The sequence below is a fragment of the Budorcas taxicolor genome, chromosome 1 (assembly GCF_023091745.1).
Source record: "Budorcas taxicolor isolate Tak-1 chromosome 1, Takin1.1, whole genome shotgun sequence".
Classification (NCBI taxonomy): Eukaryota; Metazoa; Chordata; class Mammalia; order Artiodactyla; family Bovidae; genus Budorcas; species Budorcas taxicolor.
In genome coordinates this window covers 57,628,659-58,205,374 of record NC_068910.1, presented here as the reverse complement: position 1 = coordinate 58,205,374, position 576,716 = coordinate 57,628,659, and the positions used below count along the sequence as shown (strand labels likewise).

At 41.1% G+C, this 576,716-nt stretch overlaps 3 protein-coding genes and 1 pseudogene across 4 annotated transcripts; 3 read left to right on the top strand and 1 right to left on the bottom strand.

Annotated features, from left to right (window-relative positions):
• Positions 1 to 191,037: 191,037 nt before the first annotated feature.
• On the top strand, positions 191,038 to 191,546 carry LOC128056729 (serine/arginine-rich splicing factor 3-like; annotated as a pseudogene).
• A 114,703-nt stretch (positions 191,547 to 306,249) lies between these two features.
• Positions 306,250 to 389,285, top strand: CMC1 (C-X9-C motif containing 1). Of its 2 annotated transcripts, none has more exons than XM_052641574.1 (4): positions 306,250 to 306,341; positions 328,775 to 328,859; positions 385,894 to 385,984; positions 389,020 to 389,285. In XM_052641574.1, the coding sequence occupies exons 2-4, from the start codon at positions 328,817 to 328,819 to the stop codon at positions 389,138 to 389,140; spliced, it is 255 nt and encodes an 84-aa protein (XP_052497534.1). In that variant the 5' UTR covers positions 306,250 to 306,341; positions 328,775 to 328,816; the 3' UTR covers positions 389,141 to 389,285. The 2 variants fall into 2 exon arrangements, with proteins under 2 accessions (XP_052497534.1, XP_052497533.1); XM_052641573.1 differs by having other exon boundaries at positions 306,251 to 306,341; positions 328,770 to 328,859.
• Positions 389,286 to 393,617: 4,332 nt separating this feature from the next.
• AZI2 (5-azacytidine induced 2) lies at positions 393,618 to 428,822 on the bottom strand. Its single transcript, XM_052639302.1, has 8 exons — positions 428,545 to 428,822; positions 409,179 to 409,399; positions 407,620 to 407,745; positions 407,052 to 407,151; positions 405,780 to 405,928; positions 401,377 to 401,435; positions 396,278 to 396,396; positions 393,618 to 394,252 (listed from the first exon to the last, which is right to left on the bottom strand). Exons 2-8 carry the CDS (start codon positions 409,392 to 409,394, stop codon positions 393,840 to 393,842), a joined length of 1,182 nt encoding a protein of 393 aa, XP_052495262.1. The 5' UTR covers positions 409,395 to 409,399; positions 428,545 to 428,822; the 3' UTR covers positions 393,618 to 393,839.
• ZCWPW2 (zinc finger CW-type and PWWP domain containing 2) lies at positions 419,028 to 568,825 on the top strand. Its single transcript, XM_052644491.1, has 11 exons — positions 419,028 to 419,080; positions 428,214 to 429,157; positions 429,857 to 429,917; positions 487,222 to 487,572; positions 495,071 to 495,230; positions 518,512 to 518,623; positions 535,964 to 536,010; positions 552,191 to 552,249; positions 557,555 to 557,622; positions 564,796 to 564,920; positions 568,630 to 568,825. The coding sequence occupies exons 1-11, from the start codon at positions 419,028 to 419,030 to the stop codon at positions 568,789 to 568,791; spliced, it is 2,142 nt and encodes a 713-aa protein (XP_052500451.1). The 3' UTR covers positions 568,792 to 568,825.
• Positions 568,826 to 576,716: the final 7,891 nt, after the last annotated feature.

The window sequence follows — 576,716 nt, the reverse complement described above, 5'->3', positions numbered from 1 at the left end:
AAAAATTGATTTCATTTAAGAACATTTTTACTGAAGTTTAGTTGATTTACAGTGCTGTGTTAGTTTCAAGTATACAGCAAATTGATTCAGTTATACATATATCCGGGCTTCCATGGTGGTTTGGTGGTAAAAAATCCACCCCAGGTTCAATCCCTGCATCAGGAAGATCTCCTGGAGAACGGAATGGCTACCCACTCCAGTATTCTTTCATGGAGAATTCCATGGGCAGAGAAGCCTGGTGGGCTATACCCATGAGGTCGCAAAGAGTCAGACACGACTGAGCAAGTATCACCTTCACTATATGTGATATATATATACACACACATTTTCAGATTCCTTTCCATTATAGTTTGTTGCAAGGTACTGAGTATAGTTCCCTTGTTGTCTACCTATTTCATATATTGTACTGTATATCTGTTAATCCCAAACTCCTAATTTATCTGCCCTCTACCCTTTTCTCTCTCCCCGTTGGTAACCATGGTTTGTTTTCTATGTTTGTGATTCTGTGTTTGTTTTGTAAATTAGTTCATGTGTATCTTTTTTTTTAGATTCTACATATAAGTGATGTCAGGTGATATTGTCTTTTTCTGACTCACTTCATTCAGTATGATCATCTCTAGGTCCACCCATGTTGCTGAAAATGGCATCATTTCATTCTTTGTCATGGTTAAGTATATACCACTAAATATATATGCACATACATACATACACATGTATACCACGTCTTCTTTATTCACTCCTCTGTCAATGGACATTTAGGTTGCTTCCATGTCTTGGCTATTGAATTAGAGTTTTCTCCAGACACATGCCCAGGAATGGGTTTACTGTATCACACAGTAATTCTAGTTTTATTTTTTAAGGAACCTCCATGTTGTTCTCCATAGTGGCTAAGCCAATTTACATTCCCATCCAGAGTGTAGAAATGTTCCTCTCTCTCCACACCCTCCCCAGGACAAACACTTTGTAGACTTTTTGATGACCTTTCTGACTGGTGTTAGCTGGTAGGTACCTCACTGCAGTTTTGGTTTACATTTCTCTAACAATTAGTGACGGGGCTTCCCTGGTGGCAAGGTGGTAAAGAATCTGTCTGCCAGTGTAGGAGACATGGGTTTGATCCCTGGGTCAGGAAGATCCCTTGGAGAAGGAAATGGCACTTCCACTAGAGCGGAAACCCACTCTAGTACTCTTGCCTGCAAAACCTCATGGACAGAGGACCCTGGCAGACTATAGTTCATGGGGCTGCAAAAGAGTTGGACATGACTTTGTGACTGAACAACAACAATAATTAGTGATATTGAGCATCTTTCCACATGCCTGTTGGCCATCTATATGTCTTATTTGGACAAATGTCTAGCTAGGCCTTCTGCCTATTTTTTTATTGCATTTTTAAAAATATTAAACTGTATGAGGTGTTTGTATATTTTGGAAATTAATCCCTCATGGTACATTATTTGCAAATATTTTCTCCCAGTCTGCAAGCTGTATTTTCATTTTTTTTATGGTTTCCTTTCCTTTACAAAAGCTTTAAGTTTAATTAGGTCCCATTTGTTTATTTTGTTTGCATTTCTGTTGCTCTAGGAGACAGATTTTAAAAATACTGCTGTAATTTATATTAAAGAGTGTTCTGCCTGTGTTTTCCTCTGATATTTTTATAGTGTCTAGTTTTACACTTAAATCTTTCATCCATTTTGAATTTGTGTGTGTGTGTGTGTATGGTGTTAGAGAATATTCTAATTTCATTATTTTACATGTAGCTGTCTAGTTTTCCCAGCAGTATTTATTGAGGAGATGTCTTTTCTTCCCTGTGTATTCAGGCCTCCTTTGTCGTAGATTAATTGACCATACCTGTGTGAGTTTATCTCTGGACTTTCTATGCTGTTCCACTGATCTGTGTATTTGTTTTTGTGCCAGTACTGTACCGTTTTGAATACTGTAGCTTTGTAGTATAGTCTGAAGTCAGGGAGCTTGATTCCTCCAGCTCTGTTCTGCTTTCTCAAGATTATTTTTGCTATTCAGGGTTTTTTGTGTTACCATACAAATTTTTAAATGTTTTGTTCTAGGTATATGAGAAATGACATTGGTAATTTGATAGGGATTGCATTGAATCTGTAGATTGCTTTGGATAGTATGGCCATTTTAACAATGTTGAGTCTTCTAATGCAAGCAGAGAGTATATCTTTTCATCTGTTTGTGTTGTCTTTAATTTCTTTCATCAGCATCTTATAGTTTTCAGAGTATAGGTCTTTTCCCTCCTTTGGTAGGTCTATTCCTAGGTATTTCATTCTTTTTTGACGTAACAATGAAATTGATTCTGTTTTTAAAGCCACAATTTATTACCTGTGACTTTGGAGATGTAAGTTTCCTTAGCCTCCTTGATTTTCTTATCAGCAAAATGGTGGCAGAACACTTGCTCGCTCACCCAGACCCTGGGGCTGCTGTGAACTTGTGATCACTGGACACACGTGGGAACTGACTACACTGCAATGAAGACCACAGAGACGAGAATAAACACAAGATTTTGATATTAACAAAAACCATTGGTAAGGACTGAAATTCTGTGGTCTTTTGGAAAAGTTCAGAGAGAATAGGGAAGACATTTGTTTCCTGGTTTATACACAGAAAAAATGGAACGTGAAGAATTGGAACTTTTTACCCAAAATCACACAATGTCTTGCTTTCCACTGTATGTTTTCTCTAAAATACTTTAATAGCACTTATATTCACTAAAATCACAAAAGGAAACCAGTCATTATATCCTTAGTCTTGAAATCAAGACATTTTATTTGGAAGGTGTTGAGTTCTCTCCCAACCTAATGTGACTGTTCTTGGAGACACAGTTTTTAAAGAGATAATTAAATTAAAATGAAATTTAATTTAATATGACTTGTGTTCTTATAAGAAGAGGATATTGAAGACAGATTGGTTCAGAAGGAAGACTCGTGTGAAAACGTAGGGACAATATGACCATCTAATTCACTTGCAAAATAATGAAATTTGACCCTCATCTTACATAAGACACAAAAATCAACTCTTTAATTAAAGACTTAAGACCTGAAACTATAAAAATCCTAGAAGAAAAATTAGGGGAAAAGCTTCATGACATTCATCTTGGCAACAATTTCTTGGATATGACTTCAAAATCATAAACAACAAAAGCAAAAATACACAGTTGAACTACTGCTACTGCTAAGTCGCTTCAGTCGTGTCCGACTCTGTGCGACCCCATAGACGGCAGCCCACCTGGCTCTCTCGTCCCCGGGATTCTCCAGGCAAGAATACTGGAGTGGGTTGCCATTTAAGTTAAAAAGGTTTTACACAGCAAAGGAAGCAATCAACTGAGTGAAAAGGCAACTTACATAATGGGAGAAAATATCTGAAAACAGTTTATATGATAAAGAGTTAATATCCAAACAATATAAGAAATTCTTACAACTCAACAGCAAAAAAGCAAATAAACTGATTAACAATGGGCAAAAACACTTGAAAAAAATTTTCCAAAAAGATTTAAAATAGCCAACAAACACGAAGAATAGCATTAAGCATTAAGTATCTGTATAGTACATAATATATAAAAAGATGCTGAATATAATACTAGTCTTCAGGGGAATACAAATCAAAACCATAACATGATGTCATCTCACACCTATGAGGATGGTTATTATCAAAAAGTCAAAAGAAAACAAGTGTTGGTGAGGATGTGGAAAAATTGAAGTTCTCGTAGACTGTTGGTAGGAATGTAAAATAGTGCAGATGCTATGGAAAACTACAGATGTTCCTTACAACATTTAAAAATGAAGTTAACAAATTATCTAGCAATTCCACTTCTGGGTGTGTGTACGAAAGAACTGAAATCACTTTCTGGAAGAGATATTTTCAGTCCCATAATCATTATAGCATTATTCACATTAGTCAAGATATGGAAATAAACTAAATGATTCACCAAAGGATGAACGAACAAAGAAGCTGTGGGATAGCTATGTAACAGAATATTATGCAGCCTTTAAAGGGAAATCTTGCTAAATTCGACCACACAGAGGAATCTGGAGGACATTCAACTAAGTGAAATAAACCAATCACAGAAGGAAAAATACTATATGATTCCACTTAACATGAGGTATCTAAAATAGTCAGACCTTAGAAGCCAAGAAGAAATGTGATTGCCAAGAGGAATGTGGAAAAGGAATTGGTGAGTTGCTATTCAGTGAGTATATCATTTCCGTTTTGGAAAGTGAACAAGCTCTAGAGGTCTGTACACAACTTGTGCCTGTCATTAACAATACCGTATTGTGTACTTAGAAATTAAGAGGGTAGCTCACATGTTAAGTGTTCTTACCACTAGAAAAGTGTTTTAAATATGAAAGAAAAACAAAAGATGGCCATCTCTATACCAAGAAGAGAAGACTCAGAAGAAATATATTCTACTGACACCTTGAACTTGTACTTCTTAGCTCTTGAGTTATGAGAAAATACATGTGTATTGTTTCAGCTCCCCAGTGTATGTTCCAGCAACCCTAGCAAACTAATACAGAAGGATCCTTCTTATTGTTGTAAATCTGTTTTTTTAGGGGATTCTTTACCAAGCTGCATGTACAGAGGCAATGATATCAGTCTGTTTTACAAAATTAGGGAAATTGCTCTTTCTTTGCTGAGCTCTAGATTCTCACTTATAAGTCAACTTTCTGAGCCCAGGATATTTAAATCCTGATTAAGTACATGTGATGAATAGAAAATGCATTAACCAATTGGTGGTAGTTTTGTGTATTTACATGACCTGGTTACACACACTTTCCTTAAATCATCAGCTGCATAGACCCCATTAATAAAGAAATGACATGTGGAGAGGTGACAGTGGTACACGTTATAAATAGACTGTCTAGGCCCTAGGGGTAGGGGTGGGGAGGAAGGGAGGAGGCTGTGATAAGCCAAGCCATGGTGATGACAGTAACCATTTCACAGCCAAGCACCACAGAACTGTGTCACATGGACAAGTTCAATGCTTTGAGAGTTTTTAACTTGGACATACACAATACAGTATTGTTAATGACAGGCACAGGTTGGGTACAGTTCTAGATTATGGCCAGGGGAGACTATCTGTAATGGTGCTTCTCAAATGTAATGTGTCTACAAATTAGCTGAAGATCTTGTAAAATGCAGATTCTGGTTCAGACAGGCCTGGGGTAGGGCATGAGATTCTGCCCTTCTAACAAGCTCCCAGGTAATGTCAAAGCTGATGGTTTGAGGACAACACCTTAAGTAGAATTTGCTCTACTCAAAAGAAAAAGAGAAGAAAGTAGACCATAGAGGCATTAAAAGGAAACTTAGCACCTAAAGCAACTAGAGAAAGAAGAACAAACAGAACCAAAAGTTAGTAGAAGAAAAAAATCATAAAGGTCAGAGCAGGAATAGAGACAAAGACAATAAAAATCGCTGAGACTGAAGGTTGGTTGTTTGACAAGATAAACCAAATTAATAAACCTTTAGCCAGACTCATCAAGAAAAAAAGAAAAATTTAGAGCTTTATTATTAATTTAAAGAAATACAAATCAATAGCCAGTTGGGGAAGAATGCTGTTAGCTTAATGAAGTACCAATTGAAAGGACCAGAGAGCATGCTTTACCTACGCATTTGGCAAAGCTCTGAAGATTCTGTGACACATGATAGGAGATACTATGCGAGTCTCCCATGGGTCAATGGTTAGAATGCTAATTAAAACAACTTTGAAAGTGAGGATCTGGCCCTATCTATTAAAACTGTAAAGGCCTATAATTTAGAGCCCAATATTTTCACTTCTGGGCTTCCGTGGTAGCTCAGCTGGTAAAGAATATGCCTGCAATGCAGGAGATCCTGGTTCAATTCCTGGGCTGGGAAGATCCCCTGGAGGAGGGCATGGCAGCCCACTCCAGTATTCTTGTGTGGAGAATCCCCATGGACAGAGAAGCCTTGCAGGCTACAGTCCATAGGGTGGCAAAGAGCCAGACATAACTGGGCACAGCACAGCACATTTTCACTTTTGCAAATGTATTCTACAAACTTACCCACATTTGTGCAAAAACATACCTTACTTTTTTTTTTTTTTTGTAAAAAAGGATGTATGTGTGAATATACTTATATTTTAAATTTTTTATTTTATATTGGACTATAGTTGATTTACAATGTTGTGTTAGTTTCAGGTGTACAGCAGATTCTTTTTCAAATTCTTTTCCCATTTAGATTATTACAGAGCACTGAGTAGAGTTCCCTGTGCTATACAGTAGGTCATTGTTAATTATCAGTTTTAAATATAGTAGTGTGTAATTAAATGTCGGGCTTCCCTGGTGGCTCAGAGATTAAAGCGTCTGCCTGGAATGTGGGATACCTGGGTTCGATCCCTGGGTTGGGAAGATCCCCTGGAGAAGGAAATGGCAATCCATTCCAGTACTCTTGCCTGGAGAATCCCATGGACAGAGGAGCCTGGTGGGCTACAGTCCACGGGGTCACAAAGAGTCGGACACGATTGAGCAACTTCACTATAATTAAATGTCAATACTAAACTCCCAATCTATCCTTCCACCTTCCCCTTTGATAACCATATGTTTGTTTACTAAGTCTGTAAGTCTATTTTTGTTTTGTAAATAAGTTTATTCATATCATTTAAGATTCCACATATAAGCAATATCATATGATATTTGTCTTTCTCTTTCTGACAGAAAATCCAGTCATCATGGTTTACTCAAGAATGGTGAGTTCCAGGAACTATATTTAATATCCTGTGATAAACCATAATGGAAAAGAACACGAAAGAGAATGTATATACACAAAACACCCGTGAATTCCTGAAAGAAAAACAAAATTTTTTTCCATCTGCGGTTCTTTATAACTCACTAGCTTAGCAAAGTACAGAAACTAAGGAAATCGAGTTTTACAGCTAGATGTTTTTCAATCTGCATTTGAGCAAAACAATGTATAGGGTTCTTCCCCTACCTCCCTTTCCGACACTCCTTTTAGCAAAAACACTCCTCTGGGCAGAGTGACTGTACACTTCGGCACAACTCTTTTCAGATCCCCTAGTTCTCTTTACAAAATCTTCCCAACTTTTTACAAATCCCCCCAGTTCTCTGCAGGGAAGTAATGGGATGGCCAGAATCCACAGTCCAGTGCCCAGGGCAACATCTCTAGCTTTCCTTTTATTTGCAGGAAAAAAGCTTGGAGAAAAGGGATGCCTGGTCTCTATATTCACTATATTGACATTTCTGCCATCGCACCCCACAGCACCTGTTCAATTTTCTCAAAAAAATTGGGGATCCTAAGGTCATGGAGAAGTTGGCTTCTTCCATGACTGCCTGTCACGAGCTGTGTATATTTCTATTGATCACATTCAGTTCAATTCAGCCACTCAGTCGTGTCCAACTCTTTGCGACCCCATGGACTGCAGCACACCAGGCTTCTCTGTCCCTCACCAACTCCCGGAGCTTGCTCAAACTCATGTCCACTGAGTCAGTGATGCCATCCAACCATCTCGTCCTCTGTTGTCCCCTTCTCCTCCTGCCTTGAACCTTTCCCAGCGTCAGGGTCTTTTCAAATGAGTCAGTTCTTCACGCCAGGTGGCCAAAGTATTGGAGTTTCAGCTTCAGCATCAGTCCTTCCAATGAATATTCAGGACTGTTAGGATGGACTGGTTGGATCTCCTTGCAGTCCAAGGAACCCTCAAGAGTCTTCTCCAACACCACAGTTCAAAAGCATCAATTCTCTGGGGCCCAGCTTTCTTTTTAGTCCAACTCTCATATCTATACATGACTACTGGAAAAACCAAAGCTTTGACTAGATGGCTCTAATGCCACCAACTTTCCTATTACAACCCTTCTCCTCCTGCATGGTGGTTTTAAAAACTATTTTTTAAAGAAATGCAACATCAGATCCAATTAGGCTTTAACCAAAGCTGGGAGAGGGCTCATCTGAGCTTTGAAATATCAGAAATATCAGTTCTAGTCCTGTCCCTCCAGGCAAGAAAAAGGGTATTTCAGCCCAGACTGCAAACAGAGAGCTGGTCTAAATGGTAGAAAGTCAGAAAATAGAGGAGATGGGCAGAGTGCAATGAAGAGCATTTGAGGAAACCAGTGCTATTCCCAAGGAAAATGGCTAAAGTGCCAGGCTTCTCTCTAGTTTTTGCATTTCTCACGTATGCTGGCTGCAAAAAGAAATTCTGTGACTGAAGTATAATCGCCTCTTTCTTTCCAACCTCCTAAACATGGATGCTTTTTGCAGTCAACACAAGGAGAGCATCCTGTCATATCCCACTGTCCAAAATGAAGCTCAGCAGGTCTAGAAGTAATACACATCATCTAATGACTAAAGACTCAATGAGGCCTCAGCAGGATCCAGCTCGGTCTATATCCCCATAAATTGGTATTGTCGGTAGCTTTTTTCCCAAACTTCAGAGAAGAAGCTAGATTTTAAAACTAATCATTATAACATTAAAAAAAAATCACCACTCTTCAATCTTTATCTTTCCTTAGAGCAGTTGTTGGTCATTCTTGCTTTTCACTTTTCCTTATGTTGGTGATTTCTTTTTCTCCAAATTTTTCCTTAAGAGGAGCAAGTTAACAGAAAGAATAAAGACATCAAAACAAGAGCCAGAAAATCATCTTGGACTTGGAAGGACAGTATTGATGGGAACCAAGGAGGGGGCTGGAGCATGTGGGCCCTCTGAGAAGACAATCAATAACTTCGGCAGGGTCTGACCTGGCTTGGCTTTTGTTAATGAAATCCTCTCCTGGCTGGAGCCACAGGAAGGAGATGAATTCAGAGTGCTAGCTCATCGCAGACTGTTCTGTGCTGTGCTTCTCCTCCTTCAGCCTTTGAAAGGGAAGGCTGCCCACTGACTTGGATGGGACGCTTGAAAACTCCAGTGTTTGAACCTACTCCAGCTTTCCAAGGCCCAAGGGTCACTTAATTTGCCTAGATAACATTTGTCTGAGAATCTCACTTGTGTCTAACGGAGTTTCAGATTCAAGGGCCCATGGAGAAAGAGTTTCAAGCTGGGTGAGATGAGTAGTCTCACATTAGTGAGATCATCAATGTAATCTCCAGGGGTTGGTGGTGGTGGTAGAGAAATAATCATTTGTGGTTAGGGAGATGGGAATGAATGAAAGACCCCATCCTCGGTGTCAGGAGGACTGGGATTTAGAACTATCTTCTTGTTTCCTGAGGGCTTTCATTGAACACAAAATCATTTAACAACTGGACTAGACCCTAAAGTATTGGGTTGGCTAAAAAGTTCATTCAGGTTTTTCCACACCATCTTATTGGAGAAACCAAATGAACATTTTAGCCAACCCAACATCACTGAATTCATTTCTAACTTTTTAATTCTATGTTGTACCAACCCATAAATCCAGAGACACTCAAAGAATGAAAGTCCAGTGTTATTTTTTGAGAAAAAAAAATGGCTAGAAAGAGTTACTTATCTCCACATTACAGCTCTTCATCTGGCAGATGGCTTTGAGCATCTTGAACTTGAGTCCACGGTGACAGTCTTTCTTTCACGAATTTTACTGTTTGCTAGTTGGAGAAATCTTTTTTAAAATTCTTTCTTCTCTTCCTTTTTCCATCTCCTACACACAGCTACCACTTCAATTGTTTTTTCTCACCTAATATGCCCTCGTGTGATTCCCACACAAAAGTGTGAAAATGACTTGGTCTGAGCAGCTACTTACACAGCAGGTAAATTCCATCATGGTTGGATGGGAGATTTTTGTACTTGGTTTCTTCTGGAAAGTTCTATTAATAATGTCACAAACAAATATCCTTACAGTATATTTTCTTATATGCATCCAGAAGTAGTGTCACTGACAAAAAGTCACAGGAAAATACAGTCTCAGTGTGTGCTATTAGAATTTGGGTTTTTCCCTAAATTTGCTTCATCATTTATGGTGGGTGTCTGGTAGAGTGAGAAAAATTCTGAGAGTAGCCCTCTAAAAATGTTAAAATATATGCATTTGGCAAATATTTGTTGAACATTTAAGGTGTGCCAAGCATTGTGAAAGGCATACAAAAAGTTATATACATAGCTGTAGCAGAACCTACTGGCTTTCCAGTAGCCCTTATAATCATTTTTGCCATACTCAACCAGCAGGATGTGAGTGTGAACACAACCTCAGTCGTGTTCAAATTTTTGCCACCCCTGTAGCCCCCCAGGCTCCTCTGCCCATGGGATTTCCCAGGCAAGAATACTGGAGTGAGTTGCCGTTTCCTTCTCCAGGATCTTTCCAACCCAAGGATCAAACTCTCATCTCCTGAATCTCCTGCATTGGCAGGTGGATTCTTTACCAGTGACCCTCCTATCAGCACAACCATTGGCAAATTACATCAGCCTGTCTTCTTCAAAACAGACACAGAATATGATTCCTGAGCCACCATCATCTTTCACCTGGGTCATCGCAACAGCTTCCTAACTGGCCTCAGCACCCTCTGGGTCTTCCTACAGTCTAGACTCTATGAAGGACAGAGTGATGGTTGTAATCATGTTGGCTCATGACACTATTCTTAAATCTCACCAGTGCTGTCCCATGTGACTCAGTGGAAATGTCGTGTCCTAGGGTTCCCTAAAGAGCCTCTTGATGAAAGTGAAAGAGGAGAGTAAAAATTTGACTTAAAACTCAACAGTTAGAAAACTAAGATCATGGCATCCAGTCCATCACTTCATGGGAAATAGATGGTGAAATAGTGGAAACAGTGACAGACTTTATTTTGGGGGGGTTCCAAAATCACTGCAGATGGTGACTGCAGCCATGAAATTAAAAGACACTTACTCCTTGGAAGGAAAGTTATGACCAACCTAGACAGCATATTAAAAAGCAGAGACATTACTTTGCCAACAAAGGTCCATCTAGTCAACACTATGGTTTTCCCAGTGGTCATGTATGGATGTGAAAGTTGGACTATACTACAAGCAATAAATGCTAGAGAGGGTGTGGAGAAAAGGGAACCCTCTTACACTGTTGGTGGGAATGCAAACTAGTACAGCCACTATGGAGAACAGTGAGGAGATTCCTTAAAAAACTGGAAATAGAACTGCCTAATGACCTAGCAATCCCACTGCTGGGCATATACACTGAGGAAACCAGAATCAAAAAAGACATGTGTACCCCAATGTTCATCGTAGCACTGTTTATAATAGCCAGGACATGGAAGCAACCTAGATGTCCATCAGCAGACAAATGGATAAGAAAGCTGTGGTACATATACACAATGGAGTATTACTCAGCCATTAAAAAGAATACATTTGAATCAGTTCTAATGAGGTGGATGAAACTGGAGCCTATTATACCGAGTGAAGTAAGCCAGAAAGAAAAACACCAATACAGTATACTAACATATATATATGGAATTATAGAAAGATGGTAATGATAACCCTGTATGTGAGACAGCAAAAGAGGCACAGATGTATAGAACAGTCTTTTGGACTCTGTGGGAGAGGGAGAGGGTGGGATGATTTTACTATCACGTAAGAAACGAATTGCCAGTCTAGGTTCGATACAGGATACAGGATGCTTGGGGCTGGTGCACTAGGATGACCCAGAGAGATGATATTGGGAGGGAGGTGGGAGGGCAGTTCAGCATTGGGAACTCATGTACACCCATGGCGGATTCATGTCAATGTATGGCAAAACCAATACAGTATTGTAAAGGAAAATAAATAAATAAATAAAAAAGAAAGTTGGACTATAAAGAAAGCTGAGTGCCAAAGAATTGATGCTTTTGAATTGTGGTGTAGGAGACTCTTGAGAGTCTCTTGGACTGCAAGCAGATCCAACCAGTCCATCCTAAAGGAGATCAGTCCTGAATATTCACTGGAAGGACAGATGCTGAACTGAAACTCCAATACTTTAGCCACCTGATGCGAAGAGCTGACTCATTTGAAAAGACCCTGATGCTGGGAAAGGTTAAAGGCCAGAAGAGAAGGGGACGACAGAGGATGAGATGGTTGGATGGCATCACCAACTCAGTGGACATGAGTTTGAGTAAACCCGGGAGCGGGTGATGGACAGGGGGCCTGGTGGACTGCAGTCCATTGGATCACAAAAAGTCGGACATGACTGAGTGACTGAACTGAACTGAACTGTGACTTCAGTGGCTGAACTGAAGTGAGGGTCCCCACTCTCAGGGCTCTCCCTATGTGGCTGGCCCCTCTCAAGCTTTGCTGTTCCCGCCACATGGGTCCTCCAAGCATGTCAAACACCCTCCTGCCTCAGAGCCTTTGCACTGCCTCTTCTCTTTGCCTAATGTACACAGCCCTCAGATACATCAACAACAGCTTGCCCTGAGACTTCCTTCAAGTCTCCACTGAAATGTTACTTACAGTGGAGACTTTCCCAACTACCAGTTGCCTGATATATTTGCGTATTTACTCTCTTCATGTGAGGTCCATGAGGGTATGATCTGTGTCCATTTTGTTCATTATTCTATTCCTAGTGCCTAGAAAGTGCCTGGCACATGAACTATGCTCAATAAATAGTGGTGGAACCAGGACTTTCCTGGCAGTTCAGTGGTTAAGACTCCATGCTTCCAGTGCAGGGCCATGGGTTTGATCCCTGGTGGGTGAACTAGACATGGAATAGTGGGCTGGTTCAAAATTGGGAAAGGAGTACATCAAGGCTGTATATTGTCACTCTGCTTATTCAACTTATATGCAGAGTACATAATGCGAAATGCAGAGCTGGATGAAGCACAAGTTGGACTCAAGATTGACCGGAGAAATATCAGCAACCTCAGATATGCAGATGACACAATCATTATGGCAGAAACTGAAGGGGAACCTCTTGATGAAGGTGAAAGAGGAGAGTAAAAAAACTGGCTTAAAACTCAACATTCAGAAAACGAAGATCATGGCATCTGGTCCGATCACTTCATGGCAAATAGAGGAGGAAACAGTGAGAGATTATTTTTAGGGGCTCCCAAATCACTGTGGATGGTGACTGTAGCCATGAAATTAAAAGACTTGCTCCTTGGAAGAAAAGCTATGACAAATCTAGACAGTGTAAAAAGCAGAGACATCACTTTGCCAACAAAGTTCGTATCATCAAAGCTATGGTTTTTTCAGTAGTCATGTATGGATGTGAGAGTTGGACCATAAAGAAGGCTGAATGCTGAAGACTTGATGCTTTCAAACTGTGGTACTGGAGAAGACTCTTGAGAGTCCCTTGGACAGCAAGATCAAACCAGTCAATCCTAAAGGAAATCACTCCTGAATATTCATTGAAAGGACTGGTACTGAAGCTGAAGCTCCAGTACTTTGGCCACCTGATACAAAGATCTGACTCACTGGAAAATATCCTGATGCTGGGAAAGATTGAAAGCAGGTGGAGAAGGAGACAACAGAGGATGAGATGGTTGGATGGCATCACTGACTCAGTGGACATGACTTTGAGCCAACTCCAGGAAACAGTGAAGGACAAGGAAGGCTGGTGTGCTGCAGTCCATGGGATTGCAAAGAGCTGGACATGACTGGGCGGCTGAACAACAAAATCAAGCTTCACCTTGCTGCTGTGTTCCCAGCAGTTAGACTAGTGCAAGGCATACAGTAAGCACTCAGTGAGGATCTGTTGACTGAATGTTCAATGAATACATGAATAAGGGTTAAATCATGTATCTTCTATATACCAACCACCAGATTTAGAATTTCTTTTCAACTTGAGAGACATTTTTAATTTTTTTCTCTAACTGCAATATTAAACTATACACACATGCACACACACACACACACATTTTGTATATTTTTATATATTTTTAAAGTACCCAGGTGTTCCCTTCTTGAAAGTGAGAATCCTAGGTACTTCTTGCTGGTTCTAAGTGGTTCCAGATAAGGGTGGATTGAGTTTCTACTCTGCTCAGGAGCACAAGAGCTTAAAGAAGATTTGGAGAAGAAGTTGAAGAGTGGAAGAGAAGTTTAAGAAGCCAAAAGGAAGACTTAAAGATAACAAGATGAGCATAAAGATAACCAAATGAGCATAAAGATCACCCACAACACCATCTATTGTAACTTTTATGCAACAATGGACTCATACTGTTACGGACCCAGGTTCTTGGCCTCTTTTATCAATAGAAATTGAAAAGAGGCCAGACAAGAAATTCAGGCAAGGCTTTACTGGGGGCTGCTGCTGCAGCAGGGGGCAGTGAGATCAATAAACAGGTTCCCTGGCTCGCTCACTGAGGTGGGGTGAGATTGTTCCTTTTATGGGCTGAGGGTAGGGGTGTGTCCAAGGGTTGGGCTGAAGGGGTGGCTTAGGTGGTCTGCTCATCCCTTTGGTGGTATTGAGTGCAGTACCCTGCTTTTGCTCCCAGCTTCTCAAAAGTGGCAGTTGGTCTTTTTGGTTTTTTCATATCTTGTTGTCCATTTGTTGTTTGTTGTTGTTCAGTCAGTAAGTCATATCTGACTCTTTTGTGACCCTATGGACTGTAGCCCGCCAGGCTCCTCTGTCCATGGGATTCTCCAGGCAAGAATACTGGAGTGGGTTGTCACGCCCTTCTCCAGGGAATCTTCCCAACCCAGGGATCAAACCTGGATCTCCTGCATTGCAGGCAGATTCTTTACCGTCTGAGCTACCTGCTTTAGTTCCTTCTTGTTTCTTTGTATTTTGTTGCTGAGAGATGTTTGTCCAGGTGCAAACACTGCAACAAAGTGGTTCAGATCCCAGGTCGCGACCTGTCTCAATGCCAGACATACGGTCCTGAAACTTCTTAAAGTCACATCCTGGCCCTGTTTCCAGGTCTGCAAATATGAATCTATCTCACTCTTTTGTATGGGGGATTTCCATCATATTATTGTAGCATAATTTATGTAGACATTCTGTTATTGATGACGTTTTAACAGTTTCCACTGTAACCTGCGGCTACAGTGCATATGTTTTTACATATATCTTTATGTACTAGTGACACTATTACTTTAGGGGAAATTCCTTAACTTAGATTTGTTGCTGCCAACTTTTTCCTCAAAATGTTATACTTGTAAGTCTTTTAATAACTGGGAATGCTTCTTTTCTACAACTGTTGCCTATATTAGCTCTTAACCTTTTAAATTTTTGCTGAGAAGCAAAATGCTTTCTTATCATTTTCAAAGTCACATTTCCACAGTCATTGTCCAGGTTTGCCCTCTTTTTCCATATCTACTGGTGGCTGTACAGGCACAGGAGGGCCTAGAGGAGCTATCCCACGTTGAAGGTCAGGTAGGGCAGTGGGAGGAGATACCCCTCATCCAAGGTAAGGAGCAGTGACTGCGCTTTGCTAAGCAGCCGTGAAGAGATACCCCACGCCCAAGGTAAGAGAAACCCAAGTAAGACGGTAGGTGTTGCAAGAGGGCATCAGAGGGCAGACACACTGAAACCATACTCACAGAAAGCTAGTCAATCTAATCACACTAGGATCACAGCCTTGTCTAACTAAATGAAACTAAGCCATGCCTGCAGGGCAACCCAAGATGGGTGGGTCGTGGTGGAGAGGTCTGACAGAATGTGGTCCACTGGAGAAGGGAATGGCAAACCACCTCAGTATTCTTACCTTGAGAACCCCATGAACAGTATGAAAAGGCAAAATGATAGGATACTGAGAGGGTACTCCCCAGGTCAGTAGGTGCCCAATATGCTACTGGAGATCAGTGGAGAAATAACTCCAGAAAGAATGAAAGGATGGAGCCAAAGCAAAAACAATACCCAGCTGTGGATGTGACTGGTGATAGAAGCAAGGTCCAATGCTGTAAAGAGCAATATTGCATAGGAACTTGGAATGTCAGGTCCATGAATCAAAGCAAACTGGAAGTGGTCAAACAAGAGACGGCAAGAGTGAACATCGACATTCAAGGAATCAGTGAACTAAAATGGACTGGAATGGGTGAATTGAACTCAGATGACCATTATATCTACTACTGCAGGCAGGAATCCCTCAGAAGACATGGGGTAGCCATCAAGTGGTCAAACAAGAGATGGCAAGAGTGAATGTCGACATTTTAGGAGTCAGTGAACTAAAATGGACCGCAAGGGGTGAATTTAACTCCAGTGACCATTATATCTACTACTGCAGGCAGGAATCCCTCAGAAGAAATGGAGCAGCCGTCATGGTCAACAGAAGAGTCCGAAATGCAGTACTTGGATGCAATCTCAAAAACAACAGAAAGATCTCTGTTCTTTTCCAAGGCAAACCATTCAATACCACGGTAATCCAAGTCTATGCCCCAACCAGTAATGCTGAAGAAGCTGAAGTTGAACAGTTCTATGAAGACCTACAAGACCTTTTAGAAGTAACACACAAAAAAGATGTCCTTTTCATTATAGGGGACTGGAATGCAAAAGTAGGAAGTCAAGAAACACCTGGAGTAACAGGCAAATTTGGCCTTGGAATGAGGAATGAAGCAGGGCAAAGACTAATAGAGTTTTGCCAAGAAAATGCACTGGTCATAGCAAACACCCTCTTCCAACAACACAAGAGAAGACTCTACACATGGACATCACCAGATATCAACACCGAAATCAGACTGATTATATTCTTTGCAGCCAAAGATGGAGAAGCTCTATACAGTCAACAAAAACAAGACCAGGAGCTGACTGTGGCTCAGATCATGAACTTCTTATTGTCAAATTCAGACTCAAATTGAAGAGAGTAGGGAAAACTGCTATACCATCCAGGTATGACCTAAATCAAATCCCTTATAATTATACAGCAGAAGTGAGAAATAGATTTAAGGGTCTAGATCTGATAGATAGAGTGCCTGATGAACTATGGAATGAGATTCGTGACATTGTGCCGGAGACAGGGATCAAGACCATCCCCATGGAAAAGAAATGCAAAAAAGCAAAATGGCTGTCTGGGGAGGCCTTACAAATAGCTGTGAAAAGAAGAGAGGCGAAAAGCAAAGGTGAAAAGGAAAGATATAAGCATCTGAATGCAGAGTTCCAAAGAATAGCAAGGAGAGATAAGAAAGCCTTCTTCAGTGATCAATGCAAAGAAATAGAGGAAAACAACAGAATGGGAAAGACTAGAGATCTCTTCAAGAAAATTAGAGATACCAAGGGAACATTTCATGCAAAGATGGGCTCGATAAAGGACAGGAATGGTATGGACCTAACAGAAGCAGAAGATATTAAGAAGAGGTGACAAGAATACGCAGAAGAACTGTACAAAAAAGATCTTCATGGCCTGGATAATCACGATGGTGTGATCACTCATCTAGAGCCAGACATCCTGGAATGTGAAGTCAAGTGGGCCTTAGAAAGCATCACTACGAACAAAGGTAGTGGAGGTGATGGAATTCCAGTTGAGCTATTTCAAATCCTGAAAGATGATGCTGCGAAAGTGCTGCACTCAATATGCCAGCAAATATGGAAAACTCAGCAGTGGCCACAAGACTGGAAAAGGTCAGTTTTCATTCCAATCCCTAAGAAAGGCAATGCCAAAGAATGTTCAAACTACCACACAGTTGCACTCATCTCATACGCTAGTAAAGTAATGCTCAAAATTCTCCAAGCCAGGCTTCAGCAATACGTGAACCGTGAACTTTCTCATGTTCAAGCTGGTTTTAGAAAAGGCAGAGGAACCAGAGATCAAATTGCCAACATCTGCTGGATCATGGAAAAAGCAAGAGAGTTCCAGAAAAACATCTATTTCTGCTTATTGACTATGCCAAAGCCTTTGACTGTGTGGATCACAATAAACTCTGGAAGAGTCTGAGAGAGATGGGAATACCAGACCACCTAACCTGCCTCTTGAGAAAGCTGTATGCAGGTCAGGGAGCAACAGTTAGAACTGGACATGGAACAACAGACTGGTTCCAAATAGGAAAAGGAGTACGTCAAGGCTGTATATTGTCACCCTGCTTATTTAACTTCTATGCAGAGTACATCATGAGAAACGCTGGACTGGAAGAAACACAAAATGGAATCAAGATTGCCGGGAGAAATATCAATCACCTCAGATATGCAGATGACACCACCCTTATGGCAGAAAGTGAAGAGGAACTAAAAAGCCTCTTGATGAAAGTGAAAGAGGAGAGCGAAAAAGTTGGCTTAAAGCTCAGCATTCAGAAAACGAAGATCATGGCATCTGGTCCCATCACTTCATGGGAAATAGATGGGGAAACAGTGGAAACAGTGTCAGAATTTATTTTTGGGGGCTCCAAAATCACTGCAGATGGTGATTGCAGCCATGAAATTAAAAGATGCTTACTCCTTGGAGGAAAGTTATGACCAACCTAGATAGTATATTCAAAATCAAAGACATTACTTTCCAACAAAGGTCCGTCTAGTCAAGGCTATGGTTTTTCCAGTGGTCATGTATGGATGTGAGAGTTGGACTGTGAAGAAGGCTGAGCACCGAAAAATTGATGCTTTTGAACTGTGGTGTTGGAGAAGACTCTTGAGAGTCCCTTGGACTGCAAGGAGACCCAACCAGTGCATTCTAAAGGAGATCAGCCCTGGGATTGCTTTGGAGGGAATGATGCTAAAGCTGAAGCTCCAGTACTTTGGCCACCTCATGCAAAGAGTTGACTCATTGGAAAAGACCCTGATGCTGGGAGTAATTGGGGGCAGGAGGAGAAGGCAACGACCAAGGATGAGATGGCTGGATGGCATCACTGACTTGATGGACGTGAGTCTGAGTGAACTCTGGGAGCTGGTGATGGACAGGGAGGCCTGGCATGCTGCCATTCATGGGGTCGCAAAGAGTCGGACACAACTGAGTGACTGAACTGAATCGAACTGGTCCTTTGCGTGTATTTTTGTGTGAATTGCCTCTTGCATCATACAGTTTTCTATTAGATTGACTTTTTCATATTCATTTATATAAAACCATTTTATATTTTGATTGGTAATCCTTTATTTCTAATATTTTGCAAATGTTTTATCCTAGTCTGCCAGTTTTATATTTATTTATGTATTCTTTGCTTTAATAAAGCATTTAATATTTACACAGTTATATTTATTAGGTTTTGGCTTTGGAATTTTGAATTTTAAAGCTTTCCCAACCCCAAACTTAGAAAAATAATGCCCAAACATTTTCTCTTAATACATTTCAAATTTTGGTCTTACATTTACGTCTCTAATCCAGGTGAAATTAATTTTTGTATATAAGCAAGCACCTATTTTCCTCATATATGGATTCCTGATTGCTTTAACACAATTTACTTCAATCCATTTTCTCCCTAGGATCTAAAATATTATCTTTAGTATATATTAACTTTCTACTCATTCTTCAATTTCTAGAGATTTTGCTCCTATAACTGGTTCACCTGACACTGTTAATCTTCTCATTATAACTCACTTTCCAAACTACCTTGGCTATTTTCACTGATTTACTCTCTCAAAAGGACTCTGAAATCAGTTTGTCAAGTGAAAAATCAAACACACATATGCAATGACTGGGATTTATATTGAATCATCTTAAATCTTCAAATTTAGTGTTTCCATTTGTCAGTATGGCATATCTCTTCATTTAGACACTACTTCATGTCTTTCAATACAATTTTAGAGTTTCTTAGGTATTCTAATATTTTTCTTGCCCTTTTGGGTACCACTTTCTACAATAACATTTCTTATTACATATATTAAGAAACTAAATGTATCACAGATTATTTAAAAGTGCTGATTCAGTTTTGAAAATTGTGGGTTATTCTTTTAATTTTTCAGCATTGGATTTACTGATGTTTTGTTTAGAATTTTTTGTATGTATGCAAGTAATTAATAACTCAGTAGCAGTTATCTTTTATCACTTCTTGTTTTGATGTAAGAAATTTGTTCACCTCATGGTGTCAATAACATGGAAATTACCTATTAAATATACTCTGAGCCTGGCACTCTTTCAAATGGTAGATCTTTGACAAACTTTCATTTTCCTCTTTGGATTTCAGTCTATTTGACTTTTCCTTTTCTTGAGCATTTTTCCTATTTTATTTTGGTTATATAGTCATTCACACAAACCTGATTTTCAAATTTTTGACAAAAGGGTTGCAAAGTGTTACTTAACATTATTGCAACCTATTTCATAATTGTTGTAATTCTTTCCTATTTCATTCCTAATGTAGTATTTTTTATTTATTTTCCTCATTTATGATTTTACTTTAGTATACTAAAGTAAGGTATTTGAATAAGCTTATTTTAATCTCATTTATCAATTTTCTTAATTTTTGTTTTCTTTATTAATCTAGATTTTAAGTTAATTATTTCCTTCTATTTTCCTTTGGCTTATTTTGTATCCTTTCCCTTTTATTTCTAGTTTGCTTAAGTTTTTACTATGAATGTATGTTTGATTTTATCAAAAACTTTTTCTGCACCTGTGGAGATAATCATATGTATATTTTTATCTGTTATAATGGTTCCACTGATTTTTAGATTTTAAAATAATATGCCCCAGGAAAAACCATCTTGAATTATCCTTTTTATATAATGTTGATTTTAATTTGCTCTCTTTTTTTAAAGATAATTTCCTTCTATGCTCATGTGGAATAGTAGTAGTAGTTCAGTTGCTCAGTCGTGTCTGACTCTTTGCGACCCTAGGCATTGGAGCACGCCAGGCCTCCCTGTCCATTACCAGCTCCCAGAGTTCACCCAAACTTATGTGCATTGAGTCGGTGATGCCATCCAGCCATCTCATCCTCTGTCGTCCCCTTCTCCTCCTGCCCCCAATCCCTCCCAGCATCAGAGTCTTTTCCAATGAGTCAACTCTTTGCATGAGGTAGCCAAAGTATTGGAATTTCAGCCTCAGCATCAGTCCTTCCAATGAACACCCAGGACTGATCTCCTTTAGGATGGACTGGTTGGATCTCCTTGCAGTCCAAGGGACTCTCAAGAGTCTTCTCCAACACCACAGATCAAAAGCATTAATTCTTCGGTGCTCAGCTTTCTTCACAGTCCAACTCTCACATCCATACATGACCACTGGAAAAACCATAGCCTTGACTAGATGGACCTTTGTTGGCAAAGTAATGTCTCTGCTTTTGAATATGCTAACTAGGTTGGTCATAACTTTCCTTCCAAGGAGTAAGTGTCTTTTAATTTCATGGCTGCAATCACCATCTGCGGTGATTTTGGAGCCCCCCAAAATAAAGTCTGTCACTGTTTCCACTGTTTCCCCATCTATTTCCCATGAAGTGATGGAACTGGATGCCATGATCTTCGTTTTCTGAATGTTGAGCTTTAAGCCAACTTTTTCACTCTCCTCTTTCACCTTCATCAAGAGGCTTTTTAGTTCCTCTTCACTTTCTGCCATAAGGGTGGTGTCATCTGCATATCTGAGGTGATTGATATTTCTCCCGGCAATCTTGATTCCATTTTGTGTTTCTTCCAGTCCAGCGTTTCTCATGATGTACTCTGCATAGAAGTTAAATAAGCAGGGTGACAATATACAGCCTTGACGTACTCCTTTTCCTATTTGGAACCAGTCTGTTGTTCCATGTCCAGTTCTAACTGTTGCTCCCTGACCTGCATACAGCTTTCTCAAGAGGCAGGTTAGGTGGTCTGGTATTCCCATCTCTCTCAGACTCTTCCAGAGTTTATTGTGATCCACACAGTCAAAGGCTTTGGCATAGTCAATAAGCAGAAATAGATGTTTTTCTGGAACTCTCTTGCTTTTTCCATGATCCAGCAGATGTTGGCAATTTGATCTCTGGTTCCTCTGCCTTTTCTAAAACCAGCTTGAACATCAGGGAGTTCACAGTTCACATACTGCTGAAGCCTGGCTTGGAGAATCTTGAGGATTACTTTACTAGCATGTGAGATGAGTGCAATTGTGTGGTAGTTTGAGCATTCTTTTGCATTTCCTTTCTTAGGGATTGGAATGAAAACTGACCTTTTCCAGTCCTGTGGCCACTGCTGAGTTTTCCAAATTTGCTGGCATATTGAGTGCAGCACTTTCACAGCATCATCTTTCAGGATTTGAAATAGCTCAACTGGAATTCCATCACCTCCACTACCTTTGTTCATAGTGATGCTTTCTAAGGCCCACTTGACTTCACTTTCCAAGATGTCTGGCTCTAGATTAGTGATCATATCATCATGATTATCTGGGTTGTGAAGATCTTTTTTGTACAGTTCTTCTGTGTATTCTTGCCACCTCTTCTTAATATCTTCTGCTTCTGTTAGGTCCATACCATTCCTGTCCTTTATTGAGCCCATCTTTGCATGAAATCTTTCCTTTATATCCCTAATTTTCTTGAACAGATCTCTAGTCTTTCCCATTCTGTTGTTTTCCTCTATTTCTTTGCATTGATCTCTGAAGAAGGCTTTCTTATCTCTCCTTGCTATTCTTTGGAATTCTGCATTCAGATGCTTATATGAGATTAAGCATCAAAAATGTCTTTCAAAAAAAGTCTCTTAATCTCAAATGAGATTAAATATGCAAAATTTCCTTAGCAATCAAAAAAATAAATCCCCTCTTCCAACGCTCCCCCATTGCTTTTTGGTTCCTCAGGACTGTCCTGAAGTGCTAAAGCTTTATAGATATCTCAATGTTTCTTTTTTCGCTGGGTAGGGTGAAGAGAGAATAAAATCACCATTGAGTCTGCAAAGGAGTTCTCAATTCCATTTGTCTTCTACTTGAAACCCCACGTTTCTTTTCTTTAAATATTTTTCAGCTGGGTTAAAGGAGGCTAGAGTTGAAAATGTTCTTACACTTAAAAAATAGCTGTTGCCAGAAGGGTTTTTTCCCAGTTTGAAAAATCATGCAGCATATCACCAAAGAAACAAATGCATCACAGGAACTGGAAGCCAAGAGCTAAAAACAAACCAAACAACAACAACAAAAACTCATCCCTAACATCTGCTTAAGTGTATGTCAATGCTTGGCAGGAAACATGAGCCTGCATCTGTCTGACCGTCTAGACCCACACCATGTGATACATGCTGTGATCCATCCAACTGGGAAGAGGTCCCAGGAAGAGACAGCAGTCAGCTTGTGCCCAGTAATTCCTCAGATTGTTAGGAATTCAGTTCTGAGAAGTTCAGACATAGAGAACAAACTTATGAATACCAAGAGGGGAGAGGAAGGGAAATTTGGAGATTGGAATTGACATATAGACACTATTGATAATATGTATTAAATGGATAAGTAATGAGAACCTACTATGTAGCCCAGGGAACTCTACTTAATGCTCTGTGGTGTCCTAAATAGAAAGGGAATCCCCAAAAGAGGGGGTATATGTGTATGTATAGCTGATTCACTTTGCAGTAGAGTAGAAACTAACACAACATTTGAAAGCAACTATACACAAATAAAAAATTATTTAAAATGAGGTTTGGCTGTAAGTTTCAAAATCTGCTGTCAAACCTTCTGAATAAATTACTGCAGACTATCAGATGGCGATGAAGATAACTTTAAAATATAAAGAATCCTTACAACTGTCTTTAATTTATGGCTTCAAGTTACAGGTGAGAAAATTGAAGGACAAAAAGGCTAATTAATTTGACTAAGAGCCAACTTCTAGGTAATGGATATTTCCTACCAGGATACTGACAAAGATACCACATTTTGAAATCACGTATTTCTTTTCTTTGAATATTTTTCAGTTGAGTTAAAGGAGGCTATAGTTGAAAATGTTCTTACACTTAAAAAAAAAAAAAATAGTACAGACAGGAACAGCCCCCTTGCCACAGAGATGCATCATGGTACCCTTCTCCATCACATCCTCTTTCCTCCTGCCTGCATTCATTTCCTCCTTAACCCCTGACAACAGATCAATAGTTCTCCATTTCTGTGATTTGGTTATTTCAAAATGCTATCAAATGAAAACATTTATAGTAGCTTCTTGTGACTGGCTTTTCAGCACAATTCTCTGGATTTCATCCAGACCACTGTCTGAATTAATACTTCATCCCTATTTACTGCTGAGTACTATTCCATGATACATATGTTTCATGGTTTGTTTAACCATTTATCAGTTGAAGGACATCTGAGTTGTTTCCAGTTTACAGTTATTATGCACAAAACTGCTATAAATACTCTTGTACAGACTTGTATGTGAACACAAGTCTTCATTTCTCTGGATAAATGCCCAGGTGTGCAATAGCAGAGTTGTATGATCATTTGATTTTTTTTTAAAAAGAAACCACTAAATTGTTTTCCAGAGCGGCTGAACAATTTCATACCCCCATCAGCAACCTATGAATCATCTGGTTTCTCCACATCCTGCCAGCATTTTGGCATTTTCATTATTTTTTATTTTAATCATTCTGATAGGTGTGTAGTGATACTTCATTGTGGTTTTAATTTGCATTTCCCTCATGGCTAATAATGTTGAACATCTTTTCATGTGCTTATTTGCCATCTGTATATCTTTGGTGAAATGTTCCCTCATGTCTTTTTCCCAGGTTCTAATTGGATTGTTTGCTTTACTTTTTTAAATTGAGAGCAATTCATATATTTGAGATGCTAGCCTTTGTCAGAGATGTGGTTTGCAAATGTAGTCTTTCAAAATGTAGCTTTTATTTTCATTCTCTTAACAGGGTTCATTTTTAATTTTGATGAGGTCAAACTTACAAATTTTCCTTTTTGGATAATGATTTTACCTGCTCTTAGGTCCTAAAGATTTTCTCCTGTTTACATCTAAAAGTTTTCCTGATTCACTTTTAAGTCCATTATGAATTTTGAGATAATTTTTTATAACATGTGAGGCTTAAGTAAAGTTAGTTCTTTTGTTTGTTTGCTCCACTTGTTGAAAAGGCTAAATAAAAGTCATCCATTAAAATGCTTTTGTACCTATAATAAGTCCAGTTTGGCATATTTGCATGAATTCTGTTCTATTGCTGGGTTATTTACTCTCTTCTGTTGCTCAATCTATATATTCCACTGCCAAGACCAAGAGTCTTGATTACTATAGCTACACAATAAATCTTAACATTGGATATAGATTGATTCCTACCAGTTTATTTTTCTATGTCAAAAATTTTTAGCTCCTGTATAGCTAAATTGTGTGCATGTTTCCATATAAATTTTAGGATAAGTTTGTCTATATTTATAGAAAAATCTTATTGGAATTTTCATAGGAATTATGTTAACTCTGTATGTCAGTTTGGGGAACTGACATCTTTAGTATGTTGGGTCTTTCAATCCATGAATAATGTGTTCCCCCCTATTTTAGGTTTTTCACAAATTTCTTTCATCAGAATTTTGTAGTTTCCTTCATACAGATTCTAAACATGTTTTATCAAGTTTGTGTCTAAGTGTTTAATTTCCTTTAAAGTAGCTATAAATGATACTGTTTTAAATTTTGCCTTCTACATGTTTGCGGTTAGTAAAAATGCAATTGATCTTGTGTGTTGATCTTACAAATCAGTATTTTTAAGAGGCAATTTTATTTAACAAATGTTTGTTAGTACTGTGTATAAGTCACACTGAATCATGGGAGATATTAAAGTTAATTAATTACTGCCTTTATTTTGACCATGTACAAACCACACAATTTATCCATAGCAGAAGTTTAAGTGAAAAACAGGAGAAGATATAAGTTAAGTCCACAGGTCACACAGCACACTTGAAGAGCAGATGAGAAGTTGCATGAAGAGACAGGAAGAAACTGTTGGGTAGAAGAGAGGAAGGGGACATCAGGCTGGGGATTTCAGGACACTTGGGTTCTAACTGCCCTCCAGATTTTTCCTGTGGCTCAGACAGTCCTTCCAATGACAAATGGTTCATAACACATGAACCATTTCATAACACATGAACCTTTCCCCCAGCAACATATTTTAGAGTCCAGTGAAATTATGTTCATGGACATGTTTTTGAAACAGAGACATAACAACCACATTCGGTTAGAAAATGTTCTCCTCTTGTGATTTAAATAAATAACAGAGAGCCATTTTCACTTTGAAAATGCTTTTAAATTTTAAAACAAAGGTAAAATGTGTCTGATCAAGGTAGCCTCTCTACAAAGAGTCCTGTTTCTGGGGACCAGGAGTTAATTACATCCCACCATGAGGAGTGAGTGCCCTTCCATCCAGGCCAACTGGGCATCATTACAAGTGAGTAATTGCACCGCTTTTCATCAGTTGCCTAAATCATTAGAACACAAGATTATTAAACCAAGACCTACCAATTTAGCTGCTCAAGGATGGAGTCCATTAGGCCATCTGCTACCTTATCAACACCAGACACAGCAAGTCCAGGCAACTTTATATCCAACATGTAGCACCTACTGCTTCCAGCTGATCCATATACTCTTTTTGAAGCAATGGTTATTTAATTGCTGGAGCTAACAAGCAATCCAACAACTGCTTCTCGGCTATGAGTACAGCCTGCCAAAAGTGGACTGTAGGGTTCGGAAAGAGCCCACGTGCAACGTAAGATTGTTTCCAATCGTGTTGTTCAGGCTGGAGCCTACAAAGACTATTTCAGGAAGGTGTGAGTGTGACAGAGAACAGAACGGTGACCTCATCTTCTTCTCAGGGAAAGTTCGCTCACTACAGGGAGGCTTAGGTGTTTCCCAAAGGCAAATAGCAAAAAAGAAATATGGAAAATAGAAAATACGTGCATTTATTTTTAACTTCTCTGAGTCCTTTCTCTCTACTTGACATCTCTTCTCTCTGTGAAGGCAGATAGAATTTCTGTGTTGTTTACTATCATGCTCAGTACCTGGTAGGTGCTTAAAGAGTAGTTCATACAGACACAGAAGCCACCTAAATGTCTGTCGACAGAGGAATAAAGAAAATGTGGTACATATATACAGTGGACTATTACTCAGCCATATAAAACAACAAAATGATGTCGTTTGCAGCAACATGGCTGGACCTAGAGATTATCAAGGCAAGTCAGACAGAGAAAGACAAATATCATATGAAATCACTTATATATGAAATCATAAAAAAGGGTACAAATGAATTTCTTTACAAAACAGAAGTAGAGTTACAGATGTGGAGAAACATGGTTACCAGGGAATGGCAGGGAGGGACAGGGGCTTGAGATGAATATACATATACTATTACTTACAAGATAGAGAGCCAACAAGGACCTATTGTGTAGCGCAGGGAGCTCTACTCAATACTCTATATGAGAAACTGATATGAGATAACCTATTTGAGAAAAGAATCTGAAAAAGAATGAATATATGTGTACATGCAATGCCATCACTTTGCTGTACACCTGAAACTAACGCAACATTGTAAACCAAGGATGCTCCAATAAAGGGTTTAAAAAGAAAGAAATGAATGCTGCCTAAACGCATATATGGGCAAACACATGAATGTGGGGAAGAGCGAAGAGTGCGCGCAGGAAGCTTGACATGAGGAGGAGGGAAGGGCTGCAGGAAGCACGCCAGTCAGCACGGCCACTTCCAGCTCCTCTGGGAACTTCCGAGAACCAGGAAGTCCAGCAGAAGGAATTTGGACATGCTAGCATAGATTTTGGGGCTTCCCAGGTGGTGCTAGTGGTAAAGGACCCTCCTGCCAATGCCGGTGAGGTGTAAGAGACAAGGGCTCAATCCCTGAGTCAGGAAGATCCCCTGGAGGAGGGCACTGGCAACCCACTCCAGTATTCTTGCCTGGAGACCCACGCGGACCGAAAAGCCTGCCAGGCTGCAGTCCTTATGGCTGCTGCTAAGTCGCTTCAGTCGTGTCCGACTCTGTGCGACCCCATAGACGGCAGCCCACCAGGCTCCCCCGTCCCTGGGATTCTCCAGGCAAGAACACTGGAGTGGGTTGCCATTTCCTTCTCCAATGCATGAAAGTGAAAAGTGAAAGTGAAGTCGCTCAGTCGTGTCCGACTCCTAGCAACCCCATGGACTGCAGCCTACCAGGCTCCTCCATCCATGGGATTTTCCAGGCAAGAGTACTGGAGTGGGGTGCCATTGTCTTCTCCCGTCCTTATGGCTGCATGGAGTCAAATATGACTGCAGTGACTCAGCATGCAGGCATGCAGGGTTGATTTACAGTGCTGCCTGAGTGTAAGTATACAGCCAGTTGATTTAGTTATACACACCTGCGTACCCATTCTTTTTCAGACTCTTTTCCTATTTAGTTTATTGCACAACACTGAGTGTAGTTCCCTGTGCTGTTCAGTAGGTCCTTGCTGATTATCTGTTTTATGCACAGTAGTGTGTGTGTGAATCATCACGGTTGTATTCAAACTTCTCAAGTGCACCTGGCTAAGCACACAGCACATACTGGCCACTGCAGCCTGACTGGTGGGAGAACCTTGTTTGCCTGTTTCCAAAGTTGAGGGATAAGGAACCTCAGTCTCTACATCACTTTCCCCTGAGCTCTTCCAAGTTCAAGGAGGTAAATCACACTTCATAGATTCCCCTCTGATCCCCTTCAAGAGTTAAATGGATAAAAGCGTATCCACTTTAAGAGGATGCTCCCCCCCCCCCCCATATTACTTTAGTCAGATTGAATTAAAAATGTGTTTGAGACATTCGAAAAGAGTGATGCTCTAACAGAGAGTGGGTCCTTTGGTGTCAGGCAAATTGGGCTCAAATCCAGCCTCATTCCTTATAACCCTGTGACCTTGACAATTCTTGGCTTCCTTTTCTCTGAAATGGTGGTGATGAGATGGCTGAGAGAACTAGATGTGTGTGAAACCATTTTAGAAAATGCCTGGCCTTCTGGTGAGTACTCATAAGTGGAGGTGATTATCAGCTTTTTCACTGACTAGGAATATACTGCTTCTTGGGAAGCAGTAGACCCCAGGGAGCATTTTATTCCCTGACAATGAATTTATTTATTTTTTCAGTTTACTGATTTCTTAATATAAATTTATTTATTTTAAAATTGGAGGCTAATTACTTTACAATATTGTATTGGTTTTGCCATACATGAACATGAATCCGCCACAGGTGTACACATGTTCCCCATCCTGAACCCCCCCTCCCTCCTCCCACTCAGTACCAACCCTCTGGGTCATCCCAGTACACCAGCACCGAGCATCCGGTATCCTGCATTGAACCTGGACTGGCGATTCATTTCACATATGATATTATACGTGTTTCAATGCCATTCTCCCAAATCATCCCACCCTCGCCCATTATATTCCATAGTAAAACAAACTCAGAGCTATATAAGAATCAAAACATGCATGAGTTTTTATCAGATATTAGGATACCTCAGAACACATCTCAGGTTTGCTTCATGAGGCTTGATGCTATTCCTCTGGGTCTGGGGGTCATGTTCACTGAACTCTTGGGGTAGTTGGAGGAGGAGCTTGAGAAGCACTGTAAGAAAGTAACAGGTAATCCATAAAACACCAGAAACTACCAGCTGAAATGATGCATCTGATAATCTGCTAAGCTTCTTCATACCACCCAGAGCCAGGCAGCGGATGCAAACGGACAGAACAGGAGTAAATGCGGTCAGCTATGTGCCAGGCTGCCTCCCTCCTCCCAGACCCTCCTTCCACAAAAGGTTGTTCTCATTCCCTTGGGGGCCTGAGAAATCCTTTGAAGAATGGTTGACATAGTGAGTTTAATTTCTTCAAAGGTACATGAAGGAGAATTTCAGCAAGTCCCTGGAGGTTTTCAAGTGAATCCCAGTCACTGGTATTCTCTTCCCAGAGACAGTGACAGCTCTCAGTCCAAACACTCAGCTACCATGTTCTTAGAACTTCCATGAGCATCAGGCTTCACACTGCCTGTAAGTTTTTCCAACAGTTAAGCTGGTGCTTAACCTGCCTAATAACTCTTCCTAGGTATATCTAAAAGTTGTACATTATTGAAACATGTTTATACTAGGAAAGGTATTTGAAATAAAATGATACCCACCGCCTCATCAAGATAACAATCAATGCAAACTCTTCTTGAAAACCAATGGGTGAACCATGTAGAAAGCCAGTGGCACCAAATGATCTCTGGGTATAATTAGCTCTGGATCTGTAGATTATAAATGGCATATAGTAGGCAACTAAGGTTTTGTGGATTTATTTATTCATTGAACAAATATTCGCTAAGAGTCTGTGATAGGCCAGGTACTGGGTGAGTTGTTAAATAAGATAGATGGATGAATGGGAGGAAGTTGGATGGATTTATGATGGTTATATCAGTGGATGGATGATTTTCCAAAGTGTAAGACAATTAACACCTGATTTCAAACCAAGCACAATACTACCCTGGAAAAGATCAAGGGTAGAGAGTATATTCTTTTTTAAGGAAGAAGGTCAGATCTATAACCATTTGTACTAAGACTATTTCAGATGTAACTGGGCTCTGAGTGGAGTTTCTCAGGTGTTTGTGAGCATTAATCATAGTAAGAGTTATGAGTAATTTCAAAATTGTTAGGTAAAACCTTTTCTTTGATTTTTACCCCCAATGGACAGATTCCTTTAGTACTCCTATGAGGTAAATGATTTCATCTTCTCATGTTAAAGACTTTCCAAGGTCTAATACATCGGAGCAGAACCAGCCTTCAGAGAAGAAACTTTGAAGTTTCTGTTATGATTTGAGTATTTATAAAGCATGCCCAAATTTTGCTTGTGGAAAAATCACCATTTATCTTAGTGATTTGCCTGCGTATGTTATGCAGTATAGTTGACCACTAAGAATGTCAGCTTCCTAAAGACAAGGACTTCCTGGCTGTTCAGAGAAACACCTTCACAGTACCTGGAACTGTGATGACTGAATGAATCAGTTAATAAATTCAAGGCCCAGGTTTAGTGAATTTAATTTAATGAATTACTGCTATTGTGACATTTCACCTTGCTACACATTAGACCATCCTTCCAATGCATTGTAACACTTCTCATCTTTGCAGCTCTACTGTAGCCTTGATATTAATAGCAATCCTTATTCAAAGAAAAAAAGTAAAAGCAATACGAACAGAGAAAACAGATTAAAGTCAGTTGTATTTAAACAAAATCAGAAGAACTGTGTCACACCGTCTTTTCTTTCTCCTGATCACAATAACAGAGGCTCTAATATATTTTAAAATCAAGTTAGTCCTCACCACTTTCTCAGATTAGGTTGGGTTACTTGTCTTCAATATGTATAGATTTTCTTTTTCTAATCTAGAAAATTTCTAGGCAGAAATACCGTTTAGTACAAGTTCAAATGTTAGTTGGTGCTTTCTCCTTGTAATATCCCAGTATAGAATTGGATCAAATTCCCCATTTTTCCCAGCTATACACAAAGCATTCTACAGTCATAAAGAAACAGTTTTAGTGGATTTCTTTACACACAAATATGCCCCCCTGCCCACCCACCCCCCCACCGCCACCCCCCACCACCACTCCCCAGGTCTTATTAGTATGGAGCCCTACCCAGATCATAGGATAAAATCTCTGGAACTGACCACGCTCCATAGCAACTTTTGCCATGAGCCTCTAAACCTAAACTGGCCAGTTTCCTGAACCCATATTAGGTAAAATACCCACCCTATTACCCACCTATAGCATCCTAACCAATCACCTAATACCACCTCTCCAGAAGGATTTTTCTCTGCTGAAGGAATTGTCTGCTAGCCTGTGAAAGGGTCTGACTCCACTTGAGCTGGTTAACAGCATCTCCCACTCTAATAAACTTTATTCTCTTCTCATCCTGCCTCATGTCTTGAAATTCTTTTCCTACTTGAGCATGCTGCTGCTGCTAAGTCGCTTCAGTCATGTCCGACTCTCTTGCGATTCCCATAGATGGCAACCCATCAGGCTCCTCTGTCCCTGGGATTCTCCAGGCAAGAATACTGGAGTGGGTTGCCATTTCCTTCTCCAATGCATGAAAGTAAAAAGTGAAAGTGAAGTCGCTCAGTCGTGCTTGACTCTTAGCGACCCCATAGACTGCAGCCTACCAGGCTCCTCCGTCCATGGGATTTTCCAGGCAAGAGTACTGGAGTGGGTTGCCATTGCGTGGACCACGACAATTAGTTTCTGGCCTTGGAACTGTATAATCTTCATCCATCAGGACAATGGCTAAAATAATGTAACTGGATCCACTTATACAGACTAAATCCTATCCTCCTAGAATTCTTGACTGACTTGCTAGATTATTTATCACATTTGACTCATTTGCTCATTAAGAGAACTTAGACATTATTTTCAAATAATAAAAATCATCATCTTAATAACACCTCCCCCATCTTCTCCCCAACACAAGAGGCTTTCCCAAAGTTTGATTCTCGTTAGTTCAGTCAAGTATCTTACAAAGCCCTGAGGTGGCAGATTCATACCCTAGTGTCAGACCAAAATTTAAACACCAATTTCCACCACCGACAACTAACTTACTAGGATGTGTATGGACTAGCCTGTCTTGAGATCATACTTTATTTCTACCCAGAACATTTTTCAAGACAAGGGAAAAGATGACTGATCCATCATTCAGGACCAGAAATGTCATTCTGGGGTCCAAGCAGCACTTGAAAGACCCTATATATTATGTTCCCCCCAAAACTGTGTCCTTCCTGAAATGTATATGTTGACGTCCTAACCTCAAGGACCTCAGAATGAGCCTACATTTGGAGGTCTTAGGAAGGTAATTAAAGCCAAATGAGGTCATATGGCTGAGCCCTAATCCAGTGTGACCAGTGTCTTTTTAGGGAGAGACTGGAACACAAGCACAGAAGACTTAGTGAAGACAAAGAAGGCGAGAGGCCCTTGAAAGAAACCAAGGCTGCTGACACATTAATCCTGGACTCTTGGCCTCTAGAATTGTATGAAAATACATTTCTATTATTTAAGCCACCTGCCCTGTGGTATTTTGTTACAGCCGCCCCGACAAAAGAACACACTGAGAAAATCTGGGGAAGAGATGCCTGAATGAGGCAGAGGCAAAGACAAAGAAAAGCTGAGGTTCTTTCAGTGCCTGAGCTGGAAGAAGTCTGTGAAATGGGACTAGAGATAGTGGCTTGTATTTTCAAAAAAATGAGGAGCACTTCTCTGGCGGTCCAGTGGTTCAGAACTGGCTGCCCATGCTGGGGACAGTTTCGGTCCCTGGTGTGGGACGATCCCGTGTGGCGCGGGGTAACTAAGCCTGAGCGCCACCACTGCTGAAGGCCACGTACCCTGGAGCCCGTGCTCAGCAACAAGAGAAAGCCTGCACGCAGCAGCGAAGAACCAGTGCCGCGAAAAATGGACAAAATTTTTGAAAAATGAATAAGGTTTAATGAGGACGAGGGAGCTTTCTTTTAGGCCCTACTTGCATTCAGGTGGAAGCGACATTGATTTCTGTTTTGTTCCGCCAACAGCTTGCATTAGCCACTGGCCACTGCCAAGCTTGGGAGAGGGAAGAAAGCTTTATCCGTATGCAAATGAGGGCTGGGGGCAGGCTTCTAAACCAAACACCCTTGGGCCTTTAACCTGATGTAGGAATTCAGCCTCATTTCTGGCCCACAAATCAATTCATCCAAGAGAGAAACCTTGGGGATAAACATTCACACACCATCAGGAATTCAAAACCTTACCTCCTGCAAGACTTGCTTCCAACAATTTGGAATAATAATACACCCCAACACAAAGACCCAAGGCAACAAAGCCCATCTCAGACTACTTAAGCGCCTTTAAAAAGCCCTAAGCAGATGGTCAGCCCTTCCCAAACTGAACAAGCTGCCCCGGACCTAGTGAACTGCCATGTTGGCTCCATGCTTTATCCGAGTTCCAAAATCTGACGTTCACTAAGCATTCCCAGTTTTAGGCAAGCCCCCTTTTCACTTTCATTTGGAGAAAGACACAAATCAGTCCTTCCCAAAATTTAGGGAAATAACTTTCAAAATCCACTAGCAACAGCACATTGAAGAGCTGAAATAGCTCGTGATTTTCTGCTCAGTAGTAACCTCTGTGTATCTGATGCCCTGAATGGACCTCTTTTAACACAACCTCTTCTCTATGACAAAATTATTTTGGGGCAATAATCATGAAATTAAATGGATCATGGCCAGAAAATAAATCCAAACAGTGAAAACTTTCCTCTTATTGAGTTTTGCACATATACTCATGTTAATAAAAATACAATAATATAAAATATCAATGTTTTATAAAAGGATCAAAACTTTCCATGGGACTTGCCTCGGGGTCAGTGGTTAAGATTCCATGCTTCCACTGCAGGAGGTCAGGGTTTGATCCCTGGTTAGAGAACTAAGATCCTGCATGCCCCATGGCATGGCCAAAAGGTAAAAACTAAAAGACAAACAAGCAAAAGAGTTTTCCAACTAAATGCAAAAAGTCCAACTTAGGGAACCATGAAATCATATCACTGAGTTAACATTGTAATTTCTTGATCACTCACTTCCTAGTCAATTAAGAAATACAAAAGAAGAAATATCAATTTTAAAGATATTCAAATGATGTAAAATATTTAATGTATAAACTACAATTTGCACTTACCAAACAAGACACTGGCTTCCCGGATGGCTCCGTGGGTAAAGAATCTACCTGCAATTCAACAGACACAGGAGATGCCAGTTCGATCCCTAGAGGAGGAAATGGCAACTCACTCCAGTATTCTTGCCTGGAGAAAACCCGTGGACCGAGGAGCCTGGCCGGCTACAGTCCATGGAGTCACAGAGTCAAACCCGACTTAGCCACCAAACACACACCCAAACAAGACACTGCAGCTGGAGGTCCATACCCTGGTTCACTGCTTTAAATGTTAAAATTCCAAGTGATCGCAAAGAAAGATAAAATGAAGTAACTCAAATTCTGGTTCTTTCTCTCAGTTGTTGTTTATATCAGATTCACTATAGGGGCTGAAGACTAAACTGTGCCTTATGATATGAGCTTGAATAACTCAGGATCCCTAGGAACTCACCCTTAAAACAAACACATGTAGCTGAGTCCACAGGGGTCAGAGGTCAACAAAACTGGTCATTTTTTAAGCTAACTCCCATGTAGATTACCTATTTAGTAGTATGACTTGTTTACTAATAAAAATGTGCTAAAGTATTCTACAAATGAGAGAAAAAACTAGTCTTCTAAAATGATATTAATACACACTTAGGATTCTCTTTTTGAATGGTATCAACTCAGATCAGTTCAGTTGCTCAGTCGTGTCCAACTTTTTGCGACACCATGAATCGCAGCACGCCAGGCCTCCCTGTCCGTCATCAACTCCCGGAGTTCACTCAGACTCACGTCCATCGAGTTGGTGATGCCATCCAGCTACGTCATCCTCTGTCGTCCCCTTCTCATCCTGCCCCCAATCCCTCCCAACATCAGAGACTTTTCCAATGAGTCAACTCTTCGCATGAGGTGGCCAAAGTACTGGAGTTTCAGCTTTAGCATCATTCCTTCCAAAGAACACCCAGGACCTATCTCCTTTAGAATGGACTGGTTGGATCTCCTTGCAGTCCAAGGGACTCTGAAGAGTCGTCTCCAACACCACAGTTCAAAAGCATCAATTCTTCAGCACTCAGATTTCTGCACAGTCCAACTCTACATGACTCCTGGAAAAACCAGAGCCTTGACTAGATGGACCTTTGTTGGCAAAGTAATGTCTCTGCTTTTTAATATGGTATCTAGGTTGGTCATAATTTTCCTTCTAAGGAATAAGTGTCTTTTAATTTCATGGCTGCAGTCACCATCTGCAGTGATTTTGGAGCCCCCCAAAAATGAAGTCAGCCACTGTTTCCACTGTTTCCCCATCTATTTCTCATGAAGTGATGGGACCAGATACCATGATCTTCGTTTTCTAAATGTTGAGCTTTAAGCCAACTTTTTCGCTCTCCACTTTCACTTTCATCAAGAGGTTTTTTAGTTCCTCTTCACTTTCTGCCATGAGGGTGGTGTCATCTGCATATCTGAGGTTATTGATATTTCTCCCGGCAATCTTGATTCCAGCTTGGTGCTTCTTCCAGCCCAGCATTTCTCATGATGTACTCTACATGTAAGTTAAATAGGTATAGGTTTATTTTAAAACTTTTGTTAAAGTAACAATAAAGAATAATTTCCTACATTCTTGTGTTACATTTTAGTCATCAAAAGTCCACTTCATTGCAATGCTCTGGTTTTGCCTTGAAGTATATATGTTGTGAGACAGTACCTACATCAAGAGAGTTTCAGTAAGTTATTTACATACCTTCGTGCTGGGTGTTCTACGGCACCACTTTTATCATGAGTGGAAATGTAAAATTTCAAAGAAACTCACACAACAGAACTCCAATATCCCATACTTGACCACAGAAGCATGCTCACCCTCCCACTCAGAGTGCAGGGCGAGACAGGCTGTTCTTGTTCTCGTGTCTCTACTCTCTAGTTGGTGTCCATTCACCTGCTACATGAAAATCCTCCTGGAATAGGACCTCGTCTATTTTCAAATAAGCAATGTAGTTTCTTCAAGAAGTATGTTTTTAATACAAATTTGGGATAAAGCTGTTCTTTAAAGATTCTTTTAGCACTAATTTGAAGTATTCATATACAATGATCATCTAGAACATAGATCCCAAAAAATTTTGTGGGAAGGGAGCTGTTAAACTCACTGATACTAAAATTTGTTGTTATATGGTGATAGTAAAAAGTATTTTTCCTTTAGGCTTTATGATTTGTAAATTCTCTACAGATCAAGCACTCCTCTCTTGCCTGAATGTGGGGAGAAGCCCTGCCACAGCTACTCCACCCACCCCATCAAACTCTCCTGCCCACAAAGGTGATCCTCTGTCTACTCGCACGGCATCTTCTACTCCACCCTCTGCTTCTACTGGGCCACAGAGCACTTAACCTTCACTAGAGATGTGATAATTTTCAAGGGCAGGCATCTGTCTATTCCGCCTTCTTTACATCCCTCTTGGCATAAATGCCAATGGAATAAATGAAGGACCAATTTATATATATATGTATATATATATATATCAGTTCAGTTCAGTCGCTCAATCGTGTCCAACTCTTTGCGACCCCGTGAATCGCAGCACGCCAAGACTCCCTGTCCATCACCAACTCCCAGAGTTCACTCAGACTCATGTCCGTCGAGTCCGTGATGCCATCCAGCCATCTCATCCTCGGTCATCCCCTTCTCCTCCTGCCCCCAACCCTCCTAGCATCAGAGTCTTTTCCAATGAGTCAACTCTTCGCATGAGGTGGCCAAAGTACTGGAGCTTCAGCTTTAGCATCATTCCTTCCAAAGAAATCCCAGGGCTGATCTCCTTCAGAATGGACTGGTTGGATCTCCTTGCAGTCCAAGGGACTCTCAAGAGTCTTCTCCAACACCACAGTTCTAAAGCATCAATTCTTCGGTGCTCAGCTTTCTTCACAGTCCAACTCTCACATCCATACATGACCACTGGAAAAACCATAGCCTTGACTAGACGGACCTTAGTCAGCAAAGTAATGCCTCTGCTTTTGAATATACTATCTAGGTTGCTCATAACTTTTCTTCCAAGGAGTAAGCGTCTTTTAATATCATGGCTGCAGTCACCATCTGCAGTGATTTTGGAGCCCCCCAAAATAAAGTCTGACACTGTTTCCACTGATTCCCCATCTATTTCCCATCAAGTGATGGGACCAGATGCCATGATCTTCGTTTTCTGAATGTTGAGCTTTAAGCCAACTTTCTCATTCTCCTCTTTCACTTTCATCAAGAGGCTTTTTAGTTCCTCTTCACTTTCTGCCATAAGGGTGGTGTCATCTGCATATCTGAGGTTATTGATATTTCTCCTGGCAATCTTGATTCCAGCTTGTGTTTCTTCCAGTCCAGTGTTTCTCATGATGTACTCTGCATATAAGTTAAATAAGCAGGGTGACAATATACAGCCTTGACGTACTCCTTTTCCTATTTGGAACCAGTCTCTTGTTCCATGTCCAGTTCTAACTGTTGCTTCCTGGCCTGCATACAGATTTCTGAAGAGGCAGGTTAGGTGGTCTGCTATTCCCATCTCTTGAAGAATTTTCCACAGTTTATTGTGATCCACACAGTCAAAGGCTTTGGCATAGTCAATAAAGCAGAAATAGATGTTTTTCTGGAACTCTCTTGCTTTTTCCATGATCCAGCGGATGTTGGCAATTTGATCTCTGCTTCCTCTGCCTTTTCTAAAACCAGCTTGAACATCAGGAAGTTCACGGTTCACGTATTGCTGAAGCCTGGCTTGGAGAATTTTGAGAATTACTTTGCTAGCATGTGAGATGAGTGCAATTGTGTGGTAGTTTGAGCATTCTTTGGCATTGCCTTTCTTTGGGATTGGAATGAAAATGGACCTTTTCCAGTCCTGTGGCCACTGCTGAGTTTTCCAGATTTGCTGGCATGTTGAGTGCAGCACTTTCACAGCATCATCTTTCAGAATTTGAAACAGCTCAACTGGAATTCCATCACCTCCACTACCTTTGTTCGTAGTGATGCTTTCTAAGGCCCACTTGACTTCACATTCTAAGGTGTCTGGCTCTAGATTAGTGATCACATCATCATGATTATCTGGGTTGTGAAGATCTTTTTTGTGTATTCTTGCCACCTCTTCTTAATATCTTCTGCTTCTGTTAGGTCCATACCATTTCTGTCCTTTATCAAGCCCATCTTTGCATGAAATGTTCCCTTGGTGTCTCTAATTTTCTTGAAGAGATCTCTAGTCTTTCCCATTCTGTTGTTTTCCTCTATTTTTTTGCATTGATCGCTGAAGAAGGCTTTCTTATCTCTTCTTGCTATTCTTTGGAACTCTGCATTCAGATGCTTATATCTTTCCTTTTCTCCTTTGCTTTTTGCCTCTCTTCTTTTCACAGCTATTTGTAAGGCCTCCCCAGACAGCCATTTTGCTTTTTTGCATTTCTTTTCCATGGGGATGGTCTTGATCTCTGTCTCCTGTACAATGTCACAAACCTCATTCCATAGTTCATCAGGCACTCTATCTATCTGATCTAGTCCCTTAAATCTATTTCTCACTTCCACTGTATAATCATAAGGGATTTGATTTAAGTCATACCTGAATGGTCTAGTATATATATATATAATTTTTCTTATATATACATGCATACCCTAGCTATTTGTTTAGAAAATTACATAAATTTTTAATATTTAAAGTCTTAGCAAAAGAAATCAGACACCTAGAATAACTACCATATGGCTTTGTTGAAATAAAGTATTAATGCAAAGACAGGGATGCTATTCTAAGCTACTATGTGTTGGGACACTTCCCATTACCCCAGGCAAGGCAGGGAGTCTGTGCTAACAACCAGCTGGGAGCACAAGGAGGCCTTGGGAGGGTCTAGTGATGCTGTGTCTGTTGATCTGGATACTAGTGGGAGGCTAGGTTCTCTTTGTGAACATTCCCCAAGCTGAACATTTGTGATATTTGCATTTTTCAATAGGTACATTATACTTCCAGAAAAAGATTTTTCTTAAAGAATCATAAACAAATTTGTTATGTATTCAAGAGTAAAGATATGTTTGACCACTTACAGGAAACAGATGATCTAAACCTTCCATCAAGTTGGGCAATAGCTTTAATCTAACTTACCACAATCCCTAAAGCCACAAAATTTCTTATTGAGACTAGTTATCTCCAGAACTAAAACCAGCTTTAAGAATGCTGCCCATTGATAAGTTTGGTTCCAAACTCACCTTTTATACCTTCAGACTGGGCTGACTCTGGAATGATCTCTGGTTTTCAAAGTTTTCTTCCTTCATTCTCTTCCTCTCATGATTCATCTCATCTCTCTTTATACTAGCTTCCTGCTTCCAGAATATTGATGTCAGAGCCTTCTTTTTATTTATTTATTCATTTAAATTTTATCAAAGTATTAGCTACTTTATCACAATATTCAGTTAATTTCTTCTGTACAGTAAAGTGACTCAGTTATACATTTATATAAGTATATATGGCTTCCCTGGGGACTCAGTAGTAAGGAATCTGCCTGCCAATGCAGGGGATGCAGGTTCAGACCCTGGGTGGGAAGGATCCCCTGGAGAAGGAAATGGTAACTGATTCTAGTATTCTTGCCTGGGAAAGCTCACGGACAGAGCAGTCTGAAGGGCTACAGTCCATGGGGTCACAAAGAGTCAGATATGACATAGCAACCAAACAACAACATATATGTGTGTGTATATATATATATATGTGTGTGTGTGTGTGTATTCATATTTTTTTTCCATTGAGGCTTGAATATAGCTTCCTGTGCTATACAGTAGGACTTCATTGTTTATCCATCCTACATGTAATAGTTAATCCCTGCTAATCCCAAACTCCCATTCCTTCCTTACCCTTCCCCCTACTACCCCTTGGCAATCACATGTTTATTCTCTGTATCTGTTAGTCCGTTTTTGTTTTGTAGCTATGTTGATTTGTATCATATTTTAGATTTCACATATAAGAGACATCAAATGGCATTTGTCTTTCTCTTTCTGACTTACTTCACTTAGTATGCTCCACTCATGTTGATGCAAATGGCATTACTTCATCCTTTTTATGGCTGGGTGGTATTCCGCTGCATGTCTGTACCACATCTTCTTTATCCACTCATCTGTCAATGGACATTTAGGTGGTTTCCACGTCTTGGCTATTGTGAATAGTGCTGCAATGAACACTGCAGTGTATGTACCTTTTTTTAAAAATATGTATTTATTTTTAATAGGAGGATAATTACTTGACAATATTGTGTTGGTTTCTGCCATACATCAACATGAACCAGCCATAGGTATACATATGTCCCCTACCTTTTGAACCTCCCTCCCATATCCCCAACCATGCCACCCCTCTAGGTTGTCACAGAACCACAGTCCGAGTTCCCTGAGTCATATAGCAAATTCCAACTGGCTATCTATTTTATAGATGGTAATGTATATATGTTTCCATATGACATTCTCAATTTGTCCCACCCTCTCCTTCCCCGTGGAGAAGGAAATGGCACCCCACTCCAGTACTCTTGCCTGGAGAATCCTGTGGACAGAGGAGCCTGGTGGGCTGCTGTCCATGGGGTCACACAGAGTCAGACATGACTGAAGCGACTTAGCATGTATGCATGCATTGGAGAAGGAAATGGCAACCCACTCCAGTGTTCTTGCCTGAAGGATCCCAGGGACGGAGGAGCCTGATGGGCTGCTGTCTATGGGGTTGCACAGAGTTGGACACGACTAAAGCGACTTAGCAGCAGCAGCAGCTCCCTTCCGCATTGTATCCAAAAGTCTGCATCTCCACTGCTGCTCTGCAAAAAGGTTCGTCAGTACCATCTTTCTATATTCCATATATATGCGTTAACATACTATGTTTATTTTCCTCTTTCTGACTTATTTCACTCTGTGTAATAGGTTCTACATTCAACCACCACATTAGAACTGACTCAGATGTGTTCTTTTTTATGGCCAACTTATATTCCACTGTATATATGTACCATAACTTCTTTATGCATTCATCTGTTGGTGGACATCTAGGTTGCTCCCATGTCCTAGCTATTGCAAATAGTGCTGCAATGAACATTGGGGCACATGTGTCTTTTTCAATGTATATCTTTTTGAATTACAGTTTTATTGGGGTATATTCCCAGGACTGGGATTGCTGGATCATTCAGTTCAATTCAGTTCAGTTCAGTTCAGTTGCTCAGTCATGTCCTACTCTTTGCAACCCCATGAATCGCAGCACACCAGGCCTCCCTGTCCATCACCAACTCCCGGAGTTCACCCAAACTCATGTCCATTGAGTCGGGGATGCCATCCAGCCATCTCATCCTCTGTCGTCCCCTTCTCCTCCTGCCCCCAATCCCTCCCAGCATCAGGGTCTTTGCCAGTGAGTCAACTCTTCGCATGAGGTGGCCAAAGTACTGGAGTTTCAGCTTTAGCATCAGTCCTTCCAATGAATACCCAGGACTGATCTCCTTTAGGATGGACTGGTTGGATCTCCTTGCAGTCCAAGGGACTCTCAAGAGTCTTCTCCAACACCACAGTTCAAAAGCGTCAATTCTTCAGCACTCAGCTTTCTTCATAGTCCAAATTTCATATCCATACATGACTCCTGGAAAAACCATAGCCTTGACAATATGGACCTTTGTTGGCAAAGTAATGTCTCTGCTTTTGAATATGCTATCTAGGTTGGTCATAACTTTCCTTCCAAGGAGTAAGCGTCTTTTAATTTCATGGCTACAATCACCATCTGCAGTGATTCTGGAGCCCCATAAAATAAAATCTGACATTGTTTCCACTGTTTCCCCATCTATTTCCCATGAAGTGATGGGACCAGATACCACAGTCTTAGTTTTCTGAATGTTGTTTTCTGGATCATTCAGCAACTCTGCTTCAGTTGACCAACATTCTTGATACATAGGATTGAAAGAAATGAGGAAAGAAATGTTGCCTGATGTCAAGGCATTCACAGTCCAGTGGAAAAGACAGATATTTGAGGACAGAATGTGAGGTGAGAACCTTCTCTTAAGCATCATAATAAGCACTGAAAAATTTCTCACCTCACTCTCCAAAGAGCACAGTTAATTTTCCTCTTCATCTCTAGACATCCCTAAAGTTCACTAGTGATGTCCTCGAATATCTAAATCAATCGAAAGCTCTTGTCTACATCATTTCATCTCTTTTTCCATAGAGATGCTCAAAACCCTTGGCTTTCCACCAATTTTGCTCCTTTACCCAGAAAGGAAAGTGATTTATGCAGGAAGGCAGGCTGTGAGGGTAAATCCTCGTGAGCCCAGGTGTAGTGAAGAGCCATCGGGAGGATGAAAGAGAAGAGGAAGAGAGGAACTGATGAGAGTAAGTAGGTGAACCCACAGTGAGTCGCAGGTTTCCCACAATCTAACACAACCACAAGGAGAAAATATTATCATACCATAAGGGACACCATAAGGGAAATATCTGGAGTTTATCAGAATATAGTGACAACAACAGCAGCAGCAGTAGCATCAACAATAGCTCTTGTTTATGAAGAACTCATGATAAGCCAGGCAAGGGGAGAAGCATTCTATTTTAGTTTTTAGTGTTTAGTGTTTGATCACCACAAAAAGCCAGTGAGGTAGCTATTTACATCTCCACTTCACAGATGAGATAACTGAGCTAACAGGGGATCAAATCATAATTCAAATCCAGTTTTCATCAAGTGAAAAAAAATTTACATAATAATTGGCTTATTAGTATCGCATTATAATAAACTATACAGTTTATAGCATTACATGATACTTTCAATATGTGGTCCATTTTCAGCAATCATAGCTCAATGTTTATTGCAAAGTTGCAATGGACATGGTGCATTGAATGTAATATTTCTACCAATCCTTTACATGTGAATGTGGGATGCAATGCCTCAGAAAGTATGTTTCTTCCAAAATTGAAAGAGACACATGTCCCCCAATGTTCATTGCAGCACTGTTTACAATAGCTAGGACATGGAAGCAACCTAGATGTCCATTGGCAGATGAATGGATAAGAAAGCTGTGGTACATATACACAAGGGAATATTACCCAGCTACTATAAAGAATGCATTTGAATCAGTTCTAATGAGGTGGATGAAACTGGAGACTGTTATACAGAGTGAAGTATGTCAGAAAGAAAAACACCAATACAGTATACTAACGCATATATATGGAATTTAGACAGATGGTAACGATGACTCTATATGCGAGACAGCAAAAGAGACACAGATGTATAGAACAGTCTTTTGGACTCTGTGGGAGAAGGTGAGGGTGGAATGATTTGAGAGAATAGCACTGAAACATGTATATTATCATATGTGAAACAGATCACCAGTCCAGGTTCGATGCATGAGACAGGGTGCTCAGGGCTGGTGCACTGGGATGACCCTGAGGGATGGGATGGGGAGGGAGGTGGGAGGGAGGTTCAGGATGGGGGACACATGTCCACCCATGGCTGGTTCATGTCAATGTATGGCAAAAACCACTACAATATTGTAAAGTAATTAGCCTCCAATTAAAATAAACTAATTAATAAAGAAGAAAGTGTTTCTTAATTCTTCCTAATTAAACCTTGATCGTAGCCCAGAATGAGAACTTTAAAGGGTTCAGATCTAGTGAGCATTCAACCTACTTTCTCACTGGCCCTGTTTTGGAAATCACACTCTGCTAGCCTTCCACCCCTTGGCTATAAAAGGATGGTACCCCATCCAGCCATTCTGGTGACTGTCTCTCCTGTCAACCTAGAATGTAGACACTTCTTTATTTTTTGAGGGTGACAGTGACTATTTTCTTATCCAGGAATCTCACCTAATGAACCATCTGTTTATGTCTCCATAATGAGAACATAACTTTCGTTTCTTCTTTAGATTCATTCATTGCGCAGATATTTACTGAAAGTCTATTATATGCCGAACATCATTCTGGATACCTGAGCCACATCTGTAAACAAAACAAAAGCCTCGCCTTTGTTATGCTTACTTTCTAACAATGAAATAAAGACACTAAACAATGAACACGATTACTAAGTATATGATATAGTATATTAGAAGGTGACAAGCAGTGAGAGGTGAGTAAAACAGGCTAGGGGGTTAATTACCATTTAGATAGGCACACACTTCACACTTTTGTCCTTGGGAATACAGTGGGGAAAAAAAATCAAAACACATAGTCAGAGTTATATGCTCAACACGTAACAATATTTGTGTATGTATGGTTGAGTTTGTATAATATCATATATGAAATGAGTCGCCAGTCCAGGTTCGATGCATGATACTGGAGGCTTGGGGCTGGTGCACTGGGACGACCCAGAGGGATGGTATGGGGAGGGAGGAGGGAGGTGGGTTCAGGATGGGGGACACGTGTATACCTGTGGCAGATACATGTTGATGTATGGCAAAACAAATATAATATTGTAAAGTAATTAACCTCCAGTTAAAATAAATTTATATTAAAAAAGAGAGAAAATGTAGTTTAAAAAATAAACTTCCATTGGAAAAAATTGGTAAGAAACATCAACCATTTTTTCTTTTCCAAATAAGTCTTTGATTTTATCGCATGAAGAAATTCACATGTGGAAAATTAAAGGAGATTTTGGGTTGTCATCATGGTCAGAGTCAAGTCATCCTGCAAAAATAGTGTTCTATTGAATTAATCAGCTTTCATTTTTGGCTTGAATGTTGGAATAGTCAAGGCACTATGCATGTCCTGATGGAGAGTTGACTCTACAAGCCATATAAGCCAATAATTCTAAGAATATTCAAGTGAGGGTTTCTAAGAGTCCAGCTCAGTGACTTGCCATTACTCATCCCTTGGTTCCCAGAAGGAAATGGCTGGCAGTTCAGTGAAGCATGTTTCTGAGATGAGGACTCAATTCTATCTTCTAATTAGGTGACGAGACGCTGGCGTGAACACGTGCATTTCCTGGGTATCTCTGTGGACACCAGCCTCCCTCCTCCCCAGCCACAAGCTTTCACAGCCTGACACCCTCCACCCTCGCATCCTTAATCCATGACTCCTACCAACCCGGAAACAATGCAGCGCTCCCTTGGAAGAAGGCATGACTGGGTGGAATGGCCACCGAGTACATTCCGATTTTTTTTTAAACTGTCATATGGCGAGATAGTAGTAGGTTTCAATGCTGTCACCTATTCAGTTAGGCCCAGATGAACTAGAATCACCATTTCAGTGATGTCATAGCTCGAGGCAAGAACATGTCACCCTCTTTATTTCCAGCTTCCAACAAGCTGCTCAGGCAGATGCTAAATGTGGTCCTCCCCGCCACGTTCAGGAGAGTGGCCTTTGTGTGGGTTAATTGAGACCCCACTCCATTTAATAGGCTGTTGAAGTCTTATTGAAACAGAGCTAGTGCCGCAGGTTAAATACAGTGCAGTGCTCTTGCTAATCCTCTCATTAACAGGGCTGGGGAGCTTGTTGGGAGCTGTGAGTTTGCATATATTAACAGGGAGCTCTTCACTCAAGCGCTATCCATGAAATGACAAAGCCAGTTTGCAAATAGTGACATCAACAGCGACACAAATCTAGATGCCTTAAAAAAAAAATAAACAGCTTAATAACTGAGAAATCTTATATTCACACTTGAGAGAAGAAGAAGATAAGCTGGGAAGAGATGTCTTACTGGGTCAGACTTAAAACTGAAAGGAGGCTAATGTCAGAACATGGCAGAGATGAGTGGATGAAGCCGAACTGAGAAATTATGTTAATGAGTCCCAGAACCAAGGGCCCATTTTTAGAAGCACCTGAGATGGCACATTGTTGTTTTTATAGGGGGATAAAAAACAAAATAAATTCCTGGCAATGGCTGAAGTAGGTAGGAGGGAAGAATGTCAGGCTGCCAGCTCTCCTGGAAAGAGAGCCAGCAGGACCACATCGGAAAGCGTGTGGCAGCAGAAACAGGCTCCTGAAGATGAGGTGCCTCTGTGTGCACAGGAAAAGTGGGGCAAAAGGCAACTGTGAGAAGGAGGGTGTGGGTACAAGTGCTTCCAGCCGAAACTGTCCACCACTGGTTTGAATGTCATATGAGAAAATGGAAAGAGAATTGGGGGAGGTGGGCATTGATAGATGGAGACAGCATCAGAAAGGACCAAAAAGTCTTTAAACAGAATGAAGTAATACCACTTGCACCAAACATGGACAGACCTGGAAATGATTGTACTAAGTGAAAAAGTCAGACAGAGGAATGCAAATAATATGATATTGCTTATAGGGGGATGCATATGAACAAATGATACAAATGAGCTTATTTACAAAACAGACTTCACAGACTTAGAAAATGACCTTATGGTTACCAAGGGGGAGGGTAGTGGGAAGGAATAGACAGAGTCTGGGATTTACACCGCTATATATAAATTAGACAACCAACAAGGACCTACTATATAGCACAGGGATCTCTGTAATAACCCAAATGGGAAAAGAATTTGAAAAAGAACAGACACATGAATATGTATAACTGAATTGCTCTGCTGTACACCTGTAGCTAACAACATCATCAGTCAACTAAACATCAAATAATTTTTTTTAGAAAGGTGTGGCGCAAAGACAAGCATCTGTGTCGAATGATCTGGTCCGGTTGGCCGCCTGTGAAGCTTGGCAGGAAGATGAAGCCATGCTCCATGGTGGCAAACAGCACGTTACGGCTCTTACGGCTGAGCAGACTCTGAATATATTGGGTAAAATGATATTGACATTTTAGGCAAGAGTTTACATCCTCTTGCCTAAGTAAAATAAGAATAAATAATAAAAGCGGACGAGGGATAATGATTTGTGACGCTTTTCCTAGGACCCTGGAGCCACGGTGCAGGGTTGTTTCTCTGTCCCCTGCCCACCTGCTCTATTTGTATGAAAAGGATAAAAACAGCTAGATTTCAAAGCAAACCCAGTGTCATTGACCTGAGGGTCCTTCATATTGAGGAAGTGTGGGACTTCAGAGTTACTTTGTCATAATAAACGTGATTTGGGCCAGCAATCCAAAATATCCAAAATTCTGCTAATATGCGCTACATTTAAAGTGCTATGTTGCAAAACAGAAATAGAATTATAGATGGAGAAAACAAACTTATGGTTACCAGGAGGTAAGTGGGGAGGGATACACTGGGAAGTTGGAATTGACTTATATACACTACTGTATGTAAAATAGATAACTAAGGATCTACCATGTAGCACAGGGATCCCTACTCAGTACTCTGTAATGACCTGTATGGGAAAAGAATCTAAAAAAGAGTGGATGTATGTATATGCATAATTGACTCGCTTTGCTGTACACCTGAAACTAACCCAACACTGTAAATCAACTATTCTCCAATAAAAATCTAAAAGAACCAAATAAAATGCTATGTTGGGTTATTTTCTCTCAATCAGACTAGCCATGTGGCCATACGCTAATTATTATTGCCAGGACCTAAATGTCCTGTATAATATGCATGAGTCACCGTAGAAGAAGTCTAAGCTCCTTTCAAGTTCCCAAATCCCATGATTGAAATATTAAAATAGAAGGACAGCCCCAAAGAAAGTAATTGGTAAGTTTTTTCTAAAAAAAAAAGATCACCATAGCCGGCCTATGTTGGTGGAGAGAAAATAAACAGTCTTTGTTAATTGACTCATATTTCACATATTCAATGATCAGTTCCTAGCAGAATGGACTTAGCCTTAAACGTATCCAATAACCCTTAAAGGTCCTCAGAAAAATTGGACTTTAAATGTTTATTTCATATTATTTTAGAGGCTTTCTGATGATCTCCCATCCATAGAGGTACAACACTGACCATGGAAACTCTGTCCTCGCCCATCTCCAGTGTGTCTGTGAACTGTGATCGGCAATTCACTCTCATTTTGGAAGCGGTTGTCAGGTCTCTTCGATCTACATCTGGAAGGAATCTGAAATCGTCCCTTGCTTTGATTTCATTTTGCCACTGGCCTCCTTCCCAGTGTATCTTCTACAGAGTAGTCAGATTCATTTTCCTAAGGTCCTCATTCAAACTCACCTGCTTGCACCTGTAACAAATCACCACAGTGTGGCAGATTAATTAGACTCTGCTGCCCATTCAGAGCTTCTCATAGTCTGGCTCTTGCTGACCGCTCTACCCTTAGCGTCTCTTACTACAGTCTTAAATGTAAGCCTTCTACTGGCCAAGCTGGAGAAGCTAATGAACTTGCCTTTGCTTCTCTGTGGCCACCCCCCAACTCCACCTCGATTCCAAATGCCTATTTTGCTCTGTGCTCCTGTTTAAATTTTCTTTCTTCTTTCAGACTCATTTCAAACACCACCTTCTTCATGGAGTCATAGATGGTTTTGCACCAAAACATTATCTCTGACTCCATTGACCACTACAACAATCTTTCTTTTGATGTTTGCCTTTTCTCTACCTTATTTATCAGGACAGATTTATTGGCCTTAGACCAACAAGGAGCAGAATTGTAGTCATGGCTCCCACCCCAAGACCCTTCAGAAGCAAGACACAAGGCAGGACCCCTGGGGCATGACTCGTAGTCAGCTCCCAGAGCACTCACAAGGCTGCTTGTTTCTCTGTCTGCAGTTGTAGACACAAGTGGACAAGGCTGTGTGGAAAACTCACAAGCAATCCTCGGGTAAGCCCCAAAGCTTTCAGCACAGGCCACACAGCTTGTGCAGTAAACCCCTCTTTGGTCCATGGACGGGCAGGCAAACAAAATGAGAAGCTCCTGAGACTTGTCATAGACATCCCACTAAACTGCCACCTTTTTCATCCTGTAAGATCTTTCCTAAGATATTAGATAATAAATTTTACTAAGTGCTTCTAATAATCTCCCAGTTTAAAAACTACATTAGGGCAGGAACAGGGTCATCATTACTTTTGGTTTGCCCAAAGAGAGAAAGGCTTGCAACAAGCCTTTCTCTTTTAAAAGGGGATAAATATTTTTTAATTAAATGAAGCCATTTGTCAAAATGTAATACGTATGAGTAAAAATAATAATAAAATAAATAATAAATAAATAAAATAATAATAATAAATAAATAATAATAAAATAATAACCCTTGTGAGTTCTAAGCTTTAAAAAGAAATCTTTTAAAAATGAAGATAATGACCTGTGATTCATCCTTTGATATCTTGGAATTCCCATGATTTTTTTTAACAGAGTCCTTATATGAGGGTCAGTAAACAATCTTATATTGAAAAAAAGAAAAACCAGGTTCTCAACCTGATTGGTAATGTACCCAAGATCACCCACAACAACTTGTTGACAAACTCAGGATGAGAAGGGCTGGTTATCCTGATCTAGTCAACATGTGGTTCATGGACCACACTTCATGATGAACCTCAGGGTCCATCCCAGACTTAGAGTCAGAATCTGCATCTTGAGATCTCCAGGTGAACTGGGTCCATGCTGATGTTTGAGAAGATCTGCTTACAGCTCATACTGTTAGAAAAGAAGTAATGCCTTTGATGCTTTCAGGGGTCAAACTGTTTGTTTTAATAAAACTCTTACAGATAAATAGTTTCATCCACCTATGGCCACTGTAGAGGTAGATCATGACAACACAAGCAGATAAACAACAGTGAATGACATTGCAGGCATTCATGTTTATTTGTTCAGGACCGGTAATTATTATTTCGGGTCAAAATAAAACATTCTACAAGCTCATGTGAGAAGTCATTGGAAACACGCTGGTTCTGTTAAGTCTAAGGAATGAATGCAATTACCTGCCTCCCTCCTCTGTCTAGGAAGGAAGGTGAAGTCGCTCAGTCATGTCCGACTCTTGCGACCCCGTGGACTGTAGCCTACCAGGCTTCTCCATCCATGGGATTCTCCAGGCAAGAATACTGGAGTGGGTTACCATGTCCTTCTCCAGGGGATCTTCTCGACCCAGGGATCGAACCCGGGTCTCCCGCATTGGAGGCAGACGCTTTAACCTCTGAGCCACCAGGGAAGCCTCCTCTGTCTAAACAGCTATTATTCTAGTAATGTTAATAGTTTAGCCCAGCAAACTTCAAGTCTGTACTACAAACCTTTGTTGTGTTATGTCCAACTCTTGACTCTTTTTGCAACCCCATGGACTGTAGCCTGCCAGGCTTCTCCATCCATGGGATTCTCCAGGCAAGAATACTGGAGTGGGTGGCCATTTCCCCCTCCAGGTCATCTTCCTGGCCCAGGGATTGAACACAAGTCTCCTGCATTGCAGGAGGAATTTTTACCAGTAAGCCACCAGGGAAGCCCACTATAGACCTTCGGGCTACCCTACCACTTCAATTACTGAAATCAAATACCCTATATTTCAAATCTAGCTCTTTATTAAGTATGAAGACTATGAATTGTCTTTAGGAAAATCATGGTTTGCTTTGGTTTATAACCATACTGCCAGATTTATAAAGCACTGTTTACACTAGTTGTCGAAAAGAACAAAATGCATGTGGGCTCTCGGAGCCCAGTCATTGAACTCTCCATGTTCAGTGTTCCAACTGAACAGAAGCGGAGACTCCAGATTTAAATGTGTTCTCCCCTCAGCTCCCTTCTCCTCACGTCTCTTCTACTTTTCTTCAGAAAACAAGATTTATCAGGGAGTTTCCTTGGAGAAGCACCTTGTCATTTCACCACTCTTTAAAGCAACTGTGGAATCCAAGAGGGAAATTCTGCCTTAAGAATTCCCCAGTATCATGTTGCCCCCAGTTGAAACTGATCACATTTATCAAACACTGTAGAAGTGCTAATGTTATGCATTGTTACCCACAGTTAATGCAATCAAGGGAACACCTTCAGTACTCCAGTGTCTGTGTGTTTGCCCAGAACTGTGCAAGGGCTGTTCTTTGAGTGAAGAGAGGAGAGATGACAGCTTAGGCTAGTGTGAGCTCCTCTGCTTGGAAAGAAAGACATTAGGATTTCTGTGTCAATTTGGTGGGATGTTAGAATTTCCTGATAAACTCTCTCTCAATTTTCATTGAATGTGTACATAAAAATTCAAGAAGAGAGAGAAAGAGACTAAAACAGCTTTTAAAGTGGAAAGAGACAACGCTATACGTTACCATGAAGGGAGAATTTCAGTTAACTACAGTTTTCATGGAGCTGATGAGATTAAAAAAAAATCCTGAGATATACACGTTTTACCTTTTGAAGCAAAACAGCAACTGGGGACTGAAACTGTTAAAACAGAAGGGGTAGGGGCAGTGAAGGAAGTCTGCCTGACTTATTTAGCTCGAGCGTAAAGGCAGCGCCAAACTGAACTTAGGCAATAACGTGCCAATTGTTTTCTTCCTTTATCAAAAAATGGTCTTTAAAAAAGATTCTGGGCCCAGTTAATTTTACAGGAACACTTTGTCCTTAAAGTTTAAAATATGGAAATATTCTATTTACAGTAATTCATGGCATATCATGGTTAAAAAGAAAGGAAGTCTCATTCCATTTTTTCTAAGGACACCAGCACTAGTACAAAACTGGATATGAACCACACCCAACTCCCACTGTTGCCAAGAACACTACAGATAAATTAATGTATAAATAAGTAGGGAAAACCCTAAATATAACAGTATCAAATGACACTGAAATGATGAGAGTGGTTTTAGTTTTCAGTCTCTCCAGCAAATTATTTCACCCCAAGTATAAAGGAGATCAGTCCTGGGTGTTCATTGGAAGGACTGATGTTGAAGCTGAACTCCAATACTTTGGCCACCTCATGCGAAGAGCTGACTCATTTGAAAAGATCCCGATGCTGGGAAAGACTGAGGGCAGGAGGAGAAGGGGACAACAGAGGATGAGATGGTTGGATGATATCACCGACTCAATGGACACGGGTTTGAGTAGACTCCGGGAGTTGGTGATGGACAGGGAGGACTGGCGTGCTGCAGTTCATGGGGTCGCAGAGAGTCGGACATGACTGAGCAACTGAACTGAACTGAAATCCGGGGTTGTGTTCTCTAGGAAGCAGACTGAAATTCTGTGTTCAACACACAGGATGTTTACTAATGAGTGTCCTAGGAATCAGCATCTGTGGAAGGAAGAGAAAAGAACCAAGAGTGGGCAGAGGGAGAAGCTGACTAATGACACATCCTCACCAGAGCCCATAGAGAAACCTAAGTTTGCATGAAATTGTCTAGCTTGTTAAATTCCCACCCAATCAGATTTGGACACTGTCAGGTTAACTCAGTCACCAAACTTAATAAAACACACACACAACTGTAGGCCAATAGTAAGTATGAATATAGAATCAAACATACTAAGAAATATCATTAAAAAAATGAAAATTTTCTAAGACAATTTACTAAGAAAATTCTTAAAGAGATGGGAATACCAGACCACCTTACCTGCCTCCTGAGAAACCTGTATGCAGGTCAAGAAGCAACACTTAGAACCAGACATGGAACAACAGACTGGTTCCAAACTGGGAAAAGAGTACATCAAGGCTGTATATTGTCACTCTGCTTATTTAACTTACATGCAGAGTACATCATGCCAAATGCTGGATGAAGCACAAGCTGGAATCAAGACTGCTGGAGAAATATCAATAACCTCAGAAACACAGATAACACCACCCTTACGGCAGAAAACAAAGAAGAACTAAAGAGCCTCTGGATGTGAAAGAGGAGAGTGAAAAAAGCTGGCTTAAAACAACATTCAAACACATATCGTGGCTTCCAGTACCATCACTTCACGGCAAATAGATGGCGAAACAATGGAAACAGTGACAGACTTTATATTCTTGGGCCCCAAAATCGCTGCATATGGTGACTGAAGCCATGAAATTAAAAGCGGCTTACTCCTTGGAAGAAAAGCAAAGATAAACTTAGAGAGCATATTAAAAAGCAGAGACATTACTTTACCAACAAACATCCATCTAGTCAAAGCTATGGTTTTTCCAGTAGTCGTGTATGGATGTGAGAATTGGACTGTGAAGAAAGCTGAGTGCCAAAGAATTGATGCTTTTGAACATCACACTTGAGAGTCCCTGGGACTGCAAGGAGATCAAACCAGTCAATCCTAAAGGAAATCAGTCCTGAACATTCATTGGAAGGACTGATGGTGAAGCTGAAGTTCCAATACTTTGGCCACCTGATGTGAAGAACTGACTCTTTTGAAAAAGACCCTGATGCTGGAAAAAACTGAAGGCAGGAGGAGAAGGGACAATAGAGGATGAGATGGTTGGATGGCATCACTGACTCGATGGACAAAAGTTTAAGCAAGTTCTGGGAGTTGGTGATGGACAGGGAAGCCTGCCATGCTGCAGTCCATGGGGCAGCAAAGAGTCAGACACGAATGAGCGACTGAACTGAACTGAAGCAATAGTGTGAAAAAAAGGTATTAAAATTGTATATAAAAAGATTAACCTACTGTAACCAAATAGAGTACATCTCAGGAATACAAAGATGGCTCAATATTAGAAAGAATTGGTCAACATAACCTGCAGGATGACATCAATATTCAAATAAGAAAGTATATATGGTTAATCTTAATAGAAGGGAATGGTAGGCTGAATAATGATCCCTCGAAAACGATGAGCATGTACTTTATATGGTAAAAGCAACTTTGCAGGTGTGGTTAAGTTCAGAATCTTGAGATGAGAAGATTACCCTGAATAATTCAGGTGGGCTCAATGTAAACACAGGCCCTTATGAGAAGGAGATGGTAGACATAGACTTAGGTCATGTAACAATGGAGACAGATACTGGAGTGACGTCTTTTGAAGAGGATGAAAGGGCCACAAAATGAGGAATGCAGCCTTCAGAAGCTGGAAAGACAAGGAGAAGGATGCTCCCTGAAGCCTCTAGAAGAAGCAAGCCCTGGCAACCCCTTGACTCTGGCTTAGTGAGGCTGATTTGAGACTCAGACCTCTAGACAATTAGAAAATAAATTGTCTTAAGCCACCAAATTTGTGGTAATTTAGCACAGCAGCAATCAGAAACTAACATAAAGGGGGAGAGATGACCCAGGAATTGAACTGGGGTCTCTTGCTTTGCAGGTGGATTCTTTACCAGCTGAGCTAAGGGAAGCCAGAAAAGACAACAAAATTTCACATTCAATGTTAACTTTTTTAAGCACTTAGAGAGGACACTGTTTTAGCATGACAAAAGTTAAAGTTAGTTGAAAGTTAAGTCTCTCAGTCGTGTCCAACTCTTTGCGATCCCATGGACTGTAGCCCACCAGGCTCCTCCATCCATGGGATTCTCCAGGCAAGAATACTGGAGTGGGTTGCCATTTCCTTCTCCAGAGGATCTTCCTGACCCAGGGATCGAACCCAGGTCTCCCGCAGTAGAGGCAGATGCTTTAACCTCTGACTTTAAAGAGCAGCATAGCATGGTGTCACCACTGTTTTTTTAGACATTGTTTTGGAAGTTTTATAAAATACAAGAAATGAAAGAGGCACATTTTAATATTAACTGAAAAGGGGAAATGCGACTGTTTTCCTAAATAAATAATATGAAAATAATAAAATAAATAAAGAATAATGAATAAATAATAAAAATAAATAATATGAAAATAATATGAGGATGAACCATGAAATATTAGAATTCATGGTCACTAACGTGTATATTTCAGAAATCCAGGCAGCTCTGAAGTCAGACTTCTTTGCATAAGTTGATGCCCACACTCTTTCTGAATTCAGTGAATGTCAGGATGTTTATAGTCTTTGTTTATCCTTCCTAAGTAAGAATATCAGTTTACCAGCACACTGATTATGGGCTGTTGCCTTCAACCCTGCTGTGGATATCAAACATGTGCTGTAGGTACACCATTACCTTTCCAAAAATCTAAACTTCAGAGTTTTAAAATGCATCTGTTTGGGGACTTCCTTGGTGGTCCAGTGGTTAAGCCATGCTCCCAATGCAGGGGACATGAGCTCAGTCCCTGGTTGGGGAACATGGCACATGGTATAGCCTAATACATAAATAAATAGAAATAAAGCAACAAACAAAGTATGCCACTATAAAATATTTTTTAAAAATACGTCTGTCTCCCAGGTTGCTTCCCTGGTGGCTCAGAGATTAAAGCATCTGCCTCCAATGTGGGAGACCCGGGTTCGATCCTTGGGTCGGGAAGATCCCCTGGAGAAGGAAATGGCAATCCATTCAGGTATTCTTGCCTGGAGAATCCCATGGGTGGAGAAGCCTAGTAGGTTACAGTCCACGGGGTCGCAAAGAGTCGGACACCACTGAGCAACTTCACCTTACCTCACCTTAAGGATTTATAACAAGCATTTCGGTACCATGACAAATAAATATAAATAAATATGTAAAAGCAATGGCACCCCACTCCAGTACTCTTGCCTGGAAAATCCCATGGACAGAGGAGCCTGGTGGGCTGTAGTCCATGGGGTCGCTAAGAATCGGACACGACTGAGTGACTTCACTTTCACTTTTCTCTTTCATGCATTGGAGAAGGAAATGGCAACCCACTCCAGTCTTCTTGCCTGGAGAATCCCAAGGACCAGGGAGCCTGATGGGCTGCCGTCTACGGGTCACACAGAGTTGGACATGACTGAAGCGACTTAGCAATAAAAGTAGTATTCTAAAATAAATTAAATAATAAACAAAATAAGTATATAAAATAAAAATTTAAATAAATATATAAAATCATCAACATTAAAAGAATCAGATAAACATGATATTAAAAAACAGTCCATATATATAATAATAAAATACCTAAATTAAGTATCATCTCTCAGCAAGAAATCTGTGGGACCCCAATGTGTGGGGTCCCAATGAATTAAAACTACCAAATGAGAGAAATAAAAGAAAATATATAAGCAGAAAGAAAACTGTGTTTCTACGTAAATAGGCTGAATATTGCAAAAATTCATATTTTCCCTCAAAATAATGGATAAAAGTAATTCCATTTTAAACAAGATATGAATAGAATTTAACTTAGTATTCAACTTAAAAAATAAAATCTTTGCAGCCTCTCTTTCTTACCTCCATACTACTCACAGAAATTTAGAACAACCCCACAGCAATGTTTTTTCTTATGTAAGGTGATGCCCAAATGGGCACAGTTTAATCTCTGCAAAGGAAGATGGGTGTAGTTCAAGTTTGTAGTTCCTCTTGAGGGGCTTTGACTCTGGGATTGGGAGTCACTGTTCTCTAATTCAGTTGCTATAATAAATGTGTGCCAATTTACTTTACAAATATTTTTAAAGTAATAAAGATAGCCATATTATTTGCTTAAAATCTATGAAATTACAACAATTAAATCAGTGTGATACTAATTTAAAAATATCTTGATCAATAAAATAAAACAAATTATCCAGAACTAAATCTGAGAATAAATGAAAATATAATCTATAATAAAGTAGGTTTTGCAAACCAACAGGCAATGAACATATTATACAACAATTCTGGGATATTACTAGGGGAAAAATCACTTGATGAGAAGTTTTGCTCACACCATACACACAAATAAAAGAATAAAAAAGTAACAAATGATTATGTTGAAAATTGTTGGGTGGGGAAACTGTTTTTAAAATCTCTGGTTGAAGAAAAAGTTTCCAAGTGGAAAATAGCAAAGGATTAAACTTTTTGGGTCAAGTGAATTGAAAGGTAAATATCAAAATTAAAACAAATAAAAAGCTCAAAATGTATATGACAAATATTTCAGAGCAAAAAGCCAATCCTTCCAAAGTGTGCAATTCATACAAATCTTTAAAATTAACTAAGCTTCCAAGAGAAAAATTATTAGAAAGGACTTCACAATTCACACATGAGGGGATTCAAATTGGTTTTTTAAATGCTACATAGGGATGATTGGGATAAAATTCACTTATTCCTTTCTTCCCTAAAAAACCATTTTGTTATATATTGGAGTCCTTGAGTATAGGGAGTAAGTCCTCAATTTTTCAATGAATAAATATTTAAGAAGCAACAGGAAGAAAGTAGTTAACTAAAACAAGAACTTAAATAGTATGTGTACAACATGCACTAGAAATTCTGAAGAATGCCAAAGTTACACAAAATAAGTCTTAAAAATAAACTGAACGATGAACATGAAGTAAACAAATGGCTTCTTATTTCATAAATACAAGGTCACATGGGCTGGGAGCATTACAGTAGAAACAGCTGGATGGTTGGATGCCAATGGGACTAAAAGGCAATCATTTTTTTGCCAAAAAATCTTTAGCATCTTTCAATTATGCCAAGAATGATCTTAACAACTCCCCCCCCCCTTTTTTTTTTTATTAATGAGAGCTTTATCAGAAGCAATAATTCTGACTCAAACCAACATTTGGAGAGTTTGCTCAAGTATACAGATTTTATATTCTTAAACTTGGAGATATCATTTTCTTCTTTTTTTAAAAAATTTTATTACAGTTGCTTTACAATGTTGTCCTAGTTTCTCCTGTACACTAAAGTGAAGCAGCTACTTGTACACATAAATCCCCTCTTTTCTGGATTGCCTTCCCACGTAGGTCACCACAGAGCGCGGAGTAGTGTTCCCTGAGCTGTACACCAGGTTCTCATTAGTTAGCTATTTTATACATACTGCTAAGTCGCTTCAGTCGTGTCCAACTCTGTGTGACCCCATAGACGGCAGCCCACCAGACTCCCCTGTCCCTGGGATTCTCCAGGCAAGAACACTGGAGTGGGTTACCATTGCCTTCTCCAATGCATGAAAGTGAAAAGTGAAAGTGAAGTCGCTCAGTCGTGTCTGACCCTCAGCGACCCCATGGACCACAGCTTTCCAGGCTCCTCCATCCATGGGATTTTCCAGGCAAGAGTACTGGAGTGGGGTGCCATTGCCTTCTCCGATTTCATACATAGGTTAGTGTATGTATGTCTATCCCAGTCTCCCAATTCATCCTATCCACTCCCTCCCCCTTGGTGTCTGTATGCTTGTTTTCTATATCTGTGTCTCTATTTCTGCTTTTTATATAAGATCATCTATCCTAATTTTTCCAGTTCATATATGTGTTAATATATGATATCTGTCTCTCTCTCTGACTCACTTCATTCTGTGTGACAGTCTCTCCGTCCATCCATGTCTCTACAAATGACCCAATTTTGTTCCTTTTTACGGTTAAATAATAAATAAACTCTTTAAGAGAGTCATTTTACTCTTCACTTGGGAGGCAATCTTATGTAGCAGAAAGCCTATAGGTCAGAGAACTAGGATTTACTTATACTTTTAAGACTAACCAGCAGGGTGACAAGCCACTTAAAAGCTCTAGATACCAGGTATCCTTATCTGTTATTTGGTAACAGTAATCCTTAGTAGGTCTTCAGCTCCTAGAGGCTTGGTGTTGATGTCCTCTTGTGATCCTCCACTTCTGAAATGATCTTAAAGACCTTCTCATCCAGAGACAAGTGAAGGGGGGAAGTTGAAAGAAGATCATTTAGCACAGTTTCCCAGAACTGCACTTCCCAGGAAGACAGGAAGAACTCCTAGGAAGAAAGGAAGGCAGAAATAACTGAGTTTTCAGACTAAAGAGTACATTAAGTGCCCAACAGGAAAAAGGAAAATAGACCCTCACCAAGACATATAATCACAGTATTTCACAATGCTAGACATAATACCCCAAAACAAACCCTACAGGCTTCCAAAATGAAAAAAAAAGAAAAAAAAATAGTACATACAAAATTAAAAGAGTGAGAGGGTTTGGGCAGCATTTCACAATGCTAGACATAAGACCCCAAAACAAACCCTACAGGCTTCCAAAATGAAAAAAAAAAGAAAAAAAATAGTACATACAAAATTAAAAGAGTGAGAGGGTTTGGGCAGCATTTCACAATGCTAGACATAAGACCCCAAAACAAACCCTACAGGCTTCCAAAAGGAAAAAAAAAGAAAAAAAAAAGTACATACAAAATTAAAAGAGTGAGAGGGTTTGGGATATTTCAGAGCAACACTAGAAGCTGAATGGAATTGGAGCACTGCCTTAAAAATTCTCAAGAAAAATGACTTCTAACGCAGAGCTCAATATTTAACAAAATCATCAATCAACTATGAAGCAAAAATTGACTTTTTCAAATGTAAGTTCTCAAAAATTTTATCTGCTATTTCTCTTTTCTTATGAAGCAACTGGAATACGTGCCCCACCATAGTGAGAGAATAAACTAAGAAAGAAAAAGGCACAGGACCCAGGAAACTGAGGTTTCAGCTCAGAAGAGAAAGGAGATGCCATTTGTTAGCCAGACTGGACCTGAGGCCAGCACATCACACTGAAGTACATCAGGAGGATCTTCTAGTTGCACATTCCCATAGGAATGGAGCATGTGAGACTCACCTAACATCTTTTTTTAACACTTTTTGTTTTGTTTTGGGGTATAGCCAATTGACAACGTTGTGATAACCTTAGGTGAACAGTGAAGGGACTCAGCCATACATGTACATGGATCCATTCTCCCCAAGTCCCCCTCCCCTCTAGGCCGCCACATAGCATTGAGCAGAGTTCCATGTGCTGCACAGTAGGTCCTTGTTGTAAATTTAGCAGTGTAAAAGTATTTAATATCTAAAGAGGAGATTTAAAAGATTAATACAGTAGAATGGAATTTGATTGGTGTTTTTCATGTTTAATCAAGCAGCAAAAAATTGAAATTAACACTATTACTAGCTGCAGGAAAAAAAAAAAAGTTGTACAGGGAAATAAAAGTATAGGGTACTCCATGCTCAGCTGTGAAGAGAATTGCCAGTCAAGTCCACACTGACTGTGATGTAACCAATAATATAAGGAGATAAGATGGGCTCATGAATGGGTTGAGGTGAAAAGGGTGAAAGAAAACTCAATCCTTTTCTTCTATAGAAAAAGTCAGTAGAGAATGCTTAGAACAGTTGAAACAGCAGGATGCACAGATACAGTGTGACACTTAGAGACGTGGAGTTTAAATGTCAAATACAAACTCGGCTTTGTTTGTCTTCAAACTCTGTTCTTTCTACCGCTACACACGTGAAGTCCACAGCACAGGTGCGAGAGCCACTGTGTTCCTCTGGGTGGCGGCAGTAAGAACACGACATTCACACAGTCAGAGATTAGCCCCTGGGTGCAGTCGATGAGACAGTGGGCACATTGACGTAAGGAAGAAGGAGAAAATACGTGGCACCTTTGGTCTTCTCATTTAATCTCATTTGCCTCCCTGAACACCTCAGCCTGAAGAATAAAGATATTAATCAGTTCTTGGTTTATTCCAAAGTGACATTTATTCAAGATGCTCACCACTAAAGCTAATATAAAATGTTATCATAAACATCTATGCAGAACGTACAGTTTTATTGGGACTCTGTAGATTCCAGTGTTAGAGGCCAAGTTCGTGTCAATTCTTTCTAAATACTACTTTATTTATAAATCAAAATTTTGATTTGTACATTCTCATTTTCACTTTATTTGATTGGTTAAAATGTAGGAAGATGGTTGGTTAATTCGAAACATAGTGTTAGAAAGCATAAATATAAGAAAACTGCAAAAATGTACAAGACCAAAAAAGAAAGGGAATATTTGGCTAGTTCAAAATGTTCCAAAACTTCTAAACATGCCTGGGGAGAGGACTAAATATATGATAAAATCATTTTGACCTTTAGCCTTCAAAAAAAAGTTCCAGCTTTTGAATCAAACTTAGAATATAATATACAGAGTTATAAGCTTATGAGAAGTAAAAACCTTAATTATATTTTATCTATTCATCTAATATTAGCATTTTTTTAATCACTGGGTTTTACATGCCAGTGTAGGTTTTGTATTCTTTAAAGCAGCACCTCTAAGCTGAGTTAATCATAAGAAACAAAGTACCAGTCAAACTGAAAATCATAAAACACTTAAAGGGCATGGATTTTCCCAACGACTTTAATAGGGGCTGTTTAATCTAGTTTCAATCTTTTCAGTGCATTTCAATCTTGCTTTGAAGCCCACATTACTCCAACTAGTTCCTGTCACTACATAAGTATCATAAAATATAGGTGGCAAAAATTATAAAACTGGGCTTCTATCTTCTTAATTTCCAGTGGCAGAAAATGAAACATACTTCAACAATACAAAGACACAGACAAATGGATATATACACATGTCAACTGTTTCAAGACAAATTTCAAAAAGAAAATGGAGGAAATTTGGCCATAAGACACACACACACCAGGACCTTTAAAAACACTGTTCACTGATGCTAGACACACACAAACCTAGAAAACTGAGTTTCATTATTTTCGAAAATTAATGTTTTGCGAATAAAAAGACTTTTAAAATCTTCTTTAAACTCCTTAGTCTTGAGATGAGAGAACTAAGGCACCAAGAGACCCCTGCGGTCACCTACTAAAGACACTGAGTTTCAAGTCAGCACACACATAGTATTTGGTTGCTTTGTTGTTTCATTCAGAAATACTTTTTAAACACCTATCATAGGCTTGACACTGGAATATAGCAACAAAAACAAACATCTCTGCATCAAGAAGTTAATAGTCTGGTGGGAAAGACAGAAAAGCAACCAAGGGTCATAACATTTAGCCAGAGAAAAGAAAATGAAGGAAGATTAAAAAGTAGAAATTGAAGGGGAATCGTGACAAGAAATGAAGATGGAGATGGAGCTGGGGGCCACACCGTGTAGGACCAAGGGCCAAGTCCTGAATATAATGGGGAGCTTAGGGAGGATTTTGAGCATGCGCAAGACACGGTCACTTCCATTACAATGTGTTGCTTCTGTTGTGTCTTTATATCACTGAATGTTTGGTGCACTTTCTGCTATGGCTATAAGCAGCATACTGTCTTTTATTTAAAGAACTTATGTCTACATTTTATTTTTAAAGACATGGCAAGCTGCATATAGAGACCCTCCCGCCCCCACTCGCTTCAATGAAATTGAGGCTCTGCAAGCAGATTAGGCAAATTTGCTGGGGTTGAGGGTCAGATGCTCTATTTCTCTGTCTGTAAATCTAAGTTTCTTCCTCAAGATTTCTCTCTTCCACCAAGCTAAGTCCTGTCTCCTATAACCCATTACTTCTAGTGACATTTAATCATAGTGACTTTTCCCAGGAGAGCTTGAAATCCACTGTACTTTAAAGATGAAATGGCAGTGATGCTATAAAAACAAGACTCAAAGAACACAATAAAGCTATAGTTTATCCCTGTATGGAGCATACTTCTAGAACTTTGCGGAATGGTCTTGATTTTGTCTTTATTTTGGTTATGTCCTTAAAAGATACTTATATTCACTCCATTATTTTTATTTCCGAATAGATGAGACAATGCTTATTTCTCATTGTGTAACCAAATCACCTGAGATATGCTCAAAAGGGTCTTCAGTTGATCTCATTAACTATGTGGTCAGCTTGGAAATCTGTATCAATCTACTTCTGCCTTTTTATATCTTGAATAAAGAGGATGTCATGAAAAATGCAATTGTTGGGCCAGGATCTTTGCTTCCTTAGTTTTTAAGTCTGTAGAGGTTTATCAGCCTTGAAAATACATACTCATGTTCAGTCGTCAGCTGAAGAGCATTTTTCATGAATATTACTCTACATAAATTTTCAAAGGGACAAACAACTGATGATGTGGGATGGGAAGAGGGAGAGGGAGGGGGAGGAAGAGAGGGAGAAGGAAAGGGAAAGAGAGAAAAAAGAAAAAACTATTCTTCCCAGATTTCCTGATAAATGTTTATGTTTACTTAGAGGCTCAGTACATCACAATTAGCTTATTTCTATTCGATAAACACTAAAAACTGCAACTTTGTTCTGCTTTTCATTTCAACCCAGCACCTGTCTTACACCTTGTCTCTAAACATATTTTGTATGTTGGAATTTGCTCATCTTTTGATGGTTCCAACCTGTACCAGTAAAGTCCATGTGCTATTTTACAAAAATATTTCCTCGGCAGGATATACAACAATTTGATCAGACTTTAAAAATCCACAACAAAAATATTTGTTGAGTATAATCTTGACAGAGATCAGAGAGGTCTCTTTAATTTAAATACAGATGTAGATTTAGAGTCAAGGTTAATGGCAATAAGATGCTTGGCAAATGTTCTTCTGCACAAGATAGACTCTTATTTTTATACAAATGTTCACTAGATAGTGAACAGCAGAATCACAAAGGGACCAAGGCAGGAATCATTAGAATTAGCCTTTGCTAGACCTGTGAGCTTGAGTAAATTAACCCTTTAAGCCTCTGTTTTTCCATCTGTAAGTGGAAAGGAAACATCACACATAGAGTGTTTAGCACCGTATCTGACACATAGTAATCTCTCCTCAAAGTGAGCTATCTGTTGTCATCAAGGTGGCCCACGAGCCCTCCCATCCAGAGACAGCTGTCCCAATGCACAAAGAGGACACCAACTGTCAGGAGACCACAGCTACTGGGTTGGAAAGTACCTTGAGGTCCTTGAGTTCAGCCTCCCACACCTCACAGGTCTGGAGACCGAGAGCCAGGTCTGAGACCTGGACCCAGAGCATACAAGCAGTAGTGGATAGAGATTAGAGTACCAGCTTGCTGGCTGCCACATCCACTATCACTTCCTGTAATTCAAGCTGAATCAAACCCTTCCTTAGCAGGTGTTATATGCACCCGAGTGATGCTTCACACAAACACACGGAGGCTAAGCAACATGCTACCGAGCAATCCCTGAGTCACTGGAGGTATCAAAGAGTAGATTAAGAATACCTGGAAACAAATGACCGTGAAAACGCAATTCAAAATCTACGGGACGCAGCAAAAGCAGCTCTAAGAGAGAAGCATACAGAGACACATGCCTACCGCAGCAAACAAGAGAAATCCTAAATACGCAATCTAGCGTTAGTTTCTCAGTCATCGCCAACTCTTTGCAATTCCATGGACTGTAGCTTGCCAGGCTCCTCTGCCCACGGAAGTCTTCAGGCAAGTGTACTGGAGTGGGTTGCCATTCCCTTCTCCAAGGGATCTTCCCAACCCAGGGATTGAAGCCGAGTCTCTTGCATTGCAGGTGGATACTTCACTGTCTCAGCCACCAGGGAAGCCTAAGGATGCCTAAAGGAAATGGAAGAAAAAAGAATGAACCCCCTCCCCAAGTTAGTAGAAAGAAAGCAATAATGACGATAAGAGGAGAAGTAAATGAAATAGAGACAGAAGAGAACCATGAAGTAAGAACTAGTTCTTTGAAGAAATAAATACAACTGATAAACCTTAGCCAGGCTCACAACAATAAAAAAGAGGGCTCAAATAAATAAAATCAGAAATGAAAGAGAAGAAGTTATAACAAACACTATGAATACAAAGGATCACGAGAGACTATTAAGAACAACTATACATCAAATAAAGTGGACTAGCTAGAAGAATGTACCTAGAAACATACACTTTTCTAAGATTAAATCAGAAGAAATAGAGAAAAAATGAACAGACTCATTGTCAGTAGTGAAACGGAATCAGTAATTTTAGAAACTCCCAACAAACACCTTGATTTAAAAATGTGCAGAGGACATGAAAATACATTTTCCAGAGAAAACATACAGACAGCCAACAGATACATGAAAAGGTACTCACCAGAGAAATTCAAATCAAAACTGCCTATCAAAATGTCTATTGTTAAAAAGAACACAAGTAACAAATCTTGGTGAGAATGTGGAAAAAAGGAACCCTTATGTTCTGTTGATGAGATTGCAAACTGGTGCAGCTACAGCGGAAAACAGTATGGAGGGTCCTCAAATAATTAAATATAGAACTGCCATGGGATCCAGCCATCACATTTCTGTATGTTCACTTGAGATAAACAAAATACAGAGGCATCCTAAGAGTCCAGTGGTAGACAAATGGATAAAGAAGATGTGTACATACATACATATATATATACATCATGGAATATTACTCAGCTATTTTAAAAAAGGAATTTTACCATTTGCTACAAGAATGACTGTTAAGTGAAATAAGTCACACAGAGAAACACAAATACTGTGTTATTTCACTTATATGTGGAATCTAAAATAATAAAACAAAACAAACAAACAAACGTAACACAACAAAACAGACTTATAGATACAGAGAATAGTCAGGTGGTTGCCAGAAAGGAGGGGCTGGGAAGCAAGAGAAGAGGTAAAGGGGATTGAGAGTACAAATCTTCAGTTACGTAATGAATAAGTCACTGTCATGTAAAGTATAGCATTAGGAGTATTGTCAATAATATTGTAATAACTGTACGAGAATAAATGGTTCCTGGGCTTATCATGGTGATCATCCAATAATCTATGAAAATCATTATGTGGCAAGTAACACAATATTGTATGACAATTATATTTCAATTTTAAAAAGAATAAAAAATGAATAAAAATAAAATACACTTTAATTGTATGCTGTCTGTAAGAAGCTTACTTCAAATATAATGACACAGGCAGGTTGAAAGTAAAAGAAAGAGAGACTTAATGCAAATATTAATAAAAAGAAAGGAGAATTGCTATATTAAGTGAAAAATGTAGACTTCAGAGCAAAGAAAATTACCAGAAGCAGAGAGGGACATCATATAATGAAAAATGACTGATACCAAAAAGACACAGCAGACCTAAAGGTTCCAAACAACAAAACTCCAAGATTTATGAGTCAAAACTTGCAAAACTGAAAGAGAAAAAGACAAGCCCACAATTACAATAGGAAATTTCAGCACTCCTCTTTCATTAACGGAGAAAAATTCTAAACAGAAAATGAGCAAGAAAAAGCTCAACAGTACCTTCAACCAACAGAATCTAATCAACATTTATAGAATGCTTCACCCCAAAACAGCCAAATACACATTTTTTAAGTGCCCATTAAACAGATACCAAGATAGACCATATTCTGCTCCATAAAATAAATTTCAACAAGTTTAAAAGAATACAGACTACATCCTCTAATCCCAATGAAATCAAACTAGAAATCAATAACTGAAAGATAAGAAAACCTCCAATACTTAGAAGTTAAACAGTGTACTTCTAAATAATCCATGGGCCAAATTCTCAAGAGTAATTTTAAAAAATGCATTGAACTTAATGAAAATTAAAATATAACACGTCTGTGTGACAGAGTTAAAGCAAGTTTGCAAAGTGAGAAGCAAATTTACGTCACCAAATCCATGCATTGGAAAATAGTGAACGCCTTACATTAGTAAGCTAAATTTCCATCTCGAGAACTATGAAAAGAAGAGCCAAATAAACCCAAGGCAAGCAGGATGAAGAAAAAATGTTAAGAGCAGAACTCAATGAAATTGACAACAGAAACACAGTAGAGAAAAATCAACACAACAAAGAGCTGGTTCTTTGAAATTCTAAAGTTGACAAGCCTCCAGCAAGACTGACAAAACAAAAAGGGAAACACGGGGACTTCCCTGGTGGTCCAGTGGCTAGAACTCCAGGCTTCCAGTGCAGGGGGCCCAGGTTCCATCTCTAGTCAGGGAACTAGATCCCATATGCCACAGCTAAGAATTCACAGGCCACAACTAATGGTCCTGCATGCTGCAACTAAGACCCAGTGTGGCCAAATAAGTAAATGAAAAAAATTTTTAAAAGAGAGAAACACAAGTAACCAGCATCAAAAATGAACTAATCTTCAGATATCAAAAGGGAATACTGAAAAAAATAACCTCCACACATGTATATTTGACAAGTTAGATAAATGGACCAGTTCCTCAAAATATACAAATTCAATACCACAATTCACCCAATATGAAATAGATTGTTCAAATAATCCTATTAAGGAATTTGACTTCGTAACTTTAAAACACCTCCAAAAGAAATCTTCCAGCGCAAGTGGCTTCACTGGAAATTCTATTACACATTTTAAAAATAAGCAGTGATTCCATACAATCTTTTCCAGAAAGTTGAAGAGAAGGGAACACTTCCCCAATTTACTTTATGAAGCTAGTTCCACTCATATATTAAAAGCAGAAAAAGAAAGAACAAGAAGGAAAAGATAGTCTTAAGTGTTAGTAAATGAAATTCAGCAATAAATAAAAAGAATTACACATAATCAACAAGAGTAATTTATTTCAGGGAACAAAAACTGGTTCAATATTTAACAATTGATCGATGTAACCCACTATATTAACAGGCTCAGAGAAACAAATCACATAACTGTATTGATCAATGCAGAAAAAAAGTGTTTGACAACAGCCAATATCCATTCATGATTATTTTAAGAAAAACTAAAAAGAAAGAAAGAAAGAAAAGGAATAGAGAGGAACTTTCTCAACAAAGAATATTTACAGAAATTCTATAGCTAACATTAAACTTGGTGATAAAATGTTTTTCTCCTTAGATCAGGAACAAGGCAAGAATATCTGCTCCCATCATTCATATTCAGCAAAGTGCTGGAATTTCTAACTGATGCAAAAAGAAAATAAAGAAAAATTAAAATATAAGCTTGTTTGGGTTTTTCCATAAGATGGTGTGGAAAAAAACCCAAGTGAATTTTTTGGCCAACCCAATACGTACAAAACACACAGATCTGATAGGAAGAAACATAACTGTCCCTATTTGTGGGTGATGTGATTATCTATGTAGGAAGTTTCAAAGACTCTACCAAGAAACCCTAGAACTATTAAGTGAGTTTATCAATGTCACAGGATATAATACAAACATATAAAAAACAACTATATTTCTAATTATCAGAAATAAACACATGGACATTGAAACTAAAAGTAACTACTTAAAATTGTTCAAAAAAATGAAATACTTAGGTGCAAGTCTAACAGAATATGTATAGAACTTCTATGTTGAAAACTGTTCAACACTAATGAAAAAAATTTTTCAAAATTTGAATGAATAAAGAGATATACTATATTCATGATCAGAAGTGTCAACATGCTAAAGATACCAGTTCTCCTCAAACTAAAATTCCTATCAATATCTTAGAAATATTTCTTTTGTAGATATATACATGATTATTGTAAAATTTCTATGAAAAAGGAAGCAAACTAGGATAGCTTAATACAATTTTGAAAATGAAGAATAAAGCGGGTGGAAGGAATTTGAAGACTTATTCTATTCAAGTCTATAATCAAGGCTGTGTGACTCTGGTAGAGGAACAGACACATAGATCAGTGGAACAGGGTAAAGAACCCAGAAGTAAACTCAACAAATATGTGCTAATGACTTCTGAACAAGGTATAAACACAACTATTTGGAGGAAGGATGGTCTTTCTGACAAACAATGTCAGAACAACTAGACATCCATAGCCATAGATAGAGAGACAGGTAGGTAGGTAGATAGATACTGGATAAATAAGCAAATACATTTTTAAAAATAAAAAGAACTTCATCCTAAACTTCACACCTTCAACAAAAATTATTCAAAGAGGATACTTGATGTAAATATAGTTATAAAAAAGAAATATGAGAAAATCTTCAAGATTTAGGGCTAGGCAAAGAAGCGACTTCACTGTCACTTTTCACTTTCATGCATTGGAGAAGGAAATGGGAACCCACTCCAGTGTTCTTGCCTGGAGAATCCCAGGGATGGGGGAGCCTGGTGGGCTGCCATCTCTGGGGTCGCACAGAGTCGGACACGACTGAAGCGACTTAGCAGCAGCAGTAAAGAATATTCACCCTGAGTGCTCAGTCGCTCAGTCATGTCTGACTCTTTGTGACCCCAGAGATGGCAGCCCACCAGGCTCCTCTGCCCCTGGGATTTTCCAGGAAAGAATACTGGAGTGGGTTGCCATTTCTATTTCCTTCTCCAGGGGATCTTCCAGACCCAGGGATTGAACTCCCATCTCCCGTATCTTATATGTTGCTAGGCAGATTCTCTACCACTGAGCCACCAGAAGAATATTTAGATGACACCAAAAAAGTGTGAGTCGTGAATGAAAAAATACATTGTACCTCATAAAAATTTAAAACATATATTTGGGGGAAACCTAGATAGAGATCATATCTAATCATTTAATCTTATAATCCCAACATTTAATTAGTACTATGCAAATAAGTAAATTCCTTGTGCTAAACAGCATGTTCTTATTAGCTACCTATTTTATGCATAGCACCAACAGTGCATGGGGCTTCCCAGGAGGCACTAGTGGTATGTGTCAATCCCAGTATCCCCAAACCTTCCAGTACTCTCTTTCTTCCTTGGTGTCCACATATTTATGCAAAGTACTTTTTTAAACAATCTGTTGTATGTGATGTGATTCGATTCAGTGTTCATTGAACATCTACTGTGCTAGGTACTGAAGCACTGGATCTCAGAGAAGAACATGGGGGAGGAAGAGAGTACAGGGTTGGGAAAATCAACACCTGCCTTTTAGATAATAAAGGTTGCCCTCTGAGAAATAAACCATTCTAAAACTTCAGCATTTGGGGGTAGGTAAGTGTATTTCAGTCATCTCCACTAGGTTTTGGTTCTACGTCTGTGTGCCTGCTCAGTTGCTAAGTTGCATCGTACTTTTTGCAACTCCATGGATTGTAGCCCAGCAGGCTCCTCTGTCCGTGGGATTTTCCAGGCAAGAACACTGGAGCAAGTTGCCGTTTCCTCCTTTGATTCTATAAACCACCTATAAAGCTGTAAATCAGGACTGGCAGGTGCTCCTCATGCCTGTAACTCCTACCCAGACCGTGTAGGAGACAGACATCACTAATCGATCTCAGCAGCATGCCGCTCAGGGCCTAGAAATGGCCTTGAAATGCATCTCAAACCAGTGCTGTAGGCACTGCTTATTGGAGAAGGCAATGGCAACCCACTCCAGTACTCTTGCCTGGAGAATCCATGGGGTCGCTAAGAGTTGGACACGACTGAGCGACTTCACTTTTCACTGACTTTCATGCATTGGAAAAGGAAATGGCAAGCCGCTCTAGTGTTCTTGCTTGGAGAATCCCAGGGACAGAGGAGTCTGTTGGGTGCCGTCTATGGCGTCGCACGAAGTCGGACACGACTGATGTGACTTAGCAGCAGCAGCAGCAGCAGCAGCAGGCACTGCTTAACAGTTTTTCGGAGGCAATCTTAGCGCGGAAAAGACATCAGGATTTAGGGTCTGTGGGTGATCCTACCAAGCCTGTGGGTGAAGAGATCAGGCGACTGCTTCTCAGGACTTTGGGGTTCAGTGTGAAAAAGGAGGCTTCAGATATAAGTCTACAACTGGGTCATCTGCCTTCAGAGGACTGGCTCTCACACAGAGTATTTTTCCTAGTCCTCAATAGACACGTCAGCATCTCCCTACCTGCTGGCTCTGGCAGAGAGAAAGGGAGAGACAGGGATGAAGGGCTGCCACGGAGTCCAGGTGCCCTTAATGCGGTCCAGCCTGGCCCCCGCAGGGTGGCTCTGCTTGCCCGCAGATATCCTTTTGAGCGTTCAATTAAAAGGGACATTTGCTGACGTCCGTAGGTGGTGCGCGTGGTCCTGGCGGCTTCAACGTTCTGGCATCCAGCATCGATGTTTATAAGATTTGGGAGATATTTTGTGTTTGTTTAAAGGCAAACAAGAATGCTTACAGGACCTGGGCGATTTTGTGTTTATTTAAAGCCTCAGAAATGATAGGATCATTTTCTTTAACAATCTAGATAACATTTTGCAAAAGTTTGAATGCAATGGTCACAGGTGTGTTAGCATTAAAATTGGAGACTCAGTACTAAGAACAAAGAATAACCTTCACAAATCTCCCAGCATAAAGGATTCAAAGTGACACGGAGAGGAGGAATCTTTTTTTTTTTTTTCAGTCGTTGAATAGTGTTTTGAGAAAGCTTAGCAGTACGCAAGGTCCAGATTTGGATTTCAGTATCCTCATCCATAAAACAAGACTAATGATAGGGACTCAGAGGAGTGTTGAAACAGTGACTGTAGTAAGTGAATTATTTCATGAGCTTGGAGTGGAGGAAGGCCTTCTGTAAGCACTCAAAATCCACGGACCATAAAAAAATGAATACACTTAAATACATTTAAAAATAAGCAAATCAAATCCTAAGAAAAACTGGAAATGATATCTGTGTCTAATAACACAAAAGCTCATCTCTTTAACAAACAAAGAGCTCCTAGAAAGTGAGAAGAAAATGGCCAAAAGGTCTATAGAATAGACTGTTTACAGAAAAAAAGAAATACAAACAGCTGTCACATATATATGCTTATACATATAGGTAGAGATAAATGTATATCTATATAGAGACATGGAAAGAGGCTCAATTTCATTCATATAAGAGACAAAGTGAAAATATAGTGAAATAACTTTCTTCACTTATCAGACTGGCAAAAATCCAAAAGTTTAACACCGCTTTGCTGGCAAGGTGGTAGAGAAATGAGCACTCTCGTACATTGCTGGTGGCAGTGCAAAATGGTGCAACCCCTGCGGAGGACAATTTGGCAACTGTCATCAAAATTACAAATTTGTTTACCCTTTGACCCAGAAATCCCACTTCTGGGAATTTATCCTACAGATATACCTCAAATATATTATGCAATTAATATACACTAATATGCAGCATTCATTACTAGCAAAAGATTAGAAATGATCCATCAGTCCATCTACAGAAAATTGATGATATTAAACCAGGGGGGATTAAACCATGGAATATTATGTGGCTATAAAACAGAAGGGTGCTCTCTGTGTAGTGATGTGGAAAAGTCTCCATGAAAAAAAGTCAGATACAGCACACAAATGGGTAAGAAAGGGGAAGAAAATATATTTACATTTGTTTTTCCTTTTCAAAATTTCTGTCAGTTTTAACATCATCTGCATTATCTATTTTCTTTTTTCTGTTTGACCTCCTTAATCCACTTGAACTGATGTTTGCTTAGTTTTCAAAAATAAGTATTTGTTGCATCCAAAAGAAACTAATAGAAACCAGAGTCCTGGGACTTCCCTGGGAGCCCAGTGGTTAAGACTTCGCCTTCCAATGCAGGGGGTGCAGGTTAGATCTCTGGTCAGGGAGCTGAGATTTCACATGCTTTGCAGCCAAAAAACCAAAACATAAAGAAAAATTTAAGAAATATTATAACAAACTCAATAAAGACTTTAAAAATGGTCCACATCAAAAAAATCTTTAACAAACAAATGAACAAAAAGAAACAGGAGTCCTTATGGGTAACCAAGTTAGAAATGTAACGGGTGGAAGCAATGCTTTCTGACATTTCCCTTTTTATATTATTTTGACCTTTCACCATGTAAACTTGTTACCTTTTTAAACATAAAAAATGAGAAAAAGAAAAGAATTGATTTGATGAACATAAACACTTAGCCCGTATTCCAGAGCCATCTACGTATAAATGTTAGTGGTTTATATCATTTAAAAGGTCTTGTGGTTTCTGAATTAGGCTCTGCAGATTTCTAAGGCTGTTTCTCATTGCGTGACCTTCACAGCACCAGCATCAAATGATGTAGGGGGTGTATTAACAAGGAAGATTCATGGGCCCAACCCAATGCTCGCCTGCACAATCAGAATATCTAGGGATGACATCTAGAAATAGGGAGAGTTTAAACTCGCCAGGTGATTCTTACGAACTTTGAAAGTTGAGCACTACTACAGTCTACTCCAGGTGGGGACGGTGTGAAGGTAGGTGGCAAGCGTGAAGGGACCCATTGAGACTGTGGCTTTTGACAGCAAGGGTGAGCTGCCAAGTTCTGAATGCACGTCTTGCCTTGAGCTCCCAGCATGCCCATCCCATGTTCATTGCCCCTTGATCGAGTGGTCAGGACCTCCAGTGTAACACACCCGAACTTGAGCTTGGGAGGACTGCACTGCGAGCAGTCTCCTTCATCCCCTGTTCTCTTCCAGCTCAGTAAACAACACCATAACCTACTCTACAGTCCAAGCTAGACACCTGGGAATTGTCTCTGATTCTTACCTTAGTCCTCTTCCCGTTTCTAACCCATCAGCAAGCTCTGGCCTCAGCAGGGGTTGGACCAGCTTGCACTCCCACCAGTCTGTTTCTTTACTACTTTGTCATCAGAAATTGAAATTGGGCATTTTTTAAATATGTATAAGAGCTATTTGTATTTCTTTCCTTTTTTTTTTTTTTTCTATAAGCAATCTACTCATGAACTTTCCATTGCTGGTTTTTTCCCACTCAATCTTAGGGGTTTTTTAAACTATGTTTTCAATGTTTTCCCATCATACTCAGGATAAAACCCTGGGTTCCTCATCATGATCAGCTGAGGTCTGGGTGCCCTGCCCCTTCTTCCCTGTCCTGTTCACCCACTGCCGCTCTTTCTTATCCTCTGTGTCCACCCACATAGCCCTCCTTTATTTCTTTGTCAGGTCTCTTCCTGAAATGTTCTTTCTCTAGAAACAACTCCCAGGCTTATCCCTTTGTGTAGCTGAGGACTCAGCTCAGATCTCCCCGCCTGAGAGAGACCCTCCCTGACCACAGCAACCCAAAGTAGCCTCCAGTCCACCCCAGGCCTCGGTGGTCACTCTGTCACCTTTGCTTATATCCAGAAAAGCCTGAGAATATTGAAGGAGAGGAAAGGGACAGAAAAAGGGACACGGGACAAGCTTGGCCTGTTCCACAGGCTTCATCTGGAGCCTGGTCTCCACCGCTAGGCTTCCCTGGTAGCTCAGCTGGTAAAGAATCCACCTGCAATGCAGGAAACCCTTGTTCAGTCCCTGGGCGGGTCAGATCCCTTGGAGGAGGGCGTGGCAACCCACTCCAGTATTCTTACCTGGAGAATCCCATGGACAGAGGAGCCTGGAAGGCTACATACAGTCCATGGGGTTGCAAAGAGTCAGACACAACTTTTTTCACTCAATCCACTACTGGGGCTCAGGTCCTTAACTGAAAGAGCAAGCCAGGGTGGGGGTGCTGGGAACATGGCCAGGAGGGAGTGGAATTCATGTCTTTTTTTGAGCATAACCATAACCTTTAGCAGTCGGGACATAGTATATGGGGGGTCATCCATGTGTGATCTGTTTCTCTATGATCCTTGCAGCATCTCTGCACTGTAATTAACCAAGGAATCTGGAGTTTAACAGAAGAAGCAAGTCTTGCTTTGGTTGGCCAGGGAAACAATTTTAGCTTGACCCTGGCCCCTTGGATTTTCCAGGAGAGGACACATGCAGTCTCTTTGAGATGAGACCAGCATCTTGTCCTTTTGTTAAGTTCCTATAAACTAAAGCTGCCAGATTCCCAGAAGATAAAAAATCCATTCTCTCCCTCCTGTTCACATAAGTGCATCTTCACGTCGTCACAGGCTTCTGCAGATTTTAATAAGGTCCCCTGTGTGGGTCTCTTCAAATATGGGCAAAAGAGTCAGAGTGAGAAAATGTCACATCAAATCAAGGGTGCTATAAATGCAGAGCCCGTGGCAGGCAGACGGCTCCTGAGCAGCTTGAACCAAGTAATAGTCTTTGCCTGTTGGTAACCAAAATGGAAGACTCTCATTTGGGGCCTTCCTTTTGGCCATTTCAATTAAATACTTGAATGTTTTTTTTCTTATTTTTTTAAATTAATTAATTTATTTTAATTGGAGAATAATTACTTTACAATATTGTGATGGTTTTTGCCATACATCTACATGAATCAGCCACAGGTAAACACTTAGAATTTTTTTTTAAGGGGAAGCTGTATTTGAAATGGGCAAACAGCATAGCCTACTGATGGTGAGAGACCTTCAGAACTTTTATTTCCTGGGGGAGAGGAAGTGCTTTAGAGACCAATTCCGGTTAAACATAAACACCTAGACACACAGACACAACCACCCCTAGCTCCCAAACAGTTTATGGATCCACATGTCTGCTTACATTACTGTAACTGAAATCTGCAATTTGGATTCCTCTAGTCCTACCGAGTAAAGCAACACCCATGCTTTTGTGAGTGTCTGAACCCTTCCTGGTCTCTCTGGAGGGTTTGTTGTAGGGTAGCAGTGCTCCCCCGGAGGCTCAGACAGTGAAGAATCTACCTTCAATGCGGGAGACCCAGGTTCAATCCCTGGGTCAGGAAGATCCTCTGGAAAGGGGAATGGCAACCCACTCCAGTATTCTTGCCCAGAGAATTCTTTGGGGTCGCGAAGAGTCAGACACGACTGAACAACTCACACACACACCACACATAGCAGTTCTTAAACAGGGAGATTTTGCCCATAGAGGATATTTGGAAATGCCTAGGCATATTTTGGTGTCACAGCTGGGGAGAGACGGGTGATATCGGCATTGAGTGAGGAGAGGCCAGAAATGCTGCTAAACTTCCCACAAAGCACAGGACCGCCCCCCCACCCCCCACCCCCAGCCAAGATGATCAAGACCCAGACTCCCACAGAACAAGGCTGAGAAGCCCTATGGTAGAGGTGCCTTTCTGCTGAGTCACTCACATAGCGGTGTGAAGGCAGGGTCCAGTTTACAGTCCTGGGGGAGGTGGGGCCCGGGGCCTCCGATGGTTTCACTCTCTGCAGCTCTAGGGTGCTAGTCTTTCCCTGTGGGGCACTGCTGCCACCAGGCTGGCATCAACAGAGCTGGAGAGGAACCCAGCACAGCGTCTGGTTTGGGGGTTAAGGAGGCAAAGGAAACCAGAGTTCAGTGGAGGAAACAATATCCAAATGTTCTCCAGTTGTTCTTCAAGGACGTTTCCGTGCAACGACCTTCTCATGGTTTGTCTTCCCTCCTACGGCCCTGACACCCGCGTGGTCCTTCCCCACACGCCGTCCATAACCTGCAACCAGTCCCACCCCTGACTCCGAATGTTCTTCTTCTATTACGCTTTGTTCTCTATCTCTCTGATCCCCACCCAAACCAAGGTTTTGGTGTGTTTCTGCATTTCAGAAACCTCAGAAAGGCCTGTGCTAAACCAAAGAGCCTTCAACCTCAGTATGACCGAAAAATCTCACAGAAACTTGTCAACGGTGATAGTTTCTCTAACATATTGCAGATCAAAATCATAGGCATGGGTCCCTCTCAAGCAAGTCTTTGGAATCAGAAAGGAGGACAAAAGAAAAATGCATTTTCCCCTGATTGAGCAAGGAGCGGGCATGTGGGTTTCTTTTGTTTTCTATTTTCAGATCTGTTAGGCATGGAGGGCTGTGGAGATTAATGACTAGAAGGATCAATAAGTTCTAGATCTGAACTGTGACTCCAGTCCAGAAGCCATGTAATCTTGGGCAAGTTATTTACCTTCTTCAAGGTTTGGTTTCCAACATGGAGATGACAATGCTATCTATCCCACGTGGAGCTTATCAGATTTAAATAAACTGTAAACAATGATTGACACATAGCAGATCTTCAATGAATGTTAACTACAAATCGTTATTGCTACTGCTACTAAGTCACTTCAGTCATGTCCGACTCTGTGCGACCCCATAGACGGCAGCCCACCGGGCTCCCCCGTCCCTGGGATTCTCCAGGCAAGAACACTGGAGTGGGTTGCCATTTCCTTCTCCAATGCAGGAAAGTGAAAAGTGAAAGTGAAGTCGCTGAGTCGTGTCCAACTCCTAGCGACCCCATGGACTGCAGTCCACCAGGCTCCTCCGTCCACATGGGATTTTCCAGGCAAGAGTACTGGAGTGGGGTGCCATTGCCTTTTCCTTCTTCTACAAATCGTTACTACAAATCTCAAATTTCTGACACTGGTAACATCAGAGATTCTGTACCAACTCCATGGAGAAGTCTGACTAATCAAAAGTACTAAAAAGCAAAGAGAAGATAGACTCAGCCTTCCCACAGCCCCGAGGATAAAACCAATTTCTGAAGTATATAATTTTTACTCTAAGTGTGACCCTCAGAGGGCTTCCCAGTGGTAAAGAACCCACCTGCCAGTGCCAGTGACAGAAGAGACACAGGTTCAGATCCCTGGCTCAGGAAGGTCCCCTGGAGGCAGGCACAGCAACCCACTCTAGCTTTCTCGCCTGGAGAATCCCATGCACAGAGGAGCCTGGCAGGCTACAGTCCATGGGGTCGCAAAGAGTCAGACACAGCTGAAGCAACTTAGCACACACACAGTCCCAGGAGTAAAATCCTTCATCCTCACACCAGCGGAGGGGACATCTTGGCATTCGGCTACCATGCCAGGTGTTTCAGACAGCAAGGGTCCCTCCACAGTTCATATGTTGAACCTCAATGTGACTGTATCCAGAGATGGGCCTTTTAAGGAGGTGATCCAAGTTAAAAGAAAACTGGGATTTTTATAAGAAGAGGAAGAGACACCAGGAGGGCACGTTCACAGAGAAAAGGCCATGTGAGGACATGTCTGCAGTCAAAGATAGTGGCCTCGGATGAAACTCACCCTGCCGGCACCTTGATCTCGGATTTCCAGCCTCCAGAAATAAATTTCTGTTGCTGAAGGCACCCAGTCTGTGGAATTTTATTATGGCTGTCCTAGCCAAACAATACACTGCATAATACCAATGAAAAATCTAGCTTCTAAAAATTTGAAATTGGAGCGGTAAGATCCTTGGATGAAGTTTGAAATACTCATATACATGCCAGTTGAAACACTTGCATGCCAGCCAGGGGAACCAGAATGCAAGGAAAGATGATGTAAAAACCTATGGATGATGGAGAAAAATCACAAATGAGCAGTACTTAAAATATCAGTGCACTAAGCCTGGCACCAAGTGGAAACACACAGAAAAGGAAAGAAACTGCAGTGGCACTCAGACACTCTCATCCCCTCTGCTCGGCTAGGAAGATGAAACAGGCTTTAGAAGGATGAACTACTCTTTGTTTAGCTTTGGTTCCTAGTGAATATGTGTGATAGTTTGTTCACTGACTGAGTGAGAAAAACACCATTCCAAAAGGAATATTCTGTGAAAAAAGAGAGAAAGTATCTGAAGGGGAATTGCTCAGAGGGGAAGAAAGAAAACTGCATTTTCTTCATTTTACAACTCTGACCAATCTGAACTTTACAATGATCGTAAGTTTAATAGAATCATTTTACAAAAGTAGCAAATATATATTTTTTTAAGGGCACGCATTGACGTGTTAGTTCTAATCTATTCCTGCTCCTCTCACATTGAACTGGTGATGTCTGACGTAGCTTTCAGTGCTAAGTAGCACATTTAGGATGGATAAACAACCAAGTCCTTCTGTACAGCACAGGCAACTGTTCTCAGTCTCCTGGGATAGACCATAATGGAGAAGAATACTTAAAAAAGAATGTCTATATGCGTGCAATTGAGTCACTTTGCTGAACAGCAGAAATCAGCACTTCTTTGTAAATCAACTATACTTCAATTAAAAATAAAAAAAAACCTCTCAGGCAGCCTTCATGTGGTTCTACTTGGACCTACCATCCTAGAGATAGATTGTTTTCTACTTTTGTTAAAAATAACAAATTTTTTTTAATTTAAAAATAACAAAAAATTGTCCAGTTGGCCTCCGTGGAAATCGCTCACACATTTTAGAAATAGGATTGACTTTTAGTTTTTATTATTCCAGTTCAGATATTAACACCTTTAAAGGAGATATGCAAATCCATGATAGTTTCATTTGTGGAAGCTAAAACCTGATCAGTTAAAAATGGAAGGTTCTCCGCTTTCTGCCATGTATTTAGAGATGTTGTCAGGAGTAAGCAGAGATTACAAAATAGACTGAATAGGACAAATTTCCAACCATAATCTGAGACACATTGCAGAGCTCTGGTGAAGGCGGATATAATCACATATGTAGATTGGCCAGAGTTGTGTTGTTTTTTTTGTTTTTTGTTTTTTTTTTTTAAATCTTCAGATTGTCTTGAAAAAGAAAGGGATTTCTTTTGAAATGAGCTGTAAGAAAGGCAGGCAAAGGTTACCCTGCATGAACTGTGACTGATTCCCAAGCTTGCTTCTCTCTCTAAGTGGTGGCCTGACCTGGTCCGCGGGGGTTGCCACTTGTTTGATGTGTCTTTGACTCACATGTTGTGGGTGAACCCATACTTCAAAGACACAGATCAGCAAGGGAGCATGCTTCTGGGTGTAAGATTTCCTGCTGGTGCAGGGCGAGTGGGGAGAAGGGCTGCCCGCCTCCCCAGGGAGGTCCTGGGATGGCTCCATTGAAAGGGACCCTTGCCTTCCAGGAGACTTTAGACACAGGCAGCTGATTCCCCGTGCAGCTCTTTGCCTTTCCCACCTCCTAACATCAGTCAAAGTCCTGATCACCTCCACGGCTCACAGGAAATTGTAAGTCTCATAAACAAAGCTTCATAGTGCATAACTTTAGAGAACACAGCTTTTCCCTAAGCTTAATTTTTTTTTTTTTCCAAAGAAGAGCATTTAGGGATCCCTGGGTCTCTATGTCCATGACTTTCTTCTCCCCAAGGAAGTCATCGTGGATGTCTTATCCATCATCATAATCCCTTTTTTCCCCCAGCAGACAGCCCCAGCTCTAACTTTGAGGTGGTACTATCAGCCAGAAGTACAGATAGATGAGTCAGTGAGGACTCTCACAGTCATGAAGGACTGAATGTGCGCACACACACACATGCTGGCTGGCAGGAGTCCAGGATACGGGCTCAGAGCACCGTTCTCCACCTCCATCCAACAGCCTCACCAGACATCATCCTAGCAAGTTCCCTGCCACACTCTTTGTCTTCTTTTAGCCATCAAACCTCACAAAAATGAAAAATAACCTTCTGTTCATGAAAGGTGAGCACCGCCTCCTTAAACAGTGTCGAGGTTCCTGATAAATTCATTATCCTAGCCTCCAGCTACCAGCTTCTGATAGCTCCTTAGTCAGTTCCACAAAGCTTGGCGTACTCTGCGTGATGGAGTGTTTTTCCTATTTTCTGTTTCTCTGATTTCTTATGAAATCTGACCATCTTAGGGGCCTGTGTGTTTATGCCACAGGAAGTTGTGTGGTAAGTTCAATGCATGCTAGGTAGAACCATCTATCATATTAAGGGGAAAGGTGGGAAGGTGTTTTTGTTTCTACTCTTCCCTAAACTGTATAAGACACATGGGTTTTCTTGCCACCATGGAAAATCTGTGGCCCACCTCCCACAAAAGCAAGATGCCTGGCGGCTAAGACTCTGCCATTTGCTGTCCCTCTGGGCAACGTTTGAACTGGAAGAAGAGGTTTCAAAGGACTAGTTTCTAGTTTCGCCTGATGGAAGCCAGGTTTGGGAATCGGAGGGCCAATGTTCCCAATCCGGCATCCTGTGCAGCCTGTGTGTGCAACCCCAGGTTGTGTAACAAAGCAATCACATTGGCCTTGCAACCAGGGTTTACTTAAGGTTAAAACTCAAAACCAGACTCGAAGGAAACCGGAGCCCATCACAACCAAGAGAAGAAGAAAATAGAAAACAGAGGGAGCTCAGGCGGACAGAAACCATCAAGTTTCCCATTGCTCTTAATTTGTCAGAATCACATCAGAAGTCCCCACCCACCCACCCTCCCTCCTTCCCTCCCTCCTTCCCAAAGTGATGCTGCAGTGGCTCTGACAGAAGGGCAGGGGTGCAGACACGGCCGGGGAGCTTGGGGGCTCTGCCCGGGTGGGCTGACTGCCGCAGGGCAGCTCCCAGCTCTGCTGCGCAGGACCGGTCCCCGTAACTCACTCTCCTTAGAAGTAAGTTTCAGCACCTAGCAAGTGACATTTAACTCTGCCTCCTTTGAAAGGGCACTTAGAGGCCATTACCACTCGTTCCCCAAGCTCTTTCTGGGCTTGAACTCGTGTGAGAACAAAGGGGAAGCCCCGCGGCATTCTCCTTGCCCGCTGCCCACACACACAAACGTGGCTCAGTGTGGGCTGCTCTTTCGACAGCCCCGTACTTGAAATCTCAAGGTCCAAGGTATCCACTGCCCAGAGAATAAAAGCACAGTAACAGTCCATCACGGGGACAGGACCTGGTGTTTACAGAGCATTGGCAACAAGCACTGGACACGGATGAGACCATGTCATCCTCATCACAACCGGACGATGTACAGGAAACTCAGGCACAAACAGGTGAAGTGACCGAGATCACACCGCTGCTAAACGGAGAAACCGGGCCGTCTGACTCCCGAGCTTTTGTTCTCAAATACAGTCTTATAAACACTGTGTCAGTGTGCGTATGTGTCCAGAATGTAGAGAGGTCGGTTTTGGTGGGGAGGGGTTGGAGGTGCCATGAGGGCAAGAAGAAGCAGCAGCGGAGGAAAGGCATCTTAGGAAATGTGGCAGGAGGCTCGATGGGCCATCTTCCAGGCAGTCTAAACGGGCCTTTAAGCCAGAGTCTTCACAGTGCGCTGCTGGCAGGATGTATAACAATTTCTCACGCCTTCCCAGTGACAATTTGAGGAGACCAACTCAATAAACATCATTCACCAATTACTGGAGTTCCTAAGGAATTTCCTTGGGAAAGGTGTGAATTGCAGTAAAAAGTAAGTCCTAACCTTTCCAGCTCCCCCAGCTCACTTTCTGCAGATCTGCTCCGAGAGGGGGCACGAGTGGCAGGTGAGGGTGATGAGAAAGGGGGGAGGATGGAAGGGTGACAAAACCCCAGACCCAGAAAAATCTCTCCATCTCACACTGTCTTATAAAAATGAACAGAGCCATCCTACTTTGCTGTTTCTCCCCAAATGGATACCTCCCATTGCCAAGGCTGCAGAGACAGAAGACAAAGGCATCTGTCTGGTCATTCAGACACAAGCCCTGTTTCGGAAAGTGGCTCGTCCTGGCACCTTGTTAGGGAATTTGAGGTGTGCCATGCAAGAGAGACTTACCCGGTGGCTCAGACGGTAAAGCGTCTGCCTACAACGCGGGAGACCTGGGTTTGATCCCTGGGTTGGGAAGCTCTCCTGGAGAAGGAAATGGCACCCCACTCCAGTATTCTTGCCTGGAAAATCCCGTGGACAGAGGAGCCTGGTAGGCTGCAGTCCATGGGGTTGCGAAGAGTCGGACACGACTGAGCGACATCTACTTTGCTTTATGCGAGAGCAGCACGTGGCTGTGTGACCCCCACTCTATGGGTCCAGTGCCGTCTCTTGCCTTTGTCCCTCCTGCACGGAACAGCCACTAACCCCAAGCGAAGACTTCTGTGGGCAGAAGTAAAAAGATGAGAATAGAGCCTGTTATATTTTATTTTTACTAACATAGCCTCAGGAAACATTCCTGTTAGATGACCTCAGACATCACCTGGTGCCATTCTCCCTTCACTCAAAACACAGGTATGAGCCTGAGAAGGAGGCTCATACGTCCAGCACCACATGTGACCTGAAGCTCTGATCCCACGCTGAATCTGACTCAATCTTTCACCCTGACCACATCGTATACAGATCCCCAATGATGTAGACAGGAATACATCATTCAGCAGGGCAGAGGTGGTTCATAAAGACAAAAATCATATGATATCACTTATAAGTAGAATCTAAAAAGACAAATGATACAAATGAACTTATTTACAAAACAGAAACAAACTCACAGGCTTAGAAAACAACCTTATGGTTACCAAAAAGGAAAGGGAGGAAAGGATAAATTAGGAGGTGGGGATTAACATATACACACTAATATATATGAAATAGATAACCAACAAGGACCTGCTGTATAGCAGGGGGAATTCTGCTCAATACTTTGTAACAACCTAAATGGGAGGAGAATTTGAAAAGGAATAGATACCTGTATATGTGTTACTGAATCACTTTGCTGGATACTTAAAACTAACACACCATTGTTAATCAACTATACTACAGGATAAACTAAAAATTAAAAAAAGAAGCTTCCTGTGTATCAATATTTTAACTTTGGATAAGCATTCTTCACTGCAGTGTCTTTCTAAAGAGATCTAAACCAAAAGTCATTTGAAAAATGTGTGACTCTCTTGGCCAATATTCAATGTTGGTAAAAATCCTATGTTCTCATAGGACAGTCCTAAAGATAGCTTCAAAGTTCTATTAAAGCAGTTGCTCAACTGCATTGACTCTTAGGGTCTCCGAATGAGGACAACTGAGATAAAAGAAACAAACGTAGAAGCCAAGGGCTGATGGCTGATGGCTGACGGCTGATGTGACCACAGGCTCCACGGGGCAGAAAGCTTGCCTATTTCACGTCCACAGTGAACCCAGCATTAACAGAAAACATTGTCAAGGGTGGGCACTCAACACATTTTGGTTAAATAAATTAACAGAAGGGTGATGGAAGAGGGGTTCGTCATGCATTTCTGTCTGCTCCAGCCACCATGTTTCCCCAGTCACTCAAGGGCAATGTGCTCTGATGGCCCATGGCAGGTCTCACGCTCCCAGATCAGACCATAAACAGCATCTTCTTAAAGAATGGGACCTTTCTTTTTTTTTTAAGATTTTTTTATGCGGGCCATTTTTTTTAAGTCTTTCTTGAACTTGTCACAGTATTGCACCTGTTTTACATTTTCGGTTTTTGGGCCATGGGGCAAGTGGGATCTCAGCTCCCCTACCAGAGACCAAACCCGCACCCCATGCACTGGAAGGTGAAGTCTTAACCACTGGGCCACCAGATAAGTCCCTGGGGCCATTCTGCAACAGAGTACCTTCTTTTCTTTTGAAGAGAGTACCATTTAAGAGAGGACCATTGGTGCTTTAAAAGTGTGAAGGAGCTCCCTGCCCACTGATGGGAAAAGAAGAGCTGAGTCCCAGAATGGTCTTCCCCTACCCCACTTTGTCAATGCAGGAGCCCCACAGTACCCCTGGATGATACCTCCTCCTTCTCAGGGTTGCCCTCTCGAATTCTCAGGTTCCTGGTCTCTGCAGTATCAGTAATTCTGGTCAAATGTGTTAAGTGAGGAAAGGTGTCATTTCTGGATCACAAATTTGGGGGTGTTTGGGAAGACAGGAACAGAAATGACTTACTGATAGAAACATCAAGGCATTCATTGACAATGTCAAGTCTTGTGGTGAATGAGCGGGTGCCTAAGGCAGTCAAGCCTTCTCAGGGGAAATTCCACAAGGGCTGAGCAAGTGCTGCACTCAGAGACAATTAACTGAAGGACAGCTGGTTGTTAGGCCAGTTGATCTTCCCGCATCCATCCCCCTATACTCAACGCATGGCCATGGTTTGGGGGTCAGGTTAAAACTACAAACATAGTCTCTAAATGAGTCAGGGGTCTGCTCTGAGCATGAAAAGTGAGCAGCGGTGCAGGAAGCAACAGCTATGCAACTATGAGTTTGGGGGTAAAATAGACAGGCATCTCTTCCGCTGAAGTGTGAAACATCACTCTCCTACATCTGGCCACCACGAGCAAAGGGACCACGCTCTCCCTCCACATTCCAGAAGCTGGCATCCTCTCACTCACTGTCTACTGAAGAGAATCTTCAGTAGAAAGCAGAGAAAGCAGAGCCTCATGCAGACCTAAAACCACATATTTGCTGAGAAAAACTCATACTAGCTGTTTATGCTAATGAGTCCAGCCTCCAATCTATCTGATTAAACGGACAAACAGGAATCACCAAAGTTTTGAGAGAAAGAAGTCATAAACTAGAAATTTCACCTCTGGGACCAAAAAAATTCTAAGGAGAAAGGAGAAAATAAAAGTGTGTCAAACACCTGCTTGAAGGGTGTTAAATACTGATTTATTCTGAGCAGTAGGAAAATACATGTCAATACATTAAAAATATGTGGCTACATATGAGATAACCAGAAATAGGATGTACAGCTCCCGAAATACTGGAGGCAATGCACAACACAAAATCAGAAAAGGATCAAAGAATATCCAGCCAATCTAGTGACAGGAGCAAGAAGATCACAGCAAGCAGAGATGAGAATCAGATTAAACAATGTGTCTTCACAGGAAAAGCAAAGGATTCGAACTTCCCCATAGAAAGAGAAGAGCTTTCAGGTCAGGTTTTAAAAGAAAAAAGCTGCCTTCATGTGGTTTCTAAGGGAAATACTTTAAAGCTGATTTGAAGATTGAAAATATTTATGAACATATGCCAAGCAGGAGCTGGAGAGGCAATTCATAAGGGAGAAGTACAGTCTATCCGAGAAGGCACTCAACCTCTAAGAAGAATGAGATGAATTTAAATGCCCGTGAGACACCATTTCCCACCTGTAATAAAATGGGCAAAAATCTTAGCACCTGAGAAACGCTAGTGCTGGTGAGGATGCAGGCAAACAAGCACTGCAGGTGGAACTATAAACTGGCCAGGGCTTTCCTAGAAATGGAGGGGGCTGCATGGAGGGAGAACAGGAATACGTGGTCCCAATGACCGACCTCCAGGATAAAGTCTGGATCACAGGTACCCAGGTGACAAGTTTAGTCAATCAGTCACATCATCACAAAGGGTGCCAATCTAGACCCATCTCTGAGCCTTCCTTATTTTGTTCTCTTGTGCACGTTTCTTTGCTAGAGTGGGTTTTGACGTCTACATCTATCTTACTGTTCTCGTAAGATGAAGTGAGCTAGTATGTGTACAATGTTTTGCAGAATATAAAAAAGCCTCACAATGTGTGACACAATCATTTTGATAAGAATTAAATGCATTGACATGCACCCACAAGAAGCATAGAAAAAATAAAACGGGTATAAGATTAGACAAAATCTGGACTTCCCAGGTGGTCCAGTGGTTAAAACTCCATGCTTCCACTGCAGTGGCACGGGTTCAATCCCTAGTCAGAGAAGTAAGATCCCCGCCGGACCCATGGCCAAAAAAAAAAAAAAAAAAACACTAGACAAAATGTGGCTCACTGCACCTGAATGTTTTTATTCTGCCTCAAAAGTTACAGGAAACTTGAAAAGAGGTACATTCACCATCCTTGGGTGGGTCCAGATTACACAGTCGGGGCTTCAGCTTGTTTTCTTTGTAGGAAGGCAGCAAGAAGTTCCCCAGCTCCCCAACAGCTGTGCCTGTCTAAAGCTTTCACAATCACTGGGCTTCTCAGCCCACTTAGGAGAAACCAAGGGAAGTGCTTTTAGCAGTCGGGTCCCAAACCCAGGCCACAGGGCCCAGTGTGGCTTGTCAACCCCGAAGTGGGAGGCAGGGACTTGGGGTTTTGGTTACACCCTCCAAGGTCTGCCTTTTACCGTCACAGCTGCTCCTGTTGTTGAGGGTGACGTCTGAGCAGGCTCCTGACACTAGGGACAGAGAGGCTTCTACCATCCAGAAATGACAGGGTTTCTCTGAGGGAACGTTTTCTCTAAGACCCTTGATGGTGTCCTGAAAACTCAGCACTTACACAGAAAATGTCCACTGACCCGAGACATTCTATATGAGTGCCATTATTCTAGAAACCAAACAGTTTCCTCTAAAAAATGTTATCAGGCAGAGGTCAATGTACTTTAGGAGTAGTTAAGATATTAGGTTGGATCTGGGTCTATGTCTTACCAGGTCTGCAAACTTGTATAAGTTACTTCAGTTCTTTGTGCCTCAGACTCTTTTTTTCCTCTTAGCAACTTTCAAATGTGCAATAAAATATAATTAATTATAATCCCCATGCTGTGTATTAGGGCCCCAGGGCTTATTTCAGGTATAAAACGGAAAACTTTTACTTCTTGACCCCGTGACCCATTTTACCCACCCCTTGCCTCTGGCAACTACCAATCTGTTCTATATTTGCGTTTATTTGACTTTTTGTTTGTTCTCCTTTTTTTATGTTCCATATATAAGTGAGATCATATGCTATCTGTCTGATTTATTTCACTAAGTATAATGCCCTCAGGGTCCAGTTGTGTTGTTTCAAATGGCAAGCTTACATTCTTTTTTATGACTGAGTATATATATGTGTGTGTGTGTGTTTATCTATAGACAGATAGATAAGTCACATCTTCTCTATCCATCCATTCATCAGTAGACAAATAACTTGTTTCTACATCTAGGCTATAGTGAATAATGCTGAAGTGAACATGGGGGTGCATATATATATATTTTCAAATTAGTACTTCATGGTCTTTGAATCAGTACACAGAAGTGGAATTGCTAGATCATTTAGCAGTTCTGTTTTTAGTTTTTTTTAGGAACCTCCATACTCTTTTCTGTTAGTGGTTACACCAATTTGAATTGCCATCAATGGTACACAAGAGTTTCCATTTCTTCACATTCTTGACATTTGTTATTTCCTGTCCTTATGCTGCTAGCCATTCTAACAGGTGTGGCTTTGATTTGCACTTTCCTGATGATAAGTGATGTTCATGTACCTGTTGACCATCTGTACGTCTCCTTTGGAAACTGTCAACTCAGTCCTCGGCTCATTTTGTTGTTGTTGTTGTTGGATTGTTTGGGGTTTTGATATTGAGTTGTATGAATTCTTTGCCTATTTTGAATATTAACCCCTGAACAGGTATATAATTTGTAAACATATTCTCCCACTCAGTAGGCCGCCTTTCCATTTTGTTGATGATTTCCTTTGCTCTGCAGAAGTTTTTTATTTTTCTGTAGTCTGACTTATTTTTGCTTTTGTTGCCTTTGCTTGGTGAGTCAGACATAAACGTCATCACCAAACCAATGTCAAGGAGCTTATTGCCTATATTTTTTTCTGTTTTGTGGTTCCAGGTCTTACATTCAGGTCTTTACCCCATTTTGAGTTAATTTTTGTGTATGGTATAAGACAGTAGTCTAATTTCATTCTTTGGCATGTGGCTGTCAGTTTTTCCGACACCACTTACTAAATTCATTTATTACTTCTTTGTAATAACAGTGGGATAATAATAGTAGCTTCCCATAGGCTTGTTACGAGAATCAAATGAGACAGTGCAGGGAAGCCCTGCACGCAGTCCTGGTGAGTGACGAGTGCTTGATAAAGAGGAGCATTGGTTTCCTTACTGTCTCATTCATACTCTGTTATCCTTTCCCTTCCATTCAGGCAGAGTCACCATTTCGTGAGCACGCTGGTTAGCAAATGACAGCACTGGGCAGGATAACACTTGGCCACCCAGGAGGGAGAGACCAGATGGCCGAGGTTGCATTTACAGACACACACCAGGAAGAACCGGACTAGTAACAGTCCTGCGTCAGCTGGGGCGGGGGGGCAGGGGGGTGGGGGGGATGGGGGGGTGGGGGGGATGGTTTGAAAAGGCACTAAGTCAGAAACAAGAGGACAAGCTTAGTACCTGTCACTAGATGTTGGATTAACTGAGGGGGCATAACTGGGAATTAGATCCAAACTGGACTCAAGCTCAATTCCCATGGCTTCTTCAAACTAATCTAGAAGTAAGAGAGCAACGCCTCCCTTTCTGACAAGTCAGTTCAAGTTCAGGTCCACAACCCCAAAGTTCTAGAAACATGTCTATGACTAAAACCTTCCCATCCCTTCCTGACCCGTTCCCTACATTCCTTTCTCCAGGGGATCTTCCTAACCCAGGGATCTCCTGCATTGCGGGTAGATTCTTTACTGGCTGAGCCACCAGGGAAGCCCTTACTACTTTTCCCATCTCCTCCTGACCTGTTCACTACTTTTTATCCCTTGATTCAGAATTCCACTGTGACCTGGGCTGTAGAAACTGGAGAGATCATCCCTTCTAACCTAACAACAGCAAAAGCTGAATACATTACAAAATCATAACTTTTCTTGTACTCTTCAAGTTACTGAGGTCACAGGGCAAAGAAGTAGCCTGAAATCCAAGGAAAGAGAGGCATCTCCAAGGAAATCTTGGGGAAGAGCGTTGGTTCACTTTTAGACACTGGATGAATGAAGACACTGGATATCACACATGGCAGGGTAAAGAATTCAACTAAAGTTCTTAACAAATTGCTAAAGGTTAAGGGCAACCGTGGAGAAGGCAATGGCAACCCACTCCAGTGTTCTTGCCTGGAGAATCCCAGGGACGGGGGAGCCTGGTGGGCTGCCGTCTATGGGGTCACAGAGTCAGACACGACTGAAGTAACTTAGCAGCAGCAGCAGCAGCAGCATGGGCAACCATGTATGATCCTCAGACATCTGAGGATTTCCCCTCACTCAAAGAGTTTCTCCATGACTGCTCTCCCAGGTGTTCATGTGAAAGTCTAGGGAAGAGGAGCCGTGGCTACTGAAGAAAAGGGACCTATCTGTATCCTTCTACCCCACAAAACGTAAGCCTTGAGATGTCACAGGAGATGCAGCAAGCCTGCCACTTTGATGGCACAGGAGACAACCCACTGCATCTCGAGAAGAAAGTAAAGAAGAAGAAAACCTTTCATCCCTGGGGAAGGGCAGGAAATCATTTGGGGTCTGAGTTCCTGTACAAATAACATCAAAGGTCTTCTGTTTTGGGGAAGGGTGCAAAACTCTTCAGCACAAGACTGGCAAAGATACCAGTCAGTGTGACTGGCGTGAAGAGAAGGTGCAGGATCTTGGGGGATGCCTGCCAAACAAGGCTCAGGCAACCAGGATCACTGGGACCGAGGCTAGAGCAGAACAGTAGGGGACCATACCACCCTCATCCCAAGCCAGGCACTGAGGGACTGTCCCAGAGAGACCATGCTGTGGGGCAGGATCCCAGAGAAGGCTTAAAGTTGAGGGGGGGAGCAAAACGTTAAGAAAAACCTTCCAATCCCATAGCTACCACCCCAAGCATAGGACAGTGCTTGAGCAATTCGAAGCCAGTGTTTAGGAAGATGGCCATTGCAATGACAAAACCTAGACTCAGATCAAGTTTGGTCAATCCAGCTCCCATGTAAATGGCTGAGTACCCATAAACGGCCTATCAATAATATTAACTCAGTATATTTTGTCCTACACACAATGTCCGTAACACAATAAAAAGTGATGAGGTATACACAAAAACAAGAAGAAATAAACACAAAGTAATTATCAGAAAAAGACCTAGACATGACCCAGGTATTGGAACTATCAGGCTGGGAATTTAAAATAACTATCATATATCTGGGGCTTCCCAGGTGGCCCTAGTGGTAAAGAACCCACCTGCCAGTGCAGGAGATGTAGGAGACACAGTTCAATCCCTGGGTTGGGAAGATCCCCTGGGATTTTCCAGTACTGGCAGATGGCAACCCACTCCAGTATTCTTGCCTGGAGAATCCCATGGACACAAGAGCCTGGCGGGCTATCATCCATAGGGTTGCAAAGAGTCAGACACAACGGAAATGACTTGCTACACAGCACACATCGTATCAGTTCAGTTCAGTTCAGTCACTCAGTCGTGTCCGACTCTTTGCGACCCCATGAATCGCAGCACGCCAGGCCTCCCTGTCCATCACCATCTCCCAGAGTTCACTCAGACTCACGTCCATCGAGTCCATGATGCCATCCAGCCATCTCATCCTCGGTCATCCCCTTCTCCTCCTCCCCCCAATCTCTCCCAGCATCAGAGTCTTTCCAATGAGTCAACTCTTCGCATGAGGTGTCCAAAGTACTGGAGCTTCAGCTTTAGCATCATTCCTTCCAAAGAAATCCCAGGGCTGATCTCCTTCAGAATGGACTGGTTGGATCTCCTTGCAGTCCAAGGGACTCTCAAGAGTCTTCTCCAACACCACAGTTCAAAAGCATCAATTCTTTGGTGCTCAGCCTTCTTCACAGTCCAACTCTCACATCCATACACAACCACAGAGAAAACCATAGCCTTGACTAGATGGACCTTAGTCGGCAAAGTAATGTCTCTGCTTCTGAATATACCGTCTAGGTTGGTCATAACTTTTCTTCCAGGGAGTAAGCGTCTTTTAATTTCATGGCCGCAGTCACCATCTGCGTGATTTTGGAGCCCCCAAAAATAAAGTCTGACACTGTTTCTACTGTTTCCCCATCTATTTCCCATGAAGTGATGGGACCAGATGCCATGATCTTCGTTTTCTGAATGTTGAGCTTTAAGCCAACTTTTTCACTCTCCTCTTTCACTTGCATCAAGAGGCTTTTTAGCTCCTCTTCACTTTCTGCCATAAGGGTGGTGTCATCTGCATATCTGAGGTGATTGATACTTCTCCCAGCAGTCTGGGTTCCAGCTTGTGTTTCTTCCAGTCCAGCATTTCTCATGATGTACTCTGCATACAAGTTAAATAAGCAGGGTGACAACATACAGCCTTGACGTACTCCTTTTTCTATTTGGAACCAGTCTGTTGTTCCACGTCCAGTTCTAACTGTTGCTTCCTGACCTGCATACAGATTTCTCAAGAGGCAGGTCAGGTGGTCTGGTATTCCCATCTCTTTCAGAATTTTCCACAGTTTATTGTGATCTACACAGTCAAAGGCTTTGGCATAGTCATACATGGTTAAATTTCCAGTGGGAAAGAGGCACAACATTCATGAATCAATGGGGAATAGACACTGTGAGGATAAGTCAAATGGAAATGCTAGAAATACAATCATGAAAAGAGAGATGAAGAATGTCTGTGACAGGCTCAATAGCAAATATGATAAAGCCAAGAAAATAAGTAATTGAACATGAAAAGAGAGCAACAGAAATTATCAAAACTGGAACACAAAGAGGAAAAGAGCAAGGAAAAAAGAACAATGCATTTAAGAACTGTGAGACACTCAAATATTCTAACATACAAGTAACTGGTATCCTAGAAGAAGAGACTTCAAGACAAAAGAAAAAGTTGAAAAGACAGTAGACACAATTTTTTTTTTAAATAATGAAAGGCATAAACCACAGATGCAAGGATATCAGAGAACCCCACGCCAGTTCACTACCCTCACTCATAAACTCAGACTGTAGTCTGTATGATTCCATTTATATGATACTGAAAGAGAAAAGATAAAATACAGAGATAGAAAATTAATCAGTGGTTTCTTGAGGGCTGGGAGTGTAGGGAGCGGTATTTTACTTGGTTACAGTTTGGGGTAATAATGAAAAACATATGCTTATAAACATATGCTTCTCCAAAATCACTGCAGATGGTGACTGCAGCCATGAAATTAAAAGATGCTTACTCCTTGAAAGAAAAGTTATGACCAACCTAAATAGCATATTCAAAAGCAGAGACATTACTTTGCCAACTAAGGTCCGTCTAGTCAAGGCTATGGTTTTTCCAGTAGTCATGTATGGATGTGAGTGTTGGACTGTGAAGAAGGCTGAGTGCTGAAGAATTGATGCGTTTGAACTGTGGTGTTGGAGAAGACTCTTGAGAGTCCCTTGGACTGCAAGGAGATCCAACCAGGCCATTCTGAAGGAGATCAACCCTGGGATTTCTTTGGAAGGAATGATGCTAAAGCTGAAGCTCCTGTACTTTGGACACCTCACGCGAAGAGTTGACTCATTGGAAACGACTTTGATGCTGGAAGACATTGGGGGCAGAAGAAGGGGACGACTGAGGATGAGATGGCTGGATGGCATCACTGACTTGATGGATGTGAATCTGGGTGAACTCCGGAAGTTGGTGATGGACAGGGAGGCCTGGCATGCTGCGATTCATGGGGTCGCAAAGAGTCAGACACGACTGAGCGACTGAACTGAACTGAACTGAACTGAACTATAACATCTATGCTTATAAATATATGCTTACATATTTTTTTGTTTGTGGGAGTTACTGAGTTACGACATGTGCATTTTACGTTATAAGAAAGTTCCCATGTATGGCATGAGATGAATTTGGGGGTGATGGACAAATTCTGTATTTTGACAGTGATCAGTTACATGCCTATGTTTGTTTAAACTGCTAGAAACGTATATTTAAAAGGATAAATTTTACTTTATAAAAATGATTGTTGTTGTTCAGTCACTAAGTTGTGTCTGACTCTCTGTGACCCCATGGACTGTAGCATGCCAGGCTACCCTGTCCACTATATCCCAGAGTTTGCTCAGATTCATGTCCATTGAGTTGGCGATGCCATCCAACCATCTCATCCTCTGCCGTCCCCTTCTCCTTTTGCCTTCCAACTTTGCCAGCATCAAGGTCTTTTCCAATGAGTCACCTCTTTGCATCAGTTGGCCAAAGTATTGGAGCTTCAGCTTCAGTATCAGTCTTTCCAGGGAATATTCAGGTTTGATTTCCTTTACATTTCATGCAAAGATGGGCTCGATAAAGGACAGAAATGGTCTGGACCTAACAGAAGCAGAAGATATTAAGAAGAGGTGGCAAGAATACACGGAAGAACTGTACAAAAAAGATCTTCACAACCCAGATAATCATGATGATGTGATCACTAATCTAGAGCCAGACATCTTGGAATGTGAAGTCAAGTGGACCTTAGAAAGCATCACTATGAACAAAGCTAGTGGAGGTGATGGAATTCCAGTTGAGCTGTTTCAAATCCTGAAAGATGATGCTGTGAAAGTGCTGCACTCAATATGCCAGCAAGTTTGGAAAACTCAGCAGTGGCCACAGGACTGGAAAAGGTCAGTTTTCATTCCAATCCCAAAGAAAGGCACTGCCACAGAATGCTCAAACTACTGTACAACTGCATTCATCTCACACGCTAGTAAAGTAATGCTCAAAATTCTCCAAGCCAGGCTTCAGCAATATGTGAACCATGAACTCCCTGATGTTCAAGCTGGTTTTAGAAAAGGCAGAGGAACCAGGGATCAAATTGCCAACATCTGCTGGATCATGGAAAAAGCAAGAGAGTTCCAGAAAAACATCTACTTCTGCTTTATTGACTATGCCAAAGCCTTTGACTGTGTGGATCACAATAAAGTGTGGAAAATTCTGAAAGAGATGGGAATACCAGACCACCTAACCTGCCTCTTGAGAAATCTGTATTCAGGTCAGGAAGAAACAGTTAGAACTGGACATGGAACAACAGACCATTTCCAAATAGGAAAAGGAGTACGTCAAGGCTGTATATTGTCACCCTGCTTATTTAACTTGTATGCAGAGTACATCATGAGAAATGCTGGACTGGAAGAAACACAAGCTGGAATCAAGATTGCCAGGAGAAATATCAATCACCTCAGATATGCAGATGACACCACCCTTATGGCAGAAAGTGAAGAGGAACTCAAAAGCCTCTTGATGAAAGTAAAAGAGGAGAGTGAAAAAGTTGGCTTAAAGCTCAACATTCAGAAAACGAAGATCATGGCATCTGGTCCCATCACTTCATGGGAAATAGATGGGGAAACAGTAGAAACAGTGTCAGACTTTATTTTTTTGGGCTCCAAAATCACTGCAGATGGTGATTGCAGCCATGAAATTAAAAGACGCTTACTCCTTGGAAGAAAAATTATGACCAACCTAGATGGTATATTCAGAAGCAGAGACATTACTTTGCCGACTAAGGTCCGTCTAGTCAAGGCTATGGTTTTTCCTGTGGTCGTGTATGGATGTGAGAGCTGGACTGTGAAGAAGGCTGAGCACCAAAGAATTGATGCTTTTGAACTGTGGTGTTGGAGAAGACTGTTGAGGGTCCCTTGGACTGCAAGGAGATCCAACCAGTCCATTCTGAAGGAGATCAGCCCTGGGATTTCTTTGGAAGGAATGATGCTAAAGCTGAAGCTCCAGTACTTTGGACACCTCATGCGAAGAGTTGACTCATTGGAAAAGACTCTGATGCTGGGAGAGATTGGGGGGAGGAGGAGAAGGGGACGACCGAGGATGAGATGGCTGGATGGCATCACAGACTCGATGGATGTGAGTCTGAGTGAACTCCGGGAGCTGGTGATGGACAGGGAGGCCTGGTGTGCTGAGATTCATGGGGTCACAAAGAGTTGGACATGACTGAGTGACTGAACGGAACTGAACTGAACTGAGTATTGACTGATTTGATCTTCTTGCAGTCTAAGGAACTCTCAAGAGTCTTCTCCAACACCACAGTTCAAAAGCATCAATTCTTCAGCACTCAGGCCTCTTTATGGTCCAACTCTCACATCCATACATGACTACTGGAAAAACCATAGCTTTGACAAGACGGACCTTTGTGGGCAAAGTAATGTCTCTACTTTTTAATATGCTGTCTAGGTTGGTCATAGCTTTTCTTCCAAGGAGCAAGTGAAGGTGAAAGTCACTCAGTCATGTCTGACTCTTTGTGACCCCATTGGACTATACAGTCCATGGAATTCTCCATGCCAGAATACTGGAGTGGGTAGCCTTTCCCTTCTCCAGGGGATCTTCCCAACCCAGGGATCGAACCCAGGTCTCCTGCATTGCAGGCAGATTCTTTACCAGCTGAGCCACAAGGGAAGCCCAAGAACCAAGGAGCAAGTGTCTTTTAATTTCATGGCTTCAGTTACCATCTGCAGTGGTTTTAGAGCCCAAGAAAAGAAAATCTGTCACTACTTCCAATTTTTCCCCTTCTATTTGCCAGGAAGTGATGGGACAAGATGCCATAGTCTTAGTTTTTTCAATGTTGAGTTTAAGCCAACTTTTTCACTCTCTTCTTTCACCTTCATCAAGAGGTTCTGGGTTGCCATTTCCTTCTCCAGGGGATCTTCCTGACACAGGGATTGAACTGGGATCTCCTGATTTCAGGCAGTCTCTCCTGCATTGCAGGCAGATTCTTTACTGGCTGAGCCACCAGGGAAGCCCTATATAAATAATTCCTGACTTTAAAAAGAAAAGGTTGGTGATGGTGCTACGTCAGTCCATCATCTCTAAATAATTAATGTTCAAACTGAATTTCATACTCCTATGTTACCCAATGGGTTAGGTGTAAAAATTGACCCAAGACAACACCAGACTTAATGATCTCACTTCCCTATGATGAAAATGGAGACAGACTGGTCTTCATGATGGAATAATTATATATCTAGTATCAACAAGCTGTGAATAGTGGGGAGCAACGGAGACACTGTCTTAACATCTGGTCTTAGATGATGGGCCCCACGAGAGAAAAGAAGGACGAAACCAACTGCATCAAAATTTTGCTGCTCCTGCTGAGCAGTCTTTATAAAGTCATACAATGGTGCATTAATGGAAATGCCTGGTTTCATAGGGTATCGCCCGGCAGTAAAACTTCAACTTATGTTTTTGGAACATTTTTCTCATAGTTGATTTCTTCACACCAGTCTAGGCAGGAAGTCCCTTGTGGCAAGAGTTCTAAATTCACATTAAGTCAGAAAGTTTGGTGACTTATTCTCTGGAGAATTTCAGAACTGAGGCTGCCTTTATTATGTAATAAACAATAACCTCTCTAATGTCTATAAGTAAGCTTCTTTCAAAGCTCTGCATATCTTATATTTATTTTTCTCATTAATCTCTAAACTACCTTCAAATTAGGGAGGAAATGAATACATCACCATTTATCACATGTAAAAGTTAAACCAATAATAAGGTGGGCTCTAAATTGTTTCTCAAACCTAATTAAAGAGAGACCCCATTTAGAAGAAGAGATGACGGAGGCTTGGATTTTATTGAAAACCCTCTTGTAAAGATAAGCATCACTCTAGGGGTCAACCCTTTCTCACCAGAAGCCATTTGTTTATGAACAGTCTCATTATTTTTATCTTCTAAAAAGAATGTGGCCATCACATTTATATCAAATACCAAGAGGCTGTCTTTTGGTTTTGAAGGGTGTCTGAGTTACTTAAGAATCACAGAACTCTGTGCTTGAGGAAGACTCTCTCTGGTGTTGAAAGATGTCTGAGTCACTTAGGAGACGCAGAAGGATGGCTCCCTGCCAGCTCGTGGGTTATCTAACATCTGAGCAGCCCAAAGTTCATGTTGGCTGTTTGCATTAATCACCGTAATTTGACTAACAAGCCCGAAGTGACAGCTCAACCTCAGGATAGCACTGAGGCCACAAACTGAACAAAGACAAAAAGAAACAGGGGCAGTGGGGAGGCAGAAACCCCCTGCTCCCTTCCAGGGCAGCTGAGAACCTCCGAAGTGTCAGGAGATCATTATGGGATGCCAGGTGGGAGGGCAACCATCCCCGCTTCCTGCCTGGATTTCCTCTTTCTGCAGGTCTTATTCAGCCTCCCTCTGACCTGGGCTGTGGCTCTGTGTGTGGCACTGCCATGCCTGGACTTCACGGTACCTTGGCCTCCTTTGTCATGCAGATCAAAAATTCAACCTGGGCACTTTTGGGTTCAGATAGTCAGATTTGGTCATTTTCTGCTCAAAATAATAATCCTTTACCTCCAAGGATTAGGTAAAGACAGACTTTTTTAGTATTCTGGCAAAAGAAGAATGAACACTTGATTTATAAGGAAACTGTGCCCCTCACAGCAGCACCTCCCATACACAGTCATCCAAAGGCATACAAGACATGATCTCACTGAGCACAGAGAACTGATTTCTTAAGGATCTGAAGTCAAGGAATTCATTAGCCTGCTTCCTACGCAGGACCCTTAACTTTCCCAAAGTTTTTCGTGTTGTCTCTTCCATTCTGCTTGAAGTACTCTATCTGACCAACTATTACAGCTATATTTTCAATAAAGCTTCTTTACTTCTTTATAGTAAGCAACTCAACCTACCAGTTAAGTCATGACACACCTCTGTGCAATCAAGTACTCTTCCAAAAATGCTCCTCCATTTTCTGAACTGAGTTTCACATAATACTCTTTTCTGAGAACCCTTTTTTAGCACACTTAGACCAGAAGCAGGCTCCCTCAGAAACCACTTGTATATTTCTGCGTTTTGAGACTCTTCACAAGCAAAAATGGTGTGCATGGTTTCCTAAACTTATTTGACAAAATAACCCTTTAATGCAATATTGTTCCGTATAATACAGTTTGGGAATTTCTGTCAACATCATAAATTAATTTCCCTTCCCAGTAACCAGAAAGACTACTTCTTGTTTGCAAAATTCAACACTGTGTTTCCCATTCTCTGGTCAGAACCCTACCTCCTCTCTGAGGTCATTTGCTAAACAGGCACCATTCACAGTCTGAGTCCAGTTCCTCTTGCCTGAGCTTACCATCATCTGTTAACTCCTCAGGTGCTAAAAAGGATTCCTCTCTTTACAGAAGAGAGGACTTTCAGAATTGGATTCATTACACTTATGATGATTTCACACATATAACACCAGGAAGAGGGCCCTCTCACATTCCTCCACATTCAGTCATAGCCCGGGATGTGATGCTATCACTGCCCCCTCCCCCACCCCACCCCCAGCCGGAGTCAGCTCGCTTCCTTCTGCTCCACTTTAATCAGCTACAATTTTTAAATCTCTGTGTTAGAGAGCAGCCATAACACATACTCCATGACTGATTCCCGATGTTTAATAAGAGAGAAATAGATATATCCATATGTTTCTTTCAAGCCACGTAGGTCTTCTTGTTCACAATTAAAACCTGATGCAAAAGGAAAACAGGTTCTTTTCACAATTATAAACCTGCCTGATTATATCCTAACATTTGATTTCTGAAAACAAGGAAATACAGTGATATTCAATTTCTTTCAATTGCTAATTAAACTTTATTTCAGGTTTCATAAGTACAAATAAAGAAGATTTTGAGCAATCATCGTTTTGAATAGTTTGTCATTTTTTTTCTTTGTTTCTTAAAGTGTGGGTTCTTAGCATTTGGAAGAAAACAAAGATTGCCAAAGGGTGGGAAGAGGCGTCTCTTGTTTTCATATAGATTTCAAAGCTTGAGTCATCCATGTCATTTTCAGACCCAAGTTTCCAAAGCTGACTCAAAGGGTGGGGTAAAGTGCGGGTTAAGTTGAGTTTTAAAATCAATCCAGCACCCTGTGACATTACCACAGAAGCTCCTTCATTCATTGTCACCTCATATGTTTGTTCTGGTGCCTTCCCAGGGCTCCCCAGATGAAAGTAAGTTAGGCTCTGTTCATTTCCCACAAATGTCCTCTCCTCTTAGAGATCATGGGGTTTCCCTGGTAGCTCAGCTGGTAAAGGATCTGCCTGCAGTGCAGGAGACCCTGGTTCAATTCCTGAGTCAGGAAGGTCCCCTGGAGAAGGGATAGGCTATGCACTCCAGTATTCTTGGGCTTCCCTGATTGCGCAGATTGTTAAACAATCCGTCTGCAATGAGGAAAACCTGGATTCGATCCCTGGGTTGGGACGATCCCCTGGAGGAGGATATGGACAGAGGAGGGCCTGGTGAATCCCAGGGACAGCGGAGCCTGGTAGGCTGCAATCCATGGGGTCGCAAAGAGCTGGACACGTCTGAGTGACTAAGCACAGCACTGAGAGATCATGTGGTGACTAGCAAAACAAATCCAAATATTTGGACTTGTCTAGCTTATGACCCAAATATTCTGAAGTCCTCAGTACCAGCGATCCCTGACTTATGATGGTTTAAGATTTTTCAGCTTTACAAAGATATGAGAGAGATACTCTTCCAGTAGAAACTGTACTTTGAATCTGAATTGTGATCTTTTCCCAGGCTAGAGAGGTGAGATACATACTCCTATGATGCTGGGTGGCCTCAGCCTCCAGGCAGCCAAGTGACTGTCAGGGCAAACAATCAATACACTTATGGCCATTCTGTACCCAGATACCCACTCTGCTTTTCACTTTCAGTGCAGTAATCAATAAATTATATGAGACAGTCAGCACTTTATTATAAATAGGCTTTGTGATAAATGATCTTGCCCAACCGTAGGCTAATGTCTGTGTTCTGAGCACATTAAAGGCAGGCAGGGCTAAGCGGTGATGGTTGTGAGCATTAAATGCATTTTCTACTTAGAATAACCCATCATAAGTTGAGGAAGATTTGTAGACAACAGTAATCAGCCTATTAAAAGATTTGTTAGTCACTCAGTAGTGTTCAACTCTTTGTGACCTTATGGACTGTAGCCTGCCAGGCTTCTCTGTCCGTGGGATTCTCCAGGCAAGAATACTGGAGTGGGTTGCCATTTCCTTCTCCAATCAAAAGATTGACCTTTCTTTATTCTTAGATTTCGTAGCATCACGGTGAGGAATAAGTGGGTTAGTATACACACCACAATTTGAAAAGGGCCGAGCACAGAGGAAGTGCTCCTTCTCACCCAGTGTAAGTAATAAATGTCAGCTGTCGGTGCTGCTACTACTTTTTTCCGTGATTGTTCATAATAGCTTTATTTGTAACATTCAAAACTGGAAGAAGTCCAAATGTCCATCAGCAGGAGAATGGACAGTGGGACACCTGTCCGCAACAGAAAGGAACGCAGTATTGACACACAGAACAGCGGGGATGGATCTCAACTTAATGGTGCTGAATGAAAGCAATCAGACAATAGAGGATGCAAGGCTTGTGTCCATGTATATAAAGTTCTAGGGAATGCAATCTCACCTGTAGTAACAGGAAGCAGTTCTGTAGTGGCCTAGAGTTGGGGGAGGGGGAATGGGGGAGGAGGAACAACAAGGGGGCAGGAGGGAACGTTAGGTCATGACGGGTGTGTTCACTCCTGGTCGTCAGGATGGCTTCATGTGTGTGTACAAATGTCAAAACTTTAATTTTGTGCTTACTACTACCACTATTACTACTTCTAATACTTCTATTACTGCTACTGCTATCAGCGTTTCATTCAAACTCAGAGTATTTCCTTGAAAATGACACTTCAGAACAAGTCAAGTGCTTTAGATCCCTGCTTCTCAGTGTGTGGTCTATGTGGTCTGAGACCACAGAACTATCAGCAGGGAGCCTGTTAGAAATACAGGTTCTCAGGCCCCTCCCCAGATTTACACAATCACAACCTGTATTTCAGCAAGATCAATGGTTGACTCTTTCACGAATTTTTGTTTGAGAAGAGCTCAACGAACAGAATATTTTGGTCAGTGGGACTTGTCATACGTACCACATCTTTTCAAAGATTTCAACCTAGAATCTAACAAGATAAACTTGCTCTTGTGAACTATTCGGGACAAACTGGAGACAACCAAGTTCTGACTCATGTTCTGTGTTCTCAGGACGCTAAGAAGGGAGAACTCAGAGAAGGAAGGGATGAATACCGCCTACTACCCACTGGCTATTACATCCTGCATGTTTCATCCATACCTCATATGTCATGTTCAAAACCAGACTTAAGGGCTCTACCTTAGGTTGCTTTCCCCAGTTGTAGACACTGGGATGAGCATTCCTGTGGGCATGATTTATTGAGAAGGGCTCCCAGAAAAATCTAGTGGGAGAGAGGAGAATTTGGACCAGGAAGAGAGGGAAGTTAAGCAAGGAAGCAATGTCAAGAAAGAGAATGGATCATTTTGGTTCAGTCCCTTGGGGCACTCTGTAGACTACGGTAACTCCTTGCGATGAACAGCATGGTCATGGACCGGCAGCATCCATCACCAGGAGCTTGTTAGAACTGCAGAAATTCAGATCCTCACAGCAGCCCTATTGGGTTTCCCTAATGGCTCAGCAGTAAAGAATTCACCTGCAGTGCAGGAGCCACAAGAGATGGGGGTTCGATCCCTGGGTTGAGAAGATCCCCTGGAGGAAGGCATGACAATCCACTCCAGTATTCTTGCCTGGAGAATCCCATGGACAAGAGGATCGTGGGTGAGCTGCAGTCCATAGGGTTGCAAAGAGCTGGACGTGACTAAAGCCACTTAGCACGCACACACACCAGCCCTACTGAATCAGAGTCTGAACGTCACATGATCGCTCAAGTGACTCCTAAGTAAACCAAGCTTTGAGAAACACAGGTGTAGGTCACACATCAAAGTTGTCCCAGTTAGGTGCAAGGATGGAGAAATGCCTGTGTTCCCTGAGGTATTAACCCTTGAGTAAGGGCTGGTCTTGGTTTCCTGAATCCTCTTAATAAACTCCCAGTAGTTTTCTTTCTCTGTGAATGCAGGTGAAGGCGTTTCAGTAGCTGAGATTGGCTGTTGGCAAAGACACACAGGTTCCAGCTGCTCCCGAGTGTTCCGAAGTGTTGGCTGAGTGTGAAAATCCACCGGGACTGGTAAAGAAGTCCCAGCGGGTTATGGGCAGAGAACTAGCCATGCCAGCCTCAGCCTCCAGACAGCCAGCAGCCTCGTCCTGTTTCCTCATCCCGCCCTTCCTTTGGTCCCAGAGTGTTCATTGTCCACCGTGTGCAGAGCTCTGACGTCAGTTTCCCTCACTTGTCAAGACCAAGTGCATATCCGTTGCTCTCAGGTCCCCTTCTGCAAAGGTTTTCAGGTCCGTTCTTCGTTCTCCATTGCTTTGCCATGGTCCAAGTTCAGACTCTTACCATCTCCACCCCTGGATACTCCTGGATCTCCAACCCCACCCCACTGCTGGAAATACTAGCCGTGTCTCCCAACTGAATGTATCATTCCAGGTGCAACAGGAAAAAGTCTCTGCTCCTCCATCCTTCTAGGTGAAATGGCTGTCTGCCTTCCATTCCCGATAGCAGACTTCTCTTCAGTCCCCGAGGGAGGCATTTGCCTTCCTATAGTTAGTCATTTATGGACCTATCTATCCAGAAAGACTCTGAGCCACTTGAAGATAATGACTGTTTGCACTTCCTGTGCCGAGCACATATTAGATACTCAACAAATATTTATTAAATAAGAAAATTGTCCACTCTGAGGTACTTTCAAATACTTTAGCATATGCAGAGTTCAATAAATCTACATTTGTGTTGAATAAATGGAAGGATGCAAATACTACACTAAATGAAAGAAGAGAAGGGTGAGAGAAATTATACGTGAACCTTGCATACTTACCAAAGATAAAACCCTATTCATCCACCACGTAGCCAATTCTCTTAGCTGTTTTGAAAAAAATGTATTTGGAATCTTGACCACAAAGAATCCCCTCAAGAATTAGTCACATGCATCTGATAAAACACATAACAGCGAAGGCCAATCACTCTTATTTCAGCTATTAATCACCAGTGTTCACATTCACTTCAGGCTTGAAACTGTTGTTTCTCAAAATGCAAGCCTTGAGAAGAGATGCTGTTTGCTTATACTAGCATCATTTCAGAACAAGTGCAAGATTTGTAACCCAAGTAGTTAGCATCTGCTCTGTTCTTTCAAAAATGTATCTCGCTCTCTCTAGCTAGTCCTCTCTGTCTCTTCCTCTCTTTCTCTGCCTCTCTCTTTCTCTGGCTTAATTAATGCTAATTCATATGCCCTACAAGAATTTGCAAGCTGTACTGAGAAATAATGCAGTGTTAGTTTTGTAATTTAGTGCACAGAGCACATTTGTGCAAAAGCTCTGTAAACTGGGCCTGTGGTCAAAGGAGCAATTAGCACTTTGTTAGTATGCAATGATGTACTAATCTGTGCAGTCCCCAAAAGCAGTTGTCTGTTCCATTCTGCCCTCATGTGCAAATTCTTTGCAGTGTATATATCACCGCTCCAAAAATAACACACTGCATGCCTGCTGCTGTAAATTGGGTTCATGATGATGAAGACATATCAATTAGAAAATATTTGTTGGGGACAAATACACGTGAGTACAATTTCCAGCAAAAACGGGAAGTGGGTGCGAGAGACTTGAAGGGGCGCGTACATTCTTATTTCTTCCTCGAATTTCACTACCAGAGCTGTCTTCATCCGCAGAGAAAGACTAGAGGAAGGACATTTGGTGGGAAAATAAGATCTCACACGAAAATAGTTAACCTAAAATCACACTGATAGCAACTTCATTAACACTGTAGACTGATTTGCATTTAAACAGACACCATCAGTTCCTTTGTTTAAGCAGCACAGGAGAACCATTTGACAGTTTGTGCGTTCTTCGGCCGTCTCACGGGCTTAGCGAAGAACATGACCAGGTCAGGTTCATGACACAATAAAATCACGTCTCACATTTTTACAGTGATTTGCAGGTACACAGACTGCTTGAGTCTCCACATCTGTATGCGGGAAGACACGCCATCACCACTGGTTCCGTGTTCCTGTCTCCCCATTTACTGGAGGGGACGGCGATTATGGTGTATCTGTCACAGAGGGGTTTGTGAGGATTAAGGTAAAGCACTTAGAGCAGTGCCTGATTACAAATGGTGCTATGGAAGAATTAGTGGTTGTTATTATTATTTAGCATACATGAATGATCAAGCTAGCATTTATTCTCAGATACTAAAATTTCAAAGGATTCAAAAGTATCTAGTTAATGTAACTATCTTTCCTTCTCAAGGATCAATTTCTCAGGTGGTTTTGTATATACAATATCAACTATTTTTGAGGATAAAAGAGAGCTGAAGGGAAAATTAATGCTATTAACTTGAGGAAAAGCTATGGTAAGGAGTCAGCGAATATTTGCCATCATCAAAGAAGAATACAGCAAGCTGGTAATAAGCTGAAGTGTGATTTTGATTTGACTTAGAGAAACAGTCTTCATAGTAGAGAGAAGGGGTTCTTAAGAGATCACAGAACTCACCACAAGCCAGCACATTTCCTGGTATCACTGGCCCTGTGCGGTAACTGCAACTCCTGCTGTCAAGAAGCGTAGCCTACTTCCCGTCTAGTGACTCTAGGATGCCCTTGGGACTTGCTGTGTCTCAGCAGAATGTACAGTCACATCCTCCCCCCTCCCCTGGCTTTATTCTCTGGGAATACACTCCTAGACCCACATGGAGCCTGAAACTACAGCTATTACTGAGCCCTACACACACTCTTTTTCCTATACGTACACACCTATGGCAAAGTTTATCTTACAAAGTAGGTACTAGAAGAGAGTAGCAACAATAGCTAATAAGAAGAGAACAGTTATAACAACATTGTGTAATAAAAGTTATCTGAATGTGGTTTCTCTCTCAAGATATCTCACTGCACTGCGCCCATCCTTCTGATGATGACAGATGATAAAACACCCGTGTGATGAGATGGAGGAGGTGGATGAGCTAGGCGCTGTGACCTAGCATTGGGCTACTGTGGACCTTCTAATGGTACATCAGAAGGAGGACCATCTGCTTTGGCTGATCCCGGATCACAGGGCCGTGGGGGTCCCTGGCAGACAGGACCAGGACAGTGCGAGGTTTCATCATGTTACTTCTAATTGTGTGTGATTTAAACTTATGAATGGCTGCTATATCTTAAATGGATAACCAACAAGGATCTACTGTATAACACAGGCAACTCTGCTCAAGGCTATGTGGCAGCCAGGATGGGAAGGGAGTTTGGGGGAGAATAATAACATGTCTATGTATGGCTGAGTCCCTTCACTGTCCACCTGAAACTATCACAACATTGTTAATCAACTATTTGAATACTCAAATAATTAATCAACTATTGTTATTGTTTAGTCACTATGTTGTGTCTGCCTCTTTGCTACCCCATGGATTGTAGCCCACCAAGCTCCTCTGTCCACAGGATTTGCAAGGCAAGAATATAGGAGTAGGTTGCTATTTCCTTTGCAAGGGGATCTTTCTGACCCCGGGATCAAACCTACGTCTCCTACCTTGGTAGGTGGATTCTTTACCACTGATCCAAAGTTTAAAAATTACATATATATGTGTGTGTGTGTGTGTGTGTGTGTGTGTGTGTGTATATAATGGTGTGTTATATCTGCAAAAAACAAAGAAATAAACTTTCAGTTCAGTCACTCAGTTGGTTTGACTCTTTGCGACCCCATGGACTGCAGCATGCCAGGTCTCCCTGTCCCTCACCAACACTCAGAGTTTACACAAACTCATGTCCATTGAGTCAGTGATGCCATCCAACTATCTCATCCTCTGTTGTCCCCTTCTCCTCCCACCCTCAATCTTTCCCAGCCTCAGGGTCTTTTCAAATGAGTTAGTTCTTTGCATCAGGTGGCCAAAATATTGGCGCTTCAGCTTCAGCATCAGTCCTTCCAATGAATATTCAGGAATGATTTCCTTTAGGAGACATAGGTTGGATCTGTTTGCAGTCCAAGGGACTCTCAAGAGTCTCCTCCAACACCACAGTTCAAAAGCATCAGTTCTTCAGTGCTCAGCTTTCTTTATAGTCCAACTCTCACATCCATACATGCCTACTGGAAAAACAATAGCTTTGACTAGATGGACCTTTGTTGGCAAGGTAATGTCTCTACTTTTTAATATGCTGTCTAGGTTGGTCATAACTTTCCTTCCAAGGAGCAAGTGTCTTTTAATTTCATGGCTGCAATCAGCATCTGCAGTGATTTTGGAGCCCCCCAAAATAAAGTCTGTCACTGTTTCTATTGTTTCCCCATCTATTTGCCATGAAGCGACGGGACCAGATGTCATGATCTTCATTTTCTGAATGTTGAGTTTTAATCCAACTTTTTCATTCTCCTCTTTCACTTTCATCAAGAGGCTCTTTAGTTCTTCGCTTTCTGCCATAAAGATGGTGTCATCTGTATATCTGAGGTTATTTATATTTCTCCCAGCAATCTTGATTCCAGCTTGTGCTTCATCCAGCCCAGGATTTCTCATGATGTAGTCTACATATAAGTTAAATAAGCAGGGTAACAATATACAGCCTTGATGTACTCCTTTCCCTATTTGGAACAGTCTGTTGTTCCATATCCAGTTCTAACTGTTGCTTCTTGACCTGCGTACAGATTTCTCAAGAGGCAGATTTCTCTGGAAATACCAGATGGTCTGGTATTTCCATCTCTTTCAGAATTTTTCACAGTTTATTGTGATCCAAACAGTCAAAGGCTTTGGCATAGTCAATAAAGTAGAAATAGATGTTTTTCGGGAATTCTCTTGCTTTTTCGATAATCCAATGGTTGTTGGCAATTTGATCTCTGGTTCCTCTGCCTTTTCTAAAACCAGCTTGAACATCTGGAAGTTCACAATTCACATACTGTTGAAGCCTGGCTTGGAGAATTTTGAGCATTACTTTACTAGCATGTGAGATGAGTGCAATTGTGTGGTAGTTTGAGCATTCTTTGGCATTGCCTTTCTTTGGGATTGGAATGAAAACTGACCTTTTCCAGTCCTGTGACCACTGCTGAGTTTTCCAAATTTGCTGGCATATTGAGTGCAGCATATCACAGTATCATCTTTTAGCTCAACTGGAATTCCATCACCTCCACTAGCTTCGTTTGTAGTGATGCTTCCCAAGGCCCACTTGACTTCACATTCCAGGATGTCTGGCTCTAGGTGAGTGATCACACCATCGTGATCATCTGGGTCATGAAGATCTATTTTGTATAGTTCTGTGTATTCTTGTCACCTCTTCTTAATATCTTCTGCTTCTGTTAGGTCCATACCATTTCTGTCCTTTATCGAGCCCATCTTTGCATGAAATGTTCCCTTGGTATCTCTAATTTTCTTGAAGAGATCTCTAGCCTTTCCCATTCTATTGTTTTCCTCTATTTTTGGAATTTTTCATGAAATATTTTTGGACCATAGTGGGTAACGGAAACTTCAGAAAGTGAAACTGCTTATAAGGGGGTAACTGATGGAAGTGACAACGCATCAGTTCTGAGTCCAAGCCGTGAGACACTACAACTTCCGCCCTTGCTCTTGGAGAGCTGCCCAGCTGGGCAAAGCTAGCCCCCTGGAGGGTGGGAGAGAGGGTGTCCCCATTACCCAGGGGCAGCCAGTTCTCACTTGCACCTGAGTCCTGAAAAATAACCTAGTTGAGCCCAGGCCAAATTGAGTACACATAGAAACATTTTCTAAAATCAATATTGTCATTTCCAACTGCTGGACTTGGGGTGGTTTGCTGCACATGAAGCTGATTGGCCCTGAGAGACCATGGCACCTCTTCCTTTAGAAATCCCAGAAGACAGTATAGATACTTCCCATTGGGAACTACTTAGAAAAAATCCTATATGGGATAGAAGAATGAAATGGAAGTCTTTAGAGATGTTGTGTGACACACATTTTTCTCTGAGTTTGTTAGATGGAGCTTTAAGCTCCAGCTAAAGGATTATTTTCTGTTCAAAAGTAAACAGCATAATCTTTTCATCATTCAAGAAACCTTACTGTGCACCTACTATGTGCTTGATGCTAAGAGAATGAAATTATTTCTTTCTCATCAAAAACAAAAATTGTGACAAGTGTAAACTTGCCCACCATTTTTACTAAATGATATCCAAAATCAAGTTTTTTTTAAGTTAATAGATTATATTTCCATAGTAATCAGGTCAGCTTTATGACAACATTACTAAAAAAAATATTATAAACATGTTTTAATAGCATATACAAGTCATTTATGTATTATTAAGTGTAATAATGATAGCTTATGGTGAAAGGTGCTGGATTCATGGTCCCCAAAGGAGAAAGTGTCACTCCAGGACCAAAGATGCAGTCTCAGTCACTGAGAGCCTTTTGCAGTGAAGTTTCATTAAAGTGAAAGGGGTAGAGGAAGCTTCCAGTGAAAGAGAGGCACTGGAAGGGGGTGGGTGAGTACCCCCCACCCCAGTTCAGGCAAGGCACTATATACTCTTCTGTAAGCTGCTGAGAACAGATAAAAGAATACCTCAAGGCTATGAAATTATACCAGGCTTTTCTCCCACAACATATATCCTGAGATAACACTGACACAAGGTTGGTCAGGGAGCACGGGATCCGGTCAGGACATCTCTGGGCGAGAAATATTGCTGCCACTTTCATCAGGGTGTAAGTTTTGGAGAAAACAGATTCCCAAACAAAATATATTGTTTCAGTAGTAATCATTAACATATAGCCTAAGGAAATCACTCTTATGAGTAATATATATTGTCTTGCTATGTAATTATCAGCTCCAGGCTTAAAGAAGGCTAGTTCCAGATTAACTAGATTGTTGCCATAGCAACACAGGGTTTAAGAAAGAAACATGTCCTACATGACTAAGGTGAAAGAATGTATGGAGAAAAGTGCTTGCCTCCTCCTTCTTCTTGGGGGCCCCTGGACTCCCTATCAACATGATTAAGTGTCACTCTCTCATTAATGCCTACTTGTAAACAGTTGAAAACCTAGAATCAGGCATTTAAGCAGATGTCGGGCCATGATTTGATTTTCCCCAATGAACTTGGTAGATCAGATCTACCCTGACCATGCCCTTATACTCAACTTTTGCCAAAAAGTGTATGTACCGAGTACTTGTTGTCTTATGAATTCTGAGCAACCTCCTTCTCGTTCTTCTCTTTGGCATTTGGTAACCATATTGGTAATTTCATGACAATCCTCATTCTCAAGTAGTTCTTCCCCCTCTACGCTCATCCTCCCTGTACGTGTCAGCTCTGGCGGGGCCACTGCCCTCTCTCCTCCACTCTCAGCAGGGCTGCCCCTTCCAGCAGTGAGTGGCCCTGTGCTTGTTCAGTTCCATGTGGTTAGCGTGGTGTTCCTTGTGGTCACAGGACACATTCTCAGCCTTTCTAACTGCCTGCAGCAACACAAAATGCACAGTCTTTTCTCACTTCTTCACTCATTCTTTCCCTTGTTCATTCACTCCACTGATGACTGTGGTCCGGGCACTATGCTGGGCATGGAAAACACAATTGTGAGCTGTCAGCTTAACCCCATCCTTGGGGAGCCCAGAGTCTAGTGCAAGAGACAGGTCTTACACAGAAACAAGTGTAGAGATTGCCCCTGTGACACGTACCACCTGGTACGTGGATACTCTATACAGCTGAGGTCAGAAAGAGCTTTTGCAGGGAAAGGTCACTTGAGTGAAATGTGAAACCTATTGAACCATCAGCTGAGAGGAGGAAGAGGAGGCAAAGTGGAACAGGCAGAGGGGCCTGCAAGTGCAAAAGCCCCGTGGCAGGCAGAGGCACAGAGAGGACACGGGAAGAAGGGCAATGAGGGGGAAGTCAAGCTGAAATATGGGTGCAATGAGGGAGCACACTGGGCAGGCCTTGGTGAGTTTACCTCTATGCCAAATGCAGAGGAAATCAATAAAGGACTTGGCAAATATTGACATGGACAGGGTGGCATTTGTTGTTTTGCTGTGTTTTTTATTGAAGTTCAGTTTGTTTACAATATTGTGTGAATTTCTTTTGTACAGCAAAGTGACTCAGTTACACATGTATATATTCTTTTTCATACTCTTGTTCATTATAGTTTGTCACAGGCTACTGAATATAGTTCCCTGAGCTCTACAGCAGGAGCCTGTTGTCTATCCACCCTATATATAATAACATCTGCTAACTCCAAACTCCCAAACCTTCCCACTCTCCTCCACTTGGCTATCACGAGTCTGTTCTTCGTCTATGAATCTGTTTTTGTTTCATGGACTTACTGATTTGTATGATATTTTAGATTGCAGTGTGACATTTTGAAAAGACCACTTTGGCTGCAGTGGATGTTAACATGCACTGACCTTCTGTTCTATAAGCAGTACCCCCAAAAGAAGCCACCCCTAAGCCACAGTTGAGTCTTTAGGCCAAGGCATGAGAAGGAGCAACAGATGGAAGATGGCTAAAGAAGACAAAAGCCAGGGTAGAGAAGAGAGTACTCAGTGTTCTTCCCACCAGCTATAGAAACCCCAACAGTCCACTCTGGCGGGCTTGTTGAACAGGTAGATTTCAAGACCCTCTTCTACAACTTCTAAGCCAGCATCTGAGGAATGTGCCTTACTCTTCTGAGTTACCCAAGACAAAAATGTTATATAACAGAGAAGTTGGAAAATGAGGCTGAAACTATTCAGGCTGAGCTAGGGTGTTGTCCCTATGCCCAAAGTTATTCTGTGCCTGGCTGCCAGAATTCTCAGTTCAGTTCAGTCGCTCAGTCATGTCTGACTTTTAGCGACCCCATGGACTGCAGTACGCCAGGCTTCCCTGTCCATCACGATCACCCAGAGCTCGCTCAGACTCGTGTCTATCAAGCTGGTGATGCCATCCAACCATCTTATCCTCTGTCATCCCTTTATCCACCTGCCTTCAATCTTTCCCAGAATCAGGGACTTTTCCAATGAGTCAGTCCTTCACATCAGGTGGCCAAAGTATTGTAGCTTCACCTTCAGCATCAGTCCTTCCAATGAATATTCAGGACTGATTTTCTTTAGGATGGACTGGTTGGATCTCCTTGAGGTCCAAGGGACTCTCAAGAGTCTTCTCCAATACCACAGTTCAAAAGCATCAATTCTTCACACTCAGCTTTCTTTATAGTCCAACTCTTACATCCATAGATGACTACTGGAAAAACCATAGCTTTGGCTAGATGAACCTTTGTCAGCGAAGTAATGTCTCTGCTTTTTAATTTTCTCTCTTGGTTGGTCATAGCTTTTCTTCCAAGGAGCAAGCGTCTTTTAATTTCATGGCTACAGTTACCATCTGCAGTGATTTTACAGCCCAAGAAAATAGTCTCTGTTTGACTGTTTCCCCATCTAGTGATGGGACCATGAAGTGATGGGACCATGATCTCAGTTTTTTGAATGCTGAGTTTTAATCCAACTTTTCATTCCCCTCTTTCACTTTCATCAAGAGGCTCTTTAGTTCTTCTTCACTTTCTGCCATAAGGGTGCTGTCATCTGCATATCTGAGGTTCTTGATATTTCTCCCCGCAATGTTGATTCCAGCTTGTGCTTCATCCAGCCCAGCATTTCTCATGATGTACTCTGCATAGAAGTTAAATAAGCACAGTGACAATATATAGCCTCAACGTACTCCTTTCCCAGTTTGGAACCAGTCTGTTGTTCGATGTCTGGTTCTAACTGTTGCTTCTTGACCTGAATACAGATTTCTCAGGAGGCAGGTCAGGTGGTCTGGTATTTCCATCTCTTGAAGAATTTTTCACAGTTGATTGTGATCCACACAGTCAAAGGCTTTAGAATAGTCAATAAAGCAGAAGTAGATGTTTTTCTGGAACTCTCTTGCTTTTTTGATAATCCAACAGTTGTTGGCAATTTGATTTCTGGTTCCTCTGCCTTTTCTAAATCCAGCTTGAACATCTTTTCTAAATCCAGCTTGAACACCTGAAATTTCATGGTTCATGTACTGTTGAAGCCTGGCTTGGAGAATTTTGAGCATTACTTTACTAGTGTGTGAGATGAGTGCAATTGTGTGGTAGTTTGCGCAATCTTTGCCATTGCCTTTCTTTGGAATTGGAATGAAAACTGACCTTTTTCAGTTCTGGGGCCACTGCTGAGTTTTCCAAGTTTGCTGGCATATTTAGTGCAGCACTTTCACAGCATCATCTTTGAGGATTTGAAATAGCTCAACCTCCACCAGCTTTGTTCATAGTGATGCTTCCTAATGCCCACTTGACTTTGCATTCCAGGATGTTTGGCTCTAGGTGAATGATTATAATTCTTCTGTGTATTCTTGTCACCTTTTCTTAATATCTTCTGCTTCTGTTAGGCCCATACCATTTCTGTCCTTTATTGTACCCATCTTTGCATGAAATATTCCCTTGGTATCTCTAATTTCCTTGAAGAGATCTCTAATCTTTCCCATTCTATTGTTTTCCTCTATTTCTTTGCACTGATCACTGAGGAAGAACCAGAGCCCAGAGCCCTTCCAGCGATGAATGTTCAATTCCAAGCTGCACTTCTGTGTGAAGTCCCCTCTCCAGGCTCACTGAGCCAGCAGGCATCTTACCCTATCCCTCTCTGATTGCTCATCATACTTTAAATCAAAGGCTGGCAAATTAGAATTTCTGTGCCAAATCTAGCCATTCCTTGGGTTTCATATAACCCCAAAGCTAAAAAACCATAAGACTATTGTGTAACATAATAAAATGATATGAAATTCAAATTTAGCATCCACAAATGAAGTTTTCTTGAAACACATGTGTATGTATTTATTTATTATTCACTGCTGATTTTATTTTACACATACTTCACCAAGGCAGAGCTGACTAATTGTGATAGAGAACATAAGGAACACAAAAATCTAAAATATTTCCATTTTTTATAAAGAAAACTCATGCCTTCAGTTAACCTCTTAGCCTCTTTGGTCAAATTACTAATAAATTACAAAATTGCTGTGAGGCAAATAATTAACTTGTAATGCAAATACTTGCCCCATAATTTAAATCCATCTTAAGCTTGACTTTTTATATTGAATTTTCTTACAATTAGACATACCTTTACCCTATGTACCATGATTAACTTACTACTAGTCGATTCAGAAAATGTTTGATTTCACAAAGGCTGTAATAGGGTTCTTGGTTCACGGTACTGCACCTACTTCTCTAGAAGCAATAAAACAAAACCAGAGTGGTAGTCTCTACTCAAATTCTAATTGATTTATCCAAAACATAATTAATTATCTTTGGCTTAAAATGTACCCTGGGTTGACATGGTACATTTGAATCATAACATTTTATGAATATGCAAAGTGTCTTTGAAAACAGTAAAAATCAGATAATTCACACCAATGACAAGGAGGCCCAGTACAGATTAGCACATTTCTCGGGAGTGAGGATTAATTGGAAAAAAAAAAAATGATGCAAGTTTACGGAATCACCCTGTAAACTGTGCCCAGAGAGACACACACTGTTGACAAGACTCTTTCAGTAAAGATACCATAATACATTTGGTAAACAGGATGTGAGTTACACTAGTCGGAGACCTCATTACAGCTCTTGGCTATGAAATCTTGGTGGAAAAGTGGGGTGAGACTGCTGGGTTTTCTGTGAGAAGTATTGAGTTTGCGGATTATTAAGGAGGTGAGAAGCAGTAAACAAGTGGGGTTAGCCGGCACAGCACTTTTCAAATCTCATTCTGTTGCTGATGCTTTGACTGCTGGAGACATTCCTTCATGATTCAAATAAGCCCAGGAAATCATCTTTTAAAATATGATTATTATCTTGTTTGGTTTGGTTTTGATTTTTCTATACCAGGTGCCACTCCTACCACAGTAAAATATTTTAAAAGAGAGGCATTGGACTCTAGTAGAGAAAAACAAAACGGCTGCTAATAAACAGCCTTGGATGTCACCTTCTCAAGCTTTCCCAACTCTTAATAGGCCCACAAGAGAACAGAAAAATTTAAAACCCAGGAAGCAATGAAATTAAAATCATTTCCTCTACCATGAGCTAAAACTGAGCAATCTGATAGAGAAAACAAAATACTTTTTTCTACCTCTACTCGTTAACGCATACCTTTTATTTCTCCATATCAATTATTGGTTTACTCCTTGATTGTTCATTCAGTAAGTGCTTTCTGGACACCTGAGAAGCACATGGTTTACATTTCTGGCAGTTCTACAGGAAAGCTGCGAGTAGTGTCTTCTGTGTTAGTCAGGGTGGGAGAGATGATATAACTAACAAGACCAGTGTCTCACCGAATGAACACAATCAAGATCAGTTTCTCCCTTGTGCACATTTTCAGTGTAGAAATCGGCTCACAGGCTCTTCCTCCTTATTGCTCCATCATACTCAGGGTTTCAGGGCCTCCACTGTACACTTCATCAGACCAGCAGCTGGAGGAAAAGGAGCCAAGGACACTGTGAGCAGGGTTCCAGGAGCCAAGCATTTAAGGAACACATGTCACTGGGCTCTGTTCTACAGTCAGAGCCCAGTCTCTTGGTCACAGGTAACAGTAATGAGAAATGCGAGAAATGTGGCCTAAATCTCTTCCTAGGGGATGAATGAAGGGGTTTGGGCAAGAGCTAGCAAGGCTTGGCTGTTCCTGCCTTCAGAAAGCTTACTCTCTCCCCCCACACTAGCCTGAAACCACCAGTGCCACCATGGACTGACACCACAGGGCCTAAAATAGTCCAACCTCCAGACCACTGTGGGCAGGGAAAGGAAATGTTATCTTGATTTAGATATGAGACTAATTGAGAAATTGCTCTCTGCCATCATTTTATTCTTATTAAAATAAGTAAAATATTTTAATCCTGTGGAATCTTCTCAACCACTTTGAAATGAGGTCTTGACAAACTGAGATTCAGAGAGCTTAAAATCCTTCTAGAGTGACTGGGATTCCATCTCACAACCCTGAACGCCCATTCTAGTGCTGTTTCACTGCACCACTGGTCCCCAAACCTGAGTCTTATGGGCCCCACTCTCATGCCTCTTACCATACTGGCATGCTAGTTATTGTTTAAAACATCCATTCATCAAAACTTAGGCTCCAATATCCTATGATAAACCATAATGGAAAAGAATATTTTTATAAAAGAATGTATATATATATATATATATATATATATAGAGAGAGAGAGAGAGAGAGATAGATAGATAGATAGATGTGTAACTGGATCACTTTGCTATACAGCAGTAATTAATGCAACATTGGAAATCAACTTTACTTTAAAACAACAACAAAAAATCATAGTCTCAGCCAAAGCAATCTTCTCTGTGAGCTAAGATGTGGGATGCGGCATAGACTTGGGTTGCCATCATGTTCAATGGCTTGCCTTGGAAGCAAACCCAAATCATCCTGTTGTTTTTGAGACTGCAACCAAGTACTCCATTTTGGGCTCTTTGGTTTGCTGTGAGGTGTCCAATCTTGCCATCTCCTGCTTGACCACATTCAAATTACGTGGATTCATGGACCTAATGGAAAAGGTCAGTTTTCATTCCAATCCCAAAGAAAGGCAATGCCACAGAATGTCCAAACTCTGCACAATTGTGCTCATTTCACATGCTAGCAAGGTTATGCTCAAAATCTTTCAAGCTAGGCTTTAGCAGTACCTGAACTGAGAACTTTCAGATGTACAGGCTGGGTATGGAAGAGACAGAGGAATCAGAGATCAAATGACCAATACTAGTTGGATCATGGAGAAAGCAAGGGAGTTAACAGAAAAACTTCTGTTTCATTGACTACATCAAAGCCTGTGACTGTGTGGATCACAACCAACTGGAAAATTCTTAAAGAGTTGGGGGTACAAGCCATCTTTCCCGCCTCCTGAGAAACCTGTATGCAGATCAAAAAGGAACAGTTAGAACTGGATATGAAACAATTGACTTGTTCAAAATTGGGAAAGGAGTATGTCAGGGTTGTATATAGTCATCCAGATCATTTAATTTATGCAGAGTACATCATGAGAAATGACAAGCTGGATGAATCACAAGCTGGATGAATCACAAGCTGGAATCAAGCTTTCTGGCAGAAATATCAACAATCTCAGATATGTAGATGATACCACTCTAATGGCAGAAAGTGAAGAGGAACTGAAGGGCCTTTAGATGAGGATGAAAGAGGAGAGTGAAAAAGCTGGCTTGAAACTCAACATACAAAAAACTAAGATCATGGCATCAAGTTCATGGCATCCATCACTTCATGGCAAATTCAGTTCAGTTCAGCTCAGTCGTGTCTGACTCTTTGCCACCCCATGGACTGCAGTATGCCAGGCCTCCCTGTCCATCACTAACTCCCTTAGCTTGCTCAAACTCATGTCCATCGAGTCGGTGATGCCATCCAAACATCTCATCCTGTTATTTCCTTCTCCTCCTGCCTTCTATCTTTCCCAGCATCAGGGTCTTTTCAAATGAGTCAGTTCTTTGCATCAGGTGGCCAAAGTATTGGAGTTTCTGCTTCAGCATCAGTCCTTCCAATGAATATTCAGGACTAATTTCCTCTAGGATGGACTGGTGGGATCTACTTGCAGTCCAAGGGACTCCCAAGAGTCTTCTCCAACACCATAGTTCAAAAGCATCAATTCTTCAGCACTCAGCTTTCTTTATGGTCCAACTCTCACATCCATGAAAGAGGGAAAAGTGGAAACAGTGACAGATTGTATTTTCTTGGGCTCCAAAAGCACTGCAGCCACAAAATTAAAAGATGCTTACTCCTTGGAAGGAAAGCTATGACAAACCTAGACAGTGTATTAAAAAGCAGAGACATCACTTTGCCAACAAAGGCCCATATAGTCAAAGGTATGGTTTTTCCAGTAGTCATGTATGGATGTGAGTGTTGGACCATAAAGAAGGCTAAGCACCAAAGAATTAATGTTTTTGAACTGTGGTGTTAGAGAAGACTCTTGAGAGTCCCTCGGACTGCAAGGAGATCAAACCAGTTGATCCTAAAGGAAATCAACCCTGAATTTTCACTGGAAAGATTGTTGCTGAAGCTGAAGCTCCAATATTTCAGGCACCTGATGCAGGGTCAATTCATTGGAAAAGACCTTGATGCTAGGAAAAACTCAGGGCAAAAGGAGAAGGGGATGGCAATGGATGAGATGGTTAGATAACATTACTGACCCAATGGACAAAATTTGAGCAAACTCCAGGGAATAGTGAAGGATAGAGGAGCCTGGTATGCTATAGTCCATGAGGTCACAAAGAGTCAGACATAACTTAATGACTGAACAATAACAAGATGTGGATACCATATTTTCTAGTACATATATTATCAGTGGTCAACATCTCACACCTAGGGAAGCACTTAATTTCCTTTATCCTCATATTTGTCTTAATGATGATAACCTGATAAGTAATTCTGGGCAAAGACAAAAAAAAAACAGGATTGATGGCTCTATAACACTTTCTCTCTGGCGTTTGCCTTTTAAAAAAAACATATACTGGGTTTAACCCAGAGATAAGGCTTTCTAAGATGACATCCTTCAAATTACACCACCATGAGTTTTCGTTTCAGAGCCATGGGAATGACTAACATTAAAAAGACAATTTTAAAAACGCAACTACAAATTCAATCAATTGTGACTTAAAAATTTTGAAAAAATAATTCCAGAAAGTTCTAAAAAGCAAAACTTGAGTTTGCCACAGACCAGGAACTATTTCAATAGCATTTACATTGTATTTATAGCTATTTACATGGTATAGTGCATAGTGAAGTTGCTCAGTCATGTCTGGCTCTTAGCGACCCCATAGACTATAGCCTACCACGCTCCTCCTCTGTCCATGGGATTTTCCAGGCAAGAGTACTGGAGTGGGTTGCCATTTTCTTCTCCAGATGATCTTCCCAACCCAGGGACTGAACCTGAGTCTCCCACATTGTAAGCAGACACTTTACCATCTGAGCCACCAGGGAAGTCACTTACACTATATTAGGTATTAGAAGTAATCTAGAGATTATTTAAAACCTACAGAAGGATGTACATAAGTTACACATAAATATGTCACATTCTATATGAGGGACTTGAGCACCCACGAACTGTGGTTGTCCACAGGGGTCCTGGAATCAACCAACCTCAGTCCTGGATGCTGAGGGACGACTGTGTACCTACGGCTTCATCCTGACTCAAGAACTTAGCAACCTGCCTTCTGCATCCCCCAAGTCTCATTCTCTGTCTATCCACACCCCTTGATTATACGGAGTCTCAATTACCTCAAAAGGAACTTTATATTGCAATGAGTATTCCATTTTATAGGCAGCTAAGCAGAGGCTTAAACTTGCGTTCAGTTGAAATAGTTATAGAATAATTGACTAAATTATCCATGTAGCATGAAAAGATTTCAATATAGCTAGTTATTAGAGAAATGCAAATCCAAACTACAATAAGCTTATCACCTCACACGAGTCAGAATGGCCTTCATCAAAATTCAACAAACAATAAATGCTGGAGAGGGTATGGAGAAAAGGGAATCCTCTTATATTGCTGGTATAAATGTAAATTGGTATAGCCATTATGGAAAACAGCATGGAGTGTCCTTAAAAAACTAAAAATAAGGACTTCCCTGGTGGTCCAGTGGTTAAGAAACTGCCATGCAATGCAAGGGACAAGGTCCAATCTCTGGTCAGGGAACTAGGGTTCCACAATCCCCGACCACTAAAGAGGTCCTTAAACCTGTATGCAGGTCAGGAAGCAACAGTTAGAACTGGACATGGAACAACAGACTGGTTCCAAATAGGAAAAGGAGTACGTCAAGGCTGTATATTGTCACCCTGCTTATTTAACTTCTATGCAGAGTACATCATGAGAAACACTGGGCTGGAGGAAGAACAAGCTGGAATCAAGATTGCCGGGAGAAATATCAATAACCTCAGATATGCAGATGACACCACCCTTATGGCAGAAAGTGAAGAGGAGCTAAAAAGCCTCTTGATGCAAGTGAAAGAGGAGAGCGAAAAAGTTGGCTTAAAGCTCAACATTCAAAAAACGAAGATCATGGCATCTGGTCCCATCACTTCATGGCAAATAGATGGGGAAACAGTGGAAACTGTGGCTGACTTTATTTTGGGGGGCTCCAAAATCCCTGCAGATGGTGATTGCAGCCATGAAATTAAAAGATGCTTACTCCTTGGAAGGAAATTATGACCAACCTATTTAGCATATTAAAACGCAGAGACATTACTTTGCCAACAAAGGTCCGTCTAGTCAAGGCTATGGTTTTTCCAGTGGTCATGTATGGATGTGACAGTTGGACTATAAGGAAAGCTGAGCGCCGAAGAATTGATGCTTTTGAACTGTGGTGTTGGAGAAGACTCTTGAGAGTCCCTTGGACTGCAAGGAGATCCAACCAGTCTGTCCTAAAGGAGATCAGTCCTGGGTGTTCATTGGCAGTACTGATGTTGAAGCTGAAACTCCAATACTTCGGCCATCTGATGCGAAGAGCTGACTCATTTGAAAAGACCCTGATGCTGGGAAAGATTGAGGGCAAGAGGAGAAGGGGACGACAGAGGATGAGATGGTTGGATGACATCACTGACTCAATGGAGATGGGTTTGGGTGAACTCCAGGAGTTGGTGATGGACAGGGAGGCCTGGCGTGCTGCAGTTCATGGGGTCACAAAGAGTCAGACATGACTGACCGACTGAACTGAACTGACTATACCTAAATGAAAGATCCTGCGTGACAAAACTAAGACCTGATGGAGGCAAATAACTAAAAATTAAAAAAAAAAAAACCTAAAAATAGAGTTACCATATGATTCAGCAATCCTATTCTTGGGCATATATCTGGAGAAAGTCAGAATTTGAAAAGAGATATGCACCCCAGTGTTCACAGCAGAACTATTTACAATAGCCATGCCATGAAAGCAACCAACATGTCCATCAACAGAGGATTAGATAAAGAAAATGTGGCACATGTATAGAATGGAATACCACCCAACCGTACAAAAGAATGAAATAATGCCGTTTGCAGCAACATGACGCACCTAGAGATCATCGTACTGAGTGAAGTAAGTCAGACAGAGAAAGACAAACAGCATACAACTTATACGGGAAGTCTAAAAAGATGATACAAATGAACTTATTCATGAAACAGAAACAGACTCACAGACTTCAAAGAGAAACTTACGGTGACCAAAGGGGAAAGGTCATGGGGAGGAATAAATTTGGAGTTTGGGATTAACATATATATATATACATTTTCCAGTAGTCACGTATGGATGTGAGAGTTGGACTGTGAAGAAGGCTGAGCGTTGAAGAATTGATGCTTTTGAAGTGTGGTGTTGGAGAAGACTCTTGAGAGTGCCTTGGACGGCAAGGAGATCCAACCAGTCCATTCTGAAGGAGATCAGCCCTGGGATTTCTTTGGAAGGAATGATGCTAAAGCTGAAACTCCAGTACTTTGGCCACCTCATGCGAAGAGTGGAGTCATTGGAAAAGACTGTGATGCTGGGAGGGATTGGGGGCAGGAGGAGAAGGGGATGACCGAGGATGGGATGGCTGGATGGTATCACTGACTTGATGGACGTGAGTCTGAGTGAACTCTGGGAGTTGGTGATGGACAGGGAGGTCTGGCGTGCTGCAGTTCATGGGGTCACAAAGAGTCAGACACAACTGAGCGACTGAACTGAAGTGAATTGATACATACCCCTGTATATAAAATAGACAAGCAAAGAGGACTTACTCAATATTCTGTAATAACCAATGTGGGGAAAGAATCTGAAAATTGATATATATATATTCATATATGTATAATTGAATCACTTTTCTATACACCTGAAACTAACACAACACAGTAAATCAACTGTGAAAGAGAAGAGTGTTAAGTCGCTCAGACGTGGCCAACTCTTTAAGACCCCATGGGCTGTGGAACTGTCTAGACAAAGATACTGGAGTGGGTTGCCATTCCCTTCTCCAGGGGATCTTCCCAATCCATACACTGCAATAGAAAATAAAAATTAAAGTAAATAAATAGTGCAGGAAGGTCTGTCCTACTGGCCTAAGGACATCACTAGATTCCTGCTGGAGGCTGAAGACCGAAGTCCAGAATACACTTGCTCTCCTGTCAAAGCCCCTTCCCAGTGAGCCCCACCCACCGTCTCCATGCCCCTGTGTAGCCTGCTTAGAGGCTGGGCTGGCCTGGGCCCGTGACTCCCTTCAGCTGATGGGATGCAGGAGGGAAGGCAGGACAGTGCCAAGGCACGGCAGCCTGAGTCAGCATATGAGACGTCCAGCTGCTCTGCAGACACCCCATGCAAAGGCCGACGTCAGCAGAGAAGGGAAAGCGAAACCTCCCTCAGCCCCTGACCGCCAAGCCCAGCTTGGGCACCCTTGCCGAGGTGCCAGTCAGACCTGGAGTGAAGGACCCTGGATGCCCAGCCCCATCCTAACCCGGAGCAGCTTCAAGCAGAGCCCAGTGAGGCCAGCAGAAGAGCATCTGACGAGGCCTGTTCAACCAGAGAAACAGCCCCACGTATCAGGTCAGGGTTGGACAGGCCACAGAGGGCTCCAGTCATTCAAGGGTCCCGTCTTTGGGGTGCCAGCTCCCAGAGCACACAGATTAAGGAGACGCCTTTCAGTGTAAGCCACTAAATGCCGGAGTGGTTTCCATGTAACCAGAACGCAGGGTGAGGCGGAAACGGGAGGTGAAGACGTCACTTCGTTCCAGGGTTGGGGTCTCTGTTTTGTTCAGTGGATGTCTCTGAGCAGAGCCTCTGCCATCTTGATACACTAAGATTCTTAAATGATTTCATGGGGAAGGATTTTAGTCCTTCGTGACACCTGGGGATGTAAAGAGTGTTTGTCTATAGTTGGCTTTTTTTTCATCTAGACGGGAGCTTCCTTGGAACCTGCAGCAAAGAATGGAGATAAAAGCAGCCTTCCAGTCCCACATGTCTGTCTCCATGCCCAAAAGCACAGAAACCCGTGCATTTCACAGACACGAGGCTCTCTGAATCAGGCCTTCAATCCAGTGAAGCGTCTGGAAGAGGAAAATAAAGCGTGCACACAGGGGCTCATGAAATCCTAACGGTAACCACCCTACCCCTATACCTGAACTCCTTCCTCTTCCCTTTTTATTTTTTCAGCTGTGAAGAGCACCTGCCGTGAGCGGTGGTGGTTCCCCTTTTCATATTGTCTGACAGTAGCAGTTGGATCAGGCTGGAGCCAGTGTGACTGAGAGGCAGGCTCCCCGCTTCCACAAAGCTGAATTTAATAAGCTGCGAACAGCATGCCAAGATGGAGACCTCCCTCCCCATCACTTATCCTGACACCAGCCCCTCGGCGGGGGGCGCCTTGCTGCAGTAATCTGGGTGAGGCCGACCAAGCTTCCCGCTTACAAGTTCAATATAATGGAACAGCAGGGTGCGAAGGGCTGGCAAAAAAGCTTAGCGAAGTTAAAGCCTATTACGCTATGCTTGAGGAAAAATGAGTCACAGAATATTACACCCAGAGCAAGACTTGAACCTGCCAAGGGCGGCAGCGACACAGGCTCAGCCTGGTTCCCTAGCGGTGCATTCACGATTCTGCAGTCCAGGGTGATGCGGGTTTTAGTGTCTTGAATCCTGATGGAAATACATATGCAAATTCCCCCTGAAGCCCACCCCTCCCTCAGTCTAACAGGCAAAATGACTGCACGCTGCATGTGTCAAAGAAAATGATGCCTTTTTAATCTGCCTTTAGTGGCAAGCAGAAGGCAAGAAACTGGACAGAAATCTTTCAGCTGCATACGGTGGTCTTTGTTGTTTTTTGATGCCTCTCATGATGCTGAATTTAAAACTAGTGGGAGAATTAAGAGGCAAATAGTCTCTGAGTTAATTTGAATATCAGCTTTCCAATACAAGTGAGTTCTAACACAAACTCTTCAACGCAAGTGAATCAAATCCAGCTCTAGGACTCGGAGTCAACTTGCCTCATGCCTTCAATCAGTCACTGCTCTGGACCCAGTCTTGTCTCCATAAAAAGCTGAGCATTTTTGAAAGAACGACAATAGAACTAAGACTTGTGATTTAATTTTCTGCTCCCCCTAGACCAGCTGCTACAGGGTCTTATGACAACAATGGCCGGTCCAATCAGGTGGGGTGCATACATGTCATTATACACCATATAATGTCAAATCCCATAGGATTTAATGCTAACAGCGACCTCTCATGTAAGCTCTGAACTCTGAATGAAAATGATGCGTCAACACATGTGCTTCAACTATAGCAAAGGTATTACACCGATAGAGGATGTTAATAGGAGGGGAGGCTGTGCTCGTGTGAGGACAGGGGTATATGGTAAATGTCCATATTTTCCCTTTAATTTTCCTGTGAACCTAAAACTACTTTAAAAAAAATAAAATCTACTTAAAATTTTTTATAAAACTGTACACACATTTAAAAAATTACTACATGTAAGTTTTATATATAACTGGGAAAGAAGTAAGAAGGGAAGGAGGAAGGGAGTGAGGGAGGAAAGACTGAAGTGGGGAAAGAAGTTAGCTTTGCAATTAGAAGGTGAACAACAAGTGGATAGATCCACGGAGGACTTACCCTCTCCTCAGTCTCCCAATACAACCTTGAAAATCGAAAGATCACGAAACAGCGTGACTGAAGGGGGAGACAATCAGTCTGCTACAGTCTCAAATCCTGCCAGGTAGACGCTTGCTGTCCTCGTTTCATAGACAAGGAGCCCATGGAACAATGGTTGAAGGACTGCAGTCCTTTGGTAGCTGCTGAATCTGTGAGTTGAAGCCAGGTCTATGCGCTCCTGGTGGTCTACAGTCCACCGGGGTGTAAAAAGTCAGACACAACGGAGTGACTAACACTTTCACTTTCTCTTTGGTCCCAAAGTTTAGGTTCTGATCACAACACACCAACACAAATGTTCAAGACCAGCTATTGATAACTGAGCAATATTGTATCTGGAAAGCATCCTCCGAGGTGAATGGAGAGGGGGCGGGGTGGGGGGCGGCATATGAAGGAGGAGGGAGGAGGAGATAGGAACCAGGGAGCCCCGCCATCAAGTTACTAGCTTCACTGTATGTGTCGCACATAGCAAGCATGAACTGGGAAGTTTTGTAAGCTAAGCCTTCTTCAGCTTCTAGGGAAGGAGTGGCTAAGTTTATTTCAAAGACTGATGAGAGCACAGATATTAAATTTCTCCTTCCACTGATCCTGCCCAGATGCTGAATAATTAGGACATTTGTTCTGCATTCATTCCAAAGAGAAGCATTTGTTTTCCCAACTGAAGTTTGACGGAACATCACTTACTTGCTGTTGCTTCAAGCAAAGCCACTGGGTCCTACCAGGGGCTGATCAAATTCTAAATGACATTAACAGTTAAATCCTGATATTTTGGAGACTTGTAATTTTCCAAAAAGTTATTCCAAGGACTTCATGACCTTCCACCTTCTACCCCTTGATCTGAAAAACAAACAAACACACAGAGGCCATTTCAGTGATCACGCTCATTCAGTGAAAGCCACGCGTGCAAACAGAGAGTCATCTGGTGGGGTGTTAATATCACACAGAATTCATTATTTTAGAAGAACAGGAATAGCTTTTAAACAAAAATCCAATTAATACATTTAATTAAACTGAAGCAGTTGCAAAAGGAATTTAAAAGTGATTCTACTGGTTATAAGTCAAAGTAACATTCCAGCCACCTCGGGGTCACACTCCATTTTGTCTCTGGGCTTTTGAATACAAAAGCCCCTCTCTCTCACTGGAACATTCTGCCAGCCCACCCCACCTCCCCAGCATCCTATTCTTCAGAGTCATCCTTCAGGTGTCAGTTTCTGTGTAATTTCTTCCAGGGATTGTTTTTCCCATTCTGGTACCCCACATGCCAATTCCCAAGAAGGTATTCAAGCTCACAGCTCAAAGGAGGCATCCTACCACAGAAGGCATCCATCTGTGTAATATCACACAGATGCCAGGTTCTTCTCTCAACCCCACTAGCTCATGAAGACAAGGACTTCTTGACTTCTTTTTTTATTTGTTTAACTGGAGTAAAATTGCTACAATGCTGTTATTTTCTGCTATACAACAATAGGAATCAGCTGTATGTATACACATGTCCACTCCCTCTTAAGCCTCCCTCCCAGCCCCTGGTTGCACCCCTCTAGGCCATGGCAGGGCACCGAGCTGAGCCCTCTGTGCTGTTCAACAGCTCCCCGCCAGCTCTCTGCTCTACACATGGTCGTGTGTATATGGCAGCGCTACTCTCCCAACAAACACCACTTCTGGGTGGCGGTAGCTGGACACCCAGCCTACATCATACGCTCACAAAGGTTGTGGGATGAGTGGACGGCATGCCTGTTTATTCCCTGTGAAGCCTAGCCTAGATTAGGAGATAACACGTGGATCAGAAAGTTGGAATCCTGATTCACCAGCTCTGTGACTTTTTGAAAGCTGCCTGATCTTTGTAATCTTCTGTTTCCTCACTTGCATTATGGGAACATTACTGTTTACCTGTCAAGGATGTTATGCCAATAAGTGAAATTTTGTGAGTTGATTGCTGGACATTCTTACCTAGGAAACAGTAAGCACTCAATAACTGGTACGTGAGTTCTGCTGGGAAACATGTTAATATCTACAGGGCATTTACTCCCACCACCGTGCTGCTCTGAGATGCGAAGTATAGAGAGCAGAGGCTCTCACATATTGGTGTACAGGGTGACCATGTGGATGGTCTCTGCCACACGGATTGCTGCACCAGAACTAGTTTCCCACTCAGTTGTTCTAGGATAGAGTCCAGGAACATGCATCTCTAACAACTTCCTGGGTGAGGCTGATGCTGCTGGTCCAGGCACCACACTGTGAGAACTGACTCCCTCTTCCCTTTCATTCCTCCCCGGCCCAGGCCACTGCACGCTGGGATCATACAAGCAGTTTCCCAAACTCCTGACTCCTGGGCTCACCACCATGGACTTCTGCTTTACAAATATGTCTAGAAATGTGGAGCTGGAGAACATTCTTAAGAGTCCTTTGGACAGCAAGGAGACCAAATCGGGCAATCTTAAAAGAAATCAACCCTGAATATTCCTTGGAAGGACTGATGCTGAATCTCCAATACATTGGCCACTTGATGCAAAGAGCTGACTCATTGAAAAAGATCCTGATGTTGGGAAAGATTGAGGGCAGGAGGAGAAGGGGACGACAGAGGATGAGATGCTTGGATGGCATCACCAACTTACTTAATGGACATGAATTTGAGCAAACTCCGGGAGATGGTGAAGGACAGGGAAGCCTGGTGTGCTACAGTCCATGGGGTCACAAATAGTCAGACACAACTGAGTGATTGAACAACAACTAGAGTAAGGCCTGGCTACTGGGTTTTTTAAGCTTTCCAGATGACTCTGAGGAGAAGCCAAGGCTGAAGACTTTGCCCCCGAGCCTTTGCCTCTGGAAGTGTGGTCCTTAGTGTCAGCATCAGTTGCTAGTCAGAAACTCGCACTCAGGCCCTGCCCTGACCCAACCAAGAAGCACCTCTGTCTGTAACACCATCTGCAGAGGATCCCTGTGCATATAAAGGCATGAGAAACCCTAAAACATGGTGCCTCCCACCTGATTCACATTGGAGGGAGCACCCCCAGGTCTCACCTTGGCCTCACTTAAGATTCTCCTTCCTAAGATCCTAAGATTCAGGGCAAAATGAGGAACGTACCACCTCTGTCCCTTCCCCAAAGAGGGGGGCGGTCCTTACCTCCCACTCTGTAGGCACAACACTGAGGAGTCTGTGCTCTCTGCCCACCTGTCTCCCCGATTCAGTCTCGTCTACAGAAGCAAACTTCCTGCTCTGACAATCAAGGCCAAGGCTTCCTACTTGGCTTTCAAGGAAGACAGGAAGCAGGATCAATGTCCCAGTGGGATTCAGAAAACTTTCCTTTAACAAAAATGTTAGCACCTGGCTTCTTCCCAAATTACCCTAACACGCAAATGTGTTGAAAAGGTATATTAAAATAGAATCTTTATCCATTACAGGCTGAAAAGTGAAAAGTAAAAATGGAAGAGATGCCTAATGATTTGGAAAAAGAAAAGACCCAACTGCATTAGTGAAGAAATTAGGAGGTATCTACAAGCAGAGGGACCTGGACGTGCTAATTGAATGCCCTCACCCATTATCAGCAGAGCCCCTCCAGAGCCAGCAGCACAAGCACGTCTGAGCAGAAACCTGAGCTGGCTGCAAGAAGAAATGTCCTGGTGGCCTGAGGAGGGTTCTATGCGCACGAGTCACAGGGTCCTTGTGAAGGTGGGCTCATCAGGAATCCTTCGCAAACAAGAGGAAAATCTCCCTTGGCCATGCTGTGTTAAAACCCAAAAACAAGACAAGCCTGGTTTTCAGAGGGAATGGTGACATCTCTATTAGGAATATGCATGTACACAAATGCACTCAGGTGCACGAACAGGGCTTCCCTGATGGCTTAGATGGTAAAGAATCTGCCTGCACTGTAGGAGACCCAAGTTCAATCCCTGGGTCAGGAAGATCCCCTGGAGAAGGGAATGGCAATCCACTCCATTATTCTTGCCTGGAGAACTCCATGGACAGAGGAGCCTGCCAGGCCACAGTCCATGGGGTTACAAAGAAGAGGACATGACCGAGTGACTAACACACATGAACACACCCACTCCAAACCACACCTCATCCTACTCAAAATGAGCTGCGTGGACCAGAAACAGCAGCATTGTCTGGCCCCAGTGCCATACCTACTGTTTAAGAGTCTGCACCCACCCCTTTTTTTTAAATTGAATTTAGCTTTTTAAAAAAATTTTATTGGGGCATAGCTGCTTTACACTGTTGTATTTAGTTTCTACTATACAGTAAAGTGAATCAGCCATATGTGTATGTGTGTGTGTGTGTGTGTGTGTGTGTGCGTGTGTATTTTAATTTCCTTCCCATTTAGGTCACCACAGAGCATTGAGCAGTCCCTGTGTTATACAGTAGGTTCTCATTAGTTATCTATTTTATGCGTAGTATCAATAGTGTATATATATCAATCCCAATCTTCCAATTCACCCCATGCCCCTCCCTTTCCTCCTTAATATCCATACGTTTGTTCTCTACATCTGTGTCTCTATTTCTGCTTTGTAAATAAGATCATCTATATCAATTTTTTCAGGTTCCACATATATGCATTAATATATGATATTTCTTTTTCTCTTTCTGACCTGTTTCACTCAGTATGACAGTCTGCAGATATATTCACGTCTCTGCAAATGATCCAATTTCATTCCTTTAGTTGATTAACAATTTTTTGTTAATTTCTGCTGTACAGAAATTACAAAGTGATTCATTTATACATTTATATACATTTTAAAATAATTCTTTTCCATTATGGTCTCCTGTAGGATATTGAATACAGTCCCCTGTGCTGTATTTTAACAAGAACTCCAGGTCATTTATAGGCACATTGAAGTTTGAGAAGAATTGCTCTAAACCAAAGAATCACAATTCTGGCTGCACACTGGTGTCACTTGAAGATTGCAGTTAGCAGCCATTTTTAGGAACCATAGATTTAAAATGAAATATAAAAATATGACCTCTCTTTTCCCCTCAGATTGGGTCCTTTGACTAGTTGGAAAACAAGACACTGATGCATAAGACAAACACTTTAAGGTAGCCGTTGGAAGACCTGGCTTATAACTGTCTTGAAGACTAACTCTATTCTGTTCTGGTAATGAATTCTCTAGCTATGTGCTTCCTGAGATCAGGAGCCAAACTTTTTCTATTTTACATTAGACTTCAGGCCAACCAACCAAAGGGCTTAGGCTGGAGTAGGTGTGCCACAAATGTGTGCAAATTATTGATAATAAAATAGAGGTCAAATTCTGGCTTCTCTGTGTACATTTTTTTCCTTTGTACATTTCAATTGTTGAAGGAATTATTAGGATTATGTTTCCATATTAAGACTATAAACAGAACATATTTAAAGCTTTCTACTCCCCTTTACATCCAAATATGTAGCATATTAATGAACACAAAGGATATATTCAGTACGGGTAAGTTTCATTGAATAGCCTCAAGTTTTTATGTAACTTAGAGACAAGATTCTCCATGAGGAACAACTGAATCTGTGTAATCATAAACTATGCTTTGCTGGGAATTTGATGTATCTTATATGAGAAATCTTGACTAATAGGACAAAACAATCTTGAGGAAAAAAAGAACAAAGCTGGGGGTATCAAACTTTGACTACAAAGCTACAGTAGTCAAAACAATATGATTCTGGCACAAAAACAGGAACATAGATCAAGGGAACCAAGTAGAAAGCCCAGTAATAAATTCATCCTCACTCCTATGGTCAATTAATCTTTGACAAAGGAGGCAAGAATATACAATGGAGAAAAGACAGTCTCTGAAATAAAGGGTGCTGGGAAACCTGGACAGCTACATGTAAAACAATGAAACTAAAATGTTTTCTAACACCACATACAAAAATAAACTCAAAATGGATTAAAGATCTAAATGTAAGACCCCCAAACCATAAAACTCCTAGAAGAGAACATATACAGAAGACTTTCATATAAATCATAATGATATTGTTTTTGGATCTGTCTCCTAAGGCAAACAAAACAACAGCAAGAATAAACAAATGGGCTCTAACTAGACTCAAAAGCTTTCGCACAGCAAAGAAAATCATCAACAAAATGAGAAGACAGCCTACTGAATGGGAGAAAATATTTGCAAATGATATGACTATAAAGGGTTAATATCCAAAATATATAAACAGCTCATACAACTCAATATCAACAACAACAAAAAACAACCCAATTAAAAAATCGGCAGAAGATCTGAATAGAAAGTTTTCAAAAAAGACAAGCAAATGACCAACAGGCACATGGAAAGATGCTCAACATTGCTGATAATCAGGGAAACACAATCACAACCACAATCACCTCACACCAGCCAGAATGGCTGTCAACAAAAAGTCTACAAATAAGGAAGGCTGGAGAGAAAGTGGAGAAAAGGGAGTCCTGCACACCATTGGTGGAGAACAGGATGGAGGATCTTCAAAACTCTAAAAATAGAGCTACCACATGATCCAGAAACTCTACACCTGGGTATATATTCAAAGAGAACAAAAGCACTAATTTTAAAAAATACTAATTTTAAAAGATGTGTCTTTTAAAATTAAAGAAAACTAAATAAAAATTTTAAATTTACTAAACTAAATTTACTAAATTAAACTAAAAATTAAATAAAAATAAAATTACTATGCCCAATGTTCATAGCAGCACTTACAATAGTTAAGATATGGAAGCAATATCAAGTGTCCATACATAAGTGAATTGAGAAAGAAGGTGAGATATATATAGATATAGATATAAAGGAATATTATTCAGCCATGATAAGGATGAAATTCTGCCATTTGCAACAGTATGGATGAACCTAGAGGGTGTTATGCTTAGTGATCAAAGACAAATATTCTATGTTATATGTGGAATCTAACAAATAAAACAAACAAATGTATATAACAAAACAGAAAAAAGTCCACAGACAGAACAAACTAGTAGTTACTAGTGGAGAGAAAAGACAAAGACAGAAGATTAAAAGGTACAAAATAAACAAGCAACAAAAATATATAACACAGGGAATATAGCCAATGTTTTGTAATAACTTTAAATGAAGTATAATCTATAACAACATTGAATCACTACATTGTAAACCTAAAAATAATACAACATTGTAATCAACTATATGTCAGTTAAAAGAAGGAAGGAAGGAAGGAAGAAATCTTGATTAATGAGAACTCAGCAAGCAAATAAAAGTAAAAGTTGATGTTAGGAATAAATTATCTTGATCCTAAGGTATGTTCTAGGTTTAGAACATACTCAGCAGAATACACCACACTTTACTTCCTGTAAATCTGTCCAATGACCATCAGTGTTTAGAATGATCATACTAGAGAAGGGGTCAGCATATGTTTTCTGTAAAGGACCAGATAATAAATACTTTTAGCTTCACTTTTGGCTATCAAGTCTCTGTAACAACAGTTTAACCGTTATGTTGCAGTGTAAGAAATAGTCATAGACCATGAGTAAGCAAGTGGTTGTACTTGTGTTCTATTAAAACTTTCTTTGTAAAAATAGGTGGATTTGCCCCAGGGGCTGTATTTTCCAACCCCTACATTACAAGACTGAAAGAAATTTACTATTTAAGAGTAAAATGGGATAAGCTTACGTACAAAGGCAAGATAAGTGAGTTTTGGGGAAAAAATAGAATAAAACAACTGCACAAAAGTGACATATACATACTTAGGTAAAATTTTCAGATAGAAAAGTGAAGTCCTGGCCAGAAGTTTTAGAGGCAGTGTTATTAAGGGGAAGCAGCAGAAAGATGCTCTATTAACCTGTAAGTTAATAGAATATATAATCAAACAGAGTATGATATTCCTAAAATAAATCAGGTTATACACAATTACTTTTTAATACTTGTTACATCTAAGATGATATTTTTTTCATTACAGGAAGAACGTGTGATGTCTTGAGCAGTTGAAGTGTAGCCAGACCCTCTCTAGTTTTCTGGAGAAATTCAGAAAATGCGAAAGCCAGTCAGGAGACAATGGAAACACAGATAACCAAAATAACATACATAATATTTTACTAAAAAGGCTCTTAGCCTTTTGATCTATGAAGTAATGTAAGAGCATTTCAGCATTGTGATTGCTGAATCCTCAGTGAATAGGCAAAGAGCATCAGCTTCCCTGGTCATTTCAAGCATCTTTCCCTCAGATGAATAAAAGCTATAGCAATTAGCCCCAGAGGAAACTCAGTCCAGCCTAGGATGCTGTGGTAGGTCCCTTGCTGCTGCTGCTGCTAAGTCACATCAGTCGTGTCCGACTCTGTGCGACCCCATAGACGGCAGCCCACCAGGCTCCCATCCCTGGGATTCTCCAGGCAAGAACACTGGAGTGGGTTGCCATTTCCTTCTCTAGTGCGTGAAAGTGAAAAGTGAAAGTGAAGTCGCTCAGTCGTGTCCAACTCTTAGCGACCCCATGGGCTGCAGCCTTCCAGGCTCCTCCATCCACGGGATTTTCCAGGCAAGTGTACTGGAGTGGGCTGCCATTGCCTTCTCCAGTAGGTCCCTTGACGAGTTCTAAATCACTTGCCTTCACCACCTGTTTTCAAATAAGAATGTACTCACATAAAAATATGTTTCTTGAAATTTCTCAAAAAAACAGGAATAAAACTACTATCTGACCCAGCAATTCCACTATTGGTATATGCCCTGAGAAAACCATAATTCAAAAAGAAACATGTACCCCAGTGTTCATTGCAGTGCTATTTACAACAGCCAGGACATGGAAGGAACCTGCATGTTCATCAACAGATGATTAGGCAAAGAAGTTGTGGTACATGTACACGATAAAAAGGAATAAATGCGAATCAACTGAAATGAGGTGGATGAATCTAGAGCCTGTTATACAGAATGAAGTAAGTCAGAGGAAAAACAAGTACATATATTAATGCATATATATGGAATTAAGAGAAATGAGGCTGATGAGCCTCCTTGCAGGGCAGGAATACAGACACAGAGAGGGTGGTCTTGGGGACACAGAGGGAGAAGGAGAGAATGGGATGAACTGAGGGAGCAGCACCGACATATGTACAGCCTGTAAGATAGCAAGCTAGTGGGAAGCTGCTTTCAGGGAGCCCAGTCTGGTGCCCTGTGGCAACCTAGCTGTGGGATGGAGTGGCGATAAACATATATGGCCGCTTCATTGTATGGCAGAAAGTAACACAACTTTGTAAAGCAATCATCTTCCAATGTAAAAAATTTTTAACTTAAAAAAATGCATTTCTGGAGCAAAGTACATTTAAACATCAGCTTGGTCTAAGGCAGATAGTCCTCTAACTCCGATCTAGTTTGATAATTTTAGAACACATAGGTTTAGGCTTGCTGAGATTTGATTATTAGAGTATACTCTGGGGAAATATTCTAGATTTGAAAAAGAAATTTAGTTTCGTTCGGGAATTCAGCAATCTGGTGTGATTTTTTTTTTGCTGTGGTTGTGGTGGTGGTGTTGGCTTTCGTTGGGGTTTGGCTTAAGATTTGGTTATTAACTTCTTTGCCACCTCCTTCCTCCTCCTCCATCCTAAAAGGATCCTTCCTCCAATGCAATAGCTATTTAAATGATACTTGCTAATCCCAAAGAAAGGCAACGCCAAAGAATGCTCACACTACCACACAACTGCACTCATCTCACACCCTAGCAAAGTAATACTCAAAATTCTCCAAGCCAGGTTTCAACAGTATGTGAACTGTGAACTTCCAGATGTTCAAGCTGGTTTTAGAAAAGGCAGAGGAACCAGAGATCAAATTGCCAACAACTGTTGGATTATCAAAAAAGCAAGAGTGTTCCAGAAAAACATCTACTTCTGCTTTATTGACTACTCCAAAGCCTTTGACTGGGTGGATCACAACAAACTGTGGAAAATTCTGAAAGAGATGGGAATACCAGATCACCTTACCTGCCTCCTGAGAAATTGGTATGCAGGTCAAGAAACAACAGTTAGAAATGGACATGGAACAACAGACTGGTTCCAAATTGGGGAAGGAGTACTTCGAGGCTGTATACTGTCACTGTGCTTATTTAACTTATATGCAGAGTACATCATGCAAAATGCTGGGCTGGATGAAGCACAAGCTGGAATCAAGATTGCCAGGAGAAATATTAATAACCTCAGAAATGCAGATGACACCACCCTTATGGTAGAAAGTGAAGAGGAACTAAAGAGCTTTTTGATGAAAGTGAAAGAGGAGAGTGAAAAAGTTGGCTTAAAACTCAACATTCAGAAAATTTAGATCATGGCATCTGGTCCCATCACTTCACAGCAAATAGATGGGAAAACAATGGAAAGAGTGGCAAACTTTATTTTGGGGGGGCAGATGTTGACTGTAGCCATGTAATTAAAAGATGCTTGCTTCTTGAAAGAAAAGCTATGACCAACCTAGACAGCATATTAAAAAGCAGAGACATTACTTTGCCAACAAAGGTCCATCTAGTCAAAACTATGGTTTTTCAGTAGTCATGTATGGATGTGAGAGTTGGACTATAAAGAAAGCTGAGTGCCGAGGAATTGATGCTTTTGAACTGTGGTGTTGGAGAAGACTCTTGAGAGTCCCTTGGAGTGCAAGGAGATCCAACCAGTCAATCCTAAAGGAAATCAGTCCTAAATATTCATTGGAAGGACTGATGCTCCTTGAAGCTCCAATACTTTGGCCACCTGATGCAAAGAACTGACTCACTGGAAAAGACCCTGATGCTGAGAAAGATTGAAGGCAGGAGGAGAAGGGGATGACAGAGGATGAGATGGTTGGATGGCATCACTGATTCTATGGTTTGAGCATGAGTTTGTGCATGCTCTGGGAATTGGTGATGGACAGGGAAGCCTGGTGTGCTGCACCCCATGGGGTCATCAAGAGTCAAACATGACTAAGTGACTGAACTGAACTGAATGAACTAGAAAGGAGTATCTCCCAGTTCAATACTGGGCAAACTGGATTTGCACATTTCAGCCTGAGAGTTAGATTTTGTTTTAGAAGACATGAAATATCTCTAAGAAAATCTCTTAGGTTTAAAACAACCTCTGTTAGGATGCTGGGCTTGTGTAGAGCATGCAACAACTCCCCTTCCATGACGTTGTATTAAACTGGTGACCAGGGTGCTTCACTAGAGGGTCATTTACAAAGCAGGGGGAGGCAAGCACATGTTCTGATTTAACTGGGATAAACACTTTCAAGCCTGTGCCCCCAGGATATGCCTGCTCTCCCAACAAAATTACGTGTGCAGTGTCAAGTTGCAAAAAAATTATACGAATTATATGGTCATGCAAACGAAAGGTGACCCTAATTGACCACTGACATCAGCTAAGCACTGCTCAGAACTTCAATGCAAATTATTTCATTAAATCTGCATAGCATCCCTCAGAGATTCTACCAGAATTATTTTCACTTTACAGATGAGTAAACTCAGGTTACATAAATGGTACATAGCAAAACATAGATATTCACCCATGAGAATGAAGTTAAAAGTCAGGATGCTTGACTACAAATGCCACAATAGAGCTAGGTGTCAGGGAGCTGTCTTCTTCTGGTTGGGAAAAATCATGCTTAGAAAAAAGTAAGAGAAAAAGATAGAAAGAAAGATAGAAGCTGCATGGTTACTTTACTAGCAGTATCAAAGTTTCCACATCTTTTTCTTCCTTAGCTGGCTTAGTCTAACCTATGAGGTTAGAATGTACATTTCTATGGTTTTTTTAAAAAATATTTTTTCTTGATGTGGACCGCTTTTAAAGTCTTTATTGAATTTGTTACCATATTGCTTCTGCTGTTTATGGTCTGGTTTTTTGGCCTCAAGACATGTGGGATTCTAGCTTCCTGACCAGGGATCAAACCCACAGCCCCTGCAGTGGAAGGTGAAGTCTCAACCACTGGACCACCAGGGAAGTCCCCACTGTGGAGGTTTTAACAAGTATATATACGTGTCCAGAGCTGGGGATGGAGAAAAAGTCTAACAAGAGATGTAGTGGCATTTGCCACAAAGGCTATGACGAGAGTTCTAGTATGTTCCAGTTTTTACCTGTTGTAGACAAAATACTGTCCTTTATTTCTGTGCCTCTTCCCCCTTTCAGTCTCAAAGGTATCCCAGTTTGGGTGACAAATTGTATGGCAGTCTTACCTATAAATAAAATGTTCATATACATTCATGTCTGTTTAAGGACTTTCAATGTTTCACTGATATCCTAATGCATACCTTTTCATATTTCTAGGGATATTTCATTTAGAGGGCAACCAATGTGATGATTTATTTAAACATTTATCAAAAGCACTACACCCAGCACTGGAAGGTGGGGATGAAGCCACGGAGGAAGATGGCAGCCTGTGAGCCACACACAACTCTGAGAGTATCGTAGCAACGTCTTACAACAGGGCGAGGTGAAGCTGCCTCTGAAAAGGAGACTTTTGCAGTTGAGGGAGCTTTATTCTGAAATACAGGCACACATTTGGAGATCAGTGTAGCCAAGGAATATTCCAGAAGCATATAGGCTGTCTGCAAATTAAAGGCCATGAGTCAAAGAGTAAAGGGCCAGTTCTTTCTGCTTCCAAGGTCAAGCAGCAAGAAGACAGAAAGGGAAGCATGTGAATTCTGATCTCACCTTGTCAGGTAAGAGAAGTTCTCTTCTGTGGAGCTTGGGGTCCCTGACAAGCCGCCCCTGCCACTGCCACTGCCACAGGACTTCCTGGGAGCTGGGGCAGAAGGAACGTAAAAAACGAATAAAAGCAGGGGCAGGGCTTTCCTACTTTTCAGACCCCAGGGCCCCTTTTCTCCTTCTTCAGACCAAAATTAAAGAACTTTTCCTGGAGCTCTTTCTGAAAGCCCCAGTGCACGGTTCTGGGTTTCCTGCCGCCTCTGGGTCGAAAGCAGGAGCTGGCTGGTGGGAATACGGCTGCACTCAGCATGGGCTCAGGGTGCTTGAATCCTGGTTTCCTCCCCTATCCAGCAGCCACTGTTTACTGTTCAGGCTCCTCAGGGAGTTTAACATCCAGGATGTTCCACTGCATTTATTGAGACAGGATGGAGTATATGGACTCTCTCTGGACTGGAGAGAGATTAAGAAAGAATGCCTTAATCACCATGAAGAGACCAGCTTAGTGACTGAAAGCATCCTGAAAATGTCTTACCTGAAGTTTGAAAAAAAGTCCTAGGACTTATTAGATTTCACCCAAAGGTTAAGGAAGAAAAGAAGAAAGTTTTTTATCAGCGGTCTTTCAATCTTGCAGTTACCTACGCTTAAATTTTCGTGAAGAATGTTTACAGGTATTTCACCTTTGGTCATCCATTCTACAGAGCTGGCAGGAAAAAAGGACAATTTGAAAGCACTTGAAATGCTTTGTTATTTTTCAGCGTAGAGAGTATGAAAGAAAAATCTCCAGCTCCCAACGTTGGCTGTTGGCTTCACTGAATCACCACACTATAGGGAAGTCCTGAATCACGGCTTCAGATGGAGACAAGATGGGAACTTTATCATGCCTGCGTGACTGTGGGGGATGGATTCAAAAATAAAAGACCTAAGTTTCAGCTGGTCCCAAACCACGGAGAATTTTACTCACACAAAGCGCCCATTTGCCAATGCAATTCTGGTAATTGGACACTTAATTACCCTATTTGCACACATAAATAAGGGGTGTGCCTGCAAGAAATCAGAGTCCACTCGTAAGACGCTGGCCCCAAGCAATGAAACCACATGCTTTTGTCAACAACTAAATTGATTAGAATCATGTTTATTTCTGCTCGTGTTAGTCCACATGTATTTTCACTGGAGCCTGATGTCTATTGAGTTAAAAGCTTAGTGAAAAAAACCTATGTTATGCAGAAACCCTAGATAGTAATTGCCAACTATGTGCCAAGAATCTTTTCATGTTATAAAGAATGCAAGGTCTGAATCAAAAGAAATACTCTCTGCAATCTCATATGCTCAGGCAGACTCAGCAGCCGTATAGTCATAATAAAGACAGAAGGGCCTTTTAAAAGAATACTTTAAGCAAAATTTCCAGCATGGATTATTCTCTAGGGTAAATTGTTCAGGCATTGAGTTTTCCCATTTCCCTAGGGCAGGTAAAGGAGTGAATTTTCTCTGAATATCTTCTAGCTGGACAGTGTCCTAACAATGTCCTTGGGGGAAATGTTCTCTGATTTAGAAGCATGTATTGTGCACTGGGCCATCTGGGCTGCCTCCCCATGAATAAAATCACCAAGATGTGCTTGCCTCTTGATCTTCGATTTCATACAGACCTGGGTTCCAGCCATAGTTCTAACTTACGCTAGTCATACACTACTGGGGACAGATTCAATTTCTTGTAATTGCTAAACAATGGTGAAGCAGAATGAGAAAGCTTACCATGAAGAGTCTGCTAAAGTGTCAAAGGTGAGGAGGCAATGAAGGTTCACCGCAGCCCTATTTACAAGAGCCAAGACATGGAAGGAACCTAAGTGTCCATCAGCAGATGAACGGATAAAGAAGATGTGGTGTGCAATCACAATGAAATATTACTCAGCCATAAAAAAGAAGGAAATACTGCCATCTGCAGCAACACAGACGGACCTAGAGAATGTTGTTTAGTGAAATAAGTCAGAGAAAGTCAAGTACCATATGATGTCACTTATATGTAAAATCTAAAAACAATACAAGTCAACCTATAAGCAAAACAGAAACAGACTCACAGACATAGAGAAAACAAATTTAGGATTACCAAAGGGAAGAGGACACAGGGAGAGACAAATCAGGGATTAACAGATACAAACCACTGTACACAAAATAGATAAGCAGCCAGGATTTGCTTTTTAGCACAAGGAATTATAGCCATTCTCTTGTAATAACTTAGAATAAAATCCTCAAAAATACTGAATCACTATGCTATACACCTGGAACTAATATAACATTGTAAATCAACTATAGTTTGATTAAAAGAAAAGGCAAAGGAGGGACGAGCAGGAAGGAATGATTAAGAGATCTGGTGATTTGAAGGATAAGAGGACACTATCTTTGTTTTGGTCATTGCTGCTCAGTAAATCCTTGTTAAGTGACTTATTTGTCTGCACCACTTCTGCCTACAGGACTATTGCAGAGTATTCCTCAACAAGTAAAACCTCACCAAGGTAAAACAACATTAAACAAGGCCTAGTCGAAAGACTCAAGGTGAGGATGAGGGGTCAAGATTGACCTTTGAGTTCTTAACTAGTAATAAGAGGGGCTTCCCAATTGGCATTAGTGGTAAAGAACGTGCCTGCTATGCAGGAGACATAAGAGATATGAGTTTGATCCCTGGGTCGGGAAGAACGCCTAGAAAAGAAAATGGCAACCCACTCCAGTATTCTGGCTGGAGAATCCCATGGACAGAGGAGCCTGGTGGGCTACAGCCCGTAGGGTCGCAAATATTCGGACACAACTGAAGCAACTTAGCATACAGCAGTAAGACGCCTACTGGTATTCCATAGAGGGATTCCCCTCCAGGCTTGGGCGCCAGGGGCTCCAGCTGTGGAATGGTTGGAGCTGCTCGCTGCCACCACTGCTGTGATGTCCTTAGGTTCAGCAGATCACAATCAAGGCAGAGGCGCTTGCACCAGGGGTCTGCCCTGTCTTAGCACAGTGAGGACCAGACCTGGAATCAGGCCAGGTGGGATGCTTAACTTCATCACTTCTTTTGCCTGTCTGGATTGTGGGACATCTGGTCACCCTTGCTTGGGCTCAGATTTCTTCTGTTATGACTCATATAGAGTATCTATCCATTGATTGATCCATTGTGCATGTATGCTAAGTCACATCAGTCGTGTCCAACTCTTTCTGACACTATGGACTGTAGCCCACCAGGCTCCTCTGTCCATGGGATTCTCCAGGCAAGAATACTAGAGTGGGTTACCCTGCCCTCCTCCAGGGGATCTTCCTGACCCAGGGATCGAAACTGTGTCTCCTGTGACTCCTGCATTGCAGGCAGATTCTTTACTGCTGAGTCACCAAGGAAGCCCCTATCTACATATTAATATATTGCATCTCTTTCCCTATGTATATATTTAGCTATATCTCCATCTATAGCTATATCTCCATCTCTTTTCTATCATCTGTCATCTCTCTATATATGGCTCCTCTGTCCATGGCAAGAATACTGGAGCGGGTAGCCATTCCCTTTTTTAGGGGATCTGCTTCAACCTGGGTCTCTTGCATTGCAGGCAGATTCTTTACTGTCTGAGCCACTAGGGAAGCCCTGTATGTATATCAAATATATCTCTATTGGTATAGATATATCATCTATCTATTTATACCTATCTATCAATCTATCTACATCTCAGATATGAGAGGGAATACTCATTTATTTTCCCCTTTCACATCTAAAACAGAATACAAATACATCACTACTGAGACCACTACGCTTCCATTTATTGTTTTTTCCCAAGTCTAATTAAAAAAAAAAAATCATTCTGCCACTGGGAAGAGTTATGCATGAAAATGACCAGATTGAGGGCAGAAGCCGAAGGCCAGGCTCTGTCACGCTCATTATCGAAACCAGTCTCCTCACCACCCTTTTGCTTAAGTGCCACGGACATGTGCTTTCCTGACTTAGTGGGTTTTCTTGAGTACATGTTGCCTCCTTTGCTGAGTGACCTCAGTACAATTTCAGCGGTAAATTGTTGCTTCTCTTTAAAATATATTTGCCACATTTGTTTCTCTGAGGAGGGAGCCCGCAGAGGTCCCCACACTGCAGTTCCAGAGGTGGAATGACAGTGGGCATTTTTACCTACAGTTTGGTGTAAAGAAAGAGGAAGCAGCTGTATCTCATATAACACGACACATTTTTCTTAAAAACCTCTTGAAAATCTTTCCTGTTCTTGACAATCTTCCATCCCCATTGCCAGTTGTGGTGGTACCCTTTCCTCTTCCCCCTCTTACTGTCTCCCTGCAGCCTCCTTCAGTTCAGTTCAGTTCAGTAACTCAGTCATGTCTGACTCTTTGTGACCCCATGAATCGCAGCACACCAGGCCTCCCTGTCCATCACCAACTCTCGGAGTTCACTCAAATTCACATCCATCGAGTCGGTGATGCCATCCAGCCATCTCATCCTCTGTCGTCCCCTTCTCCTCCTGCTCCCAATCCCTCCCAGCATCAGAGTCTTTTCCAATGAGTCAACTCTTCACATGAGGTGGCCAAAGTACTGGAGTTTCAGCTTAAGTATCATTCCTTTCAAAGAACACCCAGCAGTGATCTCCTTCAGAATGGACTGGTTGGATCTCCTTGCAGTCCAAGGGACCCTCAAGAGTCTTCTCCAACACCACAGTTCAAAAGCATCAATTCTTCAGCGCTCAGCTTTCTTCACAGTCCAACTCTCACATCCATACATGACCACTGGAAAAACCATAGCCTTGACTAGACGGACCTTTGTGGGCAAAGTAATGTCTCTGCTTTTGAATATGCTAACTAGGTTGGTCATAACTTTCCTTCCAAGCAGCCTCCTTGGCTCTCTCCATCTCTGTGCTTCCCCCACCCACCACTCTAATCACTGTCATCTGATGTAAGTAGACAGAGCTTTCTTATCCTCACCCTTTCATGACACATCCAAGGTCCCAGGCAGCAAAATAAAGACTCTGGCATGCATCTCCTTGAGGGCCTTGAGAATGGGAAGAGGCAAAAGGCAATGTAATGGTTTGGCTCAGACAGTAAAGAATCTGCCTGCAATGCAGGAGACGTGGGGTTCAATCCCTGGGTCAGGAAGATCCAGTGGAGAAGGGAATGTCAACCCACTCCAGTATTCTTGCCTGGAGAATTCCATGGATAGAGGAGCCTAGCGGGCTACAGTCCACGTGGTCGCAAAGAGTCAGACACGACTGAGCAACTAATATTTTTACTTTGAAGTCTTTTAATTTTATAAATGCCATTTTCCCTAACTATGGTTGATGAGCTATCATAACCAAGGAGATTGTTAACACCTAGAAGGAACTGGTAAATGTTTGAGGCTTACATTTTCCCCAGTCAGCATACATTTAAACAAATAAATATTTATCAAGTGCTTTCAACCAAAGTGCCATCCCTAGACCACAGCAGAAACAGTACCTGGAAATAGTTAGAAATTCAGAATCATGGGCTTCATCCCAGACCTAATGAAGCCAAAATCTTCATTATTGACTCTGAATTTTAATATGCCCTGCCACTGACTCTAATGATTGCTTAAGTCTGAGAGTCACTGATTTATTCCATGAAGAGGAATCGTGATAGAAGCTCAGGAATGCACCACGCTGAGCCTGACTTGACTCCTCAGGAAACAGTAATGGTCTATCAGGGAATATAAGCATGTACACAAATGACTAAAATAAGGTGGAACATATGGCATGTTAGAATCATGATTCACACATGGCACAGAACTGCAGAGAGAAAAGAAAGCGAACTCTGTCAGCGACGGAATTGCTGAGTGTATTTTCCCACTGACTAGGTTGTACTTATGACTTATTTTAGTTCGTTGTCTCTCTGAGCCTTAACTTCCCCATTTCTAGGTTGGAACTAATAATGCCCATTCTGGTGAGTTATACTTGTGCTCAGTCCTAAGTTGTGTCTGACTCTTTGTGACCCTATGACTACAGCAGGCCAGGATCCTCTGTCCATGGGATTCTCCAGGCAACAATACTGGAGTGAGTTGCCATTTCCTCCTCCAGGGGATCTTCCCTGATGAGTCATACCAATTAAATAAAATCATGGAAACTGAAAGTATTCAGCATAGCATCCTTGGCTCAAGCAGCAGTAGTTTATCCTTCAGTTCGGTTCAGTTCAGTTCAGTCACTCAGTCATGTCCGACTCTTTGCGAACCCATGAACTGCAGCACGCCAGGCCTCCCTGTCCATCACCAACTCCCAGAGTTCACTCAGACTCACGTCCATCGAGTCAGTGATGCCATCCAGCCATCTCATCCTCTGTTGTCCCCTTCTCCTCCTGCCCCCAATCCCTCCTAGCATCACAGTCTTTTCCAGTGAGTCAACTCTTCACATGAGGTGGCCAAAGTACTGGAGTTTCAGCTTTAGCATCATTCCTTCCAAAGATATCCCAGGGCTGATCTCCTTTAGAATGGACTGGTTGGATGTCCTTGCAGTCCAAGGGACCCTCAAGAGTCTTCTCCAACACCACAGTTCAAAAGCATCAATTCTTCGGTGCTCAGCCTTCTTCACAGTCCAACTCTCACATCCATACATGACCACTGGAAAAACCATACCTTGACTAGACAGACCTTAGTCGGCAAAGTAATGTCTCTGCTTTTGAATATACCATCTAGGTTGGTCATAACTTTTCTTCCAAGGAGTAAGGGTCTTTTAATTTCATGGCTGCAGTCACCATCTGCAGTGATTTTGCAGCCCAAAAAAACAAAGTCTGACAGTGTTTCCACTGTTTCCCCATCTATTTCCCATGAAGTGATGGGACCAGATGCCATGATCTTCGTTTTCTGAATGTTGAGCTTTAGGCCAACTTTTCCACTCTCCTCTTTTACTTTCATCAAGAGGCTTTTTAGTTCCTCTTCACTTTCTGCCATAAGGGTGGTGTCATCTGTATATCTGAGGTTATTGATATTTCACCCGGCAATCTTGATTCCATTTTGTGTTTCTTCCAGTCCAGCGTTTTTCATGATGTACTCTGCATATAAGTTAAGTAAGCAGGGTGACAATATACAGCCTTGACGCACTCTTTTCCTATTTGGAACCAGTCTGTTGTTCCATGTCCAGTTCTAACTGTTGCTTCCTAGCCTGCATACAGATTTCTCAAGAGACAGGTCAGATGGTCTGGTATTCCCATCTCTCTCAGAATTTTCCACAGTTTATTGTGATCCACACAGTCAAAGGCTTTGGCATAGTCAATGAAGCAGAAATAGATGTTTTTCTGGAACTCTCTTGCTTTTTCCATGATCCAGCAGATGTTGGCAATTTGATCTCTGCTTCCTCTGCCTTTTCTAAAACCAGCTTGAACATCAGGAAGTTCACGGTTCACGTATTGCTGAAGCCTGGCTTGGAGAATTTTGAGCATTACTCTACTAGCGTGTGAGATGAGTGCAATTGTGTGGTAGTCTGAGCGTTCTTTGGCACTGCCTTTCTTTGGGATTGGAATGAAAACTGACCTTGTCCAGTCCTGTGGCCACTGCTGAGTTTTCCAAACTTGCTGGCATATTGAGTGCAGCACTTTCGCAGCATCATCTTTCAGGATTTGAAACAGATCAACTGGAATTCCATCACCTCCACTAGCTTTGTTCATAGTGATGCTTTCTAAGGCCCACTTGACTTCACATTCCAGGATGTCTGGCTCTAGATGAGTGATCACACCATCGTGATGATCTGGGTTGTGAAGATCTTTTTTGTACAGTTCTTCTGTGTATTCTTGCCACCTCTTCTTAATATCTTCTGCTTCTGTTAGGTCCATACCATTTCTGTCCTTTATCAAGCCCATCTTTGCGTGAAATGTTCCCTTGGTATCTCTAATTTTCTTGAAGAGATCTCTAGTCTTTCCCATTCTATTGTTTTCCTCTATTTCTTTGCATTGATCACTGAAGAAGGCTCTCTTATCTCATCTTAGTGCTCCTTATCTAAACTTCCTCAGGACATAGAAGGTTAAAGGAATATGTGACAAGATATCAGAATGTGGAATCCCAAGCTTTACAGCAAAAACTATTTTCTTCCCAAATCTGCTTTCCCAGCTGATAATGAATATCAATTATAATCTAATGTCTCATTTCTGCTTTCCAGATTCATTGGCTACCAAGGAAGTTCCAGGATGGATTTTGTTCAACATTTGTACATATCAGGTTGGCAGTCTAATTTACAAGAGAAAACGGAGCTTTACCATTAGCAGTCACTACCATATTCTACCTCCAGCACTTATCAAAATCTTATCTCCCCCTGAAAGGAAAAAATACCATGTTAATCATGTAGTGAACAATTTTTGAGTATCATTACTGTGTTCCAGGGCTTCCCAGCTGACTCAGTGGTAGAGAACTTGCCTACCAACGCAGGAGACATTAAGAGTTGCAGGTTCGATCCCTGGGTTGGGAAGATCCCCTGGAGAAGAGAATGGCAACCCACTCCAGTATTCCTGCCTGAGAAGTCCTATGGACAGAGGAGCCTGGCAGGCTATTTAGCAATGAAACAACAACAGCACTGTGTTCCAGGGCTAGAAAGATGCTCGAGGCAAGGAATAGAAAAGACAAATCTTGCTCTAGCTTTATGAAGCTTATATTAGAATGGTGACTGGGGATCAGTTTATCCTGGAATTACAAAACTGCAATTTTTCTCAAAGATAGAGATCAAACTATGTTTGCATGGTACTATCTTTCTAGTCCTAAACAATGCTTTAAGCTATAAGCATTTGAAAGTTAGAGTATGACTTTTACTTTCGTCCAGGTCTCAAAAGGTTTTAAGATTCACAGGTGAGTCACATACACTGCCTCTCCAGGAGATTTGTCCTCAGTGGATAGACAGGCAAATAATGCACAAAGCACAGGGTGTGGAGGAACCCAGTGTCAGCCCTGCTGGGTGCTCCGGCCAGGTGCAATACCACCAACATGGCCCCAGGCTCAAGAGAAGCAAGATTCCTCTAGGTTTGCATTCAGTGGGGCCTCAGGCAAAGATAAAACTGCCTGCCTTGGAGGTGGTTGTGCTGATGGCAGTGCAGTCCTCAGGATGAAAGACTCAGACACAGGCCAACGGGGTTTAAATGCTACTCCTGTCAACCTTTAAGACTTCCACTGCTCGGAGCCTGTTTCCTTTTATCTGTAAAATTAGAACAAAAATACTTTCCACTCAGAGCTGTCCTCAGGATTAAGTGTAATAATGGATTTTAAAGTAGTGAAAAATCTGTTATGCAAATATGAGGATTATTGCTGTCTTCTGGGAGGAGAAATGCTAAGACGTTTCACACCCACTGGGCCATCTCCTAAGACCTGGACTCCGCCTGCTCAAGGGCAGGAGAGGTGTTGCCTCATCAAAGGTGCTTTCCCTTCTGACCTCTGGCTTGTCCTTCCCTCCCCAGCTGGGACAGGCTGGGACCCGGGACCTTGGCTGCAGTGCTTGCATCTGGACAAAGACCTCCTCCAAGCAACAAAATACAAAGAAACGAGAAGGGACTAAAAATAACTGCATGCATGTGTAGTTGGGGCAAATTATGACCACAAGATACAAAATGACCATCCCCTCAAAAAATAAAATAAAACCTCCTACTGCCATTTCTGAAGCAAAAGCAGAGTATTGCACATGCCACGCACACTCAACGTGATCTAAGGGGTGGGCAGACCACCTAAGCCCCCCTCTAGCCCAACCCTGGACAAACCCCTAACCTCACCCCATAAGGATCCAGCTCACAGCCTCTCAGTGAGTGGCTGAGCCAGGGAACCTGTTCTCGCTCCCCCTGCCACAGCAGGGCCCCCAGTAAACCTTTGCCTGAATTCCTTGTCTGGCCTCTGATCAATTTCTATTGATTAAAGAGGCCAAGAGCCCTGGTTGTTCTCACAACCAAGGTAACCCTAACATTGATTATTAGATGAATGGAGGCTAAACGCAGTGCGTTTTTCCCATTTGGAAGCTTGAGCATCGCTAGTCCCATATTCATCCCACACTCGCCAATCCCAGGCCCTTCCAGCCTCCCCCGCAAATGTGGTTAATCCTTCCCATGTTAAAGTTGCACCTCACCAAATTATCTGCTCCCTAAAGAGCCCCTCTCCTGTTGCCTTCACCTTTTTATCTCCCAGGGTACATGGCCGAGTGACTTCCATTGAACTTATGCTCAATAGGTTGAAAGAAAAAGAGAAACAAAGAGAAAGAAAACTTCATTTTAGCTGTTTGTTTTATTTCCAACATGGTTTGGTTGGAAACCAAAGTTTCCTGTGCTTTCTGATCTTTCCTAACGACCGTCCAACATTATCCAGAGGGATAATTTATTGGTTCTGATATTTTCGAGTTGAGATGGCATCAGTGTTGGAGACACAAGAGTGAGCAAAGGCGTCCATGTTTCTGCTTTCATTGTGCTTAAGGGCTGGTTGCTATTAATCGTAAATGAGGACATTGTAAATTATAAATGAGCACCAAAAGAACAGAGGCTTTGGCATTCTGTGGGCACACTCAGGTCCAACTGTGTATGTGGCCAGAATCCATTCTGGTCAGTGTTTCAGCCAAAACGTTTAGAAATGAGTTTTTATTATCACTTCTAACCAAATATAGACGTTTTCTCTTTTTTAATATTTATGTATTTATTTATTTGGTTGCATCAGGCCTCAGGTGCATCACGAGGTATTTTCGTTGCAGCACTTGGGTTCAGTAGTTGCATTGCTCAGGCTTGGTTGCCCCTCAGCATGCGGGATCTTAGTTCCCCGACCAGGGATCAAAGCCACGTCCACTGCATTGCAAGGATCGCTGGACCACTAGGAAAGTCCCCAGATACAGACTCTTTAATTCAAAATATTAATATCTCCTGCAAAGGAGATTTAAAAAAATACCATTCCTGTAGTCACCTGTAAAGAGAGTTTTTTAGTATTTTGATTTTGATTATTAGATATAAACTGATCGGTCAGTGTCAGCCAGTGCTGCTACAAGCCGCAGCCTGGATGCAGACCCATGCCCACTGTAGACGCACCCACACAGAAAACCTCCTTGCCAGGGACAGAGCCCCAGACTCTGCTGCCTGATCTAAGAGTCTCACTCTGTTTCCTGATGTATGTGCTTTGCAAAGTAGCCCCGAGAAATACATTAAAAAAAGAGAGACTCCCTAAAAAAAAAAAAAACTAAAGAAAAGCTTCATACATTAGTGAGCACACAATGGTCCTGAGAAGCCCTGCAGTTAAAATAAACAATCTATTTGGCGTGTAACCCAGGCCTTCCCACGTTCATTCATTATAGGACCATTTCTCCAAAATGTCTATAGATATACAGAAAAAATATTATTCCAGGGAAGATATCTTTGGAATGCTCTGGTTTAACTCATTCAGATCCTACTCAGGTAGCTGTTTGTCTGGTTTTGTTGATTGTCATCATAGGGACTTTGTAAAGGTATAGCATTTTCCTAAGTCCATTGTGATCAATTACATTGTGTGCTGAACTGACAACCAAAATTCTGTTTTGTCCTTTAAGAGAGAAAGCAACCCAGATGAGAGGCAACAATGTCTCTTTACCCTCCAAAGAGCCACAGAATGACCGCCTGGGGCCTGAGAAGGACTCACCCCACAAGCTGACACACAGTTCATTGTGCTACCTTTGTTTCATGTTGATTTTCCGAGCGTTTGTCTCTGCTTTGGCAATCTCAGATAAATTTCTAATTTTCCAAGATTGCCTGCAGTGAAGTTCTCTCCCCTGAGATGGTTTTTTTTTATTAGTCTTTTAAGCAAGTTATACAATTCAAATCACCTCTCTCTGTCCACCCATCTGCTTGTTTTTGCTTTTCTTCCTCTCTGCTGGACGTGGGGTAGAAATCCTCCAGGCCTCCTCTCGCCCCTCCCTGTCCACTGCCCTAAACTCTCCCCCACCGCTCTGTCTATCCTCTCTGTCAGGAGCCGGGGCCCCTTCTGTTCGGATGGCTCGGGGCCCACCTGTACCAGCCCCATCTGTCAGCAAAGCAGCCCCAGCATCTCCTGAACCTGGTGGAGGAAATTCTCCTCCGAAGAATTGACGTCACTAGGTGTTCTCCTGAGAGTTGTGTCCTGAAAATGTAGCTACATTGAAGAAGAATAAAGGGCACTGCAGCGTGGAGTACAGGGGCTCACCGTGCTGGCATGGATAAAATGCTTCTGCCACGCAGCATGCCTTTCGACATTAGAAGCATTGCCAGAAAAATAGGGATAGAAAAAGATAAGGTCTTCAGGCTAACTAGAAAGGGCACAGGGTCTATATTTTAATGCATAAGAAGATCCAGTGGATAAAGTCTGTTTCCTAAACGTGGTAGCAAACATATTTGCAAGGTTATCCCCTCCCATTTGTCCAGTTCAAGCAGTGCGGGAGGCCTTTGTGGAAGACATCATTCTGATTTCGTTCCTTGGCACTGTTTGTAAAGAAGGCAGGGAATCATAATCCAAAGGAACCATTTCCTTGAAAGGAAAGTCTATCTTTAATATTTAAAGGCCCCGATCTCCTAGAAAAGATATATAATAAAAAAGAGAGAGAGATCCTCTACAGTTGAGGACTATAGCGATGCTTGGCTGTTTTTTCTCATCTGAAATTTGGTTCATATTCAACACAGATTCATGTGTTGGCTTTAGAGGAGAACAGAATGGACTCAGCCAGCCATGGCGCAGTGCGTGTTGTGCTAGGACTGGACGTGCTCTGAAATCTGTCGATGGCCCCTGAAATTCATAGTTAGAGCCCTTCATGTCCACATGGCCTCTAGTTTTGATGCTGCCTTGCCTGCAAAGCACTGCAGCGACCCTGTTTATCTGGCCCCCGCACAACGTTGTCAAGACACATTTCCATTTTCCAAGTGACTGCTGCCACTGGGCCACAGTCTGTGCTCATTTCTCGAGTAGCTAAACCCTTTGACACTGTGGTTTTTAATTAAAATTACATTAAAGTTAATCAACCAGAAAGAGGCCTCTGTAGAAGGCAGGTTTGATTGCAACCTGCGAAGGGCACGGAGGCTGCCAACTCGCTAAAGATGTGCCTGCAGATGCCAATCTGCCTGCATGAGCCCCACGGTTACAGAGCCGCTGCCGAGGGGTCAGGTCTGCGATCGTTTTCCTGGGACTGTCAAACTGCACTGCGATGGCAGGAGCTCTCACAGAGTGGAAAAAGCAGACCAGCTTCTTCAGAGCACACTGTGCCCACACCTCTGCCATCGCCTCAACCGCTGATGGGAAACTGACATCCCAGCCGCTTTACTGTTAGACAGCGTTAGATACCAGGATCCCCCGAGAACCTGGGTTTGTCATTTGGGGAGGCTCCTGGATGCCCTGTGTTCTTCTGCAGGCTGAACTCCTGGTGTGTCACATTGTGTTTGGTTTGCTCTGTTTTAAAAGGGACAGAGGAGACACTTGAATGCTCCAGGATGCCTTGTTTGTCTCCAGGTTCTTTATAAAAGGGCTTCACTGGAAAATGGCAGCCCAGCATTACCTTCCTAAGCTGAATCAAGAGACTAGCAAATCAAACTTCACATCTAGGACTCGTTATTTCCTGCTTACTGAATGTGGCAGTGGTGCGGAGCTGAAGATGTAAATTTTTATTTTTGTTCCTTTCTTCTATGATTAATTTACATACTATATCTGGGCCTTAATAAAGTACCTGGAACTTGGTAAGAGATGGGTTTGCTTTCAATAAGTGTGCATTGTTTATCTCAGTTATCCCTGTTTAAAGCTAGAAAACTACCATTAGGACAAAAAGTCGAGTGTCATTTTATCCTGAGTACCAACTCTTATCTCTTGGAAATTGCTGCCTAAATCACCATGTTGAGAAAGATTGCAAGGCAGCATCCAGGTAATCAAGCAAACAGTGATCTCACTCAGACTTGGAACAATATCCTTGTTCTACGTTTTCATGTATGGATGTGAGAGCTGGACCATAAAGAAGGCTGAGAAAGAACTGATGCTTTCAAATCGTGTTGTTGGAGAAGGCTCTTGAGAATCCCTTGGACTCCAAGGAGATCAAACCAGTCAATCCTAAAGGAACTCACTGGAAGGACTGATGCTGAAACTGAAGCTCCAATACTTTGGCCACCTGATGCAAAAGGCTAACTCATTTGAAAAGACCATGATGCTGGGAGAAATTGAAGACAGGAGGAAAAGGGCCAACAGAGGATGAGATGGTTGGATGGCATCACCAACTCAATGGACATGAGTTTGAGTAAACTCTGAGTGTTGGTGAGGGACAGGGAGGCCTGGCGTGCTGCAGTCCATGGGGTCGCAAAGAGTTGTGCATGACTGAGCAGCTCAACAACAACAAATGTTCGAGAAGTAATATCAAGATTATGTCACAATTCTGTAGTTGCTTCAAAGTAAACTGATAATGCCTCGGGATGATCTACAAGGAAAGAATGAACTTTGAAGAGGAAAAGCAACTGACTTTACTGAGTTTTAAACTGTCCTTAAAAGCTGGCAAAATTTTTATATTATAGATCCCTGAGTGGCCTCCTAAGCCTAGCAGCTGATTCTGACTCAGCTGTTGGTCCTGTAATTTGTACCCATGTCCTACGCCGGGTCTGCCCACATGCTCTGCTCAGAGGCAAGTTTCTTGAGGCAGGGGAATCTCAAGTACCATGTACATCCTAACTGTGAACATTAATGATTTCCTATAAAAACTTATTTATAAAAACAGAATTTTGTTGCTTTAAAAAGTTAATTCTGTTTTCTATAATGAGATCTAAGGGCAAGTCTGCTAAGGAGGAAATTGGTTCTTAAAATATTGTATCTTCTCTAATAAAAAGAGAAATAAATCCTGCAACACATTTTTTGTTTGCTTTGCTTTTCTGGCCACCTTACTTATAATTTCTTTCCTTTAAATGTAACCATGATGCCTGGAGTCACAGCAGCCATCTTCTGACCATGAGGCACAAGAAACAAGTCCCAATAATAATAATAATTCTGAGAATAATAAAAACAGAAGGATGGAAAAGAATTTGGAGCTGTAAAGACATTTTTTGAACTGCTGCCCTAAAACTGGAACCTCTAGATTCCTTGCTATGTGAAATAACTGTCATAGTACTTAAGTCACTGTTAGTTGGGGAATCTATCCTGAAAGATGATGCTGTGAAAGTGCTGCACTCAATATGCCAGCAAATTTGGAAAACTCAGCAGTGGCCACAGGACTGGAAAAGGTCAGTTTTCATTCCAATCCCAAAGAAAGGCAATGCCAAAGGATGCTTAAACTACCACACAATTGCACTAAACTCACACGCTAGTAAAGTAATGCTCAAAATTCTCCAAGCTAGGCTTCAGCAATATGTGAACCGTGAACTTCCTGATGTTCAAGCTGGTTTTAGAAAAGGCAGAGGAACCAGAGATCAAATTGCCAACATCCGCTGGATCATGGAAAAAGCAAGAGAGTTCCAGAAAAACATCTATTTCTGCTTCATTGACTATGCCAAAGCCTTTGACTGTGTGGATCACAATAAACTGTGGAAAATTCTGAGAGAGATGGGAATACTAGACCACTTGACCTGCCTCTTGAGAAATCTGTATGCAGGCCAGGAAGCAACAGTTAGAACTGGACATGGAACAACAGACCGGTTACAAATAGGAGTGCGTCCAGGCTGTATATTGTCACCCTGCTTATTTAACTTATATGCAGAGTACATCATGAAAAACACTGGACTGGAAGAAACACAAGCTGGAATCAAGATTGCCAGGAGAAATATCAATAACCTCAGATATGCATATGATACCACCCTTATGGCAGAAAGTGAAGAGGAACTAAAAAGCCTCTTGATGAAAGTGAAAGAGGAGAGTGAAAAAGTTGGCTTAAAGCTCAACATTCAGAAAACGAAGATCATGGCATCCGGTCCCATCACTCCATGGGAAATAGATGGGGAAATAGTGGAAACAGTGTCAGATTTTATTTCTGGGGAGCTCCAGAATCACTGCAGATGGTGACTGCAACCATGAAATTAAAAGACGCTTACTCCTTGGAAGAAAAGTTATGACCAACCTAGATAGTATATTCAAAAGCAGAGACATTACTTTGCCAACTAAGGTCCATCTAGTCAAGGCTATGGTTTTTCCTGTGGTCATGTATGGATGTGAGAGTTGGACTGTGAGGAAGGCTGAGCACCAAAGAATTGATGCTTTTGAAATGTGGTGTTGGAGAAGACTCTTGAGAGTCCCTTGGACTGCAAGGAGATCCAACCAGTCCATTCTGAAGGAGATCAACCCTGGGATTTCTTTGGAAGGAATGATGCTAAAGCTGAAACTCCAGTACTTTGGCCACCTCATGTGAAGAGTTGACTCATTGGAAAAGACTCTGATGCTGGGAGGGATTGGGGGCAGGCGGAGAAGGGGACGACAGAGGATGAGATGGCTGGATGGCATCACGGACTCGATGGACGTGAGTCTGATTGAACTCCGGGAGATGGTGATGGACAGGGAGGCCTGGTGTGCTGTGATTCATGGGGTCGCAAAGAGTCGGACACGACTGAGAGACTGAACTGAACAGGCTTCCTAATTGATATATTACTCTTGTTTTTCCAACATAAAGAATAAAATATCACAATTTCATTCCTTCACTTTAACATTTTAATCATGTTATATCTTTGTGTTTGGTGTATATCAAAACTCTATCTATTCCTTCATAGGGAAACATATCAAAGATTAGCGTTTCTTGCCTAGTCAGATATTTGGGATAATATCCCTCTCTGGCCTCTGTGAGACCTTTACAAAACAGTCAATATTTAAGTGTTTTCTCCTCTAGCTTTAAATCAAACAGGAGTTCTCTTGTCCACTAGAATGCAGTTTTCCTGTGAGAAAGTGAACATTTGTTTGGTGTCTGCCTGTGGATGACCATCAGATCATCCCTTGATGCTTGGGAAAAGGCAAGGAAGAGGCTGAGGCCATGGGCTGATGAGCTGGACAAGCTGAGATCTATGAAGATAAAAGAGAACGATGAAGCTAAGGCTGCCGCAAGCAACCTCTGAAAGCCCCGTGACTGCTCCTGGAAAGGCAGTGAGCCCCTACTACTCACATATGCCAGTCACAGAATTGTCTGGAAAGCTGGCCAATTCTGCTACCTACACTGACAGACTGAATGCAAAAATATCCACCAACATGTTTTTCACAAGAGATATCTCCAGGGGATAAACATGCAGAAAAACTGAAAATGAGAGAATATAAAAGACAGACCACACAAATACTAAGCAGAAGAAAGTGGAACTAGCACACAGGATTGCAAATTAAAGATTCAGCTGGAGTGCTCAGTTCAGTTCAGTTCAGTTCAGTTCAGTTCATTTCAGTGGCTCAGTCGTGTCCGACTCTTTGTGACCCCATGAATCGCAGCACGCCAGGCCTCCCTGTCCATCACCAACTCCCAGAGTTCACTCAGACTCACGTCCATCGAGTCCGTGATGCCATCCAGCCATCTCATCCTGGGTCGTCCCTTTCTCCTCCTGCCCCCAATCCCTCCCAGCATCAGAGTCTTTTCCAATGAGTCAACTCTTCACATGGGGTGTCCAAAGTACAGGATCTTCAGCTTTAGCATCATTCCCTCCAAAGAAATCCCAGGGCTGATATCCTTCAGAATGGACTGGTTGGATCTCCTTGCAGTCCAAGGGACTCTCAAGAGTCTTCTCCAACACCACAGTTCAAAAGCATCAATTCTTCGGTGCTCAGCCTTCTTCACAGTCCAACTCTCACATCCATACACGACCACAGGAAAAACCATAGCCTTGACTAGACAGACCTTAGTCAGTAAAGTAATGTCTCTGCTTTTGAATATACTATCTAGGTTGGTCATAACTTTTCTTCCAAGGAGTAAGCGTTTTTTAATTTCAGGGCTGCAGTCACCATCTGCAGTGATTTTGGAGCCTAAAAAAATAAAGTCTGACACTGTTTCTACTGTTTCCCCATCTATTTCCCATGAAGTGATGGGACCAGATGCCATGATCTTCGTTTTCTGAATGTTAAGCTTTAAGCCAACTTTTTCACTCTCCTCTTTCACTTTCATCAAGAGGCTTTTTAGCTCCTCTTCACTTTCTGCCATAAGTGTGGTGTCATATGCATATCTGAGGTTATTGATATTTCTCCTGGCAATCTTGATTCCAGCTTGTGTTTCTTCCAGTCCAGCGTTTTTCATGATGTACTCTGCATATAAGTTAAGTAAGCAGGGTGACAATATACAGTCTTGACATACTCCTTCAGATATGGTAAATATCCAATACCCTGCAAGCATCCAGGAAGTGCCTGTACTTGTTCCAACTACTAGAGCAAAGGCAGTGTGTGCCTTGGGACAGCCCTTTCCAGGCCTCGGGCCTGGAGGAGGCTGATGCTCCATGAGCAAGTTGAGAAGGAAGCAGAGAAACAGCCAGTCCTTCCTCTGCCTTTGCCCTGGAGAGGGTGAAGGAACAGGGAAAACTCTTGTTTTAATGACAATTCAGAGGAGGATTTAAGTATTGATTAACACTATACAATAAAATACAACACAACAAAAAAATATCTATCAGGACGCTATAAATAGAGCCCTAACTCTTGCCTAGAAAATCCCATGGATGGAGGAGCCTGGTGTCCATGGGGTCGCAAAGAGTCGGACACGACTGAGCAACTTCACAAACATTCAATGAGGTCAAACATGCAGTTGAATCACAGGAATATTAATAACATGTGGAGAGTGAGTCCTCACAGCTAAACCTTTGAAAGTTCATGGGCTTGGGTCACACCTGATTTTGTGCTGCTGCATGGCCTGCGGGGGGTAGGGGGATCACAGTTGGGATTCTTTAGAACAGCAGATGCTGAGGCAGATTGTGGGGTATAAGATATTTATGAGAGTCACAATCAGCATGTACCAAAGAAAGGGGGAGCAGCAGGATTGGGCAGGGAGATGGCAAACCTGGAAAGCAGGAGCTGTACTCTACTGTCCAGGGTTAGGTGGGATGCTGGGCCCATACAGCCTTGCCTGGCTCAATCCCTGGGTACAGGTGGCCCCGGGAGGGTGTGACCTCAGTCAGGGCAGCTCTCTGAAGCTAAGCCCAGCCTCCAGCATCTGGCAGCTGGAGGCAAACCTGTCTGTTAGATACTTCTTGACTGTGCTGTCTGATCATAACTGTTTCTGATCTCCTGTCTTTATTGGGGTAGACAAGATGGCCCACATCAATGACCACTAATCATGTTTCTCAGACCCTATTAAATCTCGTTCCCTGACTAGGGATCAAATCAGGGCCCCTGCATTGGGAGCATAAAGCTTTAGTCACTGGACCACTAGGGAAGTTAAAAACTGTTGACAGGAAAATTAATGACTGTTAATGGCAGTATAACTAAGGAAAATATCTTCATTTGGACTACATGGCTCCAACATTCAAAGAGTATGAATCTTTCAAATACTGTTCCTTCCAATGAAGAAAATGAAGTTTCTGCTTTTTTGACAAGGTATATGGTTTTTCCAGTGGTTATGTATGGATGTGAGAGTTGGACTGTGAAGAAAGCTGAGCGCCAAAGAATTGATGCTTTTGAACTGTGGTGTTGGAGAAGACTCTTGAGAGTCCCTTGGACTGCAAGGAGATCCAACCAGTCCATCCTAAAGGAGATCAGTCCTGGGTGTTCTTTGGAAGGAATGATGCTAAAGCTGAAACTCCAGTACTTTGGCCACCTCATGTGAAGAGTTGACTCACTGGAAAAGACTCTGATGCTGGAAGGGATTGGGGGCAGGAGGAGAAGGTGACAACAGAGGATGAGAAGGCTGGATGGCATCACCGATGGATGTGAGTTTGAGTGAACTCCAGGAGTTGGTGATGGACAGGGAGGCCTGGCGTGCTACGATTCATGGGGTTGCAAAGAGTCGGACAAGACTGAGCGACTAAACTGAACTGAACTGAACTGATATGAACTATATAGGGCTTCCCTGGTAGCTAAGCTGGTAAAGAATCCACCTGCTATACAGGAGACCTTGGTTCAATTCCTGGGTCAGGAAGAGCCCCTGGAGAAGAGATAGGCTACTCACTCCAGTATTCTTGGCCTTCCCTGGTGGCTCAGATGGTAAAGAATCCACCTGTAATGCGAGAGACCTTGGTTTGATCCCTGAGTAGGGAAAATCCCCTGGAGGAGGGCATGGCAACCCATTCTAGTATTCTTGCCTAGAGAATTCCCATGGACAGAGGAGCCTGGTAGGCTACAGTCCATGGGGTCATAAAGAGTCAGACATGACTGAATGGCTAAGCACACACACATAAATTATCTAACAAGGTTGGAATATTATATCTTATCCAGTTTTTAAGGATGTTGATCTTTTTTGTACCGTATGTTTGACACAAAGAACATTTATTACAGCATGAGACAGTAGAGGTAGAAATCCTTATAAGTATGAAAAATATATGAGAAATGTGCTTTTCACTTCTAGCACACTGAAAGCTATGAGATAAACAAATGTTGAGGATTCCATCAACCATGGATCCAAGAACCAGAATTCCATAGATGCAATCTGTAAGTCTAAAGCAAAAAATTCCAATTAATTCATTAGTACATTTAAATTTCTGATAAGCAAGACTTCTGTTTGGAGGAGCAAATTAAAACACCTTTATTTTTACTGCAATAAAACAACATCATGAAATTTTGTTTGGATTCTTACACTTTTGTTGAAACTTCACCCCATTCCACACCTGTATGAAATGAAAGTTACTGAACAAGAGTTATTTTAAAAATGCTTATACAACTCTTTTCAGAAACAACAGTAAACAGTATTATTGACAGAATCAGCAACTTAATTAAAAAGTCTGTTAATGATGGTGTTAACAAACCTGGCATATTTTCAATTTAGATTGACACTGTTCAAACTGATATGTCATAAAATCTGGATGAGAACACTGGCTATCTAAACTAAGAGCATTTATTATCTGAAAATATTGGCAGCTATCACATATGTTCTGTGATCAAATTATATTTTTTAATAAAAATATTCTTTTTAGAAGTCAAGATGAAGTCATGGGCTATGTGCTGTTTACCCTTGGGCTAGAGAAAAATCACTAACACATAATTATACATAAAAGCAAAGCTTTAAATAATAAACAAATTTGATCCAACCAGTCCATTCTGAAGGAGATCAATCCTAGGATTTCTTTGGAAGGAATGATGCTAATGCTGAAACTCCAGTACTTTGGCCACCTCATGAGAAGAGTTGACTCATTGGAAAAGACTCTGATGCTGGGAGGGATTGGGGGCAGGAGGAGAAGGGGACGACAGAGGATGAGATGGCTGGATGGCATCACGGACTCGATGGATGTGAGTCTGAGTGAACTCCGGGAGTTGGTGATGGACAGGGAGGCCTGGCGTGCTGCGATTCATGGGGTTGCAAAGAGTTGGACACGACTGAGCGACTGAACTGAACTGAACTGAACTGAAAGAGGAGTATGCATACTGTTCGGATTTCAAACTTGAATGATTTTTTTGCTACTTCACTCCTTTAGCAAATATATTGAGTTCCTGATGTGTGCCAAGCATTTCTGTAGGAGCTGAGAAGTATGGAAATATGATGCTGTTGCTTGATTTTATTACCAGAATTTAATGTGTCATTAAATAGTAGTGACACAATAGCTTCTTGAAAACTGTGATGACCTAAAATTAAAATTTTGATAAGGTTCAAGTGTTTCTAAAGGGTTACATCGAGGAAAACATATGTTATTTAGTGTTTCCTTGCCCCTCCATAATGAGACCACAGTGGCTTCAGCCCTCAATAGTGTCTTTTCTTCAGAAGTCCCAACTAGCACCTCAGTTTTCTGGGATGGTATAAGGAGATGATGGCTTATACTCTCAAAACTGGCACAGCTTTCAAGCCCCTGAGTCCTGGAAGTTTCCCCTGTCCCACTCATTTCACTATGCAGAACGTCGATGTTTCTTATTGTCCATAGCAATCACGCACATCATGTCCTAAAACTTGTCCCATTTTTCACAACTCTCAAGGCACACAAGGCTACTTTCTGCTAAACACACCGATCTGACTTCTTCTTCCTCAAAGACCTTTACACCTGCTGGTCCCTCTGTCTGGAATGGTGTTCTTCCAGATTGCACCCTTGCATCATGCAAGTCACTGCTGGAATGTCACCTCCTCCAGGCCCTACCTCAAACAACACACCCCCATCTTGGTCTCTACCTCAATATCCTGCTTTAATATTTTTCACCATGTTTGACAGTTGTTGATATATTATGTATTTATTCATCTGTTTGTCTGTCACCCAACTAGCATACGCTCCAGGAGATCACTGGACTCAGACAATGTTCAGAATATACTGAGGATATAAAAATTGATCAATTAAAGCCCGTTGAATGAACATAGGAAAAACATGAATGAACGTGAGTTTAACAGACTTCACTGAAGAGTTTGGGGCTAAAATAGAGAGGGGCTCAAACTACAGCAATATCAATTATCTTAAGAGGAATCACAAGCATCCACCTTCTCAAGACTTTCCTCTTTGAGATGAAAACCACCAACTCCTGCTCTTGTTTTAGGAAGAGGAGTTTTCCCTTCTTCAGGACTTCTGGCATCAACTTTTACTCATTTTTTGAAGATTCACATTCTGCCCCGGAACTTCCCAATACATTTTTCCAAAGATAATTCTTTTCTTCAGAGAAAAGTGGTAAAGAATCCACCTGCCAATGCAATTAGACATAACAGATCTGGGTTTGATCCCTGGGTTGGGAAGAGCCCTTAGAGGAGGATGTGGCAACCCACTCCAGCATTCTTGCCCAGAGAATCCCCATGTACAGAGAAGCCTGGTGGGCTACAGTCCATGGGATTGCAGAGTTAAACATGACTGAAGTGGCTGAGCATGCACGCACTTATCTACTCTTCAAAGGTAAAAATTTCTCCACTTCTTTAGATCATTAAGTAAAAGTGGTATAAAATAAAAATCTTAAGTTTTCTTAAATTAAGAAAACTTAACACTTAATTAATCCTTCTATCGCAGACAGAATCTATTTATTCGGTTAACAGATATACGTCAAAGACTACCCTAATCCCAACAAGTAGGAGCTTCCTTTAGTTCTATTGAGTAGTTGACTTGCAATATTACTTTCAGGTATATGATATTTGATACTTTTGGAGCTTACACTCCAGACAAAGTTATTATAACATATTGCCTATATTCCCTGTCCTACATTTGTTTAATACTAGTAGTTTGCATCTTAATCCCCTTCACCTGTTTTGCCCCTCCCCTGACTCCTCTTTTTACAGGTAACCACTAATTTATTCTCTATATCTGTGAATATATTTCTGTTTTATTTATTTTTTATATTTCACATAGGAGTGAAAACATAGGTATGTGTCTTTTTCTGTATGACTTATTTTACTAAGCATAATACCTTCCAACTCTATACATGTTGCTGCGAATAGCAGAATTTTGTTCCATTTTATGGCAGAGTGGTATTCCATTTTATATATGTACCACATCTTCTTTACCCATTTATGTGTTGATGGATATTTATGCTGTTTTCTTATGTTGGCTATTGTGCATAATAGTGCTATGAACTTTAGGTTACAATGTTCACCCCAGGGTGCCAAATATGGGGCTTGAATCCACTAGATGTCATCTCCTCCCCTCCAACCAGACACTGTGTGGGTCTTTCTTATTAAGAAGAGCCACTGGTAGAGCCATTCTGTGAGTCTTCAGGGCATGCTCAGAGAGAGAAACCAGCATTTTACAGAGAGGTCACAGTTCACCTTTCTGGGAGTATGATGACTATGACAACGGAGGGCTAACAAGCACCCTGTGAAACTGTTCAATGAAACAGGGTGCTTCATTTTTGTTAATTCTAAGTTTGAAATGTGTCATCTGTACTCGAGAAATGCATCAGGAATAAGAGAAAGAAATGGACTCGGGTAGAAGAGAATTGAAAGAAAGGAGAAAAGAAATCAACCAGTGAACTCAAATGAGTTCTACAGCTGAGTTCATAGTTTGTTCCAATGTCAATTTCCTGGTTTAGGAAATACAGTGTTGATATAAGATGTTACCTTTGGTTGAAGCAGCCTAAAGGATAACTTGAAATAAATTGTGCAAATTCTTGTGAGTCCAAGGACTTCCAAAAAGAAAAAAGCAATATTCTTTTTAAAAAGGAATCAGAGGTTGGAGAACAAGATGGTGGAGAAGTAGGTGAATGTGGAGCACATCTCTCTCCACAGATACATCAGGAATACACCTTCAGACACAGAAGTGCATGCAGAACACCAGCTGAGAGCAGACAGGCGTACCTGACCAGTGGAAAAGAATACATAGAACCATGCAAAACTTGGTAGGACGAAGGAACTAGGGGGAAAAACAGGAGTGTTAGTAGGACTGGACTGGCCCTCAGCAGGTGGGGGAACTGAAGCAGGGGTCCGATCCCCACAGTGGGGCAACTGTCTGAGTCAGAGAAGAAACATTTAAGGCTGAGAAGGAAACAGCTGATCTGTGGCAGCCTAAACGGAATGAGAATCAGACAGTCCTTGCCGCAGCCATACATACCCCGGACAGGAACGCTGGTCTCCTGGATGTGCATTGGCTGGGAGTTCGAGTTTAGGGATTGTGGAGCAATCCCAGGGTGAGGGCTGCTGTTGAGTGTGGAGAGTCAGATTGAGGGGGTGTGAGGAAGGAGATTGTGGTGGGAAATGCTGGTGGAGGAAAGCCAGGCAGCCATGGAGCAAGGCAATACTGCTGAGTCATGTGTAGGGGCTGGAGCCATCCCCATAGCCTCTCTCCCCCCACACACCAGCATCTGCAGCTGAACAATAGAGAAGCTGGGCCATCAAAAAATGCCTGATGCACTGAACTACAGAGTAGGACCACACCCGACGTGCTCCTTTCAGTGACTGATGCGACGAACTACAGAATAGGACCCCACTCAGGGTGCTCCTTTAAGTGCCTGACATGCCAATCTACAGAGTAGGATCCCAAACGGGGGGCCCCTCTATGTGGCCAACATGCTGGACAACAGAGAAGGACCCCAGGCAAGGGAGCCCTCTAAGTGCCTGAACAGGTGGAGCTATGGAGAAAGACTGGCCAAAGAGGCCTTCTGAACGCCAGCTACAAGAGGCTCAAAAAAAAGAGAAGACTCTGATAGGGCCATAACTCCTGTAGCAGAAGCAGTCCATTTCCCTGCACGCTTGGCACTGCCAGGGTCCCCACAAGCCAAGCAGCTGCGCCACCTTCACACTCGACTCTCACTGGGGCAGAGCTGCCACAGGCAAAGAAAAGTCTTGCATCTATGCACGCAGGATCACTTTGGTCATGTCCGACTCTTTGCGACCCTGTAGGCTGTAGCCTGGAGAAGGAAATGGCAACCCACTCCAGTGTTCTTGCCTGGAGAATCCCAGGGACGATGGAGCCTGATGGGCTGCCGTCTATGGGCTCGCACAGAGTTGGACACAACTGAAGTGACTTAGCAGCAGCAGCAGCAGGCTGTAGCCTGCCAGGCTTCTCTGTCAGAGACGGGGTTCTCCAGGCAAGAATACTGGAGCGTATTGGCCAATACTGGTTGCCATACTCTTCTAGAGCACTATATTTCCTGCTGCCCTAGCTGCCAACCCCACTGGGTACCTGGTGCTGCCAGAATCCCAGTGACCCACGCAGCTGCACCACCTCTACACCTGGCCCTCACAGGGGCAGACCCAAGTCCTCCAGGGCAGCCTGAGGAGCTAAACCCCAGTGGACAACACACAGGTAGAGGTGGAAATAAAACCGCAATTGAAACCCCAGGGCAGTGTGGCCAAAGAAGAAGACCCAAAATCTTCCCACCAGCTGTACAAGCTGTAGATTAAATCCACAAGATCAACTAAGCAGACTCTATATTGATGGAATATATAAAAGGCCATTGAGAGCTCCCACAAAAGAAAACGCACTAGCTCTGATAGCTGTGGACATTGGAGGCAAGAACGCACAGGAGTAGGACCAGATTAGAATCTGAGCTGCCCCCACAGCAGGTCCAGAGATCAGCACAGTGTTGGAGGGCATCCTAGGGAGGTGAGGGGAACTGTGACTCCCAGCGAGGGAAAGGACTCTGACAGCACTAACTCAAGAAAAACCTTTATTATTATTATTATTTTCACTTGTTCTGTAGATTCTTTTGGACTTTTTTCTTTTTTCTTCTCCTTTTTCCCCCCGTTATAGTTGTTGATTTTATTGGCATGAAGAAATCCAATTAAGCTTTTGAGCCCTTTTTCCCCCTCAGTCACATTTTTTTATTGTTTTCATAAACCTCTGCATCTACGTTGGGCTTTTGCAGTTCTATGGAGCTTTCCTCTTTTTTTTTTTTTCTTTTCTCTTTTTTTAATTTTAATTTTTTTAACTTATTATTTTTTTCCACATTTATTCCTTTGTTTGCTTTTGCTACTGTCCTTTTCTCCTTGCAGTTAATCTTTATATATATAAATCTTCTTTATCTACCTCTATTTAACTTTGCATATCTATTCTTTCTTTTCTTTCTCGTCTTTCCTCTCAACATATTTGTTAGTTTTATTTTCATTGCTTTATTTCTCAGTTCCCACCTTGCTTTAGTCTTGTTTTCCAGTTTGTGCTTTAATTGGTTTTGTTCTTAACTGGTAGATATAATTTTTGGTTTCCTTTGTTCACTGGGTCAGCCTATTGTACTTTATTTTTGTTGGACTGCTTTGATTTTGCATATGGGTATATGTGTATGTTCCATTATTTTAATTATTATTTGCCTGACTTCGTAACTGCCATTTGTCTGCAGTTCATGTTTGGTTTCTCAGTTTTGAACAGTTGTTTTAATCTCACTTAATGCCATAACAAACCATTTGTGGAAACTTTGCTCCTGACCAGAAACCCAGCCCTGAGCCTTTGGACTAGGAGGACTGACTCAAAGACCCTAGACTACCAGAGAACTAACCCTAAGGAGGATCAAATAGTGAGAACTGACACAAAGGAAACCACTTGAATACATACAACACCCTGCACCACCCAACCACCAGTAGCACCCTGTGTGGGATGCCTCATCTAAACAACAAACAAAACAAAATTACAAACCCAATCATCAGCAGACAGGATTACCACCTTACTCAGCCTTGCCCATAAGAGCAAAAACCAACAAACAAAATGTTAGCATAAATCTCACCCTATACAAATCTCACACAAACCACTAGACCAATCTTCAGTTCAGTTCCGTCGCTCAGTCGTGTCCGACTCTTTGCGACCCCATGAATTGCAGCACACCAGGCCTCCCTGTCCATCACCATCTCCAGGAATTCACTCAGACTCACATCCATCGAGTCCGTGATGCCATCCAGCCATCTCATCCTGGGTCGTCCCCTTCTTCTCCTGCCCCCAATCTCTCCCAGCATCAGAGTCTTTTCCAATGAGTCAACTCTTCGCATGAGGTGGCCAAAGTACTGGAGCTTCAGCTTTAGCATCATTCCTTCCAAAGAAATCCCAGGGTTGATCTCCCTCAGAATGGATTGGTTGGATCTCCTTGCAGTCCAAGGGACCCTCAAGAGTCTTCTCCAACACCACAGTTCAAAAGCATCAATTCTTCGGCGCTCAGCCTTCTTCACAGTCCAACTCTCACATCCATACATGACCACAGGAAAAACCATAGCCTTGACTAGACGGACCTTAGTCAGCAAAGTAATGTCTCTGCTTTTGAATATGCTATCTAGGTTGGTCATAACTTTTCTTCCAAGGAGTAAGGGTCTTTTAATTTCATGGCTGCAGTAGGAGGGCAGAAACCAAAGGAAGAAAGAACTCAACCTTCTTCAAGGAAAGAATTCAACTTTCCTTAAAGCCTGGGAAAGGAGACCTCAAACACAATAACTTTAAAAATAATAATGAACAGACAGAGAAATACTGCACCAATGAAGGAACAAACTAGAAACACAGAAGTCCAAATAAATGAAGAACAAACAGGTAAACTACCTGAAAAAGAATTCAGAATAATGATAGTAAAGATGATCAAAAATCTTGAAAACAAAATGGAGAAAAATGCAAGAATCAATTAACAAAGACCTAGAAGAATTAAAGAATAAACATACAGAAACAAACAACACAACTACTGAAATTAAAAATACTCCAGAAGGAATCAAGAGCAGAATATCTGAAGCAGAAGAACAAATCATTGAGCTGGAAGACAAAATGGTGAAAATAACTTCTGAAGAGCAGAATAAAGTAACAAGAATGAAAAGAGCTGAGGACAGTCTCAGAGGCCTCTGGGACAATATCAAAAGCACCAACATTTGAATTATAGGGGTCCCAGAAGAAGAGAAAAAGAAAGGGTATGAGAAAAATTTTGAAGAGATTATAGTTGAAAATCTCCCCAACATGGAAAAAGAAATAGACAATGAAGTCCAAGAGGCACAAAGAGTCTCATACAGGATAAACCCAAGAAGAAACACACCAAGACACATACTAATCAAACAAACAAAGACTAAACACAAAGAACGGGGATGATCTGGAGGGATGATGTGGGGTGGGAGGTGAGAGGGGGGTTCATGTTTGGAGCTCATGTACACCCGTGGTGGATTCATGTCAATGTATGTCAAAACCAATAGAGTATTATAAATTAAAATAAAGTAAAAATAAAAATTTAAATTTAAAAATAAATAAATAAATAAAAGCAGCAAGGGAGAAGCAACAAGTAACATACAGGGAAACCCCATATGCTTAACAGCTGGTCTTTCAGCAGAAATTCTTCAGGCCAGAAGGGAATGGCAGGATATATTTAAAGTACTGAAAGGGGAAAATCTACAACCAAGATTACTGTACCGGCAAGGATCTCATTCAAAATTGATGGATAAATAAAAAGCTTTTCAGACAAGCACAAGTTAAGAGAATTCAGTACCACTAAACCAGCTTTACAATAAATGTTAAAGGGACTTCTATAGTCAAGAAATACAAGAGAAGAAAAAAGATCTACAAAATCAACCCCAGACAATTAAGAAAATGGCAATAGGAACATATATAGACATAATTACTTCAAATGTAAATGGATGAAATGCTCCAACCAAAAGACACAGACCGTCTGAATGGATACAAAAACAAGACCCATATATATGCTGTCTACAATAAACCCACTTCAGACCTAAAGACACGTATAGAATGAAAGTGAGAAGATGAAAAAATACATTACATGCAGATGGGAAGTGAAAGAAAGCTGGAGTAGCAATCCTTATATCAGGCAAAATAGACCTTAAAATAAAGAAGAATACAAGAGGTAAGGAAGGACATTACATAATGATCAAGGGACCAATCCAAGAAGAAGACATAACAATTGTAAATATCTATGCACCCAACATAGGAGCACCTCACTACAAAAGATAAACATTAACATATATAAAAGGAGAAATTGATAGTAACACAATAATACTAGCATACTTTAACACCCCACTCACACCAATGGACAGATCATCAAAACAGAAAATTAACAAGGAAACACAAGTCTTAAATGATACATTAGTTGAAATGGATCTCATTGATATCTTCAGGACATTCCATTCAAGTGCAGAAGAATACACCTTCTTCTCAAGTGCACATTCTCCAGGATAGACCACATCGTGGGTCACAAATCAAACCTCACTAAATGTAAGAAAATTGCAATCGTATCAAGCATCTTCTCCAACTAAAGTGTTACGAGACTAGATATCAAATACAAGAAAAAAATGTAAGAAACACATGGAGATTAACCAACACATTTCTAAATAACCAATAGGTTACTGAAGAAATCAACAAGGCAATCAAAAAATTTCTTGAATCAAATGACAATGAAAACATGACAACTCAAAACCTATGGGATGCGGCAAAAGCAGTTCTAAGAGCGAAGTTAATAGCAGGACAATCCTACCTCAAGAAATAACAAAAGCATCGAATAGACAACCCAATTTTACACCTAAAACAACTGGAAAAAGAAGAACCAAAAAACACCCAAAATTAGTAGAAGGAAAGAAATCATAAATATCTGAGCAGAAATAAATAAAAAAGAAATGAAGAAATAATAGTAAAGATTAATAAAATTAAAAGCTGGTTCTTTGAAGAGATAAACAAAATTGACAAAACTTTAGCCAGGCTCATCAAGAAAAAAAGAGAAGAATCAAATCAACAAAACTAGAAATGAAAAAGGAGAGGTTACAACAGACAATGCAAAAATACAAAGGATTATAACAGAGTATTAAGAGCAGCTATATGACAATAAAATAGATAACCTGGAAGAAATAGATTCTTGGAAAAGTTCCATCTTCCAAGACTGATCCAGGAAGAAATAGATTATGAACAACACAATTATAGGCACTGAAATTGAAGCTGTGATTAAAAACCTCCCAAAAAACAAAAGCCCAGGACCAGATGGCTTCATAGGAGAATTCTATCAGACATTTAGAGAAAAACTAATGCCCATCCTTCTAAAACTCTTTCAAAAAATTGCAGAGGAAGGAACACTTCCAAACTCATTCTATGAGGCCACAATCACCCTGATACCAAAACCAGACAAAGACAACACAAAAAAGAAAACTACAGGCCAGTATCACTGATGAACATATATGCAAAATTCCTCAACAAAATTTTAGCTAACAGAATTCAGCAACACATCAAAAAGCTCATACACCAGGATCAAGTTGGGTTTATTCCAGGGATGCAAGGATTCTCAATATATATAAACCAATCAATGTGATATACCATATTAACAAATTGAAAGATAAAAACCATATGATAATCTCAATAGATGCAGAAAAAGCCTTTGACAAAATTCAGTACCCATTTATGATTGAAACTCTTCAAAAATGGACATAGAAGGAACCTACCTCAACATAGTAAAGGCCATATATGATAAGCTTACAGGAAATATTATTCTCAATGGTGAAAAACTGAAAGCATTCCCCCTAAGACCAGGAACAAGACTTGGGTGTCCACTTTCACCACTATTATTCAATACAGTCCCAGAAGTCCTAGCTACAGCAATCAGAGAAGAAAAAGAAATAAAAGGAATCCAGATTGGAAAAGAAGTAAAGCTCTCACTGTTTGCAGATGACAAGATACTGTACATAGAAAACCCTAAAGATAGTGTCAGAAAATTACTAGAGCTAATCAGTGAATTTAACAAAGTTGCAGGATACAAAATCAATACACAGAAATCACTTGCATTTCTATATACTAACAATGAAAAATCACAAAGAGAAATTAAGGAATCAACCCCATTCATCATTGCAGCAAAAAATTAAATATCTAGGAATAAACCTACCTAAAGAGACAAAAGAACTGTATACAGAAAATTACACTAATGAAAGAAATCAAAGACAACATAAACAGATGTAGAGATATTCCATGTTCCTGGGTAGGAAGAATCAATATTGTGAAAATGACAATACTACCAAATGCAATCTACAGATTTCATGCAATCCCTATCAAATTACCAATGGCATTTTTCACAGAACTCGAACAAAAAATTTCATAATTCATATGGAAACACAAAAGACCCCAAATAGCCAAAGCAGTCTTGAGAAAGAAGAATGGAGCTGGAAGAATCACCTTCCTGACTTCAGATTATATCACAAAGCTATAGCCATCAAGACTGTATGGTACTGGCAGAAAAATGGAAATATAGACCAATGGAACAAGATAGAAATAAACCCATGCACCTTACTTTTGACACAGGAGGCAGGAATATACAATGGGGCAAAGAGAGCCTCTTCAATAAATAGTGCTGGCAAAACAGGACAGCTACATGTAAAAGAATGAAATTAGAACAATTCCTAATACCATACACAAAGATAAACTCAAAATAGATTAAAGACCTAAATGTAAGACCAGCAACTATAAAACTCTTAGAGGAAAACATAGGCAGAACACTTGATGACATAAATCAAAGTAAGATCCTCTATGACCCACCTCCTGGAGTAATGGAAATAAAAACAAAAGAAAACCAGTAGGACCTGATTAAACTTAAAAGCTTTTGCACAGCAAAGGAAACTATAAGCAAGGTGAAAAGACAGTCCTCAGAATGGGAGAAAATAATAGCAAATGAAACAACTGACAATGGATTAATTTCCAAAATATACAAGCAGCTCATACAACTCAATATCAGAAAAACAAACAACCCAATCAAAACTTGGGAAAAACCTCAATAGACATTTCTCCAAAGAAGTCATACAGATGGCTAACAAACACAGGAAAATATGCTCCACATTGCTCATTATTAGAGATGTGCATATCAAAACTACAATGAGATATCACCTCACACCAGTCAGAATGGCCTTCATCAAAAAGTCTACAAACAATAAATGCTGGAGAGGGTGTGGAGAAAAGAGAATGTTCTTGCACTATGGTGGGAATGTAAATTGATATAGCCACTATGAAAGACAGTATGGAGAAAAACTAGGAACAAAACCATATGACCCATCAATCCCACTCCTAGGCATATACCCTGAGGAAACCAACATTGAAAGAGACATGTATCCCATTGTTCACTGCAGCACTACTTACAATATCTAGAAAATGGAACCAACCTAGATGTTCATCAACAGATGAATAGACAAAGAAATTGTGGTACATGTACAAGATGGAATATTACTCAGCTAAAAATGAACACATTTGAGTCAGTTCTAATGAGGTGGGTGAACATAGAATCTATTATACAGAGTTAATTGAGTCAGAAAGAGAAAGATAAACACACGGCTGTATATTGTCACCCTGCTTATTTAACTTGTATGCAGAGTACATCATGAAAAACGCTGGACTGGAAGAAACACAAGCTGGAATCAAGATTGCCAGGAGAAATATCAATGACCTCAGATATGCAGATGACACCACCCTTATGGCAGAAAGTGAAGAGGAGCTAAAAAGCCTCTTGATGAAAGTGAAAGAGGAAAGCGAAAAAGTTGGCTTAAAGCTCAACATTCAGAAAACGAAGATCATGGCATCTGGTCCCATCACTTCATGGAAAATAGATGGGGAAACAGTGGAAACACTGTCAGACTTTATTTTTTTGGGCTCCAGAATCACTGCAGATGGTGACTGCAGCCATGAAATTAAAAGACACTTACTCCTTGGAAGAAAAGTTATGACCAACCTAGATAGTATATTCAAAAGGAGAGACATTACTTTGCCGACTAAGGTCTGTCTAGTCAAGGCTATGGTTTTTCCTGTGGTCATGTATGGATGTGAGAGTTGGACTGTGAAGAAGGCTGAGTGCCAAAGAATTAATGCTTTTGAACTGTGGTGTTGCAGAAGACTCTTGAGAGTCCCTTGGACTGCAAGGAGATCCAACCAGTCCATTCTGAAGGAGATCAACCCTGGGATTTCTTTGGAAGGAATGATGCTAAAGCTGAAACTCCAGTACTTTGGCCACCTCATGAGAAGAGTTGACTCATTGGAAAAGACTCTGATGCTGGGAGGGATTGGGGGAAGGAGGAGAAGGGGACGACCGAGGATGAGAAGGCTGGATGGCATCACGGACTCGATGGACGTGAGTCTGAGTGAACTTTGGGAGATGTGATAAACAGGGAGGCCTGGCGTGCTGCGATTCATGGGGTCGCAGAGAGTCGGACACGACACCGACTGAACTGAACTGAACTGAATGCATATATACAAATCTAGAAAAATGGTTCTAAAGAATTTATTTACAGGGCAACAATGGAGAAACAGAGATAGAGAATAGATATATTGACATGGGGAGAGGGCAGGAGAGGGTGAGATGTATGTAAAGATTATATGGAAACTTAAAATTACCATATGTAAAATAGATAGCCAATGGGAATTTGCTGCATGGTTCAGGAAACTCAAACAGGGGCTCTGTATCAACCTAGAGGAGTGGGATGGGGAGGAAGATGGGAGGGAGGTTCAAAAGGGAGGGGATATATGTATACCTATGGCTGATCCATGATGAGGTTTGACAGTAAACAGCAAAATTCTGTAACACAATTACCATAATTAGAGCAATTATTTTTTTAAAAAAAACAATAACTTTTTTAAAGGAATCAGAAAGAAAAGGAACTAAAAATACAGAGCAGACTCTCATAGTAGATTAATTAACACAGGTTCAAATACTGAAAAAAGCTTTCTCGACTGCCCTTAGCTGCACACAAGCCCTAAAGCAGATTTTTATAGTAATAATAACCACTATTATAAGTTACTGACCTCCTATTATGTGCCAAACACTGTGTAAATGCTTTCTATACATCATCTCATTTAATCTCTACAATTATATATATCACCTTATTTAATCTCCACAGCATTCCTCTCACAGGATCAGTTAGTCCTCTGAGGGACTATAGTTGTCATCTTTGTTTTGTTATGTTAGTTTTCCAAAGTCACGTAGCCAACAAGTGATGGGGGTGGGAACTGGAGCCAGTTTCTTTGACTTCAAACTCTATGCGCTTCATGGCACAAACGACCATGCTTTCTTACACCTGCCCTGTGGCACAGGTAAAGTACATCCGGTTTTTCCATGAGGGATAAGTAGATTTATTCAGATAGGCGCCAGCCAGTCTTCATTTCCCCTGACAGGTCTGAGTGAGAGGGCAGGGAACGTCCCTTAGAAAACAGTGACACGAGTGGTCCTATTCTCATATGCTTCTTTTCTTTGTGCTCTGTGATCCACTGACCACAACCTGGATTCATGCTACAATAGAGAATACTCTCTCTGCTATGAATTTACATACAAATCTGTATATGGTTGATACTGATGCACATTGAACTGGGATCCTGAGCGTGACAAGGGGAGTCCTTTGAGCCTTTGAGATGCTCTGGAGAGAGGCCCCTGCCCAATGGCAAGGCTCAAGATTAGATGGTGACCAAATGACCAACCAAACCTTCCTCTGAAAAATTTTCAAGGCAAGACACACAAGGAGAATCAGATATAGTAGAAGAGATCAGTGATAGGAAAAAAAAAAAAAAAAAAAAAGCCAAGTCCTGAGAATAGCAATAGCATATACTTTAGGTAAGAGACCAGTGACTACCAGCTGCTGAGGAGAAGTAAAGAGATCTGGCTTTCCAGAGATGCTTTTGAATCATTCATTACAGTCATTGATGTTTCAGGCTTTCAAAGGTGTCAATATTTCTAGTGTCCTTTACTGGCTTTATAGTCTCACACCTATTTTGTCTTGATAAATAGGGGTTTCTCTGCAATTGGGGAGTACATATACAAGTTTCTCGCAGTTAAGAAGTATAAACTAGCGGGCAGTCCTAAGAAGGCAGAGGAATAGGACAGGGAGATCACTTTCTCCCCCACAGATTCATCAAAAGAACATTTAAACGCTGAGTAAATTCCACAAAACAACTTCTGAATGCTGGTAGAGGAAATCAGGCACCCAAAAAGCAGCCCATTGTCTTCAAAAGGAGGTAGGAAAAAATACAAAAGACAAAAAGAGAGACAAAAGAGGTAGAGGAGGGAGCTCCGTCCCGGGAAGGGAGTCTTAAAAGAGAGAAGTTTCCAAACACCTACACATGGACATCACCAGATGGTCAACACCGAAATCAGATTGATTATATTCTTTGCAGCCAAAGATGGAGAAGCTCTATACAGTCAACAAAAATAAGACCAGGAGCTGACTGTGGCTGAGATCATGAACTCCTTATTACCAAATTCAGACTCAAATTGAAGAAAGTAGGGAAAACCGCTAGACCATTCAGGTATGACCTAAATCAAATCCCTTATGATTATACAGTGGAAGTGAGAGATAGATTTAAGGGCCTAGATCTGATAGATAGAGAGCCTGATGAACTATGGACAGAGGTTCGTGACATTGTACAAGAGACAGGGATCAAGAACATCCCCATGGAAAAGAAATGCAAAAAAGCAAAAAGGCTGTCTGGGGAGACCTTAGAAATAGCTGTGAAAAGAAGAGAAGTGAAAAGCCAAGGAGAAAAGGAAAGATACAAGCATCTGAATGCAGAGTTCCAAAGAATAGCAAGAAGAGATAAGAAAGCCTTCTTCAGCGATCAATGCAAAGAAATAGAGGAAAACAACAGAATGGGAAAGACTAGAGATCTGTTCAAGAAAATTAGAGATACCAAAGGAACATTTCATGCAAAGATGGGCGGAAATGGTATGGACCTAACAGAAGCAGAAGATATTAAGAAGAGGTGGCAAGAATACACAGAAGAACTGTACAAAAAAGATCTTCACGACCTGGATAATCTCGATGGTGTGATCACTCACCTAGAGCCAGACATCCTGGAATGTGAAGTCAAGTGGGCCTTAGAAAGCATCACTACGAACAAAGCTAGTGGAGGTGATGGAATTCCAGTTGAGCTGTTTCAAATCCTGAAAGATGATGCTGTGAAAGTGCTGCACTCAATATGCCAGCAAGTTTGGAAAACTCAGCAGTGGTCACAGGACTGGAAAAGGTCAGTTTTCATTCCAATTCCAAAGAAAGGCAATGCCAAAGAATGCTCAAACTACAGCACAATTGCACTCATCTCACATGCTAGTAAAGTAATGCTCAAAATTCTCCAAGCCAGGCTTCAGCAATACATAAACTGTGAATTTCCTGATGTTCAAGCTGGTTTTAGAAAAGGCAGAGGAACCAGAGATCAAATTGCCAACATCCGCTGGATCATGGGAAAAGCAAGAGAGTTCCAGAAAAACATCTATTTCTGCTTTATTGACTATGCCAAAGCCTTTGACTGTGTGGATCACAATAAACTGTGGAAAATTCTGAAAGAGATGGGAATACCAGACCACCTGTCCTGCCTCTTGAGAAATCTGTATGCAGGTCAGGAAGCAACAGTTAGAACTGGACATGGAACAACAGACTGGTTCCAAATAGGAATAGGAGTACGTCAAGGCTGTATATTGTCACCCTGCCTATTTAACTTGTATGCAGAGTACACCATGAGAAAAGCTGTACTGGAAGAAACACAAGCTGGAATCTAGATTGCCAGGAGAAATGTCAATCACCTCAGATATGCAGATGACACCACCCTTATGGCAGAAAGTGAAGAGGAACTAAAAAACCTCTTGATGAAAGTGAAAGAGGAGAGTGAAAAAGTTGGCTTAAAGCTCAACATTCAGAAAATTAATATCATGGCATCCAGTCCTATCACTTCATGGGAAATAGATGGGGAAACAGTGGAAACAGTGTCAGACTTTATTTTGGGGGGCTCCAAATTTACTGCAGATGGTGACTGCAGCCATGAAATTAAAAGACGCTTACTCCTTGGAAGAAAAGTTATGACCAACCTAGATAGTATATTCAAAAGCAGAGATATTACTTTGCCAACAAAGGTCCATCTAGTCAAGACTATGGTTTTTCCAGTAGTCATGTATGGATGTGAGAGTTGGACTGTGAAGAAGGCTGAGCACCGAATACTTGATGCTTTTGAACTGTGGTGTTGGAGAAGACTCTTGAGAGTCCCTTGGACTGCAAGGAGATCCAACCAGTCCATTCTGAAGGAGATCAGCCCTGGGATTTCTTTGGAAGGAATGATGCTAAAGCTGAAACTCCAGTACTTTGGCCACCTCATGTGAAGAGTTGACTCGTTGGAAAAGACTGTGATTCTGGGAGGGATTGGGGGCAGGAGGAGAAGGGGACGACAGTGGGTGAGATGGCTGGATGGCATCACTGACTTGATGGATGTGAGTCTGAGTGAACTCTGGGAGTTGGTGATGGACAGGGAGGCCTGGCATGCTGCGATTCACTGAATCACAAAAAGTTGGACACAACTGAGCCACTGAACTGAACTGAACTTCCAAACACCAGGAAACACTCTCACTGCCGAGTCTGTGGCAAGCCTTGGAACCACAGAGGGCAACGTAACTGGGAGGAAAAATTAATAAATAGTTAAAACCCACAGATTACATGCTCAACGGTAACTCCCCCAGTGGAGAAGTGGCACAGACGCCTGCACAAGCCACTAGCAAATGGGGGTTAGAGAGGGAGGTGCGGGCTTCATTGCTTAGAGTAAGGACCAGGCCGCAATGCCCCGAGGGCAATCTGAGCGAACTAACTTGGGCTAGCAAACCAGACTGTGGGATAGCTACCACATGAAAAGCCCTAACCTAAGACACCGCCAGGCCCGCTCACAGAACAAAGGACTGTACAGAGCTAGTCAGCTGCAGACCATCCCCCTCCGGTGACAGGCAGCCAGAGCCGGAAGGGGGCAACTGCAGCCCCAGAGAGACATTATCTACCAAACTGCAAGCAGGCTTCTTTGCTAACTAAGACTTCTTGGGGTTCTGGACAGTCAACATCTGCCTGAGAAGGTGTGCCGGTTGTACACCCATAAATCCGAGCAACAGGGATGGGGGAGGCAATAAGTCACAGTGACCATGCTCACCAAACACCTCATCACCTGAGCTGCTTGGACCTGGGAAGGGCACAAAACGCAGGCCCAACCGAGTCTGTGCCTCTGAGCACTTCCTGAGTGCCTGAACCTGAGTGGCTTAGACCTGGGAGGTGCATGCAGCCCAGGGTCGGCCTCGGACGGTTCCCGGTGGAGCAACATAGTGCCTGAGCAGTGTGGGCAGGAAGGGCACACGCGCTGTGAGCAGGGGCAGGCACAGTGTGGCTGAGGCACTGCGAGCACACACCAGTGTTATTTGTTTGCAGCGTCCCTCCCTCCCCACAGCACGACTGAACAAGTGAGCCTAAAAATGTGTCCACCACCACACCCCTTGTGTCAGGGGAGAAATCAGACACTGAAGTGACCAGCAAACAGAAGAAGCTAAAACAGAGGGAACCGCCTTGGAAGTGACAGGTGCAATAGATTAAAACCCTGTCCTTAGTACCAACTACATAGGAAGGGACCTATAGATCTTGAGAAATATAAGCTGGACCAAGGAACTATCTGAAAATGAATTGACCCAACACTGCCCACAACAACACCAGAGAAAGTCCTAGATATATTTTTACTATTTTTACAATCATTTTTTTAAATTTTTAAAATTTATAAGTCCTCTATTACTCCTTTAATTTTCATTTTTATAACCTACTATTACTTTGCAAAAAAAAAAGACCCTATTTTTTTAAAGCAAACTTCATATATATGTTTTTAAAATAATTTTTGTGACTTTTTTTTCTTTAATATTGTATTTTTGAAAATCCAACCTCTACTCTAGATTTTTAATCTTTGCTTTTTGGTATTTGTTATCAATTTTGTACCTTTAAGAACCCAGTCTTCAGTACCTATTTTTACTTGGGAGTGAGATTACTGGCTTGACTGCTCTCTTCCCCTTTGGACTCTCCTTTTTCTCCACCAGGTCGCCTCTATCTCTTCCCTCCCCCTTCTCTTCTCTACCCAACTCTGTGAATCTCTTTGTGTGTTCCAGACGGTGGAAAACACTTAGGGAACTGATTATTGGCTGGATCTGTCTCTCTCCTTTTGATTCCCCCTTTATCATCTTGGACACCTCTGTCTCCTTCCTCCCTCTTCTCTTCTCTGTATAACTCTGTGAACATCTCTTGAGCATTCCAGACTGTGGAGCACACATAAGGAAGTGATTACTGGCTAGCTTGGTCTCTCCTCTTTTGATTCCACCTCATCTCATCTGGGTCACCTCTAACTCCCTCCTCCCTCTTCTCTGCTCCATGTAACTCTGTGAACCTCTCTGGGTGTCCCTCAATGTGGAGAAACTTTCATCTTTAACCTAGATGTTTTATCAATGGTGCTGTACAGATGGAGAAACCTTGAGAATACTGTAAAAATAAGACTGGAAACCAGAAGCAGGAGGCTTAAGTCCAAATCCTGAGAACACCAGAGAACTCCTGACTCCAGGGAACATTAATCGACAGGAGTTCATCAAACACCTCCATATCTACACTGAAACTGAGCACCACCCAAGGGCCAACAAGTTCCAGAGCAAGACATACCACGCAAATTCTCCAGCAACACAGGAACACAGCCCTGAGCTCCAATATACAAGCTGCCCAAAGTTACTCCAAAACCATTGACATTTCATAACTCATTACTGTACACTTCATTGCACTCCAGAGACAAGAAATCCAGCTCCACCCACCAGAACACCGACACAAGCTTCCCTAACCAGGAAACCCTGACAAGCCACCAGTACAATCCCATCCACAGTGAGGAAATTCCACAATAAAGAGAACTCCACAAACTGCCAGAATACAGAAAGGCCACCCCAAACGCAGAAATATAAACAGGATGAAGAGACAGAGGAATACTCAGCAGGTAAAGGAACAGGGTAAATACCCACCAAACCAAACCAAAGAGGAAGAGATAGGGAATCTACCTGATAAAGAATTCCGAATAATGATACTGAAAATGATCCAAAATCTTGAAATCAAAATGGAAACACAGATAAATAGCCTGGAGACAAGGATTGAGAAGATGCAAGAAAGGTTTAACAAGGACCTACAAGAAATAAAAAAGAGTCAATATATAATGAATAATGCAATAAAAGGGATCAAAAACACTCTGGAGGCAACAAATAGTAGAATAATGGAGGCAGAAGATAGGATTAGTGAAGTAGAAGATAGAATGGCAGAAATAAATGAATCAGAGAGGAAAAAAGAAAAATGAATTAAAAGAAATGAGGACAATCTCAGAGACCTCCAGGACAATATTAAATGCTCCAGCATTCAAATCATAGGAGTCCCAGAAGAAGACAAAAAGAAAGACCATGAGAAAATACTTGAGGAGATAATAGTTGAAAACTTCCCTAAAATGGGGAAGGAAATAATCACCTAAGTCCAAGAAACCCAGAGAGTCCCGAACAGGATAAACCCAAGGCGAAACACCCCAAGACACATATTAATCAAACTAACAAAGATCAAACACAAAGAACAAATATTAAAAGCAGCAAGGGAAAAACAACAAATAACACACAAGGGGATTTCCATAAGGATAACAGCTGATCTTTCAATAGAAACTCTTCAGGCCAGGAGGGAATGGCAGGACATACTTAAAGTGATGAAAGAAAATAAACTACAGCCCAGATTACTGTACCCAGCAAGGATCTCATTCAAATACGAAGGAGAAATCAAAAGCTTTACAGACAAGCAAAAGCTGAGAGAATTCAGCACCACCAAACCAGCTCTCCAACAAATGCTAAAGGATATTCTCTAGACAGGAAACACAAAAAGGGTGTATAAACTCGAACCCAAAACAATAAAGTAAATGGCAACGGAATCATACTTATCAATAATTACCTTAAACGTGAAAGGGTTGAATGCCCCAACCAAAAGACAAAGACTGGCTGAATGGATACAAAAACAAGACCCCTATATATGTTGTCTACAAGAGACCCTCCTCAAAACAGGGGACACATACAGACTGAAAGTGAAGGGCTGGAAAAAGATATTCCATGCAAATAGAGACCAAAAGAAAGCAGGAGTAGCAATACTCATATCAGATAAAATAGACTTTAAAACAAAGGCTGCGAACAGAGAAATAATGATGAAAGGATCAATCCAAGAAGAAAATATAACAATTATAAATATAGATGCACCTGACATAGGAGCACCACAATATGTAAGACAAATGCTAACAAGAATGAAAGGGGAAACTAACAATAACACAATAATAGTGGGAGATTTTAATACCCCACTCACACCTATGGACAGATCAACTAAACAGAAAATTAACAAGGAAACACAAACTTTAAATGATACAATAGACTAGTTAGACCTAATTGATATCTATGGGACATTTCACCCCAAAACAATGAATTTCACCTTTTTCTCAAGTGCACACGGAACATTCTCCAGGATAGACCATATCCTGGGCCATAAATATAGCCTTGGTAAATTCAAAAAAATTGAAATCATTCCAAGCATCTTTTCTGACCACAATGCAGTAAAATTAGATCTCAATTACAGGAGAAAAACTATTAAAAATCCCAACATATGGAGGCTGAAAAACACGTTGCTGAATAACCAACAAATCATAGATGAAATCAAAAAAGAAATCAAAATATGCATAGAAATGAATGAAAAGGAAAAGACAACAACCCAAAACCTGTGGAACACTGTAAACGCAGTGCTAAGGGGAAGGTTCATAGCAATATAGGCATATCTCAAGAAACAAGAAAAAGGTCAAATAAATAACCTAACTCTACACCTAAAGCAACTAGAAAAGGAAGAAATGAAGAACTCTAGGGTTAGTAGAAGAAAGAAATCTTAAAAATTAGGGCAGAAATAAATGCAAAAGAAACAAAAGAGACCATAGCAAAACTTAACAAAGACAAAAGCTGGTTCTGTGAAAGGATAAATAAAATTGACAAACCATTAGCCAGACTCATCAAGAAACAAAGGGAGAAAAATCAAATCAATAAAATTAGAAATAAAAATGGAGAGATCACAACAGACAACACAGAAATACAAAGGATCATAAGAGACTACTATCAGCAATTATATGCCAATAAAATGGACAACTTGAAAGAAATGGACAAATTCTTATAAAAGTATAACTTTCCAAAACTGAACCAGGAAGAAATAGAAAATCTTAACAGACCCATCACAAGCACAGAAATTGAAACTAATCAGAAATCTTCCAGCAAACAAAACCCCAGGTCCAGATGGCTTCACAGCTGAATTCTACCAAAATTTTAGAGAAGAGCTAATACGTATCCTACTCAAACTCTTCCAGAAAATTGCAGAGGAAGGTAAACTTCCAAACTCATTCTATGAGGCCACCATCACCCTAATACCAAAACCTGACAAAGGTGCCACAAAAAAAGAAAACTACAGGCCAGTATCACTGATGAACATAGATGCAAAAATCCTTAACAAAATTCTAGCAATCAGAATCCAACAACACATTAAAAAGTACACCATGATCAAGTGGGCTTTATTCCAGGGATGCAAGGATTCTTCAATATCTGCAAATCAATCAACGTAATACACCACATTAAGAAATTGAAAAATAAAAGCCATATGACTATCTCAACAGATTCAGAGAAAGCCTTTGACAAAATTCAACATCCATTTATGATAAAAACTCTCCAGAAAGCAGGAATAGAAGGAACATACCTCAACATAATAAAAGCTATATATGACAAACCCACAGCAAACATTATCCTCAATGGTGAAAAATTGAAAGCATTTCCCCTAAACTCAGGAACAAGACAAGGGTACCCACTTTCACCGCTACTATTCAACATAGGTTTGGAAGTTTGGGCCACAGCAATCAGAGAAGAAAAAGAAATAAAAGGAATCCAAACTGGAAAAGAAAAAGTAAAACTCTCACTGTTTGCAGATGACATGATCTTCTACATAGAAAACCCTAAAGACTCCACCAGAAAACTACTAGAGCTAATCAATGAATATAGTAAAGGTGCAGGATATAAAATCAACACAGAGAAATCCCTTGCATTCCTATACACTAATAATGAGAAAGTAGAAAGAGAAATTAAGGAAACAATTCCATTCACCATTGCAATGAAAAGAATAAAATACTTAGGAATATATCTACCTAAAGAAACTAAAGACCTATCTATAGAAAACTATAAAATACTGTTGAAAGAAATCAAAGAGGGCACTAATAGGTGGAGAAATATACCATGTGCATGGATAGGAAGAATCAATATAGTGAAAATGAGTACACTACCCAAAGCAATCTATAGATTCAATGCAATCCCTATCAAGCTACCAACGGTATTTTTCACAGAGCTAGAACAAATAATTTCAAAATTTGTATGGAAATACAAAAAACCTCGAATAGCCAAAGCAATCTTGGGAAAGAAGAATGGAACTGGAGGAATTAACCTGCCTGACTTCAGGCTCTACTACAAAGCCACAGTCATCAAGACAGTATGGTACTGGCACAAAGACAGAAATATAGACCAATGGAACAAAATAGAAAACCCAGAGATAAACCCACGCACCTATGGACACCTTATCTTTGACAAAGGAGGCAAGAATATACAACGGAGAAAAGACAATCTCTTTAACAAGTGGTGCTAGGAAAACTGGTCAACCACTTGTAAAAGAATGAAACTAGAACACTTTCTAACACCATACACAAAAATAAACTCAAAATGGATTAAAGATCTAAACGTAAGACCATAAACTATAAAACCCCTAGAGGAGAACATAGGCAAAACACTCTCCAACATACATCACAGCAGGATCCATTATGATCCACCTCCCAGAATATTGGAAATAAAAGCAAAAATAAACAAATGGGACCTAGTTAAACCTAAAAGCTTCTGCACAACAAAGGAAACTCTAAGCAAGGTGAAAAGACAGCCTTCTGAATGGGAGAAAATAATAGCAAATGAAGCAACTGACAAAGAATTAATCTCAAAAATATACAAGCAACTCCTGCAGCTCAATACCAGAAAAATAAACGACCCAATCAAAAAATGGGCCAAAGAACTAAATAGACATTTCTCCAAAGAAGAAATACAGATGGCTAACAAACACATGAAAAGATGCTCAACATCACTCATTATCAGAGAAATGCAAATCAAGACCACAATGAGGTACCATTTCACACCAGTCAGAATGGCTGCCATCCAAAAGTCTACAAGCAATAAATGCTGGAGAGGGTGTGGAGAAAAGGGAACCCTCTTACAATGTTGGTAGGCATGCAAACTAGTATAGCCACTATGGAGAACAGTGTGGAGATTCCTTAAAAAACTGGAAATAGAACTGCCTTAAGACTCAGCAATTCCACTGCTGGGCATACACATCAAGGAAACCAGAATTGAAAGAGATACATGTACCCCAATGTTCATCGCAGCACTGTTTATAATAGCCAGGACATGGAAGCAACCTAGATGTCCATCAGCAGACAAATGGATAAAAAAGCTGTGGTACATATACACAATGGAGTATTACTCAGCCATTAAAAAGAATACATCTGAATCAGTTCTAATGAGGTGGATGAAACTGGAGCCTATTATAACAGAATGAAGTAAGCCAGAAAGAAAAACACCAATACAGTATACTAACACATATATATGGAATTTAGAAAGATGGTAACAAATACCCTATATGCAAGACAGCAAAAGAGACACAGATGTATAGAAAAGTCTTTTGGACTCTGTAGGAAAGGGAGAGGGTGGGATGATTTGGGAGAATGGCATTGAAACATATATAATATCATATAAGAAACAAATCGCCAGTCCAGGTTTGATGCAGGATACAGGATGCTTGGGGCTGGTGCACTGGGATGACCCAGAGGGATGGTACGGGAAGGGAAGTGGGAGGGGGGGTTCAGGATGGGGAATACTGTACACCCATGGCAGATTCATGTTGATGTATGGCAAAACCAATACAATATTGTAAAGTAGTTAGCCTCCAATTAAAATAAATAAATTTAAATTTAAAAAAAAGAAGAAGTATAAACTAAAGGAAGGACAGACTTCATATTGAGTATTTTAAAAAGCTTTGTCACATTCAAAGATAGTAATAAATGTCCAAGGTCATAAAATCATGTATTTTTTTCATGCAGAGCAAGAGTTGAATTGTTTTAAAAATAATTTCAAACTTAAAACAAAAATGGCAAGAGGAGTACACGAGCCTTTTGTCTGGACTCACCCATACTTAACATTTTGCCACACTGCTCTTATGGTCTTATCATTCTCATAACTGAATATATATGTAAACTGTTTGTTCTGAACCATGAGAGTAAGTTGCCTACATCATCTGCATTGCTCATTAGTACCAAGTATATGTTTATTAAATAATGATGTCCTCCTCACATGACCACAGTCAAGTTACCATATTTGTGACATTTAAAACTGATACAATATGATTGTCTAATCCATAGTCAGCATCCCAATTTCACCAGTTGTTCCAAATAATGCCCTTTATAGTGAATTTTTCTGGTTTTGTACCTTATCCAAAATTACATAGTGCATTTAAATGTTATGTTTCTTAGTGCTCCTTTGATCTGTAATATTTCTTTGGTCTTTCTTTTTCTTCCACAACATGGACATTTTTAAGATTACATGCCATTTCTTTTGTAGAATATACTCGATTTGGACTTGTCTGATATTGTTGCATATCAGATTGAAGTTACACATTTTGGGTAGGAACAACCACTTGTGTGATGTTTTGTCATTATTAATGCATACCTGATGTGGGTTTGAAAGTCATCACTTTTGGAACTCTTCATAGTAATAACTGATCCGGGCAACAATTATCAACAGAAACTAAGTATCATCAGTTAATCTATGACAAAGGAGGCAACACTACACAATGTTGGAAAGACAGGTTCTTCAACAAATGGTGCTGGGAAAACTGAACAGCTACAGGTTAAAAAAAGAAAGAAAGAAATTAGATCCTTCTTTAACACCACACACAAAAATAACCTCAAACTTGATTAAAGATCTAACTGTGAGCTTGGACACTCTAAAAATCCTAGAATAAAAGATAGGCAGAACACTCTCTGACATAAATCACATCATCTCTTTTGACCCATCTCCCAGAATAATGGAAGTAAAAACAAAACTAAACAAATGGGACCTACTTAAACTCAAAAGCTTTTTCAAGCAAAGGAGACAATAAACAAAATGAAAAGACAACCCATAACTGGGAGAAAATATTTGCAAATGATATGGCTGAAAGTGGATTAGTCTCCAAAATTTACAAACAGTTCATGATGCTTAACATCAAAACAAACAACTCAAGCAACAAATGGGCAGAAGACTTACATAGGCATTTCTCTGAAGAAGACATGCAGATCGCCAAGAGGCACATGACAAGATGTACAAAGTCACTAATCATTAGAGAACTGCAAATCAAAATTACAATGAGGTGTCACCTCATACCAGCCAGAAGAGCTATCATCAAAAGAAACCCACAAACAATAAATGCTGGAGAGGGTGTGGAGAGAAAGGAACCCTCCTACATTGTTGGTGGAAATGTAAATTGGTACAGCCACAATGGAGAACAGTATGGAAGTTCCTTAAAAAAACTAAAATTATAGCTACCATTAGTTCAGTTCAGTTGCTTAGTAGTGTCCAACTCTTTGCAGCCCCATGAATTGCAGCACGCCAGGCCTCCCTGTCCATCACCATCTCCCAGAGTTCACTCAAACTCACATCCATCGAGTTGGTGATGCCATCCAGCCATCTCATCCTTGATCGTCCCCTTCTCCTCCTGCCCCCAATCCCTCCCAGCATCAGGGTCTTTTCCAATGAGTCAACTCTTCACATGAGGTGGCCAAAGTACTGGAGTTTCAGCTTTAGCATCAGTCCTTCCAAAGAACACCCAGGACTGATCTCCTTTAGGATGGACTGGTTGGATCTCCTTGCAGTCCAAGGGACTCTCAAGAGTATTCTCTAACACCACAGTTCAAAAGCATCAATTGTTTGGCACTCAGCTTTCTTCACAGTCCAACTCTCACATCCATACATGACCACTGGAAAAACCATAGCCTTGACTAGATGGAACTTTGTTGACAAAGTAATATCTCTGCTTTTTAATATATGACCCTGCAATCCCACTTCTGGTCATATATCTGGAGATAAACATGATTCAAAAGGATACATGCTTCCCAATGTTCACTGCAGCACTGTTTACATAGCTAAGATATGTAAGCAACCTAAATGTCCATAGACAGAGGAGTGGATAAAGAAGATGTGGAACATTTATACAATGGAATATTATTCAGTCATTTAAAAAAATTAAATAATGCCATTTGCAGCAACATGGATGGACCTAGAGAGTGTCATACTGAGTGAAAAAGTCAGACAGAGAAGGAGAAATATTGTATGACATCCCTTATATATGGAATCTAAAAAGAAATGACACAAATGAACTTATTTACAAAACAGAAAGAGACTCACAGACTTAGAGGATTAAATTATGATTGCCTGTACACACTGATTTATTTTAAAAGGATGACCAACAAGGACCTACTGTATAGCACATGGAACTCTGCTCAATGTTATGTGGCAGCTTGGATGGGAGAGGACTTAGGGGGAGAATGGATACATGTATATGTATGACTGAATCCCTTTGCTTTTCACCTGAAACTATCACAACCTGTTGTTAATTGGCTATATACCCTAGCATAAAAGAAAAAGATTTTTTTTTAAAAAGTCTGATGAGGAACAGAATATATATGTAGTCTCCAAGCATCTCCGTAAGAATACTGATTAATTACAAAAGGGTAAATAGCAGCTTTGCAATGAGAAAGCTGGTGGATACCATCTTAACAGAGTGATCAAAATCATGTATTCTTAAAGATAATTGAGTACATAGGAGATTCCTTGAAATGTTTCTTGTTTTATTTTCCATTACCTACATAGAAAACTATATACAAAAATGAAAACTAACAAGGTGTAGTGAGACAAAATATAGCAGCAAAGAAATAACACTTTCCTTTCACTTAAACCCTAAGCAAATGGATCTTATAAGGTGAGATATTTCTATGTTGAGTTTCTGGACTAACTAAAAAAATCAGTACCCAAAATCCTGCCTGATAGATTTATCAATGAGAAACAGTGTGAATATGATGCCTGAATTATTCACATATAATAATAATTCTAGCCACAATGGAGGTATGGGGAGGGGGGTTTGCAGATAAGATGTGACAATCAGAAACTATTACGTTTCTGAGCAAAAGATTTAAAGAGAACTGAAAATTGAATGATCTATGATCCAGCAATCCCACTCCTAGGCATATATTCAGACAAAACTGTAATTCAAAAATATACACACACCCCTGTGTTGAGAGCAGCACTATTCACAGTAGCCAAGTAATGGAAACAACCTAAATGCCCTTCTACAGATGAATAGATTAAAAAGGTGTGGTACATATATTCAATGGGATACTTGTTGCCATTCAGTAGCTAAGTCATGTCCAACTCTTTGTAAGCCCATGGACTGCAGGATGCTAAGCTCCTCTGCCCTTCACTTTCCCAGAGTTTGCTCAAATTCAGGTCCATTGAGTCAGTGATGGTATCTAACCATCTCATCCTCTGCCACCCCCTTCTCTTTTTGCCTTCAATCTTTCCCAGCATCAGGATCTTTTCCAATGAGTTGGCTCTTTTCATCAGGTGGCCAAAGGACTGGAGCTTCAGCTTCAGCATCAGTCCTTCCAGTGAATATTCAGGATTGGTTCCCTTTAGTACTGACTGATTTGATCTTCTTGCAGTCCAAGGGACTCTCAAGAGTCTTCTCCACCACCACAGTTCAAAAGCATCAGTTCTTCAGCACTCAGCCTTCTTTATGGTCCAACTCTCACATCCATATATGACTATTGGAAAAAACAATAGCCTTGATGAGACGGACCTTTGTGGGCAAAGTAATGTCTCTGCTTTTTAATATGCTGTCTAGGTTGGTCATAGCTTTTCTTCCAAGGAGTAAGCGTCTTTTAATTTCATGGCTGCAATCACCATCTGCAGTGATTTTGGAGCCCAAGAAAATAAAATCTGTCACTGCTTCTAATTTTTCCCCTTCTACTTGCCATGAAGTGATGAGATTGGATGCCATGATCTTAGTTTTTTGAACGCTGAGTTTTAAGCCAGCTTTTTCACTCTTCCTCTTTCACCCTCATCAAGAGGCTCTTTAGTTCCTCTTCACTTTCTGCCATTAGAGTGGTATCATCTGTGTATCTGAGGTTGTTGATATTTCTCCTGGCAATCTGGATTCCAGCTTATGATTCATCCAGCAGGGCATTTCACCTGTTGTACTCTGCATAGGCGTTAAATAAGCAGGGTGACAATGGAATACTACTCAGCCATTAAAACATGAAAAAATGCCTTTGCAGCAACATGGACACAACTAGAGATGATCATACTAAATGATGTCAGAAAAAGAAAGACAAATATCATATGATATCATTTATATGTGGAATCTAAAATATGACACAAATGAATGTATCAATGAAACAGAAACAGAATTACAAAGAGACTTGTGGTTGCCAGGGGGAGGGGGATGGGAGAAGGATGGAGTAGGAGGATGGGGTTAGCAGGTACAAGCTTCTATATATGGAATGGGTAAACAAGGTCCTACTGTATAGCACAGAGAACTATATTTAATATCCTATGATAAACCATAATAGAAAAGAATATTTAAAATGTGTGTGTATATATACACACACACACGTAACTGAATCACTTTGCTTTACAGCAGACACACATTAACACAACATTGTAAGTCAACTGTACTTCAATAAAAACTATTAAAACTAAAAAAAAAAAAGTAGAACAAAGACATCCAGAAGACTTGTAAGTAAAGGCTACAGTTACAAAATCTAGAGTTGAAAAGTACATAGAAAGATCTCCTGGTAGTATTCCATTTGTATCCATAAAAACAGAAACAGCACACCACTGTTCAACAAATTAAGTGCCTTTTATAAGTCAGACAATGAAATGGCCCTAGGAATCCAAATACCAGTAAAATATAAAACTGTCTCCAGGATTTTATTCTACAATGTGGAGAGCAGACTAGGGGCACTTGTAAGGCAATATTTTATTAGAGGTTTTATAATGAGAAAAAGTAGTGTCCAAAGTGATAGAGTATCCCAAAAGTCCACAGGGTGTTGATAATGGGTCATCTAGACACATTCATAGCAGTTTGATGTGGTTAGTGAATTACTCTTCTCCTGACTTTCCTCAAGCAATTATTATGAGGCATTGTCCTAATCAATCAACATGTATTAACACCTATAATTCTCATAGCAACCTAGGTGGCAGATACTATTATTATCTATTTTGCAGGCAAAAGTGCTAGAGGCAGAAGGCAGGATAAAATGGGTGTTGTATGTAAAGTTTTAACCAGAAGCCAAACTAAAGGAAGATCCATGTTTCATGCTAAGAAGTTGAAATTTACCCTGCAGTCTGTGAGGTGTTATAGATTTTTCAGAAGTGTCATGTTGAGAGTTGCATTTTAGAAGTTTATTCTGGTAGCTGTGTGAGTGGTGAAGTGGAGCTGGATAAGACTGGGAAGAGAGGAGGCAACTGGGAGAGAAAGGAGCCAGTGAGGAGAAAATATGACAGGTCTCACAAGGCTGGGTGAGGACATGAACCACTGGGGAAGGGAGCTGGACACACATCCAAGTGTGTCAGTGGGATTGGTGATTGGTTGGATATAGGTTAGAGCTTGGATTTGAGTTAGTGGTAGGATTAGGTTAGAGTTAGGTGGCAGAATTAGGGTTAGGTGGCAGGGTTAGGTGGCAGTCACAGTGGCTCCCTGTGTCTGGCTGAATCTAACAGATGGTTTCTAGCTCAGATTCAAATTGTTGTTTTAGTGCCCATCCATCCATTAACCTGGATTCATGTCTGACCACCAACACCATCATGAACCAGACTTCAATTACAAGGGGCACTCGGTGAAGATTTAGACCTTTCTGGGCAAATAATTGCTTCTGATAGGAAGGAACACTCAAAACACATAATTAAAAGTGGATGTGCACCTAAAATTAATACAACACTCTAAATATACTGTACTCCAATACACAATAAAAAATAAAATTAAAAATAAACAACGTGGGTGTGGATTTGTCAGGTCAATAACATTGCCTCATTGGGGAAGCACACACAGATCAGGAACTTCAAGGAAAGATGAGGAGATGCCTCTCCTTGGGTCATATGCTCTGCATGTCTTAGAAGCCATTGGCCCAGAATATTTTTTCAAAGAAGTTTCTACAGTGAAAATTCTTGAAAGACAGAGACTACGCCTCCCTCCAGAGAAAGAGATGTGCCTGCAGCCTTGAAGCTAGTCTTCCTCAGAGGAAAGTGCTGACCTGCTCCCTGTCTCTCCTCCCCCCCGACTGGGTCCATACGTCTCTTCTCATGTCTGTTTCCCCATTGCTACCCTGAAAATAAATTAATCAGTATCATCTTTCTAGATTCCATTTATATGTGTTAGTACACAGTATTTACCTTTCTCTTTCTGACTTACTTCACTCTGTATAATAAGCTCTAGGTTCGTCCACCTCATTCAATTCAGTCACTCAGTCATGTCCAACTCTTTGTGACCCCATGGGCTGCAGCACACCAGGCCTCCCTGTCCATTGCCAACCCCCAGAGTTTACTCAAACTCATGTCCATTGAGTCAGTGATGCCATCCAACCATCTCATCCTTTGTTGTCCCCTTCTCCTCCTGCCTTCAATCTTTCCCAGCATCAGGGTCTTTTCCAATGAGTCAGCTCTTCACATCAGGTGGCCAAACTGACTCAAATGCATTCCTTTTTATGGCTGAGTAGTACTGCATTGTATATATGTACCACAGCTTCTTTATCCATTCTAAAAGATTTTTTTTGATATGGACAATTATTAAGTTCTTACTGAATTTGTTACAATATTGTCTCTGTTTTCTTATGTTTTGATTTTTTGGCCCCAAAGGCATGTGGATCTTAGCTCCCTGACCAGGAATCAAACATGCACCCCTGCATTGAAAAGCAAAGTCCTAACCACTGGACCTCCAGGGAAGTCCCACTTCACAGTGCTTGATAAAAAGTCACAGAGATTTCTAACTGTGATGTGCTTAATACAAAAGAACAACTAAATTGAGCAGTTTTGAATTAAACTAATTGTAATTGTTTTTATCTCCTTGAAGATTGTATCCCCATTCTCAGCCCAGAATCATGCCTAAGATTTAAATGAACTCACTCTCTTGGTGACTGACTTGCATTTTCATAATTTTTGAAGAGAAGTGTTAATGATGAGTGAATTTGACCTGCTAGAAATCCTCACAGGAAACAGGAGATGGTGGCAGTGCTCAGATGTCTATTTCAGGACTCACTGGGAGAGACTTTTTCCTTTTGTAAAGAAGCAAATCCCAGAGGGTCTGACAATGACTTAAAAGGTGCAAAAATAGCTTACTTTGAGATTAAATGTACAGTGGCTGTTGTCTGAGATGAAATTTCTCTGAATTTCAGCGAATGCAAATAGCTACTGAGCATTGAAACCTGCTCTTGGGTTTCTGAATCATGTTATAGGTATAACAAGGTGATGGGGACTGAGTGGGCCCTTTGAGTGTCTGAAACATTAATAAGCTGATTTTGGTATTTTTTTAAATATTATTTAGACGCTCAGTTGCATCCAACTGTTTGTGACCACGTGGACTGCAAAAAGCCAGACATTTAGAAGTTTTGTGTTTTATGAGCTAAGGGCTCTATTTTTGAAGCTAGCAGACCTCTTGTTTGGGGGGTAATCCACACCGATGGGCTTTTAACTGTACACGTGAGAAAAAGATTTCTGAAATCTAGACATTTGAGAAGGGTAGATCCAAGTACCTACACTGTTCTGAGAAATAATGTGAAACCTGACTTTTATAGTGGTAAGAGTATATCTCTATAGTTTAAGTTTTTAAATAATTAATGAAATTTATTTTTAAAGCAGTTTTAGGTTCATAGAAAATTGAGAGGAGGTACAAAGTTCCCTTGTACCCACTCACTCCCCCGGTACACAGTTTCCCCTATTATTAACATCTCACTTTAGTATGCACATTTGTTACAAATGATGAGCGAACGTTGGTAGATTATTAATCAAAGTCCACAATTTACATTAGGTTCACTGTTCATGTTTTACATGGTAAGGGTTTTGACAAATGTATGATGACATGTTTCTATGGTCATAGTGTCAAAGATAGAAGTTTCACTGCCCTAAATATCCCGAGACCTCTTCACCTCTCAGTCTGTCCCTTCAACCTTTCAGGAACCACTGATTTTACCATCTCCATATTTTTGCCTTTTCCAGAATGTCTTATAGTTGGTATCATACACTACATCGCTTTTTCAGATTGGCTTCTTTTACTCGGCAATATCCATTTACATTTCCTCTATAGCTTTCATTTTCTTCATAGCTCATTTTTTATCATTGAATCATATTCCATCTTCTGCATAATGTACAGTTGGTGTATTCACCTACTGAAAGATATTTCAGTTGCTTCCGAGTTTTGGCAGTTCTGAATAAAGTTGTAAGTTTGTGTGCACTCACAAATTTTCAGTTCATTTGATTAAATATCAAGGAGCATGATTTCTGAAGCATATGGTAAGCGTATGCTTAGCTTTGTAAGAAATTGCTATACTCTCTTCCAAGGTGGCTGTATATTTTGCATTCCCACAAGATAGATTTTTTTGGTATCAATTTAGACCATCTTATATCTAGTTTATTGCTTTTCATTTGTGTGTGTGTGTGTGTTTCAAGTCTTAGGAGCAGAGACTAAGCCAGCTGAAGAGGTATTGTGGCAGGAGAATAACGGCCCCCCTCCACAATGATTTCTGTGCCAATATCTATGAATATGCTGTGTTACATGGTGAGGAATTAAAGGTGCTAATCAGCTGACCTTAAAATAAGAAGATCATCCTAAACTCTCCAGGTGAGCTCAGCATAACCACAGGAGTCCTTTAAATGAGGAAAAAGGCAGAAGAATCATTGAGATGCAACATGAGGAGATGTAACGAGGAATGCAAACACCGTGTGCTGTGCTGTGCTTAGTTCCTCAGTCATGTCTGACTCTGTGTGACCCCGTGGACTGTAGCCGTCAGGCTGCTCTGTCCATGGGGATTCTCCAGGCAAGAACACTGGAGTGGGTTGCCATGCCCTCCTCCAGGGGATCTTCCCGACCCAGGGACTGAACCGTCTCCCGCATTGCAGGCAGATTCTTTACCATCTGAGCCCCCAGGGAAGCCCCACAAACAACTTGTAGAAGTCAGAAAAGGAACCTGCCAGCACCTTAAGTTCAGCCTCAGGATCCATTTTAAACTTCTGAACGCTAGAACTTTTTATAAATTTGTATTGTTTTAAACCAAAGTGTGGCAATTTATTATACCAGTTACAGGGAATTACTACTGATGCATAGCTTCCCCATCTCAAACTAGGATAAAGATTTTTAAAAGGGACAAGACTGTTTATGGTCCACATGTATTAACAATTCTAAGATTGAATGATCCAAGATTGAAAACATATGCCTATACAAAAACTGGTACACTGATGTTCACAGCAGCATCATTCTTGATAACTGAAGAGTGAGAACAACCTAAATGTCCATTATCCGTTTTGTTTAATGAATAAAGTGTGGTACATCTATACAATAGAATACTATTCATCCATAAAAAGAAAGGAAGTACTGATACCTGCTACTACATGGATGAACCCAAAGACATTATGTTAAAGAGGTCAGTCACAAGAGACCACATAGGTTGGAGTCTCATTCATATAAAACGTTGAAAAGACACTCCATAGAGGCAGAAAGTAGATTAGTTGTTACCAGAAGCTGAGAGCAGGGGGCAGAAGAAGGGAATAACTGCTAATGGGAACATGATCCCATTGAGGGACAGTAATAATGTTCTAAAATCAGATAGTACCAATAGTTGCACAACTCTGTGAATATACTGTGTGTATGTGTGTGTGTGCTAAGTTGCTTCAATTGTGTCCAACTCTGTGCAACCCTGTGAACTATAGCCCACCAGGCTCCTCTGTCCCCAGGACCCTCCAGGCAAGAACACTGGAGTGGATTGCCATTCCCTTCTCCAGGGGATCTTCCCAACCCAGGGACTGAACCGGTGTGTCTTACGTCTAACCTGCATTGGCAGGCAGGTTCTTTACCACTAGCGCCACCTGGGAAGCCCCAGGTGACTATACTAAAAAGCACTAAATTATATATGCTAAAATACTGAAGGTTAAGGTATGTGAATTACATTCAACTGTATCCTAAGAAAGCTGTTATTAATAAAAATATGAGGCCATTTCATGGACGCCGGGGGTGTGAGAGCATCCGGGAACGCCGGGCGGGAGGGGACCAGGAAGACCTAGCCTAGGTTCTGTGGATATTGAACCTCCGCCTTTCTAACCCAAGATCTCGAAATGCATCGTGATTCCTGTCCATTGGACTGTAAAGTTTATGTAGGTGATCTTGGAAACAATGGTAACAAGACTGAACGAGCTTTTGGCTATTATGGACCACTCTGAAGTGTGTGGGTTGCTAGAAACCCTCCCGGCTTTGCATTTGTTGAAGATCTCCGAGACGCAGCTGATGCTGTCCGGGAGCTAGATGCCAGAACACTCTGTGGCTGCCCAGTAAGAGTGGAACTACGGAATGGTGAAAAGAGAAGTCGTAATCGTGGCAGAGTTGGACACCACTGAGCGACTGAACTGAACTGAATCGTGGCCCACCTCCTTCTTGGGGTCGTCGCCCTCGAGACGATTATCGGAGCAGGAATCCTCCACCTCAATGCAGCTCTCCAACATGGAGAAGCTCCTCCCGCAGCCGGAGCAGGTCCCCTCCTAGAGATAGGAGGAGAGAGAGAGATCACAAGCCGTCCCGATCTTTCTCTAGGTCTAGTAGCGGATCTAGATTAAATGGAAGGAAATAGGAGACAGTTTCCAAGAGGAGGGGTGTACAGGAACTAACTTCATTTGACAGGAGTAGGTACAGAAAATTCAAGGTTTGTTTGAGACTTTATAAGCTTGATGCATTTTAAAAATGTTTTAGCTGTTCACATTTGTTTGTTGGAACAGGGACACAAAGCTGTAATTCTCTATGGTTTGAAATGGATCATATGAGGCGTGTAATATCAAGAATTGTTACTTTACAATGTTCCCTTAAGCAAAATTTAATTTGCTTTGAATTTTAGTCTTGCATAGACTGATAATAAACCTCTTAACTCCTGCCCAGCTAAAGTCAATGTTTAACATTATGGAAATAAAAACTGGCAAAAACTGGAAGATTTTTTTCAACATAGCTGGGATATGGTATGCAGCTGTAGTTAGGCAGTTTTTAAAGGCTGCTGTGAACTCAAAAGCCAGCTGGAAAAATTAAAGCTGCACCCTTAAACTAGATTAGAGGTTTAAAAATCCCACTAGTCTTCACACTGGACAAAAGGTTGTCCAGTTGGTGTAGAATCTAAGAAGTTTCAAGGAAGTTAGCTTACCTTTGCTTTAGGTTGTAAGTTCCTTCTGTGATTGCTGTATATGAATACATAGCTCTTTGTAACGTTTTTTATTTGGAAATATGAGACTATTCAAGATAACAAATGTCCTGCCAGTTTAAGGGTATATTGTAGAGCTGAACTGAGTTACTGTGCAAGATTCTTTTTTCATTCTGTCATTTGTAATATGTTTTGTGAGAATCCTTGGGATTAAAGCTTTGGTTACAAAATAAATAAATAAAAATATGAAATAATCCACATTTGGGGACAGGTACTGGTGATCAGTTATTGAGTTCTGATGTGAATTTTGGAGATACAATTTCCCCTGGGAGAAATGAATAATGATATTTCCCTTTTAATCATTTGGGAGGCTGAGATTTTTCTAATAAATTGAACCTGAATTTCCCATTTTACAAAAGGCAACAAGAATACCAATTACACAAAGGCACACTCACATACTAGAGGAAAGAACCATCACAAACTCTCCAGAAGTTGAATAGTACAGGACCCAAACAAACACTTCCCAACACAAATAGGACTTAACCTCAGACACATATCAGAACCAACTGGCAAAAATGCCCAAATAGCACTTCGAGATCAAAAGAGATGGTAGCTGGGTGCACACCAGTGGACTTACTGGATCTTGGAGCTCATCAGCTCGTCCAAAAGCATCTTTCCGTTCCACCAAGGAAAAGCGTACCTTGGTCAACAGTGCCAAGCAGGGGAGAAACAGCAATGATCCCAAAACGAATGGTTTTAGAAGCTGCTAGGAACACCCTCTCAGGGCCAGCAAGCCACAAGCAGCGGCTGATTGCAACCACCCTGACAGCTCCGCTCAGAAAACTCTATAAGCCAGAGATCGCGAGAGCGCAACCTCACGTTGGCGCCCAAATCTGTTAGCAAAAGTGAGTCCAGCTGCTCACAGTTCAAAAGTCAGTAAAGGCGCGAGGTTGGTGGAAAGGCAAGTTTGCTTTATTTTGAAGACTGGCAACTGGAGGGCGGGAGTGGAATGGGTAGGATGGACTCCTGTCCAGAGGCTGACTCCCTTCCCCACTGACAATCAGTGGGCAAGAGATTTTTTAGATGGAGGCAAGGAAGGAGTCCATGAAGAAAGAGCACAGCCGGCTCTGATGCTCATGTTGAAATTGGTCGTGCAGTGGTCTGATCAGCGTTATCTGATTGTTTCAAGAATAGTTAATCATCAGTTCCAGGATCCGTTTGTTCCATTTTTTTGAGGCCAGTTCTTGGAGTTGTGGTAGCTTGCTGCTGCTGCTGCTGCTGCTAAGTCGCTTCAGTTGTGTCCGACTCTGTGCGACCCCATAGACGGCAGCCCACCAGGCTCCCCCGGCCCTGGGATTCTCCAGGCAAGAACACTGGAGTGGGTTGCCATTTCCTCCTCCAGTGCATGAAAGTGGAAAGTGAAAGTGAAGTTGCTCAGCCGTGTCTGATTCTTAGCGACCCCCTACCAGGCGCCTCTGTCCGTGTGATTTTCCAGGCAAGAGTACTGGAGTGGGGTGCCTAATGTCATGATTATAGTCTGGTCATCAGGTAGTTAACTTTTTCAACCTAATGGGAGTTTCTGTATCTAGAAGGCAGCTCCCAGCATATAGCTCAGAGTATTATTGATAGCCCTTGAGAAGAAACGAAAGATCCTTGACTTTGTTTAATGACAAAACTATTACTGTTTGGTCTAGTTTGACCATTTTCCTTTGTTTCGCTAATTAAACATATTGTTTGGCTAAAGTTTTTGCACAGACAAGGGCAAGCTGAGAACATGGCAGGCAAGGATCTTAGGGTCCTGCTCCATTTCACTTGTATGTTAGTTAGGTAAAAACTCTTGCACAGTAGAGTTATGCACAGACCTAGAAGTAAATGCCTTTCAGACTGAGTGATCCACAGAAGAAGGATTGAAAATTTCTCTTCCCAACTCTGGAAAGAAGTTACAATTTAGGACATTTTACAGTGATACTGTGACACTACAAATTGTAATTGACTTTCAGATAACAGATTTCAGCTTTTTAATGCCCCCCAGGCATGTGATCATACATTAATACACACTTTGTGGAATCTGATTACTTAATTAAAACCTAGAGTTCTGTGATAGTCAAAAACTTCTGAATTTTTTCTCTGGCAAAAACATCATAATATGACATGAGCCACACAATTTCATGATAATCAGTTCAGGACTGCAAATGTTATTAATGCATTTTTATGGTTGCTTTTAACACATAATTAAGTACTATGACTGATACTCATCAAGTAAATTTCCAACAAAGATTAACTGATTGATTGATGCATCCTCTGAGATTATAGTAGCAAATTCAAGAAGAAAAATTTTTGAGAAAACAGTGGAATAATCTAATGAAAGTGATAAAGTTACACTGAAAAATACAAAACCTCTGCATTAATTTTTGTTTTGTGTGTATCTGTCTTTTTCTACTTTCAATGTGAAACCACCCTAACTTCCATCCAGAGGGTCTGATACAGCTTATTAAAATTTCCCTTTTCTGGCAGAAGATGTGAGCTTCCATTGCCCTCTTAGCAAGGTTGCTTTTCCATAACTGGGCTCCCACTCAAATGTTTATACATGTCATTGTTAATGGTGCCTCATCTTTATAGGAAAGGGAGGCAGCATGGTCAGCTGGCAAAAGTTCGTGCATCTCTTTAACAGCATAGAATTGTTGCAAGGAAGGGATTTCTAGCCATTGACATCATTGCTCAGTGCATCCTGCATCTTAACAGGGCCACACGACCGACTTCTGGCTAATGGAAGATGCATGGAAGACAGGTGTATCCCTCCCAGACTTGGCTCATCCTCTATACTCTCTGACCCCTCACCTGCTAACTTGGGACCTTTTGGAACCCATGGATAGAAGATAGCAGATCCTCCATCATCCTAGTCTCTGAATCACTCTGTGGAGCAGAGAACTCCCTCCCTTTCCCTGCATTGTGGACTTTACAGAAACCAGAAATACATGCTTGTTATCTTAACCCACTGAGGTTTGGAGTTTATTCATTACAGCAGCAAGTATTCCCTTAAGAAATACTAATGTTCACTATTATACATTGAAGTCTGAGAAGGATATCTGGCACCTGGAAGACCCTCTAGAAGGACAAAGAAAAGTGCCATGCAAGAAAATTCCTTTGTCTTCTGAGAAAGTCATTGTCTTTCCTCTCAATCAACTAGAACTCAAATCCTCCCTACATTATTCCCTTTAAAAAAAAAATCTTTTATACCAACTGTCCTCAAACTTTTTTCTGTAAAGGGCAGATAGTAAATAGTTCAGGCTGTGTGGGCCACACAGTCTCTGTCCCAACTACTCAACTCTGTCCTGGCCATAAACAGTCTTAAATGAATAAGTGTGGCTGGGTTCTAATAAGACATCATTTTCAAAGATAATCTGTAGGCTGGATTTGGTTCATGGGCTGCAGTGTACCAAGACTGATCTTATACATTCATCATTTTCTATGATTAGATTGAACTTTTCCCCAAACATTTATCTATTCTTCAATTTTCCTAATTTGGAGCCTCAATATGGATATGTAAGGACAAGTAGATACTCTATTGGGATATTTTATGACTATTGGAATTTAGGCATATGCAGAAGAAAACTGGTGTAAGGGAACTTTGGATTTAGGAAATGTTTTCTAAGAAGGAAAGGAAGGAAAAAAAGATTCCTGACGTGGAGTGGAGGATGTACTAACGTAAGGAGAAAACAAAACCAACATTGGATAATTAATAGGCAATAAAGTGAAGACATTTGCTGCATTTATTCATCCACTGAACATATTTGTCTCTTTGCTCCAGACCTAGGGATTATAATGTGAAAAAGACAAACGTGGTACCATTTCAGAAATGACGGTTTAATTGGGGAGATACACATTTAACAAGTAATCACTACAAAGGGTGAAGAATGTAGGGACCTGGTGGTTACAGGGTAAAAACCAGAGCCTAACTAGGAAGAAGGGATTGCGAGAGTGAAAAGATGCCGGAAAGTGATGGCAGTGGGAGGAAGCTGACAGATGGCTTTGGAGTCTGGAGAAGACTGTTGAACACGAAGGTACATAACTTTGAAAGGCCAGTGGCAGATCTCGAGGTAGGGAATGACAGTCAAAAGATTGGGAGGTTTTTAAGAACATTTTAAAAACTTTTAATGAGCTGTCAGATTAACTAAGAGGGTGAGGTGGTGAGGTGGGGAATGGATGGATGGAGGGTGGAGAGCAGCAAAGGGTGGAAGGTGGCTGTAACAGGGTAGCAATTTTAAAATGAGGAGTTTGGTTGTTTTTAAAAGAGGAAAGACCTCTCTAGGTAATGCAGTTTGAGCTACACAATGAACTTGTGTCAATGTCTAGGGACCCTCCAGATAAGAAGGTGTAAGGTCACAAGGTTAAGATAAAAGCCTGAAGGAAAATCGTCTGTTACTAGAGAAACAGCAATAATAACAGGGATGCTCTGTTGGAGGTTTGTGTGAACTGAGTACTGCTACTGCTACTGCTAAGTCACTTCAGTCGTGTCCGACTCTGTGCGACCCCAGAGGCAGCAGCCCACCAGGCTCCCCCGTCCCTGGGATTCTCCAGGCAAGAACACTGGAGTGGGTTGCCATTTCCTTCTCCAATGTATGAAAGTGGAAAGTGAAAGTGAAGTCGCTCAGTTGTACCCGACTCTTGGCGACCCCATGGACTGCAGCCTACCAGGCTCCTCCGTCCATGGGATTTTCCAGGCAAGGGTACTGGAGTGGGCTGCCATTGCCTTCTCCAGTGAAATCACTAACAAGTATCCGAAAGATCCATAAGGAGTCCTCTTGTCTGGGGCACGGAATGCAGGACAGAGTGACGGAGTAGAGCCAGGGCCAGAGACACAGGTTGGAGTCAGATGGCAGGAGGCTTTGAACGCCTGGGTCAGAGGCAATATCGTCAGGAACAACTGTGGGGTCCTGAGTAGCCAGAGCAGGGTCTGAGCCGACAAGTTTTAGAAAACTAAGAAGAATTAGAGAGGAATAGCCTCGAGGCAAGGAAAACAGGTAAGAGACTCCATGAATTAGAGACTCCATGAATGGTCCGGGCAAGGAAGGGCTGGGAGAGAAGATGAACAGGGTTCCATTGCATTGTGAAACTGCTTCCCTTCTCCACAAACTCCTCAGAGTTAAAAGAAGCATCTGTTCAGCTGCCTGTGGCCCCATTTTTTACTAGATGAGAAACAGCACTGTATTCACCAGCTGCTGACAATGTCTTTCCTTGTGCTCTGCTATGTTTTAATTACGCTTGACATTCATCCCACACTTTTACCCAGCGGCAGCAAAATGAAGAAACGCCACTTCATTGGAAGTCAAATGAAAGTGAGGACACAGGCAATTATACAGTAAGAGAGTATTACTCAAAAACCAGGAGCTTTCTAGGTTTAATGTACCGGTGGCTCCCTACCTACCACCCACTCCTGTATCTTGTTTTGATTCAATTGTAAGAAGCCTCAGCCCATAATTTAAATACAAACATCCACCGTAAAACAGTAACAGTTTAAAAAGAACAAAGAATCCAAAAACTACACTAGGAACCAGGTGGTACCTTTTTTTATGGAACATTTCAACCAGATTTCAACCAAAGTAGAGACACTAGTATAATAAATCCCTGAATGCATCACTCAGTTCCTACAATTATCACATTGTGCAACTTCCTTCATTTATAATCCCACCTACTTTTACCCTTCATCCCCAATCTGGATTACTTTAAAGCAAATCTTTAGCATCCTTTTATTTCACCTATAGAGACTTCAAAATGTATCTTTTAAAGAGAAATTTTTATTTTAATGCAGGCACAAAACCATTACAATGCCTAAAATAAAAATAACAATTATTCTTCAATATCATTAAATATGTCGTCATGGTTTAAATTTCTCCAGTTGTCTTATAATATTTATCTGACATATTTTCTTTCTTATTCAAATGAAAATGCAGCGAGACACATGTGGCAGAGGTCAATATAGCTCTTGTTTCATTTAATTTACAGGTTCTCCACTTTTTGTTTCCTGTTTATTTATGGAACAAACAAGGTCGCTTGTCAAGTATAGTTTGCCACCTTATAGATTTACTGACTAGTCAAGTATATCATTTACTTTGGTGCCTGGTTCTCCAATAAACTGAAAATTAGACCCAGAGGCTTGATCAGAATTGGTTTCACTATTTTTGCGAGAGTATTTCATGAGTAGTCCTGAATTTTTTCATATCACATCCGTAGGCTTTATGTCTTGTCTCTTCTTTTGGTGATATTAAGAGAAATAAATGGCTTAATGGGTTTTCAACTTGATCCAACTATTATAAAGTTCTCCACTAGTTATCTCGAAGCAAAAGTATATAAAATAAAAATAGAACAAATCTTTGATGGTTTTAAAAATGCCTGTTATTAGGAACTCATGGATTAAAAAAACTTTTGATGTGTTTCAACACATAGAAATCATATATTTTGAACAGACAAATTATTCCACCTTTCTCAAAGTGGGATGCCTCAAAATATCTTCTTCTTTTTCACTTTCCTTTAGTTGTTTTGTTTTTTTTTTTTTTTTTGCTAGCTTCCTTGATTTTTGGCAGAAGAGGCTCTTTTGGTATTTACCTGAGTCTGGATTCAGCCATTTACTCCAACAACCCTGTTTCCTTTTAGTGGGAAATGGTATTTAGAAACCACAGTCTAAGCATAAAGGTGCTTATTGCCACAGGCCTTTCAAAGGACAGAACGAGGATTTTTTTTTCCAAGAAAAAAATGTTTCATGAGTATGAACTAATATTATAATAAATTTATAATTTTTTATTTAACTTATTTGCTTTTATAGTTGTATCTCCTTTCTCATATACTGTGAATTTGGTTTCTAATGATATTCAATTAACAAAATTATTTCTTTGCCTAATTCTAACAATATACAGTTTCAAAATAATCATGATTATTACTAACAATATGAATTAATATTTTACCCTTGTCTTTCATCAAAGGCTGAGATAAGACACAACCATATGCATGTACGGTGTTCTCTGCAGGGTGATAGTCCTTACATGGGCTTCCCTGGTATCTCAGCTGATAAAGAATCCACCTGCAACTCAGGAGACCCCAGTTTGATTCCTGGGTTGGGAAGAAACCTGGCGACGGGAATGGCTACCCACTCCAGTATTCTTGGGCTTCCCTGGTGGCTCAGTTGGTAAAGAATCTGCCTGCAGTGAGGGAGACCTGGATTTGATCTCTGGATTGGGAAGATCTCCTGAAGGAGGGCATGGCAGCCCACTCCAGTATTCTTGCCCATGGACAAAGGAGCCCAGCGGACAATAGTCCATGGGGTGGCAAAGAGTTGGACAAAACTGAGTAACTAAGCACAGTATTCAGTATTCAGTTACTAAGCACAGTATTCCCCCTGGAGTTCAAGAAAAACTTTGGTCCTGGCTGGTATACAGTATTTTACCAGATGATTCTTGTAAAATAACATTTTTCATATCCTGTTTTTTTCCATGACTGTTAGGAAACTTAAAACTTGAATTCATGACTGATGTAACTTTTAACTTGGATTTTCTAGTTTATTTTTTCACCATCTCTCCAAAGTCACTGTCTTTGCTGTCATCAGTTCTCATTTAAATGACTACAGTCATTACTAGCCACTGTCCCAACTTCCTCTACTTCTAATTCTTACTCCACACTGCTCTGGAGTGATTTTTCCAAAACCCAGATGTGGTGATCTAACACGCAAAAATGATCTCTCTGATGGTTCAGAGCTTTCCACAGTCCCCTTCAAGGTCACCTCCAAGCATTCAGGCTAGAATTTAAGTTAGGTAAATGTGCTTATATAAAATTATAATTTGTAATACTTCAAAAACATTGATAGAAAAAGAAAATGTCTAAAGGGCAAGTAAAGAATATATGGTTCCAGACTCTTATTTATGACTAGATATTTTTTAGTAATGTACATATAGAAGCATATAAAACTAATGTGTATAGAACCTGGAATGCTCTCACTTATTCAACAAATGAGAGATATCTGGGTATGGACCTTGAATTCGTGACTCACTGGCCAAATTCAGCCATTAGCCAGGCTTAGCTTCTTATGGGCAGCATTTTATTTTAAGTTTATTTTTAGATGGACCACTTTTAAAGTCTTTATTGAATATGTTACATTGCTGCTTCTATTTTATGTTTTGGTTTTTTGGTGGTGAGGCATGTGGACACCAGGGATCAAACCTGCACCCACTACGTTGGAAGTCAGCGTCTTAACCACGGGACCACCTGGAAGTCCCTGGACAGCATTTTAGCATCGCTTCTTGAGTCCTTTTACACAGACATCTACTGACAGCTGTACTACACCTGACTACTCTATTCACAGTCCACCACATTTATTTCAGTGACTGCAAGACCCCAGGGGGTTTAGAACTTATCATTCTTGGTAGAAAGTTAAAAGGGCCACAGGAGGTGTTCAAATGGGGCCCTTCTCATCATAATTGAGTTTGTCTCCCCAGTACTAGTGTGCTGTCTGCTTCTTATATCCTTTCCAGGTTTCACTCTAAATGTGCCTGAAATTCCAGAGGAAAGGACTGTTTTCCTACCAGTCTAAATAGGAAGTAAACAAACAAAGTAATAAATCCATAGGTATAGTAGTGAGAACAGCATTCCTGATCAGGTGGCATTTAAACTGAGACTTGAAGCTGGAGGAGTGAGCTAGGCAAAGCACCAAAATCTATTCTAAGAGAAGAAACAGCAAGTGCAAAAGGCCTGCAGCAAAGAAGACGCTGATGTGTTAGATCAGCTTGACGGAGGCTCAGTCAGAAAGAGCAAGAATGACTGTGATGTTGACAACATTGCCAGCGTTTGGAATATAAAGCACCTCTAGACCCCAGTAAGGAGTCTGGGTTTTATTTAACTAGTGGTAAGACTGGAAGAAACACAAGCTGGAATCCAGATTGCCGGGAGAAATAACAATAACCTCAGATATGCAGATGACACCACCCTTATGGCAGAAAGTGAAGAGGAACTCAAAAGCCTCTTGATGAAAGTGAAAGTAGAGAGTGAAAAAGTTGGCTTAAAGCTCAACATTCAGAAAACGAAGATCATGGCATCTAGTCCCATCACTTCATGGGAAATAGATGGGGAAACAATGGAAACAGTGTCAGACTTTATTTTGGGGGGGCTCCAAAATCACTGCAGATGGTGACTGCAGCCATGAAATTAAAAGACCCTTACTCCTTGGAAGAAAAGTTATGACCAACCTAGAGAGCATATTCAAAAGCAGAGACATTACTTTGCCGACTAAGGTCCATCTAGTCAAGGCTATGGTTTTTCCTGCGGTCATGTATGGATGTGAAAGTTGGACTGTGAAGAAGGCTGAGCACCGAAGAACTGATGCTTTTGGACTGTGGTGTTGGAGAAGACTCTTGAGAGTCCCTTGGACTGCAAGGAGATCCAACCAGTCCATTCTGAAGGAGATCAGCCCTGGGATTTCTTTGGAAGGAATGATGCTGAAGCTGAAGCTCCAGTACTTTGGCCACCTCATGCGAAGAGTTGACTCATTGGAAAAGACTCTGATGCTGGGAGGGATTGGGGGCAGGAGGAGAAGGGGACGACAGAGGATGAGATGGCTGGACGGCATCACTGACTCGATGGACGTGAGTCTTGGTGAACTCCGGGAGTTGGTGATGGACAGGGAGGCCTGGCATGCTGCAATTCATGGGGTCACAAAGAGTCGGACATGACTGAGCAATTGAACTGAACTGAACTGAACTGAACTGAAGAACCCTTTCAAAGTTTTGAGTAGGAGATGCTGTATATGATCCTAGTTTTGACCACTGCCCAAGAATAAATTACTGGGGAGCCAGGGGAAGAAACTGAGAGCATTGCTAGGAGGCTGCTGCCTCACACAAGGTGAGGGTTGCTGGGCGTTAGACCAGGTGCAGTGGTGGGGGTGGACAAAGTGAGTGGATGAACATGATACAAGTTTGGAGGATGAACTGACAGGAATTGTTGCTTGGCTGGTCGTGAAGGCACTAGAGAAGGAGCATTCAAGGATGACTCCCAGGTTTAAGGAGTTATTAACTGAGCGGGTGATGGTACCATTTTCCAGGAAAGGCAGGGGGTGGGGGAGTGGGACAGGAGTTAAGTCACATGGTGGTAGTGGGGGAAGGGAGAGCCTGACTCCTTCTGCAATTGTCTGCTGTGAAATCCACTGGTCACTCACGGACATGGGATTCAGAGGAGAAGCTCCTCCCTGGAGACATGTCAGCCTTGGCTAAAGATGAAAGGTCGAGACTCAGGGTTTGGACAGAAAAGAGAAGGAAGAACGCAACTGAAGATCAGTGACCTGCGATAATAGGAGCTGGAGTCAAGCAGGAAGAGTCGAAGAAAGAGCCCATTTCCTTGGGCTCCAAAATCACTGTGGATGGTGACTGCAGCCATAAAATTAAAAGATGTTTTCTTCTTGGAAGGAAAGTTACGGCAAACCTAGACAGTGTATTGCTTCCCAGGTGGTGCTCGTGGTAAAGAACCTGCCTGCCAATGCAGGAGATGTAAGAGATGCTGTTCGATCCCTGGATTGGGAAGATCCCCTGGAGGAGTGCAGGGCAACCTACTCCAGTCTTCTTGCTTGGAGAACCCCATGGACCGAGGAGCCTGGTGGGTTACTGTGCGTAGGGTTGCAAAGAATTGGACATGACTGAGGCAACTTAGAAAACAGACAGTTTATTAAAAAGCAGAGACATCACTTTGCCAGGAAAGGTCCTTATAGTCAAAGCTATTGTTTTTCCAGTAGCTGTGTATGGATGTGAGTTTGACCATAAAGATGGCTGAGCACTAAAGAATTGATGCTTTTGAATTGTGGTGCTGGAGAAGACTCTTGGGAGTCCCTTGGACTACAAGGAGATCACACCAGTCAATCCTAAAGGAAATCAACCCTGAATATTCGTTACAAGGACTGATGCTGAAGCTTAAGCTCTAATACTTTGGTCACCTGATACGAAGAACCAGTTCATTGGGAAAAAAAAAAAAAACCCTGATGCTGGGTAAGATTGAAGGCCAAAGGCGAAGGCAGCAGCAGAGGATGAGATGGTTGCAAAGCATCAACGGATGACTCAATGGATATGAATTTGAGCAAACTCTGGGAGACAGTGAAGGACAGGAAAACCTAGAGTGCTATAGCCCATGGGGTCACAAAGAGTCATACCTGACTTAGCAATGGAACAACAACAACAGCCAAGGAAAATGTCTTGAGGAGGAACGGCTGGCCTGGAAGAAAGACCACAGGGAGAGTGTGACATCACCAGAGCCACACAGGAAGAAGGCATCATCACCCCGTTGAATGATGCTCAGAGGACAAGGAAGGTGAAGGTGGGAAAACAACCATGGAGCATCACCAAGTGTGGGTCCTCAGTGCCTCGAACAGAATAGCTTTGGTGAGTGGCAGCATGGAAGCCAGACGGAACGAGGCTGAAGAGAACATGTGCGGAGAAGATGATGATGGATGAAGCAAGAACCTGAGCTTCTCGGTAAGCAGCTCTGCATGTCTGCTGTGAGCTCCTCGGATAGCCTAGAGAAGCATGAGGTAGCGCACGGAGAGTTTATCTACTTTCAGCACCTCTTTCCAGTTGAGAAAGTCACCGTTTTCCTTGGTTGAGTCACTGCTGGTGTTTTTCAACCAGCTTACTCTTGCCAGAGATAGTTTTCCAACGTGGCTGTCATTCTGCTCGTCCATGTACTTCAGGGCCCAGGGTTATATCAAGATGGTATGTTGGCGTCTGTACAAGTTTAATTGATTTAAAACTTGGGCTTGGTAAGAGAGTCTCTCGAGATATAACACCTGCCTTCTCCTGGCAGGCTTGAGGCAGGGAAACAAATCATACACAGCAAATATCATTTACACCATCCTAACACGTTCATAGCGCACTCACAAAATCCTAAGAAAGGGATGGAGAATGCACATGGGACAGAGAAGCTCATAAAATGGGAAATATATCATCATTTTAAGAATGGACGATCTTTAAATACATCAGCAAGCTAAATGACAAACCCACAGGCACCATGACAGTTCCAAGCCTGGCCACCAAAGACCAAAAAGTAGGCGGTGGCCCAATTTCTGGAAATTTCTGCCTCTTCCCCCACACAGTTGGCATAATCCTCCCATTCATCAGCCTATGAAATTACTCAGCCCATAAAAACTAACCACACCGTACTTCCAGGCTGTTCTCAGCTTCTGAGATGGCCCACACTCTTTCTGTGGAATACGTTTCTCTGTATTGCTCACTTTTAATTTGAAGAGATAACAGTGTTTGGAATTTTAAGATCTAGAACTAAAATGAGTTATGTACCTCTCAACATGAAAAAAAAATTAATGGTATTTTGTAGTCATCAGTATTTAGGCAAAAGTTCTCTGATAATTATGAAAGAACTGCGTATCTCACCACAACTGTAGACTTTTAATCATCGCTTATGTCCTCACATTAGGAATTCTGGGCCCAGCCAGAACACTGCAATTTAACCGCAAGCATAAAGTGTGTGTTAGCTACTCAGTCATGTCTGACTCTACGCAACCCCATGGATGGTAGCCCACCAGGCTCCTCCGTCCATGGGATTCTCCAGGCAAGAATACTGGAGTGGGGTGCCATTTCCTTCTCCAGGGGATCTTCCCAAACCAGGGATCAAACCCAGGTCTCCTGCAGACTCTTTACCATTTGAGCCACTAAGGAAGCATAAATTAAGTCCATTTTAAGCTAAGAGAAAGACCTTGTGTCTTGAGCCTCTAGTGGTTGCAGTGTAGAATTGTGGAAACTTACACTAGAAGGTTTCCCTGTTGGCTCAGAGGTTAAAAGCATCTGCCTGCAACGCGGGAGACCTGGTGATGGAGAATCCCATGGACGGAGGAGCCTGGTGGGCTACAGTCCACAGGGTCGCAAAGAGTCAGACACGACTGAGCGACTTCACTTTCACACTAGAAGGAAACCCAGACTTCATGTTCCCACCTAAAGAACCGAGATCCTTTTAATCCTGCTTGAAAACTGTGTTGATGGTGCACTCACCATCAAAGCCAACACCATTTTGAAACAGATCTAACAGAAACTCAACTATGATTTCAATTCTGTTCTCATCACAGACATCACAACACTCAAACATGTAAAGGAAGCAAAAAAAAGTCTCTCCATTAAAATGCTTTCTCTTCAAGGCAAATAACAATAGCAACTAAGTGTTGTTTTCTTGTTGAATATTCACAATGTGTGCCTGTGAACATTGTTTTACATGTTTTATCCCATTTAATATTAATGGCTCTGGTCTGAGGTGGCCAGCTCTGTGTGTCTCCATCTCTCCTGCCCCAGAGGATAGCAAACCAGATGCTTTTTTCCCACCCCCTCTTGCAGCGAGAGAATTGTTTTGGCCAAGGAGACACAGGAAAATCTGCCCAGGGGGTCCTTGGAAGATACTTCCTCTTTCTTGAAGGGAGATGGGCAGTTTGGGGGATTTTCTTTCTCTCATTCTCCCACCTGCTCTCACTGCTCCAAGCTTGAAACTTGAACTGCAAAGTGTGAGAATGAGACATCTGGAACCACTGTTGCCATTTCAAGTCAAGGAGGGCCAGAGGACCTGCACGCCTCTGGTCAGGAAGCTCCTGGGGTCTACAGCCATACCACCAGGAACGTGGCCAATCTTGTCTGATCTTGGAAGCTAAGCAGGGTCCGGCCTGATCAGTACTGCTGGGGTAGCCCAAGAACCACTCACCTTCACCGGCAGGTTTTTCCTGCATGAACAGGCAACACCTTCATGGACTGAGCCCAGGTTAGCTGGCTCTTCAGTCACCTGAAGCACGGTCATCCTGACTGGTGAGTGTACCGGGTTATTAGCCTCAAATTTCACAAATGACTTGAAACAGACAGGAAGATGAAAATCCATCCTGAGAGATATCCCAGAGAGCAGAGGGCAGAACCCTGACTCAGAATGATAGGGAACAAAAATCTCTCGTCTTCCAGTTCCCTGAATCAAAATTTTCAGGTTCTGCCTTATGCTAAACAGAGAGATTGTCAGCTTATTCTGTTTCTCTCCTTTGAGATTCTTGGGACTTACCTGGTGGTCCAGTGATTAGGACTCTGAGCTTCTACTGCAAGGGTTCCAGTTTGATCCCTGGTTAGAGAGCTAAGATCCCACATGCTGCATGATACTACCAAAAAAAAAAGATCTTTGTCTTTTGGGGATCTTGGAGCAAGTACAGCCCTTCCATAATGTGACTAGTATAGACATCAGTCATCACATTTGGAACACATCCATGAATGCAGGCTGGAACTCCATGAGCTTCTACTTGCTCTCATGTTGACTCGTGTTAACATTTATTATTTCTCCAACTTTCCTCTGACTTTCCAACATCTAGATAATGACTGATTTTAGACAATTAAAAGAGTCATGGAAGAAGTATCTCCTTTCATCATTTGCTTTCATATGTACACGTGGGATAATGTAGAATTCTTTTTCCAGCTTTATTAAGATACAGTTGACATATAATACTGTATAGGTTTAATGCACACATAGATATATTGCAAAATGATTACAGCAATAAGGGTCATTAATTCCTCCATCTAGTCACACAATTACTATTTCTTTTTCATGGTGAGAACATTTAAGAACGCCTCTGAGCAACTTTGAAGTATATGATTCTGTGTGAACTATAGCCATGAGGCAGTACATTAGGTGCCCAGAGCTCATTCATCTCATAACTGAAAGTATCCGCCCCTGAGCAACATCTCTCATTTCTCTCACATCCTCATTTCTCCCTCATACCCTTGACAGCCATCATTCTGCTCTTTATTTCTATGATTCAGCTTTTTAGAAAAAAAAATTTTATGTAATTTTGATTTTATATTTGCATATGGGGCTTCCCTGTTGGTTCAGTGGTAAAAAATCTGCTTGCAACGCAGGAGCCACAGGCGACATGGGTTTGATCCTTAGTTTGGGAAGATCCCCTGGAGAACGGAACAAGCCACTCCAGTGTTCTTGTGAGAATCTGTTGGACAGAGGAGACTTGCAGGCTACAGTCCATGGGGTTGCAGAGTTGGACACGACAGAGCAACCAACACTTTCACACACTTTTCAGTGCCCTAGTACAGGGCATGGTGGGGTGAGGCATCAAAACTGAAGTGACTTAGCACGCGCAGTTGATTTACAATGTTGTGTTAGTTTCAGATGTGCAGCAAATTGATTCGATTATACATATACATGTATCCATTCTTTCTCAGATTCTTTTGCCATAGAAGTTATTATGGAATATTACACACAGTTCCCTGGATGATTCAGGTTCTTTATTTTCCACATATAAATGAGAGCATTTAATATTTGTTTTTCTCTCTCTGACTTTTTCACTTACTGCAGTGCCCTCAAGGATCATCCATGTTGTCACAAAAGGCAACATGGATGCCTTTTTTGTGTGTGTATGAATATAAGGATCCTCCTTGACTTATAATGGGGTTATGTCCTGATCAACCCATAGTAAGTTGACAATATCTTAAGTGCATATCAAAAATGCACCATTTACCACAACACTCAGTCTAACCAGTTATTTTTGGGCCCCATAACTGCTAATGTGCCCAGAACACATATGACATAGGAATAAATACTGTGATTAGAACTGAGAGCTGTGTTGGAGCCAGTGACCAGGTGGAAGGGAGAGAAGAGAAAAATCAAGATCTATTGTAGTTACAGATTCCCTCTGATCAGTCAGTCTTAGCTCCTTCCCAGGAGGGGAGAATAGAAGGATTTATTTCTAGACAAGCCTTCTGAGTGTTTTCCCAATACCCAAATGTTTTCCTGATTCCCACTGTTCACATAAGAATCAAAATTAGTCTCTAAGGTCTGGATTTTCTGTTTCCCATAACGCATTACTTCTAAAATCTAATCTTAGAGAATTTCTCTAGATCTCCATGCATACCTAATCACCCTGACATTAGCCATGGACTCAGTTCTTTACCTCGGATTTCAGAAGAAACTGTAAGTGTGAAGCCATTTACATCTAAAGCCGATTTATCTCTTTATCTGCAGCTGGCCATAGTTGTGGTGTGTGGTGCATCTTCACTGCGGCATGCAGGCTTCTGTCTAGTTGTAGCTCAAGGACTTAGAGCTTGTGAGCTCAGTAGTTGCGGCACACGGGCTTAGTTGCCCCGTAGCATGTGGGATCTTAGCTCCCCCATCAGGGATCAGACCCAGCTCCCCTCCATTGGAAGTGTGGAGCCTTAACCAATGTACCAGCAGAGAAGTCACTAGGCTTCCTTTTTCAATCTGTCCTCATTAAAAACCTAACAACTTCTGTGCCATTAAAGTCTGGAGGCATCACCAGTGTTTCAAAGGATGACCTGGTGGGAAACAGGGGTTCCAGGGCTTCATGAGAATGTTTCTTGATAATTTGGGCTTTTGTATTCCTTCTTAGGCAGTCTCAACCTCCTGGAAAAGAGTGCCCTAAGGATTTTTATATAATCATTGACACAATAAATGTGGTCAAGATGTTAGGCTAACTAGTATTGGTGCATTTTTGACAAACTGAACCTGAAAGAGGATTCCTTGTCAGTCAGTTAGGCTATTTTCTGTGCTTACTAATGATTGCAGGAGTCCTTGGTGTGAATTTTGAGGGTAAGATTAGAAATGTGGCTATAGTTGTTTTTAACCAGGCACTGTTGTGTTGCGTCAATGATGTCTATGTAGTTTATCTTCAAATCCTCACAAAAAAGGGGGTCCATATACTTATTTATTAGCTTATTTACTTCATACAACTTACACTTTGAAAGTATGTAACTGATACTCTGCCCAATTTGAATCCAAAAGTTTGTTGTTTGCTTGCTTATTCTTTAAACAGGGAGTTTGATTTTTTTTTAAAATTCGATATTAAATAATTTGCAGTTATTTTCTTGGACTGGGTTTTGTTTTGCTTTAAATTTATTTTTTATCATATAGTACATAGAAATAATTATAGTTATCAAAGATTTTTGTTCAGCAAAACAAATGAAAATCTCTAAAATGATTGAAGAATAGATCATTTTTGTGATTGATGAGGACTGCTTAAGTTTTATATTAACATTGTCCAATAAAGGTTTTTGAGATGACAGGAATATTATCTTCTGATACCATTCAATAGGGTGACCACCAGCCCCTGTGGATACTAAATCCTTAAATATGGCTGAGGAACTTAAGTTTTCATCTTATTTAGTTTAAATTAACTTAATCTTTAATTTAATGCCTACAAGTGGCTAGTGGCCATTGTATTGGGCAGTGCAAATTTAGGCAGTAAATAACTTAAGAAGCCAAACCCAGACTCCAGGCCAGATAGATAGCTGTTTTCAATATGGCAGCAGATTCAGTATTTTCTTACTCATAAATAATTAATGCTACTCCCAAATACTCTCCTCAACATTTCTATGGTGTTGTGGAGATTATTTTTTGCTGGAAGTTCTATATGTCATCTGTCTACAGAAAATGTCAAGAGTGCTCCAATGAAATATTCAGTTATTTTTAAGAGCTTTCAGGAAAAAAAAAAAAAACCTACCAGAACGGATGACAAATGGCCCCACCAAAGAAAGAATGAATTCTCCTACTGTATAAATATATTAAGTCTTAGAAACAATATGCTAAAAATAACTTTTTAGTTTGAGAATAATTAATATTCAGTCCTCTTACAGCAGTTACTGAAACAAATCTTTGTCCTCTGAGGCCCCTCCATATTCACTGTCATGAAAACGCGTAAACTTGGATGCAGAAGAAATGTTGTTTGCTCTACTTCTTATTGCTAAGGGGCATTTCCTCTAGAGCATCCTAGTCACTGGGACACAGGATGAAAAAAAAAGGAAAAGCAACACAGCTCCATCGCCAGCTTAAAGAACAGACTGTTTCCATGGAGTCTGAGCCTTATGCTGATGCATCCTGAGCAGGCTTCAGAGTTCAAAGTACCTGGGTGTCACGATGAGTCTTTGCTGAGTAAGCCATCATAATTCCTGTTTTTGGAACAAAGCACTAAGGAAGCCTGGGTGAAAGCTGAGATCCGCATGACGTGTATCAGCTTTCTCCATGGGGTTAAGAGCAGAGGGAGTTTTTCCCAGGTTCACTTCTGTGCAAACTGCTGTTGAGAAGTAAACCAGAATGATGTCCGGCTGGGATATCCATCAGATTACGAGCTCCACGCTTGGAGGGGTGTGAAAAATTACTAAAAAGAGCCATTTCCTATTTGAAATAGGGAAAGTGAATCCTCTGATAAGATTTGTTGTTGGTTAGTTGCTAAGTCATGTCTGACTCTTCTTTGAACCCATGGACTGTAGCCTGCCAGGCTCCTCTGTCCATGGGATTTTCTAGACAGGAATACTGGAGTGGGTCATCATTTCCTTCTCCAGGGACCTTCACAACCCAGGGATTAGACCTGCATCTCCTGAATTGCAGGTGGATTCTTTACCACTGAGTCACCAGGAAAGCCCCTGATAAGATTACAGCCGTGGAATACAAGCTATGTTTACTATTGTTCAGTGTAAAAAAAAAAAAAAACTGTAATCACAGTTGTTTACCATGATCATTTCTGACACAAGGGTAAATAAAATACCCAATTTCCCTTTTTGCATTGCCAGTGCTGGGAGAGATTGCTTTGACTTGAGTCTATGTAGTGCATGTGTTTGGAGAAGGAAATGGCAAACCACTCCAATATTCTTGCCTGGAGAATCCCAGGGACAGAGGAGCATGGTGGGCTGCTGTCTATGGGGTCGCACAGAGTCAGACACGACTGAAGCGACTTGGCAGCAGCAGTGCATGTGTTAAAGCTGAAAAGTGGAATCATTGTTACTTTCTGCAACTGAGAATATGACCAAATACCTAAATGTTGGTTCCATTTTTTTAACTATTATTCTGTTGTGAAGAATAATAATTGATTGATCTAAAAAAGACTTATGTCTACATCCCAGAAAAATACGGCCTAAGCATGGCTCCCTTCGCCTGTATGCGATGTATAAATCAAACACTAGTGAGCCCAAGTGTTCTTTATGTACTGAAGGGTACTAATGACTTTAATAAGAGCGAAATGTTGTGCTTAAAGCAAACTGATTAACCTTGACAACAGAAGTGTAAACAAGAGTCTAATGAATATTAATTTTTCTTCTTTCCTGCATTAGCTGTAGCTGTTGACTGATTAGCTCTGACACCTACATGGTCAAATTAACAAGCATATTTGTAAGATATTTTCTATTGTTTATAACGGGAACAATATTCCTGAACTTTCCTGGGTTGTTAGTAGCAAGTTGTCGTGATTCCTTAAAAAATTGATTGGATTACCTTTTAAGCAATCCTAGATATTCACTCCTATTGTAGAAGATGCCTGTTTTGGAAGAAGTGCATCTAGTTCCAGTCATTTATAACGGGATTTCAGAGGCTAAACCTAAATGTAAGAGTGATTCCATTATTAGACTTTACTCACCAGCAGCACTGAGGCAGGGGCGGGCGGGACGGGGCCAGAGCTGCCATATTGAACTAAGTGCCACTTCCCAGTGTGGCCTTGCCATCTGTATCATGACATCAAAGGAGAGAGGCAGGAGCAGATGGCGCCAATGGCACACAAGAGCAAAAGTCACACCCACAGCATGCACTGAGTAATGAAACTGAGGGGACGCAGGGCAGAGAGCAGAAGGAAATTAAGGAAGGGTCGTGGCGGAGGTGCTCAGCCCCCACCATCACTGAGAGAGCACCGTCCCAGGGCTCCAACCCCTGTTGGGGGACATGCTCTCCCACCAGCCCCAGCATCCTTAGCTGATGATTTCAGGGGCCTCACACCTGACCCAAAGCAGACCCACCTTGCCCAGAATTTGAACTAAGTAAAAAGAGATCTTCTTTCTCCAAGCATGATGAGAAGCCCAAGGTGAGAAACTGTGAACTGTCAAGAAGTGACGTCTCCAGCCACGGGGAGGAAACTAGCCCACAGTCAGGGAGGATGACAAATTCTATAACACGAAGCGAGAAACAAGGAGGAAGATGCTTGAGGTTGAGTCTCAGAGGACAAAAGTCTCTGAAATGGAAGAGAGGACAGTCTGACTTTACTGTCCCTAATTATGCAAGTAAAGGTACAAACTTTGACTTATCATTGTAGAAGTGTGTAAACAGCATGGTACCCAGCCTTGGCAGCAACAGTCAAGACTGACCAGAGCAGCCGTGAGATCATTTGCTTTTTCCAACCGAAAGCTGCAGAAGAAACAGGGTGGTTTTACAGTCAGTCACTTTCTCCGTTTGAGAAACCATTTCACTTCGGCCCAACAATTCCTGCCCCTCTCTACTTTCATTCCATCCACAAAGCATCCTTAAGATGCTCAAAATGTTTCCTTCTCTTAATCCTCTTATCTCTAGTGTGAGCCAGAACTCACTCATAAATTTATCCTTAGAGATCACAGCACTGGGAAGGTTGGGTTCTTTGCTGTGAGTCTAATCTGGGTCATCCCTGCAGAGGGGGTTGGAACTGGGGAGATGGTGAGCAGGGGGATGTTCCGTGAATCTACGTTGGCTAATGGGTTTTATAGTCATGATGATATTGGTTCCTTACAAATTTTCTAATTGAAGGATAATTGCTTTACAATGTTGCGTTGGTTTCTGCCATACAACAATCAGCCATAAATACACATATGTCCCCTCCCTTCTTGGCCTCCCTCCCACCCCTCCCATTCCACCCTTCTAGGTCATCACAGAGCAGTGAACTGAGCTACGCAGCAGTTTTCCGCTAGCTAGCTATTTCACACAGGGTAGGGTATATATGTCAATGCTACTCTCTCAATTCACCCCACCCTCCCGGCCCCGGCCCATGTCCACAGATTCATTCTCCATGTCTGTGTCTCTATTCCTGCCCTAGAAATAAATTCAGTTATGATGATATTGCAATGATTATATATCATTTGCTACTAAATACTTTACATATATTCATTTGTCTCCTTCTGGCCACAACCCTAGGAATCAAGCACTAAAATTATCACTGTTTCAGATGAGGAAGCTGAAGCACAGGAAGATTAATTTACTCACAGTCACACAACTAGTAATTGGCAGATCCTAGATGGTAACCAGGTAATCTTGCCAGGTCTGTGCCATTGATCAATATACCGTACTATGTCTAATAGGAAAAAAATGTTGCTCATGTATTGATTGTGCTATGAAAGCTAAACTAGTAAATACTTGAAATTTTAAGTTTGGGGAAGTATACATCAAAATATTAATAGTGAGAGTCAATCTTTAAATATTGGGGACAATTTTCATTGTGTTTATTTAATATTTTATTATTATTATTTTCAAAAGGACATGCTTTGTTTTTCAATTAAAAAGTCGCTAGTTTTCAAGGTCACAGAGTTCAAACTGTTTTGTAGGGCTCCCCGCGTGGCCACAAGGGAATGTTCCAGAAAGCATGCAGTCGCTTCTCTCCCACTGGTGGCTAGGTGGAACCGTTCTGTGGCAATTGGCAGCAAGAGTCCAACTTTGCAGAGAAGTGTCCCACACGTTTTCCACAGTTCCAACACATGTTGTAACCCAGGTCTCCCGCATTGCTAGCGGATTCTTTACCAGGTGAGCCACAAGGGAAGCCCTGAGCAGATGCGTGCTATACCAAATCAGTGGGACGATGGGTACAATAGGGCTGGTTTGTAAGTGACATCTGAGTGACAGTGCAGAATGAGGGCCAGGAGAAGTTCCTCATAGTGTGGTGAGTACAATACTTGTCATTTTTGTCTGGGCACTGTCATACCCGAGGAGTGCCAATATGGAAGGGCAGCATTAATACCGATGAAAAGAACACGAGATGGGGCTGGCCGGCTGGGGTGGGAGAGGAGGGGGCAGTTTACCCCATTAGAAACGATTTTACCCCAACTTCTCTTTTTTTCCTGTTATTTTACTGAAGTGTAGCTAATTTATCATGTTGTGTTAGTTTTGGGCATACAGCAAAATAATTCAGTTATGTTAATACATATGCACATATTCATTCTTTTTTAGATTCTTTACCCATATAGGTCATTATAGAATATTGAGTAGAATTCCCTGAGCTATACAGTAGGTCCTTGTTAATTATTTTATAAATAGTGGTGTGTGTATGTTAATCCCAAGCTCCTAATTTTTCCCTTCCCCTGATATTTCCCCTTTTCATAGCCATAAGTTTATTTTTGAAATCTGTTTCTGTTTTGTAAATAAGTGCACTTATATCATTTTCAAAATTAGATTCCACATATGATTGATATCATACAACATTTGTCTTTCTAACTTCACTTAGTGTGATCATCTCCAGGTCCATCAATGTCGCTGCAAATGGCGTTATTTCACTCTTTTTGATTACTGAGGAGTACGTGTCTCACATCTTCTTTATCCATCCATCTGTTGATGGATACCTAGCTTGCTTCCATTGTAAGCAGTGCTGCAATGAACATTTGGGATGCATGTATCTTTCTGAATTACAGTTTTCCTCCTGGATATATCCCCAGCAGTATCCCAACTATTCCTTAAATAGCAGGACCTTGTGCCCGCCATTTCATTTAATTTTGGCTTTTAGTTTTCTTGTACATAGAAGACCATTTAAAGTTATAATATTCCATAATTACACACTAGTTTAGTTGGTCATGTCTATAGGATTTATTTTTATACTTGGATTAAAAGTGACATTTCCTGATCACTCAACAACTGAAATTTCCCATCTTTTGGACTGATATACAACACTCCCACAGGGAAACAGGCATTATAGCTATATAAGTGTTTCTATAGCAAAATGAAAGTCAAATATACACAGGCAAAAAGTCAGGGCTTGTGGTGAGAGTGGCCACAAAACATGAGACATTTAGGCTTGGTGTCAAGAGCCCAGTGGATGCATGCCTTCAGCTCCCACAGTGAAAGCAGTTCCAATAGCAACAGCTTCAAGTCCACGCTTTCTGACATGGGTTCTAGCAGAAAAGAAGACAGACAGGTACAAAAATTAATTTCTGCCTGGAGATAGTTCATTCGGGAATGAGATGGCCTGTTTCCAAAGAGTTTCTCTCTCTCTAAACAGAGCACTTCAAGTAAAAGGAATCAGCTCTCAAAACTTGCAGGATGGGCAAGTGGGCACAAGGAAACTCCTGGGGTTGCTGGAGATGTTCTAGTTCTTGATTATGGTTGTGGTTACATGGGTTCACACATTTGTATACATTTGTCAAAACACTGAACCGTATAATTAAATTTGATACTTTTTACTGTATGTTGAATTTTAAAAAACTTCATGGGGACACATTGTCAGTATACTCAAAAGGATTCTTTCTCACTTTCTTGAGCTAAAGATAATTTTTTAAAAATTACAAAATACTGAATTTAAAATATGCTTACCTCTCAACTTAAAAATTCATTTAGAGAAATGATCCTACGAGAAAATCCTAAATGATGAGAACTAAAACTAATGTTCAGCTTGTTGTTCAGCTTGTTGACCTCAAAGCTGCTGACAATAGGAAACGAGAGGACACAGATAAAGGCTTGGCCTTGGAGGATGGGCACCAGCTAAGTGCCTGACTCTGAGCCCAGGATGTTAGCACAGAGCCCAGCTCTGCTGTTCAGTAGCTGGGATTTCAGAATGCAAGTTTCTTAACCCATCTTGCCTTAGTTTCCCCATTTCCAAAATGGAGTTTATAATGCACTTACCTCAAAGGGTAGTCATGAGGATTATTATGTTTTTAATTAATTTTTATTGGAGTATAGTTGCTTTACAATATTTTGTTACTTTCTGTGTACAGCAAAGGGAATCAGACATTCACTTTGCTTCCATATACATCCTCTGTTTTGGATTTCCTTTCCATTTAGGTCACCACAGAGCGTTGAGTAGAGTGGCCTGTGCTGGATGAAGTGGGATTGACATATACACACTATTGACACTATGTATAAAATAGACAGGGGCTTCCCTGGTGGCTCATCAGTGAAGAATCCACCTGCGATGCAGGAGACGTGGGTTTGATCCCTGGATCAGGAAGATCCCCTGGAGCAGGGCATGGCACCCCACTCAAGTATTCTTGCCTGAAGAACCCCAGGGACAGAGGAGCCTGGCGGGCTACAGTCGACAGAGTCACAAAGAGTCGGATAAAACTGAAGTGACTTAGCACATGTGCACATAAAATAGCTAGCTAGTGATGACATCATGAGGTTAATAAAATGGTACCTGGCATATAACAAATGCTGAAAATATAATTAACCAAATGAAATGCTTCTCTTCAGGTTACCAGAGTTCTAGCCTAACAGTTATGATTTTATACCAAATGTACTGAATTTTAATAATAAAAATAACTATTTTTATAAGAGTTGCAACTTAAGACCTGGAGAACTTTCTCCTATAGCCTTCTAAGCACGATCTTCTTTAGAATAGTGTTTATACTACGCTACCTTTCTAAAAGATAAGGTGTATAAAAGTATGTGTGATCTTTTAAATGGAACAATAAACCAAAAATAAAATTAAATAGTTATGTATAAAGGGAAGGAAGACACAAGGTGAAAATGAAAGAGATGGAATCCCCACTTAGCTGAGTGCAATCAGTTTCATAGTTTGTCTTTGATGGCATGTAAATCTTTTATGTTAAAAGAAAACCAAATTAGCCCAAAAGTGATTGTCAATTTTGGGTGCTCATTTTACTGGGCTAAGGGATTCCCCGATAGATGGTTCAGCATCCCTTCCAGGTGTGTCTGTGACGGTGTTTGTGAATGAGACTAGCATTTGAGTTGGTGGCTGGTCTGAGCCAGATTCTTTACCTCCTTGGTGCAGGTGGGCCTTAGGCACCGAGGGCTGGAGAACAAGAGGTGGAGGGAGGGCGAGTTCACTGTCAGTCTGAGCTGAGCGTCCACTGTCTTCTGCCCCCAGCAGTGATCCTGGTCCACAGCCCTTCAGACTCAGATGGGACTTCTGCCGTCTGTCTCTTCAGGACTTTGGACTGAGAATGAGCTACACCTCAGCGTTCCTGGTCTCCAGCTTGCAGATGGCATATCATGAGATTATCAGCCTCCCTAATCACGGAGCCAATTCCTATAATAAATCTCTTCTTGAAAAGGAAAGTGTTGGTTGCTCAGTCGTGTCCGACTCTTTGCGACCCAGTGGACTGTAGTGCGACCCCCAGACTCCTGTCTGTGGAATTCTCCAGGCAAGAATACTGGAGTGGGTAGCCATTCCCTTCTCCAGCAGATTTTCCTGACCCAGGGATCAAACCTATAATCTCCCACATTGCAGGGAGATCCGTTACCATCTGAGCCACCAGAGAAGCCCAATAAGAAGCCCTGGGATTCTCCAGGCAAGAACACTGGAGTGGTTTGCCATTTCCTTCTCCAGGGGATCTTTCCAAGCCAGGGATCGAACACATGTCTCCTGCAGCTCCTGCACTGAAAGTGAATTTTTTCTTTACCGCTGAGCCACCAGGGAAGCTCCAAATAAAATCAGAGCTGAATCAACCATCCTTAGGTATGTGATAGGAAACCGATGCCATCCTGGTTCTACCTGAAGTTAACCCTGCTAGCTGGAGAAGGCAATGGTACCCCACTCCAGTACTCTTGCCTGGAAAATCCCATGGACAGAGGAGCCTGGTAGGCTGCAGTGCATGGGGTTGCGAAGAGTCGGACACAACTAAGCGACTTCACTTTCACTTTTCACTTTTCACTTTCACTTTTCACTTTCATGCACTGGAGAAGGAAATGGCAACCCACTCCAGTGCTCTTGCCTGCAGAATCCCAGGGATGGGGGAGCCTAGCAGGCTGCTGTCTATGGAGTCGCACAGAGTCGGACACGACTGAAGCAACTTAGCAGCAGCAGCAGCAGCAGCAGACTGTAGCCTGCCAGGCTCCTTTGTCCATGGGATTTCCCAGGCAAGAATATTGGAGTGGATTGCCATTTCCTTCTCCAGGGGATCTTCTCAACCCAGGGATCGAACTTGTGTCTCTTGCTTGTCAGGAGGATTCTTTACCACTGAGTCACCTGGGAAGCCCTCTTTATAGCATTGGTAGCTATATCCTATCTTCTGGGATAAACCATAATGGGAAAGAATATTTTGAAAAACAAATGTATATATGTGTAAAACTGAGTCTCTTTTGCTGTTCAGCTGAGATTGACACAACATTGTAAATCAACTATATGTCAATAAAAAATAATATAATAAAATAAAAAGCTTTTGTAACATTAAAAACAGAGAAATGGGAAAAGAATTTGAGAAACTTCCCTGGTGGTCCAGTGGTTAAGACTTAGTACTCCCGATCCCTGGTGAGGGAACTAGGATCCCACATGCCACATGGGGTGGTAAAGCAAAAAAAAAAGGAGAGAGAATTTGAAAAAACAGAGATATATGTGTATGTATAACTGAATTACTTTGCTGTATACCTGAAACTAATACAACATTGTAAATCAACTCTACTCCAATATAAAATAAAAAGTAAACAAGAAATCCTTATCTTTAAATGAATTTTATGTACAAGTGCAATAAATAAAACTACCACCAGTGAAAATGCTCCTCTTTGAGGGGTGGGCAAGGCCAGAGCTGTTTCTATCTGTCTCTCAGTCTCTCTAGCTCTGCTCTCATGAGCCCCTGGCTCTAGAAAAGAGAGAAACCACACATCTATTAAGTAAACACCAAAAGTATGGTCTTTTTGAGTAGAATTCTTTTTTCTTTTTGTTTAAATTAGCAGTTTGCCAGCAGGTGCCATTCCTCCTTGTTTGTGTTAGTCGCTCAGTCGTGTCTGACTCTTTGCGACCCATGGACTGTAGCCCACCAGGCTCCTCTGTCCATGGAATTCTCCAGGCAAGAATCCTGGAGTGGGTTGCCATTCCCTTCTTCAGGGGATCTTCCTGACCCAGGGATCGAACATGGGTCTCCTGCATTGCAGGCAGACTCTTTACTATCTGAGCCACCTGGGAAGCCCTCATTAGTCCTTGAGGCCATTCTTATATTGTAACATTAAAATTATATCATTAACATATAGATATCATTAACATATGGAAAGATGTTTGTCTTTTTAAAATTTTTATCTATGTTGGTGCATAAGGGAATACATAGATCATTTAAGTGAGCAAGATGAAATTATTTAGGTGCAAGTTATAAATGAAAATTTCTAGATTCAACCCTGTTGCAAGCCATTTTAAGGTAGAACTGACACTTTCAATATCCATTCTTATGTTGCCATTTAGATTGAGAAAACCGCTTAAAATCCAAGGGCTACCTCAAAATCCTATAAGCTTCCCATAGAGCAACTTGGAATTTCTTCTGGAATAAGGTGGGTATAAACAAAAGGACCTTTGCCAACAAAGGTCCATCTAGTCAAAGCTATGGTTTTTCCAGTAGTCATGTATGGATGCGAGAGTTGGACTATAAAGAAAGCTGAGCACTGAAGAATTGATGGTTTTGAACTGTGGTGTTGGAGGAAACTCTTGAGAGTCCCTTGGACTGCAAGGAGATCCAACCAGTCCATCCCAAAGGAAATCAGTCCTGAATATTCATTAGAAGGACTGATGCTGAAGCTGAAACGCCAATACTTTGGCCAGCTGATGTGAAGAACTGACTCACTGGAAAAGACCCTGATGCTGAGAAAGATTGAAGGCAGAGAAGAAGGGGATGACAGAGGATGAGACAGCTGGATGTCATCACTGACTCAATGGACATGAGTTTGAGTAAGCTCCAAGAGTTGGTAATGGACAGGGAAGCCTGGCATGCTGCAGTCCATAGGGTCGCAAAGAATCAGACACGACTGAGCAGCAGAATTGAACTGAACTGAAACAAAAAGTACAGAGATAGCCCCTGACTATGGAAACAAAAGCTGTTAGTAGATCACTTGATATTGAAAAAAGTAAAATTTTTCACAATTAACTTCCCATTATAGTGAAGGAAGCAGGACACTGAGCTTCATAGTCAAAATCTGACTGTTAATTGATCATGAGGTAGGGTTGGAATCCAGCCTTTTCTATTCTGAGGCTCTGTTTTGTATTTTTCCCTTCCACTCTGCAAATAACACACGATCTTACAGGTGTTCATAAAAAACATTTCTGGTATCTGATTTACGATATGTCAACAAAAGCAATACCGACTGCACATTTTGCTACTGGGGCTTCCCAGGTGGTTCAGTGGGTAAAGAATTCACCTGCAATGCAAGAGACTCAGGAGACACAGGTTCAATCCCTGGGTCAGGAAGATCCCCTGAAGGAGGACATGGCAACACACTCCAGTATTCTTGCCTGGAGAATCCGCATGGACAGAGGAGCCTGGTGGGCTACAGTCCTTGGGGTCACAAAGAGTAGGACATAACTGAAGCGACTGAACACCCCACGTTTTGCTACTAAATAGATTTTATTTTAAACATATTTTTCATATTACTTTTGTATAAAATCAGTTGACAGCCTTTGATGGAGGTAGACCAGACTGCTCAATATAAGTATAGTGAAGAAAACATTCTAAAATGGGGGTTATTTACTAAATTTCAAATGTTTAACCTGCTTTTCATCCACTCAATAGTGTCAGATGTGGAATTTGATGTACATAGAAATGTTATTTATATCCATCATTCTATCACATTATATATTCCACACTATTTATTGCAGAACTATTTTTGTATCTGCTTTCCAGAGTATAAACCCCCTCCAAGAAAAAGCAGATTTTGAACCGAGATAATCTACCCATATTTTCTGTTTCCTTTCTTGCCTCCTGCCCGCAAATCCTTTTTGTGTGTGTGTGCGTGCGCGTGTGTGTGCTAATTTCTATTGAACTTCTGACCTTGGGTAAAGATTCAGCTTTGCATGAATATTTGAAAATGACTTTTGCTGATTTAGCTGCTAAATGCATATGATAGAAGTCCAGCTTACCTTGGGGGCTCTGGGGGGTTTTAACTCACCGGTGCCAGAAAACACACCAGTCTGGAGAGATCAGCTAATGTCTCCCAGCTGTGCAGGGAAAGTGTGAACAGCTCTGTCACAAGTGCTGCCTTTTTCTCTTGTCTCCCAGACAGTACTTTCCATGCAAACCATCACTTCTCATTTGCTCTTTGGACATTGGTGCCAGAAATTGCTGCTTTATTGCCCACGGAGAAGCTGAGTGGGGAGTGTGGGGCCAATCTGGAAGTTTCCCCGGCACAAAGAAAGTTTCAGGCTCAGGCTTGGTCCTGGAGCAGACACACAGGAGGCTGACAGAAAATATATATTCACAACTTTGGCCTAGAGGTTGGTGGTAGACCAGTAGGTAATACAAGGAGAAATTGCCTTTTCTGGAGGGATTTTTTCCAGGTGAGAAAGTGACATGTCCTCGCTTGGCCCAGGAGCAAGCTAGCATTTCTTGGCCAATTCCCAAAGCAGGTTTGTCAGAAGGCAGAAACAACAGGCAACAAAAGCCTCAGCAATAAATAGTACATTTTAGCAACAAGGCAGTGATTCTCAACCTTAAAGTTGTATAGGAAAGCAGGTATTGGGGATTCCCCTGGTGGCCCAGTGGTTCAATCCCTGGTCAGGCAACCAAGATCCCACATGCCTTGCAGCCAAAAAACCAAAACAAAACAATATTGGAACAAACTCAATGCAATACAAGACTTTAAAAAACAAAGCAAACAAAACAAAACCCTAGAAGCCTGGATTTAAAAAAAAAAAGAAGCATGTATTGAATGACTGTCTGCACTCAGCGAATATGCAGCAAACACTCTGTCACTGTCCACCCCGCTTCCCCGCTCCCAGCCGTTCCCTCCACCAAGCAGAACCTTACTATGGTCTTGTCTACCTTCCTGAATGTAAAGACAGAGAAACAGAGACTTTGACCCCTGTGAGCCTAGGTCTCTCTGTTACTATAATGAGATCATAGTGCTGTATGTTTTTCCAAGCTTTGTTAGGACTGTGATCTTAAAATTTGTTTTCTTGACACATTTCATTTAAATGCCAGGTCATGGTGGTTTGTGTCTCCATCTGTTTGATCTCACGAATCCAGGTGCCGACTAGATTTCCTTCCCCCAGCAACACCTGAGAAGTGCCCAGACCCTCCAGAAATCTTGGTTGTCAGTCAGCTTTCTCCCAGACCGCAGACCAGAGACCCATCTATTGCTGTTCTCTTCTTGCCAGTTTTGGGCCAGTTTCTTGCACGCATCTGCACTCCCCTGGACCACAGTATTTTTTTTTTTTGAAAGGTTATCCACAGATAAACTTCTTTCTGTTTTTTTTAATTACTGGAGTATAACTGCTTTACAGGGCTTCCCTGTAAAGATAAATAGCCTAGAAGATAAAGAATCTGCCTGCAATTCAGGAGACGCAGTTTCAATCCCTGGGTAGGAAGATCTGCAGAAGGGAATGGCAACCCACTCCAGTATTCTTGCCTGAAGAATTCCATGGACAGAGGAGCCTGACCAGCTACAGTCCATGGGGTCACAAACAGTCAGACATGACTGAGCAACTAACACACAATTGCTTTACAATGTGTTAGCTTCTCCTGTACAAAAAGTGAATCAGCTATATATATACACATATATTCCCTCCCTCTTGGAACTTCCTCCCCCCACTGCTGAATCCCACCCCCTAGGTCATCAGAGAGCACCAAGCTTGTGCTATAAAACGGCTCCCCACTACCGATTTTACATATGGCAGCGAATATATGTCAATCTCAAGCTCCTAATTCGCCCCACCCTCCACTTCCCCCTCTCCCAGCTCAGATCCACAGGTCCATTCTCTGGGTCTGCATCTCGAGTCCTGTCCTGTAAACAGGCTCATCTGCACCGTTTTTCTAGATTCCACATGTATTTGTTAATATATATTTATTTTTCTCTTTCTGACTTAACTTCATTTTGTATGGCAGACTCTAGGTCCACCCACATCTCTACAAATGACCCAGTTTTGTTCCTTTTATGGCTGAGTAATATTCCATTGTATATATCAATATGCACCAAATCTTCTTTATCCATTTATCTGTCATTGAAAATTTCGGTTGTTTCCAAACTTAACACTGTAACTTGTAGTGAGAATTTTCTAAGGTCTTGAGGACGGTGCAGTGCCAACTGCTGCAGAATGCCACTGTGATTCTTTCAGTCCCGTGAGTCCCTGAGTCCGTGTGTCTCTCCTGATGCCTTTAGCAGCTTAGCACCTCGGCTTGCTTTTAATGTGGTCATGATTATGGGACTATTCAAGAGACTGGTTTAGCTGTCCCAAAGTGAGTCTTAAACACACTTACAGTACCCCATACTTTCGTTCTATTTGTTTCCCATGGCAGCTGTAAGACATTACTGCAAACCTGGTGGTGCAGAACAACAGGGATTTATTCCCTCAGGTTCTGGAGGCCAGAAATCCAGAACAGTATCCCTGGACAGAAACCAAGGTGCCAGCAGGGCACTGCTCCCTCTGGAGGCTCAGGGGAGAACTGCTCCCAGTGAACACCAGGATCCTTGGCTTGCGGCAACATCCCTCCACTCTGCCTCCGAGGTCACATTGCCTCCTGCTCTTCTGTGTGTCAAATCTCCCTCGATTTCTAAGATTTCCACACTGATTCCAATGTCTGTTTTTATTCCACACTGCCGAGCACCTCTCTGTTACCAGGGTGTCCTGTAATTGAACTCAACTCTGACACCAGCTATCTGGAAGGTGTGTTAGATACTACAGGTCGAGGGCCCAGCCCTGCAGGATGGCTGTTCTCCCCCTCCCCCAAAGTCGTGTTAACTGCAAGTCCAAGTTGCCACCAGCACTTCTGATGAACCCCCTCCTTGGGTCTGATTAACTTGCTAGAGCAGCTCACAGAATTCAAAGAAGCATTGTACTTACTGGATCACCCATTTGTTGTGGAAAGATAGAGCTCAGAAAGAGACAGATAGAAGAGACACACCAGTCAGGTCTGTGGGGAGGAGCCCAGAGGCTTATTAAGTCACTCATTAACACAACAAAAGACACCTTGATGGCTCTCATCTCAGGAAATTCGCAGAGCTTTAGGAGCTCCCTGCCAGGAACAGGATTAAGATAAAATATATATTTCCTATAATATACTACAATATCACAACTTCTCCATCTTATTTGAATACTTTTTGTGTCATTTAGACTCTATCTCAGGCTCCTCAGCTTAATCCCATCTGCAAAGGTTCTTTTCCAATAAGGTGATTTTCACAGGTTCTAAGTATTAGGACCTTATATCTTCGAGGCCATTATTCTGTCTACCTCAGTAACCTTTGCTGCTATTTGTCCAATAGTTCCAATCTGTCTGGAGAAGGAAATGGCAACCCACTCCAGTATTCTTACCTGGAAAATCCCATGGACAGAGGAGCCTGGTAGGTTACAGTCCATGGGGTCGCTAAGAGTCAGACACGACTGAGCGACCTCACTTCACTTCACTTCACTTCCAATCTGTAGTCTTCTGCACAATGGCTTGACTTCCTCTGGTTGGGCAGGGGTGTCACCAACGAGTGACAGTAACTCGTGTCACTTCTACGCTAGAGCATTAAACTACTGTGCAAGGCCTCCAGAGCACCAGGCCCTCTGCTGTGAGCCCAGCAATTTTTGGAATGATGGGTATGAAACCAGGTTAGAAGCAGAGAACCTGGCTGAACTCTGATGACAAGGAGGAGCAAGGAATATACCTCTGCTGTTAAGAGTCACCAGATTCAGGTTTTTTGGTTTTGATTTTCAGCAATATAACTTTTTTAAATTGGAGTATAGTTATAAACATAAATTCACAATACTGTGCTAGTTTCAGGGATACAACATAGCGATTCAGTTACGTGGGTACATGCATATATTTCAGATTATTTTCCATATAGGCTATTATAAGATGCCGACTATAGTCCCTATGCTCTACAGTAAGTCCTTATTGATAACCTACTGTATGTATACTAGTGTGTATCTGTTAATCCAAAATTCCTAATTTATCCTCCACTCCTCCCTTTCCTCTTTGGTAACCGTAAGTTTTAGAAAAGGCAGAGGAACCAGAGATCAAACTGCCGACATCCATTGGATCATCGAAAAAGCAAGAGAGTTCCAGAAAAACATCTATTTCTGCTTTATTGACTGTGCCAAAGCCTTTGACTGTGTGGATCACAATAAACTGTGGAAAATTCTGAAAGAGATGGGAATACCAGGCCACCTGACCTGCCTCTTGAGAAACCTATATGCAGATCAGGAAGCAACAGTTAGAACTGGACATGGAACAACAGACTGGTTCCAAATAGGGAAAGGAGTACATCAAGGCTGTATATTGTCACCCTGCTTATTTAATTTGTATGCAGGGTACATCATGAGAAACGCTGGGCTAGAAGAAGCACAAGCTGGAAACAAGATTGCCGGGAGAAATATCAATAACCTCAGATATGCAGATGACACCACCCTTATGGCAGAAAGTGAAGAGGAGCTAAAAAGCCTCTTGATGAAAGTGAAAGAGGAGAATGAAAAAGTTGGCTTAAAGCTCAACATTCAGAAAACGAAGATCATGGCATCTGGTCCCATCACTTCATGGGAAATAGATGGGGAAACAGTGGAAACAGTGTCAGACCTTATTTTGGGGGGCTCCAAAATCACTGCAGGTGGTGATTGCAGCCATGAAATTAAAAGACGTTTACTTCTTGGAAGAAAAGTTATGACCAACCTAGATAGTATATTCAAAAGCAGAGACATTACTTTGCCAACAAAGGTCCATCTAGTCAAGACTATGGTTTTTCTAGCAGTCATGTATGGATGTAAGAGTTGGACTGTGAAGAAGGCTGAGTGCCAAAGAATTGATGCTTTTGAACTGTGATGTTGGAGAAGACTCTTCAGAGTCCCTTGGATTGCAAGGAGATCCAACCAGCCCATTCTAAAGGAGATGGGTCCTGGGTGTTCTTTGGAAGGAATGATGCTAAAACGGAAACTCCAGTACTTTGGCCACCTCATGTGAAGAGTTGACTCATTGGAAAAGACACTGATACTGGGAGGGATTGGGGGCAGGAGGAGAAGGGGACGACCGAGGATGAGATGGCTAGATGGCATCACCGACTCGATGGACTAGAGTTTGAATGAACTCCAGGAGTTGGTGATGGACAGGGAGGCCTGGTGTGCTGCGATTCATGGGGTTGCAAGAGTGGGACACGACTGAGCGACTGAACTGAACTGAACCATAAGTTTGTTTTCTATGTGAGTCTGTTTCTATTTGGTACGTAGATTCATTTGAATATTTTTTATATTCCACATACAGGTTATATCAAATGATATTTGTCTTTCTGTGTCTGACTTACTTCACTCAGTATACTATGCCTAGGCTCATCTATGTTGCTGCAAAAGGCATTATTTCATTCTTTTATGGCTGAATAGTATTCCACTGAAGTGTACATATATATACACTTAAGATGTGTGTATATACACACACATAGCACATCTTCTTAAGGCAGCTGTTTGTTGATGGGCATTTATGTCGTTTCCATGTCTTGGCTATTGTGATTAGTGCTGCCATTGTATCTTTTCAGATTAGAGCCTTTCCTCTTTTCCAGATACATACCCAGAAGAGAAACTGATACAGAGCAGGACTCTATGGTCCTTCCCTGCCATGCCCTTCACCAGTCTTTTGTATGTAGAAAAACTTTGGCCAAAGAATAAATTTAGTCAGAGAGGTGAGAAAATGCAGAAGCAAAGAAAAACAGTCCCAATAAGACTAAATAGTAATAGTAAATCCCATGGACAGAGGAGCCTGGTAGTTTGCAGTCCATGGGGTCACAAAGAGTTGGACACGACTGAGCGACTTCACTTTCCCTTTTCACTTTCATGCATTGGAGAAGGAAATGGCAACCCACTCCAGCGTTCTTGCCTGGAGAATCCCAGGGACGGGGGAGCCGTCTATGGAGTCGCAAAGAGTCAGACACGACTAAAGCGACTTAGCAGCAGCCAGTAAGCATAGTGAAGGACATTTAGTTCTTTTTCAGAGGCTACAGATAATATCTGAGCCATATCTTGTGAGCTGTCTTGTAGAGACTAAAACCTTCACCAGGTGGAAGAAGCTAACTCCATGATGATCAGACTGTAGCCATCACATAAGCTCCCACAATCCTGAGAACTGGCCTCAAAGAAATGGGAACAAACTGACCCTGGCGCTGAAGATGGGCTGTACTGAAAAGAATCAGAATGACACCGGTCAGATAACTGATGACCAGTTTCACGATGACTGTCAAGCCTACTGTGCTGTGACATGTCACCCCTCCCTCCGCCTATAGAAGCTCTTGCCCACTGCTTGTCAGCAGGGGGAGGAAGGAGTTGGCCTTTGGACAGGTGTCCTCCCACCCCCTTGGTTCCCAACCTTTGAAAAGAAGCAAACTTTCCTTTCCACCAGCCTTGCCTCTTTGTTGGCTTTCGAGCTGTGAGCACCTGGACCCACTTTCAATAACAGATTTTGGCTCCAAGATGAAGCTGCTTTTCTCACGGTATCTCGTTCCCGAGGTTTTCCCAAGTGGAGCCACCGCCATGATGACCCCTGGAAGCCTGCGAGAAGCATATTGGACTCCGCAGGAGTGGACTTGAGGGCCATTCCTAGCAGCTGCCAAAGCTTTGTTTCTGGGTTCCTCCCTGTTTCTCCCCTGCTCAGCACTGGTGGCCACGGTGTTCTTTTCTTGGGGGAGTGGAAAGACGCCTCTGGACGAGCGGACAGTAAGCCCACCAGTGTGCATCCGGCTAACTCCTCTTTTGAGCACCAAGTGTGCTGTTTGGCCATTTTTGCCAGTTGGTTCTGACGTGTGTCTGCCATCGAGGCCCATTTGTGTTGACAACTGTTTGTCTGGGACTCCATATGGGTCCTCCTCTGGAGGGTTTGTGACAGTTCTGTCTTCGGGTGTGTGAGTGTGTATTCCATTTGTGGGATTGGTATTCTTGCTGCCTTTTGTAAAATGAGGAATTCGTGTTCAACTCAGAAAAAATTAAGCTATGAAACCATGACTAAAAAAAAAGAAAGGTGACTTTTTGCCCCTGTATTATTTAGGCTCTGGAGGAAAATGGCTAAGATGAAACTTTCAAAACTCCAAAACTGATTCTCTCTGCATATGCAATTAAAGAAAGTTAGGCTGATAAAATATTGCTTTCAGAATTCTGACCCTGAGAGAACAGAAATATGACTAAGAGAAAGCTTGAAGTTAACTCTTATCATGTCCTTAAAATGCAAACAACCCACTTTGTGGAGACTTCAGCTTTGGGTTAATAAGTAAAACTACAAGCCAAGAAAACAAAAAGAGGAAAGAGGGCTAGGTTTGTTAAACACAACTTGACCATAAAAGAGATATTGTGTTATGGAAAATATATATTTCTTAGAGTTTATGAAATATGTTCTGAAGTTTGCCAGTCAGAAAGTTCTGGTATGACCATTCTGGAAACCATTCCATTCTGGAAGCCATTACTTATTTCTTGGTTTTGTTAAGGTTTTCCAGTGTTAAAAATTGTAATATGTAAAAATGACAAGGGAAGCATTTTGCTGTGTAAAGGAAGTAGGATATGTGCTGCCAGCAAGAGAAATTATAAAGACTAGAGATTTTTGTTGAGAAAAAAATAAAGAGTAACCTTGTCCTGGGGCTGGTTGCTTATGTGTAAGAAAATAAGGGATAAATTAATATGGATCCAAAAAGTGATAAAATATTTGTGAAAAAGGAACTTTGCGAAAAAACTCTATGCATTGTCAGAATTAAGATTAGATTGAATTTAATTAGGTAAGTAAATGAATTTTGTTATTAACAGAGAAATGATGCAAGACAATTTTGTTTTCTCTCTCTGATAAGAGAACAAAAGTTCTCCTGGAATATTGAGCTGCTTTTGATAAGACTGTAAGATTGTTTCTCTAGCTAACTTTGAGTTTTCCAGAGGGCCCCTGAGTCATCTCAGAAAAAAAAAATTAGTAAAAAAATTTTTTAACTCTAATGAAAAGATGTTATTGTTTTCCTTTTGACTCCAATGTTCAGGATAAAGAAATTGTCTAGTGAAGTTGTCAGAGTATAACTACTTATAATGTGTATCACTGCTGGCTTTATGTTTATGGCTTAAAGCACATTTCAGAGCTGACCGTGCTCTGCATGTAGCCCCCTCCCTCTGCCTATAAGAGCTCTTGCTCACTGATCATCAGTGGTTGGGGATTCAGCCTTTGGACAGAACTCCACCCACCGCCAGTTGTCAGCCTCTGAAATAAATCTAATTTTCCTTTCCACCATCCTTGCCTCTTTATTGACTTTTGAATGGTGAGCAGCAAGACCCACTTTTGGTAACACAAGTATGTAGTTATTTCTTGGGTGTACCCTCTTAGTTTGCACTCCACTCAGTTGTGTCACTTGTCAGCTTTAATGAGGAAAGCTAAAATGATGAAAACCTAACTTTGCTTTTCATATTAACACAAAGTATATTTAGCACAACTTTTAGATTCACTCACCTTTCCAGAAATGTATCTGTCATGTAAATCCATGGAAGATTGCTCTTTGTTTTGTTCATAATTTTACAAAGACATGTTCTCCATTTTGAAATATCATGCTCCTAACCACAAAGTTGGTTCTGATGTTTCAATACCAGACAGTCAGCTTTGTAGCTCTCAAACTGGTGTGGATTCTAATTTAAGTAAACATGTGGCTCTTTCATCATAAACTACTTTCTTTTTCTCTCTCTTTTATTTATAGGTAGGGTTTCTTGGTTTTTTTGTTGTTGTTGGTATTGTTGTTGTTGTTGTTTTTGTAACCAGTGAGTATCAGGAGCCTGATATTCATCTTTGTGGCGTCTGGGAGGGCTGTGAACCACTGTTTAGGACAGTGCAGGTTCTCAGGATTGCAATGAGATTGTAATTATAATGATAGTTCACATTTGTTAGGGCTTCCCTGATCGCTCAGTTGGTAAATAATCACCTGCAGTGCAGGAGACTCTGGTTCGATTCCTGGGTCGGGAAGATCCGCTGGAGAAGGCATAGGCTACCCACTCCAGTATTCTTGGCCTTCCCTCATGGCTCAGCTGGGAAAGAATCTGCCTGCAATGCAGGAGCCCTGGGTTCAGTCCTTGGGTTGGAAAGATATCCTGGAGAAGGGAATAGCTGCCTACTCCAGTGTTCTGGCCTGGAGAATTCCATGGACTGTATAGTCCATGGGGTCACAAAGAGTCAGATACCACTGAGCAACCATTTACTAGGTTGTTTTCCAAACACCAAAGCAGTATGCTAATCACTTTGCAAATATCTTCTGATTTGATTTTTACAAATATTTCAGATAGGCAAATTTTTTATCTCCAGTTTTACAAATAAGTTAAGTGAGCCTACAAAAGTAGTTTGGCCAGTACAGATAGTAAATGCGGTTGGCACTCCATACCTGCAAATGCAGAATGTGGGGGTGTAGAACCTGCGGGTGCAGAAGGCAGACTTCAGTGAGCCATTTTATATGAGGGGCCTGAACGTCCACTAATTTGGGTATCCACAGGGGTCCTGATTTCAGTGTTGACCATCTGGTGATGTCCATGTATAGAGTCTTCTCTTGTGTTGTTGGAAGAGGGTGTTTGTGGCAAACCATTCAATATCACAGTTATCCAAGTCTATGCCCCAACCAGTAACACTGAAGAAACTGAAGTTGAATGGTTTTATGAAGACCTACAAGACCTTTTAGAACTAACACCCAAAAAAGATGTCCTTTTCATTATAGGGGACTGGAATGCAAAAGTAGAAAGTCAAGAAACACCTGGAGTAACAGGCAAATTGGGCCTTGGAATGCAGAATGAAGCAGGGCAAAGACTAATAGAGTTTTGCCAAGAAAATGCACTGGTCATAGCAAACATCCTCTTCCAACAACACAAGAGAAGACTCTACACATGGACATCACCAGATGGTCAACACCGAAATCAGATTGATTATATTCTTTGCAGCCAAAGATGGAGAAGCTCTATACAGTCAACAAAACAAGACCAGGAGCTGACTGTGGCTCAGATCATGAACTCTTTATCGCCAAATTCAGACTTAAATTGAAGAAAGTAGGGAAAACCACTAGACCATTCAGGTATGACCTAAATTAAATCCCTTATGATTATACAGTGGAAGTGAGAAATAGATTTAAGGGTCTAGATCTGATAGATAGAGTGCCTGATGAACTATGGAATGAGGTTTGTGACATTGTACAGGAGACAGGGATCAAGACCATCCCCATGGAAAAGAAATGCAAAAAAGCAAAATGGCTGTCTGGGGAGGCCTTACAAATAGCTGTGAAAAGAAAACACGCGAAAAGCAAAGGAGAAAAGGAAAGATATAAGCATCTGAATGCAGAGTTCCAAAGAATATCAAGAAGAGATAAGAAAGCCTTCTTCAGTGATCAATGCAAAGAAATAGAGGAAAACAACAGAATGGGAAAGACTAGAGATCTCGTCAAGAAAATTAGAGATACCAAGGGAACATTTCATGCAAAGATGGGCTCGATAAAGGACAGAAATGATATGGACCTAACAGAAGCAGAAGATATTAAGAAGAGGTGGCAAGAATACATGGAAGAACTGTACAAAAAAGATCTTCATGACCCAGATAATCATGATGATGTGATCGCTAATCTAGAGCCAGACATCTTGGAATGTGAAGTCAAGTGGGCCTTATAAAGCATCACTACAAACAAAGCTAGTGGAGGTGATGGAATTCCAGTTGAGCTGTTTCAAATCCTGAAAGATGATGCTGTGAAAGTGCTGCCCTCAATATGCCAGCAAGTTTGGAAAACTCAGCAGTGGCCACAGGACTGGAAAAGGTCAGTTTTCATTCCAATCCCAAAGAAAGGCAATGCCAAAGAATGCTCAAACTACCACATAATAGCACTCACCTCACATGCTAGTAAAGTAATGCTCAAAATTCTCCAAGCCAGACTTCAGCAATACATGAACCATGAACTCCCTGATGTTCAAGCTGGTTTTAGAAAAGGCAGAGGAAGCAGAGATCAAATTGCCAACATCCGCTGGATCATGGAAAAAGCAAGAGAGTTCCAGAAAGACATCTATTTCTGCTTTATTGACTATGCCAAAGCCTTTGACTGTGTGGATCACAATAAACTGTGGAAAATTCTGAAAGAGATGGGAATATCAGACCACCTGACCTGCCTCTTGAGAAATCTGTATGCAGGTCAGGAAGCAACAGTTAGAACTGGACATGGAACAATAGACTGGTTCCAAATAGGAAAAGGAGTACATCAAGGCTGTATATTGTCACCCTGCTTATTTAACTTCTATGCAGAGTACATCATGAGAAACGCTGGGCTGGAAGAAACACAAGCTGGAATCAAGATTGCTGGGAGAAATATCAATCACCTCAGATATGCAGATGACACCACCCTTATGGCAGAAAGTGAAGAGGAACTCAAAAGCCTCTTGATGAAAGTAAAAGAGGAGAGTGAAAAAGTTGGCTTAAAGCTCAACATTCAGAAAACGAAGATCATGGCATCTGGTCCCATCACTTCATGGGAAATAGATGGGGAAACAGTGGAAATAGTGTCAGACTTTATTTTTTTGGGCTCCAAAACCACTGCAGATGGTGACTGCAGCCATGAAATTAAAAGACCCTTACTCCTTGGAAGAAAAGTTTTGACCAACCTAGATAATATATTCAAAAGCAGAGACATTACTTTGCCGACTAAGGTCTGCCTAGTCAAGGCGATGATTTTTCCTGTGGTCATGTGTGGATGTGAGAGTTGGACTGTGAAGAAGGCTGAGTGCCAAAGAATTGATGCTTTTGAACTGTGATGTTGGAGAAGACTCTTGAGAGTCCCTTGGACTGCAAGGAGATCCAACCAGTCCATTCTAAAGGAGATCAACCCTGGGATTTCTTTGGAAGGAATGATGCTAAAGCTGAAGCTCCAGTACTTTGGACACCTCATGTGAAGAGTTGACTCATTGGAAAAGACTCTGATGCTGGGAGAGATTAGGGGCAGGAGGAGAAGGGGATGACAGAGGATGAGATGGCTGGATGGCATCATGGACTCGATGGACGTGAGTCTGAGTGAACTCTGGGAGATGGTGATGGACAGGGAGGCCTGGCATGCTGCGGTTCATGGGGTCGCAAAGAGTCGGACACGACTGAGCGACTGAACTGAACTGAACTGAACAGGGATCCTGCCGATACAGAGGGAGGACAGTAACAGCATCGTTTGAATACTAATCTGCTTGATCTCAGAGCCGGGCTGCTTCTGCCCAGGTAAACCACTGATTTAGAAAAGATTCCTGCACTGGCTGGGGGAACAACCAAAGGCAGGCAGGTCATATTCTGTATATCTGAATCATCATTGCTTCCAATACAGCAAAACGAGTCTTCCAGTTTCCGGAGAGGAGGCAAGACTCAAACATATCAGAAAAGACAGAACGAAGAGCTTTATAGAGTTAACTTCAACTATATCTACTGCTTATTCCATTTGAGCAGTGAAAATGCTACGAAAGTCTCCAAGGTCAACATATCCTCTGTTCAGCTTTTCTTCATGAGCAACTTCATATATTCATGCAAAACCTTTGACCTCTAAGAAGCCGGCAGCATTGATAATTATATCTCAAAAACAATTCTTTATGTGGTACACACTCTATAATGGATTCAGAGACATGAATAAAACATCTTAATTTTCAAGTATTTCTTTTTAAATTAATATTTGAAAGAAAAAAAATGTCTTGTAAAGAAAGGAGATTTTTGTCAGGCGTGCAGCTCTTGCATAGAAGGATAGAGTTTTCATGGCCTGTCTTGTTAAAAATGTTCTAGTACCCATCTGATGCACACTTATTTATGGATTTTAGACTAAAAGCTCTTTTTTGCCAGTTTTCTTCACAAGCACTTATCTCGACATCCTCATTAGGTGATTTTTCTCTTTTCTTTTTTGTTGAGGCCTAGCCATGCCCTTGGTACTCTCTTTTGTTCCTTACTGCAAAAGGAATGGTTTTAAAGCCTCCCTCTCCAACAGTCCCACCTTTTTTTTTTTTTTTCCCTTTGTAATTAGCCTTATTTGAGGACCAGAGAAGCAAAAGACTGGAAAGAAATAAAAAAACTGTTGAACAAAAGACGATGTTCTTTACCCCAACCATATGCTGTATAGTTCGTGTGCAACCTGGGTCAGATGACTCACATGTATGCCTTTAAAATGGAAAGAGAATGAAAAAAGAAAGAACAAGAAAAAGCACTGACTTTCTCAGCAGCCACATTGGCATAAACAGCCTGGGAGTAAATGTCACGGTGAAGGAGAATAATACATCCTTACCTTCGCTGCAGAAGTAACTCACTTTAAAACCAAAGAACGTGATGAAACTACGTACCTGGTCACAATGCTTGCAGTCAGTCATTTGAAATCCCTTAATATTAATTTTCTTTACTTGAAAGGAGAGAAACACTTTTCTTTTTTTAAAACTCCTGGCATCTTTTCTCATTCGAGCCCCATGAAAATGGACTTGTTCGCTAGTTCCTTGAAAATAGGTTCATAAAAACAATTTCAATGCAGTGGTGATCAATGAAACATTTTTCCTGCCTTCTCTTTTCTTATATCATTAGTTAAGAGAACCAATGGATGTATGCTTTCTCTGTCTCTAGAAGTAAAACTCTAGCTTTCAAAATATTAAAATTCATAAATGCCACTGGCTGTTGAGCCTGGAATAATGTTATTTCTTAAAACAAAAAGGTTTTTGTACTAATAGATTTCAGAAAAAAGGCCATCAAAGGCAGTTTTAATGAGGCAAATGTTACAGTGTATGAAGACTCAGGGTTCCAAAGATGCAGCTCTCAAGAAACCAATTTGTCTTCCTCCCTACTCCACCCTCTACAATAAACACCTTAAGTTCATCAGAATATAGGCTTTGATTTTTTGTTTGTTTGTTTTCCATTTTCATTGGGCAAGTACCAACAGGAATGCAGAGAACACTCTATCTGACAGGTTTTTTTTTTTTTTGGAATATAATTGCCTTACAATGTCATGTTAGTTTCTGCTGTACAGCAGCACAGATCAGCCATATGTATATGTATATGCCCCTTGTCTTGCACCTCCCTCTCACCCTTTCATTCCACCCATCCATGTCATCACCAAGCACTGAGCTGAGCTGTCGGTGCTATACAGCAGCTTCCCCCTAGCTAGCTATTGTACAGTGATAGTGTATAAACATCACAGCTACTCTCTCAGTTTACCCCACCCTCTCCTTCCCACCCTGTGTCCACAAGCCCATTCCCTGTGACCTGTGTCTCTATCCCTGCCCCACAAGTAGGTTCATCAGTACCATTTTCTAGATTCCACGTGTACCCTGATGTTCATATCAGCACTGTTTGCAACAGCCCAGAACATAGAAGCAACTTAGATGTCCATCAACAGCTGAATGGATAAAGAAGTGGTACATATACAGAATGGAATATTACTCGGGCATAAAAACAAATGAAATTGAGTCCATTGTAGTGATGTAGTTGAATCTAGGCCATGTCATACAGGGTGAAGTAAGTCAGAAAGAAGAAAAAAATATCATATTAAATGCATATATATGGAACCTACCTGAAAATTTAAGGAGAGTTAGGGGAGTACAGTACAGTTGACACCCCCCATCACAGGAGCTGGGGGTGCCAACCCTCCACATAGTCAAAACCTGAGTATAACTTACTATCCTCGGTTCCCTGGTATCCTTGGAGTCAGCCCACCGCAGACAGTCTGCACTGTAGTATTTAGTACTGAAAACAATCTGTATGTAAATGGGCCCGTGTAGCTCAAATTGTGTTATTCAAGGACCAGTTTTGTTTATAAAGGTGTGAAAGGGGTTTAGTAAAATCATCAACACACAGTATTGGTAACCACTGTCATCCTTGGGACTGAAACAGCAAATGGAAAAAACCATTATCCAAACCTATGAAATACTCTGGCTTTTTGAAGAGCCTTGCAGCCAGCCCAGAATTGCCTGGCAATGCAGAGGTGAGAGGAGCCCACACCCTGCCCTGCCCACTTCCTGCCCCTGATTTTCCGCAGGGGCTGCCCGTAAGCTACGCCAGTGGGAAACCAGAGTGGGGAGGAAGCTGTCAGTGCCATCTTGGTGCAGAGCCAGGGGACAGTGAGGCAGGAGGGCACAGGGAAGCAATCTCAGATAAGCACCTTTCTCTCTCCACTTTTTGCTGCAAGAGACAGGCATCCCTTCCCCATGAACTTTTTTTTCCTTCTACAAGAAATCAGTTACATGGAATTTTTTTAAATGTGAACCATTTTTTAAAAGTCTTTATTGAATTTGTTACAATATTGCTTCTGTTTTATCTTTTGGTTTTTTGCCTGCGAGGCATGTGGGATCTTAGCACCCCAACCAAGGATAGAACCAGCACTCCTTGCTTTGGAAGGCAGTGTCTTAATCACTGGACTGCCAGAGAAGTCCTTCATGGAACTCTTTTAAAGAAACAATTCTAAACAGCAAACTTGGTCCTGTTAATTCTGTTAATAGACCTCAAAGAGTTCTATACCTGAAGAAAGATCACTGTACCTTCTTCACCTGCTGCTGAGCAGAAAGTAATTAATGAATGTAGTCATTTCACTCAGCCAATATTCACTGAGTACTAAGCAAGTGCACAGCAGCCCACCCCATGAGAACCATAGACGACCCCAAGTCAGATGAGGACCCATCACCAGTGCATCTCCGGATCCCTGGCATCCATTTCTGCTTTCGCCTCCAGCACGTACTCAGGCACAAGTGGGTAACCACGACCCAGGCCTTCTATCAGCACATTCTTGTCTTCTACTCTGTGTAACAGTCTCAGGACAGATCAGCTACTGAAGATAGACCAGTAAGAGTCTTGTTTGGGACTGTTTTGCCAGATTTAACAAAAAAGAGATGCTCTTTCAGAAGGAATTTTTCAGTGAAAAGGACGTGAACAAAAGCCTATGAGAAGGAAGAGGCCCTGCTGAGAAAAGCAGAGCTCAGGAGAGAAGAAGGTGGAGTCCCTGGACTGCCATGTCTGAAGCCTTCTGGACTCGGGGTCCTGAGGTAATGCTTGTCTTGTTTTGCTTAAGCTGTGTTTGTATCTCTTACAACAGGATGAGTCTTGACTCATACGTTATCCTCAAGAAGTTTGTGTGTAACAGGGAAGATCGGTGTGTAAATAAAACACTAAATATAAAGTTAGAAATAATATGTTTAAAAGATAAAGACTTCAGGGAACCCAGGTTTACTTATAGAAGTAATTATCTGAACAATCAAGGAAATTAAGATGCCATTTGAATTGGGCCCTGCATCACAGATAAAATGGGACTTGTTGGTTTTTAGGGATGAGCACATAGAGAGCCAAACAGAGATATATAAAAGGATATACTCCAATACACTTCCAAATGTTATCCATGGTAATGCCTTGGAGTTGGGATTGGAATTGAGCTTCCCAGACAGTACTATTGGTAAAGAACCTGCCTGCCAATGCAGGAGACATAACAGACTCAGGTTCAGTCCCTGGGTCAGGAAGATCCCCTGGAGAAGAGCATAGCAACCCACTCCAGTTTTCCTGCCTGGAGAATCCCATGGACAGCGGAGCCTGGTGGGCTACAGCCCATGGGGTCACAAAGAGTCAGACACAACCGAAATGACTTAACATGCAAGCATGGGATTAGAATGGAAAAGGCTTATTTTTAGTTGCTTGGTTTGGGCTACAATTTTTATTTTCTCTTTTGTATTCTTTAAATTTGTTACAGCTAATGTGCTACTTCTGTAGTTTTCTTAAAAAGAAAAAGTATTCAGAAATTTCCTATAGTTCACCATACAGACCTGTGAGCAGCTGCAATAAACCACCTGTTGACTGTGATCTGCCAAAACAACATGCTGAGGAAGGGGGACAGGTAAGCAGAAATAGATCAGGAATATGAATTATGGCAGGACAATTTATTGTAATGACTTTTTAAATAGCTTTAAATGTGATGAGATACTTTCATCATTTCTTCCTCCACCAAATGTGATTTGTCCTAGGCCAAATGCAAGTGTGATGTTGGTTGTAATTAAAATTTAATCTGTTTTCACACACACACACACACACACACACACACAAGACCTACCAGATGGATGTTTCTCTGCTTTTGTTGACGGAGTAGCACCCAGAATGGAATGATGAGCAAGAAGAGGAGGAGGATGTAGTCCATCGTACATGGGAAACACATCACATGTTCAGGAGTCCTCCAATCTGTCAAGCAAGGAAACTGACCCTTACCCTGGTTCAGGTAACAAGCATGTGAAAGTGAAAGTCGCTCAGTCGTGTCCGACTCTGCAAGTCCATGGAATTCTCTAGGCCAGAATACTGGAGTGGGTAGCCTTTCCCTTCTCCAGGGGATTTCCCCCAATCCAGGGATCTAATCCAGGTCTCCCGCATTGCAGGCAGTTTCTTTACCAGCTGAGCCACAAGGGAAGCCCCAGAATACTGGAGTAGGTGGCCTATCCCTTCTCCAGCGCATCTTCCTGACCCAGGAATCGAACTGGGGTCTCCTGAAGTACAGGCAGGTTCTTTACCAACTGAGCTATCAGGGAAGGCCTGATAACAAGCATGTAGGGGCTGAGATCTGACTCATGCCGTCCTGGTCCAGGGCTCCTAATACACGGCTTCTCCACGGGAACCATGATGGGCGGTCTCTGTATATACAAACATCCTTAAAGAATTAGAAGCCCTAGCCTGACTACAAATAAGAAAGTGAGAAGTAAAAGTTTCCACTATTTCACACCCATCCTCCACGATCATCTGGTGTACAGCTGGCAGAGGTCAGGGGGTACATGTACGCCCATAATCTTGACTTCAGCATCAGACTAATTCAGAGATACTCAGGACATCTAGCTTGCTTCTGGGACAGTGTTTCTGCTGCCCTGTGCCAGGCAGGACGTGATCTACCAGTATTCTAATGCTGAAATGAGACAGCTCAAGCAACAGCTGATTGCGCTCCATGAGAGCCACTAAAATCCAACAGCAGGTGTAGTCACCAATTTTGACCATAATGATGGCAATAAGGAGACTTTCTGTTAAAGGGACAAGAGAGCAGATACCTGGCAGCAGGCACTGGAAAAAAAGCAAGACAGTTTTAAACAAGTACCGCATGTGGTGACTCATTAGATGTTGAGAGCTAATAAGAGGCTGCAGGTTTTTAGCTTAGCACTAATGCTGTGGGCAGCAGGATCTCGTAACATCTAGAAATTGAAGATGAATCAGGAGGTGGTGATAAATCCGGTGCTGATGCCTGGTGTGTAGAACTGTTATATTTTTAGGATAAAGGCAAAGATGTAAAAATCCAAGAGAGTGTGGAGTGAAGCAGATATGTTGAGAGATCTGCATGCTTGTGTATTCATTCATTCACTGAGCAAGTGCAATGCCCCAGGTAGCATCTAGGTACAATTAACCAGATAAAGATTACCCAGTGTGGTGGGTGCTGGCGTCATAGGAATGCAGGACACGATGAGGGTGTGGCTTAGAGAAATGAAAGAATTCCAGTGGAGTTGCCAGCCCAGGACAAGAAGGAAAGGTGTGATAATGAAAGAGGAAGGGGAGTTCCACCAGGAGGGACTATAAGAAGGACTAGAGCTGGTAGGAGCTGGATGGTTAGTGAGGATGGAGAGGCAGATGGGCCCAGATCCTTATGCTCCATCCAAAAGCATCTCTGTTCTTCCAGACAGGAGAGTTATTTGCATAGCTGCCATTTCTAAAAGGCAGCCCGCTAAGCAACATGTGTGTTTTGAGAAACTGCTACCAGTCATGCAAGCTTGTCATTGGTGGAGGAACTCAGACAGTGGACCCACAGAAGAAGAAACATGCCAGCTGCTGGGGAGGAGATGAAGGAGGCTGTGATGGAAGTGGGTGAGTGAAGGATGGGGGTGCAGAGCCCTGGACATCCACCATGGCCACTCTTGTGGAGGGAATATTTGAATTGAGGTCTCAGCAGTGGCAGGCTTCCCAGGAGGCACTAGTGGTAAAGAACCCACCTGCCAGTGCAGGAGATGTAAGAGACACAGGGTCAGTCCCTGGGTTGGGAAGATCCCCTGGAGTAGGAAATGACAACCCACTCCAGTATTCTCCCAGTGTTGTCCTGGCGGGCTACAGTCCATGGGGCCACAAAGAGTCAGACGTGACTGAGTGCACACACACACTCGGCAGTGAGAAGGGAGGCCTGTGAAGGCCGGGAGAAGCATTCCAAGCAGAAGGACAGCCAACTCCTTGAGACAGAAACCAGCTTGCATGTGTTCACCACCCAGGAACGAGGCCCATGTGGCCAAGTGGAAGGCTGGAGGGAGGTTTAAGGGCTATGATGTGGGAGAGGTGAGGAAGACCAAGGGAAACTTGAAGAAAGAGGACCAGATGTCCAGGTTGGCCCCAAGTAAACCCAGTTACCACTCTGGAGCCCAGTGTACCAGTAGTAACACCCTCCCTCCCTCTCTAAGGCTTATGGAGTAGGGCAGGAAGGCGAGATTTGCCATTCAGATGACTTTGTTTATAGTCCCTTACCATGTGAAAATGCCTCCTACCGTAGTTGGCACTTACAGCTGGCTTCAATGAAACTCAAACAAAAGACTACTATCAAGGGACTTCCCTGGCTGTCCAGGGGTTAAGACTCTGCACTTCCAGTGCAGGGGGTGAGGGTTCAATCCCTGGTGGGGGAACTAAGATCCCACATGCCACAGGGTGCAGCCAGAAAAAAAAAAAAAAGAAGAAGAAGAAGACTATCAGATAAGGAGGCAGGAGACTGAGATTAAGAAGAACACGACTTCAGAGCAAGACTGAGGCAGATACGAGTCCTGACCCTCTATGTGCTTTATGAACTCAGGTAAATTACTTAGCCTCTCTAGGCCTCTGATTTATCATCTGCAAAGTAGAAATAATAATAACCACCTGGGTGCCTTTAAAGCATTATAAGCAAGGAATGCAAAGCATTGCTTGGTGCAGAATATTTCAATATCATAAACATAAACAATGCATGCATGCTAAGTTGCTCAGTCATGTCCAACTCTTTGTGACCCTATGGACTGTAGCTCTCCAGGCTCCTCTGTCCATGGGATTCTCCAGGAAGAATACTGAAGTGGGTTGCCATACCCTCCTCCAGGGGATCTTCCCAACCCAGGGACTGAACCCATATCTCATACATCTCCTGCATTGGCAGGTAGATTCTTTACCACTAGCGCCACCTGGGAAGCCCCAATACAGTCTCTTTAACACTATCAAAAAACCAATATTACCTGACAAAGAGATTTTCAAATCATTGTCAACATCACTTTTTCTACTTTGCATTGAACCTCTGCTGAAAACAATACATTCTGCCCCCAGAGTCGCACACTTGATATGCACATGAAATTTTGCAGAAACATTTATTGAATGGGGGTGCTAAATAATTTTCGAGAAGCTATTGAAGGATTCCTTTTTTAAAAGTCACTTCTTCTTTTAAATATGTATTATTTGGTTGTGTCAGGTCTTAGTGGTGGCTTTCGGGCTTTCCAGCTGGGGGCTCGGGCTTCAGAGCGTACTGGGCTTTGTTGCTCGATGGCATGCGGGGGTCTTAGTCCCTCACCAGGGATCAAAGCCGAGTTCCCTATGTTGGAAAATAGATTCTTAACCAGTGTACCACCAGGAAGTCCCAAAGACTCCTTTTAAAACAGAAATTGAGCTGAATCACAGAACTGTAATTCATCTTCTCCCCCACCCCCAGCCCCAGCCCTGGTATCCCAAATTTCCTGGCAAGGTGCCCTAATCTCCCCTCTGAGGCTCACACGCCTTCTCTAACACTGGTCTAACCAGCCCCACTAAACAAACAGGTCATAACTGGTCGTCAGTCACAGCAAGGGAGGGGTTACACAGCTTCACAAAAGAAAATCACTGAAGAAGATTATTGATAGTTATTGAACGCGTATGATCTCACAGTTCCGGGGAGAAGTTCCGGATCGAGGTCCGAGTAGGGGTGGTTCTTTCCGAGGGAGAACTTGCTCCCAGCCTGCCCCCCGGCTGCCGGCGCCTCTCTGGCATTGCATGGCTGCCAGATGCAGGCCTGCCTCCTGCACCTTCGTCTCCACGTTTCTGTGGCCTTCCTGCTGTGGGGCTGTCCCTTCACCTCTTACTTTTATAAGAACACCAGTTCTATTGGAGTAGGGGCTCACCCGCTCCAGGTTGACCTCATTTTACCCTAACAAGTCACACCACAACAACCGTATTTCCAAGTAAGGTTACATTCTGAGGTGCTGGGGTTAGGACACCAACCTATAAATATGGGGGCGACACAATTCAACCCATCACAACACTGAAATGAATCTCCTTGTTTCACAGTTATTTATGCCCTCTCCAGAAGGAGATTCCATTTGAGCTTTTCCAGTTTAGAAAAATGTGAAAGTGTAACTTCCTCAACTTGATAAAGAATATCTATTAAAAAATCTATAGCTAATAGCCAGTTCAAAAATATACTTCCTGGTGGAAAAACTCTTAAGTTTTCCCACTAAGATCAGGTACAAGATAAGGATGCTCCCTCTTAGCACTCCAACATCATACTGAAAATTCTAGCCAATGCAATAAAACATAAAATGGTATATATGTGTGTGTATATAAAGGATATATATATAACACACATATATAGACAGAATGAAAAATGAAACTCTTTTTTGTTTGAAGATGATATGACTGACAGTGTAAAAATCCAAGAGTCAACAAAAACCTGTAGGAACCAATAAGTGATAATAGGTTGAAGAATAGAAGATTAATATGCAAAACCAATCACTTTCCTATATACCAGCAACAAACGGGTGGAATTGGAAATTAAAAACACAGCACCATTACATTAACACCCCCCAAATGAAATACTTTGGTATAAATCTAACAACAAATGTACATGAGATATATGAGAAAAGTTATAAAACTCTGATGAACAAAACCAAAGGAAAACTAAATAAATGGAAAGATGTTTCAAGTTCGTGGATAAGAAGACTTAATGTTATTAAGGTATCAGTTCTTTCCAACTTGATCTATAGAATCAGTGCAATCCTGTGCAAAATCCCAGCTCATTATTTTGTGAATATTGACAAATTGGTTACAAAATTTATATGGAGAGGCAAAACATTCAGAATAACCAATATAATATTGAAAGACAAAATACTGTGGAAAGGAGAAAATAAAAAAAGGTGAATCATGACCCAAAGGAAAATAAGAAAGAAAGACAAAAATGTTGGAGTATCAAACCTACCCATCTTCAAGTTTTATTTTAAAGCTACAGTGATCAAGACAGTGCGGTATTGATGAAAGAACAGACAACTAGATCAATGAAACAGAATAGAGAGTTCAGAAATAGACCCATATAAATAAAGCCAAGTAATCTTTGACGCTTCAAGGCAAATAGATGAGGGAACAATGGAAACAGTGACAGACTTTATTTTGGGGGGCTCCAAAATCACTGCAGATGGTGACTGCAACCATGAAATTAAAAGACGCTGCTTAGAAGAAAAGCTATGGCCAACTTAGACAGCATGCTAAGAAACAAAGACTACTTTGCCAACAGAGGTCCAACTAGTCAAAGCTATGGTTTTTCCAGTACTCATGTTTGGGTATGAGAGTTGGACTATAAAGAAAGCTGAGCACCAAAGAATTGATGCTTTTGAACTGTGGTGTTGGAGAAGATTCTTGAGAGTCCCCTGGACTGCAACCAGTCCATCCTAAAGGAAATCAGTCCTAAATATTCATTGGAAGGACTGATGCTGAAGCTGAAACTCCAATACTCTGACCACCTGATGTGAAGAACTGACTCATTTGAAAAGACCCTGATGCTGGGAAAGATTGAAGGCAGGAGGAAAAGGCGATGACAGAGGATGAGATGGCTGGATGGCATCACCAACTCGATGGACATGTGTTGAGTAGGCTCCGGGAGTTGGTAATGGACAGGAAAACCTGGTGTGCTGCAGTCCACGGGGTTGCAAAGAGTCGGACATGACTGAGTGACTGAACTGAATCTTTGACAGGAGAGCAAAGGCAATATACACTAAAGATACTCTTTCAACAAATAGCAGTGGAACAATTGGACTTCCACATGTAAAAAATAAACATAAAAAAGTGAAATTAGAAACAGACCTTACCCCTTCACAAAAATTAATTCAAATCAGGGATCATAGACCTAAATGTGAAATGCAAAGCTAAAAAACTTCTAGAAGATTATATAAGAGAAAATCTAGATGACCTTGGGTATGAAAATGACTTTTCAGATAGCAGCAAATAAATAATTGGTAAGTTAGACATCATTACAACTAAAAGATTTGCTCTGTGAAACATGTTGTCAAGAGAATAGAAACACAAGCTACAGACTGGGAGAAAATATTTGCAAAACCCAACTGTCACCGAAAATATACAAACAACTCTCAAGCCTCACAGTAAGAAGCAAACAGCCTGATTTTAAAACTGGACCCATAAACCTTAACAGACTCCTCACCAAAGAAGATATATAGATGACAAGTTAGCATATGAAAAGATGCTCCATATCATATGTTATCATGGAAATTCAAGTTAAAACTATGAGCTACTACTATACAGTTATTAAAATAGCAAAATCCAGAATACTGACAACACCAAATGCTGGTGAGGATATGGAGCAACAGGAGCTCTCATTCATAGCTGGAAAATGAAAACTGGAAAAGCCATTCTTGAAGACATTTGTACAGTTTCTTACAAGAATAAGTATACTCTGAAACAATTAAGCAATTATGTTCCTTAGTATTTACCCAAAGGAGTTGAAATTAAAACCTGCACATGGATATTTATAGTAGCTTAATGCATAATTGTTAAAAACTGGAAACAAGTAAGATGTCCTTCAGGAGGTGAATGGATAAACAAACTGTGGTTCATCCATACAATGGAACATTATTCAGGAATAAAAAGAAATGAGCTATCAAACCAGGAAAGGCCATGGAGAAACCATAAATGCATGTTACTAAGTGAAAGAAATTTTAAAAGGATATATATTGCATGATTTCAACTGTATAGTGTTCTGGAAAAGGCAAAACTATGGAAATAGTGAAAAGATTGGTGGTTGCCAGAGACTGGTTGAGGATGAAGAGATGAACAGAGCAGTAAAAGTACTTTGGGTACCATAATGATACATCATGGTCCAAACCCGTAGAATGTATAACACGAAGAGTGAGTGGTAAGGTAAACTATGGACTTGGGGTGACTATAACATACCACACCCCCCCCCCAACCCCCGCTCTGCCCCAGAGTGGCAGGGTTGGGGCAGGGGGCGGAACTTGATAATGCGGCAGGTTTTGTTTGTGTGGGGTCAGAGGTATACAGGAAATCTCTACCTTCCCCTAAAATTTGCTGTGAACCTTAAACTGCTCTAAAAGTATCGTCTTAATTTTTAAAAACTGAGTCTTTGAAAAAGTTCTTATAGCTACTTGTCATTCCTGTTTAAAAAGATTTTTCGTTTGAAACCATTATGCCTTGTTAAAAAAATATATACAGCATTATACAAAAGAATTAAAAATGGAAAAGCATCTGATGCAGGCCTCCCCACAGGCCCACCCCTGCCACCACTTGTTCTCCAAGTTGACATCTGGGTCTCAAGGGTAATCAGGAACACGGAATTCCTTCCAAAAATCTCTGCGGCTCAGTAGGAACAACTGTTCCTGTTTATAAGGCACATGGTTTGATGAAGATTACATTTATTTTAGATTAGACTGGGGTCTGGCCCTGTGGTTCCAAAAGTCTAAGAATGAAATTACAAATTTAAACAGCTAGTGTTAGCGGCACAGCCTGCCCTGCACTGGAGCAGATGCTGTCAGCGCCCCTCCCACATCCGGTGGGAGCCGGTTCTACCGGAAGCATCCACAACTCCCAGCCAGAGGGCCTCCCCCAGCATAGGCTGGAAGTGGGGGCCAGAAGCGGGGGTGAGCACCCCTTGGAGGAACCCCCAGCACAACCCGGTGGGGTAACTCTGAGAAGTAACCAAATCCACCCAGCATCCCTAGCCTGGTGAACTTCACCGCCCATTCTTGTAACTTGACCTACAATGTGCCCTTTTTTAGCGACCTCCCCTTCTTTCTTTCACTTCCCTTCTTCCCCAGTGTTTCCTGCTTCCTTCTCCTAATTTATACAGTGCTTTAGGATCTACTGCTGGGGTAACTTCACTAAGACCATTGTTTTCCCAACACTTACTCCCTTCTTCCTTGTTAATGAGAGGTCAATTTTCCTGGAGTTCCCAGCTTTAAGTTCAAGTTCAACGACTTCAAGGGAGGCAGTCTCTCCCAAACCCCAAGGAAGGGACTCTGCTTGGTGCAGACCCAGTGCAGGGCTCTGGTTCTCCTACATAAACAAGTGGTTCAGTGAAGACACTGGGGTGGTGGTTGGGGAGGTGAGAGGGAGGTCAGGGGGAAGAGCCCACACAGAGGAGGCAGAGCCATTATCAGATCACACCCAGAGCTGCTCTGCCTCTGGAGTTCTTTTTCTGGGAAATATTGATAATTCCTGCCATTTAAAGTAATTGAGTCAGGGTTTATTGTTACTCCAGGCAAAAAGCAATCTACTTAGTACATTTTAATGACTAGAGAATACAAAAGCCACAACCCTTAGAGCGTCAAGAAATTAGATGTGTCCGCTAGAACATGAAAAGGCAAAAAGATATGATACTGAAAAATGAACGCCCCAGGTTGATAGGTGCCCATTATGCTACTGGAGAAGAGTGGACAAATAACTCCAGAAACAATGAAGAGATGGAGCCAAAGTGAAAACGATGCCCAATTGTGGATGTGACCGGTGATGGAAGTAAAGAAAAATATTGAATAGGAACCTGGAATGTTAGGTCCATGAATCAAGGTAAATTGGAAGTGATCAAACAGGAGATGGCAAGCGTGAGCATCAACATTTTAGGATTCAGTGAACTAAAATAAACTGGACTGGGCGAGTTTACCTCAGATGACAGTTATATCTGCTACTGTGGGCAAGAATCCCTTAGAAGAAATGGAGTAGCCATCATAATCAACAAAAGAGCCCGAAATGCAGTTCAGTTCAGTTGAGTCACTCAGTCGTGTCTGACTCTTTGCGACCCCATAAATCACAGCACACCAGGCCTCCCTGTCCATCACCAACTCCCGGAGTTCACTCAAACTCACGTCCATTGAGTTGGTGATGCCATCCAGCCATCTCATCCTCTGTCGTCCCCTTTTCCTCCTGCCCCCAATCCCTCCCAGCATCGGAGTCTTTTCCAATGAATCAACTCTTCACATGAGGTGGCCAAGGTACTGGAGTTTCAGCTTTAGCATCATTCCTTCCAAAGAAATCCCAGGGCTGATCTCCTTTAGAATGGACTGGTTGGATCTCCTGGCAGTCCAAGGGACTCTCAAGAGTCTTCTCCAACACCACAGTTCAAAAGCATCAATTCTTCGGCGCTCAGCTTTCTTCACAGTCCAAGTCTCACATCCATACATGACTGCTGGCAAAATCATAGCCTTGACTAGATGGACCTTTGTTGACAAAGCAATGTCTCTGCTTTTGAATATGCTATCTAGGTTGGTCATAACTTTTCTTCCAAGAAGTAAATGTCTTTTAATTTCATGGCTGCCGTCACCATCTGCAGTGATTTTGGAGCCCCCAAAAAATAAAGTCTGATATTGTTTCCACTGTTTCCCCATCTATTTCTCATGAAAGTGATGGGACCAGAGGCCATGATCTTCATTTTCTGAATGTTGACCTTTAAGCCAACTTTTTCACTCTCCTCTTTCACTTTCGTCAAGAGGCTTTTTAGTTCCTCTTCACTTTCTGCCATAAGGGTGGTGTTTGGATGCAATCTCAAAAATGACAGAATGATCTTTGTTCTTTTCCAAAGCGAATCATTCAATATCACAGTAATCCAAGTCTATGCCCCAACCAGTAACGCTGAAGAAGCTCAAGTTAAATGGTTCTATGAAGATCTACAAAACCTTCTAGAACTAAAACCTGAAAAAGTTGTCCTTTCCATCATAGGGGACTGGAATGCAAAAGTAGGAAGTCAAGAGGTACCTGGAGTAACAGGCAAATTTGGCCTTGGAGTAGAAAATGGAGCAGGATAAAGGCTAACAGAGTTTTGTCAAGAGAACGCACTGGTCATAGCAAACACCCTCTTCTAACAACACAAGAGAAGAAACTACACATGAACATCACTAGATGGTCAATACCAAAATCAGACTGATCATATTCTTTGCAGCCAAAGATGGAGACGCTCTATACAGTCAGCAAAAAACAAGACCAGGAGCTGACTGTGGCTCAGATCATGAACTCCTTATTGCCAAATTCAGACTCAAATTGAAGAAAGTAAGGAAAACCACTAGACCATTCAGGTATGACCTAAATCAAATCCCTTATGATTATACAGTGGAAGTGAGAAATAGATTCAAGGCATTAGATCTGATAGAGTGCCTGAAGAACTATGGACAGAGGTTTGTAACATTGTACAGGAGGCAGGGATCAAGACCATTCCCAAGAAAAAGAAATGCAAAGAAACAAAATAGTTGTCTGATGAGGGCTTACAAATAGCTGAGAGAAGAAGAGAAGCTAAAGGCAGAGGAGGAAAGGAAAGATTATACCAATTTGCATGCAGAGCTCCAAGAATAGCCAGGAGAGGTAAGAAAGCCTTCTTCAGTGATCAATGCAAAGAAATAGAGGAAAATAGGACGGTAAAGACCAGAGATGGCTTCAAGAAAATTAGAGATACCAAGGGAATATTTCGTGCAAAGATGGGTACAATAAAGGACAGAAATAGTATGGACCTAATGGAAACTGAAGATATTAAGAAGAGGTGGCAAGAATACACAGAAGAACTATACAAAAATAATCTTCACGACCCAGATAATCACAATGGTGTGACCACTCACCTAGAGCCAGACATCCTGGAATGAGAAGTCAAGTGAGCCTTAGGAAGCATCACTAGGAACAAAGCTAGTGGAGGTGATGGAATTCCAGTTGAGCTATTTCAAATCCTGAAAGATGATGCTGTGAAAGTGCTGCACTCAATATGCCAGCAAATTTGGAAAACTCAGCAGTGGCTGCAGGACTGGAAAAGGTCAGTTTTCATTCCAATCCCAAAGAAAGGCAGTGCCAAAGAATGTTCAAACTACCACACAATTACACTCGTCTCACATGCTAGCAAAGTAATGCTCAAAATTCTCCAAGCCAGTCTTCAACAGTACATGAATCATGAACTTCCAGATGTTCAAGCTGGATTTAGAAAAGGCAGAGGAACCAGAGATCAAATTGCCAACATCCATTGGATCATCAAAAGAGCTAGAGAGTTCCAGAAAAGAATCTGCTGCTTTATGACTATGCCAAAGCCTTTGACTGTGTGAATCACAAGAAACTGTGGAAAATTCTTAAAGAGATGGGAATACCAGACCACCTGACCTGCCTCCTGAGAAATATGTATGCAGGTCAAGAAGCAGCAGTTAGGACCACACATGGAACAACAGACTGGTAGCAATGTGGGAGACGAGTACGTCAAGGTTGTATATTGTCACCCTGCTTATTTAACTCCTATGCAGAGTACATCAGGCAAAATGCCTGGCTGGATGAAGCATTTCCTTTCCAGAAGTAAAGGAAAATAAGTATAAACATAGAGTACAGTTGTTTTTTTCAATGAGCTTTCTGTACATGGACAGAGCAGAATCAGGCATCAGCTAGAGGGAGAAGTGGAGTCACGATGGGAAAATGGCAGGGCATGTTTTTATAATGATGAAAAAACATCAAATTCAGAGGGAAGCTCTGATGACACAGAGGAGAGAGGAGAAAATTGTTAGAGTGATACCTTTGGGTAGGTGAGAGATGTCTGAGTCATGCTGTGTGTGTTTCAGTGTATTTCATAGATACTGAGAGTGTTAAGTTTGAGATCCACACAGCAGGGGCCATATTCTCTGGGTACTTTCTGTCCAGTGGGTGCTTGCAGCTTCTTCCTCAAAGCAGGAGGCTTTTCTCTGGCCAGAAGAGAAGATTCGCCCCCTCCAAATGTTGGCCTTCTCTCCCTCAAGCACCCTCAGGCAACAGTGGATGAAACTAGAATGTCCGTACCCTGGATCCTTCTCCCTCTGGGAGAGGACAGTCCTGGGGAGGTTCTGTGCCATCCAAGAGCTCCAGGGGGGCTGGGCCCAGTCCCCCAGCAGAAGTCTGCTCTTTACCTCCTGCAGCCATGAAATTAAAAGACACTTACTCCTTGGAAAAAAAGTTATGACCAACCTAGATAATATATTCAAAAGCAGAGACATTACTTTGCCGACTAAGGTCTGTCTAGTCAAGGCTATGATTTTTCCTGTGGTCATGTATGGATGTGAGAGTTGGACTGTGAAGAAGGCTGAGTGCCGAAAAATTGATGCTTTTGAACTGTGGTGTTGGAGAAGACTCTTGAGATTCCCTTGGACTGCAAGGAGATCCAACCAGTCCATTCTGAAGGAGATCAGCCCTGGGATTTCTTTGGAAGGAATGATGCTAAAGCTGAAACTCCAGTACTTTGGCCACCTCATGCGAAGAGTTGACTCATTAGAAAAGACTCTGATGCCGGGAGGGATTGGGGGCAGGAGGAGAAGGGGACGACCGAGGATGAGATGGCTGGATGGCATCATGGACTCGATGGACGTGAGTCTGAATGAACTTTGGGAGCTGGTGATGGACAGGGAGGCCTGGCGTGCTGCAATTCATGGGGTCGCAAAGAGTCGGACACGACTGAGCGACTGAACTATTACTATATATACTGGCTGATTGCTGTCCCCGCCTCACTTCACTTCCTGAAATCACATCCCAGATAAGCTACTTATACCCAAGTCCTTGTTCCAGTGTCTATTCTGGGGAAACTCAACCCAGAGCAGTGTAAATTCAATCAGTGTTAGACACCTGGTGGTGGGAAAGACTGAGGGCAGGAAGAGAAGGGAGCAACAGAGGATGAGCTGGTTGGGTGGCATCACTGACTCAATGGACATGAGTTTGAGCAAATTCCAGGAGATAGTGAAGGACTGGGAAGCCTGGTGTGCTGCAGTCCATGAGGTCGCAGAGTCAGACCTGACTTAGCAACCAGACCACAACAAGCCCCACTTACTAGTCAGTAGTACGCTGCTTCTTACAAGCTGTATAGAAAAGTTGTCATCCTGAAGTAACTTCTAACAATGGCTCTGTGACTTAGCAGATTTCAACTGAGCGCATACTGCAGCCCGGAGGCGTGTTGATCTTGACCCAGACGGCCCGTGCCCATGCGTGAGTGCCACTCTCTGTCACACCTGCGTGGCAGCACTAAATGTCTAGCTTGGATAAGTGGCCCCTGTCCTTTGACAATACTTCCTGGGTCCAGCATTCTGCTCACCGCAATTTTCAGCTGCATCAAGGGAAGCCTAAGATGTCTCCGAATTCCCAGAGATTTTCAAACTGTGCTTCATCTGTTCTGTGATGCACTCAGTCTGTCTTGTCCCTTTGAACTGGATTCACCAGGGACATGATTAGATAGCCACTTTGCTTGCTTTTTTGTTGCTTCTGGTGCTTCCTCGTCCTCTACCTGCCCCAACTCAAACTCATCTTTCATGTAAAAAATCCCACAGAGTGCAGTAAATTAGCAAGAGAAAAGCAAATCCTGTATATCTACACATATATGTGAAATATAGGAAAAGGTTATAGAGTATCTTAATTACAAAGCAGAAATAGAGAGCAAACATACGGACACCAAGAGGGGAAGATGGGGTGGGAAAGAACTGGAAATTGGGATTGACACATACATGCTATTATATATAAAACAGGTAACTAATGAGCACAGAGCTTCCCTGGTAGCTCAGTCAGTAAAGAATCTCCCTGCAATGCAGGAGACCAGAGTTTAGTCCCTGGGTCCGAAAGATCCCCTGGAGAAGGAAATGGCAACCACTCCAGTATTCTTGCCTGGAGGATCCTATGGACAGAGCCTGGCGGGCTAAAGTCCGTGGAGTCACAAGAGTCGGCCACGACTGACTAAACCACCACCACAAAGAGAACCTACTGCACAGCCCAGGGAACTCTGCTCAGTGCTCTGAGGTACCTGAAAGGGAAGGAAATCCAGAAAAGCGGGATATATGCATATATATAGCTGACTCACTTTGCTGTTCAGCAGAAAGCAACACAATAGTGTAAAGCAACCATACACCAATAACAATTTTTAAAAATCCTCCAGAAACAAGTTACTATTGTATAAATCCTTACAGATCCATAAGATTTTATTTTCATAGTTAGAGAATAACTGCTAATATTTACATATTACTTCTTATGTGCCCCAAATTGTTATAAATGAGTTATATAAGTTTTTTCTTTCTTTCCATCAACTCTGTGTTGCAGCTACTAATATTATCTCCATTTTACCAGATTAAATTATTAAGATTTTTAGTTGGTACATTTGAGTTCCACAGTACTTGAGGGCTAAAAACAACCTTGGAAGTTCATTTAGGTGATCTCTTCTTGGCAAATAGAGATGTTTTCAAGAGTTCCAGGATAATCATAGACCCTGTGAAGCAGTTTACAAATGCTGTGAAGAGATGCTGCTCCCCACCCCCAGATCCACATACTGAAGCCCTCATCTGTGGGGGTGATGGAGTTTGGAGGTGATTAGGTTTGGGTGAGACATGAGGTCCTATAGGAAGAGACGAGAGAACTCGTCTTGTTCTGCCTTCACCACGTGAGGACACAGCAAGAAGATGAGCATCTGAAAACCAGGGAGAGGCCTCCCAGGAGCCAGACTGGCTGACACCTTGACCTTGCCTCCCCAGCCTCCAGGACTCTGAGAAATAAACATCTGTGGTTCCAGCCACCCAGTCTCTGGTATTATGTTACAAGCATCCTGAGCTGGCTAAGGTGACAGGTGTCTGCAGGGCCCAGTGTGGCCTGTGTCTCCGGTCCAATCTCAAAGCAGGTCCCCGCCCCCCAACTGTGACACTCTGGTCACAGCACTTCATTCTGTTTCTGCCATGAGACAAGCTCCCTCTATGTCTGGGTTTCCATAAATTCTGCTCTCTCGGTCTCACACTCCCTGGTAGACAAAATGGTGGCCCCAAAGTTGTCCATGTCGTAATCCCCAAAGCCTGCCAATATGTTACATGATGTCACAAAGGGACTTTGTAAGTGTGACTAAGGAGGCTGAGACAGAAAGCATATCTGGATTATCTGGGTGGTCCAATGTGATCACAAGTGTCTTTGTAACAAGAATGCAAGGGGTTCTGAGTCAGAGGGAAGGAGAGCTGACCTCAGAAGCAGAGCTCAGAGCAATGTCACTAATCCCACTGCCTGGAGAAGTCCAGGAGTCAAGGCCTGTGGTGGGGGCTAGAATCTGGAAGATGCCACCCTTCCCTTAAACAGGTTCTGTCCCAGAGCCTCCAGCAGGAATGAAGTCTTGCCAACCCATTTCAGGCTTCTGAACCCCAAAGCTATAAGATAATGAATAGTGTTCATTTATGCCACTGCTTGTGGTGATTTGTTACAGCAGCAAGGAGAAACCAATCCTGTCTTCCACATACTTCTCTAAGTCTTGCTGATCCTTCAGATTTTCATTCAATGTTTCTTCCTCAGCAAAGGGAATGTCATTTGCATTACAACCTCAACCGCCAGCTCATCAAAGAAATGCCTCTGTTGCATTTTCACAGTACCTCATGCTTTTCCTTCACAACCCTCGGCTCTGTTAGGTTATTGGATTAACAGCTGTGTAACCCCCTAGATTCCAACTTCCATGGAGGCAGAATCGATGCTGTTTTATTCCCACCATAATGTTCCCAGCATTTCACACCAGAATACCAAAAAAAATAATTGTTTAATGAATGAATAAATGAAGAAACTAATTCATATGGGACATGAAAATGATTTGATAGCTCTAAAAGAGACATGAACTTGTTAGACCTCCAAATAAAAAAATCAATATTATTTATAAGGCAACCTAATACTCTATGAGTTTCATTCTATTAAAAAGCATCAGAAACAGTTGCTGGTTAATGAAAACCTGGAGGCTCATTTTTATCTCATTTTCATTCTTCTGCTTCTAAAGTCATGTCTTTTTCTTATTTCCACCAGTTGAGATACAAACTATCTTGAAAAAAAAGTTGGCTCTCAAGTTGCTTTTATTACTGTATTATTCAAGATAATCCTTACGGTGGTGTAGGGGCAAACCTCTGAATTTCAGTGGCTTTCAGCACAGATCAAATTATTTCTCATTCTTGCAAAGTCATCTTCCATTTAATGATTCAAGAATTTGGGCTCCCTTCATCATGTGATGCCACTGCTTCTGCCTGGACCTCCGAGCTTTGTGCAGAACAAAGCAGGGGCAACTCACAAGTCTGTGCTACCTTGGTCCACAGGTGGCACACATCACTTCCATTCATAAGCCACTGATCTAAACTTGTCATGTGGGCCTGACCCAGCAGCAAAGGAGTCTGGGAGATGTAAGGGGCAAGGGCAATATTTGGTGAGTATTATCCACAGGGCGATCAATGTTTTTGACAAAGATTCATTATTTATACACTATAAGTAAATTAAAATATTGATCCCCAAATCATATTTAAGTATACTTAAAAGTTTCAGGCCTTCAACAAAGCAAGCAATACAGTGACTCATTTTATAAAGACTTTTTTGTGAATAATTACTTCAAATGGGTCCCTTTCAAATGAAGGCAGGCATGGTTATGTTGACTTTTCCTGAGGGGGTGTCCTCCTAGGTGTGCTGGGCCATCTTGCTCCCAAGTTCGCACCCAGTGACATCACAATGGGAGCTTGAATTTGACCACAGTGGGTTCATCCATACCACAGCAGTTAGCAAATGCTACAACTTAGCACACTTTTGTTTTTCAAATAAGCAGTTGTTACACATTTACCAGCACACCACTGTACACACTGGCAATTAAAATGATTGACTGGTTCCAGAAATCAGATTGTAACATAGTTTTAAAACTAATGAGTTAAATAATTTTAAAGGCAAATCATCTTTTTGGCCCAGTGGGTCTGTGCTCAACCCCCATGCACATGCTCAGGGCTGGTGATGCCATACAGGTAATTGCAAAAGGCTCCAGTGAGTCAGGAAAACAAAGGTCTCCTAGGTTCTGCCACTAATCCCTTATGAGTTCTTAGCCAAGTCACTCAGTCTCTCTCAGTTACAAAAAATAAACTCAGAATGGACTAAAGACCTAAATGTAAGACTGGACTCTATAAAATTCTTGGAGGAAAGCATAGGAAGAGCACTCTTTCACAATAATCACAGCAAAAATCTTTTTTGACCCACCCCCTAGAATAATGGAAATAAAAATAAACAAATGAGACTTAATGAAACTTAAAAGCTTTTGCACAGCAAAGAAAACCTTAAACAAGACAAAAAGAGCCCTCAGGAGAAAATACTTGCAAAAAAATGATTCATCTCCAAAATACACAAACAACTCATACAGCTCAATATAAAAAAAGAAAAAAAACCAATCAAAAAACGGGTGGAAGATCTAAATAGATGTTTCTCCAAAGAAGACATATTAATGGCCAAGAGGCACGTAAAAAGATGCTCAACATCACTAACTATTAGAGAAATGCAAATCAAAACTACAGTGAGGTATCACCTAACACTGGTCAGAATGGCCACCATCAAAAAATCTACAAACAATAAATGCTAGAGAGGGTGTGGAGAAAAAGGAACCCTCTTGTACTGTTGGTGGGCATGTAAACTAAAGCAGCCACTGTGAACGTAGTATGCTTGCCTGCTAAGTTGCTTCAATCATGTCTGACTCTCTACGACCCCATGGACTTCCAGTTTGCCAGGCTTCTCTGTCCATGGGATTCTTTCAGCAAGAATACTGTAGTCACTTGCCATGCCCTCCTCCAGGGGATCTTCCTAGCCCATGGATTGAACCCCCATGTCCCGCAGCTCCTGCACTGCAGATAGATTCTTTACTACTGGGGAAGCCCAGAGAGCAGTGTGAGGATTCCTTAAAAAACTAGGAATAAATCTATCATATGACCAAGCAATCCCACTACTTCTCATATACCGAGAAAACAAAAAGTTAAAAAACACACGCACCCCAGTGTTCATTGCAGCACTATTTACAATAGCCAGGTTGTGGAAGCAAGCTAAATGCCTATCAGCTAAGGAATGGATAAAACAAGATGTGGTACATATATATGATAGAATATTACTCAGCCATGAAAAGGAAAGAAATTGAGCCACTTGTAGAGATGTGGATGGACCTAGAGTCTGTCATACAGAGTAAAGTAAGTCAGAAAGAGAAAAACAAACATTGTATATTAACGCATATATGTGGAACCTAGAAAAATGGTACAGATGTTCACAAGGCAGAAACAGAGGCCCAGACATAGAGAATAAACATGGACACCAAGGTGAGGTGAGGGGGTGAGATGAATTGGGAGGTTGGTGTTGACATATATACTCTATGTGTATAAAAAAGAAAACTAATGACAGACTACCCTGATGGTCCATCGGTAAAGAATCTGTCTACTAATGCAGGGGACACAGGTGCTATCCCTGGTCTGGAAAGATCCTTCATGCTGCTGGTCAGCCAAGCCTGTGCACCACACTGCTAAGCCCACATGCTGCAAGTGCTTAAGCTTGTGCTTATCCTGGAGCCAATGCTCTGCAACAAGAGAAGCCGCTGCAATGAAAAGCCCACACTCTGCACAACCAGAGGAAGCCTGCCCACAGCAGTGAAGACCCAGCGCGGCAAAAATAAACAATTAAAAAGATGAAGAGTTTAAAAAAAAGCTAGCACGAACCTACCGTATAGCACAGGGAACTCTATTCAGTGCTCTGTGGTGACCTAAATGGGAAGAAAATCCAAAACAGAGGAGATATGTGTAAACAGGTAGCTGATTCACTTTGCTATATAACAGAAACTAGCACAGCACTGTAAAGCAATTGTACTTCAATTTAAATAAATAAGCATATGTATGAAAGAATGGTGCTCTGTCACTATAAAATAAGTGAAAATTTTACTTTGCAAGCTCTATGTTGAGACTTAAACTACAGCTGCAGAATTTACTTTCTTTTTGGATTGTACTTTTATATTGGCTTTTGTTCTATCATTTATTGCTGCATGTGCTGTGCTATGCTAAGTCACTTCAGTCATGTCCGACTCTTTATGACCCCGTGGGCTGTAGCCCAACCAGGCTCCTCTGTCCATGGGGATTCTCCAGGCAAGAATACTGGAGTGGGTTGCCATGCCCTCCTCCAGTGGCACCCTAAAACTCAGGAACAGAAAACATAAGCTGGTTTACTAGGCATCACAATTTCCTGGGTCAGAAATTCAGGCACACGGGATCAGGAGTGTTGCTGGGTGCTATTCAAGATTGCTGAGATTACCCGGAAGCTTCAAGATGGCTTCACTTATCTTGGTGCCTTAGGAGCAGTGGAAAGGCTGGGCTCACCTTGGCTCCTCTCTTGCTCTGCATCAAGGTCATCATGGTGACCGAGGATGTTCAGAAACCAAAGCCAGTCCCTTGAAAGATCCACAACTGGCAGGGTGTCACTAGTAGCAACCTCTGCTTATCAAAGCAGTCACAGTCCCATCCACATTCAGTGGGAACAGTGTCAAAAATGTGTGGCCACTTATAATTTTCCATAAAAATCAAGAAATATCTTAAATACCCCTAGACCCTCTATAACTTTGGTCTCCTTCAAATACACCACTCCCACCACCAATAGCAGAGAGATCAAATCTCTCTTAAATTCTCATGACATTATGCCTTGCCCCTATGTAAACCTTGCAATATTCAACACAGTCTTAATATAGAATAGTTATACAAAAATATGTTAATTATATCAATATGTTAAAAACTGTTGTCTCTCTACAAAATAGATAATTTGTATATGTAAACCTCTTCATTTGTTCTTCAAATAAAGAATCTCTTCCCTGATAAATCTTCAAAGATATTTATATATACATATAATTTACATATATATATAAAATTTATATATATTATTATATATGTGTAACATTGATGCTTTTGAACTGTGGTGTTGGAGAAGACTTTTGAGAGTCCCTTGGACTGCAAGGAGATCCAACCAGTCCATTCTGAAAGAGATCAGCCCTGGGATTTCTTTGGAAGGAATGATGCTAAAGCTGAAACTCCAGTACTTTGGCCACCTCATGAGAAGAGTTGACTCATTGGAAAAGACTCTGATGCTGGGAGGGATTGGGGTCAGGAGGAGAAGGGGACAACTGAGGATGAGATGGCTGGATGGCATCACTGACTCGATGGACATGAGTCTGAGTGAACTCCGGGAATTGGTGATGGACAGGTAGGCCTGGTGTGCTGCAATTCATGGGGTCACAAAGAGTCAGACACGACTGAGCGACTGAACTGAACTGAACTGAACATATAAAATTTTGATTTATATAACTTTCTCTTTTGTGTGTGTGTCTGTGTGTGTGTGTATATATATGTATATATATAAAGAGAGAGAGATTTATTATAAGATATTGGCTCATGCAATTATGGATGCTGAGAAGTCCCACTATTGGCCATCTACAAGCTAGAGGTCCAGGAAAGCTGTTGATGTAGTTCAAAGATTTGAGAGTCAGAGAGCCGGTGGTGTAGACGTCAATCTGGGCCTGAACGTCTGAAATCAAGGGCAAGTAAAGATCAGTGTTGCAGCCCAAGCAAGCCAGCCCAGCTAACTCAAACGTCTTCCACATTTTCACAATTCACTGAATGATGCCAACTTACTTTGGGGAGGGATTTCTGCTTTACTTAGATCACCATCAACTGTTAAACTCTTCTAAAAACACTCTCACAGACACACCCAGAAACAGTGTTTAACCAGCTATTTGGGCTCTCTAGGCATTTAATGGGTCCAGTCAAGATGACACAAAATTAACCACCAGTGCTAGTAAATTTAATACTTTATTTAAGTGACAGTAAAGAAAATTTAAAAGACTATGCCCATTGTCAGGAAGCATTTGACAGGAGGCTTCCTGTGTGCTGTTTTGGATCTGTCATGAATCCTCTGTTCCTTATTAATTCCTGAATATTCAGGAATTAAGAGGAGTGGAAAACCACTCCCAGGGTTGAGGAATGCATGCATTTCCTTCGTTAGTTTTTCCATACGGTGAAAAGTAACTATTTACGACCCTCTTCCTTTTTATGAACCATATGGTAAAAGTGATTATTTACAACCCTCTCTCTTTGATATGGATTGCCTTATGTTTCCTTGATAATTTGTAAGTCTGGATTTTTGATCTTTATCTTTGCTGAATATACCCACACTATGTTGAAGAAAACACCCTTGTTCCATCAGAGCTTGGGTCCCCGTGTCTTTCTTTCTCTCTCTCTCTCTCTCTCTCTCTCTCTCTCTCTCTCTCTCGGGCTAATTCTTTGGAGCGCAGAAGCCCGCTGAGCTCACTTTCTTGCCCGGGCTTGCAAGACCCTCGAAAGAGGGCGCCCTGTGCCTACGTGAAGCAGTGCAAGCCCCAATTGGTTTTCTGCATAAACCAAGGAATATCAGCCTCTGTCTCTCTCTTTCACTTTCTTATCTTCAACTCCGGACCACCAGGTTCGGACTTCAACAAGTGGCACCCAGAGCAGGGGCCTGGTACACGTGGCAGATTCAGACAGAGTGACTCAAGCTCCTATTGAGGTCGGCAAGTGCTAAGACATGGGTCAAAAGGCTACAAAGCCCCATGACTTTTCTACTTTACTTCATCACTTATTTAAAGTTCAGGGACTTTCAGTTTCACGCCAGCAAATAGAAGCTTGCCTTCAGACAGTGGTTGAATGTAACCCTTGGTTCCCTGATGAAGGTAGTTTTGATTTAGAAATTTGGCCCCGGGACAAAGAGAATGTTGAACAAGCCACCAGACAGGGAAAAAATATTCCGATAGATTTCTGGCCCCTTGGGCTCTCATTAAAGCTGTGATTCTGCCATTTCAAGGTAATTCTAGCCCTCCTGATATTCGGCAACAGGCAGAACACTTTTTACATGAATATGAATTAGATGATGAAACCTTACAAACGGCCCAATTAGAACAACATAAAATATTTCAGAATTTTCCTACAAGCCCTGCCCCAGTTGCTCCAAGCGCTCCTCCCCTGCCAGCGGGCACAAATCCCAAAGTCTCTCCCTTGCTAGAACCTAATGATTCTGGTAACGACTCCCCTAAGACACATTTTGACATTAAAACCAACAACACCTTTCTGAATAACAATAATAAGATTTACCACATACTCTTAATTGTAAGAATTTGCTACCTACTCACTCTCCTTCATGACAGAGGCTCTCTGAATTGCTGGCTTTGCAATCACAAGTCTCTGAAGCCGATGGTTTCTCTGCCTTTTCAGTTTTTAGAAATCCTGATGCTCAAGGGCACATTATACCTCAATATGAGGGTATTAACTTGTATCGCATGCAACAAATTTAAAAAGCTATAACTATGAAGGCCCACATTCACCTTTTACTAAAGTACTTCTAAATTCTATAACATCCTCTATGGGAAATTTTATTCCCCATGATTGGCGAGCTTTAATAAAAGCTGTCTTTAAACCAGGAAAATATCTTCAGTGGATAATGTGGTTTCATGATATAGCCAGAGATCATGCTAACAGAAATGCTCAAGCTGGCGCTCCCCAAAATCAAATTACTTTTGAGATGCTAACGGGTACAGGACAATTTGACGCTATAGAAGCTCAAACACAGTGCCCTCCTTTGTTACATGAATAATTAAAAACAGTGGCCCCTGAAGCTTGGGATCAAATCACTCCTCAAAGGGAGCCTACAGGTAGCTACACTAAAATAAAAAACGTATGCTGAATTTTTAGCTAGATTAGAAACTGCTACTTCCCGTACTGTAATTAGAGAAGAAGCCAAAAGGCAACTAGAGAAATTACTTGCTTATGAAAATGCAAATCAGGAATGTCAAAAGACTATAGCTCCAATTCGTGAGACAGGGACTATTATTGATTATTTGAAGGCTTGTCGAAATCTAGGATCAGAAACTCAAAAGATGCAAATGCTAGCTGAAACAATGGTTGCGGCCTTAAGAAAGAGAAATGAAGGATATTTTACATGTGGAGATAAGAACCATTTAAAAAGGGACTGCCCTAAGAAAGCTAATAAAAACCCTCCAAAAATCTGCCTTTGCTGCCATAGAGGAATGCATTGAGATGAAAATTGTAAATCTAAATTTGACGTTGAAGGGAAACCTATTCTGGGAAACTCTAAGCAGGGGACCCCCCAGGTCCCCTTCAACAAAAACCAGGGGCAAATTCCACCTTCTCCCTCAAGCCCTCAACATCCAGCAATGCTGCTATCGATATACCAGCCCTAAATGAGTTTCTCCTTTACCCTCAAGCAGTCCCCTCTAGAATACCTACCGGACTTTTTGGACCCCTGCCCCCAAAAACCTTCGGTCTTTTACTTGGCCAATCTTGTCTGACTTCTAAAGGAATTACTGTTCATCCTGGAGTAATTGATTCAGATTATAAGGGAGAAATTCAAATTATGATGTTATCTCAGATTTTATGGCAATTCAAAAAGGGGGATAAAACTGCTCAATTACATTTTTTACCTTACATTTCTATTAACTCCTCTAATGAATTACGGATGGGCGGATTCGGCAGTACAGATCAAAAACAGTCCTTTCGGACATCATTAGTATCTGAATTTGCCCAACTGGCTATAAATATCAAAATTAATGCTAAAAGATTTTCTGGTCTCCTTGACACTGGATCTGATATTACTATTATTTCCAAACATTCATGGCCTAAATCCTGGCCTGTACAAAAAATTTCTTGACAAATTGCAGGGATTTCTCAAACAAAAGTACAAGAGGTTAATCAGAGTACTCAAATTTATCCATGTGAGGAACCAGAAGGCCAACCTGCAACATTAAGACCTTATGTGATAGATGCACCCCTTAATCTAATAGGAAGGGACGTACTTATGCAATGGCAAACTCAGATATATATTCCACATTTTTCCTAGGGGCCACTGCTCATTGAACAAACAATACAATTATTAAAATAACTTGGAAGAATGACGAGCCTACTTGGACAGAGAAGTGACCCCTCACAAAAGAGAAATTACAGACGACTAAGACTGAGCGACTTCACTTTCACTTTTCACTTTCCTGCATTGGAGAAGGAAATGGCAACCCACTCCAGTGTTCTTGCCTGGAGAATCCTAGGGGCGGGGGAGCCTGGTGGGCTGCCATCTATGGGGTCACACAGAGTGGGACACGACTAAAGCAACTTAGCAGCAGCAGCAGCAGCAGCAAGGAACTTATAGATACACAACTAGAATTAAAGCATATTGAGGAGTCTTGTTCTCCTTGGAACTCTCTTGTTTTTGTTATAAAAAAGAAATCTAACAAATGGCATCTCCTGACAGACCTTAGAAAAGTTAATGCGTCTATGAAACCTATGGGTGCCTTACAACAAGGAATCCCATCACCTACCACTATTCCTCAAAATTAGTATATTATTAGTATTGATTTACATGATTGCCTTTTTAATATACCTTTACACCGTTTAGACCACGAGAGATTCATTTTCTCTCTTCCTTACCCTAATCATATCTGACCTCATAAATGGTACCAGTGGGCTGTACTGCCACAGGGGATGATGAATTCTCCCACCATGTGTCAGTCCTATGTAGCTAAAGCCCTTGAGCCTGTGAGAAAGCAATTTCCTAACTTTCTTGTTATTCGCTGTATGGATGATATATTGTTTTCGGCTCCATCTGTCTTAGAAACTCAGCACGTTTAATATAGCTCAACTATGCTTAAAAAACTCTGGATTAATTATTGCCCCTGAAAAAATTCAAACCTCTACACCTTACCATTACTTGGGGTTTGTTGTTAATAGACAACATATTACTCCCCCAACTAACTCAGATCCATACTAATAAATTATCAACCTTAAATGATTTTCAAGAGCACTTAGGTGATATAAGTTGGATTAGACCTTCTTCAGGCATTGCTAATTATCAACTGAATAACGTATTTAATACTTTAAAAGGAGATCCTGATTTAAATAGCCCTCGTTCACTTTCTCAAGAGGCACAAGAGGAACTCTATTTTGTGCAAAATAAATTACAAAAACAGTTTCTTACTTGCATCAAACTAGATTTGCCTCTAGAATTATTTATACTCCCCTCTCTTCGTTCTCCCACAGGACTTCTTGCCCAACAAGAACACCCAGTAGAATGGATCTATACCAGTTTTAAGGGAATAAAGTCACTTACACCCTACCTTGACTTAATTGCTCTAATCATTATCAATGGAAGAAATAGGATTAAAACTCTAATTGGCTCTGATCCTCATAAAATTGTAATCAGTTCAGTTCAGTTCAGTCACTAAGTCATTCTGACTCTTTGTGACCCCATGAGTTGCAGCTCGCCAGGCCTCCCTGTCCATCACCAAATCCCAGAGTTCACTCAAACTCATGTCCATCGAGTCAGTGATGCCATCCAGCCATCTCATCCTCTGCTGTCCCCTTCTCCTCCTGCCCCCAATCCCTCCCAGCATCACAGTCTTTTCCAATAAGTCAACTCTTCGCATGAGGTGGCCAAAGTACTGGAGTTTCAGCTTTAGTATCATTCCTTCCAAAGAACACCAAGGACTGATCTCCTTTAGAATGGACTGGTTGGACCTCCTTGCAGTCCGAGGGACTCTCAAGAGTCCTCTCCAACACCGCAGTTCAAAAGCATCAACTCTTCAGCACTCAGCTTTCTTTATAGTCCAACTCTCACATCCATACACGACTACTGGAAAAACCATAGCCTTGACTGGACGGACCTTTGTTGGCAAAGAAATGTCTCTGCTTTTGAATATGCCATCTAGGTTGGTCATAACTTTCCTTCCAAGGAGTAAGTGTCTTTTAATTTCATGGCTGCAATCATCATCTGCAGTGATTTTGGAGCCCCCCAAAATAAAGTCTGACACTGTTTCCACTGTTTCCCCATCCACTTCCCATGAAGTGATGGGACTGATGCCATGATCTTAGTTTTCTGAATGTTGAGCTTTACCTATCAATAAATCTCAATTTGAGAACACATTACAAACTTCTACCAATTTCCCAATAGCTTTTCTGGAATATTTTGGAGAAATTTCATTTCATTATCCTTCTGGTAAGCTGTGGAATTTCTTCAAAAATACTAAATTTATTATTTCTCACATTATCAGCTCATAGCCTATATCACAAGCTGAGGTTTTTTATATAGATGGGACTAAAAGCACCAAAGAATTAATGCATTTGAACTGTGGTGTTGGAGAAGACTCTTGAGAGTCCCTTGGACTGCAAGGAGATCCAACCAGTCCATCCTAAAGGAGATCAGTCCTGGGTGGTCTTTGGAAGGAATGATGCTAAAGCTGAAACTCCAGTACTTTGGCCACCTCATGTGAAGAGTTGACTCACTGGAAAAGATTGTGATGCTGGGAGGGATTGGGGGCAGGAGGAAAAGGGGACGACAGAGGATGAGATGGCTGGATGGCATCACTGACTAGATGGGCGAGTCTGAGTGAACTCTGGGATTTGGTGATGGAGAGGGAGGCCTGGTGTGCTGCGATTCATGGGGTCGCAAAGAATTGGACACGACTGAGCGACTGGACTGAACTGAACTGAAAAATGCCAAAGCTTCATTCTAGTCTCTTAAGGAATATAAAGTCTTTTATACTAAATTTCATTCTGCTCAACAAAATGAACTATGTGCTCTTATTCAAGTTATTTGCCTACATCCTTACCCCAATAATATAGTCTCTGACTCTATATATTCAGTTTTTGTATTAAAAATAAATAGAAACCTTCACCATAAACTCCAATCAACCTATTATTCGACAACTCTTTTTCGAACTACAGTCTGTTGTTAGAAACCGCAGTTCTCCCATTTATATACATATTCGAACACATTCTTGCCTTCCTGGCCCCATGACTCATGATAATGAGCAGGCTGATAAACTGGTTTCCTTTGCTACTCTGGAGGAACAGCATGCTCTGTTGCATAACAATGCTGACTCCCTACACCAGCTATGGAAAATCCCATACTGCCAGGCTAAAGAAATTATTAGTAATTGCTCTCGTTGTAGACCCCTACATCTTCGACCCATCACACAAGGTATTAATCCTTGCAGTTTGCAACCTAATGAACTATGGCAAATGGATGTAACTCATTGCCCTGAACTTTCTCCATTTTCTTTCTTGCATGTCTGTATCGACACTAATTCTTCTTTGATTTGGGCCATTCCTCTTCATGGTGAGGCTACACAACATGTTATAACTCACTTATTAGCTTGTTTTGCTGTAATGGGAACTTCTACTTCTATAAAAACAGACAATGGTCCTGCTTATATTTCTAGACACTTTCAACATTTTTTGCAATCTTTTTCTATTAAACATATTACAGGTATTCCTTATAATCCACAGGCATAAGACATAGTCGAACAAGCACATCACACACAAAAGTTGCAAATAAAAAAATTTAAAAAGGGAGAATACGCAGGAACACTACTGTCTTCCTTATCTAAAGCAGACTTTACTATATTCCAACGTAAGATATTTTCTAAACCTATAACTATTGTTAATACAGCTTTATTTGTCTTAAATTTTTTTCAATTTACCACAGGGAGATATCTTAACAAGAGCAGAAAAGCATTTCAAGGAATTGAAGGACACTTCTCTTCACCTGCCCATATGGTACCAAGACGGGTTAACGAAACAGTGGAAATCTGGGAAACTAATCTTACAGGGAAAGGGATATGCTTGTATTTCCCCAGATGGATCCAACGAACTCATATGGCTTCCTCTTCAGAAGATTCGACCCAAGGGGGCCCCCGGCCTTCAAAATAGAGACGAAACAACAAAACCCCCAGGAGGAAGAAATTCCAATATGGGCCATGGTGGCTCTAAAGATCTCCAGGAAGCACCACCCTCGGCGGCATCAACCTTATGATCTCTCCACTTGGGGACAAATAAAAATCCTTACTGATAAAGCTGAAAATCTGGTCTCTCAACAGGGAATGCCTCAGAGCCCTGAATACATTTTCCTGGCAATGCTCACTTTGCTTGCCTGTGTCTCCCCCATTCGAGCTCTAACTAATCATACTTACTGGGCTTACATACCCAACCCCCTCTACTACAGGTGGTCAAATGGACAGAGAGAGGACCAATCGTTTCAACTAATGACTCTATACATGTGCTTTTCCCGGAAGCATTAAACGGCCCTCACACCCTGAAGAAGAAGGAAAACTAATTAACATTTCTCTGGGTTGTGAAGTCCTTCCTTTGTGCGTGGGCCCAGCAGAATTATGCATAAACGTTAGCCGACAAACTTGGGGTTTTGCCCTGCCTCCCAAAAAGGATTTTCTGACGTTGTTTGGATTATTTACTGCCCTTTCTTTGTCTGTGAACCACGTTTATACTACTGAGACTTTAGGGAAAGAGTTAGGGAAAGAACAAAGAACATTATGCAAAGGGTTTACTTATAAGAACTTTACATATACTCCTGTTCATTGGGACAAATGTCAAGCCAAATCAGGAAAATTAATGCCTGTGGCTAATCACACGATTGTCGGTTGGGGACCCCATGGTATGTGGTTATCTAACTGCTCAGATGATGTTAACAGCACTGTGTGTGACTATGCTACTCAAGTGGCATGGAAGATTAATGACACTATGATAGAGCATTACCACGACAAAGGACTTCTTGGGCGGCTTGACGGTGGATTAGCTCCCACCTCGTCCTAGGATCATCCTCGATAAACAGAGTGGGCCTGAACAATGGGACATTTGGAAACTTGCTGCGAGCATCGAAGAACTTGGGACTTGTACCGGACATTTCACAGGGACCAGTCGTAGTCATAGTAACTATTTCTTTCGCTATAATCAATCATATTTTATACAGGCCTGTGTCCCACTTCCTTTTGTTATAGCCATAGGAAATTTACAATTTAATAAGACTTTATGTCCTGTAACTTGTTATTAATTGCAAACTATATACTTGTCTTAAATCCTCTGTTTCTTTAAGAAATTATTCCTTTTTGATTCTTTGATGTTGATGTAATTTGTGGTTACCAATAAGTCACTGTGGTTCCCAATTACCCTGGGAAGACAGTCCCATGGCTGGACTTGCTTCCAGAGTACTTACTAAACTGCTCCAATGATCTAAACGATTTGTTGGATGGCTGATTCTTGGCATTTTGGGGTTAATACCTATTTGCACCACTGCTGCTGTTGCCGGCACTGCTTTACATACCTCGATTCAAATGCATAATTTTATCCAAAATTGCACTGAAGATGCTCATAATATGTGGGCTACTCAAGTTCAGGTAGATGAGGATATTCAAGAAGAAATACAGGAACTAAAAACAGCCATCAATGGGTCAGAGATCAATTAATAGATTTGCAAAAACAAATGATACTAAAATGTGATTGGAATTCTACTCAATTTTGTGTTACTCTTGTTCATTTTAATCATAATGCCTACACCTGGGAACAAATCAAATTTCATTTACAAAACATACATGATAATCCCTCTCTGAATGTACTTTTACTGCAAAAGGAAATCTTTGAAACCTTTTCTAAATGTCTGCCTTCTTCCACTAACTTGGAAACTTTAGCTCAACAACTAGCTGATCAATTATCTGGGCTAGACACACGAGGATGGTTTCAAAGTATTACCCACAGCATCGGGTCTGGAACTGTAACTTTGGTGATTGTCTTGGTAATTATATTTGTTGTTTATCATTGCCTTTCTATAAGATTGGTTAATACTAAACAAACTCAACTGGGCAGGACCTTTTTTACAAATATAATAAAATAGGGGGGATTGTCAGGAAGCGTTTAACAGGAGGCTTCCTGTGTGCTGTTTTGGATCTGTCATGAATCCTCTGTTCCTTACTAATTCCTGAATATTCAGGAATTAAGAGGAGCGCCAAACCGCTCCCAGGGCTGAGGAATGCATGCATTTCCTTCGTTAGTTTTTCCATACGGTGATAAGTAACTATTTATGACCCTCTTCCTTTTTATGAACCATATGGTAAAAGTGATTATTTACAACCCTCTCTCTTTGATATGGATTGCCTTATGTTTCCTTGGTAATTTGTAAGTCTGGACTTTTGATTTTTGTTGAATATACCCACACTATGTTGAATAAAACACCCTTGTTCCATCAGAGCTTGGGTCCCCGTGTCTTTCTTTCTCTCTCTCACTCTCTCTCTCTTGCTAATTCTTTGGAGCACAGAAGCCTGCTGAGCTCACTTTCTTGCCCAGGCTTGCAAGACCCTCACGAGAGAGTGCCTTGTGCCTACGTGAAGCAGTGCAGGCCCCTTGTCAAGGGCTTTATTGGTTTTCTGCATAAACCTCTTTCTCTCTCTCTTTTACATTCTTATTGTTGACTCCGGACCACCAGGTTCCAGTCCATTAAAGGACCTCAACAGCCCATGACCTTGCCAATAAAATTGACAATATTGAACTTTAAATAAATCTCTATTACAAAATATCATGAACAAAGTTCAAAGAGAAGTGACAGTTTGGAGAAAACATATATAGATGCATATGTAAATACAACATGGATCAATATCCAAACTATACAGAGCATTTCTACAAATCAGTAAAGATAACCCACATGAGGAGAGAATAGAAAAGAAATATAAGCAAGCCTTCTACAGAAACGAAAACATGAATGACTAAGAGAAGATGCTAAGTGAAGAAGTGAAGTCGCTCAGTCGTGTTAGACTCTTGGTGACCCCATGGACTATAGCCTACCAAGCTCCTCCATCCATGGGATTTTCCAGGCAAGAGTACTGGAGTGCGTTGCCATTTCCTTCTCCAGAGGATCTTCCCAACCCAGGGATTGAATCCATATCTCCCACATTATAGGCAGATGCTTTACCATCTGAGCCTCCAGGGAAGTCCTGTTGGGGAAGTAGGGTTTCTTCTTGTGGTTTTAATGTTTATTTTCCAATATGTTTAAAGTATCTTTTCAAATGCTTATGGATTATTTGTTTATCCTTATTTGAAAAGATGCTAAAGCTCACTAGTAATCAGAGAATTTCAAATTACAATCAATTAAAGAGTATTCTTCACCTATATATCAGATTGATAAAATTTTAAAACCTGACAATACCAAGTGTCAGTGATAACGTGAAGAAGGGGAACTGAAATCCCTACAGACATTCTGAGGCCAACTCAGCAGAATATATTGAAACAAAAAAAACACATGCCTCTGTGACCCAGTAATTCCACTTTCATTAACCTCCTTTGTTCCCATGCAAAATGAAGCATTTTTTTTTCACTTAGTGAAAGAGTATTTTGTAACTCACGTAATTGACAAAGATTGCACTCACAATATATAAGCAAATCTTTCAAATCATTAAGAAAAAGAGAGGCAACCCAATAAAAATATGCAGAAGACAACTGAACAGCATTTCACAAATAAGGACAAATAATCCATAAGCATATGAAAAGATACTTTAAAGATATTGGAAAATAAACATTAAAACCACAAGAAGATAACCCTATTTCCTCAACAGAAAGCCGGAAATAAAACTGACCCAAAATGTAATAATACCAGTGGTTGGAAAGAATGTGGAACAAAAAGTACTCTCATAAACCAAAAGGAATCATTTTGATATCATAAAAATTATTGACAAAGTCACATGTTTTTCCTCATCTTTTATCAGTTAAATAAAATTAAATACTATCACAAATAAAATTTTCTATCCGTTAAATACAAGTTTTTGTTAGTTAAATAGTATTTTACCAGTTGAATTCCAGTCATAACCTAAAATATTTGGTAGACAATTATTGCTTTTAATGCATTAATAAATGTATATGTTTTGTGTAATTCTTATATAAGGAACTACATTTAAAGTTACAAGAGTTATATACCATTATTGATAAGCATGAAAAAATAGAAGCAACCAAAGCAGTTATGAATAATGGAGGTGCTAAGCAAAATGTGCATGCATGTGTGCTAGTCACTTCAGACATTTCCACCTCTTTGTGACCCTGTGCACTATAGCCTGTCAGGCTCCTCTGTCTATGGGATTCTCCAGGCAAGAGCTCTGGAGTGGGTTGCCATGCCCTCCTCCAGGGGATCTTCCCGATCCAGGGATCGAACCTGGACCTATTATGTCTCCTGCACTGGCAGGCAGGTTCTTTACTTTATTAAAAGCATGGGGGTAGATTTGTGTGTATTCACATGAACAGGTCTCCAGATAAAGTTGCAGAGTGAAAAAGAACAAGGTAGAACTTTATCTGCATGGAAGACTGTTAAATGAATATACAAAACCATAGTATAAGTTGTTATGAATTCATAGGTAATGACACAGAAACGCAAAGAATACGGTCTGGAAGCACATTTTCAGAGCTGCTCACAGGGGTAACCCAGAGAGTGTTGAGGGTGGGACAGAAATCAAAGCATGATAAAAAGAGCTGCAGTCCCACTTGCAACATTTTAATTTTGATCATGAAAATACATTTTTGTAAAAAGTAAAAACAATTTTTAAAAATAAACCACAAAATTTTTTACTTCAAAAATTTTGAAGAGATAAATTACAATGAGTGGGACTTCCTTGGTGATCCAGTGGTTAAGACTTCACGTTTCAATGCAGGGAGTGTGGGTTCTATCCCTGGCTGGGAAGCTAAGATCCCACTACATGCCTAGGGGTCAAAAATCCAAAAGATAAAACAGAAGCAATATTGTAACAAGTTCAGTGAAGACTTTTAAAAAAAGATAAATTACCATTATTAATAAGATGAGATACCCACATTATACTTTTAAGTGAACAAAATAAATTTTAGGTCATATGTCCAGTACAACTTCATGTGGGTAAAGATAAAAAGAAAACATGCTGTGTACATACATGGAAAATACATGGAAAGGGAAAGACCCCTGCAAATTGATTGTGATTGCTTTGTGAGGAAGGGGAGAAACATGTTTCTGCATGGTTTCAGTGTTTGTAATGAGTGTACATTCTTCTCACAATTAAAAATCTAATTTAAAAAGTTAATCAGGGTTGGCCTACATGATTATGAAACATCCTAAATTTCACACCTTAACCATGGCCTATTTCCAATCTCACTTTTGTTTAGAAGGTGGAAACATTTTTGTCTAAGAGATTGGCTTAAAGTTCACACATTAAATCAACAGAGGACAGCCTCCTTTCATGCAATTACTCTTGTCTAGGGTTAACAAAAATGTCCCAAAAGGGACACATTGTGTTTTATTATCACCATTGGTTTGTGGTTCTTGGGGCAAAGAGTGTTGAACTAAATAATCTGGACCAAATTTTAGGCAAGAATTTGTTGATTCAAACCAAATCATGTATGAGAACTGGAAGACACTGTACTCATTGTTCAATGACATTTTTTTATTAATGGAGGGATATGTGTATAAGTGGATACTGTTACCGTCCCACGCCTTTGTGTACAAAAAACAAAGGTTTTGCAAAAAGTGTCTGCTTTGATGGTGTCAACAGACATGGTAGGGAGAGCTTCTGCCTTCAGTCACTTCCTGTCTGCCACTTTTCTGCTAGCTGTCGGGTTTAAATTTGGAAGAAGCAAGAAGCAGTGAGTTTATCTCAAGCTAAGGAGGATAAAAGGGAAGAACGAAGCCAGACTACCCATCACAAAACAAAACATAATTTCATGTACAAGGTAACATAACTTCTCCTAATAATAAAAGCTATTATGCTATAAGGGGAGGTAATTTACACAATGACAACGAAAGCCAGAAGCAATATGGCTCTGATGGCATACGAACTGTTAGACTGTGATTCGAAGACGGATTTGGGAACAACTGACACTGAAAGGCTGTAAAATAAAAATGATGAAAAGTGATGAATTCCAAAATCAGGATAGCTCTGTTCAGTTCAGTCGCTCAGTCGTGTCCGACTCTTTGCCACCCCATGAATCGCAGCACACCAGGCCTCCCTGTCCACCACCAACTCCCGGAGTTCACTCAGACTTGCGTCCATCAAGTCAGTGATGCCATCCAGCCATCTCATCCTCTGTCGTCCCCTTCTCCTCCTGCCCCCGATCCCTCCCAGGATAAGTCAAAGTGAAATGCCAAGAGCAAAATTAATGTAAGACCCTCCAGAGAGAAAGATGAAGAATGAAATAATATTCTAACAGAAAACAAGAAGTACAATAGCACTGATTAGTATAAAGATTCACTGATACTAAAATGAAGTTCCATCTTCACTAATATTTGAAGGAAAGGAATAAACAGATGCCCTATTAAACCTTACTGATGACTGGCCCAGAGAGCAGTGCGCTGCGAAAAGGATTCTCTCATTGCACGTGTGTTTACTGCCCCTGGACCTCCCAGGTATGCTTAGTCACTCAATCGTGTCCAACTCTTTGAGACTCTATGGACTGTAGCCCGCCAGGCTCCACTGTCCATGGAATCCCCTGGCAAGAATACTGGAGTGGATTGCCATTTCCTCCTCCAGGGGATCTTCCTGACCCAGGGATCAAACCTAGGTCTCCCTCATTGCAAGCAGATTCTTTACCATCTGAGCCACCAGGAAAGCCCAGATCTCCCAGAACAGAACCAATTTACTTAGCTTTAATTGTAATATAATTGCCACAGTAAAAATGCACAAACCTTAATTGTATAGCACAATTTTTACACTTGTATCCAGCCATGTAACCATTACCCAGATCAAGCTTTAGAATATTCCATCACCTTAGAAGATTTTCTCATGACCTTTCCCAGGCAATTCCTCTTTACCTGGAGGAAGCCAGCCTCTCCTACAACTCCTATCACCATAGCTTAATTTGCATGTTCTTGACCTTAATATGGGCTTCCCAGGTGGCACTAGTGGTAAAGAACCCACCCACCAATGCAGATAGACGTAGAAGACGCAGGTTCAGTCCCTAGATCAGGAAGATCCCCTGGAGGAGGACATGGCAACCCACTCCAGTGTTGTTGCCTGGAGAATCTCATGGACAGAGGAGATCAGTGGGCTACAGTCCATAGGGTTGCAAAGAGTTGGCCACAGCTGAAGTGACTTGGCATGAACTTAATATATAGAGATGGAATAATACAGTATGTAGTTACATAATCAGTAGAAGGAGCCAGTTAGCACTTTCTGCATTCTGCCTAGAAATCTCCATAGTCAAGCCCATGACTATTTCAAGTACCCTTTCTATTTTCCGAGTCTCCATAGGCAACAAAATTGCCCAACTGTGAGCCAATACACAAAAGGATCCCTTCTTCCCCACATTTAAATAGCACTTCCTTTGCGGTCATAGGAGTCCTCAGCAGTGGCCTCTTGAGGAGTTTGAATTTACATTTATAATACTCTTTTCTTGAATATTTATTTACTTATTTGGCTGCATTGGGTTTTTGTTGTGTCGTGAGAAACTCTAGTTGTGTCGAGAGGGCCCCAGAGCACACAGGCTTCAGGAGTTGTGGTGCTTGGGCTTAGTTGCTCTGCAACATGTGGGATCTTAGTTCCTCAGCCTGGGATCAAACCCGTGTCCCCTGCATTACAAGGAAGATTCTTAACCACTGGACCACAGGGGAGTTCCACATTTATAATATTCTTGAACCACTACCAGCATCCAGCCACTGCCCATCCCCAAACCAATGTCACATATTTAAGATTTGGGTTATGGAGCACCCCCTTTCCAGGTACCATTTGCACCAAATTGTAATGGCTTCAAACAATAGTCAGTTCAGTTCAGTTCAGTTTAGTCACTCAGTCGTATCTGACTCTTTGCGACCCCATAAATCACAGCACGCCAGGCCTCCCTGTCCATCATCAACTCCCGGAGTTCACTCACACTCACATCCATCGATTTTGTGATGCCATCCAGCCATCTCATCCTCTGTCATCCCCTTCTCCTCCTGCCCCTAATCTCTCCCAGCATTAGAGTCTTTTCCAATGAGTCAACTCTTCGCATGAGGTGGCCAAAGTACTGGAGTTTCAGCTTTAGCATCATTCCTTCCAAAGTACACCCAGGGCTGATCTCCTTCAGAATGGACTCAGTAAGCATACGCATTCTGTTGGTCGGGCATTGGGCGGGGCTCTCCAGAATGATTCTTCTGCTCCCTGTGACACTGGCTGAGGTCAGTCAGTGGTACTCAGTTGTGGCAAGTGGGTTGGTTTGTAGGGTCCAAGACAACCTCACTGGGTGGCTGAAGCATTCTAGTGGGATGGCTGGAAGTCTGGGCTTAACTGCAGGGCCCACACAGGATTTCTCTAGCATGATCTCAGGACATCAAACTTCTGAGACAGCACATCAGCATTCCCAGAGAGTGTGTCCCATTACACACTAAGCTTCTTCTGACCTGACCTTGAAGTCACACAATGTGCCATTTCTGCCACATTCTAACAGCTCTGAGTAAGTGATAGGACCCGGGAGTCAACAAGAGGTATGGTTCACTGCGGGATCATCTTAGGAGACTTGGTAGCGTATATGGAACAAAAGTAGGATGTCGCTTGAAGACTAAGGAGAATCGTCATGATGTCACTGTTCCTTATTCAGCTAGCGAAGAAGCATGCTCTATTTTTTAGCTGTTATGTGTCTTCTCTGTGTTTGCAGTCTTAAGTCATTATTTAACATTTCTGTATTTTATTTGCCATACTTGTTATACTTCATAAATTGTTGTGATGCTTTAATTGAGATTATTAAGTGCTTGGGGCTTCTTTCTGGTGGCTCAGTGGTAAAAGAATCCATCTGCAATGCAGGCGATGCAGTTTTAATCCCTGGGTCAAGAAGATTGCCTAGAGAAGGAAATGGCAGCCCACTTCAGTATTCTTGCCTGGAGAAGCCATAGACAGAGGAGTCTGGTGGGCTACAGTCCATGGGGTTGCAAGAATCGGACATGACTTGGCAACTAAACCACCGTAAAATACTTAGCTAAGTGTCTAGTAGATAGTAAATATTAAGCATAATAATATGAATCTTTAATGTTAATAGTCTCTGTTCTTATAAGAATCCTACTGCAAAGGAATTATTTATAACAAATAGTAAACACATACACACACAAACTAATGATTTATTAGCCACGGCGATTTTATTTTATTGTTGAACCTCAGATATCTATAAATCCTTTTTGTTCCACGCCACACAGCTTGCAGGATCTTAGTTCCCTGACTAGGAATTGAATCCAGGCCCTTAGCAGTGAAAACACTCTGTCCTGACAACTGGCATGCCAGGGAATTCCCTATGCATCCAATTTTTAAATGCCAAGCAGAAAAATGGAAGGGCATTGACACATGTCAATACTGACTTCCACTCCTAAATCTCTAGGCGGCTCTGTTATATCTTACGATGATTCTGGAGTGTGTCCCCAAAGCTAGGAATGATGAGGCATGTATTGTCTTCCACAAGAACTTCTCTTGCTTAGATTGCTCCAAAGAATGAGAGAGGTCACCTGCTTCACGTCCCAGAGCATCATTCTGTCTCAGAACCAACTTTGAGTTTCAGACAGACTTCAGAGTTATATTTTTTTTCCTCCAAATTAGAGGGCCTGTAGACATTAAGGCTGGCAAATACACGGCTCTAGTGAACACATTTGGAGTTAGTGAAAACATTCAGAATCCTAAACATGAAGATCTGAGTTTCCCCATACCCCAAACTGCCCCCCGCTTTCAACCTGCTTGTGTTTTCTTTCTGTTAGGTCTGCAGACGGGCTGCAGCAGGGTTGATATAAGTCCCCGAGGGCCCAGCGCTCTCCCTCTTCGGAAGGCAGGCCCAGCGAAGATGATGCTGACTTTGCTGGAATCTCATTTACAAGAACAAGTTTCTGGCCTTGGTCACATCTCACTTTCTTCTTTTCAACTGATTTTCTCCCAAATATTGCTGTTGGAAGGTTGCCAAATCGTCGGTGATGCTGCCAGAGCTGAACTTAGACGTTGCCTGGTTAACTCAGGCCTCCAAGAAGGTCAAAATCAGCTTGAGAACGAGAGTGTCCTGTATCTAAGTGGGGCCATGGTGATAAATGATGGCCATTCTGATTTACACAATGGCAACTGCATTGGTGTGGGGTTGGGAACTTAGATCAGGGAAGAAGAATGAAATATAAAATTAACCATCCCGCTTGTAGTGATGCAACATGGAATGCTACTAGTAGGCTGGTTAGAAATATTGGAATTTTATGCTACTTCATCCAAAGCCAACCAATGATATTTGGTTTTTAACTCATTTTCCTGCTACATCAAACCCTCATGGCTTGACATTTGTTTGCATGGTATCATAAACAAGCCAAGAAAGAAGTAATTGGAGCTCTGTATTTATAGTGAAAGTGAAAGTCACTCAGTCGTGTCCAACTCTTTGTGAACCCATGGACTATGCAGTCCATGGAATTCTCTAGGCCAGAATACTGGAGTGGGTAGCCTTTCCCTTCTCCAGGAGATCTTCCCAACCCAGGGATTGAATCCAGGTCTCCCACATTGCAGGCAGATTCTTTACCAGCTGAGCCACCAGGGAAGCCCCAGAATACTGGAGTGGGTGGCCTATCCCTTCTCCAGCGGATCTTCCAGACCGAGGAGTTGAACGAGGGTCTCCTGCATTGCAGGCAGATTCTTTACCAACTGAGCCACCAGAGAAATGCACAGACACTTGAACAAAGCTGCTGATCCGAGGTCTGCAGGCTCATCTGAGTGTCCACACAGAGCAGGCCTGGGACATGGTTTCGCCCACTCTTTGGAAGAAAGAAGAAAGCACAGGGGATGGAAGAGGCAGCTTCTGAATGAGGAAAGTAATTTTGTATTCATTTTCAGCGCTTGGGTTTTTATAAGGTTTTTAGGTTATTTATTATCAACTGTACCACTTAAGCACAGGGGCTAAAGCTAAGACTGCTCCAGGACTGAAGAGCATTCCCTCTCATGATGGGTTAAAATTTGAACGTATATTTACTCCATAAAGAATGAGGTGGAATGTTTCTGGTGTTTCAGTGGTTAAGAATCTACCTTCCAGTGCATAGTACACAGGCTCAGTCCCTGCGTCCGCCACGATATCTACAGATCAAGAGTAACAGCTCACTAGGAGAGAAAAATCAAGACCCCAAAGAGATGGGGAGCCAGACTTTAGGTTAACAGATCTCATGATTAGGGTCAGAAAGCAGCAGTAAAATCAACTATCATAATTATAATCATGGTTATTGTTATTAGTTTAAGTTATTCCAATTGCAGTTCCAAAATAAGCAATGCCAAAGAATGCTCAAACTACTGCACAATTGCACTCATCTCACACGCTAGCTAAGTAATGCACAAAATTCTCCACGCAAGGCTTCAACAATACATGAACCATGAACTTCCAGATGTTTAAGCTGGTTTATAGAAAAGGCAGAGGAACCAGAGTTCAAATTGCCAACAACCACTGGGTCATGGATAAAGCAAGAGAGTTCCAAAAAAACATCTATTTCTGCTTTACTGACTATGCCAAAGCCTTTGACTGTGTGGATGACAACAAACTGGAAAATTCTTCAAGAGATGGGAATACCAGACCACCTGACCTGTCTCTTGAGAAATCTGTATGCAGGTCAGGAAGCAACAGTTAGAACTGGACATGGAACAACAGACTGATTCCAAATAGGAAAAGGAGTGTGTCAAGGCTGTATATTGTCACCCTGCTTATTTAACTTATATGCAGAGAGAACACCATGAGAAATGTTGGACTGGATGAAGCACAAGCTGGAATCAAGATTGCAAGGAGAAATATCAATAACCTCAGATATGCAGATGACACCACCCTTTTGGTAGAAAGTGAAGAACTAAAGAGTCTCTTGATCAAAGTGAAACAGGAGAGTGAAAAAGTTGGTTTAGGGCTCAACATTCAGAAAACGAAGATCATGGCATCCGGTCCCATCACTTCATGACAAATATATGGGGAAACAGTGGAAACAGTGTCAGACTTTATTTTTCTGGGCTCCAAAATCACTGCAAATGGTGATTGCAGCCATGAAATTAAAAGACATTTACTCCTTGGAAGGAAAGTTATGACCAACATAGACAGCATATTAAAAAACAGAGACATTACTTTGCCGATTAAGGTCCATCTAGTCAAGGCTATGGTTTTCCCAGTGGTCATGTATGGATGTGAGAGTTGGACTGTGAAGAAAGCTGAGCGCCAAAGAATTGATGCTTTTGAACCGTGGTGTTGGAGAAGACTCTTGAGAGTCCCTTGGACTGCAAGGAGATCCAACCAGTCCATTATGAAGGAAATCAGTCCTGACTGTTTATTGGAAGGACTGAAGTTGAAGCTGAAACTCCAATACTTTGGCCACCTGATGTGGACAGCTGACTCATTTGAAGAGACCCTGATGCTGGGAAAGATTGAAGGCAGGAGGAGAAGGGGACGACAGAGGATGAGATTGCTGGATGGCATCACTGACTCGATGAACATGAGTTGACTGAACTGAACTGAACCAGAGGGCTCAGAAGGCTCAATTTCAGAGGACACATCTAAAATTTCCATTTTTGTCTTACTGAAGTTACAACCATCATTAAAATCTGATAAACAGTTCTGTTCCCTTTTCTAATTCCATGAAAGACTAATTCATGTATAAAAAGCTCTACTCCATTCACTCCTTTGTAAAGAAATAGATGCATCAATCCACTCAGGAAACAAATCTTGTTACACACAGAAGATCACTTGTTTTATGAAACAAAATTAAAAGTGTAAATGCGGTTAACATTTTACAGATATGTCAATTGAAAGTATGTCTTGAACTCATTTGACCAAGTATTTTTTTCCATTTTTTGAAATCACACCTGTTTCAAGACATGCACTCTCTTCCTCTATCTGGTAAGCACAAGGTGTGGGAACTTGTGCAATAGATAATTAATCTCTATTGCTATCTATAGTTTCATAGTTAACACTGTCTTAGCAGAAGTGTGAAAACACATTCACACCTTTGAAAATGGATGATTAACTAATCAAATGACAATATGAATGTTAGACAGAATTACAGAAATGATGGCAAGGCAGAGCTATTTATGATTGCAACCTTTTATTTCATTTTGAAGGGTGGATTGTGCAGGATAATCTGTGCTCCTCAAACATCTAAACAGATTCTCAACTTTTTAATTGCATGACTCCTCAAAAAAGACAGAAGAAAGTTGCAGATTCTTCCCTAATTAGGCATTTTTTCCGTTTTACAGAGAAATAATTGACATATATCACTATATAAGTTTTGGATTTCCCTGTACCTCAGACAGTAAAGATTCTGCCAGCAATGGAGGAGAGCTAGGTTTGATTCCTTGGAGAAGGCAATGGCAACCCACTCCAGTACTCTTGCCTGGAAAATCCCATGGACAGAGGAGCTTGGTAGGCTGCAGTCCATGGAGTTGCTAAGAGTCAGACATGACGGGGCGACTTCACTTTCAGTTTTCACTTTCATGCATTGGAGAAGGAAATGGCAACCCACTCCAGTGTTCTTGCCTGGAGAATCCCAGGGACGGGGGAGCCTGGTGGGCTGCTGTCTATGGGGTTGCACAGAGTTGGACACAACTGAAGCGACTTAGCAGCAGCAGCAGCAGATTTGATTCCTGGGTCAGGAAGATCTCCTGGAGAAGGGAATGGCAACCCACTCCAGTATTCTTGCCTGGAGAATCCCATGGACAGAGGAGCCTGGTAGGCTACAGACTGTGGGGTCCCAAAGGGTCAGAGACGACTGAGTGACTAACACTACCACTATTACTACTGTATGCATTTAAGGCATACAAGAGGATGGTTTACATATATTGATTTACATATATTGTGATGACCACAATAGGCTCAGCTTAACATCCAACATCCATCTTCTCATATAGATACAATAAAAGAAAGGGAAAAAAATTCTCCTCGTGATGTGAATTCTTAGGATTTACTCTAAACAGTTTTCCTATATGTCATACAGCAGTGTAGCTTAATCATCATGTTGTATATTATGTCGCTAGTACTCACTTATCTTGTAACTGGAGGTTTGCAGATTTGACCACATTTATCCAATTCTCTCTCCTCTCACCCTCCACCTATGAAATCCACAAGTCTGATTCCTTTGCTATAATTTTGTTTCGTTGGGTTGTTTTTAGGTTTCCCATATAGGTAAGATCATATAGTACTTGTCTTTTTCTTACTTATTTCACCTAGTCTGATGTCTTCAAGTTCTGTCTGTATTTCTGTGAATGGTAACATTTCTTCATTTTTAATAAATGAATAAAATTCCATTGCAAATATATGTCTGCTGCTGCTGCTGCTGCTGTTAAGTCGCTTCAGTCGTGTCCAACTCTGTGCGACCCCATAGACGGCAGCCCACCAGGCTCTACCGTCCCTGGGATTCTCCAGGCAAGAACACTGGAGTGGGTTGCCATTTCCTTCTCCAATGCATGAAAGTAAAAAGTGAAAGTGAAGTCCTCAGTCATGTCTGACTCTTAGTGACCTCATGAACTTCAGCCTACCAAGCTCCTCTGTCCATGAGATTTTCCATTGCCTTCTCTGAAATATATGTCACAACATCTTTATCCATTAATCCATCGATAAATACTTGGGTGGCTTCCATGTCTTGGCTATTGTAAATAATGTGGCTATGAATATGGAGATTCAGATATCTTTCTGAGTTATTGCTTTCATTCCTTTTGGATATATTCTCAAGGTAGAATTGCTGATCCTATGGTTCATTTCAGTTCAGTCACTCAGTCATGTCCGACTCTTTGCGACTCCATGAACCACAGTACCCCAGGCCTCCCTGTCCATCACCAACTCCCAGAGTCCACCCAAACCTATGTCTATCGAGTTGGTGATGCAATCCAACCATCTCATCCTCTGTCATCGCCTTCTCCTCCTGCCCTCAATCTCTCTCGGCATCAGAGTCTTTTCAAATGAGTCAGCTCTTTGCATCAGGTGGCCAAAGTAGCTGAAACTCCATTTCAGCTTCAACATCAGTCCTTCCAATGAACACCCAAGACTGATTGCCTTTAGGATGGACTGGTTGGATCTCCTTGCAGTCCAAAGGACTCTCAAGAGTCTTCTCCAACACCACAGTTCAAAAGCATCACATCTTCAGCGCTCAGATTTCTTCACAGTCCAACTCTCACATCCATACATGACCACTGGGAAAACCATAGCCTTGACTAGACGGACCTTTGTTGGCAAAGTAATGTCTCTGTTTTTTAATATGCTGTCTAGGTTGGTCATAACTTTCCTTCCAAGGAGTATCTTTTAATTTCATGGCTGCAATCACCATTTGCAGTGATTTTGGAGCCCAGAAAAATAAAGTCTGATACTGTTTCCACTGTTTCCCCATGTATTTGTCATGAAGTGATGGGACCGGATGCCATGATCTTCGTTTTCTGAATGTTGAGCCTTAAACCAACTTTTTCACTCTCCTGTTTCACTTTCATCAAGAGACTCTTTAGTTCTTCACTTTCTGCTATAAGGGTGGTGTCATCTGCATATTTGAGGTTATTGATATTTCTCCTTGCAATCTTGATTCCAGCTTGTGCTTCTTCCAGCCCAGCATTTCTCATGAAATCCACAAGACTAGTCCGTCTAGTCAAGGCTATGGTTTTTCCAGTGGTGATGTATGCATATAAGTTAAACAAGCAGAGTGACGTACTCCTTTTCCTATTTGGAACCAGTCTGTTGTTCCATGTCCAGTTCTAACTCTTGTTTCCTCACCTGCATACAGGTTTCTCAAGAGGCAGGTCAAGTGGGCTGGTATTCCCATCTCTTTCAGAATTTTCCATGGTTTATTGTGATCCACACAGTCAAAGGCTTTGGCATTGTTGATAAAGCAGAAATAGATGTTTTTCTGGAACTCTCTTGCTGTTTCAATAATCCAGTGGATGTTGGCGATTTGAACTCTGGTTCCTCTGCCTTTTCTATAAACTAGCTTGAACATCTGGAAGTTCACAGTTCAAGTATTGCTGATTCCTAGCTTGGAGAATTTTGAGCATTACTTTACTAGCATGTGAGATGATTGCAATTGTGCGGTAGTTTGAGCATTCTTTGGCATTGTCTTCCTTTGGGATTGGAATGAAAACTGACCTTTTCCAGTCCTGTGGCCACTGCTGAGTTTTCCAAATTTGTTGGCATATTGAGTGCAGCACTTTCACAGCATCATCTTTCAGGATTTAAAAAAGCTCAACTGGAATTCCATCACCTCCACTAGCTTTGTTCGTAGTGATGCTTCCTAAGGCCCACTTGACTTCACATTCCAGGATGTCTGGCTCTAGGTGAGTGATCACACCATTATGATTATCTGGGTCATGAAGATCTTCATGCTCAGCATATGACATTGGGGATAATTGAATAATCACATGTAAAGTAATAAAATGAAGATTTTATTTTAACAGATTAAACAACACCAATCACAAAAATTAGCTTGAAATGCATTAAAGACTTGAGTATAAGATGTGAAACCATAAAACTCTTAGAAGAAAACAAAGATAAACCCCCTTGACATGGGTTTTGGTTATGAGTTTTTAGATTTGACACCTAAAGAACAAGCAACAAGATAGAAAATAAACAAGTGCAACTACGTCAGAGTAAAAGGCTTCTATATAGCAAAAGAAACCATTGAAAAAATGAAAAAGCAGCTTATAGAATGGGGAAAAAATATCTGCAAAGCATATATCTGATAGTGCTAATATGCAAAATATTAATATATAAAGAACACAGAACTCCACAGCAAAACACCCAAATGACCCAGTTTAAAAAATGGACGAAGAAACTGAATAGACATTTCTCCAAAGAAGATACACAGAAGGTCATCAGGCAATTTATGAAAAGATGTTTAATGTCACTAGTCGTTAGAAAAAAAGCAAGTTAAAGCCACAATGAGATATTTCCTTATGCCTGTAAGAATGGCTGTCATCAAAAATACAAGTGGTAACAAATGCTGATGTGAAAGTGGAGAGAACCTCGTACACTGTCGTTGGGAATGTAAAGTTGATGCAGCCAACATGGAAAACAGCATGGAGGATCTTGAAAAAATCAAAAGCAGAGCTACCATAAGCATTTGAAAATACAAGAGATTAAGAAGATTAGCTATAGTTCAGGATCATAAGCAAGAAGAACCGAGAAAGGAGAAGCACATTTGAGTGAATAGTCAGTTATTTTTCTCCTGCAGACTTGGTCATTTCTACTTAAAATGCAGACTAATCTGAATAGCAATTCAACATCCAGTCTACCTCAGCAATTTTTTTTTTGATAGTGAGATGAATAGAAATCCAAATTGAGAGATAGGTTTCATGACTTCTTTGTTTTGGTAATTTTCTAAGGGTATCTGTGCGTTCTCTTTAAGAAATGATAATTGGGAAAAGGCTGTAACACTTTAGGAGGAATATGGATCTAATAATTGACACTCTAAGACCAGCGTTTCATGTTCATCATAGTAAAAGCCTCTAGATAAAAAGTATTTATCTATATTTACATTTAAAGCCAAAGTGCATATTTGGGGCACATAACACTTACTGATTCATAGTGTGGTGTTTGAAAGACACATTAACCCTCCGCAAATGCCTTGAAATCCGGCAGCATGACCCCACCCAAATTAGCCAAGTGCTGTATGATAAGTAGACATCCTTTTCTACAGAATCAATGCTAAACAGTAAATGATGAGACAAAAGTTATTATGAAAGTTTCATTTTCATAGAAACACTTCATTTTTTCAATTTATCTTATTGAAGTACAGTTGACTTACAATTTTATGTTAATTTCTGCTGTACAGCAAAGTGACTCAGTTAGTCATACATGTATTCTGTTTCATCTTCTTTCCCATTATGAGAAAATAGTGAATATAGTTCCCTGTGCTGCACAGTAGGACCTTGTTATTTATCCATCCTATATTTAATAGTGTGTGTCTGCTAATCACAAATACCCAGTCCTTCTCTCCTGCACCTTAATCTCACATTTTAAATGTCAGTTTCTCTCAGAAACTTTCCTGGGCTGCTCACCTCCAGCTTCACTCCAAGTGGGGCTGGATCAGGCAGCCCTCCTGTGCACGTACAACCCAGTCCCCATAAGGCCCCACCACCTCTCGAGAACATCATGATCATCAAAAACTCACTTGCAGACATAAGCATCTTGAAAGCTACAAGCAATGTTTTATTCAGCCTGGATCATCAACACCTGTGTTGATGCCCAGGGTATTAATGAGAGACTCAACAGAAATGAGAGAATTTACACTCACAGGCAAATCCTGACCTTTAACATGATTTCTTTAGCCAACAATCAGCTTACACTGGGGCTACACAAACCAGGAATGCCTGTCATAAATGGACGGTTCTAGGCTGGACTTTCTCCACTGGGCAATCATATAAGATCTACCAACCCCTCTGAAGTCCTGTATTTCTTCCCACTGCGTTGCTCTAAGGACTACAGGAGCCAGACTCATCTATGGGCCATGAACAGAGTTGAGACACCTCATTTGTACAGTGAGGGGCTTCAGTGGGCTGTTCTCCAGTTATAAATAATTCAGTGAAGTTCTTTCCCTTTCCGTTTTTTTTTTTTTGATGTTTTGAATTTGAGTCCTTGACTATCTTATCAAAATGATTTGATAGATCTCCATCAGTTTTTTGCTTGTTTTTTAGTAGATCAGGTAAAAAGTTTGGTGTTGAAGAGAAGGTGGACAGTAAAATGAAACTGAAGCTTTCAGATCACTGTGGACTTCATGAAAATTAGTCTTTGTTATCCTCTTTTAAAACAAATAACTATCAGTGTCATACCTATAAGAAATGTGATTAAATTTGTGATGAAAAACTGCATCTTAGAATTCTCTGATGATTTTCTTCTTCAATATGTCACATTAGTATGTTGATGTGTTTTTTTTTAATCCCCACATGTTCAATAAATGATTAAATTCATTTTTAAAAAAACATGTAAATAAGATGATGAAAAATTAAAAGCACAAAAAGCTGTTAAAGGAGAGGAGAATAACAGATGTATCAGGGACCTGGGAATGAGTTAATTTTTCAGACTTAGCAATTAAAATACTGCAAGTTTCCTGGCAGCTAAGACATGATGGGAAATTCACCAGGTAACTTAACTCTGGTCTCATAAAAGAATACCTACAGACTTGTTCTTTCCTAAACAGACTCTTTTTCCATTCTGACTAAGCCATAGACAAAATTTAACAAAAATATTATGCAAATCTCAATATACTTTGTATCTTCTGAGTCATTGCCACAGTGTTAATTTATAGAGCTTCAGGTAAACGGTGAGTTTGTGTCACAGGACTCATTAAATCTTATGACCCTGAGACTATAGAAATAAATGCAAGTTTATTTTCTTCTTAATCAACAGATTAAACTTGTCCAATCATTAATAGATATCAATGAGCAAGAATTCACTAGTAGAATGTATCACAGTAAAAACCATTTTCTAAACTGACCTATAATAAATGTCTTTTGACCTTTTCCCGCTTATTAAATATAATATAAAGAAAGCTGAGAACCGAAGAATTGATGCTCCCAAACTGTGCTGTTGGAGAAGACTCTTGAGAGTTCCTTGGACTGCAAGGAGATCCAACCAGTCAATCCTAAAGGAAATCAGTCCTGAATATTCATTGGAAGGAATGATGCTGAAGCTGAAATTTCAATCCTTTGGCCACCCCGTGTGAAGAACTGACTCACTGGAAAAGACACTGATGCTGGGAAAGATTGAAGGTGGGAGAAGAAGAAGACAACAGAGGATAAGATGGTTGGATGGCATCACCAACCTGATGGACATGAGTTTGAGTAAACTCTGGGAGTTGGTGATGGACAGGGAGACCCGGCGTGCTGCAATCCATGGGTTCGCAAAGAGTCGGACACAACTGAGTGACTGAACTGAATTTATTACATCTGGTGATTGTAAAGGGGTTACATATTGTATTTTCTACTTATAGCATTTTATAATAAAGATAAATGTAAACTGATGAAAATACAAACATTGAAGGTTTTTTCTTTTTAATGATCTTTGTATGAATGAAGAAAAAACTTGGGAAAATTGCCAGTTCTCAATGTTCAAATTACAGGGGAAGTGGCAAAAAGTGTTAATCAGGGGTGATCTCTAGAACACTAGTGGTACTTTGAATCTGTGGAGTCAAATTGGGTCTCTAAAGAGGGGGGTTTTAATCATAAGAAAGTGTCTTACACAGAAAACAAAGTATCTCAGAATGGTTTAAGATAGAAAATAAATGATCTCAGAATGTTTAACCCTTTCTTTAAAGAGCAACTCCTTTTCTGAAATCCCCTATAAATAAAATAATCTGACGCCCCAGAGGGACAGAGTTAAGTGGGAAGGAGTGGGTTTATAAACTCAGATCAGGCCAGAGGTAAGTCTAGTGATTTGGCAATTATCCTGTGGAAAATCTAGGGTCATTAAACAGGTTGCAGGAAGCAGTGACATGATGAGATAGAAGATGGTTTTACAAGGTATCATGTAGTTGAGGTGCACAGAATGACTGAGAAGAAAGCCTCCAGGTCTGAAGTAGTTGGGAGGATACAGAAATAGTGTGGGTAGGAAGGGGTATGGGTCTGCACAAAGACGTTGACTGTGAAGAAAGAAAGACTCATGGTTTTACACAATGTAATTTGGATTTAGGGAGTGAAATGCAGAACGCTGATTCAAAAGGACAGGTTGAGTTCTGAGAACATTGGTTGAAATAGGAATGACAGAAGGTAAGTCTTTTCTAAGGTGCTGAGTTAGAGGTATTTATAAGACATCAAGACTGTTCTGTAGAGAGCTGAGGATGCAAGCCTGAAACTTGAGAAATTAGAACTCAAGTGGTATTTGGGAACCCTCCACAAAAAATGCACCAGTTGCATCCCTTAGAATGGATCAGTTTTCTAAGAGGAAGGCCACAGTGAAGGCTAGAGCTCTCAGACTGAACATAATGGGAAAGCCAAAGATTTAAAAATGGTAGGGGATTAGTCAAAGAAGCAAAAAAGAGCAGAATTCACTGGAGAAGTAGGTGAGGATAGTATCAGTCTTATTCTGAGAAAAGCTTTCTAAAAGAACAGATGGGTGTTGTTGTTCCACATTTTTGTGGAAGCAAAACTTTAATCATTTCCTATTTGTCTCATCCCTTGATGGTGAACCACCTCTTAGGGAACATGATTCTATTCTGCATGGTGGAAAACGCACCTCCACCATGGTCAAAACTCCCCTGCTCCCCTGGAATAGCCTTTCTAGAATACCTGGTGTGGCTAATTGGGTACTTATGAGTTTTGACATTCTTCTCTGACCACTACAAAAGCAACTCACTCTCTTGCAGAGAGAGTCAATTCCTAGGTAGGTTGATAAGAAGTTCAGGGTCCCTGAGGAGGAGAACGGGGACTGGAGCCCTCGAGAAAGAGAAAGAGGTCAGGGGCTCTTAAGGAAAGAAGGACAAATGCTCTTTCTACATTGCTTTGTCTTAGTCAATATAACAGTGTATCTTGCTCATGGACATGTTTCTCCTTCACAAAACCTTCTGACTAATCTTGTTATCTTAAGACAAATATTGTGGGAGAAGGTCTGGTCAGACCTTTCTGTTGTTAGTCCTAATGTTGTTAATTTGAGATATATGTTGTGGGAGCGGGTCTGGTAGAAGTATATAAGGCCTTGATTAGACTAGTGAGTCGGGGCACTCTCTGTCCCCCTTCTCATGTCTATGTCAGAGCTTTCTTTGTCCCTTTACATACTTAAAAAAAAAAAAACTCTCCTACATGAAAGCTCTTGAGTGTTCGAGTCTGGTCCCTGGTCCCAAGGCTAAAATCTTTTTCTTTGGAGATCACAAATCAGACACTGTTCAGTGTAAGCTATCATTGCCCAGAAAATATGATGACTTATGGCCATTTCTATTTCCTAAGAGTGAACTCTTTTATGCCCACGGTATTTCTGGGATTCAGAGAGTGTTAAAGTATTATTGTAGGATGCTTCAGTTCAGTTCAGTCACTCAGTTGTATGTGACTCTTTGCAACCCCATAGACTGCAGCATGCCAGGCCTTTCTGTCCATCACCAACTCCTGGAGTTTACTCAAACTCATGTCCATCAAGTCAGTGACACCATCCAACCATCTCATCCTCTGTCATCCCCTCCTCAACTTGCCTTCAATCTTTCCCAGCATCAGGGTCTTTTCCAATGAGTCAGTTTTTCGCATCAGGTGGCCAAAGTATTGGAGTTTTAGGTTCAGCATCACTCCTGTCAATGAACACCCAAGATTGATCTCCTTTAGGATGGACTCCTAAAGGTTGGCTCTCCCCGCAGTCCAAGGCACTCTCAGGAGTCTTCTCTAATACCACAGTTCAGAAGCATCAGTTCTTAGACGCTCAGCTTTTATAGTTCACCTCTCACATCCATACATGACTACTGGAAAAACCATAGAATTGACTAGATGGGCTTTTGTTGGCAAAGTAATGTCTCTGCTTTTTAATAAGCTGTCTAGGTTGGTTATAACTTTTCCTCCAAGCAGCAAGTGTCTTTTAATTTCATGGCTGCAATCACCATCTGCAGTGATTTTAGAGTCCAAAATAAATAAATAAATAAATAAATCATAAAGTCAGGCATTGTTTTCACTCTTTCCCCATCTATTTGCCATGAAGTAATGGGGCCAGATGCTATGATCTCAGTTTTCTAAATATTGAGTTTTAAGCCAACTTTTTCACTCTCCTGTTTCACTTTCATCAAGAGACTCTTTAGTTCTTCTTCACTTTCTGCCATAAGGGTGGTGTTATCTGCATAGCTGAGGTTATTGATATTTCTCCTGGCAATCTTGATTCCAGCTTGTGCTTCATCTAGTCCAGCATTTCTCATGATGTACTCTCTATATAAGTTAAATAAGCAGGGTGACAATATACAGCCTTGACATACTCCTTTCCCGATTTGGAACGAGTCTGTTGTTCCATGTCCAGTTCTAACTGTTGCTTCTTGAACTGCATACAGATTTCCCATAAGGCAGGTAAGGTGGTCTGGTATTCTCACCTCTTGAAGAATTTTCCACAGTTTGTTGTGATCCACATAGTCAAAGACTTCGGTGTTGTCAATAAAGCAGAAGTAGATGTTTTTCTGGAACTCTCTTGCTCTTTTGATGATCCAATGGTTGTTGGCAATTTGATCTCTGGTTTCTCTGCCTTTTCGAAATCCAGCTTGAACATCTAGAAGTTCATAGTTCACGTACTGTTGAAGCCTTGCTTGGAGAATTTTGAGCATTACTTTGCTAGCATGTGAGATGAGTGCAATTGTGTGGTAGTTTGAGCATTCTTTGGAGTTGCCTTTCTTTGGGATTGGAATGAAAACTGACCTTTTCCAGTCCTGTGGCCACTGCTGAGTTTTCCAAATTTGCTGGCATATTGAGTGCAACACTTTCACAGCATCATATTTTAGGATTTGAAAAAGCTCAACTGGAATTCTCCACTAGCTTTGTTCATAGTGATGCTTCCTAAGGCCCACTTGACTTCACATTCCAGGATGTCTGGCTCTAGGTGAGTGATTACACCATCATGATTATCTGGGCCATGAAGATCTTTTTTGTTTGATTCTTCTGTGTATTCTTGCCACCTCTTCTTAATATCTTCTGCTTCTGTTAGGTCCATACCATTTCTGTCCTTTATTGTGACCATTTTTGCATGAAAAGTGCCCTTGGTATCTCTAATTTTTTTGAAGAGATCTCTAATCTCTATTGTAGAACATCTAACATTTACTAACCACCAATTACGCACCATACATTGGCTAGTATTTCCATAATGGTTTCTTTATGTAATATTGACAATACTGCACATTGGACATTATTGGGTATTATTGTTTCTCATTTTTCGGAGTAGCCTCCCAAGGTTGTTTTATACTCCTTGAAATGAAAGGCATTATCTCCGTTCCTTTGAAACTGAAAAAATGGTCTACTCTTGGACCAAGAGATCAAAGAATGAAAGTCAGAAAAGCATCAACACTAGAGAATGATGCTAATCAGGCCATATATCACCCATTGTTCTTGTTTGTTACCAATAATCATTTGAAACTACAAATTATACGAAATTTCATCTAGTTGCAATAAAAACTGACCTCTTTATGTAGTACCATAATTTCTGAGAGTAAGGAATGTTTTTTGCTGTTAATTTCGTTGTCCCGGTTAAAACTTTTAATCTGAAATTTGACAGAGTGGCTTAGCTGTCATCTCTTGCATCTAGTTTACAAAAGTTCACAGTTTCCTGTTTTAAATCTATTTAACTTATGGGAGAAATATACTATAATTTATACTTAAACCCAACCTATAAAACAAAATGAATCTACAAATTCAAGAAGTTGTTTTTGATCCTGAGAGTAAACAGGGTATGCACTTTTTCATAATTAATATTTCCTATAATTGGGGTTCTGTGTACTCCAGTATAATTAATGAAGAGTTGGGTCATTCACATCTTCTGAAAATCTAGCTTATGTTGCCCTCTTAGTGGTAAACTGAAGAGACTGTCATTAGCAATATTTCGTAGGTAGGTTGTGATTGACTATTTTTTTAAATTTTTCAGCCCAGAGTTGTCCCCCTTTTATGATTTCTGAGTGTAATAAGAACTAGTTTGAAGAAGAAGTATAGTAGATGATGTCAAAGCCTTTGTCCCAGGCAAACTCCTGAGTTAAAGAATGAATAGAAGAATGAGTTGCGAAATGGTTAAATAATGACTGAAGTTCAGTGGAAAGAGTTGACTGGTGAGCACTAGGGAAAAGGGTCGTAGGAGAGGGAGATCAATCAGGATTATAGTCGCCACAGCTGGAAGCGCCTTTTGTCTAGGACTGTAATCGGGTTCAAGGAGCCAAAAACCAGATTAAGGAAAGTGTCTGAGCTCTTCTGGCAGCAAGTTGAGGCAAGCAAGGAGACAGCTGGAGAACCTAGTCTGAACTTCAAGAAGGAAGTGTGTGAGCCAGAGAGACTGCTGAAGGGAGCCCCAGCCAAAAGCATGACTTTTATTTTATTTAAATTTTTTACATATTCATTTGGCTGCTCTGGGTCTTTGTTGCTGCAGGCAGGCTTTTTCTGATTGCAGTGAGCAAGGGCTGCTGTCTAGCTGCAGGGGCTTTTCTTGTGGAGCACGAGCTCTGAAGAGCAGGCTCGGTAGTGGTGGCACTCGGGCTTAGTTGCCCCACAGCAGATAGAATCTTCCCTGACCAGAGGTTGACCATATGTCCTCTGCACTGGCAGACAGGCTCCCAACCACTGGACCACGAGCAAAGTCCTATAGCCTTCATTTTTAAATGCAAATAATGAGAATCGCCCCCTCATCATTTATTTATTCAGCAATTATTTATTGAGCACATGCCAGGTACTAAACAAAAAAATGCTATGCTCAGAGGCTATAATAGATATTAAAAACAGGGTCCTTTACATTTTGGACCTTATGATGTACAGAGGGGTGGGCAATAATGAATGAATTGCACATATATGTGTTGATTTGCAATTACGATGAGTGCTTCTGCTTTGCCCTAAAGAGAGATGCCTCACCCTGCCATGCCCTGTCCCAGCGTAGTGAAAAGTGTGTGAAAATGTAAGTCGCTCAGTCATGTCCTACTCTTTGCGATCCCATGGACTGTAGCCTGCCAGGCTCCTCTGTCCACGGAATTGTTGAGGCAAGAAGACTGGAGTGGGTTGCCATTCCCTTCTCCAGGAGGTCTTCCTGACCCAGGGATCGAACCCGTGTCTCCTGCATTGCTGGCTGGATTCTTTACTAGCAAAGTTTGGTCCATGCAAAAGGAGCCTGTCCCTCCAATTCAGGACAATCCAGAAGGGCCATCCCAGCTCAGACCTCATGGAGTTGGTTAAGTCCTTGTTATGCCTACACATGCTAGTAAAGTAATGCTCAAAATTCTCCAAGCCAGGCTTCAGCAATACATGAACCGTGAACTCCCTGACATTCAAGCTGGTTTTAGAAAAGGCAGAGGAACCAGAGATCAAATTGCCAACATCTTCTGGATCATGGAAAAAGCAAGAGAGTTCCAGAAAAACACTATTTCTGCTTTATTGACTATGCCAAGCCTTTGACTGTGTGGATCACAATAAACTGTGGAAAATTCTGAAAGAGATGGGAATACCAGACCACTTGACCTGCCTCTTGAGAAATCCGTATGCAGGTGAGGAAGCAACAGTTAGAACTGGACATGGAACAACAGACTGGTTCCAAATAGGAAAAGGAGTACGTCAAGGCTGTATATTGTCACCCTGCTTATTTAACTTATATGCAGAGTACATCATGAGAAACGCTGGGCTGGAAGAAACACAAGCTGGAATCAAGATTGCCAGGAGAAATATCAATCACCTCAGATATGCAGATGACACCACCCTTATGGCAGAAAGTGAAGAGGAACTAAAAAGCCTCTTGATGAAAGTGAAAGAGGAGAGCGAAAAAGTTGGCCTAAAGCTCAACATTCAGAAAATGAAGATCATGGCATCTAGTCCCATCACTTCATGGGAAATAGATGGGGAAACAGTAGAAACAGTGTCAGACTTTATTTTTGGGGGCTCCAGAATCACTGCAGATGGTGACTGCAGCCATGAAATTAAAAGACCCTTACTCCTTGGAAGAAAAGTTATGACCAACCTAGATAGTATATTCAAAAGTAGAGACATTACTTTGCCAGCTAAGGTCCATCTAGTCAAGGCTATGGTTTTTCCTGTGGTCATGTATGGATGTGAGAGTTGGACTGTGAAGAAGGCTGAGCACCAAAGAATTGATGCTTTTGAACTATGGTGTTGGAGAAGACTCTTGAGAGTCCCTTGGACTGCAAGGAGATCCAACCAGCCCATTCTGAAGGAGATCAGCCCTGGGATTTCTTTGGAAGGAATGATGCTAAAGGTGAAACTCCAGTACTTTGGCCACCTCATGCGAAGAGTGGACTCATTGGAAAAAACTCTGATGCTGGGAGGGATTGGGGGCAGGAGGAGAAGGGGACGACAGAGGATGAGATGGCTGGATGGCATCACGGACTCGATGGACGTGAGTCTGAGTGAACTCTGGGAGATGGTGATGGACAGGGAGGCCTGGCGTGCTGCGATTCATGGGGTCGCAAATAGTCGGACATGACTGAGCGACTGAATTGAACTGAACTGAACTGATGCCTACACATCAGCTCAGTTTTCTCCTCTGCCTAAATCTGTTTCTTTCTCTTCTTCTCCCAAAGTAATGACCACCAGAGCACTCCTGTGTGCTAATCTCCACCTCAGAAATTGCTTCCCAGGGACCCCAGCCATAGGAGCAGGTTGTATGAGATAAACATAAACATGCTCTGAAAGCTGGGATTCTTTAGCTGAACCCAGAAAGTGGCTACGAGCTCCACCGCTCATCCGCCTGGTCACACACTAGGAGACAGCGGGCATAGAACCAGGATGGACGGCTGATGACTCTGCTCACTGTCCTGACATGGACCACTCACAGATCTTGTCTTGAGCTTTCAGTAAGTCCAGTGTTCAAAAGTGCTGAGACATGGCCTGAAATTGGAAGAAATGAAAACATCATTTGCCCCTTTCAAGTTACTGATCCAGAGCTTGCGTCTGTTGAAAATAAGGAGACTATGACAGTCACAGAAATAGACAGTGATGGACAGGATAAATAGCCTAGAAATAGATGTTAGAAAGAGGTGAAAAGGGAAAGAGAGGTTCTGGGAAAATGAGTTAGTTATTTGGAAAAAGAAGTCAACTTAGATACTCAGTTCCTACTGTATAAGATGAAATAAAGAGGGAGAAAAGAAATAGATGTAAAACAGATATCTATTTTTTAACAGAGAACAGAAGAAATATAGAAGAGTAAAATAAAAACAAGAATTATAGTAAACAAGTGCCAAAACCCAAACAGAACAAGTCTTTATATAGAAAGATAATACAATCTATAGAAAAATAGTAACACCCAACTTTTAAATGTGAAAGAATATGGATAATTCATAGTAAAAAGCCTATTAAGGATACATGTATTTATTATTGTTAATGAGAGTCAATAAGTTGTAACAATATACCTGTTTGTATCAATTTAGCAAATATATATATTTAAAATGACTATACCTATTGTTGACAATTTATCCATAGCAATTGGAACAATAATTCCACTTCTTTCTAGAAATTATCCTTCAGAAATAAACAGAGCTAGAGATGAAAGCTTTATTTTTAGAGTGTTTATCTCAGTGTTAATTTTAGAAGAAAAACGAGAAACAACCTAAACCTTTGACACTAGATAAGTAGTGAAGTAACAGTACTCTTGCCTGGAAAATCCCATGGATGGAGGAGCCTGGTAGGCTGCAGTCCATGGGGTTGCGAAGAGTCAGACACAACATTAGCGACTTCACTTTGACTTTTTCACTTTCATGCTTTGGAGAAGGAAATAGCAACCCACTCCAGTGTTCTTGCCTGGAGAATCCCAGGGATGGGGGAGCCTGGTGGGCTGCCATCTATGGGGTCGCACAGGGTCGGACACGACTGAAGCGACTTAGCAGCAGCAGCAGCAGCAAAGGATGGTATGCACGCTCAAGAGACACAGTGATAAAAAAAATTCACCTGCCAGTGCAGGAAACACAAGGGACACTGGGTTTCATCCCTGGGTTGGGAAGATCCCCAAGAGTAGGAAATGGCAAACTACTCTAGTATTCTTGCCTGGAGAATCCCGCGGACAGAGGAGCCTGGTGGGCTATAGTCCATGAGGTCACAAAGAGTTGGACACAACTGAGTGTGCGCACACACACACACACATGCACACGCGCGCACACACACACGTGCACACACACACACACATATACATTCAGGTCACAACAGGAAAGAGCAGGCAAAGAGTGGGCTAATGACAGTAGTCTGGTTTTTCTGCTTGGATTTTTATGTATTTCTGGTGTCATTTTGCAGTGAGGGAGAATTTGATGGTTTGGGAGAGGGTGACAGACGTTCATACCGCAGCAGAGAAGTTAAGAATGTAAACTCAGGGACTTTCCTGATGGTCCACTGGTTAAGAATCTGCCTTGCAACGCAGAGGGTTTGGGTTTGATCCCTGGTTGGGGAACTAAGATCCCATATGCCTGGGGCAACTAAGCCCACCTGAGACGACTAGAGAGCCCCTGAGCCGCATGGAACGACCCCACGCGACATGATGAAGATCCCCTGTGCCATGACCAAGACCAGCTGCAGCCAAATAAAGCCAAATAAATAAGTATTTAATGAAGAATATTTTCTAAAAGAAGAATATTTAATATTTAGTAAACTCTAGGTCAGATTTCCATGGGTTCCCATTCAGTTCTGCTGCTTTACCATCTTATTCTGTGGGCAGTGAGGGAACCAATGCTGGTTTCTGTATTAATTAGGACGATGAACTTGAATTAGCTTTAAAAAAAAGTAGGAAGCAATCAGCAAGTGCTTTTGTAGCCTAGTGAAAAAGTGAAAGTGAAAGGCGCTCAGTCATGTCCAACTCTTTGTGACCCCATGGACTACAGAGTCCGAATTCTCTAGGCCAGACTGCTGGAGTGGGTAGCCTATTTTTCCAGTGGATCTTCCCGACCAGGAATCAAACCAGGGTCTCCTGCATTGCAGGCGGATTCTTTACCAACTGAGCTCTCAGGGAAGCCCTTTCCTAGCCTAGGTCACATGCAAGTGGATTGGCTTGGAGCGTAATCCTAGGAGCAGGAGTGAGAGGGAAGAATGGGGCTGGGAAGGACAATACATGGACCCACACTACAGGTCACCAGGGCTGGATCCCTCAGGGCCTTTCAGAACTGTCTGCCCAGGAAATAGAAAGCAGGACATATTCACACGCTAGATCCCACCACTCTCGATCAAGTTGGCCCCCAAGCACTAACTCCTCCTGCACGTGAGGTGGTGTGTGTGACAGCTGAGGGAGCTCTCGGGTACCCACTCCAAGGTGTCAAAGGAGCACATGAGTCACACCTGGTGCACTTGGGTTGCTCCTACGTGGTGATGGTTGAAACCTACAAAGCACTGATGGCCGCATGTAGGGGATAGGGCTCAGAGGGACACCAGACATGCCCCATACATGAGACTTTGGTGACTCAAAGAAGAGCGAGGCCCCAGAAAGGCAGGAATAGAGCTGAACCTCAATGAAACTAACCAGAAGTTCCAGTCCACCTGGACCTTCTTATTCTCGAATATCTCATTGGCTGAAGAGACATCACTTTTTCTCTGCATGATAGAAAACTTGTAGACGTCTTTTAATAACGTCTACATTGTGCATCTTACAATTTCATCCTCAGAAAATAAACTGATAGAATTAGACCCACATCTAAAATGTCCCAGGGCAAAGCATCATTGACCTACTTAAGGTCAGGACATGAAAGTGAAAGTGTTAGTTGCTCAGTCGTGTCCAGCTCTTTGCGACCCCATGGGCCGTAGCCCATCAGGCTCCTCCGTCCATGGGATTCTCCAGGCAAGAATACTGGAGTGGGTTGCCGTTTTCTTCTCCAGGGGATCTTCCTAACCCAGGGATCAAACCTGGGTCTCCCACATTGCAGGCAGATTATTTACCGCCTGGGCTATAAAGTCCTCAAAATTCAAACTAATTTCTCCCTCCTGCAGGCTCCCACATCATCTTCTCTCATGTTGGACTGTAATAATTTGTTTATGTGTTTGTCTCTCTCCCTCTGGACTTCAGAGTTCCTTAAGGGTAGGGACTTCATCTTCTTTCTGTTTGTTTTCCCAGGATCCAGCACAGTACATGGCACATAGCAGGTCCTCCAGTTTGGGAGAGAAGCAGATAATGAATTCAGCAAGTTTGGCCTCTGAAAGGCTAACAAGGCACAGACATTTGGTGTAGGTCACTAAGGTTCTCACTGCTTATTCCTTGGAAATAAGCCAAGGATCCTAGAGATGTTTCCATGCAACTAACTAGGATGCCACTGATATTTCAGGTTCACAGGACAACAGAAAGCTCTACTCTTTTTTTGTTTGTTAAGTTTGTCAGCTCCTGTAAAAATTTCTATGGAGGATGATAGCATCTGTGGGAGATCGAGGTAAGAGATTTCCAGTGTAAGTCAAGTTGTAGTGTTATCTTTATTATGATCTTTATTATCATCATTTCTTTTAGGAAGAAGAGTCTCTGACCCCAGAGAAAATTGTGGTCTGTCTCATAGGAGGCCACCTGAAAAACAGTACGGACTAAAAACAAAACATAAAACACAGAAAGCCTTCTGCAGAGGTGAGAGGTGATTTTTTCACACTTTTTTTTCTCACCTGATAAGTGATAGGGCACACTGTTAAATCTCCTTTGAAGGGTGTTTCACATAATCTTGATTTAAACATACCATTACCTAGATTTCAGGCTGGAAGGCAGAGTAGCTCTGAGCTACTCTATCAAAACACACACACACACACATAAACAAAAACCAGAATATAGTGCAATAATAAAGAACAGTTTTTTAAAAACTACTTTTCATAGTAACAACCACTAGAATTTGGGAACAGCCTACTTTGTGCCAGAAAGCATCAGTGACATTTGATACAGGTCATCTAATGTTCACATCAGTCATGTGCGGATGGTGTTACTGAGAAAACTGAGACTCAGGAGAAGAATTATTTATTAAATGGAGATTAGATGTAGGAGGGGAGACAGGTAGGTCTTTTCAGCATATGAATGAGTCTCCCAGCTTTCAAGGTGAGCAAGAGCCAGATATGAAAGACTTCACATTGTATTATGTTGTTTATTAAAATTCAAGAGGGTTTCCCTGGTGCTAAATTGGTAAAGAAGCTGCCTGTTATGCAGGAGACACGCGTTTGATCCCTGGTCAGGAAGATCCCCTGAAGAAGGAAATGGCAACCCACTCCAGTATTCTTGCCAGGGAAATCCCATGGACAGGGGAGCCTGGTGGGCTATCTATAGTTCATGGGTCTCAAAGAGTCAGACATGACTTACTGACTAAACAACAACAACAGAGTTCAGAAGCAGGCAAAACTAATAAATCCTCTAGAAGTCATGAGAGTAGTTACCTTTGTGGGGTGGGTTTGGATACGAAGGGTTATCAGGGAACCCTCTAGATGACTACAAGTGTTTTATATCTTGACTTGGACGGTAGTTCAAAAGCATGGACACATGTTAAAAAGCCATTCATCTGCACAAATATCTGTGCCCTTTTCTATATATAAGGTGTACCTCTTAAAAAGTTAAAAAGAGAAGGGGGAAAGGAATTAGAGTTCAGCTCTGTTTAGTTCCAAAGGCTCTCTTTGTCTACTACACACTATTTCCACAATGTTTCAAAAGTTTATGTTCAACATAGACTGGGATATTGCACAGAAAAGTCTCACAGATACTTTAATAAACTATTGCAAATAAGCTTATGTGACAGAAATTGCAGAGTACAGGAGTGGTTGAGATAGAATAATACAGCATCTAGGACTGGTTTATAAAGAGTTTTGTGAGCCTTGTTCAAGCAAAGTGTTTTATTTATACGGGGAACCTCTGAGGTATTTGATATGACAAGCTTTATGATCACATTGCCATTGTTGGTGAAATAGATGAGAGACGATGGATGGAAGGATGCGGGAAAGGTCAGGCAGCAGAGAGTGGGGTGGAAAGCTATTGTCATTGTCTCTGTCATTGGACTGAGAATGGCAATGGAGTGGTTTAGAAGAAACAAACATCTGTTTAGTGGACATTGTGAGCGACTGGATATGGGCAATCAAGTTTCCCGATGGCTCAGCGGTAAAGAATCCTCCTGCAATGCAGGAGACACAGGAGACATGGGTTGGATCTGTGGCTTGGGAACATCCCCTGGAGGAAGGGCATGGCAACCCACTCCAATATTCTTGCCTGGAGAATTCCACGGACAGAGGAGCCTGGTGGGCTACAGTCCCTTGAGTGGCAGAGTCGGTCATGACCGAAGCAACTGAACAAAACACACAACACAAAGATGAGGGGTGGACAGGAGCTCTGATATGACTTGGAGGGCTAATTCCAAATAAAGGGGGCTCTACTCACCTAGAGCCAGACATCCTGGGATGTGAAGTCAAGTGGGCCTTAAAAAGCATCACTACAAACAAAACTAGGGGAGGTGATGGAATTCTAGCTGAGCTATTTCAAATCCTAAAGATGATGCTGTGAAAGTGCTGCACTCAATATCCCAGCAAATTTGGAAAACTCAGCAGTGGCCACAGGACTGGAAAAGGTCCGTTTTCATTCCAATCCCAAAGAAAGGCAAAGCCAAAGAATGTCCGAACTACTGCACAATTGCACTCATTTCACATGCTAGCAAAGTAACGCTCGAAACCCTTGAAGTTACACTTCAATAGGATGTGAACCGAGAACTTCCAGATGTATAAGCTGGATTTAGAAAAGGCAGAGGAACCAGAGATCATATTGCCAATATCTGCTGGATCATAGAAAAAGCTAAAGAATTCCAGTAAAACATCTACTTCTGCTTCATTGACTGTGTAGACCACAACAAACTGTGGAAGATTCTCAGAGATGGGAATACCACCTTAACCACCTCCCGTGAAACCTGTATGCAGATCAAGAAGCAACAGTTAGAACTGGACATGGAACAACAGACTGGTTCCAAATTGGGATGGAAGTAGACAAAGCTGTATATTATCATCCTGCTTATTTAATTTATATGCAGAGTACATCATAAGAAACGCTGGGCTGGATGAAGCACAGGCTGGAATTAAGATTGTGGGGAGAAATATCAATAACCTCAGATATGCAGATGACACCACCCTTATGGCAGAAAGTGAAGAGGAACTAAAGAGCCTCTTGATGAAAGTGAAAGAGGAGAGTGAAAAACCAGGCTTAAAACTCAGCATTCAAAAAATGAAGATAATGGCATCCAGTCACATCACTGCATGGCAAATAGAGGGGAAAACAGTGGAAACAGTGACAGACTTTATTTTGGGGGGACTCCAAAATCACTGTGGATGGTGACTGCAGTGACGAAATTAAAAGACGCTTGCTCCTTGGAAGAAAAGGTATAACAAACCTAGAGGGCATATTAAAAAGCAGAGACATCGCTTGGTTGACAAAGGTCTGTATGGTCAAAGCTATGGTTTTTCCAGTAGTCATGTATGGATGTGAGAGCTGGACAATAAAAAAGGCTTGAGAATTGATATCTTCGAACTGTGGTATTGGAAAAGACTCTTGGGTAGCAAGGAGATCAAACCAGTCAATTCTAAAGGAAATCAACCTGAATATTCACTGAAAGGACTTTTGCTGAAACTGAAGCTCCAATACCTTGGCCACCTCATGCGACGAGCCAACACACTGGAAAAGACCCTGATGCTGGGAAAGACTGAAGGCAGGAGAAGGGGACAACAGAGTATGAGATGGTTGGATGGCATCACTGATTCAACGGACATGAGTTTGAACGAGTTTCAGGAGATGGTGAAGGTCAGGGAAGCCTGGCATGCTGCAGTCCATGGGGTCACAAAGAGCTGGACACGGCTGAGCAACTGAACACCAACAGTGACAAGTAACCATCAGGGAAACAAGGGCAACGTGCAGTCCTCTGGGCAGAGGCCGACGCGCGACAGCTTGTCGAGGCTCCAGGCGAGTAACGCAGGGTTCAGGGAAGAGCTAGAATGTTGTCATGGGCTTAATAGTGTACCCCAATTCACATGTTGAAGTCCTGACCCCCAGGACCTCAGAATGTGACTTTATTTGGAGATAGGGTCTTTTAAAAGGTAATTAAGTTAAAGGAAGGTCTGGTCTTCTGATAAGAAAAGGAAACGTGGACACACACACACACACACACACACTGCGAGAAGACCGTGTGGGGAGACGGGGGAAGACAGCATCAACACGCTTGGACAAGCAGCCCGGAAGACCTGCTGAAACCTGGGACGCTGATCCTGCACTTCTTGGTTCCAGTTGTAAGAATACAAGTGTCTGTGGTTTAAGCCACCCCGCATGTGGTACTTTGTAATGGCAACCCTAGCAAACAAGCACAGATGCCATCCTGGACTTCAGGCCATTTAAATCACAGGAGGCACAGCCGTGAGCACCGGGGGCTAAATCACAGCTCAGAGAGCAGGCAAGGCTTCTAGCCAAGAAGTGGTTCCAAAGTCCCTCTACTGGTAGGGACGGGGCTGTTAATATTCCTCTGAATTTAATTGTTGGTACAAAGACTGGGCAGAGCAGAGCCACAGGTGGATTAAAGGTACAGTCTTTCATGGAAACAACCTAAATGTCCATCAGCAGATGAATGGAAAAAGAAGATGTGGTACGTATGCACAGTGGAATATTACTCAGCCATTCAAAACAAATAATGCCATTTGCAGCCACATGGATGGACCAAGAGATAGATTATCATATTAAGTGAAGCAAGTCAGAATGTCACACGATATCACTAATATGTGGAGTCTAAAATACGACACAAACAAACATATCTACAAAACAGAACAGACTCACAGAAAGAACAGACTTGTGGTTGCCAAGAGGGAGAGGGTTGGGGGAGGAATAGAGTGGGAGGCTGGGGTTAGCAAATTAGAACTATTATACATAGGTGGATACACAGCAAGGTCCTGCTGTATCCGTCCATGGGATTCTCCAGGCAAGCATACTGGAGTAGGTTGCCATTCCCTTCTCCAGGCAATCTTCCCACCCCAGGGATTGAACCTGGGTCTACTGCTTTGCAGGCAGATTCTTTACCATTTGAGCCACCAGGTAAGCCATTATATAGCACAGGAAACTATATTCAATATCCTATGATAAATCATAATGGAAAAGAATACAAATAAAGAAAATATGCATATATATGTATAACTGAATCACTTCACTGTACAGCAGAAATCAACACCACATTGTAAATCAACTATACTTCAATAAAAAATAAGTCACACACACAAAAAAGGTAGAGTATTTAATTTCAATGCTAGGCAGAGGTAGAAGCAAGCTGGGACTGACTAAGCATTTCAATTTCAAAAAATAATGGGATATCAACTCTGAGCAAAAAGGAATGCTAGATCCAGTGAGAACTGACTTGACCAACAAAATATTTCTTTACATTTGCACATTCTTTGGATACTAGACCAAAAAATAAGCATATGGGGGCTTCCCTGGTGGTCCAGTGGCTAAGGGTCTGCCTGCCAACACAGGGGACGCGGGTTCGATCCCTGGAACGTGGAGGACTCCATATACTGTGGGGCAACCAAGCCCCGGTGCCACAACCCCTGAGCCCGCCCACCACAGAGCCTGTGCTCTGCAACAAGAGAAGCCACGCGATGAGAAGGCCCTGCACAACCAAGAGAGCAGTCCCCACTCGCTGCAACTAGAGAGAGCTTGCGTAGCAAAAAAGACTCAGCACAGCCAAAAAAACAAAACCCAAAATAAATATATGCATAGCATACCTACACACGCATTCCGTCTACATACTACACATCTCACATGCTCTGTCGTGGGTCCGCCTGTCTTTGCTCCCTGGGGTCCTCCATCTTCCTCCTAACTTCCGCTCTGTCTCAGTACTGCTCCCTAAAAATAAGGGTCAAGGGCAGATCACTTGAAGCATAAATCATCATGACTGTCTCACTGGTCCGTACACACCTAGAAATCCTTCTTGACTCCTTTGTGTTAAATACAATAGGAAGTCTAGATCCTCCCTTTGTAATTACTCTGACTCACCCTTTCTTGGTACATTTCACATATTCCAGTTTCAGTTATCATCTGATTCTGCCTCAACAGTTGCAATAGCCTCCTGACTCTTCTGCTCACCTCTTGGCTCTCTAAATCTGTCCTACAGAAAATCTTTGAAAAACATTACTTTGACCACAATGCCATTTTCTATTGTACTTGTTAGCCTTCAGCTGCTTATAGGAACACATTCAGCACCCCTCAGACTAATGCTTAAGGCTTTGGGAACCTGTTGGTTTTTTTTTTTCCAGTCTTATTTATAACCATCCTTGCTCCCCCACATTCACTGAGGTGGTTTCAGGCATTGCCCACTCCCATGCCCACAGTGTAGTCATGAGCATCCCTGCGCTTCTGCTCCTGTGTGTCTCTCCCTTCCCCCTCTTTCCCACGTCACACTGTCCTTCAAGAACATCTCGAAACCCAGAGGTGTCTACTCCTTCTTCTCTTAGCATGACAAGCCTTCTTCTCTGCTTACCTGTGCTACCCATCTTTCAAAGTCAACCTTAACTTATCCTCATCTTTGACATCTTTCCTAACCACCCCGACACTCAGTCCTTGGTGACAGCAACCGTGGGGGCCGTGAGGGTCTAATGTTTGAACCCCAATGATCACCGGGGATGACAGTTGCGGCTCATTCCCAGGATGATGGGCCCTCCTCCCTCTTTTACTCCTGGGGCAGTGAGCCCCTCAGCCCCAAATTGTGTGTTCATAGTGTGATTGCTTACGAAATTTCTTCTGTTTTGAATTGCCAATTACATTTCTATGATTTAACTTAAAAAAAAATATGACTTCTCTTTCCCAGGCAGATTGTAAAGACTTTGTCCCCAAACGACCTAGTTTCATTTGAGGGAGGAGATGGAATATACTGTCTGGTACCAGGCAGTGAGGTGCTGTTCTTGCCAGTACTTCTCATCGTGTAATGGTCCAGCTGCCTGTCTGTTTGTTTTTTTTAAAGTCACTCACAGTCGTGTCCGACTCTTTGTGACTCCATGGACTGTAGCCCACCAGGCTTCTCCATCCATGGGATTTTCCAGGCAAGAATACTGGAGTGGGTTGCCATTTCCTTCTCCAGGAGATCTTCCCGACCCAGGTATTGAACCTGGGCCTCCCGCATTGTAGGCAGACACTTTACCGTCTGAGCCACGAGGGAAGTCCCACAAGCCTTACATTGTCCAGCTTTAAGACCTAAGAAAGAGCCTGGAGTTGGCAACAGAGACTTCAATGGTTTAATGGACAGGGGGATCTTACACGTCTGAAAAAGGGCCCTGGACCAATGTCCCACTGTCTGGACAGTGGGCAGGATGTGGTGGCAGTCTTCACTCCCCAGAGACAGGGGGATATTGTCAGTTCTAGAAATAATGGATGTCAAGCTGGCTCTTGGTTACCATGGAAACTAGCAGAAGGGCATGCCCCTCACCATTCCCTGGATTAGAACAATTACAAGCTGGGGCAGGAGCGAGTACATAGGAAAGTCAGAGTAGATGCAGGTGAAGCTGGTTCTGGTTGGGCAGGGGATATAGAGAGCAAGAGAACAGTCATTTTTCGTGGCCTGACCATACACTGTTTTATGGGGCACACAAAAACCATGACTTTACAGATATTCTTGCTTCAGTTCAGCTCAGTTCAGTCACTCAGTCGTGTCCTACTCTTTGCGAACCCATGAACTGTAGCACGCCAGACCTCCCTGTCCATCACCAACTCCCGGAGTTCACTCACACTCACGTCCATTGAGTTGGTGATGCCATCCAGCCATCTTATCCTCTGTCGTCCCCTTCTCCTCCTGCCCCCTATCCCTCCCAGCATCAGAGTCTTTTATGAGTCAACTCTTCACATGAGGTGGCCAAAGTACTGGAGTTTCAGCTTCAGCATCAGTCCTGCCAATGAACACCCAGGACTGATCTCCTTTAGAATGGACTGGTTGGATCTCCTTGCAGTCCAAGGGACTCTCAAGAGTCTTCTCCAACACCACAGTTCAAAAGCATCAATTCTTCGGTGCTCAGCCTTCTTCACAGTTCAACTCTCACTTCCACACATGACCACTGGAAAAACCATAGCCTTGACTAGATGGACCTTTGTTGGCAAAGTATAACATCTCTGCCTTTGAATATGCTGTCTAGGTTGGTCATAACTTTCCTTCCAAGGAGTAAGCGTCTTTTAATGTCATGGCTGCAATCACCATCTGTAGTGATTTTGGAGCCCCCCAAAATAAAGTTTGACACTGTTCTTGCTTAGGATAAGGCTAAAGTAGGGAGTGTCCATTTAAGGTATTTTTCAAATTCAGTTTATTTAAATAAAAAATTAATAATGGTTCAAGTGATAGTTATGGCAAAAACTATGGAAGTGGTACACGAATGACTGAAAGAGTGTTAGATGGTATATTTATTTTTCACAACAACTTTGCAAATTAGAAGCAAAAGTCCGGAGAAACGTTGGGACTTAGCCAACCTAGAAAGCGAATGGGTCATGAAACAGGATTCGGGTGACAGTACCTACACGTCTCTAATGCTCTCCAAGGTTCCCCCTTTACCAGAATGCTTTTCTTTTTTTATATATAAGGAATTTTTCGTTCAACTACTGACGTGTGTGACTGACTCATATTTTTTTTACCCCACCTCATCTCCTCAAAAATATTTACTTCCTAAATTAAATCCTTCCCCTCTAGAATGAATTTGGTGTGCTTTAAAACACACTTATAAAACATACAGGGAACAGGGCCCGATTTCCTGCCTGGCTGAGTGAAACAGTAATTCTCCAGCTTGGCACCTCACCCTGCAGCTGTGATAAGGACCGTTATGCCCAAATAGGCCCTTAAACGGAAGACCTGCTGAGCTGAGACCCACTTTCCCAGCCCTGTTCCACCGCGTCAGCTTCTCTGCCAACTGACCAGGCGGAAGCAGCAGCAGGGGAGGAGGGCCTGCAGGTAGGTGGGGAGGGAATCGTTTTTTTTTTTTGAAAGCCTTAAATCCCTCACAGGGAAGCAGCAGCTGCTCCTTGTTTTTCCAACATCTGTCCCATCTGTCCCCCTCCGCACCTTCGGGGGCTGGAGCTAGTTACACGTAAGCATAAGAAGGGGGCCTTTCTGAAGGCTGCTTGGTGAATGGGTATGGGCATCATTGCTACCGCGAGTTTCTACTGGGAAGGGGGCAATTGGGGTTCTTGAGGACGGTGGCTATCACCTTCCTTCATTTTTCTCACACACTTAACAGCTTCAATCGACAGAGTGGGGATCTGTAGCATCATCCAAGGGTATCATTTCACAGGACATAAGTGCCCCTTGGGCCCATTTCCTACTTGTAACCTCCAGAAGCACAGGCTTCCGATGGGGGCGGGACGGGAGAAAGATGCTGCATATAGTACAAAGTTGCTGCACCGCCTCGAAGAACTGCTCGCCGCATTTAGCGGCGCACTGCTCTCACCGGGTTCTTCACCAACACTGTGCTTTTTCAGAATTAGAGATTTCATTTTTATCCAGTTATTTCCCCCTAGTATTCAGAACCAAGGCTAGAACCTGGCAGGCCTGACACAGACACTTCTGAATGAACGAACGTTAACGAAGTGCAAACAAAGGGGCAGGCTGGCTTCTCAGGTTCGAAGGCAGGAGAGAGGAGAGAGGCTTGGGATTGAATGGAGTCGTCAGGGCTGTGGATCCCCGCCCGCAACCTCACGGACGCAGTCGCGCAGCGGGCGCACAAGCTCGCGCCCGGCGCGCCTGCGGGGTCCAGGCGGCCACGCCCTCTCCCGGGGCTTCCCTCGGCCGAGTCCCTCCGCTCGGGTCACGCGGCTAGGGACGGGTCGGGAGTGCGCAGGCGCGGCGGGCGGCGGAAGTCGCGACCGGGAAGTAAGAGGCGTCGGAGCCGCCGCGCTTTGCGCCCGGCGCCGCGCTCCTCCTCTCGCCCCCGTGGTTCGCCCCGCCCCGCCTCCCGTGCGGCCCCGCCCCACCCACTCTCGCGGGCGGCCGCGCGGCTGCCGCCTCCCGCGCGTGGACATGGCGCTCGACCCCGCAGGTAAGGCGCGGGAGGCGGGGGCGCGGAGCCCGGGGGGCGTGCAGGGGGCGGGGCGGGCTGGGAGGCGCGACGCCGAGGCCGCCCCGCCCTCCCGCGTCCCGGCCCGCGGGCGCCCGGCGCGGGGGCGGGGGCGGCGGTCCGACGGGGCTTGCGGGCGCTCGCCTTGCTAGCGCCTGCCGCCTCGCCGCCTTTCTCTGTGGGCCCTTGGGGGTCACAGGCTCCTTTAAGTATCTGCGCTCCGACTTGAACGCACTGACCGGGACGGGGGTCGTTCCGCTGGAAAGTGTCCCCAGAGAGCCGGTCGCTCCCCGTGACTTCCGCGGTACCCGGCGCGAGGATGCTCGCTGCACGGCGGGGAACGCTGAGGGGCTTTGGGACATGCCCTTCGTATCAATATTATACTCAAGGCGTTGGGAGGAGGACTGGCTTCCAGCCTTTGGAGAGCCAGAAGGGAGACAGCCTCTGTAGGCCCGAGGAGAAAGAAGTGGACGAGTCTCGTGGCTGGGGACTCAGAGACCCCTATGCCCAGGCCTCATGGAGTAAACAGATACTTGTTGCGGACTCAGTGTCTCTTCTAGGCCCTGGGAAACTGGTCTATAGGACAGAAAGACCCTTACTCTGTCTAGAGCTTGTATTCTAGGGGTGCAAGGAAAGACATCACCGCCCCCCCTCACCCCCCCCCCCCCCCCACACGGACTTTTACAGATAGTGGTAAACGTTATAAGGAAGATAAGCGGTGTCAGAGGTAGATGGTAAAGAGAGGACCACTTTAGGTGGCAGGTTGGTGTGAGTTGGCATCTTCAGAGCGGAAGCTGTCCTGGAAAGAGGGAAGGAACCGGTGTGCTAGGCGCTCCGAGGTGCAAGTACTTCAACTGTTGGGTTCGATTGCGGTCCGGAGCATGGAGGAGGTGCTGGGAAAGTAGATAGAACCTGCATGTTGCAGTGCCGAAAGGCCCTGATAAGTGCGCGTTTGGACTTTTCTTGATGTTAACAAAAACCTGTGGAGGCTTTTAAAGATGGCATACTTTTACCGCTCTGGTAGCCTTGTAGAGGGGCCAGGAGTGGAAGGTTAACACACACTGGCAGCGGTTCAGGCCAAATGTGTTCGTATATGTTGGCCTGGGATAGTATTAGGGAAAAAATGGGGAGAAATACAAAGCTTCAGATGTTTTGGAGGAGAAATTGACAGGACTCGCTGTTTCATTGAGCGAAAGGGAGACAGGGAATTCCTAGGCTCTGCAACTGGATAACTGGTGATGGTCAGATCTAACAGCACGCTAACCATTGGAAACTCAGACAAGAGCAGGCTCGGAAGCAAGATTGGAATGGAAAGTTAGAGAGCGGACTCAGCTAGTAGGACTATTTTTGAAAATTTTCTTTGTTTAGACTCCAGAATACAAATATACTGAGGTCCGCTCTTTTAAAGTTAATTTGTGTTTGGTTCATAGATTGAAACATAGAGTCATGTTTTGATATTTGTTTTGCTTCTTACGGTACACAGTGGTATGTTTCTTGCTAAATGAGTAGTATGCCAAATGATGTAGGAACATCTATTTTCCCATTGGTTTATGTTAGATTTTTAAAAATCTTTATACACGTTTGATCTGCATTTGGCAGCAGCCTTTAAACTAACTTTGTAGGGTCCATTTTTCTCAAAAAACTCTGAACCCAACAATGCATACTTACTCTTAAATGTAGTTTTATTTAAGCAATTTCCCTTTTTGTTAACGTTGAGGTAATAACACTCTCTGAAGCTTATCAGCCATAATTCTGGCCACTATTTTCTCTTACTATTTGAATGCAGAGAGAAAAAGCTAGATAGTGCAAAACACTCAGAGAAAGTGACTGAGGAGAGAGGGAAATTAAAAAAAAAAATACTAGTAGCCGTTTGCACTAGCAGATGTTTACCCTGCCCAAGCCTCTGGTGACTTAAAATAGTCCACGGGGAGTTCTAACCTGCAGAGGATTGCCAGGGCTCTGTACTCACCCGGGTTTATTGACTTGACCTTCAGCTTTGTTTTCTTAGCAGCCAGGGAAGTTTGCCTTGCATCTTTAGCCCTAAGTAGGACCTTTGATAACGCAGTAATGACTCAAGAAATACACAGTATAGGTCATTCTCCTATGAAAGGACTTAAGAAGTTGAAGTATACAGTATGTATATTGTATGTACTGTATATATTTAAAAATCCAGTCAAACTGAGGTGATTGAAATTTTAGAGGTTGTTTATTGATCATCTGTAGAAACGGTGTTACAAGTGACACTCTTTTTTTTTTTTTAAAGATCTTATAAACATTGTATTGAGCAAAAAGGGAAATCACCAAATCAAATCTATAGCACAACACCATTTATGTAGATTACAAGCCATGCACACGAACAGCACAATCTGTTTTCTGAGGATGTGTGTGCTTAGTGATGCCTGACCCGATGGACTGTAGCTCAAGTGGTACTTGTTAAAGTAGGATTTCCAGAAAGATAAAATGATTACTTACGGTAATACAAAGTGGATATTTGTTAAAGATTTTCTCCAACTCAGTAGTGAGGGAGCCAGTAAAATGTAAAAACTACTCGAAAAACATTGAAATGGTAGATACATAGAAAATGTCATAGATAGTTGGCTTAGGTAAAAGCTGATTAATTTCAGTAGGGCTATGAACTGTTACTTGGGGGGTTATCTTTCCACTGGTTAGAAATTATTTCTGTCTCGATTGGACAGAGTGCTAGAATTTAACCTCTGCCCCTAACAAGTTGTAAACTAGCCCAGTCACGGGAAGCCCAGCCCAATGCTGTCCTGAAAGGACACCCGTGAAGCCTTCGCTGCTTCCAGAGTTCAGAGAAATCATCTGACATAATTTGTCCAAGGTGACGACTCGCAGGAACCTGGGCCTGAGAAGTTTCTTACTTTTCCTAATAACTAGGAGAAGAGTTCTTTCTGCCCCATTGTTCTTCTACTCTTTACCCTTTGAGCTGGGGAGGGGGTTTCCCTTCCCATCTGTTGCCTGGTCCGCAGCGGGCAGCACAGGTGACGTTTCTTTAAGCGCATGCGTGGCCTTTTGTGGCTCCCTCCATGGGTGTTTTCTTCCAGAAACCTACTTGGGAGGAATGGGTAGTGAGCAGGCTCAGGGTGGGAAGTGGGGTCAGGAATTTCATGACATCCCATGAGTACAGGTTTCGAGTGTATGTATCCTGGGAGGATGGCATCTTGGTAACTCTGGGAATACTTAGGTTGCAGGGGTTCTTTCAGTGGTTCCCATGGAGATGGAGGTAGATGGGCTGTGGGTATACCAGCGCTTGGTCACTGGAAAAGGCCACTCTTGGAGTTAGACAGCTAAACAGGTTGGGAAAATCTGTTTCTGTTTTTTTCCTGAGCGTTGTGTGATTAATATGTAAAAAAAAGAAAAAATACTATAACATAGTTGATTAGAAATTTTTTTATTTTGTAACTGCTTCTGTGTTTTTACAGTGTCCTGTTAGATACAAATTATATTCATGGTTCAGGGGTAAACGTCTGACTTCCACGTTTTATGAATTTTTAAGGTCAAAGCATGTTTGCACTACTACAAAATACGTTGTTTTTGTTTGCCTCATTTGATTAATTTAACAACCTGAAATTGTTTTCTGAAATTGAAAAGCCCTGGCATGGGCAGGGAGCACAAGGGAGAGAGAAGCTTTGAGGCCACAGCGGTGCGTGTGTGGAGGCCCCGGGGTTTGGGCTGTGGGTCACAAAATGGCTCTTAACCGTTTGTGGGGGTTGGATTTCATCCAGGAACAGCAGAGAGACACTGTGAGTGCTTAGGGAAGGGAGTGACAGTAGAATTCCTCTTCATTGTGCATTGCTCTGACTTTTGATCAGATGGGGATTGAGATCTCAGCTGAGCCCTCTGCATCGAGGTGTCAGACTTGGAGGCACGGGAGAGGTCTGTTGCTAGTGGGTGGTTCTAACTTTGACCACCCAGCCAGTGTCTTTGCTGTGTCTTCCTCTCCTGAAGTCAATAAGCACTCTGTGGGCTTCGCAGGTGGCTCAGTGGTCAAGAATCTGCTTACAGTGCAGGAGTCACAGGAGACAAGGGTTCAATCCCAGGGTTGGGAAGATCCCCTGGAGGAGGGCATGGCAACCCACTCCAGTCTTCTTGCCTGGAGAATCCCCATACAGAGGAGCCTGGTGGGCGACAGTCCATGGGGTCGCAGAGCCAGACACGACTGAAGTGACTTAGCGTGGCATGGTGTGGGGAGACCACTGACGGCTAGGTGGGTGTTCATTCCTCATCAGAAAACTCGTTTTGATGGAGCCTCTGTTGATGATTTTTGCCGGATTCAGTCTTTCCTGTGATGGTTGCAACATGATTTTCTGCCTCCAACATTGTTTCCACTTAGACGGTTATCTCTCCTTTAGACAGTTGTCGACACTTTGCTTTAAATGAGGAAACACTTTGTTTCTTATTGATATTATTGGCATGGATTCAGGAATTTGTTTTCTCAATGGTGTTATCATTTGTCACTAAATATTTCAGTGCTCACATTTTCTCAGATTTGGCCACCTAGAGTTCCTTCAGACCAGCTTCTGGGTCCTTGTGACGTGCTCCCATCTTTTTCTGAGCGTGTCCTTCACTTCTCACACAGAAAGTCCTGGCCCCTCTAGGACCTCCCCGGCCCAGCCACAGGATTACTCTTGTTTCGGACAAGCCCTGGTTCCTTTATTTGGGTGGTCTTGGAGCACAATATGTAGGAAAATCCCACGGATGGAGGAGCCTGTTGGGCTGCAGTCCATGGGGTCGCTAAGAGTCGGACACGACTGAGCGACTTCACTTTCACTTTTCATTTTCATGCATTGGAGGAGGAAATGGCACCCCACTCCAGTGTTCTTGCCTGGAGAATCCCAGGGACAGGGGAGCCTGGTGGGCTGCCGTCTCTGGGGTCGCACAGAGTCGGACACGACTGAAGCCACTTAGCAGCAGCAGCAGGGCATCACGTGAGTTTTTCATGTGCAGGGATTGATTCTTGGAGTGCAGACCTCCGGGAGAGAGAAGGGAGTAGCAGCTGAATGGAGGAGGCTGAGCAGGGTGTAGTATGGGGGCTTATCTAGCTTCCGAAGCAAAGGAATCGGGCTTTGTGACCCCCTGTCAGCCCTTGCCCACTGCAGGAGGAGGGAGAGGGGCCTGGAGAAGGAAAAATACCAGGTGCTACCACCCACGGCCCAGGCGGGGTGCTGGGAAGGTTGCAGGCTGGGTGAGCAGGCTCTCTCTCCCCTCCGTCTCGGCTACAGGGAGAGACACCAGCAGTTCAGTTTCGTTCAGTCGCTCAGTCGTGTCTGAGTCTTTGCGACCCCATGGACTGCAGCACACCAGGCCTCCCTGTCCATCACCAACTCCTGGAGGTTACTCAAACTCATGTCCTTTGAGTCGGTGATGCCATCGAACCATCTCATCCTCTGTCGTCCCCTTCTCCTCCCACCTTCAATCTTTCCCAGCATCAGGGTCTTTTACAATGAGTCAGTTCTTCGCATCAGGTGGCCAAAGTATTGGAGTTTCAGCTTCAGCCTCAGTCCTTCCAATGAATATTCAGGACTGATCTCCTTTAGGATGGATTGGTTGGATCTTCTTGCAGTCTCAGGGACTCTCAAGAGTCTTCTCCAACACCACAGTTCAAAGGCATCAATTGTTCAGTGCTCAGCTTTCTTTATAGTCCAACTCTCACATTCATACATGACTCCTGGAAAAGCCATGGCTCTGACTAGACGAACCTTTGTTGGCAACGTAATGTCTCTGCTTTTTAATAAGCTGTCTAGGTTGGTCATAACTTTTCTTGCAAGGAGCAAGCATCTTTTAAAATCATGGCTGCAGTCACCATCTTCAGTGATTTTGAAGCCCCCCAAAATAAAGTCTGTCACTGTTTCCACTGTTTCCCCATCTATTTGCCATGAAGTGATAGGATCAGATGCCACAATCTTAGTTTTCTAAATCTTGAGTTTTAAGCCAGCTTTTTCACTTTCCTCTTTCACTTTCATCGAGAGGCTCTTTGATTCTTCTTTGCTCTCTGGCATAAGAGTGGTGTCATCTGCATAGCTGAGGTTATTGATATTTCTCCTGCAGTCTTGATTCCAGCTTATGCTTCATCCAGCCCAGCGTTTCTCATGGTGTCCTCTGCATATGAGTTAAATAAACAGCGTGACATACAGCCTCGATCTACTCCTTTCCTGATTTGGAACCAGTTTGTTGTTCCAGCCTATAAATAACTGATCTGAGACTGTTAGGAATTTTAGTATGTGCAGTGAATCAGGTGGGCAAGTCAGGTAGGAAGGAGGACCCCTGTGCATATATGAAAATACACGTGTGTACTGTGTCCAGGAGTATCATGGGGTTGTGATAAAGAAGTGTAGGTAACACTGGCCTAAGATATACTTAGTTGTTTAGTTGCAAAGTTGTGTCTGAGTCTTTGGCAACCGCATGGGCAGTGGCTCCTCTGCCCGTAGGATAACAGATGCCAAATGGCGCACGCTGTCTCTCTTTTCCCCTTTCTGCCTCTAGGCCTTTGACATGCTATTCCTTCTCTTTGGAATGTTTCCCTTTCTGTCCCACCCTCACATCTAAGTCCTACTCTTTTTTGAAATCAATTTCATAGAAGGCCTTCCTTGATGTCACTGCCTCCGGTCTTTATTTTAATATTTTAACAAAAAATTATTTTAATGTATGGAATATTAAAAACCACCAAAATGTCAAATAACCAGTGTGTGGAGTTTCTTTCATTCTAGATCTAGAATTTTTTCTTTGAGAAATAAAATGAAAGCTACATGTATCAAATAATTTGAGAGATGAGGGAAGATCGGATGTGAAGGAATATTCACTTCTGTGGTGAAGAGTGTCTTTCATCTGGTTCTGTGTCTTTAACTTTATTAGCATAAGGAGAGGATGGGCCAGTTACTTATGCCTAGATGGTAGGAGATTCTCCACTAGCCCGAGTAGGCTCTGCCTGTTACGCAAACAGCACCGAATTGAATTTGGGAATGAGTAGGACTGAGGTGTTTCAGACTTTGCTAGTAACCTCAGGCCCTTCAGGAATTCTAAATGGCATATTCTGAGATTTGAGGATGACAGGGAGGGACAGTAAGATGTATCAGATGCTAAGGCTGCTTCAAGCCTTAAACTTGTGTGTGTTTAAATTCTTGTGCAGGTGGTCTCAAGGGGTTCTAGACTCAGCACAGAAAGCTCATGTTTCATTGACTGGATTAATATGGTTATTTGTCTCTAGGCATGTTATTGATGCTCAAGCTGAAGTTCCAATACTTTGGCCACCTGATGGGAAGAACTGACTCACTGGAAAAGACCCTGATGCTGGAAAAGAGGAGGAGAAGGGGGTGACAGAGAAGAGATGGTTGGATGGCATCACCTACTCAATGCACATGTGTTTGAGCCAGCTTTGGGAGTTGGTGATGGACAGGGAGGCCTGGCATGCTGTAGTCCATCGGGTCGCAAAGAGCTGGACACGACTGAGCAACTGAACTGAACTGAGGGGTGTTATTACCTTATTTGTAGAAATCTCCTAGACTTGATATAAGTGGGCCACACAAAATGTGCCCAAATGAAAACATTGATTCCCAAGTTAACCTTCTCCCCGCATCAGCCAGCTCCTTTTACACTTTTACATTTTTAAGTAAAGAGATTGAGGGAAAACATTTTTAAGAACAATCCTGTGCTGTGTTTTTGCTGGAGAACTCTTACTGGTTTTCCATATTTTAATTAACTGTGTGTTCATCACTCAGTTGTGTCCGACTCTTTGTGACCCCGTGGGCTGTGGCCCGCCAGGCTCCTCTGTCTATGGGATTCTCCAGGCAAGAATAATTCTCCGGGCAAAAGGGTAGTGATTTCCTTCTCCAGAGGATCTTCCCGACTTAGGGATTGGACCTGGGTCACCTGTATTGCAGGCTTTTTTACCATCTGGGCCACCAGGGAAGCCCTAAGCATGACTAATTGAAAGACGATTTTAAATGTTTATGTTGCAGAACAGGGCACATCAATGTATCTGCAATCCCCAGCCTGATAATTGGTAGATAGTGGGCACCTAATAAATGTTTCTTAACAGAATGAATAGCACATGAATAAATATATTTTTTCAACTATTTGTTAGTATAATGATTATCAAATATGGAAATTTTATACATACGTGTCATTTATTACAGTTTACTGAATTTTTACCATATACGAGGAGTAGGAGGGAATTATGGAGGTTAACGAGATGTGGTCTCAGACCTCATTATAGTTGTATTTCATGCAGTGGTTCTTAATCTAGAATCTAATATAATTATCTGGGAAGCTTTTAAAAATACCAGTTCCTGGATGTTACCCAGCATGTCTGATTTAACTGGTCTGGAGTGGGGCCCAGACATCAGGTGTGGTTGTTAGATGCAGCCAGAATTGACAACTTCTGTTACCAAATCCTATCTCCATCCTCTTGGGTTGCCATAATAACATTCTCTAGACTGGGTGGCTTAAACAGTAAACGTTTATTTTCTCGCAGTTTGGAAGACTGGCAGCCTGAGATCAAGGTGCTGGCCGATTCAGCTGCTGTTTTTTCCCATTCTTAGCAGGGCCACCTATCTGATTAGGGCCCTCCCATGTTGCTAAGACTTCTCTCAAACTTGTGTGCTGAGGAGACTCAGATGTTGGCCTCAGCTCCTAGGCTGAACTCAGTAGATCAGCCCCTGAAAACTTCTGTATTGAGACAAAGGAAAGGATCTGTCAGAAAGCAGCATCTATTATCCTGGCGCGGCAGCAAGGAAGAGGACAGGTAGTGGAAATGCTGCAATCTGAAAAGCACACTGAGAGATGTCGAAACCTTCCGGTTGGAATGGGGCAGACATTCTATGATGGACACATTCAAGCCAGGCTCTTCCCTGGTGACTCAGGTGATGAAGAATCTGCCTGCAGTACAGGAGACCTGGGTTCAGTCCCTGGGTCAGGATGACCCTGTGGAGGAGGCACTGGCGACCCGGTCCAGTATTCTTGCCTGGAGAATTCCAGGGACAGAGGAGGCTGGCGGCCTACAGTCCATCGGATCACAAAGAGTTGGACACGACGGAGTGATTAACACACTTTCATACACATAACGTACATACATGTCGACTCATTTACCCTTAATCACTCCAGCTAGAGTCATTTCGAGCTTAGGGCTTCCTGAATCCTCCGGTGGTGGGAATGCAGTTTGGTCCTTGGCAACCACTGATCAAGAGAAGGAAGTTTCTGCAGGAAGTGTGCTACTCTGGGTTCTAAGTCCCCGTGTGATCAGAGCCACAGTGTCTGGGCGTGAAACGCCTTGGGCTTAGTGGAAGGAGAAACCACTTTCGGGTACTGGGCTTAGGGAGCACTTTGGGTGGTGGTGAGTGAGTAAGCCTTGATAAAGGAAATGAAGGGTGGGAGATGGAGAATAAAGGCAGCAGACAGGCGGAGTCTGACCCGACGGCTTGCTCGCTGCCCGGCGCTGCAGGATCCATCTGTGCTCTCTGAGCCTCGGGTTCAGAACCCCTGCTCCTGCCTGTGATGGTGTCCGTAAGACGATCCCTTCACCTCCACTTCGTCCTTCTTTCTGTAAGATCTAAGCTGATTGTCTGATGGATTGATTGATTTTTAGCCAAGGAGAAGAATATAACCACTGGGATGGCAGAATAAGGATTTAAACAATAGAAATTTTAAGTTGAACTTCTGATCCTGGTGGGACTTGGGAATTAATAACAGATTCTGGAAAACATGGGTCAAGTAGATTTGGTGATAGAGAGCAGCACTGAGAACACAGCATAAGAAGTGCCAGTTTAGAGATAGAGTCTGGGGGATTGCCTGGGCAGGAACGGGAGTGGAGCTTGCTTTGGGAGTGTTTATACGGCTTTTAGCGTTACCATTGTTCAGAGTATTTTCAAGACTTTTAGAATTTGCCTTCAGCCTCTACAGTATATTTATCTTAATATCTTATTATCTTAATATTCTCATTTCGGTCAATTTTTGTTTTGAAGGTGAGCTTGAATTTCAGCACAGTTAGCCAGAGGCAGTCTGATGAAGGGAGTAGATGACCCTCCTTGGGGAACACTGCTCCCCAAGAAGGTTGCATTGTAATTTTAACTCAGCCTGGCTCTAAAGGCCATCCTGAGAACGATGTCGTGAGTCTCTACAAATGAACCAATTTCATTGCTTTTTATGGCTGAGTAATACTCCTTTGTATGTATGTACCACGTCTTCCTTATCCGTTTGTCTTTCAGTAGACATCTAGGTTGCTTCCGTGTCCTGGCTGTTGTAAACAGTGTTGCAGTGAAGGACCTAGAGGCTGTCATACAGAGTGAAGTAAGTCAGAAAGAGAAAAACAAATACCGTTTATTAATGTGTGTATGTGGAATCTAGAAAAATGGTACAGATGACCCTATTTGCAGGGCAGGAATTGAGATGCAGACATGAGGGATGGATGTGTGGCCCCATTTGTGTGTGTGTGTCTCAGCTGCTCAGTCGTATCTGACTCTTTGCAACCTCATGGACTGTAGCCTTCCAGGCTTCTCTGTCCGTGGGTTCTCCAGGCAAGAATACGGTTGCCATTTCCTCCTCCAGGGGATCTTCCCAACCCAGGGATCGAACCCATGTCTCTGGCCTTGGCAGGCATATTCTTTACTGCTGCACCACCTGGGAAGTCACAGGGAGGTGAAGGGTGGGGACAAATTGAGAGATTAGCACTGGCATATATATAGTTAGTGGGAAGCCGCTGTATGGCTCAGCTTGATGCTCTGTGATGACCTAGAGGGGTGGGATGAGGGGTAGCAGGAAGGTTTAGGAAGGAGGGGATGTCTGTATGCTTACGCCTGATTCACGCTCCTGTACAGCAGAAACTAACACAGCATTGTAAAGCACTTATATCCCCATTTTAAAAAATGTGAATGATTCGAGCAAGCACTGAATCTTTGAAATAAGTGAATAAGCTCTCAATATAAAAATAATTTCCCTGCTCTATTATCAAAATGGTCCATGTTTTTTGTTAAATTTTACGAACTGTTGAGAGAAGGAGGAGAAGGACCGGGAGAGCTTGGACAGCCAGAAGCCACTGAGGAGCACTCGTCGGTGTGGGGGTAGCCCACCGTGTCTGACGGGCGTCGGAGGGAAGGCACGTGAGTGAGGGATGTGTTGCTGGGAGGTCCAGGCGTGCTGCCAGATATTCCTCTCTCAAATGTCTGCTCACGTAGGCATGTCTCCTGTAGTAACATGACTGATTTCCTATTAGCTGTCCATGGGCAATTGTGCCCATAGCAAAAGACAGCCTTGAGGTTTTACCAAATAAAGTAACTGTGAAGCCTCATCACTGCAGGCATTGCGGCCACAGCGGAGGTCGCAACGCTTCTTTAAAATGGGCAGGTCGTCTTGCGTAAGCCGATCTCCTAATTCGGTATGCTTTGAGACGGGCTGTCCCTTCCTGGCCTCATCTCGGTTAAAACGACGTGGGTGGCAGAGGAAGTTTTCACACCTCGCAATCTGCAGAATCTGAGGTCCAAGAAATAGGTGCTTTTGGGAACCGGGCACATGTGGTGTAAACGCAGTGGTTACTGCCAGTGGGAGCTGATAGCACAGAGGAGCTCAGATGTGGCGCAGCGATGGAGGCACGCTGGCCTGTGTGACCCAGAAGCTGAGCAGAAACAGGCACTTCTGCCTCATTGATGTGCTTTCCGGGTCTTGTGAGTTCAAGACTGTAAAAAGTTCTTTGGTCACCGACTGACCTAATATTTGATGTTTACTCCCCGCGAAGGTACTTTTTCAGCCAGCTGACAAATCAGTCCTTTTGCCTTTTCTAAAATAGTTTTCTTCATGGTTGGAATCATTGAGCTTCCTTTCTGATCAAGAAATGTGAACTGTGAAGTTTTGAATTTTGCTTGTTCAAAACGATGCTTCTGAAACCAACATTCTTCTTGTCCAAGAGTTCCTGCAGGCTTCACCAGGGCTTTGGAAGCTCTGGGACCTAGTTTACTGAAGTCCCCTGAAATAGACCACCGTCCTAGGGGAGGGGTTGGGTCATGGAAGAACTTTGGAACCTGCCCCTGGGTTATTCCCCTCTGCTAGAGTCTCCACATGTTTCTGTGCAAAATGGAATCCAGGTACTGAACCTGAGGGGCGTTGAGAAGACTGAAGGGCATTCCTGGCCTTTGTCTGGAGGTTTTGTAGCCAGACGCAGCTGGACTGTTGGGAGGAGAATCTTTCCTAGTCTGTAGTTTCCCTTTTGTTTTGTCGATTCAAGTGTTGCTTAAAGGAAAGAGGACGGACACAGGCCTGCCTGTCTTTGTTTGCCCGGTCTTGGTCCCCGGCCTCCCACGCCTTGCTCATCTTAGGCGCTCACTGTAGAAGAGGGTGTGAGTGAGCTGGAGGGGACAAGGAGGTCTGGTTGGGGCAGGAGTGTCTTGAGCACTGAGACCAGGGTCCTCGCGGGCTCCAGTGTGAAGCGCACAGGGTGAAGGGGCCTTTGGCCAGCCCCGGTCCTGCTGAGTGGTGTGCAGCGCCATCTACCTGGGGCCCTTCCGTACAGAAGATGGACCCGAAGGAGAAACTGTTGCTAATAAGAGCACCTTTGCACGTTTCCTACAAGCGATTGTCTGGTTTTTCCTACAGAGTAAACAATGTCATGGTAATGTCTACAGGAACAAATGGGCAACTAGGAGGTTCCAAAAAACAAAAAAGTGTCATTATCTAAATGATAGCAATTACATTAGTTGTGTTAGAACATTTTCAGTGTTGAAAGGCATTCCTTGCCTTGCTGGGGCCGCCTTTCTGGGGGAAGCTTCTGTGATGCTGAGTTGAGTCACTGCTGTCTGTGGATTCAGGGCAAGCACTGCTGTCGCTGGTTTTGTGTGATCCCGGGTGGCCGTGTGGCAGGAACACGTGAGCCCCAGAGCAGAGTCTGCACTAACAAAGTCAGCCAGTGAAAAAGGTAGAAACTGACTTGTAGGTGGTGATAGAATGTTGAGGAGTTAGAACTTTGAAAATTTGCCCTGGTGGTGTTACCCTGATTCTTCATTTCAATATAAATCCATGTGACTGTAGAGTAGCAAATATTCAAAATTAGATTTTTTTTTTTTGCCAGCTTTGATGCAGATGTATAACATCTACGTAGCGTATCGACACTGAGAGAATCACCCTGTAATTTTGTGAATAAAAAGTGCCATATCTATATTTGTAGTATCAAAGGAAACTTTGAAATATGTACATATGTACAGAATCACAATTAATTGAAAATTGACTTTTAATGATTAGTATGCTACCAAGTGTTAGCAGAATTTATGTATATATATATATTTTTTAAGCTTTTTTTTTTTTGACTGCTCAGCATGCAGGATCATAGTTCCCCAACCAGAGCTAGAACCTGTGTCTCCTGCAGTGTAAGCAGAATCTTAAGCACTGGTCTCCCAGAGATTTAACACCAAGAGTGTGGAAAATCGAAATCAACATTCGCATGATTCATATGATTTTCTTTGCCTTGGGTTTTAGACGAATGATCAGAAGGACTTCTTTACAACACATTTTAAAAATGTTTCAGGAGCACTGCAGGTTGTGGAGAGAAAGGGTAGGTCCGTGAGGAGGCGTTGGAGATAAGCCGTCTGGTTCTAGGTGTGTGAGTGAGGGGAGGAGCTCAGGCGCTGAAGTGGATTGTGTAGGCTGGATCGGCACGTCACACTGTTTCTTCTCATCTCTTCAGTAGTTGCACTGTTCATTGTGCGTGCCTGTGTGCACGCTCAGTCGTGTCCAACCCTTTCATGGCCCCACAGACTGTAGCCCGCCAGACTCCTCCGTCCATGGAATTTTCCAGGCAAGAATACTGGAGCAGGTTGCTGTTTCCTCCTCCAGGGGAATCTTCCGTGTAAACCCATGTCTCCTGCATTGTGGGTGGATTCTTTACCCTGATGACTGTGGTTTGCACTGTAGACAAGGAGAAAGAAGTGTGTGGAGATGGCTCCAGTTTTATTGATTTTCTTCCAAGTAGTTCCCAGCTCTCCACTCACAGGGTGTCTCGTAGGAATCCATATTCAGTTTGTCGAGTCAGAACTGCCCTCCCCGCTGGACTTCTTTTGTCTCCCTGCCTTGGTGAGTGGTCATCTCATTTCACTGTGAGATGAAACCCTGGGAGCCCGCCTTGCCGCATCCTGGCCCCTCTGTCCGCGCAGCCCTGCCACGCCTCCAAGGCTGCCCTCTCAGTCCTCCCCTCTCTCCACCCATACTCGGCAGTTCCTTCTGTGGGCTAGTGTTCTTTTTATCACCTTACAGCGGCTCTGGCGAAACTAAGGAAGATGAGAAGGCATGAATCAGTAGTGTCGGTCAGACTTCGACCGTCTATGGCCTGGGCAGAATCTGGTAAGGCTGGTAGGCTGTGAATGGTTAGTAATATTTTCAAAGGGTTGTTTGGAAAAAAAAAACAAGGAGCATGCGTGACAGAGGCGGTGTGTAGCCCACACAGCTTGAAATATTTACGCTCTGGTTCTTAGCAGGAAGTTTGTTGACCCGCTGGCAGGCAGTAAAAACTGGGATAAAGGTATAAGTGCAGTAAAGAGGAAAAAGTCACGTGAACATTTCCATATCATTATTTTGAACTTTTAGATGAAATGGATAGTTTCCTTGAAAAATACCAACTTACTGAAAACTGCAGTTGACTCAAGAATGAATAAAAAACCTTCAGAAAATTTGATCAATAGATGAAAGTCTTTCTACGACTACCTAGATAGCATATTGAAAAGCAGAGACATTACTTTGCCAACAAAGGTCCCATCTAGTCAAGGCTATGGTTTTTCCAGTGGTCATGTGTGATGTGAGAGTTGGACTGTGAAGAAGGCTGAGCGCCGAAGAATTGATGCTTTTGAACTGTGGTGTTGGAGAAGACTCTTGAGAGTCCCTTGGACTGCAAGGAGATCCAACCAGTCCATTCTGAAGGAGATCAGCCCTGGGATTTCTTTGGAAGGAATGATGCTAAAGCTGAAGCTCCAGTACTTTGGCCACCTCATGCAAAGAGTTGACTCATTGGAAAAGACTCTGATGCTGGGAGGGATTGGGGTCAGGAGGAGAAGGGGACGACAGAGGATGAGATGGCTGGATGGCACCACGGACTCGATGAACGTGAGTGTGAGTGAACTCCAGGAGTTGGTGATGGACAGGGAGGCCTGGCGTGCTGCGATTCATGGGGTTGCAAAGAGTCAGACACGACTGAGTGACTGAACTGAACTGAACTGATGACTACCTTGGGGCTTTCCTTGGTGGCGTAGAGGGTAAAGAATCTGCCTGCAATGCAGGAGACCTGGGTTCGATCCCTGGGTCAGGAAGATCCGCTGGAGAAGTGAACGGCCACCTACTCCAGTGTTCTTGCCTGTAGAATCCCATGGAGAGAGGAGCATGGTGGCCTATGGTCGATGAGGTCGCAAAGTGTCAGGCACAACTGAGCGACTAACCCTTTCCAACGCACACATACTCACAAAAGCTGACTAAACCTGGTACACACATATAAACACAGTTCAGTTCATTTGCTCAGTTCTGTCCAACTCTTTGCTACCCCATGGACTGCAGCACACCAGGCTTCCCTGTCCATCACCAACTCCCTGAGCTTGCCCAAGCTCATGTCCTTCGTGTCACTGATGCCATCCAACCATCTCACCCTCTGTTGTCCCTTCTCCTCCTGCCCTCAGTCTTTCCCAGCATCAGGGTCTTTACCAGTGAGTTGGCTCTTCGCATCAGGTGGCCAAAGTATTGGAGCTTCAGCTTCCGCATCAGTCCTTCCACTGATTTCCTTTAGGATTGACTAGCTTGATTTTCGCAAAGAGTCGGACACAAGTGAGCGACTGAACTGAACTGAACTTGATTTTCTTGCAGTCCAAGAAAGTCAAGAGTCTTTTCCAACACCACAGTTGGACTTGCAAAGAGTCGGACATGACTGAGCGACTTCTACTTCAGTTTGATCAGTGATTTAACTCTAACTGGATCTCAAAAATGTCAAGAGCTACTTCAGCAACTGAGCGACTTTACTTTCTTTTCTTTCTTCTTAAAGTCAACTGATTATAGCCTTCAATCACATCTACAAAATACCTTCACAGCAAGAGCTGGATTAGTGTTTGTTTGAGTAACTGGGGACTAGCACCTAGCCAAATTGGCCATACAGCTGACCATCACAGGTGGTTTCTGTCAGATTTTTCACAGAACTGATAATAATGTTTATCTTGTACAGTGTTTCAGAGAATACAAAGAAAAGTCCCTAATTTATTGTTTAAATCATGTAACTTTGATACCAGAACAACACAAAGATAAGAGAGGAAAGTCATGGGCAGGTCTCAAAATTAAGATAACTGCAAAAAGTCTAAACAGAACTGGATTGCCCAAGGTGCAGGTGCTGCTGGCTGCTGCTCAGTGTTCTTCTGAAAGGTGTTGACGGTAAGAATTAAAAAATGAAAATGCAGAGCTGTCCTTATGCTTGTCTGCATGGAAATCGGAACAGAATCTGTTGGCAGAGGATTAGAGTTAGAGTTCAGTCAAGTTGTGTTGGGTTTCCGTGGTGGCTCCGATGATAATCTGCCTACAGTGTGGGAGACCTGGGTTTGATCTCTGAGTCAGGAAGATCCCCTGGAGAAGGGAATGGCAGTCCACTCCAGTATTCTTTCCTGGAGAATTTGATGGACAGAGGAGCCTGGCAGGGTACAGTCCATGGGGTTGCAAGGAGTCAGACACGACTGAGCCACGAACACGTTTACTTTCAAGGTTGCATTGATTCACTCAAGCCTGTGTGTGTGTGTGTGTGCTCACTTGTGTCTTTGTGGCCCCAAGGAGCCCAGCAGGCTCCTCTCTGTGTGGGATTTCCCAGGCAGGAATACTGGGGTGGGTTGCTATTTCCTTCTCTAGGGGATCTTCCTGACCTGGGGATTGAATCCGCGCCTCTTATTCCTCCTGCATTGCGTTGGCAGGCAGGTTCTTTACCACTAGCACCAACTGGGAAGCCTACATACCAGCAATAAATAATTATGTTATTTGTAAACAGATACCTTTACCAACAGAAATGAGTCTAATGAAAGATGGACAGTATCTTGAAAGATTCTTTTTAAACAAATGTTTTTACTTTTGCTATCTGAATAATGCTGTCCTAATAAAATGCAGTGGGTCCAGCCAGCTGCCACTGTGTAATACCATACTACCTCTGTGTTGGGAAAAGTCTCCTTGTGAGTGGACCTTCACAGGGCAAACCCATGCTGTTCACAGGTCAACTGTGTTGGTTTGAGAGTTTAAATATGAACATTTATGGTGTAAACTTCCTTATAAGCCCTGCTTCAGCTTTGTCTTACACATTTTGATATGTTGTGCTTTCATTTTCATGCAGGTCGGTGTCTTCTTTTAATTTCTCTTCTGCCTTATGAATTATTTAGCAGCCGGGTGTTGTTTAATTTCCAGGTATCAGGAGATTTTCCTGCTATCTTTCTTTTATTACTGTCTGGTTGACTCCATTCCATTTGGTTTTTCTGTAGTGTTTTTGAATGCATTTCTTTGTCTTTTCTTAGTGGTTGTTCTGAAGATTACCTTATGCATACGTAGCTTATCACAGTCTAGTCAGATCAACATTTTATCTTTCAAATAGAACGTAGATATCTTACTGCCAAAGTTGCTTTATCCTCTTCCCTTTACAGGGAAGTCGTCCTTAATAGTACCTCTCTGTATGCTGAGAATGCTATATTTTTTGCTTCTGTCAAAAATAAATCTTAAAACTAAAGAATAAAATAGCTTACTGTGTTTACCCTTTCTGTTGCCCTTTCTTCATTCCTGTTGTTCTGAGCTTCCTTTTGTTAATGTTTCCTTCCTGTATGAATAACTTCCTCCAGCCCTTCTTTTAGAATAGGTCTGCTGGCAGGAAATTACCGTAGCTGCTTTGCATGTGAGTTGTCTTTGTCTTCATTCCTGAAGAATATTCTCACTGGTTATAGAATTCTTGATTGACAGTGCTTTTCTTTTAGTACCTGAAAATACTATGCCACTTCCTTCTGGCTTCTTTGGTTTCTGATGAGAAATGCTTTGTCTTTTGAATTTTTGTTCCCCTGTATTTCTGATACTTTGATGATTTTTCTTTCTCATTTTCAGAAGTATAAGTGTGGTTTGTCTGGGGGTGTATTTCTTTGGGTTTTCAACTGTTGTATTGGATTGATAGGGTTCTGTCTTTTCACTAATTTGGAAAACTTCCAGTCATTGTTTCTTCAAATATTTTTCCAGCCTTGCAATTGTTCTTTCCTTTTTATGAGACTGTGGTAAAATCAATGTTAATTTTTTTTTTTTGGTCTTCGAGGTTCTTGAGCCTCAGTTCATTTTTTAAAAAGCCATTTTCTATTTTATAGCTTGGGGAATTATTGAATTATCTTCTGGTCCTCTGACTTTTATGTCATTTCCATTAGATTTTTGTATGCTAATGTTGTGTCTGGAAACCTTGCTAAACTCACTAGGTTTAGTAACTTTTTATAGATTCCATTGGATTTTCTATATAGATGATCATATGACCTTCAATTAACTATGGTTTTATTTCTTTCTTTTCAATCTAGTAGCCTTTTATTTTTCTTGCCTAATTACACTGACTAAAACACCCAGTGTAACGCTTAATAGAAGTGGTAAGAGCAGCCTTCTTTGGCTCACTCCATTTTAGGGGAGCCATTCAGTATTTCAGCATTAAATGCAGTGTCAGCCGTGCGTTTTTTCTATAAATGCCATTTATCATGTTGAGGAAGTTCCCTTCGTTTCCTACTTTATGGAGGTTTAAATTAGGATTGGATATTGGATTTTTGTCAAATATGTTTTCTGTGTCTGTTGTGATAACCATGTTTTTTAATATGATGAATTTTACACTTTTTCATTTTTTGAATATTAAATAAATCTTGCAGGCCTGGGATAAACCCCACCTGGTCATGAAGTATTATCCTTCTTATAATTGCTGGATTCAGTTTGCTCATCTTTGTTAAGATTTTTACATTAGTATTCATGATGGCATATTGGGCTGTAGGTTTCTTATAATGTCTTTGTCTGATTTTGGTATCACGGTAATGCTGGCTTCAGAGCAGTTTTCTGAAGGAGTTTATGTGGAATTGATATTATTTCTTCTTTAAGTGTTTGATCACATTCACTAGTAAGGGCTCTCTGGATCTGGAATTCTTTTGTGAAAAAACTTTTGATTACAGATTCAATTTCTTTAATAGGTATGGGGCTATACTGATGATAGTCCTTATGAGTTGCTGCTGCTGCTGCTGCTAAGTCGCTTCAGTCGTGTCCGACTCTGTGCGACCCCATAGACGGCAGCCCACCAGGCTCCCCTGTCCCTGGGATTCTCCAGGCAAGAACACTGGAGTGGGTTGCCATTTCCTTCTCCAGTGCATGAAAGTGAAAAGTGAAAGTAAAGTCGCTCAGTCGTGCCGACTCTTGGTTTGGTAATTTGTGTTTTTCAAGTAATTTGTCTACTTCATCTTTGTTGTCAAATTTATTGGCCTACATTTACAAGTTAAATACATTATTATTATATAAAAGGTGTATCATTTCTGATGTTTGTGACCTCTCTTTTCCTGGCTAGGTTGTTTATCAATTTTGATAATCTTTTCAAAGAACCAGTTTTGGTTTCATTGCTTTTTTCCATCATTTTGCTTGTTTGGTCATTTTGTTTTCCATTTCATTGATTTATGGTTTGATCTTTATTATTTCTTTTCTTGTGTTTCTTTGATTCTTTTTCCGATTTCTCAAGGCAGGAGCTTAAGTCATTGATTTAAAGACCATCCTTTTTCCAGTGTAGACTTTCAGTGCTACAGGTTTCTCTATCAGTACTGTTTTAGTGCATCACACAAATTTTGATGTGTTACGTTTTCTTTCATTTACAAAAACTTTCTAATTTCCCTTTTCATTTCTGCTTAGACCCATGGATTATTTAGAAGTGTGTTGTTTAGTTTCCAGAGGCTTGGAGATTTTCAAGAGATCTTTCTGTTACTGATTTCTACCTTAATCACACTGGTGTCAGGACATATACTTTGTATGATTTGAATTCTCTTACTTAGATTTGTTTCATAGCCCATTCTGTAGTTTATCTTGCTAAATATTCAGCTGTTATTGAGTGGAATATTCTATAAATGTTACTTGGGTCAAGTTAGTTGTTGATGTTACAGGTTTAACATGTAGATTTAAATGTGTGTTTTCTAATATGCTTCACATTTGTACATCACAGATTTGTTTCTTTTGATCAAAGTATGTTCTCTATTACTTCTTGGGGCAAATTTTGTTTTACAAAGAAGCTTATGCCACTATCTTCCATCTGTCAAGCTCTGTGTGATGTAGCCCTGTCTCTGCTGGGTATAGGCTGAGCTGAAATCCACAGAAGGTAGCAGAAATGTGGCTGACGGCCCCCACGACAGGCTCGGAGAGAAGGCTGCTCTGCTTTCCCTTGGTTTTCTTGGGCTGCTTGCTTCTGCTCATCACCTCCCTGCTGTGTCCTGTGGAGGTGATTTGGTTTCTCTTCCTCATTGAACCTGCCCTCAGTCTTCCTGGCCCACGTGTCAAGATATATATGTGAGGAAAGAAGTCTTGGAGTAAACCCTCCAGGCCCAGCTTTTGTGGGTTTTGAAGTCAAAGCCTGTGGCTGGAGTCTCCCGGGTGAGCGCCATACACAGAGGCAGAGAAGAATCAGTTCTGCTCCACCTACCTGAACGCCTGCCTGCGGGCTCCCTGTGCACCCAGAAGGGTGTTTGTTCTGTATTCACATTGGATTAGCAGCTTGGTGGGTCTGACTGTTACAAAGATCATTTCTTTTTCAGTAAGATTGAAAGAGATAAGCTTTTCAGTTCCTACATATCGGAAAATACATATTTTCCTCCCATTTTTAAAGTCTTCATTGAATTTGTTACAGTATTGCTTCTGTTGCATGCTTTGGTTTTTTGGTCACACAGCATGTAGGGTCTTAGCTCCCCAACCAGGGATCAAACTCTCACCTTTCACATTGGAACGCGAAGTCTTAACCACTGGACCACCAAAGAGCCTTGAAGTTATTTCACCATCATTTTCTTGCATCCACATCTTGCTTATGAAACATGATGTGAATCTGGTTCTGGTTTCTCTGTGTGTGGGGTGATTTTTTTTTTCCTTTTGAAGTTTTTAGGATTTTTGAGCTTCAGACTTTCATCAGTTAGGTGATCTATGATTTGTTTTTGTCTGAGGGCTCATATCTTTTTATTTGCCTCAGTACATTGATTATATTTATTTGAAAGTCTTATTTCCTATACTCTTTAACTATCTTCGGAGTTGTTTACTTCTTGATTCATTGTGGTGGGCTTCTCCCTTTCACTGTGTTGTCCTTATCAAATTTAGGTGATTCTTGGCTGTTTGGTTGTTGCTAATTTTATTTGCTTTTTGAGATGATGCCCCCTTACCGTAACTGCAAATGCTGTATCACTTCATAGCTACATCCAGAGGATGTTGGGGACCAGGAAAGGTTTAGGAGTTCCTGGTCTTAAGTGTCACTAGATACATACTGAGAAACTTCCTCATCTTTTGGAGATAAGTGCCTGTATTTGCTTATTTTACCCAGTCTGAAGGCAGCAAGAGTGACCTACTTTGACTCCTGCTGTGGTTATTTCGACCACTGATGCTTTCTCTAGGGACGTCTCCTCTCTGTTTCTGTTGCTTCAGAGCGTGGGGCATGCTTCCCGCTTTTGGCATCGGTTTTTTCCTGGGAAAAAACTCTGAGGATAAGATTGCCTCCTTTAATCTGATCCCATCCACCTTTTGCCTTTTGGAATTTCTGGTCATGTGGATGCCGGGAGAATACTCACCTCTTTGGGTTTTAGGGCTCTCTGGGAATTTGAGGAGCATGCTGGGGGGAGTCTGGAGCAGGAGCCCAGGCCTCCATGTTCATCTGACTATGGTAGTTGTGTTTGAGACACACAGAAACCTCCTGTGCTTGGTTTTCCTTTGCCAAGGTAGTTCTACTTTCTCTTCTTCTGCCAGCTCTTTCTTAAGGTACTCATTGTTAGCTGGAGAAACTACTTATATATGTCTCGTAATCTTGAATCTCTTCATCTATCCTTGAGTCTCAGTGTTGATAAAAATTCTCTTCTTATGGATTATATGAATTAAAAAATGATAATGCTTTAGTCTATGACTTTAATTGTGTCAAGACTACATGGAATATGTCACCAAATAAAAGTGTTACAATGTAGTTTGCAGAAAGTTTTAGGAAGCTATTACGTATATCCCTCATGTTTTTTTCTGCTGTATTTAAAACAATGTTTAATGATTTTCAGTGACTTAATTACAGCTTCATGAGGTTATAGAAGAGTTACTTTTTAATACATTTGCATAGGCTTTTATTTTAAATAAACCAGTGCTTATTTTTCACCCAAACAGGTTGTTTACTTGAGACTTTATTAAATGAAGATTTTTTTTTTTTAGAGCAGCATCTCAGACACGTTGAAAAAGATGTTTTGATCCCTAAAATAATGAGAGAAAAGGCCCGAGAGAGATGTTCTGAACAAGTTCAAGGTAAGATTCAAATATTCATATAAAGATCAAATACGTTTTTTATAATATGATCTGAATTTAATCCTTAGCCTCAGAATGAAATAGTCAGTGAATTAATATGTATGAATTGATTCTCACCCTTTCACTAAGATACCAGTATTTCAGCTTTCAGAACTTACAGGCGGCATTCATTTACAATTTAAAAATATTCTCCCAAATTCCCAGGAAAGAACATTTTTTCCCCCAGATGTACAGTTATAGAGAAAAAACTTGCAGTTGTATTTTGGAGAAACAAGTTATTCTGGTGATTTTAATAGGGAAGGAAGAAATGTCAAATGTAATGTATACCTGTATCTTCTCTATCAACGTATTAATACAGGAATACATTCTGAGATGATTTCTTTGGCATCGTTGCTGTTATTGAATTATGAATGGAATCGCAGTGGTAAATACAGTGAATCTTTTAAAATATTTTTCTAAATTTTACAATTCTAAGTGGAAGGTATTTATGTAAGTGCATGTACTAGGCACCCACATATGCCTGTGTTTGGAAAATAGTTTGTACCATGAAGTATTCCTGTATTCTATAAATCTAGAGATATATTGTTGATTAACATGTAATATTATGGTGAAAGATATAAACAAAGGCATGGAAGGTGAAACCTGAGGCCTTAAATGATGGGTAATTAGAAAAGCAGATGGCAGTATCACTGTGGAAATGTCCTGTAGTAGCAGTCTACCTCTTGGAATGGCCACGTCAGAGAAGCAGTGGCAAAACCTTGCAGACGCGGACTTTCCCCCGGCTGCAAGTTTCCCCTCTCCCGGTGGCCTTTGATGAGGGACCATAGTTACGCCAGGGGGTGCTGACTGACTGCAGTTACGCTCACGTGTGTCAGCAGGAAGCCAGGCTGTATGAGCCGTCATCTGGGGACTATGTCAGGAGCATTTGGGTGTCAGGCACATTCTTGTCCCTTAGATGCTGTCTCCTTAGAGAATAACCTCCGGGACTGATGGATAAAGACCATAAAAGAGTAGTTCCTCAGAATCAACACTGTGCAATGATCATTTCTTTTTCTTAAATGACTTATTATGAGCTATTCCCATTTTAAATCCATCTATAAACAAGGTTTGAGTTAAATCCATCTGTAAATAAGTGTATTAATAAATTATCAGCAATTTATCAGCATCATTTGGTGGTCTTGCTTTCATGATGAATCAGTTGTCTGACTGGAGCCCCTTCCCTCCCCCCACCCCCAGATCCAGGAGAAGTTGCTCTGTTGGCACCTGCAGTGCGATTCAGCACACACTTGGCGGTGGGCCGTCATGCCCATGGTCTCAAGAAGTAAGCTTCCATCCGCCTCACAGAACTTTTGAAAATACAGATCCTGATTCTGGTGATGGAGGAGGAAACTTAAAAATGGATAATAAAATTACAGGGCTAACTGTTCACTACCAGGAAAATTGTTCACTTATTACTGAGTGCATTGGTCCAAAATCGTAAACATCAGTTGTGCTCACTCTGTTCTGTGGGCCTGCCCTGGTACTCAACTGGTGAAGGACTTGCCTGCAGTTCAGGAGACCCCGGCTCGATCCCTGGGACAGGAAGATCCCCTGGAGCAGGGCATGCAGCCCACTCTTGTGTTCTTGCCTGGAGAGCCCCATGGACAGAGGAGCCTGGCAGGTCCCCCTTCATGGGATTGCAAAGAATCAGACACGACTGAGTGACTTTATTCTTTTGTAACATTCTTCACTTTATTCTCTTTTGTGACACGTTATTTTGATACTTAGAATGAAAGAAAGCTAAGCAACTCAGTTACAGACTGTTTACTCTCATGATTCAGATGAAAATGCAAAATGGTCGAGTTTGGGTTTCAGAACTACCTTTGCTTTGCTCTTGGACAATGAAACTTTGTTTTTGGCCTTTGAAGTGAAGCAACTAGAGTATAACTTTAAAAGGTTTATTAGTGTTATACGCCTACTACTTTGTAATGGTACAGAAAAAATATTTAATTTTGCTTCTTTATCAAAACTTAAGTTGCTTACAGTGTTAATGTTAAGATTTTCTTTCTTTTTTTATTTAATATACTTAAAATCCTTTGAAGACTGAAAGCTCCTTGAAATTTGAGGTTCATTATCCCTAATAGAACATGTTATAACAAATGATCTTTGAGTATTTGGACTTTTATAATCCTATATTGATTTTTGTTTCCTTTTAGGCCATATGGTCCAAAACGGTATTTTAGAATCTAAAATTGATTATTTTATTAAGAATGATCTTGCTGTTTAACCAGGTGAGTTAGGAGAGCACAGACACTGGCATTGCTCAGGCAGGAGCAGAACAGCTCTATTTAAACTGAACAAAAAGGCACAGTGTAGAATCGGGAGACTCCCATTGTGGCTTATTTACTATATATGGTCTTTGTTTTATTGTGTAATTATAGAATTCTGTATAAAAGCACTATGCATCCTAATTGTATAGTTCTCAGATAAAGATACAGGAATTCTAATAAATGATCTGACTTTCTGCTGAATGCCTGAAACATGATTATGTCAGAAAGCTTTTCTGTTTGATTTTTTTTTTTTTCCCTATGTCATTTCAACCCGGCTGATCATAAGAATTGGGTCAGGCTGCCAGCAACTTAGGTTTGTGAAGGGAATGGAACAGCTTTTCCAGTGACAAAGAGAAATGAAATCACTTTCAATGAAAAAAAAAGAGATGCCTCATTATAGTCAGCAACAGCAGTTATTGACAGCTACACTTCCTATTAACAAGGAGCATTTAACTAAGAGTTTGGCTGTTGGATCTTTGGACTTGATCTAATTTGCCAGCATTAATTAGTTTCTTTTGAGCACAGACACTTGGTGCTCACAGCTATAGATTTGCAGGGCTAATTAGGATAGAAAATTGAACAGAATGGGGTAAGGCATTAACCTTCAACCATTACCAGCTGGGACACTGATAAAGACCACAGGGTCCAAATGCTCCTATTGATGTGAAGAGCACCCTAATGAATATCAATTTCAGCCAGGTTGCTATATTCTTACTAGTTCTCTCTTCATTATAAGTTTTAACCCGCTTTCCCGATCCCTTCATTATCTGTGTCTGCACTACTGGGTTTTACTCTACGCAGGTTCAGTCTGTGTTGCACACTTCACCTTCTGTTTAAACACAATTAAAATTTGTCTTAAGTAGTGGATAATGTTTAGAATGTTCCATGGTTACATCCCCTATTGCTTCTAAAATTTGACTTTTGCCTATAATTACATGATTCTGATTCTACAGTTCATTATTTATAAAGTCATGGTAACTTCACCATTGCCATGTAATGAAAATTATAACCTGAAACAAGAAAATCTCAGCTTTGGGGTAATAATTAAGCAGTGTTTGTATTAAACTGGGGTCAACCTGAGAATCTTTGTCTTTGTAAAACAGATATACTTCTTTGTTTCTTTTTGAAGAGAAAAAGAATGCACATCACCTTTTCCCTTAGAACTTAGTTTTGATTCGATGAGTGAAGATGGCTTAACTTGATGATTAAATACAGAATTGAGAATCCCAGTCTTACTGTTATCATTTCACAAGATGATAGGCTGTATTGGTAGAGCATACATCAGAAGAAAGGCATTTGCACAGTTCATTTAAATAGAGAAACTCAGCTTTATAATGTTCTTCTTTTGCCAGTAGCAAAGCATGAGTAGCAGTGAACAGAACCACTGAAATAAATGAACAAAGCAACAGTGAGGGCTGAGTGTGCTGGAGATGAACAGAAGGAAAGCTCCTGAACGGCTAGTCTCTGCCTGTCTCCGCACTGTGCCCCCACCTCCCAAAGGCCAAAACAGAAATCCCCTTCTACCAAGTGTGGTGGTGGAATCACTGCTTTTTCTTGAATCTGCGATGTACCAGCTTGTGGTGTCTTCAGTTCAGTTCAGTTCAGTTCAGTCGCTCAGTCGTGTCCAACTCTTTGCGACCCCATGAATCGCAGCACCCCAGGCCTCCCTGTCCATCACCATCTCCCGAAGTTCATTCACACTCACGTCCATCGAGTCAGTGATGCCATCCAGCCATCTCATCCTCTGTCGTCCCCTTCTCCTCTTGCCCCCAATCCCTCCCAGCATCAGAGTCTTTTCCAGTGAGTCAACTCTTCGCATGAGGTGGCCAAAGTACTGGAGTTTCAGCTTTAGCATCATTCCTTCCAAAGAAATCCCTGGGCTGATCTCCTTCAGAATGGACTAGTTGGATCTCCTTGCAATCCAAGGGACTCTCAAGAGTCTTCTCCAACACCACAGTTCAAACGCATCAATTCTTTGGTGCTCAGCCTTCTTCACAGTCCAACTCTCACATCCATACATGACCACTGGAAAAATCATAGCCTTGACTAGACGGACCTTAGTCTGCAAAGTAATGTCTCTGCGTTTGACTATGCTATCTAGGTTGGTCATAACTTTTCTTCCAAGGAGTAAGCATCTTTTAATTTCATGGCTGCAGTCACCATCAGTGATTTTGGAGCCCCAAAAAATAAAAAGTCTGACACTGTTTCCACTGTTTCCCCATCTATCTGCCATGAAGTGATGGGGCCAGATGCCATGATCTTCGTTTTCTGAATGTTGAGCTTTAAGCCAACTTTTTCACTCTCCTCTTTTACTTTCATCAAGAGGCTTTTTAGTTCCTCTTCACTTTCTGTCATAAGGGTGGTGTCATCTGCATATCTGAGGTGATTGATATTTCTCCCGGCAATCTTGATTCTAGCTTGTGCTTCCTCCAGCCCAGCATTTCTCGTGATGTACTCTGCATATAAGTTAAATAAGCAGGGTGACAAATATACGGCCTTGACATGTCTTAGGAGGATGGTTTGATGACCTCTGGGAGTTACTTTTCCCTGTGTGACTTTTTCCACACATTTGACTCTTCACTAATTTCATGATTTATATTTTCTATGTTAGTAATATTTTTAAGAATATTATTTGTCATATATATTGGTAAAGTATGCATTCTGTTGTTATTTTTTTTAGAATAGAGCCTTCATAAGAGGAAGAGTCACTGAATTGCTATGTGTTATAAAAATTCATTGTATTTCTTTGCTCTTTTGAAATGCATAATTAGCATTTTATAATAATGTCTCTGTTGACTAAGGAAGTTTGCCTTAAAAATAGTGTCTGCGTGTGCTAAGTTGCTTCAGTCACGTCTGACTCTTTGTGATTTTGTAGACTGTAGCCCACCAGGCTCCTCTGTCCATGGAATTCTCCAGCAAGAATACTGGAGTGGTAGCCATGCCCTCCTCCAGGGGACCTTCCCTACCCAGCGGTCAAGCCTGTGTCTTTTATGTCTCCTGCACTGGCAGGTGGGCTTTTTACCACTAGCGCCACCTGGGAAGCAAGAACCTTGTCTTGTTTTTGCTGTGACAGATCAAGACCAGTAAAGGACTTTGACACAGCAGTGGCCTGGAACTCTCGTTAACCTGGATATGTTCTCCTACTCTCTGACTCTTTTCATCCCTTGCACCTTCTCTTACAATATTTCAGTGTTTCTTTTGTCAATGTTTTTTTGTAGCTGTCTTTTTCATCTGTTGGCCAATAGGTAGCATTGGTTCTAAAGGAATTGTAACAAGTTTAAGGGCATGGGTTTTTTATTTGACACATCACAGAACTGTTGTTAAATAACACAGAACCTTGATAAAAATGCCTGTCCTTTTTATCAGTCACATACAACTGAAATATGTTGCGTTTTACTAAATTCCAAAGGTAGATGAATTAACAAAAGAAGAACTTCAAATTAAGAATGCTTAGGATATCCTTCAGGGACTTTGCAGGCAGAGAACTATCAAGGCATCATTAAAACTGATCGGAGGGCTATAGACTATAAATGGTCAAAGTAATCAGTCTTTCCAACTCTGTTACTTGAACCTGCCCCAAGTTGCCTACTGGTTGTTGAATTGTTCCTATATTATCGCATGATGTTTCTGCCATGTAACTGGTTCACCAGTGTTAACTCATGCTGAAATGGAGATGCAGCTCACCTTCAGACAGGCTTGGGTCAATTAGGAGGACGAGATATAACAATCGTCATGTGTGATGAATGTCTGTTATGTTTAAGAGTATATTATGTGGTCTAAGGAGCATAAAGGGATTTAAGGCCCAAGTCCTCTCTTTTGGACCTTCCCTGGGTGTGTCAGGTTCCTGAGACCACCCTGGGCTTAGTACTTCCCTACAAAGACTCATTGTCCTCAGCACGCAGTCATGCTCACAGCTGAGGTTTATTACAGCAAAACCAGCCGAGGGAAAAGGCACGTGGGGTGAAGGTTAGAGGAGACCAGGCGCAAGCTTCCTCGAGGTCTTACTCCGTAGAGTCAGTCAGCTTGAGCGTTAACTCTTCTGTGGTCAAATTGTGGGCACATGTGAAGTGTTGTCTCTGGGGAGACTCACCAGAGGCTCAGGGAGTTGGTGATATGGCAGTTTCTGCGTAGCGTGTACTGAACTTTCAGACTCCCAGAAGGAAAGCAGGTGTGGAGTGCAAACCACACGCTTACCCAGATGGTCAGAGCGCAGGGGGCAGCTCTTACCAGTTAGGGAATAGTGCGAGTGCTCCCCAAATCCAGGCTCTGACCCAGCTTTCTAAGCAGTGCAGTGTCAGGCCTGCCATGGAACTCTTTCTTGCACACGGACACAGTAAAAGTTATTATGTTTAATAACTGTGTTACAGTTATTTTTTGGTCATACCATGTGGCGTGCGGGATCTTTAGTTCCCCAGCCGTGGATGGAAACCACACCCCCTGCTGTGGAAGTGCAGAGTCTTAACCACTGGGCCACCAGACAAGTCCCTGTATTTAGTAACTTTCTGTGTGTGTGTGTGTGTGTGTGTGTGTGTGTATGTGTCTGTGTGTGTGTGTGTTAGTCGCTCAGTCGTGCCCGACTCTTTGTGACCCCATGGACTGCAATCCACCAGGTTCCCCTGTCCATGAGATTTTCCAGGCAAGGATACTGGAGTGGGTTGCCATAATACTTAAATAATCATGTTTAACTACAGTTATTATGTGTGCCTGTTGGGCCTGATGCCATGCCAGTGGCATCATGGGTAGTAGACCTCTGTCAGTCACAAACCCAGCTGAATGATTTTTAAAGCAAGTGAGCACAGCGTTTGATGACCATGACTCATTGACTGAGTGGTTCTTGGTCACACTCATTAACTCACACTTCTCTTGTAGGACTCATGATTGTCTTGACTTATGATGGTTTCTGAATAATGGCAGTTTTATAATAAAATTATGTATACTTGGACATCAGTACTCTTGAATAATATGGCCAGTTCTTATTTCACAAAGAAAGGTTCAGTGTATTTGTTTTAGGAGTTAAGCTAAATCTTTGAATGACTCAATTAGCAGGGAATATTGTTAGGGCAGATGAATTTAGTATTTTTTTCTTTTTCTTTTGGATGCACCCTGCAACATGTAGGATATTAGCTTCCCTACAGGGATCAAACCTGCACCTGCTCAGTGGAAGGGGAGATTCTTAACCACTGGATTACCAGTGAAGTGCTGAATTTAGTATTTTAACAACTGATTATTCAACTCATCTCCAAAGTTTTAAGAGTGAAAAGTCTACATTTTGAACACACAGCCAAAAAATTACATTGCTTGGAACTTAGAAATATTGTTAAAATAAGTAAATATTATTAATGTAAACTATGAGATATAGCTGTTTCTATCGGTACTTCATTAACAAGTTTGTGTTATTTTCCTAGATTTCTTAGCTGTTCAACTTTCAGATATTTTGCCATAATAGACTTAAATCCTATCATCTTATGTGCAGTTAATCCAGACTTAACTGTAGTCTTTAAACAGTTCCATGCCTTGTTTATAAAATCCGAATATGAGATCACACTTCGTTGAAGCTACCTGATCATTTTGAGTTGTGATTGCGATTCTTTCCAGATAATCAGAGACTGATACTCACAGCCAGTTATATTTTGGCTAGATACATTCTCATAGGAATCTTATATGTCCGTGGAAAAATTTTTGGCTTGTACAAAACTCTGGAATATGTTAAATTGATAGATGTAGAACTATTTAAAATATAACCAGGTTTTTTGGGGGATGGTCTAGAATTTGCAGCCCATCCTAAAGGAAATCAGTCCTGAATATTCATTGGAAGGACTGATGCTGAAGCTGAAATTCCAATCCTTTGGCCACCTGATGCAAAGAACTGGCTCATTTTAAAAGACACTGATGCTGGGAAAGATTGAAGGCAGAGGAGAAGGGGACGACAGAGAATGAGATGGTTGGATGGCATCACTGACTGGAAGGACATGAGTTTGAGTAAACTCCAGGAGTTGGTGATGGACAGGGAGGCCTAGCGTGCTGCAGTCCATGGGGTTGCAAAGAGTTGGACACGACCGAGTGACTGAACTGAACTGAACTGATAATATATAAAACAGATAAACACAGGACTTTTTGGTTTTATTACAAGTTATTAATTTCATTACATTTAAGGAGTCAATATGTGAAAACAGTGTTGTAGTATTTCCATGAAGCAAATCTGAACTCAGATGTTATGGAGTACAGTTGCAGCCTAGTGGGTATTTCCCAGTTCATTTTTATGGTTCACTCTTTTGGGGGATGCAGATGTAGACTAAATCCTAAATCACGTAAAGAAGAAGTTCTAAATAGATATGATTTCTTATAATTTACACAAAGAATTGTTCAATTAAGTAGATATAATAGAAGTTTTGTTCTGAGGCTCAGAAACAAGTTTATCTGGCATCATATTTTAATATATTGATTGTCTCCAAAGTGTTATATACTATTTGCATATATTTTAGTGTTTGTCAACTTTTACATGACTAAGATATATTTTTACAAAGCAAAACAGAATTTTCAGATACCCTTTAGCACTTGAATGGGCCCTTAGGTTTATATGGAACATAGTCATTCAAAAGTATTTACTAAGTATTTCCGACGTGCTCCTCACCATTATATGAACAGTCAATAAAACAGACAAAAATATTTACGCTTATAATTCTTAGATTTCAGTGAAGGAAGGTGATGAATACCTTAAGTTATTGTAAGAAAATATAAGTGATCTAGAGAGTAATGAAGTTGGGTTAGAGCAGTGAGGATGCCGATGTTAGATGAGGCTGCAGTTTTTAGTAGGTGGTCAGTTGTAGGTTGCACCAAGAAGGTGACATTTGGACAGAATTCTTGTAGGAGGTAAAAAGGTGAGACATACAGATATCTCTGGGAGGAGCATTGTGAACAGAGCACATGGGAAGAGGCAGACGCAGTGGGTGTGACTGGCATGTTGGAGGGGGCGCTAGAAAGGTCCTTGTGGTTAGGGTGGGAAGTGAGAGTTCAGGAGGGTGACGAGTGTAGGATCAGGGTCTTGAGAGCACCGAGGAGCCAAATGAAAGGATGTGATGACTTAGAGCAGTGGAGGGAAGGTGGGTCTGATGCACGAAGTGCCGCACCACTCCCTGCCGCATTCGGAGTAGATGGGTCAGGGCGAGGGCTAAGCGGGGGCCAGGTGAGGGATGTGCATGTGATGGTCCAGCTGACGAGGTGGTGGAGCAGCGGGTGGTACCAGTGAACAGACCTGGGGTGTTTTTGCAGACAGGATTGAGAGAGACCTGTGGTTAACAGAGATGGGAAACCTGCATGTCGAGAAGTTTTATGATTTTATTTTAGCTTCTGGCGATTTGAAGCCACTATATTGGACAGTGGTGAAAATTCATCACTCTTTTCAAGGGAAATGAATATTTACCCAGTTGTGGTGTGTCTGGTATGTTTCTAATGTTTTTGTGTAAGTTCTTTTAGTATATGTTTGACACATGGTGTTGACTTGGTGATAAAAACGGACATTTTTATTGCTTGGTTTGAAGATGCCACCTGGACCACTTTCCTTCCAGAGTGAATCATGACTGCACGGATGTGTTTACTCAGCACACTGTCTGTAGCACGGCTGGCTGGGTACCTGGACTCACGCCGTGGTGAAGAGGCTGAATTGGCCATTCGTGTCACATGACATGTTGCCAAGGGTAGCGATTATGGCTCCTCTGTGCTGCCTCTGGTGGCTTGTAAGTGTGCCCAGCATGGTGGTGCTGTGGCTGCCGGGAGTGGTGGGTGTTTTAGGTGACCAGGCACTTTGTCTAGTGCTTGTCCTTTCAGCCTACATGCTAAATTTATTTGTAGTTACTGCTTTTTAGTTCTGGATCGTTGTTGCTGTGCTGTATACTATTTATCTCAGACTTCACCCAGATTGAAAAGTTATTTTCTTCCAAGAGTGTAAGTAATTTTTATTATTCACTTCATTTTGTGCACTTCCAATGCTGTTTTCTGCAGCACTCTTTTTGGGGGGTATAGCCCTATGTATGTAAAGTATAGACCATTTATTTATTCATTAAAAATGCAGTCATACTTACATGGTGTAGTAATTTGGATTATGTGTTGAACTTAAATGTTTTATTTTTATAATTTATAATTAATAGGATCTACTTTTTTGATGTTTAGTTTTTACTAAAATTGAAAGTCTTCTTAATTTTCATTACCCTAGTTATCTTATGAAAAATACACCAAAATATTATATGCTAATTAATGGTTGATTTTAGGAAGGATTGTTAGCAAATCTGAACATGTTTATTTATCATGCTAACTTTAAAAAAGCATGATGTAAAATTGTATACATAGTTAAAGCCTAATTATAACAAAATGATAGATGCATATAGAAAAAAATACATTCAAAGTTTAAGTATCTGGAAATGAGGGAAGGAAGAAGGTGGATTGTAAGTTATTTCTTTTCCTATGTGTAGTTTTTTTTGATATTTTCCAAAGCTTTATGTTTTTACTTTACTTTCTTGAAATAAACTTATGCCCTGTGTGTGCAAATTATAAGTATGTAGCTTGATGACGTATGATGTAGTAAGCATGCCTGTGTCACCACTGTTGAAGCCAAGAGACAGAGGTGACCAGAAGTCACTTTCTCTGTCTTCCCTCCCAGTCACTGTCCTTTTCCTCTTCCCAGAAGGGAGCACAGATTAGGTTGCATGTGTTTTAGTGTAAATGGAGTCGTATGGTAAGTGTTCTTTTGCGCCTCGCTTCTTTCACTAAACTCTGTGAGACTCGCCCGTGTTCTTGCGTGTAGTAACAGTCCTTCACTTTCGCTGCCATGCGGGACCGTGATGTGAATGTGCTGTTCCTTGATTCTGCTGTGGTGGAGATTTAGGTCATTCTTGGTTTTATGCAGATAACTCTCCTATAAACATTTTTGTTCACTTTCTTTGGTAATTGTGTACATGTATTTCTATTATTTATATACTTAGTAATGGGATTTCTGGGCCCTATAATGTACATGATAGACTTCAAAATAACTGGATGCACATACACCCAACTTTTATTTATTTTTTATTTATTTTTATTTTACTTTACTCTATTGGTTTTGCCATACATCAGCATGAATCCGCCATGAGTGTACACGTGTTCCCCATCCTGAACCACCCCTCCCACCTCCCTCCCTGTACCATCTCTCTGGGTCATCCCAGTGCACCAGCCCCAAGCATCCTGTATCCTGCATCGAACCTAGACTGGTGATTCGTTTCTTATATGATATTATACATGTTTCAGTGCCATTTTCCCAAATCATCCCACCCTCTCCCTCTCCCACAGAGTCCAAAAGACTGTTCTATACATCTGTGTCTCTTCTGCTGTCTCACGTAGAGGGTTATTGTTACCATCTTTCTACATTCCATATATATGTGTTAGTATACTGTATTGGTGTTTTTCCTTCTGGCTTACTTCACTCTGTATAATCGGCTCCAGTTTCATCCACCTCATTAGAACTAATTCAAATGTATTCTTTTTAATGGCTGAGTAATACTCCATTGTGTATATGTACCAGAGCTTTCTTATCCATTCATCTGCTGATGGACATCTAGGTTGCTTCCATGTCCTGGCTATAATTAATAGGATCTTAATTAATTATAATTAATTAATTATAATTAATTTATAATTAATAAACAGTGCTGTGATGAACATTGGGGTACACATGTCTCTTTCAGTTCTGGTTTCCTTGATGTGTATGCCCAGCAGTGGAATTGCTGAGTCTTAAGGCAGTTCTAGTTCCAGTTTTTTAAGGAATCTCCACACTGTTCTCCATAGTGGCTGTACTAGTTTGCATTTCCACCAACAGTGTAAGAGGTTTCCCTTTTCTCCACACCCTCTCCAGCATTTATTGCTTGTAGAGAACAGCGAACACCTATCCTACTCAAACTCTTCCAGAAAATTGCAGAGGAAGGTAAACTTCCAAACTCATTCTATGAGGCCACCATCACCCTAATACCAAAACCTGACAAAGGTGCCACAAAAAAAGAAAACTACAGGCCAGTATCACTGATGAACATAGATGCAAAAATCCTTAACAAAATTCTAGCAAACAGAATCCAACAACATATTAAAAAGATCATACACCATGACCAAATGGGCTTTATCCCAGGGATGCAAGGATTCTTCAGTATCCACAAATCAATCAATGTAATTCACCACATTAACAAATTGAAAAATAAAAGCCATATAATTATCTCAGTAGATGCAGAGAAAGCCTTTGACAAAATTCAACATCCATTTATGATAAAAACTCTCCAGAAAGCAGGAATAGAAGGAACATACCTCAACATAATAAAAGCTATATATGACAAACCCACAGCAAACATTATCCTCAATGGTGAAAAATTGAAAGCATTTCCCCTAAAGTCAGGAACAAGACAAGGGTGCCCACTTTCACCACTACTATTCAACATAGTTCTGGAAGTTTTGGCCACAGCAATCAGGGCAGAGAAAGAAATAAAAGGAATCCAAATTGGAAAAGAAGTAAAACTCTCACTGTTTGCAGATGACATGATTCTCTACATAGAAAACCCTAAAGACTCCACCAGAAAATTACTAGTGGTGTTGGAGAAGACTCTTGAGAGTCCCTTGGACTGCAAGGAGATCCAGTCAGTCCATTCTGAAGGAGATCAGCCCTGGGATTTCTTTGGAAGAAATGATGCTAAAGCTGAAACTCCAGTACTTTGGCCACCTCGTGTGAAGAGTTGACTCCTTGGAAAAGACTCTGATGCTGGGAGGGATTGGGGGCAGGAGGAGAAGGGAACGACAGAGAATGAGATGGCTGGATGGCATCACTGACTCGATGGATGTGAGTCTGAGTGAACTCCGGGAGTTGGTGATGGACAGGGAGGCCTGGCATGCTGCGATTCATGGGGTCACAAAGAGTTGGACATGACTGAGCGACTGAACTGAACTGAATCAATGAATATAGTAAAGTTGCAGGATATAAAATCAACACACAGAAATCCCTTGCATTCCTGTACGCTAATAATGAGAAAGTAGAAAAAGAAATTAAGGAAACAATTCCATTCACCATTGCAACGAAAATAATAAAATACTTAGGAATATATCTACCTAAAGAAACTAAAGACCTATATGTAGAAAACTATAAAACACTGGTGAAAGAAATCAAAGAGGACACTAATAGATGGAGAAATATACCATGTTCATGGATCGGAAGAATCAATATAGTGAAAATAAGTATACTACCCAAAGCAATCTACAGATTTAATGCAATCCCTATCAAGCTACCAGTGGTATTTTTCATAGAGCTAGAACAAATAATTTCACAATTTGTGTGGAAATAGAAAAAAACCTCGAATAGCCAAAGCAATCTTAAGAAGAATGGAACTGGAGGAATCCACCTGCCTGACTTCAGGCTCTACTACAAAGCCACAGTCAACAAGACAGTATGGTACTGGCACAAAGACAGAAATATAGATCAATGGAACAAAGTAGAAAGCCCAGAGATAAATCCATACACCTATGGACACCTTATCTTCGACAAAGGAGGCAAGAATATACAATGGATCAAAGACAGTCTCTTTAAACAAGTGGTGCTGGGAAAACTGGTCAACCACTTGTAAAAGAATGAAACTAGAAGACTTTCTAACACCATACACAAAAATAAACTCAAAATGGATTAAAGATCTAAACGTAAGACCAGAAACTATAAAGCTCCTAGAGGAGAACATAGGCAAAACACTCTCTGACAGAAATCACAGCAGGATCCTCTATGACTCCCCTCCCAGAAACTGGAAATACACCCAACCTTTAAAAACAATTCATTAAGAAATATGGGAGGAAGAGGGTGGATTATGGGTGGTTTTTAAGTTTTCATAGGTTGTTCTCCATAGTGAACATATATTTCTTAAAAAATAAACCTATAAAAACTCACCATATATTTTATAATACAGTAAAGCTATAAATATATAAAGAGTTAATTTTTCTTTATGTTCTATAAATGTATAGAAAAACCATAAACTAGGAAAATATTTCTAACATATATGACAAATATTTGATATCCTTAGTATATAAAGATGTACTGTCCATGAAGAATCAGTGAATATCCAGGTGAAAAAAAGCAAAGGACACAAAGTTTCTTTCTGATAGATATAAATTTCTGATAAAGTACATATTATTAAACATATTCTCACTTTCAGTGGGTTAATTGAAAACTACACCCAGTATGTAATTTGTGAACTTGATATGATTTAAAAATTCACAATGGAGACTTTTTGCTTCTGGCCTGGCCTAGTAGCTCTATCACACACATCCTTCTGTAGAAAACAATATAAACTATGAACAAAATTTAAAGAGGACCACCTGAAGGCCTTGAAGGATAAACAAGAACAGATGGAATTCAAAGGGGAGTCACACGTTGATGTTTGACTGAGGGGAGGCTGCTGCTGCTGCTAAGTCGCTTCAGTCGTGTCTAATTCTGTGCGACCCCATAGACGGCAGCCCACCAGGCTCCCCAGTCCCTGGGATTCTCCAGGCAAGAACACTGGAGTGGGGTGCCATTTCCTTCTCCAATGCATGAAAGTGAAAAGTGAAAAGTGAAAGTGAAGTCGCTCAGTCATGTCCGACTCTTAGCGACCCCATGGACTGTGGCCTACCAGGCTCCTCCGTCCATGGGATTTTCCAGGCATGAGTACTGGAGTGGGTTGCCATTGCCTTCTCTGGAGGGGAGGCTGAGACTGACCAAAACAAAAACACATTGGTCTTACTGGTTTGAAGAACCAAACACAGGGTTTGGTATACCTGCAAGTCCTGAATAGTTTGTGTTTGTACGTCGAGGAGAGGGGAGGAGTATAAATCCCAAGGATTGAGCCAGAGAAGAGGAGCTTCATACTCTGCGCATGAGCTACGGTTAGTCCTGAACTTCATGTGGGGCGCATTCCAAGCAGCTCAGTTAAGGCTAAAAGAACTGAGCCAAATTTCGAGCTCTACTCACTGTACATTGTTGGGGAGACAGGCTTCTGCAGTTTGAGTTCAGTGAAGAAAATTGATTATTTAAAGGAAAAAGGAAAAAAAAAATCTTGAGACAGAACAGGATCCAAACTTTTTACATGATATCATTCACAGTATTCATGATCAATGTGAAACTATTCAGTGTACACAGAAACAGGAAAATATGATGGATTCTTAAAAAAAACCAGCAGAGGCAAACTCTAGGATTACTAAAATGTTGGAATTAGCAGACAAGGATTTTATCTCAGCTGTTAAAATTGTTTAAGAATGTAATGGAAAATATGGTTGCAATGAATAAAAAGAAAATCTTAACAGAATCTGAAACAAGAAAGACCCAAATCAAAATTCTAGAAAACCGTAGAATAAAAATGGCAGAAGGAGTGATGAATACAGCAATAGATCAGTAGAAATATTCAATCTTAAGAACAGAGAAAAGAAGATTAAACATGATGAACAGAATCTCAGGGACCTATAGGAACATAAGGATGATATCCTTTCATAGGAATTGCCTACTTACCAGAATGACTACAATGAAAACACTGACAGCATTCACTAAACATAGACCTGCCCACTGACGCAGCAATGGTACCCAGAAGAAATGAAACACCTTTCATCCCTGTACAGTTAATACATGCAGTAGCTCATTCAGATAGCCCCAAACTGAAAACAACCCAGGTATCTCTCAAAAGGAGAAAGGGTAGACTCTGGAGTACTTAGGCAGTGGAGACTGTTCAACAGTAAAATGGAACATACTAGTGTTATGCACAGTAGCATAGACGAATGTCAAACTGTCATTCTGAATGGAATATAAATACGAGAGTACGCACTCTTCAAAAATATTGTGTACTAGAACAGGCAGCATTTGTATGCTGTTCTGGAACAAGTCCCACTAATATAAAAAAATGAGCAAAGGACACAAAATTTCTTTCCAATTAATACATATAAATTTCCGATAAAGTATATATTCAGTTCAGTCGCTCAGTCGTGTCTGACTCTTTGCGACCCCATGGACTACAGCATGCCAGGCTTCCCTGTCCATCACTAACTCCCGGAGCTTACTCAAACTCATGTCCGTCGAGTTGGTGTTACCATCCAACCATCTCATCCTCTGTCATCCCCTTCTCCTTCCGCCTTCAGTCTTTCCCAGCATCAGGGGCTTTTCCAGTCAGTCAATTCTTCGCATCAGGTGGCCAAAGTATTGGAGTTTCAGGTTCAGCATCAATGCTTCCAATGTATATTGAGGACTGATTTCCTTTAGGATGGCCTGGTTTGATCTCCTTGCAGTCCAAGGGACTCTCAAGAGTCTTTTCCAACACCACAGTTCAAAAGCATAAATTCTTCGGCGCTCAGCTTTCTTAATAGTCTAACTCTCACATCCATACATGACTATAGGAAAAACTGTAGCTTTGACTAGATGGACCTTTGTCAGCAAAGTAATGTCTCTACTTTTTAATATGCTGTCTATGTTGGTCATAGCTTTTCTTCCAAGGAGCAAGCATCTTTTAATTTCGTGGCTGCAGTCACCATCTGCAGTGATTTTGGAGCCCGCCAAAATAAAGTCTGTCACTGTTTCCTTTGTTTCCTCATCTATTTGCCATGAAGTGATGGGACCAGATGCCATGATCTTCGTTTTCTAAATGTTGAGTTTTAAGCCAAGTTTTTTACTCTCCTTTTTCACTTTCATCAACAGGCTCTTTAGTTCTCTTTGCTTTTTGCCATAAGGGTAGTGTCATCTGCATCTATTTGAGATTATTGCTATTTCTCCCAGTAATCTTGATTCCAGCTTGTGTTTCATCCAGCCCGGCATTTTGCATGATGTAGCCTGCATATAAGTTAAATAAGCAGGGTGACAATATACAGCCTTGATGTACTCCTTTCCCGATTTGGAACCATTCTGTTGTTCCATGTCTCGTTCTAACTGTTGCTTCTTGGCCTGCATACAGATTTCTCAGAGGGCAGATAAGGTGGTCTGGTGTTCCCATCTCTTGAAGAATTTTCCACAGATTATTGTGATTCACACAGTAAAAGGCTTTGGTGTAGTCAATAAAGCAGAAGTAGATGTTTTTCTGAAACTCTCTTGCTTTTTTAATGATCCAGTGGATGTTGGCAATTTGATCTCTGGTTCCTCCTTTTCTAAATCCAGCTTGAACATCTGGAAGTACTGTTGAAGCCTTGCTTGGAGAATTTTGAGCATTACTTTGCTAGCATGTGAGATGAGTGCAATTGTGCGGTAGTTTGAACATTCTTTGGCGTTGCCTTTCTTTGGAATTGGAATGAAAACTGACCTTGTCCAGTCCTGTGGCCACTGCTGAGTTTTCCAAATTTGCTGGCATATTGAGTGCAGCACTTTCACAGCATTATCTTTCAGTATTTGAAATAGCTCGACTGGAATTCCATCACCTCCACTAGCTTTGTTCGTAGTGATGCTTTCTAAGGTCCATTTGACTTCGGACTCCAGGATGTCTAGCTCTAGGTGAGTGATCACACCATCATGATTATCTGGGTCATGAAGATCTTTTTTGTATAGTTCTTCTGTGTATTTTTGCCACCTTTTCTTCATGTCTTCTGCTTCTGTTAGGTCCAGACCATTTCTGTCCTTTATTTTGTCTTTTTATACTAATAGCTGAGAAAAGAGAAGCTAAAGGCAAAGGAGATAGCAAAAGGTATACCCATCTGAATGCACAGCTCCGAAGAATAGCAAGGGGAGAGGGGTAAGAAAGCCTTCCTCAGTGGTCAGTGCAAAGAGATAGAGGAAAACAATGGAATGCTAAAGACTAGAGATCTCGTCAAGAAAATTAGAGATACCAAGGGAAAACTTCATGCAAAGATGGGCACAGTAAGTACATATTATTAACCATATTATTAAGTATGCTCTCACTTTGAGTGTGTTAATTGCAAACCACACCCAGTATGTAACTAATAAACTTGATATGACTTCCAAATTCATAACACAGACCTAACTGCTAGGGGACAGGTTCTGATTAGCAAGGGATATTAAAGCAACATTCTGGAGTGATTTTTAATGTTTTGTGCTTTGATTTGTGTTGCACAGGTGTATGCTTTTGTTGAGTACTGTATTGAAGATTTATTTATTTCACTATATATACATGTCATCTACTAAGAAAAATATAGAACTCTGATCATGCTCATCATGAAGTATGTGGTAAGAAAATGTATATGAGGTATAACGTCGGTGAGGCTTTGGAGAAGCAGTTTCTACACTGCTGGCTTAGAATATAGATCAGCATGATGTCAGCAAAAGAGTTGGTAAATATTTTTAAAAAATTAACAAAGATTCCTAAATATGGCTTCTCCACGTGTGTGAAAGCAATGATCAGAGATGTGCCATAGAGTTGGGTGTAATATGAAAGTCTGTCAAAAAGTTTGACGTCAAGAGTTGATTGGTTATAAAGATTATGTTATCAGAAGTGATGATATACATATTGTGATCTTGTGATTGTAATGATTCATTTTCGATATGAGAGACTGGCATACTATGTAATTTTCATCCAAGGTTGCTGGTCTGCAGTGGTCAGCTCCTGCCCTGTGCCTGTCTCTCTCACTGGAGCACAGCCGTGCCCATTTTCTTAGGTATTACCTGTGGCCCCTCTCACGCTGCTGTAGTAGATTGGAGTAGTTGCAGCAGAGACAGTACTGCTCACAGAGCCTAAAATATTTACCATAAACTTCTTTGCTGAAAAAATTTCCTGATCCCTTGTTTGCGTGCATGCATGCAATTGTGTCCAGCTCTCTTTGACCTCAGGGACTGTAGCCCACTAGGCTCCTCTGTCCATGGGATAATCCTCAGCAAGAACAGTGGAGTGGGTTGCCATTTGCTGCTCCAGGAGAGTCTTCCCAACCCAGGGACTGAACCTGCATCTCCTGCACTGAGAGATGGATTCTTTACCACTGTGTCACCTTGGAAGTACAATCCCTAGTTTTATTAGATAAAATTTTAAAAACTGTAGAAGGCCTTGCCAAAAGTAACTAATTAATAAGCACAACACTGCGTGCATAAGTGTGACTGAGACCAAGTTGGTCTTTTATCCTTACAGAGGTTAAGTATGGAAGGTGGGAGTTAGAAAATAAATGCTTAAACCGAAGTTATGACTAATGGTATGGAGAGAGAGAGCTGTGAAGACATGTTAACAGAAGTTGTTTCTAAGTATTGGGCATATTGGTGATTTTTAAAATTTGTCCTTTTTCAGAGTTTTCTAGGTTTCTGTTACATTTGTCAATTATTTTTGTTTGGAGGGAAGTAAAGAAGATTGAGTCGATAACCAGACATTCGCTGCTTCAGAAATTTTTTAAACTTCAAGAAAATATTGCTCCTGATTTAAAGAATTTTAACAGCAATCTTATTAAATATTTGTTGAGTGCCTGTCACTTGGGCAGCATAGTGAGACGTGCTGAAGAGACTGAAAGTGAGACTTGCCTTAAGGACCTCTAGCCTGGCTGAGCGGCGGCCCAGGCACATGTGGAATAGAATTCTGCAGTTACAGTTTACAGTGAAATCGTGTGGATTAGTTTGGAAAAGCCCACGAGTCCTGCTGTAGTCGGGGGAGCCTCGGTGAAGAGTGTGGGCTGGCACTGGCCCCGGAGTCACAGCTCCGGACTTGGGTGGGGCAGGACTTGGGTGGTGCAGGCCGGCTGGAAAGGCCCCTCAGGTCCCCATACTCAGGACTGAGGCAGGGAGCTGAGAAAGGCCTGGCGTGTCCCTGAAACAGTAAGGAGACTGACCTTGGGAGAGCAGGGGTGCTCTGGGGAGGCTGATGGTAGATCAGAAGTGGGAATCGAGCCGAGCCTGACTTTGTAGCACCTTCAACACCTCAGGCAGAAGTGTAGACTTGGGTTCTAGTAAGAAATCAGAAGCATCCAAAGTGGCTCCTCCCCCTTCCATTGTTTTCCTCTCTCCCTTCCCAGGAGACTTTATCCAACGAAAAGTAGAGGACTAATTCTGCAGCAGAATGCAAGACAAGCTGACAGGTTTCTAAAGTTTGCCTTTCTTCATTCTTTTGCAGCCAAGAAGCTGTTTTTCATTCAGGTGACCATAGTGTGTGTTGCCAGAGCCTGGGGTCACCCCTGGGCCGCGCTGTTGCCCATCTGCGGTGGCAGGACCCCTTTGTGGTGTGTGTGAGGGGGGCGTTACTACGGCACAGGCTTCTGCACAGTCTCTTCCTCCTTCAGGGGTCCTTAGACTTGTATTATTCGTTATCTTTTCTAGAGAAATCGAGTCATCACATTTGTCAGATTTTAACATCTAATATTTTTAAGTCCCCAGAGCTAAAGAAAAACCTTCTGTGGCCTAAGAATGGCTAAATAGCTAAAGAGTCTATCCTTTTATTGAGTAGCAGTTGACTTCTACTTACGTAATCCGAAAGTTCATATTGCCACATTGCCAGTCTGCCTTTGTGTGTGTGTGTAATCAACATCCATAGTTTTATCCTGTACTGGAATATCATATGCAAGTCCTTACTTTCAAAATGCATAAGTGCGTAGTCTGTTTATATTGAGCTTTTTAATCCCGTTGATTCTGCATCATAACCTTATAACTGGTTTTAGTGATGACCAGACTCAAAAAACACAGCACCAGTTTAACCCTGAATTTATGGTATTAGACATCTTTCCTACTTTTCGTGTTAACTGTGAATGTTCTGGTTGCTCTGTGGTTGTAGCTGTTCTTAGTTTTCATGTGTCACATTTCCTGAGCCTTAATTTCCTTTGGTTCCATCATGGAGGCTCAGCCCCAAATTACATAGACAAGCCTTCTGCTTCTTTTCCAGAGTCTCAAAGATTCTTGGTAAACTCCTCTTAGGAAATGATAAATCCAAGTATTTTTTCGCAGTCTTCATTCTCAACCCTGTTTTATCCTGTAAATGGCACGATTACCCCTCTCCCTCTTTCCCATTAGGAAAATCGCTCCCCTCGTGGCACGCAAACTGCGCCTTCCACGGTGGCCTTTCCTCTGTGTTCCATCAGCACGATCTTTGATTTGTCAGATTTCAGATCTTGACTCTGATCTCCGTGAGCAGAGATTGATTTGTGGTCGTCTTAGATCCCTGAGTTCACAGGATGATGTCATGTGAGTGATTAGCTTACAGTTTTAGGGAGGACAGTAGCTCTGACATGAAGCTGTGGTCCTTACCCAGCCTGTGCCTGGCTGCTCGGTCCTCCCCACCCTGGTGGTGCTCCCCGTGCACAGAGATGCGGACACACCCTCGATGCCCTGTTCGAGAGGAAGGCCCTGCATCACGACATGTTTACACTCAAAAACTGTCTACAGATGGAATTACAGTGTTGTTCTAGTTAGCGAGTATGTATTATAGAGTATATATACAAGCATGAGAATTGGTCCTTTAAAAATCTTAATTTGGATTAAAGAACATACACATACATGACTGATCGAGTTACTACTCTAATCCTGCATATCAGCCAGGGAAATTCTCAGCTCGTTTTTGTTCTGCTGCTGCTGCTGCTGCTGCTCCTAAGTCACTTCAGTCGTGTCCGACTCTGTGCGACCCCATAGACGGCAGCCCACCAGGCTCCCCCTTCCCTGGGATTCTCCAGGCAAGAACACTGGAGTGGGTTGCCATTTCCTTCTCCAATGCGTGAAAGTGAAAAGTTAAAGTGAAGTCGTGTCTGACTCTTAGCGACCCCATGGACTGCAGCCCACCAGGCTCCTCCGTCCATGGGATTTTCCAGGCAAGGGTGCTGTTTGCTATGTTACTCTCATCATGTATGTATATTAGACTCATATATGCCCCGTTTTTGTGTTTCACTAAAAAAAGGCTGAGTCAAAGATACCACTGTTAAGTGTATAGGTTAGTGTCCTTGATAGCTAATACACTTTTCACATTGGTATACAATAACTCTTTTTTTCCGTGCCAGTATCTTGAGTGGGCCTGTTTGAATATCAAGACTTCTGCCTCACTGATGCAGACTCAGCTTAGATGGGCAGTCAGGAAACCCCTTTATGTTTTTGATCTTGAAGGAACATTGGTTTTCCTATAGTGGGTTATACTGGGACCTTTTTAGGGTTGTCATTACATTGGATTCTTCACCTTTTTTCCCTATACATTTTAACATTCCATTTAATGAATGTAAAGTTATGCAGAGCATTTATATTAAATAGACTTGTTAAGTATGTCTTTCCTATCTGCTGCATGGTTCCTGCTGAGAATGTTGATATCCAAATATCCATCTATGATGTCAGTTATTCAGGAAGATGCCTAATAAGAATATACCATATGCTTCATCTTTGAATTATCACTGTTCAAGAATATATTCCATAATGATATTTTTCAGCAGTGGAATATCTCCATTTTCTTCTGTTTCCTTTTTGTTTTAAAGGAAAAGTTCCAAGGTTTAAGGAAACAGGTCATGGCGGGTTGGGAACTGAAGTATATTATCAAATAAAAAATGAAGCTGAGTTGCCCTCTAGGGGTTCAGTTTTAACACGGCACGTGTGGAAACAAGGTAATGAGATCTTGTGGGGTGGGAAGCTCTGTTCATTTTCTGTGGAGTGTGACCAGTCAAAGCAAGCTGACTTTGTAATTAAAAAGGAGAACATCCCAATTTTGTAACCTACAGGCAGTTTAATTGAACCTCCTTTTTGGGATTTCTTGGTTGGTTTTACAGCTAGAGCATGTGTGCCAGAATAATCCAACCATCAACGTGTTTTCAAGAATCCGACCCACGCATTCTTTTCTGATGCTTCTTTGTGACCTCAGTGTCACCTCACTAGCTTGCCAGTCAGCTGCCTCCCCTCTGCTGCTCAAGCCAGCAGAGACCTCAGCGAGGCGGGCTCCTCGTGACTCTCAGAGCTCTCAGGCTGCGGTGGTGGGCTTCCAGTGGCGTCTGTGTGGACTGGGTCTTCTGGCCTGGATGGGGTCCAGCTTGGCATCAGTTAAGGCCGAGTTGTTCTCTTCAGACTCTGTCTCTGACACAAAGCACTCCACCTCGTAATCATAGAATCGGGCTCTTTACCATTCAGTCACCAAGTCACGTCCAGCTCTTCTCTGACCCCACAGACTGTAGCCCACCAGGCTCCTCTGTCCATGGGATTCTCCAGGCAGGTGTACTGGAGTGGTTGCCGTTCCCTTCTCTGGGGGATCTTCCTGATCCAGGATCGAACCCACATCTCCTGCACATGTCTCCTGCGTTGCAGGCGGATTCTTACTGCCAAGCTGCAAGGGAAGTCCCTTACTGTTTAGTAAGAGGGAGCAATTTGTTCCCCATTACTGCAAATGTTAACTGAACTTGGGCTTGAAAGTGAAAGTCGCTCAGTCGTGTCCGACTCTTTGTGACTCCATGGACTGTAGCCTGCCAGGCTCCTCTGTCCATGGAATCCTCCAGGCCAAAATACTGGAGTGTGTAGCTGTTCCCTTTTCCATGGGATCTTCCCAACTCAGGTATCGAACCCAGGTCTCCTGCATCACATGTGGATTCTTTACCTCTGAGCCACCAGGGAAGCCCAGGAATACTGGAGTGGGTAGCCTATCCCTTCTCCAGCAGATCGTCCTGACCCAGAAATCGAACTGACGTCTCGTGCATTGCAAGAGGATTTTTTTACCAGCTGAGCTACCAGGACTTGAGTAAATGGCAAATATGGAGTTTGTGTGCAGATATTTAAATGTTTTGTGTGTTTCAGCACATTTCTATATCAAATGTAAAAATTCCGATGGTTATTGACATATTTTTAATAGATCAGTATGTAGTGTGTATGTGTGTATATGTTTTAATAATGCTCTTTGTTATTCCCTTTGAAGGGGTGCTATAAAACTTTACTCCTTTTAATATATATTTTCATTTCTGGAGTTGTATTGAGCTTTTCCATTCTTTTTCTCATGGTTATGGAAAAACCTTGATTATTAATTGTCAGAACCTGTTTTTTATCATTAGTTTGTACTTTTAAAATTCAGGTTTTACTTAAGCGCTTTAATACCTGAAACTCATTGGATTTTGTTATATATGGTATAGATTTGTGCTGTCTAGCTTGGTAGTCACTAGTCACAGAAGTGACTTCATTTTTCTTAGCACTATCCAAACTTGCAGTGCTCACTGGCTCCATGTGGCCTGTGGCTGGCATACTGGATAATCCAGTCACTAATCATCTTTGCCACTGCAGAAAGTTTTTTTGGACAGCAGTGGTATAGACATACGAATCATCCTTGTCAGTGTATTTTTAAAAACATCTTAATACTGGTAGTTTCCTGTGTAAAATGAATTGAAATATGTAAACATTATATGCTTTTGTATTTTCTTCTCTTTTAGCAAAAGAATATTTTGGAAATAACTGTAATTGAAACTCATCACATATGGAATAGTTTTACATATCTATATATTTAAAGATCAGCCTATATTTCTGATTAGAAGCTAAATGATATCAACTGTTATAGTAAAAATTATATATTTTTGAAATATGTAAATATATCTCCTTTATCTCCATCTTGTGGTGGAAATATATGTAAATCCTGTTGTTAAGAATGTTGTTAAATGATGTTCATTTACATTGACTTTCTCTGCTCTTTCCCATTACTGTAAATGAAGTGTTTATTAACAAAATTTTAGGTCTTATTCCAGGAGCCAACTAAAAATAATTTTAGATTTTATAATTACTATAAAGGGGGAAATATAGAACTACAAGCCATTTGAGTATGTTGGAATATTAAAACAAGGAATACAAACATTTTAGTCATGCTTGAGAGAAAAACACATCTGACAGCTTTAGCTTCTTACTTGGAGATACAGTTTGTTGTCGTTAAAGAGGATTATGGTAAATATGTTTCTGTGATAAATCTATGAAGTTTCATAAATTGTCTCTTGCTGACACAGTTTTTTTAGTAAATAATTTTTAGTTTTTATAGTTTCTAGTTTTTGAATGTACTCGCCTTTTTGAAGATAATTATCATTATAAAGTTATTTTTGGAAGTAAATTTTAAAATGGGCATTAAAATAATTTGTAAACTATAGCATTCTACATAAAGGCATAAAATTATCTTCTTAAATTCTAATATGTAATATCAAAGATTTAAGAACATACTTCAAATCAGATTTATTAGAATCAGATTTATTTTAAATTTTAAAAATTAAAATAATTTTTAAAAAATTTCTTAAAGATTTTTAACAGATTGTATTTAACTTAATATTTTGGTTTTTATAATCTTTTAGCTTGGTAAGTTTTTTTTAGTTGACTAATATAATTTACAAAGTAGTATTAATTTAGAGTTTAGTTTTTATATGGAAAAGTCTATGAATGCTGTAGGAATTCTGAAAGAATATTTTAGTTACATTCCAAGAGCTTAGGGAGAATTTTATGCAGCAGATAGACTTTTTAGCTAGGTTAGATTTAGATTAACTTTTTAAAAACGTATCTATTTATGTTATCAATAATTAGGGAAGAAATAGCCTAAAAATGGGCAACATCTCAATTACCTATTTAGAAGGTATCCTGAATAGGAGTTAGAATATGAAAGCTGTATATAATGTAAGTTATCTGTGGGACAGTGAAGAGAAATCAGCCTAAAAATAAGCCTAATTATAAGACTAGTTTAGGACCCTGTTTTGGTGCTTCTTGAAAGCCTAGCAAAAAAAGCCTAGACCTAATATAATAGAAAACAGAGATTTCCCTGCAGCTAAGTTTTATTTAGGGAAATTCTGGGATCTTAGAAGTTTGCATTAGATGGATGTTTTGAGGTTACTGGTCCCAGTTCAGGAATCTTTCCAACTATATATGAGAGCTTCCATTTTTGATACCTCTGCCCCAGTTCAGACTTTGATTATTTACGCCCTCCTATATCTGATTGTTAGTCTTTTAGAAAACACCATTCTTGAAATAAAAATTATAAATACTATATTAAACTGTAAAATTCATATAATTATATAAAATTATGAGTTATATAAATTTATATAAGAAATATAGAAAATATGAAATCCCTTCCACAAAATTATCCTAAATGTCAACATTCACACATACAGATCTCTTTCTGTGATTAAGATATTACTTAAAATACATCATATTTTAAAACTGAATTTAGTAAACCAGAACTAAACTGAACTGAAAGATTTGCTGACATTCAGGTAAAATATTTTGATTAAAAAGTGTATTACTTCTAAGTTTGCCTCAAATCTTAAGGTTATATAAAAGCCATTAACAAACTTGAGCCATTGGGTCTTTTTTAATTTCGTGATCTAGTTTGGCACAGTATTGAAATGTTACACTCCCCCTGCATCCTGTCTCTTCGGGTCCCAGTCTTCCTCAGTTGCATTTTCACATGGTCACAGTGTATAATACTTCTTCTCTGTAACTGAAAAGTTCAGTGCGCACCACATCTCCTCATTCCGTTTCTTGGTTTCTGTTCATGGGCTAGATTTCATTGTCACGTAGCTCATTTGAGAGGAATCTTCGGATCCTAGAGTCCTTACTGTCCGTCACGTTTGAAAGTGACTGCTTGTTGCCTTACGTGAGATAGAGGGTGGGTATAAATGATGGTGTTCTTTTCGTCAGAACTTGGGGCGTGTTGCATTCGTGATTCGTGACCATGGATGTTGCTGTGGGAAGGCAGAGGCCATCCTGACTTCCATCCCCTCCTCACCTCGCACCCAGCTTGCGCAGATGATGCGATTTTTCTGCTTGGATAGTAGAAACATTCTTCCTTTATCTCTGCGTTTGGCATCTTGGGTGTTAATTAGCCTGTATCAGTTCTTTCTATACCGTGTCCATTAATTTGTAGATTCAATTCTTCATCTCAGAAAACGTTTCTTAAATTGTCATTGAAAATGTCTTTTTTCTTTGCCTTTTTTGAATCCTCTGCTCAAAGATGCCAGTCATCCTGGGAACTTGGACATGGGATTAACTCTTGGTGTCATTTTGGCTGCGTCACAAATCCCCCAAACCGAGTGGTCCCCCAGCAGCGCACACTGGCCATCTCACAGTGTCTGTGGGTCAGCACTGCACACGGCTGCCTCAGTCTCTCACGGGTGGCAGGGGTCTCAGCTCACCTGCAGCCTCGACTCGAGGGGGTGGGGTCTGCCAACAGCGCCCCAGCTGCTCACCGCCTTCCTGGTCGCAGGAGCCACGGGTGGTTTTCCTCAAAGCACGCGAGCTGGGAAGGCAGCTGTGTGTGCACAGGGGAGAAGTCGTGATCCTTTCTCAGGGCGCGCCCTCTACCCGGAAGAGGGTGGCTGGTTCAGCCTGCCCTCCAGGCCTGGGCCTCAGGGGGCTGGCATCTGTCCAGGCCTCCTTAGAACCTGCCTCCTACAGTAACTGCCCGCCACACCTTGGCCTTCTCTACCTCTCTGTGACCTTTTTTGTTTTCCTCTGAATTTACCATGATTATCCCAAGTCATTTCTATTAAAATCCCCCACTTGAATTTTAGCTGTGTCTACTCTGTTATTTATTAGCACTATAATGGATTTCTCTTGGTCTTCAGTTTATATTTTTATCTCCTCCTTCATCTCGCTCTGTTTTATCAGCCATTCCTTGAAGTCTGGCTTTCTTGAACTTAGGTTTTTGTGAAGTTCTTACGTAGTTTGACATCTGAGATGAATCTTCTTTTCCTTCGGGCGTGTCTGCAGAGTTGCCCTGCCGCTTCTCTGAGAAGCTGTGGGTTAATGCTAGCACTCTCGCCACCTTTTTCTGATGTCTCTCGTCCCTTGTGGGGGCCTGGAGGCAGGCCGGGCAGTGGCTGGTTCCTGTCTGATAGCTTTCAGGGCCGCGTCCTCTTTCCTGTGGGGTGGCCTTTGGGTGCCACTCTGTTAAGTTTGGAGCTTGGGTGGGGAGCAGCAGCCCTGGGGGTCTTCCCCTGTTGGGTCCTCTGCAGGGGCTGGAGGCTTTTGTTCTAGATGCTCTATTTTGCTTCTGCTTTTTCCTTACGATTTCTGTGTGTGCCTTGTCTGCTTCTCTCGAGGTTAAGGGGCTGGCAGTGGAGATTCCAGGACTTTCTCAGCTCTTTCTCTGTGAATCCAGGGTTCTAGGGGTGGAGCAAGAATGGGATCTGAGCTTCGTTTCACCAGAACCTTCTCTTTCTTTCCTTACTGCTCCTTTGTAAAGTGTGTAAGACCAGAGAGACACCTTTTTCTTGTATTGTGAGAGCTAGCCAATGTTTCCTTTTCTTAAACTCCTTTCGTTTATTTTTCTGAACAAGCAGAGCAGGAGTTCATATTCCTCCTGGTTGAGAACTCCTGGAAGGCAGCAGAGGCAGAATGCACTCGCCCAGGGAACAGGTGTTGCTACAGACCAGCTCTCTGGCCTCTTGAGTGAGTTCTCTCAGCACCTTTCTCCTTCCTGTAGATTCAAGAGGTAGATTTAGAGACTTCATGTGAGCTTGAAATATCCTGCCATTTTTACCCAGGACCGTCCTCAGTATCTGTTGCTTGAATTGTTTTCTTAGTCTGTAGACTGGCTTTCCCTGTCTGGAAGATTTCCTTTCCTTCCCCTTTCCTAACTTCACCCTGCGTGTAACTGCTCGGTAGAGCTTGCTGAGGTGCACAGTCTGGTCCATGTCGTTCCCGCTGCCTCTAGGGTCCAGGCTATACTCTTAGGTTCAGCATCTTCCAGGATGTCCCTTGAACTTCCCAGGTGGCTCTAGTGGTAAGGAACCCGTCTGCCAGTGCAGGAGATATAAGAGATGTGGGTTTGATCCCTGAGTCGGGAAGATCTCCTGGAGGAGGAAATGCAACCCACTCCAGTATTCTTGCCTGGAGTGTCCCATGGATAGAAGAGCCTGGCAGGCTACAGTCCATGGGGTCACAAAGAGTCAGACATGACTGAAGTGACTTAACACACACAAGGTGTCACTTTAGTCTGCCTTGCTAGTCACAGTCTGTCTCTCTTTCTTGAGCTTCAGCTCTGGCTAAATTAAACATTTTCAGTTTCCCATTGGTTTCCCCAGTGGCTCAGTGTTGAGGAATCCATCTGCAGTGCGGGAGATGCAGGAGATGTGGGTTCAGTCTCTGTGTCTGGAAGATCCCCTGGAGGACGGCATGGCAACCCGCTCCAGTCCTCTTGCCTGGGGAATCCCATGGACAGCGGAGCCTGGCGGGCTACGTCCCAAGGGTTGCAAAGAGTCAGACACCTGAGACGACTGAGCATGCATACCCCAGGTGGGTTTCCAGGATGTAGCTAGACCATAACATGGCTTGTGCGTCGCTTGTGGTTTCTGACCTCCCAGGTTCCTGCTCCCTTTCTCTAGGAACGCGATGATTTGTCCAGAACCGTCTCAGACAAGAGCACAGAGAGACCGTGAGCTGCCGCTGCGATCGTGACACTGACGTCCTGTTGTTTTTTATATTGTCAGAGCATATTGACTTTATAGTCATTCTCTTCTAAAGGTTTTTTTTTTTAATGTAATAAATGCAGAAATTTGCATTTATTCCTGAGAATTTCACCTTTAATCAAAGGAGACCTTAGCAGTACTTGGTGATTGAAGAGGTCACTGAGGAGAAGCATGATGATGCCAGGGAAAGTTTGGTTTCAGATGATTTGCTAGAAGCAGAGAACCTGGATGCCTTAGGTCTGAGGTCAGTGGTTGTGAGATATCCAGGAAGATACCCGGCGTTCAGCAGAAACTTTTCAGTCTCAGGTTTCTAATTACATTACAGCAAAACATACATGTTTTCAAAGTATTCTTATTTTTTTAATATATATTTTTAGAATTTTTTTTTAATGTGGACCATTTTTAAAGTCTTTATTGAATTTGTCACAATATTTCTTCTGTTGTTTGTATTTTGTGTTTTTTTGGCGATGAGACATGCGGGATCTTAGCTGACCAGGAAGCAGACCCATACCCTCTAAATTGGAAGGTGGAGTCTTAACCATGGGACTGCCAGGGAAGTCCCCAAAGTATTTTTTTTTAACTCAAAATCTTGTTTTGAGTTCTGTAAAGTCCGTGTTCATTTTCTTCCTAAGACCTTCCTAAGATATTTTGCTGTGTAATTAAATTTGAACTGTATTGATTTCAAATAAAGGAAGAGGATAATTAGTTTTTTAAGAACTTATTTTGATAAGGGGTTAAAGTATGTTTGTACAAAAGTACTTATTGCCACACTGTTTTTAATAGCGAAGATTGTGAGCAATCTAAGTGTCCAGACATATGCCCATATATCTGTATAAGTAGATTAAATAAATGTTTTTATATCTAAAATAACAAAATAATTCCAATTTTCATGAAATGAAATAAAATATTGTTGCCAACATCTTTTTTAAAAAATGGGCTAAAATTAAGGTTATTATTTTTTTTAAACCTTCATGATAGTCATGTACAGTGAGAAAGGGCTGCTCCAGAGTCCTCTGTTTACCATAACATGATGTATGCCTGTGAGTGGTTCCTGTCTATGGGGTAGTTACATAAATGAATTCCATCAAAAAAGTTATAGAACTGGCACTACAATTTTGAGAGCCTCATCAACTATTCCAGTTCCAGTTCAGTTGCTCAGTCGTGTCTGACTCTTTGCGACCCCATGAACCACAGCACGCCAGGCCTCCTTGTCCATCACCAACTCCTGAAGTTTACTCAAACTCATGTCCGTCAAGTTGGTGATGCCATCCAACCATCTCATCCTCTGTCATCCCATTCTCCTCCCACCTTCAATCTTTCCCAGCATCAGGGTCTTTTCAAGTGAGTCAGTTCTTCACATCAGGTGGCCAGAGTATTAGAGTTTTCAGCTTGAGCATCAGTCCTTCCAATGAATATTCAGGATTGATTTCCTTTAGAATTGATTGGTTTGATCTCCTTGCAGTCCAAAGGAGTCTTACGAGTCTTCTCCAACACCACAGTTCAAAAGCATCAGTTCTTCGGTGCTCAGCTTTCTTTATAGTCCAGCTGTCACATCCATACATGACCATGGGAAAAACCGTAGCTTTGACTAGACAGACCTTTGTCAGCAAAGTACTGTCTCTGTTTTTTAATATGCTGTCTATGTTGGTCATAGCTTTTCTTCCAAGTAGCAAGCTTCTTTTCATTTCATGGCTGCAGTCACCATCTGCAGTGATTTTGGAGCCCCCCAAAATAAAGTCTGTCACTGTTTTCATTGTTTCCCCATCTATTTGCCATGAAGTGGTGGGACCAGATGCCATGATCTTCGTTTTCTAAATGTTGAGTTTTAAGCCAAGTTTTCCCACTCTCCTCTTTCACTTTCATCCAGAGGCTCTTCAGTTTTTCTTTGCTTTCTGCCGTAAGGGTGATGTCATCTGCATAGCTGAGGTTATTGATATTTCTCCCGGCAGTCTTGATTCCAGCTTGTGCTTCATCCAGTCTAGCATTCCTCATGATGTACTCTGCATAGAAATTAAATAAGCAGGGTGACAATATACAGCCTTGACGTACTCCTTTCCCAATTTGGAACCAGTCTGTTGTTCCATGTCCAGTTCTAACTGTTGCTTCTTGACCTGCATACAGATTTCTCAGGAGGCAGGTCAGGTGGTCAGTCTAGTATTACCATCAAAAAGTAAAAATTACGTTAAAAAAGAAAAAGGAACTAAAGTATTTGTAGTATGCTGCCATTGTGTATACAAATAATACTATTGATTCCTTACTTTAAGTTTTCCCTCCAGATTCTCAGCAGGTCCGACCTCAGCAGCCCTGCAAAAAATAGGACCCACTGCATCTACCCTCCCGTAATCGCCTTACCTCTCTCTGCTTTTTTCCTATAATTGTGCCCACATTCTGACCCACCTTACAATATTGTATTTCTTGTCTGGTTCTTTTGAGGACAGGGAGCCTGGTTTGTTTTACTGTCTTATTCCAAGTGCCTAGAGTAGGTACATATAGAAATGTTAGGTATTTAACAGAAGAATAAAGTTGGAATATATTGTTTCAGTTGTTTTCCTACTGTTGTGGAGGATAAGAATTAGCATGTACTAGGCCAGTGGCTTTCAAAATTTTTTTTCACCAGGCTGAACGTAAGAAATATACTTTAAAGTCAACCTAGTGTCTACATAAATAAATAGGCACTTTTGTATGTATGTATGTGTTTATATGGATGAAGTGCATGATATCTGCTATTTCCTCTTCTCTTTCATTTTAAAAAACAGGTGTTATTTGCCATCTGCTAAGTTTTCATGATCCATTAAAGGGGTTCAGACTGCAGTTTGCATTGGGCAATAGATAAACCAAGAAACTTTTTTATATAAGTAGTACCTAGTTTTCCCTTTGTTTGATGTGACTGTTTGAAAATGTTTTGTTTTCATCTCAAACTGATCTTTGAGAGTATTTTTCTTGGGTTTCTGCATTAGCTGCTGTTTTGAGAAACTGATTCTTACAAATAACTATGGATACATTATTTAGTAAAAATGTACTTAATTTGTAATTTGTGCAGTTCCTCTCGAGTGTGTGTGTTTTTTTAAGTTTGGATTCATTTCTTTTTGAAGGAGGAAGAGAGGCAGTGGTTGGGAGACAGAAATGAAACTGCAGTGGAGTGAAAGGCATCCATTGATTAATTTTGAGATCTGAATCACTCAGTACCAAGTGGCTTGGGAACAGATTGTTAGAAATCTGAATTCCTATCTCCCCCAGCTGTTCTAGGATTTAACAGGCCAGGAATTATGCATATATTCAGTTAGCTAGAATGTGACAGATATGCCCCATGAAAAACGTAACGTGGAGACTCCTTTAAATGGTTGATCGATTACGTTTGAAACCATGTAATATTTTACACTAGAACCAGAAGACTCAGGAAATAACTCTGACATTTAAAAATATGATGATTCTCTAGTTTTAAAGTTTGTACATTTTGAGAAGGCTCTTTTTAGCTTAATGTTAGCAAAGCAGCTGCTGTTTGAATTTACTTTGTAAAACACTGAATTATTCATTTCCATAAACAAAACTTCCTTAGTAATTATTTAGCATTAATTTATTTCTCTTTATTTCAATCAACCCTGTTGACATTCTATTTTAAAATTAAAACTATTCTTTGTGGAGTCTAACGAACATGACTGGCAGCTACTTTCTCTGCTTTCTTCTGTTTCCTATGAGAGAAAATTTCCAAATCCTTTTTTATTTTTCTACTTAGAATATTTTATATTTTAATTTAATTTTTATTGTTTATTATTTTCATGAAAGTTACTAATAAGGTACAGGTCAGAAGTAAAATTCTTATTTAGCATTGTTTTTTGTAAAGTGGCTTCTTAAGACCAAGCCTGATGTGTTTGACTTGTTAAATTTTACTCATGTTATGCATGAGTATAACAAACAGTATTGTACTGGATTCTGAAAACGTGAGATTATTTTAGATAATTATTCACTTCAGCAATTGTACTCACAGACTGACTAATAGACAATTCAGCGGGAGAGGAAAGGTCAAGAATGTAGTTTTCATTTCTTGGGACTCCTCCGTCTATCTTTGCAAACGGGGGGCCAGTCCTTTGAATGTCCTGCTTCCTCTCTGGCCGTGGGGAACCCCCTGCACCTTACTGTAGTCTGCGTACTTGCCCCCGGGTGGCATTGCTGCCTTGTGATGTTTGCTCTATTTTCCCATAATTGCCGTTCAGTTTTCTGTCTCATTGCTCTGCTGCTCCGTTGGAAGCTTCAGGAGGGCAGCAAGCACCCTACTTTTTAGGTGACTAAACGTCTGATAATGTCACAGAGGTGGGATGAAGTGGTGCAGTGGTAAAGAATCTACCTGTCAAGGCAGGAGATGCAGGAGACATGAATTCAATCGCTGGGTCAGGAAGATCCCCTGGAATAGGAAATGGCTACCCGCTCTAGTAATCTTGATTGGGAAATCCCATGGACAGAGAGCCTGGTGGGCTGTAGCCCGTGGGCTGCAGAGTTGACATGACTGAGCAGCTGAGCACACACACACGGTGTCACAGAGGAGGAAAAGAGCCTCCTTATTTGTGTTGTAGAGTAGCATCCCTCTCAGTGAAGCACCGCTGTTGACTCGGGTGCATCTTAGAGCTCACGGTCAGGGAGGTTCAGCAGCCCACACGGCATCCCCCCCAGTGAGGACTTGAAGGAAACGCAGACTCAGTGAAGAGTGCACTCTGATGCCCTGTCGTTGATTCCTAGGAGTATTCTCCATCCGTCCCAGCCTTGTAGGGCTGTGTAAAGGCTGAGGCCTGTGGAGTAGGAGGTCGAGGAGTTAGAGGTGGGAACGCCTCCATTGCATTCCTCTGCTTCTAGGGCGGTGATGCTAATTTGGCATCTGTAGGAGGCTTCTGCTTTAGAGGTTGTCCAGTGAGTGATGGTAGGACTCCAGGGGATTGCCGCATGTGTGTATTTCCTCTGACCTGTCCGTGAGAGCCTTTCAAGCTGGTGACACAGACCATCAGCCTTCAGCCAGAAGCCACTGTGCGGGCGCAGGTGTTGTGTATTTCGTGTTTCCTCTGCATGGTGTCTTAGAAACAAAGTTAAATGAGCTACTTAAAATTGTGAGATTTTACATAAAACATAAATTCCAGCTTAAAAAGCATGAATCCGTGGGTCTGGCAATGCTCTTTCCATTCCTGCAAGGCAGACAGTATCTGGGATAAAGGAACAGCTCCATCTTTAAACCTGGGGCACGTGCACTGGCTCAGCAGTCTCAGTGCTTGCACTGTGATTCCTATATACATGTGAAATATTTTATATTATAAATACACTATTTTATACATGTATACTGTATAATATGTATGTACTGCTTATATTAGTTATTTCTCTGAAAATACATTTCAGTTATAAGAAAATCAAACAGATGTCTGTATGGTTCAAGAAAAATAGGGAAGAGTCTTCCATGAAAGTCAAGAATATTCTTTGAGTCTGCCGTGCAAATGGCCCAACTTCATGTCGCATAGGTAGCCCCAGCTTCAAAGTCTACAAGTTTCTGGAGAATGGCATATCTTATAAATTCTGGGTTTCATGCCCCTAGTTTGGGTCTCTAAGTAACTTCTTTGGCTGTTTCTCATGGGATATGAATTTTGGAAATCTATATTTCTAGGTTAATTTACTTAATTTTTTGGTTCTTCACATTCTTTTCTGGGACATGATAGGTAAGAAATGAGAAAAGGTGCACCCAAGGTAAGTAACACCTATGAATTATTCAGTATATAGGAATAACCTCTATTGTGAGGCTTAAAAATAATAGATAATAAATAAATGGTTCATATATTTTATGTAAAATACATCTTTACCATAGACTATTTTACATATTATATATAATAATATATATAATGAGCAATATTTGGCATGCGTTAAATACTCTAAATTGTATTATTATTTTCAGTTCTAATAATTAGTACATCTAACAGTGATTTTGCTTTCTTAAATGTATTGTTTAAAGTTTGACATTTTTCTGTCATTTTCATATGAGTTGGTTGCATTTGCTAACAAGACAAACAGTACTTCTGTTCAGTCGACCCAGTGAGTAGTTTGACTCTCCCCTTCTCTGTCTTGGATCTGAAGAGCGCTCAGGAGTGGGAAAGGAGGGAGGTGTGTTTCATCTTCTCTTCAGAAGTGTAGGTTACAAGCGTGTAAGCATTCTGTCACTTTAGGATTCACTAATTTCTATCCTGCTCAGTACGTCCAGCTTTATTTGGAAGAGTCAAACAGTGATTTGATTGTTTCTAGGTGTGTGCATGCTTTGTGGAGTGGTGATCACGGAAGGAGGATGGCTTGAACAAAACTGTTTCTTTTCTTTGGCTACCTCGTAAATACCTGCGCCTGAAACAAGACCCCTCCAAGAGCAGTCAGTCTGTAATAAAAGCACATTCCTAACTACTTGAGCTGATAAATAGTGAAGTTTGTTTTAAAGAAGTCAAGTTTATTTTATGTCAATTTTCTATTTGCCCTGTATAAGATATATTTAATTACTTTATTCCATCTCTGTGTTCAGATTAATCAGATTCTGACTACATATTGGTGCTCAAATTAGAATAATTCTTTAATCAACTGTGTCATCCCCGCCATGGTAGACTAGAATGGAAAAGCTACTCTAGGCATACTGAAGACGTGTGCATTTTATTTTCTATTGTAATTTAAAAGTAAAATCAGAAATATTGATTTCTACTTGACTGGAGAGATGATTTAGTTTGAATATCAGTCTGATCTTAATCAGGTGAGAATTAATTGAGTTGGAGGTATTAGATATTCAGTGATGTTAAGTGAACCATGGTCAATCTAGAGAGAAGCTTTCTTTTGTACTATGTTAGAATTATCAAATAGCCTCTGCACCACCGTGTAAAATCATCTTTTCATGTTCATCTTTCTTGTCTCATTAAATGCACCACTAAATTCATTCTGTACCCTGTCTAATCTTTAAAGTAGCAAGCTAATAAACCACAATTTAATAGAAAATTAAAAGCATAATAATTTTGTCATAAAATGCTATTGTGGTCAGAATTTTCTAGTGATATATTTTCTAGTACCTAATTTTAAAAACCAAGTGATAAAACCTCTGTTTTTCAAGTATACCTGGGACTTAAAAAAATTAGTTTTACTTTTTTTCTAATATTCAACACTGCAAGAATCAAGTGAACAATACAGAATGATTTTAATGTTTATTTCCAGAAATAGAGTATGTAGCATTATATTGGTCCACCACACGGCATGGGCTTTTTATTTATTTTAAGAGTGTGATAGCAATATCATAAGTGTTGTGAAAATATAAATGGTGAGATAACACCTCCATAGGACTTGCCCTTAAGTAGTAAAATTGTAAAGTCTTTAAATAACCTGCAGCCTGAACGGAAAGGATGGATTTGCCTTGTTAACTAGGGACACTACACTTATTAAATGTCTAATTAAATTTAGCATCACATGTCTTCTGTTCTCTTTTTTTTTTTTCCTCTTTAAAACCGAGAATTGGGACCAGTTTATGAGCAAGGGAGCACGCGTTATCAGTGTTGGGTTTCTTCGATTTTGGCAGTTGGTGTGACCGTGTTAAATTAAAAGAAAGCCAGGAGTGTGGGTTTTGACGGTGTCTTTTTACCTTGGGTTAGGGCTCCACGTGGCATTGGTGGGGTGGGAATCGTAGGATCTCTGCAGCTCTGTAATTTGTGAAAAGAAATGCCCACATTTTTATTTGAGAACAGTCAGCATTTAATGAAATGAAGCCATTCAGGCAAAAGTGTCCGTTGACTGTGAAGGTAGGGTGTTCTGTTGCAAGAAAGACAGGTCCCTGCCCTATTGTCACTAACGGGCAGTTCCGAGGAAATGGAAGAGGATTGTTGAAAAAAAAAAAAATTGAGAGAGATGACCTCTCACTCTGCTTCAAAGCCAGACCTCCTCTCTCCCCCTCCTCTTACAAAGGTATTACTTTATTCACTTTCCTTTTTTAAAACTGCATTTTGTAAGGTTGGCACAGGGACAGACTACCACAACACAATAGAAACCTGCTTCTTCCCCCCCGCCTCGGCCCCAGACTCCAGGTTCTCTCCTGAGGCCGTGACGGCCACCCGCCCCTTCCTGGCCCCCAGCCCTTCTCTCCTGTCTGCATAGCAGTGTGTGTGTCCTTGCTTCTTCCGCCTCCCCCAGACTCCAGGCTTTCTCCTGAGACGTGACGGCCACCCACCCCTTCCTGGCCCCCAGCCCTTCTCTCCTGTCTGCACAGGGCTGTGTGTGTGTCCTTGCTGTTTCCACTTTGGGTCTTGGAGATTGTCCCCAGCTGTGCACTTTCTTCAGTGGCCGGATAGAGCTTTGTGGTTTAGTATTTCTATTTAGGCTGTTGGTGTGACTCTGTTAGATTAAAAGAAAGCTGCTAAGTGGCTTTGAATGGTGCCAAGGCTATTTTTTACCTACATAAAGACATTTTTTGCTTCAGCTAAGAGAAGACAGGATGAGGAATGGCTTGTGATATGCCATTCTCTTACTGATTCTCTACAAATGACTTTTGTCATAAGAAAGGTGTAGTCATAGTTATTTTTGTATTTGAATTGTCCCGTGTTTGGATATGAAGAACATAACTGTCTTTTTGAATGCTGTCTCTTGAAGGGAAATGCCAAACTGTGTCAACTCCTCTTTTGGAGCAAAGCAAGGTGTCTGATACATAAGAAAAGTTGACAGACCAGTAGATTAGAAAGACGGTGAGCAGGTTTTGTCCACAGCCTGGAAACCACATCCGGCAAGGAGGAGGGAGCCATGTTCATGCTGGTTCTCACCAGGAGGAGGCGCAGCAGGACTGTTACTGCCAGCGGAGTTTGATGGGGGCTGGCAGGACCCTGAACTCTGGTTTCTTCCAGTCTCAAACCTCCCCCACGCCCCTCAGCACACAGGCACGCACACACCTACTTCCACACACATCCCCTCCGCCACAGTGGAACTGGCTCCCTTGTTCTGTTCCCACAAGGTTTGCACAGTGAGGTGAACTGGGCCTTTCTGAATTGGGGAAGGGTCTAGGGTTTGGGTTAGTGATGTCTAAGTCCTTCCTTCTCTGGCCGTTTCCACCCGAGGAGTTGAGAACAAGGTCCTTTCCTGGCCCCTCGTGAGTGCCGGTGAGTGGTCACCGCTGGCCCACAGAACAGACTGAAGCCACCTGCACGAATGGGAAGGTGCAGCAGGCTGGCTTGCTGCCTGTGTTGCTTACAGTGTTGACCCTGCTTCTTATCAGGGGATGTTCAGAAACATGGTGCCTTTGTTGGGTGCTCTGAGGGGCATGCGTTCATGAACAGATCTTTTAACTTTAGAGGCTGGGGCGGGGGGTGAGGGCCAAAGGGGGAGCATGTAGCTGACATGTGCGGCGTGAACCAGATTGACTCACTTAGCGTTTCTCTGGCTTGGTCACTGTCTAAGTCCTCGCCCTCTGTCACTGCTAGTGATACTCACGGATTCTCCTGCTTGGGGAGGCTGATGGCCTCTCTTGTGTGTGTCTCATTTGGGAGATGGGATGAGTTGGTGCTCTCCTTAGCCACAGCTCGGCTATGCTGACATCTCCCTTTCCTATTCTGAAGGCTCTTAGAACCCCAGGTACAGAACTTAGCAGTTTCTTGTAAACTGCTTGGAAAAGCCACTTTATAATGTGTAAAATCCGTATTTTAAATATTTAAATATATTTTATAGGCATTCTGGAAAAGGAGGTATGGAGCCAGAGGGCAAGGTATCTGGCATCATTTTATTGTAGATGATTGCTCAGGAGCAGGGCATCAGAGCTCTAAGCTGTAGCTTTTCTTCCCCCGGAAGTGGGGACCGGAAGGACTGAGCTGTCCCACCAGCTTCCTGGGCCCAGTGGTGACCCTGTGTGTGGTGACGGGCGGGGCTCACGGCTCTGCTGTGACCATGAGGTCTTTTGCCCAGTGTGGAGGAGTCTCCTCTGTTCTCACTGTGAAGAAGAGTCAGTGGGATTCCATAGGAGTTATGGATTTTTTCAGGAACTAAAGGCCTGGTTCCAGGCTAGTCCTTGCCACACTGTCCGTCTTGGAAATGCATGATGTCACCTACTGAAAGCTCGGTGTCCTTGTCTGGCAAGTGAAGATGATGATAGTGCTTATCTGTTAGGTTTCTGTAAAATTCAAGTGAGCTAATGAAGTGCTCATCGTGTCTGGTACCTAGTAAATACCCAGTTTATGTCAGTGGCCATTATTAATTTGATTTTGTTGCTGTTATTATTAACATCTTTAAATACCTTGCAAGAAAAAATCATGAAATCACATAGGAAAATGGAAAAACAAAAACTCCACCTGAAATAAGATAGTTTATTCTAATGGTATAGATCCTGCTGATCAGTTAATGTATTGTTAGCCTTTGTTAGAAATCATCTCTGTTCTAAGAGCTACATGCTAAGGGCTCCTCGTCAGAATCCCAGTTTGTGCCCATTGAGCTTCATTCCAGTACATGGAGATGAGCAATCTGAGGCTCTCACCGCCAGCCTCCTGTCGACATCTGACCTGAAGTGCAGGGAACAGAGCACACTCAGGGCCGCCTCTTCCACTATGGAAGCCACTGCACACATGTCACTTTCACTTTAATTAATTCCAAAGACACGCTCAGCTCCTCAGTGGCATCCAGCCACATTTCGCGTGCTCGGTCGTCCTTTATGGCTCCTGGTGGCACTGTCGGAAAGTGCAGAGAACATGTCTATCGCTGCAGAAAGTTTCACTGGACCAGAGAAAATAGCATGAACTATATTTATAATTTTAAACTATAGTAAAGTAAAACTCGCTTAGTTGTGTCCAGCTCTTTGCGACCCCATGGACTATACAGCCCATGGAACTCTACAGGCCAGAATACTGGAGTGGGTAGCCTTTTCCTTCTCCTTAAACTGTAGTAGCCATGTATTTTTTAATGTGACATTAGTTTTGAAAGGTAAGCTTAATTTTAATGTTATATTTATTTATGTATTAAATAAATAGTATCTATCTTATTAGGGCTTCCCTTGTGGCTCAAACAGTAAAGAATCTGCCTGCAATGTGGGAAACCTGGGTTCAGTCCCTGGGCTGGGAACGTCCCCTGGAGGAGGGCGTGGCAACCAACTCCAGTATTCTTTCCTAGAGAATCCCCGTGGACAGAGAAGCCTGGCAGGCTACAGTCCATGGGGTCACAGAATCAGACACGACTGAGCCACAAGCACAGCACAGCACATCGATCTTATTAGCATGCAATCATGTAAAAACTGTGAACAAGATAGTTAGTTACATTTTTCATCCTCAGTTCAGTTCAGTTCAGTTGCCCAGCCATGTCCGACTCTTTGCGACCCCATGAACTGCAGCAAGCCAGGCCTCCCTGTCCATCACCAATTCCCGGAATTTACCCAAACTCATGTGCATCGAGTCGGTGATGCCATCCAGCCATCTCATCCTCTGTCATCTCCTTCTCCTCCTGCCCCCAGTCCCTCCCAGCATCAGGGTCTTTTCCAGTGAGTCAGCTCTTCACATTAGATGGCCAAGTGTTGGAGTTTCAGCTTCAGCATCAGTCCTTCCAGTGAACACCCAGGACTGCTCTCCTTTAGGATGGACTGGTTGGACCTCCTTGCAGTCCAAGGGACTCTCAAGAGTCTTCTCCAGCACCACAGTTCAAACGCATCAATTCTTTGGCGCTCAGCTTTCTTCACAGTCCAACTCTCACATCCATACATGACCACAGGAAAAACCATAGCCTTGACTAGACAGGACTTTGTTGGCAAAGTAATGTCTCTGCTTTTGAATATGCTATCCAGGTTGGTCATAACTTTCCTTCCAAGGAGTAAGCATCTTTTAATTTCATGGCTGCAGTCACCATCTGCAGTGATTTTGGAGCCCAAAAAATAAAGTCTGACACTGTTTCCACTGTTTCCCCATCTATTTCCCATGAAGTGATGGGACCGGATGCCATGATCTTCGTTTTCTGAATGTTGAGCTTTAAGCCAACTTTTTCACTCTCCTCTTTCACTTTCATCAAGAGGCTTTTTAGTTCCTCTTCACTTTCTGCCATAAGGGTGGTGTCATCTGCATATCTGAGGTTATTGATATTTCTCCTGGCAATCTTGATTCCAGCTTGTGTTTCTTCCATGGATGGAGGTTTGTGACATTGTACAGGAGACAGGGATCAAGACCATCCCCATGGATAAGAAAGCAAAATGGCTGTCTGAGGAGCCCTTACAAATAGCTGTGAAAAGAAGAGAAGCGAAAAGCAAAGGAGAAAAGGAAAAATATATCCATTTGAATGCAGAGTTCCAAAGAATAGCAAGGAGAGATAAGAAAGCCTTCCTCAGGGATCAGTGCAAGGAAATAGAGGAAAACAACAGAATGGGAAGGACTAGATATCTCTTCAAGAAAATTAGAGATACAAGGGAACATTTCATGTAAAGATGGGCTCAATGAAGGACAGAAATGGTATGGACCTAACAGAAGTAGAAGATATTAAGAAGAGGTGGCAAAAATACACAGAAGAACTGTACAAAAAAGATCTTCACGACCCAGATAATCAAGATGGTGTGATCACTCACCTAGAGCCAGACATCCTGGAATGTGAAGTCAAATGGGCCTTAGAAAGCATCACTACAGACAAAGCTGGTGAAGTTTAGTTGAGCTATTTCAAATCCTGAAAGATGATGCTGTGAAAGTGCTGCACTCAGTATGCCAGCAAATTTGGAAAACTCAGCAGTGGCCACAGGACTGGAAAAGGTCAGTTTTCATTCCAATCCCAAAGAAAGGCAACTCCAAAGAATGCTCAAACTACCGCACAATTGCACTCATCTCACATGCTAGTAAAGTAATGCTCAAAATTCTCCAAGCCAGGCTTCAGCAATACATGAACCGTGAACTCCCTGATGTTCAAGCTGGTTTAGAAAAGGCAGAGGAATCAGAGATCAAATTGCCAACATCTGCTGGATCATGGAAAAAGCAAGAGAGTTCCAGAAAAACATCTATTTCTGCCTTATTGACTATGCTAAACAAAGCCTTTGACTGTGTGGATCACAGTAAACTGTGGAAAATTTTGAAAGAGATGGGAATACCTGACCTGCCTCTTGAGAAACCTATATGCAGGTCAGGAAGCAACAGTTAGAACTGGACATGGAACAACAGACTGGTTTCAAATAGGAAAAGCAGTACGTCAAGGCTGTATATTGTTACCCTGCTTATTTTTCCTCCTAAGCTCCCAAAATTCAGTGTTTTGTTTCTTTTTTAAGATGTTTTTCAAGTGTCTGTTGAATTTGTTACAATATTGCTTCTGTGTTTTGGTTCTGGCCACAGGGCATGTGGCATCTTAGCTCCCCAAACCAGCTTAACCCTTGTACCCCCAGGGGAATCCCTCCAGTGTGCGTTTTATACTCACAGTACAGGAGAGTGAAAAAGTTGGCTTAAAGCTCAACATTCAGAAAACAAAGATCATGGCATCTGGTCCCATCACTTCATGACAAATAGATGGGGAAACAGTGGAAACAGTGTCAGACTTTATTTTGGGGGCTCCAAAATCACCACAGATGATGATTGCAGCCATGACATTAAAAGACGCTTACTCCTTGGAAGAAAAGTTATGACCAACCTAGATAGCATATTCAAATGCAGAGACATTACTTTGCCGACTAAGGTCCGTCTAGTCAAGGCTATGGTTTTTCCTGTGGTCATGTATGGATGTGAGAGCTGGACTGTGAAGAAGGCTGAGCGCCAAAGAATTGATGCTTTTGAACTGTGGTGTTGGAGAAGACTCTTGAGAGTCCCTTGGACTGCAAGGAAATCCAACCAGTCCATTCTGAAGGAGATCAACCCTGGGATTTCTTTGGAAGGAATGATGCTAAAGCTGAAGCTCCAGTACTTTGGCCACCTCATGCGAAGAGTTGACTCATTGGAAAAGACTCTGATGCTGGGAGAGATTGGGGGCAGGAGGAGAAGGGGACGACAGAGGATGAGATGGCTGGATGGCATCATGGACTCGATGGACGTGAGTCTGAGTGAACTCCGGGAGATGCTGATGAACAGGGAGGCCTGGTGTGCTGCGATTCATGGGGTCACAAAGAGTCGGATACGACTGAGCAACTGAACTAACTGACAGGGAGATTCAGACTAGATGCATTTCAGACCTTGCTTAGTAGCTTTGTGTGTAGGGTTTAGAGGGCTACAAACCCAAGCTGACCAAATGAAGATAACTGTTGGGTATTATTGAATTCCTTCTTGTATCTGCCACTATATTATAAGTACATTGAAGTTAGGAACTGTATTTTGTATTTAATGAATGCTTGATTAAAGAAATAAGTGTCCTGGAAATAAAAGGTATGTTTAATTCATCTGTGATAAGGAGCAGGGATTTTTGTTTGTTCTAATCCTTTCCCTGACCTCACATGAATGAAAGATTTTCCTAGACAGCAGAATGTCACCAAGTCTTAACCTAAAAACCAACAGGTGACTTTCTCCCCTCATCTTAGCATTTGACAATCATGACCATGCCTTCTTTAGTCCATACTGTCCTAGAAAAGGTGGTCATCTGTGGATACCTTTTATTAATTTTTCTATTTAAAAATCATATTCAAAAAATTTTTGAAAGAATGAAGGAAGACTGACCTTAAAATTTTGATAATAATCAAATATAGCTGAACCAGTTTTTATTCTGTATTTCCCTGTTATGAAAGTTTTATACTTGAAATGGTCGGTGCTGCCTGAATGAAGCTAAATGTTTGTTGTGAACCTGAACACACCTGTCTTGTCAGTACTGCACCAGGTTCCAACACACCTCCAGTTGGCCCTCCGCACCAGAAGGCCTGGTTCTTCTTGTGCTTGCTTTCATAAAATGCAGTGCTTTTGTAAACATCGCTGGCTACTAATTTTTCTTTAAGAGAAGATAGTCATCTTTTTTGCTCTGTAATTTTTAAGAATTTTAGTTTTTTGACTTATACATCCCAGGCCATAAATGCTATTTCCTCGTGATGGTCTTTGCGTATAAGCCAGGCGTAAGTATTTGGGTCACATATACATCAGCATAGAAGCTGGGAGAACGCCACCGTGGGTCCCCACCACGTGGGATGTGCCGGTTCCTGTTACAGGACACCAGGTGCCTCTTGTCAGGTGACTGATGGGATAAGGAGGCCTTATTTCCTTTTTGTCCTGCAGAGCTTGTTATTTACTCACCAGTTCCTGATTTTCGGGAAGTTCATCTGGGACACTGTCATCTGAAGATACTAGTTGGTGGTTGTGTTCATAGAAGATGATTCTGTCATTGTGGGCAGAACCCGAGCTCTGCTTTCAGGCCTTAGCATGCACTTTCTGATTCATCTGATAAATGAGAACCATCGTTTGTCGGTTTTCCTTCTTCTGCTACAGGCAGTGCAGTTAGTTCATTATGGCGGCTGTCACAAACTTAGTCACACACGTTTAGTACCACAAATCAACACAGATGTGTGACGTTACAGTCTAACTCAGAGGTGTGACACAGGTCTTTCTGGGTTAATATCTACATGTTGGCAGAGCTGCATTCCCTTCTGGAAGCTCAACGAGAGAGTCCATTTCTTTGCCTTTTTCAGTTTCTAGAGACCTATCTTAGCATGAGCAGCTTAACAAAAATAACATAAACTGATGATTCATAAACAACAAAACTTCATTCTCACAGGTTTAGATGCTGGAAGTCCTCGCTCAGGGTGCTAGCTTGGTTGGCTCCTCTTCTGGGCTGCAGACCTCACTGGTGGGGAGCAGAGAGCACGCCACTCTCTCCTGACTCTTACCAAGGTGTTGCTCCATTAATGAGGATCCACCCTCCTGACCTTATCTCATCCTAATTCCTCCCAAGTACTGCATTTCAGACTCTCTTGTTGACCATGATGGCTACTCCATTTCTTCTGAGGAATTCCTGCCCACAGTAGTAGATATAATGGTCATCTGAGTTAAATTCACTCATTCCAGTCCATTTTAGTTCACTGATTGCTAGAAGGTCGATGTTCACCCTTGCCATCTCTTCTTTGACCACTTCCAATTTGCCTTGATTCATGGACCTGACATTCCAGGTTCCTATGCAATATTGCTTTTTACAGCATTGGATCTTGTTTCTATCACCAGTCACATCCACAACTGGGTATTGTTTTTGCTTTGGCTCCATCACTTCATTCTTTCTGGAGTTATTTCTCCACTGATCTCCAGTAGCATATTGGGCACTTAATGACCTGGGGAGTTCCTCTTTTGGTATCCTATCCATTTTGCCTTTTCATGTTGTTCATGGGGTTCTCAAGGCAAGAATACTGAAGTGGCTTGCCATTCCCTTAAAGAAAGGCAATGCCAAAGAACGCTCAAACTACCACACGATTGCACTCATCTCACATGCTAGTAAAGTAATGCTCAAAATTCTCCAAGCCAGGCTTCAGCAATATGTGAACCGTGAACTCCCTGATGTTCAAGCTGGTTTTAGGAAAGGCAGAGGAACCAGAGATCAAATTGCCAACGTCCGCTGGATCATGGAAAAAGCAAGAGAGTTCCAGAAAAACATCTATTTCTGCTTTATTGACTATGCCAAAGCCTTTGACTGTGTGGATCACAATCAACTGTGGAAAATTCTGAGAGAGATGGGAATACCAGACCACCTGACCTGCCTCTTGAGAAATCTGTATGCAGGTCAGGAAGCAACAGTTAGAACTGGACATGGAACAACAGACTAGTTCCAAATAGGAAAAGGAGTGTGTCGAGGCTGTATATTGTCACCCTGCTTATTTAACTTCTATGCAGAGTACATCATGAGAAACGCTGGACTGGAAGAAACACAAGCTGGAATCAAGATTGCCAGGAGAAATGTCAATCACCTCAGATATGCAGAAGACACCATCCTTATGGTAGAAAGTGAAGAGGAACTAAAAAGCCTCTTGATGAAAGTGAAAGAGGAGAGTGAAAAAGTTGGCTTAAAGCTCAACATTCAGAAAACGAAGATCATGGCATCCAGTCCCATCACTTCATGGGAAATAGATGGGGAAACAGTAGAAACAATACCAGACTTTATTTTTGGGGGGCTCCAAAATCACTGCAGATGGTGATTGCAGCTATGAAATTAAAAGATGCTTACTCCTTGGAAGAAAAGTTATGACCAACCTGGATAGCATATTCAAAAGCAGAGACATTACTTTGCCGACTAAGGTCCGTCTAGTCAAGGCTGTGGTTTTTCCTGTGGTCATGTATGGATGTGAGAGTTGGACTGTGAAGAAGGCTGAGCACCCAAGAATTGATGCTTTTGAACTGTGGTGTTGGAGAAGATGCTTGAGAGTCCCTTGGACTGCAAGGAGGTCCAACTAGTCCATTCTGAAGGAGATCAGCCCTGGGATTTCTTTGGAAGGAATGATGCTAAAGCTGAAGCTCCAGTACTTTGGCCACCTCATGCAAAGAGTTGACTCACTGGAAAAGACTCTGATGCTGGGAGGGATTGGTGGCAGGAGGAAAAGGGGACGACAGAGGATGAGATGGCTGGATGGCATCACGGACTCGATGGACGTGAGTCTGAGTGAACTCCGGGGGATGGTGATGGACAGGGAGGCCTGGCGTGCTGCGGTTCATGGGGTTGCAAAGAGTTGGACACGACTGAGCAATTGAATTGAACTGAATTCCTCCCAGGTCCCCACCTCCTAATATCATCACGTGGTTGGTTAGTGGTGGGGGTGGGGGCAGTAGGGTTTCAACACACAGATTTTGTGGGGATACAGATATCCTGTTATAAGGCACCCTATTATTTTGTTTTGGTCTGGTGTCCTCTTTCCATTGTTCAAGCCGCCAAGGTGACATCTCTCTGTCCCCACTCCCATCATCACCTCTCTCTCTTCATCTGTGCCTCCCTTCTCCCTTTCTCAGGACCCTGGTGATTCCTTTGGGCCCCGCTGGATAATCCAGGATAATCTCTTTATTTGGTTGTAGCTGATTAGTAACTGTAATTCCCCTTTGCCATATAACCTGACACATTCATTGGGTTCAGGGAGGAGGATTTGGAGATCTGTGTGGTCTATTATTGTACCTAACATAATGAGGAAGTGAAAAAAATAATCTCTGATCTTAACTGTGTTCAAGGAAAGCAAACATCAAAAAGACTCCTTTTCTATATTGATAAATGATGATGTAATATGCCAGATGATCCAGTAAGAAAACTGATAAAATGGTGGTTATTTCACTGTTGCATCGCTCTTCTAGCTGCTTCCCGGCTTCCCTGGTGGCACAGAGGTTAAAGCGTCCGCCTGGAATGTGGGAGACCCGAGTTCGATCCCTGGATTGGGAAGATCTCTTGGAGAAGGAAATGGCAACCCACTCCAGTACTCTTGCCTAGAGAATCCATGGATGGAGGAGCCTGGTGGGCTACAGTCCATGGGGTTGCAAAGAGTTGGACACGACTGAGTGATTTCACTTTCTTTGTAGCTGATTCCATCATTGTGTTTTCTTATTTTAGTCAGTTGAAAATAATTGATGAGTCATGATGAAAGAAGTCCTAGGATGATCTAGTAAAAAGTTTCAAAATGTAGGAAAAAAATCATTGAGTCTATCTTGTGTCTTATCTTTACTCAAAGTTCTAGTGAGTCTATATGATAATTGCAAGATAGAAATGAGTTTTATTATATTACAAAGTATCTATTTTCTTTGGTTTTTTGGAAGGCCTCAGAAAAAATGAAAATCAAAATATCTTTAAAATAGTTAGAACTACTCTAAGAAACTCAGAAATTAAAATTGGGTCCAGTGGACCCTGGTCTCTACTCTGAGGGTCAGCCTCTTGGTCCCCTTACCTTCTGTGATGCCCCAAGGTCCTCCCGTCTTTCAGGCTCCCTGTTTCCACTGACCCTTAAATATTGGCCCAGTGGTTACCTGGGCCCTCTTTATTTTTCCTTATTTTTCTTAAGTGACTGTTGCCACACCAGTGTCTTCGACTTGCCTCAGCCCCGTAGAGCTGAGGGTTTTCTGGACAGTCCACTTGGGTGTTTCACGGCTCCTCCCAGCTGGATGTGTCTGAAACACACGCTGATCTTTTCCCCCGTCATGTGCGTTCCTTTCCTTGTGTCTCTGAGACATCAGACCGCGCCGGCTGCGCCCAGCGGAGGTGTCGGCGTCGTCCTGGACTCCCCGTCTGTCACCCTGTGGCTTGATGGTGTCCCCCTGTCCGTCACGGTTCCCTGGTAGCTGTCCGCGCCTCTGCAGAGCCGCTCCCGCCTCTTGCCCCCTTGCCGTCCCTCGGTCTGAGTCCTGTGCTCAGTCCTTGACCGGTTTCCCTGTTCCCCCATCTCTGCCTGCTTCCAGCTCTTGTAGCTCTCTGCAGAAGGGAGTCTGATCGTACCGTTCTGCTGTGCGGAGCCCTGCTGAGGGCTTCCACTGCCTCAGGAGGAGCCCAACGTGGAACGCCGCCTGCGGTCGTCCCTGGCACATGCCTGTCCCCAAGTGCCATTTTTATGAGCCTGTGTATAAGTACTGAAAGAATACCTGAAAACAAAACTTTAATCAGTTAATACCTGTGAAAGCCTGTGCTAACTCACTGGCTAGTGCCAGGAACACAGTAAACAGAAGTGTTTGCTATCGCTGTTGTTACTATTGTGAGGCAGGAATGTAAGTGACTTTTTCATTTTCATTCTACTCTGATACTTTAAGAAATAAATGATATAAGATTAACATATACATACTACTGTATATAAGGTAGATAATTAGGAAGGACCTGCTTACTGTGTAGCACAGGGAACTCTTCTCAGTGCTCTGTAATGACGTTTGTGGGAGCAGAATGCCGGGGTCCAGCCCCGGTGGATCCAGGGTGATTCGAAGGTGGGGACGGAGTCGGCGTCCTTGGAAATAACTTATTTAATTACAGATAGAGAGGGATTAGAAAATTAGCAGAGAAAAAGAGGCTGAATAACTTGGTTTACATGGAATACCAATCACCACCTACGTAGGCCGCAGGCGTCTTCCCGTTCTCCTGAAGGAGAGGAGGCACTGAGGCCCCCGCCAGTCCGATCTTAGAAGCCCAGGCACAATTAGCAGGCTTGTTGGGTACCCATGCACCAGATGGGAATTTGGCCAGAAAATAGTAGGAGAGAAAAAGAGGCTGAATAACTTGGTTTACGTGGGATACCAATAAAATTCCAAGACAAGAAATTTGCACCATCTACGTTGGGCCACTGGTGCCACTTGAATATCGGAAGGTGCCCCTCCTTGGGCTCCTTCTCGCGTGGGCCTGAAAGCCGGGACAAGTAAGTAGACATGGTGAGCACCCACGCTCCAGATGGGAATTCAGCCAGAAAAACGGGGAGCAAGAAAGAACTACATGTCTTTCCGGAAACTGATCCCGATTTCTTTATTTTGGGGTTTGCTTATATACCTTTTGTTACACATAGGGATGAATACAGAGTCACGCAGGGGTCAGCAGTCCTGACCTTTATCAAAATCAGGTGCTTTACATAAAAAAAAAAAAGATCTTAGGGGTTTTACATCAACTTCTGGCCATGAGGCCTGCTGATATTTTATGACTCTTTCTTTCTGATAACCAAAAAACTTATTTTTTCCAAGGGTGTTTTTTCTTAAACCAGGCACCACCCTCCAAATAAAGTTGCATTCCTATAGGGTGAGGGTGTAGTGAGTTACAATCAAGAAAGAAATTTATTTAAACCAAGGTTAACATGATTAATCTTAAAGGTTGATACTTATTTCTCCTATATGCTTAAAGGTTAATACTTAGTTCTCCTATATGCTAGTTATATTCATTATAAGGGCAGAGAATATGGAGATTTAGCAGCAAACATCAGCCCAACAAATGAAAATCCTTTCACCAATGTTCCCCTTAAGATAGTGATAAAGTTACATTTTTACATAGCAAGGACACAGTGATTTATAACAAAGTACAGTGATCTATTACAAAAGAGAAAATTCATTAACTCAAAAAGTCTAGTATCGCTAACCTTAAAAACTACTATATTTCCTTTTCTATATTCCAGATACATTGATTAATATATTCCCAGGTGCCTAAGGATATGGAAGCCTGGCGGCAATCATTGACTCAACAATGAGAAAAGCCCTATGCTAATTAAGAGTCTCAAAATACTCCAAACTCTCTGTGCTGTTTATGGTTGAGAGGTAGTAAACAATCATGTTGGTAGTGGCAGGAGTATGGATAATCCTGTCACACAAGCTAGTCTGTCAGCAGAGAGGTTTGACCTGAGACACCCTTGTCCCACCCAGGGCAGGGAATTAGCAGCAATTATTGGCACAACAAATGAAAAACCCTTCACCAATATAATTCCTAACCAACCCATTATACTGACAATTTCCCAAAAGAATTTGCCTTTAGTAAGCCTAAAACATCTCGTGCCTTTCAGGTTGGGAGGCTGTAAACAATCACATGTGGCTGGAGGAACCTTTACAGGTGGGCTAGATAACCTTTAGAGGAGTTCATAAGTTGGAACACTCTTGTCATGCCCAGGAATTTTTATTGACTTGGAGCTGCACGTTTACTCCTTCTCCGAGAGAACCGGTGGGGAACAGCCCCCCATAAAGTCAGAGGTGTAGGTGAGAGCACGAAACAGTAAAGTAGATAGACTCTGGTTTTGGGGGCAGATGCTCGGGAACAGGGGGTTTCCTGAGGCTTGATCACGCCTTTGCGTATGCCAAGCCTCCTTCCTCATGACCTTTGCCGTGGGCGGAGTTCCTCACGCTGGCCCCCAGCATCAGAATCCGGAAGAGAGCGGGTATGCGTGTACAGATGACTGGCTGCTGCACACCTGAAGCTAACACAACGCTATTCGTCAGCTGTACGCCAACATAAAGTAAAAGCTAGAAAAGCCATGAAGTGTTCTCAGCTGGGTCCTCTCCTAAACGTTGGCGTGATGGCATGCTTTGGTGATTTCCCCGTCTGCACTGCTTTTGACTCACCTTTGGAAACGGAAACGTTTTGAAGGCGTGAGTGCAGTTAAGAAGTCACTGTTTCGGTGACTGATGCTCGTGAAAGATGAGGTGGCTTCTGCGTGTTATGTTTTCCACTGAGTGATTAATTTTATGGATCTCTCGAAAAATTGTCTTTGAAATTTTGTTGTTGTCAGAATGTTTGCCGGCAGATCATTTATCCATCGTTTCAAGTACATTTCTGTTTTTATTTTTATCTAATTTTCTATAAGGAAGCAGTTTCATGCTTAAGATTTCCTGTTGTGCAGTTGATGAAATGTTTTGAATTGCGGGTGATTTAAAAATCTGCTTGCTACATTTCTTCAGTAAGCAAGACCTCCTAAATGTCTTTCTTTTCGATTAAATTGAAGTTCCAGATTTAAAAGCGAGACCATCAAGATGGTGGTTTAGTCACAGAACTATTACACAGAACTTACATGTTAAAAATTCTAAATTACATTGGTACCTAAATAGAGCTCTGCTTTTTATAATGCTGGAAACAAAATAGGTACTTTATTAAGTACTTCACTGATTGAGGAAATAAAAGTACTAGAAAGTTAGAAATAAATGCTATTTCTAAAGATAGTTGTGTAAAAATTCATAAGCTCAGGATTGTTTGCTGCTGCTGCTGCTAAGTCGCTTCAGTCGTGTCCGACCCTGTGTGACCCCATAGACGGCAACCCACCAGGCTCCCCTGTCCCTGGGATTCTCCAGGCAAGAACACTGGAGTGGGTTGCCATTTCCTTCTCCAATGCATGAAAGTGAAAAGTCAAAGTGAAGTCGCTCAGTCCTGTCTGACTCTTAGCGACCCCATGGACTGCAGCCTACCAGGCTCCTCCGTCCATGGGATTTTCCAGGTTTAGAAAACATAAATTGTTGGAATTATAAAAGGAGTGGTTCTAGTCAGAAATATGAAACGTTGGAATTACTTCTTTTAATCTGGTATGTTTTTAAATTGTTATCTCGCATTGAATGCTATAGTCCTACCTGGATGACTGTGTCTGCAAAATTGTATGTTGCTTGAAACTGATAAAGTGTGGGTCAGTCTTCCTGCTCCCATGCACACTTTGTTGCTCATCTTCGGCTTAATCAGGCAACCTAATTATGGCGGTTATTTAAATATTAACATATATTCCAAAGTTCATAAATTAAATGAGTGAAAAGCAATGAATTCCAAACCATTTCTTTCTCTTACTGCTTTCATATGGAGTTTCCCTAAGTTTTTTCTTATATAAACTGGAAATTATGTATTCTTGTACTTAAATACAGTATGATTATTTTGCCCATTATCTTAGACTACAGTCGGGAGAAGACTTTATCTCTGTTTTCCCTAGCTTCACTTGGTGAAAATTTTATCATGCTCACAGAATATGTTTACCAATAGTTTATTTTATATGATATTCAGTGGTTTCTTTCAGAGAAAGGAGGGTTTACAAAAGAAAGAATTTCATGTTCTTGATATTTTAAAGAAAAAAAGTCTTGAATGCTGTCTTTAAGCCCAAACTTCTTTAAAGTTTGCGATAACTTTTAATCATCTCTCTGCTCTTACTCTGTACTGATATTTATTTGCATAACATTAAGGTATATGTTAGTGAATGACAGTTCATTTTCGTAGTGTTTAAAGGTGAATATTTATTTACAGGTGTACAAACTTTTAAACACTTAATATTGAGAGACAGAAGTGATTTAGATTGGGCTTGTTTCAGAATACCATTGCAGAAATCAGCTGGCGACATCACCATTATATGAATGTTTGCTAATGTGGTTTGAAAGAAGGATCCTCATTAAAATCTTGTTGCTAAACAAGTGACAGAAACCTTACAAACAGCTTGAGGCTTCGGGCCAGTCACAGTTACTCCTGAAGAGATCTGGACAAGTGTGAAGATCCAGAGACTGTGCCTTCATGCCCATCAGAACACACACGTGCTGTCTGGAGCCACTTTCCTACTTGAGGACATTTTTAGTCACGTTGGGGAAAACAGAGCTTAACATAAGTCAGTGCCTGAGCATTCGCTTGTGAATTTGTCACGTGTCAGAGTACTGAGTGTTGAATTCAGAAAGTGTACCGTTGCTAGGAGCCCTTGTGTTCGTGTTTTCTGGAAAGGGCCTGGGGTTTGGTCAGCTTGCACGTGCTTACAGGGGGAGGTCCCTGATGCTCACGAGCTTTCTGTGGACGCCATCTTCCGAGGGAGCCGGTCCAGGCCTCTGAATGACAGTGGGGCTGCGAGGAGCCAGCCCCCGGCCCGTCACCACCATTCTTCACCTCTGGATTAACTTTGTGTCCACGCTTCCTTTGAGGGTAGCTCATGCTTTGATTCATGCTTAGGATTGTAGCCCTTGCCTCTGGAAAGGCAAGTCTTCCCATCAGGCTGTGTGGAAAGCAGTTAACGTGTTAGGATGGTAATGACTTCGAGAGTGCAGGCTAGTGGACGTTTCAGTGGGCTTGCTCCCTTCAGGACCTCCGATGAGAATGAACTAATCCTGCATTTGCTTTGCCTTTTTTAAAAAGAGAAATGTTTTTTCCCTTTTTTGAGAAAACAATAGTTTGACTTATTTTCGGCTGTGCAGGGCCTTCGCTGCGTGCAGGCTTTTCTCTAGCTCTGGTGAGCGGGGCGCTGTGTGGGCTCCTCACTGTGTGGCCTCTCTCGTTGCGGAGCACGGGCTCTGGGGCACCCGGGCTTCAGTAGAGGTGGCCCGCAGGCTCTAGAGCACGGGCTCACAGCAGTTGCGTTGCACAAGGCTTAATTGCTCCGCGGCATGTGAGATCCTCCCGGCTCAAGCATCAAAGTTGTGTCTCCTGCGCTGGCAGGCGGTTTCTTTTCCACTGAGTCACCAGGGAAGCCCCTGCTTTGCCTTTTTGCGTCGCAGAGGACACAGGAAGTCCCCTTTGCTCTGATTTGGCCACATGCACAGCTCATCAGCACAGGGACCACAAGAGTGTGTGTTGAGTGTAAAAGATGCCTGATTCAGTTCAGGACTCAGAGCAAACGGTGGCATCCTGAGACTGGTGAACAGCTAGTTCACGGAGCCTGTGACCCGCACTGGAGCATCCCTGCCCCGTGGCTGTGACCAGACGTGCCCTCCGTCTGGAGCCAGGCCCCTCCTGCACCAGCAGGCCTGGTTTCTGCCCGCCCACAGCCTGCAGACTGCGCTGATGCTGCAGACAGACGGACGTCCGTGCCCGAGGCCTCTCGGTCCAGCACAGCCCCTCGAATTTTCTGTGCATTTACAAATGTCAGTCGTTTTCAGTTTGCTTGTGGTTTAAAGCCACTTTTGTTACACGTTATGTGTCTTCATGGGGACTCCTGAGGTTACCTGCTTGTTTTAAGATGATTATAAATCATATTCCTTAGTAGCTGGAAGGGTAAGAGAATCCTGATAATTTTTTACTAAATGATGATACAAGCTTCTTGGTGAGGGTGGTGTCGTATTTTAAAGTCTGACATGGACATGGCTGGTTACAGATGGGAGGAGGCCGAGGCTGGGCCTAGAGACCCCGGGGAGGGGAAGGACTGAGACAGCTGGGGAGAGTCGCTGCTAGAGCAGGGGCGCCCCACGCCCGTCCCAAGGAGGGGCTGAGGAGCAAGCGGGTCCGCCCCAGCGCAGGCCAGGTAGAGCAGCGGGCCGCTGTGGCTGGACTCCGGCACCAGGGTTCTCTGGCTTGGGGCCCCTGAGAAGGCAGGACCCCGAGGGGACCAGTATGATTTGAGGGGCAAACTAGCAGAATGGAAATGTGATAGAAAGCCATTTGGGTTCTGGGTCACCTCAGAGTTGGCTCAGGAATGGGATGGGAGCCCTGGGATCAAAGTAAAGGGCCATGGCAGGTTCTCTGAAGGAAACGGGGTTGAAGGATGCCATCAGTAGCCACAGAGACTGGACCCCAGGAGGGGCTGTGTCCGATACATCCCCCTTCACTCTCCCTACTTCTCTCTTCTGGAATATACTCTTTCATTTTAAAAAAATTGCGAGTATAGTTGGTTTACAATGTTGTGTTAATTTCTGCTGTTCAGCAAAGTGACTCCGTTTTATATAAGTTTATGGGTGTATATATATGTGTGTTTGTGCGTGTGTATATATATATATATATATGTTTATGGGTTTCCCTGGTGGCTCAGTGGCAAAGAACCTGCCTGCAGTGCAAGAGACACAGGAGACGCGGGTTTGATCCCTGTGTCAGGAAGATCCCCTGGAGGAGGGCATGGCGACCCACTCCAGTATTATTGCCTAGAGAATCCCACGCACAGAGGAGCCTGGCAGGCTACAGTCCGTGGGGTTGCAAAGAGTCATACATGACTGAAGTGACTGAGTGCACACACACGTATATGTGTGTGTTCTTTTTAAAATACTCTCTTCCATGATGGTTTATCACAGGACATTGACCATAGTTCCCTGTGCTGTACAGCGGGACCTTGTTCATCCATGGAGTACATGCTTCCTCTCTGTAGACAGACCTTGGAGATGCTGTGGTTTGGGTCCAGACCAATGCAAAACACTCAGTATCACAGGAGAGCAAGTCGCATGCCGTCTTTGGCTTCCTAGCGCATATAAAAGTTATATCCACACTGCACTGTAGTCTATGAAGTGTGTAATAGCATTACGTCTAAAAAAACACTGTACATGCTTTCAGTAAGGATACTTTATTGCTGAAAAATGCGAACGCTCCTCTGAGCCCTGATCCTTGAGCGAGTCGTAATCTTTTTGCAGGAAGAGGGTCTTACCTTGATATTGGTGGCTGCTGACTGATCAGAGTGGGGTTGCTGAAGGTTGAGGTGGGTTTCTTAGAATAAGAGAGCAGTAGTAAAGTTTGCTGCATAGGACTCCTCCTTCTAGGAATGATTTCTCTTCTGCCTACAGTGTGCCAGTTGGTGGCATTTGATTTGGTGGAGAATTTTCAAAACTGGAGTCAGTCCTCTCAAACCCTGCTGCTGCTGCTTTATCAACTAAGTTTCTGTAATATTCTAACGCTCTATTGTCATTTCAGCAAGGTTATAGCATCTTCACCAGGAATAGACTCCATTTCAGGGCACCACAGTCATTGTTCATTCTTAAGAAGCGACTTCCCTGGTCAGGCGTGACCAGGAGACGAAGCAGTCCATCCCATCTTCAGGCTCCACCTCTAATTCTAGCTCGCCTGCTTTGTGTCTGCAGTTACAGCAGTAACATCAACGATCCCTGATCGCAGGTCACCATAGCAATTGTAATACTGAAAGAGTTTGAAATACTGCGAGAATTACCACAGTATGACACGGAGACGTGGATGCAAAGCAGCGAAGTGAAGCCGGCTAGAAATCCTGCTTCGTCTCCGCGTTCCGTGTGTCACGTGAAGCGAACTCCTTCTTCACCTCAGGGGTCCCCTCCCTCCTTTCAGACCTACCACCTTCTGTTCACGTTCACGTCTTTTGTGGAACATGTACTGTGTGTGTGCCAAGCACAATCTAGGCCATAGATGTTAAATGAACGAAGATTTTAGAGCTGTTTAAACTTACAGAGATGTAATTACAGATGATTTTTTCTCTTCCAAATTTTTTATTTCAGACTTCACTAAGTGTTGCAAGGATTCTGGAGTCCTTATGGTAGTAAAATGCCGGAAAGAAAATTCTGCACTGAAAGACTGTCTAACCTCTTAGTAAGTAGTTGCCTTGGTGTTTGTGTTCCTGCGTGTATGTGTGTGTAATGTGTTGGAGGTGAGAGTGTGTTATTTAACTCGCTATGTGTCATATATTCTGTACTTCTCCCCACCAGATTCATCCTATTGTTGGCTGAGTCTGAAATTTTAATTTGGTAAAGATGCTTCTAAAACAAGTGGTACAACATATTTTTGAAGGGTCTTTTAAGTTATGTGTGTTTGTCAGCATTTTATCTGATTAAAATATTTGGTCAGCCATAAAAATACATGATTTTTTATAGGATTTAATAAATGCCTTTCCATGAACAGCTTAATCCATCGAATATATTATGCTTATCTTTTAATGAAAAGGTAATTTTACCAGCCTTAGGATCTTTTGGATGAAGATGTTTAACTTCTAGGAGAGTTGTAATAAACAAAGGAAACAAAGGTATATTTAGATTTCTGAAGTTAAATTACTTTAAAAAATAGTTCTTAAATGTGTTCACTGATACTTCATTGTAGTTTGTTGAGTCTTAAAGTAAAAATGTGTGGAGTTCTTTGAATGCAGGTGCTTTCTGCTCATCTGCCCAGATTTCATCGTCACCCACATTACTGACAGGTGGCGTGGCGGATGCAGTGCTTTCATGAGTAGGGAGCTGTCTGTGAGATCAGACAGCTGTGAGGTCAGATCAGATCAGTACCTTCTGTACTCGGCTCCCCTGGCCTGTGAGCATCTATGTCAGATACTTCTTAGATGATTACATAAAAAGAAAGTGGTGATTATCTGAATCTTAAATTGTTTTCTTTTTGGATAACGAGTACACATGGACTTAGGCACTCTTTTAGAATACTGATTATCTGCATTCATAGATAAGGAGACATAGTCCAAGTCCACGCCTTTTCTCAAGCTGGTAATAAATAAAAACAGTTCTAATAGCTGCTCTTTTTGATGAGCCCAGACCTGCCCTGAGCATGTAACTGTGGAGAAATCAGACTTCGGGTCCCTAGAGCCCCCAGGAGACACTGGTGAACGTGACCCTCTTGCACGTCTGTGTGGCTGTTGTTAGCTTCCCCGTGCACCTGATCCGTGGCTTTCGACACCCCAGTTTCAGGCTCCGTTGTGCCTGTAACTCTTAGTTGGGACAGGGTGGCCCTGAAGCTGGGAGCAGGACTGTGGGGAGGGCAGCAGGCTGGTCTCCCGGGGCCCCCAAGGTTTAGCTCTCCCGTGCCCTGGGCAGGGTCCTTGCGCTCCAGCAGATTATTCCTCACGTGGAAACACGTCACTCCAGTGCTGGGCATGTATCGATGCCAGGTACTCAGGAGATGTTGGCTCTTGTTAAAAGTTCGTCTGTGTTATTTTCAGCTTTTGTTATGTGAATATTAATCATTGGAATATCCCGCCGTCTCTCGCCCTTGAGAAGGGGAAGAGAGGTCCTAGACCATCTGGGGGGCTGGGGGTTTGGGGGGGCCTGCTGCTGCTTGGAAGAGAGAGGAGCAGAGGGGAAACCGAGAGGAGGGACGGGAATGTGGGAAGGGAATGAGAGCTGCTGAGGGAGAATTCTGCTTGACAAGTCTCCACCAGGTGGCTCAGTGGTCAAGAACCCGTCTGCCAGTGCAGGTGATCTCAACCTGCCAGTGAGATGCGGGTTTGTTCCTTGGGTCGGAAAGATCCCCTGGAGGAGGAAATGGCAACCCACTCGTGTTCTTGCCTGGAGAATCCCTTGGACAGAGGAGCCTGGAAGGCTGTGGTCCCTAGGGTCACAGAGAGTCGGATACGGTCAAAACGACTCAGCGCTAGCACAAGTCTCAGCATACTTGAAGAAGTACTGTGTGTTCGTCTTTGCACAAGAGGCACCTTGGCTCTGCCTCCTGTGGACACTTTGTGGGTGGAAGCACTGCCTTCTGGCGTCTCTGGCTGGTGACACGGGAAGCATCGATGGTCGTATTCTTCCATTTCTCCCTATCTCATCTCGCTCGTCCCTCAGTGACCATGTCTGGCTTCTGCCCTCACCCCCGGAACTGTTTCCAAAGGTTCCAGCATCTGTCTTTTACATTCTTTCTCTGCTACTAGACCCCCTTTCATCCGGTCTCCCTGGTGTCTCTGCCTACTTCTCCACCCTTTGCTCCTTAACCTCTTCCTGAAAGCTACTTCCCCAGGGTCTCCTCTCCATCTTCAGTCTGAGACAGCTCCGTGTGCACCCGTGGAACTCCGTGCTTCCTGTAGGTCACGGCATTCCTCTGCTTCCTCCTGCAGGTCCCTTACTGAACTCAGCTCCTCTGAGTCCTGCCTCGTGTCTTGGGCAGTTCTGATCGTCTGGGATCTAGGATCTTACTGATTGCATTTCCCCAGTCTCTCCCAGCTCCACTGCGTCCTTTTCACCAGAAAGTTGACTCCTTTAGATCACTGGGCCTTGTCATTTCCTGTCTGGATTACTGGAGTAGTTTATTTATTGGGCATTCAGCCTCTAACCTTGCTGGCCCCTGGCCCCCCTTGGCCTGTGTGTGCTCCACAGGCAACACACACTCCACACTGTGAGATTCATCCGAGGCCCCGAGCTGATCTCCCAGCTGCTGTTAACAGTGCCCGGCAGGGCAGATTGGGCTTCTCCACACATCTCAGCTTCCCTCCTCTGTGGGTTCTTCCTTGTGGGCCTTCTGTGGGGATTTCTGTTGGTCCTTCAGAATGCAGCTCACACGTCTCCCCGGCAGCTCCCCGTTCTCCTCTTCACCCTGTCTCTCCCTGGTGCCCTGGGCCACACGGCATGCTGTGCATGTCATTGTGATGTCTGCGCACACGGGTCCCTGAGCACAGGGGCCCTGCTCCCCACTGTCCTCCCCTGGGACATTGCTATTCAAGAAAGAACCGTTAGTTTTTTTTTTTCCTTTCATTTGGTAGCCTCACCTTTACAATGAATTTATGACTATGACTAAAAAACCTGCTTGTAAAGATTGTGCCTGATGAACTGGGTGTCTGAATTTATCATTAAAGCAGGCTTATCTTACATGCTTGCAAAGTGATTTGCTTTAAAAGAATTTTCTTTTCCTTCTCGCAGCTATAAAGATCCAGCCTTTTATGAAGAATGCAAAATGGAATACCTGAAGGAAAGGGAAGAATTCAGAAGAACTGGAATTCCTACCAAGAAAAGGCTACAGAAGCTTCCCACAAGTATGTAGGCAGATATTCAAGATGATGCTCAGGAACGCCAGTGTTCATGGAAATCAGTCACCTGAAATAATGGACTCAGGGAAGTGTGTTTCCTTTATCCTTAATTATGGAAATAACTTTATCTGAAATAAAGATTTTTTTTTTAACCTCAAAGTTATTGACTGGTAAGAGCAAGCAGGGGCCTGGGACATGGTTTGCCTGGTCGTAATGGATTTTAAATAGATGGTCTCACAACTATAGATCTCTAACAGGGACACTGAATTTTAGGTTTCCACATGAATATTACTCGTCAATGTATAGACTGATCATGGAGCCAGAAGTAACTAAAGGGGAGCAGGAGTGGACAGTCTCCAGAGGAGCTCGTGACTGGGCAGCGTAGCAGGGCGGTCATGAGCCCGGCTTGACCATTTTATTAGTAACTAAGCAGCTGTGGATGCAAGTAGTCTCCATAGTTACAAAGACTGTGGATGTGAGGATTAACTGTGTTGCAGCTAAGCAGAATATGCAAGATGGCGTCTAGGATGAGGTAAATGCACTTCAATAACTTGGTAGAAGGGTTATTTGGAAACAGATAAGTGCTTGTACATCAGTCAGTTCCACTTATATCTCTTTTTTTTTTTTTACTTGGCTGCATCGGGTCTCCATTGCAGTGTGTGGGCTCCTTCATTGTAGGGCATGCTTGCTAGTTGCGGTGCCCGGGCCCAGCCGCTGCAGCACTCAGGCTTAGCTGCCCTGTGCCGTGTGGGATCTTAGTGCCCCTGTCACAGGCAGGGAGGGTTCTAACCAGTGACCAGCAGGGAAGTCCCTGCTTACATCTTTAATAGGAAATTTCCTAAAATGTATTAACATTCCGTGACCTGACCTGTTAATTCTGCCACTGAAAATATTTTAATGTTTTTAAAAGTCTTCTTTATAAGGATGAATGACCATTTTGTAACATAGTAATAAGAGTAAAAATTTCCTGTCCCTGTACAGTAATTTGGTTGCAGGCTGAGCTTTTATATTAAAAGTTGCTTTTTTTTCATACAAGCTGTTAACTCTTCACCATAGCCACTGCAACTAGTTTCCAGGTACTTTATATGTATTTACATATATGTATATATATTTATTTTATATGCACTTACATAGTTCTTATTAAAATCACAAATAGAAATTCCTGCCTAAGATTTAACTTAGGCCCCAGTCCCATGAAACAGAATGAACAAGATTATAATCTTTTTGGTTTTTGGCTAAAATATCTGGTTTGTAATCTGTATATTCCAGATACAAGGAAACTTTTCCCCTAAAGCTAATTGCGACTTGCAGCAGCTTGGTAAACGACACTTTTGTTAAGTAGAATTGAGACATTTTCTTTTTCTACATGGTCCCTCTAGAAATTGGAAACTCTTAGGTGCCCCGCACCAGCACCTTTATCAGGTAAGGAGCAGGAATCTCAAGTATTTTGGGGACCTCAGAAAGAGAGGAACTCGCCCACATGTGTAGGTATCGCACCACTTGTGTACGGATGAAAAGGTGGGAGACCAGGGCGGCAGACAGCAGTGTGGGGGTAAGCAAGCCCATGCGCCGCTGGGGGCCTTTATCTGTTGAGCAGTCGGATGACGTACATGAAGAAAGGGAAGATACTCTGAAAAGCTACATACAACCTGTGGCTACTCTGTAGGGGCTAGCTTCATTTTTATGTGGACAGTTCATCTGTGCGGATGTTGCATCCTTACTGCTACTGGACAGACTGGCTTACGGAGTGTAAACACGTCCCCTGTGGGAGACGCGTGCCCGGCCCCTGCCGCGCATGCTCCCTGCCTCGGCCCCGTCGCGCAACGCCCCCGACCCTGGCTCTCCTGGGCGGATGCAGGCCGCCGGTCTCCCACCCTGTGTGAGCTGTCTTCTCCAGAGGGCGCTTCTGGATGAGAACGCTGCTCTGTTCCCTAGGACTCGGCCCTTCGGTGGTTGGGGCCTGAACTCTTCCCCCTCTGCCCCTCTGGTTTTCAGGGAGTCACATCCCTGCTCTGCTTACAAATTAGGTTACTTTCTAGCAGAACTTCAGTTTCCTTTTAGAGAAGATGTAACTTCTGTTTTAGGTAATGAGGGGATAAAGAGGCTTTTTTGGTTATCAATGTTCTTTTCAGTCTTGAGTTATGGAAGTGCTGAACTGGGTTATCCTTATAAAAACCTGGAGACTACGGACTTCCCTGGTGGTGCAAAGGTTAAGACTTTGCCTTCCAATGCAGGAGCTGGGATCCAATATGCTTTGAGGCTGAAAAACCCCAGACAGACATAGAACAAACGATATTGTAACAGACTTTAAAAATGGGAAGGAAAAAAAAAAAACCTGGAGATTAAAGACATTTTCAAGTCTTTGATGCACTTGAATCATCCTAACCATCCCCCAACCCTATTCACGGAATAACTGGCTTCTATGAAACCAGTCCCTGGTGCCAAAAATATTGGGGACCACTGCTGTGGAGTAAGTTCCAGCTAGTGGGACATAAGTCAACAAAATTTTCCATTTCAAAAAACCTACAGATGGGCCATTCTCTCATTTCTCTTTGAATCTTACCATTAACAGGAATGATCATTAAGGGTGCATTTAAAAAATTATGACTGGGGAAATGTTGGGGGGTTAATTTCCCCTACAGTTTTACATCACTTGTTTAGCACTTTGAAGTGTCAGGAACATCAACCACGGACTTTCTAGCATACCTGTCTGACAGCTACCTTACTGTTCAGATGCAAAAGCACTGTCTCTTTGAAAGTTGATACAACAAGATGTCCTGTTAACAACTAATAATTAGCACCTGACCCTGAAATATTTAGGCAAGGACAGTATTTCACATCTACTTCAAACAAAAATAAGTAAATAATGTCTTGGCATTGTTCAAACCATTAATCAAGCCATTATGTCATATGACTCATTTTAAGCAACATTCCTAATCTTGCTTTTGAAACAGGCAAACCAGTAAGCTGCCCTGAGAGATTAGATACAATGTGCAGCCTACAGCCACGAGGGAGTTTCTGCTGCTTTGTTATTACACAGGTAGTTGCTTCCCTCAGCTGAAGCCTGGAGCCTCCTATTAGTTTTATGCATATTGGGTTTTGTTCTATTACTTGGCAGGAGACCCTACTCCCCTGAGTCAGCTGTGTTCATCTTGTTCATTGGTCAGAATAAATTCCAGCATCTGACACCAACTCTATTAATCACAGACAAGCCTGAATAAGTGAGGAAGATAACAGAAATATCTGGCGAATGGGGAACACTGTTTATATATGGATGCTATTCAGTTAGTGTGTAAGAGATCTGAAATATTGAGTCCAAGGTGTTTGAAACTGTCAAAAAGGATAAAAGCCTTCTGACATCAAACGCTTAATCTCAGGCAAAAGATGTAGGAACTGAGACAGTTATTACTAACATTCTTAATATTATCACCTTGAAATATACAGAGGAATTTCCAGATGAAGTCATTGTTACCATTAGGGATCGAACCCATGTCTCCTGTGGGTCCTGCCTGTGTGGGCAGGTGGATTCTTGGCCACCGAGCCGCCGGGGTGGCGGTGGTGGTTCAGTTGCTAAGCCACATCCAGCTCTTCATGACCCTGTGGACTGCAGCCACGCCCGTCTTCCCTGTCCTTCACTGTCTCCGGAATTTGCTCAGACTCATGCCCACGGGGTGGGTGACATTGTCGTATCCTACCAACTCACCCTCCGTCGCCCCTGCCCCTGCTCTCACCACCTGGGGAGCACCACTGTGACATCAACGCAGCACAGAACTGGGTTTCTAGAATCAAAATTCCTCGTTAATTAAAAACCGTGTTCTCAGTAAGCAAATCACTAACACTTCAAAATAAGGTCTAACCAATGAATAGGCTGCTCTGCGTTCATGGTGGGTGTAGACCCTTTGAAGCAAACAGCTTTACAGTTACATACCCAGCGGAGTTTTCACTATATGCTGAAGGTCAGACGGACGCCGGTATGACGCTGTTCCCACTTCTACCTGGATAATGTACATGACTGTAAGTTTAATTCATACAACATACAGTTTTTCAACTGTTTCATCATTTTTTTCAGTTAAGACTTGAGGGATGTATTAATACCAGGACAGAGTTGGCTGCAGTGAGGTAATTTCAAGTCTTAAAATCCAGATGGCAGCTTCAAATTTTATCAACATTGTGATTAAAAAATGATTTTAATCTTAAACTTTTGAGACACAATAGCACATAGAGTAAACCAGCTACTATTGTTCCACTGTAATATTTTCTTATCTGTACACATGAAAAGGTCAGCAGGAATGTAATCTATTCACATTTCCATCTGTTCCTTTATGCAGCTTAATATGACTCTTCTCTGATATAATGGTTTCCTTTTTTATTCCTATGTTACGCATTTCATACGCTTTGTAAAACCATGTCTGCAAACTTTCAGTTCCATTCTCAATGTGAAAGGCAGAAACTTACAATTATCATCAAAGGTAGAATTGTGATTTTGAAATACCGTAAGTTTATTAATTTATTAAGTACTAACACATATTTGATTCTTAGCCAGAATACGGAGCTGGAGGGTGTTCTTCCACACTGAAAAATCAACTACATAGTATGGTGCATCATGTGCAAATGTAAATACTGAAAACTCCAGAAGTTTAATCACAATCTGCTTTGTCTGCTAATGATTTTCCCAGAAAACCACTGAGGAGAACGCCATGAATCTCTTCAGAATTAATGTTTATAATGGCAGTTTTGATTATGTTGATCCAAGTAATGCAGTGGTGGCAAGTTGGGCAAAGGCAAAGGTTTACTTTTCATTTCCCCAAATGTCGTCTCACTTGATTTAGGAGGGCTTGGGAATACCCAGGAATTATCTTCCAGGGAATTTCTGCTGTAAGAGTTGTGTTCCTGAAAGTTTGTGCCATCGTGAGGAATGGATCGCTCGTGATCTGTCCATGACTGGAGAGCTGCCTTCTCCGATAAAACCTTTGCGTCTCCTGGTAAGGGGGAAGGCGTGGTATGGCAGAGAGTTCTGCCATTTGGTGAGAGGGGGGCATGTCTTCTGTGAGCTGCAGTAAAATTCGACAAGTGCAGTTTTGTGCTGTCTTTACCCAGGTCTTCCATGCATCCTGCTGGGGTGCAAGCTGCAAAGAAAACACAGGCTAAGCATCAGCTGTCTGGCAGTTACAATCATAAAATAGTACACATCTGGTTAATCTGGTTGACTCTAGAACTGGAAATGGACATTGCCAAGTCAGTGCAATTGCTGTGGCCCTGGGACTTGAGGGATGACAGACGCTCTCAGTTCAAATTTACCTCTTGGTAAATAGCTGATCTCTCGTGTGCAAAAATGGACACTGTAATCTTGCCTTGCCTGTATCACAGTGAAGAAATTACTATTTTAAAAAGCTGGAAGGTGGTCCAAAAGTAAATTTTCCCAGGAATGATTATGTTGTGAATTGTTGAGACCTAAGTGAAGTTTATATATGTTAAAAGGCTTTTATGAATAAAATAGTTTAAAAGCTATAAAATCATCTTTTTTCTTGTAAATGTTGAATTCTGCTATGGTCACAATATAGTTCACGTTAAAAAAAAAGGCAGAAAAAGATGTATTTAGTAACGTGTCATGGCTTAGAATACCCACCACAGACGGCACAGAGCCAGCGAGCGCCTGCTCCCTCTACCTTCACCTGCCCGGGAAGCGGAGATGAAGCTCACCCTGAGCTCAAGAGGGACACCATGTGCAATCAATGCCTGACTCCAGTTTTAAAGAAGAAAGAAACTGAACCACATGATATAGTAAGCTCGCTACTGCCCTTTCTCACGGGAGGTGGCAGTGCTCAGCTTCTGGACTGTGGTGACATGTGGCTCTAGAGGAAAGGTGACTGCGGCTCATCGCGTCCGCTCTGCAGAACCTGAGCTCTGTGGAGGAGAGCGGTGGCCCCAGGCCTGGCACTGTTCTTGGAAACGCGCTAGAAACTTAACAGTCCAGCTCAGAAGGGACATGACAGTGAGCCATTTCCAAACAAGAGGACAGCACTTCTCCTTTATTACTTTTTGGAAGTTCTACTTAGAAGAGTTATAGGAAAACTCACTGAAAAATTACTCTATGAGTCTCTCTCAAGAGAAGTGCTATTTCTACCATCAACTTAAAGTTGTCTCCCGTGTAACCCTGGCCGCTGGAAAATCAACATAGAATGAATCATAAATTAAGTTGGGGCCTGCCAAAGCACCTTGTTACTCTGCTGATCTGTAAGTAACTAACCTTAGAAAAGGAAAGGAATTCTGAGCTTCTTTCCTGTCCCATCCTGTCCCACTGTCCCCCACCCCACAGTAAACATTCCAGAGAACGAGTCATAAAATAATTCTCTTCTGCCCTCTTTAGAACAATCTGAGGTGCAAATAATAGTTTTAAATTAATGATTTTTTAAAAAATATAGTTACTCTCGTGCCTTCAAAGTTTAGGACATTCAAATTTACATTAACAACTACAACTGTTACATAATGAATGGTACAAATGCACTAATTTTTCTCTGAGGTATAACAGTAGCTTTGGCAAAGCACCCACTACTAGTTAACACAAAACTAAAAGGCTTAGTCAGCTAAGCAGTTAAATATGAAAAAGCAATGAAAATTTTTGTTTGGTTAGAAGGGCTAAATGAAAAGCATCTAGTCTCCATTCGAAATTATCCTTTATGGAGAGAAAAATTAAGTTTACAAAAATGGAAATAACCAAATAAGCAATTAGAGCTATCTTTTTGAAAACAATGTAAAGAGCTAGGTCTTTGGCATATTTTGAAGCACTGGAATGAAAATAGCTTTTGGTGTCTTGCTGTCTTTTTTTTTTAAAATATATGAAGTAGTTGTGGTAAAAGGTCAACTAGAGCAAACTTAACACCTCAGCCTTGAACACATAAGCAACACTTGGCTGAGAAAAAAGCCACAAGGGGAAAAGAATACAGTACTGAAGAAACACATCAGCAACACCTTTATGTGTGAAGCTGACCAGTATGAGGTTGAAGACAGAGCAGAGAATGGGAGGCTGTGAACACACTACATATACTTGGGCTTATCAAACTCATTTGATAAGATTTCGATAAGATACGATCAAGAGCTGCTCTTCGGGTAGTTTGGCTGGAATCAGCGGTTTCCGGCAAACACTGACTTGCCTTTCTTGATTGCAGTTGGGGTTTTCAGCTTTCTCAGTAGTTCGGCTTGTACTTGAGTCACCAGATGCAAGTTAGACATTTCTCTCTTCAGTTCCCAGTATGTACTTTGCATATTGTCACTGAAATACAGGGTTTTATTTTTTAATGGTTGTTATTCTATATGGACAGAAGGGAAAAACTTTAACATATAAATGAACTTACCTGCATTTCTGCTCAAGTTAGTTTTGAAATAACAAAATAAAACTTCCCCATTAAATATTAGTTGAAATATTTAATTAGAGCATTATAGAAGAAATGAAAAAATCTTATTCACAATAATAATGACCTAAATTTTATCAATGAACTGAACTGTGTTAAACAGAATGGTAATATAAAAAGTATTTTAAACAAATTTAATAGTTCTCAGTATTCAGATTTTATGATTGCCTACAAGGTGCAGTGGTGTTAATATATTTAATAGTAAGGGCTATGTTCTTCACTTGCAAGTCTGATCAAGAATTCAGTGATGTTCATTCATGTATGGATTTTATTAATATATTTATCTTTTAATTGTTGTTTTGACGTTGTGAATGCTGTTGCCAACTGCTGAGCGTATACCCACGCCCACATTAAAATGCAGTCCGGGTCTCATGCGTTCCCTTCTCTCATGTCTGACTGGGCTGTCTCAGCCTGCTGGCTCTAAACCAACGTGACGTGAAAGGACGAGATATGAGGGGCTGCTGACTCCTGGCCAGAGAGGAGGAGCTGCAGAGGGTCGCAGAAGCGACAAGGACTGCACAGAGCCCCCGTTCCTGTCACTGGAAACATTTCCTTCAGTTACCTGGGAGGTCATAAATCAGTTATTTTAAACCTAATTTTATTGAGTTTTATCTTCCACTATGCATTCTTATGTGGATAGTCATTTTTTTTTTTTAGCTTCTTAGTTGCCAACTAAATAAACTGAAATCCTCAACACATATTCTTGCTTTGCTGCACGAGAATACATAAAATGTTAACTGTAAGAACAACTGATCTCATATTGTTCAAACAAGCACTACTGCCTCTTAAAGATATTAGTGTAATTTTAGTAATAAAATCAAATTAAACAAACGTCACTTCAGGTGCAATTTTTGTCTAGCTATAAACAAAAACCTCTGAGCAAACTTCAAGGATAACACTCTTGATATCTAAAATCTAATATCCTAACTATGAAAACAACAGCTATAATAAAAAAACAGTTATTTTAATTATGTAAGGCTGCATACCTTTTTGGTCAAAATATTCCCATTCCATTCAGACTATAATTCTTTCAATAGAAGTAGGAGAATAAACTTTACATTGCTTTTGAGAATAATCTACTTACTTGTTTTAATCTGTTGTAAACATCGTTTGATAACCAGTAGTCTATTTTTGCAGGTTTTTGACAGGTGTGAGAGAATCACAAAAATTAGTGAACCGCCTCTGCTTCAGCAGTCAGCATCTGAGCTGTGTGCCACTCTGCGTGTCTCACACAGGCACTGTCTTAAGTGTGAAGAGTCGTGGGTTCCTGGCTGCAATTCTGGGCATCACTGTGCTTCCCCAAAAGAGTTACTCAAGTTACACAGCAGCTAAGTGTGTGTCAACACTGTACATGTGCTAATCCATGCATCACGACATGAATCATACAGCTTACAAACAGCATTTATTATTGACGTGCGATGGTAAATCAGTATCTGACTTGGAGAAAAGCAAATACAGTACTCAAGACAATGTGTGGATACTGGAGTATCTGATATCTCATCATTCAACACAGCTACTTGAATAAAGTAAAAGAGAAACAGAAATAACAGAGGTGTTGGGGCAGCTCTAATACACATTTTCCAGTTCAATTTAGTGACTGCTTATAAATCAGGTTAAACTAGAAACTAGGTCACCAAGTTTAACATACATCTATTAATCTTTTTCTTTTGCCTTGTATGGCACCTGAACTGAAAACTACAGATATAAAAATCTAATTATTACGAAGTGTAAGCTCTCCCTCTTGTGGATAGCAAAGTAATGGCAGTCACTTTATGCTTTACAGTTAATATTAAAGTCTTCAAAGTGTGTTGCAAAATCCTAATGATAGAGTTGTATATAAAGAACTCATAAAAACGACCTTAACAATGAGATGCAACACCCAAGTATCCCAAACGAGAGCTGTAAATAACAAAGCAGAAGCGACAGGAGGGTAACGGTTGGGCAGGTCCCACATGCTAGACAGGCAGCTCACCCGCCCTCACCCCAGCCTGGTGGCCGGGCTCGCTGGATGGGGCTTGCTGGGCAGGGCGGCCTCGGGGCTCGCTGAAGCGGGGGCGGGAGAGCTTCCCGACTCCAACAAGCTGCTGTGCAAAGGGCCTCTAGTGACCCAGTCCCGTGACTGACTGCCACCATTTTAGGGTCACATTTGCACACCATCCTCAGCTTCAGCTTCATCACACTTGACTGCTGACACAACCTTCTTGGTCCCATACCAAGAAGGTATGTGATTCCACACCATAACGAAGCCTGCCTTATCCACATCTTAAGGCGGGGGGCGGACGTCCAGCTAACATGGTAAAAACTGTAAAAGCTCAGTTTTCTTAACTGACACTGTCCATTCAACTCTTTAATACTGAAATGAATGTGTCTTCTACAAGAAAAATCTTTTTACTTTGTCCTATTTTTCTTTAGCTTTTGAAAATTTACTGAACTATCAGATTCCCCAGAGGAATTAAAATGAAAGTACGAGACAGTCTCAGCCAAGAACTCAGGACTTAGGAAAGTATGTTTTGACGACTGATTTCCTCAAACAAGCTTCTTTCAAATATTAGCTGTAAGGCACAACAGGCAATCATTTTACCCTGCAACCCACACTCTGGTATGTTCTATTCTGTTTTATTCCCTATTTTTAAAATCCTTAACTCATAAAATTTCACGATCATTAAGGCAACATAGCAGAGTGTGAAAAACACCAACATATCCCCTATTTTGGAAACCAAGAATGTGCATTTGAGGTGACCCCCCACCTAGATCTGGCTTCAGAATTGAGGGCGATAACCTGCAGGTAACCCTAGCCAGCACACTGGCAGGGGAGTGGCCAAGTTTCTGACAGGTAGGGCAGTTACTGTTGAATGACACGTGTACAACGAGGACCATAAAAAGGCCTCCAGTAATTCAAAGATTCACTCAGGAATAATACTGTATCACCTCGTTCACCCCACAACATGATGAGGAAATGCAAAAAAAAGAGGTGTTCCAAAAAAGTGCCTTCCAAATAACTGGAAAATAATCCTTAAAAAAACCTAAACTGGTGGCTAATGGTTTTATGGAAACATGCCATGTACTTCTCTCTCCTAATATAGTAGACTTAATTTATCATCTGAATTATTCCATTTAAAAGTGGATGACATAACTTGCAAAGATTAATAAAACAGGACTATAAACTGGACATAGGTATAAATGATAAATTGAAGGAAAAAACAAGACACAGTTAAGAATGAGACTACATAAAATTTTATGCATGATATTAAGTTTACCAAAGGTAAGTCACAAATCTGGTTATTAATTTTCTAGCTGCTTAACCAGAAGACGGAAAAGTGGTCAGTTCCGCAATCCACACTGCTACGGGTTTGCAAAAAAACACAAACATGCTTGGGCATGGGGAGCCATCAGGACTCGCTTTAATCACAGTTCTTTAACACAGAAAAACTCTTAGACTGAATTTAATTCTAAAATCTGTTTCTCTCAGTTGATATCCCCTGAGTTACTACTGAGCTTTAGAAAACTCAAAATAGTACTTGGAAGCCACAATTATACAGTTCTATGGCCTCAGAAGTCAGACTCACCTCCTGCGGCTGCCTCCCTCGTCCAAAGCCTGCACAGAGCCTTCTGTCTTGTCAGTGCTACGGTGCCTTCAAACACACATCTTTTTGGTGGGTGGGGGGCAGCTTTTCCCGTTATTCTCAAAAAAGTGACCCCAATTATGTAACATTGCCCATGAACGGATACAGAAGCCTGTTCTATACCATGTGCTTCTAAGAAAGTATTTACATAAGCCCCTTTATTTGACCTACTCTGATTCTAACATGCCTCTTTCCAAAAAATGGTTTAGGAAAGCTTATAAAAATGACAAATACAATAACTTAATAAGGGGAAACCTAGGTTGACAGGAAAAATGGTAAGTTCGACACAGAAGACATCTTTGAAAAACAATTCACAAGGACAGTGTACTAGGCGCATGTTTCAGAAAGGAAACGCTTCCTGGCTGTGAGTGTAGACAGAGGTGGAAGGCATCAAGTGGAGGCATGGCAGGGCTGAGCAGCTTCCAGCCTCCGAGGCCTACAGTACTGCCGGCCCTACACCTGCAGAGGGGCGGCCCTGCATCTGGAGAGGGGCCATGTGGGCTTTCATTCAGCTGTCTTCCCAACTGAGCGTTTCTCTCCACTGGGTGTTTGATAGGAGGAATAGGTATGAGATCATTCAGTAAATTTTGGAAGCCAAACTATCCAACAATGAAGTCAAATGTGTGTGCTTCACTGGGTGGAAGTGTCCATGAAGAGAGGGAGGGGATGCTAACACAGCACAAAAGAATCATCAGAGAAAACAATGCACTTATGTTACTGAAACTAAAATGATACATGTACTTAAGAAACAAAGGGCTAAAGTAACATACATACACCCTGACAGCTACTTTTAGTCTTACCCCAAGAAGATGGCTCTCTTAAAATTCATGTCACATCAAAGACTGAGGCTGTCCAAGTCTGGCCCTAAAACAAAGTGATACTGCCAGATATGGGAATGCACAGTCTCCACGTAAAACTCAGAATTTATGACAGAATACTCCTACACAGCTAGCTCCCTGATAACTCTGTCTAAAACAGTGCTGAATGCTCAAAACTTTATCTAAGGCATCACAGTAATATGCATCTTTCTACTGCTCAAGTTCAAGCCCATTGTTAAGGAAGAGTTAAATATTTTCATAAATACACAGTGATCAGAGGTTTCATGCAGCACTCAAACAGTGTCAACCTGTTTTAAGGATAAATCATAACAGAAGCACCTAACACAGTGGCCAACAGAACAAGAAGGCGTCACTTCTGAATGCTGAAGAACGTTCATACCTTGAAACGCTCAGTCTCTGCAGATCTCTGCAGTTCAGATTGTCTTCCAGAGATGGATCCTGTTGTTGTTTAAAAAACAGTTTAAAAGTTGTAATCATTACCTTCTATTTATTCTCAGTACTTTACTACTCTACATATGCTTCAACTTTTACAGAATACATCTGTAACCGTAGATCTTATATTCAATGTTAATAAAGCAACTCCAAACCTGCCAGGTATTTCTAAATCATTTCTAATTATTTAAAGTCATTAATGCTTTAATTTTCTTTTAAAAATACACCTGCTTTCACATAAAAGACCTTTCAGTCATACAAAATATATTTCTAAAGACACTAACCTGAAATCTATACTCAAAAAATAGTAACATTTATCAAATTACTGTTTGTTCAAGGTATAGCTCAGTGAATTCCATCAGAAAATGGAAGTTTGTTGGTATTTCACTTTTGGTATTATTACAAAAAAGTACTCAAATTTAACAGGTTACTGTTTAAATGATCAGCATAAATGTCCTCTTTCCATAATAAAATGATAGGGAAAGGATTTTATATAAAGTCCTTATCTACCTTCAAGGTTTAGCAACCTAGGTTATAGATGACAAAAAGAACCTATAAAAGGTATTTAAAAGTGAACTCAATACATTTAAGGTAATTCTACAACACACTCTTTGCGATGCATTTCAATTTGAGGTCTAGGACGAATAGAAATGACGCGCACAGGCACCCATTCTATTAGCGGAAGTGGCCAGTATAAACAGAGAATAAAACTTCATTTTACCATTTCTTGTATCATTTAAGGATATAAGTGGAACACTAAAAAGCACAAAAGGAATTCATGAGTCCTCTGAATCTGGGAGTGTAAATCATCAAACTGTATTATAGAAGTTAAAGTATCTTTGGATCTGATTATTCAGAAAACAGCAATTAAACGCGGCAAATGATTTAGCTGCATCTCAAGGAGCCCTACGGAACAGGGACACAGAACTGGTCCCTGGGTCAGAGGAAGTCTGACCACGAATAAAGGACAGAACCTTGGACCTTTTCCTTTCCATTTCCTCACAGGAAATGAAGGAATCAGATCAAGTCACTTTTAGTTTCTCTGTATAATTAATTAAATTAATTAAAAATGCACGTTTTACTTACAGTATTAATTACAGTATACTTATTTGTTCAGCTGCCAAGTTGTCTCTTATACGCATAATAGAAACCTTGTTTTTTAAAACCAATTAAACACCAAACACCAAGCAGTTTGGGTTGGTAAAGTATTTCTCCAGCTATCACCTAACAATTCAGAAAAGTCTAATGTAAAGTAACAAAAAGCACAAAGGAACTGTCTCTAACATGCAAAGACCCTGTCCTGGCCAGTTCTTAGCTGCCATGTCCTAAAAGCAGTGCAAGATCTGCTTCTCAGCTCCTGCCATCTGACGTTTGAAGCTTCGCATGAACAGGCTCAGAGCTACAAAGTCCTGGGAAGCACTGTTCCCGTTAAACAGGTTCCTGCACTTCAGGGCTGCTCAGAACCTGCAATCCGCACAGCAAACAGGGATTCTGACGGGGCTGACGCCAGCCACCACAGACGTCTGTGCCAACTCCATTCGACCAGGGTTCCCTACACTTTGGCCCTAGTGTCTCCTTCTCAAAGGTCCCACTGTTCTGAATACAAATGGCTTGAAAACCAGAGGATACAAAAAGTAAAAAAGGCCCACAGTGGAACTGACCCTGAAACCCTGACCCCATTAATATCAAACACTATCTACCAAGCTTACGAAGTACTTAAAAAAAGAGCCCACCAAAGCCCCACTATTCTTTCACGGAGGATGTTATTTCATACTTCAGAGATGTTACTGTTTCACAGGAAGTACCACCTTAAAAATATTTTTAAGTATGGCTGCAGAAGATTTAAGATTATTCATATGACCATAAATTTCTCTCGTTGGCTTGCTGACTCCCACATTCAAGAGGACTCTGACAGCAACACCTTTGAACAAGACTGAAATGTACACATCCCACAATATCAAGATTTAAACTTGGAACCCTTGATAAATTTCCACTCCATCTCTCCCTGGTTCATCTTTGGTTGTGAACACTGTTTACTTTAAACTTCCCTTCCCCTAGCCATTCTAATGAAGGAGGGATCTTAAATTCCTTCTTCAAAACGTAAAAATTCCTCCATCATCTCACCTTAAACTCTTAAAGTTTTAGAGTCTGAGATTCAATTTCATCAGCAGTAAGACAAGTGATTTCTAACGTTTCTTCTATGTTTAAAAGACTTTAAAAGTCTTTCTATGATTTGTAAAAGAGGAATTAAGCTAAAAGCAAATTTAATCCCCTAGCGCCGCCTAGTGGAAAGCATTAAACAGTAAGAATTTAACTGTGTATCACTGGTACACAGGCACACCCCTTACACCGACAGACCCCTCCAGTGCTGCTTTTCTGGATTAACCTAACTGCATTTTTTGGAAACACATTTACTTATTGAACAAACTATGTGCTAGGCACCATGCTGCTTTACATACTGCCTAACTTAACTTTCATAAAAAGTGGCTAGTTAGTGTCAAGTTACAACAGTTAACTTTGCTAATGTCACAATTAATAAGCAAAACAACGATTAAGAACCAAGTTTTTATGACTCTATGGTACTGCTTTCCACACTATACGGTGATATCCATTATTTATTAAAGCTAGTGAGTTATTTCAAGTAGAATGTATATGCTGACAATTGTAATTCAGAGCTTCAAGGTGCCAATCTTTTGTTGAAAAGCACATCTTTTTAAAAGAAGCAGTGACTGGGCTTGTGGGACAAGATGCCGGAGCTGCTGAAAGGAATTGTGTATGCAGTCACAGGTGCAAAGCTAGGAAAACAATTTCAGATGTCAAGTAGGAAAAAGCTTTCTTTTGGTTCTAACAGGAGTTGAGAGTAATTTTTATAGGGGGTATTTCCCCTTTATCAGGCCTGGGGGCTGCAAATCAGGTTCTCCCTGTCCAGTGCAGAGGAATTCACTGGGTGAAGGCCAAGGCAGGATGCTGTATTATTCTTACTGCCTATCTCCTTCTTAACCAGTGGTCACTTTCAGTAAAGACCACAGTACAGAAGAGGGGCCTGTTAGCTCATCTTAAGGACACGTGGGGCTTGGGGCAGAGCGCCGGCGGGCACCCAGGCAACGTGGGGGAAGCTCTTCTCTCAGGCAGTGGCTGCCCAGGAGAGCCCAGGGTGGGGGCCCAGCTACTCAGGAGTGATGGGTGCTCTGATGGGCAGAAAGGCTGACCCTGAGAAACAACTGTCCAAGAGGCTACCTTAGATTGCAATATATGAGAGTACAGAATGTATATAATTGCCACTGAACTCTAGGGAGTAGTTAACTTTTCAATTTCTTATAAGAATTGTTTTAAACTTTGCATCTAAAGCACTGCTCTCACTCTGCTTTGCTTCTCTATCATTCCTTCTTTTTACCCTCAGCCCTTTCTGTCATGACATCTGAAAACACATATCCAAGCTTTTCAAAACTCAATGTAAAGCTGCCCCTCGGTGTCCATGGCAGCCTGGTTCCAAAATTTGCAGTAGGTACCACAACGACTTGGATGTTCAAGTCCCACGTTCGCCCCTGCATGTCTTCAGGTCAGTGTCCATGGACTCAACCAACAACTGGCGGCCTGCTCGGCAGCCACCTCTGGTGGCCTGATCCACACATGTGCAACCTGCAGGTGTACTGAAGACTCACTGCATATTCCTTGGAAAAATCTCTGTATAAGTGGACCTCCGCTGGTCACACTCACACTGTCCAGGGCTCACTGTAATAGCAGGCAGACTCTGAATGATCTGAGAGGCAACTTGTGTTTCAGTGGATGACTTCAGGCTAAACACACCTTAGCAGCTCAGCAGGGTTTTCTGTTTTGCTTTCCCTGCCCCTAATTCTTGAATTCTCAGCTATCTGCTGAAACCTAAAGTTGCTCTGAAAGTATTAGACTTCTGAGAATTAGTGGATGCTCAAAAGTTTTGTTTTAATAATTCTAAAAATCAAGTTTCTTGTATGTCTAAATTAATCAAATTATTAAGTTAAATAAAATGGAAAACTTAAAACTTGAGTTCTCTTTAAACTTTACAGAGAAAAAAATGACTTAAGGAGATTGAAAGAAAGGGGGCTGAAAGAACAACTTTAATTAACAAGGTTTTAAAAAAATTAGCTTTTAAACAACGAAAGCATGCAATTCTGGAATTATGATAAAAGTATACAGTTACCAAATTTTAGCAAAAACGATTAAAGGGGAAGATAAAGGTGAATCTTCACAGAATATAATTCTCTAAGTAGCTACTATTTACATTGCCTCTGTGATCTGACACCTAGTTATAAACCCCACACAGGATGCACACAGCACACCGGGTTTCTTGAGTCAGTGACTCTGTAGTACCGTTTGTCTGGCTTTCTGTAGCTCTATTTTGAGATCTCTACATTCTTTCCTCATCAGTTCCAGTTCCTGTTCCAAACCATGGATCTTCAGGTCGCAGCTTAACTTTTCCACCTCCCAGTTTGATGAAGGAGGATTTAAATTTCTTATCACTACAAAAAGGATGGACATTAAAATTGTTATTTCTGACTTCTACATGGGCTGCAGTTCAAAAAAGATTATGTTACTAAAATGGAGGTAAAAGAAAAACCAATATAAAACATCTACAATTAAAATGCTTTTGAAAGACAGTAAGTACTTTCAAGTGTCTATGCTAAGATATTAGCAATCTTATTTTATACAATACAATAGCATGTATTCATCACCCCTATTCCTGATTTTGTTTAAACAGCAAATTTGTCAACCTGAAACTTTAAAATATACAGCACATATCAAGCATATGCTGAAATGACAGATCAATTACATATATATGTGAAGGTTAAGACAGTGATTAAGAATGAAATGACGTGAGTAAGCTGAGGCTCACTCAACTAATCATCCCATCCAGTCCTTGTAGAGAGGATAAAGTTTGACCATCAGGCCTACAACATGACTTCTGAACAATTTCATTCATAAACATTCTACTGTACAAATGCAACACCACTGGACACGGACTAGCCCTTATCCATATTAAGGGATATCCTTAATAAGGAACGCTTACCCTTATTAAGGAACTAAAGACTTAGCTCCTTAGACTCTGTCCATAGAAAAAGGCCCGCTCACTTGCCATGAGGGATCCCCCCTCAACCTCCCGTCAGGCCTCTTAGAGGCCGCGTCTTGAGCTGTCCCCTCAGAGCCTGCTTGCATGGGGGCAGGCTAGTACTCAACCCCAATCCTAACTTCTCAGCATAGCATCTCAGCTGCACATTTTAACAACCTTCAGAAACTGGATTAAAACAAACAAAAAAGCAGCTGTAACTACTAAATGACAGGGTACCCAACGTGGGCAAGAGGCTTTATAGAATATGGGACTGTATTCCTTTCTTCACCTACTTCATCAGAAACCAGCCCCGAATCAACTGTCAAATTTTCTCTAGGAAAAGTGCAATTTACACCTAAGGAGAAGTTAAGAAGGATTTGATATTCGGTAAAAGCAGAACACAGAAATTAACATAAGCCCTCAAATTAAAAAGTCAGTCCTTAGCACATAGACATAGAAAACTGATCATGGATATAACACATGAATGGGAAATCGTATTGATTGCAGTAGAATATTTTAACAAATAAGTGGCCTACCCTGTTGAGTTTCCACCTCTGTCCTCAGCTGGAGGAGTTCTACTTCTTTAGATTGTAGCTGTTCATTCAACACTTTCAAAGATTCAGAGTTGTCTTTATTCTAGTTAAGTAGGGAAAATGCCACATTACAGTCAATAAAATCTAAAGATTGGTATTATGTTATATATTCATTTTCAGGCAGATTTGAAAAAACAGATTCCAGCCTCTTAAAAGCAAGGTGGGAAACTGAATGCAGTTTTCACCAATCTCTTTTCCTAACTTAGGACATTTTTTCACTGGCTTAAAAAAAAAAAGAAAAGAAAACAATGATAAACTCTGAGTCACAATTTTTCAAAATAAGTTAGTGGTGTTAGATATACTTAAGACCTAAACATCATTACAAACTGACTACTTATTTTGTAAAGAAGTAAGTAATAAATATTCCTATTAAAAATTTTTCTGCTTTTGCCTCGAGCATGCAAATTTTTTGTCTAATAAATGTAAATATTTCTCATTTCTAACTTTAAACCTCCTGAAAGAGAAAACTCATTTGCAACATACAGATTCCATTCTTTACAGGCCAACCTACCATTTTGTCCAGTTTGTTTTTCAGATTATCCCTGTCAATGCAGACCTCTCGGTACGCGTGATAGGCTTTATTTACTTGTTCCCGTCCCACAGAGCTTGTTTCTTCATCCTTTCGAGCTCCTATAAGCTAAAGGCATAAAATCAGAAGGTGAAGCTTGAGAGGATGCTTGACATCAGCGAATAAGTCCGTCTTCTGGTGGCTCCGCATCTCACTTTAATTACACTAATGCAGGGAAGAAAGCCTGAACCACAACCACAATTAAGTGGCCATTCCACTTCTGCACATTTACGCTTAGCCATCAAGAAAGTCAAAAGCACAGAACAGCTATCTTAAAAATCTTCTTTTATGCTTTTCCTTAATCAGTATCTTATGCTTTGCTGTATCTTTTATAATAATTCATCATACTAAAACAGTACATCATTCTTTCATGGAGCTTCTCTGTTTTCCAAGCTAGAACACACTATTTATTTTCCATCATCGGAAAAGTGAGTATCAATTTAGTGTGTACTTGACACTTTAAGGAATAGAAGTGTTAGTTCATTAAGTGCTGTATTAATGCAGAACAAATTATTAGGACTGTTGATCACAAAGTACAGAAATATTTCCAATATTACTTACCACATTTTTCTATTGACTTTTAAAATAAACCTAACTACAAACTCTAAAATGTTATCTTGTTTCATTCTATCCCAGTATGTCACAAATTTATTTAACAGTCATTAAAGAAAATTCATATGAATACTAAGAAATCAATTATTTTTACAACCGAGTCCTCCTGTTCTTACTTCCTGCAAATGAGTCCGTCTCTACCAAACTCCACCCTCAAGTCTGTACAGCTAGATCATTCCTTCTCATTCCGTGGAAGCTGCTGCCTGAACACAGTACACGGAAGAGCTGAGGATCATAAAGCGTGATCTGGAGAAACACGAACTCAGTTAAACTTCAAAAGTACATGGATAGCGTGAGGAAGACTTCCCAACACATAAGCAAAGCAGATGAGGATTTATAATTGAGTCAGCTACCTGGCTTATGTATTCTGTAACATTTAGGATATACAGTTTCTGCATGAGAAAGGTATAAACAGAGGACACTAATTCATCAGTTAAACACATTCTTATTAATATGAGTTTGAGAACAAAAGAGAATGCTGAGGTAAAGATGTCAGTCCTGATGAAATTTCAGTCCTGACAAAATCACTACTAAACATATTGGAACAATGTTCCAGGAACTTCCTTTCTTGACATATAATTTTTTGCATAGGTTTAAACATCCTGAATGAAATATACACAACTAGAAAGGTAAGGCAATCTGAAAGAGGTAAGAAAAACATTTGAACTTTAATCCCTTAATGTTGCTAAATCGTCTTCTGCACACATTCACTAAGCATTATGATACGTGAAACACAGAAGGCCAAGTAAAATGTTCAGGGTTTTGAGATTTGCAGTGACTTATCTTTGGAAATTTGGTACACTCATGCAAGACAGAGCAGACAAATATTAAAATTTCAAATACTTTGAATTATTAAGTCGTAAACACAATGAAGGTGATAGACAAATTACCTTTTCTTCCAAAATTCTGATTCTTTTTTTTAAGAAAGAGTTCTCTTTCTCTGAATCCTTAAGTCTTTTTTTAATGTCTTCATATGCAGTGACGAGGGCAAAATGTGAGGCAACAGATTCATCTCCTGAATATATTGAGACTGGAGTCACTGGGTCTCTCCTGTGGGCTTTTTCGTGATTCAGAATACAAATATCATCTTCCACCAGCGCATCCATGACAGCTGTTTAAAAATAAAGACATAAAACAGAAATGTCTCACTGAATAAATAAGCAGAAAAAAGTATATTGAGGGAATAATACGAACACTGCTGAAACGTTTAAAAACTCCCATTTCTTTTTTCTTACGGAAACACAGTTGATGTATATATAAGTTTCAGGTGTACAACATAGTGATTCACAATTTTAAAGGTTATATTCCATTTACAGTTATAATACATTGGCTATATTTCCTGTGTTGTATAATATATCCTTTCAGGTCATTTATTTTATATACAGTAGTCTGTATCTCCAGATTCCCCACGTAAGTGACACCATACAGTCTTTCTTTCTCTGACTTACTTCACTAAGCATAATACCCTCCTAGTTCATCCATGTTGTTGCAAATGGCAAAATCTCCTTCTTTTCTATGGCTGAGTTGTATCCCATTGTCCACATGCACCATATCTTTTTTCTCCATTGATCAGTCAATGGACACAGGTTACTCCCATATCTTGACTATTGTAAACAGCGCTGCTATGAACAATGGGGTGCATGTTATCTTTCTTCATTAGTGTTTTTACCTTTTTTGGATATATACTCAAGAGCGGACTTGCTGGTTCATATGGTAATTCTATTGTTCCTTTTTTGAGAAAGCTTCATACTCTTTTCCGCAGTGGTGGCTCCAATTTACATTCCGACCAACGCTGTACAAATGATCTCCTTTCTCCACATCCTTGCCAACATTTGTTATTTGTGGTCTTTTTCATGATGACCACTCTGACAGATGTCAGAATTATAGTCTCATTCTATCCCACTGTAGTTTGAATTTGCATTTCTCTAATTAATGATGCTGACCATCTTTCCCCATGTCTGTTGGCTATATGTATATCTTCTTCGGAAAACTGTCTATTCAGGTCTTCTGTCCATTTTAAAATAAGGTTGTTTTTTGATGCTGAGTTGTGTTATTCTGGATGTTATCATTATTGATTTTATCATTTGCAAGTATTTTCTCCCATTCAGTACACTGTCTTTTCATTTTGTGAATGATTTCCCCTGCTGTGAAATTAAGTCCCACTTGTTAACTTTTGGTTTTGTTTCCTTTGCTTTAGGAGACAGATCCAAAAAAAAAAAAAAAAAAGCTATGATCTATGTCAAAGAGCATTCTGCCTGTTTTCTTCTTTTATAGTTTCAGGTCTTACATTCAGGTCTTTAATCTATTTTATGTTTTGGATAAGATGTTCCAGAATGTTGTAACTTCACTCTTTTACATGCACTGTCCACTTTTCTTAGCACCGCTTACTGAAGACACTGTCTTTTCTCCACTGTATAGTTTATTAAATTTTTTTTTTTTTACTGAAGGGTTGATTTACACATGTTCTGTCAGTTTCAGCTATACAACTAAATGATCGAGTTTGTAAAGTTTGTTTTGCTTTATTTCAGACAACATGAAAATTAAGGAAAGGGTGTGTGTGTATGTTTGTTTCTGGGTCTGTTCTATCATAATGTATTTGCTTTTCTGATTTTATAACCGAAGGCTTCCAATTACTCCCAAGTAAAGTCAGAGTTTGACATGTCCAGTGATTTCTTTATACCAAGGATTATAGCAAAGTTAGGCAAAAATAAATGTGTTTTACTACAAGTCTGAGTAGGTGAAAGCTATTATTCAATCATTCTTCACCAAGACCAATTTAAAAACTTCTAACCATGTAGGGCAACTCCTAATCTTAAGTTAGATTCTTTCTCAGTTTATCAAAAAAGTTAAGGGCTAAGACCTGCTATATCCCCCCAAAGTGGTAGATCCTCATGACCATAATTAACTCCTGCTGTTTCCAGCGCAAACTGCACTTTCTCCTACTGATGGATAAAGAGGTAGAGTTTTCTTCCCCTGAGGGGTTTACTATCTCCTCTCTGGATTCAACTCTATTCCCAAATAACAGTAAACATCATTCCAATCACGCTGCTACTAGTTGAAATCCTCATTTCCTGTCCAAAAAGAAATACGATACTGTACACCTCAAGTGTCCACGTACACTTCCATCTAAGACTCTGTCACACGCGCATTCTGTCTTAAAAGAGGAAGAGCAGAGTAAGAGTACCGGCCAGGTAAGTGACGGGATGAGGTCTAGCGTGAGGAGAGGTGAACTGTGCTCATCTTAGATGTCTGATACACATAATATCTTAAGAGCCAACTAAATGGACAGGATTTATTCAGCTGGAATATTCTTTTTCCCCGCTAAAGGAGTAAGTCAAATTGCTCTACAGAGTTGAAACAGATGGTGTCCCACAGTTTGTGCACCTTGAAGATCCGAGCCTTTATGCCTTTGCTCTGCACAAAGTTCTAACTAAATCAGTGGTGTGATTTCCTACGCACGCATTTTTTATCACGAAATAATCCTTTACTCAGCAAGGAAAACTCAGTGTGGGAGATAGCTGTGTAATAGTTATTATGCCATAAAGGGAAGTAATATATTTGCAACAATACAGAATGCCATAGCGACTGAGAGGTGGGGAGGGGGAGGAGTTTCAAAGGTCATAGGAAATATCAAATGACTCTCAACCATGCATTCTAAGGCGAAGAGGGTGGTTATGTTTACTGTACTTACAGTACTTAAACTTTAACCATTTGCTGCCAGCAGTGGTAACAAGGTCAAAGGCTTGAACCAGTATGGGGAGAAGGGATGATGAGAATAGGAGATGAGACTGGAAAAGCAGAATAGAAACCACTGAAAACGGTCCTTTATAATAAAGTGACTATAGGATTTGATCCTTATTCCGTGGAATTTAAGAAAAACCTGGATATGAGTCAAGAATGTGAAAAACACATAGACAACCACTATAAAACATATTCACACTCAAATGAACTACTGAGTACTGCACAGAGTAGTTCACAAACGCTACCCCAATTAATTCTCATGATTACCTATGAGGTAGGAAAATCCTGTTGGACCCATTTCACATCTGGGAAAACTGGGGCCCATAAAGATTATGAAATTGAACCAAGATGAGCGAGAAATAGCCAAGCACAGCAAAGAGAAAATTCACTAGTGCCATGCATCAAGCTTACTGTTCCAGTGACTGCTATTCAAATTTATTATGAATGAAAATGAAAGATTTGATTCCTATCCTTGCAAAAATAAATATAAGATCAAGTAAGTATTAGAAACATTAATGCTTATAGTGTGACTCCATACACACCCAACTTCTAGAGAGTAAAAGCTGCAGGGCCAGGGAAAAATGAGATCTTAGAAAGACACCAAATAATACAAGGCAGCTATCCCACTGTATTTATCCCCATACTGAAAGGAAAACTGCTGGCAAAGTAACAAAATAGGCCATGTGTGACCTTTGGCTTTATTGCTTATGCAAGCACCCTTCCTAGACCTCATTGCAACAGAGAAGTAAAAGGGAGCTTCAGCAGTCCACTCACAGTAAAGTCAGATTCAGTTTTATGTTCTTTGTGATGTAAAAAGCACTTGTGATATTCACAAATATCCAAAGTATTGGCCTGGGAAAATCTGATTTTCTGGATAAAGGGTAAAAGCCTAACTGGCTATTATAAACTTAAACTAGACTAAGGCAGCTTTAACATTTGTCAAATTTTACCGTATACTGTAATCTAAGTTTATTTACCATAACTTAAATTATCTTAAAATAACAAACCTGTGTTTATTTTCATATTTAAAAAGTGAATGCCATGAGCAGGATATCATTATCAAAGATAAGAAAGATCAACCAAAAAGACTGTCTTGTATAAGAATATTCTAAACAAACTGAGCTGACCTAGAGTAGTGTTTTGCAAAGTGACGAATGGACAACTACCTTAGAATCATTTGGGGTTCTCTTCAAAATTACTGATCGCCAGCCTCTAATACAGGTCTGTGCAAATCAGAATGTTGGAGTAAAAACCGTTAAGCTGGATTGTCAGTCATCAGTCCTCGTAATTTTAAGTTTCATTCCAATTTAAGGAATATACTCTGCGGTATTAAACAATGAAACTCCCAAGAATGATTAAAAGGAGCTTTGGTCACCCAGTTCCAACGTGGAGGCGGCGGCATCTCCACACCACCAACTGCCAGTGCTCTGGACACCAGCTGGGGGCCCCACAACTCAACTCAGACACTGTTTACTGGACACGGCATCAGATTCCTCAGGGAAAGGGCTCAGCCCCATGGCCCCTGCCCCCACTTCAGAAGCCAATGGCAAGCCCAGGTTGCTACCTGTACTTCTGAGGGACCAGCTGCAAACCAGAGGTTCCAATGGTTCCCTCCAGTTCAGGATGCCAATCACCAAGTCCAGACTGTTACTTGTGAGTCTGACCAACTGGCTATAAAGCAGAGGCTCTCATGACCTTCTTATATTTTACTATTACTCAAACCCGTTTACTCAGTTGATTACTATTACTCAAACCCGTTTACTCACTTGGTTACTATTAAAGATATGGCCCAACAGCAGCTGTAGAGACAGACAGGGTGAGGTGCTGAACAAAGGAGCCTCTGCCCTTGTAGAGTCGGCGGCCAGCACTGGGCACTGAAAACATTCTGGTTCACCCACCTGGAAGCTCTCTGACCCTCTCATCTTTAGGTTTTTAATAGAGGCCTCATTACATAAGCACGACTGACGGAATCACTGGAAAGTGACTCAGCCTCTCTGACACCCACCTCAATAGCCCAGGTCAGGGGGACTAAAAGTGCTAATCTGCTAATCAGCTGGTGAGATCCTCTGGCAAACAGCCCCCATCGTTAGGTGGTTTCCAAAAGTCACCTCACTAACATAAATCCAGGCAAGGGGGAAGGTCTGCTCTGCATAAGGAGACCAAACATTAGGACCAAAGATGCTCCCATGAGTCACAGAACCATGGATGAAGGCCAAATGTATGTGTGAAATATACTTTGGTCATCTGAGTGGCTACACGTGCAATTCTTACAAATCACAGCATCGCCAATGTTAACGGAGAAAGATGGAGACAACCTGCCAGAGGCGGCGGCAGAAAAGAAAGCAGTAGTTTCCAAAGACTGCAGGAGAGACATAAAGGGAAACAACGCAAGCATTACTCTTCAGAATTATCTCAGGAGACCTTGACTTTCAGTCTTGACTACAGTCAACACCAAGAGGATCCTCAGTTGAGATATGCTATATATAATGAGATGAGAGACTAGAAAAAATAGAATTATCTTCTGACACCAGATTAGTCTTTTTTCCAGAAGATATGATTATCCTGTCATATTTAACCACCCTAATATTTACTATTTATTGATCGCTAACCATATGCCACATACAAGTGTTTCCCCATAGTAGGAAAGCAGAATTTGCCACCAAAGTACGTCTCTTTGGTCATTCCTAAGAAACTGCAGAAGCGGGGGAAGAACTATGAAAACCAAAGAGTAGTTACCCTTTAGTAAGAAGCATTCACATTTATGTGGGAAATCTCCATCTGTAAGGCTGCTGGCCTCTCTCTTTGCCCATCCTCTCTCGGTGAGGGCTTTGGGTACTCTGTCGAGTTACTCAGTTCTCCTGGGTCTCTCCCGTGTATACATGTGTTATTAAATTTTTGTTTGATTTTCTCCTGTTAAACTACCTCGTGTCAATTTAATCCTTAGATCAGCCAGAGAAACCTGGAAGGTGTTAAGGCAAGACAAGAAAAGTTTAAACATGAACGTTTCTTCAGCCTCTCCAGATCGCCTCCCTTCCCTGTGCATGTGTATTAGCCAGGCCTCTTAGGAGATAACGTCCCTCCTGAATGTTCCTAGGGGCCCCCATGACCCACGACCTACCACTCACTTGGCATCTGCAGATTTAGGCTGTATGCTGCTGCTAAGTCGCTTCAGTCGTGTCCGACTCTGTGCGACCCCATGGACTGCAGCCACCAGGCTCCTCTGTCCATGGGATTTTCCAGGCAAAAGTACTGGAGTGGGGTGCCACTGCCTTTTCCTTAGACTGTATATAAACTGTCAATAATACATCACTTAAAGTATAACCTTTTGTTTCAAAAACGTGATCATACTCTGACCTCTAATAGGTGGAGCAGTCCTCAAAACGTTCTGAAAGAATGTCTCCCGGTACAAACTCCAAGTTGGCTCAAATAACATTTTCCATTTCTTTCTCAGATAGACTTGCTCATCTTTTCATTGACATGCATATCTTACCACCAGCGAGTCTACCTTGAACCAGTGCTCAGAACCAGCATAGGCTCCCTGAGCCCCACCAGCTCATGTGTTCTGGTGAGTTCTCCTGATATATGGGTTTCATTACTTTTAAGTAATGATCTTAAAAATTTTATTCAAGGTGCTTTACCTTATTAAGTCTGAAGGATGACCATGAATTTCCTAGGCAGGGGACTTACGGTTTTTGTCCGATTTAAATTTTAAAAACAAGTCAATATATGGTCTGACCGAACTTTTGCTAGTGAGAGAATCAATTAATTCCGCTCTGAAGAAGAAGAGTCGCCTGCTCCTAAGAACTTAGTGGAAGTATCTGAGGACCAACCCTCATGACGCTGCAGCCCTACGAGGTAACCCACCACAACCGTTAAGTAAGTACAGCTCTTCCAAGGGTGCACCCTGCACAGTCCCTTCGTCTTGTGCTCGATGCCAAAACTTGGCCTCTGTGAACTGGTGCCAAATCAAATCTCGGAGACAGGGTTTTGGGTGAAGAATGGGGTTAGCCAAAGAGTAAGTTTGGGTTTTTTCCATAGCCTCTTACAGGAAAATCTAAAGGAACCTCTCGGCCAACCCAACAGAACAGAACAGCTTCACTGCTTTGTCAGGGAAAAGGGCACAGGAGGCTCCTGCCCTGAAAGCTGTCTCCCAACCGAGGATTTAAGGAGACACTTGGTTCAAGGGCAGAGCTGCTGGCAAGATTAGGGAGTGTGCAGGGCCTGTAGTCCACTAATCTGGCCTCAGGCAATCTTGCTGAGATTCTCTTTAATGTAGCCTCAGGTGGCCTTTCTCTGGTATGAAGAATGCTGCCATCTTAAAGAACTGAAAGACACTGTTACTGTGCCCCTGAGGTGGAACCGGGACCCTGCTCCAAGCCTGCACTACTATTTCTTGGTTGCCCATCCCCTGTCTTTAAATCCATTCCCTTCCGGGATCATTGCATTAGCAACAGTTCAGAATCTGCCCTTTGGGACTCACAGCGAAGGCTGGAGTTAAGAAAGCCTTCCTGCCCGGGAGCCCCACAAAGACCTGTTTCACCCTGAGCACTCTCAGAGGATACACTGCAGGAGGGAAAAACCGAGAAATGTTAAGAGTGGAACTGGTCCAAGGATAAACAGCACACGTCTCATCCACAGTCCCATCTTTACAGAGCTGTTCAGAGCATGTCTCATATCTGCACTAAAGTACCAAACTGATAATGGGAAACTTCGTCTTAAAGACCAAACAGCTCCTAGACAGACTGCCATCTATGGGAATACAGCTGGGTTTAGACACGCTTCCAAGGGCTTCCTTAATTAGGAAATAAAGGAATCCTGGCCGTAACAGCCAAGATGGGGCTCTTTTTTGGCATTCCAAACCTGATCTTTGCACGCACAGTTAGAGAGGCCAGCAGAAGGTTAATTCTTACCTTGTCAGTTTGTTGCCTGGAACCCTGCCTGCACGGTCTACTAGAAACAAGGGTGGTAAGAGTTAATCTCATTTCTAGAGAGCTCAAATTAAGATGGTGCAGCAGAAGGACGTGTGCTCACCTTCTCCTCCAAAAGCACCGAAATCACAACTGGCAGCTGAACAACCATCAACAGACTGACACTGGGACCCACCAAAGAACGACACCCCGTGTCCAAAGACAGAGGAGAAGCCACAACAAGACAGTGGCGGGGGGGCGGGGCACAATCACGATAAAATCAAATTCCACACTTGCCAGATGGGTGACCTACAAACTGGAGAACAATAATACCAAAGAAGTTGTCCCACTCTTAGAAAGATCTGGAGCCCTATGTCAGGCTCCCCAGCCTCGGGATCCAGCAAAGGAACGTCCACCGCAACCTGGCACTTGCCAAGAGCATTTTCCAGCGAGTGAGCAACAACAAGGGCATCTGGCATCTGCCTCTGTGGAGGCTGAAGCCTGTGCTGCTGCAGCTGCTGGCCTGTGACACCCCTTGAATTCAGGGTGGAGAGTGGGGACCTCTGCGCTCCAGGGAAACTGGTATAACAGGTCTTTAGATACTTATTTTCAGGAACTTATTTCATGATCCCAAGGGATCCTTATATCTCTTCATATCTAGAAAAGCACTCAATCCCTTTGTGGTGACATTAGCTCCTTATATAAAGTGAGGGCTGATTGCACTGAACTCCCCTTTCACCAAAATCTTCTATATTGACTTTTCTCCACTGCCTCTAACTTTCTCAGAGCTACCTGAGGTGCTGTCTCCCGGGCTGTAGTCCTCACTCTGCCCCAATTACAACTTACCTTGGAACTCTCATGCTTTGCATCTTTTTAGTCAACAGGGACTCGGAATCTCAGGGAATTTGACTTTGAAGGCCAGCAGGATTTGATTTCATGACTTCCAAAGGCCAGGTGGAAACAGATACTCCACTCTTGGAGGGCACAAACAAAATCCTGCATGCACTAGGACCCAGGGGGAAGGAGACTGAACCAGACCTACCTGCTAGTGTTGGAGGGTCTCTTGTGAAGGTGTGAGTCAGCAGTGCCTGCCACAGGGGCAGGGGAACTGGCAGCAGCAGTCCTAGGAGGTGCCCCTTGGCAAGTGAGACCTCTTGGAGGTCACCACTGAGCCTATCATAGAGCTCATCACCTCAGGCTGAACAACCAACAGGAGGGAGCACAGCCCCACCCATCAGCAGATCCTGGATTAAGGTTTCACAGAGCATCAGTTCAGTTCAGTCACTCAGTCGTGTCCGACTCTTTGCGACCCCATGAATCGCAGCACACCAGGCCTCCCTGTCCATCACCAACTCCCGGAGTTCACTCACACTCACGTCCATCGAGTCCGTGATACCATCCAGCCATCTCATCCTCTGCCGTCCCCTTCTCCTCCTGCCCCCAATCCCTCCCAGCATCAGAGTCTTCTCCAATGAGTCAACTCTTCGCATGAGGTGGCCAAAGTATTGGAGTTTCAGCTTCAGCATCAGTCCTTGCAAAGAAATCCCAGGGCTGATCTCCTTTAGAATGGACTGGTTGGATCTCTTTGCAGTCCAAGAGACTCTCAAGAGTCTTCTCCAACACCACAGTTCAAAAGCATCAATTTCTCGGCACTCAGCTTTCTTCACAGTCCAGCTCTCACATCCATACATGACCACTGGAAAAACCATCGCCTTGACTAGACAGACCTTTGTTGGCAAAGTAATGTCTCTGCTTTTCAACATGCTATAAGCATGCCCAGATTTCCCCAGCAGGCCCTCCCATCAGCCTCATCCACCAGGGGGCAGACAGAAGCAAGAAGACCTGTAGTCCCACAGGTTCCAGACTGAACACTACAACCACAGAATAACTGAAATGAAAAGGCAGAGGGTTAACTCCCAGAAGAAAGAACAGGACAAACTTCCACAAAAAGAACTAAATGAAGTGGAGCTAGGCAACCTTCCAGAAAAAGAATTCCAAATAACAATAGTGAAGATGACCCAGGGTCTCAGAAAAAGAAAGGAGAAGATCCAAGAAATGTTTACCAAAGACTAGAAGAATGGAAGAACAGAGATGAACAATACGTTAGAAGGGACCAACAGCAGAACACCTGAGGCAGCAGGACGGTGAGTGACCCGCAAGACAGAATGGTGGAAACCGCTGCTGCGAAACGCAATATTGAGAAAAGAATGGGGAAAAAAACCCAAAGAAGACAGCCTACGAGTCCTCCGGAACAACATTAAATGCAACAACCTTCACATTATAGGGGTCCCAGAAGGGGAGGAGAGAGAGAGAGAAAGGACCTGAGGACATATATGAAGAGATAATAGCTGAAAACTTCTCTAACATGGGAAAGGAAAAAGTCAACCAAGCTCAGGAAGTGCAGAGAGTTCCAGGCAAGATAAACCCAAGGAGGACCACACATAGTAATCAAACTGACAGAAATTATAGACAAAGATAAAATCTTAGAAGAAACACGGAAAAACAACAAATAGCATACAACAGAACTCTCGTAAGGTTTTCAGCTGATTTCTCAACAGACACTCTTCAAGCCAGAAGGGAATGGCATGATATATTTAAAGTGATAAAAGTGAAGAACTTAAAACCATGAATACTTGACCCAGCAAGATGCTTGTTCAAATTTGACAGAGAAATGAAAAGGTTTTCAGACAAGCAAAAGTTAACGAGAACTGAGCACCACCAAACAACCTTTACAACAAATGCTAAAGGAACTTCTCTAGGCAGGAAACACAAGAGAAGGAAAAAACCTGCGAAGAATAAACTCCAAACAATTAAGAAAATGATAATAGGATCATATAGGTCAATAATTACCTTAAATGTAAATGGATTAAATGTACCAAAGACATACACTGGGCTGTGTGGATGAAAACATATGCACATATGTACTTCCACTTACATCACTCTACTTAACCCCTCAAATTGTAATTATTTTATACTCAGGTTAATCATGCTTCCCTTATGGTTGGCAACTATTTTTTGTGAAAGCTGATAAACATCTTTTACTATTGTGATTATATATTGTTCATTTTAATACCACTGTATCATGATTGGTCAACAGAAAATAATAGAGTTCTGTATCACAAAAGCTACCATTTAATAGAAAAACCTATAATTGCTTTTTAAAATCTGGATGCACATTCACATAATCTTGGAATTTTTTGAAAAATACAGGTGCCTAGGTACTGGTTTTCCTCCAAAGCTCTAGGTATGACTCTAACGAGCAGCCATGTTTGCAGACAACAGGACTATATGATGATCTTTATTTCTAGTTCTTTCCAGTGTGTTTCACTTTTTCTATTTCATATTCAGTGCTCCCATTTCACTTAGTTTATATTTTCCAATTTCTCCACCTTTTTTTGTTACTCTTCTTTCTCAAGCCTTTATCAAGTGTAGCAGAAAAGCTTTTGCATACCTATATACATACCTATATATACAGTATAATATATATACTTCAGAAAACTTAAGAATTTCTGCTTAGCTAAAAAATTTATGATATTTTGGTTTCACTTGTTTGACCAAGTATGAACAGAATGATAGATGTGTAACCATATTCACTTGAAACTTTGATAACAGTTCCATTTATTCTGGCATCTAGTATTACTGCCAAAAGTCTAGAATGCTTATTATTTTAGTGATTTTTTAAAAAAACTATTTGAATGAGGCTTGAAACTTCTAATCCAATTCTGAGAATATCAGGAAATATACTACGTCATTTAAAAAAACCAAACAACTATTAACTAAAGTACAGATTCTATTCAAACCCCACAAAACTTTATGCTCGTGTCCATTATTGCTTTCCCACCTTAATCAAGAGTCCACAATGCACTCAGCTGCACTGAGCACCTTCAGCGGCATGCCACAAACTCCGATAAATTCTCTTTTCTTTTTTATTGTTATAAATATTTTCTAGTAAATTCTCTTTTCCTTTTTATTGTTATAAATATTTTCTAGTTTTCCTTGTTATGGCTTCTTGGATACATCCATCATTTAAAAGTGGACATCTAATTTCCACATACATGAGGTTTTTAAAGTTATCTTTCATATCAATTTCTCATTTAAATACTTTATTCTCTGCAATCACCCTCTGTGTTTGTTCAGTCTTTTAACCTTCTCAAGGCTTTCATGGCTAAGTCAGAGATCTCTCTTGGAAAATGTCACATTGTACTTGAAAACATGTGGGTTATTTTAAAATATCTTTTGATATTCATTTCTAACATAATTCCACGGGATAAGAGAACAGACTCTATGATTTCAAAATCTTTAGACGATGACATTTTGCACCTTGTTTTATGTCCCTGGCTATGTTGCAGTGTCTCCTGGGAACCTGAACAGAATTTGTATAAAACCTGTATAAATCTTAATTATGCTGAATTGGTTCATAGGGCTTTTTAGGTCTACTATATCCTTCTACTTTTCTGTCTACTCATTCTATTAAGTTTTGAGAGTTTCACATTGAAATTCCAACTAAAAATCTTTGTTTAGTTACTTAAAAAATAATTGTAATATAAAGTGGAACTATATGTAACTTTGTTTTGTATTTTCCAAATCTCCCATAAATGTGTTATCATACTTTCACAATTTAAAAAATAAAAAATTTAAATAAAAGTTTTTCTGATTTCTAAAACTGAATTATAGCAGGAGAAAATATTTGTAGGGCTAGCTCCTGCTACTGCTGCCGCTAAGCCGCGTCAGTCGTGTCCGACTCTGTGCGACCCCAGACAGCAGCCCACCAGGCTCTGCTGTCCCTGGGATTCTCTAGGCAAGAACACTGGAGTGGGTTGCCATTTCCTTCTCCAATGCAAGAAAGTGAAAAGTGAAAGTGAAGTCGCTCAGTCGTGTCTGACTCTTCGCGACCCCATGGACTGCAGCCTATCAGGCTACACTGGCCAAAGACTGATGCAGCCACTGCTCCCGCTTGTCCCGCTGTGAGTGCCTGCCGCAGGCACCCTCTGCCTGAACCGCCTTCCATCTGGTAGCTAAGATGGTGAAGGGTCTGCCTGCAGCGTAGGAGACCCGGGTTCGATGGGTTGGGGAAGATCCCCTGCAGAAGGGAATGGCAACCCACTCCAGTATTCTTGCCTGGAGAATCCCATGGACAGAGAAGCCTGGCGGGCGACAGTCCATCGAGTTGCAAAGTCAGAAATAAAATTCAACACAATTAAGATTTATACATGTGTGCGACTGAGCACACATCCAACCACATCTTTTCTCTCTACCTGATCCCTCCAGGAACTGGAAATTCTTAGGTTCCAGCACGTTTATCAGGTAAATAAAGAAGGCTGCTGCTGCTGCTGCTGCTAAGTCGCTTCAGTTGTGTCCGACTCTCTGCGACCCCACAGACATCAGCCCACCAGGCTCCGCTGTCCCTGCGATTCTCCAGGCAAGAATACTGGAGTGGGTTGCCATTTCCTTCTCCAATGCATGAAAGAGAAAAGCCGAAGTGAAGTCGCTCAGTCGTGTCTGACCCTTAGTGACCCCACGGGCTGCAGCCTACCAGGCTCCTCCGTCCATGGATTTCCCAGGCAAGAGTACTGGAGTGGGGTGCCACTGCCTTCTCTGTAAAGAAGGCTACCACCTACCATCTAAGAGATGCACGAACCTCAGGTATTTCGGGGACCTCAAAGAGGAATTCACCCAAATCTACAGATACTGTAGAAGAGTCCGTGGCAACCTCCTGGTGTAACTTATCTGGCCTTGCTGCTGCTGCTGCTGCTAAGTCGCTTCAGTCGTGTCCGACTCTGTGCGATCCCATAGATGGCAGCCCACCAGGCTCCCCCGTCCCTGGGATTCTCCAGGCAAGAACACTGGAGTGGGTTGCCATTTCCTTCTCCAATGGGTGAAAGTGAAAAGTGAAAGTGAAGTCGCTCAGTTGTGCCCGACTCTCCGTGACCCCATGGACTGCAGCTCACCAGGCTCCTCCGACCGTGGGATTCTCCAGGCAAGAGTACTGGAGTGGGGTGTCATTGCCTTCTCCTATCTGGCCTTGAGAGGCCTTTCGAAGGTTTAATCTAAGATTCCTTACGAAAAGTTCCAATACAGCCTACTTATAAGAGGCTGTGTGGTCAACTGGGCTCCCCAGGTGGCTCGCTGGTAAAGAATCCACCTGACATTGCAGGAGAGGTGCGTTCGATCCTTGGGTCAGGAAATTCCCTGGCAAATGAAATGGCAATTCACTCGAGTATTCTTGCCTGGGAAATCCCAAGGACAGAGGAGCCTGACAGGCTACAGTCCAGGGGGTTACAAAGAGTCCGACACCACTGAGCAACTGAGCATGCGGTCAGTTAACCATACAATAAGTCTTATTAACTACACTAAGTCTTAATTTGGCTATATTTGGTTGTTACAAAGGTAATTTCACAGAGAAAAAGATAATGCATCAGTAGATATTAAATTCTAGTTTTGTTAATTGAGGGTGGTTTTTTTTTATATTCACTGTCTAAGACTCACTTCTCAGATGGCTTCTCGTTTTATTACTGTAAAATTGAATCAAATTATTAAAACAACACTCTATGTTTGTTTCTAAAGCCTATCACAATAATCTATTTTTGAATGAAGATCTCACCATGACTTGCAACCAAGGGATTATGCACACTGGAAAAGACATCAACAAAAGACTCTTTACAGCTATGCAGGACAGGGCCCACAGCAGGCCTCCACTCCTGAATGAACTGTAACTCCTGTTTCTGACACCTGACTTTGACTAACTAGGATCAGCACCACCAGACGAGGATGAAAAAACGACACCTGAAGTAGAGAGCTGACCCAAACAGCCAGACCAAGCCTCCATACGATTACTTTGACAATTGCTCACACTTTTGCTTATAAACCCAATGTATTTCTTCCTCGGGCTCAATCATTTGCAAGTTTCAAAAATCAAGCCAAACAAACCATAGGTTTGTGGACTTATGTCCAATATTCCTAGGTTTCCTTCGTGGATTTCTCCTCTCCAAGGCTCTAACTGCTGCTAATTCACTTCAGTCGTGTCCGACTGTGCGACCCCATAGATGGCAGCCCACCAGGCTCCGCCAGAACAAGGCAAGAACACTGGAGTGGGTTGCCATTTCCTTCTCCAATGCATGAAAGTGAAAAGTGAAAGTGAAGTCACTCAGTTGTGTCCGACTCTTTGCGACTCCATGGACCGCAGCCTACCAGGCTCCTCCGTCTATGGGATTTTCCAGGCAAGAGTACTGGAGTTGGTTGCCATTGCCTTCTCCAAGGCTCTAACTGGATGGCCCTTATTTTATTTTAGAAGTAACTCTAATACTATACATAGTACCCACTACTTCTAATGCCACTACGTGGGACCTTCTTACCTGGCCAGTTAATGACACCTGTTCTGAACCTGGCCATAATCACTCTTTTCCACTAGATGCTAAGTACTGGGTAGCTCCTAATGAACCTAATGGAGTTACAGAACAAGTGTATGGCCCCAGCTCTCTCCAGGTTGGTTAGAACGCTCACAATTGGTTTCCTCTGGCCTGAAGGTCGTCTATGGATAGCCTTTGGAAACAAACCTCCAATTTGCCTTTAATGCTTATATTCTCCAGTACTCCTGCCTGGAAAATCCCATGGCCGGAGGAGCCTGGTAGGCTGCAGTCCATGGGGTTGTGAAGAGTCAGACATGACTGAGCGACTTCACGTTCACTTTTCACTTTCATGCATTGGAGAAGGAAATGGCAACCCAGTCCAGTGTTCTTGCCTGGAGAATCCCAGGGACAGAGGATCCTGGTGGGCTGCCATCTATGGGGTCACACAGAGTCGGACACGACTGAAGTGACTTAGCAGCAGCAGCAGCGGGGTTTCTATCAGTTTTCCAACGGTAAGACCATTTAGCCGAGATATTTGTTAACCCATCTTATAATATATTTGAAGAGTCAAATTTGCTCCCAGTTTAGAAACCGTACTATGAAAATGCTTTACTTTAGGAGGATCTTGGCTTAAACATTTACTACTGGCACTGTTACTTCTATTGTCAATTTCCGCCCCTCCAATTTTTTCGCCATGTAGCATGGTAGGCAGGATCCTGGTTTCCTGGTCAGGAATCCAACACTGCAGTGGAAACTAGTGTACTAACCACTGGACTGCCAGGAAAGTTCTCCTACTGTCAGTTTTGATCACATAGATAGTTGTCTATAGACTAATGAACATGCACAATGCAAATGCAAGGCAGAACGGGCAGAAGTCCTATCAGACACTGGAACTGACCAGTAGTCCTCACCAGACACCTTACTGATACAACTCCTTAAAATCAGCTATTAAGACCCACAACCAAAGGACATGATGGACCCAGGGCACGTAAGCAACTGCCCTGGCATCAGGGAACCAAATATTTGATCACCAAATGCTATCAAAAAATTAATGATCAAGGGGGGGAAACTGATGAGATAACATTCATATTTTATGACAAGATGAGAAAAATTTAAACATAAAATTTTTTTCTACCCTTTTGAGCCTCCTCCCTTCCTTTAATGTGTGTTGTGGATTTGCATTAACCAGAACTCCTTAGGAAATAACTTCCTTCTTAATCTTGTAAAAGGCCACAATGACCCATGACCACTTATTCACTTTGTACATTTAGATCTGGACTGTGTGAACTGTCAGTAATATGTCATTTGACATACAATCCTCTGTCTCAAAAACTTATAGAACTATGCTTTGACCTCTCAGAGCTTTCTGAAAGACTGTCTCTTGGACTGCAATCCCTAGTGGGGTCGAATAATATTAGGACAGAGCAATGTTTCTTCTGTATATACATTTTCCTATTTCTCAAGTAGGTACTATTATTCTAATATATAAACAAATCTTAGAAAAATTAAATACCTTACTTACACCTTCACAAAGAATCAGCAGCAAAGGTCAAATGTGAACCCAAATAAACCATCTTCCAAATGTGTGCTCTTAATACCACATTCTGAGAGGCAACACAAAATGGATTCTTATTTTCCCAATAAGAATCTGGACAAGGCAGAACTCAGTGGTAGGAAAAACACTGGCCTGAGATTCTGAAGCCCAGACTCTAAGATCTGGCACCTTGATTATTGATTAGTTTATCTATCCAGATTTAAGTTTTCCCACTATTTGTGGGAAAATGCCGGGGTTGAACAATATCACTCAGATGCTGCCTTTCTGTATTGTGAAAACAAAGTGTTAATGCAAACATGGTATAGCAACCTAAAACAGAATTCAGTTTTACTATGAATTGAGTAAAAGATATACTACACATAATTTGTCATGTCATCACCAAACTTGACCGGAAAGGTATTATCACACAAATGAGCACACAGAGGCTTAAAGAAGTGAGGAAATTTGTCTATAATCACCTGGCAGTATAAGAGAGCTAAGGTTTGCGTCAAGGCCTATTTAATAGGCTCTTTCCTCAACTTTGCATTGCCTCCTGAAGTGAATCTTGTCTAGAATTTTCATCATCTTTCTAATTCTCAAAAGCCAGACTATCCCTACTTCATAAAATCCGTTCATAAGATCAGTCAATATGCTACAGAACAAGAATTAAGTCTTACAGAGGAAAACCAATACTTACTTCTTTTTCTATTTTTAATGCAAGAATTAAGGGAAGGAATGATCTAACTAGCTTATAAAGAAGCGATCATTGAGTGCCTTTTTTCAAGATCCTATCACTCAATCTGAGGATGAGATGATTGGATGGCATCATCGACTCAAGGGACATAAGTTTGAGCAAGCTCCAGGAGATGGTGAAGGACAGGGAAGCCTGGCATGCTGCAGTCGATGGGGTGGCAAAGAGTCAGACACGACTGAGCGCCTAAACAATCACCACCACTTAATCTATGCACCTCAGCACTCAAAGACCCTACAATCCAGCGAAAGCCCAAAAACGTTCTCGACATCAGATATACCGTAGGAAAAACCCCATTATCATTTTTTATAACCGCTTTAGTTAAGAAATCAGTTTGTATGGCCAAGGAATCATAAGTTTCTTTCTGGGTTAACATAGGTGTGAAAGGCAATCCACTTCTTTTCTTTCCTTTCATAAAGTATAATACATCTCAACGCAACTGAGCATAATGCTCTCGTAGTGATAAGACAACTGTATTTTAATCCAGAATACATGTACAAAAGAAAAAACATTGTTTCACTGATTTCATTACTTCAAGGATTATAAAGTACTTCATAACATCATTTTATTTGATAATCATGACAACATTCTGTGTTGGCATGTCAGGCAGTATGCTTTGACTTTTAAGGGAACTAGCTCATTTGCTCGGAGAAGGCAATGGCACCCCACTCCAGTACTCCTGCCTGGAAAATCCCATGGACTGAGGAGCCTGGAAGGCTGCAGCCCATGGGGTCACTGAGGGTCGGACACGACTGACCAACTTCACTTTTCACTTTCATGCACTGGAGAAGGAAATGGCAACCCGCTCCAGTGTTCTTGCCTGGAGAATCCCAGGGATGGCGGAGCCTGGTGGGCTGCCGTCTATGGGGTCGCACAGAGTCGGACGCGACTGAAGTGACTTAGCAGCAGCAACAGCAGCCAGTAATGAAAAATGGCTAGCTGACTCTACAGCCAGCAAACTCCAGGAAACTGCTTTGATGCCTTGGAGAGGAAGCATTATTCCCATTTCAGAGATAGGGAAAATGGACAGAGTTGGTTTCTTACCCAGTGTCAAGTGAGTAAGTAGAAAATTCAGCACTCAGGTTTTGAGTTAATGTTCTCACTTAATCCGGTGCATTTCCCATTTCACTATGTCTCTTTAACATTAAAACCTTACCTTTGTTTACAACTTCTCATTTTACAAACAACATCGCAATAAAATTTAACAAACCTGGGAAGGATGCCCCATTCCCCCACAGGTTGGCGAATTAGATATGACAACTCTAGAGAAATGGAACGTAAACCATGCCTTGAGATCTTGTTCAAGCCAATTTAAAACTCCAAAACATAAAAACGCAAACGTCTTTTAGGTTTAAGAGGCATGGATCAATTTCAGTACTAGTAGGCCACAGACTTTGATCATCTCAGCGTATCTCTAACACATGCTGGACCAATCGGTTTTCATCTGTATTTCAGGTTCTGTATTCTCTTTCACTTTCGAGTATCTGAGCTCCCTGTCGGTAGGGATGAGGGGCTCAATCTACCTGGCATGTGGCAGTCACTCAACAAATGATGGAAAACCATCCTGGGTATACAGGTTAGACACTGGAGAACCAACGACTACGGGCTCTCTCTTAGTCCTGAGTAATGTAATGTACATCGCCAAGGCAAGACCATCCAAGCCACACGTCCCCCTCTTTGGTTTCCAATTTAAATGCGGTGTCGCTGGATGACATAAAACTGAACGGGCCCCTGTCAGCAGAGAACCGGCAGAAAGACCAATACTCGGGAGAGGCGAGAACCAAGCGGGCCTGGCCCGGCTCGCGAGGGGACGAGATTCAGGATGCCAGCTGGGCATCCCTGGTGGGCACCCGAGATGCCCAGCGGCTGGGTACCCCCGCCAAGGTTTGGAGAAACGACCCGTCTCTTTCCATAAGCGCCGACAGCGAGGGTGGTCCCACCATCCGCACCCTCTGCAGGACCAAAGCGGCTACTCACCCAGAACACAGGCTCCGTGGGGCCGCCCCCAGGGCCGCCGAGTTTCGATTCCCGTGTTTGGAAACGGACCGAAAACAAACCGGGTCGCCAGGGGTCACCGCGGGCTTCCGGTTTCCTCGAAGACACAGCCGCTTCCCTGACGAATGCAGCTGCTCCGGGAACGCCGCGGAGGGACTCCCATTTCTCCTGCCTCGGCGGGGCCGGGGCCGGCGCGGCCGGCTAGTGGGCTGCGGCCCGGAGGCGCTGAAGGTGGGCCAAGCCGCTGCCGAAGAAGACCGGTTAGCCGGCCTCGTCAGCGCCCGCCCGGGCGGCGCGCCGCGCAGGGGAAACGCCGCAAAAGGGCCGGCGGGAGGGCGGGCGCCGCGCGCCGGAAACGCGGCCTCCGGGTTGTCCGCAGCTCGGAGCCAGGGCCAAGCGGGCAAACCGGAAGTCAGGCCCGAGGGAGCACCGAGGGCGTTCGCTAAGCCGGTGCCGGGGCGGGGTCGGAGGGGGCGGTGTACTACGTGTCCCGAGAGCGTCCGCGGCGAGGTGGGCGGGGCCGCCGCGGCCGCGCGTCCCGTGAGCCTCTGCGGCGGGCTGGGCGAGGCAACGCGCGACGCGGAGGCCCTGTCGGGTAAGAGCAGCTGCGGCGACCGCGGTTGGGCCGTTGGCCGCCTTCTGCGTCGTGTGTTTCCTTGAGCGTCCGCTTGGGGGTCCCCGAGCGTCGTGTCGTGTGTGGGCTCCGCAGGGTAACGCTCTTTGGGGTTTCCGGCGCTCGCCTCGCTCTGGCCCGGAAGGAGGAACCTGTAGCAGTGCGCTCCCGTTGAGGAGTTTTTAACACCGCGCCTGGTTTCGGGGCGTTGCTCCGGATACCCTAATTGTTGGGCACGCGGCTCTTATTAACAGTGAGGAAGCTGTTAACTTCGGGATGTACCCTGCTGCGCTAGGGTTGTTTGTAGAACATGGACACGTGTGCTCCGTCGCTTAGTCGTGTCCGAGTCTTTGCGACCCCACGGACGGTAGCCCACCATACTCCTCTGTCCGTGGAATTTTCCAGGCAAGAATATTGGAGCGGGTCGCTCTTTCCTTCTGCAGGGAATCTTGATGACCTAGGGATCGAATACCTAGGAAACGCTACCTCCGAAGCGTTTATAAACATACTTGTTACAAAATGGCCGTTTTGAACTGAGTTCCACACTCTTGACACAAGTCACTTTTTCAAAGGTCTTGTTTACAGGCTGTGGTAAATGAAAACAGGTATCCCAAGGGATTCTCCCCCAGCTTTCCCCACCTCTTCCCGTTATCTCGCCAAGGTCCTGATGTTCTCCATCAGGAGTTGCCCTTGAAAGCCCCAGAGTGAGGACTAGCTTCGGCGAGGTTCCGTTTGCCCTGGGGTAAAATGGATTTCAGAGCCATATCTGAACAAAGAATACGGCCCTTGGCACAACTCCTGACTGTGGCTCAGCCTACTTCTCTCGTTTTTAAACAATCTTGAGTCTTTAGAGGTGCTTCAGATCTTCTGTTTAATTAGGCAATATGTTAAAACAGTAAAGAAAATAGTGCTGTTGTGTTTTGTTCTTTTTTAATGGGAGGTATATATTTCTAAGCTGTGCAGAGTAGATACTGTTAGAGGGAAGCGAATGTGTCTTTTAAGAAAAAAATATTAAGTGTATTTTGGGTTAGTGATTTAAATTTTGTATTATTAAAACCATACCATCCTAGGGATCATGTTTACTGTGTCTCTGCCCTGTGTTTTGTGACTGTTGTGTATGTGTGGCTCTTCAGTGTTAGCAGAATGGAATTAAGATGTCAGAACCTATAAGCTGAAATTGCAGTGTCTCTTCATATATCAGCTTCAGTGTCATTTCATCAGTATTGTCTTAAAACCATTTTTTCTTCCCATCCCCCACATCCATCACATGTTCACGTCTAGAGCCCTAGGGTAAGGGAATGGTTTCAGTGGCAGAGATACAAAGCAGATTCAAAGATACTACCAAATATGAAAAATCTGGGGTCTGGGCCTACATAGTCTGTTTTGCCTCTTTCTTCCCATACCTCATCACTCACCCTGCGCCGCGCCCCTATCCCCCACCCCAGACCTCCCCTCAGAATCAATGTTCATGACTTCTGTTACACTGTGTGTATCTGAGACTGTTTGTATCCCTGAAACAGCATTCCTCAGACTGGGCATCATGTAACCCAGACCCTTAACCTTGTAAAGTACATGACGGCTTTCAGGGGGTTATGTGCTTAGTCATTCAGTCATGTCTAACTCTTTGTCACCCCATGGACTGTAGCCCACCAGGCTCCTCTGTCCATGGGGATTCTCCAGGCAAGAATACTGGAGAGGGTTGCCATGCCCTCCTCCAGGGGACCTTCCCCAACCCAGGGATCGAACCCATGCCTCCTGCATTGCAGGCAGGTTCTTTACCGTCTGAGCCACCAGGGAAGCCCACATGATAGCTTTAAGGGTATTAATTTTCAGGTTGTTAAATGGCGTGTTTCTTCCCGAAAATTGATCTGCGTCCGACTGTGCCTGAGCTCGGACACCTCTCCCCTTTCCTTTTCAGTAACTGTCCCTCTCCCAGTCTACAATTAAAGTAGTACCTTTAATCTGACCTAAATCTGTTTAGAAAGTAAATGATTCTAATAACTGGATAGCTAATTGTTTCCTAAGAATAGTAATTTCCAGTGGTTTTCAAAAATGTTACCAAAGGACACAGTTGTCTGCTGATTAAGAATAATTTTATGGCATATTCCTATGTGATTTTTGGTCCATAGTTTAGTAGTTCAGAAGAGTGATTATTGATATAACCAGGAATCCTTCTGCTTCTAAATATTCGGAATGGAAGAATACAAAATGTCAGACTAGGATCAGCTTGAACCCTGTTTCTCTTTAGCGACAAATAATATGATTCTGAAATGAATGACTTCATTGGAGGGAGGAGGAGCTATCCAATTTTAAATGAGATGCATGTCCAATAAAAGCTGACTTAGGATATTTTATAATCATAATTCGAACTGTTTCTCATTTGATAAGTACTGCTCTAGTAAGTTAATATAACAATCCTGATGACAGTTCTTAAATTTATGTTCTCAGGAATTTTTAAATATACTGTTTTATGTAGGGAAATATGACTAATTTAAAGTATTTGCAAGCACTGAAATGTGTTGGGATAAGCTTATGTTGGGGAAGTGATACAAAAATATGAACTCAAGGAGGAAAGGAACACGATCAATTTCCTAACTGTAGAAGGAGATCTTGTTCATGTGCTTTTCAAATGGGTTGATAATAGATATCAAATTATTATGGCAATTACATTCTATTTATAAAAAAAGATATATCCTTCTGTCTCTGGCAGCTAGCCTTGTTCTGAACAGACAGTGTGTACTTCATAATAACTTTTTGACCTGAAGTGCTTTATAATCAGGAGGAATTAACTTCTGACAGCTTTCATTTTAAAAAAATAAACATGAATGTCATACTTATAAATGCAGTGACTTTTTCTTGGAAACATATGTAGGTGAAGAAGAATTTAATAATCTTAGGAAGTCTATGATGTAAGAAGTCGGGAGAAGAAATACGAGAAGAGCTAACAGGAGAACAGCAGCAGAGGCCCCAGGATGGGGTTGGTAGATTGTACGAAGGAGGAAAAAAGATCCAGTAGGGGGAATTCTGTGCTTATTAAATGAAGTAAGAGCAACCCTTCTCTGAAGCTTGAGACTTAGACTCTTACTATCTGAGATATGAATTCATTAGTTTATTCAATACTTGGTGTTAGTCACTCAGTCATATCTGACTCTTTGTGACCCATGGACTATAGCCCTCCAGGCTCCTCTGTCCATGGAATTCTCCATGCAGGAACACTGGAGTGAGTAGCCATTTCCTTCTCCAGGGGATCTTCCTGACCCAGGGATTGAACCTGGTCTTCTGAATTGCAGGCAAATTTTTGGAGGCAAGTTCTTTATCATCTGAGCCACCAGGGAAGCCCATTCAATACTTAACAAATATTTATTCACAGCATGCTGTGTGTCATTGTTTTAGGCACTGAGATGAAACAGGCAAAGTAGCTTTTTAATTTATCACAGAGAAATCAGTCACATAGACAAGACCTATGAGAATTTAACATGACAAGAAATTCCCTCCCATTGAGTTTTGTCATGACAGTTTTTTTAAGTGTCTATGAAGAAAATAATTTTCTTTCCCTTTTTTAAAATGGAAAGAGAGGAAGAAATAATTCTGTTTTGTGACTTGCACATATACACTATGAAAATTAGAAAGATAAAGTGAGTTTTTCAGAGGAAAGACATTTTTATAAAACTACCAAATCACAGAGAAAGGGTGACATTTTTAAGCTTCAGTAAGATCTATAGAAAGATAGATTTTTCATAATCTATTTTTTTCAGATAGATTATGTACCAAAAAAGAGGGAAAATTTCCAAACCCATTTCACAATCCATTATATAAAAGTGAAATCATTGATTTTTTTAATAGTTGCAAAATTAAGAACAGTTTCCTACTGTAGATTTTTCAGTTGTCTATGAATAGTTTATTATTAAAAGTCCAAAAACAAAGTGATGAGTGTTTTTGCATTCACTTACATTTTGTCATTTTCTCTTGAGAGCTATCTTATGTCCTCCCCTTTGACTTTTATAGCTCCTTCCCTCATCCTATAGTCAGGCTGTTCAGCTGACTTTGTAGATTTTGCCTTTCATCTCATCTTTTGGGTCTGTTTCATAGTCTCTACTGTGCCACAGTTTCCCATCTGTTTATTATAATAGTTTCTTCTAATTCTTTCTTTCTTTTTAGCTTCCAGGTCATTCTTTACAGGATAGCTAAATGATCTTTTAAAAATATAAATCTTACCATTACTTTTCTCCTCTTAAACTCTCGAAATGACTCCTTTGCATGTTTTAAAAGTCCATTTGTAATGTAGCTCAGCCTGTTTTACCACCAACTTCTATAAGCACTACCAGCTCAGACATTGAAATTGGATATCTTTACTCCTTTATAAAGTTTTCATTCAGTTGACCCTGATTATAATTTTAGAATGTTTACTTTCTTAGATCATCATTTGACATTCTTGTAAATTTAAAATATCTCTGATGGGAACTCCAGAAAAATTCTTCAACATTAGCTTGAGAATTATGCTTCTACTTTTTACTTGTCCTAAAATGCTATCACATTTAAAAGAGGAACTTGTATCTTCAGATAATGGATATCAGCCTCAGAACATACAAAGCAAAACTGGACAGAACTAGGAGACATGCCCCCAATACTGGAAGATGCTTCCATTTAACATGCTCCCCTCACTAGCAATAAAAAGATACATTAAGGAAATAGACAATTGGAATAAAATTATTAGCATCACACTTATTAGGATGGCTATTATCAGAAATAAAACCAAAATGGAAAATATTCCTCTTAAAATTAATATGGAATCCCAAGGGACCTTAAGTAGCCAAAACAATCTTGAGAAAGAACAAAGCTATTTGCTGACCTCAAAACATATTACAAAGCTGTAGAATTAAAACATTATGGTACTGGCATCAAGACATACATATAGCCCTGTTCAGTTCAGTTCAGTTCAGTCCCTCAGTCATGTCCGACTCTTTGCGACCCCATGAATCGCAGCACGCCAGGCCTCCCTGTCCATCACCAACTCCCGGAGTTCACTCAGACTCACGTCCATCGAGTCCGTGATGCCATCCAGCCATCTCATCTGTCGTCCCCTTTTCCTCCTGCCCCCAATCCCTCCCAGCATCAGAGTCTTTTCCAATGAGTCAACTCTTCACATGAGGTGGCCAAAGTACTGGAGTTTCAGCATCATTCTCTCCAAAGAAATCCCAGGGCTGATCTCCTTCAGAATGGACTGGTTGGATCTCCTTGCAGTCCAAGGGACTCTAAAGAGTCTTCTCCAACACCACAGTTCAAAACCATCAATTCTTTGGTGCTCAGCTTTCTTCACAGTCCAACTCTCACATCCATACATGACCACAGGAAAAACCATAGCCTTGACTAGATGGATCTTTGTTGGCAAAGTAATATCTCTGCTTTTCAATATGGTATCTAGGTTGGTCATAGCTTTCCTTCAAAGAAGTAAGTGTCTTTTAATTTCATGGCTGCAGTCACCATCTGCAGTGATTTTGGAGCCCAAAAACATAAAGTCTGACAGTGTTTCCACTGTTTCCCCATCCATTTGCCATGAAGTGATGGGACCAGATGCCATGATTTTCGTTCTCTGAATGTTGAGCTTTAAGCCAGCTTTTTCACTCTCCTCTTTCACTTTCATCAAGAGGCTTTTTCCTCTTCATTTTCTGCCATAAGGGTGGTGTCATCTGGATATCTGAAGTGATTGATATTTCTCCCAGCAATCTTGATTCCAGCTTGTGCTTCTTCCAGCCCAGCGTTTCTCATGATGTATTCTGCATATAAGTTAAATAAGCAGGGTGACAATATACAGCCTTGACGTATTCCTTTTCCTATTTGGAACCGGTCTGTTGTTCCATGTCCAGTTCTAACTGTTGCTTCCTGACCTGCATATAGGTTTCTCAAGAGGCAGGTCAGGTGGTCTGGTATTCCCATCTCTTTCAGAATTTTCCACAGTTTATTGTGATCCACGCAGTCAAAGGCTTTGACATAGTCAATAAAGCAGAAATAGATGTTTTTCTGGAACTCTCTTGCTTTTTCCATGATCCAGTGGATGTTGGCAATTTGATCTCTGGTTTTTCTGCCTTTTCTAAAACCAGCTTGAACATCTGGGAGTTCACTGTTCACGTATTGCTGAAGCCTAGCTTGGAGAATTTTGAGCATTACTTTACTAGCGTGTGAGATGAGTGCAGTTATGTAGTAGTTTGAGCATTCTTTGGCATTGCCTTTCTTTGGGATCCTGTGGAATAGAATGAAGAGTACAAAAAATCCTCACATATATGGCCAGCTGATTTCCAACAGATATGCCAAGACCCACCAATGGGAATAGGGCAGTCTTTTCAACAAATGTTGTTGGAAAGACTGAATATCCATTTACAAAATAATGAAGTTGGACCCTATCTGACACCATAAAAATTAAATCAAAATGGGTCAAAGGCCTAAATTTAACAGCTAAAACTATAACACTCTTAGAAGAAAAACAGGGAAGAGCTTCATGATACTAGATTTGGCAGTTTCTTGGATGTGACACCAAAAACACAGGCAACAAAACAAAAAAATAGGTGAAGTTCTCTAAATCAGTCGCTAATAAAATATTTAAAAATCATTCTCTTGACTCCAATATTGAATACTATGGTCTTTGAATTTCATTAGAATTGTCTGCATTCGTAAATAAAGTATAATTTTAAGTTCAAAACTAAAATCATGCCTATGCTTAAATAGTGTAGACATTTAATTATACGGGGAAATGTTCAGAATATATTGTTAAGGAAGCAAATTGTTGAGTTCCGTTTGAGATTACAGATTGACTTAGTGTATCTTTTCCTTCCATTAAGATTAGAATTAAAGAGTAAAACCTACACACATAACAGAAAGAGTTGGGGAGACATCAGAGGACAAACAATTTCAACAAATATTCTGAGAAACTTGGTTTGAATCTGTCATGAATTGAAGTGGAGCCCAGGAAGCTTTAGCACAGAATATACAGGACAAGAGACCGCCGTGGAAATAGGAATCACTCCTCCCTGAAAGATCATGATGAGGCTCTGAAAGTCCTAAATGAAAGACGGAGGATGAATATAACATTTTTGGAAGTCTTTCGTGAAGCTTGTTTGCTTCCTTATACTTCCTGTTTCATCATGCAGAAAGAATCTGTCCAGGCTTTCCTCTCAGGACAAAGGAGAGGACTGACCTTCTCCAAAGAAATTGAAAAGAAAATTAGAGAAAACGATAAAAACCTTTGTGTTTCTTTCCAGAATAATTTCAACTTATTTCTGTTCTCAGTGTTTCATGCTTACTTTGCAATTTTAGATGTGATATGTGTAGAAGCATAGTCTTAGTTTTGCATCATGCAATTTAAATTTAACACCACATTCTCACTTAAAAACTCTTTATTGATGTATTAGTATTTGCATAGTGACTTTTGAAACATTATTTATGTAGTTACTCACTAGAACCCTGGGCTTCCCTTGTGACTCTGCTGGTAAAGAATCCACCTGCAATGTGGGAGACCTCGGTTCTATCTCTGGATTGGGAAGATCCCCTGGAGAAGGAAAAGGATACCCACTCCAGTTTTCTGGCCTGGAGAATTCCAATTGGAATTCCTGTAAATTCCAATTTACATTGGAGAGAAGATTAAGATTAAATGCATTTTAAAGTCTGGTGATGGTTTAGTCACTAAGTCATGTCTGACTCTTGTGACTCCATGGACCCTAGCCTGCTAGGCTCCTCTGTCCATGGAATTATCCAGGCAAGAATACTGGAGTGGGTTGTTATTTCCTTCTCCAGGGGATCTTCCTGACCCAGGAATCGAACCCAGGTCTCATGCATTGCAGACAGATTCTTTACCGACTGAGCTATGAGGGAAGCCTGGCATTTTAAAGTCTGTATGCAAACTAAACAATCGTTTATTGAGTTGAGTGCTTGAGAAAAATCATGAACGAAAGACAAAACAGAGTGCTCTCATTTTGCATTGGTTTCTGCGTATTTTAATTTTCTTATCTAACTATAAATATTACTCATTTAAAAGCAGTCTAGAAAGAGAGTGAAACATGTATTATATTTAATGTACCAACTCTGAAATGTGTTTTTTCATATGCTGTTTCATTTCATCATTAAAACCACCCTGTGAATTCAGTATTATTATTATCAGCACGTACAAATGATAAAATGATAGCCAAATTATTTAACTGACTTGCCTTGATTTTAAAATCTCATAGAAAATGGAGTCAGAATTTAAATGGAGAGCTACAAATGACATGCAGCTGATACACACAGCCATCCTAGTTTTTAAATAATTTGAATATCAGTACTGTGAAGGGCAGACCTAACTCTAAAGTTCATACTAATTTCTTTATTTTATAATATAAATATGCTTTCAGTGCTTCTCTTTGGTAAGTATTTCATTAAATGCTAGGGATACGGTGGTTGACAAGATAGAATGACGGGCCACAGGATTGTCCTTGTCTTGTAGAGCACTGCATTTACCTGTTCAGTGGAGTGTGTTAAGTGGCATGGAGTAGAGCAGAGACTCCTAGGGGCACATAATAGTGGCCTGACTCTACTTGATAATTTTTTCAGATTGGCTTAAAATCACCTCTTTGCAGTATCCTGACACCGCCTACCTGGAAGTCTTAGGTGTGCCCTGTATGCTTCCAAATCATTCAGTATTGGTTTCATGATAGTACTTAATGTTATTTAAGGAGAAGAATCTTGTTTTTCCCTTAGCATTATGACTGGCTCATATCAAATCCTCAAGAAGTATTTTAGAAGAAAATAGAATTGAGATCTGAAATGGCAGCAAGGAAGTAAGAGAGCAGTTTTGGATAAGCTTTTAGGTATTCAGGTGAGAAATGGCAAAGATAATCCTTGTAAAGTAAGAGGAAAGTTTATCTTTTGAGAATGAAGAGGTTGCTCTGAGACTGAGAAAAGTTTTGGATAATCACTAAAGAATTGCAAGAGGAAAGAGATAATATGTAAAATGGATAGCCTTAAAGGTGTACTGAGGGCTCATCTGAGACTGGAGTCTGAGTTTGTAGTGTTACCAATATGCATGACTGTGTAATTTCCTCCAAGAAGTCACCTCCTCCAACATAATATATATCGCTATCATACCATTCTGTGTTGCTCTTTATCACTTATCATTATCTGACATTTATTTATTGGTTTGCCTTTATATGCTGTCTGTGTCCCCTCTTACTGGAATGTTAACGCACGTATGCTGTATCTGTTTTAATTCACTGGTGTTGCCCAGGCATCTAGAACTTTTGTGCAACTCATGACATGTACACGGTAAATATCTGGTTTAAAAAAAATGAGTGAAGGAACAAATTAATACGTAGTAGAAATACTGTCCTTATTGCTATATTTAAATAAAATCAGATTTTTTCCCCCCAAAGGAATATGTTTTTGTAGATTAAGGGGAATTTTCTTGAACTCGGAATATGGCTTGACACTTCTTACATACATGATAATTACATTCCTAAGGATTAAAATTATTGAATTCTTTATTATCTTCATTTTCTAAGGTTACTCTAAAATAGATGGGGAAACAGTGGAAACAGTTTCAGACTTCATTTTGGGGGGCTCCAAAATCACTGCAGATGGTAACTGCAGCCGTGAAATTAAAAGATGCTTACTCCTGGGAAGAAAAGTTATGACCAACCTAGATAGCATATTGAAAAGCAGAGACATTACTTTGCCAACAAAGGTCTGTCTAGTCAAGGCTATGGTTTTTCCAGTGGTCATGTATGGATGTGAGAGTTGGACTGTAAAGAAAGCTGAGTGCTGAAGAATTGATGCTTTTGAACTGTGGTGTTGGACAAGACTCCTGAGAGTCCCTTGGACTGCAAGGAGATCCAATCAGTCCATTCTAAAGGAGATCACTCCTGGGTGTTCTCTGGAAGGACTGATGCTGAAGCTGAAACTCCAGTACTTTGGCCACCTCATGTAAAGAATTGACTCATTGGAAAAGACTCTGATGCTGGGAGGGATTGGGGGCAGGAGGAAAAGGGGACGACAGAGGATGAGATGGCTGGATGGTATCACGGACTCGATGGACGTGAGTTTGAGTGAACTCCGGGAGTTGGTGATGGACAGGGAGGCCTGGTGTGCTGCGATTCATGAGGTTGCAAAGAGTTGGACACGACTGAGCGACTGAACTGAACTGAACTCTAAAATTATCTATTATTGTGAATTCCTTGGCGGTCCAGTGTTTGGGACTCCACATGTTCACTGCCAAGAGGCACGGGTTTGATCCCACGTCAGGGAACTAAGATCCCGCATGACCATAGTGGGACCAAAAAAATTAATATTTAAAATAAAATAAAATTAGCCATTTTGGGCATATTACCTGATACAGCTTTATAGTTTTAAAATTTACAAGTCTATAAAACATTTTTACAATTAATCTTTGCAACAAGAAGTTACAGCTTAGCAAAAACTAAGATTTAGGTACACAAGTGCGTAAATAAAGAGTGTAGATTGAAATCATTTTTATTGAAAATTTATATTTGGAAACTTGTTTTCGTATTTTAAAAGTTCAGAGTTTTCAATAACTGATTTTAACTTAAAGACTTGTTATTATGAACAGAATATACAGAAAAATATTATTAAACCTGATAAATTAGTAGTAGTCAAAATTTTCTGTAGTTAGTCAACATTTCGGAGAAGGCAGTGGCACCCCACTCCAGTACTCTCGCCTGGAAAATCCCATGGATGGAGGAGCCTGGTGGGCTGTAGTCCGTGGGGTCGCTAAGAGTTGAACACGACTGAGTGACTTCACTTTCTCTTTTCACTTTCATGCATTGGAGAAGGACATGGCAACCCACTCCAATGTTCTTGCCTGGAGAATCCCAGGGACAGGGGAGCCTGGTGGGCTGCCGTCTATGGGGTCGCACAGAGTCGGACACGACTGAAGCGACTTAGCAGCAGCAGCAGCAGTCACCATTTTGATATATGTCGATCTGATGCCAAGTATGTTTTTAAAAAATGTTTATCTCAAGAATAGATAGTGTTATGTTGCTAAAATATCTTTGAGAAATATCTTTTAAATGTTAATTTTGTTCTTTTACATTATGTTAGCCCTGAATAGACCACAGTGAATACTTGTTTTACAGTATGAGAACTGAAGCGAGAAGTCATTGTTACCTTGCAGAAGCCCAGCAAATATTAATATCAGAGGTTACAAATGATTTATAATGAGTAGACAGAATTGCAAATATGGTATCTGCAAGTAATGAGGAGTGACCTGTATAGTTCCATGAAATTATAATTTTAAAACTTGAATTAAAAGTGTTTGGAAGCTAGAGGGAAAAACAGTTCATATTCTTATTACCATAAGATTTTTATTTTCTATATTTTCTTCCAGTTTTTGTCTCCGGTATGTATATTTTCAAATATTGCATGGATACCTACTCTTTTTGTCTTCTACCCAGTTTACCTCTGCAGATCTTCTTCCTCCACTGTCTTTTGTCTGGAGCAGGGTCTACCCCTTGCTCCAGTGGTACGTACGTGGCCTCTGCCTGAAAATTAGCACATGATACTCACCAGCTCTAGTCACTGACGTTGGGAGAGACACATGCCCACTTAGAATCAGTGTGATGCCATGAAGCTTTTGTGGACTTCTGGGGGAGCACACGTGCTGTCACACTGGCCTTGAACTTGCTGCCCGCTTCCTCACATGGAACCTAATGCTTAACCTAAAGCAGAGCAGGCAAAGTAGAGAGACTAAGGGAAAACAAGTCCTGATGAAATCCGTTAATCCTGAATTTGTTTATTTTTATAAGAATTGTACAGTAAGATGTTTTTGATGTACATATATTAATACATTGTGAAGTGATTACTACAGTCACGTTTATCAACACATCCATCATCTCCTGTAGTTGCTGTATGTGTGTGGTAAAAACACTTAAGATTTACTCTCTTAAAAGACAAATATTTTATATTATCATTTATATGCAGAATCTATAAAAATAAAACGAATTAATGTAACAAAACAGAAGCAAACTCACAGATACAGAGAACAAGCTGGTGGTTACCAGTGGGGAGAAGGATCAGGGAGGAGCAAGATAGGCATATTAGATTAACAGGTACAAACTGCTATTTATAAAATAAATCAGCTGCAAGGATATATTGCATAGCACTGGGAATATAGCCAATATTTTATAATAACTCGAAGTGGAGTATATAAAAATATTAAATCACTGTGTTGTACACCTGAAACTAATATTGTAAATCAACTGTAATTTAATAAAAGTAAAATTAAAATACAGGAGGATTAAAAAGACAAAAAGAATTCTCTATAAATAAAAAAAAAATATTTAGCTTCTATCTGGTATTCTGAGATTGTGAACAGTGCTTCTATCTTCGTTTTTTTAGAAAAAGGTTTACTGTCTTTTCAGATCTCAGCAGCAGTATTAACTGTAGTCACCACCCTGTACTGTAAGGTCTGGAACTTAGTCATGCTGCATAACTGAAACTTTGTGCCCTTTGTGGAACAGAACCACGTTTCCTCTCCCCACCCCCACCTCTGGTAACCACAGTTCTCTCCGCTTCTGAGTTTGACTTTTTTCAGACTAAGCAAAGGGAGGGACTGGGGGCAGGAGGAGAAGGGGACGACTGAGAATGAGATGGCTGGATGGCATCACGGACTTGATGGACGCGAGTCTGAGTGAACTCCGGGAGCTGGTGATGGACAGGGAGGCCTGGCGTGCTGCGATTCATGGGGTTGCAAAGAGTTGGACACGACTGAGCGACTGAACTGGACTGAACTGCACTGAAGATCATATGGTATTTTCTTTCTATACCTGACTGACTTCATTCAGCCCAGTGCCTTTCTGGGTTCACCTGTGTTGTCACATAGGACAAGATTTCCTTTTTTTTAAGACTGAATAATAATTTGTATATGTATATGTGTGTGTATATCACTATTTCTTTAGCAATTCATCAATCAGTAGACACCTAGGTTTTCTGTTTCTTGGTTATTGTGAATAATGCTGCGATGAACATGGGAGTGCAGATGCCTCAGTGTTTTTATTTCCTTTGGATATATATCTGGAAGTGGGATTGTTGGATCATATCATAATTCTATGTTTAAGTTTTTGAAGAACCTTCATAATGTTTTCCACAATGGCTAGACCATGCACATGTCCGCTGACAGTGTACAAGGATAATCTTTTCCTCCATCCTTGTCCATGCTTGATTTGCATTTCCCTGATGGTTAATGACATTGAGCATTTTTTCACACTCTTGCTGGCTGTTTGTATGTCTTCTTTGAGAAAATGTCTATTTGGTCCTTTGCCCATTTCTTGATTGGATTATTTGGTTTTTTCCTTTTGAGTTTTAGGAATTCCTTATATATTTTGGATATTAACCCCTTATCAGATGTGAAAATTTTCTCTTCTTCAGGTTGCCTTTTCACTCTGCCGTTTCCTTTGCTATGCAGAGCCTTTTAGTTGGATGCATTTCTCCTTGTCTGTTTTTGCTTTTATTGCCTGTGTTTTTGGTATTGGATCCATGAGATCATTCCCAAGACCAGTGTCATGAAGCTTTCCCCCTGTTTTCTTCTACATTTTAAGCCTTTAATTCATTTTGAGTTAATTTTTGTGTATTTTATAAGATAATTGATATTGAGTTTCCAAGCCTCACTTATTGAAGAGATTGTCCTTTCCTCATTATCTGTTCTTGATGCCCTTGTTGAAGATTAGTTGACCATATATTTGTGGATTTATTTCTCTGTTCTGTTCAGTTCAGTTGGTCTGTATGTATTTCTTCAATCAGACAGCATAATCTTTTGGTTACTGTAGCTTTGTAATATTGTAATGTATTTTTGAAATCAGAAGCTGTGATGCCTTCAACTTGTTCTTTCTCAAGATTGCTTTCTGTATTTGGGATCTTTTGTGGTTCCACAGAAATTTTATAATTTTTTCCCTGTGTTTGGGAAAAATACTATAGGGATTTGATAGCAATTGCATTGAATCTATAGCTCACTTTGCATAGTATGGACATTTTAACAATATTCTTCCAATCCATGAACACTGGATATCTTTTCATTTACCTGTGTCATCTTCAGTTTTTTTCACCAGTGGTTTTTACAGTTTTTTATATTCATTTATTTATTTAAATAAATAAGTAAATTTGTTTTGGCTTTTAGTTGTGGGTTATTTGATCTTTGTTTCAACATCCAGCATGTTTGAGTTGTGTTATGCGGGATCTCGCTCCCTGAGCAGGGGTCATACCTGGGCCCGCTACACTAGGAGCACAGAATCTTAGCCACTGGACCACCAGGGAAGTCCCTGCCTCAGGATTTTGTAGTTTTCATTTAACCGATCCTTCACCTACTTGGTTAGATTTATCTGTAAGTATTTTATTATTTTTGGTGCTATTATAAATGAGATAGTTTTCTTGATTTCCCTTTTGGGTAGTTCATTGTTGGTGTAAAGAAATGCTGATTTTGCTGTGTTGATTTAGTTCTGAATTTAGCTGTGCCTCATGTCGTCTGACATACTTCCTCTTTTGACATATGAACCAATAGTTTTTTCTTTTTTCTTTCCTTTTTAATTTGAATTTTTTGGCTTAAGCCATCACTTGCAACAAAATGAATTGTAGCTAATACAATGTAGTTTCAGTCAGCTTTATGTGCATTTAGAATATTGCTTTTAACCTTGTAATGTTTTATTTGGATATATAAATATAAAATTCACACTTTAAAAAATATATATCAATCTCAATACAATAATCATCAAAGGTAGGACTGTTTTTTTTTTTTTTTTAATCGGTGTTTTGGCTGCACACCATGGCTTGTGGGATCTTTGTAAACTTGGGCCCACGGCAGTGAAAGCACCAAGTCCTAACCAGGACCACCAGGGATTTCCTTGTTGCTGTTCAGTCACTCAGTCATGTCCGACTCTTTGCGACCCCATCCTTCACCATCTCCTGCAGCTTGCTCAAACTCACGTCCATTGAATCGGTGATGCCATCCAGCCATCTCGACCTCTGTCGTTTCTTTCTTTTCCTACCGTCAATCTTTCCAGCATCAGGGTCTTTTCTAAATGAGTCAGCTCTTCTCATCAGATAGCCAAAGTATTGAAGCTTCAGCTTCATCAACAGCCCTTCCAATGAATATTCAGGGTTGACTTCCTTTAGGATTGACTGGTTTGATCTCCTTGCAGTCCAAGGGACTCTCAGGAGTCTCCAGCACCACAGTTTGAAAGTATCAGTTCTTTGGCACTCAGCCTTCTTTATGGTTCAACTCTCACATCCATACATGACTACTGGAAAAACCATAGCTTTGACTGTATGGACCTTTGCTGTCAAAATGATGTCTCTGCTTTTTAATACACTGTCTAGGTTGGTCATAGGTTTTCTTCTAAGGAGCAAGCATTTTTTAATTTCATGGCTGAAGTTACCATCTGCAGTGATTCCCTACACACTTTAATATATTTGTTAATAATTTGCAGTTAAAAAAATTAAATGTATCAACTTCAAATATATTTAAGTCTCTGTTTTTTTTTTTTAAAAAAAAACTTATTTGACTTCGCTGTGTCTTAGTTGTGGCATGCAGGGTCTTCAGTCTTTGCTGCAGCATGCAAGGTCTTTTCGTCGTAGCATGCACACTCTTCAGCTGTGGCATGCGGGACCTAGTGCCCTGACCAGGGATTGAATCCAGGTCCCCTGCGTTGGGAGTGTGGAGTCTTAGCCACTGGACCACCAGAGGAGTCCCTAGACCTTTTAGACTCTTACTGCAATATAAGTCTTTTCACAACTGTTCCATTTCATTTTTCAGAGTTCGTTTGCCTACTAGAATGCTCAGTGTTTGAAAATACAAGAAAACTTTCTCTTTAAATTTTTTTTTCTTTGATAATATATCTAGTCAAACTACAAGTAAATGCTTTTGTTGACATGTTTGTGCTGCTCTGTTTTCCAGAATTCAGCAACTTTTACTTTAGTCGTGTCAGGATAAAAGCTGTGAGCCTTTTTTATATGTCACATTTTCTTTTTGGCTTACCAAAAATAGTTTATATTAAAAAATAAGTTATGAATTATTGCAGTTCATTATATAATAGTAGGCTGTTGCTACTATAGACTTTGAAATAATTGGTGTCTCATTTTAACAATTTAAGAAAAAGTTATAGTTTTGAACATAAAGACTATTCAGTTCTTATAGAACAATATTTATAATAATTTAAAATGTAGTAACACTTATTATGGCTATAAATAATTAGAATACTAGTTAAATCATACCTAAAATTGTAAAGAAGTGTTTTAAAACTGCGTATTGTATTGTATTCTTGTTTTATCTATTAATCTTTCTATATCTCTTATTCACCATATCTTATGAACATATTAACAAGACATATATTCTAACAATATATTGGCTATGACATTAAGTATTTAAAGTTAAGACTCACAAACATTAAATAGACACATTACTAGTAAAGTTTCAATTCAGTTCAGTCACTCAGTTGTGTCTGACTCTTTGCAACCCCATGGACTGCAGCATGCCAGGCCTCCCTGTCCATCACCAACTAGTAAGGTCTAGTCCACTGTAACTTTTTATTAGTCAAAACTATTTTAAAATTTGTATCTTTCATGCCAAGTTTCTATAATTGTACAAAATACTTGATAAACATATTTCAGGTATATTCTGCATATAAGAGCAGAAGGCTCCATGACAGCTTGACACTGTGACCACGTTACCCAGAGTTTTGAAAAATATAGCTTGGGAAGTATAATTTAAGGCAGATGAACAGTTCCGTTTTCATCACAAGAGGCTTAAGTTTGGAGACAATAGGTTTGTTCTGATATAGCTTCACATTAACCTAGCCTGTGAGCTAAGCTTAAGTCTTTGTGTATGTTTGTTTATGTGCTTGTGATTGATCCTAGATGAAAACAATAATTGAATTCATGGAGACATTTCCAAATTAAGGTCATTAGCTAAGGTGGGAAGGCAGAAGAGTATGTTTTCAATAGAGAAATTGTCTAGATGAACAGGAAAGTATACTTAAAGGCAACTGTGGTAGAATTATAGAGAAGTGTTGAGTATCCTTTTAAGGTTTGTAATCACAGAATTTAAAATCAAATCCATGTACTCTGATACCAAAATCAGACATGAAAAGAATAGACCATTATTGCTTACAAATGTAGAGACAAAAGTCCTTCACAAAATATTAGCAAACCAAGTCCAGCAACATATAAAAAATACCAAACATGATGGTTAAAGAAATTTGTCTCGGGAATTGAAAGTTAGTTTAACATCTGAAAATTAATTAGTATAGTGTACCATATAAGTAAAAGAAAACCACATGATCATCTCATCAGTCAGTTCGGTTCAGTCGCTCAGTTGTGTCTGACTCCCCTGTCCATCACCAACTGCCGGAGTCTACCCAAACTCATGTCCATTGAGTCAGTGATGCCATCCAATTATCTCATCCAATAGATGCAGAAAAAGCATTTATGTCAATGTATGGCAAAACCGATACAGTATTGTAAAGTAAAATAAAGTAAAAATAAAAATTAAAAATAAAATTAAATAAAAAAAAAAGCATTTAACAAAATCTAATACATTTTCCTGATTTAAAAACAAATTTCAACAAACTAGGAATAGAAAGGAACTCCCTCAATCAGAAAGGGCATTTGCACAAAACTCATAGACAACACTACACTTTATGATGAAAGAATGGGTGTTTCCTCTGAAATAAGCAACAAAGCAAGATGCTCACTCTTCCCAATTCTAACATTATAGTCAAGGTTCGAACCAGGGCAGTTAGGCAAGAAAATGAAATTAAAAGCATCCAGGTTGTAAAGGGAAAGGTAACATTTTCTGTGTTTGTAGATGATTTGATAAATAGAAAATCCTAAGGAATCCAGTAAAAAACTATTAGATAATAAGCCAGTTCAACAGGGTTGTCAGATAGAGGATCAATATACAAGTGTACATACTTGATCAATATACAAGTGTACACTAGCAAACAGCAATCCAAATGTGAAATTAAGAAAATTCTATCTACAATAGTATGAAAAGAATATAATACTTAGGAATAATTTCTACAAGAAGTGCAGAGCTTATTTTCTGCAAATTATAAAACATTCTTGAGGAAGACCTAAATAAATGGAAAGATTTCTCATGTTCATCGATTGTAATACTTGATATTGTTAAGATGACAATACTCCCTCAGTTGATCTATAGATACAATGCAATCCCTGTCAAACCTTCCATTGACTTCTTTGTAAAAGAAAGCTTCCAGATTTCATATGGAAGTTGAGGGACTCAGAAGAGCCAAACAATCTTGAAAAAGAACAAAGGTAGAAGACTCACACTTCCATTTTCAGAAAAAAATGGCTAGAAAATTGTAGTAATCAGGACGGTTCTATTCCATAATGTATTCTTCCGATCATACGGCACTCTCATGGTATATTCTTATGTTAATACTGTAAGAATGGAATACATCAGTGGAATAGAATGGTGTGTCCAGAAATAAACCCTTAGAGTTAGACTTAACTGATTTTCAACAAGGATGCCAAGACAGTTTAATGGGAAAACAGTCTTCAACATATGTTATACTGGGACAGCTGGATAGCCACATGCAAAGAATCAGGTTGAACGTCTTTGTAATATTTTAAAAGATTAAATTAAAATGGATCATAGGGCTTAAATATAAAAGTTAAAACTATTGAATTCTTAGAAGAAAATACAGGAGTAAATTTTCCTGACTTCGACTTGGGCAAAACCTTCTTATGTTGACTTCAAAGTCATAGGTAACAAAGGAAAAAACAGAAAAATTGACTTCATCAACTTAAAACCTCTTATGCTGCTATCAAGAACGTGAAAAGACAACACACAGAATAAGGGTAAATATTTTCAAATATTTTTGAAAAGATATAATGGTCTTGTATCTAAAATATATCTTAAAAATTAATAATAAAAAGCAAGTAATCCAATTTTAAACATTGGCAGAGGACATTTCCCTAAAGGTGATATAGCAATGGCCAAAAAGACATGTAGATATTCAACATGAGCTATAAGAAAAACAAATCAAAACTGAAATGAGAAAACACTTCTCACCTTCTAGGATGGCTGCAATAAAAAACACAGATAGCAAGTGTTGGTGAGGATGTGAAGTGGGAACTCTCATACAGTCACTGCTGGGAACGTGAAATGGTACAGCCACTCAGGAAGACACTTGGACAGTTCCTCAGAATGTTCAACATAGAGTCAGCCTATGAACAGGCTGTTAAAGTGCTACACTCAGTATGCCAGCAAATCTGGAAAACTCAACAGCGGCCACAGGACTGGAAAAGGTCCGTTTTTATTCCAATCCCAAAGAAAGGCAATGCCAAAAAATGTTCAAATTACCATACAGTTGCACTCATTTCACATGCTAGCAAGGTTATGCTCAAAATCTGTCAAGCTAGGCTTCAGCAGTATATGAATCAAGAATTTCCAGATGTACAAGCTGGATTTAGAAAAGGTAGAGGAACCAGAGATCAAATTGCCAACGTTCACTGGATCATAGAGAAAGCAAGGAATTCCAGAAAAACATCTGCTTCTGCTTCACTGACTATGCTAAACCCTTTGACTGTGGATCACAACAAACTGGAAAATTCTTAAAGAGATGGGAATATCCAACCACCTTTCCTGCCTCCTGCAAAACCGGTATGCAGGACAAGGAGCAACTTGTCGAGTTAGTACTGGACGTGGAACAACAGACTGGTTCACAATTGGGAATGGAGTACATCAAGGCTGTATATTGTCACCCTGCTTATTTAGCTTATGTGCAGAGTACATCATGTGAAATGCCGGGCTGGATGAATCACAAGCTGGAATCAAGATTGCCAAAAGAAATATCAACAACCTCAGATATGCAAATACTACTACTTTAATGGCAGAAAGTAAAGAGGAACTAAAGAACCTCTTGGTGACAGTGGAAGGGGAGAGTGAAAAAGTTGGCTTAAAACTTGACATTCCAAAAACTAAGATCATGGCATCTTAGTCATGGCAAACAGATAGAGAAAAAGTAGAAACAGTGACAGTGTATCTTCTTGGGCTCCAAAATCACTGTAGACAGTGACTGCAGCCATGAAATTAAAAGATGCTTGCTTCTTGGAAGAAAGCTATGAAAAACCTAGATGGTATTAAAAAGCAGAGACATCACTGTACTGACAGAGGCCTGTATAGTCAAAGTCATGGTTTTTCTAGTAATCGTGTATGGATGTGAGAGTTGGACCATAAGGAAAGCTGAGTGCCGAAGAATTGATGCTTTTGAATTGTGCTGGAGAAGACTCTTGAGAGTCCCTTGGACATGAAGGAGATCAAACCAATCAATCCTAAAGGATATCAACCCTGAATATTCATTAGAAGGACTGATGCTGATGCTGAAGCTCCAATCCTTTGGCCACCTGATTCAAAGAGCTGATTCACTGGAAAAGACCCTGATGCCAGGAAAGACTGGCAACAGGATAAGATGGTCGGATAGCATCACTGACTCGATGGACATGAATTTGAGCAAACTCAGGGTGATAGTGAAGGACAGGGAAGCCTGGCATGCTGCAGTTCGTTGGGTCCCAGAGAGTTGCACATTTGGCGACTGAACGACAACAATGACCAAGCTATTTCACTTCAAGTACATACCCAGGAGACACAAAAACATTTACACCTTTTTTTTTTATCTTGACCAGCCACTTCCTTACTTCATTCCCTCTCTTCTGCTGTAATCTTTCAAATATAATCTTAAAACACCTCCATGTTTTTTCTTCTACAAGGAGTGTTCTCAGCTCCTCCAGGTCTGCATTGTTAGCTATCTGCTAAAGTTCCCAGGAGCAAATGAAAACTGAGAAATAGAAACTGTGAAGGGGAAGATAAACTGTATGTTTAATCTCTGTGTCTTTATATGCATGTCCCGTGGAGTGTTCAGAATGCACTTATATACTAAACGTTCTTTAGCACCTTGCAATGCCAGTTTTCCTCCCCCACAGCCATGGATTCTGCCCCTTCCTTGGGGTTTTGGAGCTTTGCTGTGTGCTGCTTCTTTGATAAAAGAAAAACCAAAAAAGTCTGATGGAGAACTATGGGAGACAGTCATCCTAGATAAGGCGGTTGAGGAGGGAGGGCCTGGATGTGGGCCGGGGGATGGCCTAGTGTACATGTCACACCGCAGGAGTGTTACTGAGGACCGAGATGGAATGGCAGCTTTCGGAAGACTATTTCTAGAAAGAAAGATGTTGAGTTTCACAAGCCAAGGATGTACTGCACTACAGAGGACTGCTATGTTTGCAGAGCTAGGTTCTCTGGTTCTCACTTGAGTAGAAGTAAATGCTGAAAGGACTTCTAGAGCTATCTGCAGTTCCAGGAGACTCCTTCAGAGCAGGTTTGCAGTGGTGGAGTGCTGCTTGTGAAAAGACAGGAAAAGCTGCCAGCGGGATGAAAAACCAAACTGTAGAGTCATGTGATAGATACCAGCACAGGCCGTTCTGAGCTGTGTTGAGGCCAAAGTGTAAGCTCTGTCTAGAAAGGGATGCAGAAGCCATGGGATGACTAAACTGCAAGAAGAATTCCAGTGTCACAGTTCTGGTGCCTGCAGTCCCCTCTCAAGTACTTCTCCAGCCCAGGCTTTTGTTCGTTACCACTCAGATGATGGCCCTCATGCAAAGATGGTTTCTGGTTCTAACAAGACAACTGTCTTTCATTTTTCAGCCTCACATGTTGGGAAAGGCAGGAAATATGTTGTGGGTTTATCTTTAAAGGCATTTGGGAAAGTCCTCCTTAACACACATATGTTTAAGCCTCACTGCAACAGTGAGAAAGCAGTTTCTGAGAAACTGCAGGAGCAGGGCCAGACCACCACCCTTTTCCACTGAGGAGCGATGGCTGAGGCTTACAGAAAATGGGAACAAAAAACTACCTCAGTTTTGGAAAAACAGAAGTGGCTGTGTATGTTTTCTGGGTCTGTCATGACAAAGTACTAAAGATAATGCCTTGAACAAAAGAAACGTATTTTCTCATGGTTCTGGAGGCCGGAAGTCTGAAATCAAGGTGTCGCAGGGTTGGCCCCTTCTGAGATCCTGTCGGTCAGGTTCTCTTCCTTGGCTTCTAGCTCTTTGTCTTCTCTCTGTGTCTTAATACGGGTCTGTGCTTGTCTGTGTCCAGATTGCCTCTTCTGATAGGGATACCAGTCAGACGATTAAGACTCACCCTGATGACTTCTTTTAAATTTAATTACCTCTTTAAGGACCTTATCTCTTTTATTCTGAGATAACTGAAGTTTAGGACTTCAACATATATATTGGGGGTGGGGGGAACAGTTTAGGCCCTAGTAGTGCCTGTCCTGTTTTTGATTTGTATGCTTGCTATTCTACCAAAAAATCGTTTCTAGAATGATAATAGATGATTCTTCTTTTTTTCCATTTCCACAAACTCTGAAGCTGGTATCAAGTTTACTAAGAGAAAAAAGTATACATAGTGTTTAAGATACTGAGTATTTCCTAGGAAAGCTGAGTGTAGCTATAAAGCACTCTTACAACTTTAAATCCCCTCTACTGAATGATATTAGGGAAATTTCAGAGATTATGGCTAATTATGGAGTTTTATACTTCTATATTGGAGAAGGCAATGGCACCCCGTCCAGTACTCTTGCCTGGAAAATCCAGTGGACGGAGGAGCCTGGTGGGCTGCAGTCCATGGGGTTGCTAAGAGTCGGACACGACTGAGCGACTTCACTTTCACTTTTCACTTTCATGCATTGGAGAAGGAAATGGCAACCCACTCCAGTGTTCTTGCCTGGAGAATCCCAGGGATGGGGGAGCCCGGTGGGCTGCCGTCTCTGGGGTCGCACAGAGTTGGACACAACTGAAGCAACTTAGCAGCAGCAGCATCCTTCTATATTGAGTATCAGTGACTGAGGCATTTTTTAAAGATGATTGCGTTCCCTCATAGTAATAAATTTGTAATAATTCCATAGTCGTATCACTAGAAATATTTGTTAACAATTTTTGAATTCTAGTTTTGCCAAGGTTCTGATCACTAAAAATTTTACCACTGAAATATTAATCAGGCCACACTAAGCTTTCCAGTGTAAATACCTCGAAGGAGAAAATTATTCCTATATTATGCAAAGAGGTGACTTGACTATCTGTATTGCATCCTGTGTCACCTCCCTCTGTTAATATTTAATAAGATGTTTAATTTAGATGAGATTTCTAAAGCAAAACCAAAGCTCCTCTTGGGGATAACTCACACCATTTAAGATAAGGAATGCTATATGAACAGTGTCAAAGCATCATCACCTAGTAGTTAATGGATTCTATTGAAATGTTGTGCTATATGAGCAGATAAGATACGCAGGTCTTCACGATGGCACAGAACACAGGCTACTGCTGCTTGGAGTGCGTTCCTCAGAGGGCTCACCATGTATGTCTGTAGTTGCCTTTTGTTTGGATTGTGTGACTTATGATTTCACTGCAAACTTGGACAGTTTAGGTTTACCTCTGGATTTAGTTGACTCTAAGGTATTTATGTGTGTAGGGTGGGCATTTGGCTTGTTTTATCACAATAAACTGTGGAAAATTCTGAAAGAGATGGGAATACCAGACCACCTGACCTGTCTCTTGAGAAATCTGTATGCAGGTCAGGAAGCAACAGTTAGAACTGGACATGGAACAACAGACTGGTTCCAAATAGGAAAAGGAGTGCGTCAAGGCTGTATATTGTCACCCTGCTTATTTAACTTCTATGCAGAGTACATCATGAGAAACGCTGGGCTGGAAGAAACACAAGCTGGAATCAAGATTGCTGGGAGAAATATCAGTCACCTCAGATATGCAGATGATACCACCCTTATGGCAGAAGTGAAGAGGAACTCAAAAGCCTCTTGATGAAAGTGAAAGAGGAGAGTGAAAAAGTTGGCTTAAAGCTCAACATTCAGAAAACGAAGATCATGGCATCCGGTCCCATCACTTCATGGGAAATAGATGTGGAAACATTGCCAGACTTTATTTTTTGGGGCTCCAAAATCCCTGCAGATGGTGATTGCAGCTATGAAATTAAAAGATGCTAACTCCTTGGAAGAGAAGTTATGACCAACCTAGATAGCATATTGAAAAGCAGAGACATTACTTTGCTGACTAAGGTCCGTCTAGTCAAGGCTATGGTTTTTCCTGTGGTCATGTATGGATGTGAGAGTTGGACTGTGAAGAAGGCTGAGTGCCGAAGAATTGATGCTTTTGAATTGTGGTATTGGAGAAGACTCTTGAGAGTCCCTTGGACTGCAAGGAGATCCAACCAGTCCATTCTGAAGGAGATTAGCCCTGGGATTTCTTTGGAAGGAAGGAATGATGCTAAAGCTGAAACTCCACTACTTGGGCCACCTCATGCAAAGAGTTGACTCATTGGAAAAGACTCTGATGCTGGGAGGGATTGAGGGCAGGAGAAGAATGGGACGACCGAGGATGAGATGGCTGGATGGCACCACTGACTTGAGGGACGTGAGTGTGAGTGAACTCCGGGAGTTGGTGATGGACAAGGAGGCCTGTCTTGCTGCGATTCATGGGGTCGCAAAGAGTCGGACACGACTGAGCGACTGAACTAAACTGAACCTATTAAGATTTTATTTTCATTTTGTATTAAAGAAAAATTCTAAAAGAAAAAAGATATGCATTAATACCGAGTGGACTGGTTTGGGGATCAATTTTAGTCAGGATTTCTAAACATTCAGATGAATCCTGAAAGTCTAGCTCTTCAATTCTAAAATCTTCATTAAAAGTCCCTCATTTGCGCTCAAACAAAAGTATCTCACTGCTGCTTTTCTAAAAGTTCAAGGACAAAAAGTCTCCAGTTCAGGCTTTTTCTAATGAGGGAAGAACATTTTGCATACCTTATAAAAATGTGACTCAGTGCTTAATTTTAAAACTGGATTTAAAAATTAGTATAAATAATAATAAGCAGTGAGCCATTTATGTGTGTACTATAATTTTATAATTACTAGTCTAAAAATTTGGTACTTATTCCTTCTGGAAAAACCTAGATGCTACATGTCACAATGTACACAAACTACATGGTGAGGTGGATGGACTCTCCCATAACCTTTGAGATATAGTGTACAAATCTTAAGGGATTTCCTGGTGGCTCAGATGGTAAAGAATTTCCCCGCAATGTGGGAGACCTGTATTCGATCCCTGGGTTGGAGAGATCCTCTGGAGAAGGAAATGTCAACCTACTGCAGTGTTCTTGCCTGGAGAATTCCATGAATAGAGGAGTCTGGCGGGCTGCAGTTGATGGGGTCACAAAGAGTAGGACTCGACTGAGTGACTAACACAACACTTCCATATACAAATCTTAGCCATTATTCTCTCTCTCTCGAGTCATATTTGAGTTTTATTTTTTATACTTTGGTCTTGGTAGAATATAATTGAATGTGGATCATCTCAAGTTTCATATTTATTATTAGATCCAATCACAGTCTTTTCTCTTTCCCCCTCTTGTAGAATGCACTATATAGTATATATGGTCATACAGTTTGTAATCATATTAGAAATCAAAAATCTGTTTTGTGCTTTTTATGTTGTTAGATCCTGACACTCAAACTTTTACTAGGATATCGAATTAATTTAGTCTTATTACAAAGTTTTAAAAATAATATAAACAGAAAAGCAATCTTGAGGCTTCCCTGCTTTCATGAAGCTCTTCTACCAAGTACACTCACTTTTTATTGCGTATAGTCTGAAGATTAATCCCTGTGTCTATGTATTGAAAATATTCAACTTTGTCTTTTTCTTGCTTTTCAACTTATTTTATGGTCTTAATTTTTTTAAAGTTTTATTTACATGGAATATTTAATCTTTACATTTTCAAAAGTCTTTCTTTTATGACTTTTTTGTGTTCTGCATACAAATGCATTCTTATTTCAATTCTGTATGTTTGATACTTTTTACCTTACTGTTTAGTCAGCCCAGAATTTGTTTTAGTAAATGATGCTGGGTTGGGATTGAACTTTATTTTCTGCTGTTAAAATCGTGAATGGATGTTGAATTTCTCACTTGTTTGGGGGAGGTAAATATGAAGATGATCATAATGGCTTTCCTTTTCTAATCTGTAATGTGACATGTCATGCAAACAATGTGAGTAGCCCAGCAGCCCACGTGTCAGAAGCTGGGTCAGTATTACTAGAGAGCCCTCACAAGGATGGAGTCAGTAATTTAATGGTGAGCCTCCCTTGCCTCATTTCACTCTGAAGCAGAATATAGCACAATCTATTCAGTCCATAGGGCAACTTATCTTTATAGAGCCTTTGACCATTGAACTGGGGAGCTTCTAATGAATAATTAAAGAAACACATGATTTGCCCTGGCATGATCAGGGAGCAGGATACAGTAGTAATAAAATGTGGCAGAACTGTGATTCTAGCACTGTTCTGACAGCATGGCATTGAGGGTGGTTGGGAAATCTAAGGCAAGTGGTTACAGTTGTGAGATGCTGCAAGTTCGCAGCAGGACCACCATGCTTGATTCACAGTTGGCCACGGCAGCATACAGATTGGGCCAGCAGCGTCCCCTTCCCTGGCCCCTGGTGTCCGTATGTTGTGATTGATCAGGATTGATTGTTTTGGGCTCTTAGCTTTCGCCAGTATCCATGGATCTTTGTATGATGCCACAGTGAGGGAAGTCAGGTTGGAGGGTAACAGTGTTGGACTAATTAACTATGACTTCTCACTGCCAATTTAGCCATGATCCCTTTTTCTCTTAATATTCTAATACATCCGACTTACTTTTCAGATCTGATCTGCTTTAGCTACGATATTTAAAATCTACTTTCCTAAATGAGATTAACATAGATTTTTCTTTTTTACACTCTATCTGACGCTTAAACTTTTCTTTTATGTTAAATATGTACAAGATATCCTCTAGGAACTTTTAAATTTTTCTATAGTTTGCAACTTTGTTTCTAATATGGTTTATTTCTAAATTTTTCTCCTTTTAAAGACCCAGCGTTTGTTTTACTGATTATTGTGGACAGAATGTTTTTGTGCTGCTAAATTCATATGGTGAAGCCCTAATCTCCAGCTGTGTTTGGAGATCAGGCCTCTAAGGATAGTAGTTAGGGTGAGGGACTTGATCTTACAGGATTGATTGCTTATCAGAAGAGACACCAGAAAGCTTGCTATCTCGGTCATGGACCAGAGAAAGGCTGTGTGAGAGAAAACGTAGTGAGAAGGTAGCCGGTCACAAGCCGGGAGGGCTCTCACCAGAAACCAGGTCAGCTAGAACCTCTTGTTGGACTTCTAGCCACCAAAGCTGTAAGAAAGTCAGCTTGTCTTCTGTTGTTTTAAGACTGTTGTTTCAGTCACCAGTCTATTCGTTGTTTGTTTAATTGATCATAACTAACTCTATTGGTTATTTATGTGCTTCTTTTTCACTTGTTTGTCTCCTAGCTTATTCATTTGTCTTATACATCATTTTTAAACTTTGGGTTGCATTCTGTGAAAAACTCTTGGCTCAATCTTGTAGTTTACTGATTTTTATTTGACCATTTTAATAGTATATCATTTGATTTTTTTATTTCAGTGGTCAAACTTTAAATTTCCATGATATTCTGTTATCCTTTTAAATAATGAATATCATTTCATATCTTTCTGAAGTTAGTGGCTATTCTAAAATGCCATCCTATTTAGTTTATTAAACGTGTGTTTTTTACGTAATGAATTATTTGTTTTGTTGGGTTTGTATCCTCTCTTTCAGTTTTGGATTTTCTCTTTGCTCTGATTGAATGCTCAACTATATACTTGAGATTATTTATGAATTCTTGGTTTACTTTAGCTTTTCTCCAAATGTGAAAGAGTGACTGACACACAGCTCCTGGATGAGGTGAGCCAGTCGCTGCTTCTGGATGGTGACCTCTTGAAGCTCCTGTTTTCCCCCTTCAGTCCTGGGATTGCCTGTCTCCACTCTGCCTGACAGTAGACATCTCTGTTGCTTAAAGCCTAACCTGAGCAGAGGTGACCCTGAGTGCTGTACTTGCGTTCATTATCTTAGCACACCCTTGAACCAGCCTACATCTTTGTGGGAGTTTTTTTTTCCTGTGGGTGTCTTGGGCTGTGATGTCCTCCTCTTCATTCCGTGTATTTTTTTTTTTTCATTCCATGTATTCTTTCTTGAAAGGATTTCTTATAGTTTCTGGAGACCTGAAGATACTGCTTGCTTATTACTATTATATCTTTAAGGGGATATGGAGATCAGTTCAGTTCAGTCGCTCCGTCTTGTCTAAGTCTTTGTGACCTCATGGACTTGCAGTAGGCCAGGCCTCCCTGTCCATCACCAAATCCCAGAGCTTCCTCAAACTCATGTCCATCAAGTTGGTGATGCCATCAGGTGGCTAAAGTATTGGAGCTTCAGCTTCAGCATCAGTCCTTTCAATGAATATTCAGGACTGATTTCCTTTAGGGTTGGCTGGTTTGATCTCCTTGCAGTCCAAGGGACTCTCAAGAGTCTCCTCCAATACCACAGTTCAAAAGCATCAGTTCTTCAGTGCTTAGCCTTCTTTAGGGTCCAACTCTAGTATCCATACATGACTGTTGGAAAAACCATAGCTTTGACTATATGGACCTTTGTAGGCAGTGTAATGTCTCTGCTTTTTAATATGCTATTCAGGTTGGTCATAGCTTTTCTTCCAAGGAGCAAGTGTCTTTTAATTTCATGGCTGCAGTCACCATCTGCAGTGATTTTGGAGCCAGAGAAAATAAAGCCTGTCACTGTTTCCATTGTTTCTCCACCTATTTGTCATGAAGTGATGAGCCCAGATGCCATGATTTTAGTTTTCTGAATGTTGAGTTTTAAGCCAGCTTTTTCACTGTCTTCTTTCACTATCATCAAGAGGCTTTTTAGTTCCTCTTCACTTTCTGCTATAAAGGTGGTGTCATCTGTATATCTGAGGTTATTGATATTTCTCCTGGCAATTTTGATTCCACCTTGTGCTTCATCCAGCCTGGCATTTTGCATGATGTGCTCTGCATATAATTTAAATAAGCAAGGTGACAAAATACAGCCTTGATGTGCTCCTTTCCCAGTTTGGACCCAATCTGTTGTTCCATATCCGGTTCTAACTGTTGCTTCTTGACCTGCATACAGATTTCTCAGGAGGCAGGTAAGGTGATCTGGAGATAAGACCTTCTTTAATTTCCAAGACCTTTGGGGTGGCATGAGAAGGCTTTGGCTTGTATTCAGTTGCCCATCTTGAACCCGTCTCTAAAAAGGCTATATTTTAGAAACTGGTTTATTTTGATTTAATTTCTGACTTAAAGAAAAGTTTCAGAAACAGAAGAAAGAATTTCCAGTTGCTTTACACCCAACTTCCCAAATATTCTCAATGTTAACATTTGAAAGTAATGATTCTGGAAAATATATAATTCAACATATATTTGAGAATCATTTAAGTAAGTTGTAGTGATATTACTGAAAATTGCAGATTAGGGAACTTTAAAAAGATCTATTCCTCCACTGAAGCAATGATTAAACTGGGGGGAAAATACTGTTAAAATTAGCTCTTTTGGATCTCTGGAGTCTAATTTTGGAATCTGATAAAAACTTGACAATACCCAGAAGATTGCTTACTAAAGAAAGCAGCTGCTGTATTTCATTAAGTGAGCTACTTTCCCATGTGTTAGGGTAATTTCTGAGTAACACAACCAACAGAGTGTGTGTGCATGTGTGTATACACAGAGGGACATTTATTTTTAAGGAGCTGGCTCGTATGATTGTGGTGTCTTAATAAGTCCAAAATGTGATGGGGTAGGCCAGCAGGCTAGAGACTCAGGAAAGAGTTGCATTTCAAGTCCAAAGGCAGTTAGTTCTGCTACAAAATTCCTTATTGCTTAGGAGAGGTCAGGTTTTTTTTTTTCTATTAATGCCTTTGAGTGATTAAATGAGACCTGTCCACATTGTGAAGGGTAATTTGCTTTATTCAGAACCTATCAATTTAAAGGTTAATCTCATCTAAAAAAAAATCACCTTCACACAGCAACATCTAGAATAATACTTGGCCAGATATCTAGGTACCCTGACCCAGCCAAGCTGACACATAAAACTAACAATGGTTAGTTTCAACACCCACCTGCTATCGCCCATTCAGCTCATAGGTGGCCGTGGGAATGGCAGCTCACATGTGCCGTGTGTTACTGTCATGCTGTTGACCACACACAGCAAAGAGTACAATCTTTACAAAAACTTGCAGATGCAGTCTTTCAACCACTTGATACTTGAGTATGCTGTTTCCAAAAACAGACATATTTTTATTCTTAAATGACTATAATGTAGTTACCCAAATCATCAATTTAACTTTGAAGAAATACTATTTCTATGTGGATACATTTTAAAGGCTCTTGTTATAGGTTCAAAATTTCCTTCCCAAGGTTTCTACCGGTTTATATTTTTGTCAGTAGTATGTGAGCATTTCAAATAATTCTTTACAGTGTTAGAATTGTAGACTTATGTAGTTTTAAGCTTTGTAGACTGATACACAGTGTCTTCAGATTCATCCCAGTAAAATCCTATCTCTTTTTGTTACTATAGTCCTCACCTTCCTTATCTATATTTTGGATTTTCTTCATGGAATTTTCCTAAGAATAAAAAAGAAAAAGTTTACAATTCTGGAAGTGTTGGGGGAACTTCCAGACTTGACTGTCCCTGCCACAAAAGCACTTTTATTACTATAACTGTTCTTTATTACATATATTTATTTTTAATTTATCTTTACAACCTCTCATAGAATATAATTTTACAGATAAAATTATGAGGTTAAATGTCTTTCCCAGTTATATAACTATGTGCACTCCTCTTAGACTGCCTGACTTCAGAGCTGATAACATTATAATTATATTGGGCTGCTTAGGTGGGAAGGACAGTGAAACACTCTGAACATTTGCCAAAGAGAATTCATATCTGGTATATTTAATTGTCTTGAAGACAGTGATCAAAGCATCTCTCATGAACGATGATAGAAGGTATCAGACTTCTATCATTAGGCTCCAGATGGGGATTGAAGGTGATAAAGAATGTTGGATGTTAAAGTTGTTAAGATGTTAAAAAATATTCAACAGATAAGAGAATAATGCTTGGTGTATTCAGATGTATCTGTAGGAAATCTCTGACCAACAACAACCAGTTTGCTGAATAACCAGTTCTCTCCTTTTCCTGTGAAACTAACAGCTGCCCCATGCAGATGAATTGTTTGCTTATTGTTACTTTAATAAAACTTTTCTGTTCTCTCAAAAAAAAATTGGGCAAAAAATACAGCTTTTAGACTAATATGATTGCCTAATCAAAGGAGATTGTATGTGAACTGGAGACAGAATAAACACTAAAAACCAACACATACTGCAAAACGAATAAAGTTTAGCAAGTCTTCAGAGCTGACAAAATTTAACACAGATATGATGAAAGGGGGGCTGGTGAAATTTGACTCTGATATATGGTTAAATACAGGAGAGGAGCTGGTAATTCATCAAGGGGGAATAGAAGACTTTTGAGGAATAACAGCCAGAACGGCTAAATTAAGAAATAAGGGAGATTGGTTCACAATAGAGGAGTAGAAGGATGTGTGCTCATCTTCTCCTGCAAGAGCACCAAAATCGCAACTAGCTGTTGACCAGCCATTGGCAGGTGGATGCTGGAACCCACCAAAAAGAGAAACCCCATGTCCAGAGAAAAAGGAGAAGCTGCAGCAGGACAGGAAGGGTGAAATCACGATAAAGTCAGACCCCATACCCACTGGGATTTCCTGGTGGCTCCGATGGTAAGGTATCTGCTTGCAGCACGGGAAACCTGGGTTTGATCTCTGGATCAGGAAGATCCCCTGGAGAAGGGAACGAACGGTTAACCACTCCAGTATTCTTGCCCGGAGAATCCCATGGACAGAGGAGCCTGGCAGGCTACGGTCCATGGGGTTGCTAAGAGCTGGACACGACTGAGCGACTTCAGTTTCATTTTCATACCCACTGATGGGCAACCCACAAACTGGAGAACAATAAGACTAAAGAAGTTCTCCCCCTGTTGTAAAGGTTCTGAGCCTCGCATCAGACTTCCAAGCCTGGGGATCCAACAAAGAGAGGTTAGGAATCCCCAGGGAATGTGACTCTGAAGACTAGCGGCATTTGATTACAGGACTTCCACAGAACTGGGGAAAGCAGAGACTTTACTCTTAGAGAGCACAAATAAAATCTTGTGCACACCAGGACACAGGAGAAAGGAGCACTGACCCCACAATACTGAACCAGACCTACCTGCTAGTGTTGGAGGGTCTCCTGTGGAGGTGTGGGTTGGCAATGGCTTGCCGCAGGGACGGAGTCACTGGCAGCAGCAGTCTGGGAGGTGCCCCTTAGCATAAGCTGTCTTGGAGATTGCCATTAGTCCTACCATAGAACGTGTAAACTCCAGGGCTGTGTTCCCTCAGGCCAAACAACTAACAGGGAGGAAGGGAAGCCCCATCCATCAGCAGATAACCAAATTAAAACTTTACTGAGCAAGGCCCTGCCCACTAGAGCAAGACCTAGGTTTTCAACCAGAGGTCCCTTCCATCAGAAAACTTATACAGGCCTCTTTGCCTCCTCCACCAGAGGGCAGACAGAAGAAGCAAGAAGAACCATGATTCCACAGCTGCTAGAATGAAAACCACATCACAGAAAGTTATTCAAAACGAACAGCCAGAAGTGGAGATAAACAACTTTCTAGAAAAAGAATGCAAAATAATGATAGTGAAGATGATCCAGGATCTCAGAAGAATGGAAAAGATGCAAGAAATGTTTACTAAAGACCTAGAAGAGCAGAAGAACAGAGATGGACATTTCACTAGAAGGAATCAATAGAATAACTGAGGTGGAAGAATGGATGAGTGACTTGGAAGATAGGATGGAGGAAATCATTGCCACAAAACAGAATACTGAAAAAAGAATGAAAAAAAAAAAAATGAAGACAGCCTAAGAGTCCTCTGGGACAGTAAATGCACTAACATTCACATTATATGGGTCCCAGAAGGAGAAGAGAGAGAGAAAGGACCTGAGAAAGTATTTGAAGAGATAGTAGCTGAAAACTTCCCTAAATTAGGAAAAGAAATAGTTAACCAAGTCCAGGAAGCACAGCGAGCCCCAGGCAGGATAAACTCAAGGAGGAACACACCAACACACACAGTAAACCAACTGACAAAGATAAAATGTTAAAAGCAGCAAGGGAAAAACACAAGAGAACTCCTATCAGGTTATCAGCTGATTTCTTAACAGAAACTCTACGAGCCATAAGGGAATGGCACGATATATTCAAAGTGATGAAAGGGAAGAACCTACAACCAGGAATACTCTACCCAGCAAGACTCTCATTCAGATTTGACAGAGAAATCAAAAGCTTTCCAGACAAGCTAAAGTTAAGAGAATTCAGCACCACCAAACCACCTTTACAACTAATGCTAAAGGAACTTCTCTAGGCAGGAAACACAGAGAAGGGAAAGATTTATAGAAAATAAACCCAAAATGATTAAGAAGATGGTAATAGAATCATACATATTGATATTTATCTTAAATGTAAAAGGATTAAATCCATCAGCCAAAAGACATAGCCTGGCTAAGTGGATGAAAACATGTGCATGTATGTTACCACATCACTTCTACTTACCATGTCATTCTACCCTTCAAATTATATATAATTATTTTATATTGGTAGATTAATCCTGTTCGCATTACGGCTTACAATTGTAATTATCTTGTTTTTTGGTCTGGCTATTGCTTGTTAAAGCTGACAACATATTTTACTATTGTGATTATGTAATTACTATTCATTTGATACCATGTATCACGATTGGTTAACAGAAAATAATGGAATATCACAAAAACTACCATTTAATAGAAAACCTTGTAATCACTTCTTAAAATTCAGATGCATGTTAGAATTATCTTGGAACTTTTTGAAAAATAAAAATGCCCAGATATTGTTTTCTTTCTGCAAAGCTTCAAATATGATCCTTAAGAGCAGCCATGTTTAAAAACAACTGGGCTGTATGATGATCTTTTACCTTTATCCAGTTTGCTTTACTTTTTCTATTCATGGTCAGTGCTCCCATTTCATTTAGTTTATGTTTTCTAATTTCTCTGTCTCTGTTTTTTGTTGTTCTTTCTCAAGCCTTTATCAAGTGTAATAGAAAAGCTTTTATATGCATACGGGGTCACTAAGAGTCAGACACGACTAAGCGACTTCACTCTCACTTTTCACTTTCATGCATTGGAGAAGGAAATGGCAACCCACTCCAGTGTTCTTGCCTGGAGAGTCCCAGGGACGGGGGAGCCTGATGGGCTGCCGTCTATGGGGTCACACAGAGTCGGACACGACTGAAGCGACTTAGCAGCAGCAGCATGTGTTATATATATGTATAGTATGTATAATATACAAATTTTAGAAAATTATGAATTTTTGCCTAGATAAAAAATTTGTGACATTTTGATTCCACTTGTTTGACTGAGTGTGAATAGAATGCTAGATTTCTCATTTATATTCACTTAAAGCTTTGATATAGGTCCATTTATTCTGGCATCTACTATTACTGCTAAAAATCTAGAAAGCGTATAAGCTTAGTGATTTTTAAAAAGTTTTGATGAGCCTTGAAACTTTTAATTCAATTCTGAGAATATAAAGAAATACTGTGTTGTAAAAAAAGAAATAAGAAATTAATATGTGATCAGCATGACTAAGTAAAGTACAGATATTGTTCAAATATCACACAATTTTATGCTAGTACCCATTTGTTTCCGTACATTGTATTTAGTTGCTTTATCTTCATGCACCAAATTCTGATAAATTCTTTTTTTTTCATTCTGTTGTTAATATTTTCTAATTTTCCTTGTTATGACTTAGATACATCCATCATTTAAAAATGAACATTTAATTTCCAAATACATGAGGTTTTTAAAGTATATCTGATATTAACTTTTCATTTAAATTCATTCTTCTCTGAAATCACCCTCTGTGTTTTTCTACTCTTCTAACTTTATTAAGGCTTTCAGTGGCTAAGTCAACGATCTCTCTTGATGAATGTCACATTGCACTTGAAAATATGTGGGTTATTTTCAGATAGCTTTTAATATTGATTTCTAATATAATTCTGCAGTACTGACAATAGACTTTGTATGAGTTCAATACCTTTAGACCAAGAAATTTTTGCACCTTGTTTTATGTCCCTGGGTAGGTTCCAGAGCTAACACCTACCCCCCCCCCCCAAAAAAAAAAACAATGTCCTTTTCATTATAGGGGACTGCAATGCAAAAGTAGGAAACAAGAGATACCTGGAGTAGCAGGCAAATATGGCCTTGTAGTACAGAATGAAGCAAGGCAAAGGCTAACAAGAGTATTGCCAAGAGAACGCACTGGTCATAGCAAACACCCTCTTCCAAAAACACAAGGGAAGACTCTAAACATGGACATTGACCAGATGGTCAATACCAAAATCAGATTGATTATATTCTTTGCAGCCAAAGATGGAGAAGCTCTATACAGTCAGCAGAAACAAGACTGGGAGCTGACTGTGGCTCAGATCATGAACACCTTATTGCCAGATTCAGACTTAAAAGTAGGGAAAAAAGTAGGGACTTGAAAAAAGTAGGGAAAGCCACTAGACCATTCAGGTATGACCTAAATCAAATCCCTTACGATTATACAATGGAAGTGACAAATAGATTCAAGGGATTAGATCTGATAGAGTGCCTGAAGAACTATGGACAGAGGTTTGTGACGTTGTACAAGAGGCAGTGATCAAGACCATCTCCAAGAAAAAGAAATGCAAAACACCAAAATGGGTGTCTGCAGAGGCCTTACAAATAGCTGAGAAAAGAAGAGAAGGTAAAGGCAAAGGGGAAAAGGAAAGATATACCCATCTGAATGCAGAGTTCCAGAGAGCAAGGAGAGATAAGAAAGCCTTCCTCAGTGATAAATGCAAAGAGATGGAGGAAAACAATAGAATGGGAAAGACTAGAGATCTCTTCAAGAAAATTGAGATACCAAGGGAACATTTCATGCAAAGATGGACACAATGAAGGACAGAAATGGTATGGACCTCACAGAAGCAGAAGATATTAAGAAGAGGTGGCAAGAATACACAGAAGAACTGTACAAAAATGATCTTCATGACCCAGATAATCACAATGGTGTGATCACTCACCTACAACCAAACATCCTGGAATGTAAAGTCAAGTGGGCCTTAGGAGGCATCACTACAAACAAAGTTAGTGGAGGTGATGGATTTCCAGTTGAGCTATTTAAAATCCTAAAAGATAATGCTGTGAAAGTGCTGCACTCAATATGCCAGCAAATTTGGAAAACTCAGCAGTGGCTACAGGATTGGAAAAGGTCAGTTTTCATTCCAGTCCCAAAGAAAGGCAATGCCAAAGAATGTTCAGACTACTGCACAATTGCACTCATCTTACACTCTAGTGAAGTAATGCGCAAAATCCTCCAAGCCAGGCTTCAACAGTAAATGAACCATGAACTTCAAATGTTCAGCTGGATTTCAAAAAGACAGAGGAACCAGAAATTAAATTGCCAACACTCGTTGGATCATCAAAAAAGCAGGAGAATTCCAAAAAAACGTCTGCTTTATTGACTATGCCAAAGCCTTTAATTGTGTGGGTCACAACAAACTGTGGAAAATTCTTAAAGAAATGGGAATACCAGACCACCTTACCTGCCTCCTGAGAAGTCTGTATGCAGGTCAAGAAGCAACAGTTAGAACCAAACATGGAACAACAGACTAATTCCAAATCAGGAAAGGAGTACATCAAGGTTGTATATTGTCACCCTGCTTATTAACTTATATGCAGAGTACATCATGCAAAATGCTGGGCTGGATGAAGCACAGGCTGGAATCAAGGTTGCCGGGAGAAAATATCAATAACCTCAGATATGCAGATAACACCACCCTTATGGCAGAAAGCAAAGAAAAACTGAAGAGCCTCGTGATGAAAGTGAAAGAGGAGAGTGAAAGAGTTGGCTTAAAGTTCAACATTCAGAAAACTAAGATCATGGCATCTGATCCCATTACTTCATGGCAAATAGATGAGGAAACAATGGGAACAGTGACAGACTTTATTTTTTGAACTCCAGAATCACTGCAGATGGTGACTGCAGCCATGAAATTAAAAGACACTTGCTCCTTAGAAGAAATGCTATGACCAACCTAGACAGCATATTATAAAGCAGAGACATTACTTTGCCTACAAAGGTCCATCTAATAAAAGCTATGGTTTTTCCAGTAGTCATGTATGGATGTGAGAGTTGGACTGTAAAGGAAGCTGAGTGCCAAAGAATTGATGCTTTTGAACTGTGGTGTTGGAGAAGACTCTTGAGAGTCCCTTAGACTGCAAGGAGATCAAACCAGTCCATCCTAAAGGAAATCAGTCCTGAATATTCATTGGAAGGACTGATGCTGAAGCTGAAGCTCCAGTAGTTGGGCCACCTGATGCAAAGAACTGACTCATTTCAAAAGATCGTGATGCTGGGAAAGATTGAAGGCAGGAGGAGAAGGGGACGACAGAGGATGAGACAGTTGGATGGCATCACCGACTCAATGGATATGAGTTTGAGCAAGCTCTGGGAGTTGGTGATGGACAGGGAAGCCTGGCAGTGCTGCAGTCTGTGGGGTCACAAAGGGTCAGACTGACTCAGTGACTGAAGTGAACTGAACTGATGTTTGAGTATCTCCTGGTTTATAGTCTGTGGGAACTTGAATAGAATTTGTATCCTACTGTTGTGTGAAAATTATATAAATCTTAATTATGTTGAATTGATTCATAATGCTTTTTAAGGTCTACTGTATCCTTCTATTTTTCTGTCTATTCTATTATTTTTGAGAGTTTTATATTGAAACTCCAACTAAAAATTCCTAATTTATCTGCTTAAAAAATAATTATATGGTGAAACTCTGTTTAACTTTGTTCTGTATTTTCCAAATCTCCTCTAAATGTGTTGTCATACTTTCATAGTTTTAAAAATAAAGAAGAAAAAATATGAAAGCCCAACAATTCTTTAGAGATCATCCAGTCCTACTTCTTTCCCTTATAGTTGAAAACACTGAGTGCTCTTGAGATTATAAATGTAGGAAGTTGCATGGTGATAGAAACTACATTTTTTGACTCCTACGTTCTGATGTTTTTTTTTACTTTCTCTTGAATACTATGAAATTTTAACCTATAATATAAAAATTATCTTATTTTCACTTTAAATTCTCTTTGGAAGTAAGCAGATTTGGTATTGTAGTCATACAGTCATTGTTTACAAGTGATATATCAGGACTTCCCTGGTAGTACAATGGATAAGAGTCACCCTCCCAATGCAGGGGAAACGGGTTTGGTCTCTTATCTGGGAAGATTCCACATGATGCAAAGCAGCTAAGCCCGTGCACCACAACTACAGAAGCCCTCACACCCTAGAGCCTGTATGCCACACTGATGAGCCCACAAGCTGCAACTCCTGAAGCCCAAGTGCCTAGAGCTTGTGCTCAGCAACGAGACGCTACCACAGCGAGAAGTCTGCACCGCAGCCAAGAGTAGCCGCGCTCACCACAACTAAAGAAATCCCCCGTGAAGCAACGAAACCCATTGCAGCCATTAATTGATCAAAAAAAAAGGAGATATCATCTAGAAATGGACATGACGAAAATTGAAATTATAATGTTGAAATACCCCAAGTGTAAAGATAGTGGTATAGGTAGTTACTTTGCTTAAACTCAGAAGAGTTGCATCATCTGGGTTAGTCTGTATTTAAAATGTATGTGCTTTCTATAACAACAGTGTTGGAGAGCAAAATAATAATGACAACTTTTTTGTTTGGAGGAGCAATCATTTTTCTCAGTCACATACAAACAATAAAAGCAATTTCTATTATAAGTAGCCATTTGTCTTCATTCCTATTCTGTATGTATTTATTCGCACTGTCTCATTAAATTCTGAGATTATTCAGAACTCCTTGGGTATGTTGTAATTTTACCATCTGGGATACATCAGTCATAAAATACATATACATTGTAATAAAAACTGATGCTTCATAAGAATTCATATTGGCTATACTCCATATCTTAGACCTTTGTTCTGTTGAACAACGGAACTGTGTAATATTTCAGTTCAAAAAAAATTGATCTTGTTTTCTAATTTTTTTCAGACTCTGCTTTAACACTAAAGTAACGTTCATGGAATGCAGAAATCTTTGGAGAATTTGTGTAAAATCCATGTTATTTATTTAGCTCATGAGTTTCACTTTAATGCTACAAATATCTATAATAATCGTACTATATTAAGTTATTTAGAACAGTTTGCAGGGTTCTACAGACGTTGGTGGTCTTATTAAATTCCATACAACTAGTAATACATTGTAATGTATTGTGATAGATAAAAAATTGCTCACTAGCCCCTTTCTCATCTGTTAATATATTTAACTCGTTCCAGATGCTCCACAAATACAGAGAAGAAATAGAGAAAAATTAGGGAAGTTATATGAATGCTTCCTGCATGCAAAATACTATTTGAGTATTGGGGGATCAACAGACAGAAAGCAATGTTTCCAATATCAAATCATTTTTTACTGCAGATTCAAAATAATATCCCTGTCCTTGGAGAGGATACAATCAAGTGGTGGGAATTAGGTAGTAAACATCATTGTAATATGTCACACAATATTGTAAAACCAGAAGTTAAGAGGATGTGAATGTCAAGCAGGGAGAAATTGCAACTGGTTGAGGACTTCCAAGACGACTTCTTGAAAGGCATGGTATTTGAGGTGGGTCTTGAAAGTAGGCAATTTACAGGTTATTCTACAGTAAGGAGGATACATGAGCAAAGACAAAGAGAATACATTGGATATTTTTGGGGGATAACATAATGTAAATTGATGTTTGGAAGGATGAATAGTGATGCTTGCTAGCTACCATTTAATGAACACCTGCATGCTGTACTTCTTGCCACATACCCTGCATGCATCATTTTATAGAACTTTCTGAATACTTTATGAGGTAGTGCTAGTATTATTCCCACTTTCCGGATGAAAAGATGTGAAATGATTCACTGAAGGTCATACAGCTATTAAATTGATGTTTTTATATCTTAGTCTAAGTCTGACTGGTAATAAAATTCATAATCTTAAGTATTTCACTATAGAGTTACATTGTGGAAAATTAAAAGTGGGGACATTATTTCCAAATATTAGCAGTAGCAAACTATACATTTTTTAGCAAAAGTACCAGTTATTGTGAGTTTCTAAGATTAATCTCTTATTGATGAGTTGAAATAATTAATATGGGGAAAGAGAGAGTAGACAGATTGGTTTAGTAGGCTATTTCAGTTCAGTTCAGTCACTCAGTCGTGTCCGACTCTTTGCAACCCCATGAATCGCAGCACACCAGGCCTCCCTGTCTATCACCAACTCCCAGAGTTTACCCAAACTCATGTCCATCAAGTCGGTGGTGCCATCCAGCCATCTCATCCTCTGTCGTCCCCCTCTCCTCCTGCCCCCAATCCCTCCCAGCATCAGAGTCTTTTCCAGTGAGTCAACTCTTCGCATGAGGTGGCCAAAGTAGTGGAGTTTCAGCTTTAGCATCATTCCTTCCAGTGAACACCCAGGACTGATCTCCTTTAGGATGGACTGGTTGGATCTCCTTGCAGTCCAAGAGACTCTCAAGAGTCTTCTCCAACACCACAGTTCAGAAGCATCAATTCTGCGGCTCTCAGCTTTCTTCACAGTCCAACTCTCACATCCATACATGACCACAGGAAAAACCATAGCCTTGACTATATGGACCTTTGTTGGCAAAGTAACGCTTCTGCTTTTGAATATGCTATCTAGGTTGGTCATAACTTTTCCTTCCAAGAAGTAAGTGTCTTTTAATTTCATGGCTGCAATCATCATCTGCAGTGATTTTGGAGCCCCCCAAAATAAAGTCTGCCACAGTTTCCACTGTTTCCCCATCTATTTCCCATGAAGTGATGGGACCGGATGCCATGATCTTAGTTTTCTGAATGTTGAGAAAGTTGAAGCCAACTCTTTCACTCTCCTCTTTCACTTTCATCAAGAGGCTTTCTAGTTCCTCTTCACTTTCTGGCATAAGGTGGTATCATCTGCATATCTGAAGTTATTGATATTTCTCCTGGCAATCTTGATTCCATCTTGGGCTTCTTCCAGCCCAGTGTTTCTCATGATGCACTGTGCATATAAATTAAATAAGCAGGGTGACCATATATAGCCTTGACGTATTCCTTTTCCTATTTGGAACCAGTCGGTTGTTCCATGTCCAGTTCTAACTTGCTTTCTGACCTACATATAGGTTTCTCAAGAGGCAGGTCAGGTGGTCTGGTATTCCCATCTCTTTCAGAATTTTCCACAGTTTATTGTGATCCACACAGTCAAAAGGCTTTGTCATAGTCAATAAAGCAGAAATAGATGTTTTTCTGGAACTCTCCTTCCTGCTTTTTCAATCCAGTGGATGTTGGCAATTTGGTCTCTGGTTCCTCTGCCTTTTCTAAAACCAGCTTGAACATCTGAAAGTTCATGGTTCACATATTGCTGAAACCTGGCTTGGAGAATTTTGAGCATTACTTTACTAGCATGTGAGATGAGTGCAGTTGTGTGGTAGTTTGAGCATTCTTTGGCATTGCCTTTCTTTGAGATTGGAATGCCAACGTAGGCTACTTAGAGCAGTCCAAATGAACTGGTGAGGAACTGAGCTGTGTTTGTAGCTGTAAGATTAGAAAGGGGGAAACAAAACACACAAACACTTTTTTTATGACCGACCTTGAAAGCACACTGAAAAGCAGAGACATTACTTTGCCAACAAAGGTCCGTCTAGTCAAGGCTATGGTTTTTCCTGTGGTCATGTATGGATGTGAGAGTTGGACTGTGAAGAAGGCTGAGCACCGAAAAATTGATGCTTTTGAACTGTGGTGTTGGAGAAGACTCTTGAGAGTCCCTTGGACTGCAAGGAGATCCAACCAGTCCATTCTGAAGGAGATCAGTCCTGGGATTCCTTTGGAAGGAATGATGCTAAAGCTGAAACTCCAGTACTTTGGCCACCTCATGAGAAGAGTTGACTCATTGGAAAAGACTCTGATGCTGGGAGGGATTGGGGGCAGGAGAAGAAGGGGACGACAGAGGATGAGATGGCTGGATGGCATCACTGACTCCATGGACGCGAGTCTGAGTGAACTCTGGGAGTTAGTGATGGACAGGGAGGCCTGTCTTGCTGTGATTCATGGGGTTGCAAAGAGTTGGACACGACTGAGTGACTGAACTGAACTGAACTGAACTTGGTTATTAACTCTACTTTTCATCTATTTATCCAAATGGATGTCTAAGATTTATGTGCCACTGTCTTCCCGTACCACTAAGATCCTTCCCCTTGCTTTCAAAACATTTAAAAAAATGTTTGACTGATTATTGCTATAGACTGAATGGTTGTGTCCCCCCCCCCCACCCCAAAACATGACGATAACAGGAAGTGTTAGCATGGTATTGGGGAGGTGATAATGTAGTGAAGACAGAGCTCTCATGAATGGAATTAGTTCACTTGTAAAAAGAGAACCCTCAAAGTACCTTGCCCATTCCTCAAAATGAGGTTACTATAGAAAGCAGCCATTTATGAACCAGCAGTGGGTGCTTTCTAGATACCAGATATATCAGTGCCTTGATCTTGGATTTTTCAGCCTCCATATCTGTGAGAAATAAATTTCTGTTTATAAGTCACCCAGTCTGGTATTTTTGTTACAGCAGTCCAAACAAAGACAGAAATGGTACTGAGAAAAGGGTACTGCTGTAATAAATACCTAAAAATGTGGAAATGGCTTTGAAATTGGGTAAAAGGTAGAGGCTGGTAGAGTTTTGAGATTCATTCTAGAAAAAGCCTGTGCTGTGCTAAGTCGCTTCAGTCATGTCTGACTCTTCGTGACCCTATGGTCATAACCCACCAGGCTCCTTTGTCCATGGAATTCTCTAGGCAAGAATACTGGAGTGAGTTGCCGTGCCCTCCTCCAGAGAGAAAAAGTCTGCATTGCCAGAAATGAATGGATTGTTAAGGGCAACTGTGATGTGAGCCAGATAGAAAAGGTGAGAACTGTAGAGAAAGCTTCAGTCTTCTTGGAGAATACCCAAGTAATTTTGAACAGAATTTTGGTAGAAACGTGGACAGTAAAGGGGGCATTCTGATGAGGTCTCAGATGAAAATGAGGAGCATGTTATTGTGCAATGGAGAAAAGATGGTCCTTGTGATACAGTGGCAAAAACTTGGCTGATTTGTGTTCATATGTAGTGTTTCATGAAAGGTAGAATTTGTGAGTAATGAAAGTGAATATCTAGCTGAGGAAATACCTAAGCAAGTCTTTGCAGGTACAGCTTAGCCTCGTTTAACTAAGTAAAATAATAAGTTCCTTTATCTCCGTTGCACTGTGGAGCTGTGGGCCAGGGCCACCATCATGAAGCTGACCAGTAAAGCCCAGCTGAGCCACAGGCACTTGACTCTTAACCTGTGAGAGCTACTGTGTGGGCTGCCTTCAAAGCCATATGGGGACAAGACCAGCTATATCCTATAGGGCCCAACCCCTACCTTGCGAAACTATGCAGTTACCTACCCTAGTAGGTCTGGAAGGGGTCCACAGTCCTGGTGTGCCTGGAGGGAGAGCATAGAGCCAAATGTTATTATCCAGAATTAATGTTTAGACTTGCTCGGAACCTTTCATTCCTTTCTTATTTCTCCCTTTGGAAAGGGAATGTCTGTCCTATGCCTGTCCCACTATTGTATTTTGGAAGCAGAGAACACATTTAATTTCACAGGTTCACAGATGGAGAGAAATTTGCCTCAAGGTGAATCCTGCATTCAGTCTCACCCATGTCTGATTTAGGTGATATTTAGATGAGACTTTGGACTTCAGATTTTTTGGGTTGATGCTGGAAGCGGTTAAAACTTCTGGGAATGGAATAAATGTATTTTTCATGTGAGAGGAATGTGAATTTTGGGGCCAGAGATGGGATGCTATAGACTGAATATTTGTGTCACTTCAAATTCATATTGAAACCTAATCCTCAACGTGATGTTATTAGAAGGTAGATGCAGTGGGTGGTGATTAAATCATAAAGACAGAGCCTTTATGAATGGGGATTAGTATCCTTATAAAAGAGGTTCCAGAGTGATAGTACTCTTGTTATCCCTAGAGCAGTGGTTAACTAATTTGAAAATTAAAAAGTGGTAGAGTTGTCTGACTGAAAATTGAGTGTCTGTAACCATTCATAACTATTGCATTAAATGAATGAATGAATAAACTAATAGCCCAAACATGACTGCCTAATTTTTTCTTACTCAACTGTATTATTTTGTTTTTAATTTTTATTTTTACTTTATTTTACTTTACAATACTGTATTGGTTTTGCCATACATTGACATGAGTCCGCCACGGGTGTACATGAGTTCCCAATCCTGAACCCCCCTCCCACCTCCCTCCCCACATCATCTCTCTGGATCATCCCCGTGCACCAGCCCCAAGCATCCTGTATCCAGTATTGAACATAGACTGGCGATTCATTTCTTACATGATAGTATACATGTTTCAATGCCATTCTCCCAAATCATCCCACCCTCTCCCTCTCCCTCAGAGTCCAAAAGTCCGTTCTATACATCTGTGTCTCTTTTGCTGTCTCGCATACAGGGTTATCATTACCATCTTTCTAAATTCTGTATATATGTGTTAGTATACTGTATTGGTGTTTTTCTTTCTGGCTTACTTCACTCTGTATAATCGGCTCCAGTTTCATCCATCTCATTAGAACTGATTCAACTGTATTCTTTTTAATGGCTGAGTAATACTCCATTCATCTGCTGTACCCCAGTGTTCATTGCAGCACTGTTTATAATAGCCAGAACATGACTGCCTAATTTTGAATAGACATTCAATGTTTTCTATTTTCCAAAATATAATTTTAAAATTTTCTTTTGAATTATCTAGCATAGTATATTAGCTAAGTTATGAAATAAAAAGTTGAAAACAGAAGTTGAGTAAGGCAAGTATACTCAGCACAGCTCTGCATTTGTCATCATCTCTTTAAACTGAAGTGTGGACTCCTGTCTCTATGATTTTATAGGGCATCCCGCAGACTCCAGCACTCTCTCACCAGTTTCTTTCTCCTCTTCATTTGTACCTTCTGTGCAGATAGTAATCATGTTCTACTTTCTTTTATATTCCTTATTAGGTTGGTGAAAAAGTAATTGTGGTATTGAAACATGAATTTTAAATCATTAAAACTAGGCTCAACACATCTTAATTAACCAAAATAGGAACCATTACATTCAACACGGTTTTGCCAACAAGAAATGTTTGTTTATTCTTGTAGCACAAAAATCCATGCTTTGGTATTCCATGAACTCTTGGAAAGCATTTTCTGCCTTCTGCTGGTTATGGAAGCATTTTCCCTGCAAAAAGTTGTCAGGATGCTTGAAGAAGTGGTAGTCGCTTGGTGAGAGGTGAGGTGAATATGACAGATGAGGCAAAACTTTGTAGCCCAACTTGTTCAACTTTTGAAGTGTTGGTCATGCTATGTGTGACTGGGTGTTGTCATGCAGAAAAATTGGGCCCATTCTATCCACCAATGCCAGCTGCAATCATTGCAGTTTTTGATGCATTTCACCAGTTTGCTGAGCATACTTCCCAGATGTAATGGTTTTGCCTGGATTGAGAAAGCTATAGTGGATCAAATTGGCAGATGACCAAACAGTGACTATGACCTTTTTTTTGCTGCAAGTTTGGCTTTGAAAAGTGCTTTGAAGCTGCTTCTTGGTCCAGCCGCTGAGCTAATCATTGCTGATTTTCATATAAAATCCACTTTTCATTACTCGTCACAATCCAATCAAGAAATGGTTCATTGTTTGCTACGTGGAGTAAAAGAAGATGACACTTCAAAACGACGAGTTTTCTTTATCATCAGCTCACGAGACACCCACTTATCAAGCTTTTTCACCTTTCCAATTTGCTTCAAATGCTGAATGACCATAGAATGGTTGATGCTGAGTTCTTTGGCAACTTTTCATATAGTTGTAAGAGGATCAATTTTGATGATCCTCTCAACTGGTCATTGTCAGCTTCCAATGGCCGGCCACTGCACTCTTTCATCTTCAAGGCTCTCATTCGCTCTGCAAAACTTCTCGAATCACCACTGCAGAGTATGTTTGTTAGCAGTTCCTAGGCCAGGTGTGTTGTTGATGTTGCAAATTGTCTCTGTAACATATTGTTTATGACCCATTTTGAACTCAGTAAGAAAATCACTCGAATTTGCTTTTTGTCTAACATCATTTCCTTAGTCTAAAATGAACATAAAATAAACATCAAGTAATAAGTCATTATCAAAAAAAGCAAAGCAATAAATGAGCATTAAAGTGATGTATAACGTAATCACATTTATTTAAGAATATATTCCAGTATCAAACAGCAAAATTCAGCAATCCAAAACTGCAGATTACTTTTGCATCAACCTAAATACTTTATTTGTATTTTTAGTATTCTCTTCAATATGCTGTTTCTTTGTAGAAACATATTTTAGTATTCATTTATTTATTTACTTTTGGCTGAGCTGGGTCTTCGTTGCTTCACGTGGGCTTTCTATAGTTTCAGCCAGTGGGGGCTACTGTCTAGTTGCTGTGTGCAGGCTTCTCATTGCAGTGGCTTCTGTTGCTGCAGAGCATGGGCTGTAGGGCACGGGGCTCCAGTAGTTGCTGCATGTGATCTAAGTTGTTGCAGCTTGCAGGCTCCGGTGCACAGGCTTAGTAGTTGTGGCTCAAGGGCTTAGTTGCCCCGCAACATGTGGGATCTTCCCAGACTAGGGATCAAACTGGTGTCATTGCAAGGTGATTCTCAACCACTGGATCACTAGGAAAGCCCTGTAGAAATATTTTAAAGTAACTTCATTTTGTGAGGAAAATTCTGGATAATACAATCTGTATATGTGTTTTAACTAGTGAAATATAGCTGATGTGGCAATAATTTTGAAAACCAAATGCTGGAGAAAAGGTAACAGAAATAATGAGAATCTGGTGTGAAAAGAGTAAGTATTTCATAACCTGTATTATACATTCTATTAGCCTGGATAAACTATCAAATCTAAAATACCAAGAGGTTTAAGTTTGACACAATTGAAAATGAGTATCACTACTTAAATAATAATGACATTTTCTTGGTATTAATTTATCTTCTCAGTATTATGCACTGACTTCCTAAGAAAATCTGAAAACTTTATCTACCATTTAAAAGTAATCTTTTAATCCCCTTAACATTTTATAATAGGCTATCATAATGGATTTTCCTAAGCTTTCCACTGATGCAGCGTGGTGAACTTAGAGAGCTTTTTCCAGTGGTTCTAGGATGGACAGAATCCTAGGCAATTGAGTGATAGTAATATCATGCTCTGCTTTCTTTTATACCTCTTAACTTTCATTATTTGTTACTAGTATTCTCTTCAATATGCTCGCTCTTTGTAGGAATATTTTAAAGTGACTTCACTCTGTGAGGAATAATCTAGATGATACAGCCTGTAGATCTGTTTAGCTAGTTAAAAATAACTGCAGTATGGTAAAAGTAAATGGATCACTGAAGGGCACCAGATACTTTACATGTGGTACCTCCCATCTTTCCAGCAGGAGGCCTCACATCCCATTTAGAACATATGACCTGCTTTTATATGGTCTGAGTGAGGGTTCTAGTATCAATTTGATACTAAATACTAAGAAATCCTATTTTTCTTATTAAATAATAAGTGGAAGGTTCTTGAATGAACTTGTAATGGATTATCTCACTGTTTGTAGAACTGTTCCCCAACTCCTTACCCTTGACTTAGTTGTCCCAATACCTGCTTTAGACTTATGAGTCTCCCTCATCTCTCTTCATATGTGAACTTGGGGTTGGTAGCCCTTTACCCAGTGACCGTGTTATCTCCTGCTACTGTTACCAAATCGCAAGTCCATGTGCCTGATACACAGTGAGGCCCATCAATACTAAAACATTAAGAGTTTGGAACAGAGAAAGATTTATTACAGATTTATACAAAGAGATGGGTGGCTCATGCCCTAAGAACCCCAAAGTTACTGAAAACTTTCAGCAAACCCCTTAAAAAGCAAAAGGTGGGGGAGGGGCATGGTTCATTGTTGCAAACTTTTTGGTGTCAAATCCTTTGCTGTTGAGGTCAGGTCATGGTGAGGTAACAGTCAGGTAATGGTATTCTTGTGAGTCTCTACCAGACAACTTTTATTCTCGGTCCTGACAAAAAAGGGCAGGGTCTTAAGGTACAACTTTCATCCTCCAAGCTCCCAATCCTGGCTAAGAGAAGGTGGATCGCAGTTGGCAGCTCCTGTAGGGCCAGGTCCCCACATCCTGCCGAGCTGCCATTGCTGAGGGAGCCAGGTGCCCAACTCAGGTGGTCTCCAGTCTCCTCAGGGCACCCAAATGGGGAAGACCGGGTCTCGGAGAGTGCGACCCAGGCAGGAAGTCGCAGAGACAGGAAGGGAGAGCAGTTCACTGCTGCCTCAAGGACTGGGGCAAGGCTAGTGGGGGGCCTTAGTGAGGGCGCTGGAGCCCTGCAGGATGTAGTCCCCAGTCTCTTCCCTGGGCACTCCACCTCACCTGCTGGCCCAAGGCTAAGTGAGCTGGAGACCTCCAGGAGAAGGGCTGAATCTGCCTCTTACCTCACTCTCCACCTCACGACCCCCCCACTCTGTTGTCTAAATCCCTTCACTAACTCATTATTTTAACAGTTGGTTGCTTGTGGGCAGGGCCCACCGCTGCACTGTTCAGTGGCTGAGCGGACCCCTAACAGTTGCTCATTGACAGTTGTTGAGTGGGTGGGGCCCACTGAGGCCTTGACTAATAGATGAACAGGACACATTGCCTGGTAACAGGATACGAAGTAAAGGTGCACAGCAGTGGCTGCTGTGCAAAGGACTGAGGTCACTGCACTCTGTTACAACAAGTTAGAGATATTACTATTACTGTTTAAAATTTCCTGGAGCTCATTAAAAGTAAAGAAAACAAAATACAAAGGACGTCACCAAGACAGCAGAGTGAATACAAGGCATCAGACTTTTCTTCCTCCCACAGATGCACTGAATGAGCAGCTCCACACAGATCAGTTCCTTTGGAAGGAAATCTAGAAACTAGTTTAGTTCCTCCTATGGCTTCCCTGGTGGCTTAGAGGTTAAAGCATTCGCCTGGAATGAGGGAGACCCGGGTTCGATCCCTGGGTCGGGAAGATCCCCTAGAGAAGGAAAATGGCAACCCACTCCAGTACTCTTGCCTGGAGAATCCCATGGAGGGAGGAGCCTGGTAGGCTACAGTCCATGGGGTCGCAAAGAGTCGGACACGACTGAGGGACTTCACTTCACTTCACTTCACTTCACTTAGTTCCTCCTACACATTGAGGTGACTGAAGAAATAACTACACTGAAATGAGTAGGAAAAGCTAAGATACATTCATGCCATAAACCTTTAGTTTAACCGCGGAGAAACCCAGCAGTTTCTCCCTGAGAAACAGATGGTGTGGACCACACAGCTAGTTCCTCAGCTTTTATGGCTGCTACCCAAGGGACCAGCTGCTTAATCACCTAGCTCTGAGAGCCAATGGGAATCAGCATTTGTGCATCCACCAGGACCGTGTTAAGCAAACAGGTGGTTTTAAACAGAAGTGCAAACACTTAACCTTGGCTGTACCCTTGGACTGAACACAGAGGGACCAGAATAAAACACAAAATTACCATTTTATCTGTAGAAGGAATTTAACTGCATACTTTTCTAGTTGCTGCCCAAGAATTGGGCTTCTAACCAGCTTGCATCTGGAAGCTGATTGTCCTCTTCCAGGAGCCTGAAAGGGCTTGTGAGCACTTTCCTCTCCCTCTCTCCAGTTATAAAAGTGAGTGTCCAGCTTCTTTCTGAAAGGAGCTCGTCTGTGCATCTAGCACCCCAGCTTTTATGACTGCCACTCAAGGGGCTGGCTCCCAAGTCACCTAGCTTAGAGAACCAAAAGGGCTTGGCATTCACAGTCCCCTTCCACCATAGAGAACAAGTAAGCAGTTTCTAACAGATGTGTAAGCACGTCCTGCCAGGCTTGTCACAGAGAAAGCAGGCAAAAACACAAGTCTCAGTTTTCCCTAGAAGGGATTTGACTATATACTTTCTCAGCTGCTGCCTAATGGTTCTAACTAATCTGCATCTGGGAGCTAATGGGGCACATAATTAGTAGTAGTTCTGTGAGATCCTGAGTGGACATGTGGGAACTGGGGTGAGACGAGAGAAGGCGGAAGATCAGACAGAAGGAAGGATCAATGAGCTTGCAGATCGTTCACTGGAACTCATTCAGTCAGGGGAGCAAAAAGAACAGAAAAAGTGAAGACAGGGAGTGGAATAGTATATCGAAAGTTCTAAAAGAACTTATGAAAGAAAGAAAACTGCCAGTCAAGAACAGTGTTTCTGGCAAAGTTGTTCTTCAGAATTGGTGGAGAAATAGAGATATTGTTAAAAGGTGAAGGAATTCATCACCACTAAACCTGCCTTACAAGAAATGCTAAAGGAATTCTTCAAGCTGAAATGAAAGGATGCTAATTAGGAATATGAAAATATAAAAGTATAAAACTCACTGATACAGGTAAATATAAAGTTGTATTAAAAATAATATATGATGGTATTATGTAAATCACATATAGCTGTGGTATAAAGGTAAAAAGACAAAAGTATTGAAAATCTCTGTAGATACAATAATTTTGGGGCTTCCGTAATAGCTCAGGTGGTAAATAATCTGCCTGCAATGAAAGAGATCCCGGTTAGGCTACCCACTCCAGTATTCTTGGGCTTCCCTGGTGGCTCAGCTGGTAAAGAATCCTCCTGCAATGTGGGAGATCTGGGTTCAATCCCTGGGTTGGGAAGATCCCCTGGAGAAGGGAACAGCTACTCACTCCAATATTTTAGCCTGGAAAATTCAATTGACTGTATACTCCATGGGGTAGTAAAGAGTCAGACACTTAAATGATTTTTATTGGACACATAATATGGAAAGAACATAAACAGAACATAAAAGGTGGGGACAGAGAGTAAACATGAGGAGCTTTTGTATGTTATTGAAGTTATCAGCTTAAAATGAACTATTATAATTGTGGATGTTTTAGGCAAGCCTCAAAGCAAAACCCTTTGGTAGATATGCAAAAGATAATGCAAAAGAAATCCAAGTATACCACTATAGAAGAAGAAAAAGATCGATAAAACACTTAGAAAAAAATTAACAGGGGCAATAATAAGCTTTTACCTGTTAAAAATTACTCCAGATGTAAATGGACTAATTCTCTAATCATAGACTGAAAATGAAGGGAAGGAAAAAGATATTCCACACGAATGAAAACCGAAAGAGACCCAGAAATAGCTATTCTTATATAAAACAGAAGTAAAAAATGTAAAAAGTGTCAGGGTTGCTATACAGTGATAAAGAGGTCAATTCATCAAGAGAATATAATAACTGAAAATATTTATGCACCCAGTATTGGAGCATCTAAATATATAAAGCAAATATCTGAAGAGAGAAATGGACAGCAGTACAACTATAATTAAAATTGAAATTAAAAGATGCATGCTCCTTGAAAGAACAGCTGTGACAAACCTGGACAGTGTATTAAAAAGCACAGATATCACTTTGCTGACAAAGGTCCATATAGCCAAGGCTGTGGTTTTTCCAGTAGTCTTGTCTGGATGTGAGAGCTGGACCATAAGGAAGGCTGAGTGCTGAGGAATTAATATTTTTGAACAGCAACAATAATAGGGGATTTCATTACCTGACTTTGAACAATGAATAGATCATCCAGACAGGAAATCAGTAAGAAAACTTTGGACTTAAATTATGCTTTAGATGAGACTTCCACAGATGTATACAGAACATTCTATCTAACAGCAGCAGAATGCACATTCTTCTCAAATGTACATGGAGCATTTTTCAGGATATATCATATTCCAATACTATCAGGCATCTTTTCTGACCATAATGGTGTGAAACTAGAAATCAATAACGGGAAAAACTGGAAAATTGACAAATACGTAGAGATTAAACAACATGCTCCTGAAAAACCAGTTGGTCAAAGAAGAAATCAGAAACCTGAAAATGTCATGAGACAAAGTGAAATACAGCATACTAAAATTATGGGATATTGTAAAAACAATTCTAAGGGGGAAGTTTATAATGATAAATGTTTACATTAAGAAGAAAGACCTCATGCAAACTAACTTTACACTAGAAGGAACTAGAAAAAAGAGCTACTAAGCCTAAATTTAGTTGTAGGAGGAAATAACAGAAATCAAAAATAAATGAAAGATTAAAGTAAGAGTTGGTTTCTTGATAAAAGACAAAAAACTTTAGCTAGACCAGCAGGAAAAAAAAAAGACTCAAAATCATAAGTGAAAGAGACTTTATAACTGAGCCACAGAAACACAAAGGATCCTAAGAGACTATGACAAAAAATTAGATGCTAACAAATTGAATAATTTAGAAGAATGGATAAATTCCTAGAAGCATATAACCTCCCAAGACTGAATCAGAATGAAATAGATCGGAACAGATAACAAGTAAGGTGATTGAATCAATAATCTAAAATTCTCCCAACAGAAAAGTTCAGAACCAGATGACTTTATTGGTAAGTTCTATCAAAAATTTAAGAGCAATTAGTGAGAATTCCTTCTCAACCTCTTTCAAAAAATTGAAGAGAACAACTCCAAATACATTTTACAAAGCCAGCATTAACTTGATACCAGCATCATAAAAGAACACCACTAGAAAAGAGAACATCAGACCTGATGAACATATGTGCAAAAATCCTCAATTTTCTAGCAGACAATTGAGGAGCACATAGAAAGTATCATACACCAGGAGCAAGTAGAATTTATTCATAAGATGCATGGATGGTTTAACACTTTCAAATGAATAAACATGATACACCGCAGTGAAGGGAAAGGTAATCAAATATTGTCATCTGAGTAGATGGAGAGAAAGCATTTGACAAAAGTTAATATCTCTTGATGATGAAAACTCTTGACAGATTGGATGTAGGATTATATTTCAATAAAATGATGACTATGTAACAAGCTCACAGGTAACATCATGCTCACTAGTGAAAAACTTAAAGCTTTCATCTAAGATCAGCAGCAAGACCAGGGTGCCCACTCACACCACTGTTATTCAACATGGTACTGGAGTTTCTAGCCAGGACAGTCAGGCAAGAAAGAGAAATAAAAAACGTCCATATCTGAAAGAAAGAAGTAAAATTTTCTCTGTTTGTAGAATACATGATCTCATATATAGAAAACCCTGAGGACTCCACTAAAAAATTGTTGAAACTAATAAATGAGCTCAAAGTTGTAAGACACAAAACCAGCCAACAGAAATGAGTTGCATTTCTATACACTGACAACAAAGTAGCTGAAAAAGAAATGAAAATAATTAATTTACAGTTGTGTCCAAAACACGCTTAGTAATAAAGTTAATCAAAGAGGTGAGAGATCTATAAACTGAAAACTGTAAAACATAGATGAAAGAAGGCAAAAATAAGTGAAAAGATATCCCATATTCATAGATTCAGATCAGTTCAGTCGCTCAGTCGTGTCCGACTCTCTGTGACCCCATGAATTGCAGCACGCCAAGCCTCCCTGTCCATCACCAACTCCCGGAGTTCACTCAGACTCATGTTCATTGAGTCAGTGATGCCATCCAGCCATCTCATCCTCTGTCGTCCCCTTCTCCTCCTGCTCCCAATCCCTCCCAGCATCAGAGTCTTTTCCAATGAGTCAACTCTTCACATGAGGTGTCCAAAGTACTTGAGCTTCAGCTTTAGCATCATTCCTTCCAAAGAAATCCCAGGGTTGATCTCCTTCAGAATGGACTGGTTGGATCTCCTTGCAGTCCAAAGGTCTCTCAAGAGTCTGCTCCAACACCACACTTCAAAAGCATCAATTCTTTGGTCCTCAGCCTTCTTCACAGTCCCAACTCTCACATCCATACGTAACTACTGGAAAAACCATAGCCTTGACTAGACGGCCCTTAGTCGGCAGAAGAATTTATATTGTTAAAATGTCCATACAACCCAAAGTAATCTACAGATTCTGTTCAATCCCTATCAAAATTCCAGTGACATTTTCGCAGAAATAGAAAAAATCCTAAAATTTGTATGTAACCACAAAACTCCAAATAGCTAAGCAATCTTGAACAAGAAGAGGAAACTTGGAGGTTTTCTACTTCCTGATTTCAAACTATTTTACAAAATTGTAGTAATCAAAGGGGTATGGTATCAGCATTAAAAACAGACACAGAGCAGTGGAACAGAATACATAGCCCAGAAATAAACCCAGGTATATAGAGGTCAACCACTTTTAAACAAAGGTACTGAATAGGGAAAAGATAGTCCCTTCATTAAACTGTCTTGGAAAACTGGGTGTTCATATGCAAAAGAATGAAATTGGACCCTTAACTTAAACTGTACACAAAAATAAACTTGAAATTTATTTTTGGATTAAAGACCAAAACCAAACTGTAAAATTCCTAGAAGGAAACTTAGAGGAAAAGTTTCTTGAGATTGATTTTATCAATGATTCTTTGGATCTGACACCAAAAGCATAGGCAACAAAAGTGAAAATAAAGTGAGTGAGTGAAGTCGCTCAGTCGTGTCCGACTCTTTGCGACCCCGTGGACTGTAACCTACCAGGCTCCTCCGTCCATGGATTTTCCAGGCAAGAATACTGGAGTGGGTTGCCATTTCCCTCTCCAGGGGATCTTCCCGACCCAGGGATTGAACCCTGGTCTCCCGCCTTGCAGGCAAACACTTTAACCTCTGAGCCACCAGGGAAGCCCAAAAATAAAGTAGGACTACATTAAATTAAACTGTTTCTTTGTAGCAAGAGACAATTAGTTAAATGAACAGTAGCCTACAGAATGGGAGAAAATATTTGTAAACATTTTACAAAGTGATTAATATCCAAAATATATAAGGAAGTCATACAGCTGACACAAAACGTTTAAATCTTAAAATGGGCCATTTTTCTAAAGAAGCAATATGGCCATTGGTTATATGAAAAGATGCTTCACATCAGTAATCATAAGGGAAAAGCAAATCAAAATCACAATTAGTTAGCACTTGACACCTTTTAGGATGGCTGTTATCAGAAAGTCAAAAGATAATAGAGATTGATGAGGATGTGAATACCATGGAAACTTGTAGATGGGAATACAAAATGCTGCTGGTGCCATGGAAAACAATAAAGAGGTCTCCTCAAAAAATTAAAAATAGTACTACCATATGATTCAGCTACCCCACTTCTGGGTATTTATCTAAGGTAACTGAAATCAGGATCTCCAAGACATATTAGTACTCCCATGTTTATAGCAGTACTATTTACAGTAGCCAAGATATGGAAACAACCTCAGTGTTAATCGATGGACGAATAAAGAAAACATACAATGGAATGCTGTTCAGCCTTAAATGAGGAGAATGTTCTGCAGCCTGCAACAACATGGATTAACCTGGGGGACATTCTGCTAAGTGAAATAAGCCAATCACAGAAAGACGAATACTGTATGATTCCACTTATATATTATATCTAAAATAATCAAGTTCATATAATCAAAGAGTGGAATGATTTCCATGGGTGAGGAAAATGGTGAAGTAGGGAGTTCTAAATTAGCAGGCATAAAATTTTAAGTAAGAAAGATGAGTAAATGATAGAGATCTGCTATACAACATTCTACCCATAGTCAGCCATACTCTTTAAATGCACTTTAACATTATTAAAAGGGTAGATCTCGTATTAAGAGTACTTGCCAAAATATAGTAAAATTAATAAAGTTTAAAAAAGATTTAAAATGAAGCATCAACTCAAAAAGAGAAAGATAAGCTCAACAAAGAATGCCCAAAGAAAATGTAAAGAATAAAGTACAGTTATTAAGGTGAAAGAGGAGAGTGAAAAACATTCAAAAAACCATATCATGGCATCTGGTTCCGTCATTTCATGGCAGATAGATGGGGAAACAATAGAAACAGTGACAGACTTTATTTTCTTTGTCTCCAAATTCACTGCAGATGGTGACTGCAGTCGTGAAATTAAAAGATACTTGCTCCTTGAAAGAAAACCTATGACCAACCTAGATAGCATATTAAAAAGAGACATACTTTGCCAATAAGGTCCATCTAGTCAAAACTATGGTTTTTCCAGTAGTCATGTATGGATGTGAGAGTTGAACCATAAAGAACGCTGAGTGCCAAAGAACAGATGCTTTTGAACTGTGGTGCTGGAGAAGACTCTTGAGAGTCCTTGGACTGAAAGGAGATCAAACCAGACTGTCCTAAACGAAATCAGTCCTGAATATTCATTGGAAGGACTGATGCTGAACCTGAAACTCCAATACTTTGGCCACCTGATGGGAAGAACTGACTTACTGGAAAAGACCCTGATTGTGGGAAAGACTGAAGGCAGGAGGAGGAAGGGACGACAGAGGATGAGATGGTTTGATGGCATCACCAACTCAATGGACATGAGTTTTTGCAAGCTCTGGGAGTTGGTGACGGACAGGGAAGACAGGGAAGAGTCTGACACTACTGAACCACTGAACTTGGTTAGTGATGTTGGATAGTGGATAGTGATAGCGGATAGTGATAGATTATCCATACTTGGATAGTGATATTCAATGTGTGTGTGCTCAGTCATGTCAGACTCTTTGCGACCCTGTAGACTGTAGCCTGCCAGGCTCCTCTGTCCATGGAATTTTCCAAGCAAGAATACTGGAGTGGGTTACCGTTTCCTACTCCAGGGTATCTTCCCAACCCAAGGATCGATTCCCCGTCTCTTGCATCTCTTTTGTCTCCTGCATTGGCAGCAGATTCTTTACCACTGAGCCACCTAGGAAGCCCCAGTGGTGGTCTACTAATTTATCAATGTAGTATATGCAGGTCTTTTTCTAAAAATAGGATTGTATTTCAAAGTAAGTTACTAATAATTAGTTTTACTTATATTTTACCTGTATTAATTATTAATTATTTTAATATACACATAACTTATTATTAAAGCTGGCAGTTAGAGACTTATATAATTCTAATGTCTTGAATTAATAGTGAATAAAATCACTTGAATTAATAATAAAAGGCAAAATAATAAGCAAAATATTCCTTTAATTTTTTAAAAATTTCACATATTCATATAGTGAAATATTTTGCTACCTTTGGTTTCCTTCAGAGTTAGAAAGGGATCAGGTCTACACTGTATACATCATATACCCAAGAGGCAATACTACCTAGTGGATAAGATCACAGAATTGGGGAACTGCCTGACTTTAAATCCCAACTATATAATGTACTAGCTCTAGGACCTTAAACAAATTACTTGACTTTTCTTAGCTTTCATTTTCTCTCTGAAAATGGTCACACTGAGGTTGTTGGGAAGGCTATATAAGTGGTGTGCATTGAATAGTATCTGGCCCAGAGTAAGATTTTACCTCTTATTATAGTGGCTTAGCAGTAAAGAATCTGCGTGCGATACAGGAGATGCAGGTTCAATCCCTAGGTCAGGAAGATCCCCTGGAAAAGGAAATAGCAACTCATTCTACTATTCATGCCTGGGAAATCCCAAGGGCAGAGGAGCACGGTGGGCTACAGTCCATGGGGTTGCGAAGAGTCAGACACGATTTAGCGGCTAAACAGCAACAATAACAACAATGGCAAAAGTACTGGGTATCTATTAGATGTATATTGAGTAGTAGTAGAAAAGATACTATAGTTAACCTGTACCCCTTTTCTGCTCCATCATACTTTACTTATTTTTAATTTGGGAGCATATTATGACCAGAATGACTGAGGCTTCTCTTTTCTTCCTTTGTCTCTGGGTGGGTGGAAACACGACATGTTCAACGTTTACAGAGAAGAGGCGGGCAAACAAGGTATAAAAGAGCTACTTCTCGGATTTTGGCCTGAGCCTTCTCTCCTTATCCCCTGCAATCTTTATTCTGTTACTTTCTAGGTTAAATGCACTTACGGAAAAAGGAAAATTTGATAGTAAGATAATAGAATGTTGTAATATGGCAATGGATTCCTCAGTGGAGAACAACATGTATATAAACAAAGTGTGGGTTCAGTGTGAGAATGAAAGTTGTTTGAAATGGAGACTGTTATCAAATGAGGATAAAGCCAAAGTCAATCACAATGAACCATGGTACTGCTTCATGAACACTGACTCAAAGTACAATAAGTGCTCTGTTTCTGAAGAAGACTTTCCTGAAGAGTCTCAGCTTCATCAAAGTGGGTATAAGATCGTCTATTCACAGCTGCCTCTTGGAAGCCTGGTTTTGGTAAAATTACAGAATTGGCCACGGTAAGATTTTTATTGGTGTTTTCTAATAAACTTTTGAGGTATAGTCTTGCTAAGTTTATTAACTTTCAAAACTTTTCAAACAATCAACTTCTCTGTTGTTGTCTAAGTTATTTATTGTTTTCTGATCTCATTGTTATTCTTGCCCTGACTTGTCTGGGTTTAATTCTTCTTTGTCTAGTTTCTTAAATTGGAGACTTAGATAACTGATTCATATCTGTTTTTCTTCCAGATATGGGCAATTAAAGCTATAAATTTCTCTTTAAGCACTGCTTTAGGTATATCCCACAAATTTTAATATGTTTTGTTTTATTACTATTCAGTTTGTGATTTTTTCTTTGAAGTGAGTTATTAGAATTGTGTTTTAAAATGACCAAATACGGGATTTAAAAAAATACTGTTTTTGAGTTCTAATTTAAATCTCTTGTAGTCTGTTTCGTTGAATCTTGTTTTATGGCCCAATGTGGCCTATCTTGAAAAAAATTTACATTCTTTAATTATTGCCTAGATGCTTAAAAGATCTTTTTTCTTTCAATTTTTATACATTTACTAGCTTATAGCTCAGTGTTTCCCATTCTGGGTTGATTTCTCTAGTATCCAACGCACATTTTCAGTATGCAGTTTCAAGTCTTTTCATCTCGATTATGTTTTTCTTAAATTATAACCAGTTTATTCTGTTTCATTGCTTTGATTGTATGTTTGGATCCCTGTAGTACTGATGGTGAATCTTCTCTGGTGAGCTTTGGTATTACTTTTTCTTCAGGAGTTTTCATCTTTAAAATTTACGTATTTTCCCTTTCCATATGTTATTTTTCTGAAGGAGTTTCCAGTTCTTGTGTTTTTCTATTTCAGTCTTTATTGAAAAATTTAAAGTTTCTTTCAAGAGTTTTGCCCCTTCTCTTTTCATATCTTCCTTTTCTCCCATCACCTTGTTTTCATTTATATTCAGCTATTCGCCATGAAAAATATTAGATGTTTGCTTTGCTAGGGAGACCGTGATGGGCAACACAACACAGAACACACACGAGAGGCTTCAAGCCAATCCTGAGATGCATGCTCTTGCTCTATCACTTCCTGTTACAGGCCGAATTGTGGTTCCCCCAAAGGTCGTGTGTTAAATCTCTAACCTCAGAATGAGAGTGTATTTGGAATGAGAGCCTTTAAAGAGGTGGTTAAGTTAAAAGAGGCCCTCATCCAGTCTGACTGGTGTTCCTGTAAGAAGAGAAACTTCGAGCACACAATAGACAACCAGGGCCATGTGCAGAGCATAGCCCGTGAGAAGACAGCATCTGCAACCCCGGGAGAGGCCTCCAGGAAAACCAGCCCAGCTGATAGCTTGATCTGCGACTTCTAGCCTTTAAGACTGTGGGAGAATAAATTTCTGTTTGTGAGCTACCCAGTCTGTGATATTTTTCTATGGCAGCCTTAGCAAACCAATATACTTAATATCTTTCCAGATGCGGAAATCTCTCAAATATGTACCTTTTGTTACTGAGAGTTTTTCTAGGGATCAAATGTGAAATATTGTTTAAAAATTCATATATGTTAATTGATACGCACATATAGTAGTTGATATATAATTATACATATATAATTGTTGTTGTTTAGTTGCTAAGTTGTGTCCAACTCTTTGGGACCCCATGGACTGTAGCCTACCAGGGTCCTATGTCCATGGGATTTTCCAGTCAGCAATACTCGAGTGGGTTGCCATTTCGTTCTCCAGGGGATCTTCCTGACCCAGAGACTGAATCTGCATCTCTTGCATTGGCAGGCAAGTTTTTTTACCACTACGTCACAAGGGGAGCCCATGTAATAATAGGGTGGGCTTTAAGAGGAACTAGAGTTACTAGAGTAAGAACAAATGTTTTTAAAGGCGTGAATATGAGCACTTATTTTTGAAGTTACTTATGAAGGTATTTGTAGTCCCATGCTATTTTTCACATCTCTAACATTTTGAAAGCAGAGCATTTATATTTACTAATGGAAATTCTGAAGGTTCAGTAATTCTAATTCAAGAAACGGATTTGAATCTTGTCACTGTGTCTGACATATTACATTAGAAATTTGATTAGGAATTTCTTTTGCAGTTTTGTGCTTATAACTGAGGGTTAGAGTTTGAAATACGAATGAAGCATGTTTTACTCCAGTCCCTAAATTACCTCTAATCTGTGATTAAGACCATCAAAATGCTACAAAATACAGCTGTACCTACCTTCTTGCTTACTGGAAAGAGTGAAATACATTTTGCTATGTAATCACATAAATTCTTCTTTATAAATCAACTATAAATGAACACAGACTTAAAGTACAGACTAAGAAACTCAAATCTATTGCTTTATTGCTTATTCAGTACCATAAATACATAGAAAGATGATAACAGAATAAACTGCAGTAGTAGAATATAAAACTGAATTAACTTACTAAAAACAACCAAACATCAGTTCTTAATTAAGAAATACAGATACTGAAATTTCAAATGGGAAGACCAGTCAACTGGCTACAGAGACACTTGGCAGTGTAGCATTATGTTTGTTAATTGTTAGCCTTTGCCCTTACTGTTAACTGAAGGCTCAGAACTCAATCTTATCAATGTCTTGGAGTTACTCTTTCTCAGAAGAGTTCATACTCTCCTATAAAGCTAAAAAAGCTAAAGAGAAATTGATACAGAACCAAGAAATATCTGCTTAATCACTGTATAATAAAAACAAATAATAGTTAAGAGAACATCACTTTCTTTGTCTGTGGTCAAGCTCCATGAAAAATCTGATTGTAATAGTCCTATTTGTTGCCACATCATAAAATAACACACACTTATAAAAATACTTATGCAGTCTCTTTCCTCTGAGTTATGCCCATTTGAGCTTGAGGATGGGGCTGTCTTCACTGCTAGGAATAGAAAACCATAATGTTTAAGGAGTCTTAGAACAAAGAAATTAAAGGTGAAAAAGAACTTCATATCTCAGTATAGGAAAATACAATGTCAAGCAGAAGCTAGGCATTTTACATAGATGTTTTGCAAAGATTTCTCATAAAGGTGAAAATTAAAGAAAATACATTTGCATTCTAAATACTATGGGCTAAACAGTTCAACTCCGTCTATAAGTTAGCAAGCCAATCCAGTGTTACTTTTTAGATATAGTGTATATATTTAGGGCTTCCCAGGTGGCGCTGGTGGTAAAGAGCCTGCCTGCCCGTGCAGTAGATGTGAGAAACCTGAGTTTGATCCCTGGGTTGGGAAGATCCCCTGGAGGAGGGCACAGCAGCCCACTCCAGTACTCTTGCCTGGAGAATCCCATGGACAGAGGAGCCTGGTGGGCTGCAGTCCTCAGAGTCTGACACGACTGAAGTAACTTAGCACATACACATGTATTCGTTCATAAATCAGATCTCTACTACATCTTTTTATTAATAGTATTATAAAATGTTATTTGATTCTTATTTGCATACTTACATACTTTTGTATGTAAATATGTGTATGTATGTGTAGAGATGAGAAATTTCCTTTTCCCATTGGTCCCTGCTGTTAGGTACAGCAAAGAGATTTCTTGGCAAATATAACAGTAAGTTAGTGATGACTCCAACTCATCCATTTTGTTTCCTATAGATTGAGGATGAAGCTCAAGTAAAATTTGCTGTCTCCTTAAACATCCAGACTACAGTTTGAAAAATGTATTTGTTTCTCCTCATTGGTTATAAATATATGGCAGCCGATATCATGCTTAAGCTTCAACTTCTTTTGCAGGCAGTAGCTATCTTAGATCATTTCCACTGGATAAGGAAAGTATAAAACATCAGTTTCTTTGTGATATATTTTCTGTTCTTTTGAAATTTCTTGTGCTGCCTAAGTTTCCCACTTCCTGCTGCAAGTGGATTTCAATGCCCAATGTCTGTTTGACCTTGCTGTGTTTGTATATTTTACCTCCCACCGCCCACAGGCTCTGAGATTGACTGTACATTTTTCCTTGTAATTCTGATATCCTTCCCTTGGGTTGTTGACTCTTCCTTTCCCTGTCCACCTTTCAGCCCCCACACAGCACTTCAGAATTTCTTCTCAATATGAACATGAAAAGTCAGGAAGTAGAAGTGCACAGTGCACTATCAGCGTTGACAGTTTTGGAACTCAGATTGAGGTCAGAGTGAGGGTGAAACTGGACATCAGCTTCCTTCTTCAGTTACAGCAAATCAGAGCAGATGATGGATGTAGCAGCAGGAGAGAAGTAATCAGGTTTTCTACATCTATTGCCTCTGCTCAGCTTTCCCTGCCATTTGGTACATTCTGTTTTAGCTGAGATATGCAAACTTGGAGTCAGATAATTCCTTTGCATCACCTGAAAGTGCCCAAGTTATTTGGGCAGTTGATAATGCTTTTCATAATTCCTCTTTAAATCAGTATGCAGTATTTTCTGTAATATATTTCAAATAATGAGCAGAAGCTTTTCTGTTGGCATCTAATTCTTTTTAAAAGTCATCTCTTTATATTTTATAGAGTAATTAAATTGAATACTCTTGGACCCAATAGGTTTTACTTAAAAAATAGTATCAGAGTTTGTGTCAGAAAAGTAGCAGCTCATCTAATACATAAAAACTGCCAAATATTTCTTTTTTTAATATAAATTTATTTATTTTAAGTGGAGGCTAATTACTTTACAATATTGTGTTGGTTTTGACAAACATCAACATGAATCCACCACGGGTGTACACATTTTCCCCATCCTGAACCGCCCTCCCACCTCCCTCCCCATACATCCCTCTGGGTCATCCCTTCTTTCACGTGTTAAATATCAGAAATCCATTTTCTGAGACTGTTTTAAATTGAATGGAGTAGGTACTGCTTATAATTTGGTATTGGGTTGGTAGTAATCCTTTTTAAAATTTCAGTGAGGTGCAAATCACTTAATATTAAACATGAACCCCTTATGTTTTATAAAGAATTTAAACAAATAGAATGTAACAATCACAGTTGGGTTACTTTTAAAGTAGTTACTGATCATGTTGAAGGACCCACTTGTTCCTTGATTACTTGTAAGTTGGGTATCTCCATTGCAGCTGCCACTCAGTCATTTATCTACCTGTGGAAGTCTTCTTTTGAGTGGACTCCTTCAGAAATGTAGATTTCTAAAATAGGTTTAAAATATAAATTGAACTCAAGTTTCTTTCTTAAGCACAGTCCAGTACGAGTTGCTAAATACCAGTAAGATGCTGTGATGTGAGCCTAGTGACAGTCAGATGGTCCTCTTCATTTAGGTTCTGAACTCTCACTTGACTTTCCATTATCATTTCCACTTCTTCCCAAGTATTTGACTTTTTTGGATGTCAGGTTGTTGGACTTAGTTTTCCATTCTCTGTCGTCTCCACGTGTTCTCAGTCGTGTCTGAATCTTTGCAACCCTGTTGGCTGTAGCCTGCCAGGCTTCTCCGTCCATGGGATTTCCCAGGCAAGAATACTGGAGTGGGTTGCTATTTCCTTCTCCAAGGGATCTTCCCAACCTGGGAATCAAACCCACATCTCCTGCATTGTGGGCAGAAGATTCTTTACCACTTGAGCTATCCAGGCCCTTTCATTCTCTAGTCCTTATTTTCTCACAATTCCAGGGGCTAGAAGTCTGAGGTCAGGGTGTCAGCAGGGTGATTTCTTCTGAGGCTTCTCTTGGCTTGTGGGAGAGTCTCTCTTTTTGTCTTCTTGTGGTCTGTCCTCTGTGTGTGTCTAGATCCTAACCTTCTTTTTTATAAGGAAACTAGTCATGTTGGATTAGGGCCTGCCTTTTAACTTGGTTACTAGACCTTATCTCTAAATACAGTCACATTCTGAGATACTGGGAGTCAGGACTTTGACATATGAATTTGGGTTGGTGAAAGGGAAAGTCAGGTCGCTCAGTCATGTCTGACTCTTTGTGACCCCATGGACTGTAGCCCACCAGGCTTCTTCGTCAGTGGGATTTTTCAGGCAAGAATACTGGAGTGGGTTGCCGTTTGGGTTGGTAGGATGACATAATTCAGTCCATAATGATGGTACTTTATAATATTTTAATTTGCCAGAACCCCAGAATGTGTAAAGTGTATGTTCCTTTGAACTTTGAAACAGCGCAGTGAGGACCCAGAGTGACAATAAGGCCTAGTTACCTGCTAGAGGCCTCATGTCTGGTACAAGGCAGAATAAAATACTGGGCCTTCTAACCTGAACTTCACTGCCTCTCTCTCTCTGCAGTACTGCAGACTGAAGTAGAACTTGATCATTGTCCAGATTTTTGTATGCTTGGCTGTATTAGCCATGCATATTTTGAATCTTGATCTGTAAAGTTTAGTCAGATTGCTACTGTGCATCCCTAGTCACAGGCTTCCCCAGTGTCTCAGCAGTGAAGAATCCGCCTGTAATTCAGGAGCCACAGGAGACATGGGTTCGATCCCTGAGTTGGGAAGATACCTTGAAGGGAAAGGCTACACATTCCAGTATTCTTTCCTAGAGAATTCCTTGGACAGAGGAGCCTGGCGAGCTACAGTCCATGGGGTCGCAAAGAATCAGACACAGTTGAAGTGACTGAGCACACACACATGCATTCCTTAATCACAGCTTGCTGATCTTCCTTCTTTATTCTCTGAGCAGTAGGTCAGAGTCTTCTGTGATTGTAAGAAGGCTAAAACTTAGTGGATGTATATGCTGTTTTTGCCAAGTGGGAAACTGAAACATATCAAGGAATTTCTGAAGGAATTGTGTCATGAAAGAATGCACCCCTAGAGATTTGTTTTTAGTGAAGGATAAATGTTATTCACAGTCTTCCCTGGTGGTTCAGATGTTAAAGAATCCACCTGCAATGTAGGAGACATCGGTTTGATCCCTGGGTTGGGAAGATCCCCTGGAGAAGGGAATGGCTGCCCACTCTAGTATCTGCAGTATTGAGGATGCTTACCATTCGGTCACTGCCAATGGAACATATGTGGTGGGGAGGATAACTGCTGTGGTGGGAGGCTAAAAAGCAGAACTGCTGCTTTTGTTTCTGCTTCTCCCAAAGTCACTACAACGTCCAGTGTCAGCACAGCCCGAGTCACCAGTCCCCTTTGGCATCCTGGTTCACGAATTGCTAGCTCTCTCCTACCAAGTCAGTGGGTTACCATTTTAGTGGTTGATCTTTACAATTTGTGAGAGTTGATTCAAGCCTGCTGTGAATCTGATGACTCTTTTTCTCTTAACTTTACCGTTAGCAGTGCCTAAATGTCTCTTACAAACCCTGGAAATCATTCTTTTGTCTCATGATTGTTTCTTCTCACATCTTATGAATATCTTCAGTATGTGACTGTTTCAAAACTTCCTATATTTACAGAGATACAACTGATTATTTGTATCAATTGAATATTCTGCTTAAAATACTAAAATATGAATATATTTAAAATTTGTAAAAAAGTTATTAAAATTCAAAGAAGGAAGTTTGACAGATGATTGTGATAGATGTATTAATGTCTGCCCTTTTTAAAACGAGAAAATAATTAAAAATATTTTCTTTTGAAAGTTGGCCAGGGATACTTTGCCCTGACCCTTTTAAAGGGAAGTATGTGACCTGTGACCTGGATGGAGATGTTGAACAATATCACGTAGAATTCCTGGGCGATCCACATTCGAGATCATGGATAGATGCGGCGTTTGTTGGACATTATAGTATCACATTAAAGGTAGGTACAGTCATGTCAAAACTGTATTCTTCTGCTTGTTTTTAATGATGACTATTTTCTCTCATATCCTAAAAGGTATATAGTTTTTTACTTTTATGTTTATATGAACGAAATAGTATGTACTATTTGTTTAAACTCAAATATTGGTATTTTTAAAACAGCCTTTTTAAAGAAAGTATGAATATAAAAATAGCCATGAGGTAGTTTTAACTTTTATTTCTCTAATGGCTATATAGTATAAATCAACAGAGCGCTCTCCATAATTGCCTTTTGAAACAGTTTTAAGATTATCATTTGATAATTTTTCAGTTCTCCTGAGAAAACTCTTAAGTTATAGCCCTAGCTCACAGGAAGGATTAATTATGGAATGCAACCAGATTTTTTCAAATTTCAAACAGAATATTTCATTATACTAACTCCTTCAGTATTTTTTTATTCTTTTAAAACTTTAAATCACAGTCTACAATTAATGAATAGACTGAACTCTCAAGTTGATAGAGTAAGTGAATTGAACCTATTTTCATGGGTTTGGTTTAGTTGTTATAAATTAATTTAATTATCTATATCTGTATTCTAATACTGAAACTTTTCATCTGTAAACTATCCTTTCATTAGAAATCTGATTAAAAAGTAGATGTCAAAAGTGTGAATGCCTTTGACTCAATTTGGATGGTTCCTATTGTAGAGTGAGAAGTATATATATATTCAGATATACATAAAAATGTATGTACATTTAAGACATGCCATTTAGTCCACAGTATAAGTAAATCTGTGGAAATTTGAGGTACTTGCTGATGGACTTTACTGAATCTCTGACCATACTGTATCTTTGTTCCATTCAGCTTGAAAGCAGTGGGTAGGGAAGGCTGATTCAGTAGAAATGTTTGTGTGGAATAACACCACGTGCATTCCTTTTCGGTGGCTGTGAGCCAGTCGTGTTGGTATGAGGCACCTCTCCGCTCACTTGTTGCCTGGGCACTTCTGCTGACACCCTCAGGAGACAGAGGGGAATGTTCTCCCTCTCTGCCCCTCCCCTTTTCTGAAAGATACAGAAGCCTTCCAGCTTCTCATGGAGCAGACCTTAGAGTCCCAAATGTTTGACAAGTGTGATAAAGAGCAGAGCATTCTTCAAAAATTACATTTAAACATACATAAAAAATCAAAGTGTAGAGAGAAAACAGCAAAATTCTGTAAAGCAGCTAACCTTCATTAAAAAATGAATAAATTTTTAAAAATCAATGTGTATTTTTAGTTGTCTGAACTAGTGTTACTCTCAGGATTTGAGTTCTGTCAGGATAAATTTAAGTAGTCTGATTCCAGTGAGCATACCGTTGGCCCCTGGGACAAGGGAAAAATCTGCTGCAAAACAAAACTAAACTCAAGAATAAGAACCCATAATAAGGTCTGAAAACATTAAAGCAAACTTAGAAAATTTTGCAAATACCAGGAATTCAGGGTGCTTAAATTAAACAGGTTCCTAAAGCAAGAATGAGGACAGAAAAATGCAGCATTTGTTTCATGTCTCTGGTGCCTGGGTGAGTAACTGCCTGGGCACCCATGGACTCTGGGGAGGCGCTTGCCTCTGCTGTGACTCACAGTACCTACCTATAGCCTCTTATCTCTTACTTATGTCTTACTCGCTGCTTGTTTGTATCTTCTTCCTGTCCTTTCTTGGAGCTGATGAAATGAGAATGCTTTCTTCTGTGAGTCTCTTCTCTCAAGACTGAAAGTTTCGTTTCCCTTTACCTCAGTTGGCACACGCCCGGCTGTCCTGCTCAGATCCCCTACTCCTGGCTACCTAAGGATCTCCACTTGCCAGGAAGGAGACTCACAGATGACTGACACCTCATTATTCCAGTGAAAAATCAGGGAGCAGAAGGGAAAGAGGTCAGCTCAGGAAATGCTGACAACCATGAAAGGAAAATGGTCAAAAGTCATCCATATAAGAAATCATCTCAAAATGAATAATGTCAAACTACGTAATACCCAGGGGTGACTGAGATATCCCTGTCCCTTGGAGATGGAGATAGTACTGACTCCAATCTGCGCTTCAGTTGCCTAGACTTTCCAGGAATTTAATGCATTATGTCCTCTCTCCACTGGGGCTCCTTCCTCGCCAGATGCTGTCTCTGCACTGCACTACATTGATCCAGATACTAAATTCACACTCGTGCCCCCATAAAAATACCACTTACATGAAAATAACATGTATTCAACAATATAGACCTTCTTCAGGATTTTTGTAGAAGAGATGGAGAACGGTTGCACATTACACTTAACCATCTCAGCTCCTTTTCTAAAAGCAGACAAACAATGATAAGCATGAATAGCTCTCATTGCTCAAACTGACTACAGCTTACTTCATATATTATTTCAACATTAATTTCTCTATATTTGTATCAGCTTAGTTTAACAAGTGATTAAATACTATTTCAGAGTTTTCACTGACTATGGATTGTATCTATTTTGTGTTTTATGGTGGGAGAGAAATAAACTCTTCTATAAAGATATTATATGCATTTATGAGAAAATAAAATATTTTTTCATTTTAGATTCTGAAAATGTTAACTATTCTCCTTTACTTCATGTTTGTCTAGGCTTTTGCATTTTTTTTTCTGGTAGTTACTAGAAAGTTGATATATTTATGGGACCACTGACATTAATTTCATTGTTGAAAGCACAACAGAGCTCTGTCACTGTGAATGAATATGTATATGAATGTATGGTTGATAAACTTCCCCATTAAATAAAATTACTCATCAATACACTGTGATATATTTTAGAAGAAAGTTGAAGGCCATATTTGGATTCTGTATTTGTAACTTATGTTAGTTTACTCTTATATTTTATTTTTTCATTTACTAGAAAATCAGTAATCTAAAGATAGGTGAAATCCTTTCCCCCTTTTAAAAAAAAACATTGATTCCCTTATGGTATATATTCAGAATACATGTCACTCTGGTAATTACTCAGAGAATATAGACATGACGTGTGCTAGATAACTGTTAGAGTTAATGTGTGGAGTACAATTCATTCCTCAATTAGCACAAATGGTTTTTCTTTTATATTTAGTAGGTCCATGTCTGCAGAACCCATTATTTGCAAACTTATTCTTTTGCTCGACAGACTACATGCCTTAGTTTAGCATTTCTTAAGTGTGGCTTTGCATTAGAAGGCTTTATAAAGTGATGACAGCAGCCAAAACACAGCGGTGCTAGCACTGTATTCTACTAGGTCACTTAAATCAGAAGCTCTTGGGTTAAGGCCGGGTCCCTCAGATGGATCTGATGTGCGTCTCAGAGGGAGACAGAGAGAGAAGCACTGACCAAGTTTTCTCAACTTGAGACGTCAGAGTTTTGTTGGTTTGTGTCTGTGTGCATGCTTAGTCATTCAGTCGTGTCTGACTCTTTGCGACCCCATGGACTATGGCCCTTCAGGCTCCTCTGTCCGTGGGATTTTCCAAGCAAGAATATTGGAGTGGGTTGCCATTTCTTCCTCCAGGAGATCTTGACTTAGGGATCGAACCTGCATCTCCTACTTCTCCGGCATTGGCTGGTTTCTTTACCCCTGAGCCACCTGAGAAGTCCTTGGTTTATCCCTGCTAGTACAGTGATGTAACTGTGGTCAGGGCTCACTGTTTCAGGACGCCTTTCTCCTACTTCCTTTGTTGGTCTTTCACTGTGGTTTTCCTGGAGGTGATGCTGACTGCCATAGGCTCACATGTCTAACCCAGAAATGAGAGTTTTTCTGAACAAAGCTTTAAAGTCATACTGGTTACTCAACACTATACATAATTTATAGATATTACTGATAAAACATGTATAATTTAAATGTAATATTTATAGCATGTTTTAGTTGATCATCTATCTTATAGGTTATTACTGGACATAAATAATGTACTCTTACCAATGCCTGCCTGGATTACACTTTTCTGGTTATTTATACTGCCAAGAAAATATAAGTATTGCACTGCTGGTGCTGGGAGGCTCTTGTGGTAAAATTTAGCTTTTTTCGTCCATGATGTGAGTGGGTTTTTTGGCTATGTATTTCAACAGTCTGCTGTCTTCTCTGTGGAGGATATACCTGTAGATGTGCAAGCACTTCTTTGGGTACTAGATGTCATTTGGGTATTTACCCATTGTAGTGTGGGGCTGCCTGTGTTTTGCAGACAGATGAAGAGGGAGCAATGCAGTATTGTTAAACGTGTGCTCTGCAACTCCTAGAATTTTGCTTCCTGATTGGGGTGGTCATTAATACTGTTCACCAAAATGTTCCAGGTTTCTGCCTCCCTGTTATAAAGTAGAGATGCATGTCTGATACTCTTGTGCAGGGTGAGGCCAAAGAGTTATGAGTGAGTGAGGAATATCTGAGCATATGGCTGTGTCCAGTGCAACATCCTATGGACTTCTGTCTTGTGGCTCCATGATTGATAATGTTTGAAAGTTTGGTTTGCTGCTCTCTCAGCCTGGATCCCTGGACTACTCTCAGCAAAGGCCTCCACTGCCAGCAAATAACAGATGTGCGGTGTGAAGAAGAAATAAACTGGCCGTATGTTAAGTCCCTAGGATTATTCTGGCAGAGAGGGTGCTACAGTTCTCTGTAGCCTGTATCCTTAGAAGAAGCATTCCTGAAGCTTCCATACTCCTCAGAACATGGCCAGATGACTGAGGTCACGTTACTCTTAATTTCTCCCAGTCTGTAAATAGAAATAACACAACCTACAGTAATTTAGGGGGTTCACCAATGACTCAGTGGTAAAGAATCCACCTGCAGTGAAGGAGCTTCAGGAAACGCGAGTTTGATCCCTGGGTTGGGAAGATCCCCAGGTGGAGAGGTTGGCCACCCACTCCATTGTTCTTGCCTAGAGAATCCCATGGACAGAAGAGGCTAGTGGGCTACAGTTCATAGGGTTGCAAAGAGTCGGTCACAGCCGTAACAACTTAGCACACATAGTAATTTATCAAATACTTTGGTTTCTTTTCTGTATTATGATAAACATATGGATAGAAATTACCAACAGTCATGAGGCACTGACTGTAAATTTGGTCCAGTAAATAGCCTCCAGTGGAGGGCTCTGATGGTCAACAGCTACTGCAGTGACTCTAGAATTAAACAGGCCCCTAGATAGCAGTCATGGATTTGAACCCATACCATAGGTCAGGGATTGGGTGGACCCTTTTATAATAATATAATGCAACAGTATATAATGTGTGTATATAAGACATTTATATATACATATTATAATAAAGTACTACATTTGTTATAATAAATGTAGTATTTAAAGGCTCACGGCAACCCCGTGAAGCAGGCATCATCACTGTTGGCATATGGCAGGAACTGAGTCAGGCTGTGTGTCTAACCCAAGGCCAGACAGCTGCTAGGTGATAGGGCAGTGACTAGTGCCAGTGTGTCTAACCCCAAAGTCCATTCTTCTGGTTTATGCCTTACCAGCTTGCATACGCCTAAGCATCAGCCTAATTTATTGTTGAATGTTTTCCACATTGCACCTAATAAACGAGGAACATTTTCACCTTTTAACCCTAATATGCATGTTGAATGATGGCATTTTCTGGTTGACTTATCTTTTTATTTGCTACTGGATGTTCCCCTTTGCAGGACTAGTGGCCAAGCAGAACTCTGTTTTCAAATGACAATTGCAATAGTCATTTGACATGTCTAGATTAGCATCTATTTGAGCAAGTGTTTTGCTTCTAAGATTTTATTAGGATTCAAACTCTAAGAATGTAGTCTTTAAAAAGGATTAGCAAATTAGTTTATAACTAGATCATCAGGCAGCATTTTGCTCTTAGAGTAATGAAGTAAAACAGGATACAGACTCATTTAGCTTGCTCTCTGTGGAAAGCCACATTTGCCAGAAAAAAGGTGTACATATGTGCATGTGTTTTTGCACCTTGTTCCTGTTGGCAAATGAGCTGTATAGCTACCAAACTCTCAGTAAATTTTTATCATTCTGATTCCATATTTAGTATAAAATATGTTGTAATTTTAGTATTATTGGATTAAGATTTTTGTTTGTTTGCTTGTTTTCTAAGCATCCTTTAGTTTTTGACCTGAAGAAAGTTTAAGGGAATTAGAACATGTTTTTATAACTGTGAATTATTTGTAAATAATCTGCCAAGAAAACTCATAGAAATGTATTAGGAGAATGAAGTTGTCATAGTGATTAAAAGGCAAGCTCTTGAACCAAGTCCTTTGGGTTTGAAGGTTGGCTGTCTGCTTACTAGATATGTGTCCTGAAGCAAGTCATTTACCTTTTACGAGTCCCACACACCTCATCTTAAAATGGAGGTTATAATAGTAGATGCTTCATAGAGTTGTTCCAGGGTTAACTGAGGTTACATGTGTAAAGCACTTAGCATGGTGCTTGTCATATAGTAGGCTTTTGATAAACAGTAGTTCATGCTGTCATTGGAAGTACAGGTGAAATGCAAGTTACATTATTTATTTCCTCTTCCTGGAAACCCACATCTACAGGAGAAAAATTTACCAAGAACAGTAAGGTGGAGAAAAATATCTTTTCTTCTGACTAAGATTTTATGTTAAAAAAACATGATTTTAGTGTTTTTTATCAGCCAATATGTTCCTCCCCAAAATTGAGGGAGATAGGAAGAGGCCTGGCGTGCTGCAATCCAGGGGGTCACAAAGAATCGGACACGACTGAGCGACTGAACTGAACTGAACTGAGGGCTAAGTGATCATGTTGTTTGATTTTTCAGCACGACTGGAAGTGGTCGTTGCTGTGGTGCTTTTCTACTTTAGTGTGAATAAAAGCGGTGAGACTTCTTGAGAGCTGGAGATAGGTTAGAGCCTTCTTAATCTGACTTCTTGGTGAATGAATTGTCCCCAGTATCAGCAATGCCTCAAGAATACTTTAGTTTTCTTTGATGGAATTTGGAAGGAGACTAGAAAATATTATCTCTTATATTCTTTGTAACTGAATAAAACCCGTTTTTTTTTTTCCTATATCTCTGTTCTGTCTCTTTGATTCAGTCATATTTGTATATGCTGACTTTGCTGCTCCAAATAAATTCTTGAATTCACTTCTGTCATCTCTCAACTTCATCTCTTATGAATTTAGAGAGCTGTGAACTTGTACTGAAGTTAAAAGTCCAAATCCACATAATATGACCAACTTTACTCAGTTGATAAAGGAAGGAACAGGTGGGCTACCTTTCCCATCATCAAATTCAGGAAAAATGTATTAAGCAACAGCCAGATTTCTCACATTCCTTAGCAGATAGCAATAATCTTTCCTAAGGAATTCTCAGCTTTCTAGAAGTGCTTATTTTCTGTTAAAGAAACCAGAGTCAGATTATTGTTTTTAAACCAAAATATAAGGCTCACTGAATTGTCTTCAAGGTAGTTTAATCCCTTATGAGTAATTTAATCCCTTATGAAATAAAGCTGCCGTATAATGAGATGTCTCTGTTGAGGTTGTTAAGTTAGTAAACAGTTGCACAGTAACTTTTTGATGCATTCTTCCATCAAGGAATGGTGATGTCCAAAACTCAAAACCACATAACTGAAAGTCTACCGTTTATAATACTAACTTCTCTCTTCTTTAATTTTTCCACTTTAAAAAAAAGTATCCTCTGACCAATTACTAGGAACAGTTTGTGGCTCAGGCAAAACCCCCTAAACAGTACAGAATAAACTAACTTTGAAAATAAATTCCAGAATTACCACTTCCTTCCCATTTTGTTCCGTGCACAGTATATGAGCTGATTGTGTCACATATTTAACCATCCTCTTCTCCTGGCTGTCCCACCTGCTTGTGTGATTCTATTTTTAAATAGAATCTGAGCATCTGTCTGTAATAAATACAACATTTGTTTTCCCACAAACACATATTCCCTGAAAAACAAGCAAATGTGGAGTAGAAAACAGCAGCCAAGAATGTTAACTCTTTTAGGCCTAGGTCTTGAGATCCTTTAAGCCAAGCCTGACTGTTTTAGGTATCAGAGCAAATGAACACATGACTGATTTAAACCCTTTCTCCTTCTTGTATTTAACATCCCAGCTTCAGCAGGCAGCCTGGCCAGAACCCTAGGAGATAGTGGCCCTGGAGATTTCACAGACCTTAAAAGTGATCGGTTGACCCAACGCTCACTTCTTGTGGTTTGTTTATCGATATATTGCTACTACTTCACTATCATTTTTATTGTTGTAATACTGGAGTGGGTTACTGTTTCCTTCTTCAGGGGATCCTTCTGATCAAGGGATCAAAGCTGCGACTCCTGCTTGGCAGGAGGACCCTACCACTGAGCCACCTGGGGTGCCCCATTATCAGTTTAGCAGTGAAATGTGTATATGCCCACCTGCTATGGACTTAAGGATACATTCAGTTTTGTGGATTAAAAATTCTACAGCTTGAGATAAAAGTATGTGAGATACTTTAACTTGTACACGATAAACAAAATTAAGGTTTTTATTTTTTAATTGTGATGAAATACATGTAATGTAAAATTTACCATTTTAACTGTGTATCTAGTGGTGATTTAAGTTTGTAACTACTGATTAATAATCCTAGAAAAAAATTTTCCTAAGCAATGTAAATATGACCTGATACAGAAAATGCCAGATGGTAGTTTCCTATCATTTTCAACACAATTTATTTCTTATGATAATGACCTACAAGCTCTTCATAACATCATCTTTGAGGTTTGTGCAGTGATATCGCCTTCTAGTGAAATACCATTTTATAGTCATTGAGCCCATGAATTCTGGGACCAGATTGCCTGTGTGTGAATGCCAGCTCTTTCACTCACTGGCTCTATGAACTTGGGCAGTGTCTAAACTCAGTGCCTCAGTTCCCTTATGTGTAAAATGAGAAAAGTACCTACCTTGCAAGCAATTGGGAAGTTTAGAAAAAAAAACAACAACTTTGTGAAGTGCTTCAGACTGCACCTGACACTTGGTACTGCATGAGCAGCACTGGATACATCAGTGGATAGAAACACCACTGGGCTCATTAACCGCAGGACTGCTCTGGACCTGAAGTACACAGTCAACCCCTCCCTGTTGTCGATAACAGTTTCTGTCCTGTTTTCTTGGACTGCAGAGGCTATATGATAAATGTTTACATTCTGATCACTTATGACATTGATAACCAACATTTGAAAAATGCTTTACAATTTATAAAGTACCTTTTACGTATGCTGTCTCTTGAGATTTTCGTTTATTGTTAAGAAAGTTGGGTCTCAGCTTAGGTGACTTGCCTGAAGTCACAGAGCAGCAGAACTGGGACTCAAGCCCAGGTCTTCCAACTGCAAGTTCCAGATTTTTACATTATGTAACAGCCTGCTCGGTTTACTTTGGACCATCTGTTTCTAATCTTTATAAGCATACCAAATTCGTAATAAGCTATCACCTATAAACTGGAAAATCACAAAGCCCTTCTTACTGGTCTCCTGTTGTTAATTCAGCCAACTTGATTCATTAACTTAATCTTTAGCCAGGGCTTTTCAAAGTTGGACAAAGATGTGACAGCTCTCTTCACCTTTAGTGCACTGATTCTTTTGGGCCTCTGCATGGCTGTCACTAAAACTTAGGATTTATTTCATTCCCTTGTAATCTTAGAAGTAATTTGTTATTATTAATACAAACTTTGGTATCCTGATACCAGGGGTTTTTTTTGTTGTTGTTGTTTGTTTGTTTTACTCTAGTTTTGTTTGCCAAACTTGCTCATCATCACATTCTCCTATAGAGTTCTTTAAAAGTATATATTCCTGAGGGATTTCCTTGGTGGTCCAGTGATTAAGAATCAGCCTTCCAATGCTGAGGTCACAGGTTTGATTAGTTCCCTCGGTCAGGGAACTAAGATCCCAAAGGCTGCGGAGCTGCTAAGCGTCCATGCTGCAGCTACTGAGCCATGCTGTCTAGATCCTTAGGCGCCTGAACAGGAGAAGCTTGCAAGCTGCAGCGAAGACCCAGTGTAGTCTATATATGTACTCCTGAACCTGCATCCTGGGGAGTGTCTATAGCAGATTATCCCCCCATATATTATGCTCTGCTTTACTATAATTAGCTAAAGAAGAGATATATAAAAGCATGTGTTGTTTTTATCGTGTTTACCTTGTGGAATTTAAGTCTTCTCAGATGGCATAGTGGTAAAGAATCTGTCTGCCAATGCAGGAGATGCAAGAGGTGCAGGTTCAATCCCTGGGTCAGAATATCCCCTGGGATAGGAAATGGCAACCCATTCCAGTATTCTTTCCTGGAAAATCCCGTGGAGAGAGGAACCTGGTTTGCTTTATTCATGTGTTTATGAGTCCATGTGCTAAAGAAGCAAGGCAAATCTTTAGCAAAACTGTGATATTGGATCCCCCTGTCCCTTTAAATAGTTTCTCTCGTGGTGGTGACTGATTTTTTCATTGCTGTGGTAGCTGGAGGCCTCTTTCTTTCTCTCTTCTCTCCAAATCTGGTCTACACATTAGATGACAGAAGTATTCACTGTATGAAAAGGGATGTCAGCCCAGGTAACAGACCAGCCTGACATGTTAGTCTGTGTGTGGATGTATGCTCATGTGCTTAGTCAGTCAGCTGTGTCCGACTGTAGCCCGCCAGGCTCCTCTGCCCATGGGATGTCCCAGGCAGGAATGCTGGGGTGGGTTGCCATTTCCTACTGCAGGGCAGCTTCCTGACCTAGGGATTGAACTCACGTCTCTTGTGTCTCCTGCATTGGCTGGTGAATTCTTTACCACTGCGCCACTGGGGAAGCCCCAGAATGTTAGACTAGGGCTCCTTTTAAAACAACACACAGTGGTTGTTTATCCATCTTGTTAGGAAAAAAACTTAGATATTCAAAATACTTAGAAAACACATGTTGAAGTCTAGATGAGTGAAGAGCTTAGCTGGTAGCCTGTGGTTTTCCTAATTTGTCCATTGGGGCTGTTTTACCTAAAGCTGCTTGACTTCCTTCCCCTCCCCCTCCCCAAAGTTCAGGGCCTGCTCAGGCATGTGTCAAACCAAGTTATGGAATCACCTTAAAGGTTTGACTGTCACATTTTCTTATTCTTTCCTTTCTGCCTAATTTCTCCCCTAATACTCATTGCCTTCTTGGTATTATCTTTGAAGTTGATGTAAGGGATCAGACTAAACAGAGCTGGAACTTTTTTGGGGGAAGGTAGGTCAACTGGCTCATACTTTTCAGTTTTTTTGGATGTGGGAGACCTAAGTTATTTTGATCTTAAAATCTGGCTGAGTTAGAGTAAGGAGATTCCTATTTATGATTTCGAAACCATTATTGCTTCCAGGGCTCAATAATTTGAATGAGCTGTCTAAATCATCCAGAGCCTGTATTAAAGATGGCAGGTAAGAGAGGAGGCAGGTGTTACAAAGCCCGGGCATGTGAGGTGCACAAAGGTTCCTGTGACTATCTTCTAGTTGGCATCAGAGGAATGAGAATGTTCTTACTGTTAAGATTGCTGGTTGCTATTGCAGGAATCCAATTTAAGGAAGACAAGATGTCCTTATGATTAACTTCCTACTGAACTTGTTTAAGTGAAAACAGTAGCTTTGGCCTGATAGGAAATAGATGTTGCATCACGGGTTGAGTCAGTGAGGTACACTGGAGTTTGAGTGTATAAACAGCAACAGTCAACAGAAGTCCTTAAGCAGAGGACTTTACTAGGTGGTGGTGTTGGTCCCCAAACATTTAGGAGAGATGCATTTCGAAGGAAAATTATTTTGTATTTCTTTAGGTTATAAAGTCTATGACTTATCCCCTCATGCTTCTAAAGACATATTATAACTTAAAGTAATAAAATAGTAAGGTAGTGGTCAGTATTTAAAGCTGCTTCGATGAATTTATGAAATCCAACACAACAGTCTCAGTACTTACGATTCCAGTTTTCCAGATTTTTAATATATTCCTCAACACTGTGTCTGAAAGATAAATTTTATCAATTATAAATACTTATATTTACAGCTAACTTTGTTATTAATATCATCAAAATTTGAATCGACAGTATTGGATAGTAGCTACTATGGGGTATCTGTAGGATTTTAGTGAGGCTCTGCTATTCTCTCAAATAGGTCATATTAAGAAGATTTGCTTGAACTTAATTTTAAAATTAGGCACTATTTTTTTTGCATAACACTTAAAGTACTTGAAATTAGACACACTATTTTTTCAAGAAAAAATGGTATTAATATCATAGGATAAATCGGTGGTTCATGAAATACTGTGCAGATATGAATTCTTACAAGAAAATGAAGTTTAACATCATCTTAGAAGTAATATCAGGGACTTTCCTAGTAGTACAGTGGTTAAAACTTCGAGCTTTCAATGCAGGAGCTGCAGGTTCAATCCTTGGTCAGAGAGCTAAGATCCCACATGCTGGGCAGTGCAACCAATAAATAAATAAATAAACTTTTAAGAAGAAGTAATATCACCATATTATAATGCCAGATAGTCATCATGTTTATACATTTTTCTTTTACTGTTCTAGGGATAATCATATAATTCAGGATTAAAATGTATCAACCTTTTATTTTCATCCCCAATTTTCTGTGTGGGCTCTGCTCATACCACCATAAACAAAAAATACCTATTTATGATACTCAAAATAATTACTGAGCTCCTATTACTTGCACTGATTCTAGGCTCAGAATTCATCGAAAACAGACAAAATTTAAATGCTGTCATGTGACTTAAATTAGTGGAGTGAGACATGCAGGTAACATATTTTTTAAAGAAAGATACATTGTGTTAGCTGTTGATGAGTGCCATGGGGAGAAATTAAGGGAGAGGAGTAGACAGGCAGAATGAAGGAGCAGGGTGCCCAGCCAGGGGGGAGAGGAAAGACCACCTGGGGAATCCTGCACTAGGAGCCACAGCCAACCAGATAGCAGGTTGGTGATAATTCTTGTTCCGATTATGTTTTTCCCTTTAATTTATTCCAGAAAGTGGTCATATTTCTTTTATTTTCATCTCTCAGGGATGTTTTCTGTTGGGATCAAAAGCAGAGCTGACCTGTCTTCTTGACCTGAGCTCCCTGAATCGGCATGGGGCAGGCAAGAGCATGCAGGCAGAGAAAATTCTTTCAGACCTGGAAGATGACAAGGGTCCGCCATTGCCCTGGGGAATGGAGTACCTCACAAAAGAAGAGCGCAAGGTGCACTGGGAGGCTGATGGTTTCCAGCCTCAGAAAGGACCCTTTGGTCTGGGCCTGAAGAAGATGTGATTGCCTGACTTCAAGGGATTTGAATAGAGATGTTATTCATGGAAGCCTTATGGGTTGAGGAGTAATAATCTCTCCTCACTCTTCAGGCACCGTCTTTCCCTCCCAATTTACAGGAACCTAGGGAAAGAAAGCGGTGGCCCCCAAATGAGCAAGATCAAATTTGTTATCCTTGTTGGACTAGGACTGGCACATTCAATTTTATTTAGCAAAAATAAGGTCATGTGACATTGTGCACACATTCAAGTTTGAGAAGTGAGATTTATCCTGCTACAACCCCAAGTGATTATTGAGTTGTCCAAAAAATTCACTGAGTTTTTTCCATAAGAGAGAGTATGGAAAGAGAATATGGAAAAACCCAAATGAACTTTTTGGCCAACCTAATATCTTGATTAATTTTTATGGGGAGAAGCGATCTTAAATACAAAACAACAGAAGATATGAATTTCTGCCTGACTGCAGATTTCTCTTCACTGGCCTTATTGGGTGGACAGATACATAGATATTCTTTGCTTTGGATGTGTTACTTCGTGTCAGTATATAGTGATAGCACGCATCTTTCCCAGAGAGCCAGAAGTTACTTGGAACAAGATCATATGGGCCAGTAGTTAGTTTCAGATGTAACAGCAGAGGGTGATTTAATTATACATGTATCTGTTCTTTTTCAAATTCTTTTCCCATTTAGGTTATTACAGAGTATTGAGCAGAGTTCCCTGTGCTATACAGTAGGTCTTTGTTGATTGTTTTAAATACAGCGTTGTGTTCATGTCAATCTCAAACTCCCAACCTGTCCCTCCCCTTTCTCTACCCAGTAACCATAAATTCATTCTCAAAGTCTTTGAGTCAGTTCCTGTTTTGTGAATAAGTTCACACCACTCTTTCTGATTCTGCATATCGGTGGTATCATGTGTGTGTCTGTATTGGACTCACTTCACTTAGTATGATCCTCTCTGGGTCCATCCATGCTGTTGTGCATGGCATAGCTTTTAATAGCTGAGTAGTGTTCCATTATATGTATGTACTACATCTTCTTTATCATTAAAAAGAACTTTAAAAAAACCCCTACAGTTGACCCATGAAAAACTCGAGAGTAATTTGTAGGAAAATAAAACGTGGAAGAGGGATCGGATGTGTGTCTCCTGAGTCTCCTGCCTTGCAGGCGGATTCTATACCGCTGAGCCATAAAGAATCTAGGGTAAGCCCAGATACGGGAGAGGGAGTTGGGCCTATAAAATATTGAATTATAATAACTCTCCAGTAGTTAAAGCAGCTTGATTTTAACAGTTATTTGATAGATTAATAGGACAATATAAAGTTCAAAAGTACTTGAAAATACTTAATGGTAAGGTTGTATTCAAGTAGTTTTTTAAAGGTTGTTATTGTTTAATAAATTATATATGTACAGATGGCTAACTACTTGGGAAAAAATGAAGTAGAGGCTATATTTCACACCTTACATTTAAATTAGTTCTAGAAGGATGAAAAATTTAAATGAAAAAAAAATACAATTATACTAACACATAAACTAAAAATAGGAGAAGATATTTGTAGTACATATAGCAAAGGGCTACTTCTTTAACACATAAAAATCTCTTACAAATCAATGAGAAGGCAGCCAATATAAATATTAACACAAGATTTGAACAGTTATTCCATAGAAAAGAACTGGCTTTTAGCCTGTAATATGGAATGAAGTAAGTCAGAGAAAGACAAATATCAAATATTAACACCTGTCTATAGGATTACATCAAGGCTATATATTGTCACCCTGCTTATTTAACTTAAAAGCAGAGTACATCGTGAGAAAAAACGCTGGGCTGGAAGAAACACAAGCTGGAATCAAGATTGCTGGGAGAAATATCAATAACCTCAGCTATGCAGATGTCACCACCCTTATGGTAGAAAGTGAAGAGGAACTCAAAAGTCTCTTGATGAACGTGAAAGAGGAGAGTGAAAAAGTTGGCTTAAAGCTCAACATTCAGAAAATGAAGATCATGGCATCTGGTCCCATCACTTCATGGGAAATAGATGGGGAAACAGTGGAAACAGTGTCAGACTTTATATTTTTGGCCTCCAAAATCACTGCAGATGGTGACTGCAGCCATGAAATTAAAAGACCCTTACTCCTTGGAAGAAAAGTTATGACCAACCTAGATAGCATATTCAAAAGCAGAGATATTACTTTGCTGACTAAGGTCCATCTAGTCAAGGCTATGGTTTTTCCTGTGGTCATGTATGGATGTGAGAGTTGGACTGTGAAGAAGGCTGAGCGCTGAAGAATTGATGCTTTTGTACTGTGCTGTTGGAGAGGACTCTTTAGAGTTCCTTGGACTGCAAGGAGATCCAACCAGTCCATTCTGAAGGAGATCAACCCTGGGATTTCTTTGGAAGGAATGATGCTAAAGCTGAAACTCCAGTACTTTGGCCACGTCATGCGAAGAGTTGGCTCATTGGAAAAGACTCTGATGCTGGGAGGGATTGGGGGCAGGAGGAGAAAGGGACGACAGAGGATGGGATGGCTGGATGGCATCACTGACTCGATGGACGTGAGTGTGAGTGAACTCTGGGAGTTGGTAATGGACAGGGAGGCCTGGCGTGCTGCGATTCGTGGGATCTCAAAGAGTCGGACACGACTGAGCCACTGAACTGAACTGAACTGATGGAATCTAGAAGGACAGTACTGATGATCCTACTCGTGGGGCAGCAAAGGAGACAGACATAAAGAACAGACTTTTGAACACAGTGAGAGAAGAAAAGGGTGGGACGATTTGAGAAAATAGCACTGAAATGCATGCGTTACCGTATGTGAAATGGATAGCCAGTGGGAGGTTTAGTGTATGATGCAGATAACCCAAAGCCCCTGCCCTGTGACAGTCTCAAGGGGTGGGATGGGCAGGGAGGTGGGAGGGGGATTCAAGAGGGCGGGAACATATGTATACTTACGGTTGATTCATGTTGATGTATGGCAAAACCCATCATAATATTATAAAGTAATTATCCTTCAGTTAAAATTTAAAAAAAGAAAAAATATGAAAAACTGATGAATAAGGTCTGAGAATCGTGGTGACTATCGTTATTAATAACATTGCTGTGTTATATACTTGACAGTTGCTGAGAGCAGATCTTAAATGTTCTCACCATACACACAGATAAAGGCTATTATGTGAGTTGATGATATATGTTAACAAACCCTACATGATCTCAAATCATTGTGTAGTACTCCTTAAATTTATACAGTTATTTGTCAATTATATATCAATAAAACTGGAAAAATGTGAGAAATTACTCAAAGAATTTTAGAAATGCAAATTCTAATAGAAAGGAAATACCATTTTTTCCTTAAAAATATTGGCAGAGCTCTGAGTTTGGTAACAAGAGTATTCTCCAGAGTGTGACAAAGCATACTGTTCATGGCATTGTAAATTGTGATCACCTCATTCAAGAGTTATTTCACAATAGCTCCAAAATTTAATTTAAGTTCAATGTCTTAGAAATTTATGCTTCAGTACACTTTAACATGGGTGAGGAGACATACGGACAAAATGTTTTATTGCAGCATTGTTTCATCTTGCAAAATATTGGAAAAAACCTAAATGTCCATCACAAGCGCATTTGTAAAATAAACAATGGTACATGTATACTACCTATTTGTATATGCATGCATCTATTTCCTCATTCCCTTGGGTATCTATTCTAATTTCTTGGCTTTAAATATGGTGTATGTGTATGTTTCCTCCATTTTATCTGCAGTTCAGTTCTCTCTACTGAATTCCCTTATGAGAGTGCGCCTCAGGTATTGTAGTATGTATTCAAAATGTGTGAACTCTTGATCTCCACACCACCCCTATCTCACTTCTTTGGCAGTTCCCCTATCTCAGTGGATAGCAAATTCCATCCCCTACTTACCTGGTCCCAGAGCCTTAGAGTCATCCTCTCTGTCTCTCATAGCCAATTTCCAGTTGGTTAAGAAGTTAATTATTTTTGGTCTACCTCCAGATTACACCTGGAATCCTACCGCTTTTCAGCACAGTGGCTGCTGTGCCCTGGACTGTACCACCATCATGTCTTGCCTGGATGATTGTAGTAGCCGGTCATCCACTCTGCGCTTGCTTTTGTGGTCTGTTCTCATTAAAGCAAGGCGGATGATGGATTGTTTTGAAGCATTCAGTCAAAACAAGTTTTTCTGCTCAGAACTGTGCAGTGACTCCCTTTGCACTCAGAGTAAAAGCCAGGAACTCACTGCAGAGTTCCTACAGTGGCCTGCAAGGCCCTCCATGACCTGGTCCCTGTTAATTCTTCGGACATCATACTCAGTTACTCATTTCTTTCTCATTCACTGATAACCAGCTTCCCTTCCTTGGTGCCTCTTGAGTACACTTGTATTGTCCTGTCTTAGAGCATCTTTTCTCCACCCGCAGTGCTCTTTCTCAGGATATCTCCGGTAGCTGCTCGACCTCCTTCAGATCCTTCCTTAGATGTCACTTTTTCAATGACAGCTACCCTGAACCACTTTATTGCCTCACCTTTTCTTTATTACAGAATACTTGCTGCCTCTTAAACTAGAGCCTTTATGTATTTGTTAAGCTTAATTCACTGGTTAGATTCTAAGCTTCATCTTTTTTGTTCAGTGATAGATCCTGAGAGTCTGAAATACATAGTATAAATCTATAAATAAAGAAATCTATAAGATACAAATAGAAAACCTCAAAGTATATAGCTATTAATAGCATTCTGTAAAAATAGATATTTTAAGTGATCTAAATGCTTGTAGGTGGATACAGTGTCTCTCGAAGACTGTGAAAGAAACTCGTAATTTGGGGTGCCTTCGGGAGAAAACGTACCGGGGTGGACAGGGAGGCACATTCTATGCTTTTAGAATCGCTTCTTCAATCAAAGAACGAACTAATTGAAAATGCATATCTGAGCCTTATTCTGAAATTCAAAATTCTTTGTACAGCAAGAGTTTGAGTTCTTTTCAGTTCAGTTCAGTTCAGTTCAGTCGCTCAGTCATGTCCGACTCTTTGCGACCCCATGAATCGCAGCACGCAAGGCCTCCCTGTCCGTCACCAACTCCCGGAGTTCACTCAGACTCATGTCCATCGAGTCCGTGATGCCATCCAGCCATCTCATCCTCTGTCGTCCCCTTTTCCTCCTGCCCCCAATCCCTCCCAGCATCAGAGTCTTTCCAGTGAGTCAACTCTTCGCATGAGGTGGCCAAAGTACTGGAGTTTCAGCTTTAGCATCATTCCTTCCAAAGAAATCCCAGGGTTGATCTCCTTCAGAATGGACTGGTTGGATCTCCTTGCAGTCCAAGGGACTCTCAATCTTCTCCAGCACCACAGTTCAAAAGCATCAATTCTTTGGCGCTCAGCCTTCTTCACAGTCCAACTCTCATATCCATACATGACCACTGGAAAAACCATAGCCTTGAATAGACGGACCTTAGTCGGCAAAGTAATGTCCCTGCTTTTGAATATGCTATCTAGGTTGGTCATAACTTTTCTTCCAAGGAGTAAGCGTCTTTTAATTTCATGGCTGCAGTCACCATCTGCAGTGATTTTGGAGGCCAAAAAATAAAGTCGGACACTGTTTCCACTGTTTCCCCATCTATTTCCCATGAAGTGATGGGACCAGATGCCATGATCTTCGTTTTCTGAATTTTGAGTTTTAAGCCAACTTTTTCACTCACCACTTTCACGTTTATCAAGAGGCTTTTGAGTTCCTCTTCACTTTCTGCCATAAGGGTGGTGTCATCTGCATATCTGAGGTTTTTGAGATTTCTCCCAGCAATCTTGATTCCAGCTTGTGTTTCTTCCAGTCCAGCGTTTCTCATGATGTGTTCTGCATATCAGTTGAATAAGCAGGGTGACGATATACAGCCTTGACATACTCCTTTTCCTATTTGGAACCAGTCTGTTGTTCCATGTCCAGTTCTAACTGTTGCTTCCTGTCCTGCATATAGGTTTCTCAAGAGGCAGGTCAGGTGGTCTGGTATTCCCATTTCTTTCAGAATTTTCCACAGTTTATTGTGATCCACACAGTCAAACGCTTTGGCATAGTCAGTACAGCAGAAATAGATGTTTTTCTGGAACTCTCTTGCTTTTTCCATGATCCACTGGATGTTGGCAATTTGATCTCTGGTTCCTCTGCCTTTTCTAAAACCAGCTTGAACATCAGGAAGTTCACGGTTCACGTATTGCTGAAGCCTGGCTTGGAGAATTTTGAGCATTGCTTTACTAGCATGTGAGATGAGTGCAATTGTGTGGTAGTTTGAGCATTCTTTGGCATTGCCTTTCTTTGGGATTGGAATGAAAAGTGACCTTTTCCAGTCCTGTGGCCACTGCTGAGTTTTCCAAATTTGCTGGCATATTGAGTGCAGCACTTTCACAGCATCATCTTTCAGAATTTGAAATAGCTCAACTGGATTTCCATCACCTCCACTAGCTTTGTTCGTAGTGATGCTTCCTAAGGCCCACTTGACTTCACATTCCAGGATGTCTGGCTCTAGATGAGTGATCACATCATCGTGATGATCTGGGTCGTGAAGATCTTTTTTGTACAGTTCTTCTGTGTATTCTTGCCACCTCTTCTTAATACCTTCTGCTTCTGTTAGGTCCATACCATTTCTGTCCTTTCTCGAGCCCATCTTTGCATGAAATGTTCCCTTGGTATCTCTAATTTTCTGTAAGAGATCTCTAGTCTTTCCCATTCTGTTCTTTTCCTCCATTTCTTTGCATTGATCGCTGAAGAAGCCTTTCTTAACTCTTCTTGCTGTTCTCTGGAACTCTGCATTCAGATGCTTATATCTTTCCTTTTCTCCTTTGCTTTTCACCTCTCTTCTTTTCACAGCTATTTGTAAGGCCTCCCTGGACAGCCGTTTTGCTTTTTTGCATTTCTTTTCCATGGGGATCATCTTGATCCCTCTCTCCTGTACAATGTCACAAACCTCATTCCGTAGTTCATCAGGCACTCTGTCTATCAGATCTAGGCCCTTAAGTCTATTTCTCACTTCCACTGTATAATCATAAGGGATTTCATTTAGGTCATACCTGAATGGTCTAGCGGTTTGCCCTACTTTCTTCAATTTAATATGAATTTGGTAATAAGGAGTTCATAACCTGAGCCACAGTCACCTCCTGGTCTTGTTTTTGCTGACTGTATAGAGCTCCATCTTTGGCTGCAAAGAATATAATCCATCTGATTTCAGTGTTGACCATCTGGTGATGTCCATGTGTAGAGTCTTCTCTTGTATTGTTGGAGGAGGGTGTTTGCTATGACCAGTGCATGTTCTTAGCAAAACTCTATTAGTCTTTGCCCTGCTTCATTCTGCATTCCAAGGCCAAATTTGCCTGTTACTCCAGGTGTTTCTTGACTTCCTACTTTTGTATTCCAGTCCCCTAGAATGAAAAGGACATCTTTTTTGGATGTTAGTTCTAAAAGGTCTTGTAGGTCTTCATAGAAGATGTTTAATTGTAATATTACCACTAGGTGGCACATACTTACTGATAAATTCTTAAAGATTCTCAGACACAGGATTAAAAATTTCTTTTTCGCTCTCCAAACTCACCAGGGTTTAATTTTGAAATATTTTGTGTCGGTTTTCCTGAAGAAATTTCCTTAACTTTACTTGATTAGTGCTGTGACAGCTTCCCAGGTTGCTCAGTGGTAAAGAGTCCTCCTACAGGATATGGGGGTTCAGTCCTTGGGTCAGGAGATCCCCTGGAGGACGGCGTGGCGACCCACTCTTACATTCTTTGCCCGGATAGTCCCATGGACAGAGGAGCCTGGCGGGCTACAGTGCATGAGGTCCACAGGGTTGACATGACTGAGCGACTGAGCACCACACACGTGACAGCTTTTAGGTGATTTTTATTATCTATAAATTATTTTTTAAATCTTTTAAAAATTAATTTTTTGCTGCACTGGGTCTTCCTTGCTTTGCTCCGGCTTTCTATAGTTGTGGTGAGCAAAGGCTACTCTTCGTTGAGTTGTGGGCCTTCTCATTGAGGTGGCTTTTCTTTCTGTGGGGCACAGGCTCTAGGCGCAGGCTTCACTGGTTGTGGCGCACAGGCTCGGTAGTTGCCCTGTGTGGGGTTAGTTGCTCTGTGGCAAGTGGAATCCTCTCAGACCAGGGATTGAACCCATTTCCCCTACATTGGCAGGTGGATTCTTATCTACTGCACCCCCAGAAAGTTACCATGATAGTGAAAGTCGCCGTCGTGTCCAACTCTTTGTGACCCCATGGACTATACAGTCCATGGAATTCTCTAGGCCAGAATACTCCAGGGAAGCCCAAGAATACTGGAGTGGGTAGCCCATCCCTTCTCCAGCAGATCTTCCAGACCCAGAAATTGAACCAGGGTCTCCTGCATTGTAGGCAGATTCTTTACCAACTGAGCTATCAGGGAAGCACCACCAGGGAAGTCCTATAAATGTTGAACTTAGCATCTTTATAACATTTGAGAGGCAAAGATGTTTTAAATCTGCAAATGTTATTATAGCTTAGATATTCTTAAATTAGTTCAAATTATCTAATGTTTTTTGAATTGTATCTGTCTTTTCTTTTTTCCAATGAAATAACTTAATAAATGAAATTTAGGTATTCTGTGTACAAAAATCTATTGTTTGATTTACAAAAATAGATTTTTGTTTGATTGTATTTTTTCACTACTTTTATGCCAAATAGTGTCCAGGACCACATGCAATTTAACACCTGTATTCTTTTTGGTGCTGAAATTTGCAAAAAGAAAATGATGGCATGCATTTTATAAATTGTAAATTTTTTAAGCATCATAAAAACCTTTTAGGGATAAGCTCTAAAATAACATTGGCAAAATTACTAGGCCATATAATTTTTACAGTCATTTTTAACCTAAAGATTCTTTTATTCCATTTTTCTTTTCAAATTAAATTTTCCAGCTATTATTTTTTTAAAAATATTTTGGCAATGCTACATGGCATGTGGGATCTTAGTTTCCAAACCATGATCAAACCCATCAGCCCTGTTTTGGCAGCATGGGGTCTTAACCACTGGGCCACCAGGGAAGTCTCTGAAGTTATATTTTTTTAAATTGAATGTATATTTAGAAAAAGAACTGTATTCAAGTAGAATAACATGTATTGATCACTTATTATGCCATAAAACTCTCTCATCTATTATTTCTTTAATACTTACTGAATTTAATACTTATTGTTTCCTTTAATACTTATGGTGATTGCATTAGCCACATTTTACAGGTGAAGAAATTGGGCACAGAAAGTTTCAAAAAATTGTATGAATATGCCAGCTATCTGCTATAACACCAAAACTAGATGTGAGTGGAATTAGTTTTACTACAGTAAGAAACTGTGCCTTTCAGTTTTTATTATTACGTTACCATTGCCTTGTTACTTAAAGAGGAGTCAAAATTATTCTTAGAAAATGTAATAATATTCACTACTTTGTTACACTGGTGGTCTTAACTATCTGTTAACTAAGTCTGAGACAAATCATATTAAAATATCTTAGTGAATTGAGAATCTGACCCTTTTGGCTATTAACATACAAAATTTCTCCACCTTTGCTATATTCTAAAATAAACCAAAAAATAATAATCGAAGTCTAATGTATTGTACTGTGGTATTGGAGAAGACTCTTGAGAGTCCCTTGGACTGCAAGGAGATCCAACCAGTCCATTCTGAAGGAGATCAGCCCTGGGATTTCTTTGGAGGGAATGATGCTAAAGCTGAAACTCCAGTACTTTGGCCACCTCATGCGAAGAGTTGACTCATTGGAAAAGACTCTGATGCTGGGAGGGATTGGGGGCAGGAGGAGAAGGGGACAACAGAGGATGAGATGGCTGGATGGCATCACAGACTCAATGGACGTGAGTCTGAGTGAACTCCGGGAGATGGTGACGGACAGGGAGGCCTGGCGTGCTGCGATTCATGGGGTCGCAAAGAGTCGGACACGACTGAGCGACTGAACTGAACTGAATGTATTGTACAGTGCTTAGTTTTAGTTCAAACTCAACAGCTGAACCTGTTAAAAAAATACACTTAAAGATGAATCTTACTATTTTTCTGTCTCTCTTTAGCCAGAAAAATGCAAGAAAAATAAGTGGTATAAGAGTGCCCTGCAAGAAGCATACCTCCTCTATGAATGTTCTCATGAGCAAAGGCTGGAAAGATGCTACCTATCAAAACAGGGTATGTGTGTTGTTTATTCTTCACCACCACAAAACAAGGATTTATTCAAGAGTGTCTTTCCAAAACATTTTTGCACATTTAAAAATCTCTCTTTCTGTTTCATAGGAAAATACTATATCTTTGTCGAATGAAAATTTATTCTTATCTGGATTAATAGTATTTATTTTTTGCCCTCTGACACTATTTTCCATGACTAAACATGCAATCCATTTTAAAAGTTAATTTCTGTTGGCGCATAGCTGCTTTACAATGTTGTATTATTTTCTGCTGTGCAGCAGAGTGAATCAGCTGTATATATACATATGTTCCTTCTTTTTCAGATTTCTCTCCCCTTTAAGTCACCACAGAGGATGGTGAAGAGTTCCCTGTGTTAGGTTCTCATTAGTTGTCCATTTCATGCACAGTGTCAATAGTGTATATATGTCAGTCCCAATCTCCCAATTCATCCCACCCCCAGCATCTTCTCTCGGTAACTGTAAATTTGTTTTCTACGTCTGCAGTTTCTGTTTCTACTTTGCAAATAAGTTCATCTCTACCGTTTTTCTAAATTCCATGTAAAGTGGTATTATATCTATGTAATATTTGTTTTTCTCTTTCTGACTTACTTCACTCTGTTTTATAATCTCTAGGTCCATCCATGTCTCTGCAAATGTCACTTTTTCATTCCTTTGTATGGCTGAGTAGTATTCTTTTGTCTCTTCTTTATCTATTCCTCTGTTGATGGACATTTAGGTTGTTTCCATGTCTTGGCTAATGTAAATAGTGCTGCAAAGAACACTGAGGCACATGCTTCTTTTCAGATTATAGTTTTCTCTAGATATATGTCCAGGAATGGGATTGCTGGATCATATGGTAGCTCTATTTTTAGTTTTTTAAGGAGCCTCCATCCTGTTCTCCATAGTGGCTGCACCAATTTACATTCCCACCAAAAGTATAGGAGGGTTCCCTTTTCTTTACAACCTCTCCAGCATTTATTATTTGTAAACTTTCTGATGATGGCCATTCTTACCAGTGTGAGGTGATAATTCATGCAATTTGATTTGCATTTCTCTAATAATTAGTTATGTTGAGCATCTTTTCATGTGTTGTTTGGCTATCTATATATCCTTTTAGAGTAGTGTCTATTTAGTGAGCACTCTATTTAAATGTAGGTGTTTTAATTAATGCTTTTGTCATCTATATTCTTAACCTTTCTACATAGATTCTCTTGCGTATTTCAAAACATTTATTTCAAAATTAGAAGCTATGGCTTTAAAAATACGTTCCTTGAGTGAAACTTTTATTTGGATATGCTATATTATTTTAGAACAAAGTATTTTTCAAAATGTTTAATTTTTTAAAAAATTCAAGGCAGAGATAAAAAGTTATCTTTAACTATTTTAATTAGGTAAAAAAGTATAATATTTCAAAGCATCCTCAAAGTTCTCTTGAATCATAAATATTGTGGTTTATGGGTACCTTTTTAAATGAATTCATAGGGTTTGTAGCAGCTATAATACATTTTTAACTCTAAAAAACTTAATAGTTGCATGGAAATGATTTTTCAATAAATAAATATATTTAAATTTTTTTCTGCTTAGTGATCATAAGGATATATATTTTTTTCTTACAAGGCACCTTCTGATTTTCTCTACCTTAAGTTCTAAAGCAGATTTTTCTAAGGGAGGATCTGGTCTTTTGTGCTTACTGAATTTTAAAGTAAGAGCGATATTTTTTCTCCTGTAGGAAAGTTTAAAACATATATAAAAACATTTTATTTGAGAAAAAGTTTAAATATTAACCTAGCCACCTAAGTTTAGATTTTAAAGCATATAAATAGATTTGAAAAGAATGGAAAAAGAATGATAAGCAAACTCCTGTGGTCAAGACTTTTATTACCACAAATGTGATTTTATTCCTTAAGCTGAAAATATAATGTCTCTGTTTATTAGCAATAAAGGTTGAACTCACTTTATTGTCACAAATACAATTTTGTGCTTTGCATGGGCTATACATTTCTCTGTGTAACCAGAATAAAGTGAAATATTTAGTTTTTTTCAACATTAATATTTTGTGGTAATGTGTCGTCTTTTACTTTTTGAAAGTTATATTGCAGCCATTCCACGCTAGCAGTAGCCTGGTCTCAGTAAGTTATTCTGCCTTTGCTGTTGTTGTGTGTGCCAGGGTGTTCATGTCTGCATCCTTTGGCATTCTTACTTGTCCAGAGACCTGGAACGGGGTTATTTCTGATTGATTTTGCAGCAACAAACCATTTTCTTTATGAAAGTCTGATGGTTTTTGCATGCAGAATTTGTATAATTCAGCCTGATTATAGAAAGCCATGTGCCTAAGGACTCTCATTTTGTGCCTGAAGTTTCCCAAATTGACGGGCATGAACAGACTCCTAGGAGTTAAGTCTTTGTGTCACAGGCTTACTCACTTCATACTCCCTCTTTACTGCCTCCAAAAGAGAATTTAGTCCTGTGCCTGCTTAGCTTCTAGAGTGAATTCTAGGATGTATACAGCTTCTTATGGTATTCCAAGTAGGTTTGAGAGATAATTAACCATTATTCAAATATTTTACAGAAGGTCAGTTACTTAAAAGGTTAGTTGCTTAGAGGCAAACCATTTATTTCATTCCAGCAGCTGTGAGGATTTCTCTACTCCCAGTTATATTCCATTGTTTGTGTGTACCATAGTTTATTTATCCACTCACCCACGACTGAGCGACTGAACTGAACTGAACTGACCCATTGAAAACATCCTGGTTGCTTCCAGGTTTTCAGTTCAGTTCAGTCGCTCAGTCGTGTCCGACTCTTTGCGACCCCATGAATCGCAGCACTCCAGGCCTCCCTGTCCATCACCAACTCCCAGAGTTTACCCAAACTCATGTCCATCGAGTCCGTGATGCCATCCAACCATCTCATCCTCTGTCGTCCCCTTCTTCTTCTGTCCCCAGTGCCTCCCAGCATCAAGGTCTTTTCCAATGAGTGAACTCTTTGCATGAGGTGGCCAAAGTATTTGAGTTTCAGCTTTAGCATCAGTCCTTCCAGTGAACACCCAGGACCTTTAGGATGGACTGGTTGGATCTCCTTGCAGTCCAAGGGACTCTCAAGAGTCTTCTCCAACACCACAGTTCAAAAGCATCAATTCTTTGGCACTCGGCTTTCTTTCTAACCCTAACTTCCGTCTCATATGGTTGTAAATAAAAATGTTAACATCTGTTATAATTCATGATGCATAACCACCTCTACTCATTTGGAACATTTTTATTTTCTACATGAAGCTCCTCTTTTATACTTTAAAAATATGATGCGGATATAGTTCAGAAGAGAAGTAAAGGTCCTTTTAATTATCCAAATCTACATTTCCTGTTAACTGCTTGTCACTCTGTATGTCAGGGTTATTACATGCAGAGATTTCTGAAGGGAGGAAATTAAACCTTTCTCACTAGGGAGAATTCAGCTCTTAGAAAATAGTAAATGCTGCTAAAGTTGAACACAGACATAGTGTTATTAACAGAGAAATCACTAGTGATTGTTATGTTTTAAAATGTTACATCAGCATTTTCCTTTGACATTTGAATTAGAGTGGTTCTGTTGCATTGGGAGACAGTTCTGCAACTTTTGAGTGTAAAAAGTACTTGAACAACAGTTTGGATGTTTCTGTTCCCAATTCATCTCCCTACTGGATGTTTTACTTAAGAATTGCTTACGTTTTGAGAAGAAACGTGAATTCTATTCTATCATCATTAACTCTCAATATATGATCAGGGTCTTTTGGATCCAGTTTTAGTCTTTTTGTGCAGTTTTAGCTATTTGTACAGATTAGCATTTCATTGTGATTTTTATTATTGTCAGAGGGCTTCAGAAGAACAGGGAAATTTTTTTTTTATTCAACAAAGCATGTTCTATATTGTAACTACTACCAGGTCTCACTGGGCCCTTAAATCTGAAATGCATTGTGGAATTTCAACCATCTTATTTTTCCCTCTCGAAATATTTTGCTGTTTTATCATTGCTCATCAATTATTCCCAACTGTTTGAAAGACAAATAATTATTTAAATGGAAGAATGATGAAATTACTTGAAAAGATGAGACAATAGTGAAATATATTACTGACAAACTATTTTTCCTAGTATTACAAGAATTAAGATCTCTCCCTCACTCTCTAACACACACACACACACACATCAATTAGCTAAAATGGAAGAGAACATTGTTATCTAAAATCTACCAGACATTGTTTTAGGAACGTTATTTTATGTAGATTATATTATTTAAATCACAGTATACCAATATATTACTCCTGCTTTATCAGTTAAGAAACTAAAGATCTGAGTGACAGTGTGTAGTATTTTATATTTTACATCGTCTAGTATAGTGACTTATGCCATGTAAATATTCTGTGTGTTTCAGTTAATTATATTAATTTGTTTGGGTACAATGTATATTTCAGATCCATATACTATTTTGCATAAAATCCATATGCCTTTATTAAATGTAAAAAAACTGAGCACCTGCTGCATTGAAAAATGGTCCCTGCCTCAAGGCATATCCTGGCCTTGTGGAGTGCTTAGATATGTATCGAAGAAGCTGTAAGACAAGGAAAAAAGTTCTGTGACCTAAGATGACTATGAATTTGCAAAAGAGCTGGGTATTTCTCCTAGCTGAAGAATCATCTGTGGTGGTGGGTCATCTTGTATGTTCATCAGGAAGGAAACATATACTCCAGAAGGGGTTATTTCAAGCACTAGCTGAACCTGGCAGCCAGTTGTAGGTATAAATATAATAACCTACTCCTCTAGTTTTCTGTTTTGTGAAAATAAATTTTTACTGCAAAATTTGCTTTTAGATAGCAAGCATTTATTTACTCTTATCCTGTTTGTTTTACATGCTCATTGTGATTATATTCCCATATTGATAAATCCCTTTCGTTCCTTTTTTAATTTTAATTTTAATTGAAGGATAACTGCTTTACCGCTAGTGTTATTCTGGTTTCTACTGTGCAGCCGCGTGAACCAGCTGTGTGTGTGCTTAGTCACTCAGTCGTATTTGACTCTTTGCAACTTCATGGTCTGTAGCCTGCCAGGCTCCTCTGTTCCTGGTATTCTTCAGGCAAGAATACTGGGGTGGGTAGCCATTCCTTTCTCTAGGACGTTTTCCTGACCCAGGGATCGAACCCAGGTCTCCTGCATTGCAGGAGGATTCTTTACTGCTTGAGGCACCAGGGAAGCTCTCAGTTCAGTTCAGTTCTATGTATACATATATCCTCTCCCTTTTGAACCTCCCTCTTGAGCCTCCCTCCCACCCCACCTTCTCACCTTTCTAGGTCTTAACAGATCACCAGGCTGAGCTCCCTGTGTCATATAGCACCTTCTCACTGGCTGTGTATTTACCTGTGGTAAAGTATATATTTCAAAGCTACTCTCTCATCTTATCCTTGCCTTCTGCCACTGTGTCCACAAGTCTGTCTCTACATCTCTGTCTCTATTCCTGCCCTGCAAATAGGTTAATCAGTACCATTTTTCTAGATTTCATATGTATGAATTAATATATGACAATTGTTTTTCTCTTTCTGACTTATTTCACACTGTAAAATGGGCTGTAAGTTCATCCACGTCAATTCAACTGACTCAAATTCATTCCTTTTTATGGCTGAGTAATATTCCACTGTATATATGTACCACAGTTTCTTTATCCATTCATCTGTTGATGGACATCTAGATCGCTTCCATGTCCTGTCTGTTGTTGGTAGTGCTGCAATGAACATTGGTACAAGTGCCTTTTTGAATTATTATTTTCTCAGGGTATATGCCCAGTAGTGGGATTGCTGGGTCATATTGTTGTTGTTGTTGTTGTTGTTGTTGTTCAGGCACTAAGTCCTTTTTGACTCTTTGCGACCCCATCGACCACACCACACCAAGCTTCCTCGTCCTTCACTCAGAGCTTGCTCAAACTCATGTCCATTGAGTTGGTGATGCCATCCAACCATCTCATCTTCTGTTGCCCCCTTTTCCTCCTTCCCTCAATCTTTCCTAGCATCAGGGTCTTCACATCAGTTGACCAAAGTATTAGAGGTTCAGCTTCAGCATACGTCCTTCCAATGAATATTCAGGGTTGATTTCTTTTAGGATTGACTGGTTTGTTCTCTTTGAGGTCCATGGGATTCTCATGAGTCTTCTCTAGCACCACAATTCAAAAGCATTATTTCTTTGATGCTCAGCCTTTTTTTATGGTCCAACTGTCACATTGATACATGACTACTGAAAGAAACATATCTTTGACTGTACGGACCTTTGGTAGCAAGGTGATGTCTCTGCTTTTAATACACTGTCTAGGTTTGTCGTAGCTTTTCTTCCAAGAAGCAAGTGTCTTTTAATTTCAAAGGTCATATGGTAGCTTCATTCCTAGTTTTCTAAGGAATTTCCATAGTGTTCTCCATAATGGCTGTATCAATTTACGTTCCCACCAACAGTGCAAGAAGGTTCTCTTTTCTCCACGTCCTCTCCAGTATTTATTGTTTGTTAGCCATCTGTATGTCTTTTTTGGAGAAATGTTGGTTGAAGTCTTCTGCCCATTTTTTGATTGGGTTGTTTGATTTTCTGATATTGAGCTGCATGAGCTGCTGTATATTCTGGAATTTAGTCCTTTGTCAGTTGCTTCTTTTGCAGTTATTTTCTCCCATTCTGAGGGTTGTCTTTTCATCTTGTTTATAGCTTCTTTACTGTGCAAAAGCTTTTAAGTTTAATTAGGTTCCATTTGTTTATTTCTGTTTTTATTTCCATTATTCTTGGAGGTGAGTCAAAGAGGATCTTTCTGTGATTTATGTCAAAAAGTGTTCTGCCCATGTTTTCTTTTTAAGAGTCTTATAGTTTGGGCTTACATTAGGGTCTTTAATCCATTTTGAGTTTATTTTTGTGTATGGTGTTATAAAGTTTTCTAATTTCATTCTTCTTCACATAGCTATCCAGGTTTCCCAGCACCACTTATTGAAAAAGCTATCTTTCCATTGTATATTCTTGCCTGCTTTGTCAAAGATAAGGTGCCCATAGGTGTGTGTGTTTTATTCTAGGCTTTCTGTCTTGTTCCAGTGATCCATATTTCTGTTTTTGGCCAGTGCCATACTATCTTGATTACTATAGCTTTGTTGTGCAGTCTGAAATCAGGAACATCGATTCCTGCAGCTCCATTTTTCTTTCTCAAGATTGCTTTGGCTATTTGGGGTCTTTTGTGTTCTCATACAAATTGTGAAATATTTTATTCTAGTTCTGTGAAAAATGCCATTGGTAATTTGATAGGGGTTGTATTGAGTTTGTAGATTGCTTTGGCTAGTATAGTTATTTTCACAATGTTGATTCTTCCAATCCTAGAATGTGATATATCTCTCCATCTGTTTGTGTCATCTTTAATTTCTTTCATCAGTATGATAGTTTTCTGTATACAGGTCTTTTACAGGTTTTTATCCTAGGAATAAACCTACCTAAGGAGAGAAATTAAGGAAATGATCCCATTCGCCATTGCAACAAACAGAATAAAATACCTAGGAATACTTCTTTCAATTTCAAAGGTCATATGGTAACTTCATTCTTAGTTTTCTAAGGAATTTCCATACTGTTCTCCATAGTGGCTGTATCAATTTACATTCCCACCAACAGTGCAAGAAGGTTCTCTTTTCTCCACATCCTCTCCAGCATTTATTATTTGTAGATTTTTTGATGATTGCCATTCTGACCAATGTGAGGTGATACCTCATCGTAGTTTTGATTTGCATTTCTCTCATGATGAGTGATGTAGAGCATTTTTTCATGTGTCTTTTAGCCATCTGTGTGTCTTTTTTGGAGAAATGTCAGTTTAGGTCTTCTGCCCATTTTTTGATTGGGTTGTTTGCTTTTCTGATATTGAACTACTTGTGTATACTGGACATTATTCTTTCATCAGTTGGAATATTCCTGGGTATTTTACTCTGTTTGTTGCAATGACGAATGGGATTGTTTCCTTAATTTCTCTTTCTGATATTTCATTATTAGTGTATAGGAATGCAAACAATTTCTGTGTATTAATTTTGTATCCTGAGACTTTACTAAGTTCATTGATTAGCTCTAGTAATTTTCTGGTGGCAACTTTAGGATTTTCTGTCTACATACATTATCTTGTCATCTGTAGACAGAGTTTTACTTCTTTTCCAATCTAGATTCCTTTTATTTGTTTTCCTTCTCTGATTGCCATGACTAGGACTTCTAAAACTATGTTGAATAACAGTGGTGAGAGTGTGCCCTCTTATCTTGTTCCTGATCTTAGAGGAGATGCTTTCAGGTTTTCGCCATTGGAAATAATGTTTGCTGTGGGTTTGTTGTACGTGGCCCTTGTTATGTTGAGGTAGGTTCCTTCTCTGTTCATTTTCTGGAGAGATTTTTTTTTTTTTTAACATAAATGGGTATTGAATTTTGTTGAAAGATTTTTCTAAATCTATTAAGATTATCATGTGATTTTTGTCTTTTATCAGAAGCCTTTTATCTTTCAATTTGTTAATATGGTATATCCCACTGATTTACATATATTGAAGTATCCTTGCATCCCTTGGATAAACCCCACTTGATCATGGTGTATGATCCTTTTAACATGTTGTTATATTCTTTTTGCTAGTATATTTTTGGGGATTTTTAGATCTATATTCATTAGTGATATTGGCCTGAAGTTTTCTTTTTTTGTGATTTCCTGGTTTTGGTACCAGGGTGATGGTGGCCTTGTAAAATGAGTTTGGGAGTGTTCCCTCTGCAATTTTTGGGAAGAATTTGAACAGGATAGAATTCACCTGTGAAGCCTTCTGGTGCTGGTCTTTTGTTTGTTGGAAGATTTTTGATCAATTTCATTTTCAGTGCCTGTCATAGTTTTTATCATCTCATGCTTTTTTTTTTTTTTTTTTTATGGGTGGGTCTATGTTCCTTTCTTACTAGTTGTTTGGCCTGAGGTTTCCAGCAGTGGAGTTTGTGGGCACTGGGGTGAAGTGGGATCTTGGTGTTGAGATGTGTACCTCTGGGATACCTCATCCTGATTAATATTCCCTGGGGCCTGATACTCTGTGTTAGTCTAGCAGTTTGGAATCAGTGCTCCCACCACTGGAGCTCAGGCCTGTTTCCTGGCCTGTGAGCTAGGATCCTGCAAGATGCAGGGTGCAGAAAAAAAAAAAAAAGTAAAAAATAAAGGAGCAGATCAATAACAGAGAATAAAATACAAAATAAATTTTAAATAAATTTAAAATAAATTTTAAATACTAACAGATATGTTAGAAAAGATATAAATCTATATGAAACAGGCTCTGGAGGGTAAAAGCAAACTTCAGTAGCAAAGAAGAAAAAAATAATAAAAAATAAAAAGGAGCAGAACAATAACAGAGAATAAAAGACAAAATAAATTTTAAATAAATTTAAAATAAATTTAAAATACTAACAGATATGTTAGAAAAGATATAAATCTATATGAAACAGGCTCTGGAGGGTAAAAGCAAACTTCAGTAGCAAAGAAGAAAAAAATAATAAAAAATAAAAAGGAGCAGAACAATAATAGAGAATAAAAAATAAAAACGATTTAGAAAACTAACAGATATATCAGAAAAAATAAGAGTATATATGAAACAACCCCTAGAGGGTAAAACAAGACTCCAATGGCAAACAGAGAAAAAAAAAAGTGTGTGTGTGTGTGTGTGTGTGTATATATATGTTTATGTGTATATATATAGTATATATGTTTCAGTTCAGTTCAGTCGCTCAGTCGTGTCTGACTCTTTGCGACCCCATGAATCGCAGCACACAAGGCCCCCCTGTCCATCACCAACTCCCAGAGTTCACTCAGACTCACATCCATCAAGTCAGTGATGCCATCCAGCCATCTCATCCTCTGTCGTCCCCTTTTCCTCCTGCCCCCAATCCCTCCCAGCATCAGAGTCTTTTCCAATGAGTCAACTCTTCGCATGACGTGGCCAAAGTACTGGAGTTTCAGCTTTAGCATCATTCCTTCCAAAGAAATCCCAGGACTGATCTCCTTCAGAATGGACTGGTTGGATCTCCTTGCAGTCCAAGGGACTCTCAAGAGTCTTCTCCAACACCACAGTTCGAACGCATCAATTCTTCGGCATTCAGCTTTCTTCACAGCCCAACCCTCACATCCATACATGACCACTAGAAAAACTATAGCCTTGACTAGATGGACCTTAGTCAGCAAAGTAATGTCTCTGCTTTTGAATATGCTGTCTAGGTTGGTGATAACTTTCCTTCCAAGGAGTAAGCATCTTAATTTCATGGCTGCAGTCACCATCTGCAGTGATTTTAGAGCCCCCCAAAATAAAGTCTGACACTGTTTCCACTGTTTCCCCATCTATTTCCCATGAAGTGATGGGACCAGATGCCATGATCTTCGTTTTCTGAATGTTGAGCTTTAAGCCAACTTTTTCACTCTCCTCTCTCACGTTCATCAAGAGGCTTTTGAGTTCCTCTTCACTTTCTACCATAAGGATGGTGTCTTCTGCATATCTGAGGTGATTGACATTTCTCCTGGCAATCTTGATTCCAGCTTGTGTTTCTTCCAGTCCAGCGTTTCTCATGATGTACTCTGCATATAAGTTAAATAAGCAGGGTGACAATATACAGCCTTGACGTACTCCTTTTCCTATTTGGAACCAGTCCGTTGTTCCATGTCCAGTTCTAACTGTTGCTTCCTGACCTGCATACAGATTTCTCAAGAGGCAGGTCAGGTGGTCTGGTATTCCCATCTCTTTCAGAATTGTCCACAGGTTATTGTGATCCACACAGTCAAAGGCTTTGGCATAGTCAGTACAGCAGAAATAGATGTTTTTCTGGAACTCTCTTGCTTTTTCCATGATCCAGCGGATGTTGGCAATTTGATCTCTGGTTCCTCTGCCTTTTCTAAAACCAGCTTGAACATCAGGAAGTTCACGGTTCACGTATTGCTGAAGCCTGGCTTGGAGAATTTTGAGCATTGCTTTACTAGCGTGTGAGATGACTGCAGTTGTGCGGTAGTTTGAGCATTCTTTGGCATTGCCTTTCTTTGGGATTGGAATGAATAGTGATATTTTCCAGTCCTGTGGCCCCTGCTGAGTTTTCCAAATTTGCTGGTATATTGAGTGCAGCACTTTCACAATATCATCTTTCAGGATTTGAAATAGCTCAACTGGAATTCCATCACCTCCACTAGCTTTTCTCGCTGTGATGCTTTCTAAGGCCCACTTGACTTCACATTCCAGGATGTCTGGCTCTAGATGAGTGATCACACCATCGTGATGATCTGGGTCATGAAGATCTTTTTTGTACAGTTCTTCTGTGTATTCTTGCCACCTCTTCTTAATATCTTCTGCTTCTATTAGGTCCATATCATTTCTGTCCTTTATTGACCCCATCTTTGCATGAAATGTTCCCTTGGTATCTCAGTTTTCTTGAAGAGATCTCTAGTCTTTCCCATTCTGTTCTTTTCCTCTATTTCTTTGCATTGATTGCTGACGAAGGCTTTCTTATCTCTTCTTGCTCTTCTCTCCAACTCTGCATTCAGATGCTTATATCTTTCCTTTTCTCCTTTGCTTTTCGCCTCTCTTCTTTTCACAGCTATTTGTAAGGCCTCCCAGACAGCCATTTTGCTCTTTTGCATTTCTTTTCCATGGGGATGGTCTTAATCCCTGTCTCCTATACAATGTCACGAACCTCATTCCATAGTTCATCAGGCACTCTATCTATCAGATTTAGGCCCTTAAATCTGTTTTTCACTTCCACTGTATAATCATAGGGATTTGATTTAGGTCGTACCTGAATGGTCTAGTGGTTTTCCCTACTTTCTTCAATTTAATATGAATTTGGTAATAAGGAGTTCATGATCTGAGCCACAGTCAGCTCCTGGTCTTGTTTTTGCTGACTGTATAGAGCTTCTCCATCTTTGGCTGCAAAGAATAGAATCAATCTGATTTCAGTGTTGACCATCTGGTGATGTCCATGTGTAGAGTCTTCTCTTGTGTTGTCGGAAGAGGGTGCATTTTCTTGGCAAAACTCTATTAGTCTTTGCCCTGCTTCATTCCGCATTCCAAGGCCAAATTTGCCTTTTTCTCCAGGTGTTTCTTGACTTCCTACTTTTGCATTCCAGTCCCCTAGAATGAAAAGGACATCTTTTTTGGGTGTTAATTCTAAAAAGTCTTGTAGGTCTTCATAGAACCGTTCAACTTCAGCTTCTTCAGCATTACTGGTTGGGGCATAGACTTGGATAACTGTGATATTGAATGGTTTGCCTTGGAGATGAACAGAAATCATTCTGTCGTTTTTGTGATTGCATCCAAGTACTGCATTTTGGACCCTTTTGTTGACCATGATGGCTACTCCATTTCTTCTGAGGGATTCCTGCCCGCAGTAGTAGATATCATGGTCATCTGAGTTAAATTCACCCATTCCAGTCCATTTTAGTTTGCTGATTCCTAGAATGTCGACGTTCACCCTTGCCATCTCTTGTTTGACCACTTCCAATTTGCCTTGATTCATGGACCTGACATTCCAGGTTCCTATGCAATATTGCTCTTTACAGCATTGGACCTTGCTTCTATCACCAGTCACATCCACAGCTGGGTGTTGTTTTTGCTTTGGCTCCATCCCTTCATTCTTTCTGGAGTTATTTCTCCACTGATCTCCAGTAGCGTGTTTGGCACCTACTGACCTAGGGAGTTCCTCTTTCAGTATCCTATCATTTTGCCTTTTCATTTTTCATTACCACAGTATTAAGGTTTCTAAAACAGATCTATGGATAAATATTTACATAGAATCTATTCAATTATGGAATTCCAGATTGAACATTTTTTTTTAAAAAGATGAGTTGTGCCAATGATTTTTACTAATACACACACATACATATTTTGCACATGTCAAAATGATCTTTAAATAATTTTCTATACAGTTGACCCTTGAACGACATGAGTTGAAACTGAGCAGATTCACTTATACACAGATTTCAGTGAATTCACTTTATAAATATATGAAAAATGTGGGGAGATTGGTGACAATTTGAAAAAATTTACAGATGAACTGCATAACCTAAAAAAATTTGAGAAAAGGGTATATTATGAGTGATTAAATTATATGTAGATAGCAGGCTATTTTAATCATTTACTACCATGAAATACACACAAATATATTATAAAAATTAAAACTTATTAAAATGTACAAAGACACAGATTGTATATGGTGCCATTTGTAGCCAGATGAAATGTAAACAAACATAAAAACGCAGTATGAAACCATGATTGCATACAGGTAAGTGTTGTGCACACACTGTGCTATGTTAATACTTTCCCAGCTACCTCCTGCTGCTGTCACAGTGAGCACAGATGTAGTGCACACCTGTGCAAATGCTGTGACATGGGTCACCTCTGCACGATCACTTCATCTCTCTGCTAAAGTTCCGTATCACAGTGGAAAGTGTTCTCTTGCAGTTCTCACATATTTTCCATGCAATACCATAAGCCCTGAACAATACCATAGAACCCACGAAGTGCCACTAATGATGCTGAAAGTGCACCCAGGAAATAAGTCATGACATTCCAAGGAAAAACAGAATTACTTGATATGGACTATAGACGGAGGTCTGCAACTGAAGTTGCCACCATTTCAAGATGGAAGAATCCAACCATGGTAAAAAAGTGAAACAAAATTAAATTTGTGAAGCTGTCACTTTGGCTACACTGCTGCTGCTGCTGCTGCTAAGTCGCTTCAGTCGTGTCTGACTCTGTGCGACCCCGTAGACAGCAACCCACCAGGCTCCTCCGTCCATGGGATTCTCCAGGCAAGAGTGCTGGAGTGGAGCACCATTGCTACACTAGCATGCACCAAAACCTTTCACTTTAGTGCAATGCCCTTTTTACCTTGCATTGAAATTGCAGCCTTAATGTGAGTACAGATTTGCTATCAAAAAGACATACCTTAGACTCTAGTATGATTCAAGAAAAAGTGAGGTTATTAAATGACAACATAAAGCAAAAGGAAGGTGAGGGATCTGAATTGGAGAATTTACTGCCTGCAAAGGATGATTTGATAATTTTAGAAAGAGATTGGGCTTAAGAAATGTCAAGATAACAAGAGAAGCAGCTTCTGCTGACCAAAAGGCAGGAGATGAGTTCCCAGATGCCATTAAAAAAGTCACTGAGGAGAAGAGATGCCTGCCTGAACAGATTTTTAATGCAGATGAAAGTGTCCTATTCTAGAAAAAAAAAAATGCTGCAAAAGATATTTGTTAGTAAAGAAAAGAAGCAAGTACCAGTCAGCACTGAGGGTGTCAAAGTGGTCTGCTTGCCTTCCAAACACGTCTTCTCTTATTCAGTCTCTGAACTGCTGGGAGAAACATCAGTAACCTCAGATATGCAGATGACACCACCCTTATGGCAGAAAATGAAGAGGAACTGAACAGCCTCATGATTAAGGTGAAAGAGGAGACTAAAAAAGCTGGCTTAAAGCTCAACATTCAGAAAACGAAGATCATGGCATGCAGTCCCATCACTTCATGGCAAATAGATGGGGAAACAGTGGAAACAGTAACAGGCTATATTTGCTTAGGCTCCAAAATCACTGCAGATGGTGACTGCAGCCATGAAATTAAAAGACACTTGCTCCTTGGAAGAAAAGCTATGAACAACTGGAACAGAATATTAAGTAGCAGAGACATTACTTTGCCTGCAAAGGTCCTAGTCAAAAGTATGGTTTTTCCAGTAGTCATGTCTGAATGTGAGAGTTGGACCATAAAGAAATCTGAGCAGCGTTGAATTGATGCTTCTAAACTGTGGTGTTGGAGAAGACTCTTGAGAGTCCCTTGGAAATCAACACTGAATATTCATTGGAAGGACTGATGCTGAAGCTGAAGCTCCAGTCCTTTGGCCACATGATGTAAAAACCTGACTCACTAGAAAAGACCCTGATGCTGGGAAAGATTGAAGGCAGCAGGAGAAGGGGATGACAGAGGATGAGATTGTTGGATGGCATCACCAACTCGATGGACACGAGTTTGAGCAAACTCCAGGAGTTGGTGATGGACAGGGAGGCTTGGTGTGCTGCAGTCCTTGGGGTCACAAAAAGTCGGGCACAACTGAGTGACTGAACTGAACTGAATTCAGTCTGTAGATTAGGGATCATAGGACTTTTAAGGCTCGTTACACATGGAAAGGATTGTCAACACTCTAGAAGAGAACCCTGATAGAACATTGTGAAAGTCTGGAAGGATTGATTACACCATTGAAGATGCCATTGTTACAGAAAAATCCATGAAGCCCATCAAGCCTGAAATAGTAAATCCCTGCTGGAGAAAACTTAGCAGATGTGTATGACTTCACAGGACTTACAATGGAGCCAGTTGAGGACATCATGAAAGAGGTTGTGGATATGACAAAAAGAGTAGCAGGTGATGAGTTTCCAGACCTTGGAGAAATTCAAGACAGCACACCAGAGGAATTAACAGATAACTGCTTCTGAATCAGGGCCAGATTATGAGGAAGAAGATGTAGAAGAAGCAGTGCCAGAAAACAAATTGACATCAGTCTGGCAGAAGGTTTCAGATTACTGAAGCCTGGTTTTGACTTTTTACATCATGGACTCTTCTATGATACGGGCACTGAAACCGAAGCAAATGGTGGAAGAAGTGTTAGTATCATTTTGGAGAAATGAGAATGCAAAAAAGCCAGACAAAAATGAAGACGCATTTCTATAAAGTGACACCAAGTGAGCCTGTCTATCCTGTCTCCCCTTCCACCTCCTCCACCTCCTCTGCCACCCATAAGAAAGTCCAATCCTTTCTCCTCCTCCTCCACAGCCTAGTCAAAATGAAGCCAGTGAGGATGAAAACCTTTATGATGACCTACTTCTACTCAGTGAATAGTAAATAATCATCATGCCATACAGTTCATAAATGTATTTGTTTTATATCCTTGGGTGAAAGTCTAATACTTGCAGTGGAGTACTGTATGACACTTTGTGTCCTCATCATTAATGCCCAGGTATTCATCATGTAGAACATTGTGTGAAAGACTTATATTGAAGTGAATAGACGAGCCTTACATAGGCAAAATGTGAGTGATAGGTAACACAAAATTAATGATGTGTTAGTTTTCTTACTGTCTTATAACTTTGCTTTCAAAGAATTATATTACATACAGTACCTCTCTCTCTAATAATTGGGGAAACTGCATATCAGCCTATCATCACAGGTAAGGGGTTTTAAAAAATATAAGTGTGTCCCATTCTGTCTTATGAATGTGACCATAATATAGTCTGCCATAAAAATGTTATTATGGTTTATCCATTAACGTAGAGGCTAGGCTACCGTGAGCAATCATATCCATTACACTGGGCAGCCATGTTACTGTTTCTTCATGAAACATTAATTTTGTTTTCATAATATCTTTTCATATTTGATGTCTAGTGTTAGTAATACATGTGACATCTACAGTATTTTGTATCATAGAAGACAAAATTGCTATAGGTGGTGACAGACAGATGAAACTTACAGCACTGATATATATATACAGTATTCTGTAAATATTTTTTCCTTTCATGATTTGCTTAAAGACATTTTCTTTTCTCTGGCTTACTTTGTTGTAAGAATATAGTATATAATACATAATAACATACATGATATGTGTTAGTCAACTGTTTCTATTATCAGTAAGGCTTCCAGTTAACAGTAGGCTACAAGTCATTAAATTTTAGGGGAATCAAAAGTTATATGTGGATTTTTGACTACACAAGGGGTTAGCACTCTAAATACCCATGTTGTTCAAGATTAGCTGTACTCTTGTTTGATTAGCCTCTGCACTCTTACTGCGTCTTTCTTGACAGCACTATTGGCAGCCCCATTCGGGGCTCCGAATGGGGCCCATTGCAAAACCTCAGGCTGTGAAGTGGAGACAGGGCACGCACCTTGATTAAATAGGACGTTGTCTCTTTGAAGTCTTTATTCCTTGTCTGGCATGTAGTAAGATGTGCATGTAGAAGTAACTGGGATTTAATTCCTGATCCTACATACCCCAGGGCACTCGGGCTGACCAGAGCCTAGAAATGAAATGCACTGGATGCTTGCTGGAGGGCATCCAGCCAGCCAATCAGATTTAGGGGCAGAGGTTTGTCAATTAAGTAGAGGAATCCCTGATGTTACTTTTGGATTACTTTGTTTTATAATCAACTCTGGGAGCTGAGTTTGTTAGCATTTTTATTGAAAGGACCATAGAAAACACATTCACTGTATGAGAAAGTAGAAAATTCTATGTAACGTTGCATTTACTTGAACAGGGGTGTAGGCACTTTTCTGAAGCAGCCATTCTTTATTACCTTACAGACAAATCCAAAGCAGCTGGCAAAGTTACTGTGGTGGCCAAGAAAAGGGTAAGATCATGTTTTATTATATATACAGAATTCAAATTCAGTCTGATTAATACAATTTTAAAAGAAAATTAATATTCTAAATCAAAATGACATAATTGATTTTTTTATTCTAAGTGTTTGGTTGACACTAGGAATTTAGTATTTATATTTAATATTAATGGTTAATATTTTAATTTTTATGGTTAATATTTATGTTGCTTATATCAGTATAATAGAATTTTCAGATATTAGATAATAAAAATTTTAAGTTAAGAAATAAACAATTGCCTTTATACATACTCATATTTTAATATTTCTCATACTAAAATATTTTATGTCATGTGTGAAATCTTCATAGAAAATAGAAATAATTAAAATTCACAGCTCATTATGGACTTTACCTTAAAGTTAAGTAGAGAACAACATCAGACATTTGTTTGAATCTTTTTAATGAAAATTTGTAAAGTTAATAGCATTTTAAAGCAATTTTTAAAATTTAATGTCATTCTATACATTGTGTGTGGAGAGATATTTAACTCTACTTACTGTCAAAGCTATGGTTAGAATAGGAGAAGCCTTGACAGTGTTCTCATGTGACAATATTCTCAATAGGACACCACTAAAAAAGAAAAGGAGTCAATGCTTTAAAACAAATTCTTCTGGACAAGTAATGTATTAGTGTCATAAGTAAGTGGACCATGATCGAAAGCAAAGCCTATCCTTGTGGTCCTTCCTGTGTTGAGTGATGGGGCAGGGACAGGGTGAACTCTCAGGAAGTCAAGTGTGACGTGGGGAAACGGGAAAGGCTGATGGGCAGGAACCTCCACGTGGACAGAGAGTGAGAGGACCATCATTTTCGTGTTCCGTGTATGTATATTTTTATGAGTCCTGTTAAAATCAAATTTTGTTTTTATCCTTTTGCTTTTTGCTCGTAAAAGGAATCTGGACTTTTCACTCTGTAAATAGTGTAGATGCACCTTTGCAAAGAGAAATTCAACATCAGAAGACAAGGTTGCCCTTTAGAAAAGGAACGAACTAGGACTTGTGTGCAGGTCTGAAGATTTAGACAGGAGTATGTGAAGTAGTGCAGGGTTGTTTATCTGGATGCTATTGTTTGTTTCAGTCTCTACTAGAGGATATTTAGCATAAAAATTTTAAAGGTAATATTAACTACCATTCTTATGTATTGCTTTATTTTTACTAGTGATTTTCAACAAAGGTGGTACTGTCTCTAGGTCAATGCTATTCAAAATGTGGCCCACGAACCAGAACTGGTCTGTAAACTATCTATTTATTGGCCTGCAATGAGATAAGAGCAAAAACTGACAATAACCATTTAGACACTTGCATGGTAATTTTTGTCTGTCAAATGCAATAAAATGGAACTTATATTCTGTATGTTTTAACTTTTTGTTTCATTTTCCCCTAGTGACTTTTTTTTTTAATAAAAGTATAAATATTGGACAGATTATGGAGTTGGGGAAAGTAACTGGTTTTTTACCACAGGTAGTTTGAGAGACCCTGCCCTAAGAGATATTTTAGGAATGTGTGGAGGTGTTTGGGAGAATACAAGACATTCTGCTTCCCTTGTGGCTCAGCTGGTAAAGAATCCACCTGCAATGCGGGAGACCTGGATTCTGTCCCTGGGTTGGGAAGATCCCCTGGAGAAGGGAGAAGTTACCCACTCCAGTATTCTGCGGAGAAGGCAATGGCACCCCACTCCAGTACTCTTGCCTGGAAAATCCCATGGGCAGAGGAGCCTGGTAGGCTGCAGTCCATGGGGTCGCTAAGAGTCGGACACGACTGAGCGACTTCACTTTCACTTTTCACTTTCATGCATTGGAAAAGGAAATGGCAACCCACTCTAGTGTTCTTGCCTGGAGAATCCCAGGGATGGGGGAGCCTGGTGGGCTGCCGTCTCTGCGGTCGCACAGAGTCGGACACAACTGAAGCGACTTAGCAGCAGCAGCCAGTATTCTGACCTGAAGAATTTCATGGACTGTATAGTCCATGGGGTCGCAAAGAGTTGGACATGACTGAGCAACATTCACTTTCACAAGATGTTCTACTGAGCAAAGATTCAGGGCAGTAGATATCTTGCAGTGCATCAGACAGGACTGTGTAATGTCTGTCCGACATTTGGTGTGACTTTTGAATGTCCTGCTGAACTCAACAAACTACCAATATAATTGCAGAGTGATTTAATATAAAATAATAGTGAAATATTACAAATCAGACCCAAAGCCATGAAATTTCAGAGACTTCTTATGGAGAGGAAAATGGAAATAAACACGTTGTTCTTGAAATTACTGGATAATTTACTTATTTTCTACCATACATACTGAAACATTTTTGACCATATATTTACTTGTTAAGGGGATAGAGTCCTGGTCTGTCACCTACCACTGCTATGATCTTCAATTTGGCTGCTTAACTCTCTATGCTCTCAGTTTCCTCCTGTTAAATGGGAAGAATGAAAACGTCTTATAATACAAAAATTACTCTTGACAATTTGTATAAAGTACATAGCACAGTGCTTGGAAAATAGGAAACATTTCATAAATGTTAGCTATTATTGTGGGAATATGGATTTATTTTTACATGTGGTACAATGATAGAATATAAAAAATTGCAGCAGCCTTATAGTGATAAGATTCAGGACGTGCTGCCCCAGAATACAGCACCTTGGTGTATTGAGTATTCTCAGATGAAGGAGTTTGTGAAACACCAGGTAGGAAGGGCTTTCTGACCTTCCCCTGAAGCAGGTGATAAGGGCCTCATGAGGGAGTTGTCTTCCCTGTACGTGGAGGACAGGAGCCTTCTGTCTCCAAAGACAGAGGACACAGAGAGTCCTCTGAAGCAGGCTCCACGTGTAGCCCATGCCCCTTCCTGTCCTGTCACATCCCTGTGACTTTCCACACCTTATCACACCCAGAGTCACAACCCTGAGGTTGAGTTGCTTCTCTGGGTCTTCATTTCCTATGGAGGCTCCCCAGTCACATAAAACTTACATTAGATAATTTTGCATGCTTTTCTCTTTTTCATCTGTCTTTTGTTATAGGGGCCCCAAATGAGAACTTAGAAGGGTGGTGGAAAAAGACATGTTTTGTCCCTGCACTCACTGCTTATCCCAGTACAGTTTATACTAATAAATAATCTTTCCCTACTTTTCTGCTTTTCTTTTGTTTTCTTCTCTATAATAGATAGTATGGGGCTTCCCAGGTGGCTCAGTAAAGGATCCGCCTACCAATGCAGGAGACAAGAGTTTGATGCCTGGGTTGAGAAGATCCCCTAGAGGAGGAAATAGCAACCCACTCCAGTATTCTTGCCTGGAGAGTCCCATGAACAGAGGAGCCTGGTGGACTATAGTCCATGGGGTTGCAAAGAGTCTGATGTGACTGAGCAACTGAGCACACATGCTATAATATATCGTATACCTTCTTCATGATACAACATGCAGCATTGTGCATGACAGAATATCCATTTCTGTATCTATTTACATATGTAGTCTTAAAATGAATTCCAAATTGCTGTAATTACTCTATCTTTTCTTTAATGTGTGGGTTAGTGATCCTTCATTACTTTACTTTTTCAAAAAAATTTTTTCCTAGTTCTTCCTTTCTCAGACTCTGTGTATGTATGTATATCATGATGATTTGACATTTTAAAAACCCTTTTTGTCTGGGGAGGGACTAACCCTCTGAAGGCTAGCCAGTGCTTCAAGATGCACAGGGTACCTCCTTCATATGCACTAACCAATTCCAATTCCACATCTCCCAACTGTCTTCTTATCATATTCTAAAATACTGAGCCAGCATTGCCCCTGCCCTAAATTATCCCCAGGCCAGGTTCCAGCCAAATGAAGACCCTTCCTCCAGCCCAGAGCGTTCTAGAATTATTCAAAGTAGCCAAAGTTCTAAATCCTTTACTCTGTCCTGTCTTGTGGCAAGGGGAAACCCCAATAAAGGCGTAATTTACATCCTGGAATGTGAAGTCAAGTGGGCCTTAGAAAGCATCACAGCGAAAAAAGTTAGTGCAGGTGATGGAATTCCAATCGAGCTATTTCAAATCCTGAAAGATGATGCTGTGAAAGTGCTGCACTCAGTATGCCAGCAAATTTGGAAAACTCAGCAGTGGCCACAGGACTGGAAAAGGTCACTTTTCATTCCAAAAGAAAGGCAATGCCAAAGAATGCTCAAACTACCGCATAGTTGCACTCATCTCACATGCTAGTAAAGTAATGCTCAAAATTCTCCAAGCCAGGCTTCACCAATACGTGAACCGTGAACTTCCAGATGTTCAAGCTGGTTTTAGAAAAGGCAGAGGAACCAGAGATCAAATTGCCAACATCTGCTGGATCATCGAAAAAGCAAGAGAGTTCCAGAAAGACATCTATTTCTGCTTTATTGACTATGCCAAAGCCTTTGACTGTGTGGATCACAATAAACTGGAAAATTCTGAAAGAGATGGGAATACCAGACCACCTGACCTGCCTCTTGAGAAACCTATATGCAGGTCAGGAAGCAACGGTTAGAACTGGACATGGAACAACAGACTGGTTCCAAATAGGAAAAGGAGTACATCAAGGCTGTATATTGGCATCCTGCTTATTTAACTTATATGCAGAGCACATCATGAGAAACGCTGGACTGGAAGAAACACAAGCTGCAATCAAGATTTCCGGGAGAAATACCAATCACCTCAGATATGCAGAAGACACCACCCTTATGGCAGAAAGTGAAGAGGAACTCAAAATCCTCTTGATGAAAGTGAAAGAGGAGAATGAAAAAGTTGGCTTAAAGCTCAACATTGAGAAAATGAAGATCATGGCATCCAGTCCCATCACTTCATGGGAAATAGATGGGGAAACAGTGGAAATAGTGTCAGACTTTATTTTTGGGGGCTCCAAAATCACTGCAGATGGTGATTGCAGCCATGAAATTAAAAGACACTCCTTGAAAGGAAAGTTATGACCAACCTAGATAGCATATTTAAAAGCCGAGACATTCCTTTCCAACAAAGGTCTGTCTAGTCAAGGCTATGGTTTTTCCAGTAGTCATGTATGGATGTGAGAGTTGGACTGTGAAGAAGACTGAGCACCAAAGAATTGATGCTTTTGAACTGTGGTGTTGGAGAAGACTCTTGAGAGTCCCTTGGACTGCAAGGAGATTCAACCAGTCCATCCTAAAGGAGACCAGTCCTGGGATTTCTTTGGAAGGAATGATGCTAAAGCTGAAACTCCAGTACTTTGGCCACCTCATGTGAAGAGTGGAGTCATTGGAAAAGACTGTGATGCTGGGAGGGATTGGGGGCAGGAGGAGAAGGGGACGACCGAGGATGAGATGGCTGGATGGCATCACTGACTCGATGGATGCGAGTCTGAATGAACTCCGGGAGTTGGTGATGGACAGCGAGGCCTGGCGTGCTGCGATTCATGGGGTCGCAAAGAGTCAGACACAACTGAGTGACTGAACTGAACTGACTGATAATGAGTGATGTTGAGCATCTTTCTTGTTTTTGTTAGCCATATGTATGTCTTCTTTGGAGAAATGTCTGTTTAGTTCTTTGGCCCATTTTTTGGTTGGGTCGTTTATTTTTCTGGAATTGAGCTACAGGAGTTGCTTGTATATTTTTTAGATTAATTCTTCATCAGTTGCTTCATTTGCTATTATTTTCTCCCATTCTGAAGGTTATCTTTTCACCTTGCTTATCATTTCCTTTGTTGTGCAGAAGATTTTAATTTTAATTAGGTCCCATTTGTTTATTTTTGCTTTTATTTTGCTTTTATTTCCTCCTAGAATACTAGGAGGTGGGTCATAGAGAATCCTGCTGTGATTTATGTCAGAGAGTGTTTTGCCTATGTTTTCCTCTAGGAGTTTTATAGTTTCTGGTCTTTCGTTGAGATCTTTTATCCATTTTGAGTTTATTTTTGTGTATGGTGTTAGAAAGTGTTCTAGATTCATTCTTTTACAAGTGGTTGACCAGTTTTCCCAGCACCACTTGTTAAAGAGATTGTCTTTAATCCATTATATATTCTTGCCTTCTTCGTCAAGAACAAGGTGTCCATAGGTACGTGGATTTATCTCTGGGCTTTCTATTTTGTTCCATTGATCTATATTTCTGTCTTTGTGCCAGTACCATACTGTTATTTGTGTTAATTAATAAGCTTCTTATTAATATAGAATTCATATACAGCACCTCACTGAATTCACTTAGTTTTATATGCATCTTTACACAAAGATAAATATTGTAATTGATCTTTACTGCTGGCTTCTAGCCTCAGGCAAAGAGATATCTCAATAAAGAATGGTAAGAGAGGAATCCCTTGGGAAGAGTCACTGTCAGGCTTCAAAACTCACTTAATTTCCTTTGGATGTTACTTTTTTTCACCTTTCCATAAGCCAGTGTTTCCAAAAGTTGAATCAATTCAGATATTCTGTCAAAGTTTGCCATTTTCCATACTATTAGTTTTTATAGCTTTCTTGCATTTGATTTACCTTTTTTGTAATTTAGTTTTTCTAATTGGTGTAAAACTTAAACACAGTGAAATGCACAGATCTTAAGTGTAGAGTTTGATGAATTTTTCTTAAGCATATACACCCATGTAACTACCAGTCCAGATTAAAATAGAAAACGGTTTCATTACTCCCTAAAATTTTCCTAATAAAATTTTAAGATATAAATGTATTCTTTTGATGTTAGTTGCATTTTCAAATATAAATAAAATATATATTAATACATAAATTTGTCCATTCATCACTTTAAGTCATCAGTGGAAGTCTTCATAGAGAAAGTTCTTTTTGTGCTAATTTCAGTTTCCCTGAAAAACTCTGAGCCACTCTAAGGCAATGTTATCAAACTTCCTTCCAAGGGAGTGATTTTTAGCAAGATATTCTTTAGTAACTTGAAAACTAAGCCTGCCCTTTAGGTTTCAAGCTTTACCTCTTTTATCTTAAAATCTATAGGAATTCTGTAGGATAACTATTAGTAGAAAGTATTAAAATCAGGCAAAATGGATTAGTCGTTGATATCCAGAACCTTTTATATATTTGTAAGAACAAGGAGTACCCTTGACTTAGTGTACCTCTTTTCTGGTGTGGATGATTCTGTTTGTTTCTTAGATAGAAAAGCCTACTTTCAGACTTGTATATTTGCTTAACCCTTTTTCTGACTTGACTTTCAGTTTATGGATCTGATTTCAGCCAAACTGATCTCCTGGTAGTTTTCTTAAGATGGTTGATGGGAGTTGAGAGGAGTGGGGAATAGAGGGTAAGTGGGCATCAGAGTGCATATAGCAGAGATGAGCACCTCTTTGTTTTTGTTCCCTGGACAGAAGATGACCACTTCCCAGCATGAGGTACCGTTCTCCAAGCGGAGGGGTTGTCATTTAGCAGGCAGCTTACACAGGGCAGGTTTTCCACCACAGGGCTGTGGGGCGTCTCTTGTTGCCATTTGGGGGTTGCAGGTCCCAGGAGTGCTTTGGGAGGTGGAAGTGGCATGTCCTAAACCAGTGACCTGTCCTGGTGTACTGATTTACTTGAGAAAATTTAAAATCTAGTTATGCAGTAAACAAATTCATCTCTATCAGTAATATCCTCTCAACTTCTAAGAATTGTTTTCATCCTAATTATTTTTTAAAGTCTCATTTTTTAAAATGTCATCATTTATAATAATAGAAGGTTGCCTTAATTTTTCTTTCTCTACATATGATGCCTATTTGAAAATTCACTCAAGGTATTAATTCACTTGGAATTCAAGTTTAGTAATACTTAAAATCCAGTGTCATAGATTCCAGAAATTCAGAACTTCTCAACCATAACTCTCCACATTTTCTATTCCGTAAATTAACTTTGAGCCAGAAAGCCAAAAAAAAAAAAAAAAAGAGAGAAGACTTCTACAAAATGTGATTGCTCTTTTGTTAAGAAACAAAAAGCTGTTCAACTTGAGTCCTACTAATCACATGAAGAGCGGGTGTTGTCCTTTGCTATTTGGGACTAAAGGTTGTTATTCCGCTCTCTTCAGTTATATTGATTATATTCATTGCCAGAATAGTTCTTTCTCTTAGCCAAAGACACATCTCCAACATCAAGCTACACACGATGAGTCTGGGTTTCTTCTCACCGTCACCTTCCTCACCCCATTCCATTAAAACCAAAACCAGTATTACTAATCCATAGAAGCATGGTTATTGATATACAATTGGAGTTTGAATAATGAGTATATTTTATAGATTCTAGCTATTGCCCTAAATATTAAAAATTATCTTTCTATGCCTAATAGAAATAACTACTATTTTCTAGTTGGCAAAGGAAAATTGTTATCACTGGAAGAAAATATGCCAGTGAAAATCAGTAAAGTTTACATAGAACTTATTAGAATTAATCTATAATTTGATATAATTATAGATTATAATCTATAATCTATAATTTGACCTCTGCCCACAGATCTTCAAATTTTACATTTATTTATATTTTGTTTATAGGTCTTTAAAAACCTATAAATGACTACTTTAAAATTCTTTAAAATATTACTGATTTGGGGGTGATATTTTTGTTTTTGTTTATGTATTAATGCTTTCCATGCTTAGTCACTCAGTTGTGTCCAACTCTTTGTGACCCCATGGACTGTAGCCTGAAAGTTCCTCTGTCCATGGGGATTCTCCAGGCAAGAATACTAGAGTGGGTTGCCATGTGCCCCTCCTGGGAATCTTCCCAATTCAGGGATCAAACCCAGGTATCCCACATTGCAGGCAGATTCTTTACTGTCTGAGCCATCAGGGAAACCAATAAATACTGGAGTGGGTAGCCTGTCCCTTCTCCAGGGGATCTTCCCAACCCAGGGATCAAACCGGAATCTCCTGCATTACAGGTGGGTTCTTCACCACCTGAGCTACCAGGGAAAGCCCAAATGGAGATGATAATATCAAACTCAAGACGGTACTGTAATACTGCAATGGGTAACCATTCCCTTCTCCAGGGGATCTTCCCAACCCAGGGATTGAACCCAGGTCTCTCACATTTCAGGCGGATTCTTTACTGTCTGAGCCACCAGGAAAGCCCAAATACTTTCACTTTGCTTCAAAAATAATTTTCTCTGTTATGAAATATGTATTTTAGGTACACATCTTAAATCTGTACTCCCCTACATGCTGGAAGCATGTCACCCAGATCAAACAAAAGGAGTTGTAGCTTCTACATTCTTCTATGAATCTAGATACAAGAATGTCTTTCATCTCAACCTCTGGAATCCTCAGAGATCTGATGTAAAGACTTGGATGCAGACAAAATATTTTAAAGAATAATCTTTTTTTTTAATTATGCTATTGTACAGAGTCTGTCTGTCCCTGTATAGGAGAAATACAATCTTCTTTTGCATGTTGCTGAGGATAAATGTTCAGAACATTTGACAGTGATCATGGGTCAGAGATTCAGACCACCTATCCTCACTACTCAAGTTTTCAAGGGAAAAATGGTAAAACCACCAATGAAGGTCTCAACATTTGTTCTTTAGTCCAGAAAAAAATGTAATATGGGTCCTGTAATCATTGAATGTTCTCAGAACATCTGCTTTTTAGAATTTAATTGAAATAGGTAAATTCTAGAAAGTATTACTGAGAAACCTTATCTTTTCCCAACATTCCTCTTGCTGAAATTTCTAATGACTTAGAAAAAACTGTATAGAAATAGGAATTGTTTGCAACAGACTTGGATTTTTAGACACTGTCCAATTGCAGGGCAAATAATCTAACTTACCAGCTTCATTCAGTCAGATTAGCAGCTGACATAAGTTCTGCTTTCTTCTGATTTCCATAGGACTCTTTCCTCCATGTTCCTATTAATCCTTCATTTTCTGAAGCTCTCTACAGATATAGTGCAATTTGTGTTGTTTTTTTTTTTTTTAAAAAAGAAACTTCCTGAATTGCTATGTTCTACCTGTGGTATAGATAGATGGTCAAAGATTGTTAAAAAAAAAAAACAATCAAGTGCAAGACTTGAAAATTTATCAGTGAAGTATAGAATCATTGGCGTTCCCTTGAGGTGTCCGGTACTTCTGTCCTCAACCAGGACTGTGAGGTGTTAACAGCAGGCCTTTTCTTGGCTTCTGTCTAAGGTGGTCTAGCAGTCAACTTCTATTTTAGTGGGAAACATTTTCCCATGAATGCCGAATAATTGATATTTTTGAACTGTGGTGTTGGAGAAAACTCTTGAGAGTCCCTTGGACTGCAAGGAGATCCAACGAGTCCATCCTAAAGGAAATCAGTCCTGAGCATTCATTGGAAGGACTGATGCTGAAGCTGAAACTCCAATACTTTGGCCACCTGATGCGAAGAACTGACTCATCTGAAGAGACCCTGATGCTGGGAAAGATTGAGGGCAGGAGGAGAAGGGGACGACAGAGGATGAGATGGTTGGATGGCATCACTGACTCAGTGGACATGAGTTTGAGTAAACTCCGGGAGCTGGCAGTGGACAGGGAGACCTGGCATGCTGCAGTCCACGGGGTCTCAAAGAGTCGGACACAACTGAGTGACTGAACTGAACTGAACTGATTCTCCCATGCCTCAGGTCTCTGCTTGAGCATACACTCCAGTGTTTTCTCTGGTAAGCTGCTCACGCAGAGAAATCCACAGACCAGTAGTATGAACTTACACATGGCTGAAGAGAGTGCACGGGACAGCTAGAGGTTGATAAGTCATGTTGCCAGGGACTGGTCTCTGATACTGTCCAAACCTCACAGGAATCTCCTCTGCTGAAGACTGACCTGACTGAAGCATTGGTCATTGGCTGCCATCTATGTAAGAAACACCAGATTTGTAGATGATCTGTTGAAACCATGCTTAAAATAAGGCTAGAAAGTGATCATTTCAACCTTCCCTTCTTTTCAAAGAAGTGTTAGAAACAAATATTCTCTGGGCCCGAAGACTTAACTTTATTATTTGTTCTCCCAAGATACTCAGATTAAGTAATAACCATCATTTACAATGTTTCATGAAACCAGTTTTCATCCTATTCCAAGCATATATTTCCCAGAAGATTTACCAAAGGGGAGTGAGAATATTGGCTTTTCCTTCTATATAATGACTTTTGACAGGAGTTTATGTACATTATTCAAGGTACAGATTCATTCTTCTGTCAAAATAGGCAGCTCTTTAGTGATTATTGACTGACAGTTATTCCCAGAAGATTACAAAACATATTTATGTATTCAGTGAACATAAAATGCTGATCAGAATTTTACTCCCTCAGATTTAATACAGCTAACAAACTTGTTCTTCTCACTTAAAGAGATTTTTAATTTCGGGGCTTCCCTGGCAGGCCAGTGGTCACCACTTCATGTTCCCACTGCTCGTTCAATCGCTGATCATGGAACTAAGATCCACATGCCATGTGACCAAAAAAAAAAAAAAGGATGTTTAATTTGGATGAGGAAATGGGCAATGTCAAGTCAGTTTTGCAGATTATATGAATCTGATATAAATACAATTCTTACAGATTTTCTGACCTTTGCAATTAAAGGCAATTCTATCATTTGCCATTCTAGTCTCCAGTCCTAATTATCATTATGTATATATTTTTCTTTTCAGTAAATGGCATATGTTCTGTATACATACATTTCTTTGTTTTACATACAAGAATAAAAGAGTTAACACTTGCTTAGTTTTTGTTAAAATCAGTGATCAGTCATTTCCTTCACTCAGTCGTGTCCGACTCTTTGCGACCCCATGAATCGCAGCACGCCAGGCCTCGCTGTCCATCACCAACTCCCGGAGTTCACTCAGACTCATGTCCATTGAGTCAGTGATGCCATTCAGCCATCTCATCCTTATCTAGTAATACATTTGTTCGGATGGTGTGGGCTAGATCAGTGCCTGGAAAACTTGAGTCACCTGAAGAGCTTATTTAAGTACAGATTCTGGGCTCCACTCCAGACTGTCTGATTTGGGATGGGTATATTTGCATTTCTAACAAGCTCTCAGGTGTTACTGATTCTGTTGTGTCATGGCTTTAGTTCTGAATAGCATTGGGCTGGACAACATAGGTCAATCAGCTTTGCAACACAGGAGGAGAAGGAGAAGACATGGAGTAGATAAAGTAGATCTTTCGTATCTGCTTGTAGTGGGTTGGGTGGTAGCCTTCAAAAGATATGTCCCCCAGGATCCTCAGAATGTGACCTGATTTGGAATAAGGATCTTTGCACATCCTTTGGATAAGGATTTTGAGATGAACTCATCCTGGTTAATGTGGGCCCTCCATCCAATGACAAGTGTTCTTATAAGAGACACATCTATCCTTCAGAACAGTAAGAAAATAAATTTTTTGTGCTTTACCAAATTTGTGGTAAATTGTTATGGCAGATTTGGAAAATTGATCTATGACCAAAGTCCAACCATATCAAAGTGCCAAGTACCCTCTGCCATATGGTTTAATGAAAAAGGAGAATCCTGACCAGGTGGACTAGTATAACAGTGAAATAGTGACTGCACATCACCTAATTTCTAAGCACTGTTGGATACTTTCTGGCATGTTATTTAATTTAATCTCCCCTCATATGCCTTGAGGTAGTTTTTATTTTTTAGCATTATTTAACAAAAGAAGACCCCGAAATACAAAAGTCTCATTTAGTTAGAAATATTTAATAAATATTTTTATTTATTAAAAACAGGAAATAAAAATCTCCATTATGCCAAACTCTTGCTGGATGTTAAAGAGGTCAGTGACTCACTGAAGGTGACCTTGGTGGTAGGTGCCAGGGTCTAGACGAATCCTTCCAGATTCAATGCCTATCCTCATCCACTGTATGTTGTCAAAGGCAAGAGGAAGAGGCACAGTTCGGTTCAATTTAGTTGCTGTCATGTCTGACTCTTTGAGACCCCATGGACTGCAGCATGCCAGGTCCCCCGTCCATCACCAGCTCCTGGAGTTTACTCAAACTCATGTCCATCGACTCAGTGATGCCGTCCAACCATCTCATCCTCTGTCGCCCCCTTCTCCTCCTGCCTTCAATCTTTTCCAGCATCAGGTCTTTCCAAATGAGTCAGTTCTTCGCATCGGGTGGCCAAAGTATTGGAGTTTCAGCTTCAGCATCAGTCCTTCCAATGAATGCTCAGGATTGCTGTCCTTTAAGATGGACTGGTTCGTTCTCCTTGCAGTCCAAGGGACTCTCAAGAGTCTTCTCCAACACCACAGTTCAAAAGCATCAGTTCTTCGGTCCTCAGCTTTCTTTTTGGTCCAAATCTCACAGCTATACATGACTACTGGAAAAACCAAAGAGGCACAGGGCATCTGAAGAGTGTTAAAGTAGAGAGGAATTTAGTATCACCAACACAACTCACCCTCATTTATGGAAGTTGTCTAATAGTATTTCTCTCTACTAATACCTATAAAACACTTTGCACTTTGTTACCTATGATTTTTCCAGTAGTCATATATGGATGTGACAGTTGGATCATAAAGAAGGTTGAGCACCGAAAAACAGATGCTTTTGCATTGTGATGCTGGAGAAGACTCTTGAAAGTCCCTTTGAAAGCAAGGAGATCAAACCAGTCAATCCTAAAGGAAATTAACACTGAATATTCATTGGAAGGACTGATGCTAAAGCTGAAGCTCCGATACTTTGGCTTCTTGATGCACAGAACCAATTCATTGGGAAGGACTCTGATGCTGGGAAAGATTGAAGATGAGAAGGGGACAACAGAGGATGAGATGGTTGGATAGCATCACTGACTCAATGGACATGAGTTTGAGCAAACTCTGGGAGATAGTGGAGGACAGAGGAGCCTGGTGTGCTACAGTTCATGAGGTTACAAAGAGTCTGACATGACTTTGCGGCTGAACAACAACCTTGTTACCTGAATTTCATTTCCACTTGTGACCACCCTTTCGCTTCATATTCAAATATGTGTGTAATGTGAGCTGATCTTTAATAGCAAGATAGAAATAAAGTGTTACAATGTCTTTGTGGATGTAGATCACTCATTTAAACAACAGTATTTCTATATGCTTTTTTTTTTACCATATAAATATGTAAAGCAGTCTTGGAAAAGCTATATGAATATTGTGTGTGAAAGTTGCCCACTCATATTGGACTCTGCAATCCTGTGGGCTATATACAGTCCGTGGAATTCTCCGGGCCAGAATACTGGAGTGGGTAGCCATTCCCTTCTCCAGGGGATCTTTCCAACCCAGGAATTGAATCCAGGTCTTCTGCATTGCAGGCAGATTCTTTACTGTCTGAGCCACCAGGGACCTTGAAGTTAAGATCACAAAAAGAAGACCACTTGATCTTTAGTATCATAATAATATGAACTTCCTGAATGTTTCATACAAACTTCCTTTGAGAGATTATTAAGATATAACTTTTTAATGAGAAATAAATTTAAATTATCCCATTTTACCTGTAAATTCTTCATCAGGTTTCTCCTTGTAATTCTGTTTCTCTGTGTATATTTTAAGGCTAAGAGTTTGGTATATACAGATTAAGGACTGTTATATTTTGATGGTAGATTGTTTCTTTAAGCATTAAGGAATAACCCTTTTTATCTTTCATTATGCTTTTTGCCTTAACATCTGCTTCTTTCTAACAGTAGTATTGCTACACCAGGTTCCTTTTGTTATTAATCATTAATATAGTCTATCTGTCTCCTTTCTTTCAATTTTTCCAAGTCACTGCATTAAAAAATTTTTTTTACCTTCATTCTTGCCAGGAAGGCATAACTTAATTTTAAACTGTAAAACTTAGTGGTTTTTAATATATTAACAGTTGCACAAGCAATACTACTATCTGATTTTAGAATATTTTTTCATACTTCCAAAAGAAAACCTGATATTCGTTAGGAATCACTACTCATTTCCACATCCCCCAGTCCTTGGCTATCACTAATGTACTTCTGTGTTTGTAGGTTTGCCTTTTCTGGGCATTTCAAATAAGTGAAATCATTCAACATGTGGCCTTTTGCATCTGACTTTTTAAACTTCTTACTTTGCATAATGATCTCAGGATTCATCCGTGTTGTAGTGTGTGTCAGTACTTCATTATTTATAAAAGCTAGATCATATGTCATTATATGGATAACCAGGCTTCCCCAGTGGCTCACTGGTGAAGAATCTGCCTACAATTGAGGAGATGCAGGAGATGAAGGTTCAGTCTCTGTCAGGAAGATCCCCTGTAGGAGGACAGGGCAACCCACTCCAGTATTCTTGCCAGGAAGATCGCATGGCCAGAACAGCCTGGAAGGCTATGGTCCTTGGGGTCACAAAGAGTCAGACACGACTGAAGTGACTGAGTACACATGTGGATATACCACATATTAGCTATCCATTAATGGACGTTTAAATCCTTTCTACTTTTGGGCTATCATGAATAATGCTGTTATTCACGTTTATAGTTTCATAGTTATGACCAGACACAATCTTTTACATGGGTATATGATTCATTTATGTTGGGCATAAACCTAGGAGTGGAATTGCTGGATCATAGGGTAACACTACACGTAACACACTGAGGAATTATCACACTGTATTCCACAGTGGCTCCCCCATTCCACATTCCCACCAGCAGTTTATGAGGGTTCCCATTTTCCCACCACCTTCTTGTTCTTGCTGAGACATTAAGACCCCATCCCAAGCCCCTTTGGCCCTTTTCTGGTACAGATTCCCTGGAGGCCTTCCACATGTCAGTTCCTAACATGCAGATTTACATTCCACATGTTTCTGGCATTTGAATATTTCTTTCTTTAAAGATCATAAGTGTATTAAAATTTAAAAGTTGTCTTACTTAGTGTTTTTGTATCTTTGTGAAGTGAGGAAGGGAGAGTCTATATAAGGGTAGGCATTTGTATAGGATCAGTCAGTTGTTCCTGGAAGTTGAGCAGGTGAGTGCAATTACAGCAATTTTTGACTTGGAATTACAGATGTGTTTACAGCTGGGAGCCAGAGTTTCTCTTCTGGGCTAAATTACTCAGACTGTATGCTGCTACTGCTGCTGCTGCTGCTGCTAAGTTGCTTCAGTCGTGTCTGACTCTGTGTAACCTCATGGACTGCAGCCTACCAGGCTCCTCCGTCGATGGGATTTTCCAGGCAAAAGTACTGGAGTGGGGTGCCATTGCATTCTCCGACTCAGACTGTATAGGATACATTATTATGCTGAGCTCATCATATCCCACGTGAACTAACACATCTTTTTGTTAACGGTTATTTTACAGGTGCGAATTTCCAAAAATAATGCTGAAAAGAAAAATCCAAAATTTAGAAAAAGGAAAAGGTATGTTTTTTAAATGAAAAATTATTATGATAAAATTAAATTATATATATGGTTTAATTTTTATATGACATTTCCCCTGATTCTTTTTTTTTAATTTATTTATTTTAATTGGAGGCTAATTACTTTATAATATTGTAGTGGTTTTTGCCATACATTGACATGAACCAACCATTGGGTGTACATGTGCTCCCCATCATGAATCCCCCTCCCATCTCCCTTCCCATCCCATCCCTCAGGGATCCTCCTAGTGCACCAGTCCTCAGCACCCTGTCTCATCCATCAAACTTGGACTGGCAATCTATTTCACATATGATAATATACATGTTTTAATGCTATTCTCTCAAATCAACCCACCCTCGCCTTCTCTTTTGCTATCTCGCATATAGGGTCATTGTTACCATCTTTCTAAATTCCATATATATGCGTTAATATACAGTATTGGTGTTTTTCTTTCTGACTGACTTCACTCTGTATAATAGGCTGCAGTTTCATCTACCTCATTAGAACTGATTCAAATGCATTCTTTTTAACAGCTGAGTAATATTCCATTGTGTATATGTACCACAGCCTTCTTATCTGTTTGTCTGCTGATGGACACTTAGGTTGCTTCCATGTCCTGGCTATTGTAAACAGTGTTGTAATGAACATTGAGGTACATGTGTCTCTTTCAGTTCTGGTTTCCTCAGTGTGTATGCCCAGCAGTGCAATTGCTAGGTCAGGTGGCAGTTCTATTTCCAGTTTTTTGAGGAATCTCCACACTGTTCTCCATAGTGGCTATACTAGTTTGCATTCCCATCAACAGTGTAAGAGGGTTCCCTTTTCTCCACACCCTCTCCAGCATTTATTGCTTGTAGACTTTTGGATCACAGGCATTCTGACTGGTGTGAAATGGTACCTCATTGCGGTTTTGATTTGCATTTCTCTGGTAATGAGTGATGTTGAGCATCTTTTCATGTGTTTGTTAGCCATCTGTATGTCTTCTTTGGAGAACTGTCTGTTTAGTTCTTTGGCCCATTTGTTGATTGGGTTGTTTATTTTTCTGGAATTGAGCTGCAGGAGTTGCTTGTATATTTTTGAGGTTAATTCATTGTCAGTTGCTTCATTTGCTATTATTTTCTCCCATTCTGAAGGCTGTCTTTTCACCTTGCTTAGAGTTTCCTTTGTTGTGCAGAAGCTTTTAAGTTTAATTAGGTCCCATTTGTTTATTTTTGCTTTTATTTCCAATATTCTGGGAGGTGGGTCACAGAGGATCCTGCTGTGATGTATGTCGGAGAGTGTTTTGCCTAAGTTCTCCTCTAGGGGTTTTATAGTTTCTGGTCTTATGTTTAGATCTTTAATCCATTTTGAGTTTATTTTTGTGTATGGTGTTAGAAAGTGTTCTAGATTCTTTCTTTTACAAGTGGTTGACCAGTTTTCCCAGCACCACTTGTTAAAGAGATTGTCTCTAATCCATTATATATTCTTGCCTCTTTTGTCAAAGATAAGGTGTCCATAGGTGTATGGATTTATCTCTGGGCTTTCTATTTTGTTCCATTGATCTATTTTTCTGTCTTTGTGCCAATACCGTACTATCTTAGTGACTGTAGCTTTGTAGTATAGTCTGAAGTCAGGCAGGGTAATTCCTCCAGTTCCATTCTTCTTTCTCAAGATTATTTTGGCTATTCAAGTTCAGTTCAGTTGCTCAGTCGTGTCCGACTCTTTGCAACCCCATGAATTGCAGCACGCCAGGCCTCCCTGTCCATCACCAACTCCCAGAGTTCAGTCAGACTCACGTCCATCAAATCCGTGATGCCATCCAGCCATCTCATCCTCGGTCGTCCCCTTCTCCTCCTGCCCCCAATCCCTCCCAGCTTCAGAGTCTTTTCCAATGAGTCAACTCTTCGTATGAGGTGGCCAAAGTACTGGAGTTTCAGCTTTAGCATCATTCCTTCCAAAGAAATCCCAGGACTGATCTCCTTCAGAATGGACTGGTTGGATCTCCTTGCAGTCCAAGGGACTCTCAAGAGTCTTCTCCAACACCACAGTTCAAAAGCATCAATTCTTCGGCACTCAGCCTTCTTCACAGTCCAACTCTCACATCCATACATGACCACAGGAAAAACCATAGCCTTGACTAGACGGACCTTATTTGGCAAAGTAATGTCTCGGCTTTTGAATATGCTATCTAGGTTGGTCATAACTTTTCTTCCAAGGAGTAAGCGTCTTTTAATTTCATGGCTGCAGTCACCATCTGCAGTGATTTTGGAGGCCAAAAAAATAAAGTCTGACACTATTTCCACTGTTTCCCCATCTATTTCCCATGAAGTGATGGGACCGGATGCCATGATCTTCGTTTTCTGAATGTTGAGTTTTAAGCCAACTTTTTCGCTCTCCTCTTTCACTTTCATCAAGAGGCTTTTTAGCTCCTCTTCACTTTCTGCCATAAGGGTGGTGTCTTCTGCATATCTGAGGGGATTGATATTTCTCCCGGCAATCTGGATTCCAGCTTGTGTTTCTTCCAGTCCAGCGTTTCTCATGATGTACTCTGCATATAAGTTAAATAAGCAGGGTGACAATATACAGCCTTGACATACTCCTTTTCCTATTTGGAACCAGTCTGTTGTTCCATGTCCAGTTCTAACTTTTGCTTCCTGACCTGCATACAGATTTCTCAAGAGGCAGATCAGATGGTCTGGTATTCCCATCTCTCAGAATGGTCCACAGTTTATTGTGATCCACACAGTCAAAGGCTTTGGCATAGTCAATAAAGCAGAAATAGATGTTTTTCTGGAACTCTCTTGCTTTTTCCATGATCCAGTGGATGTTGGCAATTTGATCTCTGGTTCCTCTGCCTTTTCTAAAACCAGCTTGAACATCAGGGAGTTGACGGTTCACATATTGGTGAAGCCTGGCTTGGAGAATTTTGAGCATTACTTTGCTAGCATTTGAGATGAGTGCAATTGTGTGGTAGTTTGAGCATTCTTTGGCATTGCCTTTCTTTGGAATTGGAATGAAAACTGACCTTTTCCAGTCCTGTGGCCACTGCTGAGTCTTCCAAATTTGCTGGCATATTGAGTGCAGCACTTTCACAGCATCATCTTTCAGGATTTGAAATAGTTCAACTGGAATTCCATCACCTCCACTAGCTTTGTTCGTAGTGATGCTTTCTAAGGCCCACTTGACTTCACATTCCAAGATGTCTGGCTCTAGATTAGTGATCACATCATCATGATTATCTGGGTCGTGAAGATCTTTTTTGTACAGTTCTTCCATGTTTTTTATATTTCCATACAAATTGTGAAATTATTTGTTCTAGTCCTCTGAAAAATACCATTGGTAGCTTAGTAGGGATTGCCTTGAATCTATAGATTGCTTTAAGTAGTATACTCATTTTCACTATATTGGTTCTTCCAATCCATAAATATGGTATATTTCTCCATCTATTTGTGTCCTCTTTGATTTCTTTCATCAGTGTTTTATAGTTATATATATATAGGTCTTTTGTTTCTGTAGGTAGATTTATCCCTAAGTATTTTATTCTTTTCATTGCAGTGGTGAATGGAATTGTTTCCTTAATTTCTTTCTGTTTTCTCATTGTTAGTGTATAGGAATGCAAGGGATTTCTGCGTGTTGATTTTATATCCTGCAACTTTACTATATTCATTGATTAGCTCTAGTAATTTTCTGGTGGAGTCTTTAGGGTTTTCTGTGTAGAGGATCATGTCATCTGCAAACAGTGAAAATTTTACTTCTTCTTTTCCAATCTGGATTCCTTTAATTTCTTTTTCTTTTCTGATTGCTGTGGCTAAAACTTCCAAAACTATGTTGAATAGTAGTGGTGAGAATGGGCACCCTTGTCTTGTTCCTGACTTTAGGGGAAATGCTTTCAGTTTTTCACCATTGAGGATAATGTTTGCTGTGTGTTTATCATATATGGCTTTTATTATGTTGAGGTATGTTCCTTCTATGCCTGCTTTCTGGAGGGTTTTTATCATAAATGGATGTTGAATTTTGTCAAAGTCTTTCTCTGCATCTATTGAGATAATCATATGGTTTTTATCTTTCAATTTGTTAATGTGGTGCATCACACTGATTGATTTGCAAATGCTGAAGAATCCTTGCATCCCTGGGATAAAGCCCACTTGGTCATGATGTGTGATCTTTTTAATATGTTGTTGGATTCTGTTTGCTAGTATTTTGTTAAGGATTTTTGCATCTATGTTCATCAGGGATATTGGCCTGTGGTTTTCTTTTTTTGTGGGATCTTTGTCAGGTTTTGGTATTAGGATGATGGTGGCCTCATAGAATGAGTTTGGAAGTTTACCTTCCTCTTCCCCTGATTCTTGATTCTGTTTCTCTAGAGAACTATGTTCTAAATTTTTAAAAAGAATTAATAATATAAGCAGTAGTCTTAGAAGTATGGAGAAAGTTTTATGTTTGTATAGATATATTGAACTGTTAAGTTTCAAAGATTAATATCATGTGAGCGACTAGAGGAGAAACAGGTTTTAAATTTAAACATAGGTAGTACAAACCAGAAACAAGCTTTTATAATAAGTGACAGATAACAAGTTTCAGTGTTTGTCATTGAACCAACTGTATAGGTTTTTTTATTTTTTTTATTGAATGGTAAGCAGTGCTATGTGAAAAGGAGTCCTGCTTAAAGACTGGCTTGATATGATAGTCCTTCTTTTCTCTTTTGTCCTTTTTTTGAAGATGAATACTTGCATTTTATAAAGGACTTTCACTTCCTAATCTGTTACCCTTCACAGTAACCCTATCAAATAAATACGAAGTGTATCATAATTATCTCCATTTAAAAGATAAAGAATTTTTGGCTTAAAGAAGTTACGTGACTTTCTTAGGATCTTCTGGTTAGAGAAGATGTGCCTGGAGAAATGTTTTCTGACTGTAAATCAGTAGCACAATATACCAGGAAAAGCATGGATTTTACAGTTTGACAGAATTCAGTTCTGTCATGTTCAACCATTTTCTGATGTTGTCAAATTTTCAATTTCTCAGGGCCTCAGTTTCTTCATAAAATGAGAGTAACAATAACTTAGTAGGTTTTTGGAGGGAGGATTATATGAAGTAGGCTATGTAAAGTGCTGGGTAGCTTGTTAGTGCTTCTCACCTAGTGAGAGCTCCAATCAATATTATTCTTTGGTTTTTCACTGCCCTGCTTACTGTGTAAAATAACCCCCAAAAAAGATACTTCAAGGTAAGAAATATATATTCATAATTTACTGTTGCCAGTATTCATGAATGATCATTTAAATATACATGCTTGTCCTTAAAAAGTAAATCTGTCAAATTCTTTTTCCAGGAAAGCTGTTTTAAAATCTTCTTTTGAAAATGTTTGTTCAGATGATGCTTTATCAAAGGAAAACATGGGTATGTGAAGGCCTGTCTTGCTTTTAGTTCTTTTACGTATATTTAATTCCACCAAACGTAATTTTAGTCCTTTGAAGAAAACTAAAGGTACATGTATATGTATATGAGAAACATTAGTGACATTCTGGTATTAATTTACATACTAGGGCTTTTCCATTGTCTTTATTTTTTTTTTATTTGTTTATTTGTTTATTTTTATTTTTACTTTATTTTACTTGACAATACTGTATTGGTTTTGCCATACATTGACATGAATCCACCACAGGTGTTCATGGTGGGAACTCATGTACATCCATTGTCTTTAAATTTCTATCCTCTCAAATTACATTTTGTCTGGCTTTGTCATATGTTTTTTTTTTAATAAAGCACTAGCAGTTATAGGAGGAAATACCAACATCATTACATTTCAGTCTAGAATAATCTATTCCACATTTAGTCAGGGCTGCCAAAGGAGGAGAAGGAAGAAAAGCAGAGCCTGGGGCTCCCAGCTGAACTTGTTGCTGTGGGTGCTAGAGCACTGTAGGGAGAAGGTGGCCTGTAGGGGGAAAGGCTCTTCTTTCAGAAGCGCTCTACTCTTTCTACATTTTCCTTGGTCTTGAAAAGAGGCACGTGCTTGTTTGCAAGGTGGAACTTTGGCAGTCACACAGAGAGGTTTCATAGCGGATTAAACCCAGAGAAGCTGTCGGTCCTCACTTCCTCTCCTGTAGCCACCCCCACATCCTATGGGGCCAAATGCGCCATTTGTACATAGTCTCATAGAACGGAAGGAAGGACAGAGTGGTTATTTTATATCTTCCTTTTCTGTCCTAAACCACTACAGATTTCTGTTGTTCTCTTCTTAGTCTGCTCCTGCTTTCCTGCTAATTAAGGTACCTCCTTTTTTGGTGAGGGAGTGCAGCTTTGTTCCTTTGCCTCACATGATCAGCTCACATATTCCTGTAAAGACAAAAGTCATTTTATCCCTAGAGTGAGTTCCCACTAGGTGACCCTGATACCACAGCTGGATCCTCCTCCCCTCCAACTGGCACAGGATCCTTCGGGAGAGATCCTAGGGCACCAGAGATCCGTGGACCAGAAGTGACTGCCTGGTCAGTAGTCTCCCTGCTGCCTGGCTCTGAAAGCCTCAGGAGTTCACTGTCCCAGTGGCTTCACGGGTCTGAGTCTCACTCCTCCAAAGCCACTTGAACTGAAGAGCAGAACCATCTCATCTTCTGTGTTCTCTGTCCACTTCCTGAAAGAGTGGTGCTTTTTCAGTAGTTTGCATCCTCTTCAAATTCTTTATTCACTACTCATATTTCTGTGGCTTCCTTGATCCAGGTCTCTGATGTCTCTCATTTCTTCTTAGCTTAAGTTAGGATCAGTCCTAGATCAAACAACAGAGAAAAATGATAGCATCTGACTCTTGAGTCTCAGCTCCACTTTGAGGCCCTCTTTCTTTACACTCTGGGTGCTCATGTCTCCCCTGTGTCCTCTGCCCCAGCTGTGATGTGCCCTCCTGGCTCCATGCTCTGCAGTTGCTTCTCTCTCCTTTAGTTCTAGATCCCAGGGAGAGTCAAGTACATGCAACTACCCTACCTTTTCAGACATCAGTTTCTTCATCTGTAATAAAGAAAATGCAAGAGAAGCTGTCTTATCCAAGAGAGAGAGGACTGTCTCTGGAAAACAACAGAAAAAGTTGAGGAATCGTTAAATAAATGATTAAACTGTATGTTCATGGGTGTGTAAAGATTTAATCTAATTCTGGGGTGGGAGATAAATTATGAGTTTGGGGTTAACATTTACACACTACGGTATATGAAATAGATAAACAAGGACCTACTGTATAGCACAGGAACTGTACTCAGTATTTTGTTATATTTTCTAATAATTTATAATGGGAAAGAATCTGAGAAAGAATATGTGTGTGTGTGTGTATAACTGAATCACTTTGCTGTACACCTGAAACTAACACAACATTGTAAATTTACTACAATTTTGAAAAATGGTTATAAAAAAGGATTTGATCTAAGAAATAACTATTTGTGGGATATGTCTGTATTTTCTGGGAAATTGCTACCAGGAATATCTTGTATTATGTTTGATTGTCCCTGTAACCCATTTTTTTGTCAGTATTTAGGGACCAAAAAAATCCATCTATGATGGTGAAATAATAATAGAATAATAATGATGATAATGATAAACTACACCTGTAACAGTTACTGTGTCTTCACTTTTCTAAACATTTCGTATGTATTAGTTTAATCCTCACGAGATCTGTATGAGATGAATAAGGTATATTTTATTATAATTCCTATGGTATCAGTGGAAAAACAAAGGCAGTTAATAGGTTATATGCCTTTTCTAAGGTCACATAGCTTCTTAAAATTAATCAGTGTTTGCAACTATTTCCTTGGTTGCTTTAGCAGAAGCTTAAAGCTAAATTTATGGTTTTTCAGTGTGGCTCAGTGGTAAAGAATCCACCTGCCAATGCAGGAGACATGATTTGGATCCCTGGGTCAGGAAGATTCCCTGGAGTAGGAAATGGCAACTTACTCCTGTAATCTTGCCTGGAATTTCCCATGAACAGAGGAGGATGACGGGCTGCAGTCCATGGGGTCACAAAGAGTCAGACATGACTGACCACACATGTAGTCACAGTCACATACAGCACTGCTAGTTGGTCTAAGCATCTTTTTAAAATGTAATCATTGCCCTCCATATCCCCCTTAATGAACAGATTTTTTACTTCTCTTATTTTTAGTCTTTGAGCTTTTGTCACTTGTTTTATTGTATCTGTGTTGTCTGTTGGTAAATACCTCATTTCTCTTTGTGGAGTAGGCAGTCTATAAAAGTTTTAATAAAAGATTAACATATCATCAGTATCAGCTGAGTCACTCAGTTGTGTTTGACTCTTTGCAACCCCATGGACTGCAGCACGCCAGGCTTCCTTATCCATCACCAACTCCTGAAGCTTGCTTAAACTCATGTCAATTGAGTTGGTGATACCATCCAACCATCTCATCCTCTGTCGTTCCCTTCTCCTCCTATATTGACATATAACCCTGGATTAGTTAACAGTCTACTAACATTCATGAGTAATGCAGAGGATATGTTCATCATCCACCTGGGACAGGTGAGCATGGCAGAGAATGGCTGATACAGAAAAGATCTGGATGATGTCTGGGTGAGCCAGGCAGGAGGTAAAGGCCTTAGGCCTGGGTTGGGGCAGAAGGCTGATGGAAGAGAAGGCTGCTATCTTGCTGTTGCAGGCAGACTTGGCCTGCCTGGTCTGGGTTGGAAGTTATCTTTATCCTCTGGGCCCTCCTGCCCCCCATGTCTGTTTGTTCTAGGTAGGCACTTCTTCTTCATTCACTTGAGCCTGTAGTTCCTCATCTCTACATTTACCTCCTAAGCTGATAGAAGAGGCTTTGTGGTTACTTGAAAACAAATCAAAACCAAGTGCTTTTTCCTCCTCTTCACCTTCCCCCTCTAGAAGAATGGCTTCAAAATTTCAACATTGAAATGACCCTGAAAATTTAAGATGCTGTTTTTCAGTGCCAAGTTTGAAGTAACTGAACCAGTGGCCTCTTTATATAAAGAGGAAATAGCTTCTTTAAACATTAATGGAGAAGTAGAGAATAAAGAAAACTTCGTAAATATATTATACATTGAAGGATTTTTCTAAAATAGTGACTGATTTATTGAGATAAACAGTAAGTTATTTCTTACCAGGAATGAAAAACAGCACTAATTTATTTTATAAAAATTCATTTTAAAAAGCCAGATTCATACTTCAGTGGGAGAGATACCTTTTTTCTTTTTCTTTATTTTTTTCTCCCACTTTCTCTGAGTGATAGAGCAGCTGTAATGGTACCACTTTACTCTCGACAACAAATTGAAGCAAGTCAGAAAAACTACCAGATAATCAGGACTGATAGAAGGTGATTGGTCATGCAGTCAGCACAGACCTGCATTCTGTCTGTATCTTTGGAGATCATTGACCAATTTTGATAACCTCGTTTGCAGATTACAGTAACTGCAATTTCTGAGAATTATTTTTGGACTCTCTGTGTTTACAATATAGGAATAGCTTTTAGAAAAGCAACCCTCGTGTTCTGAAAGCAGAATTTGACATCAGTCAAGTTGGTGTTATGAACCCTCCTTGATTTACGAAGCCATCCATTACTTTGTCTACCCTTTGATCGAAAGGCAGAATACATGTTTATCCAGGTCACTTGAAAACAGAGAGCCTGCAATGGCACTAGGCAGTGACATTCATTATCATAAATTGACTGTATTTTAGTCTAGCCTTAAAAATATAAGGGCTTCCCTGGTTGCTCAGCTGGTAAAGAATCCAGCTACAATGCGGGAGACCTGGGTTTGACCCCTGGGTTGGGAAGATCCCCTGGAGGAGGGCACAGCAACCCACTCCAGTATTCTTGCCTGGAGAATTTCATGGACAGAGGAGCCTGGCAGGCCACAGTCCATGGAATCGCAAAGAGCTGGACATGACTAAGCGACTTCAACACACAACTTGGAAATATAAAGATGTTTGTGTGCCATTTTCCTTCACAGCAGAGCTCAAAATTTGTCTTCTAAACAGCGCATTAAATGTCATTATCAATTTCCATAGACTCAGAATGTAAAATAAGAAAACAACGTCCATGAGTGGGACTGGGGAATTGATGTGAAGATAGTCACTGTCTTGTTAAGTGACAAGTTACTAAGTAAGAAATCTGTCACAAAGAGAGCTGACTCTCAACAAAACTGCTTCCCATGAAAATGGACTTTCCTGTGGAAAATTCCAATTCAGAAGCCATGGTGTTGCATTCGTGTTTTTTAATCATCTTCAAGTGATTCTTATGCCCCAGATTTGGAATACGGCTGTTCTAGAATGTGACAGCTTATACTCGTTGTTCTTAGGTGTTAGCAGTTACCACAGAGCACAGATCTACATGCTGACAATTCACGTGTCAGTCTTGGTGTTTCGTTTGTGTTGTTTCTGAACACAGGAACTGATTTTGAGGTGTAGAATGGCTTATCAGCAAACCACTTTCAAACTATTTTGAGAGTTTTCCTCAGAGGAGACCTGAGACTGGCTGGGTGGAGATGATGACCAGGAAGGCTGGTCTATGGCTCTTCTCTCAGACCCTTAGCAGGCACAAAATAAACATTTGTCAGTTGAATAAAAGAAAATGATAATAAAAATGGATTTTTTTGAACTGGAATGTTTCACATTAATAATCTCTATTTATTAACCTTATAACATGCCTAATTTATACGGATACCTGTCTGTGTAAACTCACACACACACAAATGGATGGATGTGTGTATCATATTACACAAACCAAAATTAGTGTTATTGCTGGGAACACCTTGCTTCCATATTCACTGATAAAATTTTAGCCCTGAAGGGTGTGTCCTGCTTGGGATTCCATGAACTTTCAGCTGCTCTACATCTGTGATGTGGTTTTTGATGACCTGCCAATGTGTAGTGGATGATGGGGTGTATGTCAGATTTGTATAACCAGAGTGGAAGATGATGGGGCGTGTGTCTTTCTCTCTGAGTCATGCTGCCCGTGGAAGACTTTTCAGGGCCCCATCTGTCTGCTGTGCAGGAGCAGGTCACTAGCCTCCTCCCTTGATCTTTACTTCAGAAAGATTCAATATCAATTGAAAATGTTTGTTTTATTTAAATAGGAACTCAGTTGATATTGTTAATCAGCAGTCGGGTCTATAGAGTTATAACAGGTATTTATATCTTTGTTGGGAATATTATCTTGTATCAGCAAGGTCAACAAATTACCAGATATTTTGCTTACTTACATATTTCTGTCACAGTAGCAGAAAAATCGCATAGCCTTTATAAGTATGTGAATTTTGAAAAAAATTAGATTAGGCAGTTAAGATGCATTGATATTTTGATATTTTGATTAAGAATAGACTAGGACTTCCCTGGCAGCTTAGATGGTAAAGAATCTGCCTGCAATGCAGGAGAACTGAATTCAATTCATGCCTGTAGAATTCCATGGACAGAGGAGCCTCGTGAGCTACAATCCCTGGGGTCGCAAAGAGTCAGACACGACTGAGCAACTAACACTTTCACTTTACATACTCAGCCTGGATTTAGCCTTGACACTTAATTACTTGGCTTCCCCTTTTAAACAGTAGTTTTAATAGTTTATTGCTGGGCTTAACAAATTGTGTGTCACGATTATCAGTTGCTGCTTGTTCTTGTAAATAGTTTTATTGGGACACAGCCACTCCCATTTGGTTGAAGGTGGCGCTGTGGTAAAGAATCCGCCTACCAGTATAGGAGGCGCAAGAGACACAGGTTCAATCCCTGGGATGGGAAGTTTCCCTGAAGGAGGAAATGGCAGTCCACTCCAGTAGCCTTCCCTGGAAAATCCCATGGATAGAAGAGCATGGCGGGCTACAGTCTGTGGGGTTACAAAGAGTTGGGAGTGACTGTGCATGCACTCACGTATGGTTTGCTTTCTAATAGCAGAGCTGAGTAGTTGTGACGGAGACCATCTGGCCCACAAAGCCTGAAATATTTACTCTCTTGTCCTTCGCAGAAAAAAAGTTGCTGACCCCTGGTCTATAAGTAACAACTTAATTTGGTGCCCTTGGCTTCTTATTTTAAAAATACAGATGTACACCCATGGCTGATTCATGTGAATATATGGCAAAAACCACTACACTATTGTAAAGTAATTAGCCTCCACTTAAATAAGTTAATTTTTTTAAATAAATAAAAATAAAAGAATAATTTAGTGTCAGGGATACTTATAGTCTACATATAGCAAGAATGTCACTTACATTTGTCAAGGAATAATTATAAAAGATTCAACTGAAAATCCACAGTAATTTTGTATCAAACAGAGGCTATAACTGAAAGTTATACAAAATACTTTTTATCTTGTTCAGTTCAGTTCAGTCACTCAGTCATGACCCCATGAACTGCAGCATGCCAGGCTTCCCACTCCATCACCAACTCCTGGAGCTTGCTCAAACTCATGTCCATCAAGTTGGTAATGCCATCCAACCATCTCATCCTCTGTCGTCCCCTTCTCCTCCTACTGCATAACATTTAGAAAATGTCCTCTTTGAGGGTGGTTAAGATTATGAATTAGATAGAATTACTTAAGGTGTAGGTTTTTTTTTTCCACTATATTAACAACATTTCTTTAGTTGTCTCTGAGACAGAATTTTTACTGAAAGAGCTGGAGCAAATGCTTGAGCAAGCCCTGGAGCACACAGCCACTCACAAGGAGTCTGAAGAGGAGTGTGGGGAGGAAGTGAATACAAGAGAAAAGGTAGGATCCATAATGACCATCAGGCCTAAAGAGCAACCTCAGATCCTTAAATGGCAGAAATTGTTCCCAGATATTCATTTCCATTATATGGGAAGTTCCTTTCACTTCTAAAATGTGAGCCCTTGGTTATCATTAGGTGAACAAGAAACTAGTAGCCTGTGGAGAAATCAGAATGCATCTATCAGTCTTTGAAATATACTTGAGCCAAGGCTGCTGCTGCTGCTGCTAAGTCGCTTCAGTCGTGTCCGACTCTGTGCAACCCCATAGACGGCAGCCCACCGGGCTCCCCCATCCCTGGGATTCTCCAGGCAAGAATACTGGAGTGGGTTGCCGTTTCCTTCTCCAATGCATGAAAGTGAAAAGTGAAAGTGAAGTCGCTCAGCCGTGTCCGACTCTTAGCGACCCCAATGGACTCCAGCCCACCAGGCTCCTCTGTCCATTGGATTTTTCCAGGCAAGAGTACTGGGGTGGGGTGCCATTGCCTTCCCCGACTTGAGCCGAGGAGCTGTTTTATTTGGGGTCTTTGGGGCTGGAATGAAGAGGGATAGTGAGACTCACTGACGCCAGGGAGGTACTGATCTTCGCATTCAGGAGAAGCACCAGAGCAAGAGGCCCCCTGGAAAGCTGCCCTGCCTGGTCATGCACAGGGCTGACCTCCATGGGGAATTTTTCACCAGATTCTATTTCACCATTCTTAACCAGATTGTCTTTTTTTTTTTTTTCCTTTTGGCCAGCCAAGTTGGGCTGAGAAAGGCCATGTGTGCTTACTGTATTCAATACTTATCAATGACAGCAGAAATTCTAAGTTGGTTGACACATTGCTCAGCACAACAGCAAGCCCAGGTCATTAACACAGAGCAGCAGGGTAGCAGGTGTGAAAGAAGTCAGCCGTGAGGCAGACACTTACACACGGTGGTCCAGCTGTTCCCTGTGTAGTTAGGAGGGAAATGGCAGTGAGGAGCCCTGGATCCTTCCAGTTTCATTCCTTTTCTCATTTCTTGTTTGGCTATCCACTGTGCCTGGAGTCAGGAAGCAGGGGATGGGAGACGGGCTCAGCATACTGTCCTTGTGTCCCCTTCCTGGTCCAGGCAGTGAGGACTCAGGACTGGCTAAGATTGCCTGTCACTTGCCTCAGAGGGTTGTTAAATGAGGCAAACCAGAAAAAGTGCTTTGCAGAGTGATTGACTCCTAAGACTGGCTATTATTACAGATGAGAATTGGCAGTGGCAGCCTCTGGAGGGAATAGGAGCTAAGAATTCCTCACCTTGTCTCTGTTAGCGCATCCTCACTTTGCAAAACTGCCCATCCCCAAGTCTTCTGTTCTGAGGTGCAGAAAAGGTGGCTTTGTAAATGGACAAGATTGTTCATCCACTTTGGCTGATTTCATTCAGAACTTCAGCAAGTACATAGATGATTCTTTGGGATTTCTGTGGAAGGAATGATACTGAAGGTGAAACTCCAGTACTTTGGCCACCTCATGTGAAGAGTTGACTCATTGGAAAAGACTCTGATGCTGGGAGGGATTGGGGGCAGTAGGAAAAAGGGACGACCGAGGATGAGATGGCTGGATGGCATCACAAACTCGATGGACATGAGTCTGAGTGAACTCCGGGAGATGGTGATAAACAGGGAGGCCTGGTATGCTGCGATTCATGGGGTCACAAAGAGTCGGACACGACTGAGCGACTGAACTGAACTGAAACACTTCCTTGATTAAGTTACAAATCATGAAAATACACAAAATTTGCAGTTGAGATCAAACTGTAAAGGAAAATAAAATTTAAATAAAATTATTGGTAAAAACACTGAGTTGAAAAACATAATTGTTTTCTTGGTCAGCGATCTCAACTTGTTCTTGAATTGCCATGGATTACGAATACTATTTCTCTGATTAGAGTCCCTTTTAAAAAAAAAAAAAATCTTGTTCTCTCTATAGATCTTACCCCTCATAGAACAAGAGCTATAGATTGGTGACATTTATTGTATACATGTAGTTAATATATAAATTATTCTTTTCTGGCAAATGTGTATTTTGTTTGAGCACCATATGGTTTTGTGCAGTGGTTTTTTTCAGTCTTAGCGGTTTGTCTATTCAAAAATACAGGCAAGTGGATTTTTATAGAAATGTCCTGGAGCTTTTACAGTCACAAAATTGGCTTCTATTTTGCCATTATAACTAGTAACTTGATAGAACAGAAAATTACTTCTGATTTTTATGTCTTAAGGTAAAATACATAGTTTTAATACATCACCAGGCAGGAGCTTGCTCTTTGTTTTAGATTCTTGTAATGTTTTATGCTTTCAAAAGGCATTTAGGAATTATAAAAATTAACTGTTTTAACTTGCTGGCAGGCAGGTGAGTGCTGCCTGCTGACTGGTTCGTAAGCCTCTCTCCACACAGAGCTTTAGAAGCCTGGAATTCATGCCAGGTTGGGGTACTTACTGCCTTGTTCACTTTTAAATGAGGAGAATAGCAATGAGACCAGCTGTCAGAGCTGGAGCAATTTCCAGCTTAAAGGTAAAGAAATGATCACCTAAGGGATTTCTTTTCTCCTTTCTTTTCTTCCTTCCTTCCTTTTTTTTTTTTTTTCATTAGTACAAAAAATAAATATGACTTCCAAAGGTAAGATGTATTTTGTTTTTAGAAAGTGGTTAAGTGTTTTGTTAAAGAAAGTGGTCTTTTATAAGCTAACACACCAGAGGATATACCTGATAATTTTGAAGTTCTGAGCATGTTTATTCTCTGGGCAGATGTTGTTTGAGCTGTTTTCAAAGTTGTGAATGTGATGTTTTCATCATGCATTTCATGTGTGAGGTTTCAAGTTGATTACTCTCAAGCACTTATACCAATGAATTGAGAATAGCAACATGAACAAAAGCATACACACATGGATAATCAAAATCCATTTTTGTTTGTCATTCAAGTACTCAGAGATTGTTTTCCTCAGTAGACTCACCTTTCTAATTATGTTCTTAGCTAACATTAACACTGGTTGACATGCCCTGACTTTGAAAAAAATGGAAGGGAATTAATTTCAGACTGTTATAAAATCCACCTAAATAATTCACAAACTAGATAATCCATATACAAATAAGACAGTTTACTGAATACCTCTTTGTATTAAAAGGTACATTTTTGATACATGAAAATAGAAAGTACTTGTATAAACTACATGAGTTTTGTTTTGGTTTTTTTTTTTTCACATTGTATGGGAAGTTACCTCTGCCTTTAATGAACCTTGAAGTTGTAAATCTCGTGTGTGCGTGTGTATGTTTGCCTTGTTTTCACTTGTGTCCTTTCCAAATAAACCAGTGCATCCACTTACTATCCATAAGGAATGCAGGTGCTTATGAGAAGATGGTCACCGGAAGTGTGACTAAACAGTTTTCACTTGTATTCTCCGTAATGGTCAATTTTAAAATAAAAAATATAGAAAACTTGCAGAATTTTAATTTTAATGATCACATTTTTCCACTTCAAAAAGTTAAAGCTAAAAATGTATGATGTTGAGGGGTAGAGATAGGACTAAGTATTCAGTTACTTTTACACTAACACTTACTGCACGTTATATTTTATGTGGGGATCATTATTTGACCACCAGCATAACAGAACACCTTGTTTAGGAGTTACTGACGGTTTTATGTTTTGTGCAGATAATTAAGCCTGGTCTTCAAGTAAATTTGATGACTTCTGTGGTTATTTTTGCAGTTACCTAAATGTGGCCCTGAAGTTCCTACAGGCAGCTCTCTTGAAAACCACTGTGAAGAGGAATGTCTTATAATTGATGGGCGAAGTTTAAAAGCTGGAGAATGTATTGAAAATATAACTAAGAAGTTTAAAGAAATAGATGCTTTGATGTCTGAATTTTAGGGCATTATAGATATTTCCAAAAGTTAACTATAAAAAACATTTACATCTTTACATTCTCCCAAAGTTAAAACTTAAAAATGTTTTGTGAAACATTTTACCAAAGATGTTACTTATAATAACTTTCTACTTCATATTTTGAGAATATCCATTGTTTTGAGAGATAATCAGGTGGTATTTAAATTAATGTTGTAATTTTAGAATCTGAGAACCCTGATATTTATATTTGTAGATTTTTTTCTTGTTTGCCTTAATTTTAAAATAGTTTATGAAACTTACTTCACAAATACATGCTTTATAGTGATTTAATTTAGATCCTTTGTTCAAGTGTGGCTAACTGTTAAAATGACTGCTAATGCTATTATAATTCTTACAAATAATTCAGATCCAATATTCTTAGAGAATGTATATTTGTAGTAGAAATAAGCTACGGCAAAATAAAAGAAAATAATAAAAAATAATTGTGTAATAGAGTTGGAGCTTTTCTTAAAAAACAAAAATGTTAATTGCCTTATTATTTTGGAAACAGTCATTTCAACCACAGTTCCCAGACTGACTGTTTAGTAGAGTCTGTGAAGGGTCTTTGGAAGATCAGAATCCTGGACCCTTCCCCGCTGAATCAGAATCTCTGGAGGCAAGAATGGGAAATGTAATTTAAAATATAGAGATAAGTTAAACATCTTCACTGTAGAAAAGTCTAAACCATATAGAAAAGTAAAAGGTACATCCTGCAATACCACTCCCCTAACACCCCGCTGGGAACCCTGTTCCTTAGGGGTCCCTGTGAACGCTCTGGTGGGTGTCCTTGATTGGGTCCTTTGCTCATCAGATGGTGTGTGTGCACAGCCACCTCCAACTCTACACGCTAGCTTTGGCTCCTTCTCCCTGGGGGCAGGGGTGGGAGAAAGCGCATTCCACGCACTTGGAAACCTGGAAACAGAGACCGAAGCTTGAGGAGAGAGGAAGAGGGAGCATCCAGGACTTGCTGGTGATTGAAGTGGCTGGAGTGGCTTGTGATGGGGGAAGGTGAGCATCAGAGCTGAGCCAGGCTTCTCTCCGTCAACAGAGTGGAGGTTGCCATGCAAGGAAAGGTAATAATCTGCAGAGTGCAGGAGACAGTCAAGATGTGGAAAGTACGCAGCTTATGATGGTGACTGTCGTTGGCTCAGAGCTTCTCTCTTCTGAGCACCCTGCCATCTTCTCCAGTGCCTCAGGGACCAGCATGTTCCTTCCAGCAGAACCAGTGGTGACACACCTGCTTCTGCGGGCCCTGGGACCAGGGCTTCTGTGTGATGAGCTGCCTTCTAGGGCAGCCCGTACCCTACCTTTAGAGCTAGAGCTTCTTGCTGGGCCAGAGGAAAGCTTTGTAAGGAAATTGTGTCTGCCTCCCAGGGGAAGTTAAGCTCTTAAGTACACTAGTTACACTATACCAAGTTTAATATATGAGATGTAAAGCAATATGTCAGGGCCTCCTGCTCAAGCATTTGGGTTGGAATAAGAGCCTGTCTTTGTCCAGTTTGAGGAAGCTAACTGCTCCTTTTGGAATGAGTTGGGCCACACCATCCTAGTCTACAGCTTCTGTGAACTTAGAAGAGTCTGCATCCATTGGAAGCTGAGTCCCCAGTTAGATCTGCAGACCCTGGATGGCTGAGCACCAAAGCCAGCTTGTTGCCCGTGTTCCAGGAAGACCTGGTCCATTTGCCCCAAGAAGCTGAATTTATGCAGTGATTTGCATTGGTAAGAGGCTTGCTGCTGTTTAGTTCCTAAGCTAAGTCCTACTCTTTGAGACTCCATGGACTGTAGCCCGCCAGCCTTCTCTGTCCATGGAATTTTCCAGGCAAGAATACTGGAGTGGTTTGCCATTTCCTTCTCCAGGGGATCTTCCCAACATAGGAATCGACCCCAAGGCACCTGCTTGGCAGGCAGATTCTTTACTGTGAACCACCTGGGAAGCCCGGTAAGAGGCTTAGCTCTATCTTTATTGGAGACAAACTGTGTACTTTTAATGGATTCATCTCTTTTGCCTCCAGTGCATGTATCTATTTGCAGAAATCTGTAGCGTCTATAGCCTTGGCCTTACTGGCTCTGCAGTGGCAGGTGATGGCCCACAGACAGTTAATCTATCCACTGTAGACCTAGGTGCTGTCATAAACTTTCTAAATCAGTCTAGTTTTTGTAGAAAGAATTGGCAGTTCACTCTTTCTAGAGAAAACTTGCATTCAGGTACCTGAGGTGACCTATGTAAGTGTTCCAGTTAGACCATTCTGCCATCTACTACCTCTATCAAATAGCTGGTAATACTTGTCTCTACCATATACTGGGGCTGACAGGTGGTAGACTTCTGTTCCAGATACTCCCAGACCAGTAGAATTTGCACCTGCGGCCCTTCCAAGGAACAGAGGTAAGATTTTGAAAATTCTCAAAATAATGAAGTCCTGTTCTGTCATTTCTCTCTGTTGGGTCCCAACAGGAGACACAGTACAATTTAAGAATTCTCATATTTCTTTAGGGCTGAACCAATTCTTGATGCCTCTCCATAGAGTTCTAGAAGAGTTGGTCAGTACAGATAAACTTGATCTTAAGGTCCAAGTGGGACATTTGCCCAAATGGGCAAATCTGAATATTACAATTTTCCCACCTTGTGATTTGTTGCATGGTAAAAACACTCAAAGTGGTGAGCAACATAAAGAGAAAAATTTTGAAAAAATGAGTTGCTTTTAAATTCATATAGCAAGTTACTATAAGCAAGAGACATGCTCAAAACAAAAGCCAAACAAAACAGTAAGAGAAAACCAAATGCTGTATACTGATGCATACATGTGGAATCTGAAAAAATTGATGTACATAACCTTACTTACAAAGCAGAAACAGAGACACAGACATAGAGAACAAACATGGAAAAGAAGGGGCGATGAGCTGGGAGACTGGGTTTGACATATCTACACTGTTGATAATATGGATAAAGCAGATCACTAATGAGAGCCTAGTACAGCACAGGGGACTCTCTTCACTGCTCTGTGGTGACTAAATGGGGAGGAAATCCCAAAAAGGGGGTATATATGTATATGTATGGCTGATTCACTTTGCTGCACAGTATAAACTAATGCAACATTGTAAATAACTGTACCCCAATTAAAAAACAATTGCAAGCAGCAGCCCAGAAGTTGCTACTTAGAAAATAAAACTTACCTTCAGCCAATCAAGGCAGGAAAAGATTTTTTTAATTAAGATATAGTGTGGGGAGAAAGGTTTAATCCAGGAAATGGTTGTTGAATTGCATAGCAAGAGAGACAAAGAACAAATTCAGGTGACTTGCCGGAAAACATGGCTTCAGGGCAAAGACCCAAACAGGGGTGTGGCTGTAACATTGCAAAATATGACAGAGTGACATTTAGTAGATCTTCCAGTTGGACAGAGGCCTGGGTCCACTGCCACAGGATGTACTCAAAGTGCTAGTAATTCAATCTGGACAGAAGCGTGTCTTGGGAAAAAACGTGATTTTCACACATGGAATGAACTGCAGTCGAATACACAGAAAATCCACTAAGTTGTAGAGAAAGTGACGCTATCAAAGTCCTACAAGCCTAAACTAAGAGAAACTGAAATGTTTGAGAGGCAACAAAGACCTCTGAGCCCTCGAGTTTTTATAGGTGGGAAGCAAGCAGGGAAAACTTAGCTACCCCAAACAGGTGTAAATTTCAATGTCCTCTTAGGAAGCAACAAGAAACATGAAGACAAAGTATCTCGGAGGACAGAGCATGGACTGGGGGTCTCACCCCTCCCCCTGACCCCACGGTCCCTCCCCTTCCTTGAAACAGAACCAAGAATCAAGAAACGTTTCCTGTAATGATGTATAGGAAAACAATCTAAAAGGAGTGGCTATATGTACAACTGATTCCTTTTCCTGTACACCTGAAACTAATATAGCATTGTAAATCAACTATATTTCAATAAAAAATATATATGTATATAAAAAATTTTAAAGCCACTTCCCACTTCCATGCAGTGAAATTGGTCTACTTTGCCTAGAAGGATTTCAGGTTTGCTGAAGATCACATTTCTGCTCTTTGAATGGGAGTGGCTATTGTGATTATCTGTCCCCGTTGCACTGTTGCTTGTTGCATGGGTGAGGGAGGGGCTGGCCAGTAACTTGCATATTAGTTCCCAGATCCAGTCCACATCTGTACCGTGTGTTCTTCATGGAGTCCTGATGTCGCGCCTGACGCCACGACTGGGTGAGACTTCTGCGTGCCCTTGGGTGGAGGTGGGGGTGTTTTTCACGTTGAAGGGATATGAATAACGGCCATGGAGGTGGGCAGAAGTTGACTGGGTTATTGGCCCAATTCTTTGTGTCTTCTTGCATCATGGCCTCCTTACGGGCAGCATGTACTTCCCTGCCTTGTGACACTGGGCTCGACCTTTTGCTCTTGTTCCATGAAATAGGGCTGAAGGGACGGTGCCAGTTTTTATCAAGGGGCAGCCTTTTGAAGCTTTGCATATTTCTTCTTTTCCTCTTGTGCTTCTGCCATTACCCTGAGAGGAACAGGTCCCCCAGTAAGCCCTCTGGGAGGGGAGAGACCAAAGTGAGGACTCAGACCCAAACATCTGCAGAAGGAAGCAAAGCTGCCCCAGGGGCCCTCGAGAGCCATGGGATAAAGAGTTATTGCTTTCGGCCACTGAGTTTGGGGTCGTTTACCACACAGCATTATTGTGGCCATAGTTCTCTGACACTGTTGGCTTCTTGGTCCCAGCAACAATCCCACAGGCCAGCTGTGGTGTCTGCCTCCCAACTGTACCCACAGCATTTTCTCCTTAGGCAGGAACTACTGTCAAAATAGTCCTGCCTCCTGGGTGGACCCCGGAATCCTGCCCGTGACCAGCCGGCAATGCCCAGACCTGGCCCAGACTGGCTCCTCAACTGGGAGGGCTCAGCCTGCCCCCACACTGCCCATGGTGCTTGTCATAGCCACGCGTTCCGGGAAACAACTCACTCAGAAGGACAGTGCAGATAGTGGAGGGCAGTTTATTACACCACAGGCCCAAGGCAGAGTCTCCTCTTAGCCGAAGACCCCGACCAGTTTTTGTGAAAACCATATGTACCCTAAGTGTATGTGCCCAAACCCACCTCCCCAAATTCCCTGAAACTAGTCTGAACAAAGGAAAAGAAAGATACAATCAAAGTTAACCTGTGGTTTGTATGCCTTAAGCCTAAGTAGTTAACAGTGGACATTTATCAATAGGCCTGTGGTCATACCCCAGTAAGCATAATAGAATGTATGATTCTATTCAGTTACACAGGTTATTAGGGTATTCTTTTAGGCTATGGAGAGTCTAGGTATGAGCCCTAGGGCTTTTCCATCCAGAGGGTCTGGTTTTTCAGTTGGTATGTCTTTTCCATAGATACTGGGCATATAGCTCAAAGTCCACAGTCCGGCCCAAGATGGAGTCCTGCTTTCAACATGGAGCCTGTTCTGTCTGTTTCCTCCTTCACGCTGAATTGTATTGGTTTAATTAAGGAGGGTAGCATAAATATATAGATATTATCAATAAATAGGATACTACCACCACCAATATATCACTAAGGGCTATAAGAGTGAATCACTTATTCCGTGTAAGTAGTTTTAGATGCTACAATAATCCCATAGAGTGGAGATATGCCCATAATGTTGCAGTGTCTCATTTGACAAACATTTGTGTGCTTTTTCCTTCCCCTTGCCTTTGCCCATGTCTTCCTTCTACTTTGGCATTGTGTCACAGGATTGTGAGTAGCAAAATCTGTTTGGGTCCAGATTTTACCTACTAACTTGTCTAAGTCATATAGCCAGTGAGTGGAAAGGGCAGAATTTGAGTACATTTCTTTCTGGTTCCAGATCCCTTGCCCTAAATTACTGTCTATATTATTTAATAGCCTGGTTATTAGCTGGGTAGTCGAATGATCATCTAATGTCCTTTTATGTAAAAAGGGGTGGGACTTTCTAAAGCAAAGCATTATTATGAGGAGTAAGTGAAAAATGTTATGTGAAAGTGCTCTGTAAATCAATTTTATCTTTTCTTCTGAAGGAAACCAAATATGTATTTAAGGATATTGCAGTTATAATTACTGAGATTAAATATAACTATACATTTGAAATGATCACTTGTCTTGGTTTTGAATTACTCCATCTGCTAGTCATCAGTATCAGATTTCCTTGTTTCTCTATTTTAAATTAATCTTTAGCAACACCGCAATCTTCTCTCTGATGGGTATGTGAACATCAGTGTCTGTCTTTTAAGAGGCATCTTAACTGTTGAACTTTAGCAATGGGTTTAAATCACCTTCCTCACAGACATTCAGTTGAAGAAAGAAAAGAGGTGGGGGTGGATCTTAATCCTGATGGGTAGTGGCAGGATTCTGTGTTCATGCCTTTCACATAGAGCCCATGTGTGTTTTATCACATTCCAGCAAGGTGGAATTTGGACTCTGCCTCCGAAATCCTTTCGAAAGCCAGGAGGCTAACCAAAGTATTTGATCAGAATTAGTCTGTTTTAGCAGTGACACTTGCTTATTGTGACAGGTAATTAACATACATACATTTAAATTTTGTAAAACAACCCTCTTGCAATTTACAGAGGAAAAGGAGCCAGCAGTAGAGAAACGTGTGGCTGCACCCTCCAGTCTGGAGTTTTCCACCTAGGGATGGGGAAGTGGAGACAAATAGAGGAGATCCTTGGAGCAGAAAGTACATGTGAAAACTGAACATCTCAAAGCAGAAAGGAGTTCTCTTCTCAGATAGCTACCAAACCCCTTCTCGTAACGCCTTCCTCCTTCCGTGTGTCCCTGAGAAGCTGCACCTCACCGACCCTGAGGTCAGCAGACAGCTTTGGACCCGGGCTTTTCATGGAAGGAGTGTAGCCAAAACTAGGCTACCCTCTTAAACTCCCTTACAAAAAATGGTAAGTTTTAGTTGCTCAGTCGTGTCTGACTCTGCGACCCCATGGTCTGTAGCCTGTCAGGCTCCTCTATCCATGGGATTTTCCCAGCAAGAATACTCAGGTGGGTTGCCATTTCCTTCTCCAGGGGATCCTCCCCACCCAGGGATTGAACCCGGGTCTTCTGTATTGCAGGCAGATTCTTTACCGTCTGAGCCACAAGGGAAGCCCTTATACCCCATCGGAACTGAATTGCAGAGAAGACCAGTGGCAGTGACACCTCATATTTACACCCACTAGGTCTTGTCCTGAGGGGACTCAGTGCTTTCACCACACAGTTGGCTCAGACTCTAGGGCCTCCAGAAGACTACTGTGTCCTCTCTCCACTTCATGCCCAGCTGCCTGCTTGCACCCCATAAACCCCTGTTCCTGCATAACCTCTGCAGCCGCACTTCCCACTGTGGTTGAAGCTGAGATTGGGGAGGCACAGGAGGGGAGGCTGGCGGGGAATCTGTATCTTGGACAGTGGTTCTAAGTGAGCCGGTGAGCTCTTGGAGCCCTTCACCCCAGGGGCAATGCTGTGCTTCTTCACGGTGGGGGCTGCCCACACCCTCCTGCCCCACCTTGCCCGTGGACTTCCAGGCCTGTCCAGCAGCCGCTGCTGTTGGCTGTGCCAGAGTTGGAGGACACCTGGTCTATGCAAGCCTGACCTTGTCCCGGCAAAGGAGTGCTAGATGGTGAAGGCTCAGCAGTGCCTGACGGCAGGTTATATGGAAATTGAGCTCCAGTTTTATGAGGTGGAGCATGTTAAGGCGGAGATTTGAAAGCAAAGGAGGGTGCGATTAATTTTGCCTGCAGGAACAGCCTCCTGGAGAGGGTTCATTCATTCCTCCATTCAGTGCCACAGGCGTTGGTAATATACTAGAACACGTGACCCACTTGCTGGTGCTCGTGCTCCCGACAAGTTGCCTCAGCCTCTCTGAGCCTCACTGTCCTTACCTGAAAACTGGAATACACAA

Bases quoted from the DNA above. Each gene is read 5' to 3' on its own strand.
- CMC1 (XM_052641573.1), top strand. The intron at 328,860-385,893 runs GTAAGATTCAAA...TTTTTATTTCAG, and splicing joins ATGTTCTGAACAAGTTCAAG to ACTTCACTAAGTGTTGCAAG. The intron at 385,985-389,019 runs GTAAGTAGTTGC...TCCTTCTCGCAG, and splicing joins AAAGACTGTCTAACCTCTTA to CTATAAAGATCCAGCCTTTT.
- AZI2 (XM_052639302.1), bottom strand. From the start codon at position 409,394: ATGGATGCGCTGGTGGAAGATGATATTTGTATTCTGAATCACGAAAAA. The intron at 405,929-407,051 runs GTAGGCCACTTA...TCCTTTTTGTAG, and splicing joins AGAGGTGGAAACTCAACAGG to TGATAAGAAATTTAAATCCT. The intron at 396,397-401,376 runs GTATGAACGTTC...CCTGTATTTCAG, and splicing joins CAGAGACTGAGCGTTTCAAG to TGACAATATGCAAAGTACAT.
- ZCWPW2 (XM_052644491.1), top strand. From the start codon at position 419,028: ATGAACAATACGTTAGAAGGGACCAACAGCAGAACACCTGAGGCAGCA. The intron at 495,231-518,511 runs GTAGGTACAGTC...GTCTCTCTTTAG, and splicing joins ATTATAGTATCACATTAAAG to CCAGAAAAATGCAAGAAAAA. The intron at 564,921-568,629 runs GTAGGATCCATA...TTATTTTTGCAG, and splicing joins AAGTGAATACAAGAGAAAAG to TTACCTAAATGTGGCCCTGA.